Source organism: Eptesicus fuscus, chromosome 13, assembly GCF_027574615.1.
Source record: "Eptesicus fuscus isolate TK198812 chromosome 13, DD_ASM_mEF_20220401, whole genome shotgun sequence".
In the NCBI taxonomy this organism is placed as follows: Eukaryota; Metazoa; Chordata; class Mammalia; order Chiroptera; family Vespertilionidae; genus Eptesicus; species Eptesicus fuscus.
In genome coordinates, this window is record NC_072485.1 from 45,506,139 (window position 1) to 45,924,768 (window position 418,630).

Consider the following 418,630-nt stretch of genomic DNA (forward strand, 5'->3'; position numbering starts at 1 on the left):
ACCCGTCAAGTATAAGTGGACAAATTCTAGGAAACTGCTGGAAATAACCCAGAGTTTCTTTGTTTTCTATATGTTTGGGGTAATCTTATTGTGATTGAATAAAGTTAACTGTCCCTTGTAAGCTTGCATATCTCTCAACCAATGTAGCAGCCACTCTATGATTTTGTCCAGTGAACATTGCCTGACTCTATATTCTTGGCAAATAACAGACTTGAGATGTGGACACCATAGCTTTGCATAATCTATTCATAAGAATGTATTGATAATTAACAAAGTAAAATAGCACTATTGCACCGAAACCACTTTGGCTCAGTGGATAGAGCGTCGGCCTGCAGACTGAAGGGTCCCAGGTTTGATTCTGGTTAGGGGCATGTACCTTGGTTGCGGGCACATCCCCAGTGGGGGGCATGCAGGAGGCAGCTGATCGATGTTTCTCTCTCATCAATGTTTCTAGCTATCTCCCTTCCTCTCTGTAAAAAAATCAATAAAATATATTTTTAAAAAATAAATAAATAAAATAAAATAGCACTATTGCATAGGCAAGACCTCTTCACAAACAACTCTAACTCTGTGTGCCATGGAAGAACCAGGACCATTTTAATCTTCCACACAAGATGTCCTTTAGCTCGCATGTATTAAGGGCTCCAGGAGGGCAGCACATTCTGAATATCACCATAGGAATCCTATCTAATAATAGAGTAACATGTAAATTACCATCACTCCGCTATGCCCACGATTGGGCGGCGGGAGGCTGGGGGGCGGGACTCGGGGTGGCCTGTCCGGCCATTGAGAGGCACGGATCTGCTGCCACTGAGGGGGGGCTACCCTGCTGTTGAGAGGCGCAGGGGGCGGGACTCCCGCACCCTGGGCCTCTCAATGGCCAGATCCTCGGCCGCTGAGGAGGCTTGCGGCAGACACCCCGCTGCGCCTCTCAAGGGCAGGGTAGCCCCCCTCAGCGGCCTCGGACCATACAAAGTGGGGCAGTTGGGTGCCTGTCTGCTCCGGCACCAGCGGACAGGCACCCAGCTCCACCGCGAAAAGCGAAAGCGTATAGGGGACCCTACACGTGCATGATTCAATCATGCACTGGGCCTCTAGTTTGCAAATAAAAAGGCAGATCATAGGGTTCTATTTGCATGATGGCAATCACACAACCAAGCAGATTGGTACCATTATAAATTTGTTAACTCCAAGTTTAGCCAAGCTTTTATCACTGCCTCACATTCATTTTACTTGACCTTTATATGGTAGGTAGAATAATGGGCCCACCAAGATGTCCATGTCCTAGTGCCCTATACATTACCTTACATGGACTTTGTAGATGTCATTAAATTAAGGGTATTCCCTTGGGGAGGTTAGCTTGCTTTTTTTTAAATACAGTGACAGGAAATCAGAAGGTGTGTAGAGAATGACCTTGAAACATTTATTCCCATCGCTTCCTCAACTCCATATACCTAAGCCCACGGGTCCTGCCTTCTATACACAGCTACCCTCTCCAAGTCCTAGTGGCCTCCTTCTGGTCCTTCAGGCCCAGAATTGGTAATAGCTTCTCACTCTTGCTTCCCTCAGATGTCACTATTTCTTGTTGTTTTTCAAAACCCCATCTTTATCTTATAAAGGTATGTCCTAATAGATTACAGTACTCATCTCTCTAATGAGAGTATGAGAAGTAGAGCATAGCTCATAAATTCTGCTTCATTGTGCCCATGCTTTACCCACCTCAAACATATACAAAGATGGGGGAAAGTAGGTTTTTAAGTACTACAAATAAATAATACAACAACAAATAAATAATAATGAATAAACTCCATTTCTTGTATTCACAACTGTAAGCCTACTTTTGCCCTCCCCCATATGTACATGCACATGTAGGTATGATGTGGAATTGGCGCAGAAGAAAGGACAGCTGAATACTCAGATGTATCAGGAAAGAGACCCTTTATTCAAAGCAGCACTGCTGGTTCAGGGGTTTCAAAGATCCAAAGCCTGCACAACTTATACAATAAGATTTCTCCTTATGTACTAGTAGATTCCTGAGTTTCTTTGTTTCCTAACTACTGGGCTTCTAATGGTGGACTTTCACAGCCCCTCCTGAGTCAGTTAGAATGGGGGCATTAGATTGTATCTAAATGCCTAACCTGGATAGCACCAGTGACCTCTCTCTAGCTAAGCTGTTACATCCTTGGTTTATGGCCCTTGTAAATTGGTAGTATTTAAGTCAATAGGTCTTTCAAGACCCAGATAATTAAGGAAGGGGCAGTGACTTGATTATAGGCTAACAAAAATGTGCATTAGGATACTAATTAGCTAGGTACAGAGTCAGGCTGCTAACCCTCCTACATTCTTTCACAGGTACAAGTGCATGGACACATACATGTAGCACCTAGCTCATAGTAAATGATTAAGTAATATTTGTTAATTTATTGATTATTTGATGAGGCACAGAAATATCAAAATATAAAAGTATTGGAGTAGATTCTGGGATAAGATAAATATTAATATATAGCATAATTTAATAAGATAGATTTTACAGGTTCTGTAATCAAACAATGGGTCTGTGCTGCCTGTCACTACTTGAGCCAAATAAACAGAGACAGGGTTGAATCCTATATGAGCATTTATTCCAATACTGCCAGCGGAATGGGAGAGCAGCACATTAGCCACAAAAATCTGCTCTGCAGCTCCCCATAAGCCAACTGTTTATATAGGTAGAACTACAAAGGAAGAGTAGGCAAAAGGGCAGTTTACAATATGCAAAAGAACTAGGGGTCTTCAAAGGGCTTAGTGATATGCAAGGGCTGGGGTTACATGGGAAATAGCCAAAGGGAGTGCCAGATGGGCAGTTAACAGGTAGGCAGGCTAGAGGTTTGCAAAGGCCTGCAGGTGTGCAAAAAGGGCTGGGGATCTTCAAAGGGCTGGCAATCCTGGTTTCTGCAGCATAATTGTTAATCTTTCCATGATAATAGGCAGCTCCAAATGGGGAGGAAGGGCTGCATCTCCAGGTCAGCTCCAGCCAGGGTAGAATGTGCCTTCTTTAATCAGAATAAAACAATCATGGTTAACAGAGCATGGTTAATATTTCTTACAATAAATACTAGCTGGTTCCCCAAATTCTATTGCTGCCCCCTTTCAGTTCCATAGTTTATAAAAATGTGGATATTTCTCAGAGGAAAACTAACCAGAAGGAAGGCCCTCCTTCTTACTGCTCCATGAATTACTGTCCTTCTTCTACTGAGGAAGTGTTGGGTGAAGGATGGAAGATGGGTCCCTGGATAAGGCCCAAGGATGAGACTCATACCATGTTCTAGTCTTGCTAAGGAAACTAAAGTCTTCCAAATAGGGAGCCAGCAGGATCTCACTGCCAGTGGCAAACTCCAAGCCTGCATGGAAGATTCCTTGTGGTCATTTTCCTCAGAGCTCCCTTCACGTCCTTGTTCCTCAGGCTGTAGATGAGGGGATTAAGCATGGGGGTGACCATGGTGTAGAACACAGACACCAGTTTTTTCTGTTCTTTGGAAGACTTTGGTGTCATGTAGGTGACAATTGCTGATCCATAAAAAAGGATGACCACTGTGAGGTGGGAGCCACAAGTAGAGAATGCCTTGAGCCGCCCTGCTGCTGACTTCATCCTGACCACAGTCACTATGATGTGGCCATAGGATACCAGAATTAGGGAAACAGGTATGAGGAGAATCACAACCCCCACAAAGAAAATGGCCATCTCTGAAGTCCGGGCATCTGTGGTTGCTAGGATCAACAGTGCAGGTGCCTCACAAAAGAAATGAGCAATACTATTGCTGCCTCTGTAGGGTAGCCTTAGGGTGAAGGTGGCATCCACCACAGATACCAGAATGCCACTGGCCCATGATCCCGCAGCTAGCTGGACACACACTTTCCAAGTCATGATGGTGGGGTAATGCAAAGGGTTACAGATAGCCACATACCGGTCATAGGACATCACTGCCAAAAGGGCACACTGTGTACCCCCCAAAATCAAGAAGAATAGAAGCTGAGCTGCACAACGTGTGAATGAAATGACTTTTTTTCTGGATAGCAGGTGGACTAGGGCCTGAGGAACGATGTTGGTAGAGAAACAGAGGTCAGCCAGAGATAAATTGCAGAGAAAAAAATACATGGGTGTGTGAAGCAGGGAGTCAACCTGAACAAGGGTCAGGAGAAGCACATTTCCAAGCACAGTGACCAGATAGACACCCAGGAATAAGATGAATAGCAGCTGCTGGGTGTGCGGGTTGTCAGAGAGTCCCAGAAGGAAGAATTCTGTCACCTGTGTCTGATTTGTCTGTCTCATGGTTTGTCTCCTTTTTCAGTACAAACACACTACACACTCAACATAGGTGTGTTTAACCTATAAAATCATGTAATTCAGAGTTAGTGTGTGTAACCTATAAAATATATAATTAAATGTTGCATCCAATCACTACCAACCATTTCAAGAATCCCCTTTATAAGGTGTTTAGAAGATGATCATGCTGCTTTAGTTGGAACATTTTCAATTTTGCAAGACTTAATACTTTATAAGTTGGTGCATTCATTTTTAGTGTCATCTGGCAAGTGTAGACTAAATCCAAAATCATCTTCTTTATTCTGCATACCACATATCTAATAATAAAAAGACAGATTAAATTCATGTGTAAAGTCATGCCATTTAAATTCACTTTATTATTAACTAAAGCCTTTAAAGGAGTCTTGTGTTGCTCTTGCCACACCTTTCCCATCTCATGTTGGTGCAAATATCTTTAAGTGTTTGGATATACAACTGTTTCTATTGTCTCCTTCTTGCATGGGTGGTCATGAAGGCATAAGAAATCAAACAGAGCCAAAGTACCCTGCAGAACTGACTTTTGTCTTAGAGAAAATGACCTGTTTTGAAGGAGCTGGGAAACCAAGAGGTAACTCTGGATAGTGTAACCATAATCTCTTTGGAAATTCTTTCCTCACCTTCACTTAGAGCTCCCAAATATCATTGAACTTCCAAAATAACAGACACACCATCATGACATAATTTCCATGCTAAGCCACCAGCATGGCTATTTCTCAGACTACATGGCACTGATCTGTAACCTCCAGCCCACCATCTCTCCCTGCCTGATATTATCGGTCTACTCCTCCCAGAAATGACAAACTCCTTTGAAAATTGTGTCTATGTCTTTCATTTTTGTGTACATTATTAGACATAGCATAGAGCTTTGTTCAAAAAATTATCATTAGATAAATAAAGCAAATAAAAAGTTGTTTAAAAAGCTTGCCTAAAAATTCAGAATTCAGGAATAATAATAAAATATCACAGGGCATCTCCAAAAAGAGTAAAAGGAAATTTAATTTAAAGTCTAAATTTTAAGGCTCTACATGAGGGCTCTTTATCTTTCTGATAAAATACTTCAAATAATGTTTTAAATATATCAAATGCATACATACATACACACACACACACATGTACATACATATAAAAATAGAATGTATAGGATTGTCAAGGAAACCATTACATCAAAATATAGTCATCAAAATAATTTTAGAAAACAACCATACCTCACTCATCTTTATTCACAGCAAATATGATCAATCCTGGCATGGAATAAGTGTCCAGCACATGTTTTTGAGGTGATTTAACCTAAGCCAAAATATGAGAAGACAATGAATGAGTCAGAGATGAGTGTGACTTGTGACCTGTCAGATGGTAGGAATGTTCACTGGCCCTGGGAGAACAATATTAGAAGAGTACATCCCTGACTGCTCCCAATTTGCTTTTTAAAGCATGTTATTCTCCCATGCGAATGTGGAGGATAAAATGCTCCCTGGGCAACCTCAGGGTCAGGAAGCTTCTGTAAGAGAATCATGTCTGCTGTTAGTGTTTTGTGTTATTCTCTCTTTCTTCCAGATTTAACATTAAATTGTAAGTGCATTTCTCTAAAAATGGCATGTATTACTTGATGTGGGATGGGATGATAAGGTCACAGAACGAAGCATTGTCTAATTGACATTTCTTTTAGGAAGAGGATACTGAGGAAATCCATAGGAACCAAGAGAAAATATGAAATTTCTCTTCTGATTCCAAAACCTTTCATTCTCAAAATCACCTATCCCCTACGCTCTTTACCCATGTACTTTACCGTCTCCCCAGCCCCACACACAGGTATAAGAATTCACACCCAGAGGATCAATAATGACTCCAGGGAAGCTCTGCTTATGTCTCCATCAGGTAAAGACCATGGTTCTTTTTCACAGAGAACCCAACATTGTAATTATGGTTTGATAAGGTAGATCTGCTGTGGAAAAAAACCTTGGCTAGATTTATTACAGAAAATTTAGCCCTAAGAATCACATTGTTTGCACAAAATTAGTTGAATTTAAAAAATCATATCATGAAGGGATTGAAACCAATTCACTCCCAATAATATGCCAAGTTATCCCCTTTGTTCACTCATGCCTTGTCTTGCCCTCCCTCTAACAAGCTTACCAACATTTTCTCATATAGTGGAGAAAAAAGTTCAAACCAGTAAAGACATCTCACAGTTGAGTGGCAAACTGCTGCAGGTAAAGCAAGTGCATTGGATGCAGAAGGGGCAGAGCGGAGACTGGGAGCATCTTGTCATAAAGTCAAAGGGCTCAGTAACATCAAGGACAAGGCAGGAGGGGAATCCCCACATCCCCCATGTCCAGAGGTCTTAGCATTGACTTCAGGGCAACAATAGTTCCATTTAAGTGAACAGAGGAAGACATGAGCAGTCTCTGGAGCAGCTAACGTGCTCAGGAGAATTCTGCATCATTAAGGTGGATCCCGAGCTGCCTTTCCTCTCAGAAGGTTCCCAAATGGCTGTGAGGACAGATGTCAGCACTCACATCTCCAATTGGGTGGAGAATGTAGATGCAAAAAAAAATGTAGAGTTAATTCAATCCAAAGGTGTATTTTAAAATAATACAGCATGATTAAATATGATTTATCTCTGGGATGCAAATATGTTTCAACAACAGAAACCCAACAAAGAAATTCACAAATTATTACACTGATAAAAATCTCAGTGATGTAGAAAACACATGTGTTAAAAAAAACACCTATTTATTATTTTTTAATCTTTGTAAATCATGAATAAGATAAAGGTGTTTTTTTTAACCTGGTTGGTTATGCACCAAAACCCAACAACACATCTCATATTTAATAGAGAAATTATTGGTGCAGTCTCTAAGATAAGGGGCAAGACAAAAATGCTGCCCTCACCATTACTATTTAGCAAAGTACTGGGAGTCATGAAGAACACAATGAAGAATGAAAAAAGATAAAAGGAAAATATATAAGGCATAAGAAATGGAAGAGAAAAAAAATAAAACTTTACTATTTGCTGATCGTATGATTACCAACCTAAAAAATTCAATGAACAAACTGCTAGAAGTAATAAAGATGTGCAAGTTTCCTGTATCAGAGTTCAACCTAAAAAAAAAAAATTAAAACTGTTTTTTCTACCTCTCTACCAGCAATAACCAATTGGAATATAATTTTTAAAATGGTACAATTTCACAATAGCAACAAAAATTAAGAAGTATATGGAAACAAATCAAGAATACACAAGATCTCCATGGTGGTAAAAAAAATAGCTCTCATAAAGTAGAAGATCATTTGAATAAATGGAGAAATATTTCATCTCTTGGATCAGATGACTTTAATATTGTTAAAGATATAATTTCTACCTAAATTGATCTATAAGTTTAGGGTAATACCAATTACCATTCCAGTTGGATATTTTTAGTAACCCAAAAGATTTACTCTTACATTTATGTGGAGAAATAACAATCCATACTTAGTCAGAATATTGAAAGAGGTCATGTAGGAATGCCTTACCAGATATTAAGACATATTGCCAAGCCACAAAAATAAAATCCAGGTGGTACTGGTGCAAACAAGAACTAATAAACAAATGGATCCGAATTGAGAGCTCATAGATAGATCCATATGTAAGTTTCATGTAAAACAAAGTTAATTTCAAAAATCATTAGGGAAAGGAAAAATTGTTCAGTGAATGTTGTTGGTAAAATTACTTGACTACAATGATAAAAATAAAACTGAATTTCTACCTAACATGACAGAAGAAGGTAGTCTCTAACAGGATTAAATATCTAAAAGTTAAAATAGAACAATGACATTATAGAAGAATACAGAGCAGTACACCTCACTGACTAAAAGTAAAAAAATTCCCAAGCACAACCAATAAAGAAAAATTTGATGAATTTGATTTTATAAAATCTGAAATTTGTGTTTAATAAAGAACATTAAGAACAAAGTTAAAAGATAAATAAAAATGGATCAATTTTTTTGCTTTATCTAAAATCTAAGAAGAACTTACTATCAGGGATTCACAATGAATTATACAAATCAACAAGAAAAATAAAGAACTGCCAAGACCGGTTTGGCTCAGTGGATAGAGCGTCGGCCTTCGGACTGAAGGGTCCCGGGTTCGATTCCGGTCAAGGGCATGTACCTTGGTTGCGGGCACATCCCCAGTAGGGGGTGCACAAGAGGCAGCTGATCGATGTTTCTCTATCATCGATGTTTCTAACTCTCTATCCCTCTCTCTTCCTCTCTGTAATAAAATCAATAAAAAAAAAAAGAAAAATAAAGAACTCCCACCCCAAAAAAAGTAGATAATATAAAAAGGGAATTTACCAAAAAAAAAAGTAACTTCAAAGTGCTACATGAATATAAAGCAATGCTCAAATTCATTTGTAAAGAAAGAACTACAAAGTAAAACAGCAGAGGTATTTATTTACCTGTGTTAGTAACAATGTACTGGCAAAACAGTAGAAAATAGAGGAGCAGACTTGCATTGGGATGAGGTTCAGTCATTCTGGGGGAAAATCCAGTATTACTTGGTCATCTTATGCTTATGTATATTCTATGATATAGCAGTTATTGAGCCAAAATATTCTCACACAGACTCAGTCTTGGGATATTTGTGGTTCTGTTATTTGTGTTGGTGATATGGTGTGTAATTGGGATATTCCTCCCTGGGAGAGAATATAAATGAAAATGCGATGGATGAACTCCAAGGATATTCTACAGTCAGAAGAGTTTGGATGTATATGTGGCAATATGAATGATCTTAAAGACTTAGAACCAAGTGAGAAAAGTAAGAAACAAAGAGGCATATAACACAGTATCATTTATATAAATTATAAATACATATACAAAAAAATAATCATTTTGTGAGACCAGATGAAAAGCACTGCATGCATTAGAATGGTTATGAGGTCAATGGGAATGATGCATGTATATATATGTATATGTATATATATATATATATATATGTATATATACATACATATATATATATATATAACAAATAAAATAAATGTATAGCTAAATAAACAAGAGAGGAACTTTAAAATCACTAATCACTGTAATATGTCACTGAGGATTGTAATTAATTAAATCCCCCACACCTAAGACTCAAACAAATACACAAACAAGCAACAGGAGGAATTAAGATTGCAGGATACTTGTAACAGAAATAGAAAGTCAGAAAAAGAACAGACTAGAGACTATAAAAATGGACCAAATCTCATAGGAGTTTATGTTTTTAAATTAAATGTATTGGGGCAACATTGGCTGATAACATTATATAAGTTTCAGGTTTACAATTTTATAATACATCATCTGTGTATTCCATTGTGTGCCCACCACCCAAAGGTTAGTCTCCTCTTGTCACCATATATTAGACCCCCTTTACCCTCCTCATCCTCTCCCCAACACCTTCCCCTTTGGTAACCACCCTAGGGTTGTCTGTGTCTATGATTTTGTTGTGTTCACTTGTTGCTTTTTATTTTATATCCCACATATGAGTGAAATCATATGGTTCCTATTTTTTTCTGACTTATTTCACTTTACATGATATTCTCAAAAGCCATCCATGTTGTTGTAAATGGCAATATTTCATCTTTTTAATGACTAAGTAGTATTCCATTGTATGTATGTGTTCCAGATCTTCTTTATCCAATCATTGGTGGAAGGACATTTAGGTTGTTTTCATGTCTTGGCTATTGTAAATTAATAGTTTAAGAAGCTTGTAGTTTAAGAAACAGTTATATACCAAATGATCTTTTGACTGTGAATTTTCCTCACAAAAGACTTTATGTCCACTAAAAGAGTATGCTATATAATAAAAGCCTAATATGCTAAGTGTCTGGTTGTCTAGTCAGCCATTCAACCAATCAAAGCATAATATACTAATGATATGCTAAGGCCGCTCAACTGCTCGCTATGACGTGGTGCACTGACCACCAGGGGCAGACAGTCAACCAGTCAACCAGTTGCTATGATGTGGAAAATCCTTCAGCCGGAGCTCCTCACTTATTCAACATCAAATGATTCATTCTGGAAAGAAACCATTTAAATGTAACAAATGTGAGAAAACCTTCAACAGGAATTCAAACCTTATTAAACACCAAAAACTTCATACTCAAAGAGAAGTCCTATAACAAGTAAATGTAATATTACCTTCAGTCAGAGTACAGAACTCATTTAACATCCATGAACTTATGCTGGAAGGAATCCTATGAAAATGCAAATGGAAAAAAGAAACTGTTTGTCAGAGATTATTCTTTAATTGATAATGACAGAATTAATATTGGAGGAAATCTGTTATTGGATAGAAATCTCAGGCAGATTTTCCTGGCTCCCAGATGAAGCCACAGAGTTTGTAATTAAACATATCACCATACAAGTGTTTGTCTATCATTATTCTGGTGTTCATTACCATCATCTTTCTCTAGTTCATAAATAGGACCTATTCGCCTAATCTATTGAGGAAGTCCATATTAGGGAGAAGCCAAGCAATATCCTTGGAGTTGATATTTAATAAAACTCAAACTTTCAGTTCTTAATATGAAGGTCACAAGTAACCAGGAGGTCATGAGAAAATAGAAGGACGTTTTAAGGACTGAACTCTGAAGTAATGGCAAAGGTCACAGTGACAGCCAATTACTCCACCCTAATTTATATCCTTGCCTGCCCCTGGTGCTCAGTGGGGACTACAATTAGAAAAGAGTAATCAACTGCAGTAGGAGGTGGATGTGTTGTTGTTAATCTACATGTATTTATTTAAGATATGAATTTTTTTAAGTACTCTTTGGGATCTAGGCTGGAGGACACCCATAGCCCTAGGTCTATCATTTATCCTAAACATTTAAAGGTCAGTAGAGTGTCCTCAAGTGGGACACAGGCCCCACCATCACCCCGGAGCAACAGCCCACCAAATCGCAGCCGACGCTGCCATGGCGCAAAATGCGGCCCACAGCCTAGCCTAGCCCGCAAACGGTGGCTGTGGGCACCGGGTAATGACGTCACATTTTTGTTGACATTCTGAAGCTGAAATTGTCAACAGAACAGAATAGTTGGTCTGAAGACCAACTATTGCCACAACGTACCTCTGAGGCTGAAAGAAAGCAATGTAGTCGACAAAATATATCTGAAGAACAACTATTGGCACAATGTACCTCTGAAGCCGAAAAAAAGCGGCATGTGTTTTCTTCTACATGTCTGAAGAAAAGTCCTCGACAAGTACTACCAATACTGGTAGGAGCTGCCTTCATAATGAAAATGAGGTAAACGAGGATGCGATTATCAAACACAGTTGTGGTGGAATGACTGTTACATGTCAATTTTGCCTATCCCTAAATTTCTCCAATGAAAAACCATCTGATGAAAAATTTACTCGATGTTGTAGCAAAGGCAAAGTTTGTCCAAATGATACAAATTTTCCAGAATACCTGGCATATTTTTAAAAATTAATGATAAATGAAGATACTGACAGTAAAAATTTCATGGAAAATATTTGTTGTTATATCATGATGTTGTTTTTTATTAATCTATATATTTTTTCTCTACATTTTACTAATTTTCTTTCATCTCTGACACTTCTATAGAGAAAGGGCAAAAAGCAATATTAAAATATTTCTCCTAATTAATTTCCTTTCAATGTGCATGAATTCATACACCGGGCCACTCGTTTCTAGATAAAAAAGGCCATTATGGAGATGTTGAATTCTCCCACATTAAACCATAAAAATATTCTAATCAAATATTTCATTGAGAACATTATTTCACAAGTTGATTATAAAGTTTACTTTGTAAGTACCACTCTAGTGAGAAAATGTAAGAGATACCTCTAAGTATATATAACAATGAGTTTGGTGGCTAAAGAGCAAAGCTGAGAAGAGAAAAATACTTTGATTTTCATTTTGTTGATGAAAATGCTTCTTATAAAACACCTACATCTACCTAAAGAAGCTTAAGATATATGGCAAATCAGACTTCTAGATTTTAATCCTGGAATTGCCAATAATTTGTCCTATAACTAGTTATTTAACTTGGGACTCTAATATTTCATCTGAGAATAGGGATACCTGGCTTACATTTTTATCGTACAGTTAAAATGAGATAATATAGCACTTATTTCTTAAGTATAAGAGTCAAACATGATTCTGTGAAAGAAATCTCAGCACCAGAATTTATCATAGATATAGCAAACACTTTTAAATGGGAATAGATTCCATCCTACCCCCACCATTTAGGTTAATATATTTTCAATTGTGAAATGGTTTGAAATTTTTTTTTCAAAAGGAGTCTTATTTCTACTTTTCCTACCCTTGAACTAGAAAAGAAAGGTAACAACTCTTGTAGACATAGTCAAAGATAAATTCAAACTATGGAAATTTTTATTCAAAAATCCTGTGGTAATAAATACTCTGAAAAATCTGGATATGTATGAGTGTCTGTGTTTATGCATGTGAATGCAGTCTTACTACGTATAGCAGATACTAACCTGACCAAAGCAATTATTTCATAAACAACACAACCTAGCAAAAACTAAGGGTATATTCACTGGTTGCCTGACTGTCTAAGGTAAGTACTGATTGCTATGTGCCCTATTGGGAGACAATAGGAAAGCAAAAGGGAGCTTTTTCCCGCTGAAAGGTAAAACCAAAGATATTTGATACTAATATATGCACATCCTGGAGGAAACCGTGTAATAAGAAAAGGAAAGGAGATAGAATGGTTGAGGGAAGAGGCTATCAGAATATTAAGCTTCCAAGCATAAGAATTTTCTTTACATCTTCATGGATGGAAAATGGTAGCATCTCAGTGGTTTGACTTCTGAGTGAAAATATATAGCTTTTTGGAATCAATAAAAATCTAAATCAATAGTTTGCATCAGCTACTATTTGGTTCTTGTATTCTAAAATAATTGATGCTCCCTATTTAGTGGATAATACGTAAGTGGAGAGAGAAAGCTGACATGAGGACTACCTGTAGAATGTACATGACTTGCTTAATGCTGTTTTCAAGTTTTATTGTCAGTTTCATTATGAACACAGTAATTATTAAAATAGAGTTCTATAGTTTAAAGAGGAAGGGGATTTTTCAGTCAGATTTATCCCCTGTGAATCAGTTTTCATATAAATGCAAATGAATATATTTCTGAATGGGACAGCTATAAACATTTTAATGGATTTGTTGCTATAAACTCAAAACTATTTAGTAGGGGAAAATAGATAGAAATTTTTTTTTAAATGTAAAAAGAAACAGAAAAGAAAGGTCAGAGATATGAAAGGAAAGAGAGGGAAACGTCAGAAAGAAAACTGTTTGTGCTGATAGTTGCAAGATGAGCAGAAAGTCATGCATGATTGCAGGAAGAGGTTTCCAAGAGTAGAGAGCCACATGCACAAATGCAAGGAGGCTGAGAGAACATGATGTGTGCACAAAACAGAAAACGTTTTCATGTGACCAGAGCATTAACAGCGTGAGGGATTTGAAACTGGAAAATTAAGCGGGTATCAGAGAAAAAGTCCTTGTTAAAGTGTTTGGCCATATCCCAGGGACAATAGGGAGTGACTGAAAGACGTTCAGCAGGTAAGTAACTTAATCAGAGTTGCTGCCGGATCACACACAGTCAAGGATGGTCTGAAGAGAACAAACTGGAATCAGGTTCCTACAATAGTCCAGGCCAGAGAAAATAAGAGCCAAAAACAAAGGCAGTGTGGTAGGGATGGAAAAGGTGACACTAAAACAGTGTATAGTAGGAAAAATAATCAAGTTTGGGGGATAAAGGATTTTTATCCCAGTTCCTGTGTTACAAAGTGGGTGTTCTCATTTTCTGCAATGGCGTAGATGTAAGGAGAAGGCTTGGGGTGGAGGGAGATAATGAATATAATTTATATTACTGTTTAAATCTGTGTATATTGCATGAAGCTGTAGTGCTGATGTATATAGTCTTTTGTATCTAAATGACTTATGCTTTGAGCTCACTCTGCTTACATTCTGTTTATACAGATATTTCCTTGATTTTTCCACATTTTCTTCGTTATTTATCCATTCATTCAACAATACTTTACTGAACATCAATCTTGCTAGGAACTGGAATAAAAAGTTAAATGGTATGATTTTTACTCTCTAAGAGTATACCCATCTAGAATATGAGTTAAAGACAGAAATTAATGATTACTCTAAGATAAAGATTATGCAAGTGGTATTCTAGTGTTGTTAGTATCTTGAAACTTCCTGGTCCTCTCTAGAAACTGTCTTACTCCTTGCTCTCCTACTGCCACCCAATACCAAACGCCCTGGCTTGCCCTCACCTGTGAATTCAGACTCGCTCAGGTTTTCAGAGAGTGGGTGAAAGTGTTGCCTGATGGTTAAGTCTATGACTTGGAGTCAGGCTGCCCAGGATGCATATATGCTGATGCCAACACTTGCTGGCTGCCTAACCTTAGAAAAACCACTCAACTTCTCTGTTCCTCATATTCCTTGACTGTAAAGTGGGATGAGTAATAGTTTCTATACCTTTGGGTTGTTGTGAGACAAACATGACATATGCAAAACATTTGGATTAGTGCCTGGCACTTACTTGGTGCTCAATAAATGTTACTTTTTACTGTGAAAATAGATAAGGTATCAAAAAACATTTTCATAGAAGTGATGCCTAGCTTGAAGATTTTAAAATGAATAGGATTCAGCAAAAATTTTTAAACAGCATTTTTTTTTTCTCTTTACCTCCCTCCTTCCTTCACCACCCTGACTTCACATCTTGCACCTGCTCAGGTCTTTACTCAGGTATGATCTTCTCAATGGAGCCTTCTTTGTTTGACTCCCTCCCACCCCCCCAAATGCCTATTTCCTTCCCCACTGTGTTGTTCGCCATTATTCCTGTTGCTATCTAACACACTATACCTTTTACTTTGTTTATAATCTGTCTTCCCTACTGGAAGGTGAGTTCTATGAGGGCAGGTATTTTTATTTGTTTTACTTACTGATATATTATCTTCAGTATCTAGAACAGTGTCTAGAAGACAATATCTATTGAATAAATTATTATTTTATCAGAGATAAAAAGCAAGGGCACACATTGTAATATACAGATCTTGCAACATAGAAACCCACACCTAAAACCTATATGTTCATGTTGACCAATGTCACTCCAGTCTATTTAAATTAGTAAATATTTTTTAAAGAAAAGAAAAGCAAGGGCTACAATGAGTTGGAGCAATGGGTTAGATAAGAACTGCATTTTTAAAGGTAGATATAACATTATATCATAAGAATTATAATGGTTAGCGTTTGTTACATATGTATTATGCACCAGCTCCAGCCAGGGTAGAATGTGCCTTCTTTAATCAGAATAAAACAATCATGGTTAATAGAGCATGGTTAATATTTCTTACAATAAATACTAGCTGGCTCCCAAATTCTATTGCTGCCCCCTTTCAGTTCCATAGTTTATAAAAATGTGGATATTTCTCAGAGGAAAACTAACCAGAAGGAAGGCCCTCCTTCTTACTGCTCCATGAATTACTGTCCTTCTTCTACTGAGGAAGTGTTGGGTGAAGGATGGAAGATGGGTCCCTGGATAAGGCCCAAGGATGAGACTCATACCATATTCTAGTCTTGCTAAGGTAACTACTCAGCAAGTCTTCCAAATAGGGAGCCAGCAGGATTTCACTGCCAGTGGCAAACTCCAAGCCTGCATGGAAGATTCCTTGTGGTCATTTTCCTCAGAGCTCCCTTCACGTCCTTGTTCCTCAGGCTGTAGATGAGGGGATTAAGCATGGGAGTGACCATGGCGTAGAACACAGATACCAGTTTTTCCTGTTCTTTGGAAGACTTTGGTGTCATGTAGGTGACAATTGCTGACCCATAAAAAAGGATGACCACTGTGAGGTGGGAGCCACAAGTAGAGAATGCCTTGAGCCGCCCTGCAGCTGACTTCATCCTGACCACAGTCACTATGATGTGGCCATAGGATACCAGAATTACGGAAACAGGTATGAGGAGAATCACAACCCCCATAAGGAAAATGGCCATCTCTGAAGTCCGGGTATCTGTGGATGCCAGGATCAACAGTGCAGGTGCCTCACAAAAGAAATGAGCAATACTATTGCTGCCTCTGTAGGGTAGCCTTAGGGTGAAGGTGGCATCTACCACAGATACCAGAATGCCACTGGCCCATGATCCCACAGCCAACTGGACACACATCTTCCAAGTCATGATGCTGGGGTAATGCAAAGGATTACAGATGGCCACATACCGGTCCCAGGACATCACTGCCAGAAGGGCACACTGTGTACACCCAAAAATAAAGAAGAGTAGAAGCTGAGCTGCACAACGTGTGAATGAAATGACTTTTTTTCTGGATAGCAGGTGGACTAGGGCCTGAGGAACGATGTTGGTAGAGAAACAGAGGTCAGCCAGAGATAAATTGCAGAGAAAAAAATACATGGGTGTGTGAAGCAGGGAGTCAACCTGAACAAGGGTCAGGAGAAGCACATTTCCAAGCATAGTGGCCAGATAGACACCCAGGAATAAGATGAATAGCAGCTGCTGGGTGTGCGGGTTGTCAGAGAGTCCCAGAAGGAAGAATTCTGTCACCTGTGTCTGATTTGTCTGTCTCATGGTTTGTCTCCTTTTTCAGTACAAACTTACTACACACTAAACATAGGTGTGTTTAACCTATAAAATTATGTAATTCAGAGTTGGTGTGTGTAACTTATAACATATATAATTAAATTTGCCTCCAATCACTACCAACCATTTCAAGAATCCTCTTTATAAGGTTTTTTGATGATTGTGCTGCTTTAGTTGGAACATTTTCAATTTTGCAAGACTTAATACTTTATAAGTTGGTGCATTCATTTTTAGTGTCATCTGACAAGTGTAGACTAGATCCAAATCATCTTCTTTATTCTGAATATCACATATCTAATAATAAAAAGACAGATTGAATTCATGTATAAAGTCATGCTATTTAATTTCACTTTATTATTAACTTAAGCTTTTGAGTCTTATGTTGCTCTTGCCACACCTCTCCCATCTCATGTTGGTACAAATATCTTTAAGTCTTTGGGCATACAACTGTTTCTGTTATCTCTTCTTGCATGGGTGGTCATGAAGGCATAAGAAATCAAACAGAGCCAAAGTACCCTGCAGAACTGACTTTTGTCTTAGAGAAAATGACCTGTTTTGAAGGAGCTGGGAAACCAAGAGGTAACTCTGCATAGTGTACCATAATCTCTTTGGAAAGTTTTTCCTCACCTTCAGCTAAAGCTCCCAAATATCATTGAACTTCCAAAATAACAGACACACCATTCTATATAATAAAAGCCTGGGTGGTATCACTCCCTCACGTAGACATCATCACAAGATGGCCACCACAAGATAGCTGCCACAAGATGGCCACCAGAAGATGGCCACCCTCACTTTGTCACAAGATGGCCACCACCAGATGGCTACCACAAGATGGCTGTCACAAGATGACCAGCAGGGGAGCAGTTAGGCATCAATCAGGCCAGCAGGGGAGTGGTTAAGGGGCAGTCAGGCTGGCAGGCAGAAGCATTTAGGGGCAATCAGGCAGGCAGGCAGGCAGGCAGGCAAGTGGTTAGGAGCCAGCAGACCCAGACTGTGAGAGGGATGTCCAACTGCTGGTTTAGACCCACAGGGTTCGGGCCTAAACCGGCAGTCAGACATTTCCCAAGGGGTCCCAGATTGGAGAGGGTACAGGCCGGGCTGAGGGACATCCACTTCCCGCTCCCCCATGCATGAATTTTGTGCACCGGGCCTTTAGTCATGACATAATTTACATGCTAAGCCACCAACATGGCTATTTTTCAGACTACATAGCATTGATCTGCAACCTCCAGCCCATCATCTCTCCCTGCCTGATATTATCGGTCTACTCCTCCCAGAAATGATAAACTCCTTTGAAAACTGTGTCTATGTCTTTCATTTTTGTGTATTTGATTAGACATAGCATAGAGCTTTGTTAAATAAATTATCATTAATTAAATAAAGCAAATAAAAAGTTGTTTAAAAAGCCTGTCTAAAAATTAAGAATTTGGGAATAATAATAAAATATCATAGGGCCTCTCCAAAAAGAGTAAAAGGAAATTTAATTTAAAGTCTTAATTTTAAGGCTCTACATGAGGACTATCAACTCTTTTATCTTTCTAATAAAATACTTCAAAATAATGTTTTAAATATATCAAATGCATACATACATACACAGATACATACACATGTACATACATATAAAAATAGAATGTATAGGATTGTCAAGGAAACCATTACATTAAATATAGTCATCAAAAATAATTTTAGAAAACAAATATGTTATATAATAATACATGTGCTTCTTCAAGTCATTATTTTTTTAAATGTTTTGATGGGTCTAATAACCACCTTAATTTAAAATGATGAACTTAAATGATATTTTGAGATATCTTCAACAACTGCAATGTGATATAAATATACCTCTGATTTCCATTGGTGATAAAGCCATGCATACTACAATGCTAGATACTATAAAACAAGAAGGACATTTTAGATTTACTTTAATGTAAATAGCATTCACAGCTAAATTAAAGAAGTCTCTGAATTCCAAGTTAAGAACTATTGGGCTCATGGAATTGCCAGGAATTTTCTCAAAAAAAAAAATACACGGTTACACTCTATATAATCTGATATTGGAGTCTTAGGCATTTGGATGCATCTATGAGTCAAAATGATGAAAGATTTCAATTTATCATTGAAATACTAAATGAATAAATAAAATGTTAATATGAACAATCACATCTCTGCATAGTGTTAGCATCATTTTCACTGAACATACATCACACTTTGAATATTCAGTCACCTTATTTGTTGAGTAATGTATTCGACCAAGCATTTCCTTGGGATACAAACAAAAGACCTAGCTTCTGAGGCCAAAGACTCTCAGATAGGAAGGACCAAACTATAGTCACAGTTTATCCCCAGTGCCAGTGTGTTCTCTGGAACATCATAGATTCCCAGCAAATACTGGTTTAATTAATGAATGTACTGGACCAAGTGAGTCTGTATGATCTAACAATTACAAATAAAAGTAATATAGAATTGTTTCTAGTGGGAAATATAGTGTATTTTTAAATAGCTGATATGAAAGTAAATTTTGAGAACACAAGTAATTTTAAGATAGGTACTTTTGGAATTATCATCCACCTAGTGGAAGGTACTGTCTGTTTAGTTCATAAAGTCTCCAGGTTATGGTTCAGCTCAGGTCCCTTACTTCTCCTGCTACAATTCACACCCTTCCCAGAGTAGAATTTAGTGCAATAATATCAATTATGTGTCTAGATCTCGGAGAAAATGAAATGGTGAGCAAATAATGGTTCTCACTTTTGATGAAAAGATATAGAGGATAACACTAAACACTTGTCCTAAAGTTCTAAGTGATGCCCAAGTTAGTGGTTAACTTAGTGGAAGGGCAACTATAGGACATTGCTGATTTTAAGCCTTCTTATCCATTCCCCACTCCCACCTATCTCCAACATATGTAGAAATAGACACACAAAAGTACACACATTCACAAAAAACAAACATATCCTAGATACATAAATGTATTTACAGCATGATGTACTTACCTCTATCATAGCTCTTAACAAATTATGTTGAAATTATTTTCTTTCTCTGTTACTATAAGATATTCAAGAGCAGCAACCATACCTCACTCATCTTTGTTCACAGCAAATATGATCAATCCTGGCATGGAATAAGTGTCCAGCACATGTTTTTGAGGTGATTTAACCTAAGCCAAAATATCAGAAGACAATGAATGAGTCAGAGATGAGTGTGACTTGTGACCTGTCAGATGGTAGGAATGCTCACTGGCCCTGGGAGAACAATATTAGAAGACTACATCCTTGACTGCTCCCAATTTGTTTTTTAAAGCATGTTATTCTCCCATGCGAATGTGGAGGATAAAATGCTCCCTGGGCAACCTCAGGATCAGGAAGCTTCTGTAAGAGAATCGTGGCTGCTGTCAGTATTTCGTGTTATTCTCTCTTTCTTCCAGATTTAACATTAAATTGTAAGTGCATTTCTCTAAAAATGGCATGTATTACTTGATGTGGAATGGGATGATAAGGTCACAGAACCAAACATTGTCTAATTGACATTTCTTTTAGGAAGAGGATACTGAGGAAATCCATGGGAACCAAGAAAACAAATGAAATTTCTCTTCAGATTTCAAAATCTTTCATCCTCAAAATCACCTATCCCCTACGCTCTTTACCGTCTCCCCAGCCCCACACACAGGTATAAGAATTCACACCCAGAACATCAATAATGACTCCAGGGAAGCTCTGCTTATGTCTCCATCAGGTAAAGACCATGGTTCTTTTTCACAGAGAACCCAACATTGTAATTATGGTTTGATAAGGTAGATCTGCTGTGGAAAAAAAACCTTGGCTAGATTTATTACAGAAAATTTAGCCCTAAGAATCACATTGTTTGCACAAAATTAGTTGAATTTAAAAAATCATATCATGAAGGGATTGAAACCAACTCACTCCCAATAATATGCCAAGTTATCCCCTTTGTTCACTCATGCCTTGTCTTGCCCTCCCTCTAACAAGCTTACCAACATTTTCTCATATAGTGGAGAAAAAAGTTCAAACCAGTAAAGACATCTCACAGTTGAGTGGCAAACTGCTGCAGGTGCAGCAAGTGCATTGGATGCAGAAGGGGCAGAGCGGAGACTGGGAGCATCTTGTCATAAAGTCAAAGGGCTCAGTAACATCAAGGACAAGGCAAGAGGGGAATCTCCACATCCCCCATGTCCAGAGGTCTTAGCATTGACTTCAGGGCAACAATAGTTCCATTTAAGTGAACAGAGGAAGACATGAGCAGTCTCTGGAGCAGCTAACGTGCTCAGGAGAATTCTGCATCATTAAGGTGGATCCTGAGCTGCCTTTCCTCTCAGAAGGTTCCCAAATGGCTGTGAGGACAGATGTCAGCACTCACATCTCCATTTGGGGGAGAATGTAGATGCAAAAAAAAATGTAGAGTTAATTCAATCCAAAGGTGTATTTTAAAATAATACAGCATGATTAAATATGACTTATCTCTGGGATGCAAATATGTTTCAACAACAGAAACCCAACAAAGAAATTCACAAATTATTACACTGAAAAATAAAATCAGATAAAAATCTCAGTGATGTAGAAAACACATGTGTTAAAAAAAACACCTATTTATTATTTTTTAATCTTTGTAAATCATGAATAAGATAAAGGGTGGTTTTTTTTAACCTGGTTGGTTATGCACCAAAACCCAACAACACATCTCATATTTAATAGAGAAATTATTGGTGCAGTCTCTAAGATAAGGGGCAAGACAAAAATGCTGCCCTCACCATTAGTATTTAGCAAAGTACGGGGAGTCATTAAGAACACAATGAAGAACGAAAAAAAGATAAAAGGAAAAGATATAAGGCATAAGAAATGGAAGAGAAAAAAATAAAACTTTACTATCTGTTGATCGTATGATTACCAACCTAAAAAAATTCAATGAACAAACTGCTAGAAGTAATAAAGATGTGCAAGTTTCCTGTATCAGAGTTAAAAAAAATTAAAACAGTTTTCTCTACCTCTCTACCAGCAATAACCAATTGGAATATAATTTTTAAAATGGTACAATTTCACAATAGCAACAAAAATTATGAAGTATATGGAAACAAATCAAGAATACACAAGATCTCCATGGTGGTAAAAAAAATAGCTCTCATAAAGTAGAAGATCATTTGAATAAATGGAGAAATATTTCATCTCTTGGATCAGATGACCTTAATATTGTTAAAGATATAATTTCTACCTAAATTGATCTATAAGTTTAGGGTAATACCAATTACCATTCCAGTTGGATATTTTTAGTAACCCAAAAGATTTACTCTTACATTTATGTGGAGAAATAACAATCCATACTTAGTCAGAATATTGAAAGAGGTCATGTAGGAATGCCTTACCAGATATTAAGACATATTGCCAAGCCACAAAAATAAAATCCAGGTGGTACTGGTACAAACAAGAACTAATAAACAAATGGATCCGAACTGAGAGCTCATAGATAGATCCATATGTAAGTTTCATGTAAAACAAAGTTAATTTCAAAAATCATTAGGGAAAGGAAAAATTGTTCAGTGAATGTTGTTGGTAAAATTACTTGACTACAATGATAAAAATAAAACTGAATTTCTACCTAACATGACAAAAGGAGGTAGTCTCTAACAGGATTAAATATCTAAAAGTTAAAATAAAACAATGACATTATAGAAGAATACAGAGCAGTACACCTCACTGACTTTAAGTAAAAAAATTCCCAAGCACAACCAATAAAGAAAAATTTGATGAATTTGATTTTATAAAATCTGAAATTTGTGTTTAATAAAGAACATTAAGAACAAAGTTAAAAGATAAATAAAAATAGATCAATTATTTTGCTTTATCTAAACTCTAAGAAGTAAGAACTTACTATCAGGGATTCACAATGAATTATACAAATCAACAAGAAAAATAAAGAACCCCCACCCCCCAAAAAATAGCAGATAATATAAAAAGGGAATTTACCAAAAAAAAAAAAAAAAAAACGTTACTTCAAAGTGCTACATGAATATAAAGCAATGCTCAAATTCATTTGTAAAGAAAGAACTACAAAGTAAAACAGCAGAGATATTTATTTACCTGTGTTAGTAACAATGTACTGGCAAAACAGTAGAAAATAGTGGAGCAGACTTGCATTGGGATGAGGTTCAGTCATTCTGGGGGAAAATCCAGTATTACTTGGTCATCTTATGCTTATGCATATTCTATGATATAGAAGTTATTGAGCCAAAATATTCTCACACAGACTCAGTCTTGGGATATTTGTGGTTTTGTTATTTGTGTTGGTGATATGGTGTGTAATTGGGATATTCCTCCCTGGGAGAGAATATAAATGAAAATGCGATGGATGAACACCAAGGATATTCCACAGTCAGAAGAGTTTGGATGTATATGTGGCAATATGAATGATCTTAAAGACTTAGAACTGAGTGAGAAAAGTAAGAAACAAAGAGGCATATAACACAGTATCATTTATATAAATTATAAATACATATACAAAAAAATAATCATTTTGTGAGGCCAGATGAAAAGCACTGCATGCATTAGAATGGTTATGAGGTCAATGGGAATGATGCATGGATATATATGGATATATATATATATATATATATATATATAACAAATAAAATAAATGTATGGCTAAATAAACAAGAGAGGGGCTTTAAAATCACTAATCACTGTAATATGTCACTGAGGATTGTAATTAATTAAATCCCCCACACCTAAGACTCAAACAAATACACAAACAAGCAACAGGAGGAATTAAGATTGCAGGATACTTGTAACAGAAATAGAAAGTCAGAAAAAGAACAGACTAGAGACTATAAAAATGGACCAAATCTCATAGGAGTTTATGTTTTTAAATTAAATGTATTGGGGCAACATTGGCTGATAACATTATATAAGTTTCAGGTTTACAATTTTATAATACATCATCTGTGTATTCCATTGTGTGCCCACCACCCAAAGGTTAGTCTCCTCTTGTCACCATATATTAGACCCCCTTTACCCTCTTCATCCTCTCCCCAACACCTTCCCCCGCTTTGGCAACCACCGTAGGGTTGTCTGTGTCTATGATTTTGTTGGGTTCATTTGTTGCTTTTTATTTTATATCCCACATATGAGTGAAATCATATGGTTCCTATTTTTTTCTGATTTATTTCACTTTACATGATATTCTCAAAAGCCATCTATGTTGTTGTAAATGGCAATATTTCATCTTTTTAATGACTAAGTAGTATTCCATTGTATGAATGTGTTCCAGATCTTCTTTATCCAATCATTGGTGGAAGGACATTTAGGTTGTTTTCATGTCTTGGCTATTGTAAATTAATAGTTTAAGAAACTTGTAGTTTAAGAAACAGTTGTATACAAAATGATCTTTTGACTGTGAATTTTCCTCACAAAAGACTTTATGTCCACTAAAAGAGTATCCTATATAATAAAAGCCTAATATGCTAAGTGTCTGGTTGTCCAGTCAGCCGTTCAACCAATCAAAGCATAATATACTAATGATATGCTAAGGCCGCTCAACTGCTTGCTATGACGTGGTACACTGACCACCAGGGGCAGACAGTCAACCAGTCAACCAGTTGCTATGATGTGCACCGACCACCAGGGGACAGATGCTCCGACCAGTAGTTTAGCTTGCTGCTGGGGTCATCAGGACTGAGCAAGACAGGCCGGACACACCCTGGAGCCCTCCCGCAGTCCCACCCTGGCTGTACAACCTCCCGCATCCCTCCCCGGCCCCCGATTGTCCATCGGTGAGGTCTCTCGGCCTGGCCTGTGCCCTCACGCAATCCAGGACCCCTCAGGGGATGTCGGAGAGCCAGTTTCGGCCCGAGGATGGAACAACCGATCTCTATGATGCACTCTGACCACCAGGGGGCAGGCGCTCAATGCAAGAGCTGGCCCCTGGTGGTCAATGAGCTCCCAAAGGGGAAGCACTGCTCAGCCAGAAGCCACGTTCAAGGGTGGTGGCAGGAGTCTCTCTTGCCTTAAAGCAGTGCTAAGAATGTCTGACTGCAGGCTTAGGACTGCTTCCCATGGAGAGAGGGCCTAAGTGGTCAGACAGACACCCCCCGAGGGCTCCCAGACTGCGAGAGGGTGCAGGCCAGGCTAAGGGACCCTCCCCACATGAGTGCATGAATTTCATGCACCAGGCCTTTAGTAACTTTAAAATAACAGCACTCTCAAGACTCCTCTTGTCATGTTGATATTAGGACAGTATTAACCAAAGTAAACTCCATCCCTTATGGTGATCACATGGTACCAAAACAACCATAAACAAAAATGAGAGTACAACTCTTCAATCAAGTTGCATTACTCAAAAAGAAAGTTTGCATCCAGATAACCCAATATCTGCTCATTGTCCTTTCTATGTGATCATATAAATTAAAACACAAGTTTGGTAACTTGTAAACCTCTTAGAAATAGATTAACTGATGTTATTTGAATGACACTAGTGTGGAGTTTAAAAGAGTGGTGAGCATGATATGAAGGCTTTAGTCTGTGATTTCAAATGTAATACTAAGTGCCCTAGGGTGTCTCAGAGGGTGGAAAGATAATAAAGTTGAGGGCTCTTAAAGCTCCAGGGAATGCTTGTTTACATCACTCTCAGGACCTCAGCTTTAAATATTTCCTTGAAGGAAAATTCTTTGTTCAGAACTGGGACCTAGGAGAATTGGAGTTTGTACCTTGAATCAAATAAGGCAAAAAGGCTTGGGATGAAGTCACACTGATAGGATGACTCTAGTGCAGGCCTTGGGAGGCATTGCTCAGGCACCAACCGACAGTAAGAGCTATTCTTCAAGAGTAGATCTGCAGGCTGCAGAAATCAGTCCCTCCCATACTTGATCCTGGATCCTTAAACCAATGACTCCTCAGCCCTGGTTCTGCCTGGTCTCAGCCCTCAGGTGAGCGTGGGAAAACTGCTGCCAAGCTCAGTTTGTGGGATTCTGGAGGACTGGTTGAGGGGCTGGGGAGGTGGGCATGGTGTTGGGAAAGATTAACTTTGTCATTTATTCTCTTACACATCGTTTTCTCTGCTAATCTCTCAGAGACCACAGTTCTATTCCCACTCTTCTTCTTTAGAAACGTAACCCCCAAATCCTCTTCCAGACTTTCTCCTCAGGGATGAGGCTGTTTCTAGAGAGACCACGGAGGCTGCACCCTCCCACATTACTTTCCTCTTGCTGTTGAAAAGCTACTGCCTGGTTCTCCCTCCCCTGCCCTCTGATGTCAGCCCTTCAGTTTTCATTGTTTCCCTTAGCTTGTATTTGTTCCACCGTTTCCTACTGAACAGGTAGAAAACCAGAAGGAAACAAGGAATCTTGCTTTGAAAAACCCCATCAAAAGCCTCTTGATCTGGAGCACACTCTGAGTCTAGGGGATGTGAAGGAACGAGGACCGTATGGGACACTGTTCTAGGAATGCTGGCATTGCCGCTTCTGATCCCCTTGGTGAGTAACAGCAGAAGGGGGAGAGTGGGTCCAATTATAATCAGCGCTGTCTATCTAGTCCAGAGGAGGGTACTGACTCCCACTGCTGGTGCCATACCACCTATACTCCAGTACTCCAGCATCCTCCCCATACACCCTAGGCATGGTGAGTTCCCCTATACCTAGCCCAGTCTTGGTCAGTATCCAGTTGGCTCTGTATACAATTACTCCTTTTGTTATGGTGAAAGATTTGGTGACCATGAGGGCTTATACATAAGAATATGAAATATTGCCCTGGTCAGTGTGTTTCAGTGGTAGAGCGTTGGCCCACACACCAAAGGGTCTCAGGTTCAATTCCCGGTCAGGTCAAGGGAATGCAACTTGGTTTCAGGTTCTTCCCCAGCACTGGTATGTGAATGCGTGTGGGAGGCAACCAATAAATGGGTCTTTCTCATCTCTCCTTTCTCTCTCTCTCTCTCTCTCTCTCTCTCCTCTCTCTCTCTCTCTCTCCCTATCTCTCTCCCTCCCTCCCTTCCACTCTCTCTAAAAATCAATGGAGGACAATATCCTCTGGTGAGAATTGAGAAACAAATAAAAAATAATATGAAATACTTATGTAAATATATCTGTGACATGTGGATGTCCATGTATTTGATTGAGATATTGTTTGTGAAACAGGTCTATATAGCACATTGTGTGGTGTGTGTGCAATAATCCACATGTATGCATTTTTGTGTATCAGTGTCATAATGAGGAGATTTCTGGAAAGGCCATATTAGTTATGATGTTGTTAGGGCCTCAGAGAGATAAAATATTCATTACTCATCCCTTCAGTTTGGGGGAAACAGCCAGGCTAATTGAGCTCTTCCTCTATCCCTTTTTCCTTCCGCTTTGTCCACATCTCTGAATCCTGTTCTCTATGTTTGGCTTCCCTTCCCTGCTTTCTTCTCACTTCTATCCCCTTTATTCTATTTTAATCACTCTTACGTTTTCTTCCAATAATGATAAAGAGACATCATTGTTGAATCAATTATAAGCTGATAATTATATCAAATCTTTAGAGTGTGAAAGAACAATTATTCCTAGCCTTTCTTGGAATATAAATGACATAACAGTTCATCCTTTTACCTCCTTTTTCACTCATTTAATATTCTCCTTTCCTGTTTGGAGATTAAACTGTATTCTTCCCCATTCCACATATACACACATCTCATACAATAATCTTATATAATAAAAGGGTAATATGCAAATCGACCAAACGGCAGAATGACCGGTAGCTATGATGTGCACTGACCACCAGGGGGAAGACACTTAATGCAGGAGCTTCCCCTGGTGGTCAGTGTGTTCCCACAGGGGGAGTGCTGCTCAGCCAGAAGCCAGGCTCACAGCTGGTGAGCACAGTGGCAGTGGCAGGAGCCTCTCCTGCCTCCATGGCAACACTAAGGATGTCCAACTGCAGCTTAGGCCCGCTCCCTGTGGACATTCCCCAAGGATCAGTCAGATATTCCCCAAGGGCTCCGGACTGCGAGAGGGCACAGGCCGGGCTGAGGGGACCCCCCGCCCCCCCTCCTCCCGCCGCCTGAGTGTGCGAATTTCATGCACCAGACCTCTAGTATGTACATAAACGTACAAATCCTACCTTTGATATATATATACAGTCTCTACCTGGATTCTAAGTTGTGTTGTGTGTTAAGAGTTTATCACTGTGATAAAAATATTATTTAATGGAATCATTGAAAGAGAAAGAAAAAGATGCACACACACATCATTTGTATGAATCATACCATCCATTTTATTTCGCAACCCATTTTTGTAACCCAATGGTGTGTCAAACATATTTCTATATAAAATATAGATCTACTTACCATTTAATGATGTAAGGTTATTGCATCATCATAACAGTGATTTCTAAAAATTTATTAGGGTGACAATGGTTAATAAAATTATATAGGTTCCAGGTGTACAATTCTGTAATATATCATCTGTATATTGTTTTGTATGTTCACTACCCCAAGAAGCCATTTCTTAATGTAGTTGCCAGACATTGTGCAAACTCTTTTTCATTAAGTTCTTAATTCTGTCTTATGCAGATGTGATGTTATATCCATTTTATGTCAAAAAATTGAGGCATAAAAGAGCTAAACAAATTGTTTATGATCACAGAGCTAAGAAATGGGGGAACAAGGATCTAACCCATGTCCATGTGACTCAGACCTCTTCACTTTACTCAGGGATCTATACTATATGATTATATTATGTAGGAAAACTACAATTTATTTAACATATCACCTGTTAGACTGCAGATTTCTTTTTTCTGGAAACAATTCTGTATGTAAATATCCTTTGAAACAAAGCTTTCTGCACACCTATAATTATTTTCAAAATATAAAGACCTAAAAATAGAATTGTTCAGAAAAAAATGATTAATTTAGTTTGTAATTTTTTAAATATTTTCAGATTGCCTGTCAGAGATTTTATAAATGTACATGTCTACATTTTTCATATCTCTTTTCCCCACTCTCAAAAATAGTGAGTGGTTTCAATATTTTGCTAATTTAATGTGAGAAAAATATTAGTTACTATTTCATTTTCATTTCTTTGATTCCAACTGAAGATGAACATTCTTTACATGGGCAGTTTTTAGGCATTTGTATTTCCTTTGTAAATTGCCTATTTAACATCCTGTCTCTCCTGTGAATTACCTGTTTATCATACTGTATCCATCACTTCCATTTTATATTTTATTTTTAAAAGCTCTTTCATGTTAACAGTAGTTTTCCTATTTGTTGTTTATATTTTAAATGTATGTGTTCTTCATTTAACTATCCTTTTAAATTTTTATAATAAAATATAGCAACTTAAGTTAATGGTTGTGGTTTTAATGGTGTTCCTAGGAGGTCCTTTCCAACGCTAAGATTGCAGAAAATATTCACCTACATTTTCTTCTAGTAATATTATGGTGTGTTTTTTCATTTTGTTTTGTTTTACATTGAGATATTTAATCTGTCTGGATTTACGAGGAGAAATGTGATTGCTTTACTTCTAAACAGATCACTAGATACCTAACACCATTTTAAAATAATACACCTTTCCCCTATTGAATTAGATATGTTTATCATTAATTCCCTTATATATCAGAGTCTGATTCTGTTTTATTCCATTGACTTGCTGATTTCTGAACTGGCTATTGTCCAGTATCTGAAAATGATTGTTTCAGATTTTGTTTTTTTATTTGCTTCCAGCAAGTGGGCTACTCCATACCAGTTACTTGATAACAACTGAAAGTAGAAGCAATAAAGTAATAGTTTAGGGCATCCTCAATTAAGAACAGTTGAGATTTTCCTATATTTATATTTTTTCTTTGTTAGCTATATATGGCCTTTTAAAGAACAACTTTAAAATACAAAAACATTAGAAAAGAAGAAAAATAACTCACCCATAAATTCAGTATCCAGTCAACCACTCTTAACATTTTGAAAAGTTTTTTCTTTCAATATTTTCTGTGCATTTTGAAAATATACTGTATTATTAGCTTTGGTCCCTAAGGCATTAGCAAACATATTTTTGGTAAATATAAATGTAAGATGTTGTCATTATTATTAATGATATCAATAACTATTATCTGTAGGGTACAGAGGAAACAGCAGTGCTCAGATAACACCTAGACCACAAGAAATGGGGGGAAAGAAAATGACAGCCATTACTTTGGGGTAAGTATAGGTAAGTTCTTCCCTGTGGAATTTCAGAAATAATTGTGGGAGAGGAAATGATTCTTTGAATAATGAAGGGCACCATGCTGTACAATACATCTCTAGGATTTATTCATCTTGCATAACTAAAACTTAGTACCCTGTTTCTTCCTCCCCCCAGACCCTGAAAACCACCATATAACTCTCTGCTTCTGTGACTTTGACCATATTGGATTCCTCATATAAATGACATCATATAGTCCTTCTGTATCTGATTTATTTCACTTAGCATAATGTTCTCCAGAATCATACATATTGTCACAAATAGGAGGAATTCCTTCTTTTTAAAAGGTAAATAATATTCTATTGAGTTATTGTTCAACTTTGTTTTTATCCATTCATAGTAGTCTTGACTATAGTGAATAATGCTGCAAGAAGTGTGAGAGCAAAGATATCTCGAGATCTTGATTTCAGTTTCTTTGTATATGTACTCAGAAGTAGGACTGTTGGGTCATATGGTAGTTCTATTTATAAATTTTTTAGGAATTTCCAGAACTCTTTTCCATAGTGGCTGTACCAATTTACATTTCTATCAACAGTGTACAAGTGTTTCCTTTTCTCTACATTCTTGTCAACACTTGTTCTCTTCTGGGGTGTTTGTTTGTTTAATAACAGCCATCCTACCTGGGGAGGAGTATCTCATTGTGGTCTTGATTTACATTTCTATGATGATTAGTGATGTTGAGCCCCTTTCCATGTACCTGTTGGCCATTTGTATATCTTCTCTGAAGAAATGTCTAATTAGTTCCTTTGTTCATTTTAAAATTAGATTATTTGCCATTGAGTTTTATGAGTTCCTTAAATATTTCAGATATTAACCCTTTGTAATATATACTAGAGGCTTGGTGCATGAAATTTGTGCACTCGGGAGGCATGGTCCCTCAGCCCGGCCTGCACCCTCCATAGTCTGGGAGCCCTCAGGGGATGTCCAACTGATGGCTTAGTCGAACATCCTTAGCACTGCTGCAGAGGTGGGAGAGGCTCCCGCTACTGCCACTGCACTCGCCAGCTGTGAGCCCGGCTTCTGGCTGAGTGGCACTCCTCCTGTGGGAGTGCACTGACCACCCCTGCATTGAGCATCTGCCCCCTGGTGGTCAGTGCATGTCATAGTGACCGGTCGTTCAGCTGTCAGGCCAAAACCAGCTCTCCGGCATCCCCTGAGAGGTCCTGGATTGCGAGAGGGTGCAGGCCAGGCAGAGGGACTCCCACCAGTGCACAATCAGGGCCGGGGAGGGATGCAGGGGGTTGGCCAGTCAGGGAGGGACCATAGGAGGGCTCCAGGGTGTGTCCCGTCTGTCTCACCCAGTCCCAATTGTCCAGACTCCAGCAGCAAGCTCACCTACAAGTGAGAGCTCCTGTTCCCAGGTGGTCAGTGCACGTCATAGCGAGCAGTTGAGTGGCCTTCCCATATCATTAGCATATTATGCTTTGATTGGTTGAATGACTGACTGGATGACTGGACACTGAGCATATTAGGCTTTTATTATATAGGATGGTTTGCAAATATTTTTCCCATTCCATGGGTTGTTTTTTTCATTTCATTGATTATTCCCTTTGCTGTGCAAAAGCTCTTTAGTTGGATGTAGTTTCACTTGTCTATTTTTGTTGTTGTTGTTGCTTGTGCTTTTGGTGTTATAGCCAAGGAATTATTGCTAAGACTAATGCCCAGAAGCTTTCCCCTGTCCATTCTTCTAGGCGTTCTATGGTTTCAGGTTTTATGTTTGAGTCTTTAATCCATTTTGAGTTCATTTTTGTATACAATGTGAGATAAGAGTCTAATTTCATTGTTTTGCATGTGGATATCCAGTTTTCCCAACCCCATTTATTGAAAAGACTATTATTTCCTAATTGTGTATTGTTGGCACCCTTGTTGACGATCAGCTTACCATATCTGTGTGGCTTATTTGGGGGTTCTCTATTATGTTTTATTCGTCTATGTGTCTGTTTTAAACCATTATTTTATTATATGATGTGATAAACATATTTTCTTGTGAATATTTTCTGCAATTTACAGTATTTATTTAGAATGGACTCCTAGAATAGGATTTAGAAATTGGGATAATGTTTCAGAGTATTAGATGATATTCAGTCTAGGGGACTCAGGAACTCCTAATACTACTTTAGTCCTGGTCATTTCCCCATTAGAGTTCTACAAAAGAACCAAGAAATAATAAAATAAGGCACCACTTTTGTATTAATTGGACTAGTCCCTAATGTCATCAAGTTCAGAGTTCTGATAGGCTTGGGTTCAGATACTTCATCTAATCTAAAGTCCTTCAAGGATCTCAACTTCTCTTACAACTTAAATCCATATCATATCATCATATTACCTCTAGCTGGAAACATGCATGGTACTAAAGAACAAAGGGTACACCTAGACACCAATCAAAAACAAGAGAATAGAGCAAGTAAAGTTCTTAAGGGGGACCTTGCTCAACTTATAAGTTTAGTCCCAGGAAGAAGACAGGAAATAGAAATGGGCATAGTAACCTTCCATAGTAGTAGACCTGGGCCAACCAATACCCTAGAACAGTGGTCAGCAAACCGCGGCTCGCGAGCCACATGCGGCTCTTTGGCCCCTTGAGCTTTTAGCAAAGGCCAGCTTAGGAGTACCCTAATTAAGTTAATAAAAATGTACCTACCTATATAGTTTAAGTTTAAAAAATTTGGCTCTCAAAAGAAATTTTAATTTTGATATTTGGCTCTGTTGACTAATGAGTTTGCCGACCACTGCCCTAGAATATTACAAATTAGATTTTCACTTTTCATGGCGGAAGCAAAGACTGATAAAAAGGTTATTTTTCTCTCCCGGACACCATTGAGAACTGGTCAAAGCATGTGAATAATTAAATTTTTAATGTAGTTGACAAAATTATTTTCCAGAGAGATTGCACTAATTTTTTAACCACTTGCATTGTACAAAAATGTCTAACCTTCATTTTACAGCTAATAAACTCTGCCACTTATGAATTATGTGATTTGGGGAAAGTAGTTTAACCTCTCTATCACTCAGTTTCCTCATCTGCAAAATAAGATAATAGTGTCTACCTCATAATGTAATTACATTGCTCATGTTGCCAGCCGGAAGGTAATATGCTGAAAAAAGTTGAGGTTCTTAAATTAATGCCTGTCATGGGTTAAATGCTCAATAAAACACTAGTTATTATTTTTGTGGTGGGTCATTGCTATTAAAATCTTGCTAATTGTCCAAGTGAAAAAAAATGTATCTCTCATTATTGTTATTATAATTATTGACTTACAATAATATGGATTTTTTTTCTTGTTAGTAGACATTGCACTTCTTTTTAAATAATCTATGTCCTTGGACTCAACAATTTTCATAGTGTTTTAAAAATATGGAATCTTAATGTAATGAAGTATTTTAACTTTTGTCTGACATCTCCCTTGAATACTTTCCTCAGCTTGTAGTTATCTTTTAATTTTGTCTTTGATATTATCTCACTGTAGTCTTTTGATTTATGTTGTAAACTCTGCATGTTTTTCAATCTGGTCCTATCCAGATATCACAACAATTTGGGTTAGGGTTAGGATTAGGGTTAGGATTATTTTTCTTTTTTATTGTTCTAGTTTTAATATTTTACTCTTTAATCCAACTAGAATGGCCCTTAGTGTATGATATACTAAAGGTTATTTTTAAATACAAGTACAGTTTGCTGTTTTTTAAGAGGTCAAATTAAATTTGATGTCTGAAAACTATTTCATGTTTTTTGAGGATATGTTATAATTAAATGTGTAGTATTTTTGAACAGTTAGTATATAGTTTTATGCATGGCAATAGTCCTAACAGTATACAGAGTCATTTCCTAACAATATGGGTATAACCATTTAGTAAAAGACCCATAAACTCTAATATCCTTACATCAAAACAGGAAGGCTTTAATAAAGGTTCTGTGTATTTTTTAAAGGGAGTACTGGGGAGAAGATTTTTTGGGGAAATTGGACTTAAATTACAACCAAATAATAATAAAATATTATATTTAGTATTAATTAGAATAAATGGGATAAGAAAAAAGGTAATACTATTCAATTAGGTGTCAGTTTTAAATGAGCCTCTTCTACAGGACTTGAAATCACAAACCCAAAGTTTTCCTTTTTGTTGGTACCAAACAGGTTACCAGGCATAACTCTCTATGGGAGAAGAAAACCAAACCTTTGTGGCTGAGTTCATCCTCCTTGGCCTTTCCAGGGATTTGCAGACCCAGATCCTGCTATTTATTCTTTTCCTCATCATTTATCTGTTGACTGTGCTTGGCAATTTGCTGATTATCATTCTCATCTTCATGGATTCTCGACTGCACACGCCCATGTACTTTTTTCTTAGAAACCTCTCTTTCGCAGATCTTTGTTTTTCTACTAGCATTGTCCCCCAGGTGTTGGTCCACTTCCTGGTAAATAGGAAAACAATTTCTTTCCTGGGGTGTATGACACAGGTAATTGTCTTCCTTCTGGTTGGGTGTACAGAGTGTGCTCTGCTGGCAGTGATGTCCTATGACCGGTATGTGGCTGTCTGCAAGCCCCTGCACTACTCCACCATCATGACGCAACAGGTGTGTCTCCAGCTGGCTGTGGCATCCTGGGTCAGTGGGGCATTAGTGTCTCTGGTGGACACCACCTTTACTTTCCAACTTCCCTATCGAGGACAGAACGTTATCAATCACTACTTTTGTGAGCCTCCTGCACTCCTGAAGCTGGCTTCAGCAGATACCTACAGCACAGAAATGGCCATCTTTGCAATGGGCGTGGTCATCCTCCTAGCTCCTGTCTCCCTGATCCTTGTCTCCTACTGGCATATTATCTCCACTGTGGTCCAGATGCAGTCTGGGGAGGGGAGGCTCAAGGCTTTCTCTACCTGTGGCTCCCATCTCATTGTCGTTGTTCTCTTCTATGGATCAGGAATATTCACCTACATGAGGCCAAACTCCAAGACCACAAAAGAGCGGGATAAGATGATATCTGTGTTCTATACAGTGGTCACACCAATGTTGAACCCCATAATTTATAGCCTGAGAAACAAGGATGTCAAAGGGGCTCTCGGGAAACTAATTGGAAGAAAGTCTCTTTCTCAGAGGCAGTGACCACAGGGTGTGACTTTGAGAGCTATGGTAACATCCTTAAAAAAGGAGCAGGACTTCGATAGGCAGCTATGAATTAGGTCATTTCAGGAAGAAGTGTGAAAGTGAAGGACATATTCTAGGAACTGTGAATACTACACGCTAAGCTAGGACATAGGGAAGCAGTAAAAGGATGAAAAGTTAGGTTATCTCCTGAATATGAGAAACCTTGTGTTATTTTAATATGTTTATTTATTGATTATTTTAGGGAGAGAGACAGATAGAAACATTCATGGATTGACTGCCTCCTGCACAGCCTGTATTGGGGGGAGAGGGTGTGCAGCCTGCAACCCAGTCATGTGTCCTGACTGGAATCAAACTGGCTACTTCCAGTTCCTGGGTCAAGGCTCAGCCACTGAGCTACATCGGCAGGGCATCACATCGTGTTAATTAAAGGGAGCTTGTGGTTAATTCATCTAACATGAAGATGTTTTAAGCATGATCCAAATTAAATTTAGGAGGTTTAAAGTGGATTATCCTGAAATAATCTCTAATATGAATTGCATGCATGATTCTAATATCAAAGAATATTATAATATCAAATTTGGATGTCTCAAGAATACAAACCTAGGAATAGGCTCTAATTAAAACATTAAAAATATCTGGAAGTCTTTAATACTGTGATCATAGACAGGAGGATATCAGCTTGTAGAAAGGTACCAGAGGCAATAATATTTTCTAATTCATAATGTTCTCTCTGAAAGCTCCAAAAAAAGATTTTTATATCATCAATCCAAACTTCATATAATCATGGGGTATCAGAGTAAAAAATTCAATAGTCATCTAATCCAACCATATGTCTGAGGCTTAAACCACCCCATAATATCTTTATTGAATCAACTGTCTAGCATTTGCCTAAACAAGAATAATATAGTTCCTTACTCTCTTGGATTATTCCCCTTCATATATAGACTAGAGGCCCAGTGCACAAAATTCATGCACGGAGTGGGGGGCGTGTCCCTCAGCCCAGCCTGCACCCTCTCCAATCTGGGACCCCTCGAGGGATGTCTGACTGCCCGTTTAGGCCTGATCCCGGATCGGGCTTAAAGGAACAGTTGGACATCCCTCTCACAATCCAGGACTGCTGGCTCCCAACTGATCACCTGCCTGCCTTCCTGATTGCCCCTAACCACTTCTGCCTGCCAGCCTGATCACCCCCTAACCACTCCCCTGCCAGCCTGATTGATGCCTAAATGCTCCCCAGCCAGCCTGTTTGCCCCCAACTTCCCTCCTCTGCCGGCCTGGTCACCCCTAACTGCCCTCCCCTGCAGGCCTGGTGCCTCCCAACTGCCCTCCCCTGCAGGGTTGATCGCCTCCAACTGCCCTCCCTTGCAGGCCTGCTGCCTCCCAACTGCCCTCCCCTGCTGGCCATCTTCTGGTGGCCATCTTGTGTCCACATGGGGGCAGGATATTTGACCACATGGGGGCAGCTATATTGTGTGTTGCAGTGATGGTCAATCTGCATATTACTCTTTTATTAGATAGGATAGAGGCCTGGTGCATGGGTGGGGGCTGACTGGTTTGCCCTGAAGGGTGGGGGTTCCCTTGGGGCGTGGGGCAGCCTGAGCGAGGGGCCTGTGGTGGTTTGCAGGCTGGTTATGCCCCATGGCCACCCAAGAGGAGGCCCTGATATCTGGAATTTATTTACCTTCTACAATTGAAACTTTGTAGCCTGGAGCAAAGCCAAGCCTGCTGCTTGCTCCCCGGCCAGCAGCGATTTCTGTTGGAGTTAATTCACCTTCTATAATTGAAACTTTGTAGCCTTGAGTGGAGGCTTAGGCCAGCAACAGGATGGCTTCTTTTGTTACCGCAGAAACCCAAGCCTCCCTCCTGCTCTAGGTGGCTGTAGCCATCTTGGCTGGGTTTATTTGCATATTTGCTCCTGATTGATGGTGGGTGTGGCTTGGCTGGTGGGCGTGGCTTAGGTGTAGCGGAGGTGTGGTCAATTTGCATATTACTCTATTATTAGGTAGGATAGTTTTTCTATTAGAAATATGTTCTTCATGGTAGGTTAAAACCAACTTTCTTGTATCTTCAACCCACTTTTTTTAGTTTTACTCCTAAAGAATTTTATTATCCTTCCATACCACAACTCACTAAAGTCAGTTTCTATATTTACCCCAAATCAATTATCACACAACCACCCACTTTTTAAGATTCCTTTATCTAACATAACTGCCATCCCCACTGTACAAATTCTGAACCCACAGAATCCTAAACAAAATGAAATTTTTACTGTTTTAAGGCACTACATTTTAAGATGGTTTGTTATGCAGCAATGGATAACTGAAACCCTGAGAGAATCATGCTCCCATTTATTCCATCAAAACAGATGCCAGTGGGCCTTATTCACTACCAATGAAGAGCTTTCTGCTTGAAACTACTATCTCTCAGTCTGTGGAGTGAGAAGGGCACTAAAGGGCCAGAAAGCTCCTAAAGAAAAAAATGTTTAGTAAACTTCCCCCAAAATAATAATTAATAGGATGTATCTTTCAGGGTTCTTAATTGCAAGTAACAAAAACTGACTATACATGATAAAAACTAAAAGAACTAATATTGAAATGATGGTAATTCTGGTCCTGGAGCCACAAGCATAGACCCAAACCATCTCACAGAACTGCTACTCAGCACTAGATGGCGCACTTTACACTGCCAAGACCATCAGTGCAGGACCAGAGAGAAGGAGAGGCAGAGGCAGAGGCAGAGGCAGAGGCAGAGGCAGAGGCAGAGGGAGAAGGAGAGGATATTAAGGTAGTCCTCATCTGATTGGGTTTACTAGTATATTCCCAATTGCTGGTACAGTATCTGCCACATAATAGAGTCTCTATGTAAATTTGCTGAATGAATATAGAAGTGGTCTAGAAAAAGTATTGGCTTAAGTAATTAAAAAATACAGACAGGTTCGTTAATAATAAGTGAATCAATAAACCAGAGAAGCTGAATTTCATGATGATAGAAGGGAATGGAGTTTGTAACAAACAAGTCTATGCATCTTAAGGATCTAGTTCCAGAAGGGTTTGGAGTTTTTTATCTTCATAGTGACAATCATATCTTTTTTAGTGGTTCTCTAGAGATTACAATAAACAGCTTTAACATTTTCAACTTACTTAGAGTTAACATTACATCAATTCTGGCTTGATAAAAGTTTATTTCCTTCAGCATGTTAAAAATGATATTTCACTGTCTTCTGGCCTCTATTGTTGCTGATGAGAAAGTCACAGACATTAAAATCTTAATAAATTATATCTTTGTTTTTTAAGAGAAAACTTGTAAAGTTGTGCCATAAAAATAGCTGGACCTTCAGTGAGTTGACTGAAACCTGAAAATGACCCTTGTTCAGTTAGGGAGCAAGGTATGGGTTTCCTTGGACCTTTGAAAACATGGTCAGAAACTTCATATCTACCAGAGGTATGAAAGGAAGGCTGGTATTCACACTCCTCTTTATTGCATTTTTCATTTCCATGCACTCTTAATCGGCTGAAGACCATGTTTGAGCATCTTTACTGACAATACTTCCAAGTTCAATTTTTTATTATACCTAGCTAGTTATATATGACTAGAGGCCCGGTGCACAAAATTCATGCATGGGCAGGGTCCCTAGGCCTGGCCAGCAATTAGGGCCAGCCGGGGCCTTCCTTCCCTGGCTGCTAGCTGCTGGCTGGGGCCTTCCTTCATTCCACGCTGCCCCCTGGTGGTCAGCATACATCATAGTGGGCAGTCAAACTCCCAAGAGGACAATTTGCATAGGAGCCTTTTATTATATAGGATTTTCAAAATGCCAATCCCATCACAAACAATTCATGGCACACATCATGCCACCATTCTGTCATATCTTACCAATAATCCTCTAATTCTTGTAGCATTGAGTGAGTAGCTGTGGAACAAATATGAAGTGATCTGAGCTTGAAGCTTAGCTGTGCCATCTTTCAGTTTCAATAAATTAGGGTATAATAACCTCTATTATATAGTATTGTGGCGAGGATTGACATGATACTTATAATTCACTTACCATAGTAATGATTACAGAAGAAGTTGCAACAAAACAAAATATCTTAGTTTCACATCCTGTTATACCTTGGTCAACTCATGGCCTAGATTTATAACTACCTCCCTAAATGGCTTTCCCTGACTGACTAGTTTAAGTTCTTCCTCTGAGGCTCAATACCTTCTCCTTAACTATTTTCTCTATTTTTGTCTGTCTGTAGTCTCACCCCCACTCATGACATCAATTACCATCTATCCAGAAATGACACTAATTTTACATGTCTAGCCCTGAGATCCAGATGCCAATTGTTTATTTGACATTGCTTCTGGGATGTCACAACATATCCTCAATAAGCCAAACCTGAACTCAGGATCTTCTGCAAGATCTTTTACCTTGATACAAAACTGAATCAAGAAAAACCATGCTGAACCATGTTACATGCAAGACGGTATTATGTCGAAATTATGTCACTGTTTTTTTGGTTCCAAGCAAATGAGGAGCATGGGGGTGCTAAGAGAAGGTAAAGATTTTAGCTAATTTTCTTGTAAGGGATGGGGTTAGCGACTTAAATTTGACACTCCCTTCTCCCACCCACCCTCCAAGGATTGCATCCATCCCTTCTTGACCCTATGGTTGGACACAATTTTAGAGTGGGCGTGGCCTACACAAATGGGCGGGACTAGTAAACCCCGCCCCTCCGGAGCCGGGTTCTCCTCACAGACCCCTGGGCCGCGGGGGGTTCTGGGTCTCCTTCCATGGCTGGTGCGCGTGCGCAGGACTGCGTGGCCGGCGTGCTTTGGTATTTATGACATTGATGAGGCAGCGGCGTTTAAAGACCCGGAGTGGCCAGGGCTCCCTGGTTGTGGTGACTGCCAACTCCAGCTGCCTTCGCCGGCCAGGACGCGGCTCTCCGGGGAACTGACGCCTGCGGTGACTGGACGGAGCGCGGGCTGGGAGCCTTGCTCGTAGGTATCGCCGGGTCAGCGGGCGGTGCGGACGCGGGGACGTGGAATTGGAAGCCCCGCTTGCGGACGTCTACGCGGAACGCGCTCTTTTCCCTTTGTTCCCAGTGGCCAGGTTCCTACACGGCGCTCCGCGGTCTCCGCGGGAGAAGCCGGTGGATGGCGCGAGCTGACGGGGGTGGGGGCGAGGCCTGCGGGAGGATTTAGTGCGTGAGAGAGCCGAGATGGAGGTCGGAGGGCCGAGATAGAGGGTCAGAGGGCCGAGATAGAGGGTCGGAGGGCCGAGATGGAGGAACGGAGGGCCGAGGTAAGAGGGTCAGGTGGGGAGCAGGCGGCTGGATTCTAGATCAGGCTCTGCTGAGCCAGATTTCGCTTCGCCGCTGCCCCTTCTTCCAATCTGTAATGGGGCATCCTCCAGCGGCTCAACCTGGGCAATATGTCTTGGTCAGCTGGTACTGGAACGAATGGTATTGATTCCTCGTGGAAATACCAACTGTGATTGGATCGGTCAACTGGAAAAGAAAATGGGGGGAAGTTCATTCCAACTCGCTTTGCTTTCCCAATCATTCCTAGCCACTCCCGCAAAACATGAAAACCTTCAGGCATCTTTCTTGCCTGCCAGTTTGGTTCAGTGGATAGAGCGACGGCCTGCGGATTCCGGCCAAGGGCACACACCTGGGTTGCGGGCTCTATCCCCAGTAGGGGGCGTGCAGGAGGCAGCCGATCCATGATTCTCTCTCATCGTGGATGTTTCTGTCTCCCTCTTCCTTCCTCTCTGCAATCAATAAAGAAAAAAACAAACCTCCAGGCATCTTTCTTATTTAAGACATTCATTTCCAAAGTGTTTTCTGCCCCGCTTTATCTGAGCTAATCTGAAAGCTCTCCTCAAGCTACTGCCCTCCTTATGACCTATTCCGTTAACAACCTCTCCATAGACAGATAAACTATCTTTTTCCTTCAACACACACCTGTTCAATTCCTTGAAGCTGTAAAATTCTTTGAACTTATGTCACCTGGTCATTTAATTGAATTCCAGATTCCTGTCACCTGCGCCTTATTGAGTCCTTCCTTCCCCAGTGATACTGGCTCACTATCTTAACTCTTCATCCTGGGTGCGACCATCAACCTCAAAGGCATCTATCTATTCAGTTTAAACTTTAACCCTTCTTGACTTTCTTTATTCCAGTATTCATCACTTACTGACCACTTAAGCTCCTCCAAGTCATGGCCCTTCTATCACCTAAATTTTTCTGTATCCTAAATGCAAGCATATCATCCTGAACATCTTCACCTGTCCTCCTCGCTCTATAATTGTTTATACTGAGTAATATATTAACTTATATTTTTAACCTATAAGTCTCTAGTGTATTTTGATGTTTTTTTCCACTGAGTTTAATGTGTAATGCATCTCATTCTGGTTCAGTTATATACTATGTCTCCAAAAAATGTATTCACATACTGAATAGTTATAAAAGCAGTATTTATTAAAATACATTTAATTTTCAAAATTGAGCTATCATTTTTGGCGGACACACTGTGTATGTAAAGCTTTGCCATTGCCCCATTGTGAAGCTTGAGCTCTGCTCTATAGATTATGATGTGCAATATTTTTAATTTGAGTTGGTTTTTAGAAGCAACATTTAATTTTCATAGTATTTGAGTGTGTTTTTTTCTGGTTTTCATTCTGGTAATAAATGTTGTCAGTACCACTCTATATTCTTTTTATTTATTGAGTTTTCTGGCAGCCTAATAAATAGCAGCTGTTGTAAACATTCTCATCAGTGCTTGCATTCTATCTGGTTTAAATATCAGACTAACCATGTTATTTCTATGCACTACATTAGTAATTTTAGGGTATTTTTTAAGGACTCAGAAAGTTGCCTTAATCGCCCATTCTAATGTGTCATATGTGTCATTGTTGATTTCATCTCATTTTCAGAGGATTTTGCTATAAATATATTTCATTTATATTTTTAGGTACATTTAACAAGTTGAACTTCACTATGGGTTGTTGTACCTTCAATCATGTAAAGTTTCCTCTTTGTCTATTTTAATGTATTTGTGCTTTTAATTCAATATATCCATGCATATTTTATTGTTTACATTTGCTTGTTATATTTTTAATCATCCCTTTATTTTCAACTTTGGAGTTCTTTTGTTTTTGATGTCTCTTGAATATTTATGTAGTTGAGTTTAAACTTTTACCTGGTACACTTATTGTTCCAATAACTGTCCTTGTGTTTTTTGTGCTTCCTTTTCTTGTGTTGTTTTGTTTTTAACATATTGCCTGTGAGCTTTTTCACTCCTCTTGCTCCCTTTGTGTTAATTTGCAAAGCATTTTGGCCTATAGTTCATTGTTTTTCTGGAACTCAGTGACACCTCTTTGTCACTTTGAACTTTATTTTCTTTCTTTAAAAAAAATGTTTTTATTGATTGATTTCTTTCTTTCTATGAACCTGGACTTTCCTAACTTTTGGAGTTTGTATCTCAGGAGTTGAGAAATAACTTTTGTGCACAAAGTTTTCACCAATCTGTAAAATATACTAATAGGCAGACATAAACATGCATACATGATAATTTGTTGAGTGCTTTTTAAATGGATACTATATGGTTTCAGCAAGACACAATGGAAAACATTGATAAATTCTTCTCATTTGCTTCTAGCTCTTCTTTAAAAACTTTTGAACCCCTTCTTTCATTTCTCCTTTGCCCACCCACTTCCTCTGACAACCATCAATCTGTTCTCTGAATCTATGAGCTTGCTTTTCTTGGCTTATTTTGTTTGTTTGTTGTTGTTGTTTTTGGTGCATCATATAAGAGAGATCACATGTTATTTGTCTTCTCTGCCTGACTTATTTTACTTAGCATAATGCCCTCAAGGTCCATCCATGTTGTCACAAATGGAAAGAATTCATTCTTTTTTATGGCTGAATAATATTCCTTTTTAATACACACACCACATTTTCTTTATCCATTCACTTATTGATGGACACTTAGGTTGTGTCCATATCTTGGCTCTTGTAAATGGTGCTAGAGTGAACATAGGGATGCATATATCTTTTTAAGTTAATGTTTTCATTTTCTTCAGATAAATACCCAGAAGTGGGATTGCTAAATCATATGGTAGTTTTATTTTTAATTTTTTTTTTTTTTGAGGAACCTCCATACTCTTCCTTAGTGCTGCACAAATTTACATTCCCACCAAAAGTACACAAGGGTTTTATTTTCTTCACATTCTCACTAACACTAGTTATCTCTTGTCTTTTTTATAATAGCCATTCTCACAGGTGTGAGGTAGTATTTCATGGTGGTTTAGATTTGCATTTCCCTGATGATTAGTGATGTTGAGTATCTTTTCATGTACCTGTTGTCCACCTGTATACCTTCTTTGGAAAAATGTCTATTCAGATCTCCTGCCCATCTTTAAAATTAGATGGTTTGTTTTTGCTATTGAGTTATATAATCTTTTATATATTTTGGATATTAACATGTTAGATACATGATTTGCAAATATATTCACAAATCAGTCAGTGTGATATACCACATTAGCTAAGTGAGGGGGAAAAATTATACGATCATATCAATAGATGCAGAAAAAGCATTTGACAAAATTCAACAAAATTTATTCATTTATGATAAAAATTCTCAACAGGGTGCATATTGAGTGCTTACTATCTGCCAAGAAGTGAGATGGGTGTTCTTTTAATCTTTATAATCTAATCAGATAGGTATTGTTATAGCCATGTTGCTGTTGAGAAAATGCAAGCTTGTTCAGTTTCATCCATTTGGTAACTTCAGCTGAGTTTAACCTCATATCAGGTAGATATCGTGTTGTTTTGTTTTTAACATATTGCCTGTGAGCTTTTTGTATGTACTCCTAGTCACTTATCTATTGCCTATGTCAGGGTTTCTTAATCTTGAAAATACTGATACTTGGAGTTGGATAATTTTTTTTATATTAGAGGGCTGTCTGTTGTAAGGTGTTTAGTAGCTACTCCCACTGGGTCAGTGGTCGGCAAACTGCGGCTCGCGAGCCACATGCGGCTCTTTGGCCCCTGAGTTTTTAGCAAAGGCCAGCTTAGGAGTACCCTAATTAAGTTAATAACAATGTACCTACCTATATAGTAAAATTTGGCTCTCAAAAGAAATTTCAATCATTGTACTGTTGATATTTGGCTCTGTTGACTAATGAGTTTGCCGACCACTGCACTAGGTGCCAGTAATAACTCCCAGTCATAACAACCAAACTGTCTAGACATTGCCCTGGTGGCAAAATCACCCCTGAAAACCACTGGCCTAGAGGTGTATAATATAAAAAGACCTTTGAACGGTAAATTGCATCCAGACTAGCAGTATGATAAATTGAACAGAAAGCTACATCTGAACGTCCCTGGACATGATGACTGTTGTAGTTGGCCAAGCTCTTTGGGGAACCCTGGGTGCTGTGCTCTGAGATTTTAGAAGAAATATTGGCTCCTGCAGATAGGCTTTTCAATCAAGATGCTTTCTGCACAACCTAGGTGGGTCTCTTGACTTGAGCTATATTTTGTGAGGACTCCCACTGAAGAAAAATGCCAGTTACTCACTCTGCTAACAATCTGTGTTTTCTGTCTAATAGTCAAATGTGATCCATGGTAGTATTGTGGTCTGTTTAGTTGAGCCTAAAACCTCTGTGGTGGACATTGCAGACTGGCCCCTAGTGAGGCCTAACAAAATTTTTAATTATTGTAGTTTGGAATCACTTTTTATTAAATCCCTAACAATAAAACAGCTCATGGATATTTATTCTTGTATTTCTAAATAATTGGTTTCTTACCTTAATTTCTAGTGGTAGTGACAATTTTATATGACTTTATTGGTATTTTAATGGGAACTTATGTTTTTTAGGCATCTCCAATATTAAACCTTAATATCTTGAATATCCTGCCTGAAGATTCGTTTTGCTTAGTTATAAAGCAAAAATGAGTTGTTACCTGGTACAGGAGAGATCTCACTGGAGTTAAATTATGAAGTTTGTTTTAATCAAAGGAATATTTTATCACTTGTTTTTGTGATATCTATCTCTATTTTTTGTCTTTTTGAGTTAATTGGGGGGAAGGGACAGCATATTTTCCTGTTATAAAGAAGAAAAACAAGAATGAAAGGAGAATCCATTATATTTATTTGCTTAAGTAATTTTAAGAATATTGTTTGTACTATTTTATCTTTTAGCACTATGCTATTATGTTCACTATTTAGAGGTCATATTTGTGTCTTTTTTTCAGTCTCTCAGGTACCTGAATGTTGGCTTTATATCTGAAACTCCTGGAATTCCTGGAAATTTTCTTGTGAGATATAACTTGGCTCAAATCACACCACATATATATAGTATACAGGTACTTAGCCCAAGCCTAAGAATTACAGGACTCCTCTGATAAGATAAATTCAAACAAAGTGGGACTTCTGTCTAGGAAGATGCAGCCCCTGAACAAGTTGATGGCTATCTTAGAACCTCAGAACCTGACTCTGGGTGAACAACATGAGGACCTGAGAGGAGATGTGTCTTGGCAGCAGGAAACCACCCCAGTCAGGGAGACCTATGACTCTGAGGCCTCTCGTCAAAAGTTCAGACATTTCCAGTACTTGGAAGTGTCTGGGCCTCATGAAGCCCTGAGCCAGCTCTGGGAGCTCTGTCTTCAGTGGCTGAGACCAGAGGTTCATACTAAGAAGCAGATCCTAGAACTGTTGGTGCTAGAACAATTCCTGACAATTCTCCCTGAAGAGGTGAGGACTTGGGTGAATTTACATCATCCAAAGAACAGCAAAGAAGTGGTGACCCTCATAGAAGATGTAATTGAAGACAAAGGTGAGACTATAGAAAACTGGATGTAGAATAGTTGACTCTTCTCTGAAATCTGAAAACAAAAACAAAATTACTGAGCTCATAGATTCAGAGAACAGTTAGTGGTTGCCAGAGGCAGGCAGTGAGGAGTGGGCAAAATGAGTGAAGGGGGTCAAAAGGTACAGACTTCCAGTTATAAAATAAATAAGCAATGGGGATGTAATGTATGGCATGGTGACATAGTTAACAATACTGTAGTGCATATTTGGAAGTTTCTAAGAAAGTAGGTCTTAAAAGTTCTTATCACAGGAAAAAAAATTAGTAACTATATAATGACAGATGTTAACTAGACTTATTGTGATCATTTCACAATATACTGTATACCAATATTGAATCATCATGTTGTACACCTGAAACTAATGCAATGTTATATGTCAATAATGCCTCAATTAAAAAGAAAGAAAAACCTTTAAAAAATAATTGACCCTTTCCATAGGAAGAAAGATTATCCTTTTTGAAGCTAGAAGGTGTCTAGGGCCAGATCATGAAGAACTTGACCATGTCACGAAACATTGATTTTATTCTCTAGGCAATAGAAATAGAATGCGATCTCACAGGTTAGGTAGGGGAGTGCAGCCATTTGGTGTGCGTTTTAAAAATATGTTGGTATCAGTGTTGAGTGGAGGTTGGCAAACTATGACCCAAAGGCAAAATATTTTTGGAAACAAAGTTTGGAACACAGACACACCCATTTATTTATATTTTGTCTGCAGTTGCTTTCATGCTAGGACCAGAGTTGATTAGTTATAGCAGAGACTGTATAGCAGCAAACCTAAAATATTTTTATCAGGATCTTTGCAGAAAAGATTTTTTCCAACTGCTTATGTAAAGGATAGACCTGAGGGCTCTGAAAAAAAACAAAAACAAAAACTGGTCAAAGGACTAGGGCAGGTGTTACAGAATGAAGGGAGCATTGGAAAAACAGGAGTTTGAACCTAAAGGATTTACTGACTACCTCAGTGGTCGGCAAACTGTGGCTCGCGAGCCACATGCGGCTCTTTGGCCCCTTGAGTTTTTAGCAAAGGCCAGCTTAGGAGTACCCGAATTAAGTTAACAATGTACCTACCTATATAGTTTAAGTTGAAAAATTTTGGCTCTCAAAAGAAATTTCAATCGTTGTACTGTTGATATTTGGCTCTGTTGACTAATGAGTTTGCCAACCACTGGACTACCTGATCAAAGTTTCAAGACACAAGCCCAACCAGTGTGGTTCCATGGTTGAGCATCAACCCATGAACCAGGAGGTCAGGGTTCAATTCCCTGTTAGGGCACATGCCTGGATTGCAGGCTCAGTCCCCAGTGGGAGGGAATGCAGGAGGCAGCCAATCAATGATTCCCCTTGATAGAAACATCATTGGTGTTTCTATCTCTCTCTTCCTCTCCTTCTTTTTGAAATCTATAAAAACATTAAAAAAGATGTTTAAAAAAAAAGTTTGAAGACATGAGACTAGCGTACAAAAATCCATTGTATTTCTATATACTAGCAATGATCAATATGAAAATGAAACAAGGCAATCTACAGATTCAAATGAAATTTATATCAAAATTCCAGCAACATTTTTTTTGCAGAAATGGAAAAGCTGATCCTAAAATTCAAACGGAATTACAAAACAAAACGCACAACAACACACAAAAACCCCACATAGCCAAAATAGCCTTGATAAAGAACAAAGTTTAAAAATGCACAGTTTAAAAATTCCTAATTTGAGGATTCTAAAAAGAGTGCTGAAGTGATTTACCATGAAATTAAAGCATAGAGAAGAAAGTGACTTCTCAAGAGGTGATAGACTTAGAGAAAATTAAATAATCAATGTGCTGTGGTGGGACCTTGATAAAAGTTGGAAGATATACTAAGAAAGTGAAAATTGAAAGGATAGGTAAATATGTTAGGGATTGATGTATTCAAAATTGTTCTCATAATAGGACAGTTTTAAGTTATAAGAACCCAAATATGAAAAAGGAAGTAGCTTGATTCCTGATGGTTATTACAAAGAAGAATGCCAAGGGTCTTCAGGCTGGGTTGTCTATGCCACTATTGAAGTACCTATCACAATACTGGCAGGATTCAGGGTGGAAAGCAACAATGTGAGCTAAATAACCAGAGTTTTTATTGGCCTAGAGACAATTACTTAATGTCTTTCATTCACAATAGATGATAGGCTCTCTGAGCGCTCTGAGTGTCCCATACATAGGAGACACTCAATAAATATGTGTTGAATAAGTGAATGAGCAATTGCTTAGTATATTACAGCATCAAGAAGGCCATAGCTGAGTGCATGAACTGCTAAGGAAAAGTTTTTGTATGAGGAAGTGGGAATAGAGAGGTATGAATATATCAAAATTTCCAAGTACGTGGTACTGGAGGATGAAAAGAGACGATGATAGCCAAGATCCATTTTAGATTAGAAGGGAAAGGAATATTATATAAAGAGCTTGAAATGCATATGAATTTTTCTTTGCCTGGAATGAGAGTTTCTGTGAACACACTTATAAAGGTTCAAGAAGGAGGTCAATAGGGGGGAAAATTAAGGGAAGGAATCAGTACTCAGTGAGAGCAATAAAGGAGTAGCCGATTGGAGGTTTTTGTACCTCTTGAGATACCTTGTGTATATCTAAGAATGACAAAAATAAACAATGTTGTATTGACTGTCCTAGAAATGAAAGGGATTGAGCTGAGGTTTCACAAAGTGTTCTAAAGTTAACAGAGTAACCTTTAGGCAGCATTCAAATAGTATATTGCTGAGAAATTTGATTTTTCCCCCCAAATTCTGCCTTTATTTACAAAAGGGTCTCAAAATATTTCCTACCTTGTTTGTATTTCTTCTTAGTTTACCCTGAATCAATGAAAACTTCTTCACAGGCTAGTATTGGTTTATAGTCTGGCATTTAAGGATCATTGCTATAACTAATGAATCTTGGAGAAACTTTGGGAAAGTGGCTCTTGGGTATACTTCTCACTAATGTACTGGAGGAGAGTTGGTTGCCACCGAGGTATTTATATACTTAAAAGAGTACAATAGTTCAGGGTGACCAGACTGCCTAAGTCTATATATGGTATACACAGAGCAGCTTAGAGGTAAAGAACCCTTGAGTAGAAGTCTCACCAATGTATTTGAGGAAGGGATTGGTAGGATAAAATACAGGGTGGGGCAAAAGTATATTTACAGTTGTTTGTATGGAAAATAATACAATTATTAATAAATAGGGACCCGTTGCAGGAATATTTCCTGCAAGACTTCTGGCAGCGGGCTTCCCTCTTGCCCCCCCACCTCTACCGCTGCTGCGGCAGGCGGGGCGGGGCGGGCCGAATGGGCGGGGCGCCTCCCGCCCGTCCCGCCCACCCAACCCAGCCCACCTCGTCCCGAACTCCCGACCCTCTGCAGCCACTGACTCAGCTGCCTCTGTGGCCATGCACTGCCACTGCCTCTGATCACCCCGACCCACCGCACACACTGCCGCCGCCTCCTCAGCCCCGCGCTGCTGCTGCTGCTGCGCGCCCCACCACGCGACACCCGCCTCGCCACGCCCCACCCGCAGCCATCACCACCTCCAAGGCCACCATGGCCTTGCACACCACCTGCCAAGCCCTGCCTGCCGCCTCCACTGTGCGCCCCACCCACCGCCGCCGCCACCACCGCTGTGGTCAAGTCGCCGCTGCTCACACTGCCCACCACCGCCTCAGAGGCCACCATGGCCGCGTGCTCCACAGCTGCGCCACGGCCCACCCATGCAGCCGCCATGCTTTCTGCTTTCTTCACTCCTCCCTCAGCATATGCAGATTAACCGCCATCTTGTTTGCTCTGATTGGCTGTGGGCATAGCGAAGGTACGGTCAATTTGCATATTACTGTTTTATTAGATAGGATAGTGCAAGAATAAACTCTGTTTCTCATACAACTGTAAAAATGTTTTTGTCCTACCCTGTATTCTTAGCTCCCAGTAGAATTACAGCCTATGGTGGCTAAGTCTTAGGTAGGATTTAGTTTTGACAAGGTTAAAGTTATTTTTTGGGATCTGCTATACCACAAATGAGGCCTCAAGGTATTATTTTGGCTCTTTTCCCTCTGATCCAGAAGTTCTCAATCCCTGGTGGAATTTCAGAATCACATTTAGAGCTTTTTAAAAATATAAGATCTAGGCCCCTCCCTTGGAGATTCTGATTGGTCGTAGAGCTTTGCATCATTATTTTTTAGAGTTCTTTAAAGTCGATTCCTATGGATAACATGTTATAATCACTGCTGTAATCATTAAACTTTTCTCCAAAACATAGCTTGTCTCCCTAATGTTTTTCTTCATCTTCTTCAGATATACCCTGCAAGGATTCTGCCCTTCTCCAGAAGGTGAGTATCAAGAAGGAGATAATGGAAGCAGACTCACTAACAGGCAAATCCCAGGTGAATTAGGATTCCACTCTTTACTGAAATGAGCTGATTTTTCTTTCTTGACCTTTGAACTTTTGTCACACATAGTTATATCTCAGGACACAAGACTTGTTCTCCCTCAGGACATTGGACCTATTTTAGTTGGCAATACACTTTTTGAAAAATAAAATCTTTATATGTTCTCTGTGCACTTATTTCTTCAAAACTTTAAACAATAATTGAAGCTATTAAAATAGAGCCCATCCAGAGAATGTTCAGAATTAAAAGTGAAGGGAGCCAATGTCACTAATCTTCAGGAGAAGAAACCTCAAAGGATACTGAAATGAAATAAACAAAATAGTAGAGAAAAACCAGGAAAATGTTGTCACTGAAAGCACAAGATGAGAATATTTCAAGAAGAAATCCCTTAGAGTTTAGGAAAATCCAGCCTGGGTAGTGTCTTAGTATCTGTTCAGTTATCATCATAGAGCTACTAACATGCATGAGAATAAAAGCCAGGTTGCAGAGAAGGTGAGGAAGTAAGCAAAACGAATGTAGACGACTTATTCACAAAGACAGGCTCTGAAGTAGGGGAAGGGAAAGGATTTGTACATTTTGGTGTGACTGAAGGTGCCCTCAATGATAAGGTTGAAATTCGACAACTGTTGATGGTAAGCGGGCCCTTCTAAGAAAGGTTTAATGCAGCCCTGGCCAGTGTGGCTCAGTTGCTTGGATGTCATCCCATGCGCCAAAAGGTTGCCACTTTGGTTCCAAGGCAGGGCACATGCCTGGGTTGTGGGCTCGATCCCCGGCAGGCAATTGATGTTTCACTCTCTCCCTTTTTCTCTCTAAAAGTCAATAAAAAAATCTTTAAAGAAAAAGAAGAAATGTTTACGCAGTGCCTAATATGCCACACTTTTTTATGACAGTAAATGTAGCAAAACCCTGGCTTTGTGGAGATTATAGTCAAAGCAGACAGGCAGACACAAGCAAATAAGCTAATTGCAGCCCTAGCTGGTGTAGCTTAGTTGGTTGAGCATCTGTCAGGGCACATACCCAAGTTGCTGGTTGGTTCCCCTGTCTGGGTACATACAAGAAGTGGCCGACCCATGTTTCTCTCTCATTTTGATGTCTCTCTCTCCTCCCTTCCTCGCTCTAAAATCAATAAAAACATATTTTTTAAAAGGATAATTGCAGACAGGAAAAATAGTTACAAAGAAAAGAAATATAATGCAGTGGAGACTGATTAAGAGAATGGCTACTTTGGGTAATCAGGAAAGGCCTGTCCGACATGCTAACATTAGGCTGTGAGAACTGAGGTTAGCAGGCTGCGTTTCTCAGTTGGAGAAAATGCCCTACCTCTTCTGCTATTCAAGCCTACATCTTCATTACAAATTTCCCTCAAATCTACCTTCAACTCTTTGTGCTCTGAATTCCTTTTATGTAAATTATTTATACTCTATAATGATTTTTGTTCCATAGTTATCCCAACTGTTTTTTTCTCCTGAAGCAAAACGTAAGCTAATCGAATTAATTTTCCTTTTTCGGCCCTCACAGAGTTCCAAGTTGATAGGCCCGTAATATAACATGATTTTCATCCTTTAGAATTCCAAACATTGACCTATCAATTTCTTGTATATTCTGGCTACCTCCCGTATTCTTTCCAAATTTACTTCTCCTCTAGTAATATTTTTGGAGAGATCTTTGATTAAAAAGAAACTTAATGTTTTAGGAACCAGTGACATTCAAAGATGTGGTTGTGGAATTCAGCGCAGAAGAGTGGGGGCAATTGGACCTTGCTGTAAAGAACCTGTACAGGGATGTGATGCTGGAGAACTATAGGAACCTCAGTTCATTGCGGAAAGGTGGCTTCTATGTACTTACCTAATCTGTTCATTAATAATCTCTTCATCTACTAAATATAGTACTGCTGAAGTGATTAAGGGCATTTGGGATTACGTTCAGATTTCCTAATATTCTTTGGGCACAACAGCAGATTTTCTTGCTGTATCTGGCTGAAAGTCCTTTCTGATGTAGAGTTTTAGAAATACACAAGTGTATGATGATTCTGGCCTAATCCTTCAACAGCTCTTAGAATACTATGTTGGGATGGAATTCTTTTTCCTATAAAACGGTCTGGAATGTCATGTATATTTGTTTGTTGTGTTGTTTTCATTTTTCCCATAACAGAGCTTCTATTTTCCAAGCCAGTTGAGGTCCCCAAGTTGGAGAGTAAGATAAAAGGATGGATAATGGAGCAAGAAATTTCAAGAACAGCCATACTTGGTAAGAAGCAGGCAGTTATGAGGCATTTATAAAAAGCTTCTATTTGTTAAACTTAACATTGTACAACCCAGCCTTTGGTTGATAGTTGGGGAGGTGATGACAAAACCACCTAAACTTTGAAGGAAAAAAGTCATCATTGCTTTTTGTTCACAGATTCTTTTTCTTATGTGGACAAGCAAAACTGTGGTATGCATTAGAAGTTAAAACTGTGTGGTCTGTCTGCCAGTTTCCTAATCTGTAACAGAGAGTGAATAAGTGTCTACTTCCACTTTACTGTGAGGATTAAATGTATTCATATGTGTAACATACTTAGAGCAGTGCCTGACACCTGGTAAATGCTATATAAATGAATGTTAGTCATCATCTCATTAAATGGTATTCTTTCTTTTTTTTAAAAAGAAAACAGAAAACTCTGCTTTATCTTAGAGTAGCTTCAATATTCTTCAATTTTCCCCCTTCTTTAACTATATAAATCGTTAACTTCTGCCTTAAGTCCCTACCCTCATCATAATTTATTCTTACTAACATTTTATTTTAAAATATTGTGGGCTTAATATATATTTTAGAAAGTATAGAATATACTTTTCTATAATGAGGGATATAACTCACCTCATTACATCACTAACCAGAGTTATGTAGTATTAACATTTGTGTATTTTTTTAAGCCATTTTCTTTGTTTATGATAATGTATTTCTGTGGCTTGTGACAATTTTTTTTCCAAAATTGGGGTTATCAGTAATATAATAATATGATATCCTAATAATGATATCATGCACAATTGCTTATTTCACTAAATACGAAAATTAGTTTCTAATTCACATATAACATACCATCACATACATGTATCAGTATATTCAACCATTCCTCCCTCCCACCACAATTATTGGACATTTAGGTTATTGCCAATTTTTCAGGTTTATGTGATGACTTCTATAGTATACCTTATTAGAAGAGGAACTTCAGCACCAAAGAAGTGGTGTGTGTTTGTGTGTGTATTGTGTGTGTGTATATATTTAGGGAGATGTTCAAAGGTGCATTTTATTCACATCAATATTATTTTATATTAGTTTCAGGTGTACAGCATAGTGATTAGACATTTATATAATTTAAGAATTGATACACTAATACAGTGGTTCTCAACCTTCCTAATGCTGCGACCCTTTAATACAGTTCCTCATGTTGTGGTGACCCCCAACCATAAAATTATTTTCGTTGCTACTTCATAACTGTAATTTTGCTACTGTTATGAATCGTAATGTAAATATCTGTGTTTTCCGATGGTCTTAGGCGACCCTGCTAGCGGTTCTCAACCTGTGGGTCGTGACCTGTGGGTCGTGACCCACAGGTTGAGAACCACTGCTGTAGAGCCTAAGACCATCGGAAAACACAGATATTTACATTACGATTCATTAACAGTAACAAAATTACAGTTATGAAGTAGCAACGAAAATAATTTTATGGTTGGGGGTCACCACAACATAAGGAACTGTATTAAAGGGTCGCAGCATTAGGAAGGTTGTGAACCACTGCCCTAATATGTCTAGGACCCACCTGGCACCATACATAATTATTACAGTAAGATTTGACTATATTCCCTGTGCTTTACTTTATAACCTTGTGACTATTTTGTAACTACTTATTGTACTTCTTGCTTCCTTTACCTTTTTCACCCAGCCCCCCAACTCCCCTTCCATTTGGCAACCATCAGTTTGTTCTCTGTCTCTATGAGTCTGTTTCTGTTTTGTTTTATCACCCTGGCAAACACTAGGTATTTTTTTTTTACCTGAAATCTTTATTAATTTGATAGGCAAATTACTCCATTTCTTCCTTTCTATATCTTCTCCCTCGGTTATCTTTTGGATCCCATTTCTATAAAATGCTCTTTCTTCCATTTTATGCCTTGTTGATCTCTAAACCTTCTTTTTAATATTTTTATCTCATTTATCCTGTAATTCTCCTTTTCTAGCCTCACTTCACATTTTATTCTATGTTTAAGATGCATAAAACATGCACATCCCCTTATATAGTTTAGCCTTCCTTTCCTAAGTAAGCAATTTTTCTTCTTCTAGTTTGTGGAATTTTTATTTCTTTTCAGACACACAAGTAATTTCAGAAAATCAGGATTCAGTTTCAAAGAGAATTTCTGGAGCAGAAGCATCTCATGGAGTGATAATGACAACATTGACCCAAAGTAGACTTCCTTCTCTAGATGCCTGGAAAAGTGATGAATGGTTATATAGGAACTGGGACATAAATTTGCCACAAGAAGCTTTCATTCATAAGATAGTCGATACTGAGGAGGGAGACTTTGAATGTAGTGAAAATAAGAAAAGCTTTGATGTTAAGTCAGTTAACTCAGTTTTTGATAGTCAAGGAGTTCCTATGAGGAAGGGGTCCCTGAAGTGCGGTAAGTTTAAAACTAATGTCAAATTTAATTTTGACTTAGTAGGGAAGCAACATTCAGAATATAATGAATGTGGGAATGCCTTGAGCCTGAGTACAGATATTCAACACCCAAAAAGTCATACCACAATGAATTGCTATGAATGTTTTCAGTGTGGGAAAGCCTTCAGCCGGAGTTCATCCCTTGTTCGACATCAGATCATTCACACAGGAGAGAAACCCTATAAATGTAGTGAATGTGGGAGATCCTTCAACCGACGAACAAACCTTAGTAAGCATCAAAGACGTCATCCAGAAGTAAAGGCCTACAAAGGAAATAAATGTGAAACAGTCTTCAGTAAGAGTGAAGACAGTAATAAAAGCCCAAGTCTCCATCCTAGAGATAATACTTACGAATGTGTTAACTGTGGAAAATCCTTCAGCCGGAGCTCCTCACTTATTCGACATCAAACGATTCATTCCGGAGAGAAACCATTTAAATGTAACAAATGTGAGAAAACCTTCAACAGGAATTCAAACCTTATTAAACACCAAAAACTTCATACTCAAAGAGAAGTCCTATAACAAGTAAGTGTAATATTACCTTCAGTCAGAGTACAGAACTCATTCAACATCCATGAACTTATGCTGGAAGGAATCCTATGAAAATGCAAATGGAAAAAAGAAACTGTTTGTCAGAGATTATTCTTTAATTGATAATGACGGAATTAATATTGGAGGAAATCTGTTATTGGATAGAAATCTCAGGCAGATTTTCCTGGCTCCCAGATGAAGCCACAGAGTTTGTAATTAAACATATCACCATACAAGTGTTTGTCTATCATTATTCTGATGTTCATTACCATCATCTTTCTCTAGTTCATAAATAGGACCTATTCGCCTAATCTATTGAGGAAGTCCATATTAGGGAGAAGCCAAGCAATATCCTTGGAGTTGATATTTAATAAAACTCAAACTTTCAGTTCTTAATATGAAGGTCACAAGTAACCAGGAGGTCATGAGAAAATAGAAGGACATTTTAAGGACTGAACTCTGAAGTAATGGCAAAGGTCACAGTGACAGCCAATTACTCCACCCCAATTTATATCCTTGGCTGCCCCTGGTGCTCAGTGGGGACTACAATTAGAAAAGAGTAATCAACTGCAATAGGAGGTGGATGTGTTGTTGTTAATCTACATGTATTTATTTAAGATATGAATTTTTTTAAGTACTCTTTGGGATCTAGGCTGGAGGACACCCATAGCCCTAGGTCTATCATTTATCCTAAACATTTAAAGGTCAGTAAAGTGTCCTCAAGTGGGACACAGGCCCCACCATCACCCCGGAGCAACAGCCCACCAAATCGCAGCCGACGCTGCCATGGCGCAAAATGCGGCCCACAGCCTAGCCTAGCCCGCAAACGGTGGCTGTGGGCACCGGGTAATGATGTCACATTTTTGTTGACATTCTGAAGCTGAAATTGTCAACAGAACAGAATAGTTGGTCTGAAGACAACTATTGCCACAACGTACCTCTGAGGCTGAAAGAAAGCAATGTAGTCGACAAAATATATCTGAAGAACAACTATTGGCACAATGTACCTCTGAAGCCAAAAAAAAAGCAGCATGTGTTTTCTTCTACATGTCTGAAGAAAAGTCCTTGACAAGTACTACCAATACTGGTAGGAGCTGCCTTCATAATGAAAATGAGGTAAATGAGGATGCGATTATCAAACACAGTTGTGGTGGAATGACTGTTACATGTCAATTTTGCCTATCCCTAAATTTCTCCAATGAAAAACCATCTGATGAAAAATTTACTCGATGTTGTATCAAAGGCAAAGTTTGTCCAAATGATACAAATTTTCCAGAATACCTGGCATATTTTTAAAAATTAATGATAAATGAGGATACTGACAGTAAAAAATTCATGGAAAATATTTGTTGTTATATCATGTTGTTGTTTTTTATTAATGTATAATTTTCTCTACATTTTACTAATTTTCTTTCATCTCTGACACTTCTGTAGAGAAAGGGCAAATAGCGATATTAAAATATTTCTTCTAATTAATTTCCTTTCAATGTGCATGAATTCATGCACCGGGCCACTCGTTTCTAGATAAAAAAGGCCATTATGGAGATGTTGAATCCTCCCACGATAAAGCATAAAAAAATTCTAATCAAATATTTCATTGAGAACATTATTTCACAAGTTGATTATAAAGTTTACTTTGTAAGTACCACTCTAGTGAGAAAATGTAAGAGATACCTCTAAGTATAAATAACAATGAGTTTGGTGGCTAAAGAGCAAAGCTGAGAAAAGAAAAATACTCTGATTTTCATTTTTTTGATGAAAATGCTTCTTATAAAACACCTACATCTACCTAAAGAAGCTTAAGATATATGGCAAATCAGACTTCTAGATTTTAATCCTGGAATTGCCAATAATTTGTCCTATAACTAGTTATTTAACTTGGGACTCTAATATTTCATCTGAGAATAGGGATACCTGGCTTACATTTTTATTGTACAGTTAAAATGAAATAATATAGCACTTATTTCTTAAGTATAAGAATTACAAATTGCTGAAACCGGTTTGGCTCAGTGGATAGAGCGTCAGCCTGCAAACTAATAGGTCCCGGGTTCAATTCTGATCAAGGGCATGTACCTTGGTTGCGGGCACATACCCAGTAGGGGGTGTGCAAGAGGCAGCTGATCAATGTTTCTCTCTCATCAATGTTTCTCTCTCATCAATGTTTCTCTCTCATCAATGTTTCTAACTCTCCCTTCCTCTCTGTAAAAAATCAATAAAATATATATTTTTAAAAATTACAAATTAAATGCAAATGTATGGTTTTCATATTATTATTGGAGCTTAATGATTTAACACAGTGATTGGCTCCTAATAAATGCTAAAAAATCATAGCCATCAATTATTACAATCTACCAAAGAAGCAGTAGGCTGGCTAAGCAACTAACAACCCTCCAAAGCATCAAATGAAATAAATTCTAGTTTTAAGGATGAAGGATTCCCCAATAATGCATACTCAGTAGGTTTTCTAAGAGTCAAACATGATTCTGTGAAAGAAATCTCAGCACCAGAATTTATCATAGATATAGCAAACACTTTTAAATGGGAATAGATTCCATCCTACCCCCACCATTTAGGTTAATATATTTTCAATTGTGAAATGGTTTGAAATTTTTTTTTTTCAAAAGGAGTCTTATCTCTACTCTTCCTACCCTTGAACTAGAAAAGAAAGGTAACAACTCTTGTAGACATAGTCAAAGATAAATTCAAACTATGGAAATTTTTATTCAAAAATCCTGTGGTAATAAATACTCTGAAAAATCTGGATATGTATGAGTGTCTGTGTTTATTATGCATGTGAATGCAGTCTTACTACATAGAGCAGATACTAACCTGACCAAAGCAATTATTTCATAAACAACACAACCTAGCAAAAACTAAGGGTATATTCACTAGTTGCCTGACAGTCTAAGGTAAGTACTGATTGGTATGTGCCCTATTGGGAGACAACAGGAAAGCAAAAGGGAGCTTTTTCCCGCTGGAAGGTAAAACCAAAGATATTTGATACTAATATATGCACATCCTGGAGGAAACCGTGTAATAAGAAAAGGAAAGGAGATAGAATGGTTGAGGGAAGAGGCTATCAGAATATTAAGCTTCCAAGCATAAGAATTTTCTTTACATCTTCATGGGTGGAAAATGGTAGCATCTCAGTGGTTTGACTTCTGAGTGAAAATATATAGCTTTTTGGAATCAATGAAAATCTAAATCAATAGTTTGCATCAGCTACTATTTGGTTCTTGTATTCCAAATTAATTGACGTTCCCTATTTAGTGGATAATATGTAAGTGGAGAGAGAAAGCTGACATGAGGACTACCTGCAGAATGTACATGACTTGCTTGATGCTGTTTTCAAGTTTTATTGTCAGTTTCATTATGAACACAGTAATTATTAAAATAGAGTTCTATAGTTTAAAGAGGAAGGGGATTTTTCAGTCATATTTCTCCCCTGTGAATCAGTTTTCATATAAATGCAACTGAATATATTTCTGAATGGGACGGCTATAAACATTTTAATGGATTCTTGGCTATAAACTCAAAAGTTCTAAAAAGAAATTCTCAGTGTATTTGGAATCATTTGAGGATGTGTGAAGCTATGATGATACTGTCTTTTCAACATCCATCCCTTAAACATTTACAGTACGTCAGCACTGCGCTAGAAGCTGGAGACACTCAAGGAACGTAATATCTAAACATTGCACAAGGTGACAGGTACTACACAAATGATGTGGAGGCCCAAGATTCCAGAGACCAGATTTGGCATACTTGAAGCCTCCAGCATCTGGGCCATATATCCAAGAAGATTAACAAACTGCATTTGGGAATGGAGAAGAGCCGCCTATTAACCTAAGCCCTGGCTGTGAGGGGCTCCCTGCCACCAGACTCCTTTTCCATGCGCCTCTCTCAGGTAAGGGCAGATGGGTGAGAAAGCTAGAGAGGAAGAGAGTCTAATGGCAGTCCCTTTCGTAGTCTGAAGAGATCACCTAGGAGATCTCCAGGATGTGTGTCTACAATTCGTAGCTTCAGCCTATTATCACAAATAAATCAATCTAACACTCTGTTCACCCACTGTAGCCCCTTCAGTCAGAGGGCAGGGCAGGCTGGAGGGCTCAAAAGCCAGCCATTGCACCAACAAAACTAGAGTCCACCCCTAGGGAACTCCTATACCAGGTAACCTCAGGAGCTCAGACCAGCTGGAAAACACCTCCCACACGGCAGTGTGGGGTTGGCCTAGCAACAGGAAGTGGAGTGTAGGAGGCAGGTAGAGAGGCCAGGGCTGAGGCCTCCATTGCCAGTGCAGTAGGGTTCTGCCGTTGGGTAGCAGGTAATGCACAGTCTCCCAGTAAACCTGGGTAACTGTTCTAGCTTTAGGGCTTCTCTTCGATTAATGTTGGAAGTGTACAATGACCTCTAGTCTCCAGCACCATGAAAAACACCACTTGGTGGCGAAGATGTGGTGAGATTTTCCTGCTGAGCCTCTAAGCTTGGTGTCATGTGGCTAATTGTGAACCTTTTGGAGACAGAATTTCTCTGGATATTGAATGTGCTTAATAGGACCTTTCTTGAAGTGATTTTGAAAGTAGAATGACATTGGACTTTTGAAAAGATTTCCCAGAATCATTATGCTGTGAAAATTAATACTTTATTGTGTAGCAGGCAGTTTTTTAGAGATAAAGGATAGAGGGACTTTAGTTAGGACTCCTATTATTTAAATCCCTTTAATTTACAGCTAAGAGAGGTCAAATAATTATCCTAATTCTATACCATCAATCCTATGTAATATGCAAATTGATCAAACAGCAGAACAACCAGTTGCTATGATGCGCACTGACCACCAGGGAGTAGATGCTCAATGCAGGAGCTGCCCACAGCCCGCAGGCCCTGATCACCTGTACAGGGCCTGCTGACCAATTTGTCAGTCCCTCTCCCTGGCCGGCAGGCTCCAATCCCCCATGGGGAATGGGGAACTGGGGGTGGGTGGCGGTGGTGGGTGGGGCTGGCTGCCATAAGCCGAGGAAGATAACCCTGATCGAAGGCCAGGCCTAGGGACTGTACCCGTGCACAAATTTTGTGCACCAGGCCTCTAGTAAAAGATAAAGGGCCAACAAGTTCTTAAAATACTTCAGCCACTGTGCCTTTCACTGCTCACCAGGAAACTCTCAGACTGTTAACATTCTGATTCATTTGCCAATTAATTTTAATGTTTGGTGGAAGACAACTGTATTAATTGTAGTATGTGGAGATCTGTGTTTTAGGTGCAGTCCAAAAAATAAGAACAACAATCACAAATACCTATTAATTACATGGCCTACGTGGCATGGAAGATGTCTTGCTTTGTTTATTTTCTATTTGTCATCTAATTTAAGACCCTTTTTTGAGACTACTTCTACCTCATTATAATACCAAGATAAAGAACCAAATACTTAACAAAACTGATCTCAGAAGAAAGTATTCCCTGAGAGCTAGGTTAACTTTACCTCCTGACATGACATTTGTGTAGTTCTCCCACATGACATCTCTGTAGAGTGTTTTTTGAAAAAAAATCCAGGAATTTCCACTTCTCCCAAGTAAAAACAACAGTCATATCTTCAAATGTTACTGCCATCTGGTCAAAGATCAGGCTTTCTAGGAAGAAGAAATCTAAGTAAGAAGATGGACAAAGAAAAAGACATTCATCAGCTAACAAGTGGCAAATCAAACAGTAAAAGAAAGAATTTCAATAATGAAGAGAAACAAGAAAGGTAAGAGACATAATAGTAGTCACATATGGTTAAATAATGTATCTAGTCATTGAACCTTATCACAGTCATAAGAAACATTTATATAGCATTTGTATGCTAACCACTGTGCTAAGTACTTCACATATATTTCCAGTAGTCCTATCTTGTAGAGACTATTATTATCTCCATTTTACAAATTAGTAAACAAGTGGTTGTAAAAGATTAAGTAAATTCCCCAAGATCCATGCCTAAACAGTAAAACAATAAAAAATGAGAAAATTCAGTGTTATTTATTTTTTATTAAATGTTAAAATTTTTAAAGATGATAGGTCTACTTTAACACAAATGAATATATAAATAAAATAAGAAAATTGGGTTGCTCAGAAACCCAGACTACAGGACTGAAAACTGGTGTCAATGTAGAAAATAAATGAACTTGCTGTCCCTCGTTTTGAAAAAAGTATAGAAAAATAAACCTATCTATAATCTAACATTATAATAAGCCACTGACAGAAGAGTATATATGGTGATTCCATTTTTATAATGTTCAAAACAGGCAAACTAAATAGTTTTATTTAGAGATGCAAGACATAGTTAACACCACAAAACACCAACAAGATTTAAGATAGCATTGCCTCTCTAAGAGAGGAAGGGAATGAAATTGTGGGGTCTTCAGGGGGCTTTGAAAAGTATTTGCAGATCTGGATGGTGGATGTCCATGTTATTATATTTTAATTGTACATATGCATTTTAATATATTTTGTATTATGTAATACATCACAATAAAAGTTCAAATATGTAAAATCCAATTACATAATTTAGAAAAAGAATTTGGACAATAATAATCATTAAAAGTTATTTTTAAAATAACTAATTTAAAAATATAAATTTTTAAAAATTAGCTTAAAGACACTTAAAACCTATATAAACATAGCTTCAGGATTTAGAAATAGTCCATAATCTTAGGAGAAATAAATATAATTTTGTTCTCAATAAACCTATCTATATTTTTATCAAGATACTAACAACTTGGGGAGGGGGAATATCTGACATACTGATTTGAAGTTTCACAAATTTCATGAAAAAAGAAAAATTGTGTGAAAGGAATGAGGGGAGACTAACCCAATGGCATGTTAAATAAGGCCTCTGTAATTATAACACCACAGGGCTGACTTAGCAGTAGAGAAGAAAATCAATGAAAAATACTAAAAATCTGGAAATGGACTCAAATATAGCAATGAATTACAAACATGTTATAGGTAATATCAAATTTTATGGCTTATTTAATGATGATTGGAGAATTGACTAGCCATCTGGCAAAAAAAATAAGCTAATATTTAAATTAGCTTAATTAAAAAATTAAGCTGCCTCAATTCTGATGTTTTAGTGACTACAAAGTTATATAAGATATGCATTATATTTTAAATAACATAATAACAATTGTTGGTTCTATTTGTGAACCACTGTACTAAATTTTTACATGTATGATTTCATTTAACCTTCTTAACAACTCTATATAATAGGTTCTGTTTTTCCATTTAAGATGAGAATCTGTTTAAGTAACTGAATCTAGTTTGCATAACCAAGTTGTAGGGGCATGAAACAAGTTTAGGTAATGAGCCCAGCACCTGTATTTTGTTTAATATGTTATATTAATAAAAAATACTGAAAGGTTAATATATTCAATATCTAAAAGTTATTAACTTTTACTTCCTTTTTTTCCAAAATAGAAATTATCAGGATGTTATTCTGTGGAATATTCCCAATGTTGTAAGCTATCTTCCTTCCTTTTCCTTATCTTCACTGAGTGAAAAACAAAAGCTAAATTACTCTTCATTACCCACTAAATGCACTACATATACAGGAATAAGATTAAATACATTTTGAAACAAGTATAAGAGTTGAGAAATAGGGCCATGTAATAGGACAGTCCTAAAAGTGATCTGTATTACATGTGTGTAAAAGAATTTAGTAATTTGGATATGAAAAGATAGCACCACAATCAATGGAGAAAGGAAATGTTATGAGAAAAATAAATGGAAAGAAAAAAGAATGCTAAGTTTGAGAGTTAAAGTTTTATAATACTTGAAACTATAAAAAAATTGAAAAAGGAAAGTGATTATATATTAAATCTGGGGATCAAGAGGTTTCAAAGCAAATCTATATAAATAAAAAATATGATTTCACTTTATGCAAATTTTTTAAATTTCATGAATGTATGTATATTTTGTAAATATATGTATGTATACTTATGCATACATATTAATATTTGTACAGATTAGTGAGTATGTATGTATATTAAGTATTAGATAAAGGACTATAAGTCAATAATGGCTGTCTCTAGCTGATATGCAGGGGACTCTCTGAGTGGTGTATAAGTAACCAATTGAATATTAATAGCTTGTGAACAAAATGGCCTCACCTTATCCATTCATACTTACCCTCTACTGCAACTAGCCCATTTTCTATATTTGTCCCTTCAAATTCTACCTGAGATTAGATGATGATCTTCCTGTTTGGAATGATATCTTCCTATACATAATGATTATCCAAATCTGAGTTTCTGGTCCTGACTTCTTAAGTGCCACTCATTCTGGCACTGATTAATATGCAACAACTTTAGAAATTATTATTAACTTCAAATGGTTTATTTCGCCAATGTTAAGGAAAGACACTATCTCAGAGCAATGGGAACAATATGAATTATACAGTAGACTTTAATGACTAAGTAAATGTTGGGAAAAGACACTGGGAAGGAGGCAGGGGCTTGCTGCATAGGAGGCTTTCCAGGCAAACAAGCAACACAGAGCATTCTATTTTGTCTATCCTCCATTCCCATCTCCACTACTCTCACTGTTCAGGGACATTTTATAAAGGAGAAAAGATAGTCCTACTCACCTAGGGTCAGACAATGAGGAAAAGAGTGAACATTCCTTCCTACTTTCTGCTCCTCTTTTGGGTAAGGGTGGAATGTTGAGAGGCTGAGCTGAAGAGAGGGAGAAATGAAAGACTAGGCATGAAATTCCCAAAGCCACTACAATCCCATATACTAATGGGATATTATCCCCAAACACCCTACAAAGAGGTCAGAAAGAACCCAGGAATGTTTCTGTTCCTTTTCAAGGACCAGGAGAGCAATGAGGGCTGGCACCCAAGACGTTGTTTCTGACCCTCTAAAAACTTCAAAGGTACAATTCTAGTTAGAACATGAAGACACAGAATTTTATCTGATAGCTTAGTCCCTCCAGGGATGCATATGCTCTTTATATAATTTAACCTTTTGAGCTTCAAGCCTTTCTTAGTTTATTATTAACTAGAGGCCTGGTGTGTAAAATTTGTGCATGGGGGTGTGGTGTCCCTCAGCCCAGTCTGCATCCTCTCCAATCTGGGACATCCCTCTCACAGTCCAGGACTGCTGGCTCCCAACTTCTCACCTGCCTGCCTGTCTGATTGCCCCTAACCGCTTCTGCCTGCCAGTCTGATCAACCCCTAACCACTCCCCTGCCAGCCTGATCGATGCCTAACTGCTCCCCTTTTGGCCCAATTGCCCCCAACTGTCCTCCCCTGCAGGCCTTATCACCCCCAACTGCCCTCTCTTGCAGGCCTGGTCCCCCCCCAACTGTTCTCCCCTGTAGGCCTGGTCTCCCCCAACTGCCCTCCTCTGCCGGCCAGGTCACCCCTAACTGCCCACAACTGCCCTCCCCTGCAGGTCATCTTGTGTCCACATGGGGGCAGTCATCTTGTGTGTTGGAGTGACGGTCAAGTTGCATATTACTCTTTTACTAGATAGGACAAGAACAATAAAAATAATAGGTACAACAACAGGGTAGTTAAATCACTGCTATTCTTTATTTTTCTTATTTTGTTCATCAGTTAAATAATTCCATTGCTCTCCCCTACTTGTAACATCAGAAATACTATCTTTACTAGCAGAGCATCCAGAGTCTTTGAAAAGGACCCCAGATCCTAATCACAGCCTCAGCTCTTGTCACCAACCACTTTGTGGAACTTTGGAAAGGACCAAACTTGTAGACCGCCCGGGGCCTCACTTTCCAGACCCCCGACTGGAGCTGCGCCGCAACAAGCCCCAACCCCGAGCACCCGGGGCCCAGGGCCCAAGCTTCCTCTGCCCTCCTCTCCCCTTCCCCTTATTCCATTTTAACCTGGGGAGGGCGACTGCGAAGAGCCCACCTTCCAGGCATCTCCAGGATTTCTAAACCCGCCCCGCCCCTCGGCCCCGACCCTCCCTTTTCGTCCGCTGGCTCTCCAGCCACAGCCCTCCCCGCACTCCGCTCTGGCTCAGAGCTCACCAGAGTCACTCAGGAAGCCTCCGAGGAGGCTAGTGACTGCCCAGATCACTCCCGCTGCACAAACACTGGCCGCAGCCCCGCTAGAAGGAACCCAATAGACACCCGGGCGTTTCCATGGAGACGGGAGGGGGCGGGCGGGGAAAGGCGAGCGCGGAGGTCGTGGCTCCTGATTGGCCAGAAAGATCGGGATGCAGTTGGGCGCTTTGAGAGGAGGATGCGGCCAAACATCCCAGATACTAAAAACATGGGGCTATGTTAGGCGCGTCCAGGGCCCCTGGGAAGGGGGACAGGGCCAGGAGTTCTGGGAAAGGGGAGACCCTCACGCCCCACTAGTGCGGAATCCCCATCAGGAACCTGGAGAAACCCTGTTGTCAGGTTGTCTTTGGGGGCGAGGAGCGGTAGCTCCTGCTGACTCGCGCCCTCAGTGTTAGGTCTGCCCTAGCATCATCCCCAAACTCGGGGTTGGAGTCAAGCAGCCATGAAGAGGACCTTTCAGATTCCAGTTTAGGTTGGCGGACACCCGCTTCGCTCCAGAGTGGATGGGGCTTTCCTCCCTCCCCTCTTCCTGCCAATTCTTGGGCTCCTCTGGGGACTGTAGGCTAAGGTGGCCAGACGTCCCGCAATTTGTCCCGCGTCCCGTGGCGTTTTAAAAAAGTCCCGATTTTTGGAAAGAATGCACGACAAGCTAGGGAACGGCGGGAGAACGGGAAGGGAATATACGGTTTTCGGCGGCCATGCGGCTATTTGTGTTTTCATTTCCTATTCCTTTTGGGTTAGGATATGAGTTTTATATTATTTTTGTTAATTTTATAATGTTAAAGTTTAATAATAACAAATAATTGTTGAGAACTGATTATCGAGAACTGCTTATCAAAGTTTGCATTGTTGATCAGTTGTTAGAATTCGACCACCATTGTTTGGACTTAATGAACAATGGCATTTTTTTGGGATTGGCAATGACGAAAACATTTTGTAACTGTCTCTCAGACGATACACATCGTACTGCGTGCTAGTAAGCTAGTTAAACAAGTGATGTCATTACAAATCAGCTATTCAGATAATTTAGGTAAGTAATTTATCTATTTCATAAATACATAAATTTTCTTGAATTTAACAGACAGTACTCATATTATTTATATTTTATAGTGGCAGCAAAAAGTCTAGCGCCGGCCTTGAAGGTGACACTTACGACTTATGTTACGGCAAATTCATGACCTTTTAAACAACGACAGCAATCTACTAAAAAAAATTCACTCAAATGAGAAATATGCCAAAGAATAAAATAATACTATACATAATTTTTTATTTATTATATTTGTAAATTGTACTTATGTTGAAATTTTAAAAAATATATTACAATACTATTTTTGCGTTCTATGAAAAATTTTGTTGTTCCATATAGACCAAATTTTTAATCAAGAACCCCCCCCCACCCCACCCCCCGGTCAATGGTGTCCCACTTTACCAATGTTAAAATCTGGTCACCTTACTGTAGGCAGTGAAAGGGCAGAGCAGGACAGCACAAAATGTACTGTACCCTCCATCCTGTGTAACTATGTATATGACTCCTTTTTCTTAGAAAACCGCGAGGATGTAACAGTTGCATAAACCTGCCAATAGGAATGTAGAGAAGTAGACTCAGTCCAAATTAGGCAATCTCTGTAACCCACGTCACTTCCCTAAGCCCACCCAAATGACCAACCCTTTATAACCTATCGTTCTCCCGAGGCTCGCTCTCTCTCGCCCCGCTGCTGCCTCAGAAAGAGGCTGGGAGCCAAACCCGGGTTTGAATGAAGACTCTTTGCTTTTGCATCGGAGAAAAGGCTCCCTGGTGGTTGATTATTGGGGACCCTGAACTCTGGGCATAACAGCAGAAACAGGAAAGGCAAGGTGGGACCAGCGCAGAGTCTTGAGAAGGAGCCCCTTCTCCATGTCCCGATGAAGCAAGAAAATTGGATTACAGCGCCTGGTGTTCCTCTGGGCGGATGGTTGCCAGGTCCTTGTCAGTGGAGCCGAAGAGTGAAACCACGGACAAAAGGTGGTATAATAAAAGATGGAAATTTATTGAGAAGCAAGCACAGACTCCCATGTGGGGAGGGGAGAGAGTCCTACTGGGTCCCTTTTTTTCCATGGTTTATAAAGGCTGCGGTTCTTTGTAACTTGACATTCCCTCTGATTGATCCCTATCCCCTCTGACTTGGTCACGATAGCAACTTCAGGGCTCTTACCTCAAGTGAGTTACCTGAGATTCCCTCCTTCTTCTCCCTTATTGTTTTCCTGTTCCTTTTGGGCTTTCCTCTTCCCTCTCTGAATGAGGGGCTTCCTTCCCTTTATTCTGTAAATGTATACCTTCTGCAGCTCCCAGCTCCCTTATTCTATGGAAATGTACTTTCCGCTGCTCTGTAGCCCTGTGCTTTTTCTATGGACCCCTTAATTCCTAAAATTTTCTAAACCTGTCTATTTTACCCCTAAAGACTCCTTTCACTGAGAACAGGAGAAAGAGATCCAAGCATCTGCTCGTCTGTTATCTAGTTGAGTGTGTTATCTTAGGAAAATGTTTTCATTTCCTTACACACTTTCCCTCAAACTTGGGCAGGATTCATTCTATTCAAGATTTAGTAGGCAAGGAACCTTTATTAGGGGAGTCTATAAAAGAACCTTTATTAGGGGAGTCTTTTGCCCTCAGTTTTCTCTTCTGGGAGATGAAGATGTTAATGCAGTTAAATAGTTACAGTTGAGAAAATTCTGTAAACACAGGCGTTGACTGGTAAGAACAAGTACTGGAGGTCGACTGCTCTGTCATGCTGCTTCCAACCTGCAGAACCTCAGTTCTGATTGTTAAAGAATAAGTGAGGTAACTCATGTAATTTGCTCTTGCAGCTCCTGGAAAATAAAAACATCAACTGTTAGCTGTTGATGTTATTATTTACCTTATGGTCTCACTTTTAAAAGTGTGCTTTGAGATGGAACTATTGTGTATCAGAGGATCGCAGAAGTGTAACTCAGTCTCCTGGACTTTGAGTTTTTGTGAACTTATTTTGAGATGGTGTGGAACCCACGGTTTTGTTTCAAACAACTGATTATTTTCTAATTAATTAATTAATTAATTAAGAACATCAATCCTTAAGGACTTTCATCCCAGACACACTGATAATGTCTTCATGCCAAGGTTGGGATATACTGGGGGAAATTGGGGCTTTTTCATGTAAAAGAAAGTAAATGGGTCTACCATTTCATAAGGTCATTCACAGAACAGGGCAGTGGCTCTCTTCTATTTCCTGCTCTGTCTGCTTTTTCTAAGCAGACAAGTAGGGCTTATGGAGAGAAAACTTGAGCTTAGAGCACTGGCTTAGAGACCTGATGTTGGACCTCTCTCCATCCTTTTGGGCTGGATAAGAATGTAGAGAATAGCACCAGAACCTTGGTGAGAAGACTTGAAAGTTGACACTTCAAGAAATACCTTCTTAAAAAGACCCTGGATCTCTGGTCTGTGGACCCCTTAGGAGACCTGCATAATTTACTGGGGTTCTTTGACTCTCAAGAGACCAAGAAGATGATGCACATGTGGACTGACTGTTCCCTGGGCTGAGACAAATATTATGGGACTAGGGAGCAAGAAGTTTTATCCAGGTGCCTCATTTGGAAAATGGCAGACTTCATGCTTCTGTCCAATAGCGATCAGCGGTAAAGACCCTTTGCCTCTTTGTCTTCCTCTAACTGTGGGACTGCTGCTACTTAAAATATCCCATTAAGCAGACCTGAACCTCAGTGAACTGACAAAAACAAAACAACTAAGGGATCCAGTTCCAAGTGGAAAACGATGAGTAAAAACAAACAGAATATGCACTAGGGAAATGTAACTGCTAGAAGAGTGGATTACAGTATTAAGGACAAAAAGATAATCAAGTATAGAATACAGACTTTTTGAAATTTAAAGATATACTTTTAAAAATAAAATTAAAGATATCTATATTTACATCCATATGTATCTTCTACTTAATTAGTTTAGCAAGTGAATTGAAGATGGTCACTTTTGAGACTCAAGAACTAGATGGCTTAAAGAAATACCCCAAAGCACAGAGGAAAAAAGATGGAGATGGAAATAATGAAGAAAAAAGATAATAGACTTTAAGGATAGATCTATAAGACTACAATATACAAACACAAAAGTTCCAGAAGGAAAAAAAGAAAGGAGTGAAGAAATAAATGAAAAATAAAATAATAGAACTTTCTCTAGAGTTAAAATTATTTTTTAAAATATTTTAAAACTGATTTTTAGGGAGAGATGAAGGGGGAGGGAGAGAGAGAGAGAGAGAGAGAGAGAAATTGAAACATGATCTGCTGCCTCCTGTCTCCTGCACATTGATGGACTACCCCCTACATGTACCCCACTGGGAATTGAGCCAGCAACCCACGCATGTGCCCTGATGGAATCAAACAGGTAACCCTTCAGTGCACAGGACAACACTCAACTGAGTCACCCCACCCAGGGTAATGTTGAAAATGTTTTAAAAGGCCTGAATCTACAGATCTAAAGAATTAATAACATTTCAGTCTAGATTAGTGAATAAAGACTCAGTGCGCATACACAGATATAATTCCTACATATTAAGGATGAAGAGAAAACTCATAAACTTACAAGCAGAAAGGACAAGAAAACTAAAAAGATAAATAACATTAGACTTTTCATTTGTAATGTTGGAAGCTAGAAAATAGTTAAACAACAGCCACAGACTACTAAAATAAAAAGGCTTAAACCATCAGCCAAAATGTAGTCACCTGGGGAAATAAATATTTGAGGATTTGCAAGAATTCAGTGTGCATCATTTAGGTCTCCCCCATCTGAAGGAACAATTCAAGAAAGGACTCTAAACAAATAGCAAATAAACTAAAAACAGAAATAACTGAGGAAAATCATGGGAAAGGAAACAGAGGAATCCGTGATGTAAAATAAGTAAGAAACAAAGTAACATATAAAGAATGCAATAAATTATCAGTCATTGCACTAAAGGTGAATAGACTGAATTTTCTTATGTAAAGGCAGAGACAGGGCCAAGCAATAAAATCCAGCCGTATGCTGTTTACAAGAAATACCTGTGAGGCTGGCCTAAAAGCTACCAGGCAAACCAAAACAGCAGAAATTGAATGCAGCAGAAAACAAATTGAAAGTTAATTTAAGAGTCAAGAAAGAGATGGACTATAAATTGATAAAAAAATTTTATGAAGAAGCATGATAGCATAAAACCTGCTAAATATATAAAGCAAAAATGTATAAATTTGAGAACTTGTTTAAAAAAAAAAAATACAGTTCTGCCCCTGACCGGTGTGGCTCAGTTGGTTGAGCATGATCCCAATCCTCATCTGATGAATGTGATTTTAATTGCGCTTATTAACTTTGTACCCTATTAGTTTAGCTTTATGAAGAGACCTCTTCTAATTTTTTCTGATACCTTTTTGCTAGTAACTCTAAATGTAAAAGACTTGCCTTTTCCATTTTATTACTTATAAAGTTAGCATCTCTCGAGCTGGAGTCTTCATAGAGAGCTTTAAGCCTTATTGTGTTCCCTTTCCACCCAAAGAGAAGTAGGATCCACTTCCTGGCCCCCAAACCATGCAAAGTCCCTTAGCCCACTCTGTTTTTCTGCACAGAGATGATCATCTGGCATACTACCGTTCATTATTCATTATCTGAGGTCATTCAATACAATGTAAGCTCCATGGGAGGTGGATGGGGGAGCCGGAAAGCAAAACTTTGGATGTTTTGTTCCTTGCAAGAGGGGGCCCAGAAAACTGCCAGGCACCAAGTAGGATATTTGGATGAATGAATAAAGAAATGCTGCTTTTTTTTTTTTTTTTGCGAATCAGCCGGTCTGAGAAAGCCCATCAGAAGCTAGGGTCCAACTCTGAGACCCTCTCGTCCCCACATGTTATTGGAAATGAAGAAGGCTGTGCGTCCCCAGCTGTGTTGCACTCCTAGGGTCCTAGATTGAACAATGTATCTTCTTCCAGAAGCTGCGCCTGGTAGATGAGTCCGCCCCGCAGGCCGGACAAAGGGCACTGGAGCAGCCCCTGGCCCGGCCAGCCAATGGGAAGACAGCCGCTCCGGGCCGGCCAGGAGGGCCCACCGCACCCGCGGCCCCCGCACAGCTCTTTGCGCCTTTAATCAGCGCTGCGCGGCGGAGGAGGGAGGTCGGCCCGGGAAGGGCCAAAGAGCGAGTTGCTCCTTTGGCATCACCCGCAGGGGCCCGTTGAGCAGTTCCTTTCACTTTTTTTCTTTCCCTTTTTGGTTCCTGGCTTTCCGTGCTGGGATTTAACCTTCGGCGCCGACGCCCATTGTGAGCCCAGGTATGGAATGACTCTCCTCTTCTCCGGGTCTGTCTTGCCCGCTCCCAGATAGGAAGTTAGATTCAGTCTAACTTCAGTCTGTGAGCGCGCGCATCATGTGTGGGAGACAAGGAAGCGGGTGCGGACCCCGGGCCCAAGGCCCAAGAGGAGCTGCCGGGACCCCCCCGGAGTGGAGAACGCCGGCGGCTTGCGGGTGTGGGCGCGGGCGGAGACCGGGAGGGAGAGGCCCCTTCCCGCTGCGATGCCGCGCTCACCTGTTGAGGCGGGGAGCCCGGGACCGGGGTGAGTATAAGGAGTCCGCTTCGGGTGGGGACCCAGTGTTAGGATTATTCCCACTTTCCCCAGTCCTGATAAATTCAGGAACGCCTCGCTGGGCCCCAAAGCAGGTGCTGGTCCTTCTGTCTGAGAAGATTCCCTCCACCGGTGCTTCGCGGTGATTCCTCCGCGCGCGCGGTGCCTCCTCCAAGCTCCTCTCCTTGAAAACAGAGCAGCCCCAAATTTGACAGCATTGGTCTCAGCGTCACCAGTTCCTCCCCTCCTTCCTTGCAAAGTTGTAGAAAGAACAGCTCTTGCTTGCTCCCTGCGTGGAGTCACCCTCTCCTCCTAATAGGGAGGCTTTATCACCCTCACCCTCTCCCCTAGCAGTGGCCTAAACACTGTTTCCTCCGCAGAGGTTACGAATGCGCTCCCACCCGCCAAATTCGAGTGCCCTTGGCAGGCATTTATTTTCTATGTCGCTTTGGGATTTGACAAATTGCCAGCGCCGTCCTTTCACCTTTATAGAGTTCCCCTTATTTAAGGAATGTATTGCCATTAAAGAAAGTTGGCGCAAATTGTTCTAAACCCCAAACACAGCCATGGTTAATATTTTGAAATATTTTTGTGCCGGTTTTTTTTTTTTTATGGAGAAGTTTGGTTTTAATTCCGTGGTTGTAATCCTCGTAGTCCCACCATATGCTCTTCCCTGCACGTGTTGCATATTGTTGCATGGAGAGGTCATTTTAATGACAAAAAAATTCAAGTGTGCTATATTTGTATGCATATATTTCATTAGTCATAATTAAATTTTAATTCCTTGACAATTATTTACTATTCTAAATAAACTCCGACGCACAAAACTCTCCCCCCCCCCCCCCCCCCCCCCCCGTATTTGGGATACATTCCATTGGATAATTTACCAAAGAAGAGGTTACTGGCTGAAAGTCATGCATAGTGTTAGGGCTCTCCATAGTAGTGGACATGCAGCTTTACAAGGGTGTAGCAGTTAACCTTCATACTAACAGTATCTGCTCCACACCATTCTCATCCTCATATGGAATTATTTTTTAAAGCTTATTTTTGCCATTTTGATTCTTGTGAAGTGGTATCGCCTGGTTTTATTAGTTTTTAATATCTGCTCAAGTTTGAACTTTTTCTGAAATATTTGTTAGCCATTTACCTTTTTTTCTCTACGAATAGGTTATTTGCAAGAATTTGCTTTTAGTGTTTTCCTTATCTCTGTGTTATGTCTTTCTGTCATAGTAAACTTTTGAAACCATATTTTAGTGTGATTATGATTCACATAGAAGAGGGCATTAAACATCAATGTGCAGCTTAGAGGCTATTACCAACTGATCATCCATGTAAACCATCACCAGGTCAAGGAACAGAACATGACCAGCGTCCAATGCCTCCTTCCCTGCAAACGTAACATTAAACCAACGTTCACAGTAGTTACTGCCTTACCCCTAGCCCATTTAAAAAAATATGGCATTGACCACTGTACATGCATCTATAAACAGAATAGTTTAGTTTTCTGATTTTCAGTTTTGGTGTTTTTTTATAAATGGTAATTCTTCCTTTTGGGCTTCACTTCTTTCACTGATGTTTTTGAGATACTTTCTAGTGACATGTAGCGGCAGATCATTATTTTCATTGCTGTGTAGGACTTCGTTGTATGAATTTAGCACAGTTTATATATGGATTCTGCTAGGTCAGTAGTCGGCAAACTCATTAGTAAACAGAGCCAAATATCAATAGTACTACGATTGAAATTTCTTTTGAGAGCCAATTTTTTAAACTTAAACTTCTAATAATGCCACTTCTTCAAAATAGACTCGCCCAGGCCGTGGTATTTTGTGGAAGAGTCACACTCAAGGGGCCAAAGAGCCGCATGTGGCTCGCGAGCCGCAGTTTGCCGACCATGGTGCGAGGTGAACTCTTGGATCTCTTCCAGTGCTTAGACATGACAAACCATGCTGCTGTGACTATTCTTGTCTGTCTGTTGGTGCGCCTGCACACATACACTTCTGTTGGGTATATTCTAAAAAGTGTAATTGCTAGGCCATAAGGTATGCAGATCTTCAGTTTAAAAAAATAACCATTTTCTTTTAAAATAGTTTTAGATTTACAGAAAGAGTCCCCATAAAACCTTCCCCAAATTTTCCTAATTTTTATCATCTGTGTTACTATGGTATATTTGTAACAACTAAAGCAATTAAGAACAATTAAGTCACATTTCAGTTTTCACTAGTTTTATCCTGGTTCATTTTCTGTACAGGCAAATCTCACTTTATTGCATTTCACAAATGCTGCTTATTATTATTTTTTAAATTGAAAGCAAGATTCCACCAGCACAAAGAGTACAACTCAGTTTATTGTGGTACTTGATTGTGGTGGTCTGGAACCAGATCCACAGTATCTCTGAGGTATGCCTGTGCTCAGGTCCTTTCTAGAATACATACTACATTTAGTCTTTTCTCCTTCCTCTGGTCTGTGACAGTTTCCCTCTTTCACTGTTTATGATGACCTTGATGACTTTGAGAAGTACTAGTCAGGTATTCATTTTGGGTTTGTTTGATGCTGTCCTCATAGTTAGACTGGGATTGTGGATTTCAGAGAGGAATATCACAGTGGTGACATGCCATTCGAAGCACAGCGTATCAATAGGTATCAATAGTGCATATTGTCAACAATGACTACTGACTGATACTAACCTGGCCATCAGGCCCAGGCAATGTTTATTATCAAGTTTCTCCACTTAGGGAATCATTAAGCACTGTCTGCACTGGTGGGTGGGGGTAATGATCTACTTCCTGGAGGAGGAACTAGCTACCTAAAGTATTTGTAATTCTTCTGTAAGAGAGATTTGTCTCCCCTCCCCCAACTTATTTCTTTATTTAGTCATTATCTATGTTAGTATGGACTCATGGATACTTAATTTTTTCTAAGGCCAAAATATACTTATTGTGACATTTTATTATATTTCTTAGCAGTGGTTCCTTTCTTTTCCTTACACCAGTTTATTAATGAAATTACTTCTTCATTTATACATTGTGTTTTTAATTGTCCATAAATCCCAAAACTATAGGTTACAAGTGCATATGAGTTTTTGACAATAAAATGATGTATTTTAACACAGCCTATTTTGTGTAGTAAAAATTAGTTTACTTATTTTGCCATTAAAAGTTGCCTTGTTTGAAAAATATTCTACACGTTAAGTAAAAAACACTATCAACTAGTATATAGCACTTCCAAATGTTGAGTTAATTTTTGCAACTACTCATCTTATAAATTCAAAATTGCTACTCAAACCCATGTTCTGAAGTCTTCACTTTGGAAATACTTTTATTTGATGGTGACAATGATGGATAGAATGTTATGAAACATGGTATAAAAATACAGCTACATAAATCTGAAAATAGCCCCTTCTATTGACTTCAAATGTAGATTTCTACCTTAATATATTTTTTTAATTTTAATATATTTTTTTATTGATTTCAGAGAAGAAGGGAGAGAGAGATAGAAGCATCAATGATGAGAGAGAATCATTGATTGGTTGCCTCCTGCATGCCCCCTACTGGGGACCAAGCCACAACCCTGGCATGTGCCCTTGACCCCTGGCATGTGCCTTTAACCAGAATCGAACCTGGAACCTTTCAGTCTGCAAGCCAACACTCTATCCACCGAGCCAAACCAGCTAGAGCTGCCTTCCTTAAGTTTTATCAAAAATTAAAGACGCCGAAACCGGTTTGGCTCAGTGGATAGAGCGTTGGCCTGCGGACTCCAGGGTCCCAGGTTCGATTCCGGTCAAGGGCATGTACCTTGGTTGTGGGCACATCCCCAGTAGGGAGTGTGCAGGAGGCAGCTGATCCATGTTTCTTTCTCATCGATGTTTCTGACTCTCTATCCCTCTCCCTTCCTCTATGTAAAAAAATCAATAAAATATATTTTAAAAAAAATTAAAGAGGACTTCTAGGTAACTGGAACATACAGAAAGACTGAAAAGCAATTAATTGGAACTAGGGCTTGTCACTGACCATGATGATAAGGCAGTTTATTCAAACATCTGTTAACTGGAAAACATTTATCCTTTCTTTTTCCTCTACTTTCTATTGTTTTCACTGCAGATATTGTGGTTTTTATCCTTAAGTTCCATTACTTCAAAAGAAAAGATGTTGCCCTGGCCGGTTTGGCTCAGTGGATAGAGCGTCGGCCTGCGGACTCAAGGGTCCCGGATTCGATTCCGGTCAAGGGCATGTACCTTGGTTGTGGGCACATCCCCAGTAGGGGGTGTGCAGGAGGCAGCTGATCGATGTTTCTCTCTCATCGATGTTTCTGGCTCTCTATCCCTCTCCCTTTCTCTCTGTAAAAAAAAGATCAATAAAATATATTTTTTAAAAAAAGAAAAGAAAAGATGTTAACATTTCACTTAAAGAAATATATATAGTTACTAGAGGCCTGGTGCATGAAATTCTTGCACTGGTAAGGTCCCTAGGCCTGGCGGGCAATCAGGGGTGATCTGTGGGATGACCGGCAGGACGATCTTGGGGCCCCTGCTGGCACCCGCCTTGGCTGGCCTAGTGCCTGGGGGCTGGGGGCAACTCCTGCATTGAGCATCTGCCCCCTGGTGGTCAGTGCACATTATAGCAATCTGTCATTCTGCTGTTTGTCAATTTGCATATTAGGCTTTTATTATATAGGACTTGAGGCCCGGTGCATGAAAATTCATTCACTGGAGGAGGGGTCCCTCAGCCTGGACTGTCCCCTCTCACAGTCTGGGAGCCCTCAGAGGTGGGAGGTGACCTGGGGATCAGGGGAAGGCGATGCCCCCATCACATCTCTGCTGCTGCCACTGCCAGCAGCACAAGCCTTGGCCGGCTCTGGTTACCTGAGCCTCGGGCTGGCCCTGGGCAGCTGGGGGGCTGAGGGGACTGGGAGACTCTGCAGGCAGGTGCGCGGAGCGGCCAAGCCTGCCTATGGGTGGGGCCCTGCACCTGCTGCCCCGGGCGGGGCTGAGGGGACTCGGCACCACCATCTTTTGGCTGTGGGCACTGCCATTTTGAGGGTGTGAGAGTCAATTAGCATATTCCCTCCTTATTGGCTATGGGTGCCACCATCTTTGCGACAGTGTGAGGGTCAGTTAGCATATTCCCTCTTTATTATCTAGGATTATTAACATGTGCTGGATGAATTATTTTGAACAAATATGCTTTAATTATTATAGGTGATAAAAATTCACATCAATAAACCTGCAAATTGAAATTCATCCTTTTAGACCATGGGTTCCCATTTTAGTTTAGGACATTCTGGAATTTATGAATATCTTCACATAAATGGAGCAATACTAGACATTTGTTATCCTCTTCCTAAAAATATAAACAAAGGAAAGCCACAAAATAAATAAAAGAACCCCCGCCCCAAATTCTCTCAAGTTCAGCATAAACCTTTGAGAAGGAGGCCAGAGTATACTGTCCTATCAGAATTGTAGCTATCATATAGAACTAACCCAATAGGATTCAGAACCATATGGAGATATTGGCTCAGAGACACCCTAAAAGGCAGGAGGCAAATGAAGAAAGCAGGGGATTTTGAGAGTCAAAGAGAGAGAGAATACAAGAATTAAGGCTAAAATAGTATTGTACATATGGAACCTTGTAGATTAGGTGTGTACATTAGCTTCTATTCCTTACAGAAGATTTCCCCCTTCTTACAGGTATGAAAATTGAATCCTAGAATGCCTATTGTGTTTTGCAACAGGTGGTAATCCACATATGAGTTATCTCAGTGAAAATTTGGTCCTGAAAGTTAGATTGCAGTGGATTGAGGAGGTATAATTGGTAAAGTATAGAAAACTCTGAAGTTTGTGAAGATGAAGGGGATGTCGAGTAAATGGTACACTTATAAGACTAAAGTAGAATTGGGAAATTTAAATGTTAACGAGAATTTACAGGACAGGGAGAAGTTGAAGACAGAGAAGAGAGATCATTAATTGATTAAATCACTTAATAATTGGATCTTGATGAGATTCAGATCACAGGTGGAGGGATCAGCTATATCAGAGGGGGAGGGGGAGCCCCCTTCCTTTGTTACAGGAAAGAAGAAGAAAAAGGCCCCTACACAGTGATATCTGTAAATTTCTAGGTAGGAAGTTGAGGGTGTTGTGTTCTATACCTAATTTTCCCTCACTTACCATAGTTTGTATGTCTTGGAGAAATTTCAGTGTTCCTTTGAAGTGTCCTCATATTTATTCCTTTTGCTTCTTTTAAAAAAATTACTGTGAAACCTGGTTTGATTAGGTCCTAGTCTGTAATCCAGAATATTTCTGCAGTGAAGTTAAAACAAAAATCAAACCAAACCATCACTACCACCACCACCCCCACACAAGAAAAAAAAGCCCCAGCTGATAATTCAACAATTACTCTAGGATAGAATCCTAACTTTCTGTATAATTTTGAGGTAATTCACCTTCTGTTTAAGAAGTAAAGTCTCCCTTTGCTACGTTTTTTTTTATTTCCCCACCCAACTTTTCTAATCTCATTGGCAAGCATAGAGGGAAGTATTATGAAGACTGGCAAGGGAGGCGGTTTAGAGAAAGATCTTTGTGAAGTTCTGGTGGTACCACTTACTAGCTCTGTCTCTTGAGGCAATCACTGAAAAGGAGATGAGAAACTTGAAGATATGGTTTAAGTCAGTGGTCGGCAAACTCGTTAGTCAACAGAGCCAAATATCATCAGTACAACAATTGAAATTTCTTTTGAGAGCCAAATTTTTAAACTTAAACTTCTTCTAATGCCTCTTCTTCAAAATAGACTCGCCCAGGCCATGGTATTTTGTGGAAGAGCCACACTCAAGAGGCCAAAGAGCCGCATGTGGCTTTTGAGCCGAAGTTTGCTGACCACTGGTTTAAGTGATTAACTGGAGTACCCATGCTGAATACAAAATTGAATAAGGTTCTTAAGATGGCTGCTAAGTAAGAGGAAAACACAGGGATCAAAAGACTTAAGATTTGATAGTGGAACTGTCACAGTGGGAGTGAGGGCATGAAACTGCTCAGTAAACTGGAAGATAATAGCAGAGAACGGGCTATGGGACTTTGGAGTTTAATAGTTTGAGTAATTGTTGCTGATACAGTCTGGAGTGATAGCTTCAGAGTGAAATGCTGGAGTGAAATAAGGTCAGGGGAGTTAAGGTTAAGGATGTGAAATACTAATGTTTTGGGTGGGTTAATTGTGAAGGGGAGTGGAAGGGAAAGGAGCTTGTGAGCTAGGAATACAGACCCTCAGTGGCTGCATATCAGTTCATGACCAGATTTGACAGGACAAGAAGAGGTAGATGGTGGCATATTCTAGTTACATGTGCTTCAGGAGTAATGATGTCTTTGGTTGGGATAAAATAACAATGCTTTATAGGCTGAGATTCACGTCGGGTGTTGGTGGGAGAGAGAAGGGATGAGGAAAGTTGCAAATACTTAGTAGGATCCTGTTTGGTGCCAGGTGATACATGCACTCTACCTGATTTAATTTATACCACATACCTCTGAGGTTGCCTCTGATATCAACACTGCAGAGTAGTTAACTGAGGCTCAGAGACATGAATTGTCTTTATTTCTTACTTCTTATATGTGGTGGGATTGGGAGTAACTCTTAGGAAGGTGAAAGAAATATGTAATGATCTGTATTAGAGGAATGTTTTCATGACAGAAAATCCCAATACATTTTTGTTGAATTAATATGTATTTTATAGGTATTTTATTTTCTAATCTCTTCCATAGGTCCCATTTATTTCATTTTCCACTACTGAACATTGACCCACAGACAAGATGACAGATTCTTCGTCGTCTTCCTTCTTTTCTGATTTTGGGCTGCTACTGTACTTGGAGGAGTTAAACAAAAATGAATTAAGTAAATTCAAGTCATTCCTAAAGAATGAGACCACAGGACCCGGGAACTGCCTGATACCCTGGACTGAAGTGAAGAAGGCCAGTCGGGAGGATCTGGCTAACTTGATGCACAAGCATTATCCAGGGGAGCAAGCCTGGGATGTGGCTCTGAAAATCTTTGGCAAGATGAACCTGAAGGATCTGTGTGAGAGAGCAAAAGCTGAGATAAGTTGTGAGTGATGCTAGGGACATACCTGGGGGGAGGGAGAAGGAAGTGCTTCCTGGAAGCTACTGGGATGATTCTATGAAAGGGATTTAGGGATTAAACTATTCAGTGGTTCACAAACTCATTGGAGGCCACATATATTGGGAACTTGTTGGATCATTTGAGAAACAACAAAGAGGCAGGAAAGTTTTGAGAACTGTTACAGCCTGGCCCATTAATTAGGGGTAATTAATCCATTTGGTAGCAGTTAGCATGATTAAAGCAACTGAATAATAAGAGTTATCCCATCTAGTATACCTTTGCCTAAACTACAGATAAGCTCATATATTAGCCTAAATTTTAAGGAATCTCAAATATGGCTTAAAAATCTTTGCTGAAATATGAGGAATGGGCCAAAAAATTATTAAGGAACATAAGCCAAGTCAGTATTTTTAGTCATTCCCAAGTATGATATATTGTAGACGTCTAAAATTCCTTACTCACACCCTAGCTAGTTTGGCTCAGTGGATAGAGCCTTGGCCTGCAGACTGTAGGGTCCCAGTTTTGATTCTGGCCAAGGGCACCTGCCTGGGTTGTGGGCTTGATCCCCAGGGGAGGGCATGCTGGAGGGCGTGGTGGAGGCAGCCAATCAATGATTCTCTCTCATCATTGATGTTTCTCTCTCCCTTCCTCTCTGAAATCAATAAAGAAATATATTTAAAAAATAAAAAATAAATAAAATTCCTTACTCACATATCCTTTGAGCCTCACCATATCTATGTGAGGTCAGTACAGATAAGGACACTGAGGCTTAGGCTAGACCCCTTGCCCTGTTACAGGCTGCGGGCATGGCAAGAGTTCTCCTACTTCATCACTCTTCCCTCAGGTAAACTGGTGTAGTCTGGGGCTCTGTTGGCTCTAGTTTCTTAAACCTAGATGGTCATAGAATTGAACTACTGAGGAAAATTCTGGCCATTACCAAAGCTCTCCTTGTTTTTGGTAATCTTGTGATCCTGTTGGAACCTGTTGTAGGGACAGCCCAGACCATGGAACCAGAGGACACCATGGCTGGAGAGGCGCAAGGTGACCAGGAGGCAGTTCTGGGTAAGTAGATAGGTTTTTGTTAGATTTGGGAGGGGGTTGAGCTTTTAAAGGTGGGGGTCTGTGAAGGCACTTTTGTTCAACTCTTGCTAACTTCTAATTCCTACCTGTTCACTGATTATCATTCCAAGAGTCAACAAAACTGGCTTTCTGGCCAAAGTCAGAGTCAGGGCCATGTTGATTCAGGGCCTCAGGAGAATGGTATTTGGGAATGCCCAATCAAAGGCGAAAGTCTAATAAGCAAAGGTATGTTCATGTTTGCGTGTTATGGGCTAAGAGTCTCTGAGTTGGCAGGGACTATTTAGCCTGTCACGTGTATTCCCTTCCTTTAGAAGTGATGCTGTAATTAAGTTCCCACGGTATTGATTGACTGGTCCACATAAAGTGTAATTTCCAGTTCAATCCCATTTCCATTTCCCCTACTTTGTTTTGAATTCTGTTTACTTGAATTTCAGTTTATGTAAACGGAATTACAGTACAAAGAAAACTTGAGCAGGTGAGAAAGCTTTTATTCATAACTCAGCCATGCTGGTTTCTAAGAGGCCACACTCTTCCATTCAAGAAGTAATTGAGGCCCTGGTCAGGTATCTAAGTGGTTAGAGTGTCATCCCAATATGCCAAGGTTGTGGGTTCAATCCCTGGTCGGTACACATACAAGATGCAACCAATGAAAGCATGAGTAAGTGGAATAACAAATCAATGTTTCTCTTTCTCTCTCTCCCTTCCTCTGCCTCCCTAAAAAAAAAAAAAATCAATAAATAACATTTAAAAAAGAGAAATAATTGAGAACCTACTTCATTTCAAGGACTAATGAATAAAAATTGCTGATTTCTTTAAATGATCTTGAGATGACTTCCTGCTTTGACCTTAATTTCTGATTCAATATAAGGACATCTGTTTTTATGGTATAAGTTTAAGAAACCAGGTTTTTATTTCCATAGAAATTTACTGTCAGAAAATTTGGAAGACAGATAAAAGTAAACAAAAATTAAAAATCATCTTATAATCTCAATTTTCTTTTTAAGTATTGTACTGAACTAGATATTATACCATAAAGAATACCTATATTCTAATACCATAACTTTTCTTGGAGGAGAATTAAGCATAATTTAGTGTGATATTAAGTATGTTAGATATTTGTATGGTTTTGTGTGTGTGTGTGTGTATGTGTGTGTGTGTGTGTGTGTGTGTGTGTGTTATTGATTTCAGAGAGGAAGGGAGAGGGAGAGAGAGATAGAAACATCAGTGGTGAAAGAGAGTCATTGATTAGCAGCCTTCTGCACACCCCCCTACTGGGGATTGAGCCTGCAACCCGGCCATGTGCTCTTGACCAGAATCAAACCTGGGACCCTTCAGTCCGCAAGCCGATGCTCTATCCACTGATCCAAACCATCTAGAGCAAGTATGTTAGATATTTGTACCGAATGCCCTAGTAGAACAGAGAAAACAATTACAGTACTGTATCCAAGAGGAATTGGTTCCAGGACCCCCTTCAGGCACCAAAATTTATGGATGCTCAAGTCACTTATATAAAACTAGAGGCCCATTGCATGAAAATTCATGCACTGGATGGGGGGTCCCTCAGCCCAGCCTGCCCCCTCTCACAGTCTGGGAGCCCTCAGGGGCAGGAGGCAACCCTGTGATCAGGGGAAGGTGGCACCCCCATCACACCTCTGCTGCTGCACTGCTGGCAGCACAAGCCTCGGCCAGCCCTGGTTACCTGAGCCTCAGGTGGCACTGGGTGGCTGAGCAGCTGCCATCTGAGGCTTGCCTGCACCTCAGGCTGGCCCTGGGCAGCTGCGGGGCTGAGGGAACTGGGGGACTCCAGAGGCAGGTGCGCTGATGGGGCTGAGAGGACTGGGCACCACCATCTTGTAGCTGTGGCCACCGCCATCTTTGAGGGCGTGACAGTCAATTAGCATATTCCCTCCTTATTGGCTGTGGGCGCCACCATCTTTGTGACAGTGTGAGGTTCAATTAGCATATTCTCTCTTTATTAGATAGGATAGCATAGAACAGTCAGACCACCCCATCCACAGATTTCCGACCACACGTCAAAATAGTATTTTCAATCTGTGGTTGGTTGACTCTCTGGATACAAAACCCAGGGATTTGGAGGGCCAGCTGTGTAGTTATTGAAAAAAAATCCATGTATAAATGGACCCGTGCAGTTCAAACCTCTGTTGTTCAATGGTCAACCGTGTTTACTTTAAAAAATTAAATAATTACAGCATGTGATATGTGCTATGAATGAAAAATATACTGTGTTTTGAGAATGTGTGAAAAAGAGAGCTATCCTAGCATTACAGTTCAGAGAAGGCTTTCCTCCTGAGAGAGTGACATTTAATTGAGATCTAAAGATGGAATTGGGCTTAACTAGGTGAAGATGAAACTATATTTTCATTCTATTTGGACACTTGGGAATTTTTTTCTTTTGTTTGTATAATTATGTTAACCAGTGTCACCCCAATAAATTCAATAATAAATAAATAAAACGAAATGAAAAAATATTCTTTAGGGTATGTTTCCATGTTCATTTCTATTAATTTCTTACCTGTATGAAGTGGATTATTTTGATCTATAGCTTCAGATTTGTAGCTTCAGTTCCTCTCTGGCTATTATTGTTAATTGTTACCTATTTACCTTTTGATTAAAAAAAAAATTGATTTCTCAGAGAAAGAGGAAGGGGGCGAGAGAGAGAGAGAGAGAGAGAGAGAGAGAAAAGAGGGAAACATCAATGGGTTGCCTTCTGCAAGCCCCCTACTGGGGATCCATCCTGCAACCTGGGCATGTACCCTGACTGGGAATCAAACCAGCAACCTTTCTGTGCACGGGACAATGCCTAGCTAACTGAACCACACCTGCCAGGGCACCTGTGTTCCTTTTTAATCTGGATATAACTCTGTTCTACACATATATCATCTTTTTTTTCCTCTATGGAGGAAAAGTATAAAGAGAAAATATTTCTAGAACAGATTTAATTTTTATTTTCCATCACAAATTTATTTTTATGCATTGCCAGTTCTATTTTTTTTTTCCATTCTGATGTATGTTTTAAATCTACAGGAATATTCTTTGTTTTGTTTATATTTTTTTCTTAGTTAAACCAGCTGATTTTTTATTTCAGCCTATATCTCTTCCTGTTCCGAAGTCCAGGTCCAGCATTCTTACACATCATAGAATTTGTTTTGATCATGTATATCTTGGTTTTGATCTTGATCCATTCTGACTCAGGTGATGGAACAAAATATAGGATTCAAATACAGGAAAAGTTTTCCCTCGTGCCGGATGAGAAGTGTTGGCTTGGAGAACCTAAAGATTTCCATCATGAGATTGCTGAGGAAGGTAGAGAACTGCTAGAACATTTGTTTGATGTGGATGTCAACACCGGTGAGCAGCCACAGACAGTGGTGCTGCAAGGGGCTGCTGGAGTCGGGAAAACCACCCTGGTGAGAAAGGCCATGTTAGACTGGGCTCAGGGCACTCTCTATCAGGAGAAATTTACCTATATTTTTTATCTCAATGCGAGAGAAATTAACCAGTGGAAAGAAAGAAGCTTTGTTGAAATGATATCAACGGACTGGCCCAGCACAGAAGGCCCCATTGAAAATATTATGTCCCAGCCAAGTAGTCTCCTTTTTATTATTGACAGTTTTGATGAGCTGAACTTTGCCTTTGAGGAACCCGAGTTTGTGCTGTGCGAAGACTGGACCCAGGTACACCCCGTGTCCTTCCTCATGAGTAGTTTGCTGAGGAGAGTGATGCTGCCTGAGTCTTTCTTATTGGTGACAACTAGGCTCACAACTTATGAGAAACTAAAGCTCTTGCTGAAGAATCAGCGTTCCGTAGAGCTACTCGGTATGTCAGAAGATGCAAGAGAGGAATATGTTTATGGGTTTTTTGAAGACAAGAAGTGGGCCTTGCTAGTATTGAGTTTACTGAGAAACAATGAGATGCTGTTTAGCATGTGCAATGTCCCCCTAGTGTGCTGGGTCATTTGTAATAGTCTGGAGCAGCAAATGGAGAAGGGTGGGGACATCGCATTGACCTGCAAATCCACCACGGCTCTGTTTACCTGCTATATCTCCAGCTTGTTCACACAGGTCAATGGAAGAAGTCCCGAACAAGCCCAGCTGAGGAATTTGTGCCACTTGGCTGCCAAAGGAGTATGGACTATGACACACGTGTTTTACAGGGCAAATTTCCGAAAGCATGAATTAATGAAATCTGATGTCTCTAGTTTCCTGGACATGAATATTCTTCAGAAGGACACAGATTATGAAAACTGCTATGAGTTCACCCACCTACACATTCAGGAGTTTTTTGCAGCTATGTTCTATATGTTGGCAGACAGCTCGAAACTCGGGGACCATTCCTCTCAGTCTTTTGCAGACTTGAAGCTGTTACTTGAAAGCACCAATTGTGAACACCCCCATTTGACGCAGATGAAATGCTTTCTGTTTGGACTTTTGAATGAAGACCGAGTAAAACAACTGGAGGAAACTCTTAACTGTAACATGTCATTGGAGATAAAAGGGAAGATACTTCAGTGGATGGAAATATTAGGAAACAGTGACTCTTTCATCCAGCTGGGATGTCTGGAGTTGTTTCACTGTCTGTATGAGACTCAAGATGAAGCATTTATAATCCAGGCAATGAGATATTTCCAAAAGGTTGTCATTAATATTTGCGAGAAATTCCATTTGCTTGTGTCTTCATTCTGCCTTAAGCATTGCCAGTGCTTACGGACCATTAAACTGTCTGTAACTGTGGTATTTGAGAAGATGTTAAAATCAAGCTTCCCAGTTGAAACTTGGTAAGTGTCTTAGGTCAGTTCCCTGGAAGTGCCCTGTAGGGGAGTGAAGGAAGTCGATTTTGTCAGGCGGGAGGGGAGGAGTTGTTTAGCTGAGGTCCCAGAGCCTGGAAAAATGTTCAGAGTTGTCTCACCTTGAGAAATGGAGGCCAGGCACTGAAGCCCCTATTGAACGGCCACGGATCTTGGTAAAGAATAGGCAGAAACTTGCCTGAAGTGGCTCTCTTCACTTGAGGGTAATCCCAAGAGAGGACCTTGGCTGAGAGCTGTCAACTGTGAACACTCCCAACAACTAGGGAATGGGTGCCCCAGTCCTGAAGGATGTGGCACTTACATCCACTATTCTACTTCTATTAACTTGTAAAAGCAATGCCCTCCAGAAGAATAGGGACCAGGAATTTCGTCCTGGACCAAGTGTACATAGGTCATCTCTCTGGGCTATGCTCCACTGTACTCTACTGACCTAGCTCACCTTCCTCATTGCCTACACACACATCGGCCTTTGTATGAAAGGTCTAAGCTCTTTAACACTTAACTGGATGGAGTCAGATGCAGGTAAGAAATAGTAGGTGCTGAATGAGTGTTTTGAAAGACTAAATGAACCTTCAGCATTTTTTTTTGCTTATTATTAGAGGCCTGGTGCACAAAATTCATGCATGGGGGTGGGTGAGGGTCCCTCAGCCCGGTCTGTGCCCTATCGCAGTCTGAGACCCCTTGGGGGATGTCCGACTGCCTGCTCCCCATGCGGGCCTAAGCCGGCAGTCAGACATCCCTCTCACAGTCCAGGACCCCTCGCTCCTTACCACCCACCTCTTGCTGCTCCTTACTGCTCGGCTCCCTGCTCCTTAGCGCTACCTTGGAGGCAAGAGAGGCTCCTACCACCACTGCTGCGTTTGCCAGCTGTGAGTCCAGCTTCTGGCTGAGTGGTGCTCCCCCTATGGAAGTGCACTGACCACCAGGAAGCAGCTCCTGCATTGATCATCTGCCCCATGGTGGTCAGTGTGCATCATAGTTACCAGTTGTTCTGCTGTTTGGTCAATTTGCATACTAGGCTTTTATTACATAGGATTATTATAGCCTCTCACCTTCCTGAAGTTGCCTTTTCTGACTCTACCCATCTAAGTATGAGGGAAGAGTTGAACTATGGGATTAGTTCTAGATTTAACTAAAATTAATTGATGGCTTACTATGTGGTATATAGCGTGTACAGGATATTGAACATATCCAATTAAAGGCTGGTCAAAACCACATTTCAATTTATTTTTAAGATTATAAAACTGAGATTCAGAGAAGTTCACCTAAAAAATAAGTGTATAATCATTGATTCAACCATCAAATAATAGCGAACATTTGCTTCACACATACCTGATAGTCTTCTAAGTCCCGACTCATTTAGTCTCCTAAAAATCCAAGTTCCTTTTTACTTGTTAAAAAATGTATTTAAAAAACACCAAGTGGGTGTGTGTAACTTGAAAGAGGTCACATCTGATGATAAATCCTTGGTTTTCCAACTTTACCCAAGCTGTCTCATTGCTGTTGCATACAATTTCAGCATCCCTCTTATAAGAATACATTTCATTTCTCTCTGAACTGTGGGAGCAGGAATTGAAGGCTGGAATGCTATGACCCTCACTTTTCTGTCCTTGGGAAGTTGTAAGTAATCTCCTTCAGTCAGTTTTCTTGATTCTGATTTCATAGTTCTATTTACAGGAGACATGATTGAACCCAGGGCATTAGAATGTATATTAAGCCTAATCCTATATTATAAAGGCTAATATGCAAATTGCTGAACAGGCGAATGACCGGTTGCTATGACATGCACTGACCACCAGGGGACAAACACTCAATGCAGGAACTGCTCCCTGGTGGTCAGTGTGCTCCCACAGAGGGAGCGCTGCTTAGCCAGAAGCTCTGAGCTGGGCTCATGACTGGCGAGTGCAGCAGTGGTGGCGGGAGCCTCTGCCACCTCCGCAGTAGTGCTAAGGATATCTGACTGACGACTTAGGACCACTCAGACATCCTCCGAGGGCCCCCGGACTGTGAGAGGGTGCAGGTCGGGCTGAGGAACCCCACTCCCTGCCAGTGCACGAATTTTGTGCACTGGGCCTCTAGTAATAAATATTAGGAAGGCATTCTGGCCACCATATAGCCAGTCTTCATGCTCCACTCCTCTCCCCTCCCCTCTGTTGTAGTGTTGTCTAATTCTAGAGTTGGTATTGTTACTAAAATAAAAGAGTCTGAGAACCCAGTGTTTTAAAAGGGACATTATGGGTGACTTCAGTCTCTGCTACAACCTAACTACACTGTAAACTTAAGAACAGGATTCCTATCTTGTTCACCATTTTATCCATAATATTTGTATACTAGAGGCCCAATGCATGAAGATTCATGCAAGAATGGGCCTTCCTTCCCCTGGCTGCCGGCACCGCCTTCACTCTGGCCAGAGCCACCTTTTTGCTCCATCCCGGAGCCACCTTTCCACTTTCCCATGCTGCCCAGAGGCCCGGAACGGCTTCCTGCCCCTGGCTGCTTCCTGCAATAGCAAATGTATCCTGCCCCTGGCATCCTGCCCCTGGCTGCTCAGCACCTTCATATGCAAATTAACCCGCCATCTTTGTTGGGTTAATTTGCATACTCCTGATTGGCTGGTGTGTTTTGCAAAGGTACGGTCAATTTGCATCTTACTCTTTTATTAGTGTAGATAGTAAGCACATGCATGTTTGAATGAATTTATTGCCTAGTTTTTGCAGATTTAAGACTTCAGGTGATGTAGAGGCCACCACTCTGCAATGTCACTCATTCCAATTTAAGTAAGGTATTGTGGGAACCAGTGTTTATTGAACAGTGAAGGGGATCAGAATGTGCCACTGCAACAGGTGCAGCTTTGGCATAAGGATGTTTTGAGCTAAAGGTGATTGAGTCCCTAAAATCCCTTATCTGCCTAAAAGCAGAGCTTCCCAAAAGGACTTAACTGTCATTAACTCCCCCCAGGAGCAACATTTATCTCTTCTTGGAGACAGAAGTTGGCCCTACAACTAGACCGAACTTGTCATAATCTATCATGTCTCCATCTAGTGTCCTAAGGGCCCACTTATCTTTCAGAAAAGTCATTTGTTTTTCCATAAGTACCCTTTCTCCCTTTGCCTTTCCCCTACTAACATAGGTATGTAGACCCCAAATTCTAACCGCCCCTTTGATTTACTTAGAATTGAATTTCTCCCCTGTGTATCTTTTATGCACATAAAATTTGTACGTTTTTCTCTTGTTAATAGGGATACCTATTACTGCTGGCAAGATCTTTGTTCTGTGCTTCATACAAATGAACACTTGAGAGAATTGGAACTATATCATAGCAACCTTAATGAACTGGCAAAGAAGATTTTTTATAAAGAACTAAGTCACCCAAAATGTAAACTACAGAAGCTATTGTAAGTCTAGCATAAGGAAACTTAATAGAGTTGTTCTAGTTTCTTTCTGTGCCCCACCTCCCACTCCTACTTAGGGGAGACCAACAGTGTAAAATACTCTTAAAACGTGAACAGTGGAAACCTCTGGGAACACGGAGGCATAACTAACCTGTTCTAGGAACTATTGCACAGAGAATGGTAACTGTTGACATGGGTTTTGGGGCTTGATTAGGAATTTTCTAGATGAGGAAGAATGCAAGGGTGTAAGGCATTCTAGGCAGGTCAACAAAGCATTTTCCAAGATAAGTTCTGGAACATCCTATGTAAACAATACCAAAAACAAGACAAAATTATTCCCTCACTTCAGAGACCTTTCTTGTACCACTTTCTATCATTCTTCTCACCCTGTTCAGTCCCACTTTCTAATCTCTATGTCTATTGATTAGCTTTTCTGTTCTTGGGAATCATTTAGGAAGATTTGTAGAGTATATATGTTTGTTTGTTTTTTTAAATATATTTTATTGAATTTTTACAGAGAGGAAGGGAGAGGGATAGAGAGTTAGAAATATCGATGAGAGAGACATTGATCAGCTGCCTCCTGCACACCCCCCCCTGGGGATGTGCCCACAACCAAGGTACATGTCCTTGACCGGAATCGAACCTGGGACCTTTCAGTCTGCAGGCTGACGCTCTATCCACTGAGCCAAACCAGTTAGGGCGAGTATATATGTTTTGTGTTTATCTTTTGCTCAACAAAATGTGTTTCCATGTTGTTGCATGTTTTAGTAGTTTTCTTTTATCGCTGATTAGCATTTCATTGTATGATAGAATACAACTTGCTTATTCATTCTTTTGTGAATAGAACCTGAGGTTGTTTCCAATTTTTTGGCCATTATGAATAAGGCTGCTGCTATGAATATTTATGTGCACCTTTTATTTTTGTGACATATATTTTTATCTCTTGGGTTAATACCCAGGAATGGAACTGCTAGTTCATTGGAGGATGTTTGGCTTTTTAAGAAATTGCCAGCCAGTTCTTCAGAGTTGTACCATTTCACAGTCCCACCAGCAACATGTGAAAGTCCCAGCTGTTCCTCATCCTTGCCAACATTTGCTATTGCAGTTTTTAGTTTATCTCATAATTTGATTCTAGATACTCTATCATTTTTTAAAAATATATTTTATTGATTGCAGAGAGGAAGGGAGAGGGAGAGAGAGATAGGAACATCAATGATGAGAGAGAATCATTGATTGGCTGCCTCCTGCATACCCCACACTGGGGATAGAGCTCGCAACCTGGGCATGTGCCCTTGACTGGAATCGAACCTGGGACCCTTCAATCCACAGGCCGACACTATCCACTGAGCCAAACCAGCTAGCTAGGGTCATTTCTTTTTTTTTACGTTTGCTTGTTTAATGTCTCCCTCTTGTCCATGGGCTCTCCTAGGAGCTGGAACTGATCCTGTTGTCTTCTGTGTTCAGTGCCCATCAGTGCACTCAAGGCCTAATTTGTGCTCAGTAATATGTACTGAATGCTGAACAAATGATAGATTTTTTTTTCCATTAGCACCGAAGATTTTTTTGGGGGGGGGCGGGGGTGAGAAGACAGGCTTCCCCTTAAATATTTTCCTTAGAACCTCGGTGTTTTTAGTGAGATCAGACCTTAGATTTCAAATAATTAGATTAGGTCTGGACTTGCATATAGATGTGGCAGGAAACTGCATATATGTTACTATGAAGGACTTCTTAGGAGTCCTTTTTCCTCACCCTCAAATGTCTTCACAGTTTGTCCCTTCACTGAATGTCACTAACCTAAATCCTAATAATTGTTAATGCCATCTTTTGGGTTAGATAGTTTCCCCTTTTAGAATTCAAAAGTCCCTCGGGTTGAGGGTGGAGGGGAGTGACACACGTGTTTTACACCTTGGTGTGGCTTTACTTGTGTCCCAATTCCCTAACAAGTGAGGCTGTACTTTTCAATTTATGTTTAATGAGTGCTTTAGGCACTTTTATTAGATGATGGTGGTTAGTGCTCAAATGGGTAAAAGCTTTATTTTCTTGTGCTTGGCTGGAAGGGATGTGAAAGTAATGGGTAAGTAGAGGGCAGAAGGGAGGGCAGGTGGTATTATGAAGAGAGGTTTTGAACAGTCAGCAGTGTGAACCTGTTGGGCATGTGGGGCCCGCAGAGGCACTACAGAAGGATTAGATATAGCTAACAGTGACCAAGTTAGGAGATCGGAAATCGGAAGAAAAATAGGGGATTTAGTGTTCTTCTTATTTTGCTTTGGGCTGTCCATGAGATGGTAGGGCATATTTTGCAAGGATGTTTTGCTAATGATACACATTTAAAAAGTTGATATTGACAGTGAACTCACCTCAGGTTATTTAAAGGATTAAATATTATAAATTAATACTGTAATTGCAGTATTTGGAATAGTCCCAATATTTTTTGATAGCCATTCCTGGGGTTAAGGGTTCAAAAACTCCTCTTTCTTTTTCCTGATATTACCTTTCTTTCCTTTAAGGTCAAACAAAGTTGAGAGTATCAGTTGTCAGGATATCATGGACATCTAAGTTGTAACCCAGTTGTTTTTCTAAGCAGCAAGTGAAACTTGGATTTATGACCTGACCTGGAACACGAGAAACCCAGAGTAGGATAAGAGGTGGCAGGAATATTTAGATAATATTCAAGATTTGGGCTTGAAAAGACAAAAGAGATGATTTTGTAATCCCTCCTGCATATTTTTCTTTTGAAGGTTGAGATTTTTTTCTTTTGCTGATGGTTGCCAGAATTTCGCCAGTTGTTTGACTCACAACCAGAATCTGCTGCATCTCGACCTGAAAGGAAGTGATATAGGGGATGGTGGAGTGAAGTCATTATGTGAAGCCTTGAGACACCCAGACTGCAAACTGCAGAATCTGAGGTAAGTTGTGATTTTTTTGGTATTACAATTGAGAATTGTATCCGTCCAGATAGAGCCTTCCAGCCTGGAATTGCTGTTCATGGGACTAGGTTACATCTACTCTCATGATATGGAAAGGGGGGATCTGTAGATTCAGGCTGATTTCCTCCAGGTAGGACTTCTAACTCCTCCCATCCCCCAACTGAAGACCCCTCATTGTTCAGTCACCTAAATCTAAGAAATAAGCACACACACAAAAAGCAGATCCAGAATATATAAGATTTAATTTTTTTTCATATTTAAATGCAAGCATGTGTTTATTCCTTGTATTTTTGAATGCTCAGAAAAGAATGCACTAATGGTAGCTGGGGGCAGTACTGGGGCAGGCTCAGTTTTACTTAATTTTTGATAGTGAATCGCCCTCACCTTATAATTGCAACTCACTGATCAATATAGAAAATTGAGGAAGAACAGTGTAGCAACTGCTCTCTCACTGTCACCCACTATTGATCCTAATGGTGGGCCTGATTTTCTTTCTCTATGAAAGTGAGGGGTCTAGCAGTCATACTTGGTCTGCACATTGTGTGGCAGGTTTCAAGAAAGATCTCATTTTCCACTGAAAGATATTTAATTCAGTTTATGGCAAGTAAAACCAAGAAAACAAACAGAAGCAAAATAACAAATCATTGCATTAAGTTTTACCTTAGAGGTTTTTGTAATCCCTGGATTCATTTGGGGTTGGGGGTAGGAATGAACCTTGATACATAAAAGGCCAACGTAGGTCTGTATTTGTGGGAAACAAATGATAACTTGTGTATAGAAAACAAGTAAAATTTGCCACAAGACCTTCTTTTTTGACAATAGGCATATGAATTCTGTTACCATTGGGAATTTATTTTTAGGTTTCACTATTTTACAGGATGAAATTCTCTCATAGCATGTCTGAAAATTGGTTGCATAATTATTGAACGTGTTGAGTTTAGTTGTCAGCAGGACAGGTTAGGGTATTGGTTTTACCATCTAGGAAGTAGTTCTAGTACATTTTGAAGAATTTTCTATAACCTGTAGCCTCTGGTTCTGGAACACAAATGAGAAGTAGGTCATTGGTGTCTCTTTCTAAAAGTAAAACATGTTAGTGGCAAAAAGCTGTTAAGTGGAGGGAAAGATATTTTCTTACAGTGGAAGCTGTGGATCCAAAACAAAACGCCTTGGCACCTAACAGAGCAGCAGGACTTGATAAGATCTCTTTCATCAGTTGAGATTTGACAAGCCTTGATGTGGGCTCGCTTACTAGGCTTATAGACAGGAAACCTTCTCACTGGGTCAACTAGTAGGGCTCCTTACACAAGTGAATAGTGTTTCGTGGCAGAAGTCATCAGAGCTTTGTGATAATAAAACACTGCATCATGTAGGGTTGGAAGTTGTCCCATTGTGGGTGGCCACTGAGGAGTAATCAAGAGTCCTGTAGATCTCCTATTGTCATTTCATGTGGGAAAGTTTCTAGTCTTATGATGGTTTTAGACCTCCTGTTATAAGAGCTATGGACAGTTGGCTGGCCATGTTATACATGTGCTTATTTCCTGTTTCTTTAGATAATGTGTTCTTGTTGTTAAAACTTTAAGAATTAACCTTTTGCACTCAGATGTCGAGTGTGACTCGACAAGGTTAGCATTAGAATAAAGGAATCGAGAAAAAAGCAAGTGAGTGCTAAGGGTTAATCCATAGTACTCTTTTTCTGTCTAGAAGATCTCTCTCCAAACATAATGTATGAGATTGCCTTCATTTCCCTAACTGCCTGCTTGGCTGCTGATATAATGCCCTTTAGTATTAGTCTACTCCTGCTGCCATAACAAAATAACACAAAGTAGCTTAAACAACAGAGGTTTATTTCTCAGTTGTGGAGGATGGAAGTTCTAAATCCGGGGGCTGGTAGGGTTGGTTTCTGGTGAGGCTTGCGGACAGCTGCCTTCTCATATATTATGGCCTTTTTTTGTGTTTGTACATTGCTGATGTCTTGTCCAGTCCTATTGAGTTAGGGGTTCACTCTTGTGACCTCATTTAACCTAATTACCTCTTTAAAAGCCCTGTCTCCAGATGCAGTCACATTGGGAATTAGGGCTTTAACATGAATTTGGGGGAGCACTATTCAGTCCATAACACCTTTTCAGGGCAAGTTGAGGTTTTCAACCTTAGGCCATGTTCTGGGTCATCCATTGAGGTCTAATCCTGTTCCTACCTCTGTATGCCCTGATTTTGATGAAGAGAATCAATTTCTGGGGACTCAAGTTAATAAGTCCTTGATTAAAAGAAATAATCAAAACAACTCCACGTTCCAGGAACATTGCTGCCACTGGACTATATAAATAGCTGCTGGTATCAGGTCCAGCCACGCCCAAAGTACAGGTGGTCTCTAAATATGAGTCTCTAAAAATAGGAGCTCTACATACACTTACCGTATTTTCTGGCATATAAGATGACTTTTTAACCCAGGAAAATCTTCTCAAAAGTCGGGGGTCTTATACGCCAGAAAATATGGTACTCACAAATATGGTACTCTTGCTCAGCTCCAGCACTGGGACAGCTGCTTGCAAGGGGGGGGGGGGGGGGGGGGGGATACAGGTACCGTATTTTCCAGCATATAAGACCCCCGACTTTTGAGAAGGATTTTTCTGGGTTAAAAAGTCATCTTATACGCCGGAAAATACGGTATTTTCTTCTTCTACTGCTGCCCTTTTTAAACTTTATTTTTAGAAACATTTTACTTATTTACTTCTTGTTTTCATTGGTAAGGACTAGTTTCCTCAGAAAGCGTAGGTTGACTTCCACTTGTAAGTAAGCTCTTGGCAGGCAGTAGTGGGAGTGGCAGCTTTTGCTCCTGATTTCCTGCCCATCCTATCTAATAAAAGAGTAATGTGCAAATTGACAGGCACTCCAATACACAAGATGGCTGCCCCCATGTGGACACAAGATGGCTGCCACAAGATGGCCTGCAGGGGAGGGCAGTTGGGGGGGACCAGGCCTGCAGGGGAGGGCAGTTGGGGGGGACCAGGCCTGCAGGGGAGGGCAGTTGGGAATGACCAGGCCTGCAGGGGAGGACAGTTAGGGGTGACCAGGCAGGCAGGAGAGGGCAGTTAGGGGTGACCAGGCCATCAGGGGAGGGCTGTTAAGGGCAATCGGGCTGGCTGGGAGCAGTTAGGCGTCAATCAGGTTGGCAGGGGAGTGGTTAGGGGGTGATTAGGCTGGTAGGCAGAAGCGGTTAGGGGCAATCAGGCAGGCAGGCAGGCGAACTGTTGGGAGCTAGCTGTCCTGGATTGTGAGAGGGATGTCCGACTGCCCACCGGGGTCAGGCCTAAACGGGCAGTCGGACATCCCTCAAGGGGTCCCAGATTGGAGAGGGTACAGGCTGGGCTGAGGGACACACCCTCCCCTGTGCAGGAATTTCATGCATCAGGCCTCTAGTCTTTTTCATAAATCAGAGTGCAAGGATGCAGCTCTTTTCTAGTGCACCTCCATCCATGTAGAGGACATTCCTCCCAGATTAAAACATGATCATTTAAAAATATTTTTAGCCCTACTGGTGTAACTCAGTGATTGAGTGTTGACCTATGAATCAGGAGGTCAAGGTTTGATTCCCAGTCAGGATACATGCCGGGGTTGCAGCTCAATCAGGGCATGCAGGAGGCAGCTGATTGATGATTCTCTCACATCATTGATGTTTCTATCTCTCTCTCCCTCTCCCTTCCTCTCTAAAATTAATAAAAATATATTTAAAATATTTTTAATGTTTTCATAACGTATTTTCAGAGGGAATTGGGGATGTGGGAATGGAAAACACACCCCCCACCCTTCTAACTCTCTATCAGAACCTTGTGATGGAATTAAATCATTCTTATTCTAGAGTTAAGCTGGGTTATCAGAAAAGGTCCCAAAGACCCAGATAGATCCGTTGACCAAATGCTCTGGCTGGGTGAGCATTGCTTATAATTCTTCTCCAAGGAGGAGTCATTTCTATGTTTCTGTATTTTTTTTTCCCCAGCCTGGAATCCTGCAGCCTAACTACACTTTGTTGTCTGAATATCTCCAAGATTCTCATCAGAAGCCACAGCCTGATATTTCTGAATCTGTCAACCAATAATATATTGGATGACGGAGTGGAGCTGTTGTGTGAGGCCTTAAGACATCCAAACTGTCACCTAGAGAGACTGTCGTGAGTCTTTTTGCTTTGTTTTCTGTAGAGTCATTTTGTTCAACCTTGGACAGATTAGTTATGAACTGAATGGGCAATCTGCCTGGGTCTTGACACCAGTTGACTCACTTGTTAATTGTGGATCAGCTCCTCCTCTACTGCCCTTCCTCTTTAACTTAACTTTTACACACTTTTCTTCATGATTAACTTGTTACTTTTCATTTTTTTCCAGGCTTTTCCTCTTCCCTATTTTTTGTTTCAGTACACACTGTGCATAGCTGAAATGGAATCCATAATTTAAGTAGCTTTGATGAAGTTGAGTCTATAGTTGAGGTGTAGGGGTTTTAAGTACCAGCTAACTTCCATTTGAAGGAGAAGAGAAGCATGAACTTTGGGATTTGACTGATCTCTTCCCATTTGTGTTTCTCCTTCAGCTTAGAAAGCTGTGGCCTCACAGTAGCTGGTTGCAAGGATCTCTCTTTGGCTCTCATCAGCAATAAAGGGCTGACACATTTGTGCTTGGCAGACAACATCTTGGGAGATGATGGAGTAAAGATTATGAGTGATGTCTTGAAGCATCCACAGTGCACTCTACAGAGCCTTGTGTAAGTGTCTACTAGTTTTCAGCCTTCAATATAATAAACAGTTTGAAATATATTTAAAATGAGAAAATAATATGAACACATTCTCTCCCTTGCTTTCTTTCAACTGTTGGCCTTAGTGATAATGATGAAGATGATGATATTAATAATTGCCATTTATTGTGTCCTTACTGTGTACTGGGATTTGTGCTAAAATTTTTAAACCTGTACAGAAGTTCCTGTTTGGGTCAAATTGGCAACCTGAGTTCTAAGTGCCTCATTGTACAGGTGAGGAATGTGAGGCTTAGAAAGATTATGCAACTTGCCTAATGCTCACAACAAAATGACGGATTCAGAACCATATTCTGGGCTCAGAATAGGTAGATATGTAGGAATGTCATTAAACAGAAATATAGCATTCTTTGGTATGACTGGATCACACTGGGTTATTCTTTTATTAGGTAATTTCATAGACATGGAATTGATGAGCCAAAATTTTAGTTTTGTCAGATATGGTTAAATTGCCTCCAGATAGATTGTTTATATTCCCTCAGCAGTCTAGGGGCCTGTGTTTTGATATCCTCACTGAGGATCTACAGTCTTTTTTATCAGTTTTAATTACTTCATTGAAAATAATGTTAAAAAGGATTTGATGTTGAGCATCTTTTCTAATGTTTTTTGGCCCTTAATATGCTAGGGATTATCTCTTCATAGGCTCAGTTTTCTTCTGGGTGTTTTCTGTATCTATGTTATATATTATGGTTACTGATATAACAAATACACTATTGGTATTATATTTTATGTATTACAAATAATTTACCTAGCATGTTGCTGTATTTCTAGTTTTCTTTATGGTCAGTCTTAGAATATAGAAGCTTAAAATTTTTCTGAAGTCTAGTTTTCTGCCCCCTCATGACTTTCAGAAGTTTTTTCATAGTGGGAAATACCTTTCTTTAAAAAAATCCACTTATGACATCTTTTTCATACTCTTTATGAATTAATTTTTAACATTTAAATGTTAAAGTACTCCAAATTAAATTTGTTATAAGGCTTAAACTTATTTTTCCCCATGTCAGGTCTTTTGTCCTGAAATGATTTATGGTGTAATATATCTTTTCCCTACTGATTGGAAATGCCACTTTATTATGTATAAAAAGTACTTATTTTATTGTGATTACTTCCATTCTACTCCATAGGACTGCTTCTTGGCTCCATGTAGCTATTTCTGCAATAGGATACTATATTTATATCCAGTTTTATTTATAATAATAAAAATTCTGAAGAACACGAATCCAGTCTGTAGCCCAATTTGGTGCAAACCTATGTTTCCCAAGTGAGATAGCCAAAGAGGCAATGAGGGAAGAGGCTGTTTGATGAGATGTAGATAGAGATCGTAACATGAAATCTTTTCAAGGATATAAATCTCTGGCACTGGAGCAATGATTCCATTTTCCTCACATTGTCTTTCCTGTAGGCTGCGGCGTTGCCATTTCACTTCAGGTAGCAGTGAGCACCTGTCATCTTCTCTCCGAAGCAACAAGAGTCTGACACATCTGGATCTGGCATCAAACCAGCTACAAGACGATGGAGTAAAGCTTCTGTGTGATGTCTTTCGGCATCCAGGCTGCAATCTTCAGGACCTGGAGTAGGTTTCTGTGACGTTGGTTTGTGTAGCCTTAACTACTGTGAGCACAGGGGAGGTATGGAAAGAAAGACTGAGAGCTGAGTATCTGTCGGAGGAAAGAATATATTCCCTCTCTCTCATTTTTCCTGAGAAAGTCTGTCCATCGGCCTTTTTAAAAAAATAAAAAAACACACACACCAATTAATACATTAATTACAGTCAACTTTCCTCAGGTAAAGAGGACCAGAGCCATCAGGCTGAACTTTATTTTTCCCTTGGTTGTGCCCCAGTGCCCCTACTGTGTCCTTCACCGTACCTCCATGAAGCTGAAATTGTGCTCTACTGGTTTTTCTTTCCTAAAATTGGGAAAACTTTTAAAGAAACTGGGAAGGGAATTTTAAAAACTATCCAACAATCCAATCATTCTTTAATAATAATTGTGTTTATTCTTATGTTCTCTCTTACTTTGTGAATATATATATATATATATGCATGATACATGGATGTGTAATTGTGATTACTGTATAGATGTGACTTTGAGTTTCTTTTTTACGCAAGAGTATTTCATAAACACATTTAAATACTTATATACAACTGGAGGCCTGGTGCACAACATTTGTGCACTTGGAGGAGGGGGTGTCCCTCAGCCCACCCTGCACCCTCTTGCAGTCCAGGAGCCCTCAGGGAGTGGGCCTAAGCTGTCAGTCAGATATCCTTAGCGCTGCCGTGGAGGTGGGAGAGGCTCCCTCCACCGCTGCTGCGCTCACCAGCGCCAGCCATGAGCCTGGCTTAGGGCTTCTGGCTGAGCAGTGCTCCCCCTGTGGGAGTGCACTGGCCACCAGGGGGCAGCTCCTGTGTTGAGTGTCTACCCCCTGGTGGTCAGTGTGTGTCATAGCAACTAATCGTTCAGCTGTGCCTTTTAAAATATAGGATCATCATATTGATTTTTGAATGGCTGCACAAAAATTTATCATTGCATTATATAAATGTTGTAGCTAGAGTGAAGCAAGATATAGATGTCACTTAGCAGTCTCAGCTCACTTTCCCACTAGGGCCTCCCATGGGACTGACCCGTAGCCTGGATGAGTCATTGTTTTTTAGAACTATAAATTCAAGATTGTTGGTATGCCCAGAGGTGTTTGTCTTGACTGGACTGGCTCATGATAACCAAATTTCCAAATGAGTTTAATAGTTGGTCGTCACATCTGTAAACACGAAAGCGACTGAACTCTGTGATATGGGTTACAATGTGATTCTCTGAAATTTCCTTGATTATTATTCAATTGGAAAATAAAATTTTACTCAATGGAAATTATCATTAAAGCCAATGCCTTCATTTCAGCTATGGAGATATAATTGCTAAGTGACCTATCTATACCCACACGATATTTGCTTAGCCCAGTTTCTTTCCTTTGCATTGCTAGTGCTTTCTCAGCTGTCTTTATAGTCTCTGAAGACCATGCCAGTTCTCTCAACCAACATTTACAATAAATATGAGCTAGATCCGTGGTCGGCAAACTGCAGCTCACGAGCCACATGCGGCTCTTTGGCCCCTTGAGTGTGGCTCTTCCACAAAATACCACAGCCTGAGCAAGTCTATTTTGAAGAAGTGGCATTAGAAGAAGTTTAATTTAAAAAAATTTGGCTCTCAAAAGAAATTTCAATCGTTGTACTGTTGATATTTGGCTCTGTTGACTAATGAGTTTGCCGACCACCTAGCTAGATGATGAGAGGACTAAAGGTTATTATTAAGGTGATGCTCTTATCCCCGAGTAATTCACAAAATGCTGATAGTAGGAATAGAACTTGCCAACTCTAATATATTTCATATTTTGTTATAAAGATATGACAGAAATGTCCAAGGAGCAAGGAATGGGACAGAGGAGGAGACATGAGTCACTTTAGGCTTGAAAGATGAAGAGAGTTTTGTTATGTGTAGATATTCCAGGCAGAAGGAAAGAAGAGAGACAAGAAAGGGAATGAGGACAGATGTGGTATATTTGGAAAACAATTGAGTGTATGGTTGGGAAATAGGATGGGGACCAAAAAGGGAAAGAGAACATTTGAGGCCATATTTTAAATGCTCTTGGATATCCTGCAAAAGACAGAAAATATCTTTTTTATACGTAGCTTCTTGATTCTTTGGAGATAACGCTCTGAGATAGATTCCTAGAAAGCATTTTAATATAGAAACTATATTAGAAACTGAAAGTATAGACATCAGTGGGTTTTTGGGAAAGCGTATAATCTTTTTTAGTATTGATAGGAGTAAGTGTTTACACCTTTATTTGGCAAGCTTGATAGATGATGATCTGTTTGTAGGAGAAAGCAGTTTTATTTTCTGCTTATTAAGAAATCCATCTGTTGCTACTGATAATGTTAGACCTTCTTGTGTGCATCCTGGATTATAGATTGAAAAGGGTCAGAAAAAAAGGCGCAAATATCTGGGAATCTCTCCCAGGAGTAAACTAATTAAGCCTCACAGCTAAAGGTCTCACTTTTCTTTTGTATTTCTTACAGGCTGATGGGTTGTGTTCTCACTAGTGCCTGTTGTCTGGACCTTGCTTCTGCTATTCTGAACAACCCAAACCTGCGGAGCCTGGACCTTGGGAACAATGACTTGCAGGATGATGGAGTCAAAATTCTGTGTGAAGCTTTGAGGCATCCAAACTGTAATATTCAGAGGCTCGGGTGAGTTCAGTTTCCATTAGGAGAATGAAAGCTATTTGGGGCTAGTATAGGTATGAGAAATTTAGTATATGAAGAGAGGATGGAAAACGGATGGGGTTACAAGGTAAGTTACTCTCAGAAGTGAGAATCCGAATTTCGAATATATGGGTCAATGTGTATTGTATGTTGTTAGTATTGAAGCTATATTTCACATTTCTTTACATCCTTCTCAGTACCTTGGACAGGGTATGCATTAAGTAAATGGGATTTAATTTAGGTCTTACACATTCTATCGTCCTTGTCCTTCAGATATCCCATCTGGTTTTGTATTATTATTTTTTTAAGTTGTAATTTTACTAATCATCTTCTTTCTAGAAAAATGCTATTGATGCTCTCAAGGAGCTTGCAACCTAACAAAATTTTATCCTGTGTTCTGTGTACTTACGTTCAGATATTGTTTAGATTTTTATTTTCTTTTTTAAATTTTGAACTAAGATTGGAGTGTACATTTTCACTCATGCAGCATGAATTATTGACTTCTGGGACAAAAATTTTGCTTTACATGTGGGAAGCCCAGGCACTATGATATGTCTCTCTGAATCTTACAAGACAGTGTTGCTTTTTCATATTCCATTGACTGTGTATATGTTTTTATCACAGCAATGATGATATTATAACTGTTGGGTCTGAAATTTAATTTTATCATCTAATAACATAGCTTACTGCTATCTCATGGATGCTGACAGGAGACATAGAATCCTATCAGAGACAGAGGACTTTATGCATGACTACTCAAGCATTAGGCATGTTTGTATCAGTTTCCCTTGAGCCGTAAGTCCTATAGGATTGTTGTGGAGGAGCCCAATGGATGCCTGCACATGCAGTAGGTTACATCCCAAGAGAGGAACACTGAGTTTGGGGACTCACCATTTTATAGCATGCACGGAGTAAGCCTGCTCTTTGTCCTGGAGAGGGACACGTTACCTCATCCAACAAGGTTGCTCATTGCACATGCATCCTAGGAAACGGCCTAGGTAAAGAGTTATCAGCAAAAATGAAGGAGGACAAAAGACCCATAGAAAAATGTCTCCCAACAATATCTACTCTTTTTTCTACACAGTACAGTCTTGGCTTCTGGTGTATTTTCACAAGGAAGTGCCACTCCATTGGGCATTCTAATTAATCTGACCAGCAGAGGCTGGGACCGAATTTGTTCCATTTGTCTCATACACCACTTCATTAACGCCACTACCAACAGGTATCCAAGTACAGGATGGGGCCAGATTTCAGTGCCAATTTCAACTATGTGCCCAGGGTCCTGGACTCAGCCAATTGAGTTAGACCCAGGGAGGAACAATAGGTCTTATTATCCATTACAACTCATAAAAGGGAGTTGAGAATGACCTGCCAATCTTAGTGTCATTGGCAATAAATAAAGGGGGGGAAATGGGTCATAAGCATTCTCATCCCCAATAAAGAGACATTCATCAGACCACACTTGCCCAATTGCAAACATATAGCATATAGCACCAGTCACTGCAGTGTGGTATATGTGTTGTATTTGACTTGGGTCACCATTCTATTGATTTGGTTTGTCATATGGGCAGTGTCACTGAATAGTTACAGCTGCTTCGTTTGCCATACATGGCCTAACCCAGGCTTTTCTGGCATCGGGAAGCTTGTGAATTTGTATTGGTCAGACTGAAAAGAGGTTGTACCTGTGGTTGTATTTGTAAACATATGAGAGGGGTCCACATTCGGGGTCTGCCATTGATGGTCTCGGGCACAGCAGAATAGTTAAGGCCTGCCATGTGTACATGAGATTTTCTCTTCTCATAGCATGTGTGGCCAGCATGACAACTGGGTCATGAGTCAATTGCCAGCCACAGATGCTGCTTGACTAAAGTAGACCATGTAACTATTTTGCCAGGTGGCATTGTTGGATCCATTGTTGGAAAAAGAGAGTCTTCCTTGTTCTCCCCAGTCCCTGTACCTCTCAGGTTCTAAGGTGTTCCTTCCCAGGTATTGGTGTTGCTACTCTTCCCCCCAGCAATGAATTAAGTGTGTTCCTTCACTATTCCCCCACTTGTACCTTCAGTCCAGCGGGATCATGTGGAAGAGGGACAAAGGCAGTTTTATAGTATTTACTGAAAGCCATTATACCCCACACCTGGGCTCTTGTCTAGCACTGTACTCAACCAAAGGATCATTATCCTCATGACCTGGGGCCTAGTCAACCCAAACGAAAATCCAGCTGTCTGAAATGAATAAGTTTGAACATCACAGGTCCCTTCTTGCTGGCCTGCCACCCGGAGGCAGGCTGTACCTGGAGTACCAACCAGGCTGGCCTGGAGTTACTGTCAGGGAAAGAAAAGTACCATGCCCAGGAATGGTCAGGATGCAATCCTGAAATTCCTAAGTTGTTCTGTATAACTTAGGATGGAAGTATATTGCTTGCAACCTAATCATTACCCAGGAGGGGCCAAAAAGAGGTGAATCGTTTCAGGAGAAGCTGCATTTAGTGATAAAACTGCCCTGGAGTTGGCAAGAGAGGTAGAATAAAAAAATCTTTTTATTTAATTTTGTGAGGTCATTCCAGTGCTCAGCAATACCAGAGACTTATGGAATGTTCATTGAATACTTTGACTATTGATCCATTGTTCCCTCGAAATAGAGGACATGGGTGCTATACTCCTTGATTGTTTGCATATCTGAAAATGTCTTCGATTTACGTGAACTTGAATGACTGGTTGGCTGTGTTCATAGTATTTTGATCATCCTTCCTCTGAGAGTTTTCCAGAGAGTTCACTGCTGGCTGGCATTGAAACTAGTTGTAGAAAAGTCTAAAACCAGCAGATTCTTCCCCTTCAGTGTCCCCTTCAATTATTTGTTAAAAATTATTTTCAGCATTTTCTCAGAATAAGTTTCTAAAGATTAAAGAAAATTATAGATAAGGAAAACCAATAGAATAAATCCAACATATTAGTGATCCTGAAAAAAAATTGACAAATAGATAAAAATTAAAGATAGGAAAACTTACCCCCCCAAAAAGCACAATCTATAGATTAAAAAGGCACACCATTTCCCCAGAATAGTACTAATAAAGACAAGTCAACACAGGACAAATGATTGGCATACAGGTCTAAAGATAAAGTATCTTTAACAAATAAGGAAACTGAAGGTGAAGCATCCACTGGTTTCAGACTTTTCTGCAACTAGTTTCAGTGCCAGCAGGCAGTAGACTCTCTGGGAAACTCCCAGAGGAAGGATGACGAAAAACTATGAACACAGCCAAGCAGTCATTCAAGTCATTCAGCAGTTGTGAAAATACACTTGTCCACTTCTAATGTGACTTACATTCTATAATTTTTATTTTGATTTTGTTATGTTTAAGCTCAGATCATATTTTAAACATTTCCATGATGAAATATAAGATAAATACAGAAAAGTGAATAAAACTAATATTAAAAAAAATACTAAATGTATATAACCACACCCAGGTCAGGAAATTGAATTTCCCCAGCAAGCTAAATTCTCCTCAGTCTTCCCTTTGAAATCACAACTTCTTCCCTTCTCCCCAATAAGCAGCCATTGTCCTGACTTTATGGCAGTCAATTATTTGTTTTCCTCTACAGTGAACCATGAGTATATGTAATTTTAAACCATTAATATAGTTGAATTATGCCTGATTTTGTACTTTATATACATGGAATCATATTTTATATATTCTTCGGTATTAATGAATTTTTTGCTTAATATTATGATTGTAAGAGTCATTCAGTTGCTTCATGTAGCTGTAGTTAATTCATTTTTATTGCTGTAAAAGATTTCAATGAATGACCACACCAAAAACTGTAATAACCATTCTGTTGTAGGTGGGGTTATTTTTATTTCTTTTATGACTTAGTGATGCTATAAATATTTTAATGCATAAATTCTGAAGCACATGCATAAGCATTTATCTAGAGTAAATATTTAGGAGTGGACATGTTATATCATGGGGGAATATATGTCTTCAGATTTATCAGACATTATCAAAAGGATTATACCAATTTATTCTACCATTGCCAGTGTGTAAGAAGAGTTCCTGTTGCTCTCTATTCTTGCCAATTTTGTCAGACTTATTTTTTAAAATTGTAGCCAGTCAGGTGTGCATTTTGGTATATGGCTGTGCAAGATTGGAATTATTTCTTTTTTGAGCTTTGTAGAAATTTCTGGTGAAGCTATATGATGTGAAGCTTCCTCTGTGTGACTTTTTAAATTCTTATTCAATTTTTAAAATACATACATTTATATAGGTTTTTCTTGTTGAATAATCTTGGTAAGTAATAGTATTCCTATGCTTTTACCTATTCATCTGAATTTTAAAACTTATTGGCAAGTAATAATATTATTATTTTCTTAATTTCTGAATCATCTCTAGTGATTTAGATATCTAGTCATGTTTCATTCATTGTTTCTATCTTATTTTCTTCTACTTTGGTTGAGTTTATTTTACCATTCTTTGTTCTAAATTCTTGAGTTGGATGCTTAGCTTATGAATGTTTCTTCTTTTCCAACACAGACTCAAAGTTATGATTTTCCTTTAAATCATTGCATTAAACTTCATCCTACAAGTTTTGATATTATGTGAATGTTGCTATTTTTTTAGTCTAAAATATTTAAATGCCCTTAGGATTTTTTTCTTCAATCTATGAGTTATTTTGAAGTGTATTCCTTGATTTTCAAACATAGGAGAAGTTTTTTGTTATCTTTTTATATTTACCCTCTAGCATTGCAGTCTGAGAACATACAGGGTTTCAGTTCTTTGAAATATGATGCCATTTGCTTCATGGCCTAGTGCCGTGGTCGGCAAACTGTGGCTTGCGAGCCACATGCGGCTCTTTGGCCCCTTGAGTGTGGCTCTTCCACAAAATACCACGGCCTGGGCGAGTCTATTTTGAAGAAGTGGCGGCAGAAGAAGTTTAAGTTTAAAAAATTTGGCTCTCAAAAGAAATTTCAATCCTTGTACTGTTGATATTTGGCTCTGTTGACTAATGAGTTTGCCGACCACTGGCCTAGTGTATAATCAGTTTTTCTATGTGCTCCATAGCATACTTGAAATGAATATGAAGAGCTGTTGGTTAGTTGCAATATTTCATATCAGTTAAGATCATTAATCCTGTTGTTCAAATCTGTCTTTAATGATTTTTTCAAGATAATTCAATTACTGTGAAAATGTTAAAAATCTCCTTTATAATTGTAGACGTTTTTTATTTTGTAGTTGTTAGTTTTTGTTTTCTGCATTTTTTATTGAATTTATTGGGGTGACATTGGTTCACAAAACCATACAGGTTTCCAGTGTACAATTCAACAAAATGTCCATCTGCACGCTGCATCGTGCACCCATTGCCCCAAGCAAAGTCGCTTTCTGTCCCTATTCCCCCCAACCTTTGCCACGTGCACCTCGCCCACTTTCCCTCTGGCTATCACCATATTGTTGTCTGTGTCTATGTGGTATGCAACTATATTTTTTGGCTAATCTCTTCATCTTTTTTCATCCAGTCCTCCAACCCCCTTCCCCTCTGACAGCTGTCAATCTGTGTTTCATGTATCCAAGCCTCTATTTCTATTTTGTTCATTAGATTCCACATATAAGTGAGATCATATGGTATTTCCATGCCTGGCTTATTTTGCTTAGCATAATAATCTCCAGCTACATTCATGCTGTCGCAAAGATAAGATTTCCTTTTTATGGCTGCATAGTATTCCATTGGTAAATGTACCACTGCTTTTTTGACTGTTATTAGTGACTACAAATTTAGAATGATTGTTTCCTGGTGAATTCTTGATAATATTTTATGTCTTATATCTTTTACCATAAGATTTATTTTGTGTGGTATTTGTGTACTTGTGTCATATTTAGTGGTGTGACTATCGCTCCACTACGTTAATGTGTGTTCCATGTGGGCAGCAACTTAAGAAAAACATTTTGTATACTCGGTATCTATTTAGGCACTCAATTGTTGAATGAGTAGGTAAACATTAAGGTGAATATTAAATATAAATTAGTTGGTTGGGGGGAATCATCAGTTATAGAAGATCGAGGTATTTCCTTAGTTCATAGTATTGTATTATCGGTGGTTTGTGCAAGGACCCATTGGTCGTTGATTGGTTAATTTATCTCTACTAGCCACTATCCTTTCCACCTCTAGGCACCTGACCTAATGTGTTTGAAATTTGCCATAGAATTGTGTGTATCCTTGTAAAAGATGTGATATTGTTTTCCGGTGCATGCTTTTTTATTTGCATAAATGGCATGGTGCTAGAGACATTATATACCTCGCTTTTTAAACAATACCTTATTTCTAAAATCTACTTATGTTGTTATATTTTTAATGCCATTCCAGGATTCAACTGCATTATAGTTTTCCTTAGTGTGCTCCCATATTTTATTTATGCCCTGGATTATAATTATGAATTTCCAATTCATGATATTGAAAGGGATATATTCAGCCTATAAATCTTTAGAATAATGAATATTGTAAGTACTTATAGTCTTTGAATTTCCCCTAATCATACTCATTTTTTTTTTTTTTTATGTTTTGAGAGTTATCCTACACTCCCAGATCCCTTGTGCTTGCTGACTTTCATGGGATAAAGTTCATTTTATCTGTAGTCTCTCTTCCCTGCAGGTTGGAATATTGTGGTTTGACCTCTCTCTGTTGTCAGGATCTCTCCTCTACTCTTAGCAGCAACCAAAGACTGATAAAAATGAACCTGGTGAAGAATACCTTAGGTTATGAAGGAATTAAGAAGTTATGTGAAGCCTTGAGGTCTCCTGAATGTAAACTACAAGTTCTAGGGTAAGTCTTCATTGGCTTCTTAGGGAGAAAGTTTTCTGGAATGAGGGACTGGGGGAGCCACTCATTGCAGGCCTCGAGATCAACCTGATTGTGGATCCGGGGGCATTTTCTAGGCCCTTATTTGTTTTTCTCCCATAGAACACTGAATTTTGAGAGACAGTGTAGCATAGTAGTTAAGAGCCACGAACTCTAGAGCCAGACTACCTGAGTATTGCCACTTATTTGAATTTGGGCTAGTCCCCAATATCTCTGTGTTTCAGTTACCTTATCTGTAAAATGATAATATCTACATATAGGCTTACTCACCTGAGTCAATATAGGTGGTCTTTAAAACAGTACCTAACATGTAATAAATAATGTATACACTAGCTGTTTTCATCATCACCATTAGTATTACTATTTTGCTTGACAAAAAAAAAGGGCTCTTGGAGGATCCTTTTAAATTTTCATCTATTTCTCTCCTATATTCCATTTTCCTTTAGCTGCAATATCCCCTCCAGCATATCCCTCAGTTCCCTTTTCTATTCCCCAGCCATGTTAATATTCTCTCTCTACTTTAATAGTCACCCACCCCATTGAAATAAAATTTCATGAGAAAGGAAAGGGCTGTGGGAAAACCGAGTGCAAGAAGAGATATTCCCTTGTTTTCTCAGGTTGTGCACAGAGGCATTTGATGAGGAAGCCCAGAAGCTGCTGGAAGCTGTGGGAGTTAGCAATCCACACCTAGTCATTAAGCAGGATTGTAGTGATCATAACGAAGAAGATGGTTCCTGGTGGAAGTGTTTCTGATACGAAGAACTTGACATTCTTTGAAAAAGTAAAAGAAATACCTCAGAGTGACAAGGCCTTGGGCTCTGAGCTTTAAATATTCTGTGCCCAGACATACTGCATTCGATGTTTGTTAGATATAGTTAACCACTTCTCTGTCAAATGTTGTTCTACTTCACATGGGAGTTTGAGAGGCTAAAATAAAAACACAATGCTCTGTGAAAAGTGTACCCTGATGGTTTTTTAAAAGAAATATTTTTTTATTGATTTTTAGAGATGAAGGGAGAGGGAGAGAAACATCAATGATGAGAAAGAATCATTGATCGACTGCCTCCTGGAAATGAAGCCCGCAACCCAGGCATGTGCCCTGATTGGGAATCGAACCGCGACCTCCTTGTTCATAGGTTGATGCTCAACCACTGAGCCATGCTGGCCAGGCACCGTGATGTTTTTAATTGGATGCAGAGCTCAAGAATCCAGATGTGAGAAGCCTAGAGATGAGCTTGGAGGGTGGCGCCAGGGAAGAGCACCTTGGTTTCCTTTCTCTCCGTGCCCACTGCAGTGGCTCAGTTCAAAGCCTCGCCGTTTCCGGTGTGATTTATTGAATGTTTCCCTGTGTATGTTCTTGGGACCACTCGTGTCAGAATCACTTGGGTGTTTCTTAAAATTTAGATTCCTGAGTCCCATACTATGTTTACTGAATCAGAGTATCTGGACGAGGGTTCTAGGAACTGGCCTTTGAAATATTTCCCAGGAAAATCTTTGGGACGTTACTATTTGAGAAGCTACTAGAGTCAATAGAAATGGGAGTCCACTTCTGCAGTGAACTTTGTAGCCTGTTGTGAAGATAAAAGGAGACAGAGAGATATATTGGGGTTAGAGCGAAAAACAGGTTCCTCCGTTTGCTAGAAAGGAAGCACAGTAAAATTTTCTGGGTAATTTATTGCTATGTGTAACAGACAGCCCCACAACTTAATGGCTTCAAATAGTAACCACTTCATTATATGTCATGACTTGGTGGATTAGAATTCAGAAAGGGCTCAGCTAAGCATTTCTCATGCTCTGCATGAACATCCCCTGAGTCCCTTGGTGCTATTCACCTGACAGCCAGGTTGTCCCAAGATGACTTTAGTCACATGTTTAGTGCCTTGGAGAGGATGGTACTGCCTTATGACCCACAATTTCTCTTCTGAGTATTTATCCAAAGAAATCAAAAACACTAATTTAAAAAGATATATGCACCCCGATGTTCATTGCACTGTTATTAATAATAGCCAAGATATGGAAGCAACCCAAGTGCCCATCAATAGATGATTAAATTAAAAAGCTGTGTATATATACACAATGGAATATTACTTGGCCATAAAAAAGAATGAAATCTTACCATTTGCAACAGCATAGATAGGCCTACAGGGTATTATACTAAGTGAAATAAATTAGGGCAAGACAAATACCATATGAATTCACTTATATGTGGACTCTAAAGAATAATATAGACAAAGCAGAAATAGACTTATGAATACAGGGAACAGACTGATGGTTGCTAGAGGGTTGGAGGGTTGCAGGTGGGTGAAAAAGGTGAAGGGATTTAGAAGTACAAATTGGCAGTTACTAAATAGGGGGATGTAAAGTACAGCATAGGGAACCTAGCTTATAATATTTTTATAGCTATGTATGGTACCAGGTGGGTACTAGACTTATCAGGAGGATCACTTCATAACATAAATTATATAAAAATCTAACCACTATGTTGTACACCTGAAACTACGTGGACTGAAGAAAAGTCTTGTTACAACTAGGAATTTAAACTGAGATATTACTTTAAAAAAATTAGAACAGAACACACTAAGTTGTTTATCTTCAAAGCTACATATTAATTTCTGGATTTGTGTATAGCTAAACTGAATTAAAATGGAACCAATTCAAAATAAAGCCTTGTCTATTTACTAAATAAAGTTAAAGTTAAAACTGAAGAAAATAAAAACCCACTATGTATGCCACCTCATGCCATGCTGCTAACAGGTCCAAATAGAATAAATTTTAAACTTAGATACAAAAATTAGAACAAAACCTTTAAAAAACTCAGTGCACTGTGTCTTACTTAAAAATTTAGAACAAAATAATCAAATTGTTACTCCAAAGGATGTAGAAAGAAGGAAGGCAATAGCAGCAAATAAAATCAAAACAGAGGATCAGCAAATAATAAAGATGGTTCTTTGAAAAAATAAATTTCTGACAAGATGATCATTAAAAAAAGAGCAAAATAGCTGTCCTTAAAATAAAATTTCAAGTTAAAAATAGATAATTCTAGAAAAGTATATCCTACAAAAATCAAATGCAAAGAGAAAATTTTAAAAATTGGAATAGACTTAAAACTAAAAGAAATTTAGGCAAAAATCTCCCCAGCTCAATGTGAGGGAGAAAATCCTACATACGCCAATATCCTTTATGCTCAAATGAAAACATTTCTAAGTATGAGCAAACAAAAATAACCACTATATTTAAAAATCAATAACATCTCAAATAGCCTAGAAATAACAATGATTTTATAATAAAAATCTATTACTGCAATTCATCAAATGAACTGATGTGATGACTTGGCTTTAATTGCCATTCATGCATTATAAAAAATATTGAAACCTTAAAATCATCCCCATTGAAGTAAAAAAATCACAAAATGCCTACTTTCAATATCTCATCATGGTATAGCTATTGCAATAAACTAACATAACACGTACATGTGTACGCATAAAGACTTCTCACGTCTATTAACTTTTCACCAAAGCAACCTTTGAACAACTTATACTACGTTTTAAAAAACAGCCCCAAGTGACACTGAATATAGTTGTTGTTTTTTAAGTGTTTGTTAAATGTTAAAGCCTCAAGCAAAGATACATCCACCAAGTTATTATTCACTTTGGAAAACATTGTAAGGAATAAATTTGCATTGTGTAATTTATTTGAATAAACCCAAAATAATTTTTTTCTGAGGAGTTCCTCATTGAAGACCGAGAGGTGGAACCTTCAGTTGGCTATGCTTGCTCTACCGCTACTTTGACGAGTGAGTGTCCAAGTGTTCTCATGTTTTGCCTTTATTTTGTCCTAATGTGACTTTCTGACCAGTAATACCTTCATTTGAAAGGGCAGTTTCAATGCTACCTATCCGAGCCCTTTGAAGGTGGAAAAACGAAAAAAAACACACCAAAAACAATGCGCCCAAAGAACGATGCCCTCTCTTTCCTATCCCAACAACCAACTGCCCACTATCGAGTCAGCTCTTCCCCTTTCGCAAAAAATCAAATACGCTCTGCGTATAAACTACATTCTTAAACTTGTAAAGTGCTGTTATTTCATTTTTCAATGAACTTCTGTTTAAAAACATGGTTTCGGTAACTTTGATTGTAATGCATTACAGTTCTCATTAAGAGTAATGGGGGGAAAATTATTTTTAATGGAATAGTTTTCATGTCATAGCCGACCTTCAAGGGAAGGCCTTAAAAACCTTAAAACCGGGGGAAAGGAAATCGCCAAACGGCCACCCTTCCCCGAGGGCGGGACCTGGGACCTGGACAACCAACCAGCCAATCACCGCGGCCGGAGCCCGCCGGGCTGCGGAACGTGCGCCGGCGGCACAATCCGCACGGACGTTCGGCCTGCGCAGTGGGGCCGCCGGCTGAGTTCGCGGCTTCCCGCGACGCGCCACCCGACCGGTAGGAGCCGCCCTCGGCCAGCCGGCTCTGAGGCCACGAGGGCTGCCGCCTCCTCGCCGCCCGCCGCCCCTGGCCGCTCGACCCGCAGACATGGTGGAAGCGGACCGCCCCGGGAAGCTCTTCATCGGCGGGCTCAGCCCCGAAATCGACGAGAAAACCCTCGAGGCCGAGTTCGGCAAGTATGGCCGCGTCATCGAGGTGCTCTTGATGAAGGATCGAGAAACCAGCAAGTCCAGGGGCTTCGCGTTCGTCACCTTCGAAAGCCCCGCCGACGCCAAGGCCGCCGTCCGAGACATGAACGGCAAGTCCCTGGATGGTAAGGCCATCAAAGTGGCCCAGGCCACCAAGCCGGCGTTCGAGAGCGGCCGCCGGGGCCCGCTGCCGCCGTCCCGCAGCCGCGGGCGCCCGAGGGGCCTGCGCGGGGCCCGCGGGGGCGGTGTCGGGCCGCGGCGCTCCCCGTCCCGGGGCGGGTCCGCCGACGACGGCGGCTACTCGGGGGATTTCGACCTGCGCTCCTCCAGGGCCCCGATGCCCATGAAGCGCGGCCCGCCGCCGCCGCCGCGCAGGGCCGGGCCGCCCCCAAAGCGGGCCGCGCCGTCGGGCCTGCCCCGCAGCGGCGGCAGCGGCGGCGGCGGCGGAGGGATGCGCGGGCGGGCCCCGGCCGCGCGCGGGCGAGATGGCTACGCGGGGCCGCCGCGCCGAGAGCCGCCCCCGCGCCGGGACCCCTACCTGGGCCCCTGGGAGGAGGGCTACTCGCCCCGGGACAGCTACTCGAGCCGAGACTACGCGAGCGCCCGCGACTCCCGGGATTTCGCCCCCTCGCCCCGCGAGTACACCTACCGCGACTACGGCCACTCCAGTGCCCGGGACGACTTTCCGTCCAGGGGCTACGGCGACCGAGACGGCTACGGGGGCCGCAGCCGTGATTATGCCGACCACCCGAGCGGAGGCTCCTACCGAGATCCCTTCGAGAGCTACGGGGACCCGCGCAGCGGCAACCCCACGCGGGGGCCCCCGCCCTCGTACGGCGGCCGAGGCCGCTACGACGAGTACCGAGGCTGCTCGCCCGACGCCTACAGCGGCCGCGACAGTTACGGCGGCGGCGGCGGCAGGAGCGACCGCTACTCCAGGGGCCGCGACCGGGTCGACCGAGCCGACCGCGGGCTTCCCGCGTCCCTGGAAAGGGGGTGCCCTCCGCCGCGCGATTCTTACAGCCGGTCGGGCCGCCGGGCCCCCAGGGGTGGAGGCCGCCTAGGAGGCCGCCCGGAGAGAGGGGGAGGCCGGAGCAGATACTAAGTTGGAACAGACTTGGGACCAAAACCCGAAGTCCGTCTTCAAAGAAACCACCGAAAAGAAGATCCTGTTTTCTGGTAACTACCCAAGGACTGACCCAAGGAAGAGTTGTGTTCACCTTTTGAGAATTCCCTGTTAACTTCCTCGCCCATAAGTTTGGTTCTTTTGAGAGGAAAAAGTTAAAACTCGTTTTAATTTCGTTTTGGAATTGTTAAACGTTTCTTGCAACAAGCTCAGTTTTAAAGCATGACTTGAATCTGCGTACTGGTCTTCTTGTATTTTCAAGTAGAAATTCAGCCAAAGGCTTGCTCCCTTCTCATTTTTTCCTGGTAAATGAGGCATACCATTTTTTATTTTACAAATATCCACCCACTTAAAATGGAAAAATGGATCATTCTGTCGATTCAAATCAACTAGATTTTTTGGGGGGGAAGAGTGGGAGGGATTGGTGTATGCCACTCTTTTAAGATTTCAAGGGGGGGTCTTTGAAACTGAATCTCAGTGTTCCCAGAATTGAAAAGCAAACGAACAGCAACAACAAAAACCACTTAAATCAGATGCTAATGTAAAGCAAGTTCTGTTCATAAATCAAAAAAAGCAAGTGGATAATGCTGGCCATATTTTGCTCTTTGCCTTTTCTTTGGGCATCTACAGAATCTCTTGTCCCCTTGCCCCCCAAAATACCATTCATATGTGTTGGGCAAGGATGGAATGCTAAATTAAAGATTTGGCCAACCAACCATAAAACTGCAAAACTAAAACCAGAAAACTTCAGTTAATAGCATTTTCACCACCACCAAATTATTAAGAAACAGGTAGAAAATATACCAGTGGTGGATTTGGGGGATCTTAATGGCTTCCATTTCTATCTCCAAGCTACTTGCCTTTGGCTCTAGAGCCAGCCGCTGGCTCCTGTGGAAAGAACTGGGTTTATTCCCCTAAGGGTGGAGGAATTACATGTGAGCAGCATCAGAATCTCAGAATCCCCGAGGGAGCTTGGCAATTCGACATCTGAGGATCTCAACCTGGTGTAAGAGACTTGGGTCTTCCTGTCCATAAAGGCAAGGGGATGGGTTGAATGTACCGTATCTTAAGGTGGGGAAAGGGGCGCCACGCAGCAAAGTTTAGAGAAGCTTCCTCCAAGGTGACTCAGGAGGGATATCACAGTATCCTTTTTTACCTCAAGCTCAGGGCAAGAAACACCTTTTCCACTCAACACCTTTGGAATTGCCCTATTTATCTGAGAGAAAGTAATTGTACAGTCAAGGGACTCTAGCGAGAAAGGATTAGGTTAAAATATTAGGATCATATTCAACGTAATAAGTACAGGAGGAAACAGACCTACACCTGAACAACAAAGTACTTAAAGAGATCTGAATGCAACACATTGACATACACAACTCTTAAAAACATGGTTGTTTTTTTTACAAAATATTAAAGTAGATGAATTTCAGGAAAAGCTGCGTTAGTGGCCCCGAAGACCAAATGTAAGAAATAGCTAAAAAAGAATAAAATTTAAAAATCCAGGAATTAACCTAGTAAATATGGCTAAGATCTTTATGGAAAAATTATTAATCTTTATTAAAGGACATAGCAGAAGACTAAATAAATGGAGTCATATCATGAAATGGTCATTAACACTTTTTATCTCAGCCTCACCAAATTAAATTGGAAAATCAATACAACTTCAAATGAAATTACATGATTTTTTTCCACACAGCTCCCCTCCCCTCTTTCCTGGTAACACCATTTATTTGTATTGATCAACGATGGAATAATAAATAAAAGATTTGGCCAACCAAATAAAAGATTTTGGCCAAGCACAAAAATGAAAGAAAAAAAAATAGCTTAATTTCACTATCGACAAATTATTAAGAAACAGGTTTTTTAAAAAGGACACTTACGGGAGATTTAGGTAATCCTAAAACTTTGATGGTGAAATAAGGATCAAGAAGAGCCAAAGCAATTAGAAAGGACTCACTCCACTTACTCATTCTTCCAAAACAATGCTTAGAAATCAATTTAATTTTAAAAAATGGAAAAATAATTTTAGCAATGCCTAGTAATGTTGGAATATGCATACCCTATGACTTATAGTTTTGGTAATTTAAGCATGTGTTATGAACAAAGATTGACCAGTGAACCAAAATAGCCTAGAAACAGGCCCACTTGTATATTAAAACATGATATATGATAGAGATAGTGTTAAAAGAAAGGATGGATTTTTTATGCCTATTTCTTTGCAAAAAGATAAAATGAGATTTCCTAACTTACAGCATACACAAAAATGTATCCTAGATGGTTTGAAGATGTAAATGTGAAGAGGAAATTTTTTAAATACTTAGAAGAAAATGAAGAAGAAATGTGTGACACTGGGGTAGAGAATTCCTTTTTAAGACACAAAAAGTACAAACTTAGAAGAAAAATGTTGGCGTGATTTTCCACATTATTAAGGTATTTTTATGATAAAACACTTAAAGAGAAATATAAAACCATAGATTGAAAGAATTTATTTGCATTGAAATAACTTCTAAGAGAATGCTTAGAAATGATTTAAGAAAAAAAATCAAGAAAAAATATTTTGGCAATGTCTAGTAATGTTGGAGGGTGCATACCCTATGATCCAGAAATTTCACTTCAAGGAGAGGACCTAGAGAGATTTTCACATGTACACAAGGAGCTATACACAAGAGTGGGTCTTACAGCATTCTTTGAATGTTTAAAAAGTAGCAACAGCCTACCTGGAGAGGATCGACTGAGGTTTATTATAATGAAGTTCAATGTAGAAGCTAATGTGAATCAACTTCACCCACAAGCATCAACACAGGTAAGTATAAAAAATATTTGGGGGGAAAAGGCAAGTTGCATAGGTATAATTAATAAAAAAACATATCATTGGAGTGATACACAAAAAGTCAGGATATTACATTGAGAAGGAAAGGAAGATGGGATGAATAGTCGGTTTTAACTGAATCCTATAATGTTTTATTTCTTAAAAGGTGCTTTTTCCAGATCTTAGCCTTTGTAAATAATGCTGTTATGAACATAGGGGTGCATATATTCTTTCTGATTGGTGTTTTGGGATTCTTAGGATATATTCCCAGAAGTGGGATTACTGGGTCAAATGACAGTTCCATTTTAATTTTTTGAGAAATCTCCATACTGATTTTCACAGTGGCTGTACCAGTCTGCATTCCTACCAGCAGTGCACTAGGGTTCCCTTTTCTCCACATCCTCACCAGCACTTGTTTGTTGATTTATTGATGGCAGATGAATGGATAAAAAGGCTGTAGTACATTTACACAATGGAATACTATGCAGCTGTAAAAAAGAAGGATAACATATTTTGAGACAGCATGGATTATGCTAAGCAGAATAAACCAGTCAGACAAAGATAAATATTACATGATCTCACTTATATGTGGAATCTAATGAACAAAATAAACTGATGGACAAAATAAGTCCAGAGACTTGGGAAGCATGGAATAGACTCAGATCGCAGAGGGAAGAGGGTGGGTGGGAAGGGGTTAGTCACATAACTTGTATGCATAAATGTATCACCCATGGACACAGAAAATAGTGTGACAAAGGCCTGGAGTGGGCTAAGAGCCAGGTGGAGGGGCACGAAGGGGGGAAATGGAGGACATCTATAATACGCTCAACAATAAAAATAATTTTTTAAAAAGGACGATTTTTAGCAAAAATGACATTACCACCTTAAATTTCTGTGGTGTATACATTGGTATCTCACTGTTACTCTATAATTTAAAAATACTTAATAACACAAATTTTAATACGAAAAAAAGAGCTTAACCCACCACCAACATATAATGGCTACTCAAAAAATGTTATTCAGAAATTGTCTCAATTGCAAATCTGTTCTTGACAGTGATTCTCCCAGCTTTATTCTTTTATCAATATGGGTGATGCCGTATTGTTTGACTCAGTAAAGAGAACCTTCCTATCCCAGACAGTTCTCATAGCTAGCTCAGCATAACCTCAAGGGTAGAAATTGCAAATCTGAAAAACAAATCTTAGAAAAGTGTACTTTTTCTCTTTGACATTATTTTTGAAGCGTAATAGTGACAAAAAACTTTTTCCAATTAATAGAATAGTTATTTTTGGAGAGTAATCTAAATATTAAAACTCTTAATTTTTTTTCTTAATTGATTAAGGTATTACATGTGTGTCCTCATTCCCCATTGGCCCCTCCCCTACTCCCCCCCCACACACACACACACACTCATGCCCTCACTCCCCTGGTGTCTGTGTCCATTGGTTAGGCTTATATGCATGCATACAAGTCCTTTGGTTGATCTCTCCCCATTACCCCCACCCTCTGAGGTTTGAGCATCTAATCGATGCTTCTCTGTCTCTGGATCTGTTCTTGTTCATCAGTTTATGTAGTTCATTATAATCCACAAATGCATGAGATCATGTGATATTTATCTTTCTCTGACTGGCTTATTTCGCTTGGCATAATGCTCTCCAGCTCCATCCATGCTGTTGCAAATGGTGGGAGTTCCTTTTTACAGCGGCATAGTATTCCATTGTGTAGATGTAAAATTCTTAATTTTTTTAACTGAGGTGTAAACATTTGGAAATAAAGACTTGCCCAGAGCTTAGATGAGTTCAAAAGATCATAGCATAAAAAGCTGTTTCTCATATACATATATACAAGCCCCAATATTTCTTTACTGAATATTAATGTATTAAAACTATCTTTATAGGAAAATATGAAAGGTCTAGTCAATTGAGAACTCTTGTTTATAATTGGTTTCATAACTATGAGCAAGAGGGGTGGGAAACAAGTCAGGTGTTTTGCAGGATTTATCCACTGAGTATAATTTAAGAAATGTACATCTCATAACCAAAACCTTTATGTTCTCTATCTTGAGCTTGCCTACTCAGCTTATGCTTGAGATCCCATCTTCACATTCCTTCTGTCCAAAAACAGTTCCAGGAGCATCCACACTGTCCATGGAGCAACTTGACAGCATTAATGAATATTTTCCCACCAGGTGAGGTCTGAGCATCTTCCATCTCTGATTGTAACCTGAATCCTACTGTGGGTCCTGGGCTCTCTTGAGAGCTGGAGGTAGACTTCTTTCCCCCTCTCTGTTTCCCCCTTTTCCTTTGCATCAGGCCAGGTAATACGGGGAGACTTTTCTGCCTGCATTCCCCTTACCTGGAGCCTAATTTCTCAGCCTTTAGTTTACATGGGGTCTATGTGCCTCTCTTTTAGCCTTTACCTTAAAGGTGATGTGATTTTCCTCTTCCTCCACAGAAATTTCCTTTTGGGGGACAGTTGCTATGTTCTCTTTGGGGCATATTTAAGAACTTGCCAAGCAGAATCAGACTATTGCTTTTGCTGTGCACGCATGAAATCCAGTGGTAGTGGGAATTTCTTTTCGAATTTCTAAGTTCTGTTTGTGGTGACATTTCTTCTCAAGGTCATTTTTCTTGTAGTGTAGCACATTGAACTCTTTCAAAATGATTCTCAGTCTAAATATTTTATGATTGACATCAAACATGAGTATCAAGGGCAAAAAAGAAGCTAATTCTAGTGGAACTACAGAGCAATGATGATCTTATTGAATGTATTTCACTATCATTTATTAAAATGCTCCAAGAGAATAAAAAATGCAAGTATCTGTTATGAAATTTTTAGGGAAAAATATTGAGGCTTCCCCTTAATATTTGGAGGCTGCTTATTATAGTGGAAAGGTAATCTTTCAGTCGTGTGTTTGAATTCTTATTCTGTTATTTATGTGGCTTGGGCAATATTCTTAAAAATTTGACCTTTATTATTATTTTTCATGTGCAAATGGTGATGACAGTTATCTCTTAAAATTTTTGAAAGTTTACAATAAGATAATGCATATGAAGCAAGCAGCACAGTACCTGGACTGCAATGGGGTTTATTAAATGATAGTACCACAGCATGCTACACACAGCAATAGCCCAGACTTTCCTTTGGAATTTATCTTTCCCACTTACCAGTAAAATTGCTTATGTACTGGAAGTCTTCAGAAAAGTTCGACTTGAGAGTTTTATTGCATTTATTCAAGCTATAGTCACCCAGCTTGAAATCTTGGAGATATATTTGACTCTTTATAGCCCTCATTTATATTCTGCTATTGCTGCCTTCTCTCCTTCTTGACAACTAGAGTGACCCAAAATTCCCACCAGCAGGCTCAGAGCCCCTTTTCTAACCAGCCTGAAGTGAGGTAGATAAGATGTTATCAAGACCTTGAGTCCTTCAAATCTTGTAGGGTTTGGAATTATTGCTCCCTGGCATAATTGGCTTAGACTTCACTTTACCCCATAAATGAAGTACTTAGTAAAGCGCCTGGATTTTTAAAAGTGTGGCTATTACTGTTGTTGTTGTTATTGTTATTTACCATTGAGCCAGGATCCGGTACACCTAGGGAAGTCCCTGAGTTACAGTAGAGTGTAGTGATCTGGAATGAGCTGTATGGGACCTGGTAGACCTGAATTCAAATCTTAAATGCACCAATTCACTAACTGCGTGGTCTTGGTCAGGTTACTTAATCACTCTATTTGTTTCCCTTACTTATAAAATAGAGACAAGGATGCTTATCTGGTGTGGTGGTTTGTCCATCTGTTTATTAATTTTAAAGCCAATGTTGAACAGATATTTATGTAGTACCCACAATATGTCAAGCACTGTGCTAACGCCATGCCAGCAAGGCACACAGCAAAGTAGCACATACACTTGGCTGCTGTATTCATGTTAAGACACATTTAGAGACAGAGCAGTAGCAGTTGGTGGCTGCCCGGATGCATTCTAGGGGGATGCACAGAGATGCAGGATTGAACATCAGCTTTGGGAGAGAGTTCCTACATCTGAGCTCAGGCTTTTGATACAGGAAGTGCCAGCCAAAGCCTGGAATAATTAGGGATTAGGATATAATAGTGCTGTGTCATGGCAGAACCCTCTTGTGACTCAGTGCTTATGGTTGGGATTTGAAGTGGTTAAGGCATTGATAGTGAAATCCGTCTTACTTCAGACTTCTCAAAAATGGGACACTGAGACTCCTTGGTGGCGGTTTTTGGCCAGCCCAACTGTCAAGAACTGTAGAAAGCAGAGACAGTAGCATATAAATGGGGCTGGTGGAGATGCTTCTGTGACTAACACATCTTTTAAGATGTTGTGGGGGCTGGGATCGAAGTCTTGTCGTTGAAGCCCGGTGACATAGCAATTAATGGCAGGATTTATTGCATCAGCATTCATGATTGGGGATGCACTAGCCCTTTTCTAACATCATAGTTGTAGGGGCAGCTGTGGTCCAGGCTGTGCAGCTGGCCACAATTGATGGCCTTAAAAACAGGGCCTTAGCCAGTTTCCACTGAATTTTGGAACTTATTCCACTGGGGATTGGTTTTGGACAAGATAATTCTTATCTCTTAGTTAAGCATTGGAGACACTATGATGCACAAAAGTAGACATTGTTAATCCTGAAAGGGATCAGTTTTCAAAAGGGAAGCTAGCTTTTGGTTGAAAATATGAAATTTTAGCTATTACAAGCATGAAAGAGTTGCATAGTGAGCTGTGAGATACTGTCAAAAGGTTTGGTGTAGTTTAGGACGTCATAGAATGCATTTTTAAGGAAGTGATGATTGAATTAAGATGTGAAGAATGAGTAAGAACTGATGGCTGTTGAAAATTAAATAAGACAATATATTAAAGCATATAGCACATAGTAAGCTCAGTAAATATAGGCTGTGGTTTTTATTGCTATTCTTTTTTTACATCAAGATAGTTTTTTGCTCGAAGTTTAAGCTATTTAGAAAAAGGTAAAGGAACACAGATGAATCATCAACATATTAATTTAAGAAGGCATACCCTGAGATTGATTATCAGGAGAGTAATAATGAGAAACAACAACATGTGAATCAATAAAATAAGAAAGGCAGGAAATACAAAATCAGTTTGGGGTCAAACTAATAAAAATTGAAATAGGTAAAATTTAGAAACCGGGAAATAGGTATGGATTGTCTAGATCAGTGGTTCTCAACCTTCCTAATGCCACGACCCTTTAATACAGTTCCTCATGTTGTGGTGACCCCCAACCATAAAATTATTTTCGTTGTTACTTCATAACTGTAATTTTGCTACTGTTATGAATCATAATGTAAATATCTGTGTTTTCCGATGGTCTTAGGCGACCCCTGTGAAAGGGTCATTTGACCCCCAAAGGGGTCGCGACCACAGGTTGAGAACCGCTGGTCTAGATTAATGTTCTTACTCCTTTTAAAGTTTCAGAGTCACCTTTATCGAGAAAGTCACTCTTCTTAAAGGTATCCAGGATATTTGAACCTGAAATTAACCAGATGCTTTCTTTATCCTCAAGGCACTCAAAACCTAGTGTGGGTGGCAGATTGTTCTGCATCAGGCTAGAATGCAAAACAGGGAGAGATAAGTACTATGAGAGAGGCATGGGCAGTGTGCTAAGGGAACAAATGAATTCTGATTAGAGGATGGCTTTCCAGAGGATGTGAATTTCAAGGTTTTCCCTGAGACAAGGAAGCTCCTTTTTAGTGTGTGTATGCTACCCATTTTAATACAGATAGGTCTTGTGTTTATATTTGTAGTTAATTTTAGGATTGTCTTCATCTTTGTTGATTTTATTTCCCTCTCTGTTAAGTTTACCTGTACTATATTCCATTGGAAACCATTGAAACTTCTGAAGATAGGGGTGGTGATCTGAGCTGATCTTGACTATTATATCCCTGGCATCTAAAATATGGACTGCAGAGAAAGATTGGAGGTAGAGGGCCATCCTATACATGATAAGGCTCACATTTTTTACATTCAAAATTGCCCTAGTGAGTTAAGAAGCTGGATGGAGGAAAGTATCTCCTGTCTTGGAACAGAGGCAGTTAACTCATGAAAATGTCCACTAGATGGCACCAAAAGTTTAAGGATTGTGGTTTCCATGGTTCCATTCACCTGCCACCTAGATCTTAAGCTCCAGGACTAGAGTTTTAAGGCTGGGTGGTGCTTGTGCTATTCCTTCAGCATATGATGAAAACGAAATAGAGGCAAGTGGAAATCTCCACATAATCAGATACTGAGGATTGTGTATATTTGGAAAGACTATAAGTATACCCAAGTGTGTACAAGTATTCAAATTGGTAGGAAAAGATGGATAATTTAATAAGTAATGTTGATTCAATTGGCTAAGTACTTTGAGAAAAAAATCTATATGTGGATATCTATAATAATAAAAGCATAATATGCTAATTAGACTGGACAGCTGAACGACCTTCTGGACGTCCTTCTGGACAACCTTTCGGACAAAGCCCGGGCTGCCAGGGCCAGGCAGCCACCGCGGCTGCGAGTACACACACACACACACACACACACACACACACACACACACACACACACACACAGTAGAGGCCCGATGCACGAGATTCGTGCAAGAGTAGGCCTTCCTTCCCCCGGCTGCCGGCCACTGGTTTCCCTCTGGCACCCGGGATCCGGGCTTCCCTCGCAGCCCCAGCTTCCTCCGGAAGATTGTCCAGGAGGACATCGGGTCTAATTAGCATATTAAGCTTTTATTATTATAGGTATCTAATATATACACATGTACATATACAATATATAGTCTTGCCGAAACCGGTTTGGCTCAGTGGATAGAGCGTAGGTCTGCGGACTGAAAGGTCCCAGGTTCGATTCCGGTCAAGGGCATGTACATTGGTTCTGGCACATCCCCGGTAGGTGGATGTTTCTCTCTCATCGATGTTTCTAGCTCTCTGTCCCTCTCCTTTCCTCTCTGTAAAAAGTCAATAAAATATATTTTTAAAAAATATATATATATAGTCTTATCATTACATTTCTAAATATATTCCATTTTTAGGTAAGGTTTTTAAAAACTTTCAAAAATTGTGGTAAATACAATTTTAAGATTTACCGTGTTACCCATTTTTAAGTGTACAGTTCAGTGTCATTAAGTACATTCACACTGTTGTCCTACCATCATCACCATCTATTCGCAGAACTCTTTTCATCTTGTTAAATGGTGGCCTGACTTTTTAAATGTAAAAATTAGAAACTGCAAATAGCTTAGAAGAAGACATAGGTGTGTTTATTTATATAATTTTGAGTTTGTTAAGATTTTTCTAGCCCTGACTGGTTTGGCTCAGTGGATAGAGCGTCGGCCTGCTGACTGAAGGGTCCCCGGTTCGATTCCGGTCAAGGGCATGTGCCTTGGTTGCGGGCACATCCCCAGTGTGGGGTGTGCAGGAGGCAGCTGATTGATGTTTCTAACTCTCTATCCTTCTCCCTTCCTCTCTGTGAAATATCAATAAAATATATTTTTTTAAAAAAAGATTTTTCTATGCCCAGCAGCAAAAGTATCAGAAGTTATATATTGATTCATTTGATCACACAAAAACAAAAACTTTGTTTCTATTTAGGTAAATACATTTACTAATTTATCACATATATTTATATACACATATATTTATTCTCTTGGAAGAATTCATCTTCATATGGTTAGAGAACTATGCCACTGAGGTCCTTTCTGGCTCTCAGCCAGGGACTACACCCCCCAATTCCTTGCCATATGACCTCTCAGAGGCGCTTTCATCTCATGGCAGCTTATTTTTTCAAAGCCTGCAAGAGAGTCCAGTCTGCTTGAGCAGACTCTTTTATAACCAATGAACAGAATATTAGTCTTACATAGCATCTATGTAGCATATTCATAATCATGGAGGGGACATCCCGTCACCTTTGCCACATAATGAAACAAAATCAAGGTTACCCCTCATGTATGTTTATCATGTGGAGGAAACATGAAATATGAATTTTAAGAAGATAGTAAAAATTGGATGAGAATAGGGGTTTGTGGGGCTTTGTTAAGTAATATATTAGACTATAATTGCATTTTATTTATTTGGAACTTATAGCTATAAAGAAACAATACAGTTAAAATTGTTTTAATATACTTAGGGAAAATATATTAGTAGAATATATTTTGGTAGAAATATATTCTACTAAATATTGGTAGAAATTATGTAAACAGTTAGTTTGTTTAGCCTAATAGTCTTCAAATTAAAAAATAAGTGGTTGGCAGAGGTTAAGATGATTTTATCTATATGCTCTCTTAAGTTTTCTTCATGGTTCTAATGATAGTAACAGAAATAATTAATATTTTTAAGGGATTCCTGTGAGCAGACATCCAATTAATTTTCCTCATTTAGTTTCACAATGACCCTATGAAGTAATATATTCCTTTTTTATACTCATATTAGAGGCCCGGTGCATGAAATTCGTGCACTTGGTGGGGGTTCCCTCAACCCCGCCTATACCCTCTCCCAGTCCGGAAGCCCTGGCCTATACCCTCTCCCACACCGTCAGTCGGACATCCTTAGTGCTGCCATGGAGACCGGCTTCTGGCTGAGTGGTGCTCCCCTGTGGGAGCGCACTGACCACCAGGAGGTAGCTCCTGCATTGAGCATCTGCCCCCGGTGGTCAGTGCGTGTCATAACAACCAGTCATTCTGCTGTCCAGTCAATTTGCATATTACCCTTTTATTATATAGGATTACAGATGAAGAAAGTGAGGCCTTAGAGTAGGTAAGTAATTTGCCAAAGGTTACAGAAATAGAAATCTGATGGAATAATGTTTTAATCCAATTAAGTTGCCTTTATTTACTAGGTTATACTGCCTGAAAAAAGTCACCTTTGCCAAGCATGCCATAGCATAAGAGCCCAAGTCTCTCTGATGTCCATCCAAGGGGCTCAGTTCTCACCTTGAAGTTTCAGGAAAAATTAAAATGGGGAATGTTACATATTCTATGATTCAGAATACATAGAATATATAAATAGGATAATAACCATTTAAAATCTGTGGAAAACAAGCTGTTGCTTCTGAATAAGCATTCATATTTCAGAATGATAGAACGTATTTAATGAGAAGAAATATATTAAAAATTAGTATGTAGATTACTTAACAAAGATGGCCCCATTCGATCCCTAGTCTAACCCAGAGTATCTATCATTTTGTAACTCACGCATCATACTTCCTTCATGGAAAACAAGGACAGAACAGAAAGACATCTTGGCTGCTGTGGCATTCTGCTCTCTACTTTCTATTCTTAATTACTTTTAATCATTAATGTCTTTACTAATTAGAAACATCCCTCAATCATGACAGCTATTTTGAACTAAGAAATTTCACAATGAATATTGAATTAGAATTGATAATGTATGTTTTTTAAAAACCCTATAGTTATTTTTGTATCAAATCCAGAGTTAAGTGCAGCTTTGTCAGAATCTTGGGGCACACACTGCCTTCATATTGACTGCTTTTTGGTGGCAGTTATCTGGATGTAACTGGAGATAAATGCTTCTCGGTATTCGATTCCTTATCTCAAGCATGCCCTCACCCAAATCCCCCTACTACCTCAGAGGCAGCAGCTCATTGTAAACTCATAGATGGCCTAATTTCCCCCATTACATTATGATACTGTCTGCTTCTGTTTTTGCAATTACATCAAGATACATAATAGGATTCTCTCTCCAGTCTTGAATTTGTTCCATTACAATGTTTTTGTTTTCATCTGTGTTTTATTTTTATTATTGAGGTATTGATGGTAGCAGTGTATGTGTTAGCCTTCCTTTTTGTCTGGAAATTTGTCATTCATAGGCCTTTTTGTCCAGAACTCATTCTGTGTTTGGGTGAGCCTATCTTCTATAGTTGGATTATGATAGGTGTTCCCACCAAAATTAGAGACTTTGGGAAAAGAACCATTTGTATGATATTTAATTATGGAGGGTGGTTAACTTGGAATAGTAATAATTCTGGGCATTGAAACAGCCTGAAAATGCAATTCCGCTTTTCAGATACTCAGTGGTTTCCAAGGAAATGTCCAAACCACTGGACAGGAATGAAGGGCATGGGGCCAGTGAAAGGGAGCCCCTATGCCAGTGATGGCAAACCTATGACACGCATGTCAACACTGACACGCGTAGCCATTTCTGATGACACGCGGCCGCATGCCGAGGATGAAACATTTGCTGCTCCTGAGGATGAAACATTTTCGACTAGAGTCTTGGAGTTAGTTTTTTCTTCAAAGTGACACACTACCCGAGTTATACTCAGTTTTTTGGCGAAGTTTGACATACCAAGCTCAAAAGGTTGCCCATCACTGCCCTATGCACTGTGGTGTCCTCAGCATTCCTGTCACTCATTTGGTACAGATGAACTCAACACTTACTCCTGGCCAGGCTTGTTTCTGAAAGGTGGGAATGTTACTGTGTGCCACAGGTCATGGTCTCTGTCTTTGAGTATTTATCTCTCAGTCCCATGGAGGAGAAAAACACAAAGCAGAAATTGCAACCTATCCACATGTGGAGTACAAAATGAGAATACTTCACACTAGCAGTGGAAAACAAGCTTTTTGCTTCTGAACAGAAGAGTAATTGAAGACCAGAAATGAACCTAAATAAAAGGCTGAAGTGAAGTAGGGTCTAGATAAAGCCATTATGTGTTTCCTCTTTTATGTCCAGTGAAATATTTTTAACAGCAGAACTCCAAAAATACATCATAACAGTGAATTTAAAAATTGCTTTGAAGAAATGCCATTTCTCTGATATAAGGAAGTCATAAATATTATGAACATTTTGGTGATACAAAAATAGCAAAGTAAGAAGATTAGTTCTCACCAAATGGGTTTTATGGCCTCAGTAATAACACTGCTTTATTTTCACTATTTTCAGTAGAGAAAACACTACATGTAACTAATGTATTTGGATTAACTCCTCTGTGCTTCATTTATTCTGGGAAGGATTAGTAACAAAGCTAGATTTTTGAACTTTGGGGGAGGAATATGCTTTTTTGAAACATCTGATTTTATACATGTTTCTAAACAACCATGTTCATAAACTCAAAATGATACCCAGGAGAAATGAACTAACCAGGACTCAGCTCCTTAGGGTGTAACTGGTGGCTAACCAGAGCAATAACTACAAAAGTAAGAACAGTGGGGTAGTACTCAGTCGAGGGTTAATCCACAGGCACTATTCCTGGCCTGGCGTGAGGGCAGGTACTGCTCCTTCCTCATCCTTACAGGTGGTGCTTCCCCAGCCTCAGATAGTTTCTTTACACACAGGCACTGATTAGTACTTGGCTGGATGTTCCAGGTTAGTGGTCAGCAAACTGCGGCTCGCGAGCCACATGCAGCTCTTTGGCCCCTTGAGTTTTTAGCAAAGGCCAGCTTAGGAGTACCCTAATTAAGTTAATAACAATGTACCTACCTATATAGTTTAAGTTTAAAAAATTTGGCTCTCAAGAAATTTCAATCGTTGTACTGTTGATATTTGGCTCTGTTGACTAATGAGTTTGCCGACCACTGTTCCAGGTGGACCCTTTGCAGGTGCCCAGAGTTCTTTTCTCTGTGTCACACACTTCTGCTGCTCTGCCATGCATATGGAGAGGCCTTGTTCCCCGCTCTGGACTCTTGTCTCTGTATCCTCAACTAAAGGCTTCTTAGTTAAGGCCAGGCTTTGCCTGGATTCTCCCTCCCTGCTCTCAGTAAAATAGGCATCTTAATAGAAAAATGTAAAGTACAGAAATAGACTCAGAATATGTAGAATCCTATATAGTAAAGAGCTAATATGCAAATGACCGGTCACTATGATGCACACTGACCACCAGAGGGAAGACACTCAATGCAGGAGCTGCCCCCTGGTGGTCAGTGCGCTCCCACAGGGGGATCACTACTCAGCCAGAAGCCTGGCTCATGGCTCGCGAGCACAGTGTCAATGGCGGGAGCCTCTCCTGCCTTCGCGGCAGTGCTAAGGATGTCCACCTGCCAGCTTAGGCCTGCTCCCAAGGGCTCTCGGACTGTGAGAGGCTGCAGGCTGGGCTGAGGGACTCCCCCCTCCAAGTGCACAAATTTTGTGCACCATGGAAGCAATTTAGAATCTATGAAAGAATGAGCTCTCAAAGCACTCTTGTTTTGTTCATATTTTAAAGAAATAATTCCCATGCTATATAAATCATTAAAAAGTATAGTCAAACGTCGTTTCTCGAACATCTCCCTTCCAAACAGTTCAGTTCTTGACCAAGTTGTTCACAGAAAAAATGTCTTGGTTGTGGAACCAAATTTCGGTTTTCAAACTGACAACCCTTTCAAGCTAATACCTCAGCATGACAAAAAGCATCTCTCAGGCAACAAAGGAGAGAATGCTTTTGTTGCTGACATACTCAGCATTTAGCACAATTGTAAAACATAAAAAGGCCATCAAGAGTGCTAATGTTGCCAAGGGTGTGAAAGAAACTGATCACAAATAATTGAAGAGGTAGAAAAACTGTTGATTTGTTTTTTAAATTTAGTATATATAAAAAAATATATATATATATCCTATGTAATAAAAGCCTAATATGTAAGTTGTCTCCTCGGTGGTCATTCGACCGGGAGTTCAACCACTCGCTATGACGTGTGCTGACCACAAGGAGGCAGTGCTGAACATGGTGGGCATTGGCCAGGAGAGAGTGTGCTGCCCACTCGGCTTCTGTGCAGCACTGCTGAGTGGCCCAGAGGCCCGCTCTGTGCCCCGGCCTGCGGCGTCTGGCTGTACTCACTGCATCTTTGTGTGGGGACTTGGGCACCGTGACTCAGGCCCAGGGTGTGTGCATGGGGGCCCGGGGGCACAGGTGCTGCCCAGGGCCCAGAGGTCAGCTGGGACCTGCCCTTCCACGCTAGATGCTCTCACTTCGATTGCCAGCCAGGCCTAGGGACCGTGCCCATGCACGAATTTTGTGCACCGGGCCTCTAGTATATATGTATGTATTTTAAAATCTTTATTGTTGAAAGTGTTACATATGTCCCCTGTTTTTCCCCATTGCCCTCTTCTGTTTTAAAGTATTACATATGTTTCCCCCCAGTACCTGCCCCCTATCCCAGGCCTTCCCCACCCTATTGTCTGTGTCCATGGGTTATGCATATGTGCATACACGTTATTTGGTTGATCTCTTCTCACCCACCCACCTACCCTCACCTTCCCTCTGAGATTCTACAGTTTGTTCCATGCTTCTATGTCTCTGGATCTATTTTGTTCATCAGTTTATTTTATTCATTCGATTCTACATATGAGTGAGATCATGTGATACCTGTCTTTCTCTGACTGGCTTATTTCGCTGAGCATAATATTTTCCAACTGTTGTGGATTTGGATAAACAAAAAGCAGTGAGCCAGTGACAGCCATTTCAGAGGCAGTGATATGAGAACAAGCAAGGATGCTGCATGCTGAACTGAAAGACACCCCTGGAACGAGTGCTGAAAGTGATTCGTTTAAGACTAGTAGGAGGTGGTTCGATAAATTTAAGAAAATACTTCTTTATTTCTAGATTAAACAATACATTAGACATGTACTATATATAAGAAAGCTTAAAAGGAATCATTTGGGGGTCTGGAATGGATTAATTCAATTTACATTACTTTTAATGGGAAAAATGATTTGATTTTTGAACAAATCACTTCTTGAACAGCCTTCTGGAACAAATTAAGTTCGAGAACCTTTTTAAAGATGGACAATATCTAAGTTCATTTTATAAGGCAGTGTAACTTTGCTACCAAAACCTGACAAAAATATGAAAATTGTTAGCACCTTTCACCCGTAAATGTATATAAAAACATATTCTCAATAATGGTAAATTGAGCCACACAACATTTAAATACACCGTGACAAATAAGAATGCAGTTTTATAAAGTCTATTAATATAATTTTTCTACAATAGACCAAAAGAAAAAGAGGTCGCAGGTGCCTCCATAATTTCCAATGAAGCATTAATTAAAATTCAGTATCCATTTTGGATACAAACTCTTAGTAAACCAAAAACATAACATGATAAATGTTTTCCAAGATACCAGCTGACAGCATTCTTAATACTAAAATAGAGAAAGCTGAAGAAGCAAGAAGTAAGATGGGGATATTGCCATCACAATTATTCTATATTGGTCTAGCTAGGAAACCTTTGGAGCAGTGGTCACCAGCCGGTGGTCTGCGCGCCATTGGTGGTCCATGAGTTCCGAAAGGTTGGCGACCTCTGGTCTAGAATGTCAGCCTGTGGGGGGAAAAAAGTGAATTAAAAAGAACTAAATAAGGAGGTGAAATAGGAGCTGATAACATTATTATTTACACTTAACTGTTTACAAATGAGGGAGGAGCAATATTTTCCGTGTTGAGACTGAAACTATTTTTGAGCCTCTCCCCCACATTTTTCAAGAAGAAAAAAATCATAATGTTTCTACTCTCTAGTTTTCTGCCTATCACTTATTGCAGTTTGGAATGAAATCATTGGCATTTTAGATTTTTATAATTTGTTTTTGTAGCACTTCTGTCAAAAATAATTAGTGATGATTTCATTTCTCCTAGGACCTAGGATATTTAAAAATTATGTAGTATATATTTTGTTTGTTTTTAATAGTTACTGCCAGTTTTTATACCATCTTCCCTTTTACTAAGTTTTTTTGCAAATTTAAATTCATGTGTGGTCAGCTAAAGTAGAATCTGGAATAGCTTTTAAGGATGGAAATGTGGTTGGTAGATTTTCTGAGTTCTTATGTGGTTTGAATGTCTTTTACTGGATTTTTGAATGAATGCTAGCAAGACCAGATTGAAAGGGTTGGTGTGTGTGTCTTTTTCAAGATTCTGTAGCTAATGCTGAGTTATTTTTCTGGCATTTATTGTTATTGAGCAGAAATCTGAGGCCAATAGACTATTTTTCCTTGGTGAATCATCTTTTCATTTAAATGCTGGTTTGATTTTACTTTTTAATTCACATGTTTTATGTGGATCTACCTTTTTATTACATTTGCTTGTGAGTAAAATGAAACATTTCAACCTGAAAATTCAAGTAGTTCTTTAGTTCAAGGCATGTTTTTCTTTCAGTTCATTGATTTTTGAACCACACAACACATTTAAAGAATAATACACTGTGAACAAATAGGAATGTGGTTTTATAAAATCTATTACTATAATCTTTTATATCAGTAGATCAAAAGAAAAAGTCACACAGTAATATCCACAGATTCCAAAGAAGCATTAATAAAAATTCAATATCCATTTGTGATACAAACTCTTTGGAGAATGCTTTTTTTCCTAATCCTCACCCAAGGATATTTTTTTCCAATGATTTTCAGAAAGTGGAAGGAAGGGAGGAGGGAAGAAGGGAAGAGGGAAGAGAGAAAGAGAGGAGCATTAATATGAGAGAGACACATTGATTGGTTACTTCCCCCATGAACCCCAACCAGTGCTGGGGAACCTGCAACTGAGGTATGTGCTCTTGACCAGGAATAGAACCTGTGACCCTTTGGTCTTCAGGCCTATGCTCTAACCACAGAAAAATTTAGGCCAGGGCTGAGAATGCTTTTTATATGCATACTAGAGGCCCAGTGCAGGATTGAATCATGCACGTGTAGGGTCCCCTACACGCTTACACTTTCGCTTTCGATCACGGGGGAGCTGGGTGCCTGTCCGCTGGTGCACCAGGCCTTTCAGAAGCCTCCAGCGTGGCGGAGGCTTCTGAAAGGCCTGGTGCCTGAGCGGTCAGGCACCCAGCTCCCATGCTTTTGCTTTTGATCGGGGGGAGCTGGGTGCCTGTCTGCTGGTGCACCAGGCCTTTCAGAAGCCTCCGGTGTGGCTTCTGAAAGGCCTGGTGCTTCAGCGGACAGGCACCCAGCTCCCCTGTTTTTGTTGGTCCGCGGTGGGACGTGAGCTTGCTATCCCAGAGGCCCCTTCTGTGCCGCAGCACAGCCATGGCACAGACGCTGAGCTCGAGCCGCCGCTGGCGACACAAGCTCAGCATCCCGCCGGCCCAATCAGCCACCCCGGCCACCCCGAGTCCCGCCCCCCGCGCCTCCTGGCCAATCGTGGGCATAGCGAAGGTACAGTCAATTTGCATATTTGTCTATTATTAGGTAGGATTTCATGTGCTGGATTTGTCCATGTCTATAATATTTTATCTTGTCACTCCTGTCTCTTTCGGGCCATTCCTTTTGAGGTTTAAGAATTTTTCTTGAGCTTGTATTTGCTTTGTTATCTGTGTATATATATATATGTGTATATGTTATATGTGTATATATATATATGTATGTGTGTGTATGTGTATATATGTATATATATACATATATATATACATATATACACACACACACACACACACACACTAGAGGCCTGATGCATGAAGATTCATGCAAGAATGGGCCTTCCTTCCCCTGGCTGCCAGCACTGCCTTCGCTCCAGACCTGAGCCGCTTTTCTGCCTTTGCTCTGGCCCAGAGCTGCCTTTCCGCCTTCCTACACTGCCCAGAAGCCTGGGCGGCTGGGGTGGTGTGGAATGCCTGCATCGTTGCCATGGTGACGGCACAGGCATCCTGCCTCGCCCCCAGCTGCTTGGTGCCTCTGTATGCAAATTAACCCACCATCTTTGTTGGGTTAATTTGCATACTCACTCCTGATTGGCTGGTGGGCATCATGAAGGTATGGTCAATTTGCATCTTTCTCTTTTATTAGTGTAGATATTTTTTTCTCATAGCAAATCTCTTGTTTGCTGACTCCATTTAAAAATTTCACCAATCATGCTTTTCAAACCTAGATCATATTGTGCTTCCCATCTGTGTGTGTGTGTGTGTGTGTGTGTATTTAACATGGAACGCTTCATGAATTTGCATGTCATCCTTGCACAGGGGCCATGCTAATCTCTGTATCATTCCAATTTTAGTATATGTGCTGCCAAAGTGAGCACTACAATTTTCTATTTTCATAAATAATAATGTACCCCAAAATCCTGTTGAGTATGTGAGTTGGAGATTTTATAATGATTTCTCTTTTTTAGGACAGGAAGTTTACTTGGGGTGGCCAGTTGATGGGGCATTATTTGGATTTGTCAGCTCGGTCCCTCTTTTTCACTGATGAGTATTTTCATGGTCCAGTCATCTTTGTTTTTATTCATTTTATCTGCTAAGAGGCAGGGTGGCTTTTGTCAGAGACTGTGTTGGTTCCTTTCAAATACTTGAAAAACCACCAAACAGGAGACATTCTAGATTTTCTCAAGCTTTATTTTGCCACTTGAGAGACCCAGAAATCTGTAAGGGAACTTAAAGCTATAGAACTAGAAGCCGCCAAAGCAAGGAGCATTGTCCTGGTGCTCCAAGATAGGTTTCTGTGTTTACTATGACAATTCAAGCTAGAAAGCTCTATGCCTTCATTTTTCCTTCTTTGCTTCCTCCTCCTCTGCTCTCATTCCCTCCCACCCCCTTCTTAATCTTACTTATTTTGTCTCGGTGTCCTTTTTCAATATTTATTGCAAAATATATCATACATTAAGAACAGAGTAGAGAATTATTTGTACAGTTTAGGGAAAAATTGGAAAGTGAATACATACTTAATTACTAACTAGCTCGAACACAAGAGGTCAGACCCCATGACCATTCCCCAAACATAACTCCTCTCTCTCTCCTGGAGGTAACCACTTCCCTGACTTTTGAATGATCTTGTTCTTGCTTTTGTTTACATTTTAATAACCTAGCTCAGTGATGGCAAACCTCTGACACGCGTGTCAGTGCCATTTCTGATGACACGCGGCCGCTGAGCCGGCCGCATGCCGAGGATGAAACATTTATGTTATTTAAACTATAAATATCGCGAAATAATGTTTTTTCCTCAAAGGGACACACTACCGGAGTTATGCTCAGTTTTTTGGCGAAGTTTGAAACACCAAGCTCAAAAGGTTGCCCATCACTGACCTAGCTATACTCTTAACTAATATGATGTAGTTTTGCTGGATTTATTTTATAGGAAATGAATTAATATTGTATGTTTTCATTTGTTACTTTCTTCTTTTGCTCAATATCATATTTGTGAGATTCATCCATGTTCTTGAATGAGGTAGTAGTTTGTTAATTTTCTTTATTTTTGTTTAAATATATTTTTATTGATTTCAGAGAGGAAGGGTCTCGGGTTCGATTCCGGTCAAGGGCATGTACCTTGGTTGCGGGCACATCCCCAATGGGAGATGTGCAGGAGGCAGGTGATTTCTAACTCTATCCCTCTTTCTTCCTCTCTGTGAAAAATCAATAAAATATATTTTTTAAAAAAAGAGAGAGAGAGAGAAAAAGTTAGTTACCTACAAGGAGTACCCATAAGGACTGTCAGCTGATTTCTCAACAGAAGCTATGCAGGCCAGAAGGGAGTGGCAAGAAATAGTAAAAGTGATGAACAGCAAGAACCTATAACCAAGATTATTCTACCCAGCAAAGCTATCATTTAGAATTGAAGGTCAGATAAAGAGCTTCACAGACAAGAAAAGAGTTCATCACCACCAAACCAGGATTATATGAAATGCTGAAGGGTATTCTTTAAGAAGAGGAAGAAGAAAAAACCAAGATGGCGCCATAGGTTAAACACCTAACCCGCAGCCGGGCACAACAATTTCAAAAATACAACTAGAGGTCAGAACGGTCATCGTCCAGAACCACAGGAAAGCTGGCGGACTGAAATGCCCACAGCTGGGGAGAAGGAGAAGGCCACGGGGACAGTCGGGGGAGCCGCAAAAGCCTGAGGTATGGAGAAACGGACGGAGACACGAGCACGCGCGCCTGCGGGGAGGATGGAGCCGGAGAGGAAGGGGCGGCTGACGGCCTGGCCGGCGTTCACCGGCAGGAAGGAGATAAAGGCTCCGGATTGCGCTGAGCGCCGGCTCCGACTGCACTGAACCCCGCTCCGGGCGAAACCCTGGGAAGCCAGGCGCAGGCTGGGGGAATGAATCTGGGCTGTGGGGCGCAGGCACAGAGGAGCGGCGGAAGGCAGAGCTCCAGAGGTGCGCGCAGGAAAGGGCGCAAAGGACGGACTGTTGCCTGCGCCACTGAACTGCCCTAGCGGGAAGGAGACAAGGGCTCCGGACCGGGCTGAACCCCAGTTCCGACTGCACTGAACCCCAGTTCCGGGCGAAACCCTGGGAAGCCAGGCACATGCTGGGGGAATGAATTTGGCCTGTGGGGCAGAGGCACAGAGGAGCGGCGGCTCCAGAGGCGCACACGGGAGGGCGCGCAGAGGAGGGACTGTTGCCTGCGCCACTGAACGGCCCTGCTGGGAAGGAGACAAAGGCGCCAGACTGCGCTGAGACCCAGTTCCAACTACATTGAAACCCAGTTCCAGGCAGCGGGCGAAACTCCAGGGCGCGTTTCTCTCAGAGGTGTTTGTAAGGAATACAGAGGGACACAGACACAGGAGCCTCATGTCTCCTGCACAGCAACTCTTCCTATATAGACAAAGAGGGTCCTCATGGACAATTGGCCTGGAGGACAATTCCTCCTAGTGACACCAACAACAATCAAGACTTAACTGTAGATACTCACTCAGTTTCGCAACTGCGCCGCCCCCGCAGGCCGCCCGGCCCGGGGCACTGGGGACGCGGCGGCGGCAGCGGCGCCCGGAGCCCGGCGGCCGCCCAGCGCCCATCCCCACCGCGAGGCCCCCGCGCGCCTGGTTCCGCGGGCCGCCCTCTCCGTGCACCTCCCGGCGCCACTAGACCTCAGTAGAGTTGACTGAATTCAAGGGATTAAGAAGAACAAATTGGGGAATTCGAAAAAGATGACGGCGGAGGTGAAGGCTGATGTGTTGCCTCACATGGCAGTTTCAGAAATACAACTGGAACATGGACTAGTGAGGGTGGCGACTGCTGCTCGCGTCTCCCCAGACCGGGCGGCTGCTCCTCTCAGTCAGCACCGCAGCCGGGGCCATGGGCTCATGGGCGCCGCAGCAGCTGCTGTGGCGGCGGCCGCGGACTCGGCGCAGCGGCTCTCTGTGAAGGAAGAGACCATCTTTCTGCAGGAGGGGCGCATCCGCGCCACCGACCTGGCCGAACTGCGCAGTGAGATCCTCGAGGCCCCGGAGGCTGCCAACACCGATTTGGAGGATTCTTAGGAGTTCTCATCTTACATTCAAGCCCTTTAAGCCATTTTGACAGAGGAGAATCAAGAAGGCGGCTAAGTTAAACAAAGGAACTGCGAACTCCACCGCGCACAGCAATTTCAGGGGCACGAATGGAGGACAGAGCCTCTGCCATCCAGAACTACAGGAGAGATGGCTGAATGGTAGATTTATAGCTAAGAGGGAAGAGGAAACCAGCGAAATCGGAGGGGATGAGGTGTGGAGGCGCGTGGGTCTGGTTGGTGGCGGGGGAAAGGGGCTTTTGTTCCAAACCTAGGGGAGATTAGCTCTCCATCACACTGAAATCCAGCTTCTGGGGACCCGTGGGAGACCCAGATGCCTGCGGGGAGAGGCGGGACTCTTGCGGAGGTGCCAAGCGCCCCTGGGTCTGGGGGAGGCCGCGCTCCCCTGGGTCCGAGTGAGGCCAGGGGTCCATAGATCCAGGTGAGGCCTCGCGCATCTAGGCCCGGGTGAGCCCAAGTGGCCCTGGGTCTGGGAGAGGCCAAACATCCCTGGGTCCAGGTGAGACCATGTGTCCCTGGATCGGGTGAGGCCTCGTGAACCTAGGCCCGGGTGAGCCCAAGTGGCCCTGGGTCTGGGAGAGGCCAAGTGGCCCTGGGTCCGGGAGAGGCCATGTGTCCCTGGATCCGGGTGAGGCCTCGTGCACCTAGGCCCGGGTGAGCCCAAGTGGCCCTGGGTCTGGGAGAGGCCAAGCATCCCTGTGTCCGGGTGAGACCATGTGTCCCTGGATACGGGTGAGGCCTCGTGCACCTAGGCCCGGGTGAGCCCAAGTGGCCCTGGGTCTGGGAGAGGCCAATCGTCCCTGGGTCCGGGTGAGACCATGTGTCCCTGGATCCAGATGAGGCCTCGTGCACCTAGGCCCGGGTGAGCCCAAGTGGCCCTGGGTCTGGGAGAGGCCAAGCGTCCCTGTGTCCGGGTGAGACCATGTGTCCCTGGATCCGGGTGAGGCCTCGAGCACCTAGGCCCGGGTGAGGCCACGTGCCCCTCGGTCTGGAAAAGACCAAGCGCCCCTGGGTCCAGGTGAGACCATGTGTCCCTGGATCCGGGTGAGGCCTCGTGCACCTAGGCCCGGGTGAGCCCAAGTGGCCCTGGGTCTGGGAGAGGCCAAGCGTCCCTGGGTCCGGGTGAGACCATGCGTCCCTGGATCCGGTTGAGGCCTCGTGCACCTAGGCCCGGGTGAGCCCAAGTGGCCCTGGGTCTGGGAGAGGCCAAGCGTCCCTGGGTCCGGGTGAGACCATGCGTCCCTGGATCCGGATGAGGCCTCGTGCACCTAGGCCCGGGTGAGCCCAAGTGGCCCTGGGTCTGGGAGAGGCCAAGTGTCCCTGGGTCCGGGTGAGACCATGCGTCCCTGGATCCTGGTGAGGCCTCGTGCACCTAGGCCCGGGTGAGCCCAAGTGGCCCTGGGTCTAGGAGAGGCCAAGCGTCCCTGTGTCCGGGTGAGACCATGTGTCCCTGGATCCGGGTGAGGCCTCGTGCACCTAGGCTCGGGTGAGCCCAAGTGGCCCTGGGTCTGGGAGAGGCCAAGCGTCCCTGGGTCCGGGTGCGACCATGTGTCCCTGGATCCGCATGAGGCCTCGTGCACCTAGGTCCGGGTGAGCCCAAGTGGCCCTGGGTCTGGGAGAGGCCAAGCGTCCCTGGGTCCGGGTGCGACCATGTGTCCCTGGATCCAGATGAGGCCTCGTGCACCTAGGTCCGGGTGAGCCCAAGTGGCCCTGGGTCTGGGAGAGGCCAAGCGTCCCTGGGTCCGGGTGAGACCATGTGTCCCTGGATCCAGATGAGGCCTCGTGCACCTAGGTCCGGGTGAGCCCAAGTGGCCCTGGGTCTGGGAGAGGCCAAGCGTCCCTGTGTCCGGGTGAGACCATGTGTCCCTGGATCCGGGTGAGGCCTCGTGCACCTAGGCCCGGGTGAGCCCAAGTGGCCCTGGGTCTGGGCGAGGCCAAGCGTCCCTGGGTCCGGGTGCGACCATGTGTCCCTGGATCCAGATGAGGCCTCGTGCACCTAGGTCCGGGTGAGCCCAAGTGGCCCTGGGTCTGGGAGAGGCCAAGCGTCCCTGTGTCCGGGTGAGACCATGTGTCCCTGGATCCGGGTGAGGCCTCGTGCACCTAGGCCCGGGTGAGCCCAAGTGGCCCTGGGTCTGGGAGAGGCCAAGCGTCCCTGGGTCCGGGTGCGACCATGTGTCCCTGGATCCAGATGAGGCCTCGTGCACCTAGGTCCGGGTGAGCCCAAGTGGCCCTGGGTCTGGGAGAGGCCAAGCGTCCCTGGGTCCGGGTGCGACCATGTGTCCCTGGATCCAGATGAGGCCTCGTGCACCTAGGTCCGGGTGAGCCCAAGTGGCCCTGGGTCTGGGAGAGGCCAAGCGTCCCTGTGTCCGGGTGAGACCATGTGTCCCTGGATCCGGGTGAGGCCTCGTGCACCTAGGCCCGGGTGAGCCCAAGTGGCCCTGGGTCTGGGAGAGGCCAAGCGTCCCTGGGTCCGGGTGCGACCATGTGTCCCTGGATCCAGTTGAGGCCTCGTGCACCTAGGTCCGGGTGAGCCCAAGTGGCCCTGGGTCTGGGAGAGGCCAAGCGTCCCTGGGTCCGGGTGCGACCATGTGTCCCTGGATCCAGATGAGGCCTCGTGCACCTAGGCCCGGGTGAGCCCAAGTGGCCCTGGGTCTGGGAGAGGCCAAGCGTCCCTGTGTCCGGGTGAGACCATGTGTCCCTGGATCCGGGTGAGGCCTTGTGCACCTAGGCCCGGGTGAGCCCAAGTGGCCCTGGGTCTGGGAGAGGCCAAGCGTCCCTGGGTCCGGCTGCGACCATGTGTCCCTGGATCCAGATGAGGCCTCGTGCACCTAGGTCCGGGTGAGCCCAAGTGGCCCTGGGTCTGGGAGAGGCCAAGCGTCCCTGGGTCCGAGTGCGACCATGTGTCCCTGGATCCAGATGAGGCCTCGTGCACCTAGGCCCGGGTGAGCCCAAGTGGCCCTGGGTCTGGGAGAGGCCAAGTGTCCCTGGGTCCGGGTGAAGCCAGAGCCTGGGTCCGGGTGAGGCCGTGTGCCCCTGGATCCAACCGGGTGAGGCTGGGTCCCAGGCCCGGGTGAGACCACGCGCCCCTTGGGTATGGGTGAGGCCACGTGCCCCTTAGTCCGGGTGACGCCGTGCCCCTGGGTTCGGCCGAGACCTAACCAGAGGGAGTCGGACCTCCGTTACCGCCATTTGTCCACCATCCAGAGCTGGGGGGTCAGTGCTGACATGTACACATAAGGAACTACTGGACATTGAAATTGAGTCTCAAAAGAACTGTTGGTCCAGGGGGAAGCTCGCTACAGACTGATTCATTTGCCTGTCAGCATAACTATTATTGCTCGTCTCACATTCAGTGCTTATTAGTATATATCTAGTGACATATGATCTCGCTCATCTAGGGGAAATGATGAACAACATAGACTGAGGAACAAGAACAGAACCAGAAGCAAGGAGGCATCGATCGGACTATCGGGCCTCAGAGGGAGGATAGGGGAGGGTAGGGGGAGGGTGGGGGGGAGGGGGAGAGTTCAACCAAAGGACCTGTATGCATGCATATAAGCCTATCCAACGGTTAAGTTCAACAGGGGATTGGGGCATGCGTGGGGAGAGGGGTGGGATGGGAATGGGGGGATGAGGACAAATATGTGACACCTTAATCAATAAAGAAATTAAAAAAAAAAAAAAAAAAGAAAAAAAAAAGAAGAGGAAGAAGAAAAAGGTAAAGATAAAAATTATGAACAACAAAATGACAACAAATACATACCTATCAACAAATGCATCTAAAAATCAAGTGAATAAAAAAATCTGATGAACAGAATAAACTGATGAATATAATAGAGTCAGGGACATAGGAAGGGAGTGCACTGACAATTCTCAGGGGGAAGGGGATGTGAGGGGTGCGGGAAGAGATTGGACAAAAATCTTACACCTATGGATGAAGACAGTGGCAAGGGGTAAGGGCATGGGGTGGGGTGGGGAATCAGGTGGAGGGGAGTTATGGGGGGAAAAAAGAGGAACATCTGTAATAATCTGAACAATAAAGATTTATTAAAAAAAACAAAACATCAATGATGAGAGAATCATTGATCAGCTGTCTCCTGCACGCCCCACACTGGTGATCGAGCCTGTCACCCTTTCATGTGCCCTGACCAGGAATAGAACCATGACCTCATGGTTCATAGGTCATTGCTGTTTTAATTTTCATTCCATTGTATGTGTAACCATAATTTATTCACCCATCTTGGGACAATTTTGAACAATGCTACTCTCAACATCCTTATGTCTTTGTATCTAGAGTGTTGATTAAATCACACCAAACTGCCTTTCCAATGCAGTGGCCTCAGTATATAGTCATGTTTGTGAGTACCTGTTTTACCTCCTTCCAACTCTTGATATCATCACACACTTGTTTACCAGTCATTTTGATAGGTACTTGGCTCAGTACCAAAGCAGTCCCCTGGGTATGTGGGGCAGAGGAGGTAGCTTCCTGTCTGTCTTGCCCATGTACTGAGGTACAGCTCTTTGGAGGAAGGCCCTCCTTGTAGAATCCTCATCCAGAGGCACCCTGGGTTTGGTCTTGTCTCCCAAACCAAAGCAAGACTTGCAAAGTACTGTTAAAAGTTCAGAGGAGCTCTGGCCAGTATTTCTAAGTGATTAGAATGTCAGCCCATGCATCAAAAGGTCTACAGGTTCGATTCCCAGTCAAGGGCATATACCTGGGTTGCAGGTTCGTTTCCCTTGGAGTGTGTGCAGGAGGCAACCAATTGATGTGTATCTCTCACATGTCTCTCTTTCTACTCTCTCTCTCTCCTCCCCTTTCCCTCCTTTCTCTCTCCCTACCTTCCTCTCTTCCTTCCACTCTCTCTAAGAAAAAAAAAAATCATGGAAAAAAATATCCTTGGGTGAGGATTTAAAAAAACATTTAGAGGATTTGGTAAATGTCCTAGGAGAGTTTCTTCACTTACATTTTGGCCTGATAATTTCTTACTATTTTGGTGAATCCTTGATACATTTAAGATTTATTTTTGTTATATATATTTCGTTAAAATTTGTAAGTTTTTTAAAAAAATCTCTGTAGAGCAGATCAGGTGGGTTCAAGCCTTAAGCCTACATTTTTGTTTCTTCTAATAATTTGCATGATTGCCTTTTTAAAATATCACCATGGCAGGACCCTCACCTTAATTAGCTGGTAATCTATGCTGTGGGCCTGGGATCTTTATTTTGAAAATGTCATTTCCCCTTATGTTCCGGTAGGATTTAAATAGGCCTCCTTCCCTGCTAATGCTCCAGTTACCCTCCTTTCAGCATCTCATACAGGCACCAGGAAGGTGACTAGGGAACAGCTTTAATTCATTAGAAATTACCTTGGCATTGCTTTCCACTTATTCCCAGACAGGCTTTTCTGTCTTTTGCAGGAAATTACAGTTTGGTAATTTTTCCCCTATCTTTTAATATACCATATTTTCCGGCATATAAGACAACTTTTTAACCCAGGAAAATCTTCTCAAAAGTTGGGAGTCGTCTTATACACTGGGTGTCATCTTATAGGGCGGGTATATCCCAAACTCTATATTTTAACTGGAAAAGTTGGGGGTCGTCTTATACGCCGGAAAATACGGTATTCTCAGTGTAACTGACAGGTAAAATACAAACTTCCATAGTCTCCTCACTGATTCTTGCCCTACTTCATTATATTCTTTTGCTCCTTTTAATGAGAATTCAGAAGGGATTGAAGATAGGACTTAATATGTTCATGATGCCACCCTAAACAAGAATTCAGTGTGTAAATGTTCATCTTGTTATAACTTTAGTTACCAAACTCCTCAGCTATTTAGAAAAGTTTGTACTATTTTTTTTCAATTTTAACTTTTTCCTTTCTATTGGCTTTTCCCCATCAGCATTTAACCATGCTCAAGTCTCTAAAAAAACTCTCTTGATCACTAAACCCCTAGCTATCACCCTATGACTCTCCTTCCTTTCACAGCCAACTTTGTCTCTTATTTCCTTATCTCCTAAGTCTTGTGGGTTTTTTTCCCTGGATAATAAAATTGGGCATCAACTTACGGAGTTCCTTAAAAAATTATTTTTTTCTTCATTGAGAATACACCCAAATTATAGATAAATTTGGTATGAATTGGTATTTTTAAACTACTTTGCTTGCAGATAATGTGAGTTTTCTCACCAAGAATATAATTTGCTTTTCTATTAAATCATTTTCTTCATATAGATTATGTTAGGTTTATTCCAATATATTAAATAATTTTACTTCTACAGTGAATGCTTCTCCTTCTCAGCCTTTTAAAATAGTAAATTACTATTTCTGGTTTATATAGGAGGCTATTGATTTTTGTAGAATTTTCTCATATCAGGCCAACTTATTCAATGCTTATAACTTCTAATAGTTTTTCTGTTGCATCTATAATATACTAAGGATATAGTTATTATAGTTTTCAGCATAGTACTTTTTGTCTTTTTTCCCTTAATATCTGTATCTATATTTTTCTTATTGAAATGAGTACAACTCAATAAAATTTTTTATTTATATTTCTTTATTGATTTCAGAGAGGAAGGGAGAAGGAGAGAAACATTAGTGATGAGAGAATCATTGATCGGTTGCCTCCTACACACTCCCTACTGGGGATCAAGCCTGCAGCCCAGGCATGTGCCTTTGGCCGGAACTGATCCTGGGACCCTTCAGTCTGCAGGCTGACACTCTATCCACTGAGCCACGCTGGCTAGGGCTCAATAAAATTTTCACTAGTAGCGGTGGTAACAAGAATCCTCATTCACTTTGCTGAAGTTATTTAGTGGTTGCTTCTAACATGAGGCATGGTATGTGCTGTGGGGTTTACTTTATTACTAGTTTGCTAAAAAGTAATGGGGTTTTATTTGATTATTTAAGCAGGAATGGTTGCTGAACATTAACAGCTGCATATGGGATATCTATCAACCAGGTCATATGTTTTCCTTTAAACTTCTAATGGACATGTGTCTTCAGATAAACCCAGTGAAGTCAGGATGCATTGTTTTCTAATGTACTGCTGGATTCGGTTTTCTAATATTGATTTATAACTTTTTCATCTGTGTTTAAAAGTGAGTCTAGTCTGTAGTTTGTGTTTATGTCTGTTTTTCTTTTCTAGTTTAGCTTATCAGTGATAGGTAAGCCTGTAATGCTACTCTTCTGTGAGTCTGGGTGTTACTTGAAGATAATATGATAATTTCCATACAATACTTGTTCAAGACCTTATAGAAGACATTTGACTGGGTTCCCATGAAAGAAAATGGAATAGAAGGCTGGATAGGGCATTAAGAAACAAAACAATAGAATAAACTATAACAATAGAAGGGCTTTGCATAAAATCATAGTAACCTGTGGGGCATGATCAACTCAACTCCCTGCACCGAGGGTTTAATTTTTTGTATTAAAACAAAGAAATTAAAAAACAAATGGTCTGTACAGACAGAGCAAGAGCAGCTAGTGTGATCTGACACTTCAGAATAAAAGCCTCTTTATTGGAGTATGCAAGGATTTCCCTGCAGAAGGTCCAGCCTCCTGCCTGTTCACTCTCAAGTCATTATCTTAAGTTCCATTGTGAAGAGGAACCAAATGGCTCACACACACACACACACACACACACACACACACGTAAAATGGGCTGCAACTCTTGACCATCTGTCATTTGTCAATGTGGGCTTATTGCTGCTAAACAGTTTATTTTTTTCAAAAGAAGCTAAAGTATAATTCCTGTGTAATAACCCAATTTTAAACTAGGTACAGTTGAATTAATAAAATTTAAATTACTATGTGAGTCCTGATTTGGCTCATGGACCAGTGATTTAATATATTTGAAAAGATGTAAAGCCTTCCAGTTGTGAAATTCCACCCACGTCTATAGAGCTTCTAGTTGGCCTCATTCCATTGTTATTAAATATGAGTGGAAAACTATGAATCATCAGCTATTTATGGAATGCTTGCAGCATGACCAAGGTAGACATACTGAAAACTGGTCCCTTGGGAAGCAGAGATAAATCTGGAAACAGAAGACAAGTTTAACTATCACACATAATAATCTCCTTTACAAGTCTCATAACTATTTCTGAGTTCTAAATGGTTAGAAATTGGTGTCCTTATTGGTCTCCTGCGCTCATGAGAAATTAGATGCCTATTCTAGAATGGAATTCACATTGCAAAATTCTACTGTGTTGATGGATTGTTCACCTCTGACTCTTTCTCCATCTGTCTACAGAATCAGAGAATGTTGCCACACCAACACAGAATGCCCAGGTGGCTGACAGGATGATGACAAGTTTAATTCCTATGAGAAGCATCAGCTTGTAGGTGCTGTGCATTGTCTTGAGGAGACCTATCAAGCTGCACAGGCCTGAGATAGGGTTTGATGACAGGACACTTTCTCTGTTGCTTTTGCATTAGGTTAACCTAGGACATTTTTAGAACTATGTGAAAAGAAAGTGTCAATTCCTTCATATCTTCTTTCATTATTTTTAGAGTAATAAGACAGAATGAGGCCAAGAGCAAATATTTTATTATAATTGGATGTGTGCATTTAAATAATAATTAGAGCAAATCACAGACTTCCTTAGTTTGAACTGTAGTCTTACTAGGGATTTGTGCTTTAAGATGAGTGAATTCTGAGCTTTTAATGGAAGAGCTGAACACAAGAATTTGCTTGAATATATGTTTTTGGCATATTTATTCCGTAATTAAAGTCCTGTGCCTTTAATGATTATTTTAGTGACCAACGTCTACATTTCTCCATTCAAAACTATTTGCCACTTACAATTGAGTTTGTATTTTATTTGTTTAACTAAAATATACTGAGCAGCTATCAAGTCACAAGGTTGGGTGGTGTCAGGAAGGGATACAAGATAAATCCGGTGTGAGCTCTGCTCTCCAAATGCTCATGCTTACCATCCTGAAAATCGCTGGTCATTTGCGATTAGGTCCAAAAAGAAAACTATACTGTATTATACTCTGCCACAAATAGAGTAATTTAGTGGTTAAAATTGCCGGCTCTGCCCTTGGATGGTGTCCTCGGTTGAGCATTGTTCCATGCACCTAGAGCAGTGATGGGCAACCTTTTGAGCTTAGTGTGCCAAACAGCATAACTTGGGTAGTGTGTCACTTTGAGGAAAAAACATTATTTCGCAAATGTTTCATCCTCAGGAGCAGCAAATGTTTCATCCTCGGCATGCGGCCACGTGTCATCAGAAATGCCTACGCGTGTCAGTGCTGACACGCGTGTCATAGGTTCGCCATCACTGACCTAGAGGTTACTGGTTCAATTCCAGGTCAGGACACATGCCAGGGTTGAGTTGTGGGCTCGATTCCTAGTAGAGAGCATGCAGGAGGAAGCCATTGATGTTTCTCTGTAAAAAAAAAAAATCAATAAAAACATATAAAAATAAATAAAATAAAATTACAGGCTTTGCATTCAGATTGCCTTTCAAATCAACTCTAAAGGTCCAAGCTGTGTGACCTTGAATAAATTACTGGACCTTTCTGCCTGTTTTCTCATCTGTAAAGTTGTAGTAATAAAAAGCACCACATAGATTGTTGTGAGGATTTAACACAATACTATTTATAAAGGGTTGGGGAGTTGATTCTAGATTTTACATTATATTGAACTTTAAGAATTTAGTGATTGTAATCACACTTTGAAACATTTGTATGGTGATAAGAAAACCAAGATTTAAGAAGACTGAATAACATTTTAATGAATCCACTGGTAATACCAGAGCTAGGTTTGAATCCCTATCATTGCAAACAGAGTTCTAGAATTTTCTGAGTCACATTTTCAAGTGTTCTGTGTCATTATGACACTGTCCCATTTTGGGGTCGGTAAACTATCTACCTAGTAAAAGAGTAACATGCTAATTGACCATACCTTTGTGACATCCAAGAGCCAATCAGGAGTGAGTATGCAAATTAACACAACAAAGATGGAGGGTTAATTTGCATATGCAGGCGCCCAGCGGCTGGGGATGGGGTTGGACACTTGTGTCATCGCCATGGCGACGCAGGTGTTCCGCACCACCCCAGCTGCTTGGGGCCTCTGGGCAGCGTGGGAAGGCAGAAAGGTGGCTCCGGGCCTGAGTGGAAAGGCTGCTCCCGCCAGAGTGAATGTGGTGCCGGCAGCCAGGGGAACGAAGGCCCATTCTTGCACGAATCGTCATTCATGCATCGGGCCACTACTAATTTCTATAATCCTCATTGCCTCTTTCTGAGTGACTGGGACTTTTAAGGCTCCAACCTTAGAAAGTGATTAGAGAAGGGAGATTTGAGAGAAAGAGCAATGCCTTCTATTTCAGCGAAAGTTAAAGGAATTTGTAAATCCATACTCTTGTATGTTCCCTTCAGCACACAAGCCTGGTCTTGCACAGAGATGTCAATTGGTGTGATTTAAGGAAAACTGCTCTGTACCAAACTTCCTTCTGGAGAGATTGAATGAATAAACACCCCAACATAAATTGGCTCTCAGATACTAACACCCTGGTGTGGCTTGATTTACTCAGATTGCTTTTGTAATGTAAAGTTGATCCCACTGAAGGAGCAAATAGGAATTTTGGTGACAGTGGCATTATTGAATACCAGCATAAAAGTAAGGATGCATAATGAGACAGAGGAAAGGAGGAGAGAATATAATGAGGTTGAAAGAGCCTGCAAACGGGAAATAAAAGGGACAGAAAGGCCCTTTTGCAAGTCCTACTTCTGAGCATCCCTTGGGTATTTTTGTTTCCAGGCTTTGTTGTTGACAACTCTTTTCTCTTTTCACAGGAAAAACTTCTCTAGGTTGTATCATCTATTATTTTGGTTCCACTATCACCAATACACTGGTGACTCTCAGATTTATCTTCAGTCTTTTTCAATAATCAGAGCCTCTACTGCTCAGCATTTTACTGCACATCAGACTCAATAGATCAAACACTGAATTCATCATCAAAATAAATCGTGACTGTAACGGATTATAACCCATTGATTATATAAGGATCAATGAGTCTATGAATGAATCAATAAATATAGGAAAAGGAAAAGCTCTTTCTTTCCGTACAATTCCAATGAATAAATGTAGAAGGAATGATAGAGTTAGAAAGTTATCATTAGTAAACATAATGTTTATTTACTCAAGAGTCATCATAGAGTATAAAACTAATGGGTAAAAATTTAATGAGGAATAAAATAGTAATTAAATCTCCAAGGACCTCCCCACAAGATACTTATTAATTTACAAAGAGGAGACTAACTTTATAGTTAAGAAACTTGATAAAGCACCACCTTAAGGTAATGATGAAAGTTAACATCACTAGGAATGGTGCATTGTGTTCTTGCTAAGATGCCCTGGGAAGACCATAGCATCACTTCTGTGATATTCATGCCAAAAATGTATAACCTGAACCTAATATTGAAGAAGCATGAGTAAAATAAAATGGAAGGGGATTCTGCAAAATAACTGTCTTGTACTTTTTACAAACATCAAGATCACGAACCAAGGCAGACTGAGGAACTAACTGTTCCAGACTGAAAATAAAAAGAAATGACAGCAAAGTGTAACATTTGATCCCAGATGGGTCTGGAGCCAGAAGACCTTTGTACTTTTCTTTCTTATAAAGTACACTAGAGGCCCGGTGCACAAAATTCGTTGAAGGGCAGGTCCCAGCTGACCTCTGGGCCCTGGGCAGCACCTGGACCCCCGGGCCTCTGTACACCCCCCTCCACCTGAGTCACCGTGCCTGAGTCCCTATGCGGAAATGCAGTGAGCGGGGCCGGGGTGCAGCGTGGGCCTCTGGGCCGCCCAGTGGCGCCGCACAGAAGCCGGATGGGCAGCGCATGCTGTCATCGCAAACCAGCTCCTGCGTGAACCCACGGGAAGCCCTACCGGTCCATGTGGTCCCTGTGGCTGGCTGCGGCCTGGCTCATGCAGCACACGAGCCTTGGAGTCCTGGGGGAGGGTAGTAGAGGAAGTGAGAGCAAGCTCAGCAGACACCTGCATTCTCACCGCACCTCCATCCCGTCACCCCCGCCCCCAGGTAGCCTGCGAGAGGTCACAGTGCATCGCCTACACCTGCTGTGTTCTGCTGCCCCCTGGTAGTCAGCGCACGTCATAGTGATTGGTCGAACTCCTGGTCTGGTCAAATTTCTGGTTGAACTCCCACCCAAGGGGTCAATCTACGTATTAGTCTTATTATATAGGATTATTGGGGCAATTTGTGAAATTTGAATGGGGCTTATATAGTCTCAGTGTTAAATTTTCTCAATTTTGTAGTTATGTGGTAGAGTGTCCTTTTCTTTAGGAAATAACAATAATGGCTCATCCTGCCTGAAACTTATTCTCAACTGATTTGGGAAAAATGTGTCCCTACACACACACACACACACACACACACACACTATGTCAAATGTTAACCATTAGGAAACCTGGCTGAAGGTATACTAGAATTCTTTTTGCTATTCTTGCTTTGGGATTATTTCAAAAATCATTATTTTTCCCCTGAGTTCAGCTTTCTTCTAATGATTCCTAAAGGCTCCTGGAAGCAAATTAGTAAAATATAGAAGCATACTCATTAAAATGAAGGAGTAACAAAATATGATGATTAAGCTTCTGTGCTCTTGATCAGACTGAGTTCAAAACCCCACCCACCCCATGTGTGGTTTTGAGGCAAGCCAGCCACTTCACCTCCCCGGTTCTGCTTTCTCATTTGTTGAATGAGAAGAATAAGAAGGCCCATGTCATGATGGTTTGGGAAGGATTGAATTATTTAACACCTTTAAAATACTTAGCACATTGCCTATAACACCGTAAGTAACTAAGTTGATGTACATTCGATTTCTTCCAAAGGACGATTGAGAGAGATTACTACTAAAGAATAGGCTGGCATGCCCTGGCTGGTTTGGTTCAGTGGATAGAGCTTTGGACTGCAGACTGGAGGGTCCCGGGTTCGATTCTGGTCAAGGGCACATGCTCAGGTTGCAGGCTCAATCCCCAGGGGGTGTGTGCAGGAGGCAGCCAATCAATTATTCTCTCTCCTCATTGAGGTTTCTATCTCTCCCTCTTCCTTCCTCTCTGAAGTGTGTGTGTGTGTGTGTGTGTGTATGTATATGTGTGTGTGTGTGTGTGTGTATATATATAATTTAAAAAAAAAAAAAAGAATAGGCTGGTTTGTGTGGCATTTTGCTAACTGGAATCTCTATAGAGCCTCGTATGGCTGACAATCCTAAAGAATCTCCCATATCCACTTTGAATTAATTGAACTCAAATAGAATTAATTCAATATTTCCAAGCCATGCAAGACATTTGGTATCACAGGCTGAGGACTTATGCACCCCTATGTGAGGTTTTTATTATTATAATGAGTGGGCTTTCTTGTTAACTTAAAAACCTCTGCCACCACTGCCCAGAATCATCAGAGAGTAGGGAGGCTGAAGGGTAGGGTGAGGTAGCTACTTTTACTGAAATATTCAGAAGAGCAACGAACTCCAGGTGCTGCAGGCAATGCCTGAAAATGATCCCATGAGCTATTTAGAAGCTTATTTTAAGAAATATTGGATTTTATCAGGTCAGTCAGTGAAGCAGAAAAAGCTCAGCTTGCCTGCAATGCTTCTGGAATACAAGAATGTATCTGCACTAGAGCAGAGAGGAGCAGTGTGGGAAAGGAGACGGGAGGAAAAAAACAGCTGGATGAGGGGAAAACAATTAAAATCGCATGCTCCTAGCTCTCAGTCCAAAATAAAATCCTGTTCAAGTGATGCTCAACACAGATTGTCTCTGAAGGATGTAGGTGGTTAAGAGCCCTGGTTTTAGAGCCAGGCAAGTCTGCAGGTGATTCTTGGCTTTGTACCTTGATAACTGACAGTGTGATCTCACATAAGTTATTTAACCTCTCTAAGCCTTAGATACTAAAATATAAAATGGAAATAACATTACCACTCAATGTTATGTTAGCATCAAATTAGGTAAGATTAGAATGGCTGTCACATAATGTGTTCAATAATGTTGTTCTTATTCTGATAGGAAGCATAAAACAGTTGGGAAGAAGAAGTTCTACTCATCTTTGAAGATGAAGGTAAGATTGTTTCTTTTTTTTATTTTTTTTTTTTTACTTTTATGGTTACTAGACTGATCACATTGTAAGTGTTGAATCACTATATTGTACACCTGAAATGCTAACTAAACTTAAATTTAAAAAATTATGGCTTTATACTTTATACTTAAGTCTGTGATCTATTTTGAATTGGTTTTGTATAAGGTGTGAAACTTAGATCAAGGTTTTTGCCTCTGAATGTCCAATTGTCTCAGCACCATTTGTTGAAAAGGTTTCTTCCTCCATTGAATTAACTGCATCACCTTTGAACCTTTGTCAACAATCTATTGCATATTTGTTTGAGCCAATTTCTGGGCGCTCTCTTGTGTCCCATCATTCTATTTGTTCATCCCTCTGCCAATACCACACAATCTAGGATACTGTAACTATGTATCAAAAGAGAGTGGTCCTACCGTTACTCACCATTTTGCTGAAGAAGCAGAAAAGAGAGGAGTGAGAACCAGTCTATTGGCAATCCTTAATTCTGCAGTGACCTTTATCCCTATTAAATATGGCCCAATTATGGGGTCTGGATCCAACTAATGGAAATATGGTGTGGATCCAAATATGGTCTGGATCCAACTAATCAAAACAATGTCCCTCCTAAGCAGGAAAAATTAAGGAAAGCCAGGAGTGGTATGAGATATGTTTTAAAAATGTTATAATTCTCCTTGAAGCTCTATTCCCAGTCTAGCAAGAGACACAGATTAAGATGTTCTGGAGAATTCTTATTTATTTGTTTGTTTGTGAATGCTTGTTTGTTTGTTTATAATCTCACTTTAAACCATGCCAGTTTTCTTGATAATACTCTGACTTGTCACCAATTCCTCTGTGCTACATATACAACTGTTTGTTTCTGTCTTTTCTGTTATTACTGATATTTTTCTCTGCTTGATTTATTGTCTTAATAGAGTTAGATTAAATCTCCCCTTGTGATAATGGACTTGTTGATTTTCCCCTGTAGTTTCAATAAACTTTATATATTTTAAAGCTATTTCATTACGTACCTACTATTTAAATTTTTTTTTAGTCATTTAATTTCCTGATCTCATAGAAACATTCTTCACTAATTTCTCAAACCTCAAAACTCTCGCAATTCTCACCCATTCAAAAATGTTTGCTTGTGAAGTGTACACAACTAAATAACAACTAAATTGGAATGCTTACTTTGTGCTGGGCTTTACATATCCTAATTTATATATATTTATTTAAACTTCACAGCAATCCTGGGAGATGAGTACTGTTAGTTTTCCTACTTTACAGATGAAAAAGAAAACAACAAAAAACAGGGTAAAGAAATTAAATTTTACTCAAAAATTTTCAGCTCCAAAGTAGGTCTAAAACCAGACACTGGCTTCAGAGTCAGTGTTCTGAATCACCAAGGTCAGGCCTTTTTCTTGCTAATTCTCTCTCTCTTTTTTTAAATATATTTTATTGATTTTTTACAGAGAGGAAGGGAGAGGGATAGAGAGTTAGAAACATCAATGAGAGAAACATCGATCAGCTGCCTCCTGCACACCTCCTACTGGGGATGTGGCTGCAATGAAGGTACATGTCCTTGACCAGAATCAAACCTGGGACCCTTCAGTCCGCAGGCAGACACTCTATCCACTGAGCCAAACTGGTTAGGGCTCTTGCTAATTCTCTTGCCAGAAACTGGGGTCTTCTTGAACTTCAATCCAGCCAACTAAACGTGAGTATCTTAGGTGCCAGCAGTCTCTCTCCCAGCCCGTCAGAGTTCTGCCCACCTTAGATTTTCCATCCTACACTCCACCTCCCGTTGGTTGGGCAGCTCTTTCGGTGCTGTCCCTTTGCCCAAATTCAGTATTTCTCAACCAGTGTTAGCCAAGAGGGTCATTTAATGTCTCTCTGCACTGCCCAGGGAGGTGAATCTCTTGGCAGGTTGTGACTTCTTTTCCTATCTGCATTTATCTTGCTGTGAGTAAACCACTAGCTTTGCCTAGGAATTATAAGCCATAGCAGATGTGCAAAATAATACATACATACATAGTCAATCTAACAGAAAATAAGAAAAATACTGCTTATATATGAAGAAGATATGTGCCTTCCAGAAGACACAGGAACAGAGGGGACCCTCTTCTCAGAGCTTGTGGGCAAAACCAGCAGAAGAGAGGAACTGAAATGAAATAATCATAGACATTCATAGGCCACTGGGTGAGATGAAAGGAGTGGATGATTCCTGGCACAGTGCCTGCTTCATAATAGGTGATTGATGCAAAATGTTTGCTTGTGAAGTGTCCACTTCATGCAAAACATAAACTTGGCAGAAACAGTATATTGTCAGGGAATAAGAAATAAGTAGATATGTAAAGGAAACCTCTGATCGAAAGCAGAGTCTGGAAGGACCTTGATTCCTTGTGAAATATTATTTTCCAAAAGTAGAGAAAGAACTAGGGGACCTGGTAACTAAGGGCCTTTGATGGTTAGTTTTATATCTTAACTTGACTGGGCTAAGGGATGGCCAGATAAATGGTCTAACAATATTCTGGGTGTGTCTGTGAGGGTGTTTTTAGATGAGATTAGCATTTGAATCAGTAGACTGAGTTAAGCAGATTGTCCTCCTGAGTGTGGGTGGGTCTCACCCAATCAGTTGAAGACCTGAATAGCACAAAAGGCTGATTCTCCCTCCCTTATGAGGGAACTCTTCTGGCCTGACTGCTGAGCTGGGACATTGCTCTTTTCCTACCTCCTTCTGTCTTGAACTGCAACATTGGCTTTTCTTGGGTCTCAAGCTGCTGGTTTTCAGATTAGAACCACACTATTGGCTCTGCTGGGTCTCCAGCTTGCTGATTGCAGATCATGGGATTTCTCAGTCTCCACACTCACTTGAGCCAATTCCTTATAATAACCTAGCTGCCTTGGCTCAGTGGACAGAGCGTCAGCCTTCGGACTCAAGGGTCCCAGGTTCGATTCCAGTCAAGGGCATGTACCTTGGTTGCAGGCACATCCCCAGTAGGGGGTGTGCAGGAGGCAGCTAATTGATGTTTCCCGCTCATTGATGTTTCTCTCTCTCTCTCTCTCTCTCTCTCTATATATATATATATATATATATAGGATATATATACAGGATATATATATATCTTGTTGGTTCTGTTTCTCTGGAGAGCCCTGACTAATACAGGACCTCTTTCTAACCAGCAACAATGAATTGTTGGTGATGTAAAGATTGAGAAAAAAGCAAAAGGATAGTATTAGGTTTGAAAATGGTAGATATTCTAAACATAAGTTAAAAAGACAATCATGGTTCTACAAAGTGAGGCTTTAAATAGAAATTTGGCTTTAAAAGAATTGGAAAATTCTAATTAAGAAAGATAAATAAAATAGACTAACAAAACAAAGCAAGAGCCAGATGAAGATGTCAAGGTGACTGTAGAGGGAGCTGTCTGATCAGCTCAGATATTAAAGAACAATTCAAAGATGAAAGGAGCACACACCCAAGACTGCCTTGCTTCCACTATTCATTGAGAATTAATTTAATAAGCATTCATATGGATAAAATTGAAATTAAGGTCAATGATAAGATATATATGATTGTTTCCAGAAAAATTACATCCAAGTATACCAGAATTGCAAAAAAAAAAAAAAAAAGCTGTGGGGCAAAGAAATGGAGGGGCTTTATTTTTAGCCACAGGCTGTAAAAGGACAGATGCTGTTCTAAGAAAGAGCAGACCCTGCTTGAAGCCATATTCTAATGCTTAGGGGGACAACAAGAAAGTAAATGTTTGTCCTAATTTTGTTTCTGCCTTTTCTTTCAAAGTCTGCTACTGGGCTGAGAAGAGTCACAAAGACTCTGGAGAGAGGGAGAGAGTGCAGAGAAGGGTGGAGCATCAGAGAACCTGTCCCATTTCCAGACCCAGGACTTACATCCCACCTACCAAGAGTTTGAAAAGGGGATTCCTGGCACACTTACAGTTTAATTGTTTCGCTAATAATTTATCAAGCAAGTGTCCTGTGATTGGCCAAGGCCAGACACTCAAAACACAGAGATGGAGACAATACAAGGTAGTCTCCCTGGGAGCTTCAGGAATTCCAGAGAATGAAACAGGTGCTGGAGATCCAGAATTGTTCTGATATCCCCAAGGGGAATGAAGTGGATTCCTCAAACTACCAGCTTCCTGGTGCTCAATCAGGCTTCACACCAACTTGACATGCCCCATATCAAACACTAGTGGGCATTCAAGCTTCTCGGCTCTTCTCTGATTCTGCTCTAGCCCCTAGTCCTTTTATTCAGACACAAAGGACAGAATTATAACTAAGAGACAAAGCTAAGAGTACCCCTCTGGCTTCTAGCTCTTAGCTTTGTCTCTTGGTTATAATTCTGTCCTTTGTGTCTGAATAAAATGTCAAATGTGACTTTCATTCATTTGTAAATTGGTTGAATGTTTATTATATAACAGTTTCTGATTTAGGTGTGGGGATATGTCAGTGAGCAAAACAGAGTCCCCGTCCTAATGGAACTTACCTTATGTGTCCTGCCCATGCTGGTTGTGGTGGTAGGTAGGTAGGTAGGTAGGTAGATAGATAGATAGCTAATAAAAGAGTAACATGCTAATTGACCGTACCTTCACAACACCCACCAGCCAATCAGGAGTGAGTATGCAAATTAACCCAACAAAGATGGCGGGTTAATTTGCATACACAGGCTCTGAGCAAGGGGTGGGATGCAGGTGTTCTGCACCACCCCAGCTGCTCCATGCCTCTGGGCAGCATGGGAAGGCAGAAAGGTGGCTCCGGCCAGAGCAAAGGCAGTGCCAGCAGCCAGGAGAACGAAGGACCATTCTTTTTTTTTTTTTAAATTTAATAAACCTTTATTGTTCAGATTATTACAATTGTTCCTCTTTTTCCCCCCCCATAGCTCCCCTCCACCAGGTTCCTACCCTACCCTCTCCCCTTACCTCCCCCCACTGTCTTCATCCATAGGTGTATGCTTTTTGTCCAGTCTCTTCCCGCACCCCCGACTCCCCTTTTCCCCTGAGAATTGTCAGTCCACTCCCTTTCTATGCCCCTGTTTCTATTATATTCACCAGTTAATACTGTTCATCAGATTTTTTATTCCCAGTCTCTTCCCGCACCCCCACTCCCCTTTTCCCCCAAGAATTGTCAGTCCACTCCCTTTCTATGCCCCTGTTTCTATTATATTCACCAGTTAATACTGTTCATCAGATTTTTTATTCCCTTAGTTTTTAGATTCACTTGTTGATAGATATGTATTTGTTGTTCATAATTTTTATCTCTACTTTTTCTTCTTCTTCCTCTTCTTAAAGAATACCTTTCAGCATTTCATATAATTCTGGTTTGGTGGTGATGAACTCCTTTAGCTTTTTCTTATCTGTGAAGCTCTTTATCTGACCTTCAATTCTGAATGATAGCTTTGCTGGGTAGAGTAATCTTGGTTGTAGTTTCTTGCTATTCATCACTTTGAATATTTCTTGCCATTCCCGTCTGGCCTGCATAGTTTCTGTTGAGAAATCAGCTGACAATCATCATATGGGTACTCCCTTGTAGGTAACTAACTGTTTTTCTCTTGCTGCTTTTAATATTCTCTTTGTCTTTTGCTCTTGGCATTTTAATTATGATGTGTCGTGGTGTGGTCCTCTTTGGATTCCTTTTGTTTGGGGTTCTGTGCGCTTCCTGGACTTGTAAGTCTATTTCTTTCACCAGGTTGGGGAAGTTTTCGGTCACTATTTCTTCAAATAGGTTTTCAGTATCTTGCTCTCACTCTTCTTCTGGGACCCCCATTATTCTGATGTTGGTATGCTTGAAGTTGTCCCAGATGCTCCTTAAACTATCTTCATATTTTTGGATTCTTTTTTCTTTTTGCTTTTCCGGAGGAGTGTCTTTTGCTTCTTTATATTCCAAATCTTTGACTTGATTCTTGCGATCCTCTAGTCTGCTTTTAGGTCTCTGTATAATATTTTTTATTTCAGTCAGTGTATGCTTAATTTCTAGTTGATCCTTTTTCATATCCTCAAGGGTCTCATTAAATTTATTGGCCTTTTCTAGGAAGTTCTTGAAAAACCTTATAACCGTGGTTTTGAACTCTATATCCAGTAGCTTGCTTTCCTCCATTTCCTTCATTTGTGACCTGCCTCTTTGTCTCCACATTTTAGCTGCTTCCCTGAGTTGATGGAGTGGCTTTGTGTGCTAGGTGTCCTATAGGGCCCAGTGGCTCAGCCTCCCCAGTTACCTGAGGTAGACAGTTTTGGTGTGCCCTTTGTGGGCTGTGTGTGCAGTCTTGTTGTAGTTAAGCCTAGATTGTTGTTAGTATCACTGCGGGGAGTCGACATACAGGCCAATTGGCTGTGAGGATCAGCTGTGTCTACGATGGGAGAGCTTCTGTGCTCAGCTTAGATGGGGCAGAGTCTCAGGGTGGAGCAGACAGCCTTGGTTTCCCATCAGCCCCGCCCTAAGAGGCCCCTGTATCTCAGTGTCCCGCGGCAATGGCTGCACGCACCTCTGAGAGAAGGCTGCTCTCAAGTTTCGCCCGCTGCCAGACAGTCCAGTTTCTCCCCGAATGAGTCTGGGTACCCAAAAGTCTCACCCGGAACTGGAGTTCACTGCAGTCAGGAGGTTTTGTTTCCCTCCTGAACGAGAAAGCTAGCCACGCGCTTGTTGCCTGCCCTCTCCGCGCACCGTGAGTAAGCCAGCCGCGTATTCAGCCACCTGCCCTTTCCGTGCGCGGGTCTCTGCACCTCTGTCCTCCACAGTTCCTCTGAGTCTCAGTGTCCTTTTCTCTTTCCTTCTAGTTTTAGAATTTCCACTCAGCCAGCTTTCTGGTGGTTCTGGACGATGTCCGCCCTGTCTTCCAGTTGCAGTTTTGAAATTGTTGTGCGAGGCAGCAGTATAGGTATTTACCTATGCCGCCATTTTGGTTTCTCCCAAAGGCCCATTCTTGCATGAATCTTCATTCGTGCATTGGGCCACTAGTAGGTAAATATATAGATATAGATAGATGATAGATAGATAGATAGATAGATAGATAGATAGATAGATAGATATAGATATAGATAGGTAGGTAGATATGGTTTGCAATAGTGCTATGAAGAAAAGTAAAATACATCAGCACAAGAGGGACAGGAGTACTGGGGGCTACTGTTTTAATAGAGTGATCAAGGAAGCCTTCTCAAATGTGACAATTGAACAGAGGCTGGAAGGAATTTAGAGTGAGAGTCATGCCAATGCATGGTGGGAAGAATATCCCAGTAGAGGGACATGCTACTGTAAAGGATAGAATAGAATAAATGGAACAAGACTGATAAGAAGTCGGGTCATAGCAGTAGTGAGGGCAAGGAGTGGGGGCATAGGACTGAGAGCCTTTTAAGTAAGTCATGGTTAAGACTTTCGCTTTAAACTGAGACTACAACCCTTGAATGTATTTGAGCATGGAAGTACAATCACCTGAAACTAAAGGCCAAGTGCATGGGTTCGTGTACCAGTGGGGTCCCTCAGCCTGGCCTGCAGGGATCAGGCTGAAACTGGCTCTTCAACATCCCCCAAAAGGCAGGCCAGGTCGAGGGATCCCACCGGTGCATGAATCCATGCACCGGGCCTCTAGTGTTTCCATATTAAGTAAAAAAAAAAATAAATGATTCAGAAGAAGTCTTTTCTCCAAGTTGTGGTAATGAGTGTAGCCCCAAAACTTCCGATTCTAGCAGTAGTCTACTGACTACAGGAGGAGCTGTATTGAGGCCTGTCCTATTGATCTACAGTTGAAGTGCGTGTCGTCTGCCCAACCCCTGCTTTCTCTCCTCTCTCACTAATTGGAACTCAGGCCAGTGTCTTTGGAATAGGAGCTGTTGGTGGCATTTTTGCACCCCTGGGTCAGACCCAGGGAATCAGCTTTGCTTTTCCGTCTTGGCTGTTACATAGATGGCTTGCCTTTCCCACGTGGACAGGTGCTGATTAGCACTCCAGTGCCCTATTTAAGCTTTGTGGCTCCAGAGAAAAGCTATTTTGGAAAGTGACAAGATTACACTCCTATAATAGACCATAGACCTTACACATGGGAGTGGCTCCCAGAGCAGACCCAGAATAAATGCAGCCTGCACCTGGTGGAACAATGAGGGAGACTTGCTCTCACACTGACTGCAGAGCTGTTTGAAGGAAGTTCCCTGCTCAGATCATTGATGCCTTTCTGAGCCAGCACAATGGCAGGTGGTTTCGGGGGCCACTGTCTGATCCAACGGCTGTCTTCTGGAGGAACCAATTAGACTACTTCATACTCCTTTGATGTCTTGGGGATCTTAGGTCCTAGTTGGTAGATTCCTCTCTCCAAAGTTTGTTTGATCTTTTTCTGAGTGTTCCTGCACAGAAACATTTTTCCAGGGTCCCTAATCATCTGAAGAAGTAGATGAATATGGACATTCACACTTGCTCTAATTTATTTTAAACAAAATATTATACAGACTGAAATTTTGTTACTTTCAGGCCCAAATCCCTAGCAGTTGCTTTAAGAGGGGCCTGTAACTGGACGAGGCCTTTACTGTAGGTCAGATTTAAGGTGATCACGGATTCAGGAAGACCAGCTCACTCAACTATAATGCCCATGTGTTAATGTGTTCATTTAACAAGAAAAATCATGTGGTTTGAGAATACAAAGTTTATTACTATAACATTGGCCTTAATGCATTTTCTGTCCAGGAAAGCCAACCTTGGAAACTAAGAAATTACATAGTCAACAACAAGTATTAAACAGTGTGTCAAGAACTGTGCCTGGCACTGAGGATTCAGTGATTAAAGAGGATTAAGGCCTTGGTTGTGGTGTCTGTAATTGATGAGGAGGAAACAGCTTAAAGTGCACCCCTATGTCCCAATCCTATGGATGGTAGGGGGCGGTTCATGATGTAATCCATGATGTTTGCCCTGGTAACTTTCAGGTTCTGTCAGGTCTATTTTTGACTGAAGCATATATGTCATGAGTAGGTATAAATTGCAGGACACCAGGACATATTTATAGCCACAGAACATCCTCACATTTCATATGATCTGAGGTGGCTCACAGGATGATGTTACAGCAGCCCCACTGTGTGTAAGTGGAAGATGTAACCGCCATTTGGAACAGGAGGCCTTCCACCCTGCAGGATACAGACACTGGCTACGTTTCCTGCCTGATCACCTCAGTCAGTCATAGTGAGGCTTGGGGGCATTTCCTGGGCTGGAGAATCAGGCAGAGTGGCCTCTGCTGTCCGTTTTCAGGCTTGTTGAGACCTGGCATGTGTTTGGTGGGACTGAAAATCTGGAAGGTAGAGTTTGCATCTCTTTGGGGAAGCTTTCTGATATGCTTCAGTTGCACTAAGAATAGGTAGTCAGAAGTTGTGTCAAGAGTTGTATGCTGCCCTGGCCGGGTGTCTCAGTTGGTTGGAACATCATCCTATATATCAAAAGGTTTGGGTTCAATTCCCGGTCAGGGCACATACCTACGTTTTAGGTTTGATCCCTGGTCAGGGCACATACAGGAAACAACCAATCGATGTTTCTAACATTAATGTTTCTCTTTCTTCTTTCTCTCTCTAAAATCAATAAAAATCATATCCTCACATCCTCAGGTGAGTATTAAAACAAACAAAAAAGAGTCATGTGCTACTTAGAAGTATCATCTCCATGCCTCCAAAGGGGCATACTGTCATTAGTTACCACCCACAGTGGTGTCTTGACCTTGTCTTAAGATATGAGGATTAGAAGGTGCAATGGTAGTTAGAAATCCAGGAAGGTAGGAAGTGTCAGAGATACATGTTCAGCCATGGTCAAGTAGGAAGTCAGGTAGATCTGATGGATACGGTGAGAGCCATTGTCGTAAGCTCCTTTTAGTGTGGTTCATTTGTCCATATCTCTGAGCATGAACTTGAGCTCTCTCCAGGAAAGCATGGTATGATTACTTGTGAAGTAGGTTTTAAATGAACTTTTTATTTTGTAATATCAGAAAAGTTGTAGACTTACAGAAAAGTTATAAAGATACTACAGGAAGGCCCTAGCCAGTTTGGCTCAGTGAATACAGCATCAGCTTGTGGACTGAAGGGTCCCAGGTTTGATTCCTGTCAGAGGCACATGCTTGGGTTGTGGGCTCGATCCCCAGTAGGGGGCATGCAGTAGGCAGCCAATCAATGATTCTCATCATTGATGTTTCTCTCCCTCTCTGATATCAATCCTATCTAATAAAGAGGGAATATGCAAATTGACCATCATGCCACCACAAAGATGGCAGCGCCCACAGCAGAGGCAGGGTTTCTGTAACACAAGATGGCTGCACCCACATAGGAGGCCAAATTCCTGTAATGAGCCTTAACAAGCAATCAGCAGGGACCTGAGGCTGCATGGTGCTGGGCCAGAGCAGGGGACCTTATGCTGCGCCCCCCCCCCCCGCCGGTGGGGCTTGACAGGGGACCTCAGGCCGTGCCCCATGCCCTGGCGCCAGGTCACGCCCACCGCCTGGCAGGGCTTGATGGGGGACTTAAGACTGTGACCCCGACACCAGGCCGGGGGAGCTGAGGCCATGCCCCCTGCCCTGGCAGAGCTTGATGGGGCACCTCAGGCTGTAGCCCCCGCCCTGGTGCTGGGCCGGGGGACCTCAGGCTGCTTCCCCTGCCCCGGGCCAGGGGACCTCAGGCCACGCCCCCAACCCCGGCACCAGGGGATCTGAGGCTGCACCCCCTGCCCAGCGGGGCTTGACAGGGGACCTGAGGCTGTACCCTCCACCAGGCGGGGCTTGACGGGGCTCTGAGACAGCACCCCCCACCCAGTGGGGCTTGACAGAGGGGACAAGGCTGTGTCCCCCCTCCTGGCGCCGGGCCAGGGGACCTGAGGCTGCGTCCCCTGCCCAGTGGGGCTTGACAGGGGATCTCAGGCTGCACCCCTCACCCTGGCCCGGGCTGGGGGACCTCAGGGCATGCCCCCCACTCTGGCACCAGGCCAGGGGACCTCAGGCCATGCCCCCAACTCCAGTGTTGGGCCGGGGGACCTCAGGCCCCACCCCCCACCCAGTGGGGCTTGACAAGGGTGGGGCCGGCTGGGTATGGATCTCGCCCAATGGGGGTGGGGCCAGCTGGGCCTGGGTCTTGCGCGATTTTGAGGTGCCGCGGGTGGGCAGGGACTTGACTCTGGGTCCCGTGGCACGCCCCAGACTCTGACAGGAGGAAGGTTTTCATATACATTTTACTAGTTTTCTTTCATCTCTGACACTTTTATTATAGAGAAAGGGTTAATAGCAATATTAAAATATTTCCTCTAATTAGCCCCCTTTTAATGTGCATGAATTTTGTGCACCAGGCCACTAATAAAAATATATTTATTTTTTTTAAAAAAAGATACTATAGGAAGTTCCCATATACTCCTTGTCCAGTTTCCCCTGTGATTAATATCTTACTTTATTTCCAGAATTATTCTTCAAATGTTGGAGAAATCTTTGCTTAAATCTTTGATTGCATTTTATATTGTTTTCTTGTAGTTGGATGGTGCTTCAATGTGGTCTGAAGCTGTCCACTGGGTCAGCTGGCTCGGGGGCCTCTCAGAAGGTGCAGGCCAAGGTCAGCCACCTCCTGTGTTCTGCCCAGGGCCACCTGGCATGATCTACAAACAATGTGCAGATAGCTGGTACTTGTGCTGGCTTGGAGGTGACCAGGAGAGGTCAAGCTATGAACCAGGACTGGCTGTTGCTAGTGCTGAGCTTGGGGCCACTGAGCAAGAGGTACATGGCACACGGAGGCCAGATGTTACTTGTTTGAGAGATTTTAGGAAAGTCTGAAGCATGAGCCAAGAAGGGTGTTTGGAAAAGACACTGGAAACAGTTTGGGTGGGCCAGCAATTTGGGTGGGGCAGGATCTTAGGGAATCACCAGGGTGGGCACCAGTGTTAGCCAGGTTGATGGAGACTCAGATATGGGGCCTGCCTTCAGGCTTTGTCAGGGGAAGAGCTCAGCAGAGGAGCAATAGCCTCAGCCAACACTTCTGTCTGAGAGAAAAGTGACACCCTCTCAACTCATCCTGATGTTAGACAATTCAGTTCCTCCCCATATGTCCCTGGTGCCTTTCCATCTGTTGCCCCAGTGCTGGAGCTCAGAGTGAGTGAGTCCAGGTAAGTTCGTGTGTGTGGGTCTTTCAAGAGGACTGCCTGGGACTCCAGCAGAACTCTGTCTCACTCAACCACAATCCCCGCTGACTTTTGCAGTTAGAAGTCAAGGGGGTTTCTCTTCCTGACACTGCACCCCAAGCCAGGGGGCCTGATATGGGGCTGGGACCCCATGCTCCTCAGGGGGGACTTCAGCTGCTGATGTCTCCCTCCCAATTTTTATGGGATTCACATGGGTGTGGAACCAGCCCCTTTCGAGTCTCCGCCCCTTCTAACAATCTCGATTTGGCTGCTTTATAGCCTTAGTTGTAGGACTTCTGTTCAGCTAGATTTAAGGCGGTTCTCAATGATGGTGTTCTGTACTTTAGTTGTAATTTTGATGTGACTGTGGGAGGATGTGAGTTCCATGTTTACCTACAATGCCATCTTGACAGTAGGCTTTATGTTTTCCTTTTATTTCCCAGTACTCTGAATAATAATAATTCAGTTCCGTATCAGCCTTTGAAGGTTACCAGTGATTTGTATTTTCATAACATTATGAACTCAAGTCTTGTTTTAAGCATATTAAATGTGTTTTAGTTACTTGTAGTTCTTTGTTTTCTTTTTGGAGCTCAAGTTACATCATGTTTGGCCTATGGGAGCCTCTTCAACTTGGCTCCATGTGTCTTTTGACCTGACCCATTCCAATAGTGTTTGAAAGTTTCCTTGTTTGGAGGTATCAGCAAAATGCTGCAGGGTCACCTTATAAATGTATACCCCAAACTTGAAATTTAGCTATTTCTACAGTCTTGGTACCTTTTAATGTGAATCTCTATTATACTTTTGCTAATTTTTTTCTAATTATAAAAACATATTCTCATTGCAGAGAGTGTGTAAACAGCATAACAGTGTCAAGAAGCAGAAAAATAATTCTACCATTTTAAAACAACTACTGATAACATTATAATATACTAGCGGCCCATTGCAGGAATATTCCTGCAAGAATAGGGCTTCCTGCAGCCTGAGCAAAGCTCCCACCCGTCTCCACTGCCTCGCTCCCTCCCTCCCATCTCCGCTGCCTCGCTCCCTCCCTTCCATGTCTGCTGCCTCGCTCCCTCCCATCTCCTCTGCCTCGCTCCCACCCATCTCCTCTGCCTCGCTCCCACCCGTCTCTGCTGCCTCGCTCCCTCCCTTCTCCTCTGCCTCGCTCCCTCCCATCTCCTCTGCCTCGCTCCCACCCGTCTCTGCTGCCTCGCTCCCTCCCTCCCGTCTCTGCTGCCTCGCTCCCTCCAATCTCCACTGCCTCGCTCCCTCCCTCCTGTCTCCACTGCCTCGCTCACTCCCTCCCATCTCCGCTGCCTCGCTCCCTCCCTCCCGTCTCTGCTGCCTCGCTCCCTCCAGTCTCTGCTGCCTCACTCCCTCCCTCCCGTCTCCGCTGCCTTGCTCACTCCCTCCCATCTCCACTGCCTCGCTCACTCCCTTCTCCCCCGCCCCGCCTGCTTCCCTCTTTTCTCCGCCTGCCCCGCTTGCTTACTTCTCTGCAGCTTTGCTCCATTCTGCAGTGCGTGGCTTCCTTCTCCACTGTCTTCAGTCTTCCCTTTGTGCCTGGATATACAAGTTAACCACCATCTTGGTTGGGTTAATTTGCCTATCGCTCTTGATTGGCTGGTGGGTGTGGCTAGTGGGCGTGGCTTGTGTAGCGGAGTGATGGTTAATTTGCATATTACTCTTTTATTAGATAGGATTTCTTTCCAGATCTTTTGTAATGAAATTCTACATGGTTGAAATTACATTATGTATGTAAAATTATATCTTGCATTTTTTTCATTTTAAAGAAGTCATTTGTAACAATTTTCCTATATCATTAAAAACTTTCATAAGCATCATTTTAATAGTAGCATCATGACCCATTATATGGACTTACCATAATTTCCCGAATTATTCTTCAAATATTGGATATTTGTCTTATTCTTATAAATTATGCTTCAGAGGACAATGGTGTGCTTAAATATTTGATTCCATTTTAAATTGTTTTCCTAGATCTATTCCAAAATAGAGTTCATGGATCAGAGGATGTGAACATATTTAAAGCTCTTGAAACCTATTAGCAAATTGTTGTCCAGAAACCATTATACCCTTGCCAGCATTGAGCATTCTCATTTTAATATCTTTGCTAGTGTGATAGGTGGAAAATTACTCATTGTTGTCATTTGAGTTTTATTCTAAATATGTTAACATGATCTGTTATGATATTGCAAATATTTTCCCCAGTTTATCATTTGCTTTTCAGTTTTGGATTAGTTTCTGATACACAGAAAACTTCTATATTCATGTGCTAATAGCTTCTTTTGAAACTTCTTCCTTGGATTTATAATGTCTACATTGATAACACAAATAAAAGGGAAGTTTGAATCCAGTTTGCATAAATTAACTATCAAACTGATTTTACTTGAACACATGTGTTCTGTAAAACAGGAAATAAGAACAAAAAGGAGACCTGCCAGTCTACCCTGTGGTCACGCGTGAGTGGAGACCCCCTTCATCCTGCAACCCGGGTGTGGCAGGGCCCTTTCTTCCCAGCTCCGCTCATCTGTGAGCAGCGGTTGAGTCTCCCAGATTTGATGGTTGTGATTTTTGTTGAGATCGTCACTGCCAAAGACCAGCTGTGATTTTATAATCCACATGGGCTAAAAACCCTTCAAAAGCCTGTCAGCCAGAGCCCTGTGATGGAACCAGAGACAACAAAGCCTTCAGGCAGAAGGATAATAATAGAAGGGGAGGATGAGGTCATCTCTTTATAGGAGCATGATGTAGGAGGAACAAGCTCAGAACTCAGTCTAGTGTGTGCCATGAAAGCTGTACTTCAGTCTCTGCACAGATGTGCCCCAGGGTGCTTTCCCTCCAACTGACTCGACTTTTCTCTCTGTGTTTCCTCCTGCAACTCTCTCGTTAAGTCATTCAGTACCATTCCTGCGCCCTCTCTCTCCACTCAGGAAACTCCCTTCACACTTCAGGATTAAGAGTTTCATCCTTTGCATTTAGAGTTTCTCCTAGGTGCTCACTGCAGTTTCCTTCTATTCAATTCACTGTTAGGTGAGGAGCAGTGAAGTGGGGTGAGACTTCACTTTAATTCCCTAAAGAGAAAGCTAAAAACTAGATTTAAAAATAATTTAACCTAACCCATAAACATATGACATCAAGGTATCATTGTTCAAGACAATACAGTTTAATATATTGCCAACAGAGAAATGACTCTGGGCCTGGCCCATTTTGGAACCATTAACCTCACCATTCTTGTATTAAGGAGCATTTGGCAATCTGAGCCTGGCCAGCTTTCCAGGAGGAACCTCACCATCTCTAAAGGGCCCTGTCCTTGCTGTGCAGGATGGATGCTCTCTGCTCCGATTAATTTGGGAGTCAGTTCATCACACCTCCAAGTGGCATGCTCCCACCTGTCACCAAGATAAATTACCTCCTGGAGGATCGTCAGCCTCCATATTTGAGTTGGCTCATCTACTACTCATATATTTCAAAGTAAGTTTACCCCTGTCCGGTTGGCTCAGTTGGTTGGAGCATCATCCTGTGCACCCAAACAGTTGCAGGTTCGATTCTTAGTCAAGGTACATGCCTAGGTTGCAGGTTCAATCTCCAGAAGGACGTGTACAGGAGGCAACCGATTGATGTTTCTCTTTCACATCAGTGCTTCTCTCTCTCTCTCTCAAATCAATAAACATATCCTTGGGTGAGGATTTTAAAAAAGTTTATACACATACACATTTTTAGGGGAGAACTATAAGTGCAATTTTCCTTATATAAAGGCATAGCTTTTGAGGTAGAAATTTTGGCTTTATGGCAGTCTTGTATTTCTACTGATGGAGATAGAATTGGAAAGATTTTTCCTCATTATGAGCAAAACATTTGGATGGTCATTTATTTCAGTGTATGATCAGTAGGCTTATCCTTGCCCTGGGACTGGATTTAAAAGGGCCTTTTCTTTCTTTATACTGTATATAGGTAAGCAAAAGCTATGGCCCTGCCCTCATGGTGTGCTGAGCTCAGGGGAAGACATGAAATGATTTGTATAAGGAGATTTGTTGATCGAAAAACCACCTGGAGTCCATCTGCTTGGCAAACATGAGGGCAGGGCTGGAAATGATACAAAGGTCCCCAAACAGGAACCTTCTATGGGGGGAACTGGGCTGAGGTCCAGAGTGCAGCATATGGGGTCTTGAGTGGAGTTGGAGGGCTTTTCCTCAGTCTGTGCTTGAGGTTGGCAACTGCAGAAGGCTCAGTCACCCCAGCAGGGCATGGAACTTTGGGGGGAAAGGCTGAACATGTCTTTTTAAACTGACCAAGTTGTAAACCTAGAATCCAAGGATGCGGCCCTGCTGTGGCAGAGAAGGACCTTTATGGAGGTTATTGCTGCTGCTGTAGACAGTACCCATCGGAGCTTATGAAACCAGTGCTTATGAAACAGTGGGAACAGTGGAGGCTGGGGAGGAACGTGCTTTCGAGTTTGTCTTCTTGATATATTTTTGGAAGCAGTATGGATCTCTTCAAGCTGCCCAAGCCTCTGGTGGTTCTTACACATTTGCGCATGGTGGGGGCTTCAAGAGGGAGAGACTGGATTTCTCAACGTTGCTCAAGCCAGAAATCTTTGATTTCTGTCTTTCCTTTTCCTATTACCAATCTAGCACAAATCCCTAATGCAGTGCTTCTCAACCTTCCTCATGCCGCTACCCTTTAATACAGTTCCTCATGTTGTGGTGACCCCCAACCATAAAATTATTTTCGTTGCTACTTCATAACTGTAATTTTGCTACTGTTATGAATCGTAATGTAAATATCTGTGTTTCCCGATGGTCTTAGGCGACCCCTGTGAAAGGGTTGTTCGACCCCCAAAGGGGTCACAACCCACAGGTTGAGAACCACTGCCCTAATGACTCTACCGCTAAAATCAAAATGAACACGTCTGCTTTTCCTTATTTCTGCGTCGGGTTTGAGATGAAGAAGGCTAGTTTTGGCCTCTGGCATTGCCTTCCTCGTTTACCAGCCTCCTAACTCCTGTTTCCATCTCCTTCCTGTAGAATTCACTCTGCACAGAGTTAAGTTTTAAAACTATAGATCAGTCTCACCACACCCCTGCTAAAACACCCCATTGCTTAACATCCTGCTCATAATAAAATCGAATCTCCCTACGCTGGCCTACAAGGCCTGACACCCTCTCAGGCCCTTCTCATTCTTCTTCTCCATGCCCACTGCACTCCCCCACATGCCTCTGTTCCTGGAACAGGATGGTTTATCCCCACCAGCCTGGGCATCAGCCTGCACTGCACTTCTGACTCCTTAGCCTCCATGCCACACATCAGAGAGGCCTTTCTTGGACACCCACGTTAAAATAGCCCCCACTCCCACCACTCTGATCTTTTCAAGTTAGCCTTTGTCACCACCTAATATTTCCTTAGTAATTTTTATCTGGCTGCCTATCTGTCATCTCTCTAATCTAAGCTATCTTCTACCTTATGGTTTAGATTCGGGGTGGGAGTGGAAAGACGGGTGACAGATGGATATTTGAATGAGTGACTAGCTATGAATCCATTCATTGAGTATTTCTTCGGGGATTATACTGCACGTTCCCTGGGAGCAGGGATTTTGACCGGATCCTCAGCTCCTGGAACAGTGCTTAGCATATAGTAATAATTCAATAAATATTTGTTGAATGAATAAAATGGCTGAGTAAAGCATTAAAAAGAGAAAGATGTACTCACCTTTATTCCCTGAAGGTACAACGTACGTCTCACCTGTTACACATAATGAAAATGTCTTCGTGTTTTCCAGGAGACAAGTAATGCACAAAGTGCTTTTTTAGTGCTTCATTTAATACAGCAACATTCTGAAATTATTTCTACTTTATAGGTGGAGAAATTGAAGCCAGAAAGATTAAGTAATGCTATTTAAGTCGAAGAGCAGAATATGTGATCATTTGATGCTGTCTAGTAATCTGTTAATATGGTTTCATCCCAATAAAGTGTGATTATTGAAGATGCATTTTTAAATAAGATTTTATACATCCTAGGAAAATAGAAATAATGGTAAAAAGCATCCTTTCATCTTTCCTATTCAGGGGGAAGTGTTACCTTTTGTTATTAGCAAATGACCAGAGTGTAAGTGATTAAAGATGGGCACAAAGCTCTGTTTGTTCCATTGTAGGTTGTCTTTTCAGATTGCAGGAAAGAAAAAATAGAGAGAAGTCATCTTGTATTAAAGAGTGTGTGAGAGAGACCTAAACTAATTAGTAATCATTTCCTCTCATGTAGGGAAAACATTTTGCTTTTCCTTTGGAAAGTCTAGGTGCCTTTTGGAGGCAGAAATTCACTTTTCCTAGCTCTATGGGGTGCTGGGCTCCCAGGAGCAGCCTGCTTTGGAAGGTGGCTCCCACCTCCAGCTCTTAGTAGGCCTGGCATTTGTCTCCTTTGTTCATCCCATTGGGTTCCATGACAGATGGGGTTGATTCTAAACCGACCTGCTGAGCTTGGGTAGGATGCTCTCAGACGTGAAATCTTGATTAACAGCAAATGTTAATTGAAGCAGTGAATTATTAAAGTGTTTTTCCATAAATGATAAATGCTGCTGTTAGTTGTTTTGCCTCTTGTGGCATCATAAAACTTTCCAAGAAGTTGCTAGCTTTGACCAAGGAAAACAGGAAGAGGTGTCTGCCTTTGGCATTCGTGGTGACCTGATTATACTGTTATTTGACCAGGCATGGCTTGGGATGACACCACTTCTCCTGGAATTCCTCATCACCTCAAACAAATCATCTTTCCCTTAAATGCAGAACTCTCTTCAAGTGATCTCATCCAGCCTTCTAGCTTCACTTCCCACCAATAGCTGATGACTCGCAGTTTTTACCTTTAACTGAGATTTTTCCCCCAACTCCAGATGTATAGACAGTTATTATTGGACAACTCCACCTGATGCCCATGGGACCTCAAAATCATATTCATTCAGTTATCATATTTATCAAGTACCTACCACCAGTGCCACTTTGTTCTAGGCAGCAGGGAAACAATAATGAACAAAATAGATATAGCTCCTCATGGCACTCAGGTTCACTGGGGAAGGGAGGAGACAGGTAAACTAAGGCAGTCCATTAGGGGAGCAGGGGGTGTCAAGAGTTGGAGGAAGTGGTGGCAGTGGTAAGGGGTTTCTCAAGGTGTCATCCCATTAGATGACATTTGAGCAGAAACATAGAAATTCTAGATGGTTCTAAGCTTTAAACATTAAAAAAATGAAACTATAAAATATTCCAAATTGTCTGTCTTTTCAGATTTCCCCTTGTCCTGCATTCACAGTCTCAGGGAATGTTGCACCCAACCACTAGAGTCACTTTCATGGGATTATCTTCCTCCTCCACCTCTGTGCTTACAGGAGGTAGCATCCTCTCGCCCACCCTGAATTCCTGCCAGCCTCAGGCAGAAACTTACACCTGCACAGAGGCATCAGGTAGACTCTTCTGCCTCTGTCCAACTCTGTTGGCTCTTCCACATGGGAGAAGGAGTGATGGGTCATATAGGCCAGATGTAGAATCTCTCGTCTAGAGGTCCAATTTCTCTGGTGCTCTCTGGCAGTGCTTCTCAGAATTTGATGTTCAGGAGTCAGCTGGGGAATCTCGTTCAAATGCAGACTCTGGTCCAGTAGGTCTTTGCTGAGGCCTGAGAGTCTGCATTTCCATTAAGCCCTCAGGTAATGCTGATGTGGATCATCTGTACAGGATCATACTATGAGTAACAAGGGTTTACAGAGTGTGAGAGGCTTCAGTTCTTCATGCTAACTACCTTTTCAACAGCTCCAACTGACCTCCTGTATAGGGCCCATTATCTGGACTTGAGAGCAAGTGTTAGGAAGCCCATTTTCACTTCAAATCCAAGCCAAATATTTGTATCCAGATATATCAAATGAAAGCCTGTATATTGATTTCTCTTTGACACCTGTCTACTCCACCATTGGGGCAGAAGTTGGAAGAGAGAGCCGGAAAGTTTTGTTATCATTTCCATTTTACAGATGAGAAAAGAAAGCCTTAATGAAGTTGAACAACTGGTTTAAAGCTAAAAAAGGAGGAAGTGCAGACTGGGATTTGAAGCTTGCCAGTATGACCCTGGAATTGACCCTCCTACCTGCTGTTTTATGCTGCCTTCAGTTAAACTGTCATGCCCCCACGTGATCTGGTCCCTCTCTTCCATGCAATTTCTGTCTACAGTGAATGAGTCTGCATTCATCTTTCCTGCTTTGTACCCTACACAACACTCACAGCTTTCTTACTCCTTTTTGCTACTTGACCATCTTCTCGCCTATCAATATGCAGCCCACGGTCTCTCTCCTTTCTGAAGCTTTCCTTCTATGCTTCAGCAAGAAATAATCCCTTCCTATTTGCCTCTTGGCTTACTGTATACAGAATGCAAGCGTTACTGCCTTTATTTGTTACATGCCAATTTCCTCTACTATTTTGAAAGATAGGAACAGTGTTTGATTCATCTTTTCTTCCCAGCACCCTGCTCAGGGCTTGCACTTATGAAGTGCTATATATACATCGAATGAAAGTTTAATGCTGCTGTTGGGACTTAGTGGCCGAATGCTTTTGTGCTCAGTCCCCTTTTCTGCCTCCTCCGCTTCACTCCCTTTGTGTCTGAAGTGTCCCTTTCCTTTCTCCACTGTATGGGCAGAGATAGAGAGGGAAGGGCACCGTCTTAATATGTTAGAGACCTGCTCATCACTTACACAAACTTGTGGTAAAATAAAATAATAAAGTATTTTAATCAAATATTTAAAAAATGTTTGATAATAAAATATTTTTGTGTCCTGAAAAGAGCAGAATACAACCTTCAACTCAGAGTGAAAAGAACCAGCTCTTCCATTAGCATGTACATGATCTTAGGCCAGTTACCTAAATTATCTGAACCTTACTGTCCGCATCTGTAAGACGGTGGAGTTGACATCTACATTGCAGGGTTACTGAAGGACCAGATGAAATAATGCATATTAAAAAACAGTAGGGGCTCAATAACCATTCATCTCTTGGCTTGCTCTTGTACGTAATTGCTGCCAACATGAGATTTAGGCCCTTATCATACTTGCTTCTTTCTACTTCCTGTCTCTCCTTCTTTTGTTCATTTTACATGTGCTCCCTAAACACAGTATCTATTCTAATGTTCTTCTGTTCTAAGATGCCATCACCAACAAGATAAAATCCAAGCATCCTTATTCCAAGGTGCCCTCTCAGCCTCGCACTGTGCCTGGCACCAGCTCCTGCTCCAGGCAGAGTGGGAGCCACTAACTTCTTTGAATATATAGTTTTGGGCCATTTCTCAAGTGTCCATCTACTAATTATACTCAACTATTACTTGAGAATCCAAATCTTATCCCCCAAACATTGTGCAGGTCTTAGTTTACCAAACACCAGGTATAAGGGTGCTTGCTTTTTCTGACCTGTGTGCCCCAGTCCAGGAAATTACTCTTGTAGTTCCTGTTGAAAGAGTACAATTTCTATTGTTCAAAAAAGCTCTTTTAATCTTGCCTCATCATGTTTCCTGTTCTACCAGAAGGAAAATCCTCAGGAGCAGGGGCTGTTTTGTGTCTCACATATCTTTGTACCCCAACCACTGCCTGACATGCCATCTAATGTTTATCAACCCCGTATTGAGCAGTTTACTCTATGCCAGGCACACAGCACATGAAAATAAATATCTAGACAAGACATTTGAAGATTTCTCAATCCAATTATAAAAACAGGCAATAAATAGGTGGAATACAGTAGATGCAGGAGATAAAAATGTCCATGGATTCTTTGTAACTTCGCTCTTCAAAAGGAGAAGTCTGTTCCCCTGCCCCTTGAATTTGGCTGATCTTATAATGTGCTTTCCAGTAGAACGCAGTGGAAGGGACATCATGGGAGTTTTTGCAGCATAAGCTCTCATTCCCCTGGGAAACTTCATCCATGAGAACAAGTCAAGGCAAGCCTCATTGGGGATGAGGGACCATGTGGAGAGAGAGAGGCCCAAACTTCCTAGCCATCTACAGGAGTGAACCCAGCCACCATGTAGAGGAAAAATGAGCTGTCTCAGCTAGACTCTACCCAAATTGCTGATCCACTGAATCATGAGAAATAATTGATTGTTATTTTAAGCCACTGAAGTTTGGGGATTTTTTTATGCACCAGAAACTAACTGATACAGTGGAATAAGGGCTCTGACAGGCCAATATAATAAAACCCAGACTTTAGGGAACAGGCTCTACAGGGGAAATCTCCTACAGGTGATATTTGACCTTAATATTTTATGTATAGAAAGTTCCAGAATGAATGGTTAGAGGGGGGAATGATAGATGTTTAACAAAACTATATTGCTGTAATTATAAAATAAACACATTAAATAAAACCTAAGAACTATTATAATTATGTCTTTATCTCACATTTAACAAAGACATAAGTTATCAGACCTGAGTACAGGGACAAAAAGAAATATAAGACCAGTTACTGCTATGAAGCAGCTGATACTAACTGATATATAGGGTACATAGGCAAAAACAAGAGACGTATTGAAAGCATCCTATCGAATAAAAGAGTAATATGCAAATTGACCATTACTCCAAAACACAAGATGGCCTGCAGGAGAGGGCAGATGAGGGTGACCAGGCCGACAGAGGAGGGCAGTTGGGGGGAACAGGCCTGCAATGTGGGGTAGTTAGGAGGGACCAGGCCTGCAGGGGAGAGCAGTTGGGAGGACCAGGCCAGCAGAGGAGGGCAGTTTTGGGGGGACCAGGCCTGCAGGGGAGGGCAGTTTGGGGGGGACCCAGGCCAGCAGAGGAGGGCAGTTGGGGGGGACTAGGCCTGCATGGGAGGGCATTGGGGGGGGGCAGGCCTGCAGGGGAGGACAGTTGGGGGGGATCCAGGCCTGCAGGGTAGGACAGTTGGGAGGGGACCCAGGCCAGCAGAGGAGGGCAGTTGGGGGGACCAGACCTGCATGGGAGGGCAGTTGGGATGACCAGGCCAGCAGGGGAGGGCAGTTAGGGACAATCGGGCCAGCAGGGGAACAGTTAGGCGTCGATCAGGCTGGCAGGGGAGTGGTTAGGGGGTGATCAGGCTGGCAGGCAGAAGTGGTTAGGGGCAATCAGGCAGGCAGGCAGGCAGGCGAGCAGTTGGGGGCCAGCAGTCCTAGATTGTGAGAGGGATCAGGCCTAAACGGGCAGTTGAACATCCCTCAAGGGGTCCCAGATTGGAGAGGGTGCAGGCTGGGCTGAGGGACACACCCTCCCCCGTGCACGAATTTTGTGCACCGGGCCTGTAGTATATAATAAGTGCAACAGGAAGTGAAATAGCAGGTGAGAGGAGGGAAGAATATTCAGGAACTGGGTCTCTCAGAAGCTTCTTGGAAGAAGCAAGGTAGGACTAAATTATAAGGATAAGGGAAAACCTAAAACTCAGAAAAAATCAGGCTCTATTCAAAACAGAAAGGAAGAGAGGGCATTCTAGAAAGGAAAATGGCAAGAGCAAAACATAGAGGAGGCAGGCATGTGGCCCATCTGGAGAACGAGGGGCACTTAGAGGTAGCAAGTGTAAGGGGTGGGGGATGTTTTGGAAAGGTAGTGTGAACCTTAGAGTAATGGGTCTTAAATGCTAGAGTAAGGGTGTTGAGTCTTGTTTTGTGGAAGTGGGAGCATTGAAGATGTTTAGTAAGACTACAACATTAACGGTTCTGTGAAAAACCAACCTATGTGAAAGTCTTCTGCCTAGTGGCAACACGGAGATTATTTTGTCCTAAGCCCAGAGGATAGTCTTCTAATATCCAGTTTATTCCCCACATCCCAAAGTTTTGTGATCAAACTGAGCATAGGAATATCTCCAAATATGTGGATCTGGAATTTGGGCATATTCTAATATAAAAAGTGGTTAGTTATCACACTTACTCCTCATTTAAGAAGTAGCTGAGTTAGGCTTAATAAATTAAGTTCCCATTGCTATCTTGGTCTTTCAGGCTCACCTGCTTGCTTCTCAGTATACATGGAGTGTATCAGTTCAATAATAGGCCCAATAGGGCCACATATTATCCTTTGACAGCAAAACAAATAAGAGATGGTAAAGAATTATTCTTTATTCCACAAATATCTATTGATATCTTTTCTCAGCTAAGCATTTGGAATAAGAAAATAAGGAACTTTTTTGCTACCCCCTTATGAGCCACTAATGAAAGCTGATACATAAAAATACAACCTGCAGAGTGCTGTAGTGAGTGATATAAATTGTCTTACTCAGCTTCAGTTGTCTTATTTCTGGTAAGAATTGCTATTTGCAAAGGCTAAAAAGCTAAAAACTATATTTACTAGACTCCCTTTCAGCAAGGGTTCTGGATAAATTGGGTTCCACCAATCTGATGTATGCACACATGATTTGGAAAGGCAAATTCCTGCTCCTTTGGTTATCTTCTGTTGGCAAGCCAGTTCCTAGGGACTGTGGATATTGTGCAGCATTCCAAGGCCATTTACCAACTTTGTAGCTGTCAAGAAGCAATTTCAGTTGAATTACTGACAACTTCTTCTGATCCCTGGATCAAAGGTAACATGTGTGCTCTTGTACTAAGGTCAGAGAGTGCTGTGAGAGTCATTTCAGAAGACTAGCCTAGAAGCCTTGCAAACAATTTTGGAAGCATCTAAATCTCCTTTTGCTTAATGTACTTAGTGTGGTTTCTGCTTCCAGCACTGAACATTTACAGATGGTATAAAAGGTGTATAAACAAAGCAGTTGAGAATCCAGCCAAGTGTGTGACTAATTCTGCTTAGGAGAGTTGGAGAAGTTTCCATGGAGGAAGTGATAATATTATGTATCTTGAAGGATGCGTAGTAATTATTACTCAATAGGCAGCTAAGGGCGGAAAAGGCAGTCTAGGCATTGAAAAGAACTTGTGCAGAAGCACAAAGGTGTCAAAGATAATAATGTTCAGGGAACCAATACGTAGACATTCCTACTGAATTTCTACTGCCATTTCCAGCCTGTTTTAAAAATACAGTTATACCTCAGTTAATATTTCCCCATAGAGTGCCAATTCTATAGTGCTTTTCATGTCACAAGTAACATATATAAATGATTAGTATGTATGTAATTAGTATATATTTTCCATGTCCAATCAACCAGTAGAGGAGAGAGATTTCAAAGAGTAGTATAGTAAGGTAACTAGGATGTAGGTTTGGGAGCCAGACTGTCTTGATGTTAACTACTCTCTCCATGTCAACCTCTGTAAAAATACGAATACTATTCCACCAAAAAATTATTTTGAGGATTAGAATGAAAACATGTAAGATACTTACCTAGTAGACATGCAGAACGCCCTCAACCAGTGTTAGTTTGTCATTCTCATGGTTGTGTGCTCCTTAGCCTGTGAGCTCTAGTGAGCTAACCTGTGCTCTTTGCAGTTGGAATGACTTCCGCCAATCTGTTTGTTTGCTGCTCTGTGGTATTTCTTTCTACTATTACTAAATTGTTTTTGAGGACTAGTTTGAGTCTTTCTGGCTATTAAAAGATATGCCAAGAAGGGTGCATGTAGTGCCACAAAATTTCCAAGGATGATTTTCATGCTAGATGTTAAAATCAAGGTATTGGGAAAGGCAATAAAGATAAATATCAACAGAAATTGGTGAGAATCCTTAGACATTTTAAAGGGTATTGTAAACATTACTGCAGACCAGCAATGGCTTGACAAAACCTAGAGGGAACTATGGAAGTGGCATACAGATTCTGCTGAAACAACTCTGAAACTTGGGTAACACTAGCTTACTTCTAAGAAAATAAGCTAACTAACTTACTTAGCTTACTTCCAAGAAGATACTCCCTATACTAAAAAGAATATACCTGCTCTGTCTTTTAAAATCTATTCTATTTGCATTGTCCTCTCTTCCCATCCTTGTCACTCTCCCACATTTTTGAGATCTTTGGGACTTGACTTTTTGTTGTCCATTCCGCAGACTCTTCTGCTAACACTCAGAAAAGCTTCAGCCGACAAGTCTCAGCTCTATCCAGTGGTCATTCAGAGAGAACCACAATATAGACCCCTATTGTCCAGCAAATGTGACCTTCTCTTTACATCAGGAACCTCCACGTTAGGAAAGGCCTTCACTTCCCCCATGCTCCCTTGGAACTACTTCACTCTGGAGAACTTGACCTTTTGTTTTCATACCCTCTCCCTGGATTTGCTCCATCACACTATACTGTTGTTTAAAGTTTTGCATTTTTTCCCCCCCTATTCTGAAACAAAACTAAATCCTTCCTTTCTTCTTTGTTATTAACTCAATTATTTCTTCACATTCTTTCTTTCAGCCAACATTTACTAAAGCAGCTACTATGTGCGTTCTAAACTCTTGGGATTCAGAATAGAAAGACATCATCCCTATTTCCAAGGAAGAGAGAAAGCACTTCCTGGTACACGATGACATTCAATATTTGTGTGATGGAAGAGATAAAGGAGCAAAACTTACAAGAGCAGGAGATTCCAGCTACGATAGAAGCAACTGCAGGATCCTGCAGGCACACTGAACAGGGACACAAAACCAAAACTTCCTTGAGGAGAAAAACTAGAGTTCAATCTTGGAAGACTTCTAGAGATGACAAAATTTTTACTTTTGTGTATTTTTTGGTGATTTATATATTTTTAACAGCTTTTTTGAGTTATAATTCATATACCATACAATTCACCCATTTAAAGTATCTAATCCAGTGACTTTTATTGTGTTCACAGATATATGTATATACTACCAAATTTAATTTTAGACCATTTCCCTACCCCAAAAAGAAACCCACACCCTTTAGCCATCACCCCGTAATTCTATGGCCATTTGAGTTGCTTCCACTTTTTGGGTACTATACAAGTAAATAATGCTCCTATGAAAATGTAAGTATAAGTTTTTGTGTGGATCTATGTTTTCTGTTCTCTTGGCTCTATACCTGGGAGTAGGATTGCTAACTCATTTGAAAACTATGTTTAACAGTTTATGGAACTGCCATTCTGGTTTTCTTGTTTGTTTTTTTTTAAATATATTTTATTGATTTTTTACAGAGAGGAAGGGAGAGGGATAGAGAGCTAGAAACATCAATGAAAGAGAAACATCGATCAGCTGCCTCCTGCACACCTCCTACTGGGGATGAGCCCACAACCAAGGTACATGCCCTTGACCAGAATTGAACCTGGGACCTTTCAGTTCGCAGGCCGACGCTCTATCCACTGAGCCAAACCAGTTAGGGCTGCCATTCTGTTTTTGAAAATGGATGCATCTTTTTATATTTGACCAGCAGTGTATGAGGTTCTAATTTTTTCCCATTCTTGCCACATTTGTGGTGTGTTTTTTTCTTTTGATTATAGCCATCCTAGTGGTGTGAAGTGACAAATCACTGTGGTAGAAACTTCGTTTTATTAAACTTCATATTCATACAAATACAGTACTTGGCACAAACTGGATATTTTACATTTTAGAACTGAGGAAGGAGAAATAGACATATAGGTAGAAGGAACAGAAAATTCAAAGGCAGAGTATCAAGAGAAAATAGATTGCCTTCTGTGATTTGCTAGAAACTCAGTATGTTAGAGCATAGGCTTTCTGTGGAGAAGATTCAGGAAATAAAATTCAAGATATAGTCAGCCAACAAATATTGAATGTCATTGTGTGCTGGGAAGTGATTTTTGTACTGGGGTACAGCAGCGAACAGATAGACGAAGTCTCCGCTCATAAGGAAGATTGAAAATGAAAATGTTATAAAATAAGCAAATCTGGACATTTTGGAAACTAAATTCTTTGAAGAAAATTATGTAGCTTAACACAATGGAGAGTAACTTAGGCAGAGTAAGGCTACAGTAGCTTGAATTGAAGGAAGTGGCATTTAAGCAGAGACCTGAATGATTAGAAATCAGCCAATCCTATGAGCCGTGGTGTAAGAGCACTCCAATCAGAAAGAAGAGTGAGGGCAAGACCCCGAAGCAGTGTTCACATTAGAATGCACCAGGCTGCCAGGGAAAAGAACGTCCAGTGCAAAGTGGCTTAAAAGTAGGTTTGGCCATTTCACAGGACAAGAATCTGGTGATAGATGAGCTTTCTTTGCTTAACTCAGCAGCACAACAACGACATCCAGAACCCAGGATGTCACTTTCCCACTCTGCCATCTTTAGAATATTGCCTTACGTAATGTGTAATATGTGGACTGACAGTGGGCTTTGTCCAACAGCTAGACCATCAGATGTGACACAGATTGTACCCAGGAAAACAGTGGAGGGGTTCTTGAGCTCGTCTCACCTTTTTTTTTTTTTTTTTTTTTTTTGCTTTAGTAGCATTTATAGTTCATAAACCTAGTGAAGTAGATTATTTTCCTTACCTACTAGTAGGGGAATCTTTACAATACTTATTTATGAAATGAGAAATTATTCTGAAAATCTTTTAAGCTCCACATGAAATTTCTTAAGAAATATTGAAATAATGGTCAAACATACTTGTCAAAGCTGAACTACATGTTTTTCTCTTCTAAAAAATTAAGCATTTCACATTTGCTGACCTTTTTCTCACTGTGTGCCATTGGTATATTACCTAGCAGTGTGTTTGAAAAAAATAAACTAATTTTATTTCTTTTTCAAGGAAACTGTGATGTTTTATTGATGAAATAAATTCAAGTATGGAGTGAACATTTTGAAAGGAATTTTTTGGAAACATTTTCATTATGTGATTTTGCTGCTGGAAATGTTACGTGTCACCCATAAAACTCTCCTGTTTGAATACCTATAAAAATGTAGAAACAATTTTCTAACATTTAAAAATATTCTCAGGGGTTTCAGTTGGTTTTAAACTTAGCAGTTTAAAATATATAAATGTAGCACTTTCTCATTCGTTTCCAAGACCACCTAAGGGTATTTCCTCCTGAATTTACATGAGAGACTCTGTTGGATAGCGGAGATGGTTTAAAAATTAGTTTCATTATTTAGTAAGTGTAACCAAAGAAACTTGCTCCCTTTGAAACAGTTGCACCATTTACATCTCTATTATTGTGAGCCTCAATTTTCACTTAGGAACGCCATTAAGAACTAAGGATTTAGCCCTAGCCATTTTGCTCAGAGGATAGAGCATTGGACTGAAGGATCCCAGGTTCGATTCTGGTCAAGGGCACGTACCCTGGTTGCAGGTTCCCCAGCCCTAGTCGGGGTGCGTGCAGGAGGCAAACAATTGATGTGTCTTTCTCACATCGATGTTTCTGTTTCTCTCTCTCCCACTCTCTCTAAAAAACAATGGAGAAATATCTTCAAGTGAGGATTAATAAAAAAGAAAAGAAAAAGCACTAAAAATCTAAATACACTAATCTTTATCATTGTTTTCTAAGTTCACGTAGGCCTATTAGTTGTTTCTGAGTCTGCCCGTATTTTTCTAGGATCGAGATTTGAGACTTATCTTTTGAGCTACTAACTCTCTTTGCCTTCTTCTTTGCTATTTACAGGGATTTTTATAATTCATTTTTCATTTTCATTGAAATCCTTCAGCTCTTGTGTACTTTTACAGTCGATGTTGTCTACTTCATATAACTCTGGTCACACAGGTCTGGGAGCACATCAACAGTCATAAACAGGATCTGGTAATAAACTAGGTATTTCCAGCCCTGGTCCTCACCTACCATTACATTTTTTCCACTCTGTAAATTCTCCTTCTGTTGTTTTTCAAAGTCTGCAGTGAGCATTTCACACGTGTGCATCAACAAGTCTCTTAGGTGTGTGGATTGCATGTACCTCCTGTGGCCCACCTCACCAAAGAAGGTGCTTTGTCATCATCAATGGCACCAAAACTCACTCTTGTGGATATGATGTCTGGCCAGTGATACTATGTTCTCTTACTCTATTGACGAGGGCAATAAATACTGTTAAGATTGAAACAATAGTTTATTATTTGTGAGATAAATAACTGGATAGTTAGAAAATTTCCAAGATTTGATAAAAACTAATATTCTTAATTTTGTAATACAGAAGACATGTCAGTTGCAGTAAAAAAAAAAAATCAGTAATATTCCAGTATGTTAATAATAAATGGAGAGTCTAAACAGGAAAGGCTCTCCCTCAATATAACACACACACACACACACACACACACACACACACACACACACTAACAATGCATGGCTTAATAATGAAAATAACACCTTCATAAATATAAATAAAAGTTTTGAGCAAATATGGCAGGGAACATTAATAGATGGGAGAATAGCCCTGACCGGTTTGGCTCAGTGGATAGAGCATCGGGCCGTGGACTGAAAGGGCCCGGGTTCGATTCCAGTCGAGGGCATGTACCTTGGTTGCAGGCTCAATCCCCAGTAGAGGGTGTGCAAGAGGCAGCTGATCAATATTTTTCTCTCATTGATGTTTCTAACTCTCTATCCCTCTACCTTCCTTTCTGTAAAAAGTCAATAAAATATATATTTTTAAAAATAGATGGGAGAATAAACATCTGCAAACTCTGGCTGGCATTCTAGGATCTAGAGCTGGAAGAGGAAAACAGGAAAGCCCAGCAAATGGTCTAGAATAATAGAATCAAAGCAATAGAAGAAAACAAACCAGGGAACAGAGGCTGGAGCCAAGGAAACTGTCCAAAGGATGTGACCAATAATAAAGAGTGAAGTAAAAAAAGAAAAGTTCAAGACCAAAGGTCTATATATATATTTTTTTAATAAATCTTTATTGTTCAGATTATTACAATTGTTTCTCCTTTTTTTCCCCCCATATCTCCCCATCACCCGGTTCCCTCCCCCCCGTTGTCCTTATCCATAGGTGTATGATTTTTGTCCAGTCTCTTCCCATACCCCCAACACAGACACCCCTTTCCCCCTGAGAATTATCAATCCACTCCCATTCTATGCCTCTGATTCTATTATGTTCACCAGTTTATTCTGTTCCTCAGATTTTTAATTCACTTGATTTTTAGAATCACTTGTTGATAGATATGTATTTGTTGTTCATAATTTTTATCTTTTTTCTTCTTTTTCCTCTTTTTAAAGAATACCTTTCAGCATTTCATATAATACTGGTTTGGTGGTGATGAACTCCTTTAGCTTTTTGTTATCTGTGAAGCTCTTTATCTGCCCTTCAATTCTGAATAACTTTACTGGGTAGAGTAGTCTTGGTTGTAGGTTCTTGGTATTCATCACTTTGAATATTTCTTGCCATTCCCATCTGGCCTGAGAAATCAGCTGACAGTCGTATGGGTGCTCCCTTGTAGATAACTAACTGTTTTTCTCTTGCTGCTTGTAAGATTCTCTCTTTGTCTTTTGCCCTTGGCATTTTAATTATGATGTGTCTTGGTGTGGTCCTCTTTGGATTCCTCTTGTTTGGGGATCTGTGCGCTTCCTGAACTTGTAAGTCTATTTCTTTCACCAGGTGGGGGAAGTTTTCTGTCATTATTTCTTCAAATAGGTTTTCAGTATCTTGCTCTCTTCTGGCACCCCAAAAATTCGGATATTGGTACGCTTAAAGCCATCCCGGAGGCTCCTTACGCTATCCTCACACTTTTGGATTCTTCTTTCTTTCCACCTCTCTGGTTGGGTGTTTTTTTTCCTCCTCATATTCCAGATCTTTGGTTTGACTCTTCAGTTGCGGTGGTCTACTCTGTATATTCTTTATTTCAGACAGTGTATGCATAATTTCTGACTGGTCCTTTTCCATTTTTTTTGGTATTCTCATTTAGGTCCTTGAAGATCTCTTCAAGTTTCTCAGCAGTTTTTAGAAGATTCTTGAGTAATCTTATAAATATGGTTCTGAACACTGTGTCGTCCATTAGTTTGCTTTCATCTCTCTTTCCTACTTGTGACATACTTCGATGTCTCCACATTTTGGCTGCCTCCCTGTGTTGATGGAGTGGCTTTGTGTGGTCGGTGACCTATAGGGGCTGGTAGCTCAGCTTCCCCAATCACTCTAGGTGGTCGCTCTTGGTACTCCCCTTTGTGGGCTGAGTGGAAAGTCTTGGTGTAGTTAAAAGCCCTGATTGCTGTTGGTACACTAGGAGGAATTGACCTCTGGTCCAATTGGTTGTGAGTACCTGCTGTGTCTATAACGGAAGAATTGCTATGCTGGAGACACAGTAGGGCTTTGGTGCTCACTGAGTCTGCCTCTTGAATGTGTCCCTTATGAGAGTGGTTGAAATCTGGTGTCGTCCACACCGACAGAAAAGTCACTCTCACTCTCCGACCGATGGCCGAGAGTCCCGTAGGCGTCTGGGTCCCCCGCCTGTCCCCAGAAACTGGAGTTCAGAGTGGTTGGGATTGTTGGTATCACTGGTGGGAATTGATCTCCAAGCCAGTTGGCTGTGAGGATCAGCAGTGTCTCCGCTGGGAGAGCTTCTGTGCTCAGCTTGGATGGGGCGGAGTCTCAGGGTGGCGCAGACAAGCTTTGGTTTCCCGTCTGCTCTGCCCTAAGAGGGCCCGTTTCTCCGTGCCCTAATCAATGGCTGCGCGCCTCTGAGAGAAGGCAGCTTTCGAGCCTCGCAGGCTGCCAAACAGCCCAGTTTCTCCCCGACCGCAGCTGGATTTCAGTGCAGTCGGGAGGTTTTGTTTTTCTCCCAAACGAGAAAGCTAGCCATGCAGCGTCTGCTGCCCTCCCTCTCCACGTGCTGCAAGCAAGCCTGCCACGTATTCAGCTGCCCGCCCTTTCCGCGCTCACGGATCTCCACACCTCCACAGCTCCTGAGGCTCAGCGTCCCCCTCTCTGTTTTTCTCTAGTTGTAGGTTTTCCACTCTGCCAGCTTTCCGGTGGTTCTGGACGGTGTGCACTCTGTTTTCCAGTTGTAGTTTCAAAATTGTTGTGGTAGGCAACAATTAGGAGGTGTTTACCTTATGCCGCCATCTTGGTTTCTCCCCAAAGGTCTATATTAAAGCTTATTTAAATAAGTAAGAGAATAGACTCGGGGAGGAGTAAGAACATGCATGGGGAGTAAGACAGAGCCTGAAGAGTTTCCCATAAATACTGATTCAAATCCTCTTTTATATGTGGTCCGATGTCTACATCCACCAGTGTTAGAAATGCCAAACTAATTGAATAATTATTTTCCAACAGTTCGTTTATAAGTTACAAATAATTTAGATTGAGATTTCAATAAGATTTTATCTTAGAAAAGAAGCATGCTTCTAAACTTTATATGGAAAATGAACAGGTTACACAATCATGGAGTTTACGAAAGAGCAGGGAAAGGGCCTCTTCTATCAAGTATTAGAACACAGTAGATGTTTAAATATTCGGTTTCTGATTCTAATTCTACCATTTATATATATAAAAGCCTAGTCGTCCGGTCAGTGCACTCCCACAGCTGGAGCGCCGCTCAGCAAGCTTACCAAGTGGCAGTGGTGGCAGGCGCAGCAGGGCCAAGATGAGCAGGAGTGGTGCAGCGCCCGGCCTAGGCTCGGCCTCCTCCCCAGCCATCTGCTGCTTCGCATACTACTGCATCCCTTGGGAGAGTCGGATTGCCAGTTTTGGCCTGATCCCCACAGGCCAGATCGGGCTGAAACTGGCAGTCCGACATTTCCCGAGGGGTACTGGATTGCGAGAGGGCACAGGCCAGGCTGAGGGACCCCACCAGTGCATGAATCCGTGCACTGGGCCTTTAGTAGAATATAAGAGATCATTGGAACAAAATAGAACCTTCAAAACTGTATAATGAAACAATCAGTATCACAAAAGAACTGAAAAGACTATTAAATGATTTCCCTGATAGCTGGATAATAATTAGAAAAACCAGTGATTTGTATCCAACACCAGCTAAATTTATCTCTCTCCCCAAAATGAATTGCCTAAGACTAAATGAGTATAATACCCTGTAGATCCATCCATGTTGTTGCAAATGGCAAGATTTCATTCTTTTTTATGGCTGTGTAATATTCCATCATATAGGTACCACATCTTCTTTATCCATTCATTTATCGATGGACACCTAGGTTGCTTCCATATCTTGGCTTTTGTAAAAAATGCTGCAATGAAAAAAAGGGTGCACATATCTTTTTGAATTAGTATTTTCATTTTCTTTGGATAAATCCCCAGGTGTGGAATTTCTGGGTCTTATGGCATTTCTATTTTTAGTTTTTTGAGCAATCTCTATACTGTTTGCCCCACTTCTCCTCTCTGATTCTGACATGTCTGCCTGTCATAGAGTCTGAGCTTCTTGAAGAATTCATATGAAACACACCAAACATATATAACAAGAAATGTAAAATAACCATTTAAAGTCAGCTGTATATTTCCATTTGTGATGGAAAAGATACATTTTTTGTCTATGTGTGTAAATAGGCTTTTACTTTTATACACCTAGTGAAAAAAAGGGAGATACCTAAGCTATCACAAATACGTTTATTGCTTGAGAGTAGGCTTACTCTAGGGTAGTGGTTTTCAATTTGATTTTTGTCTTAGGTGTCCTCTGTATTGTTAAAAATTATGCAGGACTACAAGGAGCTTTGTTTTTGTGAGTTATATCTGTAGACATTTACCACATCAAAAGTAAAAACAGAGACCTTAAAAAGTATTATTTTATTTTAAATTATAACAATAAACCAATTACATGTTAACATAAACAATATGTTGATATATACAAATAACCACATTTTACAGAATTTTTAAAAATAGAAGAGTAACATGGTCATACCTTTTTATAATTCTAAGGTTTGGCTGAATAAAGAGAGCTGGATTCTTACTCGGCTTCTGAATCCAATCTGCTGTACGCTACACTCTTGAGAGAATTAGAGGAAAAAGAACAATAAAATCTTAGTATCATTATGAAAATAGCTTTGACCCAGATCCCTACACAACTTTGAGAACTATTTCCCTGGAAGAGGAGAGGAAGATTCTGTTTTCACCATAGAATCTGTTTTATAGTTCCCTAAGCCCTACCTGTTAAATAGGAAAAATAACACTGCTTTGTAAAATCTTTGTGAGGAATGTGTGTAATGTGCTTAGAAGAGAAATAATCACATTTCAGGCAAGTACTAAATGACAGATATTATTATAATAATTGCTTATTATGGTGATTGTTACATTCAAAGCCAGGATGAAAACTTCTGAATTTAAACCCAGTGCTCTTTTCACTGAGGCCACCATATGGGTTGGAGGCTGTAGACATGGCTGCAAGGGCTTACTTGATATACCCTTTTTGGAAAACTGTGTTTTGAATCAGCCAAAGCCCCATTTGTCAAAGTGGGACTCTGGGTTGTTGGGATAAGTGCTAAAGCCATCTCTGGACACTGAAGGCATTAGAGTATTGACGATTTCAAACAACAAGGAGGAGAGAGGCCACCTAGAAAGTAGGCCAGGGCAAGTGTGAGTAGCAAAATGGAGCCAGTGCAGCCAATTAATCCACGCAGGGCTCTGCTCTATGAAGGACCCACTGGGCTTAGGCCCAGGGCAGAATGGGCATAGCAGGTAGTCTAAAAAGACAAGGCTGACATGATAATGTTGAAAAGCGGGGGGCCAAATGGTCAGATACAGACATCCATTGGAGCCATGGCAGGGGCATGGATGCTCTCCCCAAATCTTACCTGCTCTCCACATTCTCCACACTCTGTGGCTATGTGGGGTCAACATGACTGGTTTGGGACAATGGACACAATGAAAAGTGTAACTATGATATGTACATTGTGAAATGGCAGTGAAGAGGCAGGAAGGATATTTATTTGATCGGAGTCCAAATGGATCTAATAGAGGAAAGATAAGTATCGGAGGAGATAAAAAATTGAAATTTTCAGAATCAAGTAAATATATGAGTCCTTAGACTGAAAGTGCACTCCTAGAACCTAAAAGGATTCATAGTGAATCTGCATAGCAACAAGAATGATAGAAAATTTTTAATGCTGTTAGGGGGGGAATATAGATTGTATACAAGGCCATAATGATTATCTTAATAGCTGACTTCTCAGTAAAAATACCTGGCAGAAGATAAAAGAATAATATTGAATGATAAACCATTAATCAAGACTTAAAAAAAGGAAGGAGAAGCGGCTGGTGAGACAGTTTGCAGCTGGGAAGGGCAGAGATCTGGAAAAAGGTAAAACAAGGTTCTGGGCATTAGAATCTGCCGGATCTCTAAACCCAGAAGGTCAGGGGAAAACTACACGGCGCCAAGCCGCGTCCCTGAGGACAGGCAAAGTGTCTGAACTTGAGAAAAAGGGTCCACGGGACTGCGGGAGGTAGTAGATTTTAGACCTTGGAGTCTGATTTGAGATCTGAGCTCAGAGGCAGCCCTGAAGAGCTAACTGCCCGACCGCGCAGTGCCGGCAAGAGAGGAGATTGCAAAGACACGGTCCCGCTTCGCGCCGGGGCCTGCGTCTTTCTCCACTGAACCTAGTTCGTAGGACCTTTCGGATACAGACACCTACCCGTGCTGAGGTGCAAGAGAAGGGGAGGAGTGGTGGAACCTGGGGAGAGTGGGCAGAGGTGGAAGCGTGTCTGGGGCTGAGTCACATCGGATCCCCGGTCGCCATTTTCTCCTAAGAGATAACCCCTCCCTCCAGTCTCCAGGCAACCATTATAGCCACACCCAGATACCACTCTGATTAACACTATAGGATTTGAATACTCCCTGAGGCCATAGGTACCGCACAAATGAAAAACCTTTAGTAGCTATTAAGCAGTTATACTACCAGAGCTCCTCAGAGTGCTTCAGTGTGCCTCGCTGGCAAACTTACCAAGGGTGCTCCTCTGAGCTGCCACTGGGAGTAAGCATCTATCCTACAGGTACAGCATTAAAAACTGAGTCTGGCCGAAACCAGTTTGGCTCAGTGGATAGAGCGTCGGCCTGCAGACTCAAGGGTCCCAGGTTCGATTCTGGTCAAGGGCATGTACCTTGGTTGCGGGCAGCTGATCGATGTTTCTCTCTCATCGATGTCTCTAACTCTCTATCCCTCTCTCTTCCTCTCTGTAAAAAATCAATAAAATATAAAAAAATAAAAACTGAGTCTGCCCACCCCACAACTACAGAACTCTGGGCAACACAGTCACGCCTTTCCAGAGTGCAGGCCCCCCGAACCACATCACCCCGACAGACGGTTCCTTGGAGCCACTGTGAGTCCCCACTGGGCAAGCGTAATTTCAACTTAGGGTGCAAGACAGAAAAATTGGAATACTACCCTCCACGACTGCTGACCTCTAGACACTGCAGTTGTGCCTCTCAAACTCGCAGGCCTACATCAAGAGAACCCAAATAGTTCAAGTAGGGAACTACACTAGATTACCAAGCCCAGGAGAACTGAGAGATTACATCAGTAGCACCATCACCAAAAGAACCTGGGTAGCAAAGCAATTGAAACTACAATCAAAACATTACAGGAAAACATGGGGAGACAGAAAGGAAATTCTCAAAGGAAGGAACAGGAAGAATCACCAGAAAGGGAGTTAAATGAACTTGAGGCTAGCAGCTTAACAGAAAAAGAATTCAGAGTATTCGTTATAAGGATGTTTAAACGGATGGATGACAAATACACACAACTCAATGAGAACTATAAGGAGCTGAATGAAAACGTCACCAACATGAAAAGAAACCAAGAGGAGATGAAGAACGACATAGCTGCAATAAAGAACACAATGGAAGGCTTAAAGAGTAGAGTAGAAGAGGCTGAGGACCGCATCAGCGAATTAGAGGACAAGGTAGGAAAAAACACACAAACTCAGCAGCAACTGGAAAGAAGACTTAAAAAGCAAGAGGAGAGCCTAAGGGAGCTTTGGGACGACAGAAAACGAAACAATATTCGAATAATGGGGATAAAAGAAGGAGAGGAAGAGAAGCAAGGACTAGAAAACCTGTTGGAAGAAATAATGACAGAAAATTTCCCTGATATTGACAAGAAAAAAACTATCCAAGTCCAAGAAGCATTCAGAGTCCCAAACAAGTTGAACCCCAAAAGACCGACATCAAGACACATCATAATTACATTGACGAACACCAACGACAAAGCAAGAATCTTAAAGGCTGCAAGAGAGAGACAGAAAGTTACCTACAAGGGATCTCCTATCAGAATATCAACTGATTTCTCAACAGAAACACACCAGGCCAGAAAGGAATGGACTGAAATATACAAAGTGATGCAAAACAAGGGACTGAATCCAAGAATACTATATCCAGCAAGGCTATCGTTCAGAATTGAAGGTGGAATCAGAAGCTTCACAGACAAAAAAGGGCTAAGAGAGTTCATCACTACCAAGCCGGCAATGAAAGAAATGCTAAAGGGGCTGCTGTAAAAAGAAGATAGAGAAAGGCAAGAAGAAACATAAACACTAAGGAAAAATATGTCAACAAACAGGTACTTATCAATAATAACATTAAACGTAAATGGATTAAATGCACCAATCAAAAGACATAGGGTAGCTGAATGGATAAGAAAACATGACCCATATATTTGCTGTCTACAAGAGACCCACCTTAGAGCAAAAGATTCACACAGACTGAGAGTGAAGGGATGGAAAAACATTTTTCAGGCAAATGGAAATGAGAAAAAAGCTGGGGTTGCGATACTTATATCAGATAAAATAGACCTCAAAGTAAAATAGACCTCCCATAATAAGAGATAAGGAAGGCCACTACATAATACTAAAGGGAGCAATCCAGCAAGAAGATATAACTCTGGTAAACATTTATGCACCCAATGCAGGAGCGCCCAAATACATAAAAAATCTCCTGGAAGATATCAAAGGAGAGATCGACATCAATACAATCATAGTAGGGGACTTTAATACACCACTGACATCAATGGATAAATCCTCTGGACAAAAAATCAGCAAAGGAACAGCAATTCTAAATGACACACTAGATCAGAAGGACCTAATTGACATCTTCAGAGTATTTCACCCCAAAGCCATGGAATATACGTTCTTCTCAAGTGCACATGGGACATTCTCAAAAATAGACCACATTTTGGGTAACAAGCAAAGTCTCCCCAAATTCAAAAAGATTGAAATCATATCAAGCATTTTCTCAGACCATAATGGCATAATATTAGAAATAAACTACAATAAAAACATTCCTAAAAATTCAAACACTTGGAAACTGAATAGCATGCTACTAAACAATGATTGGGTTATCAATGAGATCAAAGAAGAAATTAAAAACATCCTGGAAATGAATGACAATGAAAACACAACATTGCAAATCCTATGGGACACAATGAAAGCAGTCCTGAGAGGGAAGTGTATAGCTCTACAGGCCTATCTCAAAAAACAAGAAAAAATGGCAATAGATCATCTAACTCAACAACTCAAAGAATTAGAAAGGGAGCAACAAGAAAAGCCCACAGTGAGCAGAAGAAAGGAAATAATAAAGATCAGAGCAGAAATGAATGACATAGAGACCAAAAAAACAACACACAAGATCAACAAAACCAAGAGCTGGTTCTTTGAAAGGATAAACAAGATTGATGAACCTCTAGCCAGGCTCACCAAGAAGCAAAGAGAGAGGACCCAAATAAACAAAATCAGAAATGAAAGAGGTGAAATAACAACAGACCCCAAAGAAATACAAAGGATTGTCAAAAAATACTATGAACAACTCTATTCCAACAAACTAGACAACCTGGAGGAAATGGACACATTCCTAGAAAAACACAACCTTCCAAAACTTACTCAGGAAGAGACTAAGAATCTCAATAGGTTGATAACTATGGAAGAAATTGAAGCAGTCATCAAAAAACTTCCAGCAAACAAAAGTCCAGGGCCAGACGGGTTCACAGGGGAGTTTTACAAAACATTCAAGGAAGAGCTAAAACCTATCCTCCTCAGACTATTCCAGAAAATTCAAGAAGAAGGGACACTCCCAAGCTCCTTCTATGAAGCCAGCATCACCCTAATACCAAAACCAGATAAAGATAACACAATGAAAGAGAATTACAGGCCAATATCCCTTATGAACATAGATGCCAAAATCCTCAACAAAATTCTAGCAAATCGAATCCAGCAGTACATCAGAAAGCTCATACACCATGACCAAGTAGGATTTATCCCTGGGATGCAAGGATGGTACAATATTCACAAATCAATAAACGTCCTACATCACATAAACAAATTGAGAGATAAAAACCATATAATCATATCAATTGATGCAGAAAAAGCATTTGACAAAATCCAACACCCTTTCTTGATAAAAGCTCTCAGCAAGATGGGAATGGAAGGATCATACCTCAACATAATAAAAGCCATATATTACAAACCCACAACCAACATCATACTCAATGGGCAAAAACTAAAACCATTTCCCCTAAGAACAGGAACAAGACAGGGATGCCCACTCTCACCACTCCTATTCAACATAGTGTTGGAAATACTAGCCATTGCAATCAGACAGAAGAAGAAATAAAAGGCATCCAAATTGGAAAAGAAGAAGTAAAACTGTCCTTATTTGCAGATGACATGATACTGTACATAGAAAACCCTAAAGACTCCATCAAAAAATTATTAGACTTAATAAATGAATTTGGCAGAGTAGCAGGATACAAAATAAACGCTAAGAAATCTATGGCATTTATATACACCAATAATGATCTTACAGAAAGAGAGACTAAAAAAGCAATCCCATTTACCATCACACCAAAAAAATTAAGATACCTAGGAATAAACTTAACTAAGGAGGTAAAAGACCTGTATGCGGAAAACTACAGGACACTGAAAAAACAGATAGAGGAAGACATAAACAGATGGAGGAACATACCATGTTCATGGATTGGTAGAATCAACATCATCAAAATGTCCATACTACCCAAAGCAATCTATACTTTCAATGCACTTCCCATTAAAATCCCAATGGCATACTTCACAGACCTAGAACAAACTTTTCAAAAATTCATCTGGAATAAAAAAAGACCCCGAATAGCTACAGCAATCCTGAGAAAGAAGAATAAAGTAGGAGGGATCTCAATACCAGATTTCAAGCTATATTACAAAGCCACTGTTCTCAAAACTGCCTGGTATTGGCACAAGAACAGACATATAGACCAATGGAATAGAATAGAGAACCCAGAAATCGATCCAAATCACTATGCTCAATTAATATTTGATAAAGGAGGCATGAACATACAATGGAGTCAAGACAGTCTCTTCAATAAATGGTGTTGGGAAAATTGGACAGATACATGCAAAAAAATGAAACTAGACCACCAACTTACACCATACACAAAAATAAACTCAAAATGGATCAAGGACTTAAACATAAGACAGGAAACCATAAAAATACTAGAGGAATCTACAGGCAGAAAAATCTCTGACATATGCCAAAAGAACTTCTTCACTGATACTGCTCCTAGGGCAATGGAAGCTAAAGAGAAAATAAACAAATGGGACTACATCAAAATAAAAAGCTTTTGCACAGCAACAGAAACCATCAATAAAACAACAAGAAAGCCCACTGCATGGGAGAACATATTTGCCAATGATGTCAACGATAAGGGTTTAATCTCCAACATTTACAGGGAACTCATGCAGCTTAACAAAAAGAAGATAAACAACCCAATCAAAAAATGGGCAACTGATCTAAATAGAAACTTTTCGAAAGAAGACAGAAGGGAGGCCAAGAGACATATGAAAACCTGCTCTAAATCACTAATCATCAGAGAGATGCAAATCAAAACAACAATGCGGTACCATCTCACACCTGTCAGAATGGCCATTATCAACAAGTCAACAAATGACAAGTGCTGGCGAGGATGTGGCGAAAAAGGAACCCTCGTGCACTGCTGGTGGGAATGCAGACTGGTGCAGCCACTGTGGAGAACAGTATGGAGTTTCCTTAAAAAACTAAAAATAGAACTCCCATTTGACCCAGTGATCCCTCTTCTAGGAATATATCCAAGAAACTGGAAACATCAATCAGAAAGGATATATGCACCCGTATGTTCATAGCAGCACAATTCACCATAGCTAAGATTTGGAAACAGCCTAAGTGCCCATCAGCAGATGAATGGATTAAAAAACTGTGGTACATCTACACAATGGAGTACTATGCTGCGGTAAAAAAGAAGGAGCTCTTACCATTTGCAACAATATGGATAGAGATGGAGAACATAATGCTTAGTGAAATAAGCCAGGCAGAGAAAGATAAATATCACATGATCTCACTCATTTGTGGAATATAAGGATCAACATAAACTGATGGGGGGAAAAAATAGATCCAGAAACAGAGAAACATCAATCAGAATGTCAAACCTCAGGGAAGAAATTGTGAGGTAACCAGAAACCCAAGAATGCACGAGAACGCCTTTCCAGCCATGCTAGCAATCATCAGATGTAAGGTAATTTTACCCGGGACAAGAGGGTAAGTATTTTGGACTTATGCTCCTGACTCTTCATGGGTAAGACCACTCATATAGGCTGATCCCCTGACTAACGTAGTCACCAATAATACCAAACACCTTGGTTATCCAGGAGGTCCATGGGGGGTGGGGCAAGAAAGTATAAATACACAGGGGTCTCCACCCAGCTTCCCTTTTGTATGACACAAAATCAAAACAATGCCCCTTTGTGTGTAAAATTAAAGAGAGGTTTCTGGCTTGTGTGGACACCAAAGAAAGGGTGTTACTACTATCACTACTTGCCCGTGGTAGAAGTGCAGAAAATGTAACCAAGACCTTGTCTATACAAAAAGAAATAGACAGCCAGTTTGAAAGGGTATTGCCATGGACTAGAACAAAGAATATCCTTACATGATATTATTCTATACTGTCATTAAAAATTTTCCCAGACTTGGATCACCCCCATTACATATAATAATTCCTCACACCCATGGGGGGGGGGGGGGGGGAATCATCTGTTTGGTGCTTGGAGATAAACGTAACACATCTCTAGATATTTTAGAATTACAACAGCATATTATATAATTACCCCAAACAAACTTACAAACTAATTCTTTGAATGTCTGGCAGCAATTTAAAAAGGACATAAAAGGGTTTAATCCCTTCCACTATGCAGAGGGCCCCCTGGGAAGGCACCTGAGCATTCTAAATTGGCCCCTCTTGCCCTTTTAGCCAAGAGGGACCTGCTTCTCACAATCCAATTGTCCACAGCTGTTGCCTGAGCTTCTGTTCGTGCCAAGGTTGAAACCTCATGATGGCTGGTACCATGGATGTGTCTCTCGCCCAGTGGGGTGAGCTGGGCCTCCTTGGAGAAGAAACCTGGGTTCCACAAGATATGTGATCAGTGCTGGGACCCTGCCAGCAGGCGAGGGGATCCCAAGACAGGTGCTGGGCGCGGAGGCCATGGGGGCATAGGCGACCAAGGAGACAGAACTAAACCTCACATCACCCTGCTTGGCCCCGGAGGATGGCTGGTTAGCCAGAGACGGGTAAGATTCCTCAGGGAAGGAACAACCTAAGACAGGCACAGTCGCACAGGGGCCATCAGGAGAGAACTTGGGGGTCAACAGAGGTGGGGCACAGACCTTCACCCCCCCAACTTTGCAGGGGCCTGAACCCTCACCCCTGCTGAAGGAGATCTCCTGCCCCCATGGCTGCTCAGCTTCACATGCCCAGCTCAAATCGGGACCCAGGTAACAGAGACTTGGCCGACAGCAGATGCCCTCTCACCGCAACAAGACTTGATGGAGATGTCTTGCACCCATGATCCGGGGAACTGGGGTCTAGGATATCTAAATCCAGCCTAGCACCAGGAATGCTCAGGGCCTACTCAAGAAGGCAAATAATCCTCTCCACTAATAATTACAGGGTAAAACAAGATGGTTGTTTGAATATTAAATTTGACAGTAAAATAGTAGTCAAGTTTTCAGACTAAATTGGCCAATCAAAATAAGCAAATACTTTAGAAAAATCAATTGTACTGGACAAAAAAGCTGTTACTAAAGTGTTAACTAAAATTTTTATTGGTTGTTCATCTCATGGTAAAATTGCATAACATATAATGAACCTAAAGCAGTCACATTTTAGTGCAAAAAAGTAAAATTTAAAAGCTATCAAGATTACAGCATAAAATTTCCAAAAGCCTCCCAATATTTAAACCAAAAAAGGGGGGATAGTAGAAGAATATCATGTAAGGAAAAATATCCTGCAAATAAATTACATCTAGAAAATTTTTACTTTAGAAAATTAACTTTCATTTGTAATGCTAACAGCAAGTCACCCAGGTAAAACATACATGGTGTCAAAACAAGCCAAAGGAAATCATTTGGGCAAAAAAAAATGAAAAAGGATAGCAAATCAAATTTATAGAAAATATTCCTTTATTAACTTTTGGTCGAGAATATGTTTGTATATTTTCGGAAAACAACTCCGAGACATGTGGATTCCTGCAACAGAGAGGAATTGACAGGAGTGCTCCAGCCATGAAGACAGAAGAGAAGCAGTCCAGAGATGGAAGACGCTGATGATGCCTTGCCATACTAGCAGTCAGCAGATATGCGTCACTGCAGATTGCCCAGGACCAAACCAGAGAGGGTCAGACCTGCAATACCACCATTTGTCCACCATCCAGAACTGAAATATCATTGCTGTTATGAACACATTAACAACTGTTGGACATAGAAACCGGGACTCAAAAGAACTGTTGGCCCAGAAAGAAACTCACTACAGACTGATTCATTTGCCTCTCAGCATAACCATTATTGCTTGTCTCATTTTCAGTTCCTATAAGTGTATTCCTAGTATCACATGAGCTCACTCATCTAGGGGAAAAGATGAACAACATAGACTGAAGAACAAGAACAGCATCCATCAGACTGTCAGACCTCAGAGGGAAAGTAGGGGAGGGTGGGGACAAGGGAGATAGATCAACCAAAGGACTTGTGTGCTTGCATATGAGCCTAACCAATGATCACGGACAACAGGGGGAGGGGGGCTTGCGTGTGGGGGGGATTGGGAAGGGAACGGGGGGAGGGGGTTGATGACAAATATGTGATACCTTAATCAATAAAGTAATTTAAAAAAAAAAGACTTAAAAAAAAGACCACATTTTCAAGTATTCCTTAGAAAGACAAGGTTAGAGGGGGGGAAAATGGGAAATAAACAATTTTAAGTGTGCTGAATATTGCCTGAGGATATACTCCTAGGTCTACAGACATAGAAAGCCAGGGAACTGGCAACATAGCTAAGCTACCCAGGATTCTATCACCAAATCTACCACATCCCCAAGATCACAGTGGAACAGTAAACTAAATTATACTAAAATAACATATACTAAACCAGAGAATCGCGGGGAATGCAAAACCACTAAATAAGATAACACAGAGGAAAAGTGGAAAAATATAAAAAACAAGGAAAAAACAACACTACCTTAACATTCAACATTGAGCTTGCTAGCCAAAATTGTAACATACAAAGAGACTTAATGTTAAGAAAGCCTACAAAATCAAGTGAAAAAAATGAATTCATTACAAATGATATTACATTTCTAGAATAGATGGTTATAAGATCAGTGTATTGAATGTATTTAAAGAAGTAAATGAAGGCAAACCTCCCATTATAAAAATAAAATCAATTATGTAACAAATAGGCATGGAGAATAACACATTTTAAAAGAACAATCAAAATACCGTGGAAATGAAGGGTATAGTCATTAAAGGAAGAAGCTAAGACAAGAATATCAACTCCATAATATAAAACTCTTATAATGTAAATGAGAAGAGAATTTGACATTTTGAAGAAATATATTTGAAATTCATTCATAACACCGCCCATAGAGACAAAGAGATTTAAAGTATACATGTGTGACTAGGAGATGAGGAGACAAGAAAAGCATATCTGCTTTTGACATTTCTATTCAACATTTTCCTGGAGGTTCTAGCCAGGGAAATCAGGAAAGAAAGGAACTAAAAGGCATGCAGCTTGGAAATGAAGATGTAAACTATCCTTACAGATGGCATGAGCTTGTATATTGAAAATTTTAAGAATCCCCCTTTCCCACAAAACAATAGAGCTAATAAGTGAGTTCAGTAAAGTTGCAAGATACAATACATAAAAATCAATTGTATTTCAATACACCAGCAATGAAAAATCTGAAAATGAAATTAAGAAAACAACTCTATTCTCAATAGCATCAAAAAGTTATAATATTTAGAAATAAATATCTATATATATAAAAGGCTAATATGCTAAGTGTTCATCATACTGGTAGCTATGATGTGCACTGACCACCAGGGGGCAGGCGCTCAATGCAGGAGCTGCAAGCTGCAGTGGCTTGGCAGTGGCAGTTTTCCGGTGATCACCCTGGAACCAGAGAGGAGGGAGCCCGATTCCTCGTGGGCCACAGGTTATTTTGTTGCTGGGGCACTGTCGGCCCGAATCTTGTTACTGCACACTTGCTTTTGCATTCCACATACTGTATGACAGCAACTTTGCAGAGTGCCCTCTTGCACTCGGGGACCCCTGGGGGGATGTTGGAGAGGTGATTTTGGCCCAATCCCCGCTGGCCAGGCCGAGGGACCCCACTTGCCAGAGGGACCCCCCTCACTCTGCAGACGCCCTTCAAGCCACAGCACCACTCCAGTTGTGCCTGGCTGGGGAGGAACTGCAGGAGGTTGGCTCCAGAGCTTGTCTGTCTTGTCTTGCCCTGCGGGCCACCTTCTAATTAATTTCCTTTCAATGTGCACCAATCTGTGCCCTGGGTCACTAGTAACAAAATATGTATAAAACTTGTACGCTGAAAACAACATAAGACTGGTACTGACCTAGGAAAAACATAGATCAATGGAATAGAATTGGAAGTCCAGAAATAAAACCATTCATCTATAGTCAATTGATTTTCTTATTTATTTATTTATTTATTTTTACTTTTTTTTTCAATTACAATTTACATTTAACATTATTCTGTATTAGTTTCAGATGTACAGCATAGTGGTTAGACAATCATGTACTTTACAAAGTAGTCCCCCAGTATTTCTAGTACCCACCTGGCCCCATACATAGTTATTACGATATTATTGACTATATTCCCTATACTGTAATTTACATCTCTGTGACTGTTCTGTAACTACCAATTTGTACTTCTTAATCCCTTTATCCAGCCCCCCAAAAACCCTCTCCTCTGTCAACTGTCAGTCTTTTCTCTGTATCTATGAGTCTGTTCTATTTTGTTTGTTTATTATATATGTAAAATCATATGGTATTTGACTTTGTCTGGCTTATTTCACTTAACATAATACCCTCTAGGTCCATCCATGCTGTTGCAAAACATAAGATTTCAATCTTTTTATGGCTGAGTAGTGTTCCATTGTGTATATTTACCAACTGATTTTCAACAAAAGCAGCAATACCATTCTATAGGCAAAAAGGTTTTTTTTCATATGTATTTCTTAAATTTATTTTTATTGTTGAGAGTATTAGAGATATCCCCTATCTCCCCCTCCTTTAACCCTTTCCATCCTCTCCCTCCCCACCCCAGGCATTCATTGTACTATTGTCTGTGTCCATGGGCTATGCATATAAATTCTTTGGTTAATCTCTTCCCCTCCCCTTTTCCCTCTGAGATCTATCAGTCTGTTGCATGCTTCCATGTCTCTGGACCTATTTGTTCATCAGTTTATTTTGTTGATTAGATTCCACATATAAGTGAAATTTAATGGACTTGACAAATGGATTGTTACATACAAAAGAATGAATTTGGACCCCTACATTATACCATATACAAAAAATAAACTAAATATCAATCAAAGACCTACAGGTAAGAGCTAGTAAATCTAGAAAACTCATAGAAGGAAACAGCACTAAATCTTTATGCCCTTTGATTAGGTGATATTTTCTTAGATGTGATACCTTAAGCACTAGAGACCAAAGACAAAATAGGTAAATTAGAATTCATCAAAATAAAAGACTTCTGTGTTTCAAAGGTTACTATAAGAAAGTGAAAAGATAAATCATGGAATGGGAGAAAATACAAATCATATCTCTGATAAGGGTCTGGTATCTCAGTCATATGCAAATGAATGAGAATGATAATGACATTGGGTTTTTTAGCAGCATCACTGAATACAAGAAGACATCCTAATTGGGAATATGTTAGAAGCATTTTTTTTTAGAACAAGAACAGAGAAATGCCATGTGTTCTCATAATGAGGAAAATTGATTCCAAATTAATCTATCGATTCAGTGCAATTTCAACTAAAATAACTACAGAGCACTTTTACAGAATTTACTAAGCTAATTCTGAAATTCTGATGGAGGTATTATGGGCCAAAAATAGAAAAGCCATTTTGCAGAAAAAGACCAGGGAAAAATATGACTTAACATTGTGGGATTATTTTGTGTGTGTGTGTCCAGATAATTTCTATGTGGGAAGAAGAATAAACACTATTATTTATAAGTAGTTTTATTTTCCAGTTTATTAATCATATGAATCTAGAATTCACTTTATTAATAACACCCCTCTGAATATTCATACAACATGTACATAAACTGATAAGTCAAATTTAGGCACTACACAGATTAAATTTCCCCAAATATTTAAACATTGATTGCAAACTTAATCAACAATCTAAACCTTTAATTAGAATCCCTTTGAATATATGAGTCTCCTAAGTGCTCTAAATTTTCAAAAAGCTGTCAAAGTGCATATGTGGTATAATTATTATAAAACTGACCAGATACCAGAAAACCTGAGTATAAAATATTTAGGGTTTTTAAATTATTTTTCTATCTTCATTCTTATATCTACTAGTATTTTAGGAATTGCCTTCAAGGTGAAGGTTAGTAATGTTTCTTTCACACCTTCCTACATTTTCAATAATTTTTCAGACCCCAAAGAAAAGAGGTGCATATGAAAACAACTGAGAGTACAGAATATGGATTACAGAATATGGGCTACCTTATGGTTGATTAGAACACGTGAAGTTGATTAATTTATAATAGTAAAGTTTTCCTTGTTACGTCATGAGACTTTTCCATTCACCATCTGCCATATTAATACTAACTTTTTACACTTGATATCTTTTCCAGAAATGATTTATTCTTTTCATTTCAGATGACCATTGTCCATTCTTCTTTGATCATGATATATAACATAGGTTTAGTCTAAGATTTTCTATTATATTTACAATTATAAACCTAAGATATGAAGTCACTGTTATATTGGCCAAGGGATCAGAATCAAAAGCCCACAAATAGACCCAAGCAAGTATGGAAACTTAATTTATTGCAAAAGTGACATTACTAATCAGTTGGGAAAATGATGCGTGACTGAATATATGAAAGTGGGATCATTGGTTACCCAGATTAAAAAATGAGTTCATTATCTCACACATACATAAAATAAGTGAGCTCCTGGTACATCAAAATGTGAATGTTTAAAACAAAACTTTGAAATTTTGAGAAGAAAATATTGGATAAAATATTTATGACATTGGATAAGAAGGGATTTCTTAATACATGGCACAAATACATCCTATATAATAATCCTATATAATAAAGAGGTAACATGCAAATTGACCATCATACCCTTGCACAAGATGGCCGCCCCCTAGTAGTCACAAGATGGCTGCCAAAGATGGCAGTTGGGGGCAACCAGGTCGGCAGGGGAGGTCACTTTGGGGGGACCAGGTCGGCAGGGGAGGGCAGTTAGGGGCGACCAGGCTGGCAGGGGAGGTCACTTTGGGGGGACCAGGTTGGCAGGGGAGGGCAGTTAGGGGCGAACAAGCTGGCAGGGGAGGGCAGTTAGGGGCGACCAGGCCTGCAGGGGAGGGTAATTGGGGATGATTGGGCCAGCAGGGGAGCAGTTAGGCATCAATCAGGCTAGCAGGGGAGTGGTTAGGGGGTGATCAGGCTGGCAGGCAGTCCTGGATTGTGAGAGGGATGTCCGACTGCCGGTTTAGGTGCAATAAACTGGCAGTCGGACATCCCCCGAGGGGTCCTAGATTTGGAGAGGGTGCAGGCTTGGCTGAAGGACATTCTCCCCTCCCCCCCACCCCCCAGTGCACCGGGCCTCTAATATATAATAAATATTATTGACATATTTTACTGTATTAAAATTTAAAAATTTCCAGAACATTAAATGCCATAGAAAAACTTTAAGTTTTATTGAATGAGCTGGACTTAGTAGAATGCAAAAAGAAACAACCTTATACAACTACACTTTTGAACCTGCATTTCGACTTTATCTTCATGTTTCTGGGTGAAATTTCAGTGAGTTCTCCTAGTTTTGGGTCTCTCTAAAATAAATTTTTTCTTATTCTTGGCATTTAAATTTTTAGTCCTCTATACTATAAAACTCTAATCTTGATTAAATATAACTTTTAATTTAAATATAGTTGGTAAACAATCTTATGTTGGTTATATAGTTTCAGGTGTACAATAGAGTGATTTGATATTTTATACATTACAATGTGATCACCCCACTAATTCTAGTAATCATCTGTCACCATGTAAACTTATCACAATATTGTTGACTGAATTCCTCTTCCTCTTTCCATCACCCCATCACCCAGATCCCTTCTTTCTGGTAACCATCCTTTTGGTTTCTGTTTCTGTGAGTTTGTTTTTGTCTGGTTTGGTTGGTTTTGTTTTTAGATTCCATATGTAAGTGAAACCGTACAGTATTTGTCTTCCTCTGCCTAACTTATTCCACTTAGCTTAATACCCTCTAGATCCCTCCATGCTGTTGCAAATGGCAAGATTTCATTTTTTATTGTGGTGTAGTATTCCATTGTGTATATATACCACAACTTCTTTATCCATTCACCTATTGACTATTGATGGACACCTAGGTTGCTTCCATAAATGTAATTTTTTTTCTTTCCCAAATTGAGTTTTGTTTCAGATTAGAAAGCCTGCATTGGTGATGGGTGTGTGATTAAGTTCTCTTTTTTTTCTGTCTCCTTTTCCTTTCTTGATTCTCAGATGATGTTTATGGCCTCTCCAGAGCAGAGAGAAGAGAAAGGTAGGGTGGGTAAAGGCCCAGCATCTTAATTTGACTGGCAAAGTTAGAGTGGATGTTAGTGCTTCTAAGTGTGGCAGATACCTCAAGCTGATGACTCCTTTCCTGAGATTTTTCAGAGAACACCTCTCCCCCTACCCTTGGCAGTATCTGACAGCTGTTTCCTTGTTTTAATTCCTGCCCAGGTTGGCTCTTTTGACTCCTTCTCACAGCCTCTAGGCCTCTGGCAGTCACGTTTTGTTTTTTATTTATTAGAAGTGCATTCAATAATGTTTATTTATCTACTAGAGGCCCGATGCATGAAATTTGTGCACGGGTAGGTCCCTAGGCCTGGCAGGCAATCAGGGCCAAATGGGGCCTTCTGGGCTGCCAGCTGGGGCCTTCCTTCATTCCTCACTGCCCCCTGGTGATCAGCGCATGTCATAGTGAGCAGTCAAACTCCCATTTGGTCGAACTCCCGAGGGGGCAATTTGCATATTAGCCTTTTATTATATAGGATTATATTTGTAGGGTACAAAACTAAAGTAGAATCACAAGTAATGAGTACAACTATGTAAGAGGGGTTTTTTTTGTTTTGCTTTTTACTTCCCAATTTATCAAATCTCATTTTAGTGGATATGACAGATCTTGTCATCTGATAAATCCAAATGAAATGGCACACAGAATTTCCACTGACATGTGAAATGGCCTGAAGGAACAAGTATTTTCACGATTAAACACCTACATGTTTTCATCAATAAGTCGATGTGATCAGTATAAGAAAATAAACGAATTTCACAATTATGAAGCTGAACACAGCACAGCAGCAACTTAAAAATAACTTAAATTGACGTCTGTGTCTTAATTTTGAAATGATTTTATATGTTTTTTTTCCAGAATAATTGATCATGCAAAATTCAGTTATAATGGGAAGTATCCTAGAAGATGCTCCCCAATATGTAATTTGATCAAAAGAAGGCAGAAACTTAATGTCTAAATTATGAACTACAATGAATAAATAATTAACAAATGTTGATAATCATGCTGAACCATTTCCCTCAAACCTGGGATCTACTACTCTTTTACACAAAGTTCAAAGACACCGTCTGGGAGAAAATATTGTCACTTAGGCAGTTGACAAGGGTACTATGAAGAGCATGTATATGTCCAGAAAATCTATATTTTCAAAGCCATCATAGGGATACAATAAAGTTGTTGTTTTTTCTGTTTCTGATATATCCTGTCTACACTAATAAACGAGTAACATGCTAATTGACCACACCTTCATGATGCCCACCAGCCAATCAGGAGTGGGTATGCAAATTAACCCAACAAAGATGGCGGGTTAATTTGCATACACAGGGGCTGAGTGGCCAGGAGCAGGGCAGGATGCTTACATTGTTCCCATGGCGATGATGCAGGCGTTCCGCACCACCCCAGCCGCTCCAGGCCTCTGGGCAGCTTGGGAAGGTGGAAAGGCAGTTCTGGGCCTGAGTGAAAAGGCAGCTCTGGCCAGAGCGAGGGCGCTGCTGGCAGCCAGGGCAAGGGAGGCCCATTCTTGCATGAATCTTTGTGCATTGGACCTCTAGTATATAATAAAGAGGTAATATGCAAATTGACCATCACTCCAACACACACGATGGCCATCACCATGTGGTCAAATATGGCTGCTTCCATGTGGACACAAGATGGCCACCACAAAATGGCCAGCAGGGGAGGACAGTTAGGGGAGGGCAGTTGGGGGTGACCATGCCTGTAGGGGAGGGCATTTGAGCGGGACCAGGCCTGTAGGGGAGGGCAGTTAGGGGCGACTAGGCTGGCAAGGGAGGGAAGTTAGGGGTGACCAGGCCAGCAGGGGAGGGCAGTTAGAGACAACCAGGTCAGCAGGGGAGATCACTTGTGGGGACCAGGTTGGCAGGGGAGGGCAGTTAGGGGTGAACAGGCCGGCAGGGGAGGGCAGTTGGGGGCAACCAGGCCTGCAGGAGAGGGCAGTTAGGGGTGACCAGGTCAGCAGGGAGGGGCAGTTAGGGGCAATCGGGCTGGCAGGGAAGCATTTAGGCATCAATCAGGCTGGCAAGGGAGTGGTTAGGGGGTGATCAGGCTGGCAGGCAGAAGCAGTTAGGGGCAATCAGGCAGACTGGCAGGCAAGCGTTTGGTAGTCAGCAGTCCCGGATTGTGAGAAGGCTATCCAACTGCCTGTTTAGGCCCGATGCTGGTGGTTGGGCCTAAACAGGCAGTTGGACATCCCTCGAGGGGTCCCAGATTGGAGAGGGTGCACGCTGGGCTGAGGGATTACCCTCCCCCCCCCCCCCCCCGTGTACGAATTTCGTGCACTGGGCCTCTAGTCAATAATAAAACAGAAAATATTTTAGAATATTTTTTTAAAACTGTTCCCAGTGCTAAATTACTTGTACACACAGTTAACCTTTTGCACTTGGATGTCGAGTGTGACTCGACACGGTTAGCATCGGTAGCAGCTCGATGAAAAAAGCAAGCGAGTGCAAAGGGTTAAAAAGTCTAGTTAAATGTATGTTCAGATAATGTGGTCCATGCAAAAATATTGACTTATTTCTGGCCTTTTAGTTGTATATGAGATGCCAGAAAATGCATTTATTTTATTATTAGGCATCAGAGTAAAAAGTAGAGGTGAATGATTGAGAACCAGTTAATATAATTGACCACATAAAAAGTATTGACATGTTAGGACACCAGCTCTTCTTAAAAATAAAACTGGTTGAGTGTCTCATTTGGTTGGAATGTCATCTGGTACACCAAAGGTTGTGAGATTGATTCCCCATCAGGGCATCGATTCCTGGTCACGACATGGATCCCAGGTGGAGGCATGTACGGGAGACAACCAATCGATGTTTCCCTTTCTCTGTCTCTCCCTTCCTCTCTCTCTAAAAATAAATAAAACCATGTCTTTGGGTGAGGATTAAAAACGAAAAGAAAACTGGGTTAGAATCACCAAAAAAAGAATCATAGCAATGTCTAAATCTTCAAACTTCCAAGCAAAAAATAGGGATTGCCTCAAATGCGCATAATTACCAGATTTTCCCCATCATTTCCTGACTCAAGGCAACTGTGCCCTCCAGCAAGCACTGACTGGGCCTATAGTTACATCCTGAGGGCGAATGCTAATGTATACAATCTGCTACTAAAAGAATCTGAAATAAGCACAGTCCCCTGAATACTGCTAAACCTCACCTGCTTTGTTGAAAATCTATAAAGTGCTTTTCAAAAAAATCCAGACAAGACCCCATATAGGGTTAACTATGTATAGCAGTACCCCCTTATGCTATCCCAGTTTTACTTTCTGTGGTTTCAGTTAACCACAGTCAACCATAGTCCAAAAGTATTAAATGGAAAATTTCATAAATAATTAATAAGCGTTCAGTTGCTCACCATTCTGAGTAGCATGGTGAATCTCAAGCCGTTCTGATCCATCCTGCAGGGGACATGACTCTTCCCTTTGTCCAACATATTTGCTCTCCACCAGGTAGTCACTTACTAGCCATCTGGGTTATTAGATCCATGTTGCAGTATCGTGGTGCTTGTGTTCAAGTTGCTCTTATTTATTTAGGAATGGCTCCAACACACAAAAGTAGTGTTGCTAGCAATTCATATAAGCCAAAGAGAAGGCGTGAAGTGCTTCCTTTAACTGAAAGGTATGTATGTATGTATGGGGCGGGGGGGAAACAATACAGATTGGCGCAAAAGTAGGTTTACAGTTGCCTGTATGGAAAATAATAGAAAAATACAATAATAAATAACAATACAAGAATAAACTATGTTTCGAGTACTCACAGCTGTAAACCTACTTTGCCCCACCCAATATATAGGATAGGATTCTGTACTATCCCCAGTTTCAGGTGTCCACTGGGGGTCTTGGAACGTATCCCCTGCAGATAGGGAGGACTGCTGTCACTCAGTTTTGTGAAATATAAGCAGACTTTGTTGAGTGTGGCTCCTGGGAAAACTCCTAAAGGGCAGTATGCTCAGTTGGGACACACCTTCTATGCCTTTTGCCCTTGCCCTTTGTCCAGTCGGGAATACAGATGAGATATCCAGCGGTGGCGCAATTGTCATGTGCCCATGAGTTCATACATGGGTAACGATGTCTGAGTAAACAGAAGAAGCAGGGGCTTGTTGTGCTTGAACCAGCCTGGGATTATCCATCGCAGCAGAAGAGTAAACTCTGATTTTGGTTAAGCCACATTGTCAGAGAGAGAGTTTTAGGATTCTTCCTGAGTATAGAATTCTTCCTTTTTCCAATATGTTCATACCCATGTTAACGAAAAAAACCATTGAAACCTGTAAAGAATTTTAGTGAGTTTATTTGAGCCAAAATGTCGACATATGCCGGGAAGCAGAACCTCAATGAATTGAGATAATGCTCCGGAGAATGCAGGGTTACATCTATATTTATACCTTGAAATCAAAGAAAAGGGACGTAGGTGAGTTACATGAAATCCATTGGTGACAGATTAGGGAGGTGGGACAAAGCAAAGCGGGGAAACCTCTGGGATTGGGTGAAAAGTGAAATGATGGACATGTGCTTCTCTTACAGAGATAGATACAGGATACTTTAACGTAATTAACAGTTGACAATTAACTTGATAACAATAACAATGAAGGAATGTCCCAGTGCCATTTGTTGTGCCCTGAGGGGTCCGGGGTAAAAAGGAAGTTACAAGTTACCCAGACATCTCACAGACATCTCACAGATATGTTATCTTAGAGGCAAAAAGGCAAATGGGCTCAGGAAAGAAGATCTAAGTTGATCTTTGTCAGGGAAGATATCGGACTAGGACATGACTACCCACTATAACCTGTTTGTAGTTAAATATTTAATTTTCAAACCATCCTTTGTGGTTATTTCAGGTCTCTGAGTTTGCAAGACTGCCACGTAGGCCTCCCCTGAGCTTGTCAGGTTAGCATGTGGCTCCTTTCTTTCATACCCATAAAACATATAATACTGTTTTAGATAACATTTTTTATTAGTGAGATCATTCCATACTTATTTGGCAACTTTTTAAAAATTAATTACTGTGATTTCAAAATTGATCCACGTTAATACATCCAGATCTAGATCACTCGTTTAAACCACTGTATCATAGTCCATTGTTTGAAAATGTTACAATTGGGTTGTTGTTCATTTAATCCATTCCCCCTATTGGTAGACATTTAGATCACATACTATTTTTCTTTTTACAGTCCTGGCATATGTCTCCTTGTGCACATGTGCTAGAGTATGAAAAGATATAATTTACCATAACAACTGAAAAATCAGTTGTTTATAACACAAATAATGAAATTTACAAAATTATAAGATTTTACCTGTTAACGAAAAAAAACATTGAAACCTGTAAAGAATTTTAGTGAGTTTATTTGAGCCAAACTGTCAACATATGCCGGGAAGCAGAACCTCAATGAATTGAGATAATGCTCCAAAGAATGGCGGGTTACATCTGTATTTATACATTGCCATCAAAGGAGGGACATAGGTGGGTTACATGAAATTCATTGGTGACGGATTAAGGAGGTGGGATAAAGTCAAATGGTGGGAAACCCCTGGGATTGGATAAAAAGTAAAATGATGGACACATACTTAGGTGGGTACAGGAACAATTAACATAATAATGAAGGAATTTGAGGCATCTGTCCTGGCGCCCACCACATTTGGTTGTGCCCCAGGGGCTCCAGCAAAAAAGAGGAAGTTACAAGTTACCCAGACATCTCACAGATATGTTATCTTAGAGGCAAAAAGGTAAATGGGCTCAGGAAAGATCTAAGTTGATCGTTGTCAGGGAAAATATCGGCCTAGGACATGACTGCCCACTATAACCTGTTTGTAGTTAAATATTTAATTTTCAGACCATCTTTTGTGGTTATTTTAGGTCTCTGAGTTTTCAAGACTACCACACAGGCCTCCCCTGAGCTTGTCAGGTTAGCATGTGGCTCCTTTCGTCCACATACCAAAGACCATAAAGAAGGAGGCCCATATTGTTTTAGGACAGAAAGACTGCGTGTATATAGAAAGAGGTCATAGCCTATGTCTGTGCACATATTCAGTGCAGTTCCAATAAAAGTTCAACAGAATTTCTTTTCAACATTACAAGTACAAAAATATATAAGTAAAAATACTCAAAATTTTTGAGAAAGACTAATGAAAGCAGCTTGCTTGAGCAGTTATTAAAATGCACTATAAAGTTAAAGCAATGAAAATACATACATTACTGGTACAAAAAGAACTATGGGAAGAATCTAGCTCCAGACTTAGAACCAAGTGTTTATGGGGAGCTTATGTCTGTGAAGGTAGCTTTTAAATTAGATTAGTAAGTGAAGTTAAGACAATTAGCCATTTGAAAAGCAAAAGAAAGACCTGGATTCCTACCTCACTTACTATACCAAAATAAATTATTGCTGAAATCACAAAATACTAAATCATTGGTGATTATAATCATGGCTTGGGGAAGAACTTTCTAAGTTTTTCTCAGCAGCAGAAAACATAATAGGAAAGATTGATCAACTTAACTATTTAAAAATAAAAGTTCTGTATAAAAGTAAACACCATAAAAAGTTGAAAGGTAGAAGGCAAATTGGAAAATTATTTTTAAAATATTAGACAAAGAATTAATATCCCAGGTAAATAGAGAGCTCTTGCAAATCAATAGGGAAAACATTTAATGTTTTAATGAAAAATCAGCAAAATACTTTAAGGCAAATTACCAAAGAACACAAAGAAAGAGCGTTGCCCCTCAGATTGAAGGATCTCAGGTTTGATTCCAGTCAAGGGCACATACCTCAGTTACAGACTTTATCCCTGGTCAGGGTCTTCTGAGGGAGGCAACAAATCAACATGTCTCTCTCACATCCATGTTTCTCTTTCTCTGTCTCTCCCTCTCCCCTCCACTCTCTCTTAAAAACCACTGGAAAAAGTTTCCTCTTCTAAGGACACTTTAGCATTTTATTGGGAAACTAGAGGCCCGGTGCACGAAATTCATGCACAGGTAGGGTCCCTAGGCCTGGCCAGCGATCAGGGCCTATCTGTGGGGTGACTGGTGGGGCAATCGGGGTCAGGGGATGGGGTCCCACTGGCACCCGCCTTAGCTGGTCTGGGGCCTGCAGGCTGGAGGCAGCTCCTAGTTTGAGCATCTGTCCCCTGGTGGTCAGTGCACATTATAGCGACCAGTCGTTCTGCTGGTCATTCTGCCGTTCATTTGATTTGCATATTAGGCTTTTATTATATAGGATAGAAGAAACCAATGCTCCTTGGAGAAATGGATGATTTCCTGCCCCCGCCCCCTGTACCCCATTGGTCTCTGACTGCAATGCCTGCCTGCCCCTCAAATAGTCAAGAAGCACTAGTAAAATGTAAATAATCTTTTCCCCTCCATCAAACCAGCAAAGGTTAAAATTATTGCTAACTTCAAATTTGCAATTGTGTGGGGCAGCGAGTCTTATTGAGAGTGGAAAACAGTCACATCACCTTAGGAAAGGGGTGCAGCAGTATATGTTGAAATGTAAAATATTTCATTCTGCAGCACACTTCTGGGAATTTGCCCTAAGGAGATGAATGCGCATTACCGCTCTCTTTGCAATGAAAATGTGAAACCATCTTAATGTCCATCAGTAATGGACTCGTAAAGTAAATTAGGTAGGAATTTCATGCAGCTCTTGCAAGTGGACTCTATTGATTGACTAGAAAGATGTTATTGAAGGAAACTGACGGTTTCAGGATACAGGCTATGTAAAATTGTAATAATGGATTTGTGTGTCTGTTGATGAATAGAGAGAGATGCTTGAAAGGAAGCCTACCCTCCCCCCCAGAAGAAAAGCAATAAAAAATAATGCATGTTTCATGTTAAACAAATCAAATGCTACAAAAATGTAAAAAGTAAAAAATGAAAGTGCTTCTCTCATGGACTCCCCATAATACATGCCCCCAAGGAAAAGCAGTGTTAGCAAATTGAGCTCTAACCTTTAGATCTTAAAATTCATTTATAATCTGATGTAGAATCAACTAGTCAAATCAGCCTCCTGTGGCATGACTGCCCTCCTCCACATTGGCTTTTGTTTTTTAGTATCTGATCTTTTCATCTCTTTGTAGACATGTTTTGATTCCTAGAATAACGCTTTTAATTTCTCTGATAAGGTAAAGTTTTGATTTCAAGTTTTTCTTTTTTGTAGTTTCTATGCATGTCTCTCCTGTCATCTCCTTTATGCTAATTACTTACCTAGAATGGGGGAACAGGGCCACCGTCTATACCTGGACGATTCTGCACTCCACAACTCTCAGAGGCATCCTTTACATAGTTGTAGTACAAATTTTGCAAAACTGTTATAAAGCCGTAGGCCTAAAGGTCAGTTGTATGGGAACTGGTGTTAACTCAAGGACAGCATGCATTACTTCTCCTTGGTTCTCCTCTCTGATAACCTGGACACAGTTTTAATTGTGCTATTATCAACTGAACGAAAGAATCATTGTGCCAGTTTATAATTCTGTGTAACATTTCAGTTACTGCCAGGGAGAGCAAGCAAGGATTGGAGCCACCAGTAAGCATACTAAGGCAACAACCTTAATACAGAAAGGTTGTGTCTGGCACTGTGGCAGAGACTCCTACCTGAGTACACACTGACTATACTGTTCAGCTCCCATTACCCTTAGGTGTGATCACATGACAGGTTCTCACCAGGGGAATGTGAGCTCAGGTCATGGTGTCCCCAGCGGGATGAAGTAGTTAAGAGGCAGTAAAACTTTTTCTGCTGTGGTTTAATGAAAGTATGTATTTAGTCTTTGTCTTGGGTTCCTGGCACAGAACTCCTAAAACCTTTGCAATCTCTTGAGTTAAGAGTGTCTTTTCTATATTAATGAGATGACTCCTGACAAGGGAGAGGGGGGGCGGTTGGGGTCAGTGTAGATAATTTCAGGGTGAGGGCTGTTGACTTAAAAAACCAAGCCAGGATTAGAGGGTTTTGTTTTTTAGCTCCACCTCCTGGTCTCCAGGGTGAGGAGGACTGGATATTGAGTTACTAGTAATCACCAAAGGCTAATGGTTTAAGCAGTCATCTCTCTCTAATGAAACTTCCATTGGAAATGGTTCAGAGAGTTTCTGGTTTGGTGAACACATCAAGGTGTTGAGTGGGTGATATATCTGGAGAAGGCATGGGTGTGGATATATTAACACGGAGGGGCAGGCTGGCAGGGGAGTCAGAGACCAAGAGGGGTAGGGAGGGCATCATCTGCACCAAGGGGCTTCCTGGCATAAGATCCTGGAACTAGAGTAAGTAGAGGTGAGCATCCATGCAGGGAAGAAGGTAGGCAGTGATGGAAGGTTGGTTTCATGCCACAAAGGTTTATTTTTTTCAAACAAGTATAATAAGGGTAATTCCCACGATATTTCTCACTGTGACAGAGGAGAGGTACAAATATGGATGAACCTATGACATCAGATTGGAATTAGAGATACTGGTGCAAACTCCTGGACTTCTATAAATACGGGTAGCTATAGAAATACATGTAGGTGTGAATAATGGTGTGAATGTTCTGTGGACTGGGAGGGCCTTGAGGCTTCACCTCCAAAGCATGTCTAGTGCCCAGATTTTGGCTCCTAAATAACATTTTATTGGAAAATAAAAGAAACCAATGCTCCTTGGAGAAATGGCTTATACCAAGACTGGGGCAGGGAAACTGCAAAATGAGCCCAGAACATCTTTTTATACCAGAAAGCAAGGAGGTGCTGAAAGAATGATGAGACAAGTCAAAAGTACATCAGAGCCATCTTTAAAGTCATCACATTTGAGTATCAAAATAAATCGGGATTACGGTTGACCCTTGAACAACATGGGTTTGAACAGCGCCGGTCCACTTACATGTGGATGTTTTTCTGTTGAATCTGCTCAGTTCAAATACAAGTTGTTTAAGGGTCAACTGGAGGTTGGGAATTTGTGTGTTTGGAGGGCAGACTTACATTAAACATGGATTTTTGACTGTGTGGGTGGTAGGCACTGCTAACCCCAGGGCTGTTTAAGGGTCAACTGCCTAACTCATTGAATAAAATAGGAAACAATAGTCCATTCTGATAAAACTAAATTAACATGAAAGTTTGATGAACAATGGAATATTTACATATCCCATTGAAACTATTTACATAGTTTCAAAGAATGTCTTCAGAAAACACATTAATTTCAAAAGAAAAAAATGTAACTTACAGTAAAGAAGTGCATAAACCACCTTAAACAAATGATGAAAGTGGGCATTATCAGTGATGGGGAAATTGCAATCTTCTATCACCTGATAGATGCATGACAAGAGCACAGCATGTTCTCTAATGTATCTGCCAAATTGCGTAATCTGATTCTAGTCACGAGGAGACATCAGACACCCCAAAATGGAGAGACGTGATGCAAAATAACTGGCCTGTAATCTTTAGAAGTCACAAATGCAACACATACTTCCTAATACTTAAATGCAACATGTAATTCTAAACTGGATCCTTTTGCTATAAAGGACATTATTGGGATAACTGGACAAACTTAAGTGGGGTCTGAGGCTTAGGTAATATTAACATGCCATATTAATTTCCTGATTTTGATGTTCAGATTTTCATTATTAAGACAATATCCTTACTTGTCCGAACCACACACTAAAGTATTCAGGGAGTAATGGGGCATCAGGTCAGCAATTCTCACTCAAAGGTTTTTGGGTTGTTGTTTTTTTTTTTTTTTTTTACTATATATACTATTCTTCTGTAAGTTTTAGATTATTTCAAAACAAAATTTGTGCCATAGAAGAAAACAGTTTGTGGGATTTCCTAATTTTTTGCAATATGTTTTTATTGATTTTAGAGATAGAGAGATAGAGAGAGAGAGAGAGAGAGAGAGATCAACTGCCTCCTGCACGTTCCCTGCTGGGGATTGAGCCACAACCCGGGCATGTGCCCTGAGCAGGAATTGAACCTGGGACCTCTCAGTGCATGAGACAATACTCAACCAGTTGAGCCACACCAGCCAGGGCTGTGGGATTCCTATTAAAGTCAACTATAGATCTTCCATGCCAGTCCCAAATATGTTTTCCCACAGTGCAGGCTTCCCTCCACAGCCTTGAGCAGATTCTTTTCTCATGTGGCTCACAGTGGCACTGGCCACACTCCTCACTCCTGTCTCCTCTTTAGCACTGTTCACTGGACCATTTCTGGAATTAGGATGTGCTTATTTTCAGAATAATGTACCTAGATTTTCACTATTAGAAGGGAGGTACCAGTGACTTAGGCACATTTCAGCATGTCTGTTCACATTTACAGAAACATGAAGTCAGGTTGTCAGAGCCTTCAGTAAATATGGCATTATAATTTGTATTTTTGTCCTAGTGCATTATATTTGATTCTCAGGAAATTTTCTATTTATGATATAAACCCAATGGCATTACATTATGTATTTCCTCACAACTACCCAGCCTATGAAAGTTTACATATATAAAAATATTTGTATCTTATTTTGATAATTAAAACTTTTAAAATTATCAATAATTTCTTTAAAGTTTACAAATATATGTTTCTTTGAGATGTGAAAGCTAAATATTGCAATGGATTGGTATAAACATAGTACACTCTGTGTGTCAGAAACCAAATAATCTGTCAGAGAAAACACAGTATGCTTATTGCCATCTGCCTAGATAAGTAGAAAATATATAAATTAAGTAACTAAAGAAAAATGAAAAAACCATATGCATTAGACAAAAGAATATGATGGCTCAGCTATTTGGGGACTTCTTTTGGGATGGAGGGTCTTATTAAATATGCACCTTATCACTCAACTTCAACTAAATGCAATATTATTAGCACTGCTGTGGATGTTTCTGATTGGTCGGTTTCTATGCCAGTCAGCGTCAAAAGTTCTGCCTCCTAGGCAGCCATTGGCTCCTCACAGTTGACCCAGATTTGGTTCTGATTGGTCAGTTTCTATGCCAGTCAGCGTCAAAAGCTCTGCTTCCTAGGCAGCCATTGGCTCCTCTATCTATCCTAAGGATCTAGTGTAATATTTAATAGAAATACAAGTGTATGTATGAAGATGTTAATCATAGTATAATATTAATGAAAAATTAAAATGACATAAATTTTCAACAATAAGGAAATGGGTAAATTGACTATAATGTATCCATTCGATGGCACATCCTTCAGCCAATAGTAATAATTTTCAAGAAACTAGAGCAGACTAAATCTGAGGGATGCATATTGGAGCTAATGCAAATTTATGTTCCCATTTTTTTCTACAACCCACGCAGACTTATTCTGACTTAATACTACAGGGAAATTGCTTCATGTTTGTGGAGGTCACATGCAACTTTAATAGATCTCACAAACTCTGCAAACCTATCCCAATTAAACTACAAGCAGTCTCATAATGGCATTCACCAACTTCTGTGCCTGCTCCTCTTGTTTTCTTTCCTTCTTTCTTTTTTTTTTAAATCCTCACCCGAGGATATTTTTCCATTGATTTTTTAGAGAGAGTGGAAGAGAGAGGCAAAGACAGAAAGAAATGTCCATGTGAGAGAAACGCATGGATTGGTTGCCTCCTGCATGCGCCACAACCACGGCCTGGGTTGGGGAGGAACCTGCAACCAAGGTATGTGCCATTGACCAGAATCGAACCAGGGACCCTTCGGTCCACAGGCTAAAGCTCTATCCACTGAGCCAAACTGGCTAGGGTTCCTCTTGCTTTCTTTGTCCCTGATTTTTATCTTTTCGACCCATACCCCCAATTTAATATTCAATTCTAGTCTCATTGGATTTGAACAAATATAGGACAGATCCTCCAGGCTCTCTTCAAAGTTCATGTATCCACCTGGGTTTTATCATGCCTTTGTTTTTACTGTCCTATGCCCCTACTTTTTTGAATAAAGATATCCTTGCTCCTTGTAGGGAGCGGTTATAGGGTTAAGCCTCGGACTAACCTGCTGGCAAAGCTGCAAACAAGTTCCAGCTTAGAGGGCACAGCTCCTGAAATCAGAATTATCTGCTTGATCTTTTGACTACTTCCTATCTTTCCTGGGTAGCTAATGGGCTGTGGGAGGTGCAGCAAGTGCTGCCAAAACAAGTGAAACTCACAAGAACATTGTAACTATGGTGACCACTACCTTGTTTACCTCTGACTATAAAATAAAGCATCAGCTTGCAGTCTGGATCTCTTCTGTGATCTCAGCCAGGCACAGGAAGATCCACCTAGACCCAGCTTATTCTCTTTGTGTGTCTTTTCTTCATTCTTCCCCGGCCCTCCCTCAGGCTCGCTGAACCCTTGGCAGTGCTGGCGCGGCACAGCTCCTGAAATCAGAATTATCTGTGTGGTCTATCTTCAGAATTTAATTGGGGAATTCTGAATTCCCAATCTTCCATCATTCACTCAAGACAACTGATGAAACATGGTCACTGTGCTACCTCAGCAAAAGGGAATGCAACACAATTGTATGAAAATGTGAGGTTTCACAGACAGGAAACTGCTATTACTACACAATTAACTATTACGAAGCTTGAATTTGTGGTGGAATATCCACAAGGACTGTGAGAAAAGGTATTCCCTGACCCTTCCTGAGTCTTCTTCCTAAGATTGATTTGGGGAAGATGGGGTGGGGGGAGGGGAAGGGACATCTAAAAGAAATGCCCAGCCTTTCTCCTGCATGAGCGACCTATAGTTTGTAGGGACCCCTGAAAGAGAGGCTTTTTTGTGTGTGTGTCTCCTTATCTAAAGAGAATGAACTATAAGTGGGTGATCTTCATCCCCAGTTAAAGGGAGTGAGTTCTACCTTGACCGGTTTGGCTCAGTGGATGGAGCGTCGGCCTGTGGACTGAAGAGTCCCAGGTTCGATTCCGGTCAAGGGCATGTGCCTTGGTTGCGGGCACATCCCCAGTGGGGGGCGTGCAGGAGGCAGCTGATTGATGTTTCTAACTCTCTATCCCTCTCCCTTCTTCTCTGTAAAAAATCAATAAAATATATTTAAAAAAAATAAAGGGAGTGAGTTCCTTTTAATGGGATGAACAGGATTCTGGGCCTTAAAGTGTGATATAGTTGACAGTCTATATCTTAAACATCCTATATTCAGGACATACTGAATGCTGATGAAAATGACTGTTTCTCTCTGGCAAAGCAAAGAGAGAAATTGAAGCCTTCTATATCACAGCATTTATCTAGCTGACTTAACATCTTGAAGGAAACCTCTTCCTCTTGTGGGCTGAGGAAAGACTTTTTTTCATGGCTATAGACATTAATATTACAGGAGGGAATCTGTGTTATATTCACTTCTATAGTCCCAGAGTCTTGCATAACATCTGACACATAGGTGTTAAAGAGATATTTTATTTAATGAAGGAAGCAAGGACTATCTCTTTGCCTCAGGGCCTGTGTCCCAGTCCTAAAATATCATTTCATGTGTGAAGGTTTCTAACTCATTTCAAGTTTCCTACTGGTTTCTTTAATTTAAATACACATTTGAACCTTTGTTTTTTATCTAGGAGTAAGAATAAAATAGCAATTATGTTTCTGCCCTCTCAATGACATACTTTTACTAATAACGATGATAATGATGATGATGATAGAGGATGTTTATTAAGTACTTACTATATGCTAAATATACTTCTAAGTCCTTTATATGTACTGATTTATTTGTTCTTCACAACAGTTCTATGAAGCAGATGCTATTATCAACCCCATTATACTAAGGAGAAGACCAAGGCACAAGAGGTTTTAAATAATTTGCTCTTGATCATAATAGCCAGAAAGCAATAGAAGTAGCAGTTAAGCTTGAAAATTCGCACTTTTGAATTCATTCTTATTTTTCTTACATTATGTCCTTTCTATTTCAAGAATTCTTTCCTAATAGCTCCCACATATTTTAGGACCATAATACCAACTGTTATTTAGATTGAATTACCACTAGTCTCATTGATTGCTACTCTTTCTTGTATATTTTCACCATCTTGAGATCTTTATGCTAATGCAGTTTTCGCTTGGCTAGAGTACTTTTATGAATATTTTCTTTTTTCAGAAAGGAAATATGTTTGTGATACTACTAAGTGCTTGCATGTCTAAAAAATTCTTGCCACCATGAAAGAACAAAATTTGAGTGGATACAGTCATGCAGAATTACTCTTTCTTTCTTAAAAATCCACACATATTGCTCCATTGGTACTCTATAGCCAGTATTCATATGAAGATATGGTGCCAACCTGATTATGATTTTTTTTTTTTTAGGTAACTGATGTTTTCTGTATGGAAGGTTTTAGGACTTTATCTTTTGATTCTAAAATGTCACTAAATGTATATATAGATATTTTTCAATAACCTTGACCAATATTTGGTTTTTCAACTCAGAGGAATTTTTTTCCAGTTCAACTTTTGTTGCCATTTCTCCTCTATCAGGTCTTTTCTCTCCCTTCAATCCTCTCATTTTTGGGGGAATTGGAGCACCTGGATTTATCCTCCATGAGTTTTCTCATCTTTTCTCTTTGTCTTCTTGCTCTACATTCTGTTTCAATAATTAAACTCTTTAATTCATTGTTTTGTAACATACATTCTTCTGTTCATTGCCTGTATTGAGTTTTTCATTAGAGCAAATAAGATTTTTATATTGAAAAATTGTTTCTTATTGTCAAATTGCTCTTTAGCATAGCAGCCTGATACATTTTTTATCAATACATTATCCCACTAACAGAGAATGGTACTTAAAATTCTTTGAAGTCTTCACCTATTTTTTACATTAACTCTTTTTTATTTTTAAATGTTGGCCTATTTGCACTGGTTAATCTGTTGAATACTCTATTTTGATGTGTTAATTTGTTTCATGATTTTTCCCTCTTGAAGAGCTACTCTGGGGTGGGTCCTTTCAAATCCTATGTAATTCTGGCATCTGTAGGTCCAGAGAAGCAGCAATTGGATATATTTCCTAAAAGATCATAGATGAGAGGTAGGCAGGCCCTCCCATACAAGGCAGATGGATATGTAGGTCTTCAGTGTCTCTTCTAAGAGGTAAATGACGACAAGATCCTCAGATGATACAAGTGACTATGAGAATTCCATCCATGGTAATTCCTTGCAAGGTTAGAAAGGATGGAAGTGCCAGAAATATGACTGCTAAGCAGGACCCTTTGATCTAGGTAAGCAGCTGTGGGCAGTTTTGGCTCACAGCTTTTTATAGGAAAGCAGAATAACTAAAGTTAGGCAGCATGAACCTGAGGAAGACGAGAGAGTTGCCACCAGGCCAGCTTCTACTGGCTTGTAGTCACTAATAGCAGATAGTGAGAATGTGGGTGTTCTTTACTCAATCATTTTATGAACCTAAAGTTGCTGGTATGTTGTTCTGGTCTCTCTCTATTTTCCAATGTTAATAATTTGGCTATATTTTATCTTTAGTTTTTGTTGGGTTATCTCCCTAGCAAATAGAACTTAGGTTCCTATCTTCTCATTATTGTAAATGTCCTTCATACTTTTTTTTTCTAGCTTCATTTTGGCAGTGATGGAGGTACATTTCTTAATTCCTAGAAATTGACCATAGCCTCAATTTATCTCCACCTCTTCAATTGTAGGTGCCACAGAATGCTCAGGTAACACTTACCAACTGGCCCTCACCCCATAGTTTTTCTTTAGACAATATAGTCAGATGAGAAATGCTATGAAAACATAATTCACTTCTGGAAAATCTCCATATGTGGGCTAGGATATTGCAAATGGATCAGCAGTAGAAAGACATGATGGTATGAGAAACATGATCAATTCTGGAAATTGCAAAAGGTCTGGCATGTTTATAGTGTAGTGTGGAAAAGATGAAGCTAGGGAGTTGGGTAAGAGCCAGATTGACTTTTTTTTTTTTTTTAATGCCCTGACAAAGAGTTTGAACATTATCCAGAAGGCAATAGGAAGTTGAAGGCTTTTAAGGAAGGGAGCAAAAAGATTGGATGTGTGTTTTAAGGAGATCATTCTGGTAGCAGTGTGAAAAATGAATTGGATGAGGAGAGAATGGAGCGAGAAAACCCATTAGGAAGCTATTAAAGAGGTTTAGGTGAGAATTTATGAGGCTTCTACTAGGGCCAGTAGCAATGTGGAGAATAGTGGAGAGATTCAAAAGCTATTTAGTACGTAAAATAAACAGACTTGATGTTTGATTATGTGTGGAATGAGGAGAAGCCAGAGTCTAGAATGCCCTGGTGATGGGTGTGTCTGGTGCTGGTGATATATTACTTGAGGCAGAGAATATAGGATGTGAGAATTGTGTTTAGGGAAAGAGGACATATTGTGTATAACTTGTCTAAGATATTTGAATGTAAATGTCCAAGTATGTATGTATACCCACATATCACACATACTCAGCAATAGTGTTCAGTCAGGATATATGAACCAGCCAGATTTCTAGATATGGACATTAACAGCATATGGTTGATGTGTAAAGAATAATAATAGTAAATACAATTTTGGGGTTATTAATATGGTCTAGATAGCATTCTGGTGTTTTAGGGATGGACAGAAGAGAGGAGTCTAGAATATTAGAGATTAGAGTCAGAGAGGTAAACAGAATATGAAGGGAATGTGAGGTCAAAAAATGTGGGGGAGGTAGAGAAGGGAGTTTCAAAGTATAGAACAAAATCATATTCTAGAAATTTCAAACAAGTTGAGGAGTAAAAAATGTCCTGCTCTGACCAGTGTGGCTAAATGGTTGGAACATCAGCCGGTGCACTGAAAGGTCTCGAGTTCGCTCCCAGCCCCCCAGTTGGGGCACATGCCCTGAGGCAACCAATGTGTCTCTCTCATATCAATGTTTCTCTCTCTCTCAGTCTCTCTCCTTCCCCTCCCTCCATCTCTTCCACTCTCTCTTTGAAAAAGCAATGAAAAAAAAATATCCTTGGGTGAGGATATTTTGACAGGAAGTTATGGAAATTCTAATTAAAGGGCATGGAAGAGTTCCAATATATTTCCTTAGAGTTGCATTTGACTTTGATGAGTTTCCTTTTGAACAATTTGTAGAGGAAGTACCTGAGATTAGAAGAAAGTCTCAGAAGAAAAAGTGTGGTTGTGATTGCTTATTGTTGGAAGTGAATAGAGCCAAATCCCTGGAGAGGGAGAGAAAGGATAAAACAAATCCCACACCCACAGAGCAGGTTGAGGCAAATGAACAAAATCACCTCAGTGTTGGGAGAATCCCACCATACCTGTGCTTCAGAAGGGTTGGGCAAGGCTGAGGAACCTGAATAGGCTTGAGTAAGGTGACGTAGAGGGAGGAAGGGTGAATGTACGAGATGCGGGGCCTGTCCTCTAGACCCCTCTTCCAGGAGTGAGGCACTCATTCTTCCGGTAGTCAGGAAGGTTGACAGCCGGTTGCTCATTCCCTCCGCAGAAATTGTCCTTGTCGAAGGTTATGCTCCCTCCCCAGGGGCAGCTGAATTCAATGATGGTTGATGCAGGGATATCAGAGCCCAGTCCCCTTGCTTCAAATCCAAGGCATGTCTGAAGAGCCATCCCAGCTTCAGAGCTCCCGTGAGATTGTCTGAAACCTCAGGGCAACCACATATGCTCCTTTAACCTCTTTCTTAGCAGAATCCAGTTTCCCTTATTCACTTATAGGCATTGTTCTCGAGAACAGTTCTTAATACACCTGCATGAAATCTTGGTTGCAGTATTTTGTTTCTGGGGGAACCCAACCTAAGGGAATCAGTATATATTTCATAATCAGCTTTATCTCTCCTAGATTTGGATCTGACAGGAACAGAGTTTTGATTTCATCATGTAGAGGACTCATCAAAAGACTCCAAAATGAGAAAGTAATGTAATATAATTCTAAAGCGGTAGTTCTCAACTGGGAGCAGAGGATAAAGATAGGGAGGGTATATCCTATGGCTGTGCCCATATTTGTCCACTGTAATACCTTCCTTCCCTAAATTCTGATACCCCACATTGACTTCACAACTTCCGTGAAAAACATTCTAGTACAATGGAACTGTCTGTACATTGGGGTGGACTGAACCAGGGGAGGGGAGCGGCAGTGCAGAGGGAAAGCCTATGGGTGACACAAGGTGGTCTCCAGAGGAGAGGGAAGGGCAGAGCTCTTTCAGTTTTATTTTATTTAAGGGAGGTACTTTACTGTGTTCGTATTCTGCATGAAAAAGACCAATGGAGAAGTAAGAAGTTGTGAATACAGGAGAGAGAGCAAACAATTAAGAAAAGAAGGACCACTTTTCCCGAAAAGACCCGATACCAACCAATCGCTGTACATGTTTCTCTAGTAGTCTCATTTCCATATTCATAATGCTGAACTCTTATTCTGCATCTTTAGAGTTCCCATCTCCAAATTCCCAGGCCCCTGAGTGCAACGCTTCCCACAGGTTGGTGATATTTGATAGAGACTTTCAATGATGTTTTTCTTTTTTTTATAACAAAGTGAACGTAGCCTTAGGTATTGCCATATTTTATGGGGTTTTGTTTTGCTTTGTGTTTTTATTGATGTACTAGCGTTCCCGTTGCAGGAAAAATCCTGCAATAGGGTTTCCTGCTGCACTCTACCCCGCCCTGCCTGCTCTCCTCCCTTGTCCCCCGCCCCGCCTCCGCTCCTCCCTTCTGCCCCGCCCCCCCCCCTGCTTTTCTCCCTTCTCCACCAGCCCGCTCTCCTTCCTTCTCCCCTGGCCCTGCCTCCACTCCTCCCTTCTCCCCCTGGCCCGCCTTCTCTGCCAGCCCGCTCTCCTTCCTTCTCCCCTGGCCCCGCCTCCGCTCCTCCCTTCTCCCCTGCCCCGCCTTCTCCGCCAGCCCGCCTGCTTTTTCCTTCTCCCCCGGCCCCGCCTCTGTTCCTCCCTTCTCCTCCCCCTGGCTTGCTTGCTTCTCTGCAGCTTTGCTCCCTTCTGCAGCTCTTGGCTTCTTTCTACGCTGTCTTGATATGCAAATTAGCCGCCATCTTTGTTGGGGTAATTTGCATATTCGTCCTGATTGGTTGGTGGGCATGGCTTGGCTGGTGGGCGTGGCTTGGGCGTAGCGAAGGTGCGGTCAATTTGCATATTTGTCTATGATTAGATTAGATAATTGACCAATACCACATTATAGTAGTTTCAGTAATCATAATATGATTTGATATTTGTATACACTGTGAAATGATTATCACAATACGTGTAGTTAACATCCATCACTGTACATAGTTAAAATTTTTTTTCTTGTGATGAAGACATTTAAGATCTATTCTCTTAGCAACTTTCAAATAGACGAAGCAGTAGTGACTATAGTCACCATGCTGTACATTGTATTTCCCAGGCCTTATTTCTTTTATAACTGGATGCTCGTGCCTTTTGACCTCCTTTTTCCCATTTTGCCCACGTAATGTTCTGCTGACTCATTACTAAATGACTTGGTCCCATTGGCTCTCAGCTGCTGGGGGTCCTCGTGAGAACAGCAAGTTTCAACTGCTTTGGAGATCTATTTATGACTCTATACTTTTTGCTTACAGCTTTCCTGATGTGCTGGGTAGTTATGCAGCGGCCATCCTTCCCCTTGAATAAAAACCCAAAGGTTAATCAGTCCCTTCTGATATCTCACAGCTAGTATCAGCTATAATTATGATGAAACAAAACTGGGAGTCCAGGTAAATGTTACCACTGAAGGGAGGTGTGTTTGTGAGCGGTCATGCGATAAGGCTTCACTGCAATTAGAAATCACTCCTGGATGTTGACACCTCCCTCTGAGTTTCAGTGAGAGAATAAATTGTATAGGGGGAAGGAACAGGGCATGCGAGAGGAGGGAAGAATTTTAAAAGATGTCTGAAAAATTGCAGCTTGAAGGTTGAACTTTTCTTTTTTTCAACTGCTTTGGGGGATGAAAGCAAATTTCTCTGGTAAGAATGGACAGCTTTATGGGACCGTCTTGGGGGCTATTAACAAGATAAGATCTGAGTGAGACACTTCCCCCAGGCCGTAAAGATGATTACATGCTGGTGCTGATCATTAGAAAAATGATTGAGGCTATTATTAACCCATTAGCCAATTACTTATTAATTACTTTAAAATGTGGCTAAAAATGAGGCAATTAGGAGATCACAATTCTAACTGGTATTCGAAATCACAGAGGGTGAATTGATGGGCACCAGCTGCTCTGACACTTTGCCTGGTGATTGGCTACTGCAGAGGAGACTGTAGAGCAGTATCTCATAACCTCTCTTTCACAGCACCCCATGCTCAGGGAGGGCAGATGTTTTTCCCCTGAGAGGAACACACCCACACTTCCATTTGACTGGAGAGCCATGCTGTCAGGATCGGGCTGAAGCATGCAGCCCTGGAGGAAAGTAAGACTGGAGCTTTCCCATAGTGGACCTTGGAACTAAAGCTGCACCCAGCAAATGCCTGTGGGTGTGGCTGAGTTCAAAATTAAACTTCTGGCTCAAGTGGATTATCAGCCAGCCAGGCACAGTGTAAATGCCAATACTATAGCCTTCAGAGTCCTCTGCTTGTGAGAGTGGGTGGACTTACCACTCAAGACACCCTCCATTCTTCATTCTTCGCCACCTTGATCCTGCTAATACCATGTTGGCCTCAAGAAAAGGATGATTCAGAGAAGGTGAATCTTCAAAATTCCATCGTAATTCTTCAGAGAGCAACTAATGGAAGGAAGTCGCATGTAACCGAAAGCTTAGGGATAAGCAGAAAGAATTTTTGTGGACTTGTGGTACCAATCGGTTTTGCTGCCCCACGTCCTTTCCTTTTTGGCTTGGAACAGCCCTATTCCTTTGGGAAACTGCTCCAGTTCCATCCCATTTGGTTTCTGGGAGGGTGTCGTCACCATGTCCACACCTCATGGCAGCAGTAATTGGTCCAACTGAGGAAACAGGAACCCTTCTTTGGGATTGATATATGGACACTATCTTTTCATTGGGTTACTAAGCTCAGACCGTAGAAACCCAGAGCTGCTGGCAATCATCTTCCCTAACTTCGTGGGAAAAGTTCATCTATAGTAAGAGAGCAGCAGAATTTAAAAAATGAGGAGGGGCCCTAGCTGGTTTTGCTCAGTGGATAGAGCATCGGCCTTTGGAGTGAAGGGCCCCAGGTTCAATTCCGGTCAAGGGCACATGCCTGGGTTTCAGGCTCGATCCCCAGTGGGGGGTGTGCAGGAAGCAGCCGATCGATGATTCCCTCTCATCATTGATGCTTCAATCTCTCTCTCCGTCTCCCTTCCTCTCTGAAATCAATAAAATATATATTTTAAAAATGAGGAGGGGTAGAGGAGGAGTGGAGAAAAGGGGGCAGGAGAGGAGGAGGAATCAAGTTATTTAAACCCTTTAGTCCAGGCATGCCTGAGAGGAGCCATTAACCCCTAGACTTTCCAGGGATGTGAGCCAGTATGCTTCATTTAGCTTGCAGTTCTGTTATTAGCCACCTAAAGCCTCCTGATTAATACCAAAATTGGTTCAGAGGTTGGAGGGATTCAACTGGCAGACTTGTAATTATGGAACTAGCAAAGAACTTGGGTGTTGGGTAGTGAGGCCCCTTGCTGGGAAGTTGAAGATCTTGGTTGAGTAGTTGTTAAAAGCTGGCTCAACTACCATCTGCTTGGTCAGACTCTGTGCCTACGGTAACGCTGGGATTTCAGAGGCCTTGTGGGAGAATGTAAGGCTGGCGAAGCATTTTTGCTACTTCTGATGCCCTTTGTAAACATCCTGTAATAAAAGAGATAAGCTTTGGTTCAAGATGGCCCATCTGAAAATAGTAAATAGAAAAATAAAATAGCATATGACTTTGTAAAGAGATGCCCTTCAGCCCTAGAATCAACAATCCAAGCCCATGGGGTGGAGGGGAGGTGTCAAATGATCAGAAATCTTTTGAAAATGAAAATGCTTAATTATAAGCCTCCTCACAATCACAGAAGTGGCAAAAAAAAAAAAAGGAAATACTACTGGAATCTGAGAAACTTAGGGTGTCTTGTGGGATTTATGCTTTCTTTCTTAAGATAGGAAGAACTATTGTCCTTTCCTTTGCTTTTTTCTAAGAAATTTTAAAGATCTTGAAAAACACAAAGAATAATATGGCAAATGCCTATTCTCCTGCAACCCAGAATTAACAGACACAGATAAACTACATGTAGTTCAGAATTTTTATTCACTGTAGAGTATTTCATAATATGATTATAAATATAACAAGTTTGTCTATTCCTTTTGTAATAGACATTTGGTGGTTGTCAGCTTTATAGTATCCCAACAATTGATTATCATTATACTAAAGGCCCGGTGCATGAAATTCGTGCACGGAGGGGGGGGGGTTGTCCCTTAGCCCAGCCTGCACACTCTCCAATCTGGGACCCCTCAAGGGATATCCGACTGCCTGTTTAAGCCCGATCCCCGGGCCTAAATGGGCAGTCAGACATCCCTCTCACAATCCAGGACTACTGGCTCTCAACCACTCGCCTGGCTCCCTGCCTGATTGCCCCTAACCGCTTCTGCCTGCCAGCCTGATGACCACCTAACCACTCCCCTACCAGCCTGATCGATGTCTAACTGCTCCCCTGCCGGCTCGATTGCCCCTAACTGCCCTCCCTTGCTGGCCTGGTCACCCCTAACTTCCCTCCCTTGCCAGCCTGGTCACCCCTAATTGCCCTCCCCTGATGGCCTGGTTGCCCCCAACTGCCCTCCAGTGCAGACCTGGTCCCCTCCAACTGCCCTCCCCTGCAGGCCTGGTTGCACCTAACTACCCTCCCCTGCTGGCCTGGTCACTGCTAACTGCCCTCCACTGCAGGCTTGGTCCTCTCCCAACTTCCCTCCCCTGCAGGCCTGGTCCCCTCCAACTGCCCTCCCCTGCAGGCCTGGTTGCACCTAACTACCCTCCACTGCTGGCCTGGTCACTCCTAACTGCCCTCCACTGCAGGCTTGGTCCCCCCCAACTTCCCTCCCCTGCAGGCCTGGTTACCCCTAACTGCCCTTCCTTGCTGGCCTGATCACCCACAACTGCCCTCCCCTACTGGCCATCTTGTGTCCACATTGTGGTGGCCATCTTGTGTGTTGGAGTGACAGTCAATTTGCATATTACCTCTTTATTAGATGGGATATGTTTTGTGGTACATACATATGATAATTTTTTCTAGTTTGTACATCTAGAAGTGGACTGCTGGATCATAAAGTCTGCATAGTTGTAATTTTACTAGTGCTACCAATTGCTCTTCAAAATCGCTATACCATTTTGTATTCTTGCCAGTAATGTATGAGTATTCTCTTTTCACCAAATCCTTGCAAATAATTGATATTGTCAGGCTTTTAAATATTTGCCTATTTAATGAGAGAAACATGGTATTATGTTGTTACTTTAATTTCCATTTTGCAAAATCCAAATGAGGTTGACATCTTTTTCTGTGTTTATTGCCCATTCAGATTCCTTCTTCTGTGAAATTTGTAACCTGTGACTGTTTTTCTGCTTTCTCTTCTTGATTTGTGGGAGATCTTTTACATATTCTGCATACGTATCCTTTGTTTGGGTGGTGGTTATAGGCTTTGATCCAATTCATCTCTGAATTTTGGTTTCTTACTAACCACTAAGTTGCTTATCTACTCTGTTCTTCAGTTTTTTTGTCTGTAAATAAGAGATGCTAATAGTTCCTCCCTCGTATTGTTTTCAGGAGGACTTATTGAATTAGTAGCTATATAAAGGAATTAGCACAGTTTTGATAAAGTGCCAGAATGGGAAGAAGAGAAAACACAGTGAGAAAAACATAAGGAGCTCACATTCTTTTCAATTCTTTTACAGCAGCAGAAACAAAACAACCATTAGTAGGTCAATAAATTATCCTGGTACACACTGTGTAGTATTTTTGCCAGTTTCCTTAACCGTTCACATGCCCTTTCTTTGCCTGTCCCCATTCTGTGTGCCATCCAGGCTTCTACACTTCTCTACAAATTTAGCGTAAAGAGTGTTTTTTAACAGAATTTATTAGATGATCTATCCCTTGATTTTCAAAGCTTCCTGAACACACCTTGAACTTAGCCCTTAGCTGACAGTGTCGTAATATACTCTACATCTCCACTTAAGCCTGTGAGGGAGTTAAGGGTAAAAGACTGCCCATTCATCCCAATATGCTCAGCAGTAGGGTCATTACTGCCACTTAGAAGGGAATGTTGAATGACTGCCTGACAGAAGCTGTTTCCAACTGGAGGAAAAATAATGTTTTAAAATGTATGTCCAGCTAATCAGTAATTAAAGGTACAAGAGCATTAGTGAAGGTTAACTTTGGAATCATTTATTAAATACAGTTTTCATAAATTGTAAAGTTTTGTTTGGGAAATTTAGTACACATGTATTATGTGTATACAGCACCTATCACTAGCATACCATGAGCATACACACACACACACACACACACACACACACACACACACACACACATGCGCGCGCTACTTATTGTAGAAAAACAGCAAAATCTTGGTGTGCTATTTATCTCTTCCTAGAACTCTTTTAGAGCTTATTTTAAAAAAATCTTCATTTGAGGCCTCAGCACTGAACTCTGCTAAACTGCATTCCTGGGCAGGTAACACATAAGAGAGAAAGGAAGGTGTCATTTGGCAATTTGGCTGCTGCTAATGACACAGTCATTGTTCAGGGAAAAAGTTAGCTCTAGGGGAGGGCTGCCTATTAAAGCAAAAGGATGGGAAGTTAAGAGAATTGGTTGCTAGGTTTTCTTTGTGGGAAAGCAAGCTAATTTTTTTTTTTGCTGAGTATGAGAAAAATGCAACCTATTTATTCTGACGGAGATAATACTAGAAATGGGGAAGCTGAAAATCAGGAATAAAAATCTTGAGAGGCACAGGGACTGTGAGGTCACTGGGGGGAGGGAATCTTTCCTGTTTTATTCACCCTTTGTGAACAGTGTCTGGCACTAGTGGACACTTGGTTAATATTTGTTGAATGGGTATATGAATGAATGTCTACTTAGATTTGAGAAGTATCCCCTTATCCTTTTTGCAGCAATTCTTTAATTATTATAAAAATACTAAAGGCCCGGTGCACGAATTTGTGCACAGGTGGGGTCCAGCCAGCCCACCCCAATGGTGGCCCATCGAGCCGGACTGGCCAGGGGGAGGGGCTGCAGTCAGTTGACCAGCTGGCCCCGCCCCCAGTCGGGGTGTTGGGGGCCAATCGAGGGCTGGGTTGGCGGGGGGGGGGGGGTGGTGTGGTGGTGGAGGCTGATTGGGCCCTGGATCAGGCTGGTTGGCTGCCGCAGTGCGCGTCACAGCCACCAGTCGTTCCGTTGTTCAGGTTGCTGGGCTTTTATATATATAGATAATAGTCTCAATATATTCAAAGTTACAAAAAAATAAAGAGAATCAAAGAAAACAAATTTATAATCCACCCATAAAGATAGATTAGGATTTGGATATATTCCTGCTGTCATTTTTATGTAGGCATGTATTGGTATATGTGTGTGTGCATGATCGTGTTATGTAAACAGTTTTCATTCTAATTTTTGTTTGTATTAATATTTTCCAATTTTATTAAATAATTTATTTGAGGTTATTTATAATTGCTGCAAATATATTATTAATCTATCTACATTAAATGATTATTTCCTAGTATTAGAAAATTAAACTGTTTTTAAATAGCTGCTATTTTAAAAACACAAATTCCAATTAGTAAAGATCCTTTCTTTAGTCTAAGGATATTAATATCTAATTACTTTGGTATACTTTTCCAAAGTTATTTTTCAGGCAGGATTGTACCTAATGCTAGTATACACAGCCCTCACTAATACTGAATATTATAGCTTTTAAAGATTTTTTTTAACCTTTAGAATCAGAAAAATATTGTTTTGTTGTTATTTTAACATATATGTCTTTCATAACTAAAAAGATCAAACTTTTAAAAAGATGTTTTTTGCCTCCTTATATTTCTTTGGTGAATTATCTGTCATGAGGCAATAGTGTGTTTCTTCTTGATTTGACAACAATTTTTTAAAAATATTTTAAGAAGACTACATCTTTGTCTACAGATCATTTCCAGGGTTGTCAAATTTCTTTGAATGTAATTTTATGGTAACTTAGAAACAGGTTTTAGAATTTTAAGTAATTAATCTACTTTTTTTTTCTTATTTGTTCTTTGCTTTGTGAGTTCTTCTATGTTTTTCATTCTTAGAAAAAAATTTCCTTCCTGGGGTCTACAAAATGCTCATTTATAATGTTTTCTTTGGTTCAGTTTTATTTTAAGCACATCACTAAGTCATTTCAGTCTAGCTTCATTCTTTTCTAAATACCTAACCAATTGTTCCAACATCATTTATTGAATGCTCCTTCCTTTACACATTGATTTATGATGGAAATTTAGCTATATATTAAATTCTTACATATAAGAGTGTTGGTTTCTAAAATGTTTATATTGCTCCATTGATCAAACTGTCAATTCTTTCCTTAGATACACAGCATCTTAATAACTGAAAGTTTATTGTTGGCTTTATTATCTTGTAAGAAAAATCTATCTTCATTACTCTTTCCATCTTATTTTATTTTATCTCTGGAAATTTTTTTACTATGCAAAACTACATACTTTTAAAATGAACTATATTACCACTTTTCCAAAAAATTAGAACTCTTTTTTTTTAATAAATCTTTATTGTTCAGATTATTACAGGTGTTCCTCTTTTTTTTTTCCCCATAGCTCCCCTCCACCTGATTCCCCACCCCACCCCATGCCCTTACCCCCCTCCACTGTCTTCATTCATAGGTGTAAGACTTTTATCCAATCTCTTCCCACACCCCTCAGACCCCCTTCCCCTTGAGAATTGTCAGTCCACTCCCTTTCTATGTCCCTGATTCCATTATATTCACCAGTCCATTCTGTTCTTCAGACTTTTTATTCACTTGATTTTTAGATTCACTTGTTGGTAGGTATGTATTTGATGTCTTTTTGTTGTTCATAATTTTTATCTTTACCTTTTTCTTCTTCTTCCTCTTCTTAAAGAATACCCTTCAGCATTTCATGTAATCCTGGTTTGGTGGTGATGAACTCCTTTAGCTTTTTCTTGTCTGTGAAGCTCTTTATCTGACCTTCAATTCTGAATGATAGCTTTGCTGGGTAGAGTAATCTTGGTTGTAGGTTCTTGCTGTTCATCACTTTGAATATTTCTTGCCACTCCCTTCTGGCCTGCATAGTTTCTGTTGAGAAATCAGCTGACAGTCGTATGGGTACTCCCTTGTAGGTAACTAACTATTTTTCTCTTGCTGCTTTCAAGATTCTCTCTTTGTCTTTTGCCCTTGGCATTTTAATTATGATGTGTCTTGGTGTGGTCCTCTTTGGATTCCTCTTTTTTTTTATTATTAATAAATCTTTATTGTTCAGATTATTATAATTGTTTCTCCTTTTTCCCCCTCATATCTTCCCCCACCCGGCTCCCACCCACCCCCCTCTGCCCTTACCTCCCCCCTGTTGTCCTTATCCATAGGTGTATGATTTTTGTCCAGTCTCTTCCCGTCCCCCTGACACAGACACCCCTTTCCCCCTGAGAATTATCAATCCACTCCCACTCTATGCCCCTGATTCTATTATGTCCACCAGTTTATTCTGTTCCTCAGATTTTTAATTCACTTGATTTTTAGGATCACTTGTTGATAGATATGTATTTGTTCATAATTTTTATCTTTTTTTCTTCTTTTTCCTCTTTTTAAAGAATACCTTTCAGCATTTCATATAATACTGGTTTGGTGGTGATGAACTCCTTTAGCTTTTTCTTATCTGTGAAGCTCTTTATCTGCCCTTCAATTCTGAATGATAACTTTACTGGGTAGAGTAGTCTTGGTTGTAGGTTCTTGCTATTCATCACTTTGAATATTTCTTGCCATTCCCATCTGGCCTGCATAGTTTCTGTTGAGAAATCAGCTGACAGTCGTATGGGTGCTCCCTTGTAGGTAACTAGCTGTTTTTCTCTTGCTGCTTGTAAGATTCTCTCTTTGTCTTTTGCCCTTGGCATTTTAATTATGATATGTCTTGGTGTGGTCCTCTTTGGATTCCTCTTGTTTGGGGTTCTGTGCGCTTCCTGAACCTGTAAGTCTATTTCTTTCCCCAGGTGGGGGAAGTTTTCTGTCATTATTTCTTCAAATAGGTTTTCAGTATCTTGCTCTCTCTCTTCTGGCACCCCAAAAATTCGGATATTGGTACGCTTAAAGCCATCCCAGAGGCTCCTTACGCTATCCTCATACTTTTGGATTCTTCTTTCTTTCCGCCTCTCTGGTTGGGTGTTTTTTTCCTCCTCATATTCCAGATCTTTGGTTTGACTCTTCAGGTGCGGTGGTCTACTCTGTATATTCTTTATTTCAGACAGTGTATACATAATTTCTGACTGGTCCTTTTCCATTTTTTTTTTTTTGGTATTCTCATTAAGGTCCTTGAAGGTCTCTTCAAGTTTCTCAGCAGTTTTTAGAAGATCCTTGAGTAACCTTATAAATGTGGTTCTGAACACTGTGTCATCCATTAGTTTGCTTTCCTCCATCTCTCCTACTCGTGACATACTTCGGTGTCTCAGCATTTTGGCTGCCTCCCTGTGTTGATGGAGTGGCTTTGTGTGGTCAGTGACCTATAGGGGCCGGTAGCTCAGCTTCCCCAATCACTCTAGGTGGTCACTCTTGGTACACCCCTTTGTGGGCTGAGTGCAAAGTCTTGGTGTAGTTAAGCCTTGATTGCTGTTGGTACACTGGGAGGAATTGTCCTCCAGGCCAATTGGCTGTGGGGACCCGTTGTGTTTATAATGGAAGAACTGCTGTGCTGGAGACATGCTTATAGTGCAGGACTTGTTTCAGTGGGGCTTTGGTGCTCACTGAGTCTGCCTCTTGAATGTGTCACTTATGGATGTGAGGAGTTGAAATCTGTGTCTCACACTGACCACTAGGTACACTGGCTTCTGGATCTCCAATGGGGTGCAGGTCAGCTACTGTATGAGGTCACCCTGCAGGAGCTACAGTGAGAGGACTACAGTCCTCTCCTCCCTGCTTGGGATTTGTAGATTATGGAGCTGTCTGAACTGGTTTGCAAGTTTGCTAGGTTAAGCGGCGATAGTGAAGGCCATTCATATGCAAAAGCCACTGCTTGGAGCTTGGGTGAGTTTGAAGGTTGTGCGGGGCAGGGTCTCAGGGAGTCACTAGGCTAGGGCGTGGCAAACAGCAATGGCTGGCAGCCAGCCGTCCCGCACCTCCAACTGCGTCCCCGCGTCTCGCACCCCAGCACAGCAAACAATTATTCCTCTGCGCAGCTCTACAAGCAAGCCATCCTCACTTTTCGCCCCAATGGCAGACAGTCCAGCTTCTCCCCGTAGGAGTTTGGGTCCTGTGCGTCTCCCCTTTGGGTTGAAGAAAGCAACGCCCGCCGCCAGCCAGGATCCGCTTCCAGCCCATATCGCGTGTGTCCCCATACCTCAGCTTTTCAGCATTTGTGCCCTGAATGCTCTTTTCTCTTTCCTTCTAGTTGTAGAACTTCCACTCAGCCAGCCCTCTCATGACTCTGGGTGATAGACGTTTTGTCTTTTAGTTGTAGTTTTGAAATTGTTGTGCACGGCCATAGTTTAGGTGTTTAACTATGCCACCATCTTGGGTTATCTCAAAATTAGAACTCTTTTAGAAAATTTTTATTGGAATCACATTAAACCTTTAAATTATTTAAGAAGAATTAATAAATTACCTTTATACTATTTAGTACTCTCCTTCAGGAATATGGTGTATCTTCTCATTTATTTTACAATTATATCTTTCCATATGTTTTCCAATTCTCTTCATAGAGATGACATAATAATTGAAACTGCTTTTTTACAGATTTGTTATTAGAGTTATTTGTAAATTTGCTTAATTATTTTTTATGAAATAGAATAAAATAGTTTCACCATCCTAATTTTGACTTATATTAGTGCTGGCAAAAAGAAGCAACCATTAATATTTTATATTTATGTTTGCATCTGAACATTTTCCTAAATTTTCAAACTTGTTTGAATAATTTTTGTTAAACTTTCCTGGGTCTTCTAGATCAAAATACCAATTATTTGTATAATATTGTCCTCCTTGGCTTAGTAGCTATAGCTTATTTCTCACATGTCAAGGAATTGAAAGAGGTCTCCAGCCCATAGTTAGCAAAAACCTCAGGTCCTCAGTTCAGTAGCCTGTGAAGAACTGAAGCAGCAGCCAACCATATGAGGGAGGATGGTAGGGGATTCCCAGTCAAGCCTTCAGATGAGACCACAGCCCTGACTTAACGTTTGACCACAACCTCTTGAGAAACCATGAGCCAGAGTTCACCTAAGCCACACCTGGATTCCTGACCCCAGAGACTGTCAGAAAATACACTTTAAGTTTGTCACCTTAAGTTCCTAAGTTTCAGCGTAGTTTGTTATGCAACAACAGATAATTAATTCAGTGGGGGGAAATAATCAATTGTATGTTACTGATAGCTGATTAATTTGGGTGAGGACTTATTTGGGATTCTGAATGGAATGAATGGAATCAAGTGTGTAATAGAATCAGAGTGTAGGAAATACAATGATATCAGTTCAAGGATGCATCATTGTATAAAGCAACATGCCACAGGAAGTTACACCAGACCATCTATTTTCATGATTCCACTTGATTCATATGTAAATCTGTTTTATAAGAGACAACACAAAGGCTCAGGTGGAGCCTAGCCAGGCAAACCTGACCTGTCTTTCCTCCCTTCCCAATGAAAATAGAAAGTTTCATGGGAATATTGTTAAAAAATCTGGTAGAGCCCAAGGATAAAGCCACTCACCACAGTGTGTTGGGGGCCTTAAGTGAGGAGAATGCTAAGAGGTCCAGGGCTTTCACCCACCAAACACTGCAGAGGAGGCACTCTCCTTGTGCCCCTCCTCCTCCAACCATACACACATTAGTAAGTCTCTTTCTGTATGCTTTTAGGGAATTCAATTCCCAGGATTCAACATAGCTGAGGGCACATAGAGGCAAATGGTAGAGCAGTGTATCCAGAGACACCCAGTTGATAGTCTAAAAGAACAGAGGCAAGAGAGAGCCTCGAAGCCTCCTTGCTCATATCAGTACATTTTTTATTGCACCTGTGGGCTGGAACAAATTTTCAGTGTTTCCCATCCTTATATTTGCCTTGCTGTAATTCTAAAATCAATTAGTTCTAAACACATAATTGCCAAAGTTCTGTTCTATTTTAAACTGTGATTTTATTTAGTATTCACATTACACGTCCATTTCTAGAACCCGTCTGCAACAGGGGCCTGGCCAGCCAAATAATGGGGTCTCGCGGTGAATAAAGCAGTCCTCCAGGCAGGTTGCCTGGGTTCAAACCCCACTCTACAACCTTCTGGTGTGTCACCGTGGACGGGTGACTTAATCTCTCCAGGCTTCAACTTCCTTACTTGTAAAATGGATATAATAATAGCACCTACCTGATAGTGTTGTTTTGAGGATTCAATCAATTAATGCTTGCAAAGTGCTTAGAACAGCAACAGCTCCACAAATGGGTCTCCTCTAGGTTATCCATTAGTTTTGTAATAGAATAGCAGATGCTGAAGGAGGGGAGGCGAAGGGAGGGATACTGGTGGACAAGAAAAGAAACCTTAAGCTTCTTCCCCAGTACAGAGAAGTTCCTTTTGCCTCAGGAGTCATCCTGACCCAGAAACAGTGTTAGTGATGTGACATAAGGCTGTTTGTGTTCCCTGAAAATCCCAGGTTCCTATTAATGCTCATGGGATAGTCTTGGGAGGCCCGGACTTGGACCTGCTTTCACCTCAGCCCTGTTGGGCCTTAACTCATACATATTTACTCAGACAAGTATGGCTTATGCTGAGGGAAAAAATAAGCTTATTGGGCCTTTGTTTCTTATTTTATGGTTCTGTCTTTTCTTTCAGAAAGAAAATGATGTATTCTCTTGCCCCTCTGGGGGCAGAGCAGGTAATAAACTGAAAACAACTATCTGTGGAAAGAAACTTTGCAGATAATAGTTCTTCTAACAGACTGAACATCTATTCAGTAGAGAAAGCTTGCTTGCTTGCTTGCTATTTTTTAATACTCTAAACACACACACACACACACACACACACACACACACACATACCACACCACACCAGAACTCTGAGACCGGTAGGTTTTCCACGGTCATCTTTATCTAAACTTCAGAGTGCATACAATTCTCCCCCCAGGATTAGGGAATGGAGACTCACGGATTGACATAGCAAGAGGCATGAGGCTCCTCAGGCTTGTTCTCTAGGATAAACTCTAACTTGGAGGACAGCTTCTGGGTTAAGTTAGGACTGGGAATGCCAAGGGGCATTAAAGAAGTCCCCTCCTGTCACTGGACTCATCAACACACACAGTGCACCCTCTGAGGGTCTCTCTCATGCGTCTCGCAGGCCCCTGCCACTAAAGTTTACATTTACTCTTACATTTCGTGCACATGCATGTGCACTCACACACACGCCCACACACACACTACTCACCTATAAATGTTCACATCTTCAAGACACAGTCACATATACAAGCACATGGTGATCATGGTCTGAGGTGTTAAGAGTTAGAGGGGATCAGGGATAGGAGAGGGGCTTACATTGGTTCAGACAAAGGAGCTTTTTTTTTTTTTAATCCTCATCCGAGGATATTTTTCCACTGATTTTTAGAGATAGTAGAAAAGAGAGGGAAAGACAGAGAGAAATATCAATATAAGAGAAACGCATGGATTGGTTGCCTCCTGCACAGCCCTACGCCAGGGAGGAGCCTGCTGAGGTACATGCTCTTGACTGAGAATCAAACCTGGGACCCTTTGGTCCGCAGGCTGACACTCTATCCACTGAGCAAAACTGGCTAGGGCCAGACAAGGGAGCTTGTTGATCAATTACTAGCAAAGTGAACTGAGACCTAGAGCCTTTTTGAAGTCATTTGGTGGGATTCACAAGGATAAGGTGACTAGGCCAGGAATAGCTCCTTGTGATTATTTAATACTAGATGCCCGGTGCACGAATTCATGCACGGGTGGGGGTGGGTCGGCTGGACAAAGGAGCTGTAGGCTGTTGGCCAGCCAGCCCTGCCCCCAATCAGGGTGAGGGGGGCCGATCAGGAGCGGGGATGGCTGAGGGGAGGGGCCGCGGGCGGTTGGCCAGCTGGTCCCACCCCCTGGTAGAACTCCCGGTTGAGGGAACAATTTGCATATTAGCCTTTTATTATATAGGATTTATCTTTAAATTCAGTTGTTTGAAGCCTGCCAATTTCAGGCAAGGAATTCCACCTGATTCTGAGACATTAGAATAGGAGAGGAAGATGAATTTCAGTCATCAACTTATCAACATGCATGTACTTAACTGATACCTGTTATGGACGAGGCAGTGCCCTGGGCACTGGGACACAGGGATGATTGAGATATGATTCCTACCCCATCGTAGTCTAACAGGGGAGATGAGACTAACACATGAGACAGACTAATCTAAGAACAACGTCAACACCCAAAATGACCTTGTCCTGTCTAATATGGTCATTTTGGCAATGGGATACTGATATCCAAAGAGTCACTTTCTATGATCACACGACAAGATATTAGACAGATGCTTCTTGATACTAAACAGAATTACTTTCTCCATCCCTGTGCATTGTTTTATAATTCTATAAAAAATATTAACAAGGCCCTGTGTTTTAACTGGTACCACCTGTCTGTCTTTACTCCAGGATTGTGCTCAATTCATCAGCCTAAACTGAACTGAAATAGTCCAGGTAACTTTACTCTGGGGTCAGGGCTCCATTCATTATACAGGGAAGCAGCACAGGTGTAAAGAAACAAGTCTTGGGTATAAATATAAATAACATATTTCATGCTTGGCATAAAAATTAAGACATGTTTTCAAGCCCTTCTGTTATCCATTTTGACCTCAGCTCTTGTATAATTTCACTGACAAAGGTAATGCGTTTTCATTTCAGCAGCAGGAAAAGGTCAGGTTCCTCCAGTGCTTTTGACTCTATATAGTCACAGAATCATTGAAACGTTTTGATATATTTCTCCTAAGGGTTTTATTGAAATCATACCAGCTCACCCAATCATCAAACATTTATTAAAATAAGAATTTTAAAAATCACCTGCTCTGTGCCAGATACTGGGCAAGTGGTAGGCTACACACTTGCCTGGCTGAATATTTGCTTTATGCCCAGAAAAATATAATGACATAGCTGTTATATTCGTTTCCTAGGGCTGCTATAACAAATAACCACAACCCTGGTGGCTTCAACCAACAGAAATTTATTCTCTCACTATTCTGGAGGATGGGAGTCTGAAATTGAGGAGTCGGCAGGGCTCCACTGTTTCTGGAGGCTCTGGGAAAGAGTCCTTCCATGCCTTTTCCTAGCTTCTGGTGGCTCCTGGCAATTCCTGGGATTCCCTGGCCTGTAGGTGCCTCACTCCAATCTCCACTTCTATCTGCTTCTCTGTTTATCTCTCTGTATCCACTCCTCTTCTTAGAAGAAACCCACCCTAAATCCAGGATGATTTCATCTCTACATCCTTAGCTAATTACATCTGCAAAGACCTTATTTCCAAATAAGGTCACATTCTTGAGGTTCCAGGTGGACCTACATGTTGTGTTGTTGTTGTTGTTGTTGTTGTTGTTGTTTTGGTGGGTGGGTACTGTTCAACAGCTGTCAGTACACTTGCACTTGACTAGCTTGGATCTGTGTTGATGAGACTGAAAGTAAAAGAGGTGACATTGGAGGGAAGCTTACCTTTGTTTCCATGAATGAGTTCCTCCACTTTGCTTCTGGTCTTGCCCACATCCTGCAAACCTGCCCATCCAGACTGCTCGCTTGGATTCTGAACTCCTGATGCACAAGACTCTTTGACACAGGACACTGGTTCTTACATGCTTGCCAAGCTCCTGACCCCATGCTCTCACGAGTGCCCTGGCCCATCTGGATTTCATTATCTACCTTCCTTCAGTTAACAAACATTCAGTGGCCACTTCCTAAGAGTCAGGACCTGTACTGGATGCTCGATTCTCAGCGATGAGAGACACAGTCCCCCACCCTCATGGGGAATGAAGGATGGGAATAAGTAAAAAACAAGCAAAGACAGTTGGCACCCAGTTTTTGGCACATGGTAGGTGCTTACTAAATATTTGTGATCTGATAGGATGAGCAAGATCATTTCTAATAGTCATAAATGATATGAAGGAAATGGATTAATATGAAATAGAGCATTTAATAGGGTCAGTGAGGAAGGCCAGAGGAGGCCAAATGTGAAGAAAAGGAAGGAGCCAGCAGAGGGTGTGTGTCTAAGATAGAGGAAAAGAGCAAGTAAAACATCAGTGAATTGTATTTGGGGACAGAAAGAGAACTGTAATTGAGACAAATTGAACAAGGGAGAGAGTAGCACAAGTTGGTGTCAGAAAGGTAGAGGCAACAGACTGTGGAATCTCAGAGGGAAGGTGGGGTGGATGGGTGGGCTGGAAGAGATCAACCAAAGAACTTGTATGCACTTATGCATAACCCATGGACACAGACAATAGGGTGGGGAAAGCCTGGGGCGGGGGTTGGGGGGGTAGAGGCGGGCTAGAAGGGGTCAATAGGGGGAATGAGGATGACATATGCAATACTTTCAACAATAGAGATTTTTTTTAAAAGGTAGAGGGAGGCTCAGTTATTCTGGACACTATAGATCAAACAAAGGAGTTTGGGTTTAATTTCCAGTGCAATTGGAAGCCATTTGAGGTGTAAGCAGTGAATCGATGTGATTGAACTCACAAATTAAAAGAACAATATAGCAGCTCTAAGGAGCAAGGACTGTAGGAGGCAAGGCTGGGAGAAGGAAGACTGCTTAGGTAATGCATCAGTTAGGATGTGTTAGTGCATAAACAAGTTGTAGGTGTAAGTAATATTGATTCCTTCAGTCTTTATGTAACCAGGAGAGGACTGGCTGGCCAAAGCCATGGGGCTGGTTTGTCTTCAGACTCATCCTTTAACGTGAGCTTGCTGAATGAATAGCATCATTTTCCGTGTCTGCCACAATGTAAAAAAGATGGGAAAGCACTGTGCTAATGATTGTTTTTCATGCTTTCTGGTCACCCAGCTCCTTTCACACCTCTGTCTGTATTTGGAGAGTTTCCTAGCCTCCAAGGTGGCCTGCAGTGATCCCCATACCCTGGTGTTCATCTAGTGTAGTCCCCTCTCACACTGTACCAGGGTTTTGTCTGTGTAACTAACAGAACCCAACCAAAGGGATGGCATACCACTTCTAAGTTAGGTTATAAAAGATTGTGGCTTATGTCTGGGGTTCTTTTCTCCCTTTAGGATCACTCACTCTGGTGGAACCAGCTGCCATGTCTTGAATCCCCAGGTATCCCTGTGAAAGGCTCACCTGGTAAGGGACCGAGGCTTCCAGCAACAGCCAACCATAGCCTATTGAAAGCAGCTCCAGTCAGGCCTTCAGAGGATACAGCCCTGGCTGACAACTTGACCAGGAGAGCCCTGTACCAGAACCACCCAGCTCAGCGACTCTCGGATTCCTGATGGTGAGAAACTGTGAACTAACAAATGTTCATTGGTTTAAGTTTTGGAATAATTTGTCACATAGCAATAGATAACTAACTCATCCCGTTTTTGAGCCCTGCCACCCCAAGGTAGAAGAGAGAAACTCTCTTGATTAGCCTCCCTTGCAGCTAGCAAGCATATCAAACATGTGGCTGGCCGACTACGAGTTTGACATGCTTGAAGGCAAGTAAGTGGCTTAAGCCCTGTCAGTCTGACCCATGTGGCTGAGACTTCAGTTCAGGAAATGATGCCGTGAAGAAGGGGTTGCTCAGAGAACAATCCCAGGGAAGGAGGTGGAGGGAGATTCACAGGAGGCAGCAGTAAGTGGCTAGTGGTGCACCTCACGCCCAGCCTCTGTCACTGTGAACATCTGTGCCTGTACCTGGTGGTGGAGGGAGTGGTAAGGTCTTGGGTTCTGTCTGCTGATGTAACATGATACCTGTTTCTGGATTCCAAACCTGGTTCCCTCCAGAACATTCTTTCATGATGTGCTTAAACTACCTAGTGGGCTTTGTTGTTGGCAATTAGGAACTCAGACTGACACAAAAGCCTTTGAAAGCCAGGAACAGAAAACACTGCCTCAAAGTGGCTTAAGTGATATGGCAGTGAACTCCCTCTGGTAACAGGCAGCAAGGAGGAAGGAGGCTGGGTCCGTGCCATCGAGACTCTGGCTCCCCTTCGCTGGGGCTCTCCGGGCCGTGCCCTTCTCTGTGTGCCTGCTCCCTCCTCTCTGGCTGGTTTCAGTTTGGCTGTGGCAGTTCCAGGTGTCAGATGGGTTATGATGATGTCCAGAGGTGGAAGGAGGCTGTATGTTCCATGTATTCCTTTGCAAGAGTGGGGGGCCTTACTCAGGAGTCCTCCACAGTTTAGTCAGGTGCTCCTTCCTAAAGCGGTCACTGGCAAGGAGAATGGTATTGCCACAATTGCCTTGGACTAATTATGTACTTACCTTTGGGTTCTGGGGACTCCCCTGAAGCATGTGGCCGGGTGGAAGAAGGTGGCGATAAGGAAAACCTTAGGGCTCTCCTAGAGATGAATAGATGCTGGGCAATCAACCAATACCATCTGCTATAGCAGGTGATTATAGGGTCCAAGCAGAAGGTAATAGTTGTTTGTATGGAAGGAATGTAGTGGGAGCAGAGAGACAGAGACAGACTGGGAATAAACTACACATCTAAGATAAGGTGACCAGATTTTAACATTGGTAAAGCGGGACACCATAGACCAGGGGTGGGGGGGGGGGGGTGTGTCTTTTTTTTTTTAATATATTTTATTGATTTTTTTACAGAGAGGAAGAGAGAGGGATAGAGAGTTAGAAACATCGATGAGAGAGAAACATCGATCAGCTGCCTCTTGCACACCCCCTACTGGGGATGTGCCCACAACCAAGGTACATGCCCTTGACCGGAATTGAACCTGGGACCCTTGAGTCCTCAGGCCGACGCTCTATCCACTGAGCCAAACCGGTTTCGGCCCGGGTGGGGGTGGGGGGGTTCTTGATTAAAAATTTGGTCTATATTGTAATCGCTTTTGGTTTTTTTAATAAAAGGAAATTCACTTCTTAGATCATCGTTGAATTTGCATCCTCTTTTCTTACTCATTATGTTAAAAATCTTAAAAAAAATAATTTAAAATTATATTATAAATTATTATATACATATTGCTTAAAAACACAGTAAGTAGGTACATAATTACATGAACATATTTTATTGTTAGTTTATAAATTAAATTAGATTGTTATAAAGTAACTATATTTTAAAAATTATTTTAATCCTATATTTCTTTCTAAATAATAACAATACTAACTTGTATTATTTTTCCTCTGAATTTGCCGTAACGTAAGTTGTAAGTGTCACTTTCAAGGCCGGCACTAGACTTTTTGCCGCCACTATAAAATATAAATAATACGAGTACTGTCTGCTAAATTCAAGAAAATTACCTAAATTATCTGAATAGCTGATTTGTAATGACATCACTTGTTTAACTAGCTTACTAGCATGCAGTACGATGTGTATCGTCTGAGAGACAGTTACAAAATGTTTTCGTGGTTGCCAATCCCCAAAAATGCCATTGTTCATTAAGTCCAAACAATGGTGGTCGAATTCTAACAACTGATCAACAATGCGAACTTTGATAAGCAGTTCTCGATAATCAGTTCTCAACAATTATTTGTTATTATTAAAGCTTAACATTATAAAATTAACAAAAACAATATAAAACTCATATCCTGGCTAAATAGCCACATGGCCGCCGAAAACCGTATATTCCCTTCCCGTTCTCCCGCCATTCCCTAGCCTGTCGTGCATTCTTTCCAAAAATCGGGACTTTTTTAAAACGCCTCGGGACGCGGGACAAATTGTTAAAAATCGGGACTGTCCCGCCAAAAGCGGGACGTCTGGTCACCTTAATCTAAGAGCAACAAGATTTGTTGGTGTATTGAATTAGGAGGGAGAGGAAAGGGAACGGGACAAAGGCAATGATGCATTAGTGTAGACCTGAGCATTTAAATAAACAGTTCACCCAAATCAGGAGGGTTGGAAAGAAACAGGTTGGGGTGAAGGTGAAGTTACACATTTAAGTGGTTATCAAGTAGGCAGTTAAATATATGAGCTTGGAGCTAAGAAGGAAATTGTGGATGGAGATATAAACTTGAAAGTCATCAGTGTATAGAGGATATTTTAAATCCTAGGGCTGAATGAAATGCCGTACGGAAAAGTAAAGCAAGACAGGAATAGAGGTCCAAGAACCAAGCTCAGGGCATCCAACAGCTAGAGGTCAGATAGAAAAGGAGAAGTTAGCAACGGAGAAAGAGAGAGTAGCCTGTGATAAAAACAAACAAAAAACAACAACAACAAAACAAAACAAAAAAGACCTCAAAATAGATCTCGGAGGACAAGAGAGAGTTGTTCTCCAACCTCTCCAGCCCTGATTCTTCTCCACCCTCCCCATTCCATCCCTGGGTGTCTGTGCTCGCTGGAAGGTAACAACCATCTTCTTCATTTTAAGGTGCATCTGTGTTTGAAGTTTCATAGAACAGATTTACTTCAAGTGATTTCACCCTCAGTTGAGCCTAAAAACCACAGGTTACTGAAGAAAAATCTATATATATATAAAAGCCTAAGTGACCATTCAACTGTTCAACTGGTAGCTATGATACGCACTGACCACCAGGGGGCACAGGCATGGAAACATGGAACAGACTGATGGATCTCAGAGGGAAGGGGGTAGGGGGAAGGGTGGGAAGAGATTAACCAAAGATCTTATATGCATACTAGAGGCTCGGGTCACGGATTTATGCACCGGTAGGGTCCCTCAGCCTGGCCTTCAGGGATCAGGCCAAAACCGACAGTCTGACATCCCCCGCATTGCGAGAGGGTGCAGGCCAGGCTGAGGGGCCTCTAGTAGGAACATAATTGAGGGGGAAAAACACTTTAGAAAACTTGTCTACATTTTCTCCTTGAATAATATGTGCCATACATTTCCATATAAATGTCATAGTAAATGACTAAAAAAAATTCCCACAAGACAAACTTTGAACATATCTTTTAATATCCCAAACATTTTAAAACAAAAAATAAAAAGACCATGCCTTCCTCTTTTATTGAGACTGTATCTTTAAAGCAGTTCACAAATAACATTATGTTGCTTTAAATAGAATTACTTCAAATAGGATGACTGATACATAATGCTCTCTCTTTTGAAGATCAAAAAGAAAATAAAGGAATGTTCTTTTGTTTTAATCAATGGGAGTTAAAGTTATAGTTTAAATGGTACACCTCTTCTTCTAATTAAACCCTCAAAGTCAGACAGCCATCTACAGTTCATTAAAGTTCAGATTTTGCATAAAACCTTCATTATCTCAACTTGATGAGTTTCCCTTCCTTTCAATACTCTGCACTCTCTCAGAAAAGGTCTGAACTCAAAAGACCCTTCAAAAATAGTGCAATAAGCCCTCATCCTGGCTCACAGCTGTGCCCTGATGAACCTGAAGAACTCTAACCCTCTTTGGAAACAATTATTCTTCCGCAGGGGATAAAATTATTCAAAAGAAAAAAATTGCTCATTTGCTACATCCACATGAGCCCAGAGAAGTTGTTTTGTATTGTAATAGAATCCATCATTACTTCCTCTACTGGCCAAAAGAGCAATTGTTTTCTCAACTCAAAGGCAGAGGTTACTCAAAACACACACACACACACACACACACACACACACACACACACACACACACACGGAGAGAAAGAATAATTGTATGATAAAGGACAGCAATTATTTTGCAGTTATTGAATAGGAGGAAAACTTACGTGTAGTTAGTGGAAACTGTATGCAAACTCTGAACTCTGATGAGTTGCTATGGAGAAATTGAGGTCTGTGTTGGAGGAAGCACTTCCAAGGCCTACGCTGAAGGCAGAAGAGAGGAGAGAGGGAGTGAAAGGAGGCATGCTAGGGGAAACCCAGAGGACTGCAGGCTTTTCGGCAGGTGGGACCGGGTGAGCAGAATAATGGGAGCACCGAGGGTTTTGCTTGTAGTTTATCATATAATTGCCTGGGCTTTAATCAAGTCTTTATCAAGCTGTATATAATTCATTTTAGAGTATAAAGTTGGGTTTCCTGTGATTGTCCAGGGGGATCGAAAGGTTCTCCAAGAAGGTAAATAAAACTTGAAAAATCCTGCCAGGCAACTCCGATATGAAATTCATGGGGAGGCACATTGTGTAACAGTTAGATTTCAGTCTCTAGAGTCTCTCCAACATGGGTTTGGATCGGTTCCCTCGCTTGCTAGAGGGCCTTGGGCAGGTGACTTAGGACCCAGAGTTTCAGTGTTCCCATCTGTAAAGTCAGGATGGTAATAACATTCTCTATTTCAAATGGTTGTGGTGATGATTCATTTAAGACAAGCACGTAAAGCACAGCATACAGCACGTGGTACTGAGAAATTGCTCAGTAAATGTCTGCTATGAATGAACATTAGGCCCATCTGGAAGGACCACACAGGAATTCAGTGTACATTGGGTATATCCTGCCCATCTTCCTGTGCAGAAAACAAAAGGCCAGTTCTGCTCTTTTGGCCATTTGGGCTCGTTCAGCCTCAGGGTGTGGTCTCACCTGGACCCAGGGTACCCACCTGCAAAGGAGGGCAGGGCTCAGGAGTCACACAGCCTATTGCAACCACTGACTAGCCCTGTGACCTGGACAGCCCAATTAAACTTCGTGCTTATGTTTCCTTCATTGGAAAGTAGGGATCATTAATAACAAGACCCTTCTCATGGGATTGATATGGAGATTATGTGAGCTAATATATTCAGAGCATTTTTAGAGTGTCTGGCATATCACATGAGCTCAAAAACTATAGTAAAAATAATAGTATCATAATAATTATGATAATAACTTTGAAAAAGACTTGTAGGATTCCCAATTCTACTTTGCTTCCTGAAAAAAGCTTTGCAGAATGAATTTATGGAAAGAAAAATGAGAAGGAAGGAAATTAGGACCAGGTAGTTAGAGATGGGAAAGAAAAGTCAAGAAGGTTTGCAATAGGGACAACTCAAAGTATAAGCAATAGTGAGAGGATAAAGTTTTGAATAGTGAATGCAAGATATAAAAAGTTTTAAGTATGAAAATTTAATATGAAGTTGTGTTAAAAAAAATCCTTACTTAGTGAGCACTCAATAATGTTGGAGAGAGGGCAATTCCTCCCCTACCCTTCTTGAGTGCTTATGGCTGAACACATAATAAAATTGATACAAGACCAGATTAACAGGAGAAAAACCAATTCAATACGTGTACATGGGAGGGAGATCAAGAATGATGCTCAGAAAAATGATCGAACCAGCCCAGCTTTTCATGATTTTTAGACAAAGAAACAATAAATTCATGAAGACTTAACAGGGCAAAGAAATTTAGGCTTGGGTGCTTATTAGTGAGGAATCTAAGCAAAGTTAGGGCTTGGGTAATAAATTAGTAACAAGGTTTTTTTGTTTGTCTTTTCAAGATTTTGAGAGCTCGAGGAAGGATGAGAAAGAGAGAAACACCGATGTTAGAGCCAAACGTCGATTAGCTGCCCGGAACCAGCAACCTTTCAATGCACAGGAAGATGCCCAACCTACTGAACCACACTGGCCAAGGCAAAGAGGTTTGTTTATACAGGCCGATGCTTCTGAATAAGGCTAGAGGGCAATAAAATGGATGCTTTGCTCTCTCTGTCTGTCTATGCACAGAGATTTTGGTCAAAGCCATTTATTGCTAAACAAAATAATCAAGAAAGGGATTGTTGAAGCTCTTAATTAAGTGTTTAATAACGTAATATTCTCACTCCAAAGTGAGCACATTGACCTCTTAACAACCAGGCACCTGAGAGCAGGTCAAGCTGCTCTGCATCCATTTGCTTTTGTTTCTTAAATACAGTTTTCTTGATCTCAGAGAGGAAGGGAGAGGGAGAATCATTGACCGGCTGCCTCCTGCATGCCCCCAACTGGGGACTGAGCCCACCACCCGGGCCTGTGCCCTGAGCCGGAATCGAACTGTGACCTTCTGGTTTATAGATTGATGCTCAACCACTGACCATGCCGGCTGGGCTCCACATCCATGTTCAGCCCTGAGGATAGAGGGCAGCTTGCTGTGGAAGGTGAGGAAAGGCTGGTTATTGAGAATCTTCTCTTCTGGCAGCTCTTTAGCTAGTTGGATATTCCACGACCCCATGACCACTGTGACACAGTCTAGCCAGTTTTGGACTTCATCATCCTCTCTCTTTCCAGCAGCCAGAGTGACTCCGGCAGTTTCCCTGCCCTGCCCCGGGTGAGGGACATTGGCTGCTCTGAAAGGCAGCTCAAGGAACAGCAAAAGTATTTTTATTAAGAAGTTTCTTGATGGGGGAGGGTCCTGAGGTCCATGTTTCTCCGTCAGCAGAACTCTCACCTCTGCTCTCTCCTCCGGCCTCATTCTGAAAAGAGGAACAAATGTGGGGCCACGAGTGCCTTCTAAGAGGAGACAGTGGAGGAGTGCCAGGCCTTCTGACCTGGAACTTCGCCTTCTGTTCCCTTCGGTATCCTTCCTTTAATTAGGGTATCTTTTAAATGTTAAAGCTGATCAATCTCTACTCTCTCAAGTCAAACAATTGGAGTTAAAACTTGGTAATTGGCTATTATAAATCTCTGAAGGAACTGACACACCCGGGAAGGAAGAATAAAGATTTTGAACATCCTAAACAACTTGCTACTTGGTTCAAAGGGGAGCTACCCAATCCAAAATTTGCCTTTATTTGATCTCTCAGGAAAAAATGAACTCCAAACAGGGAAGGGCCAAGCTCGGGCCAAGCTCAGTGATTTAAAAGGAGATTGATGCCCAAGATGGGAGAGTTGTCACAGAACATGAGCTCAGTGCTGGTCTTCTGGTCCAGGTGAATTATATTTAAGCCTCTAAATCAAGTGAGAGGATGAAAACCTGTTTGGAATAATGAAGCAGGAGGTTTGTGGGTATTTTATCGGCGTGCTAATCATTGGAGACAGCATGGGCTCACACAAAACAAGTCCTGCCAGTTGAATCTTATTTTCTTTTGTTAAAGGCAACTGTCTGGCAAGAAACCGAATGAAACAAAACGACAATAATACACAGTTCTGCATTAGGAATCTCAAACCATTTCTGAAGTATAGAACCTAGGTCTTGGGACCAGAAGTGAGGATATTGTCTAAGAGCACATGAAAGACTCATGGGATTCCTTTTATTAATTTTTTGTTTTCTGCCTTTATTGAAGAATAGTTGGCAAAATTGTATATATATTAGATTCTGTACATAAGTGATACTGTACAGTATTTGTCTTTTTCTTTCTGGATTATTTCACTTAGCATAATGCCCTCCATGTTCATCCATGTTGTTGCAAATGCCATGATTTCCTCTTTTTTATGCCTGCTTATGTATAATATAGACATATACACACACACACACCACATTTTCTCTATCTGTTGTCTGTAAGTGGACACTTAGGCTGTTTCCATGTTTAGGCTATTGTGAATAATGCTGCAGTGAACATAGGGGTGCACATATTTCTTTGAGATATATATATATATAGTAGCTGGATCATATGTAGTTCTATTTTCAACTTTTTACAGAATCTCCATACTGTTTTCCATAGTGTCTGTACCAATTTACATTCCCACCATCAGTGCACCAGGGTTCCCTTTTCTCCACATTCTAGCCAACCACCATTCTGACACCAGAATATCACTTTCACACATTCTGTTGGCTAAAGTAAGTTGTAGGGCCAGCTCAGAGTTAAGGGGACAGGAAATAGACTTGTTGTCTTGGTGGGAGTAGTGGTAAAGTCACATTGCAGAAGGACAGGTGACTGTCTCTGGAAACAATCTACCCATGTGTCCTTGGGAAAATTAGTTAAATACCTGATTTCACTTTCTTCACCTGTAAAATAGGAAATTATAGCATCTACCACTTAGGGAGGTTTTAAGTGTTTAGCGCATAGTACATTGTGGTAGACACACAACAGCAACCATAAAAACATATTGATTGAGTTCATACTATGTGGCAACACTATGCTAAATACTTTATGTAATCTTATAACAACCCAGTGCTGCACATATTGGTATTATTTAATGAGAAACCTTAGGCACAAAAACGGCTAAGTAACTTCCACAAGGGAGGTTGCATAGTAACCATTTTCCCTAAATTTTGTGTCTTATTGTCCGCTACATCTAAAGGACTTTTTTTTTTCTCTCTCTTTAAGTTCCATTGACAGTTGATGCTGTTGACCACTCCTCCATCCACTGCTCCTCCTCCTTTGGTCCCCTGACTCCCCTCTGTCTGATTTCTCCTCCTCTGATTGCTATGTTTCAGTCTTGTTCTTGTTAAGCCACATTTTACATGACAAAACTCTCTCCCACTTTCCCAGCTTTTCTTTCCTGGAGGAAGTTTCCCAATGTGGCAACGCAATCTTGACCTTTCTATGGATGATAACGAATTTCCTCTGTGAACCTTGCAGGACTGCCAAGGACTCCTTGTGGCTAATGGGGCCCCAAATCATAGCCAGAATCAAGCAGCCATTGCTGACAGAGACCACACACTGCATTCCAGGGAAAAGCCACAAACTGAGTTTCCAAGCCTTCTGCACTGTGTTCCTGTCATCTGAACTGAACCTTACAAAGGAGTTCCTGAAATCATCTTTCAACCAAAGGGCTGAGACCTGCCCCATTCAATTGGAACTGTGCAGCTATATCCTCCTTTGCATATATACTGACCAATCAGGACAGTGCAATTCAGATCAATCAAACTGCAAATTTGGATTTCTCATTTGCATAAAAATGGACCAATCAGGGGTCAGGGTAGAAACTTTCTCTCTAAAAGCAGGCCTCCCTTTGTCTTTGGGGAGTGCATTTCCCTGGATTGCAAACTGTTCACCTGAATAAAGTTTCTCCTTTTACCACACCCGGGTTGGGGACTCCTGTTGGCATTAGATTGGTAGCAGTGAGCTTTTGTTGATACCCCTCTCTCCTAAATTCTAGGCACACAATTCAAGGTGTCATCAAGAACCAACCACATATAACCCTCTGTCAGTTTTTGACACTTCCTTGTTTTTTCTTCTTTCTCATTCCATGGGTCACATTCTTGTCAATTAACATTTTAAATGTTATTCAAATTTGGAAGTTTCCGGAAATCAGCCAATGCCTCTAGCTCCATTTAGGCCCTCATCATATCTTGCCTTACTTACCAAAGTAATTTTTTCTTCATTTTAAAAATTAAAGTATAGTTGACATACAATATTATATTAGTTTTAGGTGTACAACTGTAATTATAGATTTATATGCCTTACAATGTGCATCATGGTAAGTCTAGAAACCATCTGTCCCGTTCAGTTATGACATTATTGACTATATTCCCTATATGTACTTTACATCCCCATGACTTATTTATTTTATAACTGGAAGTGTGTACCTCTTATTCTCCTTCACCTTTTTTTACCTAGCCCTCAACCCCTACCTCTTTGGCAACCCTCAGTTTGTTCTCTATCTATGAGCCTATTTGTTTTGTTTTGTTTGGGTTTTGTGTTTTTTTTAGATTCCACATATGAAATCATATGGTATTTTTCTTTCTCTGACTTATTTCACTTAGCATAATACCCTTTAGGTCCATCCATGCTGTTGCTCAAACTAATTTTTGTTTTGTCTTCAGTTCCCTTTGACACAGTCACATCAGTGTTAGTCTTCTACATGCATTAACATCTCCTTCCCGCCATTGCTACAGCAGCCCTAGCACCGCACTCTGGTCCCCCCTCCACCGCACATGTCTTGCCCTCCTTTCAGGACCAGCTTCTGCTCTACCTCCTCCACAGGCTCCCGCTCAGCAGGTTCTTCTCCTCTCTAATTTCCTAGGGTAGAAAGTATACTTGCCTTTTTACAATTCTCCCGAGTTACCTTTACAACTCTGCATTTTCTCTGCTATTCCAAGAGAACAGCAATTTTCAGCTGGTGCGCTGCAAGAATTTTTAAAACACGCAATATCTGATGAGTTAGTCATGGGCACTGACCTCTTTTCCCTAAGATGCAAATAAAAATATGACAATAGCTAACATAACAATAGCTATCCAGTGTGAATGAAACAAAATTATACCTTTTTTTGTTGGATTGGCAAAAAAAAAAAAAAAAGTTTTTTTTTTTTTTTTTTGGTGTGTGCTGCAGAATTTTAGTAAATAGTTTATGTGTGCCATGAGATGAAAAGGCTGAAAACTGCTGCAATAGGAGGTCCTTCAGGCCCTAGCACCAGTCACAGCGGGATTTCACAGCGTTTCTGTTGGGTGAACACTCTGTGGCGTCCTGAATTACCTTTCTGCACATGATTTGCTTTGAGATGTCCCTAGCAACAACACAACCTTATGGCTAAGAATGCCAGTTACAGAAATTCTACCCTAACTGTTTTAGAGTGGGGCCTGGACACGAGTATATAAAAGCAACAAGAACAACAAAAATCAAGGTTACCTTGCCTCCCCATATAATGAAAAATGGCAGGTACCATTTTTTTCTGAGTGTCAGCTTTTTCATTGGCAAAATGGGGATCACACGTATCCAGACCTTGCTGGGCCATCCAGAGAATTAAATGAGAGTATATATCTAAAAGGCTTGTGGTACAGTGCCCAGCACACACACAAAAGAGCTCAGTACTTTGTAGTTATGTAGTTATTTCTGGGCTTACTGCACGAAAGGCTGCAGAGGTGGATGTATGAGAGGTGCCCTGTATTCCCAAATTCTGTGATAACCCTTCCTTGGCGTGTGCTGGAAACACGTTGGCAATCCTCAGATTTCCAATCAGTTGCTCAGACCACCAGCCAAGATCTACAGAGCTCTAGGTAAGTCCCACTGTGTTTCTCGGGTGCCATTTGGCCTTCGTTCTGACCTGAGAGCCTCCACCCTCTCCCAATGACCAGGGTGGTGGAAAAGATCCTGCGCTTGGGAAATCTTTCCTTGGATGGCTCCAAACCCCACATGTGGGCATCTAGTACTCGAAGGCCCGTGGTTTCTGGACAGGCGGTGCTTTTCAAGTTTGAAACCGGCTCTGTGTTCTCCAGATCTGGCGGGTGTGGTCCAGGCTGCACCTTTTTCTCCACGCACCGCACCCCCAAACGTGCTTTGGCCACACGCGGCGAGGGGAGGTGGAAGAGGTTGGCTGGCATCAGGTCGGAGGGGTGCGGTGGCGAGAGCGCCCGGAGCGCGCCCCCACTCCTACACTCGAAACCTGGGTGCCACCGCTCTGAGCGCGAGGTGCGAGCCGAGTCCCGCGCTCCTCTAGGAGCCGGCGAGCGCCCGGAGTTCCCCGCTGGCGCCCCAGCCGGGACCGCCGAGATCCCACTCTGCGGCGCGCACCCCTGACCCGGCCCCGCCCCGCCCCTGGCGGCCGTGAGTGGCGGGCGGAGCGCTAGGAGCGAGGCGCGCTGGGCTGTGCGGCGCCACCTCTCCCGGTGCCGGGGGAGGGACGGAGGGGCCGGAAGGGAGAGAGAGAAAGCCCAACCGACCGGCTGGCAAAGAGCTGCATGCAACCGGTGGGAGGCCGGGCCGGCTGGGGCTGGGGCTCGGGCCGTTTCTCCGCGGGTCCCTGGCGGCGAGCGCGGACGGCCCGGAGGCGGCGGCTCTGAGCTGGCAGGCGGAGGGTTGTCTCCCGCGCCCGCCTGCCCGGCGCGGTCCGAGGATGCGGGGGGGCGATGCCCGGGGCCAGGGACGCGCTCTGTCACCAGGCGCTGCAGCTGCTGGCCGAGCTCTGTGCCCGTGGGGCCCTGGAGCACGACAGCTGCCAGGAATTCATCTACCACCTGCGGGACCGCGCCAGACCCCGGCTCCGCGACCCAGGTGAGTGCCGCCGCCCCTGCCCGGCGCGGTCCGAGGGCCCTGGGCTGGGAGTTGGGGCCGCACTGGGGCCTGAGGTAGAAGAGCGACGCGGACTGGAAGGAAGGGAGGGGGGGTTGCCAACGAGCTAGAGGAGGGGATCGGGAACCAGCGCCCCCCCCCGGGCCTGATGCCGGGACCGGGCGGGGACCCCGGGGACCCCGAGGAAGGCTGCTGAGCGGAGGCCGAGTCCAGGTGGGCAGGGGTAAGGTTGGAGGGACCACGCCCGCCACCTGCGCTACCTACGCTCGGGCTCCTGGGGGCGGCTCCAGAGCGCACAGCTCCGCGCCCCCTTTCCCGGGCTCTGCGCTCCAGGCGGGCCGGGGGAGGCCGCGACGGCCTTGGAGCCCTGGGAAGGGGGCCGAGGCCCGAGGAAAAGTCTGGGAAGTTGAGAGTTGGGGACGGCCCGTGCAGCGACTGAATCCCACTGGGCCCTCTTCATCCTTGCGCTGAAGCGCCCATTTCCCTTCTTGGGTCTGGGTGAGAAGGGCGGGGAGGGATCTGCCTTTGGGTAGGGGACAGGGAGCCCCAGGTCCTGGGCATCCGGGCCTGAACCCGTTCCCCGCGGGTCCCTTGGCGTGGAGGCGGCCTGGGCCTGGCGCCTGGCATGACCAGCTGCCACCTCTGGGCACACCTGGGTCAGGGGGCTCTCTGGTCAAGGCTTGTGCACCTGCATAAACTTATCCCCAGTGAAAGTTGTGACGCTCCTAACTTTGGAAAGTTCATTTATTTTGGCATTTGATCAATTAAGGCTGGAGGAGGGAGTTTTGGTGGAGCCATTTGCTTTCCCCAAAGGCTCTGGGTCTCCCACGTCTGACTTCTCATCCACTACTTGTTACTGGCATACACAGTCCCTGTAAATATTTTCTTGAGATTCTACTCACCTGGAGAAAGTATTTTTTCAAATATTCTCTCAGCCTAAATATTAAAAAAAAAAAAAAAGTAATTGTGATTGGATTGTTAAAGATGGGATGGGGAAAAAAAAAAGGCCTTTTCCCTGATAGTCCTGTGTATACATTTTGGAAATGAGCTATTGCTGTGCAAATTATCTAGCACAAATATACCTCATTTTAAGCCAACCTGTTATATAAAAAATCCATTTCCCAAAGGATAAATTAGAGAATGGTTTGATTCATAAAGAGGTATACACTGAGCCTGACTTAAACAGCATTTCCTTGGAGAGTATATTCAAAATGAGTCTGGAGGGGGAAGAGGACTCATCTGTTAAAAGTTTACAATATGTTTTTCCTACTCAAAGGCTTTTATTTCTATGGAAAAATAAAAAAAAATATTGTTCTCTATTGCCTGTGGTTACATTAATTAAGTTTATTGGGTGATCAGTAATGTGTTATGTACGCAAAGTGGAGAATTAAGTCAAGAAATTCTGTTGACACCAAATGATGTCCCCAGAATTTTAACGTCCGGCTTTTGTGTGACATGCGGCACAGACCACAGGCATGGGTGAGCGTGCCTCACGTCATGAACTAGGGGCGCAGGATGAAGTCCTAAGTGGGGCAAGTCCTGTCCCTCGGCAGCAGGAACAAGACAGTAATTTAGCATGCTTCGCCCAAAGCAAGCCTTCGTGTTGCTGCGTCCCACGTCCTTGCCCGCGACCGTGCCCGCGTTCCCATTGTTACCCCCCGTAAGCGGTTGTCTTCAGCTTCTGTGCAAGAGAAGATGGATGAGGTCTCTTGCTGAGTTGCATGTTTAACATCTCTTTGGCCGATTTTATGCCTCTGTTCTTTTTCATCCATGAGCTGGAATTCCATGTTCTTAGGTCTCCCTCAGCCCCTACACCGGGCGGCCCTTGAGAAAGAATCACAGAGAAGGTTCCTTACAAAAGACAAATCTTGATTCTTTGGCTGAGAAATAGCCATGGATAGGAGTATGCCTTCCTACGCTTGGAGTTCTTGAAAGCACTGCTCCGCTTTCTTAAACTACAGCACAGTGGGTTTTGAGGCAGCCCCTGAGGATTATGGGTTTGGGTCAGGAAGTATCCTGCTTTTTTTTTTTTTTTTTTAATATATTTTATTGATTTTTTACAGAGAGGAAGGGAGAGAGATAGAGAGTTAGAAACATCAATGAGAGAGAAACATCGATCAGCTGCCTCCTGCACATCCCCTACTGGGAATGTGCCCGCAACTAAGGTACATGCCCTTGACCGGAATCGAACCTGGGACCTTTCAGTCCGCAGGCTGACGCTCTATCCACTGAGCCAAACCGGTTTTGGCTATCCTGCTTTTGAGGAAGGAGTTGGGGGTGGGGTGGGGTACTGTGAGTGAAGGTGAGAGGAACTGAGGCTGAAGTTGACATCCAAAGTGTACCCTCTCTCTCCCAGGGTACTTCAGTTCAGGCCAGAATTTTGTTTTCACTTTCCTCTTTCCTCTCCTCGCTTACATTAGTTCTTACATCAGATGCATTTATCTCCCTCCCTCCGAAGCTGTTTGATTGTACACGCCAAGAATGGCTTCAATTTCTGAGCCCTACAAGCTGAGTGGCTGGAGTAGCTGCACAACAAACACTGTGCATGGTGCCTCTGCTGTTGTGTAGTGTGAACCAGAACCACCCTGCACAGCAGCCTTGAACATGAGTCCCAGGAGGGAGCTGTCTGTCTACAGGCGTGACTTCCTTTTCTAGGAAGGAACCCACCTGGATGCCGCGCTCCAGCTTTCTCTGATTTCCGTCCATGGCTACCTAGTGGTGGCCAGGTGTTCTCAAGCTCAGTTGAGGAACTTTGGTTTTAAAAGGAGAAAACACATGTAATTCCCCGTGGACAGCATAGTGACACTGACTTTGGATGTTTGTTAATGTTACAGGTGGGACAAGCCTGGGTTACAGACCAGTGGGCATCAGAAGGGTGATTCTTTCAGAGCTCTGATGTGGGAGTATTGCACCTTGTCTTTCTTAACTTGGTGTTAAGAGAGGATTTGATAAAGTGTGATTTTTGAAAAATGAAGCTAAGTCACAATTGGAACTAGGATGCCTCACCCAGTTCTTCATCTGTACTAACTGTGGAAAGTAAAGTGCTGACCTTTAAGCTAAGTGTGAGTACCTTTTTCCACAGAAAGCAATTAGAATGCTTCTGTTAGGGGTCTTTCAGTTGTTTCATATACCAAAAGCGTGGGGCAAAAGTAAGTTTGAGTATGCAAAACACAGATTATTCTTGTATTACTATTAATTATTGTGTTATTTGCCAAACAAAGAACTGTAAACCTACTTATGCCCCACCCTGTATTGGCAATGTGGGACATAAACTTGCAAATCTCAGAGAATAGCCTTCATGGCTAAGGGAAGAGCAAGTGCAGAGGTCCTGAGACAGAAGTGTCCTTAATGTGATTCAAGGAAACACTGAGTTCAAGGGCATCTGAAGCAGAGTGAAAAAGATGGAGATAACAAGAAATGTGATTAAGGGATTGAGGGGGAAGAGCATGTAGGGCCTTATGAACTATTATATAGTCTGATTTTTTACTCTGAATGAGATGTGGAACCATCAGAAGGGGTTGAGCAGAGAAGTGGCAATACTCTGGCTGCTGTGTTGAGAAAATACTGGAGAAGGTCATGGCTAGAAGACAGAGAAACATGTTGGGAGGCGACAGAGGAGACAGTGGCTTGGACCAGGGCCGTCTTAATGGAGATGGTGGGAAGGAATTGGAGTGTGGACACTGAAGGCACAATATTAGGGTTTGTTGATGGAATGGATGTGAGGAGTGAGAGAACAGAAGTTAAGGATGACTCCAAAGCTTTTTGACTTAAGTATCTCAATTTACTACATAGAAGACTTCAGGGGGAGTAGAGTTGGAGTGGGGAGGGAAATGAGGAGGTTCCTGATTTATTTTTGTTTTCAGTTGTACTTATTGTGTGTTTAACAGTGACCTGAAGCATGCCTTCTTTAACATCACCAACTGGTCTGTGCTTGGATTTTGTAAATGGGGACTTCATTCTCTCTCGTAAAGAGGGCCAGTTGATTATAGGACAGCATTTATTGTTAAAAGGTTTTTCCTTATATGGAATGAAAAGCTGTCTTTAATTTTCATCCATTGATCTTGCTTGTACTTTTTCCTGTCAAAAGGAATGTCTCTTATGGGGGGTGGAGGGGTGGAGAGAATGTCTCTTCTCATTACACACCTTTGGCTGTTAGGAAGTTGCTATTTTAACTTTTCTCAACCTGTTGTTTCCACATCTGGACAAGAGGATTGGAACATGGGACTTCTAGATTTTCACCACATTTTATTATATTCTTCTTAAGTCTTTTCTTCTGTAGACTGCCAACCATGTCGGTGCCAAGCATTTAATGTAGGCCACTTAACTTAATCCTTATAACGTCTTCTAATACCTTGCTGCTCAAAGTGTGTTAATCTGTGGACCAGGCCCATAGGTATCGTCAGGCAGCTTCCCGCCCAGACCTACTGCATATGATTCTGTGTATTAGCAGGAGCCTCAGCTAATTCATAGGGACGTTGAAGTTTGAGGGGCATTGCTACAAGATTGATGTATATGAATAAACTAAAGCTCATAGAGCTAAGCTAGCCCAAGGCCATGGGTTCCATTTAAGAAAAGAATTGAGCCTACGTCAAAGTAGCATCTTAGGTAAACACCTCACATATTCTAAGAGTGTAGGAGTTATTGTCAATGCAAATTCCCTAGGTATTTTTCATCAGAGCCATCTTTAGACTCACTTTCTTTGTTCTGCACTTCTATATTGGATTTTATTTCTAAGTGTAGTTTAAATTCTATGCAGTTTTAAGGATTCAGCTCAGTTTTTGGTTATGCATTTTTGAATTATATGAATTTGAATGATATGAAATATTTGAGTTTTATGAATTATTCAGGATACTGGTTTTCCATTGACATTCTAGCTTTGTATTTCTAGAGACTTTTCTTCATTTTCTGGTTCACCTGGTCAATAGGGTGTGAAGCAGGGCCTTAGGACACATCACTGATGACTCCTCTTTCTAGATGGACGTTAACCCGATTCAGGAAAAGCTTTTTCTAGACTAGTGGTTTTCAACGTTAGGCAGCTTTACCAAACAAACAAAAATAAAACAAACAAAAAAATTAAAACATTCAATCTGAATCTCTGGGGCTGGGGTCTAATATCAGTATTTTTTTAGTTTCTCAGCTGATTCAAATGTGCAGCCAGGAGGAGGACAGCTCTTAAGACCATCAAGTGGAGGATGAATCCACCTGACTCTGCTCAGCTTGCAAAATTAGGAAAGATGGTATCCAATGTCAGGGGTTTTGACTGTGACCCTTGCAACCTTACTACCCAAATCAATGAATTCTTAACTTTCTTTTGACATTATTATCCCAAACTTTTATTTTGCAGACTCTTTAAAATTATCCTGAGAATCTATTATGTTCACTCAATTGGGGGGGGAGGGGTGGGGAAGAAAGAACAAATTGAGAAAATCATGCCAAATACTATTTCATTAAAAGGCCATAATGTGGAAATTTTATTAATGTCACATTATAGTGAATTAGAGTGAAGTAAACTCATTAGAAGATGTGCATGTAAAATGATAATTAAATATAGTTTCTAAGGGAAAATTTCCAAAATAATTACCAAGATTAAATATTAGCCTTAATTCACATTTTCACAGATAGTCCAAAGAAAATCAACCTGAAAACACTGGATTTTTATGAATAGACATTGATGTGATTATGCACAATGGGATTAATTTTTAAAATGAATGTTAATTGCAATCAGGAAATCGTCTTCTAAGGAATGAGTGGCATATTGGATGCATAATATGTGAAGATCTAATTTACATTTACTTCAGTGACATTTTGGAGCTTCTTCATAAATATTTTATTTAAACAAGTGTGTTTTCATCTCTGTGGGATTCCTCTACATGGACCGTCGAGTGGTATAGGCAATTGTTCAGAGGGAGAAACAAAAGCAAACCAATGGTAAAGGCTTCACAGGCAGCCGTGTGACCAGCTGCCTCTTTTAAGAATAAACAATCAAAAGCACACACTTTTTGATGTGGGCTAAACTCTCACAGAAAAATTAAGCTGACACCTCAGGAAAAGTACCCTGAAATTCTCTATTTTGTAAAGAAGATAGGCACTGCTTTCCCTGGAAAAGCGTGTTGGAATTTCTGTGTTTGTGTGTGCACATGTGCTTTCCCATATGTTTGGCTTCAAAAAACAAACAAACAAACAAACACTTCATAGTTCTTTCTTAACTGATTTACTTGAAGGAACTAACAGGTTCACATGCCATCATGTTGGAGAAAAGGGGAGGGACTTAGTGAGAGGCAGCAGTGGGAGAGCGGTCTCATTTTTTAAGGGACACGTCGGAGTATTTCTCCTTTCTAAATGAAATCACAGTTTCAGCCATAAAAGTGCTCCGTGGCTGCTGCTTCTAAGTGTTTCATTGGTTGGCTGTGGGAACGGCTTTCAACCAAAGCAATTCCATGAAGTAGGTTTTGCAGATCTCCTTGAAATAGTCATCCTGTGCATGTACTTTATCACACGAAAACTTTTATATCAACATTGATAGAGCTGCATCTGAAAGAAAAATAAATGAACTCACCCGGGAAATCAAGATGACAAAATGGAATAGGCAAGAGCTTTGGAGTCGGAATCTGATCCTGCACTTACTAGCTTTGTGACTTTGAGCAAAATATTTAACTCTTCACTTTATTCATCTGTAAAATGGGAGTGGGTGGCTGTCCTAGCACAGTGCCTAGGGCAGGGGTGGGGAATGGAGAGTGGCAGGCCCTACAAAGCCCAGGAAATCATTTGGTCTGGCCCTGCATTAGGGTGAGTTAATTAAATGTTTGACCAAATATAGCCGGCTAATATTTTAGTTGATAATTTTGTATGGCCTGCTAATGATGTTATAAGTACCCAAATGGCCCTTGGTGGTAAAAAGGTTCCCCACCCCCTGACTAGAGTAAATGCTCGATAAATCGAAATGGTTGGTAGTAGCATCACCTGTCCATGTTTCCTCTCAGCTGTGTCCATGACATGCATGTTTCACCTATTTGTAATCATTCAGAGACAGATTTTCTCTTCTACATTTTGTAAACTTAGAATTTTGTTACAACTTATTAGCTGTATGCTCCATGTAAAAAACAATGTTTTTTCATCAGTAAAATGGATTACTAGTCTCCAGATAAACTACAGAAAGCCCAATTTAATTTGAATTTTAGATAAGCAACAGATAATATTGCATGGGACATACTTATATTAAATAACTAGTCGCCTGATGCATGAAATTCATGCAAGAGTAGGCCTTCCTTCCCCGGCTGCTGGCACCGGCTTCCCTCTGGCACTCGGGACCCAGGCTTCCCTCACAGCCCTGGCTTTGTCCAGAAGGTTGTCCGGAAGGATGTCTGGTCTAATTAGCGTATTACACTTTTATTATTATAGATTATGCTTGTCTATCTGAAATTCAAATTGAACTGGACACCTTACATTTTTATTTGCTAAATCTGCCAATCCTCTATTAGTACCTTTCTCATAATGCATGAAATACCAAAGTAACTGGCACATAGCAAATGTTCAATAATCATTAACCATTATACCTATTATAATTTTTCCATAATGAACAATTATTGTGCAGTTATTGTGATGACAATATATATTCCAAAGAGTAAACATAGCTTTTTAATGTAACTATTTTAGGGGGGATTTCTAGATTCTAATTTTTCATTACTATTAATAATATTTTATATTTATGGTATCCTACTCCCTTTTGGGAAAATTTCTTAATGATAAATGATCAACAATGGGTTCAAATTGCTTTCCAGTAGATTGATGCCATTAAGCCCTGCTACATGCCAACAGTAAGTCCACTAGCATTAGGTTGTATAACGTGAACTTAAGGTTGCTATTTAACAGGACATGTGTTTCTTTACAAGGGCATATGTATGGCCATTTACTTGTACTTTTTAAAGTAGTTACCTCATTGTTGTTTCAATTTGTACTTCTTGTAGGTAGAATTGAATATATTTAATATTTTAAACCTACTTGTATTTCCTCTTATGTAATTTTTCTGTGTTTATTCTGTACCATATGCCAGTTTATTTTTTTGAGACTCTAATGTTTTTCTAACCAATTTGCATTAGTTTAAAATATAAATATTCTGTTAAATTAGCTCATAGGAGGAACATTGTATAATGAATGAATTCAGATTATCTGACTATAATCAATCTATCATAGTAATTAGACTGCCTTTAAAAATTTTAGGGGTGCATCAGGAAATAGGGATTTATTGTAGAATTCTTCTTCTTTTTTTTTTTTTTTTTTTTTTGAGGGGAGGGTTAAGCTTAAATTGAAAAATGTTGAGAATTAGAATTTTTCGTTTTCTGCCCATAATGGCAAAGAGATGAAAACTTAACACATTGTAACATTCTTTCCATGCAAAGTGCTGCTTTTATTTATATGAAATATGAGAACAATTTGTTGTTACATAACTCGGATATCTTTTTCCTTTATGTTTTCTCTCCCTCTTTTCAACCTCTCTTCCTTTCCAGCACTTATGTAACCTTTACTCTAGCCACACTGATATGACCAATCTTTTTAAATTATAATTAAGTTAAATTTTTAAAAAATGGGTTGAGTGCCTCTTAAGTGCCAGGTACTAGGTTAGGCTTCAGTAATTCAGAGATACATTACACATGGTTATTACCTCTATGGAATTGAGATAAAACAATATTTACAATGAATACAATGAAGAGAAGAAGGGAGATATGTGCTGGGGACAGTGCAGGAAAGAGGAGAGAAGTAATTAGCTGACTGAGCGGGTCTGCAGAGGTTTCCTAGAAAAGTTGATTCTTGGGTGGAGCACTTTGCCTGGAGTGTGTGGGTGGGAAGGACAGTACAATCTAGGAACTCAGAAAGGCCCTAAGACAGGAGAGAGCGGGTCTTCAGTAAAAGTAAGCGGAGTGTGTGTTGGGGCTGTAGAGGGATGAGTCTGTTTCTGGTAAACACTGGTCAGATCATGGAAGTTCTTGCATGCTGTTGTCAAAGTCCCATGGAGGACTTGGGCTAGAGCACTTCCATGCAGAAATCTTGAAAGAAATACAATTTACTGTGATGAGCCCAAAGGATCCATTCTCAGCAAAGTACTACAGGAGGCTTCAGGATGGAGGGAGTTCTGTGAGTGCACTCAAGTCTTTCTGGTTCTGTGGGAAGTGAGCTCGAGTGGGTCCTGACAGATTGGACTCACAGAATGGGGGATTACCTATTTTAGATTCCCAATCATGTCACCCTGAAACGCAAGTATGATTACCTCATATAGTTGTAAAAACTACCTTTAGCAAGTTTAGCCGCCTGGTTCAAGCATCTGGGCCCCAGATATAATTTCAGACTATGCCAACAGTGACATCTTGTTTCTTTGCCTGGTTATTTAACAATGAAAAGGCAACATATTGAGTTACATCGAAACGACTCCGTTTGTGGATATGCACAGTCTGTGTGTTTTTTTTCCCGATGATGTAGGCTTGTTATCAGAAAGGGCCCGGCCTGCTGAAACTGGTTTGGCTCAGTGGATAGAGCGTCGGCCTGCGGACTGAAAGGTCCCAGGTTCGATTCCGGTCAAGGGCATGTACCTTGGTTGCGGGCACATCCCCAGTAGGGGGTGTGCAGGAGGCAGCTGATTGATGTTTCTCTCATCAATGTTTCTAACTCTCTATCCCTCTCTCTTCCTCTCTGTAAAAAAATCAATAAAATATATTAACAAAAAAAAAGAAAAGAAAAGAAAGGGCCCGGTCTGGAGTAGGTCTGCTTTGGGCTGGCAGGTAATACATGGGTTCTTGACTTTGTGAGGAAAGTGAGATGAAGGGTTTTTGTTTTCATTTTAAATTGTAAGAGATAACAGCACTAATGTGATGGGAATGATCTAGTAGAGAACAGAAATGCATGATGTAGGATAAGGAGGGGAGGATTGCTGGAGCAATGTCCTTGAATGAGTATCTGGATATCCTTCCTAGGAGTTCAAGGAAGAAGTGTAGAGTCTGCATATATACATTTAGGAACAATCAGCATAAAGATATTTGAGGCTAAGTAACTAGATTAGATCACCAACAGGCAAATGAAGATTAAAAAGAAAAGTCCAACAACTAGTTAGAGGTTAGGAAGATAAGGAACCAACAAAGAAGGCAAAGGATCAGCAAGCACATATGAGGGAGATCAGGATCGTGGTGTCCTGGACGTGGAGAAAGTATTCCTGAGAGGAGAGAGGGACCCCTTGTGTGAAATGCAGCTGGTAGATCATGTAAGGTGAGGACAGAGAACCGGCCATTGCCTTTTAGCAACGCACAGGTTCCTTGGTGACCTTGAATTGAGTGATTTCGGAAGAGAGGTGGGTGAGCTGAGTTGGCGAAAGTCTGACTAGAGTCTCTTCTAGAGAGAACAGGAGAAGTTGAAGGAAGAGAATGTACATAACTTTCTTTGAGTTTTGCTGTGAAAGAAAATAATAATTCAAAAGATGGTTTTTAAAGAACAAAGTAACTGCATGTTAAAAGTGATACGGAGAATTGAACTGCCTGAGTGGTGTGCTTGAGTAGGTGGCGTTTTCAGCAGTTTGTTCATTGTCAAGGAGTCAGCAGAATATACAGGCCCCGGTGGGTAGATATGGTTTGGGGATCTGACAGAATTTGTCCACTGATTGCTATTCCATTATGGGTGAGAAAGGAAGCAGCAAGGTTATCAGCTGAGACTGAGGGTGGGGTAAGAGGTGATGGAAAAGAAAACAGAAAAGGGTCTGATAGTCCAGGACAGTGGTCGGCAAACTCATTAGTCAACAGAGCCAAATATCAACAGTACAACGATTGAAATTACTTTTGAGAGCCAAAATTTTTAAACTTAAACTATATAGGTAGGTACATTGTTATTAACTTAATTAGGGTACTCCGAAGCCGGTCTTTGCTAAAAACTCAAGGGGCCAAAGAGCCGCATATGGCTCGTGAGCCGCAGTTTGCCAACCACTGGTCCAGGAGATAGAAGAGTGAATGGATCAGGGAGGTGGAGTATGTTTGCCAGGCAACCTTAAGGACCCTCTTGAAGTTGATGATCAAGAATTTAAAGTGATATCCTCCACCATAGGTGTGAAATTTTCCTCCAGACAGCTCTGTGCAGGCACGGAGAGACAGGAGATTGTGTTTGAGCAGGGTCATGCTTATGTATGTCCATGAAAGAGTTGCAAAGAGTTGAGGATGTATAGAATGGAGTGATTGGGATGACTGACTCTGAAATTTCATCTGAGTAAGGAGAGTAAAGTGGGTATGTGAGAGTTAGGGATAGTCCAAAGGTGACAGGATTGTAGGCCCTCTGGGCTGGGATGCTTCCTGAGAATGCAGTGAAGAGGAGGGGGCCAGAGATTATGGAAGGGGTGCAGTTGTTGGACCGTCGGGTCTAGCATATGATCATGGGAGTGAGGCCCTAAGTTAGGGTGGAAGACAAATTACTGAAGGAGACAAGAACGGAAATACCAGAGTTTTGGAGGTATGAAATTAACCAAAAATTAAGAAAAATGTAGTGTTGGAGAGAGTGACCACAAGCCAGAAATGGGGTGGGGGGAGTGACCCGAAGAAGAGTAGGTGTTCATGACGAGGCTGGGTATCTGTGGTGCAAGGGGTGTAAGGGCTGCACTCAGCCAACGTGACTGGGGGATCTTAGAGAAAACACCAGAAGTAGTAGACCATTATATTTATCTAGGCAGAGGTGTTGAAGGAATGCTTTAAGGAAATGGAGTTGAAGAAGCGGAAATAGATATAAAAAATATTCAACAGGTAAAATACTCAGTTCACTGAAATGAATGGAGGGATCTTAATTTCCAAATTTTTGGCACAAGCGCCTAGGAGGATGGTCTTTTCAGGTCTACTATAGGAGGTCTGGGGAAGTAATGAGATTAACTTGGAATACTTTAAGTTTGAGGATGTGTATGAGATCCAATGCAGATGTCCAGGGAAGTTAACTGCTGGAACCACTGGAAAGAAGTTACTGGAAATCAGAGAGTGAGAAGTGGTGATTAGGCCACTTCTAAATTGAAGGGTTTTGGAAAGTGATTCTCAATCCCAGCTAGGCATCAGAATCAGTTGGGGAACTTCTGAAGAGGCAAGTGCCCTTTCCCCAGACTGACTAAATCAGAATCTTCTGGGCTGGCACCTAACATATCTCGACACATGAGTCTGGTGTGCAGCCAACGTTGCAAATGACATGCATTTATGGCCTTTATGGGTGGACATTACATTTGACAGCCTCAATGTCAAAATAAGTGCTCTAACCATTCGTTTAAATTTGTTATAAAATATTAGGCAAGAAATTCCAAGCACAAAAATGCATTTACTATCTGTCATTGATCCTTATTTTCTTACCAGAGTGGGAGGTATCTCAAAGTATTAGTAAGTACAGCTGCTGTTGGTGCAACTAATTATAAATTCTGTATAAAATGTAGCTGTAGGATGTAACTCTAGCATCCTGGCACTAAAATCATGGTCTTCTTTATTGCTAGGCTTTTAGTACTATGATTATGATTTATTTTTAATTTAGGGTTAACCATGTTGTAAATGCACTCTGTAAAAATTCTAAGTAGGCTGTGAACTTAGAGAAGAACATGCTTACTCGATTCCTGTGGGCTGTCCCTCATTCTTGCCAACATGTTCACTTCCTGTCAGAAAAACCTGGGAAAACAAAGAAAGAGGGGCCACATTAGAACCACTTTGAACACTTTTCATAAAATCTTAGGTCAGACATGTTTTCCTTTTTGAATTTTTCAAATAACATGGGTGTCAATATTATGGATGGCATAGCTGAGCCAGCTCTGACTGCTTCCCAAATTATTTCAGAGGGAATGAGAAAACTGTTGTTTGCTTTTCTTTAATCTGTTCCACTGTGGCCGCTACTTTAGATTTAATGTCACTGTAATATCCTGAATTTATAGGTCATCCTTCTTCCAGGGCTTTTAAAGTGCTTTGTGTGAATTACTTTAATTTTTAGGGAGTTAAAATTCATCATGTTATGGAATATATTTCAGAGAGAGTCTACAAAGAGAACTAGAAAATCCCCCACGTGCTTCTTTTTGCCTTCCAGCTGCTGTGGGTAGAATCACCCATTGATCCTAACTCCACAACTGCTTTAGAGCCCATTTATGTGTGGATTGCTGTAGGCTTCTCGTGGGCATCTAATCCCCAGAGGTTCAATTTGAGAGGATCCACTCTGTAGGCCCATAAAGATTAAAATAGCAGCTCTTTTTCATTACATTGGTTTTATGATCTTTTAATTTTCACATTGTCTTATGCTTCAGTGACTCAATCACCACTCTCTTACCAGTGCCTTAGAATGTGGGAGTTGGGAAGTTACCTCGGACAGATTCACAAACAAGAGCTCTACGGTGTACGCCTTCATAGTAAAGGGCGATGGTTCAGGGCTGTGGACGCAGTGCTATGGACAGCCATCGGCTCTGATCAGGGAAGCTCCTGGGGAGCAGCAGGTGGTAAATAGTGACCTTAATCCTGCAGCTAATAACACGAGGAAATGTTAGGAGGACCAGAGCTAGCTTTACACTAGCTCAGTGGTCAGCAAACTGTGGCTCTTTGGCCCCTTGAGTGTGGCTCTTCCACAAAATACCATGTACCCTAATTAAGTTAATAACAATGTACCTACCTATATAGTTTAAGTTTAAAAAATTTGGCTCTCAAAATTTCAATCGTTGTACTGTTGATATTTGGCTATGTTGACTAATGAGTTTGCCAACCACTGCACTAACTAGTTCTTTTTTTTTTAAATATATTTTTATTGATTTAAAAGAGGAAGGGAGGGGGAGAGAAAGATAGAGACATCAATGATGAGAGAGAATTATTGATTGGATGCCTCCTGCACGCCCCCTACTGAAAACCGAGCCCACAAGCCAGGCATATGCCCTTGACCAGAATCAAACCTGTGACCCTTCAGTCTGCAAGCCGACGCTCCATCCACTGAACCAAGCCAGCTAGGGCAACACTAGCTGGTTCTTTAAATGTTCAAGAACTAGTTTCATTAAAGATATTAAAATAACAAGTTTAAAATATCTGTGGATTGTATATTGTCTGTATCTACTCTTTTTGCAAAGCCTCATGCTAATTAAACTAACATTCCTGTAATATACTGAATGTGACATAGAAGTCATTAAGTAAAACTTACTTTATTTTACTTTTTCTTGTAAAAAGGCATCTATTTGTACAAAATGACTCAGAGAAACACAGAAAGAAAATGTATAAGCCAGTTATTGAATTTTAAAAAATCTCCAATAGACAAATCTCAGTGACATTCTCTGTCTTTGGTCTGGATTAGAAAACAGGAAGCTACAAACCCACCAATACCTGTCGCTTTGAAGAGATAGTTTTTAAAAAGGAAAGGAAGTAAAGAAGAATAAACAAACAGTCCCTGAAATCTGGCAGGTGGTTTTTAGAGGCTACTATATCTTGCCTTAGCCACCCTGTGAAATGAGAGAACTGTGGTTGGAATGTGGCCACCTCCTCCTAGTTCCTTGATCTTCATATGAAGGGAGGATGCTGGTAAATAAAACTCATTTTAAACTTATCAACAGAACAATAAATAAAGAAGAAGACTTAGCAGCCATACACTTTTACCTTTCAGAAATAAAGCAATATTTAAATATATAGAACCAAGATTGTTAAAATTTCAGAAGTTAGAAAAATCATAATTATAAAAGGAGATTACCACACTTCACTAATAATCTGACACTTCCAATAGACACATAAATAGATAGAAAAATCTCATTAAAAGTTTGATTTGTAGGAATTTTCTTAATCAAGAGAAAAATCATGTTCATAGACTATTTCAAAAAAAGTGGTCACTATCATAAAAGGGGAACTGTTCAGGCCATGTATCTGGGCCACATTTATTGACCATAATGCAATGAAACGATTAGTGAATGAGCAATAAGAAACAACACCACCAAAACCCTAAACACCTAAAACTTGAACTCTTTCAGAGATAGCTTCAGTAAAAAGAATAAATAAATAAATAAATGGAAACTGAAATTATAGATATTGAAAATACAATGGAAATAAGAGAGTACATATATCAAAATTCTGGAGTGCAGCCAAAATGATATTTAATGAAAATTCATAACTTTAACTTGATATGGTACATAAACAGAATGATAGAAAATAAATAAGCCAAGCATTAAAATGTGGAACCTAGAAATGGAAAAATAAAGTAATCCCAAAAAAATGAAGGAGGAAAGAAAACATTAGTAATATCAAAAGATGAAATTAATGTATTAGAAAGTGGGGGGAAAAAACAAAACCAAGTATGTTTCTTTGAATTGTAAATAAATAAATATGTTGCTATTCTGACCAAGAAAAAAAAATGTGAGAAAACAAATATAAAGCAAAAGGGATGAGAAAAGGAATATAATAACCGATGTAGAAGAGATTTCAAAACTTATATAAGAAAATGCTGTATATGCCAATGATATTTCCATACAAATTGAGTGGAAGGTATAAACATCTCAGAGCAGGTATAAAAATATCTAGAAGACATTATAAGCTACAGGCCCAGATATTTGGATAGGTCAGCTTATCAAAATATCAGCAATACATCATCCTCTCTTTTGTTGGAACCATAATAGTTATTGCAAATTTGTTTTAAAGTCTCATTGCAAAAAGAAGAAAAACATTTTAAATTAGCACAAGAAATAAATAATGGTCACAAGCACTTCCACTACCCAAAAGGAATCACTCTTGCTTATTTAAACAAACAAACTAGAATTGGAATTGCTAAATGTAGGCTTATACACATTAAATATTTTAATACAAAATTATCAAGTTATTCTCTGTAGAGGCTTAACAATTCGTATATTTTTAAAACTATTCCACAACACAGAAAAATATAGAAAACTTCCCAGTTAACTTTATAAGGCTAGGAGCTTACCAATATTAAATCTAACAAAGACAATAGGGAAATATTTTTAAAAATATTTATGCACATAAAAAATATCAAGCACATAAATACCCAAATTTTATGTTAAATAATAGTAAAATAAATACCGTTTTGTATTACAAGAATGATGTGCTGTAAGCTTGTAAGGTTTACTTAAAGAATACAAGAATGGTAAAGCACTAGATAACCTGTTATCACAATGATAAATTTTATTTTGTTGTTGTTGATGTATATAATTTGTTTCAATTTTTTACCATGTTTATACAAAATAAGTAACATAAACTTTGCAGATTTTTTTCAGTCTCCAGCCATTCCCTTATTTTTTTTTAAATAAATTTTTGAGACATATTTTATGTCAAATAATTCACCCACTTTAAGTTTACAATTGAGGGATTATTTAATAAATCTATGAGGTTGTGCAAGCATCATTATAAATCACCTTTAGATTTCCTTCACCCCAGCAATATCCCTCATGTTCATTCGTGGTTAATCTGGTTGAGAAGGCCACTGATTCACTTTCTGTCTCCAAAGATTTGCCTTCTCTGGACATTTCATACAAATGGAATCATATCGTCTGTGATCTCTTTAGTGACTGTCTTCTTTCACTGAGACACTGTTTTTGAGGTCCAGCTATGTTGTAGCATGTGTTATTAGTTTTTTCCTTTTATTAGTGATGAGTGTTTCATGATATGGATATGCCATATTTTATTTATCCATTCACCAGTTCCTGGACATTTGGGTTGTTTACATTTGGGGGCCATTATTGCTGCGAAGATAATGCAGTTGTAAATTTTTGCATGGACATATGTTTAAATTTCCCTTGGGTACATACCTATCAGTGGAATTTCAGGGCCATATGATAACTCAGTGTTGAACATTTTGAGGAACTGCCAAACTGTTTTCCAAAATGGCTGCACTGTTTTACATTCCGGTCAGTAGTGTATAAGGGCTCCCATTTCTCGTATCCTCACCAATATTTGTCATTATCTATCTTTTTTATTATAGCCTTTCTAGTGAGTGTGAAATGGTGTCTCAGTCACAATAATAAATTTTTAGAGAAACATAATCACCTTAGGTGATGTCCAAAAGTCATCTGATAAAATTTTACATTATTCTTGATAGTAACTTAGGAAAAAAAGAATGCTGGTGTGATGATGATGGTGATGATATATAATAAAAATCACATTATAACTATTAATAACAATGATGATGATACATAATAGAACTTAATCCCAGATACTGTTCAAAGCTTTTTATATAATAAAGCATTTAACACAGCAACCTTGAGGTAGGTTCTGGTGTTATCTCCATTTTACAGAGGAGGAATCCAAAGCTTATGCAGATGAAGTGATTCATCTGACTCACAGCTAGTAAGTCATGGAGCCAGAGTTTGAATGCAGGCATTGGGGATGCAGAGTCCAGTCCGTTAATTCTTACACTGCAATACGGAGACTCTCATCTCGGCGGGGCCCTCAGTGCTGCCTGGTTGATCGCTCTTCTGTCATTTGGCCTCTTCCTTGCCCTTTTCCCACTCATCTTTAGCTCTACTTCTACTCCCAACTTGCTGAAGATAACTGTACTCCCCACTTCTTAGAGAAAATAAAGACTATAACCCCTCCTCCCATCCCCCCACCCCCCCAAAAAAACCCTAATGGAACAAAGTAACATGACAATATAGTATTTGGTAAAGGTGGCATTTCAAATGAGTGGGGGAGAAAGTGGATTATTCAGTAAATGATGTTGGGATAATTGGCTATTTGGCTAATTATTGTATTTATCATGTGTTTTGAATTTTACAAACAATAAAACCATTAAAATTCTAAAGGATGATAAAATAATGTATAATCAGGATTTTCTGTGTATGACGGAAAAGCATTAATAATGGTGGCTTAACAAAGAAGGTACATTTAAAAAATTCTCTCATGTAAGTAGATCTAGAGACAGACTGCCCAGGTCTGGGAGGCTCCAGGCAGCCATGAGAACCAGGTTCTTGGGACTTTCTATTTTGCCTTCTCCAGTGTGTGGCTTCTCACTCACAGTCACCTCAAGGGCTAAGGCGGCTGCTGAAATTCCAGCACTCACATCTGCATTTCTCAGAGAGACCAAAGGCCCCACCTCCAACCTGATTTTCACCTCAAATCCTGAGTCTGCTCTTAAGTAACCTTTCTGGAAGTCCTACTCAACACTGTGCTCTCCTCTCATTGATCAGAATTTAGTCACATGGCCATACCTCGGTAGAAGGAAAGTTGGGAAATGCAGTCTTTTGGCTTGGTATCTTGTCATTCCAAATACAATTTATCTTTCTCCGACTAGCTTATTTCACTTAGCATAATGCTCTCCAGTTCCATCCATGCTGTTGCAAATGGTAAAAGTTCCTTCTTTTTAATAGCGGCATAGTATTCCATTGTGTAGATGTACCACAGTTTTTTTAATCCACCTATCTGCTGATGGGCACTTAGGCTGTTTCCAAATACAATTTAAATTTCAGGGTATTTTTAATTTGGAAAAAGGAAAAAGTAGATATTGGGTGGCAACTACCAGTCATATTTTAGGTAGGTGAAGCATTCCTGAGCATGACCCCAAAGCCAACAACTGTACTAGACAAGCTTGATGGAGTTTGACGAACACAGCAGCGACAGTATTTTCATTTTCTTTTGCAAAAGGCATTATAAGCAAAATGAAGGCAAACAACAAAATGGGACAGAATAGTTGCCATGAATGACATATAATTCATCTTAAAAGTATAAAGAAATACACTAATCAGTAAGAAACTTGATTGTGCCTTTTGAAGAGAAGCTATTCTTTGGTTCTCCTTTAAATGTACAATAATACATTATGGACGATGCCTAATCTTATGTGTACTTTTCAAAGAAAAACCATGTTGATCTTTTAGCTGGGGGATGGGGGGGAGCGTTTTTTGTTTTGGGTGTACACATTCTAGGCTCATCAGTTTAATGCTTCTCTGTATTAATACATGTCTGGTGATGGGCTGCACGATTTAGGAGAGATTCAGCTAGATTACCTGAATGCTCAATTAACTGCCATGTGAGAGTCATCTGCTTTCAGATTGCTAAGGAGATCAAATCAGCAGCCATTCTCAGTTCCGTGCTTTATCAGGAAGTGAATGAAAGTGAAACAACCCATTAGCAGTCATTTTTCTAAATATTAATAACTGAATTCCAAATCTTAGAAAAAAGGTTCGCTTGTGTTTAGTGGTTATTATAGCCTGGGATGTTTTTACCCGAGGTCAGGACTTGGGGACACTGGGAGGGGGCACTGTTTGTTGCCTGATTACTTAGACAACAATAATTCTTCACAGCTTTCTCTTAATATCTTTTGATTAACAAGCAAGTTGGAGCCAAGTGGATTTCAGTTATTTGGTATCCTTGGTAACCACTGTTAGATGATGAATTGGATCAGTTAAAATTAATTTTTTGTGAAAATCTGCTTTCATGAGAAAATATTGGCTTTGATGTTTAGATGTACAAGCAATATGTATGTGTGTGTGTGTGTGTGAGAGAGAGAGAGAGAGAGAGAGAGAGAGAGAGAGAGAGAGAGAGAGAGAAAGAGAGAGAGAGAGAGAGAGAGAGAAGAGAGAGAGAGAGAGAGAGAGAAAGATCATATGTGGAGACTATTTGTAGATAAAAACTACAAAGCCTAGTAAATTTATAAAATGGGTTTGAGGGAAGGCTGTAAGGACTCTGCCTTTAAGGACCCTGCTTTTACATGGAGAGAGGGGACTTCTATAAATGAAGGAACCTGAAATACAATAGCCACTACGGGAGCTTTTGTTCAGCTCGAGGAGTAGCCTTTCTTCCCTTGCCTTTGTGAATGCTGTCATGACAAAGCTCTTTTATTGTTATCAAAGTTTGGAAAAAGACAGAGAACAGTTTTTTTTGTTGTTGTTCCAGTATAAAATAACCCGATATATATTTTAGCTCCAAGCACATTTTTTATGTCAATTTAGGAAGCATTTTCCCTTGGTCACAATAGGTACCTTAGGTGAGGCCCATATCTATGACAAGTCATGCATTTGTAAAATTTTACACTTTGGGGGTATTGCTAGAGCATGGGCTGGGACTGCTGGCTGGTGAGATAGCCGTACGTCCATCCCAACATTTGGAGCCTGCAGCAAAGGGTGGGATAGAGCAGCCCCAATGCACAGAGGTGCCCCGGGTCCCTGCAACCACACATTTCCCTAGAGGGGGGCGGGGAGGTGCTGCTTTCAGTTCCAGGTAGGATTTTGGCTGCTGCTGACTTCAAGATATTCTCTTTGCTCTCAGAGGAGCAGTAAGATAGAGACTTAAAGTGAAAAAGCAGGAGCTGAGCTATAACAGGGTGAATCACAGTGTTATTTATAAGATTAGCTGCTTAGAACTTTTTACCGTCAAAGCTCCCTTGCTCTACAGTTAAATATTCCCTAAATGAATATTTCCCGGGAAAAGCAAATATCCTTGGCAGTCCATGTAAACTGAGTGCAAAGACTGCTTCACCACCTCATAGTTGTATAACTTGGGGAGAGTTGCCTCATTTCTTGGCGTCCCAATTTTTTTGTATCTGTGCAAAATGAGGATAATAATCTTTGTAGGGGAACTGTAAGGTGTAAATGACATTATGGATTTGGGACAAGGCCTGGCACTTAGAGCTCAATAAATGTTAGTTCCCTTATTACTCCCCTCAGGGAAAGGTTTTTCTGAGTAAAAGAAAAAAAAAAATCTGTGCAAGTGACTCTTACCCCATCCTTTATTTTTGCTTTCTTTTATTTCTTCCATTAGTCTCCCTTCTTGTTTTTCACTCACCTTCTGATGCCCTGCTACGTTATTGTTTTCTCTTCTCTAACTTCATCTTATCATCCCCTCTTGCTTCATGTTATTCTCCAAACTTGTTATTAGCCATTTGCTGCTGCTTTTCATACGTGATAATACAATGTACTCTAGCTATTCATTCTCGGGTTTAACAGGAAACTCCCATATTCTGGGCGCTGTCCTTGGTGCTAGACTTGTTGTGATGAGAAAGGAATGGTCCCTGTCCTCAAGATTACAGTTCATGTGGAGGATATAGATAAGTAAACAGGCAATTATAATGTAGTGCAGTAAGTGAAAGTGTGGTGTGTTATGGAAGCTCATAGGAGGGTTACCAAACTTGAACTTGGTAGGAGTGGTATCAAAGACGGCTTCCCCAGAGAAGGAATAAACAAGCTCTGACACGTTACAGATGCCAGAGTTCAAGCAAAGCCTTCAGACAAAGAGTTTTGGTGTTCTTTTTTGTTTGTTTGTTTTGGGGGGAAGCATGTGAAAAGGCTTGAATATTTGAAGTGGTTCATAACCTTAGGGAGCCTGAAGGAGTTTAGGGTAGGTGGAGTTGAATTTGGGAGTTAGAGCAGGAGATGTTTACATGATGAGAGAGAAAGTCAGAAAGGTACATGGGGTCTTGAGGGTCATGTTAAGAATTTGAATCTTATCCTAAAGGCAATAGTGATATGTTTTATGGTAGAATCCATCTGGTATAGAGTATAGTAGGAGGGAAGTATAAAGGAAGTCCGAGGCTTCTGATTTAGGCAGCTAATTCATACAGAATATTGAAGAAGGAGCAGGTTGAGGGAGTGAGAGAAACTGAGTTGGGGTTTTAGAAATGTGTGTTTGAGGTATATAGTAGTTGTAACTATGTGTCGAAATGAAAAGTGTTTTCAAATTTTATTTTGAAATTATGACAGTGATGTCATTCCCAACTGTTTTCTTGGTGTATGTGTGTGTGGGGGGGGGGGGGGGAGAGGGGGTTTCTTCCCCATGATACTCGTCCTTCTGCCTGTTTGTATATTTCAGTGTGCATGGTTGGGTAATGATGGCTCAATTACATGTATCCAGGAGGGATCAAAGTGAGTCCCATGGCCAGAAACATGGCTGATGGTGATCTCAAGGGAAGTATATGAATGAGGGTTTAGGGGGATAAGTGATAGGTAAAGTCTTATCCTGCCTAAACTCTATCTCCAAGATGAGAGATGTCTCTAAATCAGCTAACTTCATTGAAGAAACAACCATGGCTTTGTTATTGCTGAATTTTTCCAAAATGTTTGGAGTCCGTTTTTATTTCTGGCTGGTATGCCCTTTGAAGTGAAGTTCCATGATAAGTGCATTACCTGCGGGGCTATGTAGAACTGCCTTTGGTCTCTCAAACCCTAACTTCTTTTTTGCTTCCAGTGGAGCCCTCTCCTTCTAGTCTTTCAGGATGTGTTGACCAAATCCATCTTCCTGTAGTTTACAGCAGTCATGAAGGTATAATTGATCACACCTCTGTTAAGTTCGTATTTTCACTGTGTTAGTTGTTTGTTTCCTTTCTCCCCATACTGCTGTGCTCTTGTCTCCATCACTACTCAGGCTTTCCCTTTCTTCACCTCTCACAAGCCACCTGGTGCAAGGAACTGTACCTGACCTTGAACTTCTGGGGCTGATGCCTTAATGAGTAGTAGTCTTCGGAATGAGTAGTCTTCCCTTACAGGATGCAGCAGCCACACAGAAAGCCACCTTCTCAGGAAACCTTGCAGTGGTTTCTCAGCCCCTTTCTCAGATCCAGGCCCCTCCACTGACAAACACCATTTGTTTTGTTTTGTTTACAACATCTCCTGTTACACCTGATCCCTCCCGTAGATTTGGGAGAGCGTCCTAAAGGGTCTTGCAGTCCACCGGAGTGAAGAAGGCTCAGTGATCTGACAGCTTCCTCCTGGCCCGGTAAAGTCCAGGGCATGGGCTGGAATTAGTTCTTGGGAGACAGGGCTGCACAGAGACACCTGGCGACGCGTACATGGCTTTTGCTCCAGTCTGGGCATGCTCCTGGCCTGCCAGCACTGCTCCAGCTCACTTCTCCTGATTTGCCAGCCTCTGGACTTTGCCCATTACTTCTCCAAGGGCCTCTCTCTTCACTGCCACACTGCTCATAAAATAGCTTACACTTGCTGGGTTGCTTCTTCATCTTCTTCCATTTGCACACCCACCAGCCCTCTGAGGCTGCTCTAACTGTAGTCACCAGTGACCTGCTAATTGCTAATCCCAGTGGCCACATTTCAGTTATTGGAATGCTGCTGCTCTTGAAATGGTGATCACTGTTCCCTACGCTCTTGAATTTGCAATACCGAGTCCAGTTCTTTTTCCTCTTTCATGGGTTCCTTTTCTTCTGCTTGCACCTTAAGTGTCGGTGTTTCCCAGTTACTTAGCATGGTCACTGCTCTTCTGACTTTTTGCACTTTCCCCCAAGTCTTCACCTGCACTCTCAAGGTCCACCAGCCCCCAATACTCTGGTAGTTCCCAATCCACGTCTCTGCCCAGACTATGTTGAGCTTTAGGCCTGAAGTTCAACTGCCTCTGGATAGACAAAAGTCACCTCAAATTCATCATGTCCAAAACTGGAGTCATCATGTTGGCCTTTGCCCTTGATGTTCTTTAGCCTGAAATAGTCTCCCCATGGTTCCCACAGGCTTGCCACACTCTCCATTGAGTCTCTTTCAATCAGCAACTTCTCAGGCCCCATAGAAACCTATTTCTTCCCTGGCTTTGCTTTTCTTCAGAGCTCATATATCTGAATATACATGGTAGATTTTTTTTTATTTGTTTAGTGTTTGCCTCCCCCCATTAGAATTAAGCTCTTTTTATCTGTCTAGTTCACTATTATGTTTGTAGCACTAGACCAGTTTCTGGAATGTAGTAGGTGCCCAAATATGAAGTGAAATGAATAAATCATCTCTCCAACCCCAGACTGAATTCTGGATATTTTTTTTAATCTTGGTGGTAACACTACCCCATCCTCAGTCACTCAGAAACTTCTGTGTCATTCCAGAGACTTCTGTAACCATCCCCATGTCCCTACCTCCCTTCACCCAATGGGCACCAATTCCAGCCAGTTTTATCTCATACTTTGTTCTCATATCTATCTCCCAGCTCCGTTCCTATGGCCACCACCTATTTCAGGCCCTCGAGTCTCTCTCCTGTATTATTGGAGCTCCTCATGGGCTTCCTGCCTCTGTTCTTAACCACCAAATCCAGCCTCCACCCAAGCCAGAGTGGTCTTTCCATAGAAACAAATCTGACCCTGCTGCTTTCCTTTGTAAAACTCTTCACAGTTCCAATCAGCTACAGGATCAAGTCCAAGCTCCTTAGCATGACATAGGAGAGACTAATCTGGTCGCACAACGTAGTGGGTGCTGTGCAGTTGGTCACTGTACTAAAACTGTTCGCTCGGCCTAGAATGACTCTCCTTCCACCCCTAGCCCTCATACTTAAAAAAAACACAAAACCCCACAAAACTTTATTGTTGATTCTATTACAGATGTCTCCATTTTGCCCTCTTTTGCCTCCCTCTACCTAGCCCCCGCCCCCGCCCCCGCTTCCCTCTAGCCATCACCACACTGTTGTCTGGATCTATGTGTCATGCACTCAGCTTTGAGTTTCTTTCACCTGGATTCTCTGTGCTCTTTTTCCTATCACTGTATCTGCACTTAAAACATTATCTGCCCATCTGTCCATCTGTCTGCCTCCTTCATTAAATTGGGAACTCTAATGAAAGAAGCCATTTATTTGATGGAAAGGACTGTGTTTCATTCATCTTTCTATTCCTTTGTATAATCTAGTGGCTGCAGCATAAGTACTTGATAAATGTTTGAATAGGTGGGAGAATGAATGAATAACCTATCTAGATGTGTTTCTGGCTGAATTCTAGTCATTGTCAAGTTATGGCACAGAATTGCATTTCCTAAACTAGAAAGGTATTAGTTCAATCTGCAGAGCTCTGTTACAGAACTTTCTCCTTATACCTGTCAGAGAGTGTCCATTTCTTGCCTTCCCTGTTGACCTATTAAAGCCAAATGCCCGCTTAACAATAACTGAAAAGGAAATAGAAAACAAAAAAGGACCATTGGTAGATTACACCCATTGGTTTCTGTTCCTGAATCTGAAGGGTTTTCTTCAACAAACCTAAAGGACATTTTTTGCCATAGTAATGCAATTGCATTGTTATTATAATGTATATTGTGTCAGGCACATGGACAGGATGGCTTAGTGGATAATTTCTCTAGGATTGAGAGTATGCTTAGTGGAAAGCTGCTACTCCTTCCCCTAGAGTTTTGAGTTTTGAGATTTGAATTTTCAATGTGAAAACAAATGTTTCTGTTGCAGAATTTTATCGTCAACTTGTTGGAATTCATGCCCAGAATATTTTGAGTTAACAGTTCTGTCTCAGTGGCATGTAAAGATTCACTAAGAAAGGCACTGTGCCAGTGATGCTATAAACTTGTCAAAAGCTAGGCATGCTGCACAATACTTAAATGGCAGGGAAAAGCCAGTCCCTGACTGATGCGCTTGAATCTGCACAGTGGTTTCAAAACTGTTTTCCTGAGCTCTGAGATTCTTCAACATTGTCTTGGCTACAGCTGGACCTAAGGGGCAACACTGCACCTCACTCCCACTGCAGCTAGGCCAACAGCACCAGCATCTGGTTTATAGAGAGTGACTGATTATCATATTTCACTTGGCATTGCATTTTGACTTGATTTGGCTGAATGTAGCTGGACTTGTGTTCTGTAATATAGGGAGAATTTTAAGTGAATAAAACTGGGTAATAATTTCATGCAGTCAGATTCCAAATAGCTCAAGAGGAATGAAAAACATAAAGGGTCTTTTAGATCATCACATTCTAACTCTTAAAAGTGGGGGAGTGGGAGACCCTGCCATTTCAGAAACTAGTGCCGATGAGCACAAATTTAAAGGGTTATGGGCACACAAATGAAACAGCCAGGCAAATATATATTTAGGAACTTTAAGGGGGGATTTGCCATGAAAATATTTCCAGGAATGCTGATGGCAAGACTGAGTTGGTGTTTTGGAAACACCCATAGAATAATTAGAAGTGTATTATTTTAATTTATATTAAAACCAAGAAGGAAGATATCTCCCTGCTTGGGGGAGGGAGTAATGACAGATGCCAGGAGACATCCAATAGAGGCAGGAGCAATGCCAGCAGATAGAGTTGGGCAGATGGCCCAGTCCTCACAGTGGAGGATATGTGGAATCGAGAAATTCAAGACTCATGAGGTTGGTGACTATCACTGGCAAAGTCCTAAGCCAATTTAGCAGATGGTTTGTGAGCACCTAGAAAAGAAAAGGTAACCCCGAGTTGTCTTATTAAAATCAAGTCATAGTAAATGTCTCATGTTTCCGTTATTAGCAGAGTCACTCATGACTTCAGCAAGATTTTTCATGAGGCTGCTGATGATTACCAACACAAGTTGTGTGTGTGTGTGTGTGTGTGTGTGTGTGTGTGTGTGTGTGTGTGTGTGTTTCCACTGGGAACAAAGAGACTGAGTTGGGTGGGTAGGGAAAGGCTCATGTCAGCTGAAGAGAAAAGCCAGAGAGGCGGGAAGATACCTCCTTATGGCCCTCTCGATGGAGCCAGTTAGAATCTGCTTAAGAAAGGAGCGTAGATGAGCTACTGTTAATATTCACTGTGTCCCGTAATACTGCATTTCTCAGCCTGTGAACCATGAGCCACCTGGCTTCAGAGGTACTGGGGGGGTGTTTGTTTATAATGAAGATTCCTGGGCCTCACCCAGAATCAGGATCTCTGGGTGCATAGCCCACGAATCTGTATTTTTAACAGCTTCTCGGGCAATTATCAAGCACAAATACATTTCAAAGCTATTGTTTTAAAGTCAAAATCATCTGTTGTGAAGAAGGTTCCTAGTTATGGAAGCGTAGGATTTCTTTAGTTGTTTTATAAGCAGATCCACTTTTTTTTATATCATTGAGGCCCAGACATTTCTGATCTTCCTAATTATTTAATTGCCCAGGGTTAAGCCCAACTCTTCGGAGCACTAAAGTGGGAATTCTGTATCAGGTAAAGACCTTATGTAGAACAATGGGGCATAGAAACTTAGGCCTTTACTATTGCCGGAGAAAGTCAGTCCCCATGCCGCCTGAATTGGGGGCAGTCGTGTGCTGCTGCCTGTGTAGCAGCTAGCTCTGCAGAATTAAAATTGTATGCATAAATACACACTCAGAAGTTTATTATAAATTTTACTGCTATAAAGGGTATACAATATACAATTCACAATAAAATAGACTTTATTGAAGGCATTACAATTGATTCTTATAGAATGCATTCCTTGATTTTTGTCAAAGTTCTGTATCCATAGCAACCTTTGATGGCAATTGACAAATGAGTGTAGGTCCAACATGCATGGTGGTTGATAGTTTCATTTATCTTGACAAGTGAGATGAAACTGAAACAACAAGGACCCATGTCGTGACTTCACTTCAGTCATTTGTCAATAATAATGTGAGCAGCTTCTTTATTGAGTCAGATAATAGTTTCTGAAAACTCAAATAATTTATCTCCAATCTTTTGTGCTATTCACAATATAATCACTGTATATGTGACACTTTTAATCAGCATTATTGACATTTTTTCTTCACTTAAAAAATTTTTAAAATAAATGTTTATTTAAAAAGTTGAAAGTATTGCATATGTCCCTTTTTTCCCCACATTGTCCTCTTCCACCCTCCTCCCCCGCCCCAAGCCTTCACCACTCTATTGTCTGTGTCTATGGGTTTTGTAAATATGCATGAGTTTATTGGTTGATCTCTTCCCCCACTCTACTCCCATATGCCTTCCCTCTGAGGTTTGACAGTCTGTTTGATGTTTCTATGTCTCTAGGTCTATTTTTGTTCATCAGTTTATGTTGTTCATTAGATTGCACATATGAGTGAGATCATATGATACTTATCTTTCTCTGACTGGCTTATTTTGCTTAGCATAGTGCTCTCTAGGTCCATCCATGCTGTCTCAAAGGGTAAGAGTTCTTTCTCTTTACAGCTGCATAGTATTCCATTATATAGATGTGCCACAGTCTTTTAATCCATTCATCTGCTGATGGACACTTAGGCTATTGTAAATTGTGTTGCTATGAACATAGGGGTGCATATATTCTTTCTGATGGGTGTTTCTGAGTTCTGTAAATGCTTTTTTAAAATTGATTTTAGAGAGAGAGGAAGGGAGAGGGAGAGAGAGAAATATCAATTGGCTACCTACTGCATACCCTCTCTTGGGGGTCAAGTTTGCAGCCTGGGCATGTGCCCTGACCTGGAATTGAACCTGCGATCTCTCAGTGCATGGGACAATGCTCAACCACTGAGTAATACTGGTCAGGGCTTCAGCACTTCCTTAAGACTAGTCTATCAACAAAATAAAGTTAAGCCCTGATTTGTGGTGTGGGAATTTCCCATGCTATAAATTCTCCCACCATGGCCCACTTCAACCTACCAAAATGACATCACTGAATGCCGAATTGGGAAAAGCACCATCATTTTATAGTATTTCCACTATACAGATGTGATACATACCAATAACCTTGAGAACATAGAAAATAGTAAAATGAGTAGGAAAGGATGACTTTTGAATACTTATCACCTTTGTTTTTAAAATCATTTAGATAATTACAAGTTTACATAATTAAGTTTTGAAATGATGGCCATGTTTAATAACTAGCTCTCAAAAATTCATGAAAATTTAACAGTTGTCTCTTATGAGTTGTCTCTTACGAGTCTGCTGTGAGCTGGCCCCAGCCCACTGCTGAATAGGGGTGAGTTTTCTGAACTTGCAAATAGGTGATTGGGTTACGTCCCTGCTTTTATGCAGGAGCACTGGTGTGGTATTTTCATATTTGTATAAACTGCAGCTCCTCTATGCAAGAACATAGCAGTAACATGCCTGACAAATGTGTCCTGCCCCTGGGCATCAGAGTGAAGAGGAATTCCTGAACAGATGAGGTCGGATCCAATAGAACGGGTTTCCCGTCATGTCTGGGAAAGTATGACTCATGCTTTTTGCCAGCTCTGGGTTTTGCATCAGCAGACATTCTGACATGCAAAGCTGCCTGTCTTGAGTTGCACCCTACTGATTTCAACAAAAACTGTCTTTGTGTTTTGACACTCTCCAGTCTAGAAACCCTTCTAAATACAATTGTCGCACTATTGTTTCTTACTTTTCTATTTTCTTCTACACCTATACTATAAAAGGGCAGTCAGATTGTCATTAAAATCTGATGAAAGCCTGGCTGTGGCCTCTAGAGTATATTTTTGGACTCCTTTGCTCAAAGCCAGATATAGAATTGATTTACAATTTGTATGTTTTTGAATCTGGGAGTTTGAAGCCACAAGCAAAGATATTAGGATTTGAGCCACACCTTTACATAAATTCATATGAAAACTGACAATGCTGTGGGTGTTCTCTTTGACAGATTTTTTGAATAGCCAGGGAGTTAGGACTGTGCCTCCATATTCTTTTTTCCTGTTTTCTCACTGTATTGTTATGAGCAAATTGTTTAGTAATTTCATTCTTCTCCCCAAGAGCATTTTCAAAAGTGTGTTTGAATTTCCCACTATAGAGACCTGGGCTCTACCAATATTTTCTGTACTGACTCTTGTAATTATGGCCCAGGGACCTACTTAAACAGAACTTTGCTTGCCAAACAAATATAAACACAAAATTGCTTTAAGTTGCTAATTATGTTTTTCTGCTGTGGATATTGGCTTTATAACCCAGCAACTTGGCTACTATTTCAGTTATAAGAGACCTTCTACAGGCTCTCAAACACTTCTTCAAGTAAAAATTCTTATGGTGTTCACTGATTCTTAACTGGGGTAAGGAAGCTTCTCCCTTAATAAGATATTACCTTTATAAAATGAAAAGAGCAACATATTTTCATATTTGATAAACCAAAGTGAAACCAAACAATCTTTTAGCTGGAGGGAGACCCCAAACCCATTTCACAGCATCGATGCCATCTTCCCATTTCTCTCTTCAAGCCAAGTCCATGCACAGAGAGTTTCTGCTCAGTGTATGCTCCACTGATTCCATGGATCTTGTTCAGAGCAAAAATTGGAAGCACGTCCTAGGGCTTCTATAAAATACCCTTTGGCCAGGTATGTAGGTATGTGGGTGTGAGTTCACAGAAGCAGGCAGGTAAACAGATGGCAGGCTAGCTACCCTGGGCTTCACATGCCCGATGACAAGCAGCACAAAGTAATTGCAGTTCATCCCGTGCCACCTGCCAGGGCACTATGCACAGGCCCCGACCCAGGAAGTGGCCACCATCTGGGTCCTTCAGCCCAAGTAGCCTATAGGCAGCGCAGTAGGAAGTTTCTGGGAGCAGAAACCTTCCCAGGTGCTTTCCTATGCTTTTTGGCATCTGTCTCAGTTGAGACAAGAGCCCCTTGTGGGTCCTTCACGATCATCTTTACTCAGAATTGGGACTATTTCAGCTTCCTAATTTAAAACATGTTTTTACAAGTTTTATATTTACTTCTTCACCTTTTATTTACAAATTTTCATTATAATTGTTCAAGTAATATATATATATACACAATGTTTTTAAAAAATCACACAATACTAAAAAACAAGAGAAAGAAAAGCTTTAATTGTTATCCATGGGTCTACTCTCAGAGGCAACTATTTTTATATAATTTTTTTAATTGTAGGTTTTTGATAATTACCTCCATACTGTAAATAATATTCTTGTATGTCATTTTGTTTACCAACTTTAGGGTGTATACATACATATATATATATATATATGATGAGGAACTTTCCCATTCCCAATTTATATTTGCTATATTATTTTGGATTCTTTTATTGGTTATATTTTTAGGCTTAAATTCTTTTTTAAGTTTTCATTTCCTGTTGTATGGACTTTAGACATTATCTCTGGATCCTTTACTTTGTAAAATGAGGCTATTGGTTAAACCGTTAAACTAATAGTATACTGTGATGTTAAAATTTTTACATTCTGAATTATAAAGTTATTCATGTGTTATCTATATGTTAATTCTAAACATTACATATCAACAGACTCTTTTATGGTACATTTGAAGCTTTCTTAACCAACTTCCAGTTCTCTCACTGGCCAGAATGATCAGGGCTCAATTTTTCCTAGAAAGCATTTTGGTAAATACCATGACAGGCTGAGTTCTCATGATAGCAGACTATACACTACTATTTCTGTTTATTTCTGCTCCCATAAATTAACTGAATGCTAATGAAGAAGCAGTTATTTTTGTTCCAAAACTTGTTTATTCAGGTTGGACTTGTTATTCAATTGTGTAATTTACTTAAATATTACATATACTGATGAAAGATAAATACTAAAAGAGTTGTTTCCATGAAAACTGAATTAAATGCTAAGACTCAATAAAGGTAAGTTATTTTTTAAATGGTGCTGAATTACAAAGTGGAGAAACAACTATGAAAGACTGAAAACAGTGGTAATAGTCTAGAAGGATTCTTCTCTTAGACTGCTTCACAGATATCTTAAACTTTTTTTTCTACTTTAAACAAACTTGAGTTGAACACACCCTGAATTGTGGGTGTTTCTGATGTAAGAAAGGTAACACAAAACTATAATGAGGGGACCCATATTCAAAGGAAAGAACTGTATAGCAAAGGATTGGTAAAATCAATATTTTAAGTCAAAATAAAGCATTCATGTTAAAATAAAATATTTAAGCTTAAGATGGGGGGGGGGGGTCCCTTTAACTGACTTTTTCAATTAACTGGTGCCACCCCCAATAGTTAACAGTGTTATCAGCTTTTAATATTAGAGTACAGTGATTAAGAGTAGACTTCAGGAGGTTCCTTCACCTTTCTGTCCTTAGGTTTCCTCATCTGTTAAATGGTGTTAATCATAGAGTTTAATAATGATCAGTGAATTAGCACATGCTTATCACAGCATTGGCACTTGTTTGGCATTCAAAGGTGCAGCTATTATCATTAGTGTTACAACATTGTAATTTTGTAAAAAATTAGTATCTATTGAGCCATGAAGTATGATAGGACCCTGGAAAAAGGAACCAGAGTTTTATATTGTTAATCTTGGGCCATTTGCAGGGTTTAGTTTCTTGCATCTAAAGTCTTCAGTTATATGCCATAAGTTATTAAAGTAACTTGTCGTATTTTAATGGTTTTATACTTGACCATTACTTTATTTTATGGCATTTTGTGTTTCTTAGACTACTTTATATTTTCTATCATGAAATATGTAGGATATTTGGTAAACAGAAAGAAGCATATTTCTTCACTATATTACTAAATATACCCAGTCTCTTGATCATTCATGTGGTCAAGAAAGTGGGAACTCACTTTCTTCTTTATAGTATTTTCCCAGCAGTTCCTGATCACATCCATAAATATTCTTACACAGAGCGATGTCCTGGGACCCCATATCACTTGCACTTGGAAGTTAGGTACACTGTTTACTCGTTTTCTTAATAAATAAGTTAATTTTCTCTTTCTCTAATTCTTTTTCATTTAGCTGGAGTACATCTTCAAGTAAAATTTTCAGAAATGTACATAGGGCCCTGGCCGGTGTGGCTCAGTTGATTGAGCATCATCCCGTGCACCGAAAGGTTGCTAGTTTGATTCCTGATCAGGTCACATGCCCATGTTGCAGGCTCAATCCCCGATCCTCCATCAGGGTGTGTGCATGAGGCAGTCAATCCATGTTTCTCTCTCTCCCTCTCAAAAAAAAAAAAAAGGAAAACAAATATATTTTTAAAATGAAATGGACATAGGATATAAATATTGAGTCCTTTATCTGAAAATGCTTTTATTTTGCCCTCATTTGTATGGATGGTTTGGCTGAGCATACATTCTATAATAAAAATAATCTTCTTTTGGAGTTTTAAAGGTATTGTTCCATGGTCTTTTTGCATGATAGAATTGCTTAAAAGAAGTCTGCAGGCAGCTTGCTTCTAGATCTTTTATGGTTTTCTCTCTACCCTTGGGTTTTGAAATTTCTTAGCAATGTGTTTGAGTACATGCCCTTTTTCATTCATCTTGCTCAGCATTTCCTGGGATATTCGATTAAAAACCTTATGACTTTCACTCTGGGAAATGTTATTTTTATGAGAATTTTTTTTGCAGGGGGCCTCCTAGGTTAATCCGCTGTTTCCTAGCTTCTCTACTGCTCTTTGTCTCTTTGCTGTATAGTCTTAGTATCTTAGGAAGCAATAGTTAACCTCAGAATACTTAATCTTTTGTTCCCTCCTGTTATTTCTCATACTTTTTTCCCCTTTACATGATCCTTTCACCATCATTCCATACCCTTCCTCTCATCTAAGTATGGAGTTTGAGCATTGAGAAACAAAAAGATAGCTCATCATTGAGCTTACTCAGGCCATTCACTTATAATTCCACCTTCCCCAGGGACCAAGCTGCCTAAGTCTGGGATGCTATAATAAACTACCATAGACTGGTGGCCTATAAACAACAGGAATTTATTTCTCACTGTTCTGGGGGCTATGAATTTCAAGATCCAGGTACAGGCAGATTTGGCCCACTTCCTCAAAGAAGGTGCCTTCTCTCCGTGTTCTCACTTGATGGAAAGGATGATGGAACCCTCTTGGGCCTCTTGTGTAAGGGAACGAATCTCATTCATGGGGCCTGTACTCTCATGACCTAATCATATCCCAAAGGCCCACCTCCTAATGCCATCACATTAGTAGTATATAATTAGTAGGATATAACACTCAGATGAATTTTTTGGGGAAACAGAAACAATCTGTCTATAGCACAGGCTGTTCCCAGACCCTTTTAAGGGAATTTTGAGGCTAAAGATCAGGTGGGCCTCTCTCTTATTTCAATGCCCATGTTAAATGAGTGGTTCTTTTCATAAGTTCATGAGTGTAACATTCAGAAGTCAGTGACCAACACTAGTCAGAAGGGATTTTCAGTAAAGTCCACTTCCTTCTTTCAAGACATTAAGTAATGACTGGATATAATTACTCACATTGACTTCTCAGTTCACTGATGGTTGTGGTCTCTATCCTTAACTATTCAAAGATCTGAGGAGAAATTGAGTTATTCTCTATTTTAGAACGGGGTCAAACTCCTTACTCATAACCTGGTCATTGCTTCTTCCCCTTAAGATAATCTACATCCATATTTTAAACCTAACTCAGTAAATAGTAATGACATCTAATTGCAACGTTTTCTTTCTCACTTTGGGGACAATAAGATAGGGGGTCCCTTCTAGTCTTTAACAAATTATAAACCAGCAAACCATCCAGAAATTCCCAAGGCAGTACTCAAGTCATGATGATAATCAAACACCATATGTTTTCATCCCATTTCCTTGTATATTTTATGTTATCTATGGAAGTGGAATTTTTAAGCTTTGATGTACCTAGTTTTCCAGGTGACACATAGCAGTTTATATGGACACAGTAGAAAAAGCATTGTGACATCATGGCAAATGGCAAAGGTGCTTCCTAGACTGAATTTGCAGGATTATCAAGGGTCTTCTGACATAGACTCCTAGGGTCAACACAGTGGAGATAAGTATGTGACTGTTAGGGTCCTGGGAAACCCTCAGAGGAATCACGGACTCTGGAGAGGGTGGTACTCCATTAGGAGTACTCTAGTAGAACAGTTTGAGAGTGACTATGTAATGCCTATGATTGATATTTAGTAGAGCTGTGGAGTTAAATGTATTTGTTAAAAATCTAACTCTTCATCAGTCTTCTCTTGCTTAGTAATTCTCTTGTGTTTTTATGGTAATCATGTCTCATCCTTTCTAGTAGTTTCTATACCTTTTATTTCTGTTTCTTTTTATATTGTGTAACCTAAATATCTCACTCAATATCACCCACTCATGGGCTGGGAAAGGCTACTTTAGCATCTGTACCTAGGCTTGCTGGATCATTAGCCTTTACCTGACAAGGGATAGGAAGGTCCCCTGTCATTTCACTTCTTGTGTTTTCCTATGAGTCCCTCATGGAGGATGTGGTGGATAACAATATCCCACATAAAATGAGCCACTTCCTTAGCTTTGGCATCTTTCTGCTGAGCCTACCTATTGCTTTTGTCATCCCTTTGAATCCGCACTTGCTGTTCTTGCTCTTTCTCTCCTCTGATGCTGCTCCTGTTCTCCTTGCCTTGGCTGCCTGCTCATCTCTGCTCTGTAGGTCCCTACTTGATCTACCATGGTGATCCAGCTTCTGTTTCTTCTACCTCTGCAAGTGTGAGAACCCTGCCTCGTATTGTCGCTGTTTGGAGTCTTCATTGGTCCTGACTACGATGCTCACATTCTTGGTCATTAGGGAAACACTTCCTAAATCAAGCCCAGCTTGTACAGAGAGTGTCTCGTGGTGGTGCTGCTTGCTTCCCTGTTGATGAAGGATGCTGATGGGTGCCCAGAAACGTGAGAGAAGCTCTGTGGATCTTCAGGAGAGTGCATTTCCATCCAGGGTCAGGAGATCTGGAGAATGTTAGTAAAACATTAACTGTAGCCCCCATTTTCCACTTCAGTCTCCAGAACATCCCATGGGGTGTGCCCCGGACACTCCTCTTTACTCAGCATTCAGGTAGCAGGCTGCCTGTGCTGGGATCATCTCCAGTTCCTCCTGTGCACTTTTGGGAGGTGATGAGCCTATTTCATGACCAACTTTCATAAAATGAAGCCAACTACTTGGTTTGTCAGAAAGGCAAAAAGTAGAGCAGGGACAGGGGTGGTGGGGCAGGGAGAAGGGAGTGGGGAGTTATTGTTTAGTGGGTATTGAATTTCAGGATGTGGTGATGAAAATTTCCTGGAAATGGGGTAGTGAAGATGGTTGCACAGAAATGCAAATGAACTTAATGTCACTGAACTGTACACTGAAAAAAATGGTTAAAATGGTAACGGTTATGTTATGCAGATTTTTACCACAATTTTAAAGAAACACCTACCCAGATTAAAGAGAAGTGAGGATTGCAGAAATGTCTTAGGGAAACACATCAGAGCCTGCTCATAGTTGCACCTCTGTCCACCGCCCATCATGAAGCATCTCTGTGATTTAAAGGGCAGGCCTCAGGAGAACACTGTTAGGAAGAATATTCCTTATTATTTCCATTTGTGTTGAGTAATTTGCATTAAAATCTAAAGTATTTTTTCTTTATGATGAACGCTTTTTAGAATGATTGCTGAATTCCTGGGTCATATACTGGTATTCTTAATCATTTTGATGACAAATAAATGCCATTTCTATGCATGACTACTGATGAAAATTAGAAAATTAAAGAAACCATCCTCATTTCAGCAGCATTGAGTATTTACTGAAAGGAAGTTGACTTACAAACATATAATTTGTAGAAAATTGACAGGTAAATACGAAGATATAAGAATCCATGCTTTTAACTAGTTGTCAATAATCTAAGCCTGATTGTGCTTTTAGAACAGGAAGGTGTATGATTTGGGGGTACCTTAGGTTTTCAGGTATAGAAATCCAAGCTAGTAAGAGGTTATATGTTGGAAAAGAGTCTGTGATTTTAGTTTTGGACCAGGGTTTGCGCCAGACAGAGAGACCAAGAAATAGGGAAGAGTTTGAGACGGGAGTGGGCTTTAAGCAACCTTGCCACATGGAACTTTCTCAGGAGAGGTGCTTGTAGGGTTAGTGTTGGCCATAGACATGACTGTCTGGAGACATCATCTGGCTGTAAGGTGTCTCCTGAAAATTTAGTTTGTGTGGCACACTCCACCCCCAATTACATAATATATTCATCAAGGCAGCTCAGTTCATTGCGTTGTGAAGTTAGGTCAACAGATAATGACTCTCTCTGGAGCCCATGCTTCTTTCTCTACACTGCACTGCCTCTGTGGAGCCATAAATGTGCAGAGGAGCATGAAATATTGTGTCATTTTTTTAATCACGATGAAGAGGTAATCCTAATGCCCTCTCTATACACACTTAAAAACATGACTTCTTTGGCAGTTCCTTTCCCAGAAGCACATTTTTTTAAGTGGGTATAAAAATGGAAGTGATACCTAGGTTAGAATTTTATCATTCAGCAAACACGGAGTGCCTCCTGCATGCCAGACATCACACTAAGTTGCAGAAGATATTTTAGATATACAATTTCTCTCAATTTCAGAATATGCGATTAAAAGGGCCCTTTCATCTCATCCCATTTCGTTTTATATTAGGAAACTCAGGCCGAGATATGAGTTTCGGTTCCCTGAGCTTACGCAGGTGACTACAGGTAGGGCCCAGAATACAAAACAACTCATTCTTCAGCAAATCCATCTGGGTCCCAGTGGAAACAGGCAGCACGGTCAAACCAGGCAATTTGAGGAGAGTTTAATACAGGAACTTTTTATAAAGGCATGGTCAGGATTCAGGGAAACCAGCAAGGGGCAGGACAGTACTCCAGGGCTAGTAATAACAGGGAGCCATTGCCACCCATAGGCCTGAGAGAACCCAGGAAAAGAGCTGTGGCTTTCAGTAGATGGACATATGCAACATGGAGACCTAGCAGGAGGGAAGCTGGAGGAATAGATACTATACCTCCATTCTCTTCCCACCCTCTAATAGCCCACTAAGGCCTCCTATTGGCTGAACCCAAGAGAAGTCAAAGGCAAGGGAGCCCCTTGATATAGTCCATGTGGTTCAGCCTCCAAGGTCCAGAGCAGAGTGGAGAGGGGAGGAGAGTGGATTTGCAGTGCTAAATGGAAATGTACAACACACAGCTCCCTACCAGAAGACTCTGTGTGCATCCGGTCTCCAAATGTTAGGACATAGTTTTAGGGTTCATTGGATGTTGGAAGGTCTTTGGCTCTCTTATAAAGGATATCACATATGAATGCTGAGTTTTTTGAGTATAGGATTTTTAAATTTTCTCATTTGAAAGAGACAATATTGTTTTAGAATCATAGAATTCTAGTAACTGAAATGCCTAGAACCTAAGCTTTCATTGGCCCACTGCCCCCAACAGCTCACCGGGGCGCACCAAGGCTTGAGGTACTTCTTGCAAGAATTAGTGGGAAACTCTAAGAAGTGTCTCATGTGTGCTTGTGTTTTAATCCTCACCTGAGATTATGTTCATTGACTTGAGAGAAAGAGAGAAACACCCATGTGAGAGAGAAACATTGGTTGCCTCCTGAACCCACCCAACCAGAGTTTGAACCTGCAACCTAAGCATTTACCCTGACTAGAATCAAACCCGCAACCTTTTGGTGTAAGGGAGGACACTCCAACCACTGAACCACCCAGCCAGGGGTCACATGTGTTTAGAAACACGTCTGTGCTCAGACTCTGGGTCATTTCCTCACATATCCAGGCTCTCACCTAGTTGTTGTGCTATGAAAAACAATCCCATCTTTTAACTCCCTTCATGCTAATAGAAGCCTGCGAGTCCTCTGCCCATACTTATATAGGCCCAGGTAACCGTGAGCACCCGCATGGAACTGCTCTCAGTCAGGCCCTATGTGTAAGGGTCAAGGTTGTGCCTGAGGAAGAACCAAGGAGAAAATCTGCCTAATTCTGGGGTCCAAAGCAATAACAGACTTCCAAATACTGCACTGGGCCCCATGCATGTGGATAGATGTCAAGTGCAAGGCTACCTGGAGCTTTCTAATCAAGCAACCCACTTGCCCTCTGTACAGAGAAGAGATAGGAAAACTAACCAGAAGCATTTGGAGAAAAGTCACTCTTCATAGGAGCCAGGAATGGGAAGGAGCAGCCCACCCTAACGTCACACATTTATTTCTTTATGATTAAAGCTCATTCACTAATGTGGTTGTCAGCAACCTTATGGTCATGTTTTACTGGGTAGATGAGAAATGTAAACACTAATTGGATCAAAGCAAGACCAGATCAGCCTAGGAAATGGCTTGGGCTGACAGAGTTCGGAAAGGGGTCCTGTGGGAGGCGGGAGTTATTGAGTCAATGCAGCAGCCACAGCTTCAAAAGAAGTTCAAGCCTCACAATGAAAGCTTGGTGGCAGGCTTTTATACATATGCAAGTGCATCTAATTTTCAAAAGAACCCAGCAAGGAGGAATCTCTCCCCTTATTTTTAGAGGTGAGAAATGGCCCAGGAGACGTGTGGGCAGCCCAAAATCTCGTAGGAGGTATTAGAGCTGGACACCAGGTCCCCAGTTGGCAGCTCCTCTCCCCCTCCAGCTCCTGTTTCCCGCACACACACTGAGGAGTGTTGCTGAACTCTGGCCTGTACCCAGTCCCCGCATGTGCATGTTCTCAGGTTTTGTTCCATGTTGTTCTTTTCTGGCAGAGACTGCCCCTGGCCTGAAACCTTGCACATAAGACTTTCTGTTATTTTGCAAGAATCCTGGTGCTTCTGAATGCTTCCATTCGCTTTGCACAGGCCAGGATGCCATGCCAGAAAACACTGCAGATTTCACAAGCACTTACAGGGAAACTGCAGTGGGTGGTAAAATACTTTTAAGTGGACACTTTCCAATTAAATAATTTCAGTAGAGAATGAGTACAAAGAGAGTGGAAATCCAGTAGCAAAGCTGATGGTAATTCCTGAGCCTTCCTGTTATGCAGACAGTGGGAGCTCAGGTACAGGGGGATTGGGAAGTCAGGGATTATGGACTCGAGAGCTAACACCCAGTTCTTAATGTCTAGCTCCAGCCTCTGTGTAGCCTCCACAGACCCTGCCCCATCTGGTAGAGGCAGAGGGGGTGAAGCCAGTGTGAAGAGAAGCTGATTACACTGATGAGGCTGCACTTTGCAAATAGAAGGTGCAACGGAAAGTGTTCTCTTATTGCTAATTTTAGGCCAGTTGCTTAGTTCACACAGGTAGAGTCATCTGGACAGCCTTCTGAGGAAGGGATCTGAGGGCTGGTGACACAGTCCTGTTAAAGATTATCCTCCCTGTATGCAATCACAGCAAAAGGCAGTCGATACCATTTGCCAGTTTCTGTGTTCTAATTCATTCTACTGGTCTAAGGGCTTCTTAGAGTTAAGGCGGTAGAATGCTGTTTATCTGGCTCAGTACCTTAATAATGGCATGGCCCCTGCAGGCCCAAGTTAATGCTCCCTTAATCCTTACAGTTGGCACCACGAGCGAATGCTAAGAGAGCCTCCTGTATGCTACCTGAATGCAAAGCAAGAATGGTCCTAAAACATAGTCTCGAGTTGGATAGTGCCCATTGACTTGTGGTTGTTAATAGGAATTATTATAATGGATTTAGCCTTGGATATAGATCTTGCTGTGAACTCAAGGTCATTTGGCAGTTTCATAAGAACCACAGAATGTAAGAGCCACGTCCAGGCCCTTATGACAGCCGAGGAAGAGCATAGAGGGGTAGTGACTTACCCAAGGCCACAAAATATAAATGGTGGCAAAGCTGGTCCTAGAGCCCTTAGACCATGTGAGCTCTTTCCTGGGGCTTCCAGACACAGTTGAGCAAGTTATGTCTTGTGCAACATGGGTGAACATGCACAGAAGCCCTAGCTTCCTCTTCTCCTGGTGTAGTCTCTTGACCACATGGCCAAATGGCCCAGTTTGGTCTTTATATAAGAGAAGTGGTTGTAAGTAGGACTTGGCCCACTCCTCTTTTATGGGCAGTCTTCTCCGAACCCACCTCCGGGTTCCAGTAGTACTCTGTGAGTTGCGAATAGCCTTACAGGGTTATTTTTGAGGGCAAGGTCTAGTTTTATTTACTTTGTATCCCTGGGTTAGTCTTTAGCAAATATCAGGTGCTCCATAGGAGCTCCTGCTCCTGTCCTTAATATTTAGCTCAATAAGCACCTATTAGGCACCTGATTTTGCTCATTGCCAGCTCACTTCATAAAGCTTCAGGAGGCCTCAGTATTTATTGACCAAAGTGACCTCTTTGTGACAGTAGCAATAAGTCTGGATATGGAGTGGCTAAATGCTGAGACATCTCATGAAAACAAACAAACAAACAAGACCCCAAAACTTACATTTATTGAGTGCCAGTACCTTTCTAAGCACTCACTACAACCCCAGAGGTAAATACTATTATTATCCCGATGTTGCTATGAGAAACCAAATATGGAGACATTAGGTTGCACAACAGATGTTGGCTGTAGACCTCCATTGTATGATTCTAGACCCTGTGTTCTGAACTGCTGGGCTGTGGTGCCTACAGTGTAATTAAAGAGCAAAGTCTTGCCATGATTGCATGGCTCAGACAATTTAAGTTCAGTCTTTTAAACACCAAAGCATCTCATTTCAGCCTAAAAAAATCTATTACATGTTTCTTATACAAGATACCTCAGGGCCACCATTCAGGAGTCACCCTCTGGACTATTGAAAATATACGGAACTGAGTTCCCCTTCACAGGCTAACTCCAGAAAGCTGTGATTTTTAATAGAACAATTGTATTATTATTGTTATTATGTTTCTTAAATTGCAAAGTAATACATGTTTATTTTATTAAGCTTAAAAAATACAGAAAATAAAGTATTCAAATGGAGGCCTCGTGGCCACATGGAAGAGATGGCTGATGAGGGAATCAGCTCCCTAAGGTTTCTCCTCATAGCAATGTTTCCACATTGGTTCACCTAACATCTCCTGAGAGCTGTCTGCTCATGCCTGTTTCCTCTATCGAATCACATCACCACTTCCCCTACAAGGCACCATGCGACATCCTCACGTGGCTGATGGTCTTAACTGGATTTCCCAGGGTTACCTTTATTAGGCCCCCAAGACACAAGGGTTTTAGGACTAGGAAAGCATCTTGTGTTGTGAGCCACAATATAAATATATTTACTGGATCCAGTTTACACCGTGTTATTTATAGACCATCTGCAGCAAATTGATCTGAAATCTGATGTGCTTGTTAAAAATGGAGGTTAAGGGTCTTCACCCCAGACCTATTAAATAATACTAAGACTAAAGTCAGAGACTCTGACCAACCATGTTTTGCTTTTTATTTTTCATTAAGAAACTGTCCAACATAGAGAAAATAATGTAATAGACTCTACATACTCATTACTCAGTTTCAAAAATTATTAACCCATCGTCAACCTTGCTTCACCTACATTTTGAAGCAAAAACTAGACATCATATCATTTGAATGTTTCCATATGTATCTACACAACATAACCACTGACTTGAGAACCCATGTTATTCTCTTTGTGATTATGGATTTATACATTTTATTTTGAATCACTTAATGAGTGGCATGGGTCTCAGGACAGGATATAAATATATATGCAGATGTTCCATTATGAATCGCATTTCTCTTAAGCATTTGATATACATATTTGCACCTATATTTACTTAGTAACATCAAGTTGAAGTATCTGTAATCTCCTCCTGCTAACAATATAGTTCATTTCATTTGCTTTTACATCCTTCCTTCTTTCTTCTCCCATGTATGTTGAAATTGTTGGAATGGAAGTGAGTGTATGGTAGTCATTCCTTTGCTCTTTTAAGTCTTTTTTTTTTCTAACAGTTACATTAAACTTCATAATCTCATCACTAGAATTTTTTACGTTTCACATAATTTTTACTGTTTGCTTCACTTATAATTCTTGTGATCATAGTATGTAAATATATCTCGTGTAGCATGCTCTTTCCTTCTTGGGCTCTCTATTCTGACATGCATTTTTATTTGTTTGTAGAATTTCCTTAGGTTTTATGCAAGAGAGAGTGCATGAATAGTGTGTCTTCTGAGTCATTGATGGCTAAAAATGCCTTTTCTTTCCTCCCGTGATTGTGGCTGTGGAATTCTAGGGCTACCATCTCCTTGCTTTGGATCAGGTGGGATCTCTGCCTGTGGTTACTGCTGCAGCCATATTTCTCACTCGTAACCCCTGTTTTAAACATCTCACTAAGTAGATGGATTAAGTTGCCTCTTGCGTTAATTTGTTCTGTGTCAACAGCCATTTATTCTGTTGGCTCAGCTTGGTTAGTCTCTTTTAAGTTGTTGATTTGTCCCATGTATGTATCCCCTGACTTTTTTCCAGTTGTCAGTTTATGTGTCTTCTCTGGCCCTTCGCAGTTTATCAGGGCAACTGCCCTTCCCTCGTCCATTTGCAGTGTATGGGTGCTCAAGCTTTTCACTCATTGGACAGTAACATTTGCCATTTCAAAGTAAGTCCTTACTGTGTAGGAATCCCTTAGAATTGTAGGTGTCCAGCTGGGATGTCTGCTGGGTTAGAGGTTAGAGGTGTCACTATATGTTGTATCTGGTGTCCAGGGATGGTACTGCCATACCTTATGTCCTATGGCTGGGGCTAACAATACGTTATGCTCTGTGGCTGGTGGAAGAGGGTTCTGATGATCAGGGTGATTGCGGGGCATCCATGCCACATCTTCCTGGGAGGATGCACTCCGTGGCATCTCTGGGTAGTTTCACACACAGTCACCCGCGGGCAGCAGCACCTCCCCGATCTGGATCAGACTTCGGTTACCACTTGCCTCCTTTTAGCCCTGAATCTCCATCTGGTTATTCTCTTGAGCTTTGGACAAAAGGACCAATTAGAAAAAAAAAAATTTTCCTGTTCTTTAGAAAAGTTATCTTTAGAATAATAATTTTGAATGTCACTAATTTTTACAAATTTTATTATGAAATATACCATGAAGGCCAAAGAGTATACATAGTGAATACATGTAGTTTAAAGATCAACAATAAGACGAATAGCCGTGTACCTACCACCTCACTGAAGAAATAACTCCTGTTCTTCTGAAATAAAGCTATGTTGGGATTCTAAGCGGATTCTCCCTCTCCCTTTCCTGAGGTCGTGGGGTCTGAAGTAGGTAGTATGTATGGCCTCTGCCCCAGCCATCCCATGATGGCACCCAGGCTGGAAGACCAGCCCTTACATGAGGTCTGAGGTGGCATCAGCCATATCTACTTATATTTCATTGACTAGAGCAAGTCGGGGGGCCAAGACCAACATCCGGGCCTTGGGGTTCATCCTTCTCCCTCGGAGGGAGGGGTGCTGTGGTGGGGAAGAGTGAATATTGGGCAGATGATAGTACAGCTGACCCTTCTGCCTTCCCGAGTACCCCTCCTTGAGCCATCCTGGAGGTCTCCTGTCGGTGCCTGCATCAGGACAGTGTTGGAGTTATTAGGGAAAGGGTTTTACTTCCACTTGGATTACAGAATGCAATATGGGACTATGGTGTGAAGCCTGTTTTGTGTTCAGATTTGATTAGAGGGAGTGGGGTTGATTGCTGTGACAGCCTGATTAGCTGGGATGGGGCCTCCCTCCCTGTACTTCCACTACTACCACCTATCATAGAAGTTACACCAACACATTTTCACTCCTGTGTGAGCTGGCAGGCCCAGGGGGAGCCTGTGGCCAAACCATGCTCCCCTACCACCTGTCTGGGCTCTATGGTGGGTGATTTTTAGTGCCCTTTACATTGCCTCACTGACTACCTATTCCTCATCCCTGTCCTTGTTCCTCTGCATCTGAGGTTTTTGTTTGTTTGTTTGTTTGTTTTTGTCTGTTTGTTTAATTGTGTTTTTTAGAGAGAAAGGAGAGGAAGAGAGAGAGAGAGAGAGAGAGAGAGAGAGAGAGAGAGAGAGAGACATCAAGGATGAGAATCATTGATTGGCTGTGTCCTATACATCCCGTACTGAGGATGGAGCCCACAATCCTGGGCATCTGTCCCAACCAGGAATCGAACTATGACCTCCTAGTTCATAGGTTGATGCTCAACTACTGTGCCATACCAGCTGGGCCTGCATCTGTTTTTTAATTTTTATTTTTCCCATTTATTTTTCCTTTGTTTTCATTTGCCTGTGTTCAGCATGCAGCACTAATTGGCTTTTCCTTCAAAAACTATTACAGAAATTCCTCAGTGTTACTGGTTCACGGATGGATTGATGGTACCCAATTACCATCAATTACGTAATTTGCTTATCTCATTTCCATGGGACTGAAAAACAGAAAAGCAGCAAAGATTTGAGCTCATTACCCATGTTGAAGTTGGAACCCCAGAGTTTTCAAACAGAGATGTGATATTGTTTCACTATTAGGGCAAAGATTGATTGGGAGTCATAAAGGAGATACAGTAGATCCATCACCAGCCCTGGCGGCTGGCACTCTGTCAAGAGCAATTTTTCATGAAGAAACGGTTTCATCATTTTATAACAATGATCAGGTGCCTTCAGAGTCATATTGAAAATCACATGGGTGCCAGGAGGTCAGTTTGACTCAGGAGGTAAGTGGTTTGCAAGAAGGGTTCATTTGCATGCCTAAGCAGACTGTCATGCATCATGGATTGCTGATGTGCTGTGGATAGTTAAAATCGTGAATATTGCCCGGCCACTGTGGCTCAATGATTGAGCATCAATCTATGAACCATGAGGTCACAGTACCCAATCAGGGTTCATGCCTGGGTTTCGGGCTCCATTCCCAGTAGGGGACATGCAGGAGGCAGCCAATCAATGAGAATCATCACTGATGTTTCTATCTCTCTCCCCCTCTCTGAAATCAATTTAAAAACTATTGTGAATATTAAATAATCAATTCCTAATTTTCTTCTTTACTATTGTATCTCCAAAGCCTTGCACAGTACCTAGCATGTATAGTGACTGAGAAAACTTTGGCTAACACAATATGAATATTACTGATGGGCAGGAAAGGCGTAACCCAGGGAGAGTCCTTGTAGCCTGGTAAGGGCAGTAGGGGTGTCCTTTCAAGGAAGGGGTTACAGCCACCACAGTGCCAGGACTGACTCAGGTTGACACCTCAGCCTCTTTGGCTCCACTAGAAGGTGGGGCAGAAGCATGGAGGGGTTGGGCTTTGTTCTGAAAGTTAAAAGCTCAGCCACTAGATACTACACCGTCATGGACCCTAGCTGAGGCCATGGTGCCACAGTCCACGTGGCAGATGCTGTTGTTGCCTGCCATATCCCCTCACCTTCACCCTCACCTCCTGAACACATGCCCCCTGACCTCCAGAGGCCAGCCTTTGTGTTTACTTGAATGTGGGATTTTTCTGGCCACTGCAGCTTTTTGTCACCCATGCTGCAGGTTGGAAATGCCCCCTGAGAACTTCCCTCAAACCAGTGACTGAAGGGAGCCAATGCTATAAATGGCCCAAGTGCCTGGCCCCTGGCCCCTGGCCCCTGGCACGGGGAGACTCCTGGTGTGTGGAGCCCCCTCAGCAGGCTGACCCTCCAGTCCCTCATCGTGGTAACTGGCGTGATAAAGCCCCCTTTACTTCTGGCTTCCTTCCCTGGATCACTGCCCTTCTCCCCTCCCTGTGTTATCTTCATCTCAGCACAACACTTGCCCTTGAATACTTGTCTCAGGTCTGCTATCGGGGAAATCCAAGTGGGGAGCACCATCCCCGGTCCTGGGCACCCTGACCGCCGGGATGTGGATATTCCTGAGGCTGCAGAGGGTTTGAGCTTCATTTTGCTGAGACCATTTAAAAGTTAATATCAAAAATAGGGAAAGAGCACTCTAGTTTTTTGTTTCGTTTTGTTTTAAAAAGTCCTACTTAAACAATTCACAAGTGATATTACACAGTTCTCTGAGATGACATAGGAATTGTTTTTGGTTTTTTTATTGTTGACACTATTAATGATGTCTTAAATTCCCCCCCCCCTCCCCATTTGCCCACCTCCACTCAGCCCCGCCACCCTTCCCCTGGCCTTCCCCACTCTGTTTTGTGTGTCCACGGGCTATGTATATATGTTCTTTGGCTACTCTCTCCACTGTCTTTTATCCAGTCCACCCTCCCCTTCCCCTCTGAGATGACAGAGTGATTTTTAAGGACAATGAAACCGCCATGCTCATCCAATATCAGTGATTTGTGTTGCCGTGGGAAAGTGTAAATAGTAATGCCGTTATGGTTGACTTGCAGGGCCTTTCTAGGCCCCCTGGATATTCCCTGTCTCTTGCTACTGCAACCTGCTTCTTGTGTCTAAGCACAGCCTGCATGTTACTTCCTCAGCTGGCTGCTGAGGGGTGGATGGATGGATGGCAGGGCCGTTCGACCGGCCCTGTGCAATGGCAGGGTGGGGGGTGACAATCATACTGACCTTTAATCTCTGCTTCTTTGCAGATATCTCAGTGAGCCTGCTGACCCTTCTGGTCACCGCCTGTGGCCTCGCTCTCTTTGGCGTGTCTCTCTTTGTGTCTTGGAAACTCTGCTGGGTTCCGTGGCGAGAACGAGGCCTGTTCTCTGGTAGCAAAGACAACCAGGAGCCTCTTAACTACACGGACACAGAGATCAATGAGCAGGAGAACAGTGAGGGCTTCCTAGACCCTCCCAGCCCCTGCCCTGACTCCTCCATGAAGATCAGCCACACCTCCCCGGACATCCCCCTCTCCACCCAGACGGGGGCCCAGGAGAACTGTGCCCACGGCGTCCGCGTGAAGCGCCAAGTCACAGAGCCAACCTCGTCGACTCGGTCAGTAACGTCTCCTTCCTTTCTGAATGCAAAGCAGGGACCATCCACCTCTTCCCCTCTCTTGGCAGCATTTACATTGAGTCACCAAGGTGCCTGTGACCTTTCACATGTCCCTTCGCTGTCATAGACGTGAATACGGGAACTCGGTGCTGCTCGGTGTGTATTGCACTGAGGTTCCTGAGCTCTGCGCAGTCTCTGCTTGGTCCACAATAACATTTAGTTAGCGTGACTAAGACTTACTCTGTCAGGTACCATCTAAGGACTTCATCTGCACTCTCATTATGGCTCACAACTTCGTGTGAAATGGATCCTATTATCATTTTCATTTCATAGAAGAAACTTAATTCAAGCAGATGAAGTAACGAAGTTATATATTGGTAAGCACCTAGGTCAGGGATTGAACCGGGTTCAGTCACCATCAGAGCCTGAGTGTTTACCACTCCTAGTGCCGGGGCGTTTCTTCCTTTGCCTCGGACCTAGCCTAGCTGGCACACACAGGCTCTCTGTCTGCAAGGCCTGCAGAGTGCCCAGGCCTAGGGCCCCTCTCTGTGTGGCTGGATACGCTGTGCCCTTTGGCAGTGGAGGAATGATATAATGCAGCCACAGAAGCAAGGGTCTGGGACCAGTGAACTGGCTTTACTTGGACATGTGATATTGGAGACATTAATCTCCGTGTTTCCATTTCCTCTTCTGTAAGAGAGGAAGCATGACCGCAGGTGTATAGGTGGTTTTAAGAATGAAACAATAGCGTGGACATCATGTGCTTTACCAGGCCGATACCTGTAAATACTCCAAAACATGAGCTACCCTTTTGCTCTCAGGGCTGCTATTAACAGCATCATTATCCTGGAGGCGGGCCTCTCCCAAGACTCAGATGTTGCATAAGGGTGGCTTTGAGGTCAAACAGCCAATTCTGAATCTTTGGATATAAAAATTCACTTCCAATAAGAGACTATAGGAAAAGAGACTTGGGAAGCAGCTTTTTTAAAAATGAGAATATTTGCTTGAGCAATAGCCAGAGGAAAGCGTGTGCTGTTATTTAGAAAGTAGGAGCACAATTTTGGGGGATTTTAAAAAAATCTTTTTTATTTGTTCTCTAGAAACAGCAATAAGATTTTACCCTTTTAAATGTTAATCGAGTATATCCTGGAAGCTCGGCTCATTCACATTAAGTAGGATGGAATATGACAGTTTGTAATTTAATTTTTTCAGAAACTCACTTTAGCATCATTTCCAATTCTGAGTCAAAGAGCTAAACCTAAGCTGTTTCTCTGCGAGGAAAGGGGTGGTTGTTTGCCTTTTGGTTTAGAAGAAATCCTCGGATTCTATCACTAGCATTTCTCTTCAGGTTTAACACTTAAATATAACTGGAGCTCTTCGATGGTGCGATGGGGCTCATGCAGCGGTGCAGGCTCATAACAAATTCTCAGTATTCTAATAACGGGTCTGTCAGAGGGGGTTTCCATTGAAACTGTCTCCTATTTGCATGTTACTTGTTCTGATCTGGGTCCTCTCGGCACAGGGTGGGTGATGTGCTGGGTTTTTATTGGATTGTAGATCTGAGGACTCTGCCATCATTCTAATGAGTTGATAGCAACCACATCACTCTGATTACCACAGTATTTATTCTAGAAAAGTGTGTAAGGGCTCTGCATATCAAAAAGAGATTGTATTTAAAAATAAAAACTATAGATATCTTTACCACTGATTTAAACTATAGATATCTTCACTTTAGCTAGAAGGAAAAAAACAAGTAAAAAGAGAAGAGAGAAGGAATTATTTCTGTAAAATATATTTTACATTTAGATTGATTTTCGTTTTGGAGTCATGGCAATTAAATTACCTTTTCTGATGTCCAAAACAAGCTTAGTTCTATCTGAACTACTATCAGAAAACTAAACTCTTTCCATCTGCATATGACCTAATACTGATAATGTGCATCATTATGCATTTAAAATACTTATCTAAATTACTACTGAACTCCTTTTATGGGTTTTGTCTAGAAATACACATCTTTGCTGATGGTATTACCGTAAGAATGGTGTATGTTCTTGTAATTCTCTAGGAATTGTGTTATAACACACACAGTGACAAAATGGGGGAAATTAGTGATATGTCCTTCATGCTCCAAAACATTTTTCACATCTTTTTTTTAAGTCACATTGTAGATCTGTGGACTCTGCCATCATTCTAATGAATTGATAGCAACCACATCTCCCTTCTTTCTCCTATGTTCTTTACCTTCTCACTGCTGCATTTCTTTTCTTGCTACTTCCTTCCTGCGGCTGTTAACACTTGTCCCAAAATTGTAGGACACCTCCTTGGCCTAGACTGGAGGGTGAAGGGCATTGCAGTTGGCATGGCTTCTGTCACATCATTTCCATCAGAAACTCCCCTCCCCCGCCGGCACACACCCACCCACCACCACCACCACTACCACCACCCTCCAGCCTCTTCAGCTTGGATATATGTGGCTTCCACCAGTGCCTTTGGAATGTTCTGACGATAAGCTTTGCTTCATTTTCTAAGAATATTTCTGGTCAAGATGACTTTCTCTTGTTCTTCCAAGATCAAACACCTTAGTATTCTCTTTCTAGTTAGCACCATTACTATTAGAAACCTCCAAAATTCTTCTTAATTCTTTTTAATTTGGGTGAAATCTCTCTTATATAATGAAATCTCTCTAATGTCCTGGGAATGTGGGGAAATGTGGGTGGAGTCCCCCCTCCCCTCAGAATTCTCAAGACATTTTAAATGTCTATATTCAAAATATATGAAAACCCTGGATCCTCCAAACAGAAGGAACCTTGGCAGGCCATCTACTCCCATCTCTGACTTATGTCCCATGATGCAAGTCCAGTCTGTTTTTCAAGCCTTCTCAAGTTTCCTATGTCATCCATGATGCATGTTTCTAGAGTAAACATAAGGATGCCATGGACATAATCATTTCTGATGATTAAATCCCAGCAGAGCAAATACGCATTTACATCTAGTTTCAGATTCTCATGGTGGTTGAGAGAGGTCTGAGGTCCATTTTTGAAGCTGTCAGTTTATGAAAATCTGAAGCAAGCACTAAATGAGTACTTCAAAACATGGTTCTTTTAAATGTTCCTATCTAACTGATGCTCCCAGTACCAAATAGTCCAGCTGAATAGAATGGTGCTACTCATAGGTAGTTACATTTCATCCTAGTGCACCACTTTCTGGAGTTTTATAAAAATGTCAGTTGCCACACCACAAACTCCTTATCAAGTCTGTGAAGGCTCTGTGTGATGCTTCTATCCGCTGTCAGCCTCACCTCTAGGCCAAGCCACCACGTGGCACAGCCCAGAGGGCACTGTCAACATGGCCTCAGTAGGAGGCTTGCGTGAAAAAGCGCATCACACTCGAGCTTCTCTCTTAGCAACCTCACTGTCTCCAGCCCTTTCCTGCCTTCAGGCCTTCCCACAGGCTGTTTCCTCAGCCTGAAATGCTTTTTCTTTTTCTTTGCCATGCCTGGCTCCTTTACAGCCTTCATTCCCACCTAAAATGTCACCTCCTCAGAAAGGCCTCCCTGATCACTCTGTCTGAAGCATGTGTTCTTTCCTCCACTTCCTCCCACTCTTCATGCTCTCAGACGTTGCCTTGCTCTCACTTCTTCACAGGATTGAGCTCCATTTTAAACTAAATGATTGTTTATTGCCTACATCCCCTCTAGACTATGAGTTCTGTGAGCTCTAAGACCACCCACCTACCTTATTTCTCCCTAAATATGTAACCCCTAGTGTGGCCTCTGGCATATAGCAGACTTTTTCGTGAATGACTGACAACACACTCATCAATATCAGGCCACTTCTCTATGTTCTCCTGACAGGACTGGCAAAGAGCCAAAAGTATAAACTGAGTAGGGGCCAGAATGGCATGAGGCTGGTGTATCAGGTCTCACGTTCATTAAGAGCCTTACATTCAGACTCCCGTCCTTATCTCTGAAGGAAGCAATTCCTACAGTCACTGAAATACACTGACCAAACTGAAAGAAGACAGTCATCACACTTTAAATTTAAATCATCCTATATTTTGCCCACCTAAGTGGTGCTACTAGAATGAAATGTTGTAATTACTCTGTGAGTAGCACAGTTCTATTAAGCTAGACTGTTTTGTGTTGAGAGCATTGGTTAGATAGAAACATTTAAAACAAGTTTTTGAATTACTCTTTTAGTTACTTCTTCAGATTTTAATATACTGACATCTTCAAAAGTGGAAGTTATGTAGACCTCTCTTAACTAGATGTAAATGTGTATTTTCTGTACTGGGATTTAATTATAGGAAACTGTTATGCCTGTGGCATTCCTATATTTACTTTAGAGGCATGCATTAAGCATCTGCTATGTGCAAAGTTCTACATTATATGCTATTAGTAAAGAGAAAAAAGATATAGCTCTGGCCTCAAAAGCCCACAGACTAGGTAATTGGGGACATTCTAAGGCTAATCTCAGGAATGAGGGACATAGCTCATCTTAGTCATGGGGGTGGGGATACAGTATTTGAAGGTGACATCAAGGTTTTAAACCTGTTTTACTTGGGAGGAAGTGGGAAGAATCTGGTTATGCTTTAGTGCAGTGATGGGCAACCTTTTGACCTTGGTGTGTCAAACTTCGCCAAAAAACTGAGCATAACTCGGGTAGTGTGTCACTTTGAGGAAAAAACTAACTCCAAGACTCTAGTCGCAAATGTTTCATCCTCAGGAGCAGCAAATGTTTTATCCTCGGCATGCGGCCGCCTCAGCGGCCGCGTGTTATCAGAAATGGCTACGCGTGTCAGTGCTGACATGCGTGTCATAGGTTCGCCATCACTGCTTTAGTGTATCTAACTATACTTGACCACACATCTCCACTGACCAAAGCTTGATGCCTATATCTTCATCATCTCTCTCACTCTAGAAGCCTGTGAATCCCCTTACAAGAAAGCCTCGGATTCCCCATCCTGCCCTGTAATCAGGTAACTGCATCTGTCCTGTCTGCCACTCACCTTCCTTGGTGTCTGCCTGTGGATCAGGACAGCCCAACTCTCTCCTCCCCGTCACCAGGGGAGTTTCAAGAAGGGAAACAGAGTCATGTCTCCACTGTTTCCAAACCTCCCTGTCTTGACTTGAGCTTCGTAAAGAAACCCATGATGGTTCTGAAATAACAATCTGCTTCTCTCTTCCCTCTCCTTGGACCCTGAAGCCTTGTCAACAAGGATGCCCCAGAACTAGGGAGAAGATCGACCAAGTTTCACCTCTGAGCTGGGGGCCCCGAGAGGAGGGAGGATAGAAGAGCCCCTTGTCCGTGGCTGCACAGGGGAAATCCAGCGATGGGAGGGATGCTAGTGGTCTGAGTGCAGATGTTAGGTGCAAGCTGCTGGGGCAGAAGATCTGGAGACCTCATCTTGCTGGAGAGCTGGGAACTAAGAGGAACACACAGTTAATTTCCCTGTTGAGGTCTAGAGTGTCAGCTTGAAGGCGGATAAGGATGAGGCCAGGCAGGCTCAGCTCAAGTTCCATCTCCTCTGTGATAGTTTTCCAAGCCAGAGGCATTTTTTCCCCCTCTGTCTGCTTCTTTGGCTCTCTAACCTCCAGTTGTGGATTTTTTAATCCCCCTTTGCCCTGATTTATAGTTAATCACCCGTCTGGGCGTCATTTCCTTGAAGGCATTGAAGAGGTTTTGCCTCTTTCTCCCTCCTACCCTACCTGACACCTTGCTTTGCACATTCAAATTTGTTGAATCGCAGTAATGTTCTCTTTCTTAAGATCCAGTGTAGGAAGTTGGCCTTTTGGGTGATGGCTCCAGGACTGAGACTTTGGAGGTCTCAACATGGGACGCTGGACATGGTTCATTTGAATCTGAGGAAAGGAGGGGAGGAAAAGCCATTTGCATCTGGGCACCTTTGCTCCTCACCTTTGGCTGCAACTAAACCCCAGGCTCAGATCCCTTCAGGCTTGGAAGTGTGTTTTTGAGTTCGTTAGGGGAAGTCTGCTTCCTAGATTGTGTTAGTCATCTTTGAAATTAGGCTTTCTTCAGGCCCAACCACGAGTCTTCCAGCTTGGGTCTGGGACAGCCACGTACAGGAAGTTCTCATCCTGGCCTCTTTCAGACAGGAAACTGGCCTGTAATGGGAGGTGGGGACCAAGCGGAGAGTTTCAACTCCAGGGCCAGCTTTCTAAGACAGCGTTAGGGTGTAATGTAGGTACAGCATTCCTTATCACACCCATCCTTGGGGCTCACCTCCTCTCTCTCTTTCCACTCATTGTATCCATTAAGCCCTGAGAACACTAAAATGCTGGACTCCCCAGTCCTGCTCAGTGGACGCTTGCCTCGGACACAGATCCCTCCTTATCACATTCTCAGTGTCACTCAGCAGCGTTCAAATTCTAGAGCCTTGGCGGGCGGGGCAAGGCCTCCAGTTTACTGCACTCAGGTACCACCTCCACTGACCATTTCAGAATTCCTCACCTGGGTGCCCAGAGCCAGGCCACAACACTCTGCTCTGAATCTTTCCTCTGTCTTGCTTTTGACTTGCTTATCCTCCCAACTCCATTTGAATAACCCAGGAGAGCCATGGAATATTGATTTTCCATTTCCTCTACCTCTCTTCTTCTCCATGTCCCTGGGGCAGGCTCCCTGCTCTACTTTCTCATTTCTCAGTCCAGAGAGCTGCAGAGAGTATGCAGGGAGGTGATGAGTTACCTTGGTTCTCTGGCTGCCCTGAGCATCTCTAGCCCATGCCTCCAACTCCGGGAATCAATGACTCTCTCCTGAAGGAAATTGAAAGCGACTGAAAGAGAGCCCCAGGGAGTGAGAACTGTCCTGGCCTGTTACAGTCCCTGCTCTCTGCTTTAAGCCACTGCCTTACAGTGGGTTCCACTGTTTTCCCCAGAGTAAGTGTGATTCTGAGGGGGGCAGGGGGGAATGTGGAGAATGAAACTCGTAAAACATTTGGGTGGATAATAGTGTTCATACCTGTGCGCAGTTTTTAAAAGGAATCTTCAGCTGTGTTGGAATTTGGAATGGAGGCATCCTAATTGCTTTCTGAGGGGATGTTTTGGTCTTTGAAATACAAATCTCTCCCTAATGCCCTCCCCAATGCACTCCCTCTACCCCCTGGCTGGGAACAGCGGAACACGTAGGACTTACTTCTCTTCAGATTTCATGTCTTAAGAAAATGTACAAGGAAAACAGAGTGTGTTCCATTGCTAAGCAGCCAAATTCATGTAATTTTAAATTAAAATGTAAATGTACATGGCTGGCTTCGTCCTGCAGATAAGGGTTAAGACAAAATGTTCCTGTGATAAATCTGAAGCCAGTCTTTCCAAAACAGGGAAGGTAAGTTGTGATGCACAGAGAGGCTGCTCAGAGCATCACGGGGGAGAAGTGACAGCAGAGTCTGGGGCTGGCGTGGACACAGGACCGGCGTCCCATCACAGATGCTGGTGCAGAGAAGACATATCCCATGAGTCTAGATGGAGCACTTTTAGTATTTAAATGGAGTCACTAAGAGTTCCCAGAATGGCCATCATAGATGCGAACTGACTCCAGACCCCAACGTGGCTCTTGTGTGAAGCCAGCCTGGAGGGAAAAAGCAACAGCAGAGGAAGCCAGAGCTGGTACCAGCCCCTTGAGGCCTCTGCATAGGGCTGGGTACTCGCTTCTCCCTGCCAGTCATCTCTGCCCAGAGATCCCAGCAGAGCAGGACTAAAGCTCTTTTCTAGCACTCCAGAGGTCAGCATCTCCACAAGGGAGTGACTTGGCTATACTTGCACAGAGAGGCAATTTAGGTGCTTAAGAGCATCCCCTGTCTCTCTCCCTACCCCTGAAAAACCAGAGATACAAAGGAAATTTAGAATTGTGGGTTTCTCTGTGAGAAATTAAAATCTCACAGCAGAAACTTTCAGACCACACAGTTTTTGCTCACGTGGCAATGTCTGTGCCTGGGGTGCGTGTCTGCTTGTGGTGGACTGTGTTGGCTGTGACAGGTGCAAATGGCAGCTCTGTGATTGTGCTCTTGTTATACCAGCTCAGTGACTACGAGTGTATTTTAGGGCAAAGAGGAATGTTCAGCATAGCAACGTCTGAATGACAAGGGAGAATAATTTTAAACATGTTTCGGGGGCTATTTACCCCTCTTTTGCATCTTTATTTTATAAAGTAGCCTTCAGAAAGGAAAAGAAGATAAACTCAAATGTTTATTCTGCCTCTCCAACTACATATTTACCAATCCATCCGAGACAGCCGGCTGTTGCTTTTGACCTGGTAGCGAGAGGCTATTTTAATTAAGATTATTGAGAGACTACAGAAAATACAGTATCATGACTCTGAACTCTGAGCTAAAAACAAACAAAAATAGCCTTAAGAAAAACCTTATATGTAATGACTGCTTCTTTCCGTTTACGGAGACCCACATGATGATGCACATTTCCAAGAGAATTTCTGGGAAGCTTCTAGCCCAACCAATAAGCTTACTAGTATAGGGTGAAGAGTCGATTCTGTTAGCAAATATTTGATATGCAAATGTCGGTATCCAACCTTCCCTGACTGAATCCTTGTATACATTTATAGCAGCTTACCTTCCCTTTGATGCCCATAGTGTTTATTACAGAAATCAACTCTTCCTGCTGCTCAGCAGTTACCCACGTGGCGTCACAGACACTCACATAGCTGTCACTCGCCCCTGTCAGAGCCGACGCGGTCCACTGCGAGCAGACACATCCTGTCCCATACTTCCACCGTCACACAAGCAAAACTTGTGTTCTTGTGGGGAAACTATCTGATTTGAAGCAGTAAGAATATACAGCCTTAGAAAGCGGTAAGCCAGTGACAGGAAAGTGTGTGCAATTTAGGGACAGATTCATTCTTCTTAGGAAGATACACAGACAGTTATTTCAGTTTCAGGATGACATTGTATAAAAAAGTGAATAATTTTATTTTTAAACCAGCGTGAACACATCTTTACATCCCACCCAGCTAGATAAGCTTTCTTAATGGCTTATTAGTTGAGAAAGTGCATTAAACCTTTAAAGCTCCCAGGTCACAGGTAATCATTTCATTTCCTGACACCAGCCCTCAATTTTGGGTTTCAAGCCTTGGGGAGCAGCTTACTCACATTGATGAGCATGCTGAATTTAGGGGGTGGGGGAAGGCCCACAGACCTAATCTAACGGCGCATAACAGTCTACCTACATCCCAGGCACATGTTTCTGAAAGACCTGTAGCTAACGAGGTAGTAACTTTGTCCTCTCTTGCTCCTCACTGAAGGCATAATTCAATCCGAGGACAACTCAACCTGTCGAACCCGGACTTCAATATCCAGCAGCTGCAAAAACAGGAACAGCTGGCCGGGATCGGCCGCATTAAACCGGAGTTATACAAGCAGAGGTCACTGGACAACGATGATGGGAGAAGGAGTAACAGCAAAGCCTGTGGGAAACTGAACTTTATTTTAAAATATGACTGTGACCTAGAGCAGCTCATAGTGAAGATTCACAAAGCTGTCAATTTGCCCGCCAAGGACTTTTCCGGGACCTCAGATCCTTATGTCAAGATCTACTTGCTTCCGGATCGGAAAACAAAACACCAGACGAAGGTTCACAGGAAGACCCTGAACCCTGTGTTTGACGAAGTGTTTCTGTTTCCGGTTCCCTACAACGACCTCGAAGCCCGGAAGCTGCACTTCTCTGTGTATGACTTTGACAGGTTCTCCCGCCATGACTTAATCGGCCAGGTGGTGGTAGACCACTTCTTAGACTTGGCTGATTTCCCCAGGGAGTGCATCCTTTGGAAGGACATCGAATATGTCACCAACGTAAGTCCAGCATTTCGTCTTTTGGGGGGAGGTGTGGAGGTGTTTCTTGGTCAGCATGCGAATAAAGGGCTTATACCTTATTTTATTTGGGGGGGGCAAAGTATGAAATTCATGTCAATATGCATAGAACTATGGCTTCAGAACCTCCTCGTGTCTTTCTAGAAACAGGGCGTTCACAATATTCACTCCGAAATTTCCAAGAACTATTGATGAAAACAATATTCAAGAATAACCTTCGCTTGTTTCTACTTTCTAATTCTCAGCAATTCTCTAATAGGCGGTAGATATTACCTGCCCTCCTCACCACATTTTCTTTAGAGGTTTCTTAGGTTGTTTGTGCTAAATGGATCCTGGCATCCTATTGACTGTAATCTGAAGCTAAGAGCACAAGTCCTTACCCATGTTCTCAGATCAGCTCAGTTCAGAGGCATTCCTCATGAGATCTTCACCTTTAACCCCAGACATGAGAATGGCTGAGAAGAGTTGGCATCGCATTTTCAAATATTGAATCAAAGCTACAAGAAGAGCAGCCTGCAAAGATCTGCAGACATTGGCAGTGTCAATCTATAGAAGGTCAAATCCAGCTTAGAGCTCAAGAGAGAGAGGGCCGATGATCCTGGAGGGAGGCCATATATCCACGAGATTGCATGGTGATATTTTTATTTATTTATTATCTAAAGTTTTACATATGTCTCCTTTTTTCCTGATGGACCACTCCCCTCTCCCTCCCACCAGCCATTCCCACCCCGGGCAAGCCCCCACTGCCCCAGTATCTGTGTCCATTGGTTATGCTAATATGTATGTATACAAGTCATTTGGTTGCTCTCTAACCACCCCTAACCACCCCCTCCCCTGCCATTTGTCTCTGGATCTATTCTTGTTCATCAAATTATGTTGATTATTATATTCCACATATCAGTGAGATCATGTGATATTTATCTTTCTCCTACTGGCTTATTTCACTTAGCATAATGCTCTCCAGTTCCATCCATGCTGTTGCAAATGGTAAAAGTTCCTTCTTTTTTTATAGCAGTGTAGTATTCCATTGTGTAGATGTACCACAGTTTTTTAACCCATTCATCTGCTGATGGGCACTTATGTTGTTTCCAAATCTTAGCTATTGTAAATTGTGCTGCTATGAACTTAGGGGTGCCTATATCCTTTATGATTGGTGTTTCTGGTTTCTTGGGATGTAGTCCTTATAGTGGGATTACTGGGTCAAATGGGAGTTCCATTTTAACTTTTTGAGGAAACTCTATACTGTCTTCCACAGTGGCTGCACCCATCTGCATTCCCACCAGCAGTGCAAGAGGGCTCCTTTTTTTTCACATCCTCGTCAGCATTTGTTGTTTGTTGATTTGTTGATGATAGCCATTCTGACAGGTGTGAGATGGTATCTCATTGTTGTTTAGATTTACATCTCTCGGATGATTACTGACTTTGAGCGTGTTTTCATATGTCTCTCGGCCTTCTGTATGTCCTCTTTTGAAAAATGTCTATTTAGATCCTTTGCCCATTTTTTTGATTGGATTGTTTATCTTCCTTTTGTCAAGTTGTATGAGTTCTCTGTAAATTTTGGAGATTAAACCCTTATCTGAAATAGCATTGGCAAATATGTTCTCCCATGCAGTTGGCTTTCTTGTTGTTTTGTTAATGGTTTATTTTGCTGTGTAGAAGCTTTTTATTTTGAAGTAGTCCCATTTGTTTATTTTCTCCTTAGTCTCCATTGCCCTAGGAACTGTGTTGGTAAAAATATTGCTACGACATATGTCTGCTATTTTGCTGCCTATGGAGTCTTGTAGGATTTTTATGGTTTCCCATCTTACATTTAAGTCCTTTAGCCATTTTGAGTTTGTTTTTGTGTATGGTGTAAGTTGGTGATCTAGTTTCATTTTTTTGGCATTTATCTGACCAAATTTCCCAGCACCATTTATTGAATAGACTGTCTTGACTACATTGTTTGCTTTTGCCTCCTTTGTGAAATACTAATTGAGCATAATGGCTTGGGTCAATTTCTGGGTTCTCTGTTCTGTTCCATTGCTCTATATGTCTGTTCTTGTGCCAGTACTAGGCAGTTTTGAGAACTGTGGCTTGGTAATATAGCTTGATATCTGGTATTATGATCCCTCGAACTTTGTTCTTCTTTCTCAGGATTGTTGTGGCTATTCGGGGTATTTTTTTATTCCAGATGAATTTTTAGAGAGTTTGTTCTAGATCTTTGAAATATGCTGTTGGTATTTTAATAGGGATTGCATTGAATCTGTAGATTGCTTTGGGTAATATGGACATTTTAATGATGTTGATTCTACCAATCCATGAACATGGTATGTTCTTCCATTTGTTTATGTCTTCCTCTATCTCTTTTTTCAATGTCCTGTAGTTTTCCGAGTACAGGTCTTTTACCTCCTTAGTTAAGTTTATTCCTAGGTATCTTAATTTTTTTTGGTGCAATGGTAAATGGGATTTTTGTTTGTTTGTTTCTCTTTCTGTGAATTCATTATTGGTGTATAAAAAGGTCATAAATTTCTGGGTGTTAATTTTTTATCCTGCTACATTGTCAAATTCATTTATTAGACCTAGTAGTTTTTTTGATGGAGTCCTTGAGGTTTTCTATGTATAGTATCATGTCATCTGCAAATAAGGACAATTTTACTTCTTCTTTCCCAATTTTGATGCCTCTTATTTCTTCTTCTTGTCTGATAACTATGGCTAGCACTTCCAGTACTATATTGAACAGGAGTGGCGAAAGTGGGCATCCCTGTCTTATTCCCATTCTTAGGGGAAATGAGTTTAGTTTTTGCCCATGGAGTATGATGTTGGCTGTAGGTTTGTCATATAAGACTTTTATTATGTTGAGGTATGATCCCTCTATTCCCACTTTGCTGAGAGTTTTTATCAAGAAAGAGTGTTGGATTTTGTCAAATGCTTTTTCTGCATCTATTGATATGATTATGTGATTTTTGTTTCTCAATTTGTTTATGTGATGTATCACATTTATTGATTTGTGGATATTGCACCATCCTCTCATTTCTAGAACAAATCACACTTGGTCATGGTTTATGATCTTTCTAATGTAATGCTGAATCCAATTTGCTAGAATTTTGTTGAGGATTTTAGCATCTATGTTCATCAAGGATATTGGCCTGTAGTTCTCTTTTTCTTTTGTGGTATCTTTATCTGGTTTGGGAATTAGGGTAATGCTGCCTTCATAGAAAGAGCTTGAGAGTGTGCCTTCCTCTTGAATTTTTTGGAATAGTCTGAGGAGAATAGGTTTTAGTTCTTTGAATGCTTGGTAGAACTCCCCTGTAAAGCTGTCCGGACCAGGGCTTTTGTTTGCTGGAAGATTTTTGATCACTGCTTCAGTTTCTTCAGTAGTTATCAGCCTATTCAGGTTTTTTTATTCTTCCTGATTGAGTTTTGGGATCTTGTATTTTTCTAAGAATATGTCCATTTCATTTAGGTTGTCCATTTTGTTGGAATAGAGTTGTTCATAGTATTTTTTCATAATCCTTTCTATTTCTGTGGGATCGGTTGTTACTTCACCGCTTTCACTTCTGATTTTGTTTATTTGGGTCCTCTCTTTGCTTCTTGGTGAGCTGGACTAGAGGTTCATCAATCTTGCTTATCCTTTCAAAGAATCAGCTCTTGGTTTTGTTGATCTTTTGTTTTTTTGTTTGTTTGTTTTTTGGTCTCTATGTCATTTATTTCCACTCTGATCTTTATTATGTCCTTCCTTCTGCTTACACTGGGCTTTTCTTGTTGCTCTCTTTCCAACTCTTTGAGTTGTAGGGTTAGATAATTTAACATTTTTTCTTGCTTTTTGAGGTAGGCCTGTAGAGCTATGAACTTCCCTCCCAAGACTGCTTTCACTGTGTCCCATAGATTTTGGATTGTTGTGTTTTCTTTGTCATTTGTTGCCATGTTGCTTTTTATTTCTTCTTTGATCCCTTTGATAACGCAATAATTGTTTAATAGCATGCTATTTAGACTTGCATGGTGATATTTTTACTCAATTTACATCCTTTTCATTATCCTGCAGAGGTGCATTGACACTCCTGAAATAGAAAGGAAAATTGGACTTTCCTAGGTCACTCTGATATTTTAATGCCACTTGTTTCTTTCACCTTTTCCCCTCAGGTAACTGTTAGCTTGTCTTCTGGAATATGGCCCTTCTAAGGCCTTTCTCTTTCTCTAGCTCTTTCTCTTCCTCTTCCTCTTCCTCTTCCTCTTTCCATCTTCCTTTCCCTTTCTCTGTCTCTGCCTTGCCATCCAAAGACACCAAACACCCAATCCTTACTCCGCTCAGACCATGATCCAGCTTGAGTTTGGAGCCCGTATAGTGAGAGGCTGTCTCTCTGCTCAGAAAGAGAACGCACATTCTCTGCCCAATGGCCAAATAACCACACTAGTATTTTCTCATCTTCAGCCATGTTTGTGAACTGGGGACTCACTCACACTTGGGCATCTTCTCCATGCCACCAGGTAGGTACCAGTGGCAACTTTGTCCCACTGCTCAGATCAGTGAAGTGTAGCATGGTGGTTTGCTGGCCTTTATCATAATGACAGGAAAGAAAAGGAGGAGCTGGAGAAGGTGCATAGAGCATCAGGGGTTGAAACTAAAGTGATTTGGGAGATTTCTTCAAACTTGAAAAGTGTGATATTGGTAAACCAAAAACTTGATGCAGGGGGAAGCAAGGATTATACTTATTCCTGCATTAGTAGGCAGCAAGAGAGGCTCTAAAGTAACAAGATGTCCAGGCTGCTTATGCTGCTTTGAATGACTCAAGAATGAACCCTCTCATTGGAGTATTTGACAAGTCCCCTTGGATATACTACTAAGCTGAGATACTATCTGCCAACAGTGATGAGCCCTGCTAGAAGGAGTTTGGTCATACCATCTGGTGTGACATCAATTTATATCTTTTGACAAATGAATTCTATAAAATAGCTGGAATGGTTGTTAAAAGGCTCAACAGGGTCCTAGCCATTTTGGCTCAGTGGATAGAGCATCGGCCTGCAGACTGAAAGGTCCCAGATTTGTTTCCGGCATACCCCAGTTGCAGGCTCAGTCCCTGGCCCTGGTTGAGGCTCGTGTGGAGGGCAACCAATCCACGTGTCTCTCTCACACTGATGTTTCTCTCTGTGTGTGACTCTCCCCCTCCCTTCCAAGCACTCTAAAAATCAATGGGGAAAAAAATATCCTTGGGTGAGGATTAACAACAACAACAAAAAAGCTCAATAGGGATCTGCTGTAAGTTGCTTCCAGAGACTTTGTGGAAAGAGCAACACTGAGTGGACAGTGATAAAAATGTGGGTAAGGTTGATTCTTGGTGGGAACATCTTCGAGAGCAGTTTCCGGTGGGATAGGAATATAGAATGGCAGCCCACGGGATGTTCTGCCCCAAGATCACTGACATGTTAGCACTCTCCTGGGACTAAGAGTTCCCTGTCCATTTCTGGAGAAGTCTTGATATCCATAGAATTTGTGAAGAATATTAATTTATTTATCCAGGAGGAAATCCAAAAGGGCTAAAGGCCTCAAAATTCTTGTTTCTTCAGCTTAAAAAAAAAATTCTAAGCATTGATCTAGGCCTTGACTGATACTTGACTTTTCTCATAAATTTTAGAATCTAATTGTCAAGTTAAACAAAATTTTATCTTGTATTTGTTTGGACTTGGACTTCTTACTTGTGACCATTGTGCATTTCTCCATTTATTTAGTTCTTTAAAGTTTATCATTTGAGGCTTACAATTTTCTACAGGAGAATCTTGCATGTCTCATGTTAGATTTATTGCTAGATAATTTTTTGTTATTTTAAATAGTATATTTTCTAAAATTGAATTTTCTAACTAGCGCTGCTGTAAAGTGATGCAGTTGTGTATATTTATTTTCTATTTGTCAATCTCACAAAACTATTAATTCTTATAATTGGATTGTGGATTCTTCTGAAATTTCCTTGTAGATAATCAGTCATGTGGATTATGATAGTTTGTTTCTTTCTAATTTGTATACCTTTTATTATTTTTTAAAAAAATATTTAGTGCACAGACTAGGAGTTCCAAAACAATGCTGAGTAATAATTATGGTAGTAGTCACCCTTGATTTTTCCTTATTTTAAATGGAATGTTTTTAGTATTTGCATTGATATAATTTTCTAAAGATAGTTTATGGTTATCTTTATAATATTAAAAATGTATTCTTCTATTACTAGTTGACTAAAACTTTATCACAAATAGTTGTTTTATCAAATGCTATGATCCTGTGAGGTTCCCCCCTCCCTTTGATATGCTACTTTGGTCAATTACATTAATTAATTTTCTCATTTTGAGCCAATCGTATATTCCTAGTATGATTACCTGTTTTTTACATTGCTGAGTTCAGTGTGCTAATATTTTGTTTATCATTTTTTGGCATTTGTGCTCCTGAGTGGTACATGTAACCTACTTTCTTGTGTGGTCCTTGTCTGGGTTGGGATCAGTGTGATTCTTGGTCTACAAAATTGGCTGGGAGTGTTAGTTTGGATACATTCCATTTGCTTCTGCTCAGTGCCCCTAGATACTTTGGGGGTTTTGTTTATTTTTCTACAAACTGAAAAGATCTCCCTTAGTCAGTGGCTTCTAATTAGGTTCAGACAATGAGAAAAGGAGGAGAGTGAAGATGGAATATTTATTTCTCTAGATGCCTTTTGTGGGGTCTCCATAGGCTGGCAATACTCTTCAACAAAGAGCCATACCTCCTTTGTTTTGCTTTTCTTCTTACAAGATTGTTTTTCTGAGTATAAAATTTTGGGGGCATAGAACTCTCAGTTACTCTGATTTGGGGCATTGTAAAGCTGTCATTCCGTAGTCTCCTGACCTCCAGGTGCTTTTGAGAAGTCAACAATTAGTCTAATAAGTATTCCTTTGTATGTAATTTTCCTTTTCTTTCATACTGCTCTCCAGATTTTGCTCTCCTGTTTAGTGTTCTGTAGTTTAACTATAAAATTGCTAAGTGGGCCTTTCTTTTTATTTATCCTGACTGAATTTTTTTTAATTTCTTTATTGATTAAGGTATTACATATGTGTCCTTATCCCCCCCTTATTATCCCCCATCCCTCCCACTCATGCCCTCACCCCCCTGTTGTCTGTGTCTAAAATTTATTTGGTTCCTGGGTCTGAAATTGTTTCCTTTTTTCAGTGCTGGAAAATTCTTAGCCATTTTCTTCTTTCTATTTGTAGAAGTATTTTTTATGTGTTTTCATATTTGCTTAGCATATTTGCTAATTTCTTTATTTCTTCAATTTACTTTCAGTACCCTTTTCTATTTCTTTTACCCTTCCATGCATAGTTAGTTTTTATAAATGTATATAAGTGTACATATGTTTACGTATGTTCACATATATGCACATGTTCATATACATATATGTATATATACCCATGTACATATATACATATATATTATATTCTGTTGCTCATAACTCCAATAGCTATAACCTTTGCAGCTCTGATTCTTTTGTTTGGCATTTCCATCCACTCCATAACTTACCATGTCTTGTTGTCTCACATATTTAGTGATTTATTATTGTGAGCTCATCTATCTTGGACTATTGCCAGTACAGTCATCCTTGGTTATCTATGGGGAATCGGTTCCAGGACTCCCATGGATATCAAAATCTGCAGATTCTCCAGTCCCTTAGTCAGCCCTCAGCATCCATGGGTTCCACATCTTTGGACTCAGCTAACCACGGATTGATAGTGGAATCTTCAGATGCAGACCTCATGGACCAGGAGGGCCTCTGAAGTTTCCAAGCCCTAGGTTGAAAGTACATTTCTTCAGAGATGATTTACAATTATTTCTACCAGATGCCTAGGTGAACTACCAACATGCAGCCACTTTAAACTGAACTTTGAGCGTGTGTGTTTTTGTATAACAGAGGTAGGATAACTATAGGTTCCAAATCTGTAAGTTTAGGCTTGTGTTGGTGGTTAAAAACTGGCAAGCGGGATATCCTCCTATATAATAAAAGGCTAATATGCAAATTGACCAAACTGCGAAACAACTGGTTGCCGTGATGCACACTGACCACCAGGGGGCAGACGCTCAATGCAGGAGCTGCCCCCTGGTGGTCAGTGTGCTCCTACAGGGGGAGCGCTGCTCAGCCAGAAGCCCTGAGCTGGTCTCACAGCTGGTGAGCACAGTGGCGATGGTGGGAGCCTCTTCCACCTCCATGGCAGTTGGACATCCCCTGAGGGCTCCTGGACTGTGAGAGGGCACAGGCCAGGCTGAGGGACCACTCCTGAGAGCACATATTTTGTGCACCGGACCTCTAGTATATATATTGCTTTACCTAGAGCAAATCCTTGTCCAAGACAGGAAAGATCTTGAGCATCTATGTATGTAAGACAGATATTCTATTGTGTTTATCTTTTTAAAATGTGACCCTTGCCCTAACAGTTTGGCTCAGTGGATAGAGCGTTGGCCTGTGGACTCAAGGGTCCTGGGTTCGATTCCAGTCAAGGTTATGTACCTTGGTTGCGGGCACATCCCCAGTAGGGGGTGTGCAGGAGGCAGCTGATTGATGTTTCTCTCTCATCGATGTTTCTGACTCTCTCTCCCTCTCCCTTCCTCTCTGTAAAAAATCAATAAAATATATTTTTTAAAAAGAAGAATTACAAAACCTCAATATATTCTTAAAAAAAAAAATGTGACCCTTGATCTTTAGGACCCCAGCTTTATGCAGGATGCTCCTACAGTCCTCTACAACCCAGGCACGAAACCCTGAGAGGTTTACATGTACCTCCATTTACGCTCTAGCTCTGGAGCTCATTCACCTGTGTGTGTGTGTGTGTGTGTGTGTGTGTGTGTGTGTGTGTGTGTGTACAAGCTTTCTTACTGTTCTGGCCACTGAATAATTCCATTTCTGTCCCGTTAGCTTTGCTATGCATTTATTTATTTATTTTTTATTTTTATATATATTTTTTTATTGAGGTATTATATGTGTACATATCTTACCATTACCCCCCCACCCCACACCCATACATGCCCTCACCCCCCAGAGTTTTGCGTCCATTGTTTATGCTTATATGCATGCATACAAGTCCTTCGTTTGATTTCTTGTCTCCCCCACCTCTCCCTAACTTTCCCCCTGTAATTTGAAAGTCTGTTTGTTGCTTTACTGTCTCTGTATCTATCTTTTTGTTCATCAGTTTATAATGTTCTTTATTATCCATAAATGAGTGAGATCATGTGGTATTTTTCTTTCATTGACTGGCTTATTTCACTTAGTATAATATTCTCCAATTCCATCCAGGTTGCTGCAAATGATGAGAATTCATTCTTTTTATGGCAGCATAGTATTCCATTGTGTAGATGTACCACAGTTTTCTGATCCAGTCATCTGCTGACGGAGCTTTGCTATGCATTTAAAAGGATTTCATAATCCAGTATTTTTACCTAAAGGAGTTTCTGTGACCATCTAACCTATTACTATAAGCATTGTGTACTGCATTGCTCCAAGTCTGTTCAGAAAGCAGATTTTACTTGTACTAACTGAATAGTAATCTACGTATTATATGTTTGCCTTGTGATTGAATAGCCACAAAGACTCTTAGAGGTCCTGGAATCTAAAGTCCTTCTTTACCACATAAAACGGAGTAGAGGGTCATTAGGAGATTCAACCAAGGTCACACAGCTGGATAATGGGGAAATTAGGACTAAGTTTTTCAACAGCCAACTCAGTCAGTTCAAATTATTATATATGGTCCTGGCAGGAGCATTGTCCTGAACACCAAAAATTGTGGGTTTGATTCCCAGTCAGGGCACATACCCAGGTTATTGTGGGTTCCATTCCCAGTCAGGGTTCGTACGTGAGGCAACAAATTGATGCCTTTCTTTCTCTCTCTAAAAACCAATGAAAACATATCCTTGGGTCATAATTTTAAAATGTATGATATATGCTGGTTTACTCCTTCTTTTTCCCCTCTCTCCCTGGCTTAAATGCCACTTCCTCACAGAACTCTTACCTGAGCCCTGTACTATGATAGGTTTTTTTGGCATTTGCTTCCATGACACTCTCTACTTCTATCATTATTTATCAGACCTTCTTTAATTGTTCAATTTTCTTTCTTTTCCATTAGACAGTTGTGAGTGCAAAGACCATATCTGGCTTGGGTACCACAGTGTGCCCAGCCTCTAGAATGGTGTCTAGAAGTGAAATAATTAGTAAGCACTTATTGAATAAAATTATGCTCCTTAAGGGAGTGGAGGGGCGGGGGGGGGGGGGGGAGAGGGCGCTAGTTTGGTGAGGCTTTAGGGCCTGATTTGGTTAGAAGATGTTATACAGATCTGAGCCTATGAACTAATTTTTTAAAAAAATTTGTTCTTTATTTCTCCAAGCAGATTATGAATTTTATAAATGTTAGCAGTCAAGTAAAAATTCTCATACCTTCCTGCGAAGAACAAAAAATAGCAATTATTGAATGTAAACATGATAGTTTAATTAAACCTCTCAACTTCTGAAGCCAGATCAATCAACAATGGCATAGTACATCGTTGTGGGACACAAATCAGCCCACGGGAGAGAAGGCAGCATCTGGGGAGGTCAGGGAAGGGAGAGCATGAGCTGAGTGGTCTGGGTGAATGTCAGCTGTCATGCCCATACTCCTGGAATTTTTATTTTTACTTATTTATACATTTTTTCACTTAACCTTTAAACACTTTATTTATTAAGTAAAAGTTTACCTTATGATAATGTACAGAGTAACCTCTTAAAACTATGCTAACCTATCCTGACCTAACAGTTTTATTATTATTTTTCAATTGTATTATTTTTTTTCTTTCAATTTATTTTGTATTGGTTTCAGCTGTACAGCTTAATGGTTAGACAATTATATACTTTACGTAGTGTTCCCCTCAGTATTTCCTCAGTTGGCACCATATATAGTTATCGCAATATTATTGAGTGTATGTCCTATGCTTTACTTACGTCCCTGTGACTATTTTGTAACTACCAATCTGTGCTTCTTAATCCCTTCTCTTTTTTCACCCAGTTCCCTAATGTCTCTCCCCTCTGGCAGTTACCAGTTCACTCTCTGTGTCTGTTTCTGTTTTGTTAGTTTGTTTATGTTGTTCTTTAGATTCCACATATAACTGTCTGACGTATTTCACCGAGCACAATACTCCCTAGGGTCCATCCATGCTTTCGCAAATGGTAAGATTTTGTTCTTTTTTATGGGCTCCTGGCATTTTTAGTATACCCTCCTCATCTCTGGCTTTCTGGCCAGTAGGCATTGAGCACTTCAGGAATCTCTCTCAGTGACCTACTTAGAAACTGGCTCAGAGACTTTCAATGGGACTGTGGTCATCGCAGCTTGACTCTGATTTGGAGGAGATGCCCGCCTCCTCACATGGAAACACTAGAATTCATGAGATTCCCTCTATGCCCGTGTGGATCCAAGTTCAGAAAAGGGAAGGGTATGGTTTACAACAGCATTGGCTTTATTTTAATGCTAAGAAATGAAAAAGCTTACATTTCCATCAAAATTTTACTTTCTGAGTCATTGCCAAGTCCAGTATTTTATAGTGGCTGATTTATAGTGGCAGGGTCTACCTCCAAGATCCTGGGGCTATTTCTAGACCTAATCTCAGAAGACACCTGGAACCACTCAGCGGACGACATAAATTTCTAGGAAATCCCACGATGCATGCTCCTCACAGTTGAATATGTATGGCTATGCCATACTCAATGGTGTCCTGATAGATGTGTACCTGGCTGAGGTGGGAGGGGTAGGAAGGGAACCTGACATTTAGCATCTGTTTATTTCCGTGGTGTAAATACTGCCAGCAGGGGCTGATTTGAAGTACCCATGTGACATCACTGAAGGCAGTTTTGGCAAAGATACTCACATTGACTCTTGCCAGCTGGAGCCGGTGGTAGGAGCAGCTCCAGTACACCATATACATGTGGCACCGAAAACACTTAAGGCTGGTTGGATAACTGGTCCCAAGGGAACAACCATTTGAAAAGCCCCATGGAAAGCCTTGGTGTCCAGCTGACGACAGTGGAGCCAACTTCCTTCTATGCGGTGGATGTGCATGGACTGGGCCATCACCGGGGTCTAATGAGCTGTGTCTCCGGGAGAGTCCACCAGATCCCACCCCGTCACTCGCTGCCTCTCAGACATGTTGTCCCCTCATGTCTAGATTATTCAGAGGGAGGGAAGGGTGATAGAACTGCCCAACAGAACGTCTGAAAGAAGGAATCAATAATGCTATAGGTCTCTGACAGAGACTTTGACAGCTTTTATCCTAGTGTATGTGCCAGGACAAAGCATTTTCTTTCTTAAATGAAATATGTGACACATCCAAGGGTATATATGTATGATTTAAAAATTACAAAGAGTACATCATCAGTCCATCGGAATTTAGCTGAAGAGAACATTATCAGCCTCTCTGAAGCTCCCTGTGTATCCCTTCTCCATCCCCACATTCCCCCCCAGGGATAATCAGTATACTGAGTTTCATACCTATAATTTTCTTGTTTTTAAAATAATTTTACCACATAAAAGTAGGTTGTTCAGTTTTGCCTATTTTTGAAATTTAAGTGAAAGAAACTATAACATGCAATCCTTCTGCAAACTGCTATTTTCAGTATTTGTATCAATTCATTTATGTTCATGTATGTACTGTGATTCTTTTTTTTTGGCAGCGGTATTTTAGCTTTCCATTGTAATGACATATCATAATTTATTTATCTAGTCTGTTATCAATGGATATTTGAGTAAGTTTATTTTTTATTTTAGAAAAAATGCTGCAATATGTATACTTTTAATACATGTTTCTTGGCAAACATGTGCAAGGATTTCTCTATGGTATATATATCTAGGAATGGAGTTGCTAGATCAAAAAATTATATCTCAAAGTGGTTTAACCAGGTTACAATCCCAACAGTAGTAGGGGAGCCCATCTTATTGTGCGTGTTCAGCTATTTGGTTTGTTAATCTTTTGTTAAAGGTTTTTGCAACTAAATTCAAGTGTGAGATCACTTCTGATTCTATTTCCTTGTTCTTTCTTGGGCTTCACAAAGAGGATGGGCAGGAAGCTGCAGGCTGGCTCTGTTGGGGTTCCTGTGAGCATATATGGAGGCAATATTACAGCTCAAAGAAGATAGCAGGGGATACTGATATTTTTCTCTATACAGTCTACCCACATTTAGATTATTTTAAATGAAATTTGAAAAACAGTAAATTTATAAGAGAAATAAAAGGATATTTTAAAAATTTCTATGAACATGTATGTGAATGTTTATCGTAGTCTTATTCAGAATTACCAAAAAGTGGAAGCAGCCTCACTGTCCTTCAGTGCGTAAATGGATAAACTGTTACATCCATTCACTGGAATACTTACTGTTTAGCAGTAAAGGAAACAATCAATATGTGCACAATATGCACACAACAGTATGAATGAATCTCAGGTGCATTCTGCTAAGTGAAAGAAGCCCAGACTCAAAAGGCTACATACTTTTTCACAATATCATTCCATTTCACAAGTCCATTTACATGATATTGTGAAAAAGGCAAAATTATAGAGAAAGAAAACAAATCAGTGGTTGCCAGGAGTTGGGATGGGGAGATGAGTTGACTATAAGGGGCCAACAAGAGGGAATTTTGGAGGAGTGATGGAGTTGTTCTCCATTGCAGTCATGGTGGATGCATGACTCTATGCTTTTGTCAAAATTCATAGAACAATCTAACAAAACTCTAAATTTTACGATATATAAATGTTTTTAATTATTATTTTTTACTACTACTCTGTTTTATTTTTTTAAATTCTTTATTGTTGAAAGTATTACATATGTCCCTTCCCTCCCCCCATTGACCTCTCCCAGCCCGCCCCCATCCCCCTAGCCCCAGCCTTCACCCCTCTTTTGTCTGTGTCCCTTGGTTATGCTTATATGCATGCAAGTTCTTTGGTTGATCTCTTACCCCTCCAACACACACTCTCCCCTGCCTTCCCTCTGAGGTTTGACAGTCTGTTGGATGCTTCTATGTCTCTGGATCTATTTTCGTTCATCAGTTTATGTTGTTCATTATATTCCACAAATGAGTGCGATCACGTGATACTTATTTTTCTCTGACTGGCTTATTTCACTTAGCATAATGTTCTCCAGGTCCATAAAAATTACTTTTACAGGGAGGGGGGAGGTGGGAACCTCAATTGAATGAGAAATCTAATGAAAATAGTCAGTACAGAGAGAGTTTAAAAACATCTATAATAAAAAAAGTGTAATATGCAAATTGACCGAATGGCCAAAAAGCTGATCGACTGTCCGGACGACCTTCTGGAAGAAGCCAGGGCTGTGAGAGCTGAAGCAGAGCCAGGGTGGCTACGAGGACCAAGGCAGCCGGGGCTGTGAGGGCCTACCCTTGCATGAATTTTGTGCATTGGGCCTCTAATCTATATATATAAAAGCCTAAGCAACCGAACGACTGGTCGACCTGTCACTATGATGTGCACTGGCCACAGGGACAGTCACTCAATGCACAGGATCGGGTTCCCTCCTGTCTGGATCGGGCCTGCAGGGATTGGGCCAAAACCAGCTATCTGACATCCCCTGTGGGGGTCTCAAATTGTGAGAGGGTGCAGGCCAGGCCGAGGGACCCCACTGGTGCACAAATCCATGCACCAGGCCTCTAGTAGATATATAACACAGGATAATCAATAAAGCAATTTCTCTAAAAAAGTAGGAGACAGGATCTAAAATTCAGGTAGAGTGCTGGCTTTAGATAAACAACATTTCCTTTATTGTAGGAATTAATGAGAAAAATGTGGGAGCAGATACAGGAAAGTTTGTAGATTTAGAGATTTGCAGTTGAAGATGAACATAAAAACATATGGGGAAAAAATATATATGGCCAAGTACTTTGATCTTGAGGACTAAGTCTAGTCAATGGATGCTAGCTGACTGGTGAGCTGTGTTAAGGATTAAGGGCTCAGCAACTGACAAGCCCGGGCTCCAGTAGCAATGTCTGCCATAAGTTTTGGACAACCAATCCCCTCTGTTACTCCTTCTGCTTCCCTCTAATTGTTCATTCGTGTGTTTGTTCTGTGCACACACTATTCTCTGTCTGCAGTGACCTTCACTTCCACTCCTCTTCTCTGTTCAACTAAACATTTAACCATCACCTTGCAAACTCTTCCTATATCCACCAGGAACAAATTAGTGTTCCCGGGAGCTCTCCAGGTATCCTCTATGTATCTCTTCACAGCAGGTATTGCATTTGATTGTATCTATCCTGCCTACCCCTCTAACTACTTGCTCCTTGAAGACAAAGTCTCTGACTGTGTCTTCAGTACTTAACTGAAGAGGTAGATGATAAATGCTTTTTGAGTGAATGAGTGAACCGGTGAATGAAATGAAAATAGCGCCAATATAGTGTGTGTGTCCTTAGCAGGATTCCCTAAAAGCAGAGGCTAACTGGGATTCTTGTCCAGGTGATTTCTTGAGGAACTGCTTTCAAGTAAAATCTGTAAGGAAGTAAGGGCAGCAGGATAGGAAAAGATGGGGCTTCAGCTAAAGCCCTGAGCCTGACCCCACAGGCAGCTGCAGAGCCTGAAAGGCACCACAGAGGTATCCCTCCCTGAGACATGGGGCTCCCTCTTTACCTTGCCTTTGTCCCTGGCTATGGGCCACCCGTGGAGAGAGGGTAGAACTTGCCAGTCATTTTTAAGGGGGCTCCCATCAGCTGAGGGGAATTCTCCCAAGGAGAATGCCGCGATGAGCTGTGAGCAGCCGACACTCCAGCAGCTCAGGGATGGGTGCATTGACCTGGCCACAGTGGGGTCTACTGCAGTGTGATGGACAGAACGGAACAATGGGAAAGGGGTTATGATGACACAAGCCAGACCCTGAATCAGGTGACCTCTGAGATGTATGGAAATGATGAAGAAAGAGAGAAGCGGCCCATCCCCCCTGACCTCCACCCTACCCACTCCTTTCCTGAGCAAGAGTCTGCTGTGCTTTGGCATGGGTACCAAAGTCAGGTGTGTGTGTGTGTGTGTGTGTGTGTGTGTGTGTGTGTTTGTGGCCAGCTGGATGCTCCTGAAAAGGGGGGCTGACTTTATAGGAAGCCAAAGTGGGCTCCACTTGGTCCCCCTTTATGCAAGCAAATATCTCCATGGGGACAGTCTATCTCAATGAAAAAATATCTCCTGCAAACCTAGAACAACTAAAGGGGACTTAATAGAGTTGTCAAGGATGGCATTTTCATCTCTGAAGAAAGGTGAGGCTGGTCAGGTAGAATGTCCCCCTGGGACTGCTTTTAATGATCTTCTACCCGTGGAAGCGTTACTGTCCAAAACAGCGAGCCAGTTTCCTGACAGAAAGCTTCGTCCCTTGGACTGGTGTTTGCTTGCCTGGAAATGAGTTTGGAGCCTTCGGAGAATCGAAGCAGTCTGTGGTATTTACAGTGCAGGCTGACTGTCCAGTAGCTAAGTGTAGTCTAATTCTGACAGATGGCTCTCAAGGGAAATTTTCTTTCAGATTGGATTATGCTTCCATGCTGAAATGCTCTAATTAAGGGGAGTCTATAAACATGGTGGGGGAGTGAAAGGGAGGGAAAGGCAGGCTGTTTCTTAGGAAGCCGTCCTGGAACATGGCCATGGTTGCAATCTTGACCTTCTCAGCCCCACCCTCGGCGGCACTGAGAATCTAGGCCACTGCTGTGCTGGGAACATGGCAGTGCTGGTTCGCGGTCAGCTCTCAGCAGCCAGCGGTGACTGCTTGTCGACAGGACCTGTCTCTCTAGCCTCCTCTCCAGCCAGTTTCCTTCTTTGTTAACTCTCTTGTTAATTAACTTTGTAACTCTCTTGGGGTATAACTTCCAGAATAATTGTATCATTAAAATGAGCATGACTGATTTTTTAAAAACCCAATTCAGCTATGTTTAACATTGCTAACCTTTTTTTTCTGAGTCCATTACTTTGGTTTTAACGTGTTTAATACTTAAGATGTGGCTCTAGTACATTCTTCTTTTTTTTTTGGTTTAAATTTTTATTATATTTAATATACTTTTTATTGTTGATACTATTACAGATATCTCCTACTCCCCCCCCTCTTCCCAGCCCCTACCCACCCCCCAGGTCTTCACTACTCTATTGCCCGTGTCCATGGGCTATTCATATCTTATCTAATAATAGACAAACATGTTAATTGACCGTACCTTCGTGACACCCACAGCCAATCAGGAGTGAGTAACCAACAAAGATGGTGGTTAATTTGCACACGCAGCCGCCACTTGGTGGGGGCGGGGCGGGGTGGGGTGGGGTGTCCCTCCCCATCCCCATCCACTCTGGGCCTGTGAGCAGCGTAGGAAAGTAGAAAGGCGGCTCCGGACCAGAGCAAAAGCGGTGCTGGCAGCCAGGGAAAGGAAGGCCCATTCTGGCACGAATCTTCGTGCATCGGGCTTCTAGTAAGTATATAGGTTATTTGGTTTATCTCTTCTTGTCCCCCCAACCCCACATTTAGGTATGTCAGTCTATTCCATGCCTCCATGCTTGGGTTCTTATTTTGTTGATCAATTCATTATGTTCATTAGATTCCACAAATAAGTGAGATCATTATTACCAACTTGAGACCTAAGTAACTAAAGGAAAAGTACATTTGGCTGTCCGATCCAGAAGGATGGATTTTGAAAGAGTGGATTGAGAAAAATCTAATTTGGAAGTCAGAGAGTGAGTTCTGGGTCAGGAAGTGAGTCCCAGTTCTACCTCTGTCATTTATTCAACAAATGTTTTTAAATCCCTGCTGTGTGCTAGGCAGTGCACTAGGTATCAAGTACATAATGATCCCTACACTCTTGAAGTGGGGAAGGGAAAGATAGAAAACAAAAAAATTGCATAGATAATCATTTACACATGTGGTTGGTGCTGTGGAGACATAGGCAAGACCTAACCTAGTCTGATACATCCAAAAAGGATGCTTGAAGGTGGTAACATTGAAGCTGAAGCTAAAGGAAGGTTAGTTAGGAGTTCACTTGGAAGGGCAAAGTCCCAGCCAAAAGGAATTGGCATGTGCAAAGGCCCTGGGCCAGAAAAAATTTTTGCAAGTTTCAAGAGAAAGCAGAAGAGTTAAAGGGGGAAAAGAGGGAGGACAAGATGGGAAAGAAACTAGGATTCAGGCAGGAGCGAGAATAGGTAAGACCTTGTAGGTAAGAATAAGTCGTTGGGTCTTTATTTTATGAGTAAATTTGAAGAATATTGAGTAGTGAAACAACACAAATAGATTTATGTTCTAAAAAGATCACTTTGGCTGCAGTGCAGAGAATGGAAAAGAGGGAACAGCAAGGAAAGGTTCAAGCTATTGTTGAAGCACAGGATAGAAGTGATTTCTCTCACCAGGATAGTGGTAGTAGAAAAGGAGAACGGTAGCAAGTTCTAGAAAAAAATTGAACAGTTTTATTGACGAATAATTAGTATATAGCAAACTGCATATGTTTAAGGTATATAATTTGATAGTTTTGACATATGTATACATTTGTGAATCCATCGCCATAATCAAAATAATAAACAAATTGGTTGCCCCTAAAACTTGTCATGTGCCCCTTTGTAATCCTTTCCTACCTCCCCTTCCTGCTACTCGTCCTTTAGTCCTTAGTAACAACTGTTGATCTGGATTCTGTCGCAATAGGGTAGTTGGGATTTTTCTAGAATTTTATATACATAAGAGTTATATTGTGTGTTCTCTGTTTTGTTTGACTTGTGCCCATCAGAATAATTGAGATTCATACATGTTGTTGTGTGTATTAATAGTTCAATATTTTTATTGCTGAGTACTATTCCATTGCATGGATATACCACTATTTGTTTATCCATTGCATATTTGTATTATTATGTTTTAATTTTATTTTATGGTAATTGTCTTTATTTTTTTATTTTTTTAAAATATGGCTTTATTAATTTCAGAGAGAGGAAGGGGAGGAGAGTTAGTAACATCGATGATGAGAGAGAAGCATCGATTGGCTGCCTCCTGCACACCCCCTACTGGGGATCGAACCTGCAACCCGGGCCTGTGCCCTGATTGTAATTGAACTGTGATTCCTGGTTCATAGGTCAGTGCTCAAACACTGAGCCATGCTAGCCAGGCTTTATTTTTATTTTTAATTCAATGTATTGGGTGCCATTGGTTAATGAAATTATTAGATTATTTGTATTATTTTTACTTTAGAACTATTACAAATAAAGCTGCTATCAGCATTCATGTGCTTTGTGTGGGCATACACTTTCATTTATCTTACATTATTACCTGGCAGTAGAATGGCTGGATCATATGGTAGGTGTATGGTCACCTTTTGAAGGAACTGCCAAACGGTTTACTAAGATGGTTATATGATTTTCCATCCACATCAGTAGGGTATGAAAGTTCTTGCTCTGCATTCTCACCAGCACTTGGCAGGGTCAGTCTTTAATTTTAGACATTGTTTGTTTTTTTTAAATATATTTTTACTGATTTCAGAGAGGAGAGGAGAGGGAGAGAGAGATAGAAACATCAATAATGAGAGAAAAATCATTGATTGGCTGCCTCCTGCATGCTCCTAATTGAGGATCAAACCCACTACTCTTGGGCATGTGTCCTGACTGGGAATGCATGGGTCAACACTCAACCACTGAGCCACACTGGCTGGGTTCTTTTGTCCATTTTTAATTGGGTCATTTGGTTTTTTATTATATTGAGTTCTGAGCATTCTTTACATATTTTGGATGCCCATTCTTTATCAAATATATGAAGTGCAAGTATTTTCTCCCACGCAGTGGAATTTTTATTTTATTAACATTATCTTTTGAAAGGGAGAGAAGTTCTTAATTTTGTTCAAGTCCATTTTACCACTTAATCTTTATTATAGAGTATCTTTGATGCATTAAAACTTACACAGTATGATTTTTTCCTGTTTTCTTTTAGAAGTTTTATGCTCTTAACTCTTACATTTGTGACTTTGATCCATTTTGCGTGGTTTTTATATATGTTGTATGAAGTATGGATTAGAGTCCTTTTTTTAAATGGTATTTAATTATTCCAGTACCACTGTTGAAAAGACTGTTCTTGACCTAACTGCTTTTTGTACTTTTGAAGAAAATCAACTGATCGTGTACTGTACATGGGTCTATTTCTGGGCTCTATTCTTATCCATTGCTCTATTTGTCTATCATCACTCCAGTACCACAGTGTCTTGATTATTGCAGATTTAAAATGTAAGTCCTAAAATCAGGTAATGTAAGTGCTCCAACTTTGTCCTACTTTTTCAAAGTGGTTTTGGTTATTCTATGTCCTTCACATTTCTATAAGAACTAGAGGCCCAGTGTACCACATTGAGCACTTGGGGTGGCGGGGGGAGGAGGAGGTCGGATACCCTCAGTCCAGCCTGTGGCCTTTTGCAGTCCAGGAGCCCTTGGGGATGGATGTCTGTCCGTTGGACATCCTTAGTGCTGCCGCGGAGGGCCACTGCACTCGCCAGCCATCAGCCTGGCTTGTGGCTGAGCAGCGCTCCCCCTGTGGGAGCACACTGACCACCAAGGGGCAGCTCCTACAATGAGCGTCTGCCCCCTGGTGGTCAGTGTGCATGTTTTGTCTCCCGCTGTTTGGTCAATTTGCATATTAGCCTTTTATTATATAGGATTTTATAATCAGCTTATCTATTTACACACACACACACTCTCTGTTGGAATCTTGATGAGGCGTGCATTGACTATAAAACCAATTTGGAAAGATTAGACACCTTAAAAACATTGAACCTTCCCAGTTACAAACAGTGTATATCTTTTCATGTAATATATCTTTAATTTATTTCAGCAATGTTTTATACTACAGCTCTCTCAATGTTCATCTCTCTCCTCTCTGATAATCTTACTTCAATTCCCTAGCTGGGTTGGCTTTTCCAAACTCCCAACTTCATTTCCTCAACCCAGGGAATCCACAGCCTCTGCATGGGTTCCCACCTCTCTGTGCTATGTCTTGAAAATTATTAGGTAGTGAGCAGAGGCGATTATAGGACTTACCTTGATTGTTTCCTGTCACTCAAATATCACATATCTTCATTGTCTGATGTCCAGTGTATTGGAAACCATTGTTTCATATACTTTGTCCAGATTTTAGTTGTTTAAGATGTAAGGGTGAATTCATTTCATGTCTCTGTATCATTGTAACACTTGAAGAATGGGAGTGGTCAGAGTTGATTTCCTGGTTTCCAGCATAAGCAACTTCAAGGAAGGTGTTGGTATTCACTGAGATAGGAAGAATTAGGTGAACAACAAGGTGTTTGTTTGCTGTTGTGTGTGTTTTTTTTGGTGTATATAGGTCCCATGTTCCAATTTTAACATATTCCGTTTATATTTCAAGTGAAACATTCAAGTGTGAAAAAATAAAAAGCAATTGGATATGCGAGGCTGGAGCTCAGAAGTAGGTTCTCAGTTGGAAATATAAATTTATGAGTTGTCATCATACACTGTGTATGGTTTTGAAATCATAGCGGTTGATGAAGTTATTTAATAGTAGAATCTAGAGCCAAGGAAGAAGAGGGTGTGGGGCCAATTCCTGAGCTCTTAAAGTAACCGGAAGTGGGACAGCCCAAGAGGTAAAAGGAAAATAGGTTGATTGTGTCGTAGAAGTCACCAGAGGAATGTCTCCAGGAACTGTGAGCGGTCAGGTGGGTCAAGTAAGGAAGGGCTGGGAAGAAACCATTGGTGGCTCTAGTTTGGGAAGTTAGCAGTAAGGACTGAGGCCAGAGTGGAGAAGACTAAAAAGCAAATTAAAGGCAGAATGTTTAAATGTGATACATTTGGCTGCAAAAGAAGAGGAGAGATTGGATAGGGAGGAGGAGGAGGAGGAGCAGACATTTTAAAAGCTGACAGGTAAGAGCCAGTAAGTGGGGGAGCTTAAGGATGGAAGAAAGAGAGGGTTAGCAGCAGAGGGGCGCCTCGTGGCCGGCAGCCCATTGGAAGGTGAGTGTGGATGGGATCCAGAACGGAGCTGGTGGATCGCCTATCCTCCAAGTCACACGTGGGAAGGAGAAGCCCCCCATAGGCAGGAAGTTAAGTGTAGCCCATGGGGTGGCTCTCTTTTCTCGGTGAAGCACGAGGCAGAGCTGTGTGCTGAGAGGGAATGTGAAACAGTTTCTGCCCTCAGGGAGCCGGGCGTCCTATGGGGTTACTAGTCTGATTATTCCTTTTACAGTAACTACAAGTAACTCGTTAAACTCAGTCTCACTTTATCTTTGGCCTATTTTAAACTTTAGAACTCATTATTTTTAAAAACCAATTCATTTGGGGTTTTTCCTTATTAGGTAATTTGTGCAATACAGAAAACTTGAGTAAAAAGGAAGGGTAGCACAGAGTCCCCAGAATCCTTCTGCCCAGAGACATCCACTGTTCAAGTCTGGCTCTGTCTTTCCTGAGTCATCTCTGTCCATGGCTCTTCGTTTGAAATTTTCCTATGGTTGCCACACGATTCGCTCCACTTCCTTGCGTTAATTTAAGGAAAAGAGCAGAATGTGCGGTGTGAATCTCAGAGAAACCGCTCTGCAGGCAGTGGGGCTCCTGACCTTGAAGAGCTGAACAGGACTTTGTTCCCTCCGTCCACATTTCCCGAGGTCAGGGCTTCCTGGAGGGCCGGGCAACCCTGGGCAGCACAAGTCCAGGGTGCAGCCTTCAGAGGGGGCTCGTCTGGCTCCTACTCTCTTGGCAGGCACAGTCCGTGTCCGAAAGGGAAGCTACCACTGACCATTCACCAATACTACTTGCAAACAGTTCTTGGGAGAACATGTCCATCAAAGTAGGGTCCTGCTGCAGGGCCCGGTCCTGGGAAGTCTCAGGGCGGCTTCAGGGAGCTGGGGCCAGCATCTGTGCTGAAGGGCGCCGCTGGCCCTGGGGAGTAAGGACGTGTGCAGATGTGAAGTGCTGCCACGTAGGCCTGGAGGAGAGGCCTCACTTCTTCACAACAGGCTGTGGACAGCAGCTTGCTGAGGAGATGGGAAGCCAAACAGAGGACATGTTGGCCTTTTGCCATATGGAGAGAGAGATCAACACCTCCGAGAGCAGAGCATGAGGGCACGGTCCAGGCCCAGTGAAGACGTTGTTCTTCCAACAGACCTTCCCAGTCAGGCTCTCTGCTGGGCACTGGGTTGCCATGGAAACCGAGGAAGCCACAAGCGGGCTAAGTCTGGGCCCCAGAGCAGAAGCAATTCCAAGAATGAGCAACTCGTCTGCAGCTGCATTTATTCCCCTCAGTCTGGAGGAGTGAGGGGAGGGAAGAGAGCACGGTCCCTATAATAAGGGGCTTTGGCTACCACCTGGGTTTCATGTGCACAGATGCTTCGGAATGAAAGGGAATACTTGCAGCATAGGAGGCGCCCATCGGGTCGTGCCATGTTTAGTAGCCATAGTTTTATCCCATTCTTCTAGAATAAAACTAGGGGATCCCTGCTTCAAAGATGTACACGGGCTCCAGGAAGCCACCTGAGAATCTTGTGTTGGCCACTGCACCTACCCCGTCACCCTCCCCAGTCTCTATTCATCTGTTTCCAAAAAGAAATGTCACCAGATGGCCCTGCAAATGTCACCTGGCCGTCAGCATGGCTTCACCCCAAACAGGGGGAGATCCGAGAATCTAATTCATAGCTGGTTTTCTTCATTTTGGGTCAGTTTAGGATACTTCACTCAGCATTTAGTGCTTTCTTAACACGGTGGGCTGGACAGGGAGGTCCATAATTGTGCCGTCAGGAGAGAATGTTACTTTTGCATTTAATGGAGGAGGGTCCCAGTAACTTAAACTCCCTCCTGGTTAGCATTTAGTGCCAAATTCTCCCGCCCTGTGCCTCACGCACTGTGCACTCCCTCAGCATCCCTAATACCCTGAGCTATTTTTAGCACTTAATCCGCTCCAGGTATCAGAGCCGTCAGCCCTTGTTTTTGTTTGTTTGTTTTTGAAAGAGAATCCTTCCATATTTTGAGATGTGAGTGGTAGTTTTTAGGAATTGAACTGGTCCTTTTTAAAAAATGGGTTTTTCTTTTGCTTTCCCTTATATGTTATGCCCAGGCACGGGCCTCACCCTGGCGCTGGCCCTGGCTCAGTGTGTTTCTCAGCTGTAGCAGGTTCAGAAAGTAGCCAAGGTCAGTTACATCCTGGAGAAAGAAAGGGAAGCTGAGCTCCACAAGCTGAGGAGCTGCCAGGGCCACAGGCAGTGGTGGGGTGGGGAGGGGTATGCTGGGCCCTCAGGCAGAGGGGCCGCACACCCTGAGGGGGTTTTGATCTCCCCACAGCTTTTGAGGAGTGGCCTCTGAAGGAGTCATGAAATTCAGAGGTGGGTTTGCCCATGTCACCACCACTTACTCTCCCCGCTGGGGCTGGGAGTTGGGGAAATGGGAGTTACTGGTTAATGGATAGAGGGTCTGGGATGATGCAGAGGTTCTAGAAATAGTGGTGATGCTTGCACAATAGTGTGAATGTACTTACTGCTACTGAGTTGTACAATAACAAATGGCTAAAAGGGCAAACTTCATGTAATATATATTTTACCATAATTTGAAAAATATACAGAAAAACAAAAATCTCTGCCAGGGTGTGAAAGAGACTTGGAGCCAGCCCAGGAGAGCCGGACCCGCGTGCCCAGGGCTGCCCTGCCCCAGCCGGCACCTGCACATGGTTGCTGAGGGGGGCTCCTCGCATTCCAGAACAGGCCCAGGCAGGGAGGCTGGCCTTGCCTCAGCTCCTGGAGGCCCGGGCAGTCACACCCCCCAACATCTGTCCTAACACAATCCACCCTTTATCTTTCACTCTCTCCCCCTATTTCTCCCTTCTCACACCATCCCTATGCAAGGGTCTCTCCTGGGTACTGAGTATACCCATTGGAAATACAAAACAGAAATCTTATGAGAAAAGGTTTGACTCGTCTAAGAAGCATCGGTGTAGTCAAAGAACAGCTGCCCTGTGGCCGAACCCTTCATCCTCTGAGTGCCCTTGGGGCTGGGTCTCAACCGCTTTCCATCGGAGGAGGAAGGGGGACTCGAGTAACTCACACTTCCTTTGTGCCAGACCTCAGGCTCAATTATGCTTCCTGATTAATTTTCACAAAAGGGAAATAGGTTTTATACCCATATTACATAAGAGGACATTGAAATGGGGGGGAGGTGTCATTACTTGCCTAAGGTCACACAAGTATTAAGGGGCAAAGCAGAGTTCGAATGGCAGCCCGTTTGAAGCCTGTGTGCAGAACCGTTACGGCACACTCCAGAATACCTGCCCCAGTGCAAAACACCCTTTGAACAATGCCTTAGCCACCTCTGGCATAAAAATGAGTTTGTAGCATGATGTGTGTCTGGCATGCTTACCAGAGTCACCTGTGTTCCAGGGGTTTTCACCATGAACCCCCTCCACCTTGTGGCAATACCAGTTTGCCACAGCCTTCATGCCACTGGGACCACCCACAGCACCCTTTCCCCCCACCCCTGTGTCGTTTTTGATGAATACTGGTAGATGTTGCACCAGAGCCAGAATAAGGGGCAGGCTGGCCAGACAGACGTCCAAAGAACGAATCAATAAAGGATGCGAAAACACTGAGGTGGAGGAAACTATCCATCACTATTTGTCTCCAGGAGAATATTGCAGACGGTTGGAAGTAACACTGTAATCAGCCACTGAGGGAGAGCGATGACATTCCCAAATGGCTCAGGCTGCAAGGACTCAATAACCTGTCTTCCGAAGATCCGGGCCCAGGTGACTTCAAGCTACGGGCCGGACTGTTCAGGTGATAGAGGGGAGCCCAGTACTGCCTCCATCGACCTGCTTTCTGGATCCATCAGAGCAGTCACCTTCTCTTCTGATACACACTGACCAGGTAGTTACACAATACCAGTTTGCACCCAGCTGGCGTGGCTCAGTGGTTTAGTCAGGGCACAGGCCCAGGTTGCAGGCTCGATCCCCAATGTGGGGTGTGCAGGAGGCAGCCGATCAATGATTCTCTCTCATCGTTGATGTTTCTGTCTCTCTCCATCTTCCTTCCTCTCTGAAATCAATAAAAATGTATTTTAAAATAAATAAATAAAAAATAAAGAATACCAGTATGAAGGATGGCCAAAGTCGGCTCCTGCCTGAGCTGCCCACATGTACTGGTCTGTTCTGCAGGCCACAGCCTTCATCCCTGTCAGCTCCCCACTGCATCATAGATGGGTACCTCCAAAACGCAGTGCTGTGGCCTGCGCTGACTCTCCTTCATCTCCCTTGTCTCAAGGTTACTGCTGAGGCCTCGTTCTGTCTCTTTTCAGTCTGGGGCTCTCCCCTCTCGGCTCCTCCTTTCACGGCCGGCATGGCTGCCACCCCCAACTTTCAACCCAAGAGCATGATTGCTTCCAGAAGATAGGAGGGCAGAGCAACAGGGAGAAAATACATGCTCCGTGCATTTTCACACTGCCTAAAAACAGAGAAACTCGCAGCCTTTGCCAACACTGCTGAGTAATGTATAAAACAACTGTTTTTAGTGAGTTTTTTTTTTACCCCGACACCATCACTAACCCTCTTCCTATTTGTGAGTGATGGCCATGTCTGGAGTGGGGTCAGGGATGGGGTAAGCATCCACTTGGTAATAAAACCAGTGATTTCTATGATAGGATGCTCTTGTCTTAAAAGCATCCAGATCAAAGTCACCAACCTTAAAAACCCTGCTTTTTATATGAATAGCTAGGGTTTTAAAAAATAAATTTTAATGATTACTTTTGTACCTTGAAAGAAATAAAGTGGTGAGTGCTGTATTGTCTATTTCTTTATGGTTGAGTATCATGAAGAAAGAAACTAAAAGCTCAATAGCTCCTAAGATCTTTAGTACGAGTAAAGCAGGACCTGTGCATTGTTTGGGGCCAGTGGTTACATTTTCAAGAGTCTGTACTAATTGGCCAGGGATATGGCTAGCCAAGGTCAAGCTCCCACAGTCAGCGCAAGAGGGCCCTGAGGCTTTGGGCAGCCTGTCCGATGGCAGTGACCTAATGCACGATGCAGTGGGATGCTGGCCTACTTTTGAGAGCAGCTCCTGAGTGATGGGGTCCCCACGTGGGAGCTGTGTATCAGACTGGAGCGGCAGACTGCTCCTCCCCTGCCCAGAGCCGTAGCCTGTCATCATTGATTTTTATGGGGAAAGAAAGCATTTCCTTTCGTAAACACCACACCAGCGTCTCCCATAAGATGATGTAATGGGATTAATGATGCACTTTCCAGAATCCTCATCGATTCCGAAGGTGGAAGTAGAAACTTGAAATGAGGCTAAGCTCTGTTTTGTCAACATTTGGCTGCTCTTTTAAGCAAAGCATCCTCAGACAAACAGTGGGCTGACTTGAAAGAGATGCTGGTGTTTGAAAACCCAGGGCTTCGAGGATTCTGTCTGTGTAACAGACATCACTAGGAGTGTGGCAGGCCTGAGAGGGAGGAGAAAGGAAGAAGAAAAAAGAAAAAAAGAGCAACCAACTAGTCTATGCAAGAGCCCGCTGTTTGGGTGAGCTGCTGCTGATTGGCTTGTGAACGTGTTTCCCAGGGAACAAGCCCCACAGGAGTGATGGGGCCAGGCTCGGGGGAGGAGGGCAGAAGGACCCCCAGGCCTTGCTTTTCTTTGCAGGTCTAGGTCTGCTGCTCTTCCGAGGAGGCCCAGGTGGTGAGCAGTTGTGTGGCTATCTGTATGAAGGATGGCCAAAGTCGGCTCCTGCCTGAGCTGCCCACGTGTACTGGTCTGTTCTGCAGGCCACGCTGGAGAGCTTTGGGAAATGTGTGTATTTGTGAAGTGCTGTGTGATTTTACGGAGCGGAACAATCTTTAGATTTCTGACAGACATGATTTTAAAGGAAGTGGGTGCTGCCTTCCTAAAGAAGTGTAGACACCTGTAACCTTAGAATCGCAGGAGTTTCGATGGAAGTGTTGACCACCTAGCACATCAGAGATGGAGAAGAGATCAGTGACTCTCCAGTCAGGCAGCTGGGCCTGCATAGCCGAGCTGAACGTCTGTGCTGGGATTCAGAGTGAGTTTACATAGACCTGGCAGAAAGTTGCATAACTGATATTCAAACCGACATCAACAAATGCATTTTGCTGGATGCTCCCTTGCCTTGTATCCCTGAATGAGGTGAATCAAACAACATGACCCAGACCTCTATAGATTAACGTGTGGAAACATACAGGGATAAAGAAAAATGAAGTACCTGGTAAATATTGATATTATTTAAGAATACTAGTAGTTGGTGGTGATGGATATATTTGTACAGATTGTGGTGAGGTTGAGCGTGTGTATACGTATCTTCAGACTTATCATTTTGTTTACATTCAATGCATACAGCTTTGTATGTCCACTATATCTTTTTAAAAATATGTACTTTTATTGATTTTAGGGAGAGGAAGGGAGAGGGAGAGAGAGACGGAAACATCAATGATAAGAGAGAGTCATTGATCAGCTGCCTCCTGCACTCCCCACACTGGGAATTGAGCAGCAACCCAGGCATGTGCCCTGACTGGGAATTGAGCCGTGACCTCCTGGTTCATGGGTCGATGCTCAACCACTGAGCCACACTGTCCAGGCTGCCCACTATATCTTAATGAGGTGTTTTTGTTTGTTTGTTTTGTTTTAAAAAAGAACAGTCTGAATCAACCATTAGCAAGTCTGTGATGACTGTGTAATTTTCGTCTGGTCTTTTGGGGAATAGTATAGAATCATGTGACATGAGTTCCATGAAGTTGTTAGGGAAGATGAAATACACCAACGAAACACTGAAGTAGCAGTACAGAGCAGGTTCTTACAAACATGTGACATGCACAGAGATTACAGAGAGGCTCATACAAACACGTGACATGCACATAGATTACTGTAAGCTGGAATGATGAGAAGCACAGTGGATAAGTAGTGGTAAATTTGAGTGGAGTGATCTCCAAAGCAGGGGTGGGGGGCATGCATGAGGTATAAAAATAAAATATTAGAATTTCTATTCATATTATGTCATTTTTATGTCTTTTTATATATGTTTATTATATACAATTTACTAAAATGTTCTACATGTATATTAGTTATAAGTAAGTACTGAATGTTTCAGTTATAAATAAATGTATTTCTTCTTAGCTGCGAATTCGGACTCTCTTGCCCAAGCTGGAAAACTAGAGCTGGGACCTTTAAATATTTTTCCTTTCCACCTGGCACAATGTTAAACTCTGTCAGTAGAGAGTGTGGGAGAGGCAATGAAAGGAAGGGGATTTCTTCCTAGTTCTGGTGTCCTCCTGTCCCCCACCTTCTGCAGTAAGCACAGCTTCCTCAGCACCCATTCCTGCAGTGTAGACCAGGCTTCTTCAGCACCCATTCCTGCGGAGTAGACCAGGCTTCTTTAGTACCCATTCCTGCAGTGTAGACCAGGCTTCTTCAGCACCAATTCCTGCGGTGTAGACCAGGCTTCTTCAGCACCCATTCCTGCAGTGTAGACCAGACTTCTTCAGCACCCATTTCTATAGTGTAGACCTGGCTTCTTCAGTACCCATTCCTGCAGTGTAGACAGGATTCTTTAGCACCCTGTGCCCTGCTTTTGTAATATGGGCAGCTGCTTCAGTGCCAGGCTCCACAACCCAGGAGGCCTCTTTAGCACTTGGCTCTGCCGAGCACGGCAGCCAGCAGCAGTCGGTGGCCACCAGCTTCTGGCATCCCCTCAGGTGGGTTTGTAGCTCAGTGCCTCTGGTGAGGCACCATTACCTGCTGTTCCATGGTCTTTAGAGGTTTCTTTACTTCTTGCTAGATCATCCTTCATTACTCCAATCCTCTGTCACATTAATAATCTTACCTAATAATAGACAAACATGTAAATTGACCGTACCTCCGCTACGCCCACAGCCAATCAGAGTGAGTATGCAAATTAGAAGGCCAAAGATGGCGGCTGCCCAGCTGCTTCAGGCATGGAGTGGCCAGGTGGAGCAGGACGCCTGCTACGAGAAGGAGGGCAGGGGGTGAAGGGATCTACAGGAGCGGAGTGCCGCAGCAAAGACAAGACAGCAGGTTCCAGAGTCTGCAGCGAAGACGAAGACGGCAGACTCTGGCTGGAGTCTGCAGCAAAAATGAAGATGGCAGACTCTGGCTGGAGTCTGCAGCAAAGCAGCAAAGACAAACTGGCTGGAGCCTGCAGCAAAGACGAAGAAAGCAGACTCTGGCAAGAGCGAAGGCCTGGGTCCCAGGTGCCAGAGGAAAACTGGTGCTGGAAGCCAAGGGAAGGAAGGCCTATTGCGCGAATCTCTTCATGCAACGGGCCTCTAGTTCTTTATATTAAACTTTCCCTACCTTATTTACTGGATGGTTTCTCTCTCCAGTTAGGACCCAGACTGATATAATGCACTTCTATTAATAAAAAAAAGTAAAATGAGTATTCACTGCTAATATGTGTGTCTTTTCTTATGAATTATATTCATGTGCTATTTACTAATTTGATGAACATGTTAAAACATACACATAATTTAAGACTAAGATAAAATATTATATGTTAAATATATTTTAACTATCTTGTTGATTATAATGGCTTTATACTGTCATTAACAAACATCCCAAGTAACAATACAGACTAAGTATCATTAATAATGGTAAATAAATTTCTGCATTTCAAATAATGTTTTTGATTGGGATTGATGGAGGTTGCCTGTGCCTATCTTTATATTAAGTATGAATAGACTTTCTTTTTAAGATAACAAATAAAGGCAAAGAGAAGTTCTTTTGTTTTCTTACCCTACTCCACAGCACCACACTGCACAGCCCTGGGGTATATGAACCCTCCTTAGACTCCCCTGATCTAGGTCACCTGCTTGTCTCCTTTCTAGTATGTTACCTACACCATAGCCATAGTGATTCCCATAAAAAACATGTTACTCTCTTTCTTAAAACACTCCACTGGCACCCGTTGCTCTTATGATAAATTACAAAACATGTCTGTAGGCCACTTTTGAGCAGGCCACCCGTTTGCAGGCATGCAGGTCCCCATGGCATAGTCCAGACTCTGGCAGGACCAGCTGTGTCTTCTTCCCAGTCTGGTCACCTACTCCCACTCACCTCACAAACCTGAGTGGGGGGACATACACTGAGCGGTCCTGTACCAGGGCTTTCCTGTTGGATTCCATGTCCTGAGGCTTGGATTTCCTCAAATCAGACACATGACCCCTTCCTCAGTTCTGAAGAGCTTTTGAGTAAGTTGGTAATTCAACATGCCCTCAGCTGATTGGTGTTTTCGCCTGTTCTCCTTTTTTTTTTTTTTTTTTAGCATAATGCTTTGTGTTTTCCTTTTCTTGGCAAAAAAAAACACCACTACTCATTTGCTGGGCCCACTGTGATGCTTTACAATTTGTTCTCAGAGGTGGTGGTGCCGGCCTTTGGTGTGCAGAGGCTGTGGAAGTATATCCATCATCTTACTTGTCACTGTCACGTCACCCCCACAGTGATAACATGGGTGCTTGGGAGCATTCTCCCAGCCTGCTCTTCCATTGCTCTCTGTGCCTCAGTTTTCTCACCTGGAAAACATACCTACCTATGCAGTTGTTGTGAAGAACAAATGAGTTAGTGTTTGGACTAGTGCCTATAATAAAATAGGCGTTTCAATAAACACTAATTTTTTTCAAGGTCCCCGGCAAGATAAAAAAATACATTTCCATAGGTTTTTCTGCCTGCTGCTCCTCTCACACACGTCCATATCTGACCCCACCTGAAACCCAAAAGAGGCGATTTTCTCTTTCTTGCCATCACACTCCTGAATCTGAGCTTCCCAGCTGGCACAATACAGGACACAGATGTGCCGCAGATGGCGTACAGGTGTGCTGAGATATGATTTCCCCTCGGCGTTCTGGGAGGCCAGATGGAATTCCATTACCTCTGGTCTTACTTCATTACCTAGCCCATTTACCCCAGTGTATTCTACAGACACGGCTTTCTGTGTTTGCCACAACACAAAATATTAAGAGAGTGTTTCCTTTTACTCTTCCTCTCCTCTCTCCTCTGTTGATCTTTCTGGCCTCACCTCAAATCCCAACTTTTCCTTAAATCCTTTCCTACCTTCCTTAGCCAGGAGGAATAGAAGTATCCACCTGGAGCAAGTTACTCCGCTTTCCTCTGCTGCAGCTCTTGTCTGATCCATTAATTACACAATTGGACAGATACGGGGACTCTGCCTTGGGACATCTCTTCAATGCTGTTACTGAGTTAAAGAATGGAGAGAAGGCAGTGAAATTGATGGGGCCGGCCTTAGAATGGTACACAGAGGAAAGGAACCTTCTATCAGGGTTTGCTGGAATTTGTCCAGTGTCACCTGGAGCTGGAATTGGAATTCCAGGGTGGTTATAAATGACTTACAGTTGTGCTGTTTGTGTTGCTCATGCTGTGTCTTCTCTCCCCAGTAGCTCCTTGGGGGGCCATTCTTTTCCTTGCTAACTTGGGTCTGCCACAGTGAGCCTGGCCCAGGGCCCTGTACAAACAGGAGCTCATAAAATGTTCCTTATCCGAACCTGATTGCCTTTTCCTTGGATTTTATTTGAGAATCAAACCTAAGTCATTTTAGTAGCATGATAGTTTCTCGCATGCTCCTTAACAGTCTCAGGTCTAGGCTGAGATAGCTGACCATGGGTTTGGGCCTGTCCACGAGCTGAGGTTGGTCTCTGTGGTTAAAGTCAACAAATGCTAATGAGTTTGACAAAGGAGGGAAGAAGCAGTTCCAAGAGGCTGCTTGTCTGGGTCCCAGTTGTAGTTGTAGCACAGAAAGTAAGCCTGACATGTTTGGTGAGTCTACTGTTTGCATCTTCAAACTTGAGTCACCTTTCTCATTTGTGAAATTTAATTTTAACAACTTTTTTGCAACTTGGACATTAAGCATCTAGACCAAGCATGTCAAACTCAAAGGCTAACACAGGCCAAGTAAACAAGGCATGCGGCCCGTGAGTTTGACATGCTTGATCTAGACCATCCCTTAGCAGAAGTGGTTGCTTCTGTATTTCAGTGTCGTAAACTGTGAACAGTTAGTATCAAAGCTGTAGCCTAAGAACTCTGGCCTCTTTTATTTTCTTCCCAATTTATGGAGGAAAGCATGTTTTATATTTTTTCTCAGCTAAAACGTGAAAAAAAAGTTACATTTACTCATTTTCTGTTTTTGCAAGGCTAAAAATATTTTTAAGAACTTATAATCTATCACTAGAGGCCCGATGCATGAAGATTCATGCAAGAATGGGCCTTCCTTCCCCTGGCTGCCGGTACCACCTTCGCTCCCGCTGGAGCGGCCTTTCTGCCTTCCCATGCTGCCCAAAGGCCCAGAGCGACTGGGGCAGTGTGGAACACCTGCATCATCGCCATGGTGACGACACAAGCATCCTGCCCCTGGCCACTCTGCACCTGTGTATGCAAATTAACCTGCAATCTTTATTGGATTAATTTGCATACTCACTCCTGATTGGCTGGTGGGCATCACAAAGGTACGGTCAATTTGTATCTTACTCTGTTATTAGTGTAGATGTTCTGGTAATGTTTGCATTGTTTAACTGTAGGTTGTATATCATTTGCACTTCTGAGCAAACTGTATTGAAACTCCACAAGGCAAGGGGACTCTTTCACTCACCTTTGCTTACCCGAACTCTAGCACCCTATGCCATGCCTGGCATCTCATGGGTGACAACAGGTTTTTTTGTTTATCTGTATATATAAAACCCTAATATGCAAATAGACCGAATGGTGGAACAACCGCACAACTGAACAACCAGTTGATATGATGTGCTGACCACCAGGGGAACATGTTGAGCATCGGCAGCAGGCAGTAGAGCACGGAACATGGTGGGCATTGGCCACATGGGATGGTGGAGCAGGTGAGCAGGGGTGCCAGACCAAGGTAGGATGCTGGTCACTGTCATCAGGGCGAGCCTCTGGTGGTTACTGAAAATTCTTTGCTCCCACGTGCTGCAGTCTAGCCCGGTGCTTGTACCTGCTGCTGGCGCCAGCCCTGCTTGCACCCACAGCCGGCACTGTAGTGGCCACTCGCACCTGCTGCTGGCACCCCGTGCCAGTCCTGATCGATCTGTGCCATCAGCGGGTGCAAGTGGTGGCTGCTGGCCCCAATCACCCCTCAGGGCTTCTCCACCTCCCCTGCTCCTGAGGGGCGATCAGACCAAGCAGCCACCGTTCGCACCCGCTGACAGCGACAGCCCCACTCACATCTGCTGATGGTGCAGAAGATGGGCCAAGACCCCCCCCCCCTGTGTCCACTGCAGCCTCGTGGCCCATAGTTCCTTTCAAGGTGCACAAATTTGTGCACTGGCCCCTAGTTTTTTTCATAAATGAATGAATGGCTAACTAAACTTTTTTTTGCGAAGTATTTTCACCAACAGTTTTTATTAGCTTCTGGTTCTCATTACTTTCTCTTTACTGTCATTTTCAGAGGACTGTTTTAATTTTTCTAATGGTTTTAGTTAGTGTGGATGGACCTCCCAGGTTTTTCCTGTTATCATAATTTTATTTTTTTATAATCTAATAGGTAAACAGAATATAGTAGGATGATTTTTGACATGATTCGTGTTTCTTATATTAATGAAGATAAACATCTTTTTATGTGTTGGTTGACCATTTGGTTTTCTTTGGTGACTTGTCTGTTTCTTTCATTTGTTTTTGTATTGGAATTTACTTTTTTTCTTAGAAATTTTTAAGATCTCTTAGAAGTTAAAAGTGTTGGCCTTGGTTGCTTTTGACATTGGCAGATGCTTATGCACTCACATATGTGATGTTCCACCATTGGACATGCTACTTTTGGAGCTGGGCTTGGAAAATCCCTCCCATACCACCCACACTCCTGAGATTGCAGGAATCACCTGTAGTAACAACACCAACATCAAGAACTAGCATTTCCTGAGTACCTAACCATTTGCCAGGCCCTAACAATGTTTGTACATGTTATCTTCTTTATTTATCACAAATGCCTTATGAGGCACATGATATCATTATATCTCATTTATAAGTGAAGAAACTGAGACACAAAATGGTCAAGTGACTTGTTCAAGGTCACAGAGAGAGGGGCAGAGCCTGGAGTCAAACCCAGGCAGTCTGATTTCAGAGTCTGAATACAATTGGAATGAATTTGGTACACATACATGCTTGTGATCTTAACTAATTTCTTCAACTAATCAGTTATGTCAACCCCAACTGAATAAGCCAGCCTTTTTAAACTACCGATATCTATAGTAATAAAAGGGTAATATGCTAATTAGACCGATAGACCAGACATCTTCTGGATGTCATTCGGACGTCCTTCCTGACAAAGCTGAGGCCGGCCTGCAAACTGCCCGTGCCCCCTCGCCCAGGCCAGCCTGCCCTCTAGTGGGTACCCCCACCCTGATCAGGGTGTGGCCAGTCTGCAAACCTCGGCAACTCCAAGCCCAGGCCTGCTCCACCCCCCAGTGGGGACCCCCACCCCGATCGGAGGTATGGCCAGCCTGCAAACTACTGGCATCCCCTCACCCCAGGCGGCCCCACCCCCCTAGCGACAACCCCTCACCCCCATCTGGGGCCCCATTTAGGGAAGGCCAGCCGGCCCCACCCATGCACTAGGCCTCTATGCTATATAATAAAAGGGTAGTATGCAAATTGACCCTAATGGCAGAACGACCAGAATGACCGCTGGACCAGTCACTATGAAGCGCACTGACCACCTCTTGGTCTCTTTCCCTGTCTGGCAGGCACCGATCACCCGATGTGAACGGGGAACCGAGGGTGGGTGGTGGCGGGGGGGCGGGGCCGGCTGTGGGCAGCTGGGGAAGATGGCCCTGATTGCAGGCCAGGCCTAGGGATTGTAGCCGTGTATGAATTTCGTGCACCAGTCCTCCAGTTGTCATATAAAAAATACTCGTTAAATTTTTGTGCAGTTTTCATATTTGAGCCTTATACATCATCACTAAACCACCTTTTAAAACCCACTTTTGACATTTGATGCATCAGCTGCTAATGATTTTGAAACCTATTTCAAGTGGCATTGCTAAAACGGATCAGTTTCAGGAGAACCTTCATTTTCATTTGATTAGTGGCATTTATATAATTGATATAATTGATTAAAATTGTATGTCATTTTGTCCTTATTTTGAAGCCAGACACAATACAATACTTGTTGGATGAGCCCATTAATGTAGGATTCAGAAAAGGCAAATCTATTGAGATTCAAAGCAGATTAGTGGTTATCTAGGACTGGGAGTGGGAAGGGGGAGTGACTGTAAATGGGCATAAAATTTCTTTTTAGGGCGATGGAAATGTTCTGAAATTAGATTGTGGTGATGGTTGTAAATTTCTGTAAATGTATTAAAATCCATTGGATTTTAGCCCTGGCCAGTGTGTTCAGTGGTTAGAGCATTACCCCTCTCACCTCTACACTGAAGGGTTGTGAGTTCCATCCCCTGGGCATGTGAGGTAGGCAACCAATGGATATCTCTCTCTCACATGGATGTTTCTCTCTCTCTCTCTCTCTCTCTCTCTCAAAAATCAATGGAAAAAATATCCTTGGGCGAGGATTAACAAATCTATATATATAAAAGCCTAATATGCTAAGTGTCTGACCAAGCGGTTGACTGATCAGACAGTCACTATGATGCACACTGACCACCCCGGGGAATACACTCCGACTGGTAGATAGTTTGCTGCTGAGGTCCGGCAGATCGGAACTGGGTGAGACAGGGTGATTGCTGGCCAGGTGGAGGGACCCCACCCATGCACGAATTCATGCACTTGGCCTCTAGCACATAAATAAATAAATAAATAAATAAATAAATAAATAAATAAATAAAATTCGTTGCATTTTACATTTAGAACTTTATTATGTAGATTATGTCTCAGCAAGGCAATTAAAAAACCGACCTACACCCCACTCAAACACACACCAAAGATGGGAACTTGAGAAGTGCTGATATGAAGCATAAAGTATAAGCATCAAAACAGTAATGAAATTGGGATAAGTATGGAAATAATTAGAATTTGAAAGCAGTTCAGTTCACTGTTATCCTCAAACAGATGTGCTCTTACACGTAGCCTGTTAATTCTAGGATCTATTATGAATGAAAGAAAATGTTGGGAACATATTGTTAAAACTTGTGTGGTTAGGATTTTAATAGCATTTTTAGTTCTCAGAGAATAGAAATCCCTTTGTAATATCTAAGTATGATTTTCAGTTTTATACATTTGTATTCCGTATGTTTTTATGAGATAATTATGTACCAAAGTAACGGACTGTCTGTATGCTTTAGTCTATTTTTGTACTTAATGTTTTTTTCTTCTATTTTTTCCTAACTTTTCTGCTAGCAATATGCTGATATTATAATTATAGCATTTTTTTTGCTATCTAATAAGACAAATTTCCCATCTTATTTTTATAAATGATAAAAAGATTGGTTGTTTCATCCATTTCATCTTGCAAGTAAAGCCTTTATATCATCTAGGAAAGATGTTTAAAAATGAATGATGACATTACTTTGTATTTTACCTATATTTAATACAACTTTGGTATGAATGAATATCTTTATAATATGAAATATTCCCTTCAGTGAATATAGAATATCTACATTTACCCCAGTCTTTTTAAAAAACTCATTTAATAGCATTTTGTATAATTTCTTTGTATGGATTCATTACATTTTCTTTTAAGGTTTTTTTCTTGTGTACTTTATATTTTTGCTACCATTGAGCATGGGATATTTTCATTTTTAAAATGTTTTATTCACTGCTACATATAGAAAATACTTTTAAATGGAGATAATTTTCAGTTGATGAAATGCATAGATCTTAAGTGCTCACTCAGTATGATGAGTTCTGACACTTGTGTTCACGCATGTCACCATCACCCAAATCAAGGTATTGAGTGTTTCCATCCTCCAGCCAGTTCATCGTGCCCTGTTCTAGTCAACCCCTCCACTCCTACCCCAGCAGCAGCCAATTTCTGACTTCTACTACCATGTCTTCCTCTTCTTATATGAGATACTTTTGTGGGAAGGGGGGTTCTTTTGCTCAACATAATTTTTTTATATCCATCCATGATGTGAAGTATATTCATAGTGTGTTCCCTTTTTTTCGGAGTAATATTACACTGTGTGAATACAACAGAATTTGTTTATCCATTCTCTTGCTTTTGTACATATGGGTTGTTTCTAGTGTTGGTGGTTTTTTCCCCTTGTTTGTTTTTGTTTTGGGCCGATATGAATACAGCTGTTGTGAACATCCTATCACAAGTTTATACGTGGACATATGTTTTTAAAATTTTCTTGGATAAATACCTAGGAGTAAAATGCCTTGGTCACAAGGTAGATATATGTTTATAGAAAATACACATAGTTTTTCAAAGTGGTTGTACTATTCCAGATTCCAACCAGTACAGCACTTGAGGACAGTGTCCCTGCCAGTATTTGGTGTTGCCATCTTTTTACTTGAGCCACTCTAATAATGGTTTTCCTTCATGACTATTGATGTCAGATCTCTCTTCTTGCTTGTCATATACCTTCTGTTGTAAAATTTACATTTTAGCTTTTTGCCCATTTTTATTGGGTTACCTTTTGGGATTTATAGAACTTCTTTATTTTTTCATACTTATAATTGAGCTACTTGTTTCATTAGTTCCAGTCATTATTTGCTTTGTTATAAACAATCATTTCTTGTGTGCAGATCATGTATTTGCTCGTTTTTTGCAATAATTTTACCTTTTCTATGTTTTTCTTATGTATGACATTGACTACTACTTCACAAACTATTGAGTAATGTGAGTGATCGCAGGGCTTCTTGTCCTGATCTTGGATTTGATGATAATGATCTTTGTGTTACATTATTGTTTTATTAGGAATGGATGTTGATTTTATCTAATACTAGAGGCCTGGTGCATGAAATTCGTGCATGGGGGGTGGGGGTGTCCCTTAGCCCAACCTGCACCCTCTCCAATCTGGGACCCCTTGAGGGATGTCCGACTGCCCATTCCACCGGGATCAGGCCTAAACAGGCAGTTGGACATCCTTCTCACAATCCAGGACTGCTGGCTCCCAACTGCTCCCCTGCCTCTTCCTGATTGCCCCTAACCACTTTTGCCTGCCAGCCTGATCACCCCCTAACCACTCCCCTGCAGGCCTGGTCCCCCCCAACTGCCCTCCCTGTAGTCCTGGGTCCCCCTCAACTGTCCTCCCCTGCTGTCCTGGTCTCCCCCCCCCACAACTGCCTTCCCCTGCTGTTTTGGTTCCCCCCAATTGTCCTCCCCTGCAGGCCTGGTCTCCCCCAACTGCCCTCCCCTGCAGGCCTGGTCCTCCCAACTGCTCTCCCCTGCAGGCCTTCCCCCCCCCAGCTACCCTCCCCTGCAGGCCTGGTCCCCCCCAACTGCCCTCCCCTGCAGGCCTGGGCCCCACAACTGCCCTCCTCTGCTGGCCTGGTCACCCAACTGCCCTCCTCTGCTGACCTGGTCACCCCTAACTGCCCTCCCCTGTAGGCCTGGGCCCCACAACTCCCCTCCCTTGCTGACCTGGTCATCCCTAACTGCCCTCCCTGCTGGCCTGATCACCCACAACTGCGCTCCCCTGTAGGCCTGGTCCCCCCCAACTGACATCCCCTGCAGGCCTGGTCCCCCCCAACTGCTCTCCCCTGCAGGCATACCCCCAGAACTGCACTCCTCTGCAGTACTGGTGTCCCCCAACTGCCCTCCCCTGCTGACCTGGTCCCCCCCAACTGCCCTCCCCTGCAGGCCTGGGTCCCCCCCAGTTGTCCTCCACTGCAGGCCTGGTCCCCCCCCCCCCAACTGCTTTCTCCTGCAGGCCTGCCCCCCAACTGCCCTCCCCTGCAGTCCTGGTGTCCCCCAACTGCCCTCCCCTGCTGACCTGGTCCCCCCCAACTGCCCTCCCATGCAGGCCTGGGTCCCCCACCAAATGCCCTCCCTTGCTGGCCTGGTCTCCCCTAACTGCCCACAACTGCCCTCCCCTGCAGGCCATCTTGTGGCAGCCATCTTGTGTCCACATGGTGCAGCCATCTTTGACCACACGGGGGCGGCCATCTTGTGTCTTGGAGTGATGATCAATTTGCATATTACTCTTTTGTTAGATAGGATCTTTTTTTGTTGAGATGTTTGCATGATTTTTCTTCTTGATCCACTAGTGTGATTTACTAATTTTGAAACATCCATGTCTCTTGGAGTAAATCCTACTTATTCAAGATGTATTACTAATATGGGTAGATTTTATTTGTTAATGTGTTATATAGGCTTTTTCAACTATATCATGGAAGAATTGGCCTATAGTTTTGTTTGTTGCTTTTTTGTTATTGTTTTTGTGGAGGTGCTTGCTTCTTTGTGCATCTTTCCCAGATATTTGTTTCAGGGTTATACTGAGCACAATGAAAGTTATTATATTTTTTCCTCTGAAATATATTCCCACCCCCTATCAGTTTTACCCTTGAGTGATTTCCTTCATCTTATACATCTTCTTCCTATATTGTTACTGTCCAGTGCTGAGCTCCAGAGGTTCCCAAGCCTCCCACTCATTTGCTCTGGGTCACACTGCTACAGGTATAGGTGCTGTCAGCACCCTTGGCTGCCCTGAGTTGTTGAGTTTTGCAATTTATTTTGGAGTAAGTTCTTGTGCACTAAGTCTGAAGGCATTTAATGAGAACATCCAGGGCAGCAGCAAGATGAGCTCACATTGACCCTGAGCCAGGAAATAGGTTACATTCTATGAAATTGCTGATAGTCCCCCATTTTTTACTACAAAAGTGGCAGCTTCACAGAATTCAAGCTCATACTTGGACTCTCTCCTCCCCGATGTCTGGAAGCACCTGGAGGCTGGGGAAGTATTCACTTCTTCTCTGTTAGAGACCTTGGAGAGAGAGAGACCTGCAGTGGGTGTGATCGGGGCCCTGGGTGTGGGGGAAAGGCTTCCTGATGACCATTTTCAACATCCTTTTTACATTTCTCTAGATTGCCCTAAAGGGCTTTGCTCTGATACCCCAGTGTTCCTGGGAGAATCTTCAGTTAGGCCCCTATTATAAACCTTCCTAGACACAAGGAGCACTCTACCATCCACTTCAAGATCTGACAAGATGAGTAGCAGAAACGTGTCTACAGTGGGAGCAATGGTTAATTCAATGACCAATTAAAATACTTCTTAATGATTAAAGAGACCTTGTAAAATCCAAGACAATCTAAAGCAATTAGCTAAAAATAGTCAAAGCATAGATTGCAGTTTTATTGCAGTGGCCTCTCATTGGTTATTTGCCTTCACCTCCTACCCCCCTCCCTCCTCCCCTTTTAGTCTCTTTCTACACAAAAGCTACAAGGATCTCATTACCTTTGTGGTTGATTCTTGTCACGTTTTTGCCCCAAGTCCTCTGATGACTCTCATTTCATCAGAATAAAAGCCAGAGTCCTCCGGGATTTGGACCCCTTTCCCCATTATCTCTGACATCATCCCCCACTACTCTCCCAAACATTTTCTCCCCTTCGACTATACTGGAGCCTCCTTTCTGATGTTCAAACACACTCCGTCCTCAGGCCGTGTTCTCTGCCTGAACCACTCCTCCTAGATACCCATGTGCCTTGCCTGCTTCATCCCTCCCTTCCTCTTCTTTCAAATGTCATCATCTGATGTCTTCCCTGACCATCCTATGTAAGATGGAATTTCCTTATACCACCTCCTACCTCCCTGTAATTTTTAGTAACACTTTTCACCATTTAACATACAATATAGTGTACTTAATTTGTTTATTGTCTGAGTTCTAGAATGTCAACTATAATGACAACTCCATGATAGCAACGATTCTTATCTTTTTCCCCCTCTTCGTAGTCTCAGCACTTAGTACAGAACTGGGTACATGGTCGGTATTGAACACCTACTAGTATTTGTTGAGTAAGTGAATGAATAAATTTAAAATGAAGACTTTTTCTGAGACGTGCTCAAGTTCTCCCCTGCCCCCTACAGAGCTGCCTTTGCCCCTGTCCTGGGTGAATGGGAACTATGCCTTTGTAGAGAGAGGAGAGAACTCCAACACCACATAGACTGAGTTGTGACTCTAGGGAGGCAGAGAATTCCTCAGGTGGTCAGGGCAACCTCAGTGTCCGGGTTTGTGACCCAAATCATCCCAACAGGCAGAATAACCAAGAAGGAGACTCTGTGGCAGTTGACTTACTCTTCCTGGCAATGCCTCTGAGTCTCAAGTGGAACATTAGATGTTGAAAACTGAAGACCCTCTTCTAAGCCCTGGGAGTTGGAGTGGGAGGTTTGTTCTAAAATTCTAACCTCTCTTACCCAGAATTCTGAAAGGTTTGATTGACACATTCTAAAAATCCCTACCTTTGAATGGAGACTTAGGGTCGGAGAAAGCACATAGAGATGGAAAGAACCTTCAAATCTATTCTCTTTTTAAAATATTGTTTTGTATTAGTTTTAGGTGTACGGCACAGCAATTAGAAAATCACATACTTTACAGGTGTTCTCCCCAATATTTCCAGTACTGACCTGGCACCATACATAGTAATTACTACAATATTATTGACTATATTTCCTATGCTGTACATTACATCCCTGTGACTATTTCATAACTACCAATTTGTGCTTATGAATTCCTTCACCTTTTTTATCCAGTCGCCCAAACCTATTCCCCTCTGATAACCACCAGTCGATTCTCTGTTTCTATGAATCTGTTTCAATTTTTCCAAATCCATTTTGACACTGGTGAACTTCGTGACCACAGACAATTTGTTCTGATAACTGTTTGTAGGTCTCAGGACATGCCTATTAAAAAGGATCTCTTATTGATTTTCTTTCCTGTATAATTTTATCCATGGCCTAGGAAATTTTTGTAGCCCCTGTGTCTCCTTTATCTAACTTGTAGATTCTTCAAATGGGAGCAGACTGATGGAGAGGAGTGTCCTCACTCTGTGCTTTTCCTGACCTATCAGTCTTTCTCTTTAGAGACTTACTGCTATTCATTCACTGATGCGTTGCACTTACTAATTATGGACCTACTCTGTGCCAGAGGTGTGGGAGGGACACTGATAATGAGTTAACTCATATATTTCAGATACAGTGCTTAATGTTTTACATATATTAGTTCATTTAATTTCTGAGAGAGAGGAAGAGAAAGAAAAATATAGAGGTAGACTGTTCTCATTGGAAGTGCTTCTGAGCTGCCCCTGACTCCACCTACACTACCCTTCATTGTAGCATAATCTCTTATTCCCCTGGGGAGCGTTAGGAGATATTAGCGGACACAGAAGGAAATGGTCTGATGTTTGCATGTGAAGGAAAGGCAGAGCTTCCTTTGCTAAAGCCCCATTTGCCCTAGTTCATAAATAGGGTTCAATCAAGGCAGCTTCGTTCTCTTTTTTTCTTTTCCCCACTAGCTGCAAAGGTAAACGCAGTTGGGAGCAGATAAAAGGTGTGAGAAGGTCAGCCTTGAAGGTGGAAGGAAACATTGTGTGGTAAAGGGAAGAATCTGGAGACTTTTAGTTCCAAGTTCAGCTCCTCCAAGTTTCCTTAAGTCTCTACCACACACAAAAAGGGAAAACTGGGCCACCTTCCCCTCAACTATCCTCTTCGATCCTCTTGGGCTGTGTTAGGGCTTCCCACTCGGGAGTGCTATAGGCTTTGCAGTCTGGCTGCCTGGTTGGGGCGTGACTCCAACACTAACTAGCTGTGTGACCTTGGGCAGGTTGCTAAACCTCTCTGACCCAGGGTTCTCCTCTGTAAAATAGCCAGGGTCTCAGATAAAAGTTCCAAAAGGAAGAAGATACAGCTCCCACCTTCAGTATCTCACAGTCTGACAAAGATATCTCTAATTTCATGTGGTGATAGAAATATGGACCCAGGGTTGCCAGTGCAGAGAGCACAGGCTTGGGGAGACCTGGAGGTTGCACAGAGAGAATAACTTGCAAGCTGGGTCTTCAAAGATACAAAAGAACATTTTCCAGCAGAGAAGTGAGCAGACTCATTCAAGTAGAAGAAATAGCACTTAAAGGAATTGAAGTAATAAGGAATGTGTAGGGAGTTAAAAATAGTTCCCACTGATTGGGGAATTAGACGTGTTAGAGAAACAAAAGGACACGTTAGGAGAATAACAGTTGGAGAAGTCATCTTTTATAGGATATGCCAAGAGGTTCACATTTTAACCTAAAAGCACCCAAGATCTGTTGAAGGATTTAAGTAAGGAGTTTATGTGGAGGATGGATTAGAAGAGGTAGAATTGCCCCTGAACAACCTTTCGGAGACTGATGCAAAGGACATGGAGAGGAAGAGTTGTAATCAAGACGCATTTTGGAGGCTGAATGAAATGACACAGTGATTCATGTACTGCTAAGCTCTGAGAGTTAAGTGGTAATAGGGATGAAGGGACAGTTGATGGGGACAGAAGGGTGGGATGCCTAGTGCGCATCCCCAGTAAAAGGTTAAAAACACCTGTGATTATCTTTGGAGCAGATCTCCATCCAGGGGCAAATAAACATAATGTGTTTTCCTTTCTGATTGCTCATACCACTGAACATGTTGGTTTAGTTCACTTACTGCCGTGCTTCTCTTTAGAAGACATCTTTGCTAGAGAATTTCACCCTCCCATCTCCCATAAACTATGTGAATTCTTAGTCTTGATGGAAATTTTCAGGATGACAGTGAGGCTTAGGATACAGGGTGAATTCATAATTATTGCCAACTCATCTTAGTGTTTTCTTTTCTCCACGTCAGTGAAACACGAGGTAGCAGTCAGAGCCAGCAGACCATGCCCAAGGTTCTAAGGATGCTCTGATATTCCCAAATGGTATTTGTCCTTTAAATGAGAACAAATTTTCATTTCCAATTACTTCTGTTTCTTTTTCTATTGAGAATTGATGGATCTATAAAGTCTTTTCAGAATAGATTATTTACATTCAAATTAAATATTAAAGCCTTTTCTGTGGCCCTTTAACTTATGAAATCTGCTGTCTTTGTTTTCACCAAGGACACTCTTTCTCTAGACATAGGGAAAATAGGAGCATTAAAAGGTTATCTGTGAATCTCTGTTTATCTATTAGGGAAGCGTGTTAAGAAAGAATAAGAAGGTTTAGGAGGACTTCAGTACTCAAACTTCTTATGTGAAGTGCACCAAGGCTGGGAATCCATCTCCTTTTCCCCTTGCCCTTAACGGAATGGAAGTAATACGGAATGCAGAGGGAATTAAAAATAGTTCCCACTGATTGGGGAATTAGATGTGTTAGAAAAATAAAAGGACACATGGTCCTAGGATGCTGAGTTAAGCATTGTGTCAATAGCCCTCATCGTTTGTGACCTCCCAGGCTCCAGATCTTCCCCTGAAATACAGTTGCACAGTCCACCAAGTTCTATCTCCTAAGTCACACTTCTGATGACACAATTGCTTTGCTCCAAAGCTTTGTCTCCTCCTGCCCACAAGGTAGTATCTGAGGTCAGGAAATTGCAGGATGTTAGGGCTGGGACAGGCATTACTTGATACTCAATTCTTCTCTAAAGCAGACAAACCTACCAAATACACAGGGAACTTATCACCTTCAGAGACAAGCTATGGTTTGGGATTGTGAAAGAGAAGACTATTCTAAATCTTCCCGTGGCTTCCACTTGTTGGTTCTAGTTCTTATCCTTGGAACCACTGAGAACAAGGTTATTCCCTCCTTGGTGTGACACCACTTCAGATATGTGCTGCCAAGAACCTTGTCTTTCTTGAATCTTTTCCATGAAGCTTTTAGCTCTTCACTGCTCCTCGTTCATCCTGCCCCTCTCGCATGGTAGTTGCTGGTCTCTAAAATGAGGATGCTCAGGGCAAGATTCATGTTTTGGGTGTGTTGTGGCTGCTGTACACCACCCTCCCTCTCAATATACCTCTATTGACGTAGCTTAAAGCAAAATTAGTTTCTGGTGACTGTGTCACATTTTGATTCAAAATACGCTTGAACCATAAAGCCTTTTATTTTCACACATATTTGGTTACATCTTCTTAAGAGGTTGCATCTACTTAAGAGGTTTCATCATTGACTTTTTTTAAAAATATTTTTTATTGATTTTTTACAGAGAGGAAGGGAGAGGGATAGAGAGCTAGAAATGTCGATGAGAGAGAAACATCGACCCGCTGCCTCCTGCACACCCCCTACCAGGGATGTGCCCGCAACCAAGGTACATGCCCTTGATCGGAATCGAACCTGGGACCTTCCAGTCCGCAGGCCGACGCTCTATCCACTGAGCCAAACCGGTCTCGGCTCATCGTTGACTTTTTAGGCCCTCGAATAATTTATCTTGATGAGTTTATATTGTTAGGCTTTATCGACTTCACCTTCCTGTCACACTTTTGATGAACCTTGATTCTAGATTCCAATGTACTTATTCTACCTATTGTGTCATACGCAAATTTTATTTCTTCTAAATTATTGATAAAATTACAGAACTGGATAATACTCAACTACCCTTTAGTTATGGTTGTCCAACTGAATATGAATTTGTGGTATTTTACTGTTATTCAGCCTCAATTTACCCAGATCCTCTACAAGGTGGTCAGATGCTGTGCCGAGGTCCACATTTACTGTGCCTACAAAAGTACCCAGATGTATGAGTCAGAGCACCCAAATAAAAAAATAGAAAAAAGTGTGTTAGTCTAGTATCACCTGTTTGTAACAAAGCCATAAAAAACTCGATATTTTTTAGGGAGTCCAAAACTATACTTTTAAAGTAATCGATCTTGGGGGGTGGGAGTGGGTCAATGGGGAAGAAAGGAGACACATGTAATACTTCCAACAATAAAGAATTTAAATTTTTAAAAAGAATAATTATAAAAAACGTAATTGATTTAGATAACATGTCTGAGAAAGCACTGAGCATAATTTCCCAGGAAGAAGCTCAGCCCATAACTCTGGGTCCACGGTCTCCCTCTCTGCCAGTTAGGGCCCCAGCCACTGTCTGTGGTGAAGCTCTGTCTGGATGGTCAGTTCCTTGGGGTGCAAGCCAGTCCCCAAGCTCTCCCTTTACCCTCCAGTGCTGAGAACAGCTGAGCACCTAGTAAGCCCACGGTGATATTTATCATTCTTCTTATCATCGAATTCTTGTTTGTGTTATTGTTATTATCTATTCTATCTGCCATTGCAGCTCTGGGACACAGCTGGCTTCCTGGGTGGTGGAGATGTGACAGTCACCAGGTCATGCTCTAGAAGCCTGTGAGGGAAATGATCCAGTCATGTGGGCATTAGGGGACTGCCATGTCCTCTCCACAGGTGGCACCAGTCCTTTTCTGAAAAATTCTCCCTGTGTACTTACCAGTGCACTGGCCCAGACTGGGAATCCCACACTCAGAGGCATGTGGCGGTGCAGGCATGAGGATGTACCAGCAATCAGCAGAGGCTTCCTTCTCTCTGGAGCAAATGTGATCCATAGAGAATCATGTGCCATGAGCACATCATAGCAGCCATCTGCCTCATGGATTCACTTCTCCTTTTGCTTTAGCTGTTCTGCAGTAGTTCATGTGAGAGAGGCGATGGTACCTTGGAATAGGGTAACCCTATAGAGAAGAAGCAATCTGGACAGAATCTAGATATTTCTGGAGAGAGAAATAACATGACTTGCAGCTGTGGGAGGGTGACAGACGAGGAGGGATGAAGATATGATGACTACCAGATTTTGAGCTTCGGTCTTTGGCAGGATGTTTTTATCAAACTGAGATAATGAAGACTTGGGTAGGAAGGATGGGTGGTAGGGGATGGGATCAGCTTCATTTCTGAAATATTAAGATTGAGATGCCTGTTAGGCAATTTGGATGTATGAGTCTATAATGCAGGGAAGAGACTGGGATGGAGATGTAAGGGTTGGCGTCATCCATACATAAGTGATATTTCAAACCAGGGAACTGGATGAGATCAGGTAAGATATTGATGGGAATGTTTTTCAGTCCACCATAAAGTACTTTACACACTTGTGATGCTATTCTCCTGCCAGTTCCCAGCTGAACATATCATTAGTCAAAGCAAATAATTTCTATTGTAGGGCCAGTCCTATGGAATCAGACCTAGAATCGTTTGAGGGAGCAGCTCAGAGAAGGAAAAGGCGTGGGCTGACCGTAGCCCTCTCTCCACACCCTGTGAGACTGCTGGGTTCACGCATGCCCCAGCACCAGCTCAGAAAGTGTCATCCTTCAGGCACACTTCCAGTGCAATTAATCACGTTAATATCTATAAATAAAGTGCCATCAACAGTTACTTTAACAGTGCATGCCAATTACTGGTAAGCTCTGTCACTGAAAATGGGTGTTTTTGCCAATTTTGTCATGTCTGGGGCAAGTACTAGGAATACGGTTGGAGTTTCTGAGAAAATAGAATGATCAAATCGTTAACAACTCCCATGTTACAGGTAGGCCAAGTGTGGGCCAGCGGTGCGATTATTACAGGTGAGGATCAATGACACTTGAGAGAAAGACTGCAACTCATATTTCCTCTCCACTTGCTAAATAATGATTTTTTTGCTGCTGTATCTCACAGGGTTTTGTTTTTGAAAGAGACTTTGTAATAGCAGGATTTCTCAGTGAGTCGGCAGTACTGAAGATTGGGGGTAGTAGTCACCAGATGTCCCCTTGTGTGATGGTGGCTCACTGGAAATTTGATCCAAAGGACCCAAGAAGCCTGGATATTGAGAATGCAGCAAATATGCAAAGACCCTTGCACCCCCTTCATTTGCATATCAATTTGTTAATTTAAAAAAGATTGACTGAGATATTCCTGGGTCAGCCACCGGGAGAGGTGGATATGTGGGACTTGGACTTGAAGAGTATACAGACCAGTGAGGCCGAGAAACATGTAATCAAATGCATTAGTCATAATAGATGCCACATATTTGGGAGTTACTCTACACATATGTTTTCTCATTTAATTTTTTAAATAACTCTGTGCTTTAGGTATTATTTCCAGTTTCCAAATGAGGAAACAGAACAGAGAAACTGATAAATGATGGAGCTTCTCTAAGGTTGCGTAATAGTAAGTGAGCTAAGACTTTAACTCAGTTTTGATGAGTTGCACTGTATGTGTAGGCTTCAGGGCCTTAAAATACCAATTGAATCATCATCCTGCTTATACCCCCAACCTCAATTCCCACCCATCAGAAGCAAATACTTTCAACTACTTTGACAGTTGGTGGGAAAGCAGATGGGTGCAGCCACTGTGGAAAACAGCATGGTTCCTCAAAAAAATGAAAGTGCTTTATGACCCAGCGATTCCACTTCTGGGTATGTATCCAAAGAAACCTCCATCTATTTTTTAAATGCTTTATTTTATTTTTAGTGTTAGGTTTCTATTGAAATTTATTATGGAAGATGAGGATTTAGCTCACAAGTTCACTACACATACTTCCCTCCCCCATCTTCTCAAAAGTTATGTCATAAATTTGTGGAGATAATGATTCATGTCTATATCATTATTGCGTAAACTCCGTTTATAGCCGAACCATGTAGTGGGCTGTGATTGCACTGTCTCTTTTCCCCCAGGAGCTGGTGTTTGTATCTCTAGCCCAGCTCTTTCCGCTGATCTTTGTACTCCTATCTACTTGGCTACCTGACTTCCCCATTTGGATCTCACATTTAATGGACCCAAAACTGAGTTCCTGATCTCTCCCTTGGCCCTTTCCGTTTAGAAACGAAGGTTAATGGCAATTCTACCTTTCCATTAACTCAGGCCAAAAATACTGGAATCTTTCTTGACTCCTCTCTTTCTGTCATTTCATCTATTAGAAAATCCTGTTTTATCTTCAAAATTGGATGACTTCTCACTATCTCTCCTGCTTTCTCTGGACCAAGTCACCTCACCTCTCACCAGGTTCATTGCACCAGTCTCCTAACTGATGGCTCTGCTTCTGCCCTGTCCCCTCAGACTGTTCTCAACAGAACAGCCTGAGTGAGCCTATTAAATTAAAGTCACACTGTGCTACTTTTCTACTTCAGTCCTTTTAATGGCTTCCATTCCCACTCAGAGCATGCCTGTTCTTTCGATAACCTACATAATCCTTTCGATAACCTACATAATCTGGTCTCTCGCCTCATTATTTTTACCCTCTCTCCTTTCCACTCTCTCCTTTCCCTTCCTCAGACATAGCGGCTCCCTCCCACCTCAGGCCTCTGCACTTGCTCCTTCGTCTGTGTGGAGTCTTCCCCAGCAGCTGCGTGACTAGTTTCCTCACCTCTTTTCTCCAGGCCCTCACTCAAAAGGCACTCTCTTGCGAAGCCTTCCCTTTAACGTTTTATTTAACCCCTCAACACTGCTTAACCCCTTTCTCTACTTTTCCCCCCCTCCATTTCATTATACATGTGTGTTATATGTGTATATATGCATAATTAATTTTATGAATTACCTTGGTTTTATTTGCCATGTGTGGATGTGTGTGTTCATGCAGCTATCACTAATTCATCCCAAACTCTGTCAGGTGGTAGTCTCTCATAAGTACATCACGTTTCATTTCTTTCTGTAGAGGACAGCCTTTTAGAGCATAGAGCAGGGAGTGGTGTGGAGAAGCAAATGAAGAAAACCAGTGCATCAGACAAATGTTCATTCGCACATGAGTCCATTCCTGGTATCTGTATGCAACTCCATTGGTTTATTTGACCTACACAAATGCTGCACTAGTCCCGTCCATTCTGGACACTAGTCCACAAAATTCTAATAAGTCTTATTGGCACTTGGCATGTCCAAATAAAATTTAGGATCCACTTGTCAAGTTGTAATGTGATTGGAATTTAGCCTGTATATCTGTTTGGAGGATATCTTTATAATATTGAGCCTTCCATTTTATGAACATGGTATATCTCTTCATTTATATAGAACTTCCTTAATTTTACTCAATAATCCTTGATTATTTTCAGTAAAGGAATATTGGCTATTTGGGGGTAAATTTATTCCAAGATACTTGATGTTTTTGATGCTATTTTAAGTGAGGTTTTGGTTCTATTTTTATTTTTTACCTTTATTTCCTAGTGTGGAAATGTGAAATTTATTTTTGTTCACTGACCCCATATTCATCAATCCATAAATCATCAATAACTATGCTTATTAATTCCAATAATTTGTAGAGGTTTTATTTTTTATTATTTCTTTACACATGTCATCTAACAATAACAGAATGAAATTTTTACTCAACACTTTATACCTTTTATTTTTTTATGTCTTATTTCACTATCTAGGGCTTCACATACAGTGTAGAAGTAGTAATATGTCATAATTTTAACATTAAATGAGAAGCTTTCCACATTTCACCATTAAGTACACCATCACTTTAGCCTTCTTTTTAGATACCCTCCATCAGATAAAGTAATACCCTTATCTGGTGTTTTAAAAGCTTTTAACATAAATAAATGCTTGATTTTAATCATAATTCTCTATATTCATTTTGATTATTCTTTTTATTTTGTTACCTTGGACAATTATGTTTTTAAATTCTCATATGTTAATTCATCCTTATAAACTTGAGATAAAGCACATCTGTTAGTAATATATTATTATTTTGGGGGCTGCAGGATGCCCGGATGCCCCAAGCCTGAGGCTGACGCTGCCAGGATCATGGGAGGAGGGAGACTTTGCTGTCTTCTTTTTTATCTACTTAGTTTATTTTGTCTTTGTCTTAATTTTTTAATAAAACTTTTGGCCTACTAAAAAATATATATATATATTATTATTTTTATGTTTTTCTGCATTCAGTTTTATAACATTTTGTTTTATATTTTAATCTCAGTTCAAATATAATTGGTCTATAATTTTGCCTTTCTTATAATGTCCATCTCAGATTTTAGTACCCAAAATGTAATTGGGATGGCTTCAAAAAATGAATTGGGGAATAATATTTTCTCTTTTCTGAAAGTGTTTGTATAATGTTAAGTCTTTAGTTCTCCTCTAAATATTTAATAGAATTCACCAGTGAATCCAACTGGGCCTGAAATTTTCTTTATGGTGAGGTATGTAATTACAGATTCAATTTTTTAATGAGCCATAGAAATTTAGCCTTTAATTCCTCTTATATTGATTTTCTAAATTTTGTGTTATGAAAAATTCATCCATTTTGTCTGATTTTTAAAATATGTGGGCATAAAGTTGTTTATAAAATCCTTCCTTTATAATTTTAATGCTTTTTTAAGTAAAGACCAGTAGTAGTGTTGCATTTCCATCATGACATAGTTATTTGTGCCTTTTTCCCTGCTGCCACCTCTTTTTTTTTTTAATCTGTCTTGAAAAAAGATTAGCAGTTTTTACTAGCTTTTCAAAATCTAACTTTTGACTTTGTTGATTCTCTCTAAATATATTATTCTCTATTTCATTAGTTTCTGTTCTTATGTGCATTATTTCCTTCCTTCTACTTTGGATTTAGTTTGTTCTTTTTCCAAGCTCTTAAGATAGATGCATGCTTTGATCACTGATAATCAGCCTTGATTTCCTGTTATGCATTTAAAGCTAAAAATTTTCCTTAATCATATTTTTAATTAATCTTTTAATCTTACTCTTTGTGTTTCTCCTTCGCTGTCACACTGCTGCCATGCCCACCATATTTGTGACACCAGACATGTGGAGGTCATTCCCCCACCAGGCAGTCCTGTGACACCAGCTGGGCGCCCTACAATGTACGTCAGTTCTGACACTGTCTACCTGGAGAGGATGTCAGATACCACAGGTTAATAACCTTTTGCACTCAGATGTCGAGTGTGACTCGACACGGTTAGCATTAGAATAAAGGAATCGAGAAAAAAGCAAGCGAGTGCAAAGGGTTAAGGGCTCATCCCACAAGACTGCCTTTGCCCCCCACTTCAGATTCCAGTTGTAAGTAGTAGGGCCCCCGGAAACCCACAACTTCTGACTTGGCTACACATCGGAGATTCTTATGATCTCCTCCCCCTTGGATTTGAATATTTGCTAGAATAGCTCACAGAAACTCAGGGAAATGCTTACTTATATTTACCAGTTTATGATAGGATACGGATGAACATCCATATGAAGAGAGACATCGGGCAGGCACTGAATGGGTCCCAAGCCCAGGAGCTTTTGTCCCCATGGAGTTGGGGCCCATCACCCTCCTGATAACATGGATGTGTTCACTAGCTGGGAAGCTCTCCAACCCCAATACTGTGAAGGTTTTATGGAGGTTTCTTCGTGTGGGCGTGATCTATTATGAATGCTGTTTCTAGCCCCTTCCCCTCTCTGGAGAATGGTGTTGGGGGCGAGGGGTGCGGAAAATTCCAAGCTTCTAATCATGGCTTGATCTTTCTGGTGACCCATCCTGGAGCCACCTGGGAGCCCAGTCAGAGTCACCTCAATAGAACAGAAAGATGCTCCTAGTGCTCTTACCACTTAGGAAATTACAAGGGTTTCAGGAACCCTGTGTCAGGAACAGGGACAAAGATCAAATGTGTATTTCTTATTGTAAATCACGATATACAGCATTCATTCTACATGTTCTGAAATGTGTTATTTTTATTATCATCCAATTCAAGATGTTTACAATTTTCATTGTGATTTTTAACTTAGAGCCATGGTTTATTTGGAAGTGTTTATTTTTTAGTTTCCAAACATATAGAAACCTTCCAGTTATTTTTTTGTTATAGATTTATAGCGTGATTGCATGATGCTTCTCCCTCCTCATAGCTAACATCTCTGCCAGGCTGTACGGCTAGCTAACCTCTAGCCAGAACATCTCCCGTGACGTCAACCGTTGCTGTCTGCATGAGAATGTGTGATGGTTGGGTACATAAGCATATGAACCACGACCACCTCTCTCCTCTTCAGTGCAGGAAACTATGTGTGAAAAGGAAGGTAGAAATGAGGGTATTGTGTGTACGCAGTAAAGGGTTAAGTCAGCAAGCGTGGGGTGCTCAAACCCTGCACATCCCAAAGAAAGGACTGGCCCTGGACTGATTTCTGCCAGAGATCCTCTAAACCCTCACACACCCTGCTTGATAAGAGTCCCTTGTATAACAGACCTTAGCTACACCCGGTATTTTATGCTAACAGTGTGATTTATAGTGAACTGTTTTGCTCACCCAGGGCCCTGGGCCCTGTGGTTTAACCTCTGATGAAGAGAATGAAGACTGACCATTAAGGACAGTCATGTGGGCACGCCTTGCCACCTGCAGTCAGAACCTTGGATATCAGGGTTTATGTGAGCGTCCCTGGCTGGCAGTGCTTCCCTGGTATTGCCACATGTCACTGCTAAGAGACACAGTGCTGTCCGTGTGACTCCACTGGTGAGGACAGCCGGAAGCTCAGGCCTCCTTCCCTTGGACCTCGCCCTGGGTGTCTTTTCTTTGCTGACTTCCATCTGTGTCCCTTTGCTGTAATAAACTGTAACCATAACAGCTTCTCTGGGTCCTGAGGTCCTTCTAGTGAATCATAAAACCTGAGGGTGGTCCTGGGGACCCCACAATAGTGGTAGAAAAATGTTGAGGAGACTAAAAGTCTTTTGATAGTGAGTCTCTTTACCTAATTTATATAACCTTCCATAAAGCCAAGGTTCAATAACTGTGGTGATGTTAATATCATACAAACAGTATTAGGGAATAATTTATCAGAACTTCCAGTTAAATGCATCAGATGAAATAGGTAAGACTGCGTCCACTCCCTCCTGAGGCTCCTCATAAAGTGATAGTAAAGGAACTACAAACAGCATAAGCAGTGGAAGACTTGCTTTGACCCTTGGTCACCATCCTCTTAGCTACTTAATATTTACAAAGGAAAGAAAGCAGAGGGCAGGCCAGACGTTATGAGCATGGTCATCTGGGCAGCTTTACCGGGAAGCTACTGCCTCACGCTCCCCAGGGAACCACTGGTCCGTTTCCTGCAGACCCCTGGGAGAAGGGTTCAAACAAAGGGGGAGTTGGGCACATGCACAGTGAAGTTGGGGTGACCTAGGGAAGTGCTAGCTGTCAGTCTAGCCCGGGGAAAGAATGGAGCCACTGCAAGTGCACAAAATCTTGGAAAGTTAAAATCCCCAGACAGAGTTTCCTTTTTCTCTTGCGCTCTTGCTCTGCTCTTGTTCTGTCTTGCTTCGTGGCCCACACTAACCTGCGTGCTAGCCTCCATTGCCAGGTGGCCTTAAGTGCCATGTGGACTCCACAGGAAGGAGGTGGAATGGACTGTGCTTTTATGTGGAGCAGAAATTCTGGGCAGTGGCCTTAATTCTGGCCCTGCTGAAAACAAGGTTGGACTTCTTCCATGGTGAGACAAACAGAGATGGGACCGTGGAGGGTTCATGTTACATCATCAGTAAAGGGCCTCAGGAAATTCTTTTTCTCGAGGCACCCCAAGGACTCCACTTCTACCGACAACACCTTCAGTTATAAATATAGACAATTAGGGATGTCCTAATAGGAAAACCAGCATCAGGCAAGAGAGAGTCCAAAATAAATAGATCGCTGGAGAAAAGGAGATTAAAGCAAGAGAAAGAATTCTACCTAACATTGGTCACTGAGGACCAAGCGACATCAGTGAGAACAAGATGTCTAAATACCTTTTAGGGAAATTTCAGAAGGTACAACTACAAAGTAAAAGTACAGAGAAACAATCTTAAAACCTCCCTGATTGGAAAAAAAAAAATCTACAAAAGAATGGCATTAAACACCCCAGCTGTAAGTACTAGGACACATTGTGACAATATGAAATGATTCTAAGATAAAATTATTTGAGCCTAAATTCCATGCCAACTTTCTTTTAAGTATTGGAGTGCAATAGAGATTGTTTTAGCTCCCTGTGAACCCTGGGGGAAAAGGTACTCAAGGACATACTCAAGCAAAATGAAGATTGTATCTAAAAAGCAGGGACGATGTGGGTTTTAAGACACTGCAGTGAGCCAAGAAATGAGAATACTTTAACCATAGTTTACATGTTTGTTAATAATTTGGCAGGGAAACAATGGAATAGTGAGAAACCACATTTGAAAAGACAAAAGCATGATAAATAATAAATTAAATTATAGGAAGAAAAAGATTTGGATACAAAATTAACAAGCCTGATTTAATGGAGATATAAAAATGTACCCCTGCCCAGCCAGTGTTGCTCAGTGGTTAAGCATTGACCCATGAACCAGGAGGTCATGGTGTGATTCCTGCTCAGGGCACATGCCTGGTTTGTGTGCCCAATCCCAAGTAGGGGGCATGCAGGAGGCAGCCGATCAATGATTCTCTCTTATCATTGATGTTTCTATCTCTCCCTCTCCCCACCAATAAGAAATATATGTAAAAATAATTTGTCCCCTACAAATAGAGAATACCCATTATTTTTAGATACATTGGGATAGGATAGAATATAATAGAATAGCATAATTCTGAACTCAATAAAACTAGAAAACAAAAACATAGTCCTCTGCAAAATCTGTCTTCTCAGAATTTCTAAATCCCTATTATTAATTTACATAAAATGAAATTAATCAAATTTAAGTGTATAAGTTTTGTCACATGTGTAGTCAGAACCAGAACCACGACATAGAATGTATCTATCACCGCCAAAGATTTCCTAATGTTCTGTAACAGTCAATCTCCTCTGTCCAGTCCTGGTTCCTAGCGCCCACTGATCACTTTCTGGCACTGAAATTTTGCTTTTCCTAGAATTTCATACAATATGTTGTCTTTTGTGTGTGACTTCTTTCACTGAGCACAATGCTTTTGAGATTTGTCATGTTTCTTATATTGGTAGTTTGTTTCATTTGGTTGCTGAGTAGTATGCTATTGTAGGGATAGGCCACATTTTGTTTATCCATTCACCATTTAATGCTATATTTGGGTTTCTTTTCACTTTGGGCTCAGAAAAATTGCATACCAGTATTTGGATGGATGTGTGATTTTATTTCACTTGGGTGAATAACTAGGTATGGGATTTCTGGGTCATTTGGCAAGTGTATGTGTAACTTTAAAGGAAATTGCCAAACTATTTTTCCAAATAATTGACATGTTGCCTTTCCAGCAGCAGCATATCAGAGGATCAGTCGCTTGGCATCTTGGGTAACCGTCTTTCATGTTAACTATTCTAGTGGGTGTGTAGTAGTTTCTCACTGGGGTTTAGTGTAATTTGCATGAAGTGTCTGTTCTGATCTTTTGCCCATATTTTTGCCAGGTTGTGTCTCTGAGTTGTAGGCGTTCTTTATATAGTCCGGATGGAAGTCCTTTATCAGCTATGTGGTTTGCAAGTATGATCCTTCAACCTAACTTAAAGTTATATTATGTATGCTAACTTGAACTATAGTGTACAAGAACCTTACAATAGTTCTAGTTTCCTATCTATCTTCCCAGGGAATAACCCCAGTAGAATGAGAATTTCTCAATATGACTTTCCAGTATCAGAGAGGACTCTAAGTGGCCTTGCTTGGGTTACATAACTCATACCTGAACAGACAACAGTGGACAGTGGCATGAACGTTTGCTACACCTGAATTCCTGCAGCAGTCCTCCTACAACCTTGCCGAATTGAGAAAGAGCTCACCAGGAGAATCCAGCAAGAGGAATGCAAGCGTATCCTAGTTAGACAAACACTAGAGCAGTCATAGGCCATCACAGGTAAACATATCACAGAAAGAGTTTGCAGATTGGCAGGTAGAGAATTCACGCGCACTTGCTATAAATTCCCAGTGTATCTTGCCAACAACACTGACCTTGGCCACACAAAGCAAGAGCATAAGAAGCATTTCTCTGTGTGACATTTCCCTTCCCCTTGTACCCCCCTGGGCACTCAGCTATCAGCGACACTTCTGCTATTCGGTTCCTGTCAAGCTAAAAAGAAGCCAAATACCCCACCACCCTTTTATGTGTGACTTTTATCAGAATTCTGGAAAAAAAAATTTACTAACAATATAAGCACTTCTGCATAATGTAGATTCTCAGCCTTGGGACCAGAGCATTCCTTATAGCGAAGGGCTGCCCTGTACATTATAGAATGTTTAACAGCATCCCTGAACTCTACCCACTAGATGTCAGTAAGACACCCACCTCCTCAGTTTTGGCAATTAAAATTTTCTTCAGGTAGTAGAAAATGTCTCCTGGTTGAGAAGCACTAGTTTTAGGGAATGTTTACAAATATCAGGATCTATAGGTTCTTCTTTTTTTCTTTTTATTGAATGTATTGGGGTGACACTGGTTAACAAAATTACAAACGTTTTCAGTGCACATTTCTACAACACATCAAGAAAAAAACTATAGGTTCTGAGCTCAAATTAGCATCAGCTGATGGAGAGAAAGCAGAGTTACCATTAGGTTCCATCAGCTCTTGCTCCATATCCCAGCAAACCCATCTCTCATCAAGGGACCATGTCTGTTTTTCAATGTTGCAAATACAGCTCAAAGCACCTGGCAAAAAGCAGTGCTGGCCAACCACAACTGCAGCAAATGTTAAAAGAATAAGTGAGTGGCCCTGGCCGGTTAGAGTGTCAGCCCACAGGCCAAAGGGTTGAGGGTTCGATTCCCAGCCAAGGGCACAGACCTCGATTGCAGCTTTGATCCCCAGCCCCGGGGTGAATGCAGGAGGTAGCCAATCAGTATGTGTATCTCTCTCTCCCTTCTCTTCCTCCCTTCTACTCTCTCTTGAAAAAGAAGGAAAGAAAGAAAAACATGGATGATTATTCACAGTGTTACTCTGGGGAAAGGAGTGACATAGGTGGTATATACATAAGAAAAGGGGATGTTTTACTATTTTACTTTAAAACTTCTATATTTGAACTTTATTGTTTTTACTCCCACAACATAGAAATTTTAAATGATTTATTTTAAAGCGTTTGGAAATCAAAGTAAGCATTTTCTCTTTGATAACTATTTCTTTCATTTGCAGGGTTGTTTTGTTTGTGTGCTTGTTAAGTACATATGTGGACACTAGCCCTAGTTCACATTCTGAAATAACATCAAGTCCGAAGCTATGATTTTTTTTTCTTTTAACTCATGAGCAGACAGTCATGTAATATAAATATCTGTGAATGGGTTTATGTTGGGAAAAAATGTACTTGGCGCAAAAGTAGCCCGACACGTCCCATTCAATTTTGTGCACTGGCCTGGAGAGTGTCAGGTCTCAAACCCTACAGAGCGGGCGCGTGTGAGCCCTTGGGAATTGTATGCTGAAAAGATTGATGGTGATGAAGCTTCATGGGGTGATTTTGGTCACTCCTGTTTTACTCTGTCCAACCAAGATATTCTGGGCAGATGAGAGGAGAGAAGGGGTGAGCTGGGTGCCGTGAAGCCCTCTGAGGGAGAACAGGTGTCTGGGTCTTTCTACTTGAGGCAGACAGAGGGCAAAGGAGCAGGCCAGGGAGTGAGGAAGGAAAAAGATCATTTGTGGGGACAACTGTTGCTTCTCTTTCTCTTGTGCCACAGCAGGACGCTGGGTCAGATCCTCCATCTGCGGTCAGACGCTCCTCCTGCAGATTACCCACACCTGCCCCTTGACCTCCCCCCGCCCCCTCCCATCCTGTGTAATCCTCATCTCTCCCCCTCACCTCCAGGCCAGAGGGCAAGGCCCAGCCACCTGGGTCTCTTGAGGTCAGGGTTCCAGGAACCAGGAGCGCCAGGCTTGCAAGGTGAGGTCATTTATTTACTCGAGGCAGGCGATGCAGGGAGATACGAAGCAATCCATCTGCCTTAGCCACCAAACAGAGTCCCTCCACCTCTTCCTCCAGCAGAAGCGGTCAGGCAGGGAGGCTGGGCGGGCCACGGTGACCTTTCAGAGCTGAATCTATGCTTCTAAAAATAGCAGCATCCTTGGAGAATGGAGAGGGGTGGGGGAAGGCTGTGGACATAGAGCAAGAACTGGACTCTCCAGAGCATTGTCAGAATGAAACTGTATTAATCAGACACACGCACCCAGCTCAGTAACCTCAGGTATCACAAATTGAAACTAAATGAACTGGCTTCGTTATTTTCCTTTCTGGCTACACTCTCCCTGGGCTAAGACAGAGAAAGAGAAGCATGTCTTCTAACTTATTTGAATGGCTGTGTACTGCCCGAGGAGATGTCTTCCCCAACAGAGGGGAAAGGGGGTTTCCTGAGAGACACACCGCCGCCAGTAGGAGACCCGAGGCAGCAGTAGGGGCCTAGGTCCCAGCCATCTCTCCCTGCAAGGAGACCGCCTGGGGCCCTGTCTGAAGCTGGGTGTGTCCAGGGCTGTGATGTGTGGGGTTGCTGGGTGCCCCTCGGGCTTTTGCGGGGTCCTTGTCCAGAGCCATGTGGGGACTAGATGTTTCCAAGGTCCAGTGGAGCCGTGTGCTGCCCTGCACAGGCTGTGTGAGACCAGGTTGTGTGCAGTGCTCTGGTGGGTGGAGGTGGGTGTGTGCGTGTGTGTTTGTTTCGGGGCATGGGGTGTTTGCAGGAGTTTATGGGGTATTGTGGCAAACTGTTGGGTGGGGGCTGTGAAGGGGCGTGCGTGGGGCAAGGGTGCATATAGACGGTGGGCCTATGTGGGGCCCATGGGAAGAATCTGGGGGAGGAAATGAGGTAGGAGAGCCTCTGAGGGGCCTGTGAGGCCGCGTGGGGCCGCGTGAGGCTGGGTGTGAGGGCTGTGATGGGGGCTGCGCAGTAAGGCGGCTCCTCTTTGTGTAGCGTCATTTGTGGCTCTGTGTGGATTATGATGGGGATATGAATGGACCCACACAGGGGACTCCGTGGGGAATAGTTAAGGCTCTGGGGGCTTCTGCTCTGGGGGCTACTTTCAGGGTCACCAGTATGAGACCGTGTAGGGCTGCAAGAGGGTGGTAGAGGCCCTGGGTGGCCTCCCAGCTTTGCCATCTAAAGGTGGGCTGGGCTTCCTTAGGGCAAGGGGCTCCCGAGTGCAGGCTTCTCCATGTGACTGGCGTGGAGCTGAGAGGCACCAGGGATCCCAAGATGAGTGGAGGGAGCAGGGCTGACCCTCCGGGTGCCACCTTGCAGCTGACCCTCTGCACACCAGCCTGGAGGCGCTTCCTAACACTTCCATGTGCGCTTTCTCAACAGGACAACGTGGATCTTGGCGAGCTGATGTTTTCCCTCTGCTACCTTCCCACTGCTGGCAGGCTGACCATCACTGTTATAAAAGCCAGGAATTTAAAGGCGATGGACATAACAGGAGCATCAGGTGGGACATTGTCTGACGGGAGCTTTCTCATGCGGTTCTCGTGTAGGATCTTATGAAGTTTCTGGTACAGTAATAAACACATGGACTCTGAAACCAAACTACCTAGGTTTAAGCCTTGTTTAGACCAAATAGCTGTGTGACCTTGGGCAAGTCCCTTAACCTCTCTGGGCTTCAGATTCCCCGTCTGTAAAAGAATGGTAATAATAGTAACTGACTTATTATAAGATTACATGAGTTACTTCATATAAAGCCACAAAAACATGCCTGGCACATACTAAATGCTACCTATCATCATCGTTATTATTCTCTCTTAAGTCTTCTTCACCATAATTGTGAATGAGGCCCACAATTTACACATGATGATATAGCTTATCTAATTGAGTCTTTCCTCAGTATAATCAATTACCATTTCAAGCTTACTGAAGATTGAAGAATCCTATCCTATATAATAAAAGGCTAATATGCAAATTGACCCAACGGTGGAATGACTGGCCGCTATGACACACACTGATCACCAGGGGCAAACGCTCAACACAGGAGCTGCCTCTGGTGGTCAGTGCACTCCCACAGGGGGAGCGCCACTCAGCCAGAAGCCCTGAGCTGGGCTCATGACTGGTGAGTGCAGCGGCAGTGGCGGGGAGCGGGCCTAAGCCCTCAATTGGACATCCCCCAAGGGCTCCCAGACTGCGAGAGGGCACAGGCTGGGCTGAGGGACCCCCCTCCAAGTGCATGAATTTCGTGCACTGGGCCTTAAGTATCCTTATAAAAGACTCATTAGTGAACTATGCAGTTTTTGTTTTTTCCAGGGAATCAAACATGTACCTTAAATTCTACACCCTAAAAAACAAGCCCCGGCATGCAGTTCCTAACATACAAAATCACAAGCAACCTTTGCAGGGGCTCCTAAAATGTGGTCATAAAATATCCAGTTCACCAGCTGTTGGCCACTGAAATCAAAGGACATCAGATGCAATACATTCTGCTTCCTGTACTCCAGGGTTTTTCCCAGCAGAAAAAAGATGGGGCCCCTCTTGGCTCTCACAGTCCCTCCTGGGCAGTGTATGGGAGTCAGGGCAGCACACTCTTATGCAGGAGGGCGGTGATGTGGAACCAGGCAAGTCCCCCCTGCAGCAGAGACCAGCCTTGTCACCTGTCACCCCTCCCAGCGTGCACCCCAAGTCAGCCTGTGTCCTTTCTCCCTGCCGTGCTAAACTGCTTCGCCCTTTGCAACCCGACTGCAGGCAGTTCTGGGGGTTCAAGGCCCCTGCACTTAGGAAATCAAGCCCTGAAACTCCTCCTGTCCTCTAGGAATTCAGCCCCTCCCTTTCCCGAAGACCTGATGTTTAGGAAAACATTGTCCAGAGTGACTGAGTCCGGCCCACAGCCCTTTCTCCACGCCTTGAAGGTGCCTTTGCGTTTCTCTTCCTGTCACAGCCAGGCAGGTCTGAATTCTTCCTGGAACGGTTTCTCATTCGGTAACAAGTTTTTTCACACTATTTTTAAATTCTATGCATTTTGAGGAGACCGTGTCCTGTGTTTTTTTTGTGAATGAGTGACTTAATTATGCTCACTCTAGTCACTGCCTAGGCATTGTATTAATGAAACTCCTCAAGCTCCAGTCCACAGGCAGGGAAAGCACACACAGTCCGTGAAACTCCACAGTGAGGAGGCTGCTGGCCTACATCTGCATCTATCCTCACAGACCCCTGCTTCTCGTGGCCTCCACAGATCCCTACGTGAAAGTCTCCATGATGTGTGACGGCAGACGGCTGAAGAAGAGGAAAACATCCACCAAGAGGAACACCCTGAATCCTGTTTACAACGAAGCCATAGTCTTTGACGTCCCTCCCGAGAGCATTGACCAAATCCACTTGTCCATAGCGGTCATGGACTACGACCGGTGAGATACCTGGGACCCTCTCAGGGCAGGTCCGCTGTGTCCAGGGAAAGGAGGGTAGGGGGGTCGGGGGCGGGGGGAGCCAAGCTTCTTAGCTGGTCCCCGGGCAGCAGGAGATGATGCAAGTGAGCAGCACGTGGAAAGGTGATTGACAAGGAGTCCAAACCACACTATCGAGTCAGGTTATGAAAGTGCCTCTTAGCAACCCCATTCTTTCCTTCCCCCTTTTAAAAATCTTTCTCCTTCTCCAGCCTCCTCTACCCCCACCTCTTCCCCACTGCATCCCTGAGAAGCTCAGCTTGGAGAACTGTGGCCCCAGAGGTCCAATCATCTCTTGAGGTCCTGCCTGGCCTTCAGGGAAAGCAGCAGAGTGATTACTTTAGCCTGACCCTCAACATTTCCAAATACGTAACTTTGTTGTTTTTTCCCTTCTCCCAATGTGTTCAATAAAGATCATTTCCATCCACTTAAGTCTGAAAGCAAACACAGAAGCGTTCTCTTGAAAATGCTAGCATCAGTATGGATGACAGGGTACATTAAAATGTATAAGAGGCTCGACTTTCTAATTAATACAGCACAGAAAAGATATTTATAGCCTACGTGTAGCCAATTGTGTATTTAAAGGACAGACTTGAAAAACAGTCACTTTAATATGCAAAGAAAGTACCAATAGGGAATTATATATGTTAAACCAGTCATTAGACTGAAATGAAAAGTCTCCTTTTAATTGGAAACCTCCCACGTGGTCTGGGTACAATTATGAAAAAAGTCGTTCTGACTTCTAATACAATGTTCCAAATACTATTTGTAGCTAAAATTTTCCCCACATACCCCTGAAATGTCAGCAAAGCAGCCCCAGTGCCCCGAACGCTCTTTCCAGCAGATGCCTGCGGGGAGCATAACCTCTTCCAACCCAGGGCACATGGGTGGCTGAGCGGCCATGGGTGTGCCAGCCCACGTTGGACAGGAGACCCCCTCCTGTCTCCTCTGGATGACACACAACACCAGTAGTGTCAGGCCACAGGAGGGGACATTGCCCACGAACCATGGAAAGCTAGGCCAGCATGTTTCAAGCTATTGCCAAGTTTCCTGCATCGACAAATCTGATTATGTGAGCTCTGCTTCAGTTTAATTCTCAGTAAACTCATGAATCTGGCCTGGAAAAATCCATGGCAGAATTCACGGAGCTTCTGCATGCAACTGATTTTAATGAGCATAAACTCAAATACCCTTTCCCACCTCATCTCCCCCTTACGCCCTACACAAATAGAGAGAATAGTCATCTTTGCAGAAAGAAAAAAGGAGAGAAAATCTGATGTGTTTGGATACCAAAGAGTTAAAGGATAGGCCATGTCATTCTAGTTGCGCAAAGGATTTCTCACCAAAATCTGTGAAGGGAAAAAAAAAAAAAATGGGCCAAAGCAGGGACCTATGCAGGGAATGTTTCAGAAATATTAGCCCTTAAAGTTAAAACAGCTAAGGATCTTTTTACAGTAGGGAAATCAAATCGGGTCAAAGAAGCAATGCTGGGTTTGGAAGGAAGGAGGAAAGAGCATGAGAAAATGTGTTCTCTAAAGAGAGGGGAAGCAGAGAGACCCATGAGCCTCCTCAACTCTGCCCTCTCTGTGAGCTCAAGACCGTGGCTGCCACACACACAGCTGCCCTCTTATCGGCACTTGGTTGCCTCTTGCGGGAATTTGAGCAGCTGTTATTGCAAGAAACTCCATTCAGGTGGCCCCTTTATGACATGGATTTGGAGGCCTGGAGTTCAACCTAAAACCAGACAGGGGTGGCATCCTTAGCGTGCCTCAGGGAACTCCTCAAACAGAGGGTTCTTTGGGAACAGACTAAGCCATGCCACGTAACACGTTCATGCTACAAAAGCCTAGGTGTGGGAGGGCCACACTCTGCTCTTCCTCTCTGTGCCACTGAGTAGGATAATGGACCCCAATTCCTGTTCTCTGTTAAACTTGAATTTTAAATTAGGGAATGAGAGAACCACTCCTCCCTAATTCCCTTATTGGTTTAATTGAGTAGCTATTATTCTTACATACCAAATTTTTAAGGAAAATCTATTGTGGGCTGTTTTCACAGTATAGGTCACAATGAGATCATCGGCGTGTGTCAAGTAGGCAACACAGCTGAGAGGCTGGGCAGAGACCACTGGAGTGAAATGTTGTCATACCCTCGGAAGCCCATCGCACACTGGCATTCCCTGGTGGAGGTAAGACCCGATGCTCCACTTTATGGAAGAATAAACGCTTGACTGTTGAAATGAAGGACCCACCAAAAATGTGAGTGTACATTTCCTGGGCTGTTAGGAATTGCATTCACTCCGGGGTTGAGTCTGTGATCCTGCCAGCCTCAGGTTTTGAGCAAAGGTCCGGGATCATCCCTCACTTTGATTGTTTTTTTTTTAAAAAAGGTCAAGATTCTCTGAGTCTGTGCTATGGCTTCGGGTTGACATTTGAAGGACATCTGCAAGATCTGGGTGAGGGTGGCGTTTTTAGGCCATCCTATAGTGACTTGGGCCTGGTGTCAGAAAGAACTTGAGACGGGGAGAGAGGAGGCCTGGATACTGGGACTGACTCTAGCATGAACTTGTGATTCTGGACAAGTTGGGTCAGTATCAGATTCAACTACAGATGATAAAAAACTAAAAAACAACAAATCACAAAACAGCAAGTGAAAGGAACATTTGTTTATGTCTTACATAAGTAAGGTCCAGAGGAAGGCAGTCTGGGTTGTTATAGGGGTTCTGAGATCCATTAGACTTCTATCTTTCTACCTCACTGACCTCGAGTGGCTTTTTTTTTTTTTTTTTTGAGGTCACCTCATTGCACAATATGGCTGCTAAGCTCTAGCCATCACATATCTTATAGGCCATAGAAAGGTCACCAAAAGCATACACATTCCTTTTCCAAGGATTTTCCTTGTGTCATGCAACACTGGTACTTACAATTAACTTAGTTACAGAACTTAGACATGGACATATGTGTGGAATGTATTTTTTTTGTTGGGTGGAAATGTGCCCAACTGAAAACAGGGGTCTTGTTTGCAGGAAAGAAGAGGGCAGTGGGTACCTAGAAACAATGGGCCACCATTCTGCCTCGCATGCCCTCATTCAATCTCTCACTCCCCCATCATTTCCTTCTCATTTATTCTCTTCCCATTCATCTTTGCTCATTGACTCACTCTCTTATTTACTTACTAACCCATTCTCTCAGAAATAAATTGCATTCACTAGGCAACATTTCTGAGAGTCAAACGCCATATGAGGTACGGATAATAGATATGAATAAGAAACTATCCATTCCTTCCCTTGAAGAGCTTATATACCTTAAGAGACAGAATATGATGTGTACACGCGTCATTAAAGGGGCATTCATGATCATTGGCATCCACATCCAGTGCCACCGAGCATGAAGCAGGAAAGTGTTTGTCCAGCTTAGATGTGATTGTCCAGGAAGCATTTCCTCCTCCTGTTCCTGGTAAGTGAAGAGAACTGAGCCCTTTAGATCAGGGACACCAGGGAGCCTAGATTGGGGCAGAGAACTTCTCTCTGACTCTCCCAGCACCGACAGTTCTGCCCCCTGCAGAGCCATCCTGGGAGGCCTTGCTCGGTGTGGGCTCTGCTGTTGCTGACAGCCAGGTTGGTCTGGTTGAAGTAAATGTGCAGGCAGCTGCAGAGAGGCAGAGCAGCCCCCACCTGGCCTGGGGACAAAAGGACTGTCTCCCTTCGTTGGAGATGGTGCCAGAGGGAGAAGAGCAGGGCAGGATTTGTGAATTGATTTTAAGCTTCAGGGTACCAGGAGGAGCCTGGGGCCCCCAATTTGCAGGTCCCTGAGGACCTCTGCCCCTGGGCCATCGAAATTAAATTCCTGGACTTGAAATTAATCCCTAAGGGAGATAAATTTAGGCCCCGTGAAGCTGGAGAAGTAGCTGGAGGGCTGTGTGACCAGCCTGCACCTCACTCCTGCAGCTGTTGGTGCAAGTCTCAAAGGCTTCGTCTGGGGGCTCATTAAATGCCTGCGCCTGGCGCTAATGGTGGCCGTTAGAGCAGTCACAATAGACATTTGCACCCTTGTACGTCACTGCTGACTTCAGTGCTTATTTGTAACCTGGCGTGTCAAAGAGTGTCAGAGCTCTCTGCTTCTCAAGACACCGGACATGGGAAAAGATAAGGGTGAGGAGTGTGGTTTGGGGCTGAGACGTGAGCCCTGATCCAGTGTACAAGCCTGGGACCTTGCCGGGAAATAACCCTGAATGGCGCGTGGACACAAGGGGGCGTGCAGACAGCGGACCTTGGAGGCTTCCTGCTCGGCCGAGGAAAAGACGCTGCATGACTCTGGCCACCTGGGAGATGCTCCCCAAACCCTCAGCACCTGGCTTTGTGCAGATCTGTGTTTGCTGGTTATGTAAGTGAGAAATAAATGTCTTAGGGTTAAACCACGGAATCTTGGAAATCGATCGTTCCAGCCGCTAGAATAACTTCGGCTAATACAATGGTCGTTCTCAGCTGTTGCATCAGAACTTAAGACATGAAACGCCTGGGCCCCTCCAATGAAGGGCAAGACAAGGGAGGCTGGCCCTGCCCTGTGGCTTCTTATCTCTTTGAAGTTCATGCCCAGAACTCCAGATCCATCCTCAGAGGGGAGGCAATACTTTGCCCTTTAAAAATAAATGTTGCAGAATTGGGGCACTGGTACCAGAGGAGATGAAGAGCAGTATCGGGGAGGTCACTGCCCGTCGCTTACAGCCGTGAGGATGGAGGAGGCCGTGGGCAGGTGGTGGGAAGCCCTCACTTTGGGGTTGGATGGACATAGATTCAAGTCCGTGGGCTGCCACTCTCAAGTTGTTTTTCTCTGAGTTCCCTCATCTGTAAAGTGGCCGTCACAGTGCGTATCTCACAGGGTGGTGGTGAGGATTAAAGCACCTAATATGTGTGAAGCACCGCGGCTGGCACATAATACATGTTCAGTAAAGTCCTTGGTTATCATTGTGTCCCACACTCGGAGTGACTGCGGTGGCGAGCCGGCACGGCCATGGCATACTCAGCCCCATGTTGGGTGCCTTATGTGCCGCGCCAGCTCAGCCAGGTTCGGTGACCCTGAGAGGGGGCAATGAAGGATTGAGAAAAGACAGACAAGAGAAGAAAGCTGGGTCTGGGTGGGATGCTGTCCTCTCTGATGGAGAGCTAGCGACAGCGCCCCAGATGCACACCATGTCTTTATTTTATAGCCAGATTCCACGAGGCAAAGTAAGGGCGTGGTCAAGATGTTTACAACATTCTCGTATGTTTCATTCCTACTCAATTACATGCACCTGAACTCTATCAAGCCCACATCACTCAGACACGTGGGGCCACGTGTTCGGACCATATGTTCAAGCTTACAGCTATAGCCGTTGGCTATAATTGTGCTGGGCGGGCTCTGCCCTCCAAGCTGGGACTTGCACGTGGCCATGAGAGGACTGTGCCCTCTTATTAGTCCGAGGCTTGAACCTATCCAAACACTGTAGCCGCTCTCCACACTGTGTCCTCATGTGACTGTCACATGAAGACATATCATCCCCAATGTGTGTCACGGAGGATCACAGGAAGGTTGAGCACCTCCATCCCCTGCACCCCATGAGCCATCACCTCAGATTGGGGAAGTTGTCATTTGCAACTTTGCTGGGCATAGACATGTGTATAAGTTCTTCTTTTTTCCTCGGCCTTCAAGAAAAGTTGCTTTTGCACCCTCTTCCTTTAAATGTCTGCTTTAAAACAAAAACAGTAGTGAAGCCACAGTTCTCATGTGCGCACACGTGTGTGTGTGTGTGTGTGTGTGTCTGTGTGTGTGTGTGAGTGTGTGTAAGCATGTGTGTTTGAGAGAGAGAAAGGGGAAAGAGAATATGGTGGTGTGAAGGGAGGCTGGCCTGGCAGAAGCTCTTCACTGCTGGGGGCCGAGGGACCAGGTTAGGACTGAACCCCGAGCCTGCAGAGATCTGGCAGTGGCTCGGGGCTGCATCCAGCATGCCTGACCTTGCCAGGGCAGGTGGCAGATGGAGTCTTCAAAGCCAGTGAGTTCAGAAATCCGTTTCTCTCCCAGGGATTCTGGACAGCTTCACCGCACACTCAAAGGGCAGCCAGCCCCGCGCCCTTTCTGCCCAGATGTCAGAGGCCTGGGAAGCGGCATGACTCCCCCAGAGCAGGCTGCTGGCACCTGGGGACAGGAGTGTCCCCTCTGTGGGCCCTCGGGAGATGACAGAACTCTCGAGGCTCCCACCTCAGAACCCCCTCTGCCATGTACCCAAGATGCCTGCTGGCCACATCCCAGCACCTGGCCTACCTCCTGGATGTGGAGCTGACCTTCCTCACAGTCCCCAGAGAGAATCATAGAAATGGTTCCAGGTTTTCATCACTTCCATGTGTAGTGTTGTATGCACCTTCTCCATTAACAAGACACAAACCTGGTTTGATGGGAAGATACCGTTTGGTTAAATCGAATTTTGCTTTTCTAAGAGAGACAGAGACAGAGGCTCTAACCGGAATTCACAGTGAAGAGCAGCAGCGTTGTCCTGACTGGCAGAGGTGCAAGATTCTAAACCAAAGCCCCACTGGGGCTGCCCAGGGGTGGAGAAGTCTCTCTCTCCAAGCACAGCTTTTCTGTGGATGTGCAGCTAGTCTGGCCTGCCAGGACCACCCCAGGGAGCCCGATGCCCCCTGGAACTCAGGGTTCTACAATTCCCAGCATAACGAGGGGGCAGGTGTGGCCCCGTGAACCCTGGCAGGCAGAGTCCTCACCCACCACCCTCTGCCTTGTTAAGGGTGTGAACTTAGAGCTATAGAACTAAAGCCAATGTCAGCTCTGCAGACCAACAGGAAGTTTCACTACTGGCCCTTTGCACCAGGTTCTCAGCAGAGCCCACCCGGAGTCTCCGAGGTCCACACCTTCCCAGGAAAAAGCATCTGATTGCCCAGGTTGGGTTATATACCCACCCTGGTCCAGGTTGCTGCAGGTCACGGAAATGTGATGGGGTGCTCACCCCAGCAGAAATATGGGAAGTAGACTTCTTGAGATGGGCCCTGACGGACAGAGTGATTGACAGACGTGAACAGGACGGGTCAATCACAGGAGTGATTCTCCAGAAAGAGGGTGGGTGACTAGGAAAAGCCAAGCAAATCAGGTTCCCATCAAAGGGGTCTTGGGGTGTGGCAGGGTTCGGGGGTGTTGTGGGGCTTAGGTCCTGGTGAGAATTAGACCAGTGGAGAAGGAAACTGAGACAGACAAATTATTTTGAAACAGCATGGCCTGAGGCTCTGTTCCTTCTTTCTCCCTATTTCAGGGGAAACTTTAGGAAGTGCTGCCCCTCAGCAAGCAGGAGGTACTTGAGGTGCCCCTTGGCACCCAGCTTGCTGGTCTTTGGAAACCCCATGAACCCCACTCCCTGTTAGTAGGCAGTGATAGGCTGGTGATCACATGCTTTGCCCACGTAAGGCCTGGCTCAAGACCTGAGCATAAGCCTAAGTCGGTGTCAGGGGACAGTAATGGAGGAGATGAGTAGTGGGTACACGGAGGCCACTTGTCATCACACCATCTCCCCCACGCTGTGACATGCATCCCAGGCATGGTCCAGCAGAATGTCACAGTGTCTCAGAGAACAAAACGTTTGTTCTGGATGGAAACTGAGAGAACAAAATATGTTTTAAAGTTCATTAAAATAGTGCAAGAAAATGTAAATTCCTTGATCTAAAACAGATACCCTTCCTGGTAAGAAACAGGAAAGGAAAAAAATAAACTGGATCCTGCTCATTACTGTTTTTCAGTCATTTCCCGGTCATATCAGTCTCAAATGTAACACTCGGTTTCCCACCTACAACTCTTTTCCTTCTTCCTAGCGGTTTACTCCCTCCTTCCTCCTTCCCCCACTGGTGTCTTGGTGCAGGGAAGCGCAAAGCTGGCGGCAGGCGGCAGTCTGGGTGCTGTCATGTGCTTGGGCGTGTTGTCCTGCTTGTCTCTGTCACCCCCTGTGCTGCTGAGAATCCCTGCAGGTATAACGTGCACTGTCTCACCACTGGCCAAGCCCACTTCGAGGCTGACCAGACCCCACCTGAGCTGTTCGTGGCCCTGAAGATCTCATCAGATGCCTGGCCCAGAGGTCTTCTTTGCAGCCCTTAGTCCAGGGTCATTTCCCCACTTGCTGGAACCTGCCCGAAACACTGTCACCAGTACTGTCACCTCCTTCCACACCCTCCAGGCATGCAAGGACACATGGGAACTGCAGGACACTTGGTGCCATTACAGGTGCCCTCATCGTGCCTGTGCCTGGCCATTTCTGCATTGTTCCTCTAGCCTCTTGTTGGCACAGAGCTACATCTGCTTTCCACTTCCTCCTTAATCCACCTGAAACTCGGGGTTTCAAGCCTGAGAGGTAGAAGCCAGGACCTCCCATCAGAGCCTCTGTTCTTTCCCTCTCTCTGTTTCTTCCACCGAAGGCTCTCTACTTCCTCCTCCCAACTGGTGGAAACTTTCTTCATATCCATAGCATGATTCCTCTCTCCCTATGCCTTCTGCTCAGATATCCAAGGTCTCCTCTCAACATCTAAAGGGGACACTTGGAATTTGGATGTGTCTCTTTTTGGACAAGGGCTGGCTCTTGCTTCATGGGGGACTAGCTGATCATTGACTTTAGGCTTTTTGCCTTTGATATGCTGGATAATATGGCATTGATTAATTGCATGAAACAACATGATTTACAGGGAGTGGAAATACTGTCCCTATTACATAGATATTGAATTAGTATTTGATGAATGAATGGGTGAATAAATGAGACATATAATGAAAGCAATTGGGTTCCTTTGGTTCTGAAGTTCCACAATTCCCCATTTAATGTATCCAAAGTAGAAGTCAGTTTGGGGCGATGTAAAAGATATTGAGACTGAATTTGCAGTTGGCTCTTCAAATGGAGATGGCCCTTCTTAGGCTCCAAGCTTGAGTTACCTTTTCTCCACTTAGGAGGAGGACGTGCGAGGAGGTCATTTGCTCCCGTGGTCCCCATATGTGCCATCTGATGATACTGGCTTTGCATTTTGATTGCAGTTGAGAAATGTTCAGGACAGTAACTGCGTCACCTTGTAAATCATGAAGATTTCTCTTGAGCTTAAGTGGATGCCCAGGTTCTAAAGTACTTCAGCATCTTCCTTCATAAGAGATAGAAGAAACAGAAATACCACAGAGACCCCTGTGGCGAGTGGCAGACCATTGTACCTTGAATGAGAACTGATCAGGAGGTGACAAGGATATTAGTCTACAAGTTGGCATTTCTCACTAGGGAAACATTTTAGTAGCAGTTTACACAAAATAATGATTCACTCCACCTCCATGTGAAGACAAAAAAAAAGAGAAAAATAATGGGAAAGTATTGTTGGACAAAATAAAGGACTTATAATTGATATTCCCATTCCCCCACACACACCAAAAAATAAGCTATTTTTATGAATGGAATTTAGCATGGCAGTCTCCATAAATACCTGCAGGGCCACTGAAGCAAAACTGATTGCAAAGAACATAAAAATGTGCTACATGTTTGGGAATCTGAAAAGCATTAACAACCCCATTAGAATCTGTGCCAGTTAATTTAAGTGGCCAGAATGCAGTTTGGACAAGTAGGTTTCCAGCTGGTGGAAGGCATGGTCAGCAAACAAAGCCAAGAGCATTCAAATTTCTCAAGTAAGTCTTCTTTCTTGTATTGAATGATCTGTACAAAAGAGGATGCTAAACATTTTCTCCTCTTCAGCTGGAATACGAAAACCAGCGACTCTTCCTAAGGTCTGTGGAGATAGTAATCACACACAACATGCGGGTAAACATTGGGGCCATAAAAGAGAAAGTGTTGGAAAATAACATCACTGCCCAAACAGAAAGACAAATGCATCTTCACTCTCCCCCCCTTCACAAATGACCTTGCCCAGCAGTCACTGCGCTGGACTGTTCCTGTGGCACACCTGAATAGTAATTAAATAAGCAAGTGGCTAACCGTGGGCTGGAGCCTTCAGCAATCTCCGTCTCTAGGACCAGCATTCTGAAGTGGCCACTGTATAATGGGCTGGTGGGCCAATTCATCCCCCTAAATAAATGAACTAGACTGGTTTATGTAAGCAGTATGAGGTGGGGTTTCTCTTGCTTGAAACAGAAAATACCTTCTCTGGGACTCAGAGGACCATTCCCAAAGCTGCCATGAAATCAACCCTTCTGTCTTGCTCACCATGATATGTCCGTACCTAACAAAGTACAAGGCATATGAGGGACCGTCTATAAAGTTTTCCTAATGAAACAAATTATGATGTTTGGTTAATTAGCTTAGGTGTTAGAATAGTTATGATCAAAAGAAAGACTCTCTCTCTTAAATATGTTTGTATTGATTTCAGGAAGAGGAAGGGAGAAGGAGAGAGAGATAGAAACATCAATAATGAGAGAGAATCATTGATCGGCTGCCTCCTGCACACCCCACACAGGGGATAGAGCCTGCAAACTGGACATGTGCCCTAACTGGGAATTGAACCATGACCTCCTGGTTCATAGATTCGTGCTCAACCACTGAGCCATACTGGCCAGGCCAGACTCTCTCTCTCTATCTTAATGACACACAAGTAATGTAAAAAAAAAAAAAAATAGAAAAATGCTTTCCTTTTGTTTTGTATCTTATTTCAAATCCTGCATGGGCTTGAGGGAGCCCTGGGCAGCCCTCTTCTGCTGTCTCCCTGGGTTGAGAAAGACTCAGTTTCTCAGGGCGAAGATCAGCCACATGACTGTCCTTTCCCATGTACGTGTCCTACCATGTACTGCAATTCCTTTGTTTAGAATGAAAATGAAAAATCTATACTCATTTCATAACAGTATTTTAGCAACTTGAACATTATCTTTCAATCCTATATTCATTATTTTTATTTATAAACTAAAGCTCAATTATATGGTAAAGTCTGTGATTGGCAGTGGTGGAATTACATACTTCCCCCATTTTAAATAAAGTTCAGAATATGAATGTGATGACATTGATCATTGAAATTCTTGAAAATAAGGAAAGGACTTGGGGTGGTGCATACACAACACAATATACAGGTGATGTATTATAGAACTGGACCCCTGCAACCTGTATACTTTTATTAACCAACCAATGGCCCAGCACATGAAATTCGTGCACAGGTAGGGTCCCTAGGTCTGACCTGCGATCAGGACCAATCTTCCCTGGCTGCAGGCAGCCAGCCCCTCCCCCACGCCACCTGTCACCCTCTGTGTGTGGGGTGACTAGCGGGGCAATCGGGGCCCTACTCGCACCTGCCTTGGCCTTGCACCGCCTGCATCCACCGCCACCCCCCGCAGTTCCCTGTTCCCCATTGGGTGATCGGAGCCTGCAGGCTAGGGGCAGCTCCTGGTTGAGCATGTGCCCCTTGGTGGTCACTGCATGTTATAGCAACCAGTTGTTCTGCGGTCTAGTCGATTTTCATATTACCCTTTATAGATAGATAGACAGGCAGATAGAAAGATAGATAGACAGATAGATAGAAAGATAGATAGATAGATAGATGTCACCCCACTACATTCAATAAAAAGTAAGGAAGGGGGTGTCTCCAAAGCCAGGGAGCTTTACAGTCATTGAGCACTAACACAATGTGACCTGCACTCCTGGGATGTGCTGTGGGGATTGTGCTCAGACTGTCAGTAAGAGGCAGTTATAAACAGGAAACATGGTGCGATTTTTTTCCTTTGGAGCTGAGGAATCTGAATGGAGTATGCTTAAACATTGTACATATTGACAGGAAGTGTCCAGATTGAAAAGCTTTGCTTAGAGGAAGGTTGTAAAACCAATCAAGGAAGCAGATGCTGTACAGAGGGATTCAGATGTAAACAATGTAAACATTCTGGGTTTTCCCATCAATGCTAACGTCTGTGCGTCTAGAGCAGTGGTCAGCAAACTGCGGCTCGTGAGCCACATGCAGCTCTTTGGCCCCTTGAGTGTGGCTCTTCCACAAAATACCATGGCCTGGGCGAGTCTATTTTGAAGAAGTGGCATTAGAAGAAGTTTAAGTTTAAAAAATTTGGCTCTCCAAAGAAATTTCAATCATTGTACTGTTGATATTTGGCTCTGTTGACTAAGGAGTTTGCCGACCTGCGCTAGCTGGTTTGGCTCAGTGGATAGAGTGTCAGCCTGCGGACTGAAGGTCCCTAGGTTTAATGCCAGTCAAGGGCATGTGCCTATGTTGCGGGCTGGATCCTCTATGGGGGGCATGCAGGAGGCAGCTGATCAATGATTCTCTCTAATCATTGATGTTTCTATCTCTATTTCCCTCTCCTTTCCTCTCTGAAATCAATAAAAATATTTTAAAAAATAATAAAATGTTATGTTCCTGCCTGGCTGATGTGGCTCAGTGGTTGAGCATTGACCTATGAACCAGGAGGCCACAGTTCGATTTCCAGTCAGGGCACATGCCCGGGTTGTGGGCTCATTCCCCAGTAGGGGGCCTGCAGGAGGAAGCAGATCAATGATTCTCTGCCATCATTGATGTTTCTATCTCTCTCTCTCTCTCCCTTCCTTCTGAACTTAATAAAAATATTTTTAAAATAAAATAAAATGTTATGTTCCTTAAAGTTGCAGAATGTCCAGTCCCAGGATTAGCACTAATGATTCTTATCCTGCTGCTTAAAATATGACACTTGCATTGCTCTCCAAGTGTGGAACCCAAGTAGCATGTGAAGGCGAGCTTACCTGGAGTGAAATCTTACCCCAGGAGTAAGGATCCAGGGATCCTTGCAGAGAAGGAAGTAGAGACGTAGAGAAATCCTCCGCTCCCAGGATGAGGGGGAATCAGGAACACCACAGGGTCCTGCAGAGTCGAAGCTGTCACACACGGTGGCCATCTGCTCTGCCCAGTCCTGCTCTCACACGCCTGCGGGCCCAAAAGAGTTAAGAGCAAAGGCCTTGAGAAGGCTGGGCTTTGTTACAGGGGAAAAGCTTTTAGCTCCAGCTGCTGCTGTCAGCAGAGATGCTTCCAAGCAAAAAAGGGAATCATTGGAAAGAAAAGGACTTTAGAATCCCATGGGCGTCTCCGAGGCCGCCTCAGCCCAGATGTTGCTCTTCCTGCTTCTAGCCTGTGGTTCTCTAAAGCCCGCAGCACAGGTGGAAGCTCCCTTTGCTGTCTTTGCAGACTGTGTCTGAGTTCATGGGGACCCAGCAGACTGCCCCACAGGGCAGGAGCTTCCTCAGGACAGGGATGGGCACAGAATTAATAACAGCGATCGCCCTGGAAATGCAGTTCTATATTATAGACGAGGTGGGTGGCTCCGGGCTTTATAAGAGTCCTTGAGCAGTTGCCGGCGGACTGCTGTCACTTTTCCCTTAGTGCATCAGCTGCAAAGACCAGAAGGGGGCCTCTGTGGTCCAGAGAATGATGGAGAACCAGGGTGATGATAGAGGAGCAGATCTGGACCAGATTCAGGGCTTCACCCACCCAGAGAGGAGGGCTGGGAAGTTAAAGGCCGGGCCCCCTCCACTGTCACCTTCCCTCCGTGGTCAGAGAACATCAGGTGGCCTCTGTCTGTAGTGCTCTGTGATGCTCAGTTGGACATGCCTGCTGAGCAGATGTTGAGTGGGGTGGGAGCTAGTATGAGGGGTTGTGGTTGAAGAAGCTGAAGGAAGAGTAGGTTTGGGAGAAGGGGAAGTGGTGGAGGGCAGCCAGCCACAGGGAAAGGAGTTGGGTGGCTTGGGGGAGGTGGGCCGTAGGATAGGGAGATAAAAGATATTTAAAGATTTGTAGTCAGTTTTGCTGGCATGAGACAAGGTCACCTTCATAGCTCCAGGAAGTCTTCCGTGGCATTAACATGGATTTGAATTTGGATTATGTTGTGAGAGCTAGCAGAGTCTGACTCCCGAACTGGAGGTCCCATGAAGGTTCTACATCATTCTGTAGCCCATTTGTGCCGCATTAATGTTTACTAGGGAGGGAACCTACACAGCTCTGCCACTTAGAGCTGTGCGCTTGAGCAAATCGCCTAATCTCTCTGAGGATCAGTTTCCTCCTCCATGAAATGGGGATGTTAATACCTAGTTTTATTTTATTTTGTGTTATTTTATTTTATTTTACTTTATATCTTTACCCGTGGATATTTTTCCATTGATTTTTAGAGAGCATGGAAGGGAAGTGGAGAGACAGAGAGAAACATCGATGTGCAAGAGACACATCAATTGGTTGCCTCCTGCATGTAGCCTGACCAGGGCAGGGGATCAAGCCTACAACGGAGGTACCTGCCCTTGATGGGAATTGAACCCAGAACCCTTCTGTCCGAGGGCCAATGCTCTAAACGCTGAGCAAATCCGGCCATAGCTAGTACCTATTTTAAGTACCTGTTGTGATTAAATGATACAATCTACATGGAAGCATCTAGCATAGTGTCTGGCAGTGAAAGGTGCTCCCTGAGTGTTGAACAAGGAAGAAAACAACTCCGCCCCGCATCTCCATCGTTGATTTTTGATGATGCTATTACAGTGCTCAACTAAAGATAACTTTCCTGGGGAGAGTCCAAGTTTGTCATTTCTTTGGCTTTTGGAATCTTCAATGATTCACAGAAACTTAGATGTTAAGAATGTAAGGTGTGGTGACACTGTATTTCACTAAGTTCCCGATTATACAGGGAGCAGAGCAGCATGCCTCAGGCAATCTTGGCTGTGACTTACAGTAAGGAATACATTATATATCACAATACACATGGATATAAAACTGAAACAAAAGTTTCTTGAAAAAATACACATACATATGATGTATTTGTTGAAAAAAATTTTTATTTTATTTAAAAAAAAATACTGGTCACACATTAAATTGCTTTCCAAACCTAACAATGGGTCACAATCCAGACTATAAAAACTGAAGTAAGGGTTGTGCACTTTTAGTGAGGCCGATGTATTTCTGAGGCCGTGTGGGAGGGCTACCCAACTGCACACATAGTAGGGCCATCCAGAATACTTTTTTGGACCAGAATTCTCTGCTTTTCATCACATCTATTTGTCAGGGAGCAACAGCATCCCTTGGTTTGAGCTTCTCTGCGCATGATGCTGCACGCCTGAGGGTGTGGCGGGGAGGGCAGTCTAACAGTAAATTGTATAGTCTGTGTTTTCAGAAGTTGTTTGGGAGCACAGGGGAGAGAGTTCCCAGCCATCCACTGGGGAAGGGTGGTGACCCAAGAGACACGTTGAACCCCCTGGACAGGTTCTTGAAAATGAGTGGAAATCCTCCTGTTGAGCAAAGAGGAAAAGGAATTTTGAGGGGAAAGGTTAATGCATTCACATGCTGGCAGGTGTGAAAGAGGAAGGCTGCCCCTGGGACACCAAGGACTTCAGGACCGAAACCCTGGGTCCATGGGATGGAAATGAGGCCAGGGCTTAGGGCTTTCTGCCGGCAGCAAGGGAACTCTGGGATGATTTTAAGAACAGGCTCAAATCTGTGTTATGAAAGGGTCACGCTGGCCATCTGGAGGAGTGCGAGTGGGAGGGGACGAGGCTGGAGGCAGATGTGCCGCCCTTGGGCCTGAAGCAGACAGATGTGGAGGGGACGGGTGGGGAGACGGAATGAATGCGCTTGCGGAGGTCTGTGAGAGGTCCGGGAGAGGGAGGAGACCTTTATCTGAGAGACCCAACATCTGAGCTACAGAATGGTAGAGAAGGGACAGAGTGTTTGGGACAAGGGTGAGGGAAGGGTGAGCTGACAAGGAGAGGGGAGATTAAGGCATTTCAAGGCCAAGAGCAGAAGAACTTGACAAAATGTACCATTCACCTGTTACCTTCAGAAAGATGCTTCTCCGGAAGATATATTGTGTTCACAACTAAGTGACTTAGATCTTAACCACTCACTCCTCACACACACGTGTGCACACCGTGCTCCTACATCTTACCCGTTTCTTAGCTGACCGCCAGTCACATTCTATTCTGGGCCCAAGGCCACACGCAGAAGGCAGATCGGTCCACCCGGGTTTTAAATGGAAATGCCTGTGCCCTAAATCTACTGACAAAAGGCTGATTTGCCTGAATTTGAAGCTCAGATCCCTTGGGGAAGAGATGTCAGGAAGGTCCAAGTGTGACAAGACAGAAGCTCTGGGTGAATTGGGGAACGTGGTGGTGGTGGGGGCTGCAGGTTTCCCAGGAACCCAGGTATCAGTATGAGGTCCTGACTCAGCACTGACCCTCCTGGAGTGGGAAGGGACCTGGGCTCAGACAGGCAGGATCTTCCCATTGCACCCCCTCCCTGCTGAGGCCGAGTGTGAGGACTGGAAAAACAGTCTAGGACAGTAGTCATCAGGGGATCTCAAACAGATGGTGGCCTCCCAGCGTGGAGGAGAGGAGGCAGCAAGGACTGGGGGACAGAGCTACACTCAGACAGTCACGTGGGGCCCTGATAGGCCCAGCCACAAGGAAGGCTTAGCAAAATCTGTGCAAATCAACTTCAAATATTTTTTCAATTATAGTTGGCATTTGATATCATATTATTTCCAGGTCCTCAGCAGAGTGGTTAGACATTATATGCCATGACCTGACACCATACACAGTTATTACAGTACTAGAGGCCCAGTGCATGAATTTATGCATGGGTGGGGTCCAGCCAGCCCACCCGGATGGGGGCGGATTAGGGCCGGATGAGAGGGGCCATGGGAAGTTGGCTGGCCCTGCCCTGATGGGGGCTGACCAGGGGTGGGGCTGGTGGGGGTAGGGAGGGCTGATTGAGGCCCCGATCAGGCCGGTTGGCCTCCACAGTGTGCATGCATAGCAACTGGTTGTTCCAGTCATTCTGGTCATTCTGGCGTTCTGGTTGCTTGCTTTTATATATATAAATTATTGACTATATACTCTATGCTGTACTTTACATCCCTGTGACTATTTTATTACTGCCAATTTGTACTTCTTAACCCCTTCACCTTTTTCACCCATCCCTCCCCTCCCCCCCCCCCCCCCCCCCCCCGCATCTGGCAACTATCAATCTGTTTTCTGTGTCTATGAGTCTGTTTCTGTTTTGTTTGTTCATCTATTTTGTTTTTTAGAGTCCACATATAGGTGGAATCATACAGTATTTATCTTTCTCTGACTAACTTATCTCGCTGAGCATAATATCTTCTAGGTCAGTGGTTGGCAAACTCACTAGTCAACAGAGCCAAATATCAACAGTACAATGATTGAAATTTCTTTTGAGAGCCAAATTTTTTAAACTTAAACTTCTTCTAACGCCACTTCTTCAAAATAGACTTGCCCAGGCCATGGTATTTTGTGGAAGAGCCACACTCAAGGGGCCAAAGAGCCGCATGTGGCTCGTGAGCCACGGCTTGCCGACCACTGCTCTAGGTCCATCCATGCTGTTGCAAATGGGAAGATTTCATTCTTTTTTTTTTTATGGATGAGTAAGATTCCACTGTATATAGGTACCACAATGTCTTTATCCACTCAGCTATTGATGGGCACTTGGGTTGCTTTCATATCTTGGCTATTGTAAATAACACTACGATGAATAATATTTTAAAATCTTTCCTCGACACTATGCCCCATCTCTTTGCTACCTTTCCAGTTCCTCAAATATCTTGAGAAAGAGAGAGCACGCCAGCGTTTCTGTGTGCCTGGGCTGGTTGGCGGGCTCCCCTGAGCTTTCATGTGTGTGTGTCTTCCTCGCCCAAGGAGAGCAGACTCAGTAGACAGTGGAATCTGGTGGCCTCCGAGTTTATGGTTACAGACAACTCCTCCAAGTTTCTGGGCTGAAAGGGGGAGGCAAGAGATAGGCCAGTTGCTAGAAAAAGGATGAAGGATTTTGACAATGGGATTTTCTTTCTCAGAAGCAGGAAATTTGAGTGTTTTTATAGGCTGAGGAAAAGGCTGATAAGGAAGGAAAGGTTGAAGATACGGAGAGAGAGAGAGGGGATAACTGGTGTGTGGGCTTTAACCTGGAGACACATGGCCCGGGGCCGAGGCCCAGCTCTTCTCACCCAGCACACAGGCTGTTCCTCTCCTCCTGTTTCTGGCCATCGAGGCTCCATCTCGCCTGTGGGCCATGGAAGCACACGCCACCCCACAGGAAGGGTTCAGGAGTAGCCTGTCCTGCTTTCAGTCCAAGGGCAGAGCACCCAGCGGGTATACAGTGAGTCCCAGATGATCCCCTGCCTCCTGTCGTCCCACATCTGCAGGTCCCAGGTTTTCTCGGCATCCCCACTGCATGCTCCCAGGTCCTGGAGGCAGCTCTGCCCTCATCCAACCTGGCTGCACCTTGAAAGGGCCTTTTCCTTACCTGGATCCTGCTGGGCTGTTAGCCAGCATTCAGATCCTGCTCCTCTTCTTCATCAGCTTGGATCACACTGTCTGGGACAACCCAGCCTCTTCCCACTACTCTGCTCTGCACTTTGAAATTGCACCCCTCAGGCCAGAGCCCCACTCCCTGCCAAACCGTGCAGGGTTTGATACCACCCACGTCCCACCCCGATACCTGATGAACATGCCATGCCTCTGCTTACTCTCCTCTCTGACTTCATCCTTGGCCCTGATACAGGAGCATCTCCTTGTCGCGTCCTGGCGCCCCCTGCCCCAGCTCTGATTCACAGCCCCACCCTCATTCAGTCCCAGCAAGTCCAGCCGTGGACAGTCTGTGAGCTTTTATTCTCAAGTCCCAAAGGGCCTGACGCTGCTGCCAGAGGCCACCTCTCACCATTCAGGATGCAAACCCTCACTGTGCCCACGTGGCTTCCCTCAGACAAACTGCAAGACGTTCAGGGGGATGCGCAGGACAGGTAAGTACACATATGCGTTGACCCTTGAACAACATGGGTTTGAACTGTCTGGGTCCACTTATATGTAGATTTTTTTTCTTCAGTAAATACTGTAGATGTATTTTCTCTTCCTTGTGGTTACAATAACTTTTTTCCTCTAGCTTACTTTATGATAAGAATGCGGTATGTAATGCATGCAGCATACAGAGTATGTGTTAATCGACTATTTGTTTTATAGGTGAGGCTTCAATAGGCATTAGTAGTTACAGTTTGGGGGAGATAGAAGTTACACGTAGATTTTCAACCGCGTGCAGGAGTCAGTGCCTCTAACACCCACATTCTTCAAGGGTCAACTGTAAATTAATCTAAGAAGGAGAAAGACAAAGAAAATGTGTGGGAAAATAAGAACTCTTTGGCAAAATAGTAATTAGGCCCTTAGGGAAATCATCATAGAGATTATGGTAGCAAAAGAGAGAATGTTTGGATATGGTCAGATTCCACCACCAGGTTTAGAATAAAGAGTTTCAAAAACTCAGAAGAAAAAAAAAGGTAGGTAGACATTTTCAATTGCTGGGAGCCTAGATGGAGAGACTCAAACTATTTGAAAAGCTCTTTAAAATGCTATTGTGGCGACACAATCAGAATGATGGTAGGGGAGGCACTCACAGACACACACGACTACTGACGTTTTACAAGGACGAGCATGAAAGCTGAAAACAGTGAGGAGCTGCAGGCCTGTCTTTGTCTCACTATCTGCTCTCAGCACCACCTGGCCCCTTGCTCACCCTTTTGCCTCTCAAGTACGTTTATTGCCTAGAAATATAGAGCTTTGCCTGTCTCTCCACTTCCGGAGGGGCCTGCTCCAGACCGGCACTGAGAAATCTGGGTCTCTGTCTATACCAGGAAGCTGAGCTTCTTCGAGGAGCCACACACTTGACACTTGTGTTTCACAATTGGGTCACTTTAAGGCATCAGCAAAGCTTCCATCAAAGCTTTGGTCATACGACCTGAGGGTCCGCGCCTCTCCACACTCTCCTGGGCACAGGACCTCCCAGCGCAGCTGACGCTCAGAGCATCCCAAAAGGACAGGTGTCCTCCCACCCGGTTAGCTGGCCACGCCACATCCCCCAAGGCCCAAAGGCCTGATCCGGGGAGCTGTTTCCAACCTCCGGCAGATTCCCTTCTTCAGACAGATGAAAACTACCATCTCCTCATCCCCTCGTGATGTCTGTCTGACCTTCCAGCCGTGACTCCCTCCTTTCCCCTGATGTCCGCCCACAGCATCTCTGGGCTCCATTATCTGCCCTCCTGGAAACCTCTTTCTAGCTGATTCCAAAAGGCTCAAGCCAACATAGGCTCCACAGGGCAGTAAATGAAGTCTGGGCCCCACAGTTTGCCAGGCCAGCAGCCCCCCACTGAGACCCTCTCCAGGTGAGAGGTGGTCCTGAAGGCAGCCGTTGGCTGCTCCCCGCCTGCCTCCTGTCTAGTCTCTGCACCTGCCGTAAGCACTTGAAGCTCGAGAGAAAACTGATTGAGATGAGGAGCAATTCTTCTAATGACCCAGCACACTCTGCCAGTTCCCACACCTGCAGGGGACCTGGAGCATGAGAGCATGTTCCATGATCCAGTGGGGTCCCTGCCCTCTCTCCCCATTCAGGATGGAGGACGGCGTCAGGCCTGACTTTCAGGACACTTGTCACTTTAAGAATGACAGCGCCCCCAGGGTAGATTTGGAGCTCCCAGAGGTGCTTGGCACAGGGCTTGTGCTGCCAGCACTGTGACTCTAGACCACTTCACTTGTGGTCCCAGACTCCGCTCCTCTCTCCACGCACCTCTGCCCCAGCACTGGCCACCAGCATCTCCAGCTCCCCACTCAAATTGATCTCTCTCCTTAATGATGCTAGGCTTTGTTGGACTTCTGTCAGCAATTTTCTCCAGTCCTGGTGCTCTCAGTTTCCTCAAATATTCACATGGTTAATAGGACCCTTGCCTCAATGCCAAAGGATCTCTACGGAGGAAATGGCCCTTTTCCTGGGGCCTCAGCCATCAGCTCTGCTACCCTTTTCTTCCCTCTGCTGGCCATCATTGTCACTGCAGGTAACCTTTCAGGGTTCTGATGGCTTTCACTGATGTGCTAATTCAATAAACACTTCTTTAGGGCCACTTAGTACTATACAGTGTGTAGATAGTGAGCATTCAGTGATGAAAATACATGGTGCTTGCCTTCCAGGAGCACAGTCCAGTGAAGGAAAGATGGGGGAGAGATAGAGAGGGAGAGGGAGAGAGAGAGAAATATTATGAATGAATGGGAGTGAATGAATTCCAGTGTACCCCTGTGGAAGCCTAGATTTGCTCATCATTGCACAGAATTTATCTCCAGTGCCTTCACCTGACAACATCCTTGGAATTGAGCACCCTCCCCTGTTAGAGGTGGAGTGTGCCAGTGACATCTGTCTTCTCCCTAGTATTTTATGGTTTTTCATTTATAAATCAAATGTTTCTGAGTGGGTGCCCAGCTCGATTCTCCATGAAACAGTCCAGCTAAGGGGATAGACATAAGTAAATAATCAGACAGATTGCTTGATGACAGTTACGGTGTTACCTAGGGCTGTGTTCTGACTTGTTTACACCTAGTCAGAGCCCTGCACCGCCAGGATAGGGCATGGGATGCATGATTTGGAGGGAGAAGGAATGGCCCACAGAGAAGCACAGCCTATGCACACAGTAGGCATCTCAAAAGTGCTGAATGCATGATAGAGGCTACAAAGCAGGCAAGGCTGAGGACCAAGCCAATGTCTCCAGCAAGCTTTGCTGAAATCAGCAGATCATGTGTCCTCCCCTCCCCTGCAGCATGCCCACCACATCCTGACACTCTCTTCCATCCAACTAACTCATCTCCAGATGCAGATCCAGATGTGTCAGATGGTGTTGGCTGGGACCTTTAGCAGGTTCCAGTCAAGGATAATTCAAGAGCCACAGTCCAAAATTGCAGGAACCATATCTGCTCAGCACCTGGTGCATAGGAGGCACTCTGTAGTTCTTTTGGGATTATTAAATTAATTCATGAATTTCACATAGTCATCCAGGCAGGAGCTTAGCTTCTGTGAAGATTTCAGTCATGATTGTACTCATCTGACCAGTGGAGATCGCCATTCTGGTCCATTGTAACCAGAAGTGGATTTATAACTTAACTTGGTGTGTTGGCCACCAGCATTGTGTAGACTCTGGGAGAGAGAGTGTGCAGTGAGGGTGCGGGCCAGGGCTCCAGAACAGCCATGGGAACATACCCCCAAGGTTTGGGAGGCAAACCTCTGGAAGGCGTAAGCTCTCTTTGACGGGTCCAGGTGGCCCCTGTGCTGGGAGGGACCTACTTCCTCAGAGATCCAGCAGGGGTGGCAACACATATTGCTTAAAACTATAGCCGGTTTGTAATTTTGGCCTCAGACAGTAATTACAGCTGCCGGGGCTCCTTGGAGAGATAATTACAGGGAGGATTCAGCATATTCATTTTATCTACACAACTTAACCATCAATTAAATCATTACTGTCTGATCCTATTCCAGAGTCTAGAAATGTTCTGTGAATGTATAATTTTGGAGGCACTGGAGTTGTTTTCAGATGGTTTTAAGTGAGAAATTGCCCAATTTCCAGAGCAGAGGCCCATGTGCATGCTTCCCGGTGGAGGCAGAGCCAGGGATATCCTGTGGAGGCTGCCTCCCGGGAGGCCCGAGACACAGGAGGGGCCAGGCCGAAGGGATTGGCCGGCAGTGCTGGCTTTGCCTTTGCTCTCCCACGCAGTTCATGATTTTCCAGAGCAGGATTGTTACTGGGACCTAGAGGTCAGCGGCTGGGAACAGAAGGGAGGGTGGCTTGATTTGCCAAGAGGCTTTTAGGAGGGTCCACCCCTGCCGGGATTTTGCCGAGGCCCTGGGCCACCTTCCACTAACTCATAGCCAAAGAGGTGGTCCTCTCATTGTGGTATTTAAAAGCACAGGCTCTGGAGTCAGACCACGGGGCTCACATTTGGCTTTCCTACTTCTGAGCTGTGTGTCCTTCAGCCAGTGTCTGAACCTCTCTCAGCCTCAGATCATTCTCCTTTGTAGTGCAGACCCTACCAAACAGAGCTGTGGTGAGACCTCAATGGGAAAATAATGCAGTATGTTTAGCCCAGTGTGAGCACTTAATGGCTGCTAGGTAAATCTTAATAATTGATGTTATTTAACACTAGAAGCCTGGTGCACGAATTCATGCATGGGTGGGGTCCCTCTGCCTGGCCGGTGATTGGGGCTGATCAGGGCCTGTCTCGCCCAGTCCTGATGGGGATGATAGGGCAGGCTGGCTTGGGGGAGTGACCACAGGAGGTTGACCCTGCAAGAGGTTGACTGTTGAAGTGCACTGACCACCAGGGGGCAGCTCCTGCATTGAACATCTGCCCCATGGTGGTCAGTGTGCGTCATAGTGACTGGTTGACCAGTCATTCAGTCGACTGGTCCTAACAGTTGCTTAGGCTTTTATATATAGAGATTATTTTTTTCCCTACATGTACATAACTATGATAAAGTTTTATAAATTAGGCACTGTAAGAGATGAATTGTAATAACTGGTAATAAGATAGGTTAATTATAACAAGGTGCTGTAATAAAAGTTATGTGAATGTGGTGGTCTCTCACTCAAAATATCTTGCTTACTGTACTCACCTTTTCACTTAGAGGAAGCACTTTAGGGCTTCCCATTGGCATGCCCCAATTGCCAGCATCACTACTCTTGCACTTTGTGACTAATAGTAAGTAATATGGGGGTGGTCATTTGAACACAAGCACTACTATACCAGACAGTCAATCTGACAACCAAATTGGCTACTAAGAGACTAAGAGTGGGGATTGTCTATAGCATGGATTCAAAGGGATGATTCACATCCTGAGCTGGACAGAGGGGGACAGTGTGAGACTTCGTCACGCTACTCAAAACAGTGTACAGTTTAAAACTTGGGAATTATTCGTTTCTGAAATTTGCCATTTAATATTTTGGACTTCAGTTGACTGCAGGTAACTGGAACCTCAGAAAGCAACACTGTGGATGAAGGTGGGGGCTGCTGTACTTCTTTCAGATTCAACCCAAGCGTAGCCTCCTCTGGTTGTATACACCTTGTGGAGCTCCCATAATGCTGCTTTGTTGTTCGGGGCTTGCTTTCCTGAACAGACGATGAGATCCCTGAGAACAGGATCGTATCTCCTTTGTCTCTGATTCCTTGGACTCTTGTGTGGGCCCAGCAAAGAATAGATGCTCAGTATTGGCTGAATGAGAAAGAGACGGAGGGAAGGAGAGAGGAGGATCTGGCATCCCAGGTGCTCGGCTTGAGGTACATAAGCCCCTTTCCTGACTCACAGAGTTGGGGTTCTTCACCAACAAGCGCTACATGATTTCAGCAGATTTTCATGTTCAAACTTCTATGTGCTGACAAGCTGACTGCAAAAGCCCTCGCTGACAGCATCCATGATTTGTCTGACAGCACAGGGGCTCTTCCTCGCTGGGGGAACTTGTGGGAAAAGCCTGTATGGTCCACAAGGAGAGAAGTGCAGCTGGTCTTCAGGGTCCCAAGGACTTCACGGTATTTCACATTTTGAGCTGATTTGGTGACTTTTTGTGAAACTGAGACTGTGAGAGATGGAGAGGAAGCAGGGAGCCAGGACAGAGGACGGAGGAGGCTGTGGCCTCCACCAATGCTTCAGAGCCACCACTTCTGTCTCAGATCTATTCTGGAAACAGCCTTTTGCAGTGTGAGGGTTCCGTCCTCACATGTGGGGACCTGGTACACGATTTTCAGGAAACATCATCGCCATTGATGTTCCCCATGAGATGAGCAGAGGACCCCTCATCGGGTCTTAGCTTCTGCACTCAGGGCTCCAGTCCATGCCATGCTCACCACAGGCAGCACGCTCACCGCCTGCGCCGAAGAAGAACGTGTCCCATGTGTGCACTTGTGCTGGCTTCAACAAGCTGGCTGCGCTTCATTATTGCAATTTCATGCTGTGATTTTTCCACTTCAGTCTGTGTTGAAAGTGGCAACTGTCCCCACTGTGTCTCCAGCATTGTGTGGCGCATGGTTTTGGTTTCCAGGCCCACTGAATTAATTTGATAAAGTGGCAAAAATCTCACACTGGTGTGGCTTAGTTAAGCATTGTCCCGAGCACCGAAAGGTCGCCTGTTTGAATCCTGGTCGTGGCACATACCTGGGTTATAGGTTCCATCCTTGGCTGGGACATATACGGAAGGCAACCAATCTATGTTTCTCTCTCCCTCTTTCTCTCTCTAGCCCCTCTCCCAACTTCCTCTCTTTAAGCATGTCCTCAGGTGAGGAAGAAAAATAAAAAGTGGCAAAAATCTCCTCTGCTACACGCACAAAGAATTCTCTCAAAATAACTCTCTCTATAGGCCCCTCCAATAATTCTGCTGGGGGTGCACTGAGTTAGAGGCCCATGTGTCCAGCTTCCACAGAGGTCCAAATCTGCCTCCTCACCCCCCTGTCATGGCAATCATCAGGATGCCAGGCTGTGGTTTCATGGTGGGATGGGTTGGCACCAAGTGAGCCACTGCCCTGGCCAGGTCATTGGTGTAGGGCAATGGCAGGGCTTGGTGTGGAAGGGAAAACAGGGAACAGCAGGGCCTTCATCTTCGGAGATGAAGGGGTGGCCAGGGATGTTATTGGTGGCTACAGGGAAGAGGGGTGTAGGGTAGATGGCAATTTTATAAGAAGGTGGAGAGGCAAAAGCATTGAGGAGCAAAAGAGATAGTGCACCACCCCACCCGAGATACACGGGATGCGAGGGGTTCCCAGCCTTCTCATGAGAGGGCTGCAGAGAGAGGTGTGCCTTCGAGGGAGAACCAGGCTTCACTCAGGGCAAGGAAGTGGAAGGAAGGTTTTATGAGTCAGGACTAGAGGATGGCAGGTGGAGAGCCCCAGAGGGCGGTTGGAGACAGTTCACACAGCAAGTTCTTTTAGGGAAGGGGAAGTACAGGCCAGGATGTGGGTGATTGTGGTGCGAGGACAGGCTACTGGACAGTGGGACAGAAGGCAGGTTCAGTCTCAAGGGGCAAAGTCGGCTACCTGGAGGAAGTACTGTAGCCACATTGTCCTGAGGGCGGGAAGATAAAGCCTCTGCCACCCTCAGACCAATGGCTCTCCCAGGGTTGTTTGCGAGGGGGCTGAGCTGTCTCTCACCCATGTATCTATTCATTCATCATTACCTAGTGCTCATCAGCCTTGGGCCTACTGTGCCCCCAGCATTCCCCCCACCTGAAAACCCGCACCCATCTGCCTGACCACCACCTCCCATCCTGCTGCCCTGGGCCCTGCCTTTGCCCAGTGCCACTTGTCCTCCTGACAAGCAGGCTTACCTTCCCTACACATGACACCTCACAGTAATAATCTCATGTCAGCTTTCCCACATCAGACACCTGCTCGATCCAAGGCACTATACTAAGCACTGGACTTGCATCGTCTCATTTCACCCTCACCCTGTGGGGTAAACAGTAGTATCTCCCCAGATGAAAAAAAGCTGAGGCTTCGCTGACTTAGCTACCGTCATGAGGCAAATAAGTGGGAGAGCTAGCATACTGATGTAGATGGTTTTATGTCTCCACTGTTCTATGTCCCCTCCACAGTCTTGCAAGGGTCTTTCATGCCAGTGACTTTGGACTTCGCCCTGTGGTGTGCTCGGATCAATAGGATATGAGAGGGGTGACAGTTCCAAGTGATGGCTTTAAAAGCACCGCGTATTTCTACTCACCCCCTTGAGCTTTTGGCATCTGTCATGGAGACGACCTATGTCCTAGAACGAGCAGTCACAGAAGCTCACCTCTAGCCAGATCCAGCGGAGCCCAGCAGAGCTGCCACCATCCCACAAACCCGTGAACAGGAAATATGAGGTTATTGTTGTAAATGGCCAAGATCAGTGGGGAATGTGTGTCACTGTAATAAGAGCTGACTAATATAGAGTAAAACATATCTTTCTGATTCTATACAGTGCTTTTATTTAATTTATTTTTTTTTAAAATATTTTACTGTTGTTTTTTTTTAGAGAGGCAGGGAGAGGGAGGGAGAGAAAGAAACATCTATCAGCTGCCTCCTGCTCACCCCCTGTTGGGGGTCAGGCCCACAACCCAGACATGTGCCCTGACTGGGAATCAACTGGATACCTCTTGGTGCGTGGGACGATGCTCAACCAACTGCGCCACATCAGCCTGGCCCTACAGTGCTTTTAAAAGCAGCGTTTTCCTATCTCGGTGCTTCTCAGGCACGGATGCCTGGGCTGCCTGGCCTGGACCCAGATGTGGACCTCTGTTCAGCCCCTTAGCAAAGGCTCTCTTTCTTCATCACCTCATCATCGAATTGAAGCGGCAACCTCTACCTGTTCCAGTTGTACTCTTCGTCTTTCTTCCCCTGCCCTCTTCCTAGAAGGAAACCTGCACGTGCCTACACCCCTCGGCAAGTCTCTCAAACCTGCTTCCCTGCCAGCCAGGCAGCGTGGAAGAAAACACAGCTGGACCAGCCTCGCACGGCCAGTTTCTCACTGGCCAGTCCAGCTGTGGGTCACACAGCTGGTTCTAAATGATGCTTTCCTTCTGGGCTGCTAGTATTTAGCTCAATTAAGAATGTAAACCTGAAACAAGGCCTACGAATTTTCTGGAAAGCTGTTTTGTTTTCATCCTGCTGGCACCGATGCATGGTCCCTTATGATCTCACATTCCCAAGTGATGTGTCATGTAAGTTTTTGGCTAATGTACTTTCAGTTGTTTTGCTTTTGCTGTTTCTTCCCCCACCTAATCATCTTCAATATAACCATAATTTTCAAAATCAGTAGGATGTGCAGTGAACAATAGGCAGTAAAATTGATTAACTGAAAAAGCCCTTTAAAAAAATCCTTCAAGCTAATGGAATACTTTTTTTTTTTTTTTTGGCAGTCATGTTATGTTCTGTGGGCTTTTTCCACAATTGTGTTTTTAAATGTTGTATTGCCCAGCTGGTGTGGTTCAGTGGTTGAGCATCGACCCATGAACCAAGAGGTCACGGGCTCAATTCCCTATCAAGGCACATGCCTCCGTTGCAGGCTCGATCCCCAGTGGGGGTTGTGTAGGAGACAGCCAATTGATGATTCTCTCTCATCGATGTTTCTATCTCTCTGTACCTCTCTCTTCCTTTCTCTCTAAAAAATTAATTTAAAAAAACATATTTAAATGTGATCTGATAAGACTATACTTTGTAACTACAAAGATTTGATTTCTTCAAATTAGAACATGATTTTCCCTAGTTATCTTTTTTCTAATTGATTTTAGAGAGAAAGGAAGGAGGAGAGAGAGAGAAACATTGATCAGTTTTTCCATTTATTGATGCATTAATTGATTTATTCTTGTATGTGTCCTGACTGGTAATCGAACCCCCAACCTTGGCATATCGGTACAACGCTCTAACCAATTGAGCTACCTGGTCAGGGCTTTCCCTGCTTATCTTAATGAAAAATTTTGAAATGAAAACTTATTATTTCATTTATGAAGCAGGTGCCTGAGAAGGAGGTAGCCCAGGGTCTGTCCTCTCTCCCTCAGGGGGTCTGTGGGCGTTACTTCAGCAGCCCCTCAGCCATTCTCATCTCATCCTAAGTCATTCTCCTGGCAAGGAGAACCCAGATTTTACCAGTTCTTCCCCTTTAAAAGCTTCCACTGGCTGGCCATACCTATTATTATTTCCCAAATTAATTTTTCTATGTTGTACCTTTTCTCCTAATGCTCTCTCAGCCTAGAATACCTTTCCTCTACATTCTCACCATATGAATCCTACGTAACCCTCAGGATTCAATTTAAGTTCCACCTCTTCTGTGAAGTCTCCAGTGACTATACCCCACTTAACTCGAAGTGTTCCCATGATACTTTATGATTTACACTGACCACGTTCTGCCTCTAGTTGTGGCTTTATAGTTAGCTCACTCACCTGTCTTCTCTCTTGACTGTGAACCCCTTCAGGTCTGAGATTGTGTTTGCTCCCCAGGGTAAAAAATAGGGTCTTTCATATTCATTGTGTTGATGTTTCTAGCGGATTTGGGCTCATTGCTGACCTTTGCTACAGATGGTGATTGAGCCTCACTCTGTAGTTTGTAGAGAGGTTTCCAGTCTATGATGTCCGTTCACATTCACCAGGCAGGAGGGGACTGGTCAGTGTGAGAGCACCCTAGGGAGGATTAACACAGAGGGGAGACACAGGTGCCCACACGTGCAGCAGGCTGGGTGTACCTCCCTCCAGTGTCTCCCTCATGTCAGGCGAACGAGACCTGGAGGACATTGGGGTCTTTTTATCCAGAAAAGGTCCATCATTCGTAAGTGGTAATGGTGATATCCTCAAGTCAGGGTCACAGGTGAACAAATCTAATATCCAGTTTATTGTGCACTAACATATAGGGTCCGCTGGTGGTTGGGAAGCAGACATATGTCTTCATTTACGATGTCTTCAGTATTTATGTTTATAGCTCTTTGTTATTTTTCAGAGCTCCCTTTCCAGGAAATATGAATTTAAGCACTCAGGTCCTGTTTTGTGCCCAGCCAAATAGAGCTCTCAGAAGCCAAAGCCAGTTAGCTCCTCCCCGCGTCCTCTCCCTCCCCTTCTTCCCCCCCCCACCCCACCCCCAGCCCTGCTTCACTGACAGGAGGCCTAGTGGGGCAGGAGAGGTGCCTCAGCGGCTCCCACGTGGTCACTCAGCTCTGCTCTCCTGCTTGCCTGTGTGTCCCCCCAGTCCAAGCTACACTGCTTCCAGGGCCCAAGTCCTGAAACACTAGTCTGATCGTGCCCTCCCCTGCTTAAAGCCCCTCAATAACTGCCCTTTGTTCAGAACAAGACCAGGCTTCCTCACTTGGCCTTCAGGATGCCCTGTGACCCACCTCCATCTCCTCTTTGCACTTCATGCCCATTTGCTGGTGGTCCACACCATGCTTTCTACTCAACCCCATGCCCTTGTCTCTGCTTTCCCTTCCTGTGCTGCCTCGCTTCCCTCTTTGCTTGGCTAGGGCCCACTTATCTTTTAAGCATCTGGACCCATTTTCCCTTCTGCAAGAAGCGTTCTGAAGATCCTCCTACTATTGAGTTAATTGCCTTTTGTCTATTCTCTTCCCCTAGTACCCTGTGCCTACCCCTATAACATTTGGTGCCACACGCACCCACAGCACGTCCAGCGGCCTTGTGAGGTTGTTATTCACCATTGTATAACCTTTGTGAGGTTGTTATTCACCATTTATAACCAGGACCTGGCAACATGCCTGGCTCAAAGTCAGCCCTGAGTATATTCTTGTAGGATAGAATTCCAATTTATTCTATCTTACAGCTTGGGAAGTGCTTGCTGATGTGTTAGATGGACTCTGCATGTCCTATTTTCAAATCTTCAGGCGTAGTGTTTCTGTCAATGTATAAAAGTAGCCCCGTGCTAGCTCTGAAAGCCAAAGAAACTTCATTTTTCGTGAGGATTACATGAGCCCTACCTTCCTTCCAGCCCCTAGTTCTCCCCAGTGCAAGGTGACACCCATGAGGGTTGAGGCAATGCAATTAAGTTCCCAGCTATTGTCTCAGGTGAGATTTGTGGCAACACAAAAGCCCGGGCAGTTTACATAAAGGTCTCTGCAAAGAAACACCTCAGTTTAAAAACAGGTTGGGAGACCCATGACCATTTCCTCCAGAACGCTCAGAATTCCATCATGCATGGAGTCACCATACTGGCCGCTTATCTTAGCAGTCTTTCAAGATGCCTCCTTGCATTTACCTGTTGCTCAATAAATGCTTGTGGAATGAATTACTGAATAAATATAGTGAATGTAAACTTAGAGTAACAAACTCCAAATATCCTCTAATTAACTTCATCAGGTAGAGTAAGTTTTTCCTTGCAGTAATTCTCTGAATCTTCATCTGAAAAACTGTGTCTGTACTCTGCTCACCTTCAGAATGGCATCTCCCTTAGAGCCCTTGCTTCTGGCTTGTTTCCGATGAACCCCTCTCAGTAACAGTCTACATGTCACACGTGCCACCATTCACCACCTTTACTCTCAAGGTTGACTTGACAATGGATCCTGATACACTTTCCTACGAAGACGGAACTGTTCAGAATTCTTTTCGGAACCGAGAATCCTTTTTAGAAAGGCATCTCAATGGAGTTGGTATCGAAGGTGCAATAATGTGCCATCCCGGGCACAGTACTTAAAGAGCATGCATTTGGGTCCATAAACGAGTGATGGCAGGTTCTGGCTCTGCCAGTTACTGCCTTTGTTATTTTGTCTTTCTCAGACCCAGTTAGCTCTGTAAACATGCGATGGTAATATCTATCACAGAGGGCCAAGGCTGAATGAAATAAGATATGCAGAGTTCTTAGGGTAGAGCACGGTGCTTTAGTGCTCATTAAATAGTAGTTATTACCCAAATGGCCCCTTTCATTTTCCATGCTATTGCCCCAGTCTCCTGACTGGAAATATATTTACAGCCATATTGCTTTATTTCTTTAACAGACAGATTCTTTTTTTTAAAAGAATATATTTTTAATAATTTCAGAGAGGAAGGGAAAAGGAGAGAAATATAGAAACATCAATGATGAGAGAAACATTAATTGGCTGCCTCTTGCATGCTCCGTACTGGAGATCAAGCCCTCAACTGGGGCATGTGTCCTGACCAGGAATCGAACCTCAACCTCCTGGTTCATAGATCAATGCTCAACCACTGAGCCACACTGGCCGGACAACATACTGATTCTTTAAGGAGTGAAGGGGAGTGAACAATAAAGAATGTCCTCTTTAGAGAAAGGAAGAAGGGAAGAATCAGGTTCTAAGTGGGTGTGGCATAATGTTCCATCATCTATTTGCAAAGCTGTGGTACATAATAAATAGTCAACATGATCCTGAGATTTTTATGCTTTTTTAAATAAAATTTTTAAATTCAAGTTTAACCACATTAAGTGCATATAAGATTGAATCATGTACTGAGTCACTTCAATTTTTGACAAGCTTCTTCATTCTCCCTTAGACACTTCCTGTAATCAAAACCCATTTTCAAATTCACAGGAAGATATTATCTAATGATCCACTCAATCTTTTCATGTTCTTAATTTGAGGTCAGTTTCAGTGGCCTGTCTCATATCAGCTGTCATTTTTGTGATTGAAACGTCACTTCACATTACAGTTTTCACTGGGACAGTTCTCATCTTTGGTTTCAATTCAATTTAATTCAAATAAGATTCATATATCTCAGAGCAATTGAATTCGCTTAAAATCCCCTCTGTTCAGAAAAGATTATAACCACTACGCCTGCTGATGCCACTAAATTTCCTGATACCCTCTAAGCCCCGGTGCTGCCTGGGAGGCCTGATAACAAGGTCACTGCTGCTTCTGCCCAGTAAAATGGGCCCAGTACCAGCACTGGACCAGCAGGGCCAGCCTTACGGCCACCGGGACTTGAACACCATTGTTAATCTACAGTCTTGATGCCACGGTCACCACCACCCCATCCACCAAGTTCCTTCTGGGTCAGGTTGGTTGGTTCATTGAGTTTTTCCAGTCTTCTTCCCACAAGCCAAACCAAAGGGGTTGAGCCACAGCACAATTCACCCATGCCCTTCTCCTGGAACAACTAACCTGCTTTTCTCACTCCGACTTGTATACCTGACTTTGGCAGGAGAGCATCATTTTCAAGAAGCTTCTCTTACAAGATCTCTGGGAGAGATGAGCCCTGTGTCCCACCAGACACACTGAAACTTCTTTATCCCATCATCGTGTGGCTGGCGGACCAAAAACATTCTGGGGACTTAGTGGCACTGCCCAGAGGAGGAAAACATAGGATTCTGGGGCCAGGCAGTATCAGGGCCCAGAAAACTTACTCAGTTGGAGAAGTGGAGACCATAGTCTGCTCCACAGTATTCCCAGGGACTGAGCTTGACTCCAGCTAATTGTGCCCAAGGAAACTCACTAACTGAGCGAAGGCCAGCTACGGAGGCCAGATCGGAGCTTTCCTGTGATTTGGCCATTGGCAGCATGGCCTCTGCTAGTGGTATTACTGAACCTGGGAACTGGTAAAAGACTGGTTGAGGTTGTAGCCCAGCCCTCTAAGTGGGCTTCAGATTAGGCCATAACGAATCAGAAAAGGAGGTGGTCCCTGCAGCGTCGACTTTTGGGGAGAGCTCTACCGAGAGCAGTCTGAAGGGACTGCTCAAATGGAGAGGTGAAATAAGGTCAGAACAGGGGAGCCTGGGGTTGTACATAGAAGTGATGGGCAAATGAGACACACACGCAGGTCACCAGCCAGGGGGATCCAGAGGATTGGAATAAGAAGGTAGGAACCATACGTGGGGTATGGCACCTGCTGCATACTACTAGATTGGACTAGAGTTTCTTATAATACCTCATCTGCCTGGAAAACCAAGGCAGAAGCTTAGATGGATAGACTGAACTTACAGAGTGAGTTTAGGGATCATGTAATTGTTAGAGCTTAAACTTTGAAGTTAGACATCTTGGGTTCACATCCCAGCTCGGACACTTAGTAACAGTGTGGCTATGGGCAAATTAATCTTTCGGTATCTCTGCATCCTTCAGTGAAGAACCTCATAGGATTCTCTTAAGGATTTGAAAAGTTCATATCCTTGTGCCTGGCACACAGCAGGTACTCAAAAGCTGGGAGACTGGGGCACGTGGCCTAGTTGTCTAATAGCCGGACAGCTAATTCCAGACCGAATTCAGTGGTGGGGCTGAGCCTGTCCATAGATTGCCTTCCCTGATAAGGAAGGACGCAGGCCGCTCGCTGGACCTGCAGCTGTGGGTCTCACAGCTGAGAGAAGGGGCTCTGGGAAGCGGCCTGCTGTGGGTGGTGGATGGGGAAGTAGAGGGAACTCCAGAGCAACAGCTAGCATGGGAACGTTGTATTTGAATCATAATATAAGGCAAATATCCATTCACATTTCCCTCCTGGACTCAGAAAGGAACATAGCCTTCCCCAGGGGGATGGGTGTGCCCACACCCAGGCAGGCGCTTCAAAGCCCCGGGTCACAGTCAGACAGGCTTTTCCCTCTGGCTTTTGTTTCTGTCTCCACTAGCCTCACGTGTGAACATCTGGGCTTTGAAATTCAGTTCATGTACCCCGGTTTGAGAATGTCTGGGGCTCTCCCGTAGTGTGTGTGCATCTTTTTTGTTATCGCTGTGTCCGTGGGAGTGACTCCCGTTTTCTTTCTCTCTGTGACTCAGCATGAATTCCCTCCATCTGCACTGGGAAATGGCCTGAGTTGATAAATTAAGTTGAAGGCTGGGCTGAGGGGGAGACAAAAGATCTTGCTGCTCTAAGTCTGGGCTCCACTGAAAGCCTGCCCTTCACGGACTGGAAACAAAGAAGGGATGCTGCACCACGCAGACCCCCCTCAACTCCCCAGCTCGCTTCCCACGACTCCGCCCCTCACACCCAGTTCTGACAATACGTCCAGTGCGCGCACGCCCTTTCCTGCCTCGCCCCGGTGCCTGTGCACGGGCTCTCTCCTCTCCGGATGGACGCCCTCCCCTTCAGCCTAAATGCTCCAGCTCAAGACGAATCCTTCTTTTTGTTTGCCCCTTTGCTTTGGTTCTTTAGATTCCACGTGTAAATGAAACCATATGGTATTTGTCTTTCTGTCTGACTTTTTTCACTGAGCATGGTAACCTGCAGGTCTGTCCATGGTGTCGCAAATGGCAAGCTTTTATTCATTTTTATTGCTGAGTAATATTTCATTGTATATATGCACCTCATTTGCTTTACCCATCCATATGTTAATGGGCACCTACATTGCTTCTATATTTTGGCTATTATAAATAATCCCTCAATAAATATAGGGCTGCATATATCTTTTTTAAGTAGTGTCTTTATTTTGTTTGGATAAATACCCAGAAGTGGAATTGCTGGGTGCTATGGTAGTTCTGTTTTTAATTTTTTGAGGAAACTCCGTACTGATTTCCATAGTGGCTGCACCAATCTGTGCACAAGGGTTGCCTTTCCGTCACATCCCTGCCAACACTGGTTATTCTTTGACTTTTTGCTAATAGCTATTCTGACTGTTGTGAAGTGGTAGCTCATTGTAGTTTCGATTTGCTTTCTTTGCAGACTCATAGAAACAGAGATCAAACTTATGGCTGCCAAAGGGGAGGGGGTGGCGGGTGGGTGGGAGAGGTGAAAGGAAATATAGTCAATAATATTGTGATACAGCCGAAACCGGTTTGGCTCAGTGGATAGAGCGTCGACCTGCGGACTCAAGGGTCCCGGGTTCGATTCCGGTCAAGGGCATATGCCTTGGTTGCGTGCACATCCCCAGTAGGGGGTGTGCAGGAGGCGGCTGATCGATGTTTCTTTCTCATCGATGTTTCTAACTCTCTATCCCTCTCTCTTCCTCTCTGTAAAAAATCAATAAAAAATATATATATATATATTAAAAAATATTGTGATACATTTTCATGGTGACCGATGATTACTAGACTTAGTGTGGTGGTCACATTGTAAGGTATATAAATGTCTTATCACTTTATTGTACACCTGGAACTAATGTAATATTTTATACCAGCCATACTTAAATATTTTTTAAAAATTTAAAGACTTATCTTTCAGCATCCTCTCTGCAGCCTCTTCAACTGGAAGCTTGTCCCTCCCTCCTGCTTGCTCTTGTGCATTTTAATGTGCACCTCTGTTATTCAGCTTCCCACGTTGTAATTTCTCCCTCTGGAAAGCCAGGTGTGTGTCTTACCCATGGAACTGCATCCCCTGCATCCAGCATGGTGCCTGGCACTTGTTTGGTACACATTAAAAATATATGGGTGAAAACCAAAGCATTCTTGTTGTTTCTTCTTCCTGCAGAAACGATGACTGTGGGTAAGAGGACTGCTTGGCCAAGGACACAGGAGGACAACCATCTTACAAAGATCTTAAGTAACATTCCCCATCCAACAACACCCGGACGACTCCAGTGACCAAATGCTCAGCTGTCACCACAGTGATAACCGGCCTTCTTTCCAGCCTGGGTTTGGTGAACATGAATGGTCCCGTTGTCTTCAGATGGCCTGAGGTGGTGTGCTGTAGGGGAAGCACGTCTCTCACAGGCAAGAACCAGGATCGGACTTCGGAAGAAACCAGCTGATACAGTGAGAGGACGGAGAGGACCTTGCGTACCAGGACTCTCAGTGATGGCACAGCATCTGCCCTGGCAACGTCATACTGACATGATGCTCTTTGTTTGAATGCCCTGGAAGGAGATAATACTTTAAAATATATCCAGGTGCTAACTAGGCAGCAGGTTTAATTCATCTTTGAGCTAATAGTTGTCTCCAGAAAATATTTCACCCGAGAAGTGTTCCAGATTTGCCAGGAATAGCCCCGGGGATGGAGTAGGATAAGCACGCTGTTCCCCTGGAGACAATCTAGTGCAAGGAGGGCTAGCTCATAGCAAACCCACGGCCCTCTCCCATACGCATGGCAGCGAGTACCAGTTGATTGTGGCCCTCTCGTCTGCTAAACCCAGGTTCTGAGGGGTCAGAATCCATAGCACTGTCTTCTGGGTAGCCAGCAGCCACTTCTTTCCAACCGGTGTTGGCATTAGAATGAAAGTTACCATCCCTGCTAGAGAGGCATCCGTCTAAGTGGTATAAGCATTCCAGAGTACCCTTTCCCAGACTCATTTGTCCACGGAGGGAACTGACTCAGAAATAGATGTGCCGTTGTGAGAGCCGAGTTCATGGAGAGATAATACAGCAATCCCATGAGCGGAGGCACAACTTTTGGGCCTTCTTGGCCTGAGTGCCTTCTGGGTATTTCCACATGGAGCAGCCCAAAGGGTAGCTTTGGGTAGCCACAGACAGGTTTCCTTTTCACTTCCAGACACATAGATCACTCTCATAGCACTTGGGGAATGGAAATACCCACAAGAGTGAAGGTCAAGGGCTCTCCCCAGTATCTCATTCATTACTCAGCTTCCTTTGTGACCATATCAGCCAACTCACTGCCAACTGTGTTCCTCGTCCTCATTGCTTCTGCCGTCATATAAATGAAACCAAAGGCCTCAGCATACCCCGGGCGGGGAAGTCCTCTCTCTCCCATGATGGGTGCAAGGTACCCCATCCACACGTTTTCACCATTTATCCAAGATAACATTTCCCTTTTCACGTGATCCCTTTGCAGCAGAATCCAGAGTTGGATTGTAGTTTACCTTCCTGGGAAGCTCACTATCTTCATTTGAATTATCATTTCAGCGTAGGACTAACAGCATAGGACTAACAGGATCATGTGTGTCTTCAGAAAGTTTTGTGTTGCCACAGCTGCCTGGTATAAGAAATACCCGGATGTCAGATCTAAAAGGATGGAGGCTTTGGTTATGTGAGGCACTATTGCTGCTCCCCAGCTTCATGTGCTCCCCAGCCTGCCCGATTCATTTCCATCTCATTGGCTTTCAACCTCCAGGATCGAAAGGGGACCCAAGTTTCTTCCTATGTCTGACGACATGAGAAGAACGCTACTTTCTTGGCCCAACTCTTTCTGCCTAGTCCTCCCTATTCAGACATCCTTCACCATTTCAGTGTTAGGAGCAAAGCATGAAACACTCATACCAGCAGGATAGTCAGCAGAAATATGATCACCAGAGCCAGGCAGGTAAGCCCAGAAGAATGGTCCCAGATAAACCGGACTGTCCCGAATAAGTATCAGACGGCCATCCCAATAAATTTGACATATCCTTGGCACTGGGGCCTGGGCAGGAGCTCCTGGGGCGGCTGTGTCTGTTATTCCCCCGTCAAGATCTTCCTGCCCAGAGAGCTAGCAGCCCTGGGGTACTAATGAGTATGCTACTGGTTTGTTGTTATGAAACAGAAGGTGGTTTTAAAGAGGCAGCAGGCAAAGGAGGCAGGTAGGTAGCTTTATGTCTGGAAAGCTTTGCCTAGCCAGTCCAGCTGTGGCCAGAGGCCCATTATACATTTGAACTCCCTCAGCCGATCTGCAACTCTCCTTTTGTTCTCTTGCATTCTGTTTGGTTTCCCTTTAGTTTCCTAGTAAATGTTCCTTTTGAAAAATTCCAACCTTGTCTCATTGAACTTGGGGGGAAGGGTATTGTCCAACATGCAATACTTAACATGCAGGAGGATGGAGTGAGGGGTGAGGAATAAGGGGCAGAGGAGGAGGGAGTAATATCCATGGACGCTTAAACAGAGCAGAAGCTGAAGAAAGGCAGCTCGTTATGGTGGTTATAGATCTTGCGATGTCACGAGAAACCCTGGAGGGAAACCACGATTATTGCCATTCTACTGACGGCTCAAATGCTTGGGTTGGATGCTTTCTCCCTCCTCATCTCTGCGCCAAAGTAAAGGTTCAAACAAGACATTCCCATCCTTGGAAACGTAGAGGTGAAAATGCTACGTATGCTAAGTAGAGGTTGTCTGTTCCTTTTCTGAAGACTTCAGAAAGAATTATTGCAGCTAATTAAGAGAGAAGGGTTTTATCAAGTCTAGATTGGATGAGCATAATTCTGCCAGCTGTCCCCTCGCATGAGGTCCCCACACCACTAGTGTTGCCATGGTGCTTTCTCCAGTTGCCCCTCCCCCCTCGCAGCAGCCCTGCGATATGGAATAGTCAGGGGCCCGTCCACTCACCTTCCCCCTAACCTGGCCTCTGTCTAACTCTGCCAGCTTGCTAGAACTTTCAAAACAAAGACATAGAAAGTGATATAATAAACTGAGAAAAGGACCTAAAACATGGTTGTGCGTATGTCCAAAAATGATGCCTGCGTCCTATATATGGATCCTGGGAATTCACAGGCCATTTAGCTGCCCATAACCCCCCTCCCCCCTACATTTCACTGATGGCCGCTGGGAGATATTGGCAGTGTCCAGCCTGGAATTGCCACCCACACTCAAGCCAGAGAGGGTGGCCTCACCTGTTGCTTTACTGTCCCGTTCTAGACCCTGCAAAGAGCATGTCTCCCACACACCGCATTCCTGAGCTGGTTGCTGACATGGAGCACAGCCAGAGCTGTGAGTGGCCAGAGAGGTTTCTCTGACACTGAGGTTTTCTCACGGATGGGGCCTTCTGACTCTTGCCCCTCCAATCTTCTCTTCGGACCAGACAGAGGTGATACCCCTCAACATCCTTTAATTACCACCCACGATTACTTTCCCAGGCACGGAGCCAGTGATGCCACAGAGGCGCTGTTTGGGATTTTATCTTTGAAGCCAGAGATAAGTCACAGGCGGTGCTCAGAGAATTATGGTGGGTCTCTGAGATGCCCTTTCTGGAAAAGAGGCTAAGATGAATGGGGCCCTTTGTTCCAGCACATGCTACTCCACCTTAATCTGACTTCATCTGAAATAGGCTGACCTTGGAGGAAGAGATGAAATAGTAGAGCTAAGAAAAAGAAAATGACCAGAGGGAGATGTTGCCCCACCACCTGAGGAAATATCCAGGGAAGACCTGTAGGAAAACTTCAAGGAAAGCAGGAAAAGAGGGTTGTTTGGTATTCCAGGAGCTGTAGAAGACGAGGCCTGGTCCTCACCTCTAAGCCCAGATGTAAGGCAAACAGAAGCTCTGAGCAGCGCCATGCACCTGCCTCTAGAGTCGAAGATATCAGGTATCAAGCGCCCTTTGCTCAGTCTCCTAAGAAATCCCATCCAGGCTCTCCAAGGGCCATGGCAGAACCCTCTCCTCCCTTCTTCCACTCAGAAGGCTTACTTATCACTTGCTGCCTAGGCTCCCTGGGCAAAATTAAACCAGCGGTGTAATCACCCCTGTCCACACACTCCCTGCTGTCATTTCACCGTGTCCAGGAGCTCTGGGCCTGGAAAGGACCAAGAACCAAGGTGGAAGATGGCCCCCAAGCCTCAGAGGGTTACGCCTTAATGGCATCAGGCTCCCCCAGTTCACCCACAGGCCAGCTGAGGATTCGCATGCATCTTTGCCTGGTTGGCAAGAGAGGAACAGGCCAAAGGGACCTGGGCCACAGAGACTGTTCCCTGAAGTCATTGCCCTGCCTCCCAAACGCCACCTTAAGTGAGATTTCTTCATGAAGGCTAGAGGAGCATTGCCTGACAGTATAGTTATCAATGTAAAAGTTATAACAATAACACTGCATTCTATGGTTTACAACGTATGGTATCATTTTTGCCTATTTATTTTTTGAACATTCAACTTGTGGTTCCAAAGAGTAAAGTTAGTTTTTTAAAAGGTTAATATCTTCTTGGCTCCATACTAAATTCATTATAGTTATCATTCTGATATTATTCTTTACATTAAAGCCATTTCCAAGCCAGTGCTTGATTAGTAATATTCATGGCTTTTCCTATCAAGTGAACATTACCCCCAAGGCACTGACTTTTTCACAATTTAGATAAAATTCGTTTTTGCATGGTGACAGTATCCAGAATTGAATTAATCAAAGACAATTTCTCTAATTCACCACACTCAGAGCTTTCGGATAATAATAAAATAATTTATTCAAATATCTGAAGATACTTGTATTTAGGGCTTTAGAGATGAACTTGTGGACTATATAAACTGGTAAATAAACTTTCCAGAAACAAGTTTTTACCCTCATCTCAAAAAAGTAATGATTTAAAAAAAAATATTTTTCCTCAAGAAATTTTGGAACTAACTTAAAATTTTAAGTCTAAAATAAAATTTTCAAAGGGGCACAAGCCAAGTGCAAGCCAGATAAGAACCTGATGAAAAAGCATTGCCATAAACTGTACATTTCTTAAAGCAACCACAGTGCACCACCCCGCCTGCGTGTCCACAGCTCGGATTGGAACTCTGCCAACGATTCACTGCCCGGCTGGACCCACCAAGTCTCGTGGACTTTCTTAGACAAGCAACAAATCTGCACTTTGGCCCAGGATTATGGTCGTATTTTTAAATTCTGTTTTCTGGATGGAAAGAGTGGATACATAAAGGCTTTATTGAAAATAAGACCCAGATGGCCCTGGGCCACGTGCCCTGGGCCACGTGCCCTGGAGAGAAACAGGGTATCTGAGCTACCATATAAAATGGAAGAAGAGCAGCTCTACGCTGTGTTCCAAATTAGAACACCTGGGGTGGAAAGTACTTCAACCGAAGTAAATATTTGTCTCAGATACATATTGGTTTTCCTTTGTTCTCTCTGCAAAGTCAAGTGTCACACTGTCTTGAACAGCACTGATAGGTTTGGAAAGAGTTGTGTGAGTTTGGGTAAAATTAACAAGAAGACATTTAAACTTTGCCTCCCAGTGTTTTCCATACTTGAGATCCACAGGAAGCTGCCTGCCTGACCTGCCCCAGTGGATGGGCCCTGACCAGGGCTGTTAACACCCGCTGGCCCTGCCACAGGCCTGACGATGCTCAGCTCCAGAAACCCTCTGGGCGGGCGTGCATCCAGGTCAAGACAATGCCATTTTGGCAGCAATTGTCACTTGATTCTTTCCTTCCCCACCCCCAACCCCCCCAAAAAAATCTAAGCAAAGAAGAATGAGTCTGCATCACCAAAAGAATAAGAACAAGGACACCTCTGCCCATGCATGCAGGGGAGGAGGAAAAACGTCACCTAGAGCCAACCCAAATGCAGTATTCATCATTGTTTCCTACCTTTTAAAGCTTACTGATCTCGAATTCTTAGGAGACATAAAGGTGGGAATTTCAAAAAATGTAAACAATCGACTCAGAGACAATTCAAGGGATATGTCTATGACTAAAGAAACCAGAAAAGTTTAGGGAAGCATTCAAATGCTTGTTATATCTGGTAAGCCAAATATTGACATTTAACTGAATGGCTTCGTTATGTCAATTTTGACAGCCCATGAAAAAAATAAAAAAATAGTTGTTGCAGGTGCCTCCTTAAAGGACCGGTCCTGAGCAGGAAGCCTCAGTGGGACCCACAACCCCCCGGGGGCCCTTTCCGGCTTGGAAGAGAAGAGCAGACACAGGAAACCCCAGCACCATCCACACATCTTCTGATCTTCCCTGGGGAGGGCAGGTCCTGGTGGAGGAAGGTGTTTATATGAATGAGGGGCGAACTCATGACCTTTGACTCCAAGGGCCAAGGTACAATCACTAGCTTGGGAAAGGGAGATTTCAGGCTTGAAGCTGTAATTATCCAAGGTTAAGGACTGGGAAGGAAGATTAAACTTTTGCCCACCACTTGAAACTATTTTAGTGCACTACCTCACTGCTTTGGGCTCTCATCATAACACATTTGCCTTATTCTGATAGATGGACTCAGTGGGAGAGACCAGCTGGCCCAAGAAGATGCAGAAGGAACTCAAACCAGTTCGCTCGAAGCAGAGTGTGGTGGGAAACAGCCCTGCGCGTGGTGGGCTGAGGATCTGCCCTTCCACCGACCAGCCCTGTGACCTTCAGGCCTCATCTTCCTACTATTCTCCCGGCCCTTAGGGGTCCCTGCCCAGGCCCTTGTCAGTCCCTGGAGCAACCAGATCACAAACATACCTTAGGGACAATAGCAGTTCTGTACTTGGCTTCCACTCTTCTGGGCTTAAAGGGACTTTGGCTATTGCCATAGGGCTCAGCACACAAAACAAGTGTGGAACAGGATGCCCCTACTTGAACCTCCTGCTTTGCCCCAGCCTCTCCGTGATCTTCACTTAATGTTACTTGATATTACCGGGTCACTATGCACATGCATACACACACATAAACGCAATCACTGTGCAGGGACAGCTCGGAAGAGGCCAGAGGCCCGTGCAGGACTTCATGTCCCTTCCTTTCGAGGCAAAGGAAAATGATTGAGGAGAGCAAGGCCTCATTCTGAGCTGAGAGACTTGACCTTGTGCATCCCTTTGCAGCAAGGAGCTCTAAGGGTCTTAGGGAAATTGCTGCAAGGGAATGCCAGGCATAGGGCAAGGCTTCCTGGGTGTACCTGCCCACCTGGCTAAGGAGCCTACTTCTCTCAGATGCTTCTTTCTGTCTCCTTAGATACCTGTGACCCTCCGTCATGGCAGCTCTCACCTCTCATTTTATGGAAGATTCTATATGACACTCACCTCTATAACCTGGTCTGCAGCCAGGAAAGGTGTCACTAAGTGTGTCCTCACCACTCTAGCTGTGAGTTCAAGAAAGGATCGTGTCAGGTCAGGCAAAGGGTTTGTCAGGGTTGCTGTTTCTGATGAAAGGTCGCCGTTCATGTACTAGTACAGCATTTGCAGCTGGCTTGCTGGCCTGAGAAACACTGAGCAAAGACCCAGAAACAGCATAACCGGGTGGAGAGAGCCATGGACTGGGGCTGGCCCTGAGCTCTGCTCCTGCCTGTGCCGCTGAGACCACCCGTGGCTCCTGCTGCTTCTCACGTGAGGAGGATGGGCCCAGTGTGTTCTGTGCTCATCCACCTCTGGTGTCTGAGTGTCTCTGAGTCTGAGGAACTGCCATGCCTATCATGGGAAGCCGTGTGGCTGGGGTGGGCCTGTGTAGTCCTGGGCTCCTGTTGCCGAGAACCCAGTGCAGACTCTGGAGGAGGGTTTTTTATTTCCATTCAAATCTCAAAAAGAAACAGACTATGACCGTAGCCATAGTCAGGTAACACCTGAAAAGTCTCTGCCCTCTAGTGGCTAAAAGCTCAAACAAATATTTTGCACAAAATTGACAATGTTTGGGCTGGAACACTGAGATCACCCAAGCAGGTACTTTCTGGGGACGGGGGTTAGCCCTTCAGCTTTAAGTCCTGGGGTCTGTTCCCAGTGGACTATATGGTCATAGGTCCCCAGAGGCCTCACTTACTTGGGGACCAGTGCAGCAGAGCCCAAGGGTGGTCCTGTGCTGTGGAAGCCACAGAGCCTGCGTAAGACCAGGCTTCCCACCGGCTGGTGTGGCTCAGTGATTGAGCGTTGACCTATGAACCAGGAGGTCATGGTTCAATTCCCAGTCAGGGCAGATGCCTGGGTTGCTGGCTTGATCCCCAGTGTGAGGTATGCAGGAGGCAGCTGATCAATGATTCTCTTATCATTGATATTTCTATCTCTCTCTTCCTCTCTGAAATCAATAAAAAATTTTTTTTTAAAGACTCAACTTTTAACTTTCCCTGACCAGCCCTGGCCCTGGGGCCTCCTTGGGAAGGAGCTCTATGCAGGTGACTGTCAGGCAGTATGACATCACTTCCTGGCCAACAGGTGTTCTCTAGCTGCAGCCACACCTTTCCCACTCCCAGAAGTCACAGGTCATGTCCAGTCCCCATTGGTGCCTCTCGTCACGTCTGCCCCTTCCATTCCACATGGCAGCAAGACTTCAGAAGCTCCTGGCAGAGACGTGGCTCCCAGGTGCTGCAGGAACAGAGACTTCAAATAGGCCACCTGAGCTCAGCCAGCCCACCTGGCAAGTGACAAGTGCCTCTTAGGACCAGACACGCAGCCTCCAGAGACCATCATCTCATAGGAAACTACCCAGGTGGGTTTCAAATGTCAAAGCAGAATGATCACAATGAGGTTTTGAGAGCTCTGGGGAACTGGTGTACATAGTTTTTACTTCAAAGAGCAGACGGAGGCTGTGACTGTTCTACCATGTGAATGCTGGGCAGGCAGCTGTCCATGCTGGGGGCTGCGAAGAGACAGGGCCAGTCTCCTGGCTTCAGGCAAGAACAATGCCACTCGAGAGGATTCTGCCTTGTTCACTATTATACACCCTCCCAGCCCTCAGCAATGACTGCCTGATGCACGGGTGCCAAGGCGGGGTCCCCTGGCCTTAATTGGGGACGTATATGTGAGGGGCCCTCCTAGTTCCAGAGCTCCTGTGAGACTGGTTGAGGACCAAGTTGCAACTGCATTGCAGCTTCTCTCTATGCCCATTCATGCTTCACTCTCTCCCAACAGGTATTTTTCCAGAGAAAACCACCCCCTCAAATGTCTTACATGCAAGTTGGTCTCACAGTCTGTTTCCGGGGAACCTGACCTACAATACTCTTCCAGCCCCATCACCCAGTCATTGAAAGTTCCTAGGGAACTTTGATCAGTCCCTCACGTCCACTAAGCTCCTTTGTTTATGTGTCTTTATACATGCTATTGCTTCTGCCTAGAGCCTTTCCCTTCTCTCCTCCCTGCTGTCCACTTTGTAGGACTAACTCCTATTCATCCTTTAAGTCTCAGCTTAGATGTCACCTCCTTTGGAAAGTCTCCCATGATTCACTGAGTCAGAGGCTCCACCCCCACGCTGTCACTGCATTCAGTGCTGGCTCTGTCACTGCATAATTAACTTAAGCATCCATGTGATTGCCTCCCCTTCTGGACTATATCCTCTGCGAGGGCAAGGACTGTGCCTATCCTGTCCATAATTGCATGCTAGTGCATAGTGCAAGACTTGGAGCACAATAGGACGCCCAAATAGTTGTTAAATGAATTAAAAATTGGGACATAAAGAAGCCCTAAGTAAGGAAGCAGTAGGGTAAAGGGGTAAGAGAGAAGAGGGCGTATTTGATACATACTTAGGTGCTAAAATTAGTAAGTTTTCATGACTGATTAAACATAACACCCGGCCAGAGTGGTTCCGTGGTTGAATGTCAACCTATGCACCAGGAGGTTTGATTCCCCCTGCCTCTCTACCCACAGCACTAATGTCCAGATGAGCCCATGTCCAGATCTCCAAGATTCAGACTGCAATGTGTTATGAAAACGGATGAAAGAAGGGATTATTCTGCCGGGGATGGAGGTGAGGAAGTGGTAGGAAGACACGAAGAATGAATAACAAATCACTGGTTCCAAAAGAGAGGAACATTCTAGGCTGAGGGACCCACATAAGCAAAGACACCATGATGCCATATGTCCTAGGGAGTTTGGGGATGATTAGATGAGGCTGTTGTGGAGGTGGAAGGTGGGAGATGGTAAGAGCTGAAGCAAGAGGGGTTGGCTGAGATTATTGTCAAGGGCTTTCCTTTTGGCATAAACTCAGCCAGTGCTTTATCTAGAAACATAAACAGGGAATTAGCGGCTGCTCCCATCGCTCAGGCAGAAAAAAAAATGTAATTACTTGTAAAAGGTTGGAGCATCGGAGGATGACGTTAAGGCAAAGAGCTATTAGGATGGGGGTAGGGGCCTGAGTGGTGAATGAAGGATAAAGAGAAAAGCTGAGAAGAAAGAGAAGGGAAGAGAAGACAAAAAGATGAGACATCTTGGTCAGATCGGAGTGATGAATTCTAGAATCCCAGATGGGATTCTGTGAGCAGGGCTCTGCCTCCTCAAGCAGGCAGTCTCCTCGTCACACTTTCCAGAGTTGGTCAGCACCGCTCAGTAACATGGAGGATCCTGGGGGCACAGGAGGCTCTAGAAATCAGGGGCTCGGTTCCTATGGAGGCACAGCAGGAAACGACCACCAGTGACGAAGGTGGCAAAGAACCCCAAGAGCACCTGGGAAGCTGGACGAGATCAGACTCGGTGGGCTGGTTGGCTGGGTGTCAAGTTGTCCAGCTCTGATTGATCATTTAGGGGAAACAGTCATCTCAGGGCTGGGCTTACAGATCAAGGACTAGTGAGCTAGATCCAGCCACATGGAGGACATAGTGGTGGCTGCCAAGATTCCTTTCCTCTCTCGGGACACTGCGGCAGGAGAGCAGACGGATCAGGCCCTGGCAGAGGAGAAAAGGGGGACACTATGCTCGGTCACTGTCCTCACTACTGAGCTATAGCAGTGGTCAAGGCCAGAGGTTAAAGGTAAGGAAGGCAAATGAACCAAATGAGTAATCTTTTCCCAACCACAGACTGCGCAAGCCATCTTTTCCTGTCCATTGATAAGGCTTGCTCTGAATGAAGATGGTCAGA

General features: G+C 42.2%; 7 protein-coding genes and 1 non-coding gene across 13 annotated transcripts; 5 read left to right on the forward strand and 3 right to left on the reverse strand.

Annotated features, from left to right (window-relative positions):
• Window positions 1–3,355: 3,355 nt before the first annotated feature.
• On the reverse strand, window positions 3,356–4,318 carry LOC103294707 (olfactory receptor 2D2-like). Its single transcript, XM_028159929.2, has one exon. The coding sequence runs from the start codon at window positions 4,307–4,309 to the stop codon at window positions 3,356–3,358; it is 954 nt and encodes a 317-aa protein (XP_028015730.2). The 5' UTR covers window positions 4,310–4,318.
• Window positions 4,319–16,000: 11,682 nt separating this feature from the next.
• Window positions 16,001–16,954, reverse strand: LOC129151309 (olfactory receptor 2D2). The gene has a single exon (XM_054725678.1). It carries the CDS (start codon window positions 16,952–16,954, stop codon window positions 16,001–16,003), a length of 954 nt encoding a protein of 317 aa, XP_054581653.1.
• Window positions 16,955–34,296: 17,342 nt separating this feature from the next.
• On the forward strand, window positions 34,297–35,262 carry LOC103294659 (olfactory receptor 2D3). Its single transcript, XM_008151077.3, has one exon. It carries the CDS (start codon window positions 34,318–34,320, stop codon window positions 35,260–35,262), a length of 945 nt encoding a protein of 314 aa, XP_008149299.1. The 5' UTR covers window positions 34,297–34,317.
• A 10,267-nt stretch (window positions 35,263–45,529) lies between these two features.
• On the forward strand, window positions 45,530–55,747 carry ZNF215 (zinc finger protein 215). The gene is given in 6 exon segments (XM_008151109.3): window positions 45,530–46,090; window positions 50,431–50,519; window positions 52,219–52,351; window positions 52,677–52,772; window positions 54,869–55,722; window positions 55,724–55,747. Coding segments are annotated over 6 exon segments (1,587 nt in total). The 5' UTR covers window positions 45,530–45,699.
• Window positions 55,748–80,201: 24,454 nt separating this feature from the next.
• NLRP14 (NLR family pyrin domain containing 14) lies at window positions 80,202–109,387 on the forward strand. The gene is made up of 11 exons (XM_008151076.3): window positions 80,202–80,493; window positions 81,499–81,570; window positions 84,802–86,383; window positions 89,653–89,808; window positions 92,544–92,711; window positions 96,727–96,897; window positions 97,311–97,481; window positions 98,932–99,102; window positions 101,602–101,772; window positions 108,426–108,596; window positions 109,250–109,387. Exons 1-11 carry the CDS (start codon window positions 80,202–80,204, stop codon window positions 109,383–109,385), a joined length of 3,261 nt encoding a protein of 1,086 aa, XP_008149298.2. The 3' UTR covers window positions 109,386–109,387.
• A 3,502-nt stretch (window positions 109,388–112,889) lies between these two features.
• RBMXL2 (RBMX like 2) lies at window positions 112,890–249,306 on the forward strand. Of its 6 annotated transcripts, none has more exons than XM_054725522.1 (6): window positions 112,890–114,444; window positions 151,388–151,439; window positions 202,357–202,396; window positions 239,637–239,857; window positions 245,869–246,009; window positions 248,866–249,306. In XM_054725522.1, exon 1 carries the CDS (start codon window positions 113,165–113,167, stop codon window positions 114,368–114,370), a length of 1,206 nt encoding a protein of 401 aa, XP_054581497.1. In that variant the 5' UTR covers window positions 112,890–113,164; the 3' UTR covers window positions 114,371–114,444; window positions 151,388–151,439; window positions 202,357–202,396; window positions 239,637–239,857; window positions 245,869–246,009; window positions 248,866–249,306. The 6 variants fall into 6 exon arrangements, with proteins under 6 accessions (XP_054581497.1, XP_054581499.1, XP_054581498.1 ...); XM_054725524.1 differs by lacking the exon at window positions 202,357–202,396 and adding an exon at window positions 217,047–217,108; XM_054725523.1 differs by lacking the exon at window positions 202,357–202,396.
• On the reverse strand, window positions 134,049–134,152 carry LOC114234956 (U6 spliceosomal RNA). The gene has a single exon (XR_003621137.1). It is a non-coding gene; the product is annotated as a U6 spliceosomal RNA (small nuclear RNA).
• On the forward strand, window positions 240,023–374,344 carry SYT9 (synaptotagmin 9). Its single transcript, XM_054725679.1, is given in 8 exon segments — window positions 240,023–240,059; window positions 245,869–246,009; window positions 298,974–299,322; window positions 308,592–309,138; window positions 370,069–370,189; window positions 371,918–372,089; window positions 374,181–374,318; window positions 374,320–374,344. Coding segments are annotated over 8 exon segments (1,530 nt in total).
• The last annotated feature ends 44,286 nt before the right edge of the window (window positions 374,345–418,630 follow it).

Coding starts and splice junctions, on each gene's coding strand:
- LOC103294707 (XM_028159929.2), bottom strand. CDS start 4,309: ATGAGACAGACAAATCAGACACAGGTGACAGAATTCTTCCTTCTGGGA.
- RBMXL2 (XM_054725522.1), top strand. CDS start 113,165: ATGGTGGAAGCGGACCGCCCCGGGAAGCTCTTCATCGGCGGGCTCAGC.
- NLRP14 (XM_008151076.3), top strand. CDS start 80,202: ATGACAGATTCTTCGTCGTCTTCCTTCTTTTCTGATTTTGGGCTGCTA. Junction 92,712..96,726: donor TGCAAACTGCAGAATCTGAG/GTAAGTTGTGAT, acceptor TTTTTTCCCCAG/CCTGGAATCCTGCAGCCTAA. Junction 108,597..109,249: donor TGTAAACTACAAGTTCTAGG/GTAAGTCTTCAT, acceptor TTGTTTTCTCAG/GTTGTGCACAGAGGCATTTG.
- LOC129151309 (XM_054725678.1), bottom strand. CDS start 16,954: ATGAGACAGACAAATCAGACACAGGTGACAGAATTCTTCCTTCTGGGA.
- LOC103294659 (XM_008151077.3), top strand. CDS start 34,318: ATGGGAGAAGAAAACCAAACCTTTGTGGCTGAGTTCATCCTCCTTGGC.